This window comes from Antedon mediterranea, chromosome 3 (genome assembly GCF_964355755.1).
Source record: "Antedon mediterranea chromosome 3, ecAntMedi1.1, whole genome shotgun sequence".
NCBI classification, from domain to species: domain Eukaryota; kingdom Metazoa; phylum Echinodermata; class Crinoidea; order Comatulida; family Antedonidae; genus Antedon; species Antedon mediterranea.
Window position 1 is genome coordinate 23,236,611 of NC_092672.1, and position 537,679 is coordinate 23,774,289.

The following is a 537,679-nucleotide window of genomic DNA, read 5'->3' on the forward strand; positions in this document are numbered from 1 at the left end:
CAGAACATGGATAGATTATTATTGTTTAGTTCATCTTTAAGGTTCATGAGTATTGGTTTTCTTAAATGTATAAGTCGTTTGCATTAAAATACGAAATGATATACAGTTTCGTTTTCATTACAATTACACAATAAACATATACCTGAATTTTGAGGTGACTGTGCTTCTTTTCTACCTTCAAGTGGTAGTGAATTGGAGCTGAATTTTAGGCCTGAAGTATATGGTAATACACTTATCTAATAGATTTTTGTTTTCTAATTTTGGAGAGGTTTTAGTGACCAGAAGAATAGTAATTACTTTGTTGCATTGACAAATTTACACTTTTGTGCTTTTCTTTTTTTTAGCCATCTCTGAAACAGCTTTGGAGAAATTTAAACGAGGGTAAACTAGATGAAAAACTGTTGCGGCATATTTGGAAGGAGTCAGATGAGATGATTATCTTCTTTGTGTCTCTAATGCAAACCTTTGGGTTAATGTGTGAAAAAAGGAGTAAAGAGGTATTTACATTTTATTTAAAATATTTAATTCAATTATTTTTTAATATATTCCATCTACTACTCATGTTCTATTTTTTTTTCTATAGAATGTTGGACGAACGTTCTATGTTCTTTCACGCCTAAAGCCCCTACGTGATGATACAGAGGCTGTTGAATATGAAGAGAAGCGTGCTGTTTCTCTCTTTCATGACTTTGATGGCTACCTTCCAGATGATCTCTTTCAACGTGTTGCGACTAAATTTATCGAGCAATTTCAAATGGAAGATGTTGAGCCTACATTATCTTACGAGCATGTAGAACTGAATATTAATGGCCATCATCTTGTCGTTCTAAACGTAGCTACCATCAACAATTGCCGTTTGTTCCAGGTAAACTTAATAATGCAATCATGACTTGAATGCCAGTAAAATCACAAGTATTATATTGGGGGATTGTTCTTATGTTAACAGATATTAAAATATACACTGTCAGTAACTTTAAATTTACTTGGTTTATTGCCATTTCTGGAATGATATCAGTGGTAATCACGTTGGAATTGATTTGTTTTTTTGTAATTGCAGACAACAATTGTCAGAACGAAAATCATGAACACAGAATCAGGAAACAGCTCTCCTGCTAGCCCTTCTAAAGATGATGATCCACAACCTAGCATCTGTAAGAAGGTAAGCTATAAGTACCAAATAAACTAAAATACTTTATGCTACATTGAATTAGCACAAACTTTGAATTTCATTAGTTTAGCTGTTGTTACAGAAGTGTGTTGATTTTACAATGTTATCTATGCCTAGTATAATTTACTTGCTTGATGATATTTGGTCAATGTAAATGTATAAGCTCTGTGAATCTGGGTTGTTTATTGTGTAGTAAAAGTAATTTCTTGATATTATTTGGCATACAGTATCTGTGTATCTGAGTTCAAATATTTTTTTTTTAAATGAATGAACAAGACAAGCCCAGTTGCCAGATTATACATGGTCTATGGATATAAGCTTGTTTATTCTTGTAAAGGCGTGTATTAGATTTTGGACTATTGATTGTGAGTTCAAATCCAATGCTCGTCGCATTGCTTGTACCAGCTGCATTATGGGAGTATTTTTCCATACGTGTTTGATCCAAAAATGACCAGGGTAATAATTTATACAGTGCTTAGAGGTTTCACAACATTAGGCGCTTTATAAATCCAGGAAGGATAATATTATTATTATTCTCTATAAGTCATTTTAAATGTAGTAAATGTGACAGGGACAAGCCAGATCAGTAGCCTATCGCAAATATTTAATTTGGAGATAATATCATATCATTATGCAGCTAATTTTCTGTTTTATAATGGTAAAAAAATTATTGTAATCCGACTTTTAATTACAAAGTTATGGGAAATTTATAACATGTATGTGTTGGAACTCTCTGGATTATGTTTCGGAGAAATGTGTGTTCAAAGTTTACCGACACGCTGCTGGGCCGTGGTGGCCTTCGCTGAACAGCGAGGCTGAATGAACGCCCGAACAACGGACAAGAGGACACAGAGAACACGGTTTTATTATTGTTCTAGTTATCAGATGTTAATAAAATTCCGGAATTTGTTTTTATTTTATTCTCGACAAGCGACTGGTTTGACTTGTCTGTGCCACAAATTCATTTTATTGATATTATTTATAATATTCTATAACAATATTTATTATTCTTATTTTTTCTAGGTCCTTAATTTCCTTGAAGAAGAATTGCAAGTTTTAAGTCAGAATGGTGCACGTGGTGTTGAAGTAAAGATGTACATCCGTTGTGCATGTTCAAATAGTGAACGTACTCATATGCAGGCTATTCGCAAATTTGACCAAGATGTGTTGCCATGTAGAAGCAGAGCAATGGACGTGAAACGTTACCGTAAACTGTTTAGCAAAATAGAAGTAGAACAAGGTATAGGCCTAATAATCCATAATAAATACGGCATAAAACAAAACATGCAAACATATTTTTGTTCTTTAACTAATGATACTTGTGACATACAATTTCACAAACTTCAAATTTTCAGTTGATGCATTTTAACCTTTATCTGTAGTTTTTATGTTATATGTTATAAAGAGAAAAATAAACCATCAGAAAATGCTTATAATGCGAGTGGCAGCAATGCCAAATCTCGATCTTTATCAAAAGTTCAAAGAACTGCTGGTAGCATCATCTGATGGATCATGTAGATGTGGAAGGCAACAAACAACTGACATAGACCATTTTAAATCTCTATGTTTTATTAGCCTCTTTATCTACTCGCACTAGATAATAATAATAATAATAATAATTTATTGGAAACTTCACTTTTACAACAGTGGCACACTTTGATGATAAAGGTGCGTCCAAATAATAACATACAAGAATAAATAAAATTATTAACTTAAAAATAAATCAAAATGAATGAATGAAATACAAAACATAACTCTTACAAAAACAAAACAAAATAAATAAATACTTTAAATCAAAATAAATAAATAAAACAAACTTAAGAGGAATAAAAATAAATAAAAATGTTTAGATACACACAAAATAAATAACAAAATTAATTTCATGGTATGAATCAAAATAAAGAGTATAACAGTGTGTGTAATACTCAACACTAAGGCATAATAAATAAAATAAAAAGACAAAGATTACTAAACAGAAATCAAAATGACACACAAAAGTTGAAAAGCAATTCAAAACACAACAGCATTGACATTACAAGTTTAAAAGAGCACAACGTTCTTCCATAAAGATTTAGCCAATGATTTACAAAATTACATGTTAGGAGAAAGTGCATAATGGTTTCTTCTTCATTTCTGTTGCACAATTTACAACAACCATTAGCATTAGGGTCATTTGACCATTTAGATGTTTTTCTTTCAAGGGGAAGGGTGTTTGATCGCAGCTTAAATTTTAACGATGCTCCTTCAAAGTCAATTTTATCAAGTAGATACTGTTCAAGTTTTGGTTCATTTTTTATATACATATAATGTTCAATTGACGTTTTACATTTACCGTCTTCAACCCAGTACGAGAGAGCTAGATTTTTCATAATTATTTTTGTATTGGAAGCCCAGTTGGCATCAAAGTTATCATTACCATTTCGAATATCAGAAAAAATATCATGTGTACCACAATTATCAATGATATTTCAAACACACAATGGAATTTTAAATGATAGATCATTAAAATTCTGTCAATTTAACTAGTGTTTTCAGTAATATCCTAGGCCAACGTTCATCTTCCATCTTTAAAATTCTTTCCATATAATTAATTCTATTTACATTTTGAATATATGAGATTTTTGACCACCCAAGTTCCCCATAAAGAGTAGCACAAGGAGTATTCCTAGAGGCCTTAAGGATAAACCTTGCCATTTGTAATTGTAGTCTTTCAATTCTTTCACAATCACTTTTGCTACCAACCCAAATAGTACTACCATAATTTATTGATGGAAGTGCAATTGTTTGCCAGAGGATATCACCATAATATACTCTATTAAAATTGTTTAAATTACCAATTATGGCTTTTATATAGCCTATGAGTCGGTTACATTTTTGTATAATATATTCTACATGGCTATGGTCATTTGCACCTCTTGATATCATTACACCTAGATATTGATACGTTTCACACTCAGTTATCGACTGGTCTCCTAATTTCCATAACTTTTGTTTATCTATTTTCTTACCTACAACAAGTATATTTGATTTAGTTGGGTTAAATTGCATTTTCCAATCAATGGCAAATTTTGCAGTTAGCTGTAAACATGTGAGTCATTTGTTGCTCATTTTCAGCTAATAGCACAATATCATCTGGCCATATGTTATTAATATGAACTCCTATATCATTTAATTTTAAAATGTTTGTGAGCTCATTGATAAATATACAAAACAGAATAGGAGATAGCACACATCCCTGTCTAAATCCTTGTTCAATTGAAAATTCATTAGTTACAGTATCGACAAATTTTACTTTCCCTTTGACATTTGCACACATGTTATCAATAATTCTCCACAAACGCCCTCTTATTCCTATATTCCATATGGCTTTCAGGAGCCCATCTCTCCAAACGGAATCAAATGCCTTTCGGAAGTCCAGGACAGCTAGATAGGTGTTTTTTCCTTCTTTTTTTCTTAAAGCAGTTATACTTTTAATTTACAAAAATATGGTCCTCACACCTATGATCTTTCCTGAAACCACCCTGGACTTCCGTCAATTCATTATCACTTTCCAAATAGTTTGATACATTCATAGCAATTACTCTATTAAATAATTATGATACACAAGATGTAAGAGAGATTCCACGATAATTGTTCAAATCTCTCTTATCACCAAGATTGGAATAATTAAACTTAAATTCCAGTCTTCTGGTGGGTGTTCAAAAAGGATGATTCTATTAAATAAATCTAACAGATATTTTACCATAATATGACCACCATTTTTTTAAAGTTCATTAGCAATGTTATCTTTCCCTGGAGATTTAAATTTTTTTTTTCACATAGAGGATCTGTAGCCTCATCCTCATCTCTGAACAAGACTTGTTTCTAATGTTTTGTATACAGTTCTCAGTCATGTATACATTATTAATGAATGTATTATTTTTAGAATTACTTAGTGATTCCCAATAGTTTCTTAATGTTTCGGCTTTTTCTTCAACGCTAGTAACTTGTTCCGACCCTGGAACCTTAAAACAATCAATATTTTGTTTGTTAAACTTTGACCCTCTAATTGTTTGCCAGAATTCCTTACAATTATTACCTCCTTTGTTTGCAATTAACAATTGATTTATCTACCCTCATTTCTAATATCTTAATATCAAATTCTTAGCAAACAACCGCTTTTATTGGTAATTCTGCCAAAGGAAGTCACATGTTGCAGCATCTTTGTCTTTTCTTTTAACATAATTTCTATGAATTTGCATCCCATTCTTTAAAATCCCTTTCTAAATAGGTAGTATATTCACTAAAATCTTCACCAAACTTAATGTTCCATATATATTTCTTACTACACCTATTATCTTTGTTTTTCGAGTTACTTATATTTAATTTAAGTAGTAACATATTATAATATTTTGTTGTTTTGTTATTCAATACATTTTCATTGTAGATTCTGTCAGATTTACAATTGTTTTTTGTATTAATATAAGGATGAGATATAACACAGGATGACAGTTTTAACACTTACCCCAAATTAAACAAGCATTATAAATAATGTATTTCTAAAAATCATCATGTCTCAAGTTCAGCAAATTCTAAATGGAATTTAAACAAAAATCATGAAAGATGTGTTGGCTAGGTGTGGTAGTTCGAGATCAGTCGGACACAATCATATGAAGGCAGCATTGATTTCCATCAGTATTTCATTTATTCATATTCACATTCATATTCACTGGCATTTATCACATAAACTACAATCAGCCATCTCTTGGAAAAAAACCCTATAAATACAACAGACAAACATACATAATAATAATCCACATATGAACAATTGCTAACCATTGTTATACTCATTATGTTATCTTTAGTACAATACATACACATCACATCAGTATTACATTATTATCAATTATATATAACAAGTGATAACCACATCTATATCTGGATTAAACTATGTTAATTTTGGAGGTGCATACCCATCTTTAGTCAGCCTCCATTCCATTCAGCCCAATCTATTAATAAACATGTAAAACCAGGTTCTTAACATCATACTATTCACAACTACATATGACCACAACATTGGTCGCCATATTGGAATCCGAACTCGCACACGTATCGGCGAGTCATTCTACCATCAATTATAACTACATATATGAGCATAAATAACACATTTAATACAATACTACTATTCATTATCATGACTAAATACAACAATTGATTATCTTAATTTATGATATAGTATTACAACGTACCTGGAAACGAATAACTGATAATTTAATTAGTATCTGCCTCTACTCAGCCACAATGGATATGCCCAATCTGTACCCACGTGCGGGAAATGGAAATATCTGTTTTTAAACAAAACTGTGTGAGCTATTATTTTAGGCCTAAATTTTTATGTTATCTGAGATTAACAAAAACATACAAGTATTAACTAATACTGACACACAAGCTAATTTTCCCACAAAAAATATAAACGTCGTAGTGGTGTATCGTTACATGTACTTTACTATTTCAGTCGACTATGACAGTGACAGTTTTAACAAAGTATTAAATCGCAAATGTTATACTCTATTTAGTGAGACAAATCTCATGACACAAAATACATGAATAAGGTCCAATGTGAATGGCATAATAAAACAGTGTATCCTAGTGTTAAAAGAATGGTTTATTTAATAAAAACTAACTTTAAAATCTGTATTGTATAAATTGTACGTGATACTGTTTTTGTTATTTGTTTATTTTGCATAGATACACAGACTGCTACTCCTCTGTCTACAAGCTCATTAGAGACAGTGGTTATCATTAGATCATTATGTATCATATGGACAGTTTGTCTGAAAATACATGAATATAATAGCATAACATCTTGGTGTCATTAGCAGAATAGTTGATTTAGTACTGGTATTCTTGATTATGATATATGTTTATTTTGAATAGATGCACCTATTGCTGCTCCTTTGGCTGCAAGTTTTTTAGGGACAGGTATAGGTGAGTAACATTAGATCATTAGGGCAGTGTTACAACCATTTATGTAGTACCAGCTATAATAAAACTACTGCTAAGAGAGAAACACTAAAGATATCATATCATTTATTTCATTTGAACAAATACAAACATGAAAACATAACAAATGTAAATCAATGAGGCACGATTACCTAAAATAACAGCGGAGAAGCCAAAATAAGACATTCAAACATTTTTAAAACATAATTAAAATACATTTTTTGGAAGAAAGTTCAAATTGCTGTATATGAATGACAAGATAGTTTAAATTGCATGAAGTTAAATGTATTACAGCAAAATCCACCACAGGTTAGCTAATTCTTTAAAATAATCAAAGCCGAACAAATCAGAATGGAATCGTGCTCATATTTCTTCTAACTTTCAGAAACATCAAATTATCAACATTATTTTCTTGATATTATTAATTTGAATACTATAACAATTTTCAAATAGTAGACAAAACTTTTCTACGTAGAAAAGGTGGTCAAAATAATAACTAAAACATCCTTGAAAACAAAACAGCAATTTGTTAAGAGATTGATTCACACATATATATATATAAACTTTTATGGGGATAAAAATGCAATAATTATCCATCATTTGTTTTGCAGAAAATACATTGCAAGAAAAGTATTTTATATTACTAAAATATAAATATGCTTATTTTGCGGTGAAACATTTTAAGATTTGTTTAAGAGTGACTAGTATCAATCATAGTATAATAATTCTCAAACACTTGTTTTTGTAGTGAATACATCACAAGAACAATTCAACAAGTTGAAGTATGATCTTGGTTTACTCTATATTGGTGAGCGACTGCTGTTGTTGAAATGCTGTCTATTTGAACACGTAGACTTACATCACCTTGGCAAGTCAAGTTGCACAGCAAATTACCTATTAAACCAACTACATGAAAGTCGTTATATCACACCTACTAATGTCCGTCTGTTGCTAGTGGTGGCTGAGATTTCACAGTTGAAAGATGCTGAAGATCTCATAAATCAGTATGTTGTAAACAACAAGGTTCCAAACACTGATGAAGAAACAAAGTCAGTTTCACCGTATAGGAAACGACTGTGCATGGCATTGCAGCAATTTGACCCACATAAGTTAAATGATGTAATTGCTTACTATGGATTGAACTTATTAAGTTTACCAACAATTTGGGAATTAGTGTTTCACCTTGAGAGCAATAGAAGATTAGTAGAAGAATCAGAAAAAAAGAGGTTTGCTGAGCTTCTTGGACCAATCGCTAAGAACATACTATTCAATGGTATGTATGTTGTATATTGTGTAAACATAATTTATAACAATTTATGTGATTTCTTACATACACAGTGTGATTACGGCCATACTGCGTTGAAACACCGGTTTTCGTCAGATCACCGAAATTAAGCAATGTTGGGCCCAGTTGCATTCTGGATGGAAGACCGTCTAGAAATAGCGACGGTTGCTGTATATACACCAGAGAGTGATGGTGTAATGATAATATCGGACTAGCATTCGTGATAGGCATGGGTTCGAGGTTATCTGTACCATACTAATTGTATCCTTAGACAAGATGCTTTACTCTCATTGCCTCATCCTTCGGATGTGAAGTAAAGCTGTTGGTCCCGTGTACTTACCAGTGCACATTAAAGAACTTGGTACACTATTCGAAAATAGGAAGGGATCGTCTCCCGGTGTGCTGATATGGTAGGCGCTGCACTGCTGGCTGCCGTGGGTCCGTGGAGGGCCTAATCCGAATTTCCTCAGTTTCCAGTTAAACTTGAGGACCAGTAATAATACATTTAACATTTTTAACATTAAAAATGATTATAAATAATGTAAGTCATGTAAGTATATATTCAACTATAAATCACATCATATTTAAATATTGATACCGCAACCTGCGTAATTACACCAGAATTGTTAAAATAGTAAAAATCAATCTATATATAATTAGTATTACCTAAAGAAATATCTTAATTATACTGTAAGACTTAGCATACATGTAAGACCATTTGCACTGTACAAAATGTCTTGTTTGACACAATTTTATATGTTTTTGTAAAAAAATTACTACCCTTTACAAACAGTACAGGAAGGTCACACCCTCAACACTTTTGCTGACATTACAAGTTTTATAAAACTTGTTTTTAAAACTTGCCTAGTATCACAAATATATTCATGGAAGCTTATGCTTGCAAAAATCCTATTAGAAAATATATATATATTTTTTAATTTGTTGGCATACCTACTCCTAGTTCCTTCCTATGTTCCTTTGTTACTATGTAAAAAAGCAAAAATATATTTGAATTGAATTTTACCTATGATCACTTTAAATGGCCTGTTTCAACTATGTTATTACTGTAGATCGAAAACCATAAAACAATTTAAATTGAAACTTGGCAAAAGTGTAATTTATATCATGCGTTAACTTTCTGTGGAAAAAAAATGGAATGTTTTACAGAAAGTTACGCGCGTGTAAAATTTTGGAGGTGCGAAAAATCAATTTCTAATCACTTTTCTACGCGTTTCATTTCATTTTAAGCATGTAAAAATTTCCATGAGCGCGCAAATTTTTACATGCGCGATGCGCACGTAGCGCTAAGAACATCTTTTTTTCGTGTGAATTATGTTTTTTCTAGCCTTTTCTAGTAATTTTACCAACTTTTAAACAATTTCTACTTCGAATTGGACAATTTGCGCTCGTTTTTTATGAAAAAACTAAAAAATTCGTCAAAATTATTCCTTTTTTAAAACAGTCATAGATTGTAAACCACATAGTGAACTTTATTTTTTTTTAAACATATTATGGAAGTTGATGAGATGTAGATATCAGATCATGCATCAATATGGCTAACCGGACATTGTGACGTCATCGTATGGCCACTCGAATATAAAATATAAGTTTTTTGTCTCATCATAGCTCATCACATTTAATAGAGCGCATCTCTCCATTTTCCCCCATATTTTTATATTGTCTAGGTCAATCAATTAGCTTTCGCATAATTTACCATTTTTAAAATTGTTATGACGTCATGTACAAAGGGTGAATAACTTTGGTCACTTATTTTCATCATTCCAATAAATTTCAATATGTTGTAGCTCCTCAGAATGAAAATTAATACTCATGATTAAAACGTTTTCTGGAAGCTGTTGAATTTTAGATACGAATTCATGTAAAAATGTTGCGCATCGGATGTTATGACGTCATCATATGGCTAGTTGAATTATAAAAGTCTTATTTTCATATTTTGCGTCATAGTTCATGACATTTAAAAGAGCGCGCATCCATATTCTACGTATCCAAATTTCTTCAACACGTTAATATGTTGTTGCTCAGATAATTCCCTTCCAAAATTGCTATCTACGTCATCATGTTAAAAATTGAAATAAAAGGCGGGTCCCGTTATTTTCACGTATTCTGCATTATATGTAGTACGTATACAGTATATAGTGTATACTGTAGATACCTGTACTTAGATGTGACACAACATAAAGGGCACACTAACTTTTTTTCAGGTCACAATGGCATAATCGTTTTTCTGTGCGCAATATTCTAACGTATGACGTGGCGTTTGCGCGGCGGATAACCTTTCTTGTCCATAGTGACGAGTTCAAATCTAGTTTTAATTGTGGTTGTACACAGGATAATGTGGTTAGCACACAGGGTGCTAATTACAGTAGTGAAAAGCAGAAAATATTACTTTAATTTGTTTTTTAGATATAAATGTTCCATTGGAGATATTGGCACGAGGACCTGAAACAGTGAAAGCATTTCACAATGCACTTGAAGAAGGGAAAACAGAGTTTGATCAAGGAAGAATTATTTTTGTAGGACTTGAAAAGGTTGGAAAAACCTCAACAATAGATTCCTTTTTAAGAAAACCGTAAGCAAACCTACATTTCTGCTTAAACAGGGTTACAGTATATTATATATTCATTCATTTCCTTTTATTTTGGATAGTACATCCAAATGAAAAACATACAAAACAAAAAGAAAAAAATGTCACCAATTGCATCTTCCACAAAAACAACCTAAAATATCAATTTGCACCAACACTAATACAGGTTGGATTGTGGAAGTACATTGACTATGGTTTTAATTGAACTATTAAAACTCATGAATTCTGTTCTTAAAACTATATGAATGGAGTTCCTCCAATATTAAAAAAAATGAAGGAACGTTATATTTTTTGTGAATGCACATAAACACCAACTGTACACAAGTCCTTTAATGTGTACTACCGATTTACTGTATTTGGAAGTGATTTGATTGAAATTTATCAACGTTCATATATTTCAGTATGGATTATTATTTCATTCATAGATTTAATCCAAAGTATGAAATAACTGATGCAATGGTTAAAACAACGGTGTGCATGCAAGATGCAACTAATAAAGAAATGTTGAAAGAAACAAAGCAGGATATTTGTAAGTATTCACTTTATTCAGATAATGTCATTTTGTCATAGATTAATCCAGTGTATGAAATAACTGATGCAATGGTTAAAATGGTGTGCATGCAAGATGCTGCTAATAAATTATTGAAAGAAACGTTGCTAGATATTTGTAAGTACACTTTATTCAGATTTATGAAATAAATACATTTATGAAATGGGTAATATTTGATTTTAAAGTAGTATTATGTAGTAAATGTAATAATTTAAAATCAAATTAATATATTTTTAGTATTTATCAATAGTGGATATAAATTTTATTTTACTTCACAAAATTTACCTTGTAATTAACTTTTGTAATACAGTACATGTTTGTTTATGAGCAGAAATAGTTTCTAGCATGTTTTTTTCTCTGCACAATTCCCTACTAAATTCAATGTTGAACATAAAATGGATTATCTAATGTAGTAGAAGCTAATTATTGAATTCGCTATATTTCCTGTTACAAATTTAGGTTTCAAAACATTGATCTCTCTCATTGATAGACAGATTCAAGCCCCACCTTCTCCTAAATGTTTAAAATTACAATTCGAAAGATAGGACATAAAGTTCAGAACTTTATTTTATAATTGTTTAGACCCTCGCCACTTATATCTCAAAAATACTTCCTACCCTGACTATGAAACTACGAAAACAACTAGTAAATATTAATCAAATATGTAGTAAAAATGCAGTGTATCAACAAACACTGTTTTATATCATATTTCAAGCAAATCTATTATTTTAATTAATTTTTTTCTAAATTAAACAGGTGAAAATATTAAACAGTGTGGTTTTTAAACCACTATCAATGCTAGAAAGAAGAGAATAAGAAAGTTACTTAAAAGTTATTAATTACATTTTTTTTAAGCTGTCGAAAAATTTGAAGATGCTGTTACTGATGTCATGGTGGAAACATTGTTAAGTAGACGGCAGATAGAAGAAAACCTAAAAAGAGAATCAAAAAAGCAGAAAACTGAACCTAGTAAATTTGAAATAAAATTATTCCTTCTAAAATCGAATGGAAGATTTAGTAAACAAAATAGTATACCTAAAGTTTTATTTTTAGAAAAAAAAATTTTTTAGAAAACTAAAATTGATAGTAACACAGAATTGTAATAATCTTAAAATGTGATTTTAACAAAGTTAATACTTCAGGTATTGCCATAATTTATGAGTGTTTATCAACTTTTCAAATTGTAAGTTATACCATGTAAAAGACTAAAAATGCTGAATTTTTTTTTAGAGGAAAATAGAAGCCAGAAAGAAGAAGACTCCGCAGGGCTACCAGCAACAAAGGAGGAAATGGAACCTGGTAAAAAATGATTTAGAACAAATTCAGTTTCAAATCAAGACAGGTTACCTTTTCTGTCTGTCACATGATTTCTATGCTATTGGGTTTATTATTGTCAGTTTCACTTATTGCCAACAAGACAATAATTCCTACAATTGAATATTTGATATTTTTAAAAATGTAACAAATATCAATTTAACATTTTTTTTTTTTTAGAACATTACCTTTTTTAATAAACAAAATGTTTTTAATCAATTGTTTTAGAGGAAATACACCAAAGAGAAGAACATTCTACAGGAGCTTCAGCATTGAAGCTGAAAACAAAACCTGGTAAAATATCTTCTTGATTTTTATTTCAATTTGTGAACCAAGAAAGGTTACCTTTTGGAATTAGTCACATGATTTCTATACAGATTGGGTTTATTATTATTATCAGTTTTGATAAAATTCAAAATGAACAGAATGTTATAAATTTGTGTAGTTAAATGTTTTAAAACATTGTGTATGTACTGTATAAATAATAATTGGATACAAGAATGAATGAAGCTCAACTTTGTAAATTTTAAAGGACTATAAATTATAAATAGAGACAAAAAAAAAACAATTTTGACATTTTTTAACAATTGTTTTTAGAGGAAATTAGAAGTGAGAGTAAAGAAACAGGAGAATCAGCAATGAAACAGGAAACAGAACCTGGTAAAACATTTTTTTTCCAATTTTTACACCAAGAAATATTTTTTTTTAATCACATTTAATTTAAATTTTTTTGTGATGTGACATTTTACTCTGAAACTTATGGTTGAAGTTCTTCTCAAGGTTGTTATGGAAACTGTTGACTACTAAAAAATGAAATATAATAAACAAATATTTGACCTTGCTCTTCAAAACTAATCTACCTTTAGATGATAGATCATAGATAATTGTGTCAGAGTTTCGCAAGATTTGGATAAAAAGTGTGGCCTGTAGACAGTAACGTCTACTGTATTTTGTGAATTGCGATCTTGAACTTTGACCCTACACTGTCAATATCCAACTGTAGCAATATTTTGGGTCATACAGTAGATCATTACATCCAAATTTGGTGAGATTCCTGGATAAAAACTGTGGCCTCATACACACGTACACAGGGGTGAAAACTAACTCCTTGGAGCAGGTAATTACAGCAAAAGATAGTAGGAAATTTGATACAAACATAAAGGAAGCTCAATTTTCTAAATTTTAAGTTATATAATGTAAAAGGCTAACAATGATATTAGTGACAAAAAAAAATGTGTTTAATTTTTGTTAACAATTGTTTTAGAGGAAAATAGAAGCCATAAGGAAGACACACGTGAATCAGCAATGAAGCAGGAAACAGAACCTGGTATAAGATCTTCTTGTTTTTTTTTTCAATTTTTTTAACCAAAAATTGTATACAAAAAAATATTTGTCTAAAAAAATAGAAATTTAAAGCAAAAAATAATCAAATTTTTTGATTAAATTTATTTTGTCTTTTTAAAGTGAAACCATTAATTTTGTTTATACGTAAGTGAATAACTTGATTAAAACTACGAAATGACCTTTTTAATGGGGCTAAGTGGGCTAATATTAATTTACACAAAGCAAGCATCAAACACATAAGCATAATAATAATAAATAAAAAAACAGTAATGAAAATTATTTCATCCAGTATTTGTTAATCCAGTTAATTACATAACAATAATTTATGTCGGATCTAAACTTTTGCAACTACATACTTCTTGAAAGTTCAGAGGTTTTAAACGAAAAGTTAAAAAAAGGTGGTTGAAAAACAAAGTTTACAAAAAAAATGTGTGCAAATAATTTAATCATTTTGTGCAATTTATTTGTTTGTAGTAATTGCTTTAGAAAAAAATGGAAGCCAGAGTGAAGATACAGAAGCATCAGCAAGGAAGCATGAAGCGAAAAATGGTAAACTTCTTTTTTATTCCTTTTTTTAACCAAGAAAAGTTACTTTTGCGTTTGGTCATAGTGGCATTTCTATGCCGTACTGGATTTTTTTTTTCAGTTTCACTTCAGTAGTCAGCATACTTGTAGATGATCAAAATGTTTGTGTTTTAAACATTTCAATAATTGCTGCATTTGTATATTTTATATATACTAGATGGTTCTCGAATACACAATAATTTCCACATAAAAAAACTTGCGATTCCAAATGTACGTACCGCAGGACTATAATACATTGTTGTTTACATAAACGAATAAATAGACACGATGATTTATGTAGTCAACTAAAATTAGCACCTTGGGATATAGGCCTACTTCCAAAAAATTTTTGATTTAAACTAACCAAATTTGTTTTAAACTTTTTGAAATTTATGTTTTGTATGTAACATGAAGAAAAGGATGGGTAAAAGAGGAACAATTTGTAGTCGCATGCAACGCAACTCTACAGCTTACTACTACTACTACTCAAATTTGAGCACACTACTGCAGCCATGTATATGGCCTTGTTACATATTCTTTATCCACTCAGTAACGAAATATTTTTTATTACATGTTTTATAGGCCTATAAATAATATACCACTAAATACAGTAATAAAACATTTGAGATTTAATACTTTGTCAAAACTGTCAGTGTCATAGTCAATTGAAATAGTAAAGTAACGATACACCACTATGACATTTATATTTGTTGTAGGCCTAATTTTTAATTAATACAAACAAACGAATAGCAACTGTCAATAATAACGTGTATTTGTTTATTGTGCGTTCATATATCTAATAGTACGGTCTACTCGCACTCACTTTTTTGTACATGGGTATATATATCTAACAGTACCCACACACATAGTAAGAAATTCAGATTGCGACCAAAAATGGTTAATGTGTGTTTACAGTATTGCCCAAGTACCGTAAATCTTCTAATTGTAACCCTGGGTTATTATTCTTTGATTTCTTTTTAGGGTGGGTTACTATTAGAACCCTACTACTACCGTATTAGAGTAGTGGATTACTATTACTAATCTTAAATTAGGCACTTGAATATAGTAACCCACCCCAGCAAATCATAGCAAAATAACAGTACAAATAAACAAATTTGTTTGAACTCTAACTTTATTTTATAAACTCAAAAACACTCAATCCTCCCCCCCCCCCCCACTCCCGAGATCAACATGCATTTTCTCCTTATTTTCAAAATACAGCTGCATCATAAACGACCAGTGTTCATAATGTAATTTTGTCAATAGTTTTTGTGACTCCAATATTAACCCCATGGGTTACTATTAGAGTAATGGGTTATTATTATAGATTGACTTATAAGGTGGGTTACTATTAGAAGGGGGTTACTATTAGAAGATTTACAGTATTGCAATACTATATCTAAAGGTTTTAGGTTTATTCCCAAAGGGCCCATAAATTTACCTAAATGTACTTGTGTTAGCTTAAACCAAATAATTATATTGGAATATTCCATTTATCGCAAATCAATACACGATAATCGGCCTGTCTTTAAGATTATGATGCTGTACTTGAGCTTTTCAACCGATTTTCAGTTATTAAAATCAATTATCGTAGAAGGAGATAGGTAAATGCGAAGCATCTTCGTATTCATTCATTCATTCATTCATCTTTTATTTCGGAAAAAAAAAATTCTCCATAGTTCAGTAACAAATTAGTGTACATTATTGCAAATATAACAAATACATATATATATATATATGACTTGCACTGATGAAGGGCTAGTGTTGCCCGAAAGCTCTGCTAACTTTTCTGGCTGTTTACTTTATCGTTTTGATTTAGCTTTTCGCTTTTTATTTTTGTATCTCCATTGAGATCCAGCCACTGATACCCACAGCATTGTCATTTTTTTCAGTAATTTGCCTTTGGATTTATATATATATGTAGATATATAAAAAAAAAACCTACACTACATAGTCACGTGGTTAGAACAATAGCTTCATCCATCTACTATGTAGATTGGATGAAGGAAAAGCAAATTCATGAATACATTTTATGACAATAGTGTCTGACCTCCCTAACCTGCACAACATGCCAAATACCACCTTACGTTGTAGTTCGTAGAACGAGCAGATGTGGTTTTCTACAAACATGGTGCTGGCACTGCATGACCTCGGTTTATTAAGGAGCAGGCGTAAGGCATTGTTGAAGCACACCTTTAGTGCTTCCATAGATTTTACATTAAAATTTGCCCACAAAGAAGCACAGTATAAGTTACTACAATATGTTTTAAACAAAAAACACTTTATGTTTTTAGAGCATTTTGAGAAAGTTCTACATAGTGTATTAGCTCTAATGCACAATGACCTGTACTGTTGTTTGATATCCGTATCATCTTTCAAATCGGGTGTCAAAGTGTGACCCAAGTAATTAAAAACTCTAACAAAGTCAAGTTCCGACTCAAATAAGTTTAAAGTGGGAAGCTTTGACAATTTCCTGACTGTAGGACAGAATAACATACATACAGATTTGTTCTTGTTATACAATATATCATGCGTTAATGAGTATTTTTCACACATATGAATTAGATGTTGTAATGCGGAGGCAGATGGTGCAATAAGTACCATATCATCCGCGTAACTAAAGGTTGTTTAGTTTTATACCGTGTAATTCGCATCCATTGCGAGACATACTGAGATTGACAATTAAATCATCCATATAAATATTAAAAAGTAAAGGAGACATAACTCCACCTTGTCTAACACCATTGGTAACTGGGAAGTCTCTAGACAATGACTTTCCCCACCGAACATGAAACCTTTGATTGGTATACCAAGACACAGAACTCTAACTACACATAAGGGGGTTCCCCTATTAATCAGTTTCTTGTACAGTGTCCAATGATTAATACGATCAAATGCTTTGGAGGCATCTAAAAAACAGGCATAAATCGGGCTACCATTTCTATTATAAAATTCGATTGTCTGTTTGAGAATAAAAATACATGTTTCAGTTGAATGACCATTTTTAAACGCATACTGTCGGTCATTTGATTCGAGTGTATCACCACACATATAAATCAAAATAGACTCAAACACTTTAGACATCACGCATGCAAGCGCAATTGGACGGTAGTTGCCTTTACTTGTAATATCCCCTGTTTTAGATTTCACAATTGGTATGAGCACAACTTTAGAAATCTCTTTTGTCACATGACCATGAGATATCATGGCATTAAAGCATATACTGAGGACTACAGAAATTCGCTTACTCGCATACATAATGTGTTCGCCTGTCAAACCATCAAATCCAGGGGATTTACCCATGGGGAGTTTATTAATAAAATCATTAACTTGCAAAGAATTAGTACATAAACAGTCGTATGCATGTGTATATAACGTATCATTAACAGACTTTTCATTGGAAACATCAGAGATACAAGTAAATAATGATTCATAATGATTAGCCCATTGTTCACAAATTTCATCTTCACCTTTAGCCTGATCAATTGAGTTGGAAAGTATGTATGTAAGTATGTATGTAAGTATGTATTAAACACCCTATTTTGGGTAAATCGTTGAACCTAGATTCATTTCAATTGTCAATAACTAATTATCTAACTCAATTTAATTAGTAAAAAAAGGGTTATATCAGGTGGAAAATCAGTACCGAAAGTACAAACCAACTTTATATCCATCGAATAACATTCTAGAAGTAACGCGCGATTTACTGAATTTTGCCCTTAACGTAAATGTATATATAGATTGATATATTGTCCACCTAAAAATTGTTTTTTTCAATTGTTTTGTTGAATGCTATTACTGTCACATAACAGTTATTCACTTTGACCAAAAATTGGATCACCTAAAAAACTATTTACCTGAAAAAACTGTAAAACAAAGCAAAAAGTATTCAAATTTTAAGTTTTGTGAAATAGTTATTTTTGGTTTTTTTTCTATGGTCTCCAGAATACTCTAAGGAAAATAATAACAATATATAAAAAATATATTATAGTATAAGAATTTGAATTGATTCCTTCAACAAACCAATCAGAATTTTATAAAATTGCAGTACATAGTAAAAAGTTACATTTTCATTGTTATTTACATGAACAGCTTCTTCATTTTCTACTGAAAACCTGATGAACATCATGTATAGTATATTATGGTATATTATAAATAAATGAATACATTTGAGTGTGTAAAATACTCACAGTGAAAAAATTATACCAATATTTAAAATTAAAACATTTTTAACATTTGAAAGTAAAAATCTTACTCCTGAAAATTCTATCAACTTTTTTATTTAAAATATTAAAGTCATTATTATAGTACAATTGAAACCAATATTTGATTTTTATCACAACACAGACCAAGGAAAACCAGAACCATCTGACAGTATCTTGAACAAAGTTGAAAAGAAACTTAGCAAAGAGTCTAAAGGGAATAGCAACGAGTCTAAATTGAATATTATGAATATCTGGGACTTTGGAGGTCAGCCAATTTACCATGTGATACAACGGGTAAATATATTATTTTTGTTAGAATTTAGTTTTCAACTCTTAGTGTGTAATGTCAATCTTAGCCCTATATAATATAGTTTTTAAAAAAAACAACTCCAAGAAAATGTTATCATCTTAAATTTAAGTTAACTTTTTGTCAGTATCAGATATATTATACTACATTATACTGTGTGCAGATAAAATATATCGTCAGAAATCTTTAGTAGAGCTTTCTATATACTGTAAACACAACACTGTAAAACTTCTATGTTTAAGTATTGACAATAAGAGTTTTGTTGATTTCTCCTAGATATTCATGGTATCTTATGCTGTTGTATGTGTGGTATTTAACCTGAATGAAAATCTTAATGCCCCAGCTAAAGTTCTGGATCCAACAACTGTAAGTAGTTTCTAAAAATGTTATTTACGGCTTTCAAATTTCATATATGTTATATTAAGTTTTTGTTTTCTTCAGGTAGGCCTACCTGAAATAACTATTTACAAAACTAATATAATGAACATAACACCTTAATTCTATAGATTTGTGATACTATAAATACTACAATATTAAGATAATTTGCTATATTCTTTTAAAAACCTAGATGGATTTAATATTCCATGGTGTTTGTCTTTTTTTTTAAGATATAGAGAAAAATGTATGAACATAGAATGACAAATCTTGAGTTCATTCTGTTTTGGATTCGTTCAGTTTTTGTGAACGTAAGAAAAGGACAGAAAAACAAAATAATGCTGATTGGTACACATTATGAGAGCCTTGGTAAAACTGAACAAGAAAGACAACAAAGGGTACATAGCATTTCTGAAAAATTCCTAAAACATCATTGGTCATGGTTAAATTCATTCACTTGCAATTGAGAAATAAAATAAAATGATAACTAAGAGGGTTTAATTAATTGAATAGAACATTTAACGACATAGATATTATAAGAAAGAACAAATTAAAGATATATATATATGTGTACTATATTATTAAACAGCATGCCTAAACAATGAGGTATGTTTTACGTTTGTGTACAAAATAAAAAAAAAAACATACATTTCATTTTGAGCAAAAAAGAACCCCCAAAATTCATTATGTCACATATCACCAACCTAGAAGGCAACATAAGCATGTCATATGATAGCCCATGTCATTTATTTTAGGTACAAGAAATAAAGAATACAATTTGGAAAGCCTTGAAGGGAAAACCATATTGGGACATGGTGTATCAAGGAGAGCTATTTACAATTGAAAACAGTGTCCCATTTGAAAAAAGCGGTGCTTCTAAAATCATTCTCCAAATACAAAAATTTGTCCAGATGATGATTCGCACTTTGCCAATCAAATGGCTGCAAGTAATGCAAGAAATACAACAGCTGAGGAAAGAACTGTATCTACCAAAGTCTGAGGTTAGAAATATATTTTTCTTTCTTTCAGCTTGATCTCAATTATATATCTTTACAGTTTAATGTAGGTAAAAATTGTTTGAAAACAATAACCAGTTACATTTGTTTAGAATAAATACATTAAACCCTGTCAATGTTGAGGATAATACATAGTTGATTGTTTAAAACAACTATCATTGTAACCATCATGGTCACCAGCATTTAAAAGTGTATAGGAAACAAGTTGGTTTATTGTTTGTAAACATTTTCCCCATGAGAGTATAATGTTAAACTTGCCTTTTTATCAGTGTCGAATGTCATCGGTAACAGAACGGTGTAATTTTAGTTAGACAACATACCAAAATGCCATTGTAACATTGTTCAGAAATAAAAAATGATTTAATAAGTTTCAAATTTCAATTCTAACCCTTTCATGATCATGAAAACAGATGTCCTTGTAGTAACTTTTACTATTATTTCCAATATTCTGTTTAACAAACACAGTAGTACAAGTTATAATGTTGGTTAAACTTTCAACTTTTAGAATTTAATTTTATTTAATTGTGATGTTTATTTGCCTTTTAGATTAATGATTTACTTGCTCGTTGTAAGATAACTGACAGAAAACTGTTTCTTGAGTACTTGCACGACATCGGTGAGATTCTGTTCTACCCAGATGACAAGATCCTCAAAGAAAAAATTGTTATAGATTTGATGGGAGTAGTTGACAAGTTTAAAACAATCATCACAGTTATTGATCCCGAGCTTCAGGTTAGTAATATTATGCACTATACTTTTGTGAATAATCTGACATAAACATTGTGATAATGTTTTTATGTGATGAATTTAGCTTAAAAATGTAATGTCTACCACAAAGAAAACTTTTTTGTCCTGGAGCCTAATATTATCTACTGTCACCATAATGAAAGTTAATGGTGGTTATATTGAATTTCAAATTTACACCTTGTTTAATTTTACTACTGTATATTCTAATACTTAAAAGCAAATATGCTTGTGCATTACAGTAGAACCCCTATTAAAGAGGACACCACATTTTATGTGGACCCAACAAAGTGTGATCCCTTTAATAGAGGTTAGTTGTAGAACCCCTATTAAAGAGGACACCACATAATGTGGACCCAACAAAGTGTGATCCCTTTAATAGAGCTTAGTTGTAGAACCCCTATTAAAGAGGACACCACATAATGTGGACCCAACAAAGTGTGATCCCTTTAAAGTAAAGTACTACTCCTCCTTTATTCGTTGTAATATTGAGCTAGGATTTGGCATGAATATACTACAGGGACATGTCCTCAAAGCTATAGAGCCATATTTTTAAATTTCAAACCGGATGCAGCCATATCACGTCTCAAAGATGGTACCGTATAGCCGTATTTGGTAGAGATTATTGATGTGTATGTGACGTCACATCCGGTCATATGATGTCATTACAGCTTCTTTTGCTGCACCCCGAGTATCGCACATTTGTGCTTGTTCAATTCAATTTAATTGTTTAATTAAGAAGCCACAATGTGTGACACACACCACAGCGTTATGTAGTTATTTGCGGCTTCTTGGCGTAGTGGTTATCACGTCTGCTTAACGCGCAGAAGGTTCCCGGTTCGAGCCCGGGCGAAACTTTATTTTCATTATTTTTTAAAATATTTATTTTGTGTAATCGGTAATTATCACTTTTACACATGTTTATCTTGCTTTGTGCTTATTACCATAATAATTTATTTGTAATTTAAATGGATTAAAAAACTTTGTGTAACCCACATTTTTGGTGTAAGAGGTTTCGTAGTGTAGTGGTTATCAAGTCTGCTTAACACGCAGAAGGTCACCGGTTCGAGCCCTGGCGAGACCATTTTTCTTAAACTTTATGGTGAATTGGCATGAATATACTACAGGGACATGTCCTCAAAGCTACAGAGCCGGATTTTTAAATTTTAAACCGGAGGCAGCTATATCACGTCTCGAAGATGGTACCATATAGCCGTATTTGATGTGTATGTGACGTTACATCCGGTGTTATGACGTCTTTACAGCTTCTTTGCTGTACCCCGAGTATCATGAGGTGTTCCTTCCCTTTACCAATTTTGCTGATTTCTGACCATCATTTTAGGGATTAAGGTCTAGGACTGTTAATTGCATTTTAATTGGATTACGATAATAGCTTGTTTAGATTAGGAAGTTTATTGCTCAAGCAAGGTCAGCTAGTGCTCTCTGCCAAGTAAGCTGGAACTACTTTCTAAATTCATTAGCTCTGGTGTTATGTTTGTATTATAGGATTTCTTTTCTACTGTAATAATATTATTATGTGCTTTATTATAAAGATGTACAGTATTGTCACCCAAAAACATGAACAATGAATATTTTATTTATTTTTTAAATACGCAATTTTGCAGATCCAAAAAAGGTTTTCTCTTTAATAAAAAGGTAAATTAAATAAAAAACCATTGACTTTCAGCCAATTTGATTTTTTTTTTCCTATAAATTGTTTTTTTTTATCCAATTTTTGGTCAAAGTAAATATCTTATGTGACTACATACCTCCTTTGCAGAGGTAAAATATTGTCTTGAAAATGGGAATAAAATATTGAATATGTTATTGTCATTTATAGGTATTTCAACTCCCAATTAAAACATTTTTCTACCAATTGCAATTTTCTACCCAATTGAAACATGGGTGTCACGAAACCTAAGACCACGAAAGCTAAGCCCCCCTAAGACCTAAGATCACGAAAGCTAAGACCCAAGACCTAAGATTACAAATTCTAAGATATACTGCAGCTTAAAAACAATACTTGTTTATCCATACATAATTTTAAACACAGTAGGTTTCATTTATTACCATAAATATAATTTAATACTACCACAAAACATAGATAAACTCACATTATTTTCGCCCGTTGAGTAAATGTATATTTTTTCTTTACAACAAACAAACTTGACGGGTTGTTTGTTGGTATATATTTACTCCAATGTGTTGGTTCAGAGGATGTTTTTCTTACGCACCTGCCTTTCTTGTATTTTGACTCCAAATTTGTTGACTAACTTTATCCTGAATACCACACTTTAAAATTAGGACTTATAAGTACTTTCAGAAGGAGAAACACATAATAACAAATAAATAAATCCTTTAAATTTATGATTTTACAGACGTTTCTTTGTATACTGTAATGTAACTCCTCGAGCTCCCCATGCTCAATGTTTTTGTTTCTATGGAGCGCCAAAAGAGCAACAATAATAGTACAAGTATAAAAACAGAAAGAAAACGAAACAAAAAAACTTATCATGATTTTTAAGTTAAAATTTATTTGCCAGTATTTATTTCTTCGTACTTGCATGATTATACTATTATCATTACCATTTTAATTTTACATTGTTCCATCCACACTGTAGATGGACTCCCAACAGAGTTTTCAGCCCTTTATATAATTTTTGCTATTTTGACGTTCCATAGAAACAAAAACATTGAGCATGGATGGGGAGCTCGAGGAGTATATATATATAGTATATATTACAGTATACTGCTACTAGTGTACTGTAGGCTAGTCATTTTGTGTGCGAGAAAAACGTCTGTAAAATCATCAATTTAAAAATGTATTTGTTACTTTTTATGTGATTCTTTTTCATGAAAGTGCCAATTCTAAGGTATGGTATTCAGAATAAATGTTGGGAGTTAAAATACAAGGCAGGTGCGAAAGATAAATATTTGTAGTCTTGGGTCTTAGCTTTCGTGATCTTAGGTCTTAGGGGGTCTTAGCTTTCGTGGTCTTAGGTTTCGTGACACCCATTGAAACATTGTACTATCCATTTTAGCTTTCATGCTAGCCAAATCAGGGGCGTTTCGGCCTATGGACGATTCGTCCCGAGACGTTACGGCCCACTTTTTTTTTATGTCGAAACGTCAAACTTTTATAATTTTAAGCAGAACAAAATTGTATGTATACAATTGTATTGCCGATGACAAAACTGAGTTTTATATTGTTTATATCCAGACGTTATTAAAATTATAAATGTAATTGCCACCGAGCGAAATTGTAGTGTAGACCCTAACTAATCCGTCCAAGCTACGCCCGCCTCACTCATCGGCCATCCATGGTCCGCCGTCTCTCGCTCAACTAATCTATCCTATCGCGAGAAGCATGATGTTGGTCTCAATTTATTGTGGGCTGATTAAATGAATCCTTTGCCCATTGCTAGGCTGTGTAAATCAGTAATTAAAGTTGTGATGCGAAAAGTGTGTGTAATTATTCCACAGGTAAACAAATAGGCATAAGACACCAATCGCACAGGACCTCGTGGTGTGCCGAGGAGACTTTCTTCTCGAGCGGCCGGAAGATCATCGTAAACAAAATTGGTAGAGTCCATTAAGTATGGGGTTGTTTACTATTTACGAACATTAAACATGCGCTTCGACCACTGTGTAGGCAAAATATTGATTTCGTTCGTTAAATCCCTAAATTGATAATTGCGTATTCTGTAATCACGTGACTGATGATGTAATCCTCAGCGACCTACTAAATGCACGTGAATTAATGTGTTGGGAAAAGCTTGCTGTTTATAATGTATTCGTCGACCATGTACATAGACTGTTTGAGGAAATTTGGAGAACGAAAGAAGTACCAAGTGATTGGGGACTGTCCAAATTAACAACCATTTGGAAAAAAAAAGGCAGTCCACTTGATCCATCAATGTATAGAGGAATATCAATTGGGTCTACATTTTCAAAGATACTTATGGTTATCATTCTTTCACGTTTTTCCATCTTTTATGAAAGTCAACTTCTACGCACACAGTTTGGATTCAGGTCCAACAGAGGGTGCAATGATGCTATATATGTAATCAAGCAGATCCAGGAAATTGCGTATCGCTCAAATCGCAAACTCTATACATGCTTCATTGATTTAACAGCAGCATTCGACCATGTGAATCGTAATCTTCTTTTCCTAAGCGTTCGTAATAGGTTTCACTTAAACCAGTCTACTACTATGATTGACATTATACAATCACTGTACAGCTCAACGAAAGCATACCTTGCTGACGACGATCCGAGTGATGATAAGTTCGAAACATCTTCTGGGGTGCGACAGGGTGGTATTGAGAGTACCAGCATGTTTAACCAATATTTTGATTACGTTATTAGAGTGTTCAAACAACGCTGTAAAGATGCTAGTTTGGATGGCCTAATGATACAATACCTAATTCCTATTGAAGCTACAAATCGTGCTCAAAGATGTAAAGCACCATCAAGGGGCATCTATGACGACTTTGAAAGTGGCTATGCTGACGACTTTGCTGTAAGCTCCTGGTCACAAGAAGAACTGCAAACCATTGTGAACATCTTGAATAAAGTATGTCTGGAATTTGGCCTAAGAATTAGTGCCCCCAAAACAGAAACCATTATATGGAACTGGAAAGAGGAAGTTGAAGAATACCCAAGATGCATCATACAAATTGGCGGCGTACACATTAACAACGTAACACACTTTAGATACCTTGGTGTATGGGCTACCTACAATGATGTTCATATTGGAGATCAAGAAGTAAAATACAGAATCAATTCAGCCAAAGGAGCATTTGCAGAGAATAGGGCATTGCTTACCAACAGAACGATCCACCTACAAACAAGAATGATGTTTCTTAATGGTCTAGTTAGGAGTAGACTCACCTATGGTTGCCATGCTTGGAGGGCAACAGGAAGTGAAATGTCCAAACTTAGCACAACATACAAAACCTTCCTAAGAAGAATGCTAGTGAATGGCTTTCAAAGAGTCTGCCCACCAAACCATGTAGACATATCCTCAGATGATGAAACAGATGAAAACTATATAGACTGGCGTTACGTAATTGATAATGACGATCTCTACAAAATTACTGGCTGTCAACCGCTAGAAGAATATGTCTACAAGCAACAATTCAACTGGATCGGACATGTAATTAGAAAAGAAAATGAAGATCCTACAAAAATTCTTACTTTTCACACAACACAAAGTAAACGAAGAGGTCGGAAGATACCATCAGTACTTGATAGAGTTGTACAACAAAGTCAACTTACTAGATGCAACTTCATTAGAGCCTGCTTCAACAGAAATTTATAATTCCCAGCAATGTTTTAACTGTATATATGAACTGTTTTATAAGTTGTTTTGTGACTGTGTAATTTGGTAGTAGTCACTCTCATACTGTAGGCCTACATTTAAAAGTAACACATCCAAATGCCAACTTCAAGTCAATGGCTACCAGATGTCTCTGTGAGACGGTTATTTGAACCAGTACCAGTACCAGTACCATATACTTTGATATGGACCAAAATATTAGTCGACTGGTCACGCGGTTAAGCTTACTACATGGGTTAAGGCAGAGGCGCCGCAAATCGACACAGCTTCACGACACTCCTCGACCATTATTCTGGTCAATCTTGATTTTAGAAAGGTCATTGTTGCAATGGCGGAATTGTTTGTATTAAAAATTATCTAAACAAATTATTAACCTTATCAGTATTTTAACCATGTAAAGCTAATACCTAAAGCAAAAATTGTATCTTTCAACATGCTCCCAGTCAGTGGATATATTTTGCCAAGTACTTCACTCAGTTTATGAGTGCTTTTATTTGTTTGTTTGTTTGTTAGCAAGATTACTCAAAAAGTAATTACAAGATCTTTACCAAAATGAATATACAGATAGATATGTGGTCAAGGACCATTCCATTAAATTTTTGGACCATTTGGGACCATAGTCCCAATTCTGGACCACTTTTTAGTATACTTTTCAGACCTGCAAGTGTTAAAAGATAGGACAGAATTTTTCAAAAGCCGGCGAGCAGTCTTAAAGTAACAAGTAAACTAAAATTGCATTTTCTCGAGGCAAGAGTTGAAATTTGCCAAGTATTTCACTCAGTTTCTGAGTGTTTTCATTTTGTTTGTTTGTTTGTTAGCAAGATTACTCAAAATGACAAGATCTTTACCAAAATGAATATACAGATAGATATGTGGTCAATGACCATTCCATTAAATTTTTGGACCATTTGGAACCATAGTCCAAATTCTGGACCACTTTTTAGTATACTTTTCAGACCTGCAAGTGTTAAAAGATAGGACAGAATTTTTCAAAAGCCGGCGAGCAGTCTTAAAGTAACAAGTAAACTAAAATTGCATTTTCTCGAGAACTACTTGTCCAAAAAAACTTTATTTTTTTACAAGAGGCAAGAGTTAAAATTTGTGATTTGTAATTTTAAAACATAATTTAATTTAATGTGCACCTTTTTTGATGCGAGTAGTTTAAAAAACCTATTTCTTTTCAAATTCACTCGTTTGATTTTCGCATTGCTGTTCTATTGTTAGTCAACTGAAGCTATTGTTAATTGAAAAGCTTGTTACAAACCATTAGACCAAACTCGCATACACATGCTTGTAGTGAAATTAACCTAAATCACAAACAGTAGTAAGACACACACAAATATATATACTGTATATATATTTATTTTTTCCCGGAGAAATCTTATGTAGGAGAATTTTACAGTAGGCGGATAGGTATGCACTTTGGACAAAATGGTTTAAAATATTGTAAGTTTATGAAGATTAAAAGATCTTATTGAGAGAGAAATTCAATCATAAAAGTACCAATAAATATTCAAATAATATTTCATTTTTGTAACTGAACAAACAAAAAATGGCCACCATTATGCCCAAAATGCTGCAATTTTATCCAATATGACAACCAATTTATCTAAAATGGCCACATATATCAAATATTTAGGAAGCTATTTTCTAAGAAATCATTCCTTAAAAATGGCAAAATCTTCAAAATTATCTATATAATTTGTAAAAAATCACACTTTTTTAAGCTTCCTCAATAAAAATCTTTTTAAGATTACAACTACCAAATTTCATATGCTGTTTACCAACCATTTTAAGAAGTCATACAGAAAATATAAACATGGTATGTGAATTATTTATGAAGATAGTGCATCTCAAAATCCCAAAAAGTCTCAAATTGACTAAATAATCTAAATTTTTCAGTTTTTCTCACATACAGAATACGCAGATTTTGAATTTTAGATATGTGCTTACAATCCACTTGACTACCCACATGGTAAATATAATAACACTTGGTCAAGTATTAATTTGTAAAGTTATTACTACATAAAAATTGGTCCAGACCTAAAAAAAGGCTTTAATTGCAGGGCTATAATTGCTCGAAATTGACTGGATATTTTGTGGTGAACTTTTGATATAGTATGGATAACATATTTCTTTCACAATATCAACTTTCAAAATGTAGACCCTGAACGTCGAACAAAATTAATTTTCTAGGCCTTTTTTCAGCTACTGCTTATGGCCTAAAATTAATTTTGAGAAGGAATTGCATTATATATAGCATTTGTGTGTTCTGCCATTGTCAGAAATATTTTTAAATGTGTTTAAAAAATATAAATATTACTTGCTAATTTATATTTATTATGGGTTAATTGAATTGGTGTAATTTTGAATTCATTATGGATTTCAAGATCATCAAAGAATAAGTTGTATTTAAGATCTAGAGAGCTAGTAGAAAACAATTCCCAGAACATGGATAGATTATCATTGTTTAGTTCATCTTTAAGTGTATGAGTATTGGTTGTCTTTATGCATTAGTCGTTTGCATTCAAATACGAAATGATATACAGTTTCCTTTTCATTACAATTACACAATAAACATATACCTGTATTTTGAGGTGACCATGCTTCTTTTCTACCTTCAAGTGGTAGTGAATTGGAGCTGAATTTTAGGCTTGAAGCATGATAATACACTTATCTAATAAATATTTTTTTTTCTAATTTTGGTCTCTATTCACTTATTATTACATAGGCAAATTACATTTGTTGTTTGTTTTCTTTATTATAGGAATCTTTTAAACAACTTTGGAGTGATTTAAATGAGGGTAAATTAGATCAAAGACTGTTGCAGCATATATGGAAGGATGAGCCAAAAGAGATGATTGACTTCTTTGTGTCTCTCATGCAAACTTTTGGGTTAATGTGTGAAAAAAGAAGTAAAAAGGTATTTAAATTGTGTTAAACTTTGTAAAGTAATGGAATTATTTGTTGGATGTTCAATCTAATAATAATTATTTTTTTGCAGAATGATGGCCGAATGTTCTATGTTCTTTCGCGCCTGAAGCCCCAACGGGATGATTCAACAACAACAGTTGAATATGAAGAGAAGCATGCTGTTTCTCTCTTTCATGACTTTGATGGCTACCTACCAGATGATCTCTTTCAACGTGTTGCAACTAAATTTATTGAGGAATTCCAAATGGAAGATGTTGAACCTACATTGTCTTATGAGCATGTAGAATTGGATATTGATGGTAATCACTTAGTTGTTCTAAACATAGCTACCATCAACAATTGCCGTATGTTTCAGGTAAACCTAATTTAAAAGTACATAGTGTGTGGCAAATAAGGGCAGCTCCATTGCAGAAAAAAAGACCCATAAGCATATTTCAGGTTAATAGTTACCATTTTATATAAACATTAAGGGTCCAACAATATTAATAATAATACAGTTCTTGGTAGTAGTGTTTAAGCAAGTGTGATTCACTTACAATACAATATATATACACCATTTATATTCTGTGATTTAAAAAATGGATTTGAGATTCTCAATTAACTACCTAGTATGTTAGTTCTGAAAAGAACTGTTTGAGTTTCTCGACGTTTCGATAAACATACTTTGATCGTCCTCAGAGTGTATTAATCAAAACGTCGAGAAACTCAACAGTTCTTTTCAAAAGTAACATATTAATTTCATTTCAACATTTTCATTTCGCTATGTCTTGTACCATTTTAACTAATAATCGTTCTACCGTACTGTAAACACATCTTTTTAAATGTTGCAGACAACAATAGTCCGGAGAGAAAACGAAGATGAAGTTGATCCACAACCTAGAATCTGTCAAAAGGTACTGTACAGCTACAGTAATACTAAACAAATGTTATGAAGATCCCATGTAGGCCCTATATTGTACAGTTGAAAATCACCTTCACCTAAAAGTTTCCAAAATGAATTACCACAGTAGGTTCAGAAATTTTTGCCCAGACAAATTTTGTGATGTTGCAGAAAAAATAATGCATTCATTGTTATGCTAAAGAGTGGGCATACATTTTGTTAGCACCCGTAAACAAATATAAAGCTATAAATGTTCTGCTGTAAATACTAAAATTACATATTGATTTTAATTTTTATGCATCCAGTAATAACTATTTACACTGCCTATAGGTACTTAGTTTTCTTCAAAACTCATTGCCAGTACTGAGTAAGAAGGGGGCACGTGGTGTAGAAATAAAGATGTACATCCGATGTGATGTATGTTCAAATAACAGTGGCATATGCAGAATGTTCCTAGAAGCCCTTTGCCGGTCGTTCCATATTCAGCTTGGCCTCACTCTGAATGTTAAACATACTCATATGCATGTTGTTCGCAAATTTGATAAAGATGCGTTACCTTGTAGAAGCAAAGCAATGGACATGAAACGTTACTGCAGACTGTTTGGAGAAAACACAGAAGGTAACTGATTGTCTTCGTTAAACATCAAGTATAAACTTATACTAAATTTATAATCTTCACACTGACAAAAAACCATATTCAGTATGGTTAAATTAAATATACGATTATACAAAACAATTTGAAATCACAAGTGAGTTTCATGCATCATAGTAAATATCATTTATACATGCTGATATGCTAAATTAAACAAATGAGCCAATCTCAACAATACTTTGCGTAATAATGGTGCAAAAAATGTAACTGGATAAATAGAGCTGCTAGGTCCTCTGAAATTGCACTTATACCTTGAAATATGAAATAAAATATACAAGTCTTCAAGACCAGCCCATCAGGTTGGGATGGAGCTAAGAATATCTTGAAAAATAGGGCTGCCAGGTCCCGGAAAAGGCGTTTAATTTAAAATATGAAACATAGTCTCCAGGATCAGCCTTACCATGGTTGGTAAAATAGAGCTGCTAGGTCCTCTGAAATTATACTTATACTTTGAAATATGAAATGAAATATACAAGTCTTCAGGACCAGCCCATCAGGTTGGGATGGAGCTAAGAAAATCTTAAAAAATAGAAATTGGACTTTTACTTTGAATTTGGCTAGGCTAGGTCTAAAATGTGGACCTTTTTTTGTTTTTTTTGAAAGAGGTTGGGGGGGGGGGGAATTTATCTTTTACAAATTGTTTGGAATTTACATTTTTTTCTTTTTACTTTTATGATCTAGGAAACAAGCCTGTGGATATAATTGGTAAATTCCACTGTTACTTTTTGTAAATTTTAATTAATTGCATACATCTTCTGTACATTAGAGGTGTTGATAACTAAAACGTTAAAGTATAAATTATGTTGTTTATATTAAAGAATAATTAAGTTTTAATGTCATATTTATTTTTTTTTCCAATTTAATATTCTTGAATTTTAGTGCAACACAATTAGAAAACCCCCAACATACTGTATTTTGTTGGTAATCCACCCTACTAGGGAATTATCATAAAGTATTGGATGAATGTTCTCAATATAGGCTAACCATGGTTAGACTGTTAAATAAGAGTAGGGTTAAAACTAGCCAAATTGACTGAATTTTTTTCAATCCAACTTCTTAAAAATTAGACAAGCCAAGTTAATGCATTTTTTATTTTGTTAGCGATAACAGAGGACACGTACAACACCATATTAGTAATATTTTCATCCTGGTATGATGAACACAAACTTTTCGCTATGCTCAAATGTGTGTACAGTGATTTATTGGACAATGCCACATTTTCTGCTGTTGAAAACACAATGGATATGCTATAAAAATTGCATGCTACAGGAGAACTGAATCAACGTAACCTTGCACTTCTACACGACACTATTAATATCACCAAACAAGGTGGACTAAGAGACAAACTTAGAGAATCGGTGCCATCATTTCCAAATGTAGAAGGAATTTCGTCATTATCACACCATAGACAACAAGTCCTGTCATTCTTCTCAACATTATCCAACGAGGATGTCTGTAAAATCAACGGAAAATATAATAATCCTCAAAAAAAGGATTGGGGCCGCTGGGAGATACTCTTTGATCTGGAAAAACGCAGACGTCTAATAAACCAAAAGAATTGGAACACATTTATTGAAGGGTTGAAGAAAATTGATATTGAAAGTATGTTAATTTATGTATGTTTATATCCTACAGAAGAAATGTTTAATATTTATATATATTTATTTAGACTACATGTGACTGATCTTTTTTGGAACATTCATAACTCCACAGCCAAAATTGAGAAACTTCAGCCAGTTTTTGTGTAGTAATGGATAATAGTTAAAATAAACCAACATTCATTGCTAATAAGATTACTTCATCAGTTAATATGTTGTTTAACTGTACTCCACAAGTACGATCACGTAGCAACATATTGACTGACAAAGTTAAGCTGTTTTGAATTTTCTTGAACGCAAGTTTACTGTTTTATTATTTTTATGAACAACTATTATCCATTATATGTTTGTCAGATACTTCCATGTTACAGTCAGAATAACAATATAATACTAATTAATATTGACAGTAAAACACAATTCCATTGGATTTTTAAATAAATTAATATATTGTAATAACTGGATACTCATTAAGTCAATGAAGTCACTACGAAAAAAAACAAAAAAAAAAACAACTTTGAAACGCATTCTCAAAACTTTTTTTTTTGTTAACTTCTTAAAAATTTTTCAATTTTTTTGTTTGAGTAACAGTTGATATTTCTTATATTGTATGTATTTACATTTTTATTTTATTTATCATTAGAGCACACTACTGTATGTGCACAAATCTTTAAAATTACTGTTAACCAACTATGATATTTTTAAATGGTTGCAGGGCCGCACTATGATGGTAGTAATCCAGATATTGCAGTACATCAAACAGCAGGTAGGTTCTCAGATGGATGATCAATATAAACCTATTTAATAGCAAGCTACGTAATACATTATACATGTAGAAATCAGAAATCATAATTAATAATAATAATTTTGAAAGTTATGAACATACATACATACAACTACTTTATTTTACACTACAGTATATCTTTCAAAATTATCATGTTTATTATACTTTTTTTTATCACTTTTCCCTGTTAATAATAGTAGCAACAATGCTATTAATTAACTATCTATGACATTGTGTGTTTTGTTTTATTTAGCTTCTACTTTAAACATGATAGCAATAATAACAATGATAGTAGCAATTTTAGCAGTGATTCTTCGCTACTACAGCCTTTGAAACAAAGAAATACGTACAAAGGTATTTTGATATTAATTATTATATGAATACTTAATATTACTGTAGAAATAATCACTATTTTACGTGATTTACTAAGATTGTCATTATCAATCTTTAGATAAACAAGACATTTTTAAAAGTGACTGCAGGCCTTTTCTTTTAATGCGAGCGTGAGTGATCACTCACCTAACACTCCTAAACTGCCCTTGAGGAGTACGATTTACAACACGCCTAAATTTGGTAAACTTCTACACACCAAAGTACAAGCAGCACCTACATCACCCCTGAATGTATTGAGGAGTGCAATTTGTAGCAAGCCTACAATTTTGAAAAGACAAAAGGCCTGTGACTGTGTGTATCTATAATTAACATGCCTCTGCTGGTAACTGAAACAGAATGGTCCCTTTTTCCAAATTCATCACCAAAAAATCAAATATATTTTTACTGGCCATACAAATGCATCTAATTAGCAATCACATGCAATATTAAAGTGTATGTTTCAGGGGGACAATGAAAAATTTACGTTATAATATGATGAAACTGTGCAATAGGTAGTCTACACTGTTGTAAGGATGCATACATATTTTGTTTATATTTAGTGGGTTATGTTCACTTTTATTTTGCAAACTGGTCAGCTATCTTGTAATTCTTTATCATAGAAAATAATTACCGGTAGTAATAAATGAGGCTGATGAATTATACATGATTTCTGCCTTTTTTCCTAATATGAAAAAATTATTCTTACTGCCAATACAAATAGAATGTTACATTCCAAAAATGTTGCTTAATTTCAGAACTTTATTGTTTGAAGAAAAACAACCCAAATGTGTCAAAATCAAGTCAATTAAAACATATTTTTACAGGATGCTTAACAGACTTGGACTCGGATAATTTCTAAGAAGATGACAGATTGGAAGAATTTTTGTAGGCATCTTGGTATTGCTGATGTTGAGCTAACACAAACTGAGAGAAGGTTTTCAGCTATAGAAGCAACTATGGAATCACTGGTACAATGGCGGTGTAAGCAAGGAAGAGATGTGAACCAACGAGAGGAAGTAATAAAAGCCTTAAGAGCAGTTGAGAGAATGGATATTGTACAATTACTAAAGCAATCAGGACAAGGTGGGTATCTTTATTTAACATTTTTACAGAAAATACATTTTATGCAGTCTCAAAAAAGATTTTTTAAGAATTTAATTTTGCTAATTATACTAAATTTATTTCATAATATTGGAAACTTGCTTTTCTTCAACCATGTAGATTTCTCGGAAGATAATTTTAAACAGCTGATTTCAGACTTTTCACAATGGTTTGATGATCGTGGTCTCCTTAACAGACTACAAGTTCTATGCATAGAAATAGTAGATGACATTCAAGAGTTGAAAAGGGTTACCAGTGCGCTACATTGAGGGCGACCACCAAGGTTCGGAAATTGTCTTGTTATATCGTCTTAAATTTGTTGTTTCGGTGATATTTTTGTATCCAGTTGCCTTATTTATACTTTCATTATGTATCTAAGTATAGTTATATCGTGTTTCGAGCTCTGGTTTCTGTTGGTTTTCGATGGAATTGGTAGTTGTTTGTCGACGGTACCACCTAGGCCGAGTTACCCACCCCGCTACATCACGTATAGCCGCGAGGAGCTCATTCAACTCCGACCTGCGTTACCCGGCGTGCAACGTAGATCTAGGCCTAGTGCCACTGACACGTTAGGAGCGCAGATCAAAAACAGGAAACGAGGGAGAAGAGGTGGTCTTAAAGCTAGACTTAAATGCCGTAAGTTTTCTGCTCCGCTACCCTCTATACTAACAGGGAATGCTCAGTCACTTCGCAATAAACTGGATGAGTTGAAAGCATGCACCCTTTATCTCAAGGATTATCGTGATGCAAATTTGATATGTATGTCTGAGACATGGTTTACAGATACTGATTCTGAGTTTGATACAAACATCGATGGATTCTCATGTGAAAGGTCTGACCGAACACTAGACTCTGGAAAATCCATTGGAGGCGGTGTTTGCGTTTTTGTCAACAGTCTATGGTGCAACAATGTTACGGTGAAATATCGGCGGTGTACTACTAACTATGAACTCATTACTGTTTCGCTTCGTCCATTTTATCTTCCTCGCGAGTTCAATACAATTTTTGTCACAGTAGTCTACATCCACCCGAGAGCTGATATGAAAGTAGCTGCATCTGACATTCAAACCATATTAAGTGAACTGGACACAGAATCCCCTGATGCTGTTAAGTTAGTCACTGGTGACTTTAACTCGTGCGACCTCAAGAAGGTTTCGAATTAGTCTCAGTATGTAGACTTTCCCACACGCGGTGACAAAATACTTGATTGTTGTTACGGCAACATAAAGAACGCGTACAAGTCGTCGCCTAAGGCAGGTCTTGGTAAATCAGATCACAAGATGATTCATTTAATACCAGCTTATAAACAAAAGTTAAAAAAACAAAGTAAACCAATGGTCAAGGAAATCAAAGTGTGGACAAATGATAGTATGGAGGAATTTAAAGGATGTCTTGAAGCTACGAATTGGGATGTGTTTATGAATACAGATTCTATTGACGCCACTATGGAAACAATTGTTGAATATATTAATTTTTGTGAGTCTAGCATCATTAAAAAGAAGGAAATAAAAATTTATCCAAATAGTAAACCATGGGTCACTAAGGATATCCGAGAACTTTTACAGCAAAAACAACAAGCTGTCCGCAATAATGATGTTATGGAAAAGAAGCGTATTCAGAAGTTAATGAAAAAGCGAATTAATGATGCCAAACGCAAATTTGGAGAGAAAATAAAGAATGATTTTGATAGCAGAACCCCAAGCAAGCATGGAATGGATTAAAAAAAGTTATTGGAAACGCGAAAAGGCAGAACACAACAATAGTTCCATCCGGATCCCGACCATTGGACTTTGCAAATAAACTAAATATATTTTTTAACAGATTTGATAATGATGACCAAATTAATAATACTAATGATAATGATGTTAAACTGAACCTAGAGTTAAATACAACCAAATCTGATGTACCTGAATTTGATCTGCTTTCAGTTGAGAAAGTATTTAAGGGTGTTAAGCCAAATAAAGCAGCTGGGTCAGATAAACTAACTGGCAATATTTTAAAGTCATGCTATAAACAACTTGCGCCTATCTTTTGTAGATTATTTAACTGGTCGTTAAGCTCTTCTTGTGTCCCATGCATGTGGAAGTATTCAATAATAGCCCCAATAAATAAAGTACCTAAGCCGAAAATATTAAATGATTATCGTCCTGTTGCTCTAACCCAAATTATTACAAAGTGCTTTGAGAGGCTATTTAAAGATGTATTGATTAAAGAAACGTTGCCTTTTGTTGATAATAATCAGTTTGCATACTGTAGTAATAGAGGTGTCGACGATGCAATAACTACCCTCTTGCATCCAATCTATGAAACTTTGGATAAACCTAGGCAATATGTAAGGACGTTATTTTTAGATTTTTCTTCGGCTTTCAATTCAATGAAACCAAACATACTTCTTGATAAATTAGTTAGTATGAATGTTAATCCCTTTGTTTGTCTATGGATCAGAGATTTCTTGAAAAACAGAACCCAGCGTGTTAGAATTGATAATGTTTTGTCTGATATAATTGTTTCAAACACCGGTGCCCCACAGGGATGCGTGTTATCTCCATTGTTGTTCACATTATATACAAGCGACCTTAGAAGTGAATCATGTCAAATAGTTAAATTTGCTGATGACACCTGTATCACAGGCTTAATTAGTAAACAATGATGAGAGCACGTATAGAACTGAAGTTAATAATATAATTAACTGGTGTGATATGAACTGTCTAAGTATTAATGTAAATAAAATAAAGGAAATTGTGTTTGACTTTCGTAAAATTAAGAGGCAACTTATACCTTTAAATATCAAAGATAATGATGTCCGCACAACTAGTGAACATAAATATTTAGGAGTATGGATAGATGAAAAACTGTCATGGAACGCCAACACTGCCAAAGTCTATGCGAAGGCAAACCAAAGATTGTACTTCTTAAGAAAATTAAGAAACTTTAAGATTGGCAGAGATGCGCTGTCTCTATTCCATCAGGCTATGATACAGTCCATATTAACATTTTGCTGTATTGTATGGCTAAATAGTTTATCTAAGTATAACTCAAATAAATTACAGAGAATAATAAAAATGCTAAGAAGGTAATAGGTGCAAACGTCCCATCTATCCATGATATATGCGATAAGGTTATGGAGAAAAAACTAAAATGTATAATTAACGACCAGTCTCATCCTCTTTTTAACTTTATAAATTTCAGTAGATCCGGAAGGATGATTCCTTCAATTAAGAAGACTGAGCGTCATAATAAATCATTTCTTCCGTGTGCAATCAGGCAATACAACAAGCAATTTAAAAGATAACTTGAGACGTTTTATATTTTATTCTTTATATAGTATTTTAATATTTATACTGTTCATAATGTTTTATACATAGCATATTTTCTTATATATTATCTTATCCATTGTATAGTATTGTATGTTTTTAACTGTTGTTATTTTTATTGTAATTTCAACCTTGGAAGGCAAATTTCATTTACTGTGTATTTGACAATAAATTTGAACTTGAACTTGAACAATATTATTATTCGTCCTTCAAAATGTATTAAAAACTATAGGTGTGATGTTTGATAGCTCTTTGAATATGTCCTCTCAAGTAAATGCTTTATGCAAGTCATTGAATTACCTACTCCGTAATTTGTCGTAAATATATTACTAAAGCTTGGTTTTCACTAGCGACGCAATCTACGCAACGTAAGAAAATGCCCTTCCAATCACTGTGTTTGCCCCCGCCTGCGTGAAATCAAACATACGATGTTTGCAGCACTATTGCGTCGTCGGTTCCCACTTATGATTACGCAATACAGCAACAGTTAAATGCTCAACTAGTCTAAACAGTTTCAAGACCAACCTAAAGACGTCGCTATTCGCTGATGTTCTCGCACGTTGTTAATGCACAAAGCGCCATGAGCGCCACATGGGTGGAGGATACCGGCGCTATATAAGTTTTCATTTATTATTTATTATTTTAAGTCAAAATTAATATGCTCCATTAATTACATATATTTAACCATTTGAAATACATTATATACAAGTGTGATTTATGTCATCCGAAAGCTTATTAAATTTCCTATTCAGTGATATCAAACTTATAGTCATAACATTTTATTCAGCATGTCATTTTTGCGGAAAAACACAACATAATGTGTCAATTTTGGCTAAAAATGGTATACACACAGCGATACCCTGGGGTGAACATTTCAGTCCAAAGCGATACACATGACCAGCTCAAGATGCAGATGAGTTCTTGTTCCTGTTGCTTCTGGATGATCTACATTCCATTTTTTCCAGATGGCATTTGTGTTGCCATGGTTACAGTATTTATATTGGGATGTGTAAGTATTTTAACGATTTTTTAACCAGTAGAAATACAAAGATGTTCAACAGCAGTTTGATAATGACCTCCATGTTGTCTGACGTTCGGACCACCTGGGCTGGATTGTCAACAGACCTGGTGATTGAAAAAGTTTCTATGAGAAGCCTCAAAGAAAACCAGAGGTTTGACAAGAGATTTAGGAATGAGTACATCCAGACCAAATCTGCGCAGAATGTAATGTCTCGCAATAGTATCAGGGCGTTACTCCAGCAGCGGCCAATATAAGATATTATGGCCACACGTCAGGAACACAATAGCAATTGAAAAATCCATTTGGTTACGACTCAGAGACTTCATACCATTGACACGGGAGTTACTGCAGGTGACTCGGAATATTGGCAATGTGGTATTAAGCATTGAATATTTTGGACGGATGTTAGGCCAGAAAGTCTTGCAATGTATTCAAGATCCTGGCAATAAAGTACATACAGGCAAATATGTGTGCATCGATCCTACAGTTCCAGAGGAGACTCGAGGTGACAACAAGGAAGTTTTTGAACATGAACTTTGTTATCCACCAGCACTTTTTGAAACAACCAACTTACAATACTTTCAGCTAATAAACCAACATGATGCCATGTGGAAACAATGAATAGTCTAACACATCCAACTCACTGAATGATGTCCAGTTGGCCTACATTCTGGATGGTAGTGCTCTACTGCACAGCATTCCATGGAATAGTGTAGAGACTTATGATACGATCTGCAATCATAGTCTTTGATGATTTTGAAAGCGGCTCATCCACCAAAGACGGCGCACATGGTAAGGCGGGTCAGGTGGTAGTATCCCTGTACATTTTACCAGTGACATGTTCCACAAAATAGAATCACTTTCTGTAACAAACAACAATTTATAAATATTCGTAATTAGTATTTGAACAAAATGGCAATGAGTGAATGCAGCTGCTGATACAGATGTTATTTCGGATAGTACAAAAAAACCATTGAATCAGCAAACAGGAAAACATCTGTCATTATCCGATGACACGGATCTATCTAGTGCTCCTCTGCAGTCAAGCATTTAAAACATCTTGTGATATTCTTTAGACTGGAACTGAGATGCTGGACTATCAAACTGGTTCAAACAGTACTTTTGAGAGACATCTGTGATAACCTTCTGTTTGCTCATGCGATACTGGTGACAAAACATCCAGAGTTTTCGGAATTGGAAAACAAGTGGCTCTAAAAAAAGCTTGTCATTGCACTTATTTCTGACATTATGCTGTAGTCTTCAGATGCAAACAAGCTACAAAAGATGACATTGTGGTTGCTAGAGAAAATGATTTAGTGTGTCTGTACAATGGACGACCTGGACAACGTGGAATGCCTTTGACTCCATCCCATCTACAAGTTCAAGTTATCTTTTAGCAATGGAGTGGGGTTGATATGTGTACCGAAGATAGGGATGGAAGATCAGATGATGGAAACATGGTTCCTCTACACACAGACTTCAAGCCAGCACCTGAGTATCTCCTTGAAGCCTTCAGGGGTAACTATAACTACATGTGGTGAATGCAACGGAATTGCACTGTACTGATACCCGAACAAGAAAGTGATACTGATGACATAGTTGTCAGTCCTTTTCTATTTGAAGGATTAAACAATATCATCCCACACGGGGCAATTCAAATAAAAAGGTCTGGATTAAAATGATCTTACAAAATATACAAAAATATCACAATGCACAGTACAATATAACAAGAGTCAAAGTTCAAGAATTTAAGAATTTAACTGGCAAAAAAGAATTTCTTTTACGGTGTGTTCTACATGCCAGGCATCGAAAGCGACGCCCATGAGGCACCTGAGGCATGAGCTTGAAATCACTGAACGGTTAATATTTTATTCACTGAATGGTTAACATTTTTTAGAATAGCTCTACTTTTTTCTAGAGTTTGCATGTCACAGAAGGAAGATAAGCTACAAAGTTGACAACCTATTAATTTAGAACTTAAATTAACAATTCTTTGTAGTGAGTAAGACTAAAAAACCAGCATATAAAGTAAAACAGTTAAAACGTTCTCAATAAAGGAATTATAAAAAACCCTGAGAATTACTTTATCGACATTAAAATGGTTCAGCTTCCTTAACAGATAAAGTCTCTGGTGCCCTTTCTTTACTATTGCCTCTGTATTTAATTCCCAGCTGAGATTGTCCTAGGTATTTAAAGGAATGGACAATTTTGCTGGTTCGTCATTTATGCGGTATACCAGAGGGCTGCGTTCTTTCTCCTTCCTAAAATCTACAATCATCTCCTTGGTTTTGGTCACATTGACTTCCATCTAATGCGGAACCATGGCCGTCCTGTGAATTTTTAAGGAGAGACAGCAATACAGTGTCGTCAGCAAATTTGACAAGATGACTATTGTCCTGTTTGCTGCGACAGTCACCCGTGTATATAATATACAGGAGAGGAGAGAGGACGCAACCCTGGGGAGATCCAATACTTGTCATTACGTACATTCGTTGATACTAAAATCATAAAAAATCTATCTATAGTAAATCATGAGTTGATTCCAAATTATCAAGACTCATTAATTAATCAGCAATAGTACATACCGCTAATGAATTTCAATGTTCTACTAGCTAGCATAATGTTTCCTATTTCATGATGATACAATAGGTACAGGAAAAACATTATTTGCACCAAATACTTCCAATATATAAATAAACATAATTTAGTTTTACGCTATTTTAAGAAAATTTGAGTTTTCGTAAAAGGTCACTGACCTCTATAGTTACATAACAACTGTTGTATCAATTAGTTTTTAGAGTAAGAAATACATATTATACACATTTGTAGTTATTTAGATTTTATTGGCAGGCATAAATGTTACCTCTAAACACAAGTTTCATCAAATGCATCGGCAATTATGGAATAAGACATTGCAGTTAATAGTTTTGTTAGGAAAAATTTGAGTTTTTGTAAAAGGTCAAACCTTTTGACCTCTAGTTACGTATAACTGTTGTATTAATTGTTTTTTTAATGTATATTAGTAGGATATATATACTATACACATTGGTACTAAAGCTATTTAGATATGATTATAAAACAATGGATTATAGCATAGGCATAAACGCTACCCCCTACCACAAAATTGTTTACATTACATTTGATCAAGAATCAATTTCAATAAGAATAGTACATTACATTTAAAATTCTTCTAGTTAACATCATGTTTCCTATTTTATATATCGATAGGTACAGAAAAAACACAATTTTGATTAAATGCATCCACAATTATGGCATACGATATTACAGTTAATCATTTTTTTATGGAAAAAAATGAGTTTTTGTAAAAGGTCAATAACCTTTTGACCTCTAGTTATATAAATAGGTGTTGTATTTTGGTTTTTTTAAATTGCATATTAGAAAGAAATATATATTCTACACATTGATATCAAGATTATTGAGATTGGATTATAAAACCACAAGTTATGGGCATAAATGTTATCCCCTACCCCAAAAATAGTTACGGAATAAAATCGCTATATAGTTGTTGAGATTACGTAAAAAATAATGTGTTCCAATGCTTCAATTTTCGGTGACTTTTAATATGTCATTCTAAAGTACATTTGGAATGAAAAAATCAATGTTTCGTTACTATTGCAATTTGTGGTGGGTTTACCTCTAAATATCACTAGATTGACTGGACTATCTAATTGATCCCACCCGACTTTTCGTTGCACGATCTAATCGGAAAGCTGGGGACAATACTTTTTCTGTCACCTCTCCGCGGATCTGGAACGTAACGCGCTTCCTGTCGATTTAAGAGGAGCGAATTCGGCAACTCTATTTAAACATCAAAAACTTTTCTTTAATTAATAATAGGCCTACTAGTGTTGTTAGGCGCTCTGTTCATTGTAGAGGGCGCCTATACGAACTTATAGAATAGAATATAAATAAATATTGTTTAGAAACGTGAAACTTAAACAGATCTGATATCAATGATCAGTGGCCTCTTGTACCTGACAATGATGGATGCAGCCTGTTTGGTTCTCATTGCTTTTTCTCAGTGGGTGAAAACGTATAGGAAGGTGCGTTCCCACTCTGTTTGGTTATCCAGAAACAATTCCCGTATCGAATGAGTGCTTTCAACGATGTAATGTAGACGCGGCAGTATGTGAGCCTATGTCGGTAGAAATCTTGTCGTATGCGACATGATTTGATTATCGTATACAGATGTGTGCCTGTTATCGTATGTTTGTGATACATCGTATTCTTATTTTGTTTTCTAAATAAAACTTTCTAGCCAAAAAAGAAAACAAAATTGTCGTATGCAGATGTGTGTCTCTTATCGTATGTTTACAATGTTTTAATATTTCTGTAATAACAAACTAAAAATCGTATTTTAATTTTTTAAATTATTTGTTATCTTTTTTTGATTTCTTACAAAGATGGGGATGATGTTAAATTGAAATTCATGAAAGCGCCTTGATTGATGCAAGCATGCAAATGTATTAGAAATCGGTCATAATAATATTATTGACAATGGTGCGTGCAATACTGTTCTTGATAATGAAACAAACATTAAATTAACATAGCTAAACTATTAACACATCGATGGTCTTTCTCGTTATGCCTGGGGAAGCGATATGGAAACGGTAGTAAAACAGTGTTAGAACATTGATCCCAAACAGGAATAACGTTGCTAAGATCCGAAAAGGAAAAGCAGAAAACTCAAAGCATAGAATACTTTGAAGAGATTTGCAAAAGAGTTGTGTTGACCAGAGGCTATGAATTGCATAGAGCCAGGCACTCATCGTTTTACGAATATTTATCGTATACATCTGTATACGATAATCAAATCAATGGCACGTTGTTCCCAGAGCAGATTTACGGATTTCGAAAAGTATTGAGTTTCATGCATCAAACTATAGCACAGCCAGAAGATTTGTTGAGAAAACCGATATTGAAACTGAAAAGGAGCTCTTGGCAGTGCATCAAGAGCGTAGACTTTAAGGTTGATTTTGGCGAATTTATAGAAAACGCAAACATCGACGTCTTAACCATGTATCATAACGTACTGGGTGGTACTAAACGTGAAATGAATAGAAAAGACAGTTTCCTACCAAACACTCTATTCGATGTCATAGAGAACATTAATGTGCCACAGGGACTCTTGTGTCTTCCAAGGTCTTTTATAGCAGCCACACAGATGGCTATGCAAAAGGAATATAAATCTACCCTGAATAAATTACATCCCCACGTGACACCGGAGCTCATACAAGAATAGGCCTATGCTACATTCACTCCATCGGACATTCTGAACGACATACGCATTTCTGAAAGGTTCTGTCTAAAGACAGCCATTCTTTTCTTGTTATTCGGCCGACTTTGACATTCGATAGAACGTGAAAATCCCTTTATATGCTGGGATGAGGAACATAACCGACTTGAGGAGGAGCCAGCGTTTTCCGGGGTTTTTTTAAATTTGTACTTCAGCATTGTTGAAACATAGCTTGCGTGCTTTCCTCACATATATAATAAACATATACCTAATAATAGTCTTTTATAATTTTTGTTTCATTAATGGCTTTCAAAATCATCATAATGACAGAAGATGAATGTCGATAGTATTCGACAGAACAGAGTCTTGTTCAATGTACTAAGCAATGTGGGATGGTAAAGAGTTGGAACAGATTTCAAGAGTTTCGTCCCGACGATTAAGATCGTGTAATGAGTATCCAAGTACCAGTTTCGATTCATGAAGCCTAACGGATTTTCATGTTTGCCGAGAGTGATGGTAGACTGGTATTTGCCTTCAAGGACGTCACCATGTACGTTGTAACTTTACAGACGACTTTGAAGAGCACTTTACAAACAGGTGAAATGATGGATACACCAAGACATTTGAAGTTAAGTCAACGCTTTTGCTAAACACCTTTTATCGTGCCAGGGAGTGGTTTACGGCAGCGAAATCTGTCAGCCGATGTTGTTTGGACAGTATGTAGCCGAACGTTCATCTATAAAATTGACCATGAAACGGCAAAAGATAATCGCTCACGTAAACGGCATGCAAATATTTGCTTGGAGAATGCTACCAAACCGAGTCGTTGAAGGCTGTCAGGATGCATGTGTTCTCTTGGTAAAACGCAATCTGCAAAATGTATCATGATGCTTCACAAAGAAGATAGCGTTATTCCATCCATAATCCGTACACGTTACCTACATCTTTAATAAGTCGTTTGTTATACACAGTTCATTGTTGCTATATTATTATTCATGGAGAGCACTCCCGGATCACTTCATTATTTCTTATAGTATATTTTGAAACAATTTTAAATAATACAATGTTTAACCAGGTTTTATATTTTTTCTATATATTTGGTATTAATGAAAATAATGTATTTGTTATGTATATTGGAAAAAATATATAAAATAAATATGATTTACAATATTATTTAAATTATTTGTACTGTATATAATTTGACACACCCACATACAAAGACGCAGACAACTGATGGGTAAACTTTTACTTTGATTAGAAGAATTAAATATTGGCATGGATTTGATATATAATAATTCTAATTTTTGTTAATTATAATCACAGACAAAACGAGATTTTAGGCTATAGTAATCATTCATAATACCGTAAGCACATTTGTCATAAATGTAGGCCATACAACATTGGAATGTCGGTCCTTGACTCGCTACGGATTACCGTAGGTTAGAGCCTGTTTACACGTATGGGCGTAACGCGTAAGCCATGGCGTACGCATTGCGTAGCCTACGCCTTGCGTGTGAAGGCACTTACTACGCCACGTTCGTGGCGTTAGATAACGAGCCTAACGCTGTGTCGTTTGTTCAACAGTCCATTGTTTCTTGATAATTTATTTATTCAGAGCACACCGGAACACTTTTTTTATATAGTATATTTCTAAACATTTTTATATAATACAATTTTTAATAACCATATATATTTTTTATATTTTGTAATGACCAATTGATGATTATTTAATTTGTAGGCCTATATTGGACAAAATAAAAATAAAATATATTTGACATATTATTTGATATAATTTAACGTACGCACATAAAGAGACGCAGACAACTAAACTTTTACTTTGATTAGAAGTAATAATTGTTTATTTGATTTGATATAATAATTCTAATATTTGCTACGTCTACTCTAAGACCCGTAAGGTCCGTATTAATGACTGGACTAACTCTGGATTTAGTCTGGACAATCTTTAGTCCTGGACTAAACCAGTATTAAAATCGGCAAAAGATAGTCATGAATACGGGCCAATGTGATTGTGGCCTACACTATGCAGTCATTCACAGTACGCATTAACCTCAACAACAGTCACTGATCTTTTTTATATTTTAGTACATATAGATATAGATATCAAATACCAGTTCATAAATCACATTTAGTCCAAAAATATCATAACCAGCAACTACAATTGAAAAACATTCATGTCAACAAGAAAAGCAACTTACAAATATATTAATAAACAACTTCACTTAACAGGTCTGCCTCATTATTTAAGCCCTTAATTTCAAAACTGAACTTGTCATGGCACACAACACAGCGGCAAGTACGCCACCAATATTTTGGAACGTAAGTGATAACAGTTATCAGACATTCAAACACTCTCCGTTTATTTAAGTGTTGATATACTATTTGTTAGCAAAGTGTATTTAGAAGTGATAGTGAGTTTACAGTAGGCCTGTAAAGATGGCCTATGATTGTGTAAATGCTATTTTAGGAAACAAATGCAAACTTTATGTCTGTTCTCTTATACTAGCAGGCCTACTTTAACTAAAATCATTGGTAATGTTTGTCTTGCTAAAAGATGCTGATAGTAGTTGTACTCAAACATGTATTGTTGTCCCACAAAAACATGAAAAATGAAGATTAATTAAATCAGACTTTGAATAGGTTATTTTGTAGTTTTAATAAAGTTAATCAATTCCGTAGAAAAAAAAATGTTTTCACTTATAAAATAACATAATAAATGGTTAAATTCAACCAAAAATCCATTGGCTGGCAGCCAATTTGACCATTTTTGCTTAAATACATTTTTTTTGATCCAATTTATCCAAAAGTGGATAACTATCATGTGACATTAATTGGCATATTGAAAAAGTTAAAGTTAAAAATTATTTTTCAGGTGGGACAATACATCTTTAAACGAAATTTTTTAGGTTTAATCAATTTAGTAGGCCTAGTAACTATATGGTCGCAAAAAAAGTGTATTTTGATTGTATGAGCATTAAGCGATTGATTATTCAAACTTTCGCTTGTCATTTAATTTAATTTAATTGTCATTTAATATTTAATTTTAATTGGTTAAAACAACGAAAGGAATGTGCTCACCCCCACAACTAACGTATGCACTATTTTCTATAAATCGATAACAGGCCTATCAGAAGTAAAATAGGCATACAACTTATTTTTCTAAGCATGCAATTTGGGTAAAAATACACACAATTTTTCAATAAAAATAGGTAGTCTGGGTAAAAAATAATATAAAAATATATTAGTTTAGATGACAAATTTCGTTTTTGTAAAAGCACAAGTTAACGGAGTACTTACTTGAACGTTTCGATCTCTATCAGAGATCCTTCTCAACTGGCTGCGGAGTGTTAATGCAGCTTGGTCAGCAGCAACCAGGGCCGTAGCCAGGATCTGTCAAGGGGGGGTTCGGACATTAAATATTTGGGTCAACCCCCCCCCCCCCCACCTCCCCCAGCCTGATGCGAAGCGAATTTTGTTAAATGACACCCCTAGATGGCCGGAAAAGACACTCTCGTGCAGCATGCTATATAACCAATGACCAAAAAGATCGTACTTTTTTCCTCCTCCTCAAACACGTCGATAATTTAAATGACGATAACTATTTGTTGCCGTATGTTAGATGCGCGTGCTCTGTGCGGAACCGCCGATTGTTTGATCATTTACTCCGTATTTTGTTTTGCGTTCAAGTTCAATGCGAACGTATATCTAGGAGCAGCCCCGAAAAAAGCACACTGGGTGAAGGCAAATGCTATTTGCTAGCTCTATCTATAATATTTATTTACAGCAATTTGTTGAGGAATATAAATATGTAAATAGGTGATATTGATACATTTTAGTACGTATCGGCTGGTGGTCTAGAAAAAAATAATCGGATGCCATAATGTGAACTACAGTACTTGATACCATAGATATTATAGTGTAAAATATTAATATTCACTATAATCCTCTATGATACATTATACTTCATAGTCACACATAAATACTGATGTACGTCGGAAGGCTATATACTTTATGCATGCTGCCTGACTGCCAGTGATCTAAACAATTATAGGTACGCAGTTGTCTGGCGGTGTCCTTTGTACGAATCGTTCGTGCGCCAGCTCGCTATGAGACGCGTCAATATCATGTTACATGCAGGGACCAAACATTTATTTTTCAGGTTAAAATCGGCAATTCATTTGCAGCTTTTAGAAATTTACAGACACGTATCACTAGTTGACGCTCATACAGAGAAGAAGGTTCACGAACAAGTTTACGAATTTTTCAATTTACAAACAACTTTTTGTACTGTGGGGCACGTATTTGGTGGATTTTTGGAGATGAGGGTGAGGTATTGGGCATGTCGGGGATGGGGGTTCGCAGTTGGTTAAGGGGGGTTCGCTGTAAAGGGGGGGTTCGCCCGAACCATAAAAACCCCCCCTGGCTACGGGCCTGAGCAACACTCCGCAGTCAATTGAGAAGGATCTCTGATAAAGATCGAAACGTTCGAGTATTAAGTACTCCGTTAACTTGTGCTTTTACAAAAACGAAATTTGTCATCTTCTATACAAAATCGAAGCTAAATGAAATTCTTTCAAAATATATTAGGCCTAGTTAAGGTTTTTTTTAAAATTGTTGTAATATTGTTTATGGGGCCCTCAAAACAACAAAACATAATAATGGCATAAAAATGGCAAGAGGCATTAATAAAAAGATTAAAATGTAGGGCTACAATAAAACAATGTTAAAAATTGGATTAATTAATATAAGTCATTGCAGTCATTTCCCAGGTACGTACTTCTCAAGATCCAGGTCATAGAATGTAGAGTCGCCCACACCCTTCTTCAGCAGCAGCACACGTGTGTGATGGCATGATGGCTCATCAAAAAAAGTTCTCAAAATGAAACATGTATTTATATACGCCGTGGTTAGGATTCCGGCACCGGAACTCAACTGCCCAGCGTTAGGGAATCCGACACGCTATTGCGCATGCCCAGAGCGAGGTAATCGGCGACTCTCTCCTCTATATAATAACAGCGATGGATCATTTCATAGCTGCGCCACACGGCGAACTAGCCTACATGAGTACTAATACGGGATCCACTAATCTAGGCTAGGGCTACCAGTTAGACCATGGAGTAAAGTTACTCCATGGTTAGACGTGATCAGTGGGCCTATTTTTTTTGTTATTAAAAAGTGGTTGCTTCATTCATATATAAACTTCATATCATTATGAATTATATACAGCGCCAGTCTAGCGCCCCCTATCTGGGTAGACTTATATATCATGGCCGCTGGTTGTTATGTTATTGTTGTGATATTTGGTTTTGACGAATAAAGATCTTATTCTACTTGAGTCTTACGTGTCCGGTCGTCTTTATTGTGGTGTGCCTTTTGCCTTACTGGCGTGGTGGCAGCTATACGATTACGAGCCCACCCACCATTATTCGACTAGTACTGGTGAGTAGCCTACCTAATCTAGTAGGCCTAGCCCAACAAATCGAGCTAGCATATCATCACATACTCTACGCTTTCACAGGCGCCGATCGGCTGTTGCTTCACACGTGCAACTGACAACACCTAGACTTCTGTATATATTTCTTACCATGGCCGGTACTAGAGCACCCAAGCAATGGTGCTTAACCAAGAACGAAACTATAAATACATTCGAAAACTGGAAGCAAAACCTTATCTACACACTCTCACTTGATGCAAATTTTGCCCCATTTCTCCTAGATGGTTCTGTTTGGCGTCCCAAAACCAGGGCATCCCCCCTTCGCGGCTTAACTGACGACAATGAGGAGGTACCTGTTGCACGTCGTCATACCGCCCAACAAAAACTCACTATCCTTGAACTCATGCTCGGTCAGATCGCTAATTTTTGCCCTATAATTTCCCGGAATACCATTGTTAAAAGCTCCTCCTCACTTTCACAAATTTGGCAAACTATCCGACTGCATTATGGATTCCAGTCAACCGGCGCCCATTTTATTGATTTTGCTGATATACTTTTACAAGATAATGAAAGGCCGGAAGATCTCTATCAGCGCTTAGTTGCTTTCGTCCATGATAATTTACTACGTCAAGACGGGGGCATTTCCCACCATGATGCCCAAATACAGGAGGACGAAGAACTTTCACCCTCGTTGGAAAATTTGGTAGTTCTTACTTGGCTCTCTCTCATCCACAAAGGCCTTCCTAAGTTGGTTAAGCAAAGGTATGGTACTGAGCTCCGCACTCGAACTCTAGCGTCAGTGAAACCGGAGATTTCTCAAGCTTTAGACTCTCTCTTAGAAGAGTTACGAACTGCGGATGATGCGCGTGTTTTTCGGTCATCCACATTTCGCTCTCCTTCAACTTTCACACCCCGCTCTACTGATTCACGCCGAAATTCCAATGCTCGGCAGTCATTCTCCCGACCACAGTTTTCCCAACACAAGTCCTGTCCTATTTGTAAACAGAGCGGCCGATCGGACGACAAGCATTTCCTCAGTGAATGCCCTCATTTGCCCGAGTCAGACAGGAAATACATGGCTAAAGCCCGACAAATCGTTGGCATCATCGATGATGATAACAGCTCGGATGAGCCTGGTGATAATAGTGCACCGTCGACAGCTTTACGAGTCCAAGTTCGCCAGTCCCCATACCTTGACACATTTCACCAACACCACACAGCCAGAATCACACTAGACAGTGGGGCTACAGGAAACATGATTGCCTTTACTGCTGCCACTGCCCTTGGCGCCACCATTAAAAGTAGCTCTCAGTCTGCCCATCAGGCTGACGGATCTTCCCCACTTTCGGTCGTAGGCGAAACCACAATTATTCTCACAAGGGACGACAGGGAATTCAAATTTGAGGGTCTCGTTGTCGAAAAACTTGACGTCGACATTCTTGCCGGAACTCCTTTTATGGAGCTAAATGATATCGCCCTCCGACCTGCGAAGCGGGAAATCAAATTGGGTGACGGTACCACGTACATCTATGGTTCTCAGGTACAGGGCCTTCACCATAACACGGTTCGAAGTGCTTGTGTGCTTCGTGCTCCTGAAGGGGAGACCACTATATGGCCGGGAGAATTTATTGAGGTAGCCATTCCGTCTGACTTCATCCAACAAGATGACGTGTTTGCTCTCGAACCACATAGTAAGGGTACGTTTCCTCGAACCTGGCCAAAGTTTGACTTGGTCTCTAGTGTTGCGGGAAGGGTACGTATCCCAAACTCCACCGACACACCTCAGGTCATCAAACGACACGAACATTTTTGCCAAGTCCGACCCACCTTTGTGCCATTGTCGGCCGAAAATGCTATTCCCCAAAAGTCGCCATCTAAGCCCTGTAAGCCTCCTTCCTCTGTTGCGTTTTCTGATTATGTCAAGCTAGATCCAGACCATATCCTCCCACAGAATGTGAAATCCCAATTCCAATCCATTCTTACTGAATACGATGTTGTTTTCGATCCTATGATTAAAGCCTACAACGGCTCTGTTGGCCCATTCCAGGCTGTTGTTAACATGGGACCTGTACAGCCTCCTCAGAGGAAAGGTCGAGTTCCTCAGTACTCCAGAGATAAACTGGTTGAGCTACAGGACAAATTTGATGAGCTTGAGGAAGTGGGAGTATTTGTTCGCCCCGAGGACGTCGGTGTCCAAGTCGAATATCTTAACCCATCTTTCCTTGTCAAAAAAGAGAGTGGTGGTTACCGTCTGGTTACAGCATTCGCCGAGGTCGGACGATATGCAAAACCCCAACCCTCCCTTATGCCGGATGTCAACTCCGTTCTACGTAACATCGCAAAATGGAAGCACATAATCACTACTGACCTCACAAAGGCCTTTTACCAGATTCCTTTGTCTCGCGCTTCTATGAAGTACTGCGGCGTTGCCACACCATTTCGAGGTGTGAGAGTTTATGCCCGGTGTGCCATGGGTATGCCTGGTTCAGAGACCGCCCTCGAAGAGCTGACTTGTCGGGTACTGGGGGATTTGATTAAGGAGGGAGTAGTAGCAAAGCTTGCGGATGACCTTTATTGTGGAGGGGACAGTTTAGAGGAGTTAATTTACAATTGGCGGCGTCTATTCCAATGCATTTACAAGTGTGGTCTGCGATTGTCTGCTAGCAAAACGGTGATTTGTCCACAAACTACAACCATTCTTGGGTGGACCTGGTCCCTAGGTTCTATTCGCGCAAATACTCATCGTATTTCAACGTTAAAGGCATGCACTCCACCACCGACGGTAAGAGGTTTACGCTCCTTTATCGGGGCATATAAGGTGTTAGCACGCGTTTTACCTCAGTGCGCATCTCTCATCGCTCCACTGGAAGAAGCCATAGCCGGCTTACAGTCCAAAGAAACAATACATTGGTACGATGCCTTACATGAAGCATTTAAAGTAGCACAGAACGCACTTGACTCAAACAAGGTTATAGTTTTACCTCATCCCGATGACCAACTGTGGATCGTTACGGATGGTGCCGTTAAAAGTCATGGTCTAGGCGCAACCTTATACGTTACTCGTAAATCCAAACCACAGTTAGCCGGCTTTTTTAGTGCCAAACTCCGTGCGCGTCAGGTCACATGGCTACCCTGCGAGATCGAAGCTTTGGCTATCGCGGCAGCCGTTAAACATTTTAGTCCTTTTATTATCCAGTCTCGACATAACACATGTGTCCTAACTGACAGTAAGCCATGCGTCCAAGCGCTTGAAAAGCTATGCAGGGGAGAATTCTCAGTCAGTCCCCGTGTGTCCACCTTCTTGTCCACCGCTAGCAGGTACCAGATTTCTATTCGGCACCTGGCAGGCTCAGCCAACGTCCCATCCGACTTTGCTAGTCGCAATGCTCCACCATGCTCAGTTGACAACTGTCAGGTTTGCTCATTTGTCAACGGCGCGATAGAGTCAACGGTACTACGTTCATCGATACGTGATTTCATTACTGGAGACGCCAAACTCCCGTTCACCAGTCGGCCAGCTTGGCTAGCCATCCAATCCGAGTGTCCAGACCTTCGGCGTGTAAAAGCTCATCTTATTCAAGGAACGCGTCCATCTAAAAAGTTAACCAATGTCAGGGACATTAAACGGTACCTTAACTGTTGTTCCATTGGAAGAGATGGTCTCCTTGTAGTCAACCGCACTGAACCACTCTCACTTAAGCATGAATGTATTATTGTCCCTCGCCCCGTATTAAACGGACTGCTGACATCACTTCACGTCCGGCTAGATCACCCAACTAGTCACCAACTTAAGTTATCCGTTCGCCGCCACTTCTTTGCGCTTGACTTGGACAAAACCATCGAACAGGTGTCAGAATCGTGTCATCACTGTGCCTCGATCCGTACTGTACCCACCACTGCAATTGAGCAGTCCACTGATGATCCTCCGTCGAAGCTCGGAGTCACCTTTGCCGCCGATGTCCTAAAACGCGAGCGTCAACTTATTCTTGTTGTCAGAGAGACGGTGACGTCTTACACCCTTTCGTGTTTAATCAGCGATGAGAAGCACGATACTCTCCGTGATACCTTGATTCGCTTATGCATTGGCATGTGCCCCGTGGAGGGCCCCTCAGCAACCATCCGCACAGACCCTGCCCCGGGCTTCATGGCACTCGTCCACGATCCCGTCTTACTGAAACATAGGATTTCGATCGAAATTGGCAGAGTTAAGAACATCAACAAAAACCCGGTTGGAGAGAAAGCTGTACGCGAATTGTCAGAAGAGTTACTTCGGCAAGAGCCTGGTGGTGGTCCCATCTCACCGACGGTGCTTGCTGTCGCCACATCTCGTCTTAACTCCCGTATCCGAACACGAGGATTGTCGTCTCGCGAAATGTGGACACAGCGAGATCAGTTCACTCATGACCAAATCCCTATTTCTGACCGCAAGTTGATTATCAGCCAACAGCACCTCAGAGCCTCTAATCACGCGCACAGCGAAAAGTCTAAGGCACCCGTCGCGTGTGCAGCACCTGACGTTTCTATTACGGTTGGTGATTTAGTCTACCTGTGGACAGATCGTCGCAAGACCTGTGCACGAGATCGCTATCTCGTTGTTTCTGTAGATGGAAAGTGGTGCAACGTCCGAAAGTTTACGCACTCACAATTGAGAAGCGCTAATTATTGTGTAAAGAAATCAGAGTGTTTTACTGTACCGACTGACGTTCATCATTCTCCCACACCAACCTCCCAACGCCACTGTGACACCTCTGATGAAGAACCTGATTTCACAGTTGATCCGTCTCCATTTCCTCCACCCGAGGTACCGTCAACTCTTTCTGCCTCTCCTGATGAGGTGAACGACAAGTCATCATCCATACAGACCCCGGAAGAATCACCAATGGAAGTTCCAGCACAGTTGTCTCATCGCACATCCACACGTTCACGCAGATTTCCTAGACATCTCGCTGACTACGTTCTTGATTTATAATGTTTCATTCGTATTATATAGTTAAGTTTCGACCATTCAATTTAGATTTTGAGTGCTTTTGCTTGCTTTGTTTTGTTTTTGACTTTTGTGTTTTATGAGAAGAGAAAAAAAAAATGATTACGCCAGTCTAGCGCCCCCTATCTGGGTAGACTTATATATCATGGCCGCTGGTTGTTATGTTATTGTTGTGATATTTGGTTTTGACGAATAAAGATCTTATTCTACTTGAGTCTTACGTGTCCGGTCGTCTTTATTGTGGTGTGCCTTTTGCCTTACTGGCGCAGTAATTACATGACTAGTTTTTAATTTTTATGATTTCTCATAACGCATTATAGTACTGTACATAACATGCAATCATAAGTTGATTTGTTGACGGCAGCCACCGCGTGGATGTGAAAAAACTGTTCGGAAATTCGGGGTCGCAACGCTAAAAACAGCATTACGATTCTTAAGATAGATACTGATTCTTATTAATATCATTATAATTATTTTAACGCGTGGCGTAGTCGTATTCTAATTATTAATTCATGCATGGCATAGGCCAAGTTTCATCCATCTCTCGCTCGCGCAACGACAACGACTATCGAGGCTACAGCAAAGAATATATATCACAAGAATGAGTATTCCGCGATTTTTGCATGATAAATTTGTAACAGAGAGCTCCAGTGAGTGATGCCCGCCCTCATAAGGGCGGATGTATACATACTAAATAAGACTTGATTTAATAGATATTATACATGTCAAATTAAATAGAATTATGATAATAGTTTTTGCAATTGTAAACTATTTTATAATACATATTTATTAACAAACTAGTGTACATTCACTTTTACAGACAATTATTTACTAACATGCTAAGTTAGTTCACAAAAAAGGCCTAACACAGCAACACAAAAAATCAACAAATCGTTACTCAGCACGGCCTATTCTTTACCATTGCCGCGTACTACTCTACGCCCGGTAAATTAAGTATTGTTTTTATGATATAAATTAGTATAAATTACATGTTATTAATAGGACAAAATGTTAAATGTCATTAACATTTATTTGTTTTACCAGAAACAAGTTAAATATAGGAATATTATTAAACTATCCTTCGTGAAAACGCGTAAACACCAACACGCCCGGTCACGCTATCGTAGCGCCCGGTTGATAAAGCAAACTGTTTATACGGCAGTTTTCACTAAATAAATTGCATAAAACGAACAATTAAATATCCAAATAGTATTTAACATGATGTTGGCATGTAGTTGATAACATTTTTTATCATGAAAATACTACCGGTGGTCTAGCCTTTGATTATTGAAACCGTCACAAAAAGTTGTATACATCCCAGATACATCCACACTTATGGCGGCGCCCTACCACATGGACAATATTACTGTTACAAGGAAAATCGCGGATTACTCATTCTTGTGATATATATTATTTGGCTACAGTAAATCCCTATAACACTCCGACTCTCGGTGTGGTGTGTGGCACTACTGTATTGCTATAATTCACTTCCCAGAGCTCTGGGCATGCGCAATAGCGTGTCGGATTCCCTAACGGTGAGCAGTTGAGTTCCGGGGCCGGAAACCTAACCACGGCGATTTATATATGGGGGTGAACATGTTGTTACGTTTGTTACCGGTAATATTTTATGGTAATTAATAATTTATAGAACAGTGAATGTTAGGAAAAAATGGCGAAATAAATGTAAGGGTACACTCAGCTACTAAACTATAATTAGGCCGAGGCCTAGCCGGCGCTACTGCAGTTTCGCACCACACCGTTATATCTTCGATTTCTCACCTAAACTTTCGTTTTTTACACTCACAACATAATATTATGTAACATGTTTATACGATTCGACCACTTACGAAGTAATTTTTTAAAAATAACAAAACTTTTAAAAACATTTTAAATAATACTGAACTCGCTGTTTCACGACTGGTGCCCATATAACGCTTACCTGTCATCAACGGAAGGATCTAAATCTCTACTAGATCTTCTACGCATGTGTAGATATTTACTACGTCATCATATATGTATCGTATTTTACTTGCGGTCCGGCCATGCAGTATTTACTCACACGTCGCTTATTTTATACCGTATTACAGTACTTAAATATAATGTATATAGCTTTCCCAGACATCCCACAGCTATATAGGTTAATATACATGGAATTAAAGTGTAGGCCTACCATCAAACATTTTTGAAAAAGATATTATTAGATATCATAATCGGGTTATGTTTATGCTGTAGGAAAAAGGAGAATCAACGTAAACGAATACTTAAAAAGCCCCATTCCCTACGTTTTTTAGATCTAATTTAAGATCACAAACTATATTTAATGTAAAAATAATACTATATGGTCCTATTGCGATAACTTTTTTCGTCTTTAAACGGTTAAAAATGTGAAAAATAAGTCGATTCTAATAATTATAGCGGCCCGCTATAAATCCCAAAATGCATTGCGCGCGGATGGATATTTTTGTTTTTCACCTGTAATTTGCCCACTTTTCGATCGATCGTGAGGCCAAAACAAATGGAAGACTCCTAACTTTTCAGCGAAAATACCGGGTTTTCCCCAATTTGTATCAACGGAGTCTGGCAAAAATAGAAAGACAATTAATGCAGCAACTATACAACGTCAGGCTAGGTATATAGGTAGCGTACGATGTTCGTACGTTACCGATGTTTACCAGCTAGGCCTACAAAACTAAGCCTAGCTAGGCTAGGCCTAAGACCGTCCACGAGAGGTCGATCGCCGCGAGCTACTTAGGTAGTGCATTGTTTCTCACTTTTTATCATAATTTACCATAAAACGTACATTTAAGACAAGGAATGACATGGTTTAATGTTTTTAAAGTGATATATATGTATTATTTTCCAAAAAACGTCCAAAATTGCAGGGAAGGGGTCTTTAATCTATGCCTACTATGATTCCGGTAAATCCACTGTACATAGCCGTATACCTGCCCTGACGTATGACAAATAAGACATTTATTATTTGTCATCCTTCAGGGCAGGTATTGTATGATTCCACTGTACATAGCCGTATACCTGCCCTGACGTATGACAAATAAGACATTTATTATTTGTCAGCCTTCAGGGCAGGTATTGTATGATTCCCCTGTACATAGCCGTATACCTGCCCTGACGTATGACAAATAAGAAATTTATTATTTGTCAGCCTTCAGGGTAGGTATTGTATGGTTCCACTGTACATAGCCGTATACCTGCCCTGACGTATGACAAATAAGACATTTATTATTTGTCAGCCTTCAGGGCAGGTATTGTATGATTCCCCTGTACATAGCCGTATAGGCCTACCTGCCCTGACGTATGACAAATAAGAAATTTATTATTTGTCAGCCTTCAGGGTAGGTATTGTATGGTTCCACTGTACATAGCCGTATACCTGCCCTGACGTATGACAAATAAGACATTTATTATTTGTCATCCTTCAGGGCAGGTATTGTATGATTCCACTGCACATAGCCGTATACCTGCCCTGACGTATGACAAATAAGACATTTATTATTTTTCATCCTTCAGGACAGGTATTGTATGATTCCACTGTACATAGCCGTATACCTGCCCTGACATTATTTGTCATCCTTCAGGGCAGGTAGTGTATGATTCCACTGTACATAGCCGTATACCTGCCCTGACGTATGACAAATAAGACATTTATTATTTGTCATCCTTCAGGGCATGTATTGTATGATTCCACTGTACATAGCCGTATACCTGCCCTGACGTATGACAAATAAGACATTTATTATTTGTCATCCTTCAGGGCAGGTATTGTATGATTCCACTGTACATAGCCGTATACCTGCCCTGACGTATGACAAATAAAACATTTATATATAATACTCAGCTGTGATTCAACGAGAGTAGACGTGTTTGAAGGAGCTCTCGCTAGCCATACTAGCCAAACCGGCGTTTCAACTAACTGTAACACACCAAGCTGAACATACTTCATATTTCCCGCTGCAGATCAAATCACAGCGGCACACCTTAAGTCTAGACTCTGATTTTTTTTTTCTTGGATCAATTTCGTACGGATTACCTATCAATAATCATCATTACTTTACACAGTTGAATTTATTTGTGCGTTTACATGGACTATATACCAACACTTTGCCGAGGAAAGTAAGTTATCGCTAGCCAAGCTAAACCAGCGATTAAAACACGCCAAGCTGAACAACTCATATTTCCCGCTGAGGGTAAGCTCATAACGGCACAACTTAAACATACCACTGTCTATTTAATATAATCTAGAACGGATTACCCATTAATAATCATCATTGATTTACACAGTTGAATTTGTGTGTAGTTATTTATGGACAATACCCCCATTTTACTGAGGAATGTTTCATAAAATAGTGAATGGTCTATAGCAGATGGCTATTAACAATTGGAATACCCAAGACTACTATAAAATGATTGTCAGTATAATTATAAATACCATTGTTCTCGTACCAATTGCATTCAAGCTACTTATTATAGCCGGCGATATAGAAACAAATCCGGGTCCTATAGAAACCAGACAAACAACAATTAAAGAATCAATGGGAATGGAACCTTCATTGAAAGATGTTTTGAAACAACTTAACGATATGAATACAGTTTTAAACGATAAAATGGATAGGATAGCTTCTGATTTTGCTTCAATTAAAGGAGATATGTCGAAAGGATTTGACAGCCTAACTAAAAAAATAACTGATTTGGAAGAAGAAAATATAAGACTAAAAAACACAAACAAAGTTATAACTACACAACTAGATAAACTAGAAGCTGAAAGTCGTCGTAATAACATCATTATTTATGATATCCCTGAAGATGATAGAAATGAAACGTGGCTTGACTGCGAACGAAAGGTAAAGGATTATATAACAACAAATTTAGAAATCGAAGAGGTCGCTTTCGAGAGAGCGCATAGATTGCACAGCAAAAGTAACCCACGACCCATCATAGCAAAACTTACTAGCTACAAACAAAAAGATGAAATAATGTCCAAAAATAGAGCACTCAAAAGGAAAATGACTGGAAATAAATCAAAAATTAACATGGGTGAAGATTATACTTTCAGAGTCCGTAAAATTAGAAAAGGCCTACAACCAAGGATACAACAAGCAATCAAAAACAACGATCGTTTTCGGCTCAGATATGATAAGCTGTTTATAGGCGACGAAGTATATACATTCAACGTAGAAGAAAACAAAATCATAAACCTCACAAAATAGGGTTTTGGCCGTGGTCCTAATGAAGAACAATCTGAACCATCTTTGAAAGTCACTAAACACATTGATTGTATTTCTTGGAATATTAACGGTATTAATAACAAATTCGCTGACTCTGACTTTATTGAGTATGTTAACAAATTTGACATAATTTGTTTTAGTGAAACATGGGATAAATATCGGAACGATTACAATATTAAAGGTTTGGTTAAAATTGAAGGGATCATGCTGAGATCGCGAGCTCAGTTGGTGGAACAAGGGGAAAAACCATCTTCTTTCTTCCTTAATTTGGAGAAAAAAAAGATTGTAAATAAAAGTTTGAATAAAATTAGGAGGGAAATGGGTCAGGATATAACTGATAATAAACAAATTATAAAGAATGTAGAAAGTTATTATAACAAATTGTACAAAAACAAAGACGTTAAAATTGATCTTGTAACTATGAAAACAATATTTGAAAAAAATAGTATGACAAAATTATCACAAAAACAAAAGGAGGAAATTGAAGGGCCATTAACAATTGATGAAATATTACAAGTTCTTAAAAATATGAAAAACAATAAAAGTCCCGGACAAGATGGTTTCTCCGCCGAATTCTTTAAATTTTTCTGGATTAATATTAGTGGTTATTTAGTTAGAATGCTCGATTGGGTGTATAAGAACGGAAAACTATCTCAATCTCAACAAATTGGAATCATAACGCTTATACCTAAACCGAATAAACCAAGGGACCTTCTAAAAAATTGGCGACCTATATCACTATTAAGCATCACCTATAAGTTAGCGTCTGGATGTATAGCTAATCGAATAAAGAATGTATTAAGTCATATTATAAGTAGAGAGCAAAACGGTTTTATGCCAGATAGATTTATTGGCGAAAATATTAGACTAATGAATGACATTATATGTCTTAGTGAACAGTTAAAGATTCCCGGTATGCTACTATTAATTGACTTCGAAAAAGCCTTCGACTCTGTTTCACATATATTCATTGATAGAGCCATGGAAATGTTTAACTTTGGCGAGTCTATTAGAAGGTGGATTACAATTTTTTATTCGGAAATGTATTCCTCAGTTAATTTTAACGGTGCTATGTCAAATCGTTTTAAAATTGAAAGAGGCTGTAGACAAGGAGACCCTCTTTCTCCATATATTTTTATAATTTGTGCAGAAATATTGAATAATTTAATAAAGCAAAACAAACTAATTAAGGGAGTTAAAATTAGAGATGAGGAATATACAATATCTCAATATGCAGACGACACTACCATTATACTTGATGGGTCTGAAGCATCACTGCATGCAACACTCGATACACTGGATACATACGAGAGTATTTCCGGTTTAAGAATAAATGAAGAAAAAACAAAAGTTGTATGGATAGGTAGTAAGAGAGGTAGCAATGTAAGGTTAAAAACAAGAAAAAAGATAAACTGGATAGGCAATGCCATATTTTCAATTTTAGGTATTGACTTTTCATTAGATGCAGTTCAAATGATTAATGTAAACTATGAAAGAGTGTTTTTAACGATAGAGCGTATGATAAACCAATGGTCTAAACGAAACTTGACAGTAATTGGTAAAATAACTATTATTAAATCACTCTTGTTACCAAAACTCATTCATATGATCATGTCCTTACCGAACCCATCAAATGAATACGTAGTACGTCTTAATAATTTATTTTTTCGTTTTATTTGGCAAAACAAACCTGATAAAATAAACCGGCATCAGATGAAAAGTGATTACTTACATGGTGGATTAAGAATGGTAGATTTGAACTTTTTTTTTATGTCATTAAAAATAACGTGGTTGCGTAGAATTTTCAACAATAAATCCGAAGACAACCCAATATTTAAGCTATTTAAGTACATAACAAATTTGTCTAACTCTATGCAACTTGAAACGAATTGTAAACGTCTGTCCAGCATTAGAGATAATGTTAAAATTCTCTTCTGGAAAGAGGTAATAGATGCATGGAGTAATTTTATTTCTATTCATTATCCAAAGTCTGTTGACGAGCTATTACGAATGCAAATTTGGAATAATGAAGTAATAAGAATAGGCAACGAATGTATAAGATATGGAAATTGGGAAAAAGCAGGTATTTTGTTTGTTAATGATTTGTTTAACAGCAATGGGCAATTTATGAATAAAAAAGAAGTCGAAGATACCTATGGTATTAAGATAAATTATATAAAATTAATAGGATTAAAAAGGCTTCTTAGGGAAAAATTTAACAATTTAATGATATGTGAAATTAAAAAAACAGTTTTGCCAGATATTCCATTTCACATAAAAGTACTCTTTCAACAAAGAAAAGGAAGTCGTATTTTTTATGATGTTTTAAATAACTCAATGTTTAAATCATGGAAAGCACAAAAGAAATGGGCAGAAAATAAATTTGTATTCAATAACGAACAATGGAAAACAATCTACCTAGCTCCACATACGTGTACAATGAATATTGCTTTAATATATTTTCAATATAAAATTGTAAATAGAATAATTGCAACAAATGAACAATTATTTAAAATGAATATAAAAGAAACTTCAATGTGCTCATTTGGAGATGGTAAAATTGAAACCATTCAGCATTTGTTCTGTAATTGTCCAATAGTAAAAAGGATATGGAACCTCCTCCAGGAAAAAATTTCAGAAAAAACTGGAGTGCAATTTATTTTTAGTAAAGAGAGCATAATTTTCGGATACCAAGATGCGCATCAGTTTTTTAATTTAAAAGCCATTAATGCAATTATTCTAATTGTAAAATCATTTATTTATAAATGTAAACTAGTTAAATGTAAGCCAACTATCAAAATGGTTATGAACGAGTTAAAAAGGTTTTATGAAACAGAAAAATTTATTTATCATCAGAATTTTGAGGACAGTATTTTTAATAGAAAATGGATAAAATTAGAAGAATTTATAAATCAAATATAAAATGGTTTATAGAGTAGAATAATTTTTATGAACCTTTATTTAATTTGTTAGATGGATATCTTTGTTGTTTTTGTTTGTTGCTTTTTATTTTAATTTTTTTATTTGATTATGTTTTTCCTTTGTAATGTATTATATGATGAAATAAAAAAAAAAAAAAAAAAAAAAAAAAAAAAAAAAAAAGGTTTTACTTGCATATCAAAATTACCAGATAAAACAAGTCGACATGGAAGAAATAGTGGAGGCGTAATGGTATATTATAAATTAAATCTCGTCGTTGAAGAACTGCCAAGTGCATCGAATAACATTATTTGGTTAAGGATTACTCTATCCCCAACCGACACTGTTGTAATCGGTTGTTTGTATAGACCACCAAGAGTACATCCAGTTACGCGACAACTGACTTTTTTGACATTTTATCTAACGAATATTTGCATTACAGCTCCCAAATATCAGACATAGTATATGTAGTTGGCGACTTTAATGGTAGAACTGGTTCGGAGGACGATTACATATCCGCTGACGAAAATGACACATGGAACAATAATCTATTTCTGGAAGACAACATCCGGATTGAAAGTAGAACGAATTCTGATTGTATACTAAATTGCTACGGTAAAGATATATTAGAATTTTGCAAAGAAACTGGTATGCGAATCACAAATGGTAGAATTGATAAAGAATCATCCAGTGGTTTTACATTTATCAGTTCACAAGGTAAAAGTGTATGCGATTACCTTCTTACTAACTCAAACAACTTTAAACTAATATCTTATTTAAGAATTGATGACCGTGTTGAATCGGATCATATGCCAATTGCCTTTAGTATTCAATTCAAAGACAAAGAACACACCAAAATGATTGTCAATGAAGATGACACGTTTACCCAGAGTACGTTCAAATGGTCCAACAGTTACATTAATGCATCCAAAGTGAGATGGGAACATGATATCATTGAAACTATTGATAATGATTTTATGAATGCTATCTCTCAAAATAAAATTGATGAGGCAGTTTCACATTTATGTAAAATTTTTGAATACGTATGTAAAGGAATTAAGTATACACAAACAAGTAAATCTTCAACTTCTACAAAACGAAACGAATGGTTTGATAAAGATTGTAAGAACCTTAAAATGCAGGTTAAACAATCATTAAAGAGATTTAGAATTATGCGCACTCAACCTTTTTTAAATAATTATATTCAGATAAAAAAGCAATATAAATCGCTATTAAAATGCAAAAAAAATAACTTTCATAAAAGAATACGCAAACAAATTATCGATTCACTCAATACAAAGGATAGCAAAACGTTTTGGATGAAGTTGAAGACAAAACAGAAATTATCTTGCGAACTTTCTATTAATCAATGTTATATTCATTTTAAGAACCTATTTAAAAACGATGAGTCTATTGGTAGCGCTGAGTTGCCAAAAATCACAGAATGCCAACAGAATGAAGACGATGATAATTTAGACCACGACATAACGTTGGATGAAATAAAAAAAGCATTTAATTCTCAAAATAGTGGAAAAGCTCCCGGCATTGATGGAATGAATTTTGAATTTTTGCTAAACGCCCCCAACATTATTTTTGATATTTTAAAAATTCTTTTTAACGCCATATTTTTAGTTGGAAAATTTCCCAAACAATGGGCAACAAGCTTAATCGTTCCAATTTTTAAAAATGGAGATAAAAACAAACCTGAAAATTATAGAGGTATTTCTTTAATTCCAATCCTAGGAAAAATATTTTTACATATTCTTAATTCTAGGTTAACACATTTTACAAATAGTAAAAAGTTAATTCATGAGGAACAAGCAGGCTTTCGTAAGGGATATAGAACGACAGATAATATATTCATTTTAGATACCCTCATCTCTAAATACTTAGATAAAAAGCGGGGTAGGATTTTTGTTTGTTTTGTTGATCTTAAACGTGCCTTTGACGCTATAAATCATACACTTTTACTACATAAGTTGAAATGTATCGGTGTTTCAGGCAGAATGTTACACATAATAAATTCCTTATACCAAAACTTATCTGCTCATGTTAAAATTGGCAACAAACTTAGTCCATCTTTTAATTGTTCGATTGGAGTACAACAAGGTTCTCCGTTGTCGTCTTTACTCTTTAATATTTACATTAATGATTTGAGTGGTATACTTAATCAGGTAAACGATTTCATTCAAATTGGAGATTGTCATATGAATCATCTTCTTTATGCAGATGACTTAGTGCTTGTTAGTGATACGGTGAAAGGTCTCCAAAAATTAATAAATAAACTTGAACTTTATTGTGATACTTGGAAACTTACTGTAAACACTACAAAATCCAAAATTATGGTTTTTAAAAATGGCCGCAATTTAAGGAACATTGAAAAATGGAAGTATAAAAATATTCAATTAAAAATTGTTAATTCGTATAATTATCTTGGTGTTATTTTTAGTTCAAATGGTGCATGGAACAACTCAATGCAACATAATCAACAAAAAGCAAATCAAAGTTTATTCTGCTTAAAATCATTCATTTATCGTAACGTATCTTTTCTTCCAATTAATACATGGAACCATATTTTTGATGTGAAAATACTTCCTATTTTAACGTATGGAAGCGAAATCTGGGGAATGTCAGATAGCACAAACATTATAGAAAAAACACATACTAAATTTTGTAGATATTTATTGCAAGTTGGAAAAAATGCACCAAATGCCGCTGTTACTTCTGAGTTAGGTAGATTACCACTTTCTTTGGATTGTTTAGTTACAGTTATAAGATTTTGGTTACATATTATTACTTTAGATCATGACAGATTCATTTTTAAGTGTTATGAGTTTCAACTTAGAAAAGTTAACCGTAATGAGAATTGTTGGGCACAACAGGTCAAACACTTACTCTTTTCTACTGGTTATGGTTATATATGGTTACAACAATATGTTAATAGTAAAGGTTTATTTTTGAGAGAATTTAAGTTGCGCTTAACAAAAATGCATTCAAAAATTTAGTTTAGTTAAGGCTCTTTTCTCTTTATAAAAAAGAAATATGTTTAAGTTATCACTTGACCAACATCATTAATTTTAAACAAAGAAGATTATTAACTAAGTTACGTTTAGGGATATTAGAGCTAGAAATTGAAAAGGGCAGATGGGAGTGTGTAGAAAGATATAAGAGAACGTGTAAATTATGTAAAAAGAACATTGTTGAGGATGAATATCATTTTATTTTGCAATGCACATTTTATAATGATTTAAGAAAAAGTTTTATTCCAAGATTTATTCGTGTTTTTCCTTCTATTAATAAGCTTTGTTTATTACTTTCCAACACAAATTTTACTTATAATTTAGGAAAATACGTCTACTTTGCTTTTGAAAGAAGAAACCATTATCTTAAGTTATAGTTAATTTTTATTTGTTTGTATTAGGGCCAAAGGCCAATATACTTTGAACCAATAAATTCCCTGAAAAGGGAAAGAAGAAAGTATTATTTGTCATCCTTCAGGGCAGGTATTGTATGATTCCACTGTACATAGCCGTTTCCTACAGGCCCACACAATGCACACCTGGATGGTGAAAAAAAAGTAATGTTTTTTCAATACTATTATGCCTCAAAATACATAGGCCTAATATAGACATTGTAGGCCTACAATGAAATTGTATAATGAACATGAATGAAGTAAAAAGTGAAACAAATTGCAATCTGGTACTTTCCCCGCTGTTTGTAAATATGAGGCCTGCTGCAGTAAAGCATTCATACGTATTTATATATATATTTTTCCAGTACCATAGACTGTTTGTCTATATATATATATTAATGGCAATCTTGTATTGACTATACTATGTAGGCACTATAGATTAGTAAAAACGTAAGTTTTACGACGATTTGATTCAAATATATTGGATCATTAAAAAGAAATTCTTATTTTTCAACATTAGATTGAATATTTTTACTTTCTTTTATTTACAGTTTTGTATTTTAAAAATAAAATGTATGTAATAATACATTCATTTAGAACATCACATTTTCTGTTTGGCTGATTCTTCATTTAGGTAGGCCTACATGGTATTAGACCGGGCGCCCGGAAGATTTATTCATGTGAAAAGATACAAAAGGTTTGATGATGTAGTAAGGTGCGTATTAGGGCGAGATGCAATATTCGACATTGCTGCCGGGTCACAGCCTGTACATTGGGCCTGTGGGGATCATAACATAGGGGGGTAAAAATGCATTTATTCATGTGAAGCGATACAAGGATAAACTTTGTTGGATATCATTCGTAGTGGGCTACTAATGATTACATCACCAATGACAGCAACTTTATCCTGTACGGGGCGCCAAACAGCAACATTTTAGGGCCACGCCCAAATGGGTTTATTCATGTGAAGCGATACAAGGTTGAATCTTTTTTTAATGGCAGCAGTACATATTGGGGATGACAAAAACACCAATGACAGCAACTTTATCCTGTACATAAGCTCAGACAGCAGCCCTAAAGGTCCGCAGTTTCCCCCTATTCGGCTATATACTCGGCGCGTGTCGTCCTATGGCGTTCAGCTGAGTTAGAAATACGTACTCGGACTGACAATAAATACACAGTAGAATGCTAAAACAATAAATAAAGAGAGCAGTTGTTTCCTGTACCAAATCATCAAACATCAAACTCTTAGGAACTCACCCAAAATGGGTTTATCCATGAAGTATGTAATCATTTTTGAAAAAAAATGTTTTTTTTTCTTCACTTTATTCGGTACCGTACCCAACAGCTCAAATACCCGAGGCTCCATTCGTGATCAACAATGTTGATAATACAAACACATTCACGATAACGAGTGACTTTTATTTTATAATTGAAATAATATATCTTTATTTTAGAATAATAAATAAAACACTTAAAATAACCAACAGCAGATTTGTATTTTAGGGTAACATTTTGAACAATCAATATTATATCAAAATCATTATTTCGATCAAAATAATATAATTTAAGAATATTTTTCAGATAAACTAAATAATTACACTCATAGTGATCGACACCGGTACCGATTATTGTACATAATTATTATAACTCGATTTAAATATTGTTTTAATTACACACGAGACACTAGTGATGTATATATGAAAAAAGGCAACAAAATCTAAATTTGCAACATTTTTTAACATAACATTACATAACATAATAGTAAAGTAAATAATAGTTCGAATTCAACATAATCATTTAGAGAATTGGTAAGGTATAGATTAGACTATCGATATCTTATTTGTCATACGTCAGGGCAGGTATACGACTATGTACAGTGGAATCATACAATCAACCTGCCCTGAAGGATGACAAATAATAAATATCTTATTTGTCATACGTCAGAGCAGGTATACGACTATGTACAGTGGAATCATACAATACCTGCCCTGAAGGATGACAAAATAATAAATGTCTTATTTGTCATACGTCAGGGCAGGTATACGGCTATGTACAGTGGAATCATACAATACCTGCCCTGAAGGATGACAAATAATAAATGTCTTATTTGTCATACGTCAGGGCAGGTATACGGCTATGTACAGTGGAATCATACAATACCTGCCCTGAAGGATGACAAATAATAAATATCTTATTTGTCATACGTCAGGGCAGGTATACGACTATGTACAGTGGAATCATACAATACCTGCCCTGAAGGATGACAAATAATAAATGTCTTATTTGTCATACGTCAGGGCAGGTATACGGCTATGTACAGTGGAATCATACAATACCTGCCCTGAAGGATGACAAATAATCAATATCTTATTTGTCATACGTCAGGGCAGGTATACAACTATGTAAAGTGAAATCATACAATACCTGCCCTGAAGGATGACAAATAATAAATGTCTTATTTGTCATACGTCAGGGCAGGTATACGGCTATGTACAGTGGAATCATACAATACCTGCCCTGAAGGCTGACAAATAATAAATGTCTTATTTGTCATACGTCAGGGCAGGTATACGACTATGTACAGTGGAATCATACATTAACCTGCCCTGAAGGATGACAAATAATAAATGTCTTATTTGTCATAGGCCTACGTCAGGGCAGGTATACGGCTATGTACAGTGGAATCATACAATACCTGTCCTGAAGGATGACAAATATTAAATGTCTTATTTGTCATACGTCAGGGCAGGTATACGACTATGTACAGTGGAACCATACCATACCTGCCCTGAAGGATGACAAATAATAAAATAATGTTGTCTTATTTGTCATACGTCAGGGCAGGTATACGGCTATGTACAGTGGAATCATACAATACCTGCCCTGAAGGATGACAAATAATAAATGTCATGTAATTTCATAATTTCATGTGTATTAGCCTATATAGCTGAGGAGGATGGTCTGGGAAAGCGATATATATTTAAGTAATACGGTAGAAAATAGCGAAGTACGAGTAAAATACTACATGGCCGGACCGCAAGTAAAATACGATATATATATGATGACGTAGTAGATATCTACACATGCGTAGAAGAACTCCTGGATTGGAGTAGGGGGAGATTTAGATCCTTCCGTCATCAACGAGCCCTGCATCAACACACTGCGAAATGTTCGCCATCTTATATTTATCACTTAATTGCCAGAATTTATGCTTCATTTTACCCCAAAAATTGTAGAAACTATAGAGGGCAGTGTTATAAAATCAGATTACCCATATAGGCCTACCTTATTTAGTTTTGAAAAGGGTGACAGTGCATATCGGCCGCCAGTCATTTCGGCCGCCGGTTATGGAACGCCTAAAATCATGAAACGCCAAAAAGGACAAAATATGTATTGTTCATTTCGGCCGCCAATCGTCAATATTGTTAATGTATGGCACGCCTCAATTATAAAAAATGGTGTATACATGTGCCTATCGCCTGAATACGTACGTGCGTATTCAAACAGCAAGCAGCAATCAACAAAAACGATCATAATTTCGGTCGCCCTATTTTGTATGGAGCGGGATGCATGCTAGCGGGATATACATTTTCTTCATTTATATAGATTTAATTGATATTTTTTAGGGGCTAGATTATTTATGTGGATATTTTTTATTTGGTTATCAATCATTAAATTAATTTTAAATGTATTTCACAGGTATCGGAGAAGGACTATGTCTTTCCAAAATAGTCATTTCTAAACACGTTTAAATATTAAATTAAGTAAATATTATATCAGGCATATAATAATTTACCTCCAGTTATATGTACTGTAATTAATATATTATATAGAGAATATACGTCTGTCCTTTATTATGCAAACAATTACGTAAAAGAGAACAATTTATTTAAAAACAATAATTGTTACAATGTATAGCCCGTAAAGCCAGCGTATCCATTGTATTTCTTATGCATACTGTGGCAGATTATATCATGTCGTTAACAACATACTATTCGATCACCTAATTTTTATTTTTTTAATTTTATTTACCGTCCGTTATGTAGGATAATATTAAGTGTATAATAATAATTGTTGAGACAAATCACGTGTATACTTTTATTTCTAATGTTTAAAATAGTTGTTAGTAAAAATGATCAATCATTATATGCGGATGGTTAAAAGGCGAGTTACTGAAATAAACCCCCGAATAAGCCATATTGGAGGAGATGCGCCTTCTATGATCGTGCAGCTGTTTCCTCTAACAATGCGTTATTTTGCTGACGGGGTTTCTCCCTTTTTAAAAAGCACGCACTTGTTAGTGTGTCAAATCATGGACAAAACACATACGATCGTTCTCCATGGCCAGGTAAAGATGACGGCCAGGTAAATACTTGTAAAACGTCTATAGGCCTCCTGCACGTGTTTTTGTGAAACGATGTATATAATTTACGTATACTGTACGTCGATACTATAGATTTTAATTTGAAAAATATCTTTTATTTCTTTATTTACAATAATCATTTAATGTAAATAATTAAGTAAGTAGTAAGTCTCACATAAAATCCATACGACGTTTGTAAATCTAAATGTTTAAATATCAGTACCTCTTTGAGAATCGTGTCCACCTTTATTATCCATACATTATTCTCACATCTATCATTGTACATCATAGACATACTGTAGGGCTGGTAGATTGATTTATAACGGAATATTATCTATATATTTTATTATTATCCTAAACCATGCTCACGTCAGAATGGCGGATATCGAATGCAAAAATCATCATCATGCATCAAATTCCTTTATTGCATAAACCTCATTGAGCTGGTATCCACTTGCAGGTATAGAACGAGTTTCGTAATTAACTGTGATTAAAAAATACGCAATAGGCGCGTCTACTTGTTTAACTATTAAATTATTATTTATTTTCAAAACCTTAAAGACCCCTTCCCTGCAATTTTGGACGTTTTTTGGAAAATACTACATATATATCACTTTAAAAACATTAAACCATGTCATTCCTTGTCTTAAATGTACGTTTTATGGTAAATTATGATAAAAAGTGAGAAACAATGCACTACCTAAGTAGCTCGCGGCGATCGACCTCTCGTGGACGGTCACGGCCTAGCCGGCCTAGCTAGGCTTAGTTTTGTAGGCCTAGCTGGTAAACATCGATAACGTACGAACATCGTACGCTAGCTATATACCTAGCCTGACGTTGTATAGTTGCTGCATTAATTGTCTTTCTATTTTTGCCAGACTCCGTTGATACAAATTGGGGAAAACCCGGTATTTTCGCTGAAAAGTTAGGAGTCTTCCATTTGTTTTGGCTTCACGATCGATCGAAAAGTGGGCGAATTACAGGTGAAAAACAAAAATATCAATCCGCGCGCAATGCATTTTGGGATTTATAGCGGGCCGCTATAATTATTAGAATCGATGTATTTTTCACATTTTTAACCGTTTAAAGACGAAAAAAGTTATCGCAATAGAACCATATAGTATTATTTTTAAATTAAATATAGTTTGTGATCTTAAATTAGATCTAAAAAACGTAGGGAATGGGGCTTTAAACAACGGCATGCTAAAAGAACACATTACAATTCATTAAAACCTGTAAGATAAAATGGAAACACAAATTATTTATAAATAATGAGATAAATATTTATATTTACTGTACTTAAAAAATAGTTTAAAAAAATGTCAAACAGTATTATTAGAAATTCCAATATTCAAAATTAACTAAAAACATAATGAACGTTTTCATTAAAAATGTATCTAATGCGCCATATACAAATTAGCGCGACCAAAATAATACGCGACCGATATCAAACGTAACTAATAGGATAAAAAGCGTATCTAGCGGCGCTCCATACAAAATACCGGATCTTTATTTTATCGCGACCGATTTCAAACGCGATCGATTTCAAGCGCGACCGATTTCATCTGAAACCATTTACAAGATTCAAGATTCAAGATTCAAGAAATTTTATTTGTCCATAAAATGGAAATTCACTTTGCTTGGTAGATTAAAACAACAGTATTGCAACAATTTAAAAACGTGCAGTATTATAACAGATTAAAAATAATAAGATAAAAAGTTAAAAATACTGTTAAAAATGTAAAACTATTAAAAATTGCATTAACGTCTTACATTAGAATTAAAAATATGAATGCTATTTACAACGAAGGATTTTCTAGTTCTACAATGATTTGCTCTTGGAGGTCGTAGCCTAATGCCTGATCTATTTAAGTTATAACAGTAATGTAACGGATGAGTGGGGTCTTTCATAATATTGTTAACTTTTTTTAGAATACTCTTTTCATAGATAAATGAACAAGGCGTTAGATCAGCTTTAATAATACGTTGTGCAATTTTACGTGGTCTCTCAATATTTTTCTTATCATTTTCAGTAAAGTTACCATAAAAACATCCAATGCTAAAAGATAAAATACTTTGAATAATACTTTGATAAAATAGAATTAAAATAGTGTTATCAACTCTAATTTGCTTGAGTTTTCTGAGAAAGTAGAGCCTTTGAGATGCCTTCTTGGAAATCATGAGAGAGTTTGACTCCCATTTTAATTTGTTGTCAATTATAGTACCTAAGTATTTGTATTGAGTTACTCTTTCAACCTCGGTTTCTTTAATAGTTATTACATTATGTTCAACTGCGGTTTTACGAAAATCTATTATCATCTCTTTGGTTTTAGTAATATTAAGTATTAAGTTCATATCTTCACACCAATTAACAAATCTTCCAACTTCATTAACAAATTCATTTACATTATGCTTACTATCGCAAAGAAAACCACTAATTACAGTATCGTCAGCGTATTTTACAATATTGCAATCTTTACTTAAAATATTAAAACTACTAGAATAAAAAGAGAACAAAATTGGAGAGATAACACATCCTTGAGGAGCTCCAACACTGGTAGATTCTTTGTTGGATAGGATACCATTGCACTTAACCATCTGCGGTCTATTAATCAAAAAACTATATATAACTTTGGCGAGCTGAGGTGAGACATTAAAACTTAATAATCTATCAATTAAAACATGTGGTAAAATAGTATTAAAAGCACTGGAGAAATCGAAAAATATAGACCGTACATAATTTCTTTTTGAATCAAGGTGATGATATGCATCATGGAGATAAGAATTAACAGCATCGTCAACCCCTCTATTTTTCTTGTATGCAAATTGATTCTTATCTGCATTACCAATATTTTCCTTAAGTCTAGAAACAATCAACCTTTCTAAGCATTTCATTAAATTTGAAGTAATTGCAATTGGTCTAAAATCTTTTGGTACACTAGGTTTATTAACTTTAGGCAATGGATTTATGATAGAAGTTTTCCATATGCGTGGAACAGTACCATTTCTAAAAATAATATTAAAAATATGAGTAAAAATTGGACATAGTTGGATATTGCACACTTTTAAAATTCTGTTTGAAATCCCATCTGGTCCAGTTGCCTTATTGACTTTTACACGTGCAAATTCTCTTAAGACCTCGTCTTCATTAACAAGAACATTATTATTATCATCATAACCAATATTGTTATTATTATTATTATTATTATATTCATTATCTTTAAGATTGTTAAGTTTCTCACTGGTAGCCAACATGTCTGTTTCATATTGACCATCATCAAATCTGCAGAAAAATTTGTTTAAGGAGTCCACAAACTTCTTGTCACATTCACCTACGTATTTTTTCGGTTTTTCTTTGTAGTCAGTGAGCATATACATTGCCTTCCAGGCTGAACGCGTGTCTTTATCCTTGAAATGTTTTTCCATTTTAGCTTTATATTTTTGTTTTGCTTTTAATATACTAGCATCAATCTCCTTCTGAATTCGCTTCGCTTCATCTTTCTTACCGGCTGCATATTCTTTTTTCTTTTTAACTATGAGACATTTCGTTTCATGTAAAAACCATGGCTTGCAATTTGGATACATTTTTGTCTTCCTTTTAGGTATAATGGTATCAGCACAATAGTTTATGTATGAACAAACAGCATTCACTTCAACATCGATAGAATTTTCGGATTCTGAGAAAACACCCCAGTCCGTAGATTCAAAACAACCCTTTAGCATATCAATTGCCTCAGTGCTCCAGATCTGCCTTTCTTTGACTACAGGCTTCTGTCTTTTTAAGATTGGCTTGTAGAGTGGTCTTAGAATCACGATGTCGTGGTCAGAGTTTCCCAATGGGGCACATGTTTTAGCATTATAAGCCTTGGGGATGTTTGAATAACACAGATCCAGAATTGCATTTCCTCGTGTTGGTTGCTGTACAAATTGTTTAAACGTAGGGAGAACAGTGTTCAGGTTACATTGGTTAAAATCTCCAAGAATGATTTTTACAGCGTCTGGGGAATGCGATTCAATATTATAGACCTGCTCAGCAATGTGTTCACACGCGATAGTATAATTTGCACCTGGGTGAATATATACTATAAAAATAAAAATTTGTGGAAATTCGCGCGGTAAGTAGAAAGGTCTGATCCCAACAGTAAGTACTTCATAGTCGGGTGTACAGGCTTTCGACCAAACCTTCCAGTTGTTACAAAATTGTTGGTTAATATAAAGACAGACTCCACCACCTGTAGTTTTACCTGAATTTATGGTTCTATCACTTCTCAGGAGTGTGAAATTTTCAAGCTCAATGGCTGAGTCAGCGATTTCGTCTTTGAGCCATGTCTCCGTAAAACATAGTAATGAAGCTTCTCTATATTCATGGAGAAATCGTATATTAGCTCGCAGTTCGTCCATTTTGTTCTGCAGTGATCTAACGTTATCAAAAGTAATGACAGGTAGAGGGTGTTTAATTCCTCTTCTCCTTAGACGTTGACGGATACCACCTTTTTTGCCCCTTTTACGTTTACGTTTTGTTAGGCAAGTATTTAAATCCAAGCCCACAAGGTCAAGTGGCTTAGAGTACACACGTCTATTCAGGCGATAGGCACATGTATACACCCTTTTTGATAAGTAAGTAAGTAAGAAACAATACGTTATTAACAATATTGACGATTCTGGCGGCCGAAATGAACAATACATATTTTGTCTTTTTTGGCGTTTCATGATTTTGGGCGTTCCATAACCGGCGGCCGAAATGACTGGCGGCCGAAATGATCAGACACTAAGAAATGTTTTCAGCTGGCGAAATAAAGGTTAAATTAATATTTAATTATTAGTATTACTATTATTATTTATATTAATGGTTCCTATCAATGTTTTATGTACGGACTCATATCGTCGCCGTTTTGATATGTACAGCTGGTTCTTTATAAAACCACTCTTTGCAGTTTAAAAATAAAAACAGAAAATAAAACATACATTGATTTCTGGCAATTTTCTGAATCTAAAATGGCCACAGTTCAATCGAAGTTTTCGCGAAAAAAGGAGCTGTTTTGAAAGGCATTTTTTATTGTGATAAAGGTAATATAACGGTGGCTAAATCACGGGAACATGTTACATAATGGCCCAAAATTGTATGATGTGAGTGCGAGAAAAAAATGAAGCAAGAAATCGAAGATATAACACTCAGTGTGGTGCGAAACTGCAGTAGCGCCGCCTAGCCTAGGCTAAATACTACTACGTACTAGCTAGGCCTAGCCTACTTATGTAGGGTGATGTAGGCCTAAGGCTATACTAGTACTAACTACTTTCTCTAGGCCTAGGCCTAAATACTAAATACTACTAACTAGGCCTAGTGTCTGTCTATAGGCCTACTTATGTAAGTTGATGTAGGCCTAAAGGCTATACTAGACAAAAAGGGTGCTAGAGTAATAGATAGGAGGAGGAACAGGTAAGGCTGGACCAGGCCTAGGCCTAGTACAAGTTAGGCTTATAGCTAGCTAGATACTGTTTAGGCATAGCCTACTAGGATCATCATAATAGCAGTTTTCATACTGGAATTACGGAAAAAGGTTAAAGGTCTCAAGATGGTTTTAGGCCTGGGGTTAAACCATATAATATTTATATTATAAATAAAGGAAGTGAATTCATTGGTTAGTGTTCATTAAATATCTTTGTATCAAAATTGATTAAATTCACAGCGTTAATGAATGGTGGCACAGAATAGTTAGCTCTTGTTAAGAAAGCTAATTGTAATACTTTACTCTCTGTCCAAATTAGCTATTAAATCAAATCAACATCACAGGCAGAATGGCAAAGTATACCAGGTACACACACACTCACATTCCTATTTTTCTAAGGACACAATTACAACTCCTCCACTCCCAAAGACTTGTAATAAGACTTTGTTTATGTAGAGCATCTTGTGTATTTGTTTGTCTTGTGAACCTAGCTCTGAGGGTCCCTAATGATCAGCAATTGCTGGATGGATCACCCTCATTAAATATGGTTTTAAAAAAATATTAAAAACTGTAAATCAAGAAAAACAACATACAAAAGTAAGTCACAATGTGTAAATCATCATCATTTGTCAGCTTATTGATCATGTCATCTGATTAAAATTTACTATTAAAATTGTTGTTTGATTGTTGAAGTATTTGGCCCTTTAGTATTCTGGATATGTTGAGGGTTTAAAACAAGATTTTAATGCAACGTAAAAACAATGTAATTGCAGTATACCATCAAATTATTTTCTGTTTTATTATTAATGCAAACATTCTTTTATAATTATATAATGTCATTTTGTCAGGTTTAATCCATTGCATATAATAACAGATGCAATGGTTAAAACAACGGTGTGTACACCAGATGCCAGTAACAAAGAAATGTTGAAAGAAACAACGCAGGATATTTGTAAGTATTCACTTTATATTCAGATACATGCTGCAACCAAAATAGATGATTTATTTATATTTTTTAATTTATTTTTTATAATTATTTAGGCAAATTGCCAAAGATAACCATAGCGAATTAATTCACTATTCTTCTTAAAGGTAGCAATCATGTTCACAAGACAAACATACACAAGATGCTCTACATAAACAAAGTCTTATTACAAGTCTTTGGGAGTGGAGTTGTAATTTGTCATTAGAAAAAATCCTGGAATATGACAGGACTTGAACCCAGGACCCTTCAATTGGTAGCCAAGCATCATAACCACCAAGCCACAACTCTACTCCAAATTTAAAATTCACCCTGACTCATGCACTGTCATGTCACAACTTCTTTTTAATTTTTTTTACCAAATAATTGTTGTTCTCATGTCATTGTAAATTAATTGAATAGACCTCTAGGTTTAATATTTGGGTGACAATTTGCGACTACGGTAGTTCTTGCACACACTTTGATATTTCATAAATGCATGGAGAAAACCACTACCATATAAACATACAAGTTATTTAAATTCAATTTGAGGATAAATTAGTTTTTAAATTATTGCAACAACATCATAAAAATGGTTTCAAAGTTTCTATGCTTTTAAAAAACCAATGTAACTGTGTAAGAAATAAAATAATATATACAGGATTTTATTAACATTTTTTAATTTAAAAGCTTTAGACATGTATCAGGATGCTGTCACTGATGTCACAGTTAAACAAATGTTGAAAAGTCCACGCCATACAAAAGGATACACACCAAGAGCAGGAGCATCAAAGCAGGAAACAAAATCTGGTAAAAAGATTTTAATGAAAGTTAATTCAAATTTACTTAAAATTTCTTTATTGTTATTGTAATCTGCAGTAAAATAAATTAAAAAGTATAAACATAAAAGGCACAAAATACCAATCAATATAAAATTGGTACAAAAGAGATTTTTTAAAATAAATTTAATATAAAAGTTTTGATAAAAGACTTTATACAGCATTTTGCTGTGATTACTGCTGTGACATTTGAATTCAGATAGAGAATATACAAAAGGTACACATATTATAATGATGATGGCAAATTGGATCAGGTTGGAATCGACAAAAAATGATTCATTACACTAACCTTTGTTCTTGCCAAGTTAATTTGATTATAAAGCATGATGATGAATGCTAATACATTATGCTATTTATAACAAGATAGCATCTTTAATTATATCATTACATTTTTCAGACAGTAGACCTGAGAAAGAGAAAAACCCCACAGGAGCATCAACATCAAAACAGGATGCCAAATTTGCTGAAACATCAACAAGTTCAAATCCAATGCCAAGTCTACAAAAAGAGGGTAAATATTTAGTTTGATATGTGTTTGATTGTGCTGTTCATACATATTAATGATATCAGAAATAAAGACTAAAGTGCTAAATATTGAAATGATTAAAGGAGCGGAAATTTAATGATAATCATCAGTGTCTGCTAATGAACATATATTATCTTGCAAGTTACTTTGACAGTTAATACTAATATTTGTATATTGTATGACACTGCTGTGTAATCTATTCAACTTGCAGTACAATGTGGTTAAATAAACTCATCACTAAACCATTGATTGGAAAGGATAAGGTTTAAAATACTTAAATATTGCATTGGAAATACTTTTTCTTTAAATAAAAAAGTTATAGTTGGTAATCACAATTGAGACCTAATCCAAGTTGTTGTATGTGTTATATATTTTATCACAACAGAACCAGTGTATGAAGAAAAACCAGAAATTCCTAAAGGGTTCAGGAACAAATTTGTAGGCAAACTTCGCTCTGCAAGAGAAGGTGGTGACTCTAAAGTGGATAGCAACAAGTTTGTTATGAATATCTGGGACTTTGGTGGTCAACCAATTTACCATGTGATACAACAGGTAAATTTTATTGGTGTATTTAATTTTTATTAATAGAGATTAGTTTTGCCGTCAATATTCAATATACATGCCTTCTTCTGAGGTTCTGTTAGTTTCAGTGTATACTTTGTCTTTTGGCCTTGTTACAATATCAGCACTGAAATCAAAATGTTTGCTCACTTGATTTGAAGTTAAGAATCTATAATCTTCCTCCAAGGTATTACAAAAATGTGGATCTAATATAGTACAATATGTCAGTATCAGATATAAAATACAATTATTATTATTATTACAATATTATAAATTATTTTATTCTTCATTTAATTGAATACAGTCAACTCAGTCTCTAGTCTCTAATTACCAGAAACCAAAACCAGACTTGAGGTCAAAAAAGATAAAATACATTTGAAATATCAGAATTTCTGTAAACCCAGACATTATTATGCCAGCCAAAGGGTGTCCAGTTTTGAGAGACTTTAAGTAAAATAGTATTAATTGATGTGTACCATAATGTAATATTAGCCTAGATGGATAACAAAGAGGGAGAGAGAGAGAGGAAGAATGGAATAAAACATTCATTATTTATTAAACCAATGATTAAGATTGTAAATGTTTCCAAGGTGAACATGCAGTTTGTGAGGAAAACAATAAGTATCAAATAATCAGTTATGCCAGTATACTGACACATGTGTATAAACAGTTTGTAATATTGACTATTATGATTATGTTTACTAGATATTCATGGTATCTTATGCTGTTGTATGTGTGGTATTCAACATGAAGGAAGGTCTTAATGCCCCAGCTAAAGTTCTGGATCCAACAACTGTAAGTAGATTTTACAAATTTCAAATGTTTATGTACATGTTATGTTATTCTTTACCTTAACACAAACTGTACAAATAGCAGATGCCTGATATATGATTGTTGTCATTTTCACTTCCATGATAGTGTTGTTTTTCTATATAAATTTGTGCTGTTAATAATAATAGACAATTTTCCACAATGTTTCAAACTAGAATTTTAAGAATTTAAAATGTAAATTTTGTTCATTTTTTTTTGTTTAGGGAGAAATGTATGAACATCGAATGACAAATCTTGACTTCATTCTGTTTTGGATTCGTTCAGTTTTTGTAAATGTAAGAAAAGGACAAAATAGCAAGATAATGCTAATTGGTACACATTATGAGAGCCTTGGTAAAACTGAACAAGAAAGACAACAAAGGGTACATATATCATCACATTTCCTTTTAAACAGTACAAAATTGTATATTGTCATTAATTCATTGGAAACAATATGTAGTTTCATCACTAACATTAGCAATCATGTATGATTGTTTTATACGTCATGTCATGAGCATACTACTGTACTGTGCTGGCTTATGATTAACTTAACTTAATTTTATTTGTCATTTGGATATAATAAAACAAATAAAAGGGTATACAAATATCTATGATTTAGCAAACATTTTGAATTTGTTTTCTTATATTGGTATAATTATACAATCTATACTGGGTAAGTAAATACGTAACATAACTTAAATGAAACACTTTTTGCACTTTACAAAAGGGGTTGGGGTTGGCTAAGCACACTCTAAATCTTCCCCTGACATAAGTATAATTCCAATATGATGTTATTTATTTTAGGTAAAAGAAATAGAGAATATACTTTGGAAAGCCCTGGAAGGAAAACCATTTGAGGACATGGTGTATCAAGGAGAGGTATTTACAATAGAAAACAGTGTCTCATTTGATAAGAGCGGTGCTTCTAAAATCATCCTCCAAATACAAGAATTAGTCCAGATGATGATTCTTACTTTTCCTATCAAATGGCTGCAAGTAATGCAGGAAATACAGCTAAGAAAAAAGGAAAAGGAAAGAAAAGGGGAAAAACTACTGTATCTACCAACGTCTGAGGTTAGAAATATATTTTTCTTTCTTTCAGCTTGATCTCAATTATATATCTTTACAGTTTAGTCATGTAAAACAATAACCAGTTACATTCGTTTAGACTAAATATTAGTTGAGGATAATACATAGTTGATTGTTTAAAACAACTATCATTATAACCATCTTTTAAAAGTGTATAGGAAACAAGTTGGCTTATTGTTGGTAGAAATTTTGCCCATGAGGGTATAATGTTAAACTTGCTTTATTTGTCAATGTTTATTGACTGTTTATGACGAATGTCATCGGTAACAGAACGGTGTAATTTTAGTTTTTTTTATTTTTATTTTTTTTAAAATGTTATTTATTGTACATCCAACAGTGTAAACACCAATTACAGGATGAAATATACATATATATATATATATATATATATATAAGAACTATATAACAATTAGAATCATATTAATAACATTAATAAAATAATTTAAAATTTAAAATTATTTAAAATTATCTAACCAACTTATGGTAGACAACATACCAAAATGCCATTGTAACATTGTTCAGAAATACAAAATGATTTAATAAGTTTCAAATTTCAATTCTAACCCTTTCATGACAATGAAAAAAGATGTCCTTCTAGTAACTTTTAGTCTTATTTCCAATATGCTGTTTAACAAACACAGTAGCAAAAATTACAATGTTGGTTAAACTCCCAACTTTTAGAATTTAATTTTATTTAATTGTTATGTTTATTTGCTTTCTAGATAAATGATTTACTTGTTCGTTGTAAGATCACCAATAACAAAGTGCTTCTTGATTACTTACATGACATCGGCGAGATTCTGTTCTACCCAGATGACAAGATCCTCAAAGAAAAAATTGTTATAGATTTGATGGGAGTAGTTGACAAGTTTAAAACAATCATCACAGTTATTGATCCCAAGCTTCAGGTTAGTAATATTATGCACTATACTTTTGTGAATAATCTGACCTAAACATTGTGATAATGTTTTTATGTGATGAATTTAGCTTCAAAATGTAATGTCTACCACAAAGAGAAATTTTTGTCCTGGAGCCTAATATATATACTGTTTTTAAAATAGAATCAAATTTATTCAAATTTACACCTTGTTTAATTTTACTACTGTATATTCTAATACATAAAAGCAAATATGCTTGTGCATTACAGTAGAACTCTATTAAAGAGGACACCACATAATGTGGACCCAACAAAGTGGGATCCCTTTAATAGAGCTTAGTCGTAGAACCCCTATTAAAGAGGACACCACATAATGTGGACCCAACAAAGTGGGATCCCTTTAATAGAGCTTAGTCGTAGTTAATAATAATGATAATAGCTTTATTGTTTCTCAAGAGATGTGCAATAACAAAAAATAAATAAATAAATCGTATAATTGTTTATTTCGGGAGAAGATATCAACAAATTAGTAATTCTTAGGACTATGGTTTCTGTTTTACAAACGAATCTTTCTTTCCACCAATCGCTAGAATGCCTAATAGTTACAATTATGACATTTGACATAATCACCACCTGGTCTATCTTGTTCTGCTTATCTTCTCATCCGTATCTTGAATCTGAACTGAACTTGATTGTATCTCTTTTATATCCGAGGCACAGTCTGAATGAGATGTGCAACAAGTATATATAATAAACAAAAAATTAGACAGAAAAAACAAATTACAAAATATTTACATGATAACCGCTCAAAAAGTTGAGATCTTCAACTATAAACCTTTATATAGAAAAACGCAAATGGTTGAAGTAAACTGAGAAAGATTAAAAACTAAGACAAATATAGGCCATAAGCAGTAAATCGTATTGTTCTATCTCATTCCAGTGTTAGGGGTCTAGAATTTCTTAACATATTTACAATGTTAATTTTATATAATATTTTTTAACAACATATCAAAAGTTCTCCACAATCATGTGTGTCTATTTTGAGAAATTATCAATTGATTTTGGTACTCTATTTTGATATACATCGGGATGTATCGGCGTGAGTGATTTGGTCCCGCAAAGAAAACATGTTCAAAATACTGAATACTGAAATGCTTTATTTGTCCATCATCATCATAAAATAACAACAGAAATTCTTCTTGAAGATTGACAATTATTAGTAAAATAATAAATAGATATCCAATAAAATATATTATGTACACACACATAATTGCACAAAAAAAATATAAGTTATGAAACACGGTGTAAAAATGACAAGGAAAATTATCCGCAACATCCAAAAATATGTATCACGTGATTGTATTTCACCAATCATAGTATGATTACAGATTAGGGAATCCCCATAACGCACGGAGTGCAGAAGTGTGTAAAAAATCAACACATGTATTCTTCGAGAGTCGAGGAAGTTCGGTTTATTTTGCTACTTAAACAAACGTTGTAAACAGACATTTTTAGCGAAAGAAGTTGATATATGCTTGTATGAAAATTGTTTCCTGCTTAACATGGTGTATGATTATGGTTTGTTAGAAACACAGTTTAGAGAAAATAAGAGGCCAAAAGATAGCTAGCCTAGCGCCAACGTCCTATCTAGGCTCTAGCTTAGCTAAAGTAGGCTACTGACTTTCAATATACTTCCTAGCTAGATTAGGACTGAGAGGAGTAGCATCATAACGCTAATAATGCCGAATGTCTAATAACGGAAAAACCATACAAAACAGGTGAGAATAGGCCTATATAGATAAACTCTTTGTAATAGTGCTGAAATTGTTTAAAATATTTCTAGGCCTAGGCTAGTAGTATTATTACTATTTAGTGGACAAATGCAACAAAACCAGACTACATTTGGATGGCATGGTCTGAGTCCTTGGTATCTAGGGCCTATATATGTGTACCACACTATTTTTCAATTCAATTTGAATCAGCTTTTATTATTTCGCAACAAAAAAAAAGCTATACTTTTAGTATTAAAAAGTAGATGAACATATACGAAATATAACACAATTCAGCCTATTTTTTTTCTTAGAAATTAATACTTAAATTATGTAATTAATGGATAATTTATTACAGTTGTTTTTAACCATTATTTTTTATGGTTTTACTGATTCGTACTTTACTGTCATTATTTTTACTTCTTTGTACAGTGTATAACTGTGTATTGCTATATTTGATAAAATTTGGATATGTTGTAGAATAGACGTCACTAAATCCAAAAAGTATTTGCTCCATTTTTAGGTTCCTCAAAACAAAAACTTAAATATAAATAATATAACCACAATTAGAAACTCCAAAAAAAACGACAATTTAACTAATATCTTTTCTCTAACACATAAGTTTAACATGTTTAAAACTAAAAAACAAGTAAAAACTATATAATATAAATATAAATTATTTAAGAAATATCCAAATATGTAAATAATAAAAGAATTTACAAAGAATCTTCAACAAACACCTAGGCCTATACTAAAACTAATACATGATAGAAATAAAAGTATTGGGGTAACATAGACTGAAACACACGGTCAAACATTATAAGTAATCAAACAAATGTAAATGGCCAACATAGTAAGAACAGAACTTTAAGGTTTAGAAATAGTGGAATGAAACAAATGTTATACAAGGCCAAAACATAACAAGTAGCATATAATGTGTTTACTTTTACTACAACTTGCAATAAACATAAAATGTACGTTTTTAAAGCATACTTTTACTCCATCAATTTTATGTACATGTATAGATATAGTGCCTTTTTAACTTCTATATTGAATTTTATTGTTTTATATTTTTACAAAAATGTATGTATGTTATGTAATATATTATATTTGTAAAAGGAATGAATAAATGTGGGTGACCCCCACGAAAGAGAAAAAAAAAGAATATTCAACTAATAATAGTTTAAATTGACGTTTAAATAAAGCACAGTTATGAGATTTTTAAAGAAATAAAGGGAGAGAATTCCAGAGTTTAGGTCCAGTGTATACAAGGGTGTTCATTTTAAGACTAGTTCTAGTAAGTGGCAGATGATACTGATCTTTTTGTCTTGTTTGGTGAGCGTGGTATTGTTTATTTTGTGTGAATTATATTATGGGTAGTGTTCAGGTTAATTGAAGCATGATGACACCAACATTAAATCTGTAGAAGTCCTCAATTTTTAATATTTTATTTTTTCGAAAGAGATCGTGGGTGTGAGCACGAAAAGTTGCCCCTGAGATAATTCTGACAGCTTGTTTCTGGATTAATAAAATTTTAGTAATAATTGATTTTGAAGCATTTCCCCTAGCAAGAACACCATAATTTAAGTATGATAAAATAAGAGTAGAATATAAAGTATTTAATACTTTTTGAGGAAATATTGATTTCAATTTATCATAGCAACATTTTTTGATCAAGTCAAGTCTGTCGTCAATAAATATACCAAGAAATTTTGTGTTGGTTATTTGATTAATAGGAACATTATTGAAAATAATTTCTTTTGGTAACATACTATATCATTACTAAACAACATAATATTGGTTTTGAGCATATTTATTGATAGCATGTTTGTAAGTTTATGACATTAAAATATGTTATTGAAATAGAAATTCAATCATAAAAGTACCAATAAATGTTCAATTAATATTTCACATCATTTTTGTAACTGAACAAGCCAAAATGGCCACCATTATGCCCAAAATGGCTGCCATTTTATCCAATATGACCACCCTTTTATCTAAAATGGCCACATATATCAATCAATTATATAGGAAGCTATGTTCTAAGATATCACTCCTAAAAAATTTGTAAAAAAATCACACTTTTTGCAGCTTCCTCAATAAAAACCTATTTAAGATTACAATATTAAATTTCATATGCTGTTTACCAACCATCTCAAGAAGTCATAGGCCTACAGAAAATATAAACATGGTATGTGAATTATTTATGACTAGATGGTACGCGAGTGAAGCGAACGTACAATTTAGGGGTCCCCACAGATTGTTCTCGAATAGAATAGAACCCACCGGGGACATTTTTGGGACACTAAACAAAAACGGAAGTGTCCCTTTAATTGGAGTATTCGGAAATAAAGACAAAATATTGAATACTGGACAATTAATTGATGTGGATTCAAGAAATTGGGGAGAAATGAAAATTGGGATTGGGCGGCACGGGGTGGTGGTGATGGAACCGCAGTAATAAAGTTCATTGTATTTATACAGTATAAGAACCACACTAAATAAATACAGTAAGATATTTGGCGATCGGAAATGGTAGCTCTTATTTAGTAACAAATTAAACTGTAGTGTACCTCTTATTAAGCTAGGGATTATCAGACAGTTTGCTAAATATTTAGGGCTAATCATCGATTGCGGTGTTAAAGTTCCTGGAAACATTTGTGTGAAAAAAATGGGATCGAATTCTTGTAATGGGTACTGATTTGTTGGGCCGTGATTTATGACACCTATCTATCTAGACTTGTTTTCGAATAAATGTACGTACCTATCAGATACACTTGTCTTGTGTCGTATAACAAATAAGTACTGAAGTTAGTATTACATTACAACCTCGTCAAGCTGTTTACAGGAGTAATTAAAAACCAAATTGTAGTTGGAGAAAAGAAACTACGAAGCATGTTTATGTTATGTTGTGTGCCGTTATGTTTTCACCATTGACAGCCATTGGAGTGGAGCTGTATCATAGAGGTTGGTGTTTGCCTTCCAATCCCAAGGTCCGGGGTTCAATCCTGATTTAGTGCCATATGGTTATACTCGCACTCTTTCAACTGCACTCCCTAAGCCTCAAATGAGACTTAGTTTAACTGAATGATGCCTATTATCTCTACGATAATCATTTGATTTCAGAACTTGATGTTGTATGAGTAGGCCTAATAAAGTTTATTTTGTATTCTTGTTTATGTAACCATGTACACATCAGTAGGCCTAATTAAATATCTGGTTGGATCGTTACCGAAAACGTGAACTATAGCCGCAAAAAAAAATGACCTAGTTTAGTTCTTATAAGCTATACACTGCCAGTTTGATTAATCTTTATTTATCGGTCGTGGATCTAAATTTGTTTTAATTGTCAATAACTAATTATCTAACTAAATTTAATTAGTAAACAGGGTTACATCAGGTGGTTAAAATCAGTACCGAAAGTACGAACCAACTTTATATACCATCGAGTAAAAATTCTAGAAGTAACATGGATTTACCAAATTTTGCCCTCACATACAGAATACGCAGATTTTAAATTTGAATATGTGTTTACAATCCACTTGACTACCCACATGGTAAATATAATAACACTTGGTCAAGTATTAATTTGTAAAGTTATTACTACATAAAAATTGGTGCAGACCTAAAAAAAGGCTATAATTGCAGAGCTATTGCTCAAAATTGACTGGATATTTTGTGGAGAACTTTTGATATAGTGTGGATAACATATTTATTTCACAATATTAACTTTCAAAATGTAGACCCTGAACGAAATTCATTTTCCAGGCCTTTTTTCAGCTACTGCTTATGGCCTAAAAATTAAGTTTGAGAAGGAATTGCATTATATATCTAGCATTCGTGTGTTCTGCCATTGTCAGAAATATTTTAAAATGTTTTTCAAAAATGTTACTTGCTAATTTATATTTATCATGGGTTAATTGAATTGGTGTAAATTTCAATTCATTATGGATTTTAAGATCATCAAGGAATAAGTGGTATTTATATCTAGAGAGCTAGTAGAAAACAATTCCCAGAACATGGATAGATTATTATTGTTTAGTTCATTTTTAAGGTTCATGAGTATTGGTTGTCTTAAATGCATGAGTTATTTTGCATTGAAATACGAAATAATATACAGTTTCCTTTTCATTACAATTACACATTAAACATATACCTGTATTTTTAGGTGACCATGCTTCTTTTCTACCTTCAAGTGGTAGTGAATTGGAGCTGAATTTTAGGCTTGAAGCATGGTAATACACTTATCTAATAGATATTTTTCTAATTTTGGAGAGGTTTTAGTGAGCAGAAGAATAGTAATTACTTTGTTGCATTGACAAATTACACTTTTGTGCTTTTATATTTTTTTAGCCATCTCTGAAACAGCTTTGGAGAAATTTAAATGGGGGCAAACTAGATGAAAGACTGTTGCAGCATATTTGGAAGGATGAGTCAGATGAGATGATTATCTTCTTTGTGTCTCTCATGCAAACCTTTGGGTTAATGTGTGAAAAAAAGAGTAAAAAGGTATTTACATTTTATTTAAAATTTTAGTTCAATTATTTGTTCATATATTCCATTTACTATTTAAGTTTCATTTTTGTTTCTATAGAATGTTGGACGAACGTTCTATGTTCTTTCACGCCTAAAGCCCCAACGTGATAATACAAAAGCTGTTAAATATGAAGAGAAGCGTGCTATTTCTCTCTTTCATGACTTTGATGGCTACCTACCAGATGATCTCTTCCAACGTGTTGCAACTAAATTTATCGAGGAATTTCAAATGGAAGATGATGAGCCTAGATTATCTTACGAGCATGTAGAACTGAATATTAATGGCCATCATCTTGTCGTTTTAAACGTAGCTACCATCAACAATTGCCGTTTGTTCCAGGTAAACTTAATAATGCAAGCATGAATTGAATGCCAGTAAAATCACAAGTATTATATTGGGGGATTGTTCTTATGTTAACAGATATTAAAATATACACTGTCAGTAACTTTAAATTTACTTGGTTTATTGCCATTTCTGGAATGATATCAGTGGTAATCACGTTGGAATTGATTTGTTTTTTTGTAATTGCAGACAACAATTGTCAGAACGAAAATCATGAACACAGAATCAGGAAACAGCTCTCCTGCTAGCCCTTCTAAAGATGATGATCCACAACCTAGCATCTGTAAGAAGGTAAGCTATAAGTACCAAATAAACTAAAATACTTTATGCTACATTGAATTAGCACAAACTTTGAATTTCATTAGTTTAGCTGTTGTTACAGAAGTGTGTTGATTTTACAATGTTATCTATGTCTAGTATAATTTACTTGCTTGATGATATTTGGTCAGTGTAAATTTATAAGCTCTGTGAATCTGGGTTGTTTATTGTGTAGTACAAGTAATTTCTTGATATTATTTGGCATACAGTATCTGTGTATCCGAGTTCAAATAATTTTTTTTTAAATGAATGAACAAGACAAGCCCATCCAGATTATACATGGTCTATGGATATAAGCTTGTTTATTCTTGTAAAGGCGTGTGTTAGATTTTGGATTATTGATTGTGAGTTCAAATCCAATGCTCGTCGCATTGCTTGTACCAGCTGTATTATATTATGGGAGTATTTTTCCGTACGTGTTTGATCCAAAAATGACCAGGGTAATAATTTATACAGTGCTTAGAGGTTTCACAACATTAGGTGCTTTATAAATCCAGGAAGGATAATATTATTATTATTCTCTATAAGTCATTTTAAATGTAGTAAATGTGACAGGGACAAGCCAGATCAGTAGCCTGTTGCAAATATTTCATTTGGAGATAATATATCATTATGCAGCTAATTTTCTGTTTTATAATGGTAACAAAATTATTGTAATCCGACTTTTAATTACAAAGTTATGGGAAATTTATAACATGTATGTGTTGGAACTCTCTGGATTATGTTTCGGAGAAATGTGTGTTCAAAGTTTACCGACGCGCTGCTGGACCGTGGTGGCCTTCGCTGAACAGCGAGGCTGAATGAACGCCCGAACAACGGACAAGAGGACACAGAGAACACGGTTTTATTATTGTTCTAGTTATCAGATGTTAATAAAATTCCGGAATTATTTTGTTTTTATTTTACTCTTGTAACATGCAAAATCTCAGTAAAGTAATTATACACTGCTCTCGCGTTGTGTCCTGCTTCTTCCTCCCAACCACTGCACACGTGGGTGGATTTTTTAAAGCTACGACATTGTGAGCATGCGCAGTCATGAGCTTTAAAGCCATGTAAGCACAATCACAGCCCCGGCTACGGCAGTCGTCGTTAAGGAAAATATTTTTGTTTCTATCACTAAAATTGGTTATCATTGGTTAGGATGAAGAACAACTGAAATCATTGTCCAATAGAAATACACCTGTTTAAATTAGCTTTATATTCATAGTAAACAAACCAGACCTCGCTTAGAAAATGGTGGTATACGAATACGAAGCTTTTGAAAAGACGATTCTACATTCGAAAAGTTTTCGACATATTACAAAATCATAGCCTTACAAAATGTGAAAAAATAACAACACAGTATAATTCTAGAATACATAAAGGTTAGATTTAATAGATACAATTTTTTTTTTTTTTCATTTTTTTTTTGTCAACATGATTTTGCCTATTCTCGGCTGTATCTCAGTTTGGGGATTACCGACCAGCGACTGGTTTGACTTGTCTGTGCCACAAATTCATTTTATTGATATTATTTATAATATTCTATAACAATATTTATTATTCTTATTTTTTCTAGGTCCTTAATTTCCTTGAAGAAAAATTGCAAGTTTTAAGTCAGAATGGTGCACGTGGTGTTGAAGTAAAGATGTACATCCGTTGTGCATGTTCAAATAGTGAGCGTACTCATATGCAGGTTGTTCGCAAATTTGACCAAGATGTGTTGCCATGTAGAAGCAGAGCAATGGACGTGAAACGTTACCGTAAACTGTTTAGCAAAATAGAAGTAGAACAAGGTATAGGCCTAATAATCCATAATAAATACGGCATAAAACAAAACATGCAAACATATTTTTGTTCTTTAACTAATGATACTTGTGACATACAATTTCACAAACTTCAAATTTTCAGTTGATGCATTTTAACCTTTATCTGTAGTTTTTATGTTATATGTTATAAAGAGAAAAATAAACCATCAGAAAATGCTTATAATGCGAGTGGCAGCAATGCCAAATCTTCTTTATCAAAAGTTCAAAGAACTGCTGGTAGCATCATCTGATTGATCATGTAGATGTGGAAGGCAACAAACAACTAACATACACCATTTTACATCTCTATGTTTTAGTAGCCTCTTTATCTACTCGCACTAGATAATAATAATAATAATAATTTATTGGAAACTTCACTTTCACAACAGTGGCACACTTTGTTGACAAAGGTGCGTCCAAATAATAACATACAAGAATAAATAAAATGATTAACTTAAAAATAAATCAAAATGAATGAATGAAATACAAAACATAACTCAAAAACAAACAAAAATAAATAAATACTTTAAATTAAAATAAATAAATAAAACAAACTTAAGAGGAATAAAAATAAATAAAAATGTTTAGATACACACAAAATAAATAACAAAATTAATTTCATGATATGAATCAAAATAAAGAGTATAACAGTGTGTGTAATACTCAACACTAAGGCATAATAAATAAAATAAAAAGACAAAGATTACTAAACAGAAATCAAAATGACACACAAAAGTTGAAAAGCAATTCAAAACACAACAGCATTGACATTACAAGTTTAAAAGAGCACAACGTTCTTCCATAAAGATTTAGCCAATGATTTACAAAATTACATGTTAGGAGAAAGTGCATAATGGTTTCTTCTTCATTTCTGTTGCACAATTTACAACAACCATTAGCATTAGGGTCATTTGACCATTTAGATGTTTTTCTTTCAAGGGGAAGGGTGTTTGATCGCAGCTTAAATTTTAACGATTCTCCTTCAAAGTCAATTTTATCAAGTAGATACTGTTCAAGTTTTGGTTCATTTTTTATATACATATAATATTCAATTGACGTTTTACATTTACCGTCTTCAACCCAATACGAGAGAGCTAGATTTTTCATAATTATTTTTGTATTGGAAGCCCAGTTGGCATCAAAGTTATCATTACCATTTCGAATATCAGAAAAAATATCATGTGTACCACAATTATCAATGATATTTCGAACACACAATGGAATTTTAAATGATAGATCATTAAAGTTCTGTCAATTTAACTAGTGTTTTCAGTAATATCCTAGGCCAACGTTCATCTTCCATCTTTAAAATTCTTTCCATATAATTAATTTTATTTACATTTTGAATATATGAGATTTTTGACCACCCAAATTCCCCATAAAGAGTAGCAAAGGGGTATTCCTAAAGACCTTAAGGATAAACCTTGCCATTTGTAATTGTAGTCTTTCAATTCTTTCACAATCACTTTTGCTACCAACCCAAATAGTACTATCATAATTTATTGATGTATGTTTATTTTGCATAGATGCACCTATTGCTGCTCATTTGGCTGCAAGCTCATTAGGGACAGGTATAGGTGAGTAACATTAGATCATTAGGGACAGGTATAGGTGAGTAACATTAGATCATTAGGGCATTGTTATAACCACTTATGTAGTACCAGCTATAATAAAAACTACTGCTAAGAGAGAAACATTAAAGATATATCATTTATTTCATTTGAACAAATACAAACATGAAAACAGAACAAATGTAAATCAATGAGGCAGGATTACCTAAAGTAACAGTCGAGAAGCCAAAATAAGACATTCAAACATATTTAAAACATAATTAAAAACACATTTTTTGTAAGAAAGTTAAAATTGCTGTATATGAATGACAAGATAGTTTAAAATGTATGAAGTTAAATGTATTACAGCAAAATCCACCACAGGTTAGCTAATTCTTTAAAATAATCAAAGCCGAACAAATCAGAATGGAATCATGCTAATGTTTCTTCTAACTTTCAGAAACATCAAATTATCAACATTATTTTCTTTGATATTATTAATTTGAATACTATAATAACAATTTTCAAATAGTAGGCAAAACTTTTCTACGTAGGAAAGGTGGTCAAAATAATAACTAAAACATCCTTGAAAACAGATTGTGTGTATACTTCTAAAGACTGATCATTTGAAATATATTAAGTCAAACTAAATAATTTATGAATATGATGAAAACACTTTTATTTATTATTAATTTTAATTCAAAAGTTGAGGCCTTAAAATTATACAAAAAAATATGGAAACCATCATCATTAATTACTGGTTTTGCTTTAAATTATTTTCCCTATCAAGCCCAACTCTGTTAACATAGAGCCTGATTTATTCCTTTTCTCAATGCAACTAAACAAAAGGAAACAGGCCTATGATTAATATGGTGAATTTTAGTCATTAACAATAATTCTTTATTACAGAAACAAGTCCAAATTCACTGAAAGACAAGTTAAACAAGTTAAATTATGATCTCAGTGAAGTCTTTATGAAGAATAAGAGAAAATTCTTATTTTTGAGATGTTGTCTCTTTGATGAAGTAGATTTACAAGTCCTTGGCAATAAAGATTACAAAGCAAATGATTATTTTAATGAACTCGCTGATAAAGGAAAGATCAAACCAACCGACGTCAACCTTCTGCTTGAAGTGGCAACACTATCAGAAATTAAACATGCTAAAGATCTTGTAAAACAGTATATGAATGACAACAATGTACACATTAGTAATCAACAGAAGATGTCCTCATATAGAAAAAAGATTGTGTAAGGCATTGGAACAGTTTAACCCAAGTGAGTTGAATAGAGTTACAGCTTGTTATCAATTGGAACAACCAACAATTTGGGATGTAACATTTTATTTAGAGAGCAAATCCAAATTGGTAGATGAATCAGAAAGAGAGAAGTTTGCTGAGCTGCTTGGACCAATCCCAAATAAAATAATGTGTAAGTCAATTTGAGAGATTTCTTACCTTAAATCCACAGATTGTAGGTCACCTAAATATTCTCCCACAATAACTGGCATCAAACCAAAATTTTAGAAAAGGGTAAAAATATATTGAGAATACATTGAGTTGCACCCTCAAACATAGAATGAATGCTGGACCATTTGATGATGACCGTATGATACAAAATGATTTGTTGACACAGGTTAAGAACATGAAATAACAGGAATATTCACATCCTGACTTTTCTTTGTCACTAAGGTTCTTATACCGTTTACAACATTATAACGCTCTGTCTATACTATGAAACTTTTTGTGACAAAACAATGTGATGTGCAATTTTATGGACATGATGATGTCATATCACTTCCATATTTGGGAACATCACTACCATAGTTGGGCACATCACTACCATATTTGGACACATCACACATTTTTGTCAAACTAATTTGATAGTGTAGACATAGCTTACAACTGCCATTTGAGCAGGCAAATACTGTTTTATTACTATTTGTGTTATTTATTCTTAATTATTTTATAGTAATGTTATTTATCATCATGTGTCCGGAAACTGTAAAAGGGGATTTTGTGCTAAAACAATTTATGTCATTGTGAGAAAGCTTGTTTAACTAAAGAAAGTGTATACCTTGTTTTAAACTTTCATTGTGATAATTTTTAGGCAACAAAGAAGATGATAATTGAGGCAACACTGAATACACCATTACGGCAACACTGAAGACACTATTGAAGATGCCTTTGAAGAACCACTGAGACACCATTGCGGCAATACTGACGACACTATTGATGATGCCACTGAGGAACCATTGAGGCACCACTGAGACACCATTGAGGCACCACTGAGAAACTATTGAAGATGCCATTGAGGAACCTTTGAGGCACCACTGAGACACCATTGAAGATGACATTGAGGAACCTTGAGGCACAACTGAGACACCATTGAGCACCACTGAGCCACCATTAAGACACCATTGAGGCACCACTAACACACAATTGGGACATCACTGAGCCGCCATTGAAACACCACTGATACACCATTGAGGCACCACTGACACACACTTGAGACATCACTGAGTCACCATTGAAACACAACTGAGCCACCATTAAGGCACCACTGATACACCGTGCACCAACCAAGTGAAGGCAAGTTACGAGTGGATAGAGATATAATAGAGTAATATTAAAATTATTGTCATAATGATAAACAAAATATGATAATGTAGAGGAAGTTGATGATAAAGATGACATTGACGTTGAATAAATGTTTACTTTAGGACAGTATATGAATTATGATTTTTTTTTTATTAAATGGGAAGAATATTTCTGCCTCGTTAAATAGAACATGTACCCGTTCCAGTCCATAAATATTCATTATTTTGTATAATGTCTACTGAATGTAAACTGTAAATGTTAATTCATTCCTTAATTTTACAGCTTGTTCAAGATCTCTTATTCATCTGTGGATAGGTGGAGAAGACTGGCAGTGCGATTTGGTATTCAATGGGATGTTATCAGTAATACCACAGGTAAAAACAGACATGATGAATATGACATGTTGGAAGAGGTAGACAATGATCAAAGCATTAACACAATAGCGACGTGTTGATTTAGCTGATAGCTGGCAGCATGCAGCAGAATATCAACTACCTACAATGGTCAAGGCATTAACACAACAGGGATGTGTTCATTTAGCTGATAGCTGGCAGCATAAAGCAGAACATTAACTACCTACAATGGTCAAGGCATTAACACAACAGGGACGTGTTGATATAGCTGATAGCTGGCAACATGCAGCAGCACATCAACTATCTACAATGGTCAAGGCATTAACACAACAGGGATGTGTTGATATAGCTGATAGCTGGCAATATGCAGCAGCACATCAACTACCTACAATGGTCAAGGCATTAACACAACAGGGACGTGTTGATATAGCTGATAGCTGGCAACATGCAGCAGAACATCAACTACATACAATGGTCAAGGCATTAACACAACAGGGACGTGTTGATATAGCTGATAGCTGGCAAGATGCAGCAGCACATCAACTACCTACAATGGTCAAGGCATTAACACAACAAGGACGTGTTGATATAGCTGATAGCTGGCAAGATGCAGCAGCACATCAACTACCTACAATGGTCAAGGCATTAACACAACAGGGATGTGTTGAGATAGCTGATAGCTGACAAGATGCAGCAGCACATCAACTACCTACAATGGTCAAGGCATTAACACAACAGGGATGTGTTGATATAGCTGATAGCTGGCAAGATGCAGCAGCACATCAACTACCTACAATGGTCAAGGCATTTAAACACAACAGGGACGTGTTGATATAGCTGATAGCTGGCAACATGCAGCAGAACATCAACTACATACAATGGTCAAGGCATTAACACAACAGGGACGTGTTGGTATAGCTGATAGCTGGCAAGATGCAGCAGCACATCAACTACCTACAATGGTCAAGGCATTAACACAACAGGGACGTGTTGATATAGCTGATGATAGCTGGCAAGATGCAACAGCACATCAACTTCCTACAATGGTCAAGGCATTAACACACAGGGATGTGTTGAGATAGCTGATAGCTGGCAAAATGCAGCAGTACATCAACTACCTACAATGGTCAAGGCATTTAAACACAACAGGGACGTGTTGATATTGCTGATAGCTGGCAACAAGCAGCAGAACATCAACTACATACAATGGTCAAGGCATTAACACAACAGGGACGTGTTGATATAGCTGATAGCTGGCAAGATGCAGCAGCTCATCAACTACCTACAATGGTCAAGGCATTAACACAACAGGGACGTGTTGATATAGCTGATAGCTGTCAAGATACAGCAGCACATCAACTACCTACAATGGTCAAGGCATTAAAACACAACAGGGACGTGTTGATATAGCTGATAGCTGGCAACATGCAGCAGCACATACAATGGTCAAGGCATTTAAACACAACAGGCTTTAAAATAACAGGGACATGTTGATTTTATAGCTGATAAATCATTGTTTATTTTGATTTCTTGACACATGAAACTGACTGCCAATGCTGTATAGTGTGCATAACCATCAATATTATGATTATCAATATTATTATTATGATTAAAAGGGGCGCTTGATATATAATATAATACAGTAACAATGGAGATTATAAAACCACACTTCTAAAATAATTTTTAATCAAAAGATAATTTTAACTATTAACTGGTGCGTGTGAGTTGTGTACTCTCTCTATACCAAAAACAAGATCAGCAATGCATCTTGGGGTTTATAGTGGGCCGCCAAAATTTAAAAAATTATTAGAATCGCATTTTAAACTGTTTAAGGATGACAAAAGGTATCTCAATAGGACCGTATAGAATTTATTTTTACATTAAATGTAGTTTGTGACCTTAGATTTGATCTAAAAAACGTAGGGAATGGGACTTTATAATGTAATTGACTATTGTAGGACTTGCTGTAACTGCAGTTTTTTTTTTGTATATAAGATGAGTCTTAGTAATTTGTGTTTTAGTGGCTATGGCTAGTTTTAGTGGCTATGGCTAGTTTTAGTGGCGTACATGGTAAACCCACTGTGTATTGATTAGCAAAAACATTAACATTCAGAATTAAATTTAAATGTTTCATTGGTATAGCTTTATTCAATATTTTTTATTATTGACCTGACTAAACTTTTAAACTTATCTTGTAAAGATAAATTAAAATGTTGGTGTTCTATGTATTAATCACTGCCGATGATTTAGAAAGGTTTAATAAGCTCTCTAAACAAACTTGCTAACAGTACATTTACTAAAGCCAAATTAGTAGAGTTAGAGTTACTGCAAATACATATTTCATATTCTATTTTAATAAATGATATACAATCTTTTTTGTATTGTATTTTTGTTGTCTTTTAAATCTCAACGTGAGTCACAAGTAAACTCATTATATAATGTTAAGGTAAATTGGTTGGTTTCAACATAGGCAATTGACTATGGTACCAAAATAATAAATGATGTTTGTTATTATTATGGTATCTCTGAATTTAGTAAATGACTTGGCTATTGACTTGCCTAATGCAAATGAGATCATTTGTAGAAATTAGACTTACAGAATTTGATTAATGGCCAATATCACCTTTTTATGATTGACAGACTTACTAAACAGGACGAAAGGTATGGAGATGGGATCATTCACTGTATAACAGCAATTATATAAATCTCTACCATATTTTCGACCCCTGGTGTGTAATTTTTCAATATCAAATTGACTAATGGTTGCCAAGGTATCAAATTGACTAATGGTTGCCAAGGTACGGGACATATTTTTAGTATAGTATCATTATGTCTATAATTATATTTTGTATTAGAAAACTTTTGTCTAATTTTTATTTTGTTTACTTGCATGTTTGTGGAAATACAATTTTTTTTAAAGAATAAAAAACCTGACATAGTTCATATTTTGACACACCACCTGATTATGCAAATTATGTATTACATTCTCTTTTGGTTGGCATAGCTTAATAGTGTTTATCCTTAAAATTCAGGAAAGTGGCATAGCCTATCATGTGCGGCCCATCAATAAACACCAGTGTGACAAATGTTTTGGAGGAGATATGTAAAATACGCGAATAATTTAGTAGCATTAATATATAGATTGCTTTATACATTGATACCAAAAATTATGAGCATGGAAAACTGCACTTACAGATATTTGTGTCCCTACCCCAAAATTGTCCAAAACTGTGGAGATGATTGGAATAATTAGAAATGCGTTAAAATCCCACCTTTCATATTCCGTTATGGTAATTACTTTATTCCTATATACCATTTACTATTATTTACTAATTTGATTTTAGTTACTTTTTGTTTTTGTTCAGGCACTTTCAACACAAGCTTTTGCTTTTTAGAAATGGTGCCTCCTTCATGATATTGTTTTATTCATTTTAAAGATGAGAAAAAAAATTGTATTGTTTTAACTATCTTTCTTCATGAATTTTGTATTATATTATTTATTTTGTATATTATGAAGGAATTAATTGTTACTATGAAAAAAAATATGTAATGTTAACATTGATTTTTGTGTTCACTGGATATAGATGACAAAATATGTACATAGTGTAGACCTCTCATATCCCATGTACTGTATTTTGTTGCTTGTAACCCGTTTTTCCCTTCACTTCATCAATGCTCAAACTTGTGGCCATGTCAAGAACTTATAATCACAAGATGATTCCTGATTCCTGATTCTTGTTAATCTTCCTCTGGCCAACAGAATAGACCACTTTCATTAGACTAGTGTGCAAGGCTATCAAACAACTTGATAGCATTGGTCTGTGTCCCTTCTTTAAAGTTGTCTTTTCTATAAATATATTGGGTTGGATGGAACAACTCAGTCACAATGTACTTCATCGAAGTGAAAATCTAAATTTGTGAACTATGATCTAATCGGATGCTATAAAGGATATTACTTTTATAATTTACAGTCCCTTTCTTTTTTATACAAAAAAAATAGAATAAAAGAATACTAAAATCAAACATTGAAAAGTCATTTTGTAGTTTTAATCAGGTTATTTAAAAAATAATGAATTAGCTTATAAAAATGTTATTAGGTTAAATAATTTTTCGTTTCCATCAATTTTTTTGTCAAACTAGTGTAACATTATAAAATAAAAAAAAATATGTGGTGATCATTTAAGCATTTGACCTTTAACATTGTATCTACAGAAGAAAGCACAGATAAAATGTTATTTTAAAGCTTTAAGGCCACATTTATATTTGTACCTAATACATTCTTATTCAAAATACTCAAGTTTAAGATATAAAATAATTGTATATAGTGTATTAATTGACCTTTGACCTAGACTCCAAAGGCAAAATTAAATTAGTTATTCTGAATTTTAAGAATAATGTTTGTATGTGTTTAAAACATTCTTTACAAAAACTTAGTGGTTAAAGAGATAATTAGAGAAAACTTAGTGGTTAAAGAGATAATTAGAGAAAAAGTTTTCAAAAATAAGTAGTTAACAGTAGAAATTTTAATTTTTGTTAGATGGACATACACAGTGGTTCGTACACTCCATGATTCAATCACTTTTATGTCGGTTCGGTGGGGTTTTCTATGTTTTTTTGGAGGTTTCCAGGGGTTTGCGGGGGTTTAGCAATACCCTGTTTTTCCCGCCAAATTGGACGCCATATTGGATTCTGGCATGATTAGGGAAAAGTTTTCAAATGGCAGCCATTTTGAATTTATGGAAAACAAGTAATTACTAATACACAACCCAGGGTATAGATACTAATATCTATATATGCCTATATTAACAGCAACAAAAAACATTTTGGACTGAAAAAGCTATACAACCTATTTCTATATTACAAATAACATGAGAAGATGCAAATTTCAACTATTATTTTGAAACACTACACAGAAATGACATGATGCCCCACGATAATTTAAATGGAAACAGCAAGAGCAACCTTTCAACCAACCATGCCTGCACCATGGTTGCCTTTAAAGCGTTACCATCAGAGTTACAGCTCTTTGAAAAACATACACAAATTCCCATGTATGAAATTCCTGAAGAAAAACACCCATAAGAAAAATAATGGTATTTTCTAAATTCAATAATTGATTTACGTAAATTTTTGTTTTACATTAGAGCAAGATTGGTACAAAAAGATTTCACAAAAACAATTCACATATTCTGTGCCATATCTAAATAAGGACAAAATTCACATGCCAAAATCACACCTTTTACCATGGCAACCATTAATTTTTTTTCAAAAATATTTCAGTTTTGTTATATTTACCTAAAGTGTGAATAATTACCAAAGTATGACGAAAATTCATTTTTTGGCATTTGGCCACATTATGTTGATATTTGTAGTCAACCGCTCTTAAGACTTAGAAGATGTGCTTACATCCTCAAAAATGCACTCTCGTAGACGTCATTTTAGATTTGACCAACAATTCTCCAATCAAATGACAAGAATTCGAGTAACTGACCGGCACACAAAAAATTTCTATTGTTTCGGGACTGAAAGAAACCGAATGCAACTTTAAATCATGTCACACGTCATGACACCATTCCAATGGAATGGTGTCGGGAACACACACACAAAGTTTGAATCCCAAATGATCCTAAATGCATGGGACATAAAAATCACAAACTTAAATCATATTTCTGAGAATTATTTTTATTTACTGAAATTATGTTGTTAGTTTTACATGATTTGTTTATAATAAAATTTAAAATTTGGATTTCATATTCATTTACATGAAACTTACTCATGCGTGAAAACCAAATCAAAGCTGAAAGAGCTCCACAAACACTCTGAATTCTTACAGTGTAATGGATGTTAAGTTTTGTAATTTTACAACAATTGTATTATTGTTTGTATTGTGAATACAAACTTGTACGACAGCACACGCATGTAAAAATTGAATTGTGTCAATATTCAATTTTCTTTCAACATATACAGTAGACAATTTGCGGCATTTGACACAACCTTGATACTGGTGGTAGTTATTAACATACTTAATCCTGACATGAACTGTATTATAACCTAACTGGACCATGATACAGCAAACCAAGTAACACAATACCAAAAGCTATATCAATGGCAGGAGTTGTTGTAACTTGCACAAACTTGTTATTGATGGTAGTAGTTCCTTGATTTACAGGCTCCTCTTCAACACGTCTACCATTCTGGTGCTCACTAACTATTGGTTTATGTGTAGCACATTGTTCATCTGAGCTCTTCTTTTGAGATATTTCATCCCCATCTTTCTTTTGTTCAATGTATACTATGCCTATTGTATTTTCCTCACTTCTACCACTATTACAGTTCAGGTTACCATTTTCATGAAATTGTATTCTAGAATTGTTATTTACATTTTCTGGTTCTTCAATTTCATTGATGCTTTTATCGGTAAACTTATCTCTCTTGTCTTGATCTTCAACTTCTTTACTGGTAAACTTATCTCTCTTGTCTTGATCTTCAACTTCTTTACTGGTAAACTTATCTCTCTTGTCTTGATCTTCAACTTCTTTGGTGCCATTGCTTGAACTAATCACCAACAGGTTACGGTCATGAGGTTCATTATCCAATGATACTGCTGACAGTATACCTTCTGTTAATATGCTATTGTTTTGTTGCGATTGTTTATCATTGCATTCTTGCACATCAGAATCAGCAAACTGGTAAAAATAAATATTAAATTGTATCAAGAAAAATATTAGATTAAAAATCATAAACTGAATGTTTATGATGTGAATACGGAGAATATTTCATGAAAATTAACTGATTGACCATTTAATGAGGCGGAACCAAGCACAGGTAATCTCTCAGTAAATGAAATATACTCTATTCAACATTATTAGTTTCATAACACAGTACATATGATGATGTGTTAATTTAACATTAAAGTAAGTACATGTAAATGAGGATGTGTTAGTGATGAAGGAACATACTTCACATTGTAAAGTTTGTTGGTGCAGCGAAGATTGAAAATTGCGAGTTTTAAGTAAAAGCCTACCTCATCTGAATTCAATTCATTTAATTGTTCATCTAACTTGCGTTGGTGTAAACGAATTGAATATCCAATCATAGCATACTGTATGACACGTGCTGCCTCATGTCGTCTCTTTACATCTTTTCTCACCTTCCAGCCTCTAAAACCTACAACATATCAATTCTAGTTAGTGACAATTAGTGGCTTGGTTTGGTAACAGCATGATGCCTGCAAGATATTTGTCAAAACACTATTACAATCAATACCTGCTTGAATGATGACCACAGCTGCCTCTTGTTTACTTTTGGTTGCCAGGATCTTTCTCCACCACATCTGTATTACACCAGCACTTAAATTGAATTCCTTCAATCTTGCAACTTCAAGTTTATCCAACTAAATGAAAAATAACGGAATATAATAAATATACAATGATGCAGATTCTTACTTACTTTTTTACAAGCTAAAAGTATTATAATTTGGTGCTACAACTTTTTCATAATGTTATAAGATAGCAATTTTACTGATTTTCAATGACTTACACACATTTAACTGGGTAATAATTTTTAATAAAATGGTATTTTTTAAATTGTGTCAAATTAATTGTTCTTTTCTTTTTATATTTATATACTTTTTTAAAAAGAAAAATGCCTCAATTTTACATAATTATTTAGTTAATTTTGGTGAATTTCCTATCTTATTATTAAGTTATACGACAAAAATATTCCTGTAGCACTACTTTTAAAAATAAAGGTTTATTTCACAACACTCATTCAGCTCTACTCCACAGGTTTATATTATACAGATATTGCCTGCTTAGAGGTGAAATTCAACAATCAACATTCCTGAGGGAATGATATTTTTCTCGAAGAACTATATATTACATCTGTTATATTAAAATATGTAGCAGTGTAAGTAGACTTGGCTGGGTCGGCAAGCCTAGTTCACCTTACCTTGGCGAAAAATGACCGTATAAAGTAAAAATAATTGCTAATGATTCGTTTGCCATAAAATATTCACTTAAATTAATTAAAATTTAATTTATTCTACTGCAAATATAAAATAATTAAATTATTATTAAACTACTTTTAAGTACCTGTTCCTCTCTTAGGAATATCTTTGTTTTTCCAAACAAAAAGCTTTTCATTTTATTTTCTTTGTCTGCTTCAGCTAAAACCAGATTCGTAATAACAGCACATTTACTTTTTGTATCCAAATCTTTTACATCTTCTGAGTTTGACCTTATTAATAATTCATACCTCTTAAGAAAATCACTGTACAACATTCTATAAGAAAATTGTCATTATCATTCAGAATCAAGTATAACAAACAACACACTGGCAAGTATGTTAGTAGGTGTTCAACATGTACAGTATGCACAGGGATATATAGTATATATTATAAACAACACACTGGCAAGTATGTTAGTAGGTGTTCAACATGTACAGTATGCACAGGGATATATATAGTATATATTATAAACAACACACTGGCAAGTATGTTAGTAGGTGTTTAACATGTACAGTATGCACAGGGATATATATAGTATATATTATAAACAACACACTGGCAAGTATGTTAGTAGGTGTTTAACATGTACAGTATGCACAGGGATATATATAGTATATATTATAAACAACACACTGGCAAGTATGTTAGTAGGTGTTCAACATGTACAGTATGCACAGGGATATATATAGTATATATTATAAACATCACACTGGCAAGTATGTTAGTAGGTGTTCAACATGTACAGTATACACAGGGATATATATAGTATATATTATAAACAACACACTGGCAAGTATGTTAGTAGGTGTTTAACATGTACAGTATGCACAGGGATATATATAGTATATATTATAAACATCACACTGGCAAGTATGTTAGTAGGTGTTCAACATGTACAGTATACACAGGGATATATATAGTATATATTATAAACAACACACTGGCAAGTATGTTAGTAGGTGTTTAACATGTACAGTATGCACAGGGATATATATAGTATATATTATAAACAACACACTGGCAAGTATGTTAGTAGGTGTTTAACATGTACAGTATGCACAGGGATATATATAGTATATATTATAAACATCACAGGCACAGAATAAATTCTACATTGCCCGGTGATATACTGAAATTCAATTAATTAATTTGAAACGATGAAGATGAGGAAATCTGTGAGAATGAGAAAAAGTGGCCTCCACCAAGATTCAAACCCGGAACCTTCTGCTTGATGTCCTAACCATTAGACAACTGGGGCTTTCATGGTATTGTTCAAACTCGATTGGATCGTCGTGGTAAGGCGGTATAGCACTAGTCCCTCAGTTGTACGCACACACATCAGAGATCAAATTGATACGCCCTCATCTTTCAGTATATATATACATATATATATAAATCCAAAGGCAAATTACTGAACAAAATGACAATGCTGTGGGTATCAGTGGCTGGATCTCAATGGAGATACACAAATAAAAAGCGAAAAGCTAAATCAAAACGATAAAGTAAACAGCCTTCATCAGTGCAATACCTATATATATATATATATATATATATATATATATATATATATATATATATATATATATATATGTATTGTAAGTCCTAGAGCAAGCTGTTTAATTGGGATTGTAATAGTCAAAAATACAGTAAAATACAAATTACAACAAATAAGAAGGTTGTAACATGTTTAGTGCAACCTATAAAACAATACAACACAACCATTTTAGTTTTTGCTTAATTATTCAATATCGAAAACAAACAGGTGTAAGCTGACCTGGTAGGGAAGCCTGTTGCACTGATCTCAATTGTTTCAAGTTAACTTAACTAAACAAGGATATCAACCAGTCATAGATGGGTACATTGTTAGTGCAAAAAGACACAAAACAACAGCTGTAAGCTGACCTGGTAGGGAAGCCTGTTGCACTAATCTGAATTGTTTCAAGAACACCGCAAGCACGTAGTTGATTTATAACATGAACGTTATCAAAGCTGTCTGGTTGACACTCAAGACTTGGTTTGATACAGCGGATGTAGTGAGGTGTTGTTTCATGTAAAGTAGCCATAAGACTGTCCAATGAATTCTAAGATATAAGATACAATTGTTAGATTGTTACCCCGAAGATTACATGTAAAAACTATGGTATCAACCAAAATAAGTATAAGTAAATACAAAATGGAGGAAATATGTCTGATAATCAAAAAATAAAATATCTTGCATATATTATTAGTTACATTTTCAACAGAAGTAAAAAAAAAAATTGGGAAGAAATAATTTGAGTGATCCTGCAGATGTTTATTTGATTTATTTCAGCGTCATAAAAAACAATTTACAGATAAATTACAATTAATATAATATACAGGAAACAAAATATGAAACATCAACAATATACAAAAACAGGGATGCTGAGGATAACCCATAAAAGTCCTTGTTTCCCTGTTTTCTCCTTTTTTCAAGAAAAAGCAAAAACAACAACAAAGCAAAAAAACCTATCTAAATTCTAAAGCAAGAGCTCAGTCTTGAAGCTATTTTTCCATACTAAATTCATCAAGAGTCTAAATTAAGTTTTGAATGAGTTTCAACTTTCAGGATTCTGTACCTTAAATTTTGATACCACTGTAGAAGTAGTCTTTTTGCCTTTTGTTTTACTTGGACTCTGAAAAAAATTCATAAAATTAACATATTTTAGGTTAAACAGAACTATTGACATAATTGACAAGATGCAAAGACATTATAAATATCACACATTTATTCGGCATTGTTCTTTGTTTAAAAGTTTCATGATGTAACATTGATGAAGACAGAACTTAAAAAGCAATGGTATAGTGTTAGTACGGTGTTACTACAGTGTTAGTATGGTGTTAGTATGGTGTTACTACAGTGTTAGTATGGTGTTACTACAGTGTTAGTATGGTGTTACTACATTGTTAGTATGGTGTTACTACATTGTTAGTATGGTGTTACTACATTGTTAGTATGGTGTTACTACATTGTTAGTATGGTGTTACTACATTGTTAGTATGGTGTTACTACATTGTTAGTATGGTGTTACTACATTGTTAGTATGGTGTTACTACATTGTTAGTATGGTGTTACTACATTGTTAGTATGGTGTTACTACAGTGTTAGTATGGTGTTACTACATTGTTAGTATGGTGTTACTACATTGTTAGTATGGTGTTACTACAGTGTTAGTATGGTGTTACTACATTGTTAGTATGGTGTTACTACATTGTTAGTATGGTGTTACTACATTGTTAGTATGGTGTTACTACAGTGTTAGTATGGTGTTACTACATTGTTAGTATGGTGTTACTACATTGTTAGTATGGTGTTACTACATTGTTAGTATGGTGTTACTACATTGTTAGTATGGTGTTACTACAGTGTTAGTTTGATGTTACTATGGTGTTACTACATTGTTAGTATGGTGTTAGTATAGTGTTACTATGGAGTTTAAAAACAAATGATAAGATCAATCACCTGTAAACTGGTAACATTAGCATCAACTAATTGTTGCACAAACTTCTTGCTGCTAATTTTAAGCAAATCTACAAGTTCTGCTGGAATACCATCCTAAAAACATCAAATGATACACAATAGATTAATTAGTAAATGAACATTCACCTGTGTACACTGCACATCAAATCTAATGAGCAAATATAATGTAATAGCAATAAGGTTTCCATTCAAAGTAAATATTATAGGGATACTCAGAAAAAAAGCCATTGTAATAGGGCAGGAGTTTCGTTTCGTTTCGTTTCGTTTATTTATTTTTTCCACTCACTTATATATATATATATATCATTTACATTTACATAACATATATTAAATGTGGGTGGATGGAAGTCACAGTAAGTTCACTGAACTTTAAGTCGTGACTCCCGTATGCCTAAGTATACTAACATTGCTACAGAGTAGACTAAAATATGAATATATAATAGTGAAAGTACATAAAATAAAGAAAATAAAAAAATTTTAAATTATAGAAGTTAAGATAAACCAGGCAATTATATAATATATGAAAAAAAGGGATAATGATAACAATTAGAGTACAATATGAAATATAATTAAATATGGTATAATAACAAGTATAACGATACAATGTAGCTGAGATTATTGTATACCAGGGTGAAGGATTTAATGCCATGTATCACCACCAAATAAATAAGGATAAAAGATCGGCGAAAAATTATGTAGCATATTCTGACACCATTTTGTGTTTGAAATTAGATTTAAAACTAGAAAAGGAAGATTTCTGTTTAAGTTCATTTGAGAGTGAAGTCCAAAGTTTGGGACCAAAATAATACATAGAAAATCGTCGAGCCTTAACATTTAAATTATCAAGGATATAATTGTTAACAGAGGATCGGGTTTTATAGGAATGGCGTTCGTCAATTCTTGTAAATAAAGCATTAAAATGTGAAGGCAGTAAATTGTTAGATAAACGGTACATAAATGAGGCAACTTGTAATTTATTTAAATCATAAATGTTTAAAACATTAAATCTTTTAAAAAGTAATTTTGTATGGGCTCTAAATGATTCTCCCGCGCAAATCCGAAGTGCACGTTTTTGTAGTTTAAAAAGGCGGTCAATTTGAGTTTTCTCTAGACTTGTCCAGGGGCATAACGTATTAAATTTATCTAGAGTAATTGCCCAACATAAATTGGCATAAGAAAGGTAAGGCAAAACTAAAGTATTATAAAGGGTTAATAAGGTTTTTTGAGGGAAGATATGTTTTAATTTGTTCAATATTCCAACATTTCTAGAAACTAGATTACTGATTTTATTTATATGTAGTTTCCAAGTCAGAGAGGCATCTATGGTTACTCCTAAAAATTGTGTTTCATTAACTCGTTTGATCATTTTATTATCAATGTATATTTGTTCATTTAAAGAATTTGAAATTTTACGTTTAGAAAATATTATATAGTTCGTTTTGAATGTATTAAGAGTTAATTTATTGTGTTTGAGCCAATTTGAAACTTTAAGTAACTCATCATTGACAATTTTAAACAAGGTATTTAATTTAGGATGAGAGAAAAAAAAATTTGTGTCGTCAGCAAATAAGATAAAATTTAGTAATTTAGAGCTGTTTGGTATATCGTTAACAAAAATCAGGAATAAGAGTGGTCCAAGAATCGATCCTTAATAAAATTATTTAAGGAAGTAAACTGAACACGATTGGAAAGGTAGCTTTTAATTAGTTTTAAAGGAAGGCCTCTGATACCGTAATTTGAAAGTTTATGAATTAAAATATCGTGGTTAATAGTATCGAAGGCCTTAGATAAATCAAGGAAAATGCCAACAGAAAACTCATTTTTACTCAGGGCAATTGTAATTTTGTCAAAAATATCTAATAAAGCAAGATCTGTTGAATACTTTTTCCTGAAACCATATTGGCCTTTAAATAAAATGTTATGTTTAGTTAAAAAGGAAGAAATTCGATTATGCATTATTTTTTCAATTAATTTTGAGAAACAAGGAAGTAGGGAGATTGGTCTGTAGTTATTGAAATGATGAGGATCTTCTTTCTTGTAGATAGGGATGACTTTAGCTATTTTAAAAGAATCAGGAAAAATACCGGTTTGAAAAGAAGTATTAAAAATGTGAGTTAAGGGTTTGCATATAAAATTAGAAACACGTTTAATAATTTTATTGGAAAACCCATCAAACCCAGGAGATTTATTATCTTTGAGGGAAAGTATTATACTGACAACTTCATGTTCGGTTACAGGACTAAGAAAGAGAGAGTGCACACATGGACGAGGTAGGGTAGAAGTATAATTATCATTATCCGACACATGTATTTTGTTAACTAAATTTGGCCCTATACTAGTAAAATAATTATTGAATTCAGTTGCAATTTGTTGAGGATTATTTAATTCAATGTCATTGTTAATAAAGTGAGAAGGAAACGGTTTACGAGATTTCTTGCCAAGGACTCCATTTATTGTTTGCCAGGTTTTTTGTATGTTATTTTTATGGAATTCAAATTTGTCACTGAAGTAATTCTTTTGGGCAGTACGAAGGATTTTGGTAAGTACATTTCGATATTTAACATATTTATCTTTGTCCTTTTGCTTTTTAGATATAAGAAATGTTTTATATAATTTGTGTTTTTTGTCGATAGATTTAATTAAGCATTTAGTTATCCAAGGTTTTTTTTCTTTCCGAATATTTCGTCTGGAACGAGTGGTTTTAATGTTGTTATTATATAATGTACTAAATATGTCGTTGAATAAAGCGTATGCCTCATTGGGTTCATTGGAGTTATAAATACTAGTCCAGTCAACATTTGACAAATCATTACTTAAGGCAGAAATTGAAATATCATTGACTTTTTTTATGTATATATATTTTGATTTAGGTTTCAGGTGTTGGAGAGGTTCTGATTTATGTACTAACAAGAAAACAGGAAAGTGATCCGAGATGTCCGAATATAGAATTCCGGAAGAAATGTTATCGTATAGATTATTACAAAAAATATTGTCGATTAAAGTTGCAGAATTACGCGCAATTCTAGTTGGCCTAGTAATAAGAGGATAATAATTTGATTGAAATAAAGTATTAACAAAATCAGAAGTACCTTTATGTGTTTTGGAATTTAACAAGTTAATATTAAAGTCTCCTGAAATATATGCTGTTTTTTTCTCATTATTAATGGTGTCAATTAAATTAGAGATATCTTTATTAAATGTGTTAATGGATAATTCAGGCAAACGATATACTACTCCAAGGATTATGTTTTTGGGTTGTGCATCGATTTCAATGAAAAGAGATTCCGAACCATTAGTAATGATAAATGATAAATCAGGGCGAAGAATATATTTAAATCTCTGGTGTAGGTAAATGGCAACGCCTCCTCCTGGTCTTTCAGCTCGTGAAACATGCAAGAGGTTATAATTGGGAATATTATAAAAGGAAAAAGGCGTATTATGATTAAAAAAAGTTTCGGTGAAGCATAGTGTTGGTAAATTGATTGTTCGTTAACTTGATGAAATTGTAATATTGGAGAGCATATGTGGTTAAATAGGTTGAAACACTCTTGTCGTTTTCTAAATTGAATTGTGTTAGTGAACCAATTCTTATTTTGATATAAAAACAGAGAAATGTAATACTGTAAGATGAGCACGTACTCCAGACTGAAAAAAGATGGCAGCCGTAAATGTGTTCAAAAACATTATTTAACATAACAAATAATAATCTAATATAATACATTCACATATTCTTGTCAAAGCACAGTGAAGATTTATAAATCGCAATGGAATGAATAAATTCTAGGTAATCTAGCATTTTTGTATTTGAGGATCATATAGAATGCGTTCACGGTTATACGCTTAACACGCTGCATTGTGTATTGTTCTCACGCAGATAGGCTCAACACAGGCATATAGCAGTGCGTACTGCGTAGGGCATATCTGATTGGTCGATTGAAAGTCGCTATTTTGTTGGTTCCCTCTCCATAGAGAATCACCTTTTGAACTGCGATAACAGAGCATAATAATAGATAGAGCATTACCTATAGCTACAAACAGCCATTCATACATTTTACTGTGGTATTTATTTTCAGTTATAAGATTATGAGAAATGAGTTTAAACGAAGCAGATGCACTATTCCATAATTGTAATGCTTTGAGAAACTATTTATGAACTTCTAACCCCCTTTTTTTGTGAATATACTGTAAAACTGGCTTTCAGTTGTAAGTATATTACCTTATTCTTTTCAATTAGACCATCCACTTGGTACGTAACTTTCTCTGCATAGTGATGCACAACAAAAGCTGGTGATGTCACTGATATATGTGCACGAGATAAGCTTGCACTGCTGATGGTGTCATAAATAAACTAACAAAATGAACTTGGATCTGAATGTCTGTTTAACTTGCATAGCTATAAACAAGATAAACTTGCAATTAGAAAGTAAATGACATAATAACATGATTGTGATCCTTAGATGGACAGTCTCCACTAAGCACAACAACTTGTAGTTTACAACTGGTTGTGGTGTTACTGTACTTTTGAATCTAACTCACTGGGCATAAGGTCACTCACCATCACTGATGTGCAGCAGGTGAATATTGGGGTTAAGCTTGAGGTGCAAAAGTACATCAGCAGCAGGTTTTCTAGTGTAAACTAGGCTCAAAAGTTCATTATTTATCTTCTTACAAACTACAGTTTATTTATTGATTTGGGCAATCAAGACAAACTATGGTTTTCAAGACAAACTATGCCTGTCGGGTAAAAACCACTTTTTTTCAAAATGTAAAATTCAAAATAGGAAGGAGTTATTATTTTACGACATACTGTACTACGATTGAGAAAGGCGAATTCTTAATACAGCACTGGGACAACTCATCTTTTTGTTGTCATACATGCAGCATGGTTTCATGGTACAGCAGTTTATCTTTCAATAAAAAGTACAAACTACAGAATACAGGTTGTCTTTTTCAACCATTATTTTTCGTCTTGCGAAAAACTATGACTTACAAACGTATTGTTTGTATTTTAATCGAAAGACAAACTACGACACCCCAATATTCAACATCAAAACATGTTTTATTGTCAGTGGAATAGCAACACTTACTTGATTCATGAGAGCAAATATACTGATGTTGCCTTCAATAACATCAAGACATGTTTTATTGTCAGTAAAGTCTTCAAATTGCCATGGAATTCCCTCAGATTGACAGTCATCCTAAAATAATATAAAGATGACTATTTAATCAGCAGTATGATTATCTTTATAAAGGTTCATCATTATCACTATTAGATAAAAAAAAAAGTGAATGATAATTCTCATAAACTTTAATTATTATTGTTATCTTATTATCATTTTATATTGTATTATAATTATACTAGTATTTTGATATTGAGTTTTTTAAGTTTTATTTATTTAACAACATATTTATACAGGATTATTTTCATTTATTTTTATTAATTAATAAAAGAACTGTATTTATTATCACTCTTATATGGTGCTAATAAAACACTGTTGCGACAAACGGTATTTTATTTTATTTTGTTTCATACTCATCCAACAGCGAGTAACCCGCAAATTACAGGATGGATAAACTATTTAAAAATTTCACAAGACAAACATATACACAAGATGCTCTAAACTTTGGGAGTGGAGTTGTAAATTGTCATGAGAAAAAAACCCTGACATATGACAGGACTTGAACCCAGGACCCTTAGATTGGTAGCCAAGCATCATAACCACCAAGCCACAGCCATAGCATACTCTATATATAGAAAATAAGTTTGTTGGAATACCTGTTCTACTTTGAGGAAGTTGTGCACAAAATGTTGCTGAAGCTTCTCATTTGCATAATTTATGCATAATTGCTCCAAACTGTTAAATGAAAAACTTTCAAATCCATAGACATCCAGTAGACCAATGTAAGACTGCCAACTCCTGGCCATGGTACAGCCATTGATGAATCCAACGAGCCAATCAAAACTCTGAAACGTTAAACCATAATTTAGTCACAGTCTTCAAAGCTAGTTTTTTTTGGTAAAACCAAAGTGGGGTTGAAAAAGTTTGCATGTAAACATTTTCTCCTGTTACATACTAACTACATGACAAAGAAAAAAATTAGGCAGAAAAAAGTCAGGCCATGACAGAAAGAGAGATTAGGCAGAAAGAAAGAAGTCAGGCCATGACAGCAATAGAGATTAGGCAAGAAAAAAAATAAATTAAATTGACTAAGTATTAGAGTTTGCATGTATGTATGTTTATTTTATTTTTGTGAATGTTTAAAGGTGTATGTAGGATTTGCTGTGGGCAATCCACCTCAGTGCAACCCAGCATGCATATGGGGAAGCAAATAAAAGTTATTGGATTTGTACAACATCTTCTGTGGGTTTGTTTTGAATGTATAACAGGTCAGTAAAAAGGCAAATACTACACAACAAGAATCATTTTCAAAAGAGTAAATAGGTTTCTTTCACTACAAACAAATATAGCTTTAATGTTTGTAAAATACCTGGCATAGAGTAACTTTGCAAGACAATCTCTCCTTGTATGCCATTCATCTTTTAAGCAAGGTTTCATATAAGACACTCTTTCTACGCTTGTGAGATGCAGTGATTTGTCGGAATGCAAGACATCTAGTTAAGGCACCAACATCAAGACCAAGTAACTGTGCAGCAGCATTAACAGATGTGTCAACTCCTGATGAAGCAACATCAATAGTACAACAATATGATATATTGAATAATTAGTAAATTAGAAAATCTCTCTTTCGCTGAAATATTTTGTCAACATTTTTTGAAGATGGAGAAGAATATTAATAAGATTATTTAAGATTTTAAAATGATATAATTATTAACGATATTTTTTTAGATATTTTGTGACCAACAATATCGTATCATTGGGCATGTATGGAAGCAGTTTCAATGCTAGAGAAGAAATTGGCCTGTTGACGGTTGCTGCGTCAGGAGCGGGCACCACAGGTTGTTCCTGGTGCTGGGGTTGTGCTGGAGGTTGCGGTAGCTGTCGTTGTTGCTGTTGTCCTTCCATTTTAAGTTAAATTCGGTATAAGAAAGTCGAGGGACACCACTTTAGTATGGATGAATGACACTCTCAGTTCCATGCCTCTTTAGTAGGGTGTCACCACTTTAGAAGTATGTCGAGGGTCACCACTTTAGTAATTGTCGGCGCAACGGTAAAATAAAACAACTACTAAATGTATACAGTAAACTATGCAATTTATTCCAAGTGAATCAAGTGAGGATTCTTAATAAATAGATAAAATATACAATATACAATATTTGATAAGACAATGCAATAAACGGTGTAGCTAAGATGCTGGTTGAGAAAAGAGTGTTAATAATGTGGTCAGTGCATGATAATATTGGGCTTGGCCCATCTCATCTGACCAATTAGGATTAAGAGAATTAATGTGGTTTTCTGTTAGAGTCATTAACATTCTTAAAATCCATTAGCTAGAAAAGTGAAGGTAACAGGAAGGTAACCTGTCAATGTGAGGTTAAATAAAGAGATATATAGAGGATGTATAAATAATCAAATTAAAAGTAAATGTTGAAATGTTTAAAGGCTATGTGGTAGGTCTGCTACACTACCATAATATTAAGGTATTCCTTATGTCCGTTTTTAGTTATTTCTCATATATTATATTATGGTAGAAATAAAAACAAATAAAAAAATACTTAAAAGATATATATACTGTTGATAGAATATTTTGAATCATAAGTAAACGCCAATTTATTATAAACATAATCTATTAAAACTTAAAGGTTGCAACTACTTTAAGCTGAACTATAAATACTGTATGCAATCTTACAGGTCGCAACTACTTTAAGCTAAACTATAAATACTGTATGCAATCTTAAAGGTTGCAACTACTTTAAGCTAAACTATAAATACTGTAAGCAATCTTAAAGGTTGCAACTACTTTAAGCTAAACTATAAATACTGTATGCAATCTTAAAGGTCGCAACTACTTTAAGCTAAACTATAAATACTGTATGCAATCTTAAAGGTCGCAACTACTTTAAGCTAAACTATAAATACTGTATGCAATCCTAAAGGTTGCAACTACTTTAAGCTAAACTATAAATACTGTATGCAATCTTAAAGGTCGCAACTACTTTAAGCTAAACTATAAATACTGTATGCAATCTTAAAGGTTGCAACTACTTTAAGCTAAACTATAAATACTGTATGCAATCTTAAAGGTTGCAACTACTTTAAGCTAAACTATAAATACTGTATGCAATCTTAAAGGTTGCAACTACTTTAAGCCAAACTATAAATACTGTATGCAATCTTAAAGGTCGCAACTACTTTAAGCTAAACTACAAATACTGTATGCAATCTTAAAGGTTGCAACTACTTTAAGCTGAACTATAAATACTGTATGCAATCTTTTTATTGGTATAATACAGAAAATAATTAAACAGCATAACCTTTATATCATTTACCTTGTTTTTCAGAATCAATTTCACATGGTCCAGTGACATCATCACTAATAAACTCTATATTTCCAAGATAAAGTATACCACTTAGAACCTACAAATAAACACATTTTCAAATTCAATTCAATAATTCAAAAAATACAATTATAACATTACTATTAGATTTATGTATAAAAAACATCAAAGTCTATTATCACTTATTTATATACTACCATTTGATTTACATTACCATAAATGTGTAAAAGTTGTTTTGAATCAATATACTATCATAATTGTAAAAACTAGGTAAAAGTTCACTGATGTTTACTGTCCACATGTGCTGGATTAGTTCAACCAAGGCATCTAAACACATTGCTTTGGTTCAGTTAGTTCACTGATGTTTACTGTCCACATGTGCTGGATTAGTTCAACCAAGGCATCTAAACACATTGTTTTGGTTCAGTTACTAATAATATCACCATCACTAAGTTTAACCATGTTTTACCAGTTAATTCACTCTTCCCTGGTAAAATAATGTTTGTTAAGTAACCAGTTCTAATTAAGTAAAAGTTTCTTAATTTAAATAATTCTTGTTGCTTTGACCTGCTAAGTCCAACATTATATTATTTGCTTACTAACTAATTAAGTAAAAGTTTCTTACTTTAAATAATTCTTGTTGCTGTGACCTGCTAAGTCCAACATTAGACATTGCTTACTAACTAATTAAGTAAAAGTTTCTTACTTTAAATAATTCTTGTTGCTTTGACTTGCTAAGTCCAACATTAGACATTGCTTACTAACTAATTAAGTAAAAGTTTCTTACTTTAAATAATTCTTGTTGCTGTGACTTGCTAAGTCCAACATTAGACATTGCCTACTAACTAATTAAGTAAAAGTTTCTTACTTTAAATAATTCTTGTTGCTGTGACCTGCTAAGTCCAACATTACACATTGCTTGCTTTGTAACTATAAAATCTTGTTTATCCTTTTGATTACATGCATCTTCTGAACGGTTTAGTGTCACATAGTTTAAGTTGTCTGAACTCAATACATTTGGTAGTAACCAGTTCCTCATTTCCCTTTCATTTGCGCCAAACAGCATCTATGATAATTTGAAAGAAGAAATGTTAATGATATTATTAAAAAGACTAATAATGAGAATAATATAAACTAATAATATATTTCATGCTTTGATAACATTAGTAGAGTGAGTGCTTTCTTGCCCAATATTACAAAATATTACAAAGTGACAATTTTGTTTCAAGATGTTTAATATCAGTACCAGAAAGATCCTTTTCACATCTGCCTACATTGATCTCCAGACTTATTACATGTTTTCATATTTACTCACGAACCTTGTGAAATCACGGGAGAAGTATTGTCATTGTATAGTTGATGGTGCTATCATTAGTACAATCTCAAGTTTGTGAGAACAAAAAAGTCACGCTTCGATACTTTCAAACAGGTGTATGGTCAGTTAAATACCAGGACAAAGCACAAATGCGTAGAAGAAACAAAAAAACAGGCCCCTGTGAATATCAGTAGATTTTTAAAAACATGATTACAACCAAAGGGTACATGTTTGCTATTAGCCTACTCACTTTAGAAACATGGCAACAGAAATAAATTGCAGGGTTTTCTCTAACCTGAAGAAAATATGCAAATGTATCACAGTTTCCAGCAGTTAAGTTAAACAGTTGGTTATCCGGTTTAAAGGTACACCAAAATGAAACATAACTAATACTAACTTGGTAAAAGATGTGAAAATTCCTGGCACCATCACATTGATAAACAACTCTAGTTTTCTCAAGAAGATATGTCTGAATAGAAGCACCAACAACATGATTTCCACTGAAAACAAAATTGTAAAGTTAAAATAAGAATTCCTCTTATTTGTAAGAGTGTGTGTAATTTCATTCTTCCCTGCTATGACACACAAAATGGCATATGTAGAAACTCAAAATGCATGGCCTGTATACAGTATGTTGGTTGAACATTGACAAATAAAAATAATGTATGAAACTTACCGACTGAATTGTAGCTGAATGTACTTTCCAAAGCGGCTACTATTGTGATTCCTGGTTGTGCTAGCATTGCCTACGAAAATGAAATAATAGTTGTCTAACAGAGATGGAGTTGTAGGGAGGTGTGGGGTACTGGGTGGCAAAAGATTAATATTACTGTATATATATATATATACTGGTGCAGGCCATCAAATATTGCCATCAATTGCAATTAATTCTACTAGTCTTAATGATACCAAATCTGCCAAAAATTAAATTTGAGCATAAAATCTGACGAAATTCATATTTAGAACATACTGTAAGTTGGCCACTGCTCATCAACAGTTTTAGCCTATATATTATATTAGGAGTTTAAAGGATTTTTTTGACACCATGACTGAAGGTTAAAGATTATGCTAGAATTACAAAATGTAAAATCAGTACACAAACTGCTTTAAATTAGCATTTTAAATTTCATTTTACATAAAGCGTTAATCAATTTTAGGTTAGGTGTAGCTTTATTTATTTATTTTTAAATCAGTATGATACTTATTGACTTTTATATTTCAGTTTTCTCAGGGAAGAGTTAAATTACAATTTAATTTAACTCTTCCCTGGTTTTCTTGTAATTTTAATGGTACACTATGGTACTCATTTTTATTTGGTTCTCATCTCTTTATCGACTGTTCTTATTCTATTTTTTTCTTTATCTGTTGATGATAATGATGATGAATATAGAACATTTGATATATTGATATGATTTAAAAATGCTGATTTTGTATATTTAAATAACATAAAGGTGCTTCTTCTAGCGATGTTTCTTAGGACCATAACAGTACATAGATGTTTTTACATTTGAGAATGACATAGTGTATCTTACTGTACTTTATTAAAGATAAACATAATAATTACCAAATGCTTCAAGAATAGGATTTGAGTCTAATATTCTACGTTCAATGCAATCTGCTGGTGATGGTGTAAAACCACTATGAACAAAAAAGACAACAAGTTATCACAAATAAGTAACAAAACAGAGACAAATCTATAATTATGATGAAATAAAAACTGTAATTTTACATACATGAGAGTGTTTAATGATATTAAATTAAATGGGTTTATTTTTATTACCCAGGGTTACATACTGCCACCATTGTCAGATATTTTAGTAAACATCTTGCATTCCATGTCTGTAATAAAACAATAATAAATAACAGAGAATAACAAACGTTTTTGTATTTTCACAAAAAATATTGACAAACTGCCTTTGTGAAAATGGATTGCCAACATTCCCTCTTTGCACGTCTGGCAAGCATTTAGTGACATTCAATAAATCCTGATTTTGTAACGGTGTCTTTTGAAACAGTAAAAACAAATTATAGCACTCTCTATTACTTGTCCATGCTTTTAGCCTCTCTATTTTTATTCAATTTTGGGCCTCACTATTATTTCAAAATAAAGAAGTGGTTTTAAATGTAAAAAATTGACTCTGATTACATTGGTGAAAACAAACGTAAAACTGAAATTGTTGAATTACCTTTCCAGAACCACTTTCACCGCTGACAATTATTGACTGATTAATCTTGTCTAGTCTTCTAGTAAGATTACACAAAGCTGTTTCTGCAATTCCAAATACATGTGGTGGGTGTGCCTGAAAAAAATAAAATAAAGAAAGATGTATATTCCCCAAAAAACATAAAAATGAGGATTAATAAATCAAGCCATTTTGCTGTTTTAAAAAAGTTATTAATTTTAAAGAAATAAAAACAAACAAATATAGTGTTTTTACTTTAAAAAAAGACAAAATTAATGGTTAAACTTAACCAAATGTTAAAAAATTACAGTCTTTCAGGTAAATAATGTTTTTTTTTCCAATTTTTGGTCAAAGTGAATAACTACAGTATTATGTGACATAAAATAGCATATTCAACAAAACAATTATCTTTTCAGAGGAGCTCTGCATATATCTCTAAGTTCTCACTTCTAAGAGCAACTGAGGACATATTAATATTTTTTCCCAATATTGAAGATAAAGTGAAGTCAAGATTTTAATAGTGATGTCATCAACATATCAATTTTCCTAAAAATCAATAGTATACTAGCAAATCGTTGTTTACCTTTTGATTACTATGGTAACGATGAATCATATGAACATCAAAATATCCAGCTGCTTTGAAAGGATTTAAAGTAACAAGTGTGTTGCCAGTCTGAGTGTAGTATCTACCAGAAGTACCGCTCAAGTGTGTTGCCAGTATTTTGTCTAATTTTCTTCAAATTGTTCTACTCTAAAAATGTATTACTGTAACTATAAATTTTATTTTAAAGTGGTCTTTAATTGGAGAAAAATTTGAAGGAAAATGTTGGATTCATCCAAATTGTGGTCTTTGATCTCTAATTAGAGGGCGGCAACAGCTAATGGTAGAAAATAGGTGATCATCTGTCTTTAAATTAGATTGAGCTTTTAATTAAAGGAGTCTTTAATAGAAGGAAGACCTGTATAGTACTAACAACCATTGAAACATGTGTCTACTATTAATTCACTTACCAGCAGGTTCTGAGAGAGGATTAAGCAAAACAAGATCATCTGTATTGATCCAATCTGTTTGAGTACACAGCACTGGATAGCCAGCATGACCACGTATCACAACCTCCTAGACAATGAAGTTACAAGCAATATTTAAAATACATTATATAGAATACTTAGTAGCAAGGTTGGGTTGTTGGCATAGATGGTATGCTTCCCTCCCCTCCTTACCTTACAATTATATTTAGTGACTATAATCTTGCCATCACTAAAACATGAATTAACACATGCTCGAACCCAGACCTCTTACCTGGCCATTAGATTTAGTGACTATAATCTTGCCATCACTAAAACATGAATTGACACATGCTCGAACCCAAACCTCTTTTTCATCATGTATCCACACCATTAACCCCTGAAAGTACAGTAAACAGTTCATTATTCAATTCAATCAACTTTTATTATCCACAATCTGATTCTTTTGGTTGTGGCAGACTCACAAATGTAAACAAACATTTAAAACAAATGTTTAAAATACACATGTATACAAATTATTGCTAAAGAGTAATAGTTGTAAAGTCTAACAGCTTTCAGAATAAATTAAAATTTTGCAGATATTTAGCATAATGGATGCTATAAGCTCGGCTATAAATAAGCCCATCGCTAAATACCTTTGAATAGGCCTAGAGTTTTCGCATCAGCAGAAGAACACGAAACATAGCCTAGGACAAAAATCATTCAACTGTGACCACTCTTGATCATCGTCGTGATTTTGCCATGAACGGTCTCTTTGGCCATGCGCAGATCATGCCGGGAACCAGTACAAATATTGCGCCCTCTCTGGCGTGGTCCTGTTGTCTTTTTAGAGAACACTGGATTTTTATTTGGTAAATGGTAGTTCAAGTCCGTAGTATTTTTCAGTAAAACAGGTAGCGCAAGTGCCTCATGTCTTGAAGTGGCTGCTGCACCCACCGTTTGGTTTATATACAAGTGACCCCCCTCCCCCGGATGCCAGATGAAGACTTATTGAAAACAAGTTAAAACGTTGCACATGTACATATTATTTTTAAACAACCTACTGACTTAAAGAAGGGCTTACACAGATGGAATTAGTAAATTAACCAGCCAATGTGTGGGGCAACCATTTCATTCCATGTCTTTAATACCCTAATAAATAACTGTGCCAAGTATCAGAATGTTCACTTCAGGTCTACTAAAAGTAGGCCTACTATGCATGACAAGTGTCAGAACCCAGGTAAAAATTCCAGTTGAAGACCAGTTGGGAATTTTCCCAGTTGGGAATTTTCCCTGTTGTGAATTGAGACAATTCCCAGTTGAAAAACCAGTTGGGAATTTTTGAACTGGTCTTAAAAATCCCAGTTGTAAATTTTTCCCAGTTGTGAATTTTCCAACTGGTCTGACCGATCCCAGTTGTAAATTTTCCAACTGGTCTGACTGATACCAGTTGTAAATTTTGTAACTGGTGTGATTGATCCCAGTTGGAAATTTTCCAACTGGTCTGACCAATCCCAGTTGTAAATTTTCCCACTGGTGTGATTGATCCCAGTTGGAAATTTTACCAGTTCAATAGGTCTAAAAAACAGTACAAATACAAATCACTCAAATAACATAAATTCAAATTTGTTTAGTTTAATAACTTGTTCTGGACAATTATTATTTACAGTAACTGTGCCTCCTGTGGTAGGGGGCGTTACTCCACTAAGGTCTTAATGACCCGCATACCCCCACATTATTTACAGTAACTGTGCATCCTGGGGTAGGGACGTTACTCCACTAAGGTCTTAATGACCCGCATACCCCCACATTATTTACAGTAACTGTGCATCCTGGGGCAGGGGCGTTACTCCACTAAGGTCCTAATGACCCGCATACCCTCAAAATAGGTCTAATCAGACATTGCCAGTTTACGCTTTGCTGGCCGGTTTAAATCAGCGACCTTTTCTGTTATATATCGGTTCAGTCGACTCCCCTCAACAGCAATTTCTTCCCGTGTCCTACCAGATTCTGATAGGTATTCAATGAATCTATCTGAAATATACAAAGCAAGATACACCTACATCAATAATTGTCAATTAAAAATATGATTTAAACAGAAAAAAAACTGCAAACACAAAGAATATTACTCGCAAGCATTCATAATGATGGTGGATGAAGAAATGATAAAATTTCAATATACTTAAAAGAAAAAAGATTTGTAAAAAGCCCCCTTTTTTACATTACTTGTGCATGTTGTCTGTTTGGTTTAATGAATTAAAGAAGCATATATTTGAAAACAATTAAGCATTTTCATGGATGTTATACACAAAGTTACGATTTCATTGAATTCAGAAAAAAATTGGAAACTGTAACAAAAATAGAAATTATTATAATAAACATACATACCTCTAACTGCCTTGTATTTTACAGGCGTCATTGCTGGCTTGGCAACACGGGTTCCTATGTGCCTGGGACACACCTTTCCCTCTACCGAACGGTTCTTTAAAGTCTCGGAGCCCCATACCGCCACAACCAGAGACTTTACAAACATTGATGCTTTACGGTTTGCTTTTATTGGTTCCCAATTTTCTATGGGCAGAAATAGCCCAAAACCAATGTGCACCTGAAAAAATAAGAAGGTTGATTAAAAAAAGTACAGTACTTCCTTTCTATTCCTTTCTTTTTAATTCAAAAGTGACATTAGGATAGCAGTAAAGACAAAAATACCTGTTTATGAGGAAACCAAGAGGGGGACGGAAAACTACTAGATTTGAGGTTCATTTACAATTTGGCCTTCATACAGATGTAACTGGCTCAGAGAAACATTGGAAATTAAGTTGTGGAACCGTTTAGAGTCCACAGTGGACTGATGTTCTCTAAAGAAAAACAATTAACATGCATGATTTCAGATATTGACGTAGTTACAGATAATTAAGGGTCTAATTTCTACTGCACCAACTCAATTTGTTATAACAACTTACTTGTCCATCTTGGTTGGTCAAAACTGGCGGCAGGTCATCTTCCTGGGTTTGGACTTCTGTCTGGGGCAAGGGATCTTTATCAGGCTGGTCTACAGGTGGCTGACTATCAATTTGGTCTTTGGATGTGTGTGGCTGATCATCAACTCTCTTCATTTTTTGCACACCTTTGGCTAAAAAATGAAAAAACTTCGATTTACCAAAAAAATTGTTGGTATCTAGTCATATATATACAAATTCCAAACAAAATTCATAAAACATTTGTTCTGTTCACTCATGCCTGCTAGATAGTCTAGGCTCCAGGTGGAAAAAAAGTTTGTTTAAATTTTTAATTTCTTTTTGAAAAAAACATGCATGGTGTATATTTATATTAAATTATATAAAAAAAACTACATACCAATCGGAACAACATTTCTAAGGAGTGCTTTTTGAAGGTCTAAATTAATAGACCGGTACTCTTTAACTTCTTTTTGGCATTCAGCCAGCTTCTGATTTACAGTGTCCATTTCTGTTTTTGATGTTTTTCCATTTTTGACGATATTTCTCTGCCAGTTGAGAAACTTTCAAATACTCTTCTTCTGATACAGATTTACTAGTTGATTGCTTTGAAACAGCAGTACAGAGCGGATTATCCCTCTTTGTTTTCAATTTCTCCTCTAGTACTGTGCTCAGAGCAGTCTTCTCAGCAGCAGCAATACTTGATTTTTTCTGTTTCTTCAATTGCAAGAATAACAAGAACTATATCAGAAAATATGTTTGTAATTATAGGATACATAACGAAATGTGTGTAGTGCAAAGGTTGCATTAAACAATATCCTTTATCCATGAATTTATGATCAATGATCATAAATGTGCACTGTTTTAACTATTAACATAATTTAAAGTTTAGTTTTTTCATTACTTTTTAAATTGTGAACACTTAATTTCTACTAATAGAGTTAACTACAACAATGTTAACTTAATTTAACCAGAATCAAATGAATAGAAACATAAATATAATTACTTACTCTTTCCTTTTTTGCTGATTGTAATATATCCTCGTCACTTGTTTCCTCCACACTTGTGTCAAGGATTTTGGGAACCTTAACCCTTGATTGATTAATCAGCACATCCAGATTTTCCCGGGTATCTATTTAAACAAAATTATTACTGTTAAAATACTTTTGATGGTCCGTTATTTACCATTAAAACCAGTGAGTTCTTATTTTACAACTCCCTGATTAAAACTATGGTGCACTGAAACTCCCAAAGCAGTATGTTAATTTATGTAGCACGGTGAAATTCATGACCATGTCCCCAACCAACAAAAAAGGTAATGATAATAAAAATAAAATAATTTATATCCATTTTTATATTTGTATATATTATATGGATAAATCAATGAACTTCACGTGGTAATAATGCAGTATAGTAAGTGCGAGAAAAGGAGGGATAACTTTAGATAAACAAGTCATTAATGGCAATATTGGTAAACTTTCCATGAGATCCCTGATTGCTTGAAATTAATTTGTTTTCTTCGATTAATAACGAACTATTCACAACCGCTAGAACTAGCACTACTAAATTTAGTAATGGATGTTCAAGTAGGCTCCGGGCTAAGCCTACATCTAGTATTTAAATTTGTAAAAAAAAATGTATTTAAAAAAAAATTAATGTTTACTCTGGTAGTAATAACATTATAATTTATATGGTTTTAACAACTCCCTGGTTAGGCATTGCTAGTATAATTCAGATTAAAATGTACAAAACAAAAATAAGTGCATTACCTGCTAACAACAAAATCTGAGCCTTGTAGTAATCTTCATCTCCATCTTCATTTTTCCAGAGAACGCGAAAGGCCTTCTGCTTGTTAAAATCCCCATCTTCAGTGGTTGAGAAACGCTTAATACTGCTTATAGGCACAACAGTTTTGACATTATCGGTAATGTAGCGTACATAAGCAAATTTAAAATTGGACATGATGATGAATACAAAGATAATAGTAATAATATACTGTGGCTTTTCTTGGCAAAACGATCTGTTTAAATAATACAGAGCAAGTGATTTCGATTTCTTGGTGGGCCAACTTGAACTTGTTTATAAGTTGCAATAAATAAATGATTGGACATGTCAAATTAAAAGAGCAATTGACCAATAAAAACGACCGATGCCCCGCGGTGTAAAAGGACCATCACCACTCATCAACCTGCCAAAGTTTGAGATTGTATGGGGGTTTGTACCAGATTACATGCACTCAGTTGCATTGGGCGTAACCAAACAATTAGCAGAATATTGGTTGGAGTCTGCCAATGAAGATTACTACATTGGATCACCTAATAATTTGCGTATTCTGGACCAAAGACTTAAAAGCATCAAGCCACCCAGTATAGTGACAAAGGTCCCACGTGCTATATCAAAAAGAAAAAGTTGGAAAGCTTCAGAATGGCATAACTGGCTTTTGTTTTTCGCTCTACCTTGTCTTAAGGGCCTGCTACCTGATCTCTATCTCTCACATCTTGGTGCCCTCGTAGAAGCAATGTTGTTGCTTCTCCAGCGATCGGTAAGTCCTGAAGATGTAAATAGATCTGATGAGCTTCTTTTGTCATTTGTTTTCAGAATGCAAGTACTATATGGGCCTTCTGCAATGAGGTATAATGTCCACTCATTAACTCATCTCCCCAAAAGCGTTATGTTATGGGGACCATTGTGGACTCATACTTGTTTCCCCTTTGAGTCTGCCAATGGTGTTGTGAAACGTCTGAAAGGAAATAGGGGTATTCCACAGCAAATTATGCATTATTTTTTGCTAGAAAAAGCTCTCCCAATGTTCAATGAAATCTATAATATCTCATTTGATATTCAGCAATTTGTTGATGATTTAAACAGGACTCGAAAACCTGTTCCTACTGATCAGTTAGGTTTAATTTGTATGTATGGGCAACCAAAGGTACAGCAGCTGTCCGATGTTGAAATTACTGTACTCCATAGGAATGGTTATGATGTAAATGAGCAGGTCAGGATCTATTACACACATATTCAATCATTAAAACGGTTATACTTAACGGAGCATTTCTAAGCTGTTTGATTTGTGTCCGTGAAAATAGGATGATTTGGACAATTGGAATGTATCGTATAAAATGAACTATAGCTCCGTCGGAATGTTGTTTATTGATGGTTAATGAATAAAGAGCGATAGGATGATTTGGACAATGGGAATGTATTGTATAAAATCAACCAAGCTCCGTCGGAAGGTTGTCCGTTGATGGTTAATGAATATAAAGAGCGATAGGATGATTTGGAAAATGGGAATGTATCGTATAAAATCAACTATAGCTCCTTCAGAAGCTTGTCCGTTGGTGGTTAATGAATAAAAGAGCGATAGGATAAATTATTATTTGCAAATATTTTTATGTTGCTTTTGTTTTTCCTTTCATTATTTTGCTCAGTTGTTTTATTGTTTTATTTTGGTTGCACCACTAACGACAGTGTGTGCCACTGATAAAAAAAGTGATGACCAATAAATAAATATGCCTCGGATGTCAATATAAATTTGTATTGTATTTGAAATAAATAAGAAGGTATTATAAATGCATATTATCATTTATTTATAGGTCAGCTGGTGCGTTTACAACCGTTAATCTATCCATATCTAGGAAGATATATACACCAGGCCTAGAGAACCAATTACGGTTATTTAAATAAACGCCAATTGAATAAGCAACCGCCCCCATCCCCTCTCCCACCCCCTCTCCTCATAAAACATCCCTTTTAATAAACGCCTCTTGACTCTTGAATGTAGTCTATTTCGAATATAGTGTATGGTTTAGGCTAATCGTAAGCTTGTTACGAACTAATCAGGGAGTTTACAACTCCCTGAACAATCAAGTTCTAATACTCTAAATTGCATATTTGTTTATGTAGGATGTACAAGGCAGGCAATGCAATTTATTTTAGAGTGATTTCATTTTGTATATGTTTTAAATTGTATCTTATTCTTATTGCTCTTATTCGCCAGTTTCATAATGTGTCTTTGTTTATGTTTTAATGTTTATCATATTATGGAAAAATAAATATTAGCAGTATCAGCACTTATTCTTTTTAATAACTATACCTACAGAAAACGTCGTTTATAAATGCTTTTGCTAAATAAGTAGAAAATACGAATTAGCAATTTACACCCCCGCTAAATACAGACTGGCACTTTAACAATGTGTGAAATATGGTGTTCCAAGTTAACTAGCCAGAGAAATAAATGGTAGGCCCAGTACTTACATCATTGTAAGATATCAACAAACTGGCCAGTTTTACCGTGACCATCTGCTGCCACCAAGCACTCGACATTCTACGCATACGATTACAGACTGTGCTTGTTGTTGGCAGAAGGGTCATCAGATCCCCTCCTGGAATTGACATTTGTTATAGTTTAGTTACCTACGAGTAAGTTATGTTGTAATTAATGAATAACAATAATTCTTCTCTTTAGTGCTATTTTCAGGCCCGTAGCCAGGGGGGGTTTTTATGGTTCGGGCGAACCCCCCCTTTACAGCGAACCCCCCTTAACCGACTGCAAACCCCCATCCCCGACATGCCCAATACCTCACCCTCATCTCCGAAAATCGTCCAAATACGTGCCCCACAGTACAAAAAGTTGTTCGTAAATTAAAGAATTCGTAAACTCGTTCGGAATAACTCATACAGTACCTTCTTCTCTGTATGAGCGTACTTCGAGTGATATAGTCTGTAAAGAGTTGCAAATGAATTGCCGATTTTAACCTGAAAAACAAATGTTTGGTCCCTGCATGTAACATGATATTGACGCGTCTCACAGCGAGCTGGGGGACGGACGAACGATTCGTACAAAGGACACCGCCAGACAACTGCGTACCAATTGTTTAGATCACTGGCAGTCAGGCAGCATGCATAAAGTATATAGCCTTCCGACATACATCAGTATTTATGTGTGGCTATGAAGTATAATGTATCATAGAGGATTATAGTGAATATTAATATTTTACACTATAATATCTATGGTATCATGTACTGTATAGTTTACATTATGACATCCGATTATTTTTTTATAGACCACCAGCCGATACGTACTCAAATGTATCAATATCACCTATTTACATTGGCATATTTAATTTCCTCAACAAATTGCTGTAAATAAATATTATAGATAGAGCTATAATAAGAATTGCATTTGCCTTCACCCAGTGTGCTTTTTTCGGGGCTTCTCCTAGACGTACGTTCGCATTGAACTTGAAAGCAAAACAAAATATCGAGTAAATGATCAAACAATCGGCGGTTCCGCACAGAGCACGCGCATCTAACATACGGCAACAAATGTTATCGTTAGTCCACGAGTCCAAGTACGATCGTTTTGCTCATTGGTAGCATGCTGCATGAGAGTGTCTTTTCCGGCCATCTAGGGGTGTTGCTTCGTCTCAGGCCCAACCCCAGTGGGGGGGGGGTAGGTATTGGGGTGGGGGTGACCCAAATACTTAGTGTGCAAACCCCCCCCCCCCCCCCTTGACAGATCCTGGCTACGGCCCTGATTTTAAAACGTTGGGAAGAATATTAATGCTGCCTGTCTATTTAACTTAAAATCAAGAAATGTCATTGTGTCGCGACAGTTTTTTTAAATACATTTATCTTGTACATTAAAACTAGTATCCAGTTGTGATTGATTCTTGCTATACAGCTGCAATATCAATAATTTGTAGTGCTGGTTTTTCTATCTTAAACTTATATAAACCACAATGTATTCTTGCTAGTAACAATACTCATAAACATAAAGTTATAAAAAGTACAAGAACATTGTTAACGATATTTTTTCGTAACAAATAAATTGATCTGGTAGGCTTACAAGCAAAAAACGGAAGTTTGATAAATGCAAGCATTCATTGTTCTGCTTTACACACCTTGAGAAAAATAATGCAATCGTGAATAACAAAACAAAATAACAACTCCCTGAACAAACAGTGATACAGAAACTGGCGGTGCTTGTTTTCTCTTTAAGTTTTAAATAGCACAGTGTATCATTGCTCCAATATGAATAATATAAAGAAGTTATACAAAGTACAATAACAGGCCTCTCATTGTTACCAATCTCTTCTCCAATAAACAAATCTTTCTAGTACCGGCAAATCGGAAGTGTGGTAATTGTAAAAGAACAAAATGAAACAAATTTAAGCTCCAAATATTATTTGTTTTACAGCTTTATATAAGGCAGCTTTAAAAGTTCAATAATATTTACTGATTTATTTTGTTTTATAAATACTAGTAATTCGCAGAAAAAAGCGCAGCTTAAAAGAAAAATGAAACAAGTTCTGATGAGTATAGGCCTATTGTTATACCGATAAGGAAGTACAGTAGACCTACAATAATAATAGTCAATAAATTTTATTTGGAAATTGCACCTTTACACAGTAAGTGGTGCATCCATATTAAACACAATTAACATAAAATAACGGATACGGATACTTAAGCTAATTTACAAAGTTAAAAGATTAAAAAAAAAAATAATAAATATATAATTAAATAAATAAAAAAAAAATAAAAAATTAGTACTATATACTGTGGCAATATTTGTCTGACATGAGCTGATACATCATTTTAGTTAAATATATTTATATATGCATAAAGAGGAAGTAGTTACAAAAATAATTGTTGATGATGCTATTAAAATTGTAATGATAGATAATATTGAAGTTGTTTCTTATACAGTATAGTAATAACAATAATAAATAATGATACAAAATGAAATATATAAAAAAAAAAAAAAAAAAAAAAAATACATTCACATAACGTCATAAGTTACTATGAAAAAAAAAATCTTAACTATACTATACTTAACTTAAAGTAAAGTAAATATATTTAATGTAAGGTATAGCATGTTAATCATTACATTTACAGTTATACATTAGTAGTACCAGACTGGTATTTAAATATTTTACATTTTGGTACGTGAAGCCCATGCTTGTTTTAAATAGCTTTTGCAAAACATGTCAAATATTTCATTTACTTTATTAACAATTGCTGGTTGCGCCCCAGTAGGAAGGCTAGTGTCACTTCCTAGTGTTAGTTTTAGTTTTAATACTGGGTTACCTAGTAAGAAGTGCAACCAGAATGTATAGAGATTACTATTATGTAGGTTACGCTAAAGTTTACAATATTCCGTTAAGCGTAGATCATCAAAATATTTGCATTTGAACATAAAATGTATAATGTCTTCTTTATCATTTTTACATATAGGACATGTACCATCATTATCTTCTTCCCATATGGATTTCTTAAGGTTAAGTGCAAGTGTATTTGATCTTGCCTTAAATTTAAGACTTGCCCCTAAGAAATCTAATTTATCTAAAAGATACGGCTCTATATATGGTGTGGATTTAAGTGTGACATAATTCTTCAATGAAGTTTTTTTCTGGCTTGGTCAAAAATTTGGATACCATCAATATTTTAATTATATTTGTTGAAATGTTTACCCATTGATTGTTAGTATCTGTCGTTAATTTAAACCTGTGGCTCATTCCATACGAGTCTAGTGTATTTTGCATATGGTTGTACCATTTCCATTTGAAAGTAGACGTATGACCAATGAATAGCATTACACTAAAAGCCAATTTGGGCCATCAACTCATATCCATCTTTACTAAACGATTTAAGATATCAATTCGTTGCAAGAAAATATAACATCAATTAAATTGCTTGTCTTCGTTCGGCTGATCAAAACCTACTACTTGTTCCTAGAATTAACACCAAATCTTATGGACAAAGGTCGTTTATGTTCTCTGTTGCTTCTCTTTGGAATTCTCTCCCTCGTCATTTTACTCATTCAACTTCTATTGCTATTTTTTTTTAAGAACTTAAAACGCATCTTTTTAACATCAAATATAAGCGCCTTTGATTTTTACTTCGGTTTAGTTGATTCTGGCGCTATACAAATACCTAAATTATTATTATTATTATTATATTATTATTATTATTATTATTGTTAGTGTTAGTGTTATTATTATTATTATTATTATTATTATTATTATTACAGTTGATTGTACATTACAGGGATCAATTTGGCCGCGCCCTGGTTGGAAACTTTTATATTATGTACAATATTTAGGTTTTTTTTATTCATGCAGGTTTTTTTACAGAGCCTCACAATGTTATTTTATGTCCGTTCATTTTTTTTTTATTAAATCGAAAACAAAAGGGAATTAGAATTTTGAAAGTGTGCAATAAGCAATTATGTCCGATTTTCACTTATATTTTTAATATTATTTTTTATTAGTGTAGGTCTACTGTTCCACGCGTATATTTATATTATCAACCCATTGCCAAAAGTAAATAAACCCAGTGTACCAACAGATTTTAGGGCAGTTACAATTACGTCTAACGTTACCGTAAACGTTTAGAAAGATTGAATGTATCAAGACTCAAGGAAACATTTGTAATGTAGCCTAGATAAGAACCAATTTGCATCCAGAGCTCAACGATGCTGTTAATTCTTTTCTCCATAATATTTACCAACGCCTTGATCCAAACAAAGTTATGTAAATGGTCTATCTTTATCGATTTCCCCAGTTCATTTAACACTATTTTACCTCATATTTTAATTGAGAATGCGTCAATAAATGTCAGTACCCATTGTAGTAGGCCTACATTGTAGGAGATTGTTAATAGACAAAATTTCCGGTATAGAATAGGAAAGAAATTTACGCGAAAATATCTTTCAGAACAATTATTCATTGTTGCAAATATTTACGCCTCCATTCTATATATTATCCAACGATAATATATACTTTACAATTTAATTCTGAATGTAAATGTTGTTAATGGATGGCTATACTTGTTTGTGTTATTATTCATACATCTAGATTCGTGGTTGACTTTTTAATAGGTTTGACAATGCTATACAATTCATTTCATAATTCATAATTTTCGTCGATTTTAGCTTGTAATTTGTATTCATTAAACAATTTCATACATTCACAATTCTTGAAGATGAACAGGCAAAAAATGTACTTAGTATCTGTTACTGTACAATATTATTTTCAGATGTTTCCTTTATAAACCTCACTTCCTGAACAAGACCATTAAGTTTACAATTATGAACTATTTCTAATAAGGAAGTTCATCTTAAATGTGTTGAATTGGTGCAGGATAGGCATTTGTATCCTGTCTCAAGGTTGTCAGGTCAGGTTTTGTTCCATGTAAGTTTACAGTTGCTGCTACCATCGCGTCAAAGGGCGCGTTTATACAACACGCATTACACGCATATTCTACACGCCTACGAGAAGTGTGTTGTATAACAACAAAAGTTGTGTTTATGAACATTTAAAGTATCTGGATATGCCAGAGGTCTCTCCTGGACAAGGCTAAATCAAAATTCTCCCTACCGTTTACAGACTTCTAGTTATCCGGCTACTCATGGCCTTATTTTCAGCCTGATTTGCGTGATTATCTCATAAAATACATTGTTTAATCCAGCAAGGTCGCCTTCAACTTCCCTGAGGACAAGCCAACCCTCCAAATTTGCCGGGCTGAGGTTGGTCCGGATAACACAGGTGGTAGTACTCAAAAAAGTCATTAAGGGTCGTTAAGGCATGATTAATGACCCCAAAAGATGACAAGTTATCCGGATACTTGCTGTTTGTAAACGGGCCCATAGAGATTCCGTGTAATGAGATTTTAATTGCAAAAAAGGCTACTTGGCTGAATCCTAAAATTTGGTGGATTCCCGGTCGCCGTTACCGTGTTGGAAGTGTCCTCAGGGTATATTTTGACCTCTCGTTAAAACAGGTCGTAATATCAATCATGTCATGCGACGTTGCTAACAAGATTGGGCCCATTTATTGCTGCTTCGCTGCCAGCAATCATCCTCCTACCACGTCTTACGCCTAGCCATAAATCAGCATTAAATAAGCGGGTAAATCTTTATGGAATTCATTCAAAAGGAAAGCAATATGCTTAACATTGAATGTGAAAGATATAACAATAAAGAAACAAGTATAGAAAAATGGGTAGCTTTAAGAAATACTATTATGTTAATATAAATTCTAATTTGCTCGATTATCAAAAAAGGAATTCACTGTGATACGAGTTACAGGTGGTGCTGATCTGATTTAATTCGTTTTATATTGTATATAAATACATTGTATAATCCGGGTTGTAAAATTAAAACAAACAATTGAAAATCTCACAAATTCTTTATGTGTAAAATATTTTAAAACGAAGAACATTAATGAAAATAGGAGGCAATACGGAATTCATAAATGTAAAAAATGTTACTGATGAATTGTAACGACATTGGGAATTAATGAATGTGGATAAAAGTGGTGTTTGCGCCACAAAAGAGAAAAAAAAAGCTATCGATGGAATGGTGGGTACGAAATCCATGATAATTTAGTTACTTATCTAAAATAAATTCAACGGGAACCTGATTTTACAAGAGGACCTCTTATATGAGTTTGTGAGGACTCCGTTTATAGAGGACATCTTAATATCTGTCATGTTCTAAAGACTCCTTAATATCAGTTCAAATTGATCAGTTCTTTTCTAATGAAGAATCTGGGCAATTTACAATCAAGCAACAACACCACATAATTCTACGTGAATTCTGCTGTACGCGAGCTAGCCTTAATAATACCGCCTGATTACGGTATATAGGCCTACAGTATTAGCTTCAGAATAAATGACGACGTATTCTACAGATATTAAAACAAAATGAAAATATTAAATTGGCTTCGTCGAAATGTTGTACCTTGATAGACAGACCCCCAAGCAGACAGCCCACATTACTGTACAGACAATCTGCACTGCAGCACAATCTATTGGTTTTAACTGTACACGCGGTGATTCAACTAAAAGTAGTAAAAACATTTTGGCACACAAGGCGTATCATATAATTTGCGGACCATGACCGAAGCACTTCCGCTTCGATCTATTCGACGAAAATCAAAAAAGGATAACTATTTTCTGCTTTATATTTAATTTAATGTAATAGCTTGATCTAATAACAGGCGTAACAACACAGAATACATATTGTAGTTTAATACTGGCTTAAATATGTTTGTTTTATATAAACTGTATTTTACAAAATTACAATAGAACTTCATTTTGCAATAGTACCTAATTTGGCGCCTTAGACGCCAAATTAAGTGCGGTACCTCATTTGGCAGTGGTACCTCATTTGGCGTGACAGGGCCAACTCGTATTGGTAGTAGGCCTCTATCATTTCCCACTCCAAACAGAAGAAAAAATAACATCGCAAAAATGGCATCTTCTTCCATAGTGTATAGATGAAACAATGAAACCCTTAAAATAACTTTTATTAAATGAACCGAGAACAAAATTAACACAATGCAAACGTGAACGAATACAATAATGAAAATGGTAAAAACCGCGCGAATACATCGGACAGCGAGGAGGCGACGATGATTGTTGACAACTCCGCCAATTCAAGCGATCAACGATTTGACCTTTTATCCTAGCATGCACTGCGTGTTGATGAAACTTCCGGTACAACACGGTATTTCTATTACACGCATATTCTACACGCCTACGAAAAGTGTGTTGTATAACAACAAAGAGATTCCGTGTAATGAGATTTTAATTGCAAAAAAGGCTACTTGGCTGAATCCTAAAATTTGGTGGATTCCCGGTCGCCGTTACCGTGTTGGAAGTGTCCTCAGGGTATATTTTGACCTCTCGTTAAAACAGGTCGTAATATCAATTATTGCTAACAAGATTGGGGCCATTTATTGCTGCTTCGCTGCAAGCAATCATCCTCCTACCACGTCTTACGCCTAGCCTAGTGGGGCCAACTCGTAGTGGTAGTAGGCCTCTATCGTTTCCCACTCCAAACAGAATAAAAAAAATAACATCGCAAAAATGGCATCTTCTTCCATAGTGTATAGATGAAACAATGAAACCCTTAAAAATAACTTTTATTAATTTAAATGAACCGAGAACAAAATAAATAAACAACAATGCAAACGTGAACGAATACAATATAATGAAAATGGTAAAAACCGCGCGAATACATCGGACAGCGCGAGGAGGCGACGATGATTGTTGACAACTCAGCCAATTCAAGCGCGATCAACGATTTGACCTTTTATCCTAGCATGCACTGCGTGTTGATGAAACTTCCGGTATAACACGGTATCGTGATTTCTAGTATAACAGCAAACGTTAAGGTGGGTTGACCTCGGTCCGAACAACACGCTAAAAATTAAAGCCGTGTTCAAATTTAGGGTGTTGTATAAACACGACCTAGTACAACATGCAGCAAACGTTAAGGTGGGTTGACCTCGGTCCAACAACACGCTAAAAATTAAAGCCATGTTCAAATTAAGGGTGTTGTATAAACACGACCTTCAAGTCAGAGGCTATAATTAGCGGATATTATCCTGTCTCAAGATTGTTCAAGTCAAGTTTAGTTCTATGTAAGTTTAAGTTTACAGTTGCTGCTACCATCGCGTTATTAGTGGATATTATCCTGTCTCAAGATTGTTCAAGTCAAGTTTAGGCCTAGTTCTATGTAAGTTTACAGTTGCTGCTACCATCTCGTCCAAGTCAGAGGTTATTAGCGGATATTATCCTGTCTCAAGATTGTTCAAGTCAAGTTTAGTTCTATGTAAGTTTACAGTGTTATTCAAGTTTACAAACGCTACCCAGGCTACTTTCAAATACAATTATTTGGATTTAATCGGTTTACTTTATAGTGATTTTATGTTCAATTGGTTAGCAGATAAAAGGTATGTTATTTCTACATTATATTACTCTATATGTTTAGAACGAGATTATTCACACTTCTACTAGTTCATTCGGCGTGAGTAGCAACAAATTGACGACAATCATCACCCCTAAGTTGAAACATTGAATCAAATATCAACAAAATATACAATTGTGTTTATTTGCATGGTATCGCACACGTCATTGTCTTACAACAATTAAATAATTTTAGGGTGGGACAGTACCTAATTATAACATTCGTATCGAGCAACCGACCAGTGATTTAGTATTATAGGTCGTAACAGCCGTCCCAACCGATCTTAGTCAGTTATAAACATTTTGAAAATAATTGAAAATCTAAACTTATACAATGTACCACAAATAACATTTTGTTGCCATAGGCCTAATTACAAGAACAGTTCTAATATTCCAATAACCGGGCCACCAGGACGAGAAAGCTTGACTGACACTTATTAAGCATGTGTGAATATTGTATGAATAAATATTGCAATAGAACTATACTGTATGTATGTATGCATCTACGGTGTCTCTTATTAAGCATGTGTGAATATTGTATGAATAAATATTACAATAGAACTAGCCTAGTATTAGTCCAGTAAAGATAAGTCAAAAATAGGGTGAACCTAGAACAAATTGCAACATAATTTTTTTTTTTTGTCTGGTAAATATGGTTCAAATGAATATCATATCCAAAGTTTACCAAAATCGGACATCGGGAAGTGGGTTAATTAGCATAAATTCAAAATGGCCGCCATTTGCTATTTTGAAGCCTCATATCTCTCTAACGGTTGGATTTAGACCACCTAAGTGCATTACGAGTAGATATAAATGTGATATTAAACATTCTAATTAGCATATTTAAATTTCCATATGACGTACTTATGACGTCATATGGTAGTTGTGACGTCATATATTATGTTATAAACTGTTTAAATGACATTATACTATTCGAACAATTTAGGGACTGCAAGAAAACATGTTTCTTGACATTCTCCTTGTTAAAATGAACATTATTTCCAAAGTTTACCAAAATCAGACGTCAGGAAGTGGGTTAATTAGCATACATTCAAAATGGCCGCTATTTATCATACCATTTTGAAGCTCCATATCTCCTTAACGCCTGGTTTTAGACCACCTAAGTGCATTGAGAGTAGATATAAATGTGATATTAAACTTTATAATTAGCATATTTAAATTGCCATATAACGTACCTATGATGTCATATCTCAATTGGCATTATTCTAAGGGGAAAATATAGAAACCGAAAGGAAAAAAATGTTTTTAATCTCATGAAAATAGTAGAACATTTACCACATCCAGGTTAAGATCATGGATATCAGAAGTTATTCGGCCACCCTTCACAACATGCAATAGAACATTCCAGTTAATTTTCTGCAACTGCAACTTTTTATAACTGCATATATATCTCATATATCTCATATATATTAAAAAAAATAGGATTCTTAATTAAGTAATGAGTCTGGGATTTAATAATTCGACCCCATCCTAAATATGGAGTTGGATCACAGTAAGTTTCCAATCCAAAGTACATACATAGAAAATGTAATGTTGGCGCCGTCAAAATACTTCCACCATACATGTAGGCACAGCAAGTCTACTTCATTGGCTTTTCTGATGTCTTTTTAAATTTTGGACCAATCAGTTCTTGCTTAGAATAGAATGCATCCCCTGTTTATTTGCAAGTGCAGAGCATTACAAAGATGTTGCAAATTTGCTCCTTAAGATGTTTTCTTTAAGTACCAATTATTCCCCGGACCTTGGGATTGGAAGGCAAACACCAACCTCCATGATACAGCTCCACTCCAATGGCTGTCAATGGTGAAAACATAACGGCACACAACATAACATAAACATGCTTCGTAGTTTCTTTTCTCCAACTACAATTTGGTTTCTAATTACTCCTGTAAAAAATGTGCATTATGATGATTACGTCATTTTACAGACAAAGGAAACTTTATATTATGCGTTTTCATAAATAGGTGAATAAACATATACAGTACATATTTGTTTTTTTATTGACGAGGTTGTAATAGTAACTTCAGTAACTATTACAGTATATTTATTTGTTATACGACACAAGTCAAGTGTATCTGATAGGTAGGCCTACGTGCATTTATTCGAAAAAATAAGTCTAGATAGATCACTTAGGCGTCTGAAATCACGGCCCAACAAATCATGGCCCATGACATCAATTCGATCTAGTTTTGTTCACACAAATGTTTCCAGGAATTTTAACACCGCAACCAATGATTAGCCCTAAATTTAGTAAACTGTATGATAATCCTTAACTTAATAAGAGGTAGGCTACAGTTTAATTTGTTACTAAATAAGAGCTAGCGTTTCCGCCGATCGCAGAATATCTTACTGTATTTATTTAGTGTGGTTCTTATACTGTATAAATACAATCAACTTTATTACTGCGGTTTCATCACCACCATCCCGTGCCGCCCAATCCACATCAATTAATTGTTCTTTATGGTATGCAGTATTCGTTATTTTGTCTTTATTTCTGAATACCCCAATTAAGGGGACATTTCCGTTTTTGTTTAGTGTCCCAATGTCCCCGTGAGTTCTATTGTATTCGAGAACACTGGATGCACATCTGAGTCATAGAAAACTTTCTGAATGCTTTAAAAGAAGAAGAAAGTGCTCTTGTTGAAACTTTTAAGAAGTCTACGAAAATTAATATGACGGATAGATTACAATTTGATGAAGCTACTGTTGGATACAGTATGTATGTAAAGACAAACTTAAACCTGAACAAATACATTGTCAAAAATGTGAGAAGGAAGATAAAAAATACATATCAATTTTATCCTATAAGTTTAGTGCAATTTATTTCAGTGCACAAACTGCAGTGTTCGCGGCTTTCACGCTACAGTAATTTCACTGCAGACTTCTTACGCAGTTGTTTACCGCTTGAAAATTTGGACGCTTACATTATTGATAGGATAGTCACATTATAGCGGTGTCATGAACACGGGATCAGATAATTCAAACACAAGTTTAATAGTAGAGTAAAGCAATGTTAATGCATATACTGTACAAATGGTAAATATGTGATAACCGTTGTTACACAAAACCCTATGTGCACTACTTGTGTTACGATTACACAATCTGATAAAATGAAAGTTACCAGGCATGTGTGTAAACCGTGTGGATCTGTCTCGCTGCGTTAGTCAAATTTCCATGGACACCCAATTATTTTTCCAATTAAATATCATGTTTTGTTTAATTATATAAAACAAAATTAGACTTTTTAGTTTCCTCAATATTTGGACTTTAAAATGATATGTGATTTTAAATGTATAATTAGATGTGATGTTTGTATAGCCAATAGAAGACCTGCTAGTCCCTCTCGACGGCGGACACGCAATATAATTTTTTTTTAAGTGCATGGACTCTACGCGTCGAAGTATGGGTGGATACACTGTAAAAGGTAGCAAAACTGTGATTTCCGACGAGATAACACATATTTAAGTGATGTGATTTATGAAATAATATGAAGCTTTCATTTCTACACATTTTACCGTTAAGATAAAACAAGTATACAGAGAAAATTTATATTACAGAGCTGAAACGATATAAAGAACATTCAGTATTATAAATTGAGATTCAATATAATAATAATAATAATGATAAGATGTTTTGTTTAATTCTTTGATAAAATTGTATAGTTTTAAATTGATAAAGAAAGACATTTTGAACATAATGCTTTCAAGATTTACATGAATTATATGATAAAATAACAAACTAATATACATTGCAAAACTAAACCCAAACCAAGTATGGACATACGCCCTCGTTGCTAGCCAGGTTTATTAGCTAGCACCAGTTGTGTCTCGGTCATCCCGGACACGAACTTTGAATCCTCTGAATAAAAACAGTACTAGTAAAATGTTTGGAATAATAGTGCAATTTCCGGACAGATTCCATAATTCCCAAAATTTGTCAGCATTAGCCTGAACCATGTAGGTGGGCTAATTTAAATTTACCAGTAGATCATTACCAAACTAGCCCTTGATCCCCACAATGGCTCTCTGTATTAAACTACAAAATGATATCTTAAACCAGTCCATTGACAATGAAAAGACAAATCTGATAACTTAAATCTAGGTCTATATATTATATAGACCTAGATTTTTTGTAAAAATAAATACTATTACTATACAGACCTATTGCGAAAAAAAAAATTGATTCTAATAAATTTAGCGGCCTGTTTTAAATCCCAACATGCATCGCGTGCAAATTGATATTCCATATTGTGAGGTGATGATTGGTCACATGAAAAGGTAAACAAATAAAAGAACCGTAACTTTTCAGCTAAAATACCTGGTCTTGCTTACAAAACTAAGCCCAACTAAGCTAGATCTAGAAACGTCTAGCACTTTCGAAGCGAGCTACTTAGGGAGTGCATTAATTTTCTCTTCTATATATAAATTTACGTAAGGGCAAAATTCGGTAAATCGCGCCTTACTTTTAGAATTTTTACTCGATGGTATGTAAAGTTGGTTCGTACTTTCGGTACTGATTTTAACCACCTGATGTAACCCTGTTTACTAATTAAATTACTGTAAGTTAGATAATTACTAGTTATTGACGATTAAAACGAATTTAGGTTCAACGATTTGCCCCAGATAGGGGTGTTTTCCGATCGTGGTATACACTGTCTAATGGATGTCCGTCTTGAAAAATACCCGCCACAAAAATGCGAGGAGGCTTCGCATTTTCCTATCTCCTCCTACGATAATTGTTTTTAATAGCTGAAAACCGGTTGAACAGCTCGAGTACAGTATCATAATGTTGAAGACATGCCGATTTTCTTAAAAAAATACTATTTTGATAGATTTAAAATACGTTTATACAAATGTATTGATTTGCGATGAATGGAACATTCCAATCTCTGTGTCGTTCCACAAGTGTCTATTCCCTCAGGCGTCGTAAAGGAAAGTACTGTATACTCATAACAGAAATTCGATCCATTTTTTTTTTCAATCTGTGCTGCAGAGGTTGGATATAATTTTTTTTAAACGGATAATGAGCTAGCGTTTTCAGTCGCCGTAATTTAATATTTCTTACCGATTAAATCGAATTTATGATTTGCCCCGAATAGAGGTGGTTTTCACAAATTGTTTAACATTATAATATAAACATACGTCGTAGTGTATCGTTACATGTACTGTACTATTTCAATCGACTACGACGGTGATAGTTTCAACAAAGTATTACATCGCAATATTTTACTGTGTTTAGTGGTATATTATTTGTAAAACATGTTAATTAATATTTCGTTACAAAATAAAGAATATATTTAAAAATTGTTCCTCTTTGCACCCATCTTCTTCCCCATCTCTCAACCATAATGTTACATACAAAACACAAATTAAGTTTGTTTAAATTTGACTTAAACAATTGGTCTCATTTTGTGACAACTTTCTCTTTCGAAAGTAATTCCCAGTGTGCTAATTTTAGTTGAGTACATAAATCACAGTGTCTATTTAATCGTTCCTGTAAACGACATATATTATTGTCCTGCATTATTGTACATTTGAAATCGCCAGTTTTTTAACGCTGAAATTACTGTGTATTCGTGAACCATCTGTGGGCACGACCTAGATGATATCATCTACCATCTAGTTTATCATAATTAACCATAAAATGCACATTTAATGTTTTTAAAGTTATATATTTTTTTACAAAACGGCAACAATTGCAGATCTAGTGTCTTTAACCAATATTAAAACTGATGTTGTAATTTCTTTAATTAAGTCGTAGATTGTATACCTTCCAAAACTCCTAGGCGTCGGAATCATTTTTTGTTAGGTCGTTTTCTGACTTAGTGTATTAATTATTATTATCAAGCAAAGTAAGAATGCAGTGGCACACCCTCCGCATCTCATTCGTAACGATTCTTACAAAGGACAGCGCTAATCAACCGCCATACCCCTATTGTTTAGCTGACAGTCAGTAAGCATAAATAAAAGTTAGATGTTAGTTAGTCACATGTGTTTATTGGAGGGGAAAAGTATGATCGTTTTGCTCATTGGTAGCATGCTACTGTACATATGAGAGTGTCTTTTCCTGCAAATTAGAGGTGCCATTTATCATGAATTTTATGTGCGAGAGTACCATTGCCAGCCATCTAGGGCGTCATTTAACGTTTTAAGTTCGCTTCGGCACGTCACAGGTCCTGTCGACGGCTAACTTGCGCGAAGCGCCCTGTTGTGACGGAAAATTGGGAAAATGTCACCCTTTAGTAGGCTAGTACCCCAACTCATCCCCAACCAAGGTAGGGCTGAGTTGGTGTGAACTCTTTACAGTTGCGACCTCCCCACCCCCCTTTCACAAAATCCTCGATCCCCCCTGGAATGCATTAATTTATTTATTAATAGTAAAAGCCCAAGTTGTTTTCGAAATGCTTATTGGCTGATTCAGCAGCTGGTTATTTAATGTATACGTTAGTTTTACTTTGTTGTTTGTAGGTATAGTAATCATTTTGACATACTGTATATCATTTATTTCAATGGGTACATACACCACAACTTCATTAACTGTATTAATAGTTCATAGTACACAACTGTATTAATAATTCATATGATCATTTTCTTTGGTTTTGCCTGTAAACATTCAGTTGGTTTGGTTTTGTCTTGTCTCTGATTATTAACTACTAATGCCTTGTTTAATAATGGATTTATTCAATACCTAATTACATAGAGTAAGAAAATTACTGTTACCATCTTTTCTAATTTTATAATTGCATATACTGTATTTGGTTTTATAGTCAAACCTGTTTCAAGATCATTATTCATCATGCATACAGATTTACGAAATGTAAAATTGTTTTAATAAAAATGCTAAAGTAATTTTTGTGTATTTCTTGAAACACATAAAACGGTTATGTTTTTTAAAGAAACCTATGTTGGATCGCATTGTACTTTATTTCCTTGCACCTGTTTTTAACTGTATATGAGACAGTATGCGTTTGTAGTTCTAATCAACTATATGATAAAACAAGGACAACCTATGGTGTAAATTTTACAGAATATATTGAATTGCCCTGGTTATCAGATAAAAGTGTTATCTTTTGTACAACAATTTGCATTCAGGTATTAATATAGAAAAAGCATTATATATTTTAGATTTGTTTGTATTTCAGCATTACCTACTTGTAGAGCTAGAATTAATATATTATTAATTGATAGATGAGGCATTGGTTGAGGAAAGTGTTGATAGATGAGACATTTATTTACTCAACATCATGTTCAGTACTTTTAGTCCTAGTACTGTATTTATATTGATTATTGTCAAAATTAGAGGAAGGGTTGAGTTTAAAGCCACAATCTGCAAATGATCCCAATGATTGTTGCTTCATTCTTTGCCATTGTGGTGGGCTGTCAAATTAGAGGAAGGGATAGTATTTAGGTTGAGTTTAAAGCCACAATCTACAGATGATCCCAATGATTGCTTCATTCTTTGCCATTGTGATGAGCTGTCAACATTAGAGGAAGGGATAGTATTTAGGTTGAGTTTAAAGCCACAATCTGCAAATGATCCCAATGATTGCTTCATTCTTTGCCATTGTGATGAGCTGTCAAATTAGAGGAAGGGATAGTATTTAGGTTGAGTTTAAAGCCACAATCTGCAGATGATCCCAATGATTGCTTCATTCTTTGCCATTGTGATGAGCTGTCAAATTAGAGGAAGGGATAGTATTTATGTTGAGTTTAAAGCCACAATCTGCAGATGATCCCAATGATTGCTTCATTCTTTGCCATTGTGATGAGCTGTCAAATTAGAGGAAGGGATAGTATTTAGGTTGAGTTTAAAGCCACAATCTGCAGATGATCCCAATGATTGCTTCATTCTTTGCCATTGTGATGAGCTGTCAACATTAGAGGAAGGGAAAGTATTTAGGTTGAGTTTAAAGCCACAATCTGCAAATGATCCCAATGATTGCTTCATTCTTTGCCATTGTGATGAGCTGTCACACACGTTTCTTTTATCATTAAGTATCTACCACTAGTATTCCAATAACTCATAATATTATCATCATGTTTTTATGTCTGTGAAAAGAAGCTGTGTATTTATTAATGCAGTTTACTTTAATATAATATATTTTTATTTGAATTGAAAAATTGTTTTTTTTATAACTTAAACAAGCATTATACATTGTTTTTGTATTTTCTTTCAGTTCAGCAATACAATGGATCTCCATGGAAGGCTGGTTAATCTTTGTGCAACAAATGGTCTTGAGGTAGGCAAGTTTACACTGTTTTAGGATAATAGCATTTAACCAGCAACAATTATAGCAATGCTATCACATTAACAACTTAATAAATTGTTCTATTAGCTTATGATATGGAAACAAAAGAGAACTAAAACAAGTAACTAAATAAATTAAATAGTGACAACAAATTACAGTATTACAATGAACAGAATAATCACTGTAGTGCTTCTATGCTGTTGGCTCATTTGATGTGATTGTTTTGATTTAATTATTTGAGTTTGACCAGCATAATACTGTACATCAACACATTAACATACAATACAACATAGAGATGAAAAATGCTGGTCAGGGGCAGCTTAAGAACAATACTTTGCTGTAAATCAACAAGTCAGCTACCCCTCATATAAAATTAAATATATAAAAATTAATTTAATACAAATTTTATTAAAATTTTTCTATAAAAAAATGTCTACAAAATTAATGTAAATACAAAATTTAAGACAAGAAGAAAAAAACTTATTTATTTGGGCAATCTAATATTATTATAATGATAATATTATAATATAATGGCTGTAATTTAATACAACAAGGAATGTATGTTATTGTCTATGTTTACTATAGTATATGTATTTTAATGAAAAATGTAACTGAATGCATATTGATCTATATGTTTTATTTCATAGATTGCAGGGAAAAAAACTGCTGAAGAAATTTGCCATTTCATTGTTAGCAACAATGCTGTCAACATCAAGAACCAGGTATACATCAATTTGTTTTCTTTTGTAATGAATTTGATAATACAACCTTAAATTACTTGACACTAATTAAAGTACATCAATAATTGTTCTCTGGTTGCATATTTGGAGTTAACATTCACACTCATTGTTAAAAGCATCATACTTTTTTTTTCTCAACATAATTGTTTCATCTCTTAAGCAGTTTTAGTGTTAAAATGTATATTGTGTGTTTATATCTTTTCTTAGCTGTATGTTAGATGGTTTGTATATTGTGCGTTTATATCTTATCTTAGCTGTATGTTAGATGGTTTGTATATTGTGTGTTTATATCTTATCTTAGCTGTATGTTAGATGGTTTGTATATTGTGTGTTTATATCTTATCTTAGCTGTATGTTAGATGGTTTGTCAATATAATTTAGTACATTAGTCTTTCAGTACAATTTGCTTAGACAATTTGATTGGCTAATACCGGATTTGAATAATGGCTTGGTAACTCAATCCCCTGTAATTGTAATTAATTTGAGAATCTGAACAATGATATAATTATTCATCTGTTGGACAAATAACTAAACAAACTTTTATTAACATAGAGTAGTAGAAATATATACTTTTCATTTATTAAACTCATCACTGAAAGAAAAATGCAAGGCACATTATGAGCCATTGTCTGTAAAAATCAAAGATTTGGTGGCAGATGTAAAAAAATGGATTTCTCTCAATTTTTTACCATGAATAGACATTTCAATAAAAAGCATATCTACAACATTCATTTTAATTTTTAGCCTCCGTTGCCATGACAACGGTCAATTATCCAAATTTTGATGTTTTTGCCATTTTTCACAGATTTTCTTTAGTGAAAAAGTACAAATTTGTATACTTATTTTAACCAAAAATACTTACAGTATACAGTTTTTGTTTATAGCATGGTAAACAACATGTATTGAGTTCCATTTAATGTAGAAAAAAAAATTAATTACAAAATGGAGTTTGGTTGATACCATTATTTTAAAAAGGGGTGTTTTTAAAAAATATTTTTTTTATAAAAGTATACCTCATAAACGTACCTATAACTTCCAAAGTGGTGTTTTTAAATCAATGAGGTTTTTTAATTTGCTAGTCAATAGGTTTGTCAACAATAATCACGGAAAAAACACTGGGGTAAATTTCGTACATAGGTTTTGTGTTGCCAGGAAAATACGAAAAATACAAAAAATATAACTAAATATCAACAAACAAAACACATGAAACACAATTTAAATATGGCTAATCCAATAATAAAATGTATATGTGGCTTGTCATAATGCTACTAGAGTCATACGAATAGTTTAGATAAAATAGGAGAATGTGTTGCCAGGTTTATTTCAATTAACACTTTGACTGCCAAACACGAAGATCTTCGTTTTTGGAAACACAACGCTTGACTGCCAAAAACGAAGATCTTCGTTTTTCGCGTTTTTTTACGAAATCCGGTAGATAGGTTAATTATTGGTATATACTATAAATATGAACACTATATTCGGTCTGGACCGTCAATATTTTACAATTTGAAAGTAACTAATCTGGTTACGAACGACTGTCAAAAGGGTACCTGTCGAAATAACAAACACCGCGCATCACAGTAGCGCGTAGAGCGATGGCTTGGCGCATTGTGTATCGGTCGCGCGCTAGGCTATGCCGCCGAAGCATTACAAAGGTTTTTGTCGATTGACATGTTTGTTTGTTATCTGAATAAAAAATAATGGAGTCATTTTCAATATGAAGTCTTTAATTTTATTATTGTATGTATACCCTAATTGTTTTGGTGTTTTACTGAAAGTGACCGAGTTTCACGCAACAAACTTGTTTTGAAATGGTATGGTTATTATCATCAGTTTACTATCTCCTAGGCCTAGGCTAGTAGTACTAGGCCTAGGCTAGGCTAGCCTAGCCCTAGTCGTAAAACGGTTCCGGACCAACTTTAGGCCTGGTTAACTAGGCCTGGTGTATTTACTATGTGGATTTTGGCGAAACATTGATGTAAGATTTATGATTTATAAAATGTAATACATTTTTCGATAGTGATAACTTGTTTTTATAGGCCTATCGGTGCCGTGTAAGTAACTTTTTCGTTGTTTGTTGATCTCACCGGGCGATATTTTCATATTGTGATGTCTTGCACAAAATCGCGATTATCTCGACTTTCTTGCGCGAAACTACGAAAAATTCAAAAAGTGGGTTACGTTCATTTTACTATTACGATTTACATATTGCGATTTAAAAATCGTTCTTGGTACCATTGTAAAGCTACAATCTTTATGATTATTTTAGTCTAAATTACATATAACATTACAAGTAGAGTCACCAGTCAAAATTGCTAAATTATAGCAGGTATCCTGCTATACTTTATTTGCACAAGTAATTAGCATTGTTTACATAATAGATTAATCAACTGATAACATGTGTACTACAAGTTTTTTCAGCATATCCTAACTTTTTTCAGAAACATATTTCATCACTTTAAACAAGATAAATGTGTTCAGAAGTATTTAAAACATACAAATTTATCTTTGATTTGTAAAAATCCATCAAATATAACGTATTTTGAAACTTAGAAAAGTATTTAATTTCCTTAGAGCCAAGACCTTAGAACACGAATGCTGTTCTGTCTGTTGTCTTCCCTCCACCTACCAGTGCAATGCTTGCCTGTATGCTTTGAATAGAAAACCGTTCAGGCGAAACGATCGACTTCCGGTAAAGTTTAGCAGGCTAACTCTCTCGTGACTACGGAGAGTTTGCGGACGCAAAGCTCCATTTCCTATTCTCCCAATGTAAAGTTTAGCAGGCTAACTCTCTCGTGACTCTGGAGAGTTTGCGGACGCAAAGCTCCATCCCTATTCTTCCAATGTAAAGTTTAGCAGGCTAACTCTCCTGACTCTGGAGAGTTTACAGACGCCAGCGCAAAGCTCCTTTCATAAAGTTTAGATTTGCTGGGGGACATGTGACATATGTATACTGTATTTTATTAATAATTCAGTAGAAGATAATTAATAGGAAACTTATATTTTAAAGATGTGACCTATACCAATTCAAAATTACAATAATTACTACGTTTTGTTTTAAATTTAAAATGTGTTTATCGTACACGACGTGTGAATATGTTTTTGACCCGGGCTTCCTTGTCCTTTGTGACTAATAATAGAGGCATATTTTCGTATTTTAAAATAAATACGCAATAAAATTCATATAAATAAAAATTATATTATATAATATATATTTTATATTATATATTAAAATGTATTTTATCTATTATTAAGTATTTCAAAAAAATAAGCTCAGATGCCGGTGGTGAGTAAAATATGCGCACTAAAAATAACTTTGGAAAACACCCACCCTAGTTTCAAAACACGATCGCATGTCACGAGGTTAAAATAAAAGATGATGAAATTATTTTGTTATCAATCAGGCTTTTTAATTATATTATACTCCCCAAAATTTATTTTCTGCGATTAAAATTATAATTTTAATAAAAATATATTTTCCGTAAAATAATCTAATTAATTTAGTATTAGTATAAGACTAACATCAATTCTTTTCAAAACTACACTGTTTTATTTGACATTGCGTGAACCTGAAAATCGCCAACGAAATGTCAACGATGTTACACCAATACCACACATGGATAAGTAGCCTGCTACCAAGATCGGGCCCAACGCGACAGGCCCCAGTTTTTAGGGCTTTGACTAGTTCACGCACGATTTTACTGATATAGAAAAGATTATTTAAGTTCAGTTTATTAGTGTTAGATTGATTTTTAGGAGTTTAATTGATTATTTTGCGGTTAAGTCTAGGGATGGCCTAAGCCTCTTCCTATTTTATTTATGGGCCTGGCTGTCCATCGTCAGTCCTGATTGTTTTAAACAAACATGGTAACAGACCTACTGTACCTACTGGCCTAGATTTAACAAATCAAAAGACATCTCTTTTTGTTTTACCCTTTCTTTACACCACCAGCACATTTACACATTACTGATATCGTCTATTATATCCTGTATAATGGTTTTCACCCATATGCCTATTGTTCTTCAAACTTCTTTTCATAGCAATTAACAATTGGTCTGTAGTTCATTTCCTTTAATGTTTATTGGATTCTGTTCTTTGTTCATTATATTGTTTATTAAAAAAATTAGCAGGCACAGAATAATAAAAACACATTCAAGCGAAAATTGTAATTTTATCAGGTGCTTAATGAATATTCTGATTAATTTTCAACATGTAAATTGCCCAATTGAAATGCGTTGTTTTGTCAAATAAGTTGACTCCAGTATGTTTCCTTGTACTAATAGGCCTATAATATTTATTTATTTTACTTACTCTGGATGCACCTTCATTCAAGAAGTGTGCCACTGTTTCAAAAGTCTAGCTTCCAAATAATTATTATATTATATGTAAAAAAAGTGGAGTAACGTTTACTTTAGGTAACTAATTATAAAAGGCATTCATTTTAAATGTGTTATAATTATAGCTAATTCTTTATTTTGTTATTTACTTTATTAATATATTAGCTTTTTACTATATTAATATTAGCAAGGAGTTATTTAATTACTTATGTGTACACATTGAGAATACCATAGATATATTATATTGAAAATATCTCTATGAGAATCCCTACCAACTGTACTATCTTCAGACTAGCCAGCAAGTTTGGAATAGCCAACATGCATTTGAGCAGTGGGGTGTGTGTAATAATTAGAATAGCCACAAGGATATCTCAGAAAAATTAGATATTTTATCATAACTTTTGAACTACTGGACAGATTTTTTTGCAAAAAAATCTATAATAATTCTTCAAAAAATGCAAGTCTATAGCAATCAACTTAATAACGAAAAAGTTATTGTGAATATTACTGAAATTGTGTTCAGGCAGAATGAGTTTATATCACACTTCCTGTTCACCAAGATAAATTAATCAGATACGATTTTAATCCTTTTTTTCCACTTTGACTGGTGACTCTACTTGTAATGAATCAGATCACATACATGGTTTCAATCAGCTTTAATAAAAACATCGAATTGGGCTAAAAACGCTGGCGGTGGCAGTTTCTAACTGGAAAAACCTCTGGCAGTCAAAGTGTTAATTGCCAGAAAAACAGTATTTTGCATTGAAATATTTAGTTGATGGAAAATAATGTTAAACTTGGAAATAATTGCGTCAATGGTTTTTATAAATTTTTAAATCTATTTTGTGTAAAGAGATACAGAAAGACCTCCCAAAAAATCTGACCTTGTAAATAGGTCATTTGAGGTCAAAAGGGGTCAGAATGCAAAACAGGACAGGTCCCCAGTTTACTACAACTATTCATGTTTGATCAACATTTACAAGTAGTTCATAACAATTATCAACAATTTTCATATTTTACCTATAGTGTTACCTTAGCAACCATTTCTATGTGTAACTAAGGAAAGTAATTTAAAAAAAACGTAAAAAATGGCGTTTTTATTAATACAAAGAATTGATTGCATTTGTAATTTTTCTCAATTTTACTTCTACTGCATTCCATTAATGACAAACTTGACCTTGTAAATTCATTCATTTTGAGGTCAACATTTTACCATAGTAACTGTTTCTAAAATTTCAAAAAAATAAGGGGTTTTTCATAAATACAAAACATTTTTTCTACATAGTTTTACATTTCTACTTTTTGCCAAATTTACTTTAAATACTGAATCCTAATAATCTCAGAAAGAAAGTCTTGACGAATCTGAATAAAGGTAAAAAAAATGACCTTTAGTGTTATCTTAAACCTGTTTACGTAACAAATGATATTTAAAAAAAAAATTAAATATGGAGTTTCATGAAAAAAAAAATTTACATATTGAGATCAAATGACATCAACATTTTACCTATAGTGTATTGTAGCAACTGTTTCTATACGTAACTAAGTACAATTTTTTTAATATGGGGTTTCATGACTACAAACAATTGATTACATAGCTTTACTACCTTTTCCCAAATTTACTTATCTACTGAATCCCAGAAAATGTCTGACCTTGGGAAAGGGTAATTTGTTGGGTCAAGTTATGTCAAAATGTATTATTTATGTTATCTTAGAACCTGTTTCTATGCGTAACTAAGGATAATTGTTTTTTTAAATACAGTTGAACCTCCCGTAAGTGGCCACCCTCGGGACCTGGAAAAGTGGCCGCTTACGGGCGGTGACCCCTTACGGGAGGTTCTGCCGATAAAGGGCCAAAATCACTTATTATGGCTATATACGCTATTCTTAACGAAACGAGCCTCTCAATTTTCCAGCTAATTGTAGGCCTATTATTATTTATAATCAGGTGGTTTAGTATTTTTTAGCATTTTCAGACAAATTTTAAAAACTTTTATCATATGAAAAATGGTCGGTCAAAATCTGTGTAGTTTTCTCATCTCTTCACAGTAATGTTTTTAAAACCTCTTCAAAATAAAGCTAATATATAAAGAAATACAATAAACATGCACCTCTAATTCATAGATCCATGCAATAAGTATCACATTTTTCGATTGGCCGCATACAAAAAATCTCATTTTTAGTATAAAAAGGTGCCCGCAGCTGCTTACGGTAAGCACCAAATGCACTAATTAGATAGGAAGAACAAACAGGCTTTTCAAAGTGGGTCCGTCAAGGGAGGTGGTCGCTGTAAATAAAATATGGGGTTTTCATGAATAAAAATAATCACAGAAGAAAGTGCTTACGAATATGACCTTGTGAAACGGTAATTTGAAAATGCAAATAAGGCATGCCTGCTAATAATCTACAAATTTAAATTTGTATGAGATAAATATACAAAATTTAAAGAATATCTCATTTTTAGTTACCATAGTAACTGTTGCTATGCATAACTAAGGGAAATTAAATAATTATCAGATAATTATTGATTAATAATTAATACTGAATCCAACCATCACAGTAAAAAAAATATAGAATTTAAAACCAATATTTAATAATAAAGTGTGATATTTTACATGCTGACCTTAAATGAAATGAAATTTCAAATCAGGGCTTCAATATTTGTTATGTAGCATTAACATACCTGAGTATATCATTGACTTTTGATTGGTTCTATTTTGGGGAGGGGAAAGTGGTGGATCCAGGACTTTTAAATAGTTAGGGCGTTGAAGGCGAGGGTCTAAAAACTTAACTTTATGTCCTATCTTTTGCATTGTAATTTTAACTTGGGGTGGGTGGGGGCTTGGAGAAAAGGGGAGGGGGTGGGATGGAGGAGTTTGAATCCGTCTATTCATTGGGGCGATAGTAGCGGCAGTGTGGGTGGTGCTTGAATGCATGCATTTGACACTCTATAGTGGATGATCGACCAAAGTGTTGCAGTTTATCTTTTTGTGGTTATAGTCGGGGTGGGTGGGGGGGGGGGGGAGGGGTGGTAGTCGAAAGTGGTGGTGGATGGGCATGTGGGATCTGCTTAGGTTAGCAAATAAAAGAAGTAAACAAATGAAAGAGGAGCTTCAAAATTAGAGGAGTAATCTGTTGCAAAGATTAAAATTCACAACGATCTTATAATTTATTCAAATTTCCAGAGGATATAACCTATAAAACGACATTAAAACTGGGAATTACAGAATCTATAATTAAAAATTAATTTTTTTCTCACAACACAACTAGAACTATATAAAACATTAAGAATTTTTCTGACCAAATCAAATAATCAAAGAAAATAAAATGTTTTTACTAATATACCATGTTTTTTTTAAATAAAAATGCCTATGTTTCTCGCAACACTGCTTGTAGATTTTAAATTTACCCCAGTATTTTATTTTAGAAATCAATTATTAAATATTAGAACTACCTATTTGTAATAAATCAGCTAAAAAAATACACCACTTTGGGCGTTATGGTGAAGTAAAATTTAGTTGCATTGAACAATTTAAAAAAAGTGAAAAACACCCCTTTTTAAATAAATGGTATCTCCCAAAGAATGAAATAAAAAAAATAAAAAAAATTGAAACAGGTACACAATGCATTGTTATTATGCATACACTAATTATTTTTTATAATTAAATGAACAACACAAAAATATCGTTCATCAAAGTAGTACTAATATCCATTTTAAAAAACCATAAAAATGGACAAAATTTGTCAAAAACACAAATTTGGCCGTTGCCATGGAAATATACGTGTGAAATAAAAAATACTTCATATTTGATTTCTCTCAACACATATATAGCCATGTGCAAAATTTGAAAGAAATCCATTTTTTTGAGTCTGCCACTTTTTTTGATATTTCTTTGATTCTTACAGACAATGGCTCTTAAGGCAGCAAAAAAAAAAGTGATGAACAGGTGGCAAGCATTTCTATCCACATGAGACCCCTTATAAATAACAAAATATAAAAACACAAACATTGGTTTCGATTAAATAAAATAAAAATAAAAATAGCTGAAATGATTCTATTTTCAGTTTCATATACATTGCTGATAGCATACACCTCAATCATCACATTTTTTAAAGTTAAATGGTATTATAGTCAGTATGTTTTTATAAATTGATAACGTTCAATAGAATACTCATAACACATTTCATAGCATAAACTTCTTTTGAATATTTAACTGTATTTTAGTATTATGCAGGTTAGATAACAGCACTAACAATTGTTATCGAACATAATTTAAACCAAATCATACATACAACGATAAGACATTAACCGATTCCGTTTAAAACCAGTTTAAGGTCAACATTTTAAATTTAAATTAATTTATGTTTCTATCCACTCTACCATTTTCATATAAAGATATTGTGGAACCACGTCAGGTCAAGTTCAATATTGAATATCGAAACGTGGCAGGCTGAAGGCGCTTGACCTTTGACAAGATCACCTAAAATTTATAAATTTAAACTTACGATACTTAGTATTATATATTTAGGAATAGCCGCTCCATAATCTCTTTGCTTTTCTTCCTTATATCTATATTTTATTTTTTCAATTTATACTAACAAATATCTTTTTATTAATATTATAATCATGACAATAAATATTTAAAAAATACATATAAAATAATATTTAACGCATAACATAGAGTCTAGGATAATTATTTGATATACAAAATCATTACACCCAACTACTGTCTTTATCTCCTTGTGCGGAACATCATTTGAATAATAGAACAAGTCACACATCTACATATAATTTAACATCGTATACTCTATCCCTACTCCACATCCCTACTCTATCAGACACTATTGCAACATGAAAATAAGTATGATGGTTTATGTGAAATAGTACAACACACACTATTAATTATTCAGCTCTATACTAAATTGATTTTAAATATAATATATAAAAAAGTCCTACATTATCATTCATGCTTATATTAACAAATATTGCCTATTTTTCTCTCTTTCTTTTAAAAATAGATTACTTTTTAAAGGCACATAATTTAACTCATCAGCTTTTGTATTTTTGTTATATGAAAGAACAGATTTCACACAGCAGTTTGAAACGGTGGGCCCATACAAACAATTCAATTGTCCACTTATAAAATGTACCATAACATTAACAAATTGATAAAACCTAACCACTTTTAAATAAAACAACCCAAAACATGGTAGAACACTGGAGGCCTTTTGCCACCCCTCCACCACCAGTTCCTGAGGCCGTTGTTCAAACTTTGTCCCAAACCCCCTTTCCCCCTCCCTATTTTTCAAGGCTGGATCCACCTCTGGGATTTATTAACAATTTTGTTGATATGATCATCCCAACATAAGTCTGATGCTATTTTGACACCAAGTTTTGTTTGCGTTTTCTCAAAGATACAACCATTCATCTGATCAAAATATGTGATGATATGTTTAGAACGTGATATGGAAATAATTTGAAAATTAATTTCCCATGTTACTCCATTGAATAAGAACATCAATGTACATCTGAGGCAAATGACAGAGTCATCAATGTTATTGATTGACTTGTAACATTTTCCTTATTTATAATACGTCATGAACCAATCATGGAAATGAATTTAGACACAAACTACTTGTGGTAGTTATCAACATGTTGACCCTATCAGCTCAAGCTCTGTGTTGTATACACAAGGATGTCACCAGCATGTCATGAGTGGTGGTCAGCGACCCTCCCCACCAAAAAGGGCTTCATAATAAGGTCGAAAAAAATGCATTTCGTAGACAACCCTACAATGTTTTTTGTGAGGTAACAAGTGTGCAAAATTAATGAGTCAATTTTAACTGACGGAGGATCAAGTTGTAAATTACTCTGAAGCATTTATTATTTATTGTAATCGTTTTCTTCGGGGTGTTTTTTATCTACTCGACTGACGGCGAATATATAAATAAATTGAAATTTCCCACGGTAGATACATGATAGCACCACACGGTGAACCACAATGAACTAGTAGTAGTAAATAGGCTTAGGCCAACTTCTAAAACTAAAACGTCCAGTCGAACCAGAAACAATGCCGACAACAAAAGATCGTTAATATTCTAAATATAGTTATCGGAACGTCGATCGCGCACAGACCTAGAAATTTTTTTTTCATATTACGGCAGGCCTGGAAAACGCGACAAAGATCGTTTCCTAGATTTTGTGTCTGATAACAAGACATGAAACGCGATACTCTCTCTCCAAATTAACAGTACCCATACGTATAGCACATGTTTTTTTCACTCAAAATTAATTATCGGGGTTAGCTTCAGAATACTAGGGCCATTTTCTTTACACAGTGACATGTCGTAATAATTGGGCCTAGGCCTATGTTAAATCTTAACATGGAAATATAGATTTTGCATATATTTTTTTATGTTTACGTCGGTGTATTTATAATTCGCTAAGCCAAGGTAGGATTAAATAATTTAGCGTAAGCCTAGGCCGCCAAAACTAGACTCCACTCTGATGTCGATTCGGCGCACCATGTCGTCTTGTCCGGCTAAATTAGGCTAACCACTAAAATGTGTCGTCTCCTACTAGGTCTAGCCTAGGTAGAATTTTTATGCGGCGCCGATTTTAATTAGTGAACAGTACATTGTTAATTTGCATTGTCCATATGCGTTTTCTAAAAAGGCGAAGACAATTTAGTCAGGTTGCTTAGCACTTTTTTTGTACACTTTGTGACAAAAGCACCAAACTTGGCAGAAACCTTCTTTAGGACCTAACAATTCTAGAAGGGGTGCCCAAAAATTCTAACAATTTAATAACGTCATTTTGACCATGCCCTTTTTTAATATATTATGTATAGCTATGTAAAAATATTTAAAAAATATAAATTACATAAATATGTCAAGTTTGGTATCAAATCATAGCTTATGACATGTAAAATACCTCTAACATGAGGAAAATATAGTTTCACAATATGACGTCATAAAAGCCACACCCAATATACTGTATACATAACTTCGTGAAAAAATTAAAGAAATAAATAAATATGGCAAGTTTAGTATCAAATTATAGCTTATTAAATGTAAAATACCACTTACATGAGGAAAATATAATTTCACAATATAATGACGTCATAAAAGCCACACCCATTATATACAACATAACTTTGTGAAAAAATTAAAGAAATAAATAAATATGGCATGTTTGGTATTAAATTATAGCTTATGGCATGTACAATACCACTAACTATGAGAAAAATATAATTTCACAATATAATGACGTTATCAAAGACACAGCCATTATATATTACAAACTTCGTGGGAAAATTTAAGAAATCAAATTAATATGGCATGTTTGGTATTAAATTAAAGCTATGACATGTACAAAACCACGGAACTATACAAAGTATAATTTGAACAATATAATGATGCCATTACTTAAGCCACACCCATTATATAAATATATATAACTTTCAAAATTTTGAACTACTGTAGATCATTATCAAGCTCTGTCTACACTATCCAACTTTATGTGAGAAAAAAATGTGATGTGCACATGGTGATGATGATATTTGGGCATAGAGTACACTTTTTTTGTCAAACTTATGTAGTGATAGTGTAGACATAGCTTAAGATTGACAGAAAGATAAACCGCAACAGGCCTAGAACATGAATTTTAAACTGCCCGGTGATATACTGAAATAAAATTAATTATAAAATGATATAGTTAGTATACTGTAATCTGTTTAATATTTCAGAATATAAGTATACCTTGATCATGAGCATAAGAATTAAAAAAAACAATACATTTTACAATGCTTTGTAGAAATAATAATTTAAAATTGATTGTTGTTTTTAGGAAAATTATTTTCAACATTGAAAAAATATTAATTTATTAATATAAATTAAGGATATTTATAAGATTATTAATATTAGTCATTTTTTGTGTGTTAGATATTAAGGAATATGATGTACATTTTTTGTAACTTTGTTTATTATTTAATATTTTCAATAGGATGGCAGGACAGCCTTAATGTATGCTGCTGATGCAGGTAATACAATCATCTGCCAACTGGTCTTAGATGGAGGAGCTGATGTCAATATGCAGAATAAGGTAAGTCATACACACAGTTTATAACATTAATTTAAACCTTCAGTGAAACAAATCAATAAATTGAAACTATTGTTTTTAGAATTTAGATGACTACCAGTACTATAAGACTTTAGGAAAATCATAGATATTATATAATATCTCTATGGAAAGATTAATTTAGTTGACAATACACTACTGTAGTATCCATGTTCTTATACTATTGTAGTTATATTATAATAATACCAATTCTCGTAACAAACATATTTTAAATATATCTTGTACATTCTTAAAATGAATAGAATAACACAATACTGGTATGTGAGGTCAATATAGAAATGATGAATATTATAAGTTATAAACACATGTGTAATAACTTATTTTCTTCTTTTTTACAAATTATCAAAATATTCTGATTAAATTTGCAATCAAATTTTTTTTATTAAGAAAATGTATACTTCAAGTTACTTGTTTACAACATTAATATGTGTATTCAATAATATACACATTTATTTTCCATAATTCGTTGCCGAATGCTGCTTTAGAAATAAAGTGTGAAATGAATTTTTCACCAAAGTTTTTAAATATTTATGCTATTGATTATTAATTTAACTACTGTACTGTAAATAAAAACTGCTGATAGCATACACCTCAATCATCAAAGTAAAGTTAAATGGTATTATATTCAGTATGTTTTTATAAATTGATAACATTCAATAGAATACTCATAACACTTTTCATAGCATAAATTTCTTTTGAACATTAACTTATTTTAGTATGAGGCAAGTTAGATGATTTGTCAAGTTGTATTTTTAAAAAATAGCACTAATAATAGTTGATATGATAGGAGTTTTAAAAAAAGATTAAGTTGTCTATCATCAACCCTCACCTTAATTCCTTTGCTCTTTATATTTTGAGGATATTTCTAGATTAAAATGATATACCTATCAGTGGGACAGCCAGTCGACAAATCGTGTCAAATTTCGACTCGGAGAGGGCGCCCTACTTTTCTAATTTGGTTCAAAATTGCTAAATTTTAGGGTGTTGGAAAAACACAATATTTGTAAATTTAGCTGATTATCGGAAAAATATTGTTAGTGAAATAAATTCATAAATGGTTTTAATATATTGTCATGTAAAATTAAATGTATTTGAACAAAACGATAATCTGTAATTTAACGGCAAAATCAACCAATGTCTTTTTTCCGAAATTGTACCCTAGAAAATCGTTAAAATAAAATATTTAGAAAAATTGAACAGTCCTGAATTTAAAATCCCTGTTAGAAAAATTAATAATCTACAGTATACGATATTAAGATACAAAATTCGGTGGTTGGGATGCAGCTTCGACTATTCAAACTAAAGGTACCACTATTTGTTCCATCGAAAACTAGCGAAACCGCCATTTTGTAAACACATCGTCATCGTGTTTATGAATTTATTTATAGCGAACGATATACGCGATGTTTATAATTGTCCGCGTATAAGAATCTATATATAAATTTACGTAAGGGCAAAATTCGGTAAATCGCGCCTTACTTCTAGAATTTTCACTCGATGGTATGTAAAGTTGGTTCGTACTTTCGGTACTGATTTTAACCGCCTGATGTAACCCTGTTTACTAATTAAATTGAGTTAGATAATTAGTTATTGACGATTAAAACGAATTTAGGTTCAACGATTTGCCCCAAATAGGGGTGTTTTCCGATCGTGGTATACACTGTCTAATGGATGTCCATCTTGAAAAATACCCGCCAAAAAAAATGCGAGGAGGCTTCGCATTTTTCTATCTCCTCCTACGATAATTGTTTTTAATAGCTGAAAACCGGTTGAACAGCTAGAGTACACCATCATAATGTTGAAGACAGGCCGATTTTCTTTAAAAAATACTATTTTGATAGATTTAATATACGATTATACAAATGTATTGATTTGCGATGAATGGAACATCCCAATCTCTCAGTCTGCCAGAGTTTGGTTTAACACAAGTACTGTAGGTAAATTTATGAGCCCTTGGTTTAACACATACGGTAGGTAAATATATGGGCCCTTTGAGAATAAACTTGCAATACTTTGACAATACTGTAAATACCTATTAACTATTTTTCATTTGAATCGAACATTTCTTACTGTGAATGTTCGTACTGTTAGATGTAATATAAAAATATATACAAATAAACTTTATTACTGAGACTGTGGATAGGCTCTACTGTTAGATATACAAATAAACTTTATACTGACAGTTCCTTCTCAACGTTTGTATTAATTAATAATTACCAAAAATATAAACGTCGTAGTGGTGTATCGTGACATGTACTTTAATATTTCAATCGATTATGACAGTGACAGTTTTAACAAAGTATTAAATCGCAGATGTTTTAGGCCTACTGTATTTAGAGGTATATTATTTATAGGCCTATAAAACATGAACAAAATATTTCGTTACTCAGTGGATAAAGAATATATTTAAAAATTGTTACTCTTTGTACCTATCCGCTTTCCCATCCCTCAACCCTAATGTTACATAGCGAGGAGGCTTCGCATTTTCCTATCTCCTCCTACGATAATTGTTTTTAATAGCTGAAAACCGGTTGAACAGCTAGAGTACACCATCATAATGTTGAAGACAGGCCGATTTTCTTTAAAAAATACTATTTTGATAGATTGCTAGAGTACACCATCATAATGTTGAAGACAGGCCGATTTTCTTTAAAAAATACTATTTTGATAGATTTAATATACGATTATACAAATGTATTGATTTGCGATGAATGGAACATCCCAATCTCTCAGTCTGCCAGAGTTTGGTTTAACACAAGTACTGTAGGTAAATTTATGAGCCCTTGGTTTAACACATACGGTAGGTAAATATATGGGCCCTTTGAGAATAAACTTGCAATAGGTTCGGAAAATGTTAAAAACCAATTTCTATTATTTGAATCGGTAAACAGTTTCCATTTATTATACATTGATAATGAAACATGAAATATTCCTATTTATGTCCCTCGAGGTTCATTACAATTTATATTTAGTAGTCCCACGGACTTCATCTTAGCCACTCCCCCGAGTGCTAAGGCCAAATTTATGATACCCTACTTTCTATGTAAGTTTAGTTACAGTTAGTTTTTGACGATAATACAACGAATTTAGGTTACACCCTTCGGCCGCGAAAACGTTTCTGTACAAATATGATACCGATTGGCTTTATTTCATTCAACAGCGACCATAATCTCGCCAATTACAGGATAGATAAACTATTTTATTATTGATGTGCTTATAAATTAAGACTCATGTAAACAGCTTGATTACATCATTTTACAGACAAACGAAACTTTTTTTAAAACATACTGTTTCAATAACTGAGTATAATACTGTATACGTTTTCATAAGTAAGTGCATATACATTTTCGTGTTTTCATTGACGAGATTGTAATAGTAACTTCAGTAACTATTACAGTACTTATTTATTATACGACACAAGACAATTGTATCTGACAGGTACGTACATTATTCTAAAAAATAAGTCTAGATAGATCCCTTAGGCGTCATAAATCACAGGCCAACAAATCAGTACTCATGACAGAAATTCGACCCAGTTTGGTTCACACAAATGTTTACAGGAATTTCAACACCACAACCGATGATTTGCCCTAAATATTTAGGTAGACTACAGTTTAATTTTTCACTGAATAGGAGCTTGAATTTCCGATTTCCATTTCGCAGAATGTCTAGGTCTATTTATTTAGTTTGGTTCTTATAATATATAAATACAATCAACTTTATTACTGCGGTTCCATCACCCCCACCACGTGCCGCCCAATTCCCGTACATACATTTCCATTTCTCCCTAATTTCTTTAATCCACATAAATTAATTGTCCTTTATGGAATCCAGTATTGGTTTTGTTGTCTCTATTTCTGAATACCCCAATTAGGGGGACACTTCCGTTTTTGTTTAGTGTCCCAAAAAAGTCCCCGTCCGTGGATTCTACTGTATTCGAGAACCATCTGTGAGCACCCCTAGATGGTACGCGAGCGAAGCGAGCGTGCCATCTAGTTCATATAAATAATACATTCCAATACAACGTATATTATTACTTGTTTATTTATCACAGTATACATTTTAGTTGAGGAATATTTTCATAACTATTATAATAGCTTTTATACGAGTCCGAGGCCTAGCCCTATTAGCGAGCGATTGTTCCAGGGGCGGAAAGTCACTTAGTGACGTTGTGATCGGGCGCGTAGGGCCTAGCTAATATTAAAAATATTACCTGAAATAAGCGGCTAACAAGAACTGTTATATACTTGCTTACAATTGTTTTGTTATTGATGAACAAACAAGCAATTAGATTGAATAACAAATTATTTATTCATTTTTTTTGGGTAAAAACATGTACAAACTAGTAGTAGTAGTACTGTATAATATAAATTAATAGTAATATTAAACTAATACAGTATAAATAATAAAATATAAAATAGGCCTAACATACAATAAATATTCAATTTTTAAGGTCTATCACATGACAATAACATAATTTACAGAGTATAGTGTAGTAGGTTTGCATTCAACATAAATATTTATTTGTAATTCAGCATTTTGTTTTAAATAATTAAATTATAGTTTGGGTATGACAATGTCGGTAGGTACCGGTGTCATCTTTTTATCCACTTCACTCTCAGTTTGAAGTCACAAAGACAGAGAACTCTGCATCATCAACAATTCCTGAAAGTGTCAGAAAAAATAATAAATATTATTTTAAAAAAAAATGTTAATGTCTGGTTGTATATATAATTATAATATTATTATGATGACATAAAAGTAAGGCAAATAGAAGCTGTATTTTATTAATTAAATTACAGTATTTACTATTATTATTTATATAATCTAGGCCTACTAGTAGCCTAGCTAGGCATCTATTGAGCCTAATAAATCAAATAATAAATGAAAAATAAAATAATAATATTAGTAGGCCTACTGATTGAAAAAAAAGGATTTTTTGGGGCGGGGGATCAGATCACCAGGCTAGGCCGGCCAGGACCAATGATACTCGTAATCAGTACAACTTAACGACTATCGGATCAGCATCAACACAGTACAACACACGTCTCGCTATATCGCCTATACTGACACACGTGTCTCGCGTTGCCGAAACCACGCTCACAGCTAGAAAATGTACCTACCTTTCGAGGCCTGAGAATACACCAATAAATTTTGAACAGGATAGAAATATATCATACTCGATTAAACTAATATTATTCTTGATAAAACAATTGATTATAATTTGTTTAATTTGTTGGGATGCACCTCCGACTATTCAGAAAATGGACAATAATCCGGACAATGATACACAAACTCGTGGTAGTTACTTTAACCGTTCTTTATTCTTCGGTAAAGTCTGAAACACAAATAAACTCAGTGAAAACACGCACAAGGCAGCACAGCTGCATGTGCAAACAACCCCAAAATACAGCGTAGCAGATACATACAGTCAAACTACTACACGAGGGCTAGTCAGGCTTATGGCCAATTAGCCGATCGAAACACTTAACTAAATAGCCTAACTAATAATTTTAATATTCAAAGTCAAGAACATTAACACAACTTAAATGTTATAAAACGTACGTAGTACTCCCACGTATCACTGTCGGAAATAAGATAAATACAGTATCTACTATTAGATAATAAGCGTGATCTTGCTGACAATTCTGTTTTCCACCAAAACAAATCTTTACGCCACCAACGTCAAAGTTCGAAATCCGAAACAGACAACAAAACAGTAGTCAAATCGTACCACATTTATAAATTTCACGAGTCCCGACTTCAGTCGCCGAATGTATTGTATTAGCTTCGGTTTCTTTGAAGGAAACCGATTGGTTATTCAATTATACTTATTAGGAAATGCTTTTACCATAATAGGTAATGTTGGGCGGTTCTTAAATATTCATGAGAGCTTAAAATAAAACAGCACTTATTTGCTAGGCGACGAAAAATCATGGTTTCAGTTTTCAACGATAGGTGGCGCTTCAAAATCGTCAATGCAGAAGTAAGTCGATTTTACACGATTTAACGGTCAAAACGCGAAGTGGCTTTCCCACTGCTATGCTGAAAAGTTGTAAGGATTACTTTTGGTAGAAGGGCTGTTCTTACCTAAAATTAGAGCAAATACATAAGCCCATAACACCATAATAATATTATGACAAAATATATATTACATATACACACACATATATTATACAAAATTTTATATTTTTTGTGGTATATTGTTCTGTATAATATTGAATATCCTAAGTTGTTTAAATTTAACCAATGGCAGCATATCATAGTTAAAATTATTTGAGTTGCTCTTACAGCCTTGTGTTAAATGTTAGTTGGAACCATTGTTATAATTTTAAATCTTTTGGTTTAGGAACCAAATTCAAGCCTATTAAATTCCATTGATTTGCTACTCATATATTTTTGTCATTTTTTGGTTAAATTTAGCTATTTTAGGGCTTTCAACAATCTACAACATTTACATTTTTATTGACTAATTAAAATACAATATCTAGCTATTTGTTGGTTTTCAACAATCTACAACATTCTTTTTTTATGGGCTAATTAAAATAATACAGTATCTATCTATTATTTGGATTTTCAACATATACAGTATTCTAGCTAATTTTGGGTTATTTAAAACTAATTGTAAATTGCTAAAAGGCCACATAACAAACAAAACTTGTTTAACATCCCCTGCCCTCCTAGATGTTTGGCTTTCTTTCCTCTGGTGTAATTTTTGTTGTGTTTAACAGTTTATGAGAAAAAATTGCTTTACTTGAAACAGTATTGTGGTTATAATCAAGAAATTGCAAATGAAAAGGCAATTAAATTAGTTCAACAATACATTGATAAAGATGCACACAAGTATAGCTAACAATTCTTGCGTAAGCTACATTTAAATTTCTAATTTTTTAAAATAAATTTGAGATTTTTTTTTTCACACTTAATGTAAATTAATTCAAATAACCCACAAAATTTTAGATGATACAATCTGTTTCATATTTCAGAATTTAAATATACCTTATGTTTTGGTGCACAAAATGCCATAAGTAAGAAGCAATTTTTTTATTAACGGATAGAAGCATAATGTATATTTTAAAATGTAAAACAAATCGGAATAGTTCACACAAAACAACAAATTGTACATGCTTTATAAAACAATATTTAAAAATGTATTGTTTCGAAAATTAACTGAGGACATTGTTGTGGGAAAATAGGACAAGTAGATCAAAATGCAAGATAAACATTTATTATTCAATAAGGATGTTGTATCAAAAACAATAAGATATTTAATCATTTTATTTTATTACGTATTAACATGTTGTACTGTATGTTTTGTAATATTCTTAATGTTTAATATATTCAATAGAATGGTCATACAGCATAAAAAGGCCAATTTACACAGACGAGCGGTAACGGTAAGCGGTAAAGTTGATCGGAAAACGCAAAAATAGAATCTATGTTATTTCTTATGACCATTTACACAGAACGCGGAGCGGACGAGCGGTTGACCGGAAATCCGCTCAGGATCGAAACAGATTCGATTTTGTGAAAATACCGCGCGGTAATTATGGATTCTGGCCAACCAACGACATGATTGAAATGACGTCATCTATCAACAAATTTTGTTTGCGTCCGTCGAGTGAAAGACGACAATAAATACGAGTGCCGTAGTAGGCCTAGCCTATAGTTTCTTCTTCTTTTTATTCAGAAATACAAACACCTACGACGTGACTAATGTTCGTATAAGGATAGTGAAAAGAAAATATACATTTTAGTACGTTATTAGGCAACAATTCCCTCTAAAACTTAGGCCTGTGTGTGCTAGGCCTACTGACAGTCAGTCACATCCAGGCCAGCAGTGACTGTAACATGCATTAACCTCGAGGCCTATACCATACTCCATGGGCCTACACGCACCTACTTTCCACCACTCTGTTCGCGAACTCCGCGCGCTGTGTAAATGGAAAAAACCACGCGGTTTTTCGCTTACAATTACCGCTTACCGTTACCGCTCGTCTGTGTAAATTGGCCTTTACATGTTGCTGCTCAAGTGGGCAGTACTGAAAACTGCAATCAGATATGCCTGCATGGCGCAAAATGTTCAAAATAAGTCATACATTCATTATTATTCATTATATGTTAATCTGAAATTTCACTCTTCATTTTACTTATAATTGAATAGTAATACATTCTTAAAATGTTTAAAAAAAAACCAGAATTGATCATTAAATGTGTAATAATATGCCAAAATAGTATGAATAATTTTATTCTGAAATAATTATGAACAACACTTGTTATTTGTATAAAATAAAATTCTCAAAATCATCTATTAAAACTTGTAATCAACTGTTTGTATTAGCAAATGTACTTCACGTTTGTGCAGGCATGATCTTATATACACATAAAACACAATATTTTTGATGTGAGTAAAAGATTTCATCATTCAATGCTAAAATGAGAACTTGAATTGTACAACACAGTTTTTAAATGTTTGTTATTTTATTTCATTTCATTTATTCATTCGACCAATAAACAGATACAGAACAGAAAAAAGCACATGGTCAGGGGCAAGTAAAGCAAAACAATTACTATAACCGCCCTGGCTTTAAACACGATGTAGCTCTCGTTCTGCGAAGCCTAGCAACTAACAAAAAACAGTGACGTAAAGCTTGAAAATCCCCTTTTAGAATATGGCATCATCTTTTGTGCCTTCTATTTGCATAAGCGATGTTTAGTTAGTAATACGCAGGGTGGTTTTGGGCGCTTTAGGTGCTAAAGGGGTAAAGAGCAATAGACATACTGTAAATTAAAACAACAAAATACAAAAAATATTGCACCAAGTAAAACATTTGTACAATCTTACTAAAAAGTCTCTTAGTATAAGGGACCTATACATAAATATACAAAATTAAATAATTAAAAGATTAATAATCGGTTATTGAAAATTTAACTACTTTAATATAATAGAAGTTGCCTTAACATAGTAGCACAAATTAAATTGTAAATTTTGATTAAAATCTTTATTAACTCAAGATCCTGTATATTTATATTTAAAGCATAACGGAACAAAATTTCATTTTTTTTAAAAGAGCAAAATATACATAAATTGGCATTTCTCAACATTGAGACAATTGAGAATAGAGTTGTAGCTTGATGATTAAGACGGTCGGCTAGCAATCTAAGGGTCCTGTGTTACATGTTTTTAAGAATAAAAACTTATTTCATTGTATCCTACAACTTTTTTAAACATTGATGCTTTCAATTAAATTTAAAACAATTATTGGATGGATATTGTAATTGAAGACTATCTAAGTTGTAATCCGGCAGATGCGGACATTCAGGCGACTTAACTTAAAAAGTTAATTGAATGATGAAGGCTTGTCATAAACAGTAGAATTGAAGCAATTTTATGATACATTACAGAAGGATAATCACTAGGTTTATTTTGACATTTCATCTGACTCCAAAATCTTATTTGTACAGTAGGCCTTGTATTTTTAGCTAAAGAATATATTTACGCTGACAGTAAAGTATCTCGAGCAAACTTTAAATTATTTTTTGTCATTTCTTAAAATATAAAAACAAAAAAACAGGCCAATGTTATTAAATTATAAAAAACCTGTTATTGTAAGTTAATTTATACTAGAGTGTAGGCTACATAAGCAAAGCAGGCCTACCCTATAAAAATGAATAAATAATATATTAAGATTTAATGACATTTTTTGACAAAATGGGTTTTATTACATGATATACCAAAATATGAGCCCATATTATTAACATGATAATATTATGAACAATTTCAAATTTTTTGGTGGTTGTTGTGCTTTGTATAGCAAATTTTGAAATGTCTTAAAGTATCACCTATAACAAGTGTTATAACGTTCGTAAAAGCCAGTTACTTATTCGTCGTAGAGGGCGTAGATGCAAACAAGTTTGCTGAACTGGGGTGGCAAATGGTAAAGTAGGTCATGGGTGATCGATTCATACTAAATAAAAAAAAAAAAATTAAGTATGTCAAGTGTTATAACGTTCGTAAAAGCCAGTTACTTATAGAGGACGTAGATGCAAAAAAGTTTGCGGAACTGGGGTGGCAAATCGTAAAGTAGGTCAAGGGTGATTGATTTATACCAACATTTTTGAAAAAATTAAGTAGGTCAAGTGTTATAACGTACGTAAAGCCAGTTTCTTATTCACCGTAGAGGGCGTAGATGCAAAAAAGTTCGCGGAACTAGGGTGGCAAATGGTAAAGTAGGTCAAGGGATACCAAAATATGTTGAAAATATTAAGTAGGTCAAGTGTTATAACGTTCATAAAAGCTAGTTACTTATTCGCCGTAGAGGGCGTAAATGCATAAAATGTTATTGAACTTTGACCGGAAGAAGTAGAGGAGGTCAAGGCTAAGATGTTGATGCAATAACCACTCAATTAGATAGTTATTACATAAAATCTGTTTTTAAAAATATTTGTGACTGTCCCTTTAATTCAATTTGAATAAGGAACTAGGAACTAGTAACCAACTTCACAGACATAGCATTCGACAGCTTGTAAAAAAATTTGTCAAAAACACATTTTTCGCACAAACTTGCTGTTTTAACATAGCTTAATAGATAAAGGGGAATCAAACGGTGCCCCAGCTCAAAAGGCGCTAGCTATCAGTCTTCTGGTTTAGGAAGAGTCAGAGTAACACATTTTAAGTTTTGTAATATAGATTGGTTTGCTACTCATCATTATAGTCATTGTTGGTCAATATTTGCCTACTTTTGGGTTATTTAAAATTTGTTATTTATTTTGTCTTTTAAATTTAAATTGTCTTTAAATAAAAGTTAAATTGTGCGTAGTGCTGCCAATTTGAAAGGTATTCAAATCAATTCTAAGACTGGAAATCTGTTTGGATATCATAGATGAAATACCCCTTGTAGCATTTCAAAGATATCATTTTTGATAAATGAATTTGACAATTATTGAAACCATTAGAGATCAGATGGTCATCAAACTTATATAAATAAAAAATGGAAAAACCAATACAATAGATCTTTAGTCTGCTTTATGGCATATTTAACTGTCTGCTGACTGCATATTTAAGCATTGATGATTGTTAGAATTCAAATTATTAATGGTGGGCTTATACTTAACATAGGTCTACTTTACTGTGAAAACAGGATGCTGGTCAACTCATCACTAAAATACTTTGATAACAAATAGTGTATCAAGACTTAAATATTATGAAGAGGGAAGCTTGAATGCCACTATTATTCCAAAATAGGGATAGGCTGCTGTGTAGTGTTTATATGACATGTTCAGTTTTTAAATTCACTAGTAAATAATAAACCTTCTTAGTTTCTGTCTAATATCATTACTGCTAATGCAGCATATTAAAGTTTAAATTTCTAAATTAGATAGTCTATTACGTGCCTGCTTACCTGGATAAACCCGACAATAGCCCTTTTCCACGAAGTGCGAAACAAATACGAAAAGAAGAATTCTACCCGAATTCACCTCATAAAGAATGGTACATTCCGCTCTAGCGCCCTCTCGTGGGACCACTCCCACGTGTTACCGTCATCATTTCTTTTCGTACTGTCACGAAGACAAGTCACGAAGTTTGAGCGTTGCAATACGTCACAAACGAGGGAGAAATACCAACCTTATCTAACCTTGAGCTAGCCGAGGCTAAGTTGATCTTTTGATATACTATTTATATCTATTAGAATACATTGGTTATTGATACGTTGGAAACCGTTGCCCTGTTTTGTTAATCTAACAGGGCAAAAATACTGTTAGACTAGAGAACTAGTTGTTGGATACGTTGCAAATTTTTTCACATACCGGGACTGTTCACCGGCATAGTGTAGCGAGTCATAGAATCAGTCAGGCGTATCCACTGTAACATAGTACGTTAAAACGACGCGCGGCGGCAGAAGTTAAAGATACAAACGCCTGCTGGTCGGCAATTAGCCCCGTGATCTGTTGCAGCAGCGCAATGACCTCTGTATCGAACTCCCGCGGGTGGTCCGGATCGGCCAAAAACGACAGCAAGTAGCCGGAGACGGATGTTACTCGAAGTGTCTCGCGGGCCGCTCTATCGATCGTGAGGAGCGTATCTTCTGTCTTCGCGGCCGTCGGAGCAAGCTAAGTAGTCTTTCCCGCTTCTAATCCTTGGTCCTCCCGAACCCGGTCCTTGGCGGCATCAGGCACGCCTGGCGCAACAATGTACCTATCGAATTGAGCTCTAGGTACCGGAAAGGCGCATGAAAGAATGTTCGGCGCCGGTCTACGCGTACTGGTCTCGCGCGCGATAGCGTCCACGCGATCAACCAGCTCCGGGTCGAGAGGAACGACCGGGCACGTTGTAACCTTACGGAGAGGCGTACGTACCCCAAACGTTGAGAAACGTTTTGTAGATGGAGTTGGCTTCGGTTCGCGAAAAGCGTATTCGACGCCTAGATATTCCAATACCGCCGGAAGAATCTTATTAACCAGCGCCTGTAGCCCCTCCTCGCCGGGCCTCCGCAACTGCGCGGCTCTCTCCTCATCGGAGAGCGTGAGCATAGTACGGTCGGTCGAGTATCCCTCCTCCATTGAGGGTCCCTCAGAATACGGCAGTGGTGTCTGAGGTGGAGGCACCGGATAATATGGAATAGGAGGCCGTGGTTGAGGGAACACCGCGGGCTCGTCCCGTGGTACAGCCCTCACCGCTGCCGCGATGGCTTGAATAATCACCGGAGAAAGCTCAGTATCCGGGAAACCAGTGGCCGCAGCGGGAACAGGCGCGGAACCGGCCTCTGCCTCATGCGCGGGAGCTGCGAGTATAACAGGCACCTCCTCGCGTGGCACGTTCTCAGCCGGAACGTCCATTACAGTTGCGCCTTCCTCCTGAGGTGCGATATCAACTGCTTTCTCTTCAATAACACGTCCCGCGAGACGTGGAAGCGATGCAAACTTAGCAGGCGTCCAGCGTACGCAAACCTCGCACGGATCTGACTAGCTGCACGTGCGGCAACTAACGCACCGCATGTGGACGTCCCGCGAGACGTGGAAGCGATGCAAACTTAGCAGGCGTCCAGCGTACGCAAACCTCGCACGGATCTGACTAGCTGCACGTGCGGCAACTAACGCACCGCATGTGGCGGTCCCACTTAACTGTTGATCGTGGGCCCCTGCACTGGATGCATTCTTGTTTTGGCATGATGACAAAAAACGCCTAAACAAAGCACACAAACACACACCTAACAGAGTATCTCGTCCTAACGTACTATGTTACAGTGGATACGCCGGACTGATTCTATGACTCGCTACACTATGCCGGTGAACAGTCCCGGTAGCGATTTTTTTTTTCGTACATAAGTTGGGGACCCCCTCATGAAACGTCACAAAATAAACATGAATAATTCATCAGTTAAATTTTCTTGTTCCGTGTGCACCCAAACGTATAGCAACAAGAAGTGATTACACGACAAGTGCGGTACGATTCTAGGCCTATCTCCGCTGTTGTTGCGGCGTGCGATTTCATAGAAGAATAGCGGCGTTTTGTGTGGATTGTCGAAATAATCAGCCTTTAGTTTATGGTGTTTTTAATATAATTTATTACTAAAGAATTACGTGTTAAAATTATAGTTTCTATTAATACTATTAGGCCTAATTATTAGTCTCTAAACCCATGTCTATTCTAGGCCTAGTAGTAGCTGTGTGGGTGGTGTGTGTGACGTGTGTGTGTATGACACAATCCGAGTAAATAAGTCAGCAAAATTAAACAATAAATTCATTACAAAAAAATACATTTTTTATTTTCGTGGGTCTAATCTTCCCATCTCATGTGTTCATATACGCACATTTTTAAAGTTCCTTTGAGTACATGCATATTGTTTGATAATAAAATAGCAGAATTAAAAAAATACAGTACACAAATTAGACACATTCTTTATTCTTGTGGGTCTAAGCTTTCTTTGGGCTATGTCCAATGAATTACTACTTAGTTTAATGTCTTGCCTAGCTGTCGATTAGCCTCGACTCGACACATTTTGTGTGAAGAAGAGTGCGCGAAGGCAATCACGTGAATTGACTTAGAATCCTAGGCCTACTGTACTAGTAGAAAGTATCGTATCGCAGTTGTGTAATCACTTCTTGTTGCTATACGCTTGGGTGCACACGGAACAACAAATTTAACTGATGAATTATTCATGTTTATTTTGTGACGTTTCATGAGGGGGTCCCCAACTTATGTACGAAAAAAAAAATCGCGTCCCGGTATGTGAAAAAATGCACCGATTTGCAACGTATCCAACAACTAGTTCTCTAGTCTAACAGTATTTTTGCCCTGTTAGATTAACAAAACAGGGCAACGGTTTCCAACGTATCAATAATCAATGTATTCTAATAGATATAAATAGTATATCAAAAGATCAACTTAGCCTCGGCTAGCTTCTCAAGGTTAGATAAGGTTGGTATTTCTCCCTCGTTTGTGACGTATTGCAACGCTCAAACTTCGTGACTTGTCTTCGTGACAGTACGAAAAGAAATGATGACGGTAACACGTGGGAGTTGTCCCACGAGAGGGCGCTAGAGCGGAATGTACCATTCTTTATGAGGTGAATTCGGGTAGAATTCTTCTTTTCGTATTTGTTTCGCACTTCGTGGAAAAGGGCTATTGTCGGGTTTATCCAGGTAAGCAGCACTTATAGACTACCAACACCATTTCTGGTTTGTGTAATTTATTGTACTATACATCACAGCCACTGATCATAACTGGGCCCTCTTGGAGACCAGTCTTTGACTGAAGAGGTTGCCCAGTATAAACAAAATATTTTAATTTCAATAATGACACGTCAACCAGTAATTTTGATCAAAACAAATTTAAGGCAAATGTACTGCATTACTTTACATATAGTCTACTCGCCCTAATTTGCTAAACATTTTAGCAGCTAGAAATATTGCCACATAATTTTTTTTGGTAAAAAATGTGTATTTTTGTTCCGTCCAATGTTGAGAGTGGCCTAACAACAATGAAATCCATAAATTATAAATAATTACAACATTGTTTTTCATATGTATGGACAATGGTGTTTATAACCCTTTAATTAACCTCACATTTCATAGGATACATACTGTACAGTACAAACAATGGCATAGACTCAACATTAGGATGTTTTTTCACTGACAGAATTAACTTGGATTGATTCAACAGCAAAGTGAAGTTCTCGTTCATGTTTTATGCCACAAATTCAGACCACTGGTTCCTTCATGCACAATACAATTGTGTCATCATCTCCAATGAATCTTTGCTTACAAGAAATCAAAGTGGTTCTGAAGCGGGTTGATTTGACAGATTTCCATGTTAATTCATTGCTCCTTGCTTATTCTTAGTAATATTGTAATACATCAACACAACTTCTGTAACACAAGGCAAACTAGTGCTGATCTATTGATACTAACACTAAGAAATCTTCTGACAGACTCTGAGCTGGTTTATATCCATTGTTAATCTAATTTGTTTTCATTCTGAATTGTCTGATTTGGCATAACCATCTGGTATGCAAACACAATAATCAAAGGAAGTGTCCTCATTATCACATTACCTGTACAAATTGTTGGACTTTATTATTAGGAATTTAAAAGAGAAAAAAATGTTACCTTTGAGTTTGTTTTTTTAAATTACAGTATAACAAAGTTTACTAAAATACATTATGACTCTGAGAATAAGAACATGATGTTTGGTATGATAATTATCTATACTATGTGAAATATAATAACCTCTATGTGCTTAATATTTTAACCCAAGCTGGTCACAACCTCATATGTATGTGCCTGATCAAGGCAGGATCAGATGTGAATGTTGCAAGCGATGTAAAGTCATATATTTAACAAAATATTTAACTTTTTTTTCCAATTTAAAAAGTCTAGATTCATTTTTCATAAAATCTACAAATTGGAGTAGTAAAGATTTTGTCTGATTTAATGTTGTAATTATAGATACAAAATCTTCACTCATCTTAAACCTTATTCATTATTTTAATGATTTACATTAATACATATACAACAAATACAATACATTAGTTTATATTTTTGAATGACAGGTTTGCCAAATATAATTGTGGAACATTTCAAAAAATTACAGCATATAATTACTGTAGATAAAACCAAATTACATTTGCTCATAAGAGCATTATTGTTCTACGGATGTGCCTTGAAAGCTTTGGTCTTTGCTCTATCGTCTTACTGTACACCATCGCTTGTAGTATAATATCCCACTACCCGGCCTGTGTTAACTATAAAGGCATCCATGTCTAATTCATATGTTATATTTACCTGTTTCAAATGAAAAAAATGGATAGCTAAACTGATTTAAATTTAAAGAAATGCAGAGAATAATTTGCAAGCATATTAATTATATTGAACATAATGAACAACTATCTAAAAGGTAGTCTTCTTTATTGTACCTTTTTAATATCCTAGATGTGGGTAAAGTACATTGGAAGAATCCTCTTTTACTTCTCATCTGTTAACATACATATTTTATTTGTTTATTCTTTAACTTCATTTATATATTATTCTTCATTTATATGTAAAATTGTGAAATTCTAAGCATGCCATGAAACATTTTATTATCTTATTTTATGCAATGTAATTATATTCTTCAATTTAAAGTAGGATCTTGATGTTTTTCAACAACAGATAGCTATAGAAAGAAAGTTGATTGAATATAATTATATGTAACTTTTTTAGAAAATGGTTTAAAAAAAAAGAAATATTTGATACAGTATTTAAAATGAATTAATGAAAACAATTACCGTATATTTCGGTGTATAAGTCGCACCTGTGTATAAGACGCACCCCCAACTGAGAGTGAAATATCGGTATTTTTTATATCGTCGATGTATAAGACGCACCTTATATTTCATCAAAACAATGTTTTTTTAAATTGTAATCAATATTATTGTAATAATATATTTTGTTATATCTACAACGGCGTCCTTTATTTAGGTTTTTTCTTACCTAGGCTTGGCCGCGCCCAGCCTCAACAAGTTCTTTCTAACTTGTTATTCATGAGTTTCGCCGCAACATCGAGTGCATGACCGTGTGTGTAACACGCACGCTAGCCTCGCTCGATCATTTCGAGAGGGCGCACGTTTTCACGGACAATCGTATACGATTAGTATCTATGTATCCGAGAAGTGTGTACGCTAGGTCCATGCTATAATCACCTGGAGAATATACTAGTCGAATACCGTACACCATGTGCCACCAAAAGAAGGGCTTGCGCTTGGGGCACGGCGATCGTGCGTATAACTACTGTATAAATAAATACTACAGTATTCCAATCGTACGACGTAAACGTTTACAAATGAAATTTTATCGGAGCGCCATATGAACAAATCTTTTCATCATATTTAGTATAACATCATGCTAAAATGACTTGAAAACTAGGCCTAGGCAGAAGCAGGTTGCCGTTACGTTAGTTAGTTACTGTAGCTAGGCCTAGCCTACTCACTCAGGCCTAGCAAACGAGGTGACGATAGCCTAGGCCTATGTACACTACAATCTGTGTGGTGAGGCATTTATGTTCGGTGTATAAGACGCACCCTTAATTTAGAGGTCAAATTTGCGTGTCAAAAGTGCGACTTTATACACCGAAATATACTGTATGCATTTCTTCAATAGTCGCAAATGGTAACTGGCTGGCCTCTTAATTTATTTCAAAATGTACCCAACTTTGTCAATAAATGATCCAATATTGTGAAATAAGTAAATTATATTCTAATTTTAGCTATTAATTATGTGAAAATCATTCAATTTGAGGCCTCTAATATTAATCTCATATTAGTAAACATGTCCTGATCAATTTTAAATTTCAGTGCTAAATAAACTTGTCTCCTAAAAACTTAGTTTTCTTCATCTTTCTGAGATAAAACATTGTTTGAATGCCTTTCTGATGAATTTGACAGTAAAACAAAGGTTATTTCATTGCAAACCATTGTTTATATCACCATAGTTAATACAGTTTTAAAGAAAACTGAATAGGCCAAATTTGTTTCATGTCCAGGATTTGAATTTTTTATTTTTTATTTGAGAAATGTACAAAATATGTGAAAGATGGTGTTACAGTTCAGTTGTGTTTACATACCTTAGAGTGTGTAATAAATGCTTCATTTTTATTTTTTTTATTACTATTAAAAGATACAATGTAGCTAATAAATTAGAAAGTCTTCCATCTACAAAATTTGATTATAAAGGAAATATGAAACTAATTAACATTTTTTTAAATTTATTTTATCTTTCATATGTTATTAATCTATGATTTATATATACTACAGCTTGTGTATCTGACAGTGTTCTTTCTTCTTTATTTTAAATAAAAAAACGTCAGTTTGGAGCAATGTTAAATGATCAAAGCTAAACATAATTGTCAAAAATAATAATTATAATACAGTTAACCTTTCCACCTATGTACTGTAATTATTATTTACAAACTTTCTTATTTACAAATGCTGGTAAAATCATCACTAAGTTTGTTTACACTTGATATACTTACTTTCTGCAATGTAAATTATAATATTTAAAGTACTATGTTATTTCAAAATTACATGGAACAATAAAGTTATTGATTAATCATTAATACTCCTCACACTTTTTAAAATTTTATTAATCAAATACTGTACTTTAATAATATTGATAATGTGCCAAATTGTTAAGTTAAATTGAGATTTGCTATTGTCTTAAAAACAAAAAACCAATATATTCTATAGGCTAAATCTTATATAATTTATTTTAAATTGTATTTTTAAGTGTATATGGTCATTATTACAGTTATGATCATACTTCGGTTGAAAATAATTTCCATTAAACAATTCTATAAGAGAAGGAGCACAATACATGCAATGGCTTTCTTTAACTTACCAGTATTTTCAGTTAATTCATTGCAATTATTATACTACTATATAATTTGAATTCAAGCAAATTATTTAGTTAGACAGGAGTAATAATGTAATACAATCACGCTGCTAGAAACAATGGTCAATCCAATTAATTGTGGTCCCAATATGTCCCTCATAAAGAATGATAAAATAATAATAATAATGGATAAATAAATCACAAATAACTTTAAAATCATAGCACATGGGCGGTACTCACCAATTTTCATATTTGTTGCTCAAAAACCAAAATGTAAAACCGCTAATGCTAGAGAATTTATTTACAGAATTATGGCTAAATCAGCATTGCATTAAACTATCACATGGAAGTTTTCAAATATTATATACTATGGCCCTGTTTCTGCTGCCAAGAATGTACACACTGTATATGGTATATTTTATATGGTATTTTTTGTGGCAGCAGAAATGGGTCTCATAAAAAATATACTGTATAAACATGGAGCTATAAAATTAGTTTTTATAGCTCCATGGTATAAATATACCGCATATTTATCTTGATCATTATCGATATCGTTAACTCTGATATTTTATCATATATTTCTTGCACCTTTCTGCTGCCTTATGAATATACCATCTATATTGTTCACCCATAACACAAAATATATTGATACTATTACTACTTACCACTTGCAGAATTGCAATATTGCTGTACAGGTATGCTGTTGGCCTGCTAATTGTGGTCGTGTCTTTTCATTTCTTAAAGTTAAAATCACTGGATTATCCTTATTAAATCTACCCTCTCCTGCTAGGGTTATTAACGCCACTGGCGAGGCGTAACAGCTTCCTAACGCTAATCTGCAGCTTAGTTCACATACAAAAATATGTACACTGCTTAACATAACGCCACCGTCAGTCTGAACATACCCTAAGACACTGAACAGTACTATGTTTAAAAATAAAAGTGATTAATCAAAAACTCCAGCTCCTCCACATAAAACTCCTAGAAAGTAGGAAGCCTTTGTCCTCTTCCCTGACTGACTGAGCAGATATACCTATGATCTCTCTATTAATAATTTATATTGTAGGCTAAACCTTATTATGTAAACAGAAATATCAATGAAAATTCTTCTTCACTAAAAAGTTTTTAAAAGATATGCTACATTATTAGCAATTCACACCTAAATCCAGCCCTCAGTCTTAACCCTTTTCCAACATGCAATTCGTTTTTTAAGGATATTCACTACATTATTAGCAAATTACCCCCTAAATCCACCCTTTTCCAACATGGCTGTTGAAAAAGTGTGTCATCCAATGGAATAGTTTTATTGCCAGCATTGTATGTCTGTGGATTTTCCATCTGAATTGACATAGCAGCAATCAATCATTTAATTAAGAAACCTTTGATATCAACAAACGTATAAGCCACTTTCGAAGTTACCTACTTCTATTCTAGTTGTAGTTAAATTGTTTCTACTGAATAATAATTTAAACGAAACACAATCGGCCTATAAAATTAGAAGTTAAAACAAAACTAGAGGTGCCATTTATTATGAATTTCATGTGCGAAAGCATTTCCGGCCATCTAGAGGTGTCATTTAACAAAATTTGCTTTAAATCCCGCTCCCTTTTCAGATCCTGGTTAAGGCCCTGGACATTTGGGCAATCCCCTTAAGATAGTCCTGCTACCGCCCCTGTAAATAATTCTAAGCATGTGAAACAAAATACTGATTATTGATTATTTGAAAGTGGATAATTTAAACACATAAAATATGTTGGTATCACATGGATGACACACACACACACACAGAGTGATATCACTTTGTTAGTTTTTTCTGTCTTGTGCTGCTATTTGGTATTCTAGCTTTAAAGTTAAAAAAAAAAATAAGATAAAATGAGTTGAATATTTATTATTGAAATGAGTATTTATTATTCAATTACATAATAAAAAATTAGTTTTGATAGCTGAATTCAATTAGCTTGGTGTTTATGAACATCTATTACTACATTAATACATAACTTGCTTGCTCATCTTGATTGTGCTAAATACTTATGCTAGGGTTTTATTTCTAGATTTTTCGTCCTCTTTTAATACTATACAATCAAATAATATTTTAATGAAATCAGTAAAACAGCTTATAGAATAATAGGAACTAAAGAGAACACTAAAGATATTGTTAAAAGTGCCATAAGTAAAAAGTAATTATGTCGGATGAGTATCACCCTTCCTCATCATTACCTTGTCTTTAGTACCAAGATGGAAAACCCAATAGGATGAGAAACTCGTTTCTCCCTACTGCAATGAGTCAATTCAATGAAACTTGGAAACATTGATCATTTTATGCTATACCCTTACACACACCAATCTTGCTTGTATTTTGTATTTTAAACGATTTATTTTATCTGTATTTTACCAAATTTTAACATTTTTTAACTCATTTTTATATCTTTATGTGAATTTTTAACTTGAACAAACAAAAATAATGTACATATTTTTCTGTGTTTGACCATGAATAAATGAATACTAGGCCGGTATTTTGTTTTAAATAGTAAAGAGCAATGATATTAAAGGATGTAATATACACCCATTTTAGACCCATTTTTAGTTTTCCATAATACATTACAAGGGCCTATACATTTTATATTACACAGTGCCTCACTCATCATTTATTTTACTTTTTAAAATTTCTTTTTTTGTTCGCACTTTCAGTACCAGTGTACTGTTCAACAAAAACCAATGTACTTGACAGTGATTATTTTGCTTTTTATTAAAAAGAAAGAAATTAACAAACACAAATAAAAAATAAAACTTGGTCTACTAAAATCCGTGAATAAGTGCATATATATTAAAAGCTTTGGTTGCAGTGCAAGTTAGTTGACCAATAACCAGTAATTTGTTTAGTTTTGAGTAGGTGTACTGTAATAATATCATAGGCTATAAAACATGTACATTAACATTTATATCCTGATGAATTTCAACATTTCTTAAAAGCTAAATGGAACTTAGTCTACAACCTAGTTTTCCTGATAATATCTATCTGAGATCAAACTTTTTACACTTATTGATAGATTTGTTTGATAATAAAACAAAGGGATTGTCATTGGCAACCCTTATCACCATGGTTAGGAAAAGACTGAATAACACAAATTGTTAAAGACTGTTCGTTTCATGTCCAGGATTTGAATTATTTATTTGTTATGCGGGGTAATTACTATTAGTCAATCAATGAATTCTACTACAAATAGAAATATGTTGTAAATGCAATATTGTGGGCATGCAATGCATGTGGTGGGGCGTTTACTTAAGGAAATAGTCCAAATGATGTTCTATAGGGACGTAATATTCGTGGGGGATTATTCAAAAGAGGGTGTTTAATCAAATTGTCATCCATGCACCCTACCAGGTCCCCATCTCTGAAACCTATCAGCACCACAACCACACAGGTTCAGTACATTTTCTAGTAAAAAGATCCCCACCTTCATTAACAACCCAGCAAATGGGCATTTGATATGGAAACACAATCTAAAATGTTTGTCACCGAAGTTGAGCTTGAGTGACAGTCGATACTGAAACACACATGGAATTTGATTTAGTGATTTGAATAAAATAAATTTAATTAATTTCAAACAATGACAATTTATTTAATTTATTTAAAAATTGATATTAAAATATAAAGCATTTTGTTCATTTAATCTGGGGATGGTAATGGGGTAAAAAATAAATAATAATTTAAGTATAAGCTAGTAAAATAGTTTGTATAGCAGAATTGCTATGGAAGTTTACTCAATAATATAGTTCTGCTGTTACCACTATTACATTCTTGAATGATTAATTAACACCAAACATGTTGAGTGCTTTCTGCCTTTTTAGCTTATATACATTTTGCCATTTTGGTTCTTAATATCAGGTGAATAGTGGTAAAGTTGGCACCACCTGCAGTTGATTGAAAGTATCAGTTAAATGTTCTTGATTTTAATTTCGAGGACCTATAATCATTGATACAACCGAAGTATCATAACCCTTATCTATCTTATCTAGTTTGTTAACTCTTCTCAAAATGAATTCACAAGGTTCTTCTAGATAGTGTAGTGTTTTTTCGTTTGTTTTTTTGATCACTTGCCTAATTTCAGGTCTTGAAATTTAAAAATGAATATTTGGTTGAAATAAATGAAAAAATGATGAAAATGAGAGCCTCTGTTTAGGCTGTACACTTTTATGTTTCAAACAGTATAGTTGTAAAACAAAATGTTAATGATAATGGTTTATTACATTTTATAGACTTGTTATTATGGCTACGTATGGCTGTGTATTAATTATATAAACAGTTTAATTTTCTATTAATACCAAACATGTTGGATAATCATTTGACTAATATCAAAATAAGTTTATTGTTTAATAATATTTTGCTTTTATAAATAATCATAGTTATATCTAAATAAAATACCAAAAAGTAATTAATTTATTATTTAAAGTATTTATTATTCCAATACACAACAAATTAGTTTTGCTTATTATTACTCTGAATCTTTTTAGTTTCTTTGTAATAATAGTTAATTCTTGTTTATATTGTTTTAAAAGTATTTGTACTAAAAAAATATTAGTTTAATAAGTAGTATTTTTAATGATTTCAGTAGGCTGTGAATCATTTTAGTTGTATGCCTAATTACTGTAATTATACCATAAATTGTCAATATTATCTTATAGTTTAAAAAGTATAAACTAAAATATAATAAATTAAGACTCTTTGTACACATGTTGTACATCATTGCTTTTTTTGTTGTTGTACATCATTGCTTTTTTATACCGTTGCCACCGCATTTTCGGTCTTTCATTGAGTGAGTGGCCGAGCGGTTAAGACAGTGGAACCGTAATTACGTAGCCATAACATCGGCAGGGGTTCGAGGCTCACTCACTCCATGGTTCTGGTGGTAGAACGAGTCTTCTCGGATAAGGACTATAAACCGTAGGTCCAGTGTACACATCTAGCTCGTGTGCACTTTAAAGAACCTAGTACATCTTTCGAGACGAGTAGGCCGGGGGGGGGGGGGGTTACCCCGGTGTATTAGTACATCACAGCCACTGATCACCAACTGGGCCCTCTGGGAGACCAGTCTTTGACTGAAGAGGTTACCCAGTATAAATATAAATTTCAATTCAATTAAAAGTCTTTGCAATACCCATGTTTATACTGTTATATACATTAATATCTTTCCTTTTTTAATAGTGCCATCTATGTTTTGATATTTTCCAAAAATGTTATAGTGCACGCTATTAGTGTGGACATAACTATCATAAAACCTCTCAATATTTCATTTGTTCAAGTTGAGATGTCATACACTTTAATTCATCGTTCACATCAGCAGTTGATTGAATGTAATGTTTAAATATTATCTACTCAACAAATATGTTCCATTTGTATAATGTACAGTACAGTAAGCATTAGCAAACCTTTACATTATTTTTTCTTTTTGCGCATTTAAATACCCTATAAAGTATGAATACACATGTGGTTGATAACCACAATAAAATAAAATATAGATAAATTGGCCAGACAAATTGGTACGCATACTGGCCCACATCTTTCAGTTTCACTACATTATACTGGTACTGCCAGTAACTGCTGCTGCTAATAACTTTATCAATTCCAATAATTCAGACAACAATGAATACAAATAAAAAACAACAAAAAACAACTTTTTACCATAAAAAAGACTTTCTGAGATAACAGTTTTAATTATTGTTCTTTCTTCATTAAATGATATTTTTTAAATTGATATTCTATTTAATAATTTAAGAACTAAAGATTTATTATCAATTATTTTTGTTTAAAAATCAGTAGTAAACATTTTGTGTAATATAAATATAGTTTGAATTACTAGACTATAGTACTATGCATATTCTGAGTGGCATTACTCACTAAGGTTGGAGTGACCCACTCATACCCATACATTCTAGTGAACAAAAAAATGTATAATTTTTCATGAGCCTTCGTTGTACAGCAGCAGCCGACAAACGTACTTGCTAATCAAAATATTCATTATCTATATACCCCATTCGCCAAAAATATTTACCATAGAGGAAGGATTGTTTTGACCATTAATTATTCAATGATATATCTGACGGTAATTATACTTAGCCCCTATGTTGACAGCCAAAACATTGTTTATTGAACATAGGTCAAACTAATGTCTGTATACATCTCATAGACTCTCTGTGCGCATGCCCAGTTTGAATTTAAAAATTCCCATTTAGACTCTTTTCTCAGACGTGCTTTGAGGTGTGCTCATGTCCAGTTTGTGTTTCTAAATACCCATTTAGACTCTTTTCCCAGACGTGCTTTGAGGTGTGCTCATGTCCAGTTTGTGTTTGTAAACACCCATTTAGACTCTTTTCCCAGAAGTGCTTTGAGGTGTGCTCATGTCCAGTTTGTGTTTCTAAATACCCATTGTTTCAGCCTTAATAAACTATTATAAGCCTGCATTGTAAATGTTTCCTAATGCTTCCATTCTCTTGAATGTAACTGCCTACAAAAAAAAATTGTTGTGTACTTTTTGAAAATTTACTTTTTCATTCATTTTATTTACTGAAATATAAAACATTTCAATAGAATAAGCAATGATTGTGGAACAAACAACACTTTATTTGTTTATTGGTATACTCAGTGAGCATGGTCTACTAGGAAAGTTGTATGTAGCCTCAGTGAATATTATTCACATCCTATACACAATGTATATCATTCCACTGTTTGTCTTAAATGTTCATCAAACTAATATATTAATATTTATTAGCTTGTTATAAAATCATTAGTTATAGGATTTATAGTATAGATAATTTTTAGTTGCATTGAATCTTTTTCAAATGTTGGTATGTAAACATGTGAATAAATAATGTTTTTTTGTTTGTTATAATTACTGTTATTTCCAGTGAATTTTTTTTATATCTTTGAATTAAAAAGAATAACATTTTATATGAATTTAAATTTTATTGGCATTTTGAACAAGTCAGTTCAATAAGTATATTACACAAATAATAAAAATATAAAATTGGTCATGGTATTTCTAAAAACTGTCCATTTGATCTTATCTTGACTTTCAAAAATGAGAACAAATATACGTTATGTGGTTCAAAAAGGTGTCTACAATTAAATTGTCCATCTTGTATTATCAGATTAAACTCAAGATTAACATTGTTACAATCAATATTTAGACTAATATGCTACACTTGCAAGAACTTGTACTAGCTAAACTCCACAACCACACCATAGAGCAATGAACTATTTCTTTGCTCTATCATCACATAAAGGATATATTAACATAATGAAGTTAGTTAAACATGCCCCTGAAAGTAAAAGTTTGTATGCCAAACCTTCAATAATTTAATATTTAAACAAATTTATATAAATAAAACTAAAATGTGATTGATAATTTTTATTGTATGTATTTCATATTATAGCATGGTTGGACAGCTTTGCATTCAGCAGCAGCTCATGGACACACAGCCTGCTGCAGCCTGCTGTTGAATGCAGGAGCAGGTATCAATCTATCAAACAAAGTAAGTCATCTTCATTAATATTCATTGTCATTTTTAAATATATAACATTTTATATTTTAAACATAATGATGTTTTGGGTAATAATATTTAATGTATAAAACTCCATTGATGCTGAAATTGGCATAATTTGAAGATCACTATATTTTTTTCTCTGATATTTAGTCATGAAAATTGCTATGACACTACATTAACATTTTGTCATGTATTTCCATTGAACAATTAAAACAATGAAAATGATAGTGCCAATTTTAAACTACACCAACATGCTATGCATAATTGAAATATATCATCCTTATTACAAAGTGTTGATATACAGTAATTTAAACAGTATTATGAACACTACAATTTTTAAAAATTCTAATTTTTCTTTAGATCAATTTTGTATATCTTAAAAGTTCATTTTTTAACAATATTTTTTAATAACTTTTGAAACACTATGATTCTACCTGTATATCACATAGAGGTACAAATGATCAAAGATGCTAGTTGATAGACATATAGACTGTATTCATTTACTTTATAATTATCATCATACTCATTTGCCATACTCTCCTTTATTCCTTTCAACAACATCACCACCAACTCCAACCACCTACTGGTTTTAGTCACCAAGGATGATGATGCAGAATTTGGTTGAGCGCTAAAGTGATCTTTTATTACACACCCACATTATAGTTCTTTTTTATTAGGTTGTAATTAATTATTTTTTCCATACAATATAAGATACAGATAGTATATCTGCCACTTATCTTTTATCTATCTTTATTTATTTATTCTTTCTTTATACTCAGAATTACTTTTTTAAAGTGACACATCTAAAAACAACAATAAAACTGAAATAGTGGTACAAATATAATTTGTTTATTTACCGTACCTAGGTTTTAACAAATCACCTTACATAATAATTACAGTATCAAACCACCATTACAATGTCATACAAAATTTGTAAAAATAAACAAATCATCATTAGCATAACTAGGTGCAATATTTTTAGTCTATTGAAAATAATGTTTCTTTTTTAAACATTTATTTAAATATACATACACGTCACATAGTAAATTATAGTTAACAAAAAATAGTGACATTGTTTAACACTAAATAACTAAGAAACACAAGAAACCAGCTGAACTAGACTTAAATGTTCATACAAGCATGTAACAAGTTCAGAGTGTATCCAACATTTAACATTATGAAATATTTTAGACCACTGACAATGATGATCACCAGTGCTTTGCAAAGTCTGCAGTTTCTGTAATTATTCATTCATATTTATCTCCATCATCCAACATTATCAAACAAAACTGTTTTGAGGATAAGCATAGCTATATGTAAGGTTCAACTTTAATAATTTTAAAAAGTTTTACACACAACACAAATAAGTAAAGCTTTCCCAGTTTATTCAAAGTATACATTTAACAATACATAATATTTATTTCTACTGATACTGTACAAGCAATGCTAAATACTACTAAAGCTTAATAATAAACTACATTTGGCCTCTTGGGGGCTACCACTCATATGACATCGCTGTATTAAAGGTCCAGTGTGTTGTCACAGGAGCCAGTAAATCAAATTGTTGTTATTAAGTATATCGGAAGGATGTAAGTGACATCCGTTAGGTAAATTGTGGAATTTGGGGGCAAAATAATTCCCCAGAATTATACCAGCCAAATGAGCGAATAGCATGAGTAACATATGAGTTAGCGCCTGTGTTGAAGTTAGGTGTTGGATGATGCCGGGGGATGGCTGGGTGGGAAGATTGAAAAGTTTGTACAACTATTAAATGGTTAATTTAACAATGAAGTGTGCTATTATGCATCTTAGTAAACAACTAAAATACTCTGAATTCCCATTGGTTGCCAATTAGAAATGTGCCTATCCTACATTTTGTGGTTCCACTATTAGATACCCGTTGGAATATAGAAATACATTGTCAATTACTGTGGTTGGAACTTTAATTACCTGTAGAAACAATATACCATTCATCATAAAACTTCTGTAACTCTGAAATCTACCCACGTTATATACCACATCCTTAGTTAAAAAGAAAGTACTTGTGCTCTGTATAAACTATAATTTATTACTTTAAATTTCCTTTAACATTTTCTAACATTAATGTTAAAAGATTACTTTTAAAAGAACTTATATAGACAAATTTCAAATTTCAGTACAAGCTATTTAACTATTTAAAAAATAAATATGCCAAGTTATATTTTAATCAATGGATGTAAATGACTTTGCATTATATAAATGTATTACAATTGTTTATAAACTCTTCATTTTTGTAGCACAAATAATATTGACTTTGATTTATCCTTGTTTCAGTTGGATGGTCCTACCTTTTCAATAGAATTACATTCATTTTCACAGAGTAAATTAAAATTTATCTCCTTTAAAATTAAATTCAATAAACTTTATCCCATAACAATTTTCCTATGAATAAATAGATGGAATTATTCTTAGTTTATTGATTTGATTCAAACCAATTTCATACACATTTACACATCCAGAAATATTCTGTTCATTTTACTACTATTATACAATTCATTTATTAGCTTTGTTATGGGTTTAACAAGCTAAATTCTGTAAATAGTCAAAGGCAAAAAATGTCTTAATAGGCAAACAATTTCTATTAATCATACATCCTAATAATCTATCCATAATTGTTTCATAATATCACATACTAATTTTGATTGTTATTGTGCTACAATAAAGTTCAAATTACACAGTAAAATCTCTATTCTTTTGTACATAAATGATAGAGAGGCACTTTAAACAAAATTGGAAAATAAACGGTGTTGTAAAGAATATTATCAGATGACTATAATATAGATAATATAACGTTACGTTTCTGGTGTTTTTATGGTCAAATTTTTATTTTTGTTTTATTGTTTATTGTGGCTAGAACTACACTGTTTCCTTCGCTAGGCTGATCCTAATGCTAATCCTAATGCTACTACTGTTCACATGATTATCATGGAACGATATGTCCCCCACCTTCAAATGAATAACCTTATTTTTTCTCATAAAACCAAATAAAGAAAGCACTAGATCAAGCATTTAATAAAAATGTTATACCTGCATTTTCTTACGCACAACGCCTTTGCACCTACGCTTAGCACCTTCCAATATCATGTGCAATTACACTTGCGTTATTGTCTTCTTCTTCTAGACTGCAATCATGTTCCCATTTAATACTGAAATATGGAGATTCAATCCTGGAATAGCACCATTCACCATCACAACCAAATACGACTTAGCATTTGTTCAACATTATCGACTCCATAACTCAATTAACCATTTAGTAGGTAGCCTAACCAATACGGTTCCTGCCACAATCATCCAGTTTATGGGCGCTTGGTCTGTGGCTGTAGCCATTCAGTTTTCCTTAGTCATTTGACTTAACCATTCCCAATTGGCAATTGGTAAGCGTCTATACGCAAACAACACTGAGCTACTAAACCGAGGAATCTTAAAATTATCAAAAGTGAGTGGACCCCAAATGGCATTCCAAATAATAGAAAAAATCTTATTCATAAAAATCTATCTCCCTGCTGAGCAGATCAGCCTCCCAATTGCGCTCTCTATACACCCATTGGACGTCTCTGAATAAATTTTTTCGCAAAGCTCTAAAGCCAACTGATTCAAGTCTTCATGCATGCTACCTTTCCTACAAATTAAAACAACACCTCTGTTATCTGTAAATATTTTAATTTGTTTCTCTTTTAAGTTAGGAGCAAATGCTTGCAATGCCAATAACACACCTTTCAGTTCTCTCCACGTACAGCTTCTGACTGACTAATGCTGATTCCAGCCGAGACAAACTGCAAACGGTCATAGACCTCGCTCCACAATTCACTCCACTAGCGTCAGTAAATGTAATTGAATAATCAAAAAAATATTTTGCTTCCAGAAAAATATCTCCTCAATAACTAGACCCCCACTCGCTGTAGTAATAAAATGCCACAACTTGAGAAAGGGAAATTATCTTCCCCACTAGCCTCACTAAATCTCTGGACCTATATAGTGAGGGAAACCCTGATTGACCTCTAATAAACCCAATCCAGCCATAGCCAGGTTACAACCGGACTTAGATCCTATATTGATTTTTTGACGTTTTAACAATGTTAGAGACTTTAGTACATGCGGCATGGGAACCTCTCTTACCAACCATCGTCCAAAAATACTAGGATCCAATACATCACTAATAGGTGAAGAACCTTTATAAAATCCTTGAATACGATAAATGGTTGAATCAAGACTATTCCACTTATATTTGGGGTAAAACATTATTTTTTTGTTTAAAATAATTGCCAAACTCTGCAATCCTCCAAAAACATAGTAAACCTCATTTAACCAACATAAAAGTGATTGAATCAGTAGTGCAAACTCACTTGGTTTGTCAATTAAAAAAAAACAATTTAAATATATTTTTTTTTTAACTAATTATTTTGCCATAAAGCATTATTGTTTGGTTTAAAAAAATAATTGCCAAACCTTCACTCTTGGATTAAACGGGACGTAATTACCAGCCCAAACAATGTTACAGTACTGTATAATTAAAACATTTTATTTTAATTTCTTTAGAATACTAATATATTTAGATATTTTATTTGATAAAAATTGTTGGCAGCCAATAATCCAATTAAAGACCAAGGAATGATACTTCACTTACTAATTTTCCATCGAAAAAAATATAACAATTGTTGTGTGTAAGTTTATATCTAATACAATTTGTTTAATAATAATTGGTTTGTAGTGAACCATTCACTAGCTTACTTAACTCTAAACTTAGTAAAAAGTTCAACAAGAAATCAATATTGTTATTAAAATAAAATAAAGTTGTATTGTATCATCTGCATAAAAAAGGTTGTCTGGAAGATTTACTAATTATTAATTTAGCTGACAATACACTACTGTAGTATCCATGTTATACTATTGTAGTTATATTATAATAATACCAATTCTCGTAACAAACATATTTTAAATATATCTTGTACATTCTTAAAATGAATAGAATAACACAATACTGGTGTGTGTATATAGGTCAGTATAGAAATGATGAATATTATAAGTTATAAACACATGCGTAATAACTTATTTTCTTCTTTTTTTACAAATTCTCATACTATTCTGATTAAATTTGCAATCAAATTTATTTATTAAGAACATGTATCTTCAAGTTACTTGTTTACACACTGTTATACCATAACATTAATATGTGTATTAAATAATATACACATTTATTTTTCATAATTCATTGCCGAATGCTCCTTTAGAAATAAAGTGTGAAATTAATTTTACACCACAGTTTTTAAATATTTTTGCTATTGATTATTATAATTTAACTACTCTGTAAAATAAAAAATGCTGATAGCATACACCTCAATCATCAAAGTTTGTAAAGTTAAATGGTATTATAGTCAGTATGTTTTTATAAATTGATAACATTCAATAGAATACTCATAACACTTTTCATAGCATAAACTTCTTTTGAATATTTAACTGTATTTTAGTATTATTAGGCAGGTTGGAAAATAGGAATAACATTTGTTGATATAAGTTTTTAAAAAAATGAACAATGAATATAAATCACGTCTATCATCAACCTTCACCTTGATTCCTTTGCTCTTTGTATTTTGAGGATATTTCTAGATTAAAATGATATATCTATGCTGAAATGAAAGATGGTGAGGATTACTTTTGATAGAAGGGCTCTAGTCTTACCTAAAATTAGAGCAAATACATAAGCCCATCCCACCATAATAATATTATGATAAAATATATATTACATACAGTATACACACACATATATTATACAAAATTTCATATTTTTGGTGGTATATTGTTCTGTATTATTTTGAAGATCCTAAGTTGTTTAAATTTAACCAATGGCAGCATATCATAGTTAAAATTATTTGAGTTGCTCCTACAGCCTTGTGTTAAATGTTTGTTGGAACCATTGTTATAATTTGAAGTCTTTTGGTTTAGGAACCAAATTCAAGGCTATTAGTATTCAATTATATTAGCTTGCTACTCATATATCTTTGTCATTTTTAGTCGCGTGGAAGCGACTCTATAGTTCACTATGTCGGTCGGTCGGTCGGTCGGTCTGTCGGTCTGTCGGTCCGGTATCACTATGCGTTTTATCGCTTTCTGACCTTATCTTGATATCAGTTTAATCTAGCTAGGTCAATTTTTCACAGTATATTCCTTATGGCCAGGAATCGATGTGGTTATGTTTTCACGGTGTGCAATAAAAAATTACGCGGTCTACGCACGATTTAACGAAATCACGTTTGTAATCATATCTTCACAACCATGAATCACAATTAAATAAAATTTGGTACTCATAAATTTCAGGGCATAAATCATCATATGGCAATACAATTACGTGTGTAGCGCATGTAACGCATGCGTACGCGCGCTTAAAATTTTCAAAATTTATTTTCGATGAAATAAGAGTACGTTTCAGGCAATTTTAAGTGTTTACAAAATTGCCATGAGTGCGCATATTTTTGCACGCGCACTACGCGTTAAATGTTATTGCGCACTCTTTTTGCCCGATTTCTGTTTTCTTGACTTACTTTTCAACTCGAAATTACGTTATACGAGAACGTCAAAAGTGACAGGCTACGCACGTGTAAATTAAAAAAATATAAATGTTTTTTAACATTTCAACATTTTTAAACATGTTTAGTAATTTCGGTCAGTATACTGTAGTTCACTATGTCGGTCGGTCGGTCTGTCTGTCGGTCGGTCTGTCTGTCGGTCTGTCTGTCGGTCCGGTATCACTATGCATTGTAGCACGTGACTTAATGGCTGTTGGCCTTGTTTGGTTAAATTTAGCTATTTTAGGGCTTTCAACAATCTACAATACAACATTTACATTTTTATGGACTAATTAAAATACAATATTATTTGGCTTTTCAAAATCTACAGTATTCTAGCTAATTTTGGGGGTTTTTTTGTGTTAAACAGTTTATGAGAAAAAAATTGCTTTAATCGATTGAAGCTTATTACACTAACATTATTGTGGTTATATTCAAGAAATTGCAAATGACAAGGCAATTAAATTAGTTTAACAATACATTGATAAAGGTACACACAAGTGTAGCCAACATTTCTTGTGTACTGTAAGCCACATTTAAATTTCTACATAATGCATTGCTCTATAGTTCTAAATTACGACGGTGAACCTCGCTCTTCAATATTATTTTGAATTATACTAAATTGTTTAATCTATAAATGAAAGGAAAACCATTTCTTATATAGTAGTTTTCATTCATTCATTTATTTTGAATCCCATGAATTATTAACAAATAATTACATACTGTACATCTATTTAATATGTATTTTTGTTTATGTGCATACTGTAGTAGGCTAGATAATAAGCAGCACTTAGCACGATCAATTGATTGTCTACAAGATTCCAATTGTACAACTCTGTCAATAACCAATGCTAATTACATATAATTCAAGCATTCAATTTGTTATCAAGCAATAGATAACAAATTTGATACATAGCAAAGCAGAATTGTTTCTATGAATTAAAATGTACCACATATTAACTTAATTGTGGAGTAGCTTTGTGTCACATAATACAACTATTCTATTGATCAGGTTTTTCAGTCACATACTATCTCTCTGGGTTAGCTACAGAATACTAGGGCCATTTTCTTTACACAGTGACATGTCGTAATAATTGGGCCTAGGCCTATGTTAAATCTTAGCATGGAAATATAGATTTTGCATATATTTTTTTATGTTTACGTCGGTGTATTTATAATTCGCTAAGCCAAGGTAGGATTAAATAATTTAGCGTAAGCCTAGGCCGCCAAAACTAGACTCCACTCTGATGTCGATTCGGCGCACCATGTCGTCTTGTCCGGCTAAATTAGGCTAACCACTAAAATGTGTCGTCTCCTACTAGGTCTAGCCTAGGTAGGATTTTTAGGCGGCGCCGATTTTAATTAGTGAACAGTACATTGTTAATTTGCATTGTCCATGCATTTTCTAAAAAGGCGAAGACAATTTAGTCAGGTTGCTTAGCACTTTTTTTGTACACTTTGTGACAAAAGCACCAAACTTGGCAGAAACCTTCTTTAGGACCTAACAATTCTAGAAGGGTGCCCAAAAATTCGAACAATTTAATAACGTCATTTTGACCATGCCCTTTTTTAATATATTATGTAGCTATGTAAAAATATTTAAAAAATATAAATTACATAAATATGTCAAGTTTGGTATCAAATCATAGCTTATGACATGTAAAATACCTCTAACATGAGGAAAATATAGTTTCACAATATGACGTCATAAAAGCCACACCCAATATACTGTATACATAACTTCGTGAAAAAATTTAAGAAATAAATAAATATGGCAAGTTTAGTATCAAATTATAGCTTAATAGATGTACAATACCACTTACATGAGGAAAATATAATTTCACAATATAATGACGTCATAAAAGCCACACCCATTATATACTACATAACTTTGTCTACCGCTATCCAACTTATGTGAGAAATAAATGTGATGTGCACATGGTGATGATGATATTTGGGCATAGAGCACACTTTTTTAGTCAAACTTATGTAGTGATAGTGTAGACATAGCTTAAGATTGACAGAAAGATAAACCGCAACAGGCCTAGAACATGAATTTTAAACTGCCCGGTGATATACTGAAATAAAATTAATTATAGATGATATAGTTAGTATACTGTAATCTGTTTAATATTTCAGAATATAAGTATACCGTGATCATGAGCATAAGAATAAAAAAAAACAATACATTTTACAATGCTTTGTAGAAATAATAATTTAAAATTGATTGTTGTTTTTAGGAAAATTATTTTAAACATTGAAAAAATATTAATTTATTAATATAAATTAAGGATATTTATAAGATTATTAATATTAGTCATTTTTTGTGTGTTAGATATTAAGGAATATGATGTACATTTTTTGTAACTTTGTTTATTTAATATTTTCAATAGAATGGCAATACAGCCTTAATGTATGCTGCTGATGTAGGTAATACAACCATCTGCCAACTGGTCTTAGATGGTGGAGCTGATGTCAATATGCAGAATAAGGTAAGTCATACACACAGTTTATAACATTAATTTAACCTTCAGTGAAACAAATCAATAAATTTAAACTATTGTTTTTAGAATTTAGATGACTACCAGTATTATAAGACTTTAGGAAAATCATAGATATTATATAATATCTTATGGGAAGATCAATTTAGTTTGTAGTTATATTATAATAATACCAATTCTCATAACAAACATATTTTAGATATATTGTACATTCTTAAAATGAATAGAATAACACAATACTGGTGTGTGTATATAGGTCAATAAAGAAATGATGAATATTATAAGTTATAAACACATGTGAAATAACTTATTTTCTCCTTTTTTACAAATTCTCATACTATTCTGATTAAATTTGCAATCAAATTTTTTTATTAAGAACATGTATACTTCAAGTTACTTGTTTACACACTGTTATACCATAACATTAATATGTGTATTCAATAATATGTTATACAAATTTATTTTCCATAATTCATTGCCGAATGTGCTTTAGAAATAAAGTGTGAAATGAATTTTACACCAAAGTTTTTAAATATTTTTGCTATTGATTATTAATTTAACTACTGTACTGTAAATAAAAAATGCTGATAGCATACACCTCAATCATCAAAGTAAAGTTAAATGGTATTATATTCAGTATGTTTTTATAAATTGATAACATTCAATAGAATACTCATAACACTTTTCATAGCATAAACTTCTTTTGAACATTAACTTATTTTAGTATGAGGCAAGTTAGATGATTTGTCAAGTTGTATTTTTTTTAAATAGCACTAATAATAGTTGATATGATATGAGTTAAAAAAAAAAATTAAGTTGTCTATCATCAACCCTCACCTTAATTCCTTTGCTCTTTATATTTTAAGGATATTTCTAGATTAAAATGATATATCTATGCTGAAAAGTTGTAAGGGTTACTTTTGGTAGAATTAGGGCTGTTCTTACCTAAAATTAGAGCAATTAATACATAAGCCCATAACACCATAATAATATTATGACAAAATATATATTACATATACACACACATATATTATACAAAATTTCATATTTTTGGTGGTATATTGTTCTGTATAATTTTGAATATCCTAAGTTGTTTAAATTTAACCAATGGCAGCATATCATAGTTAAAATTATTTGAGTTGCTCTTACAGCCTTGTGTTAAATGTTAGTTGGAACCATTGTTATAATTTAAAATCTTTTGGTTTAGGAACCAAATTCAAACCTATTAAATTCCATTGATTTGCTACTCATATATTGTAATATAACGATATACTTTTATATTTAAGAAATTGACCTTTGTATCAGAATTTAAATAAGTTCACAAACTTGACCCAGAAAGTCCAGAGGAGAGTTTGTCCAGATGTTTTAATGACCATTTAGTTTATAATAGAATCCCTAAAGAAAACACTTAGCTTTATTTTGTGACTGTTCCCATCGTAAAACAATTAGATATTGACAGTTTTAAGCAGAGATTCGACAGGGCCAATTCATCATTGTAACCTCCCCAGATAAGATCAATCACTCCCACTTAAACACCCCTGGATCAACTTAGGACCAATCGTTACCCTCACAGATTACGTAGTGACATATGCAAATGAACCGAAGCCAATATACTCCCAAGTTTCAGAAGGGCCCAGACACACCTCACAGCCACTTCTTCAGAAGAACATCTACACCTTACAGCCACCTCACGGAGCACACACCTTACAGCCACTTCTTCAGAAGCAGCATCACTGATCCTCCGTTCCCTATCTATACTTATAGTTGTATATTGTACTGAAGTATTATACTGAATAAACAATATGTATTACGACAGTTAAGCGAGTAAGAGTCTTCATTAGTACCTCAACACAACATTATATTACAATATTTTTGTCATTTTTTGGTTAAATTTAGCTATTTTAGGGCTTTCAACAATCTACAACATTTACATTTTTATTGGCTAATTAAAATACAATATGTAGCTATTTTTTGGTTTTCAACAATCTACAACATTCTTTTTTTATGGGCTAATTAAAATAATACAGTATCTAGCTATTATTCGGATTTTCAACATCTACAGTATTCTAGCTAATTTTGGGTTATTTAAAACTGATTGTAAATTGCTAAAGGCCACATAACAAACAAAACTTGTTTAGCGTCCCCTGCCCTCCCAGATTTTTGGCTTTCCTCTGGTGTAATTTTTTTTGTGTGTTAAACAGTTTATGAGAAAAAATTGCTTTAATTGATTGAAGCTTAACACTAACATTATTGTGATTATTTTGCTTTTTATTAAAAGAATGAAATTAACAAACACAAATAAAAAACAAAACTTGGTCTACTAAAATCCGTAAATAAGTGCATATATATATTAAAAGCTTTGGTTGCAGTGCAAGTTAGTTGACCAATAACCAGCAATTTGTTTAGTTTGATTAGGTGTACTGTAATAATATCATAGGCTATAAAACATGTACATTTACTATTAAAATTTATATCCTGATGAATTTCAACATTTCTTAAGAGCTACAGTAAATGGAACTTAGTCTACAACCTAGTTTCCTGATAATAACAATCTGAGATAAATCTTTGTTTTAATACACTTATTGATAGATTTGATAATAAAACAAAGGGATTGTCATTGGCAACCCTTATCACCATGGTTAGGAAAAGACTGAATAAGTCAAATTGTTAAAGACTGTTCGTTTCATGTCCAGGATTTGAATTATTTAATTTTTATGCGGGGAAATTACTATTAGTCAATCAATGAATTCTACTACAAATAGAAATATGTTGTAAATGCAATACTGTGGGCATGCAATGCATGTGGTGGGGCGTTTACTTAAGGAAATAGTCCAAATGATGTTCTATAGGGACGTAATATTCGTGGGGGATTATTCAAAAGAGGGTGTTTAATCAAATTGTCATCCATGCACCCTACCAGGTCCCCATCTCTGAAACCTATCAGCACCACAACCACACAGGTTCAGTACATTTTCTAGTAAAAAGACCTCCAACCCAGCAAATGGGCATTTGATATGGAACACAATCTAAAATGTTTGTCACCAAAGTTGAGCTTGAGTGACAGTCGATACTGAAACACACATGGAATTTGATTTAGTGATTTGAATAAAATAAATTTAATTAATTTCAAACAATGACAATTTATTTAATTTATTTAAAAATTGATATTAAAATATAAAGCATTTTGTTCATTTAATCTGAGGATGGTAATGGGGTAAAAAATAAATAATAATTTAAGTATAAGCTAGTAAAATAGTTTGTTTAGCAGAATTGCTATCGAAGTTTACTCAATATTATAGTTCTGCTGTTACCACTATTACATTCTTGAATGATTAATTAACACCAAACATGTTGAGTGCTTTCTGCCTTTTTAGCTTACATAAATTTTGCCATTTTGGTGCTTAATATCAGGTGAATAGTGGTAAAGTTGGCACCACCTGCTGTTGATTGAATGTATCAGTTAAATGTTCTTGATTATATTTTCCAGGGCATAGACCTATAATCATTGATACAACTGAAGTATCTTAACCCTTATCTATCTTATCTAGTTTGTTAACTCTTCTCAAAATGAATTCACAAGGTTCTTCTAGATAATGTAGTGTTTTTTCGTTTGTTTTTTTGATCACTTGCCTAATTTTAGGTCTTGAAATTTAAAAATGAGTATTTGGTTGAAAGAAATGAAAAAATGATGAAAATGAGAGCCTCTGTAGGCTGTACACTGTTATGTTTTAAACAGTATAGTTGTAAAACTAAATTTTCATGATAAATGGTTTATTACATTTTATAGACTTATTATGGCTAGTATGGCAGCTATTAATTATATAAACAGTTTAGTTTTCTATTAATACTAAACATGTTGGATAATCATTTGACTAATATCAAAAAAAGTTTATTGTTTAATTTTATAAATAATCATAGTTATACTAAATAAAATACCAAAAAGTAATGAATTTATTATTTAAAGTATTTATTATTCCAATACACAACTGAAATTAGTTTTGCTTATTAATACTCTGAATCTTTTTAGTTTCTTTGTAATAATAGTTAATTCTTGTTTATATTGTTTTAAATGTATTTGTACTAAAAAATATTAGTTTAATATGTAGTATTTTTAATGATTTAATTAACACAGTAGGCTGTGAATCATTTTAGTTGTATGCCTAATTACTGTAATAATATCATAAATTGTCAATATTATCTTATAGTTTTAAACGTATAAACTAAAATATAATAAATTAAGACTCTTTGTACACATTTTGTACATCATTGCTTTTTTTTGTACATCATTGCTTTTTTATACCGTTGCCACTGCTTTTCGTTCTTTGCAATACCCATGTTTATACTGTTATATACATTAATATCTTTCCTTTTGTAGTAGTGCCATCTATGTTTTGATATTTTCCAAAAATGTTATAGTGCATGCTATTAGTGTGGACATAACTATCATAAAACCTCTCAATATTTCATTTGTTCAAGTTGAGATGTCATACTTTAATTCATCGTTCACATCAGCAGTTGATTGAATGTAATGTTTAAATAGTATCTACTCAACAAATATGTTCCATTTGTATAATGTACAGTACAGTAAGCATTAGCAAACCTTTACATTATTTTTTTCTTTTTGCGCATTTAAATACCCTATAAAGTATGAATACACATGTGGTTGATAACCACAATAAAATAAAATATAGATAAATTGGCCAGACAAATTGGTACGCATACTGGCCCACATCTTTCTGTTTCACTACATTATACTGGTACTGCCAGTAACTGCTGCTGCTAATAACTTTATCAATTCCAATAATTTAGACAACAATGAACACAAATAAAAAACAACAAAAAAAACAACTTTTTACCATAAAAAAGACTTTCTGAGATAACAGTTTTAATTATTGTTCTTTCTTCATTAAATGTTATTTTTTAAATTGATATTCTATTTAATAATTTAAGAAACAAAGATTTATTATCAATTATTTTTGTTTAAAAATCAGTAGTAAACATTTTGTGTAAAATAAATATAGTTTGAATTACTAGACTATAGTACTATGCATATTCTGAGTGGCATTACTCACTAAGGTTGGAGTGACCCACTCATACCCATACATTCTAGTGAACAAAAAAATGTATAATTTTTCATGAGCCTTTGTTGTACAGCAGCAGCCGACAAACGTACTCGCTAATCAAAAAATTCATTATCTATATATACCCCATTCGCCAAAAATATTTACCATAGAGGAAGTATTGTTTTGACCATTAATTATTCAATGATAATCTGACGGTAATTATACTTAGCCCCTATGTTGACAGCCAAAACATTGTTTATTGAACATAGGTCAAACTAATGTCTATATACATCTCATAGACTCTCTGTGCGCATGCCCAGCAGTTTGAGTTAAAAAATTCCCATTTAGACTCTTTTCCCAGACGTGCTTTGAGGTGTGCTCATGTCCAGTTTGTGTTTCTAAATACCCATTTTTTCAGCCTTAATAAACTATTTTAAGCCTGCATTGTAAATGTTTCCTAATGCTTCCATTCTCTTGAATGTAACTGCCTACAAAAAAAAAATTGTTGTGTACTTTTTGAAAATTTACTTTTTCAATAATTTTTTTTACTGAAGTATAAAACATTTCAATAGAATAAGCAATGATTGGAACATGTGATACAGCACTTTATTTGTTTATTGGTATACTCAGTATGCATGGTCTACTAGGAAAGTTGTATGTAGCCTCAGTGAATATTATTCACATCCTATACACAATGTATATTATTCCACTGTTTGTCTTCAATTATAGGATTTATAGTATAGATAATTTTTAGTTGCATTGAATCTTTTTCAAATGTTGGTATATATACATGTGAATAAATAATGTTTATTTCTTGTTATAATTACTGTATAATGATTTATTTCAAGTGATTTATTTTTATATCTTTGAACTAAAAAGAATAACAATTTTTATGAATTTGTTTTAATGTAAATTTTATTAATTTTTTGTAAGTCAATTCAATAAGTATAACACAAATAATAAAGATCTTAAAATCTATTAAACTGTATAAATGTTAAGTTTGCATTTCTTATGTACTGTATTGATTTTCAGATTCAATATTTTTCACATTGATATGATTTGTTAGGTTCTTGGTATTCTGGCATCAGCCAAACCTTTACCCATTTTAATTCTCTGACAGGCTTGAGCTATTTAATTCAGGGAGGTATAAAAATGGTCATGGTATTTATAAAAACTGTCCATTTGATCTAACAACTTTAAAAAATGAAACAAATATGGTTCAAAAAGATGTCTACAATTAAATTGTCCATCTTTTTTTTTATCAGATTAAACTCAAGATTAACATTGTTACAATCAATATTTAGACTAATATGCTAAACTTGCAAGAACTTGTACTAGCTAAACTCCACCACCACACAATAGAGCAATGAACTATTTCTTTGCTCTATCATCACATAAAGGATAATTAACATAATGAAGTTAGTTAAACATGCCCCTGAAAGTAAAAGTTTGTATGCCAAACCTTCAATAATTTAATATTTAAAAAAAAAATATATATAAATAAAACTAAAAAGTGATTGATATTTAAATATCAGCAACAACATTTTGACATTAAAATTGAAATAATACAAATTTGTATAAAAGTATATAAAATAATTATCATATTAAAAAAAAATGTATACAAAAGTAGAAATCAAATTCAGAAACTAATTTGACTTGGTTCATTGCGTATGATGATGCAGTAAATAGTTGCAAATTGATTTTTGTAAAGTAACCCTCTGTATAAATTACATAACAAATGAATATGTGTACTGTAAGATATAACCAATATTGTATGTATTTCATATTATAGAATGGTTGGACAGCTTTGCATAATGCAGCATTCTATGGAGAAACAGACTGTTGCAGCCTGCTGGTGAATGCAGGAGCAGGTGTCAATGTATCAGAAGAAGTAAGTCATCTTCATTATTATTTATTTTCATTTTTAAATATACTGTATAACATTTTATTTTTTAATTATAATGGTCTTTTGGGTAATAATATTTAATGTATAAAACTTCATTGATGCTGAAATTGGCATAATTTGAAGATATTCAATATATTTTTTTTTCTCTGATATTTAATCATAAAAATTGCTATGACACTACATTAACATTTTGTCATGTATTTCCATTGAACAATTACAACAATGAAAACGATAGTGCCAATTTTACTTAACTAAACTACAGCAACATGCTATATGCACAATTGAAATATATCATCCTTATTCCAAAGTGTTGATATACAGTAATTTAAACAGTATTATAAACACTACAACTTCACAAAATTTCAATTTTTCTTTAGATCATTATGATTTTGTATATCTTAAAAGTTCATTTTTAACAATATTTTTTAATAACTTTTTGAAACACTATGATTCTACCTGTATATCACATAGAGGTACAAATGATCAAAGATGCTAGTTGATAGACATATAGACTGTATTCATTTACTTTATAATTATCATCATACTCATTTGCCATACTCTCCTTTATTCCTTTCAACAACATCACCACCAACTCTAACCACCTACTGGTTTTAGTCCGTCACCATGGATGATGATGCAGAATTTGGTTGAGCGCTAAAGTGATCTTTTATTACACACCCACATTATAGTTCTTTTTTATTAGGTTGTAATTAATTATTTTTTTCCATACAATATAAGATACAGATAGTATATCTGCCACTTATCTGTTATCTATCTTTATTTATTTATTCTTTCTTTATACTCAGAATCACTTTTTTAAAGTGACACATCTAAAAACAACAATAAAACAAATAAATAAAATAAACAAATCATCATTAGCATAACTAGGTGCAATATTTTTAGTCTATTGAAAAAAATGTTTCTTTCTTAAACATTTATTTAAATATACATACACATCACATAGTAAATTATAGTTAACAAAAAATAGTGACATTGTTTAACACTAATAACTAAGAAACACAAGAAACCTGAACTAGACTTAAATGTTCATACAAACATGTAACAAGTTCAGAGTGTATCCAACATTTAACATTATGAAATATTTTAGACCACTGACAATGATGACCACCAGTGCTTTCCAAAGTCTGCAGTTTCTGTAATTATTCATTCATATTTATCTCCATCATCCAACATTATCAAACAAAACTCTTTTGAGGATAAGCATAGCTATATGTAAGGTTCAACTTTAATAATTTTAAAAAGTTTTACACACAACACAAATAAGTAAAGCTTTCCCAGTTTATTCAAAGTATACATTAACAATACATAATATTTATTTCTACTGATACTGTACAAGCAATGCTAAATACTACTAAACCTTAATAATAAACTACATTTGGCCTCTTGGGGGCTACCACTCATATGACATTGCAGTAATGGCGACAGCGGAGGGGCCGGGGGGGGGGAGTCGTCGGGGAGTATTGGCCATATTTGTCGGGGAGAAAAATATGATCATTTCTTTTCTGGTAAAAAATAAAACCATATTAAGTGTACTACATTTTAAGTAACTGCGGCATTCCATTTTTGACGTACGTACGATATACTGACAGCGAAGTAAACAGTATGTGGTACGCATTTGTCTGGCGGTGTCTCTTTGTACGAATCTTTCATGGCCCGGCCCGCAATATTTCTTTTCGTACATAAGTTGGGGATCCCTCGTAAAACGTCACAAAATAAACATGAATATTCATTAGTCATATCCATAAGGTCTGACGTAAGAATTGAGCTAACTACAATTCGCTAATGCAAACGATTTCTGTCGGGCCGTCTGTGTAGTCGAGTGGATACGACTATGGACTTTACATGTCGATGTATGGGGTTCGAATCACATGAGCTACTTCTTTTACTTTATACTAGTGAGAGAGAGATTATTTAGAGGGTTAGATTTAGTTATATTTAGGAAGTAGTTCGGCTATCTTTCACATGGGGTCCCCAACTTATGTACGAAAAAAAAAATCGCTGCCCGGCCCGGCCGGCTCACTGCGGTATACGCGTCGACATATCTGGGCTGTATCATATTACATCCAGGGACCAAAATGTGTATTTTTCAGATTCCAGGCCAAAATCGAAAATTCATTTGCAACTACGCATCGACGTACGTTCATACAGGGATAAAGCTACGAGTTATGTTCTCACGGTTGAGTTTACGAATTGTTTCAATTTACCAATAACCATTGTTGTACCGCGTATATGTTCGCTGTCGATTAAAGGGGTTTGGGTGGGGGTTCGATTGGGAAAAAGAAGCCGTTGTCCCGAACCATAAAACAGGGTCTGGTCACGTTTCTTTTCACGCATAAATCTCGATCTAGGGTGTGGGGGGGGGGGGTGAATAGGGTGGCTAGCCACCTCCCTTAATTCTAAAGGGGAAAAAAAGATGCACCAAACCCGCGACCGTCGCTAGAGACGCGGATTCGACGCACTTGACTCTCTTTTAATTAAGAAGAGTAGGCTAGAGTTATAGTTGTGTAAATAGGCCTACATATTGAAAGAGCTAAGAGTTTAATTACTATTTATGAATTCAAGAGTTTAAAAAGAAAAAGCGATTTAAAATCTTCGGAAAATACCCACAACTGAGTTATTTTCAAAACACATGCACTCCCACTACCAGCATCACGTTGTCTTAGCTCGCTCCTCGTGTGAATGCTGACGTCATCACTCTCCAAAAATACACCATTTTCCGCCCTGGTTCGTGTGCAAGCTTTAGCGTGGACCTGTATATACACCCCTGAACAAAGTAGAGTGTAATATTGTGAACTTTTTTCTCGCGTATGAAGGTTTTTTATATAATGGTATGCAGTATAAACGATAAAAAAAACGATAAACATGATGTTCTTTTATTATTATTTCATAGGCATAACATAAACATGAAATGTCTTGTTCTATGTACACGGCCGAAAAAACGTGTGTGGCGTATTTGGTATTTTATTGATTTGTGTTAGAGACACGGCGTTAAGGCAATCATCATTGTATACAAAATTACATTGAGTTATTCACCCGGCTATAGGGTATATTTGAGGTTAACAGACCACCAAAGCACAGTCGTACACTAAACACATGCACTATTGAGGCATTTTCGGAGTGCCGCATTACCAAATGTTCATTTCGTTTGAAGTGTTTTTCGATCAAAGTTTATTATTAGTTCGTCGAAAAAGATCCGTATTAGAGTATTTAGGAAGGATTTATTTAAATTTACATTATTATGTGACATTGTTATTAAATTTAATGGAAACAGTTGCTCTAGCCTATTAAACATTGTGTAAGCATCTATTTTTTTCAAAATTTTCTGAGGCTCGGGAGGGGGAATACCCCCTCCCAAACCCACCCCCGCTTTCGCGCGTACGGCCCCCGTGGGGGAATTCGGCCCCCCGTCGGGTAATTCGGCCCCCCCACCCACGATCGGGGAAATCCTGGCGCCACCACTGTGACATCGCTGTATTAAAGGTCCAGTGTATTGTCACAGGAGCCAGTAAATCAAATGGTTGTTATTAAGTATATCTGAAGGATGTAAGTGACATCCGTTAGGTAAATTGTGGAATTTGGGGGCAAAATAATTCCCCAGAATTATACCAGCCAAATGAGCGAATAGCATGAGTAACATATGAGTTAGCGCCTGTGTTGAAGTTAGGTGTTGGATGATGCCGGGGGATGGCTGGGTGGAAAGATTGAAAAGTTTGTACAACTATTAAATGGCTAATTTAACAATGAAGTGTGCTATTATGCATCTTAGTAAACAACTAAAATACCCATTGGTTGCCAATTAGAAATTAGCCTATCCTACATTTTGTGGTTCCACTATTAGATATACCCGTTGGTCTATAGAAATACATTGTCAATTACTGTGGTTGGAACTTTAATTACCTGTAGAAACAATATACCATTCATCCTAACACTTCTGTAACTCTGAAATCTACCCACATTATATACCACATCCTTAGTTAAAAAGAAAGTACTTGTGCTCTGTATAAACTATAATTTATTACTTTAAATTTCCTTTAACATTTTCTAACATTAATGTTAAAAGATTACTTTTAAAAGAACTTATATAGACAAATTTCAAATTTCAGTACAAGCTATTTAACTATTTAAAAAATAAATATGCCAAGTTATATTTTAATCAATGGATGTAAATGACTTTATTATATAAATGTATTACAATTGTTTATAAACTCTTCATTTTTGTAGCACAACTAATATTGACCTTGGTTTATCCTTGTTTCAGTTGGATGGTCCTACCTTTACAATAGAATTACATTCATTTTCACAGAGTAAATTAAAATTTATCTCCTTTAAAATTAAATTCAATACACTTTATCCCATAACAATTTTCTTATGAATAAATAGATGGAATTATTCTTAGTTTATTGATTTGATTCAAACCAATTTCATACACATTTACACTTCCAGAAATATTCTGTTCATTTTACTACTATTATACAATTCATTTATTAGCTTTGTTATGGGTTTAACAAGCTAAATTCTGTCTGTCATATAATATAATAATTAATAGTCAAAGGCAAAAAATGTCTTAATAGGCAAACAATTTCTTATTAATCATACATCCTAATAATCTATCCATAATTGTTTCATAATATCACATAATAATTTTGATTTTTATTGTGCTACAATAAAGTTCAAATTACACAGTAAAATCTCTATTCTTTTGTACATAAATGATAGAGAGGCACTTTAAACAAAATTGGAAAATAAACGGTGTTGTAAAGAATATTATCAGATGACTATAATATAGGTAAATATAACGTTACGTTTCTGGTGTTTTTATGGTCAAATTTTTATTTTTGTTTTATTGTTTATTGTGGCTAGAACTATACTGTTTCCTTCGCTAGGCTGATCCTAATGCTAATCCTAATGCTCCTAATGTTCACATGATTATCATGGACCGATATGTCCCCCACCTTCAAATGAATAACCTTATTTTTTCTCATAAAACCAAATAAAGAAAGCACTAGATCAAGCATTTAGTAAAAATGTTATACCTGCATTTTCTTACGCACAACGCCTTTGCACCTACGCTTAGCACCTTCCAATATCATGTGCAATTACACTTGAGTTATTGTCTTCTTCTTCTAGACTGCAATCATGTTCCCATTTAATACTGAAATATGGAGATTCAATCCTGGAATAGCACCATTCACCATCACAACCAAATACAACTTAGCATTTGTTCAACATTATCGACTCCATAACTCAATTAACCATTTAGTAGGTAGCCTAACCAATACGGTTCCTGCCACAATCATCCAGTTTATGGGCGCTTGGTCTGTGGCTGTAGCCATTCAGTTTTCCTTAGTCATTTGACTTAACCATTCCCAATTGGCAATTGGTAAGCGTCTATACGCAAACAACACTGAGCTACTAAACCGAGGAATCTTAAAATTATCAAAAGTGAGTTGACCCCAAATGGCATTCCAAATAATAGAAAAAATTTCATTCATAAAAATCTATCTCCCTGCTGAGCAGATCAGCCTCCCAATTGCGCTCTCTATACACCCATTGGACGTCTCTGAATAAATTTTTTCGCAAAGCTCTAAAGCCAACTGATTCAAGTCTTCATGCATGCTACCTTTCCTACAAATTGAAAAAAAAATGAATTAGTAGTTTCTATAATTATAAATTGCTTAAAAAAATAATTTGGGATTTACACTACCCATCTGAATATCATACACCTTAATCTGAATACCTTATCAACATGAATCAGAACATTTTTATATTGTCCTTTATTAATAATTATAATTTTGACAACCATTCTGATGTTTGTTCATGGTTGTGCAGAGCCATGATAAATACAATTGTCACAGCTTGAATAAGGTGACAGGGAGAAAATTAAATGAAAACTTTTCTCAATAATATTTCTCTGCTCAAATGCTGGATTGTAATGAGTTTTTAATAGTAAATGTGTCCATATAATTTATTGTTTGTTAAGTAGCTGGTCTTTTACAACACTGATGTTTAATGTGAAATGGTTAAATGTATTCAAAGTGAGATCTGACAATGCAAATTATCTTAATTAAAATCATTTATATTAAAAACTTTCAATTGTATTTATATTATATTTTATTAATTTTAAGTGCTGTTTTTAAAATACAATTGCAGTCTACCAAATCATGGAGCTATAAAGCTCAATGAGACTAAACACTATTAACTTGTGATGTACACAGCCTATTTAATACTTAGTTGAAATGCCATTATTAGACATTTTTAATCATTGATTTATTTAGAGAAGTTAATAAAACTTCACCAGAAGTTTTAGAATGGTCATATCAGTTGTTTTGATTATTTATACTACTATAACAATATGTTCACATTTTGTAGTAATACACTACCAACATGTATAGATAGTATTTACAATACCCATCTGAATAATTATACTACACCTTAATCTGAATACCTTATCCAATCTGAATACAGTGTTTAAACAGCGAATACTGTTTTGTAATTAATTCATTCCATAAGACCATAATTTAACATCAAATAAATAGTCATAAAATTAAATCTTCTTTATTTTAATATATTCCTCTTTTTGTTTTCTTTTGAAAAAGATTTTAATACACCAAAAAAAACAACACAAATATAAACATCTACCCTGTATACACATCGGGTCAGATCATTTTTCTATTTGACCTATTCGCTTCCCTTCAATATCTACATCCGTCACTAGGACAGAATAATCTGGATTTTTTTGTTTTACATTAATCCAAGTTAATCAACTACCACACTCATTTATTTCAAACAATAACATTTTTTAGCATAATTATTTTTTTTGTTAAATGACTGCATAATTAGTTATCCACACCTTGGCGGATAACTCCTTGTGATTGTATAAAATCATCATCAACTTTTTTTATCTGTATTATTCTTCTTTCATTCCATATTTCATAACTTTGTAAAGTTTTGTGCACCTCCTACTTTTTAAAAACGTCAGAGTTGCACAACATGACTTTCGCACGATTTTATGAATTTAAATGATTGATCATAGATTAAAAACCAAACGTCATTTTGTATTGACACTTTTTAAATTTAAGTCATATCAAGAGTAACTTTCTGTGGATTGAAAATGCCATGCTTCACACAAAGTTACGCGCACAAGATTTTTTCTTATAACCAACACCTGCAATTGCTGTAACTAATAATGCGTATTTTCATTATAAGCCTTAAAAGAATTGAAAAGTCAATTAAACCATATCAAATTTTAGTTTAATGATTTTACTGATTTTGATTTTAAATGTATTATGGCTACCCTTACAGTACATGATGGCATTGTTAACCCTATTTCACATTGACCATTCTTATTATTTTAAATGCATAATTATGGCTACTCATACATGCTGATTGCATTCTTAACCCTATTTCACATTGACTATTCTTTTTATTGTACAAGTTACTAAATGTTTTAGTTTACTTAATTCACTTCCCACAACCTTAATCAATAATCACCTTGACAAATTTCAATATAAATTTACCTCCTGGTTCATCCTGTTTTTCATCACTGTTTTCCTCCTTGTACTCTATTTGCACAAACATACTTTGCCTATTATATTATTCTTAATAGTTGTTGTTTACAATAGTGATGAAAGCATTAATTTTGAAAATTTCTGTAATTTCGCGTGGAAGTAATCATATTTATCTTAATTTATGTCATGTTCATCCCACCAAAATCTGATGATGAAAACAGTTACCATGAAATTAGTACTTATGTAGAAACAAGGCTATATAAAAAAAAGGATAGATTCAGGGTTTAACAAAATATATGACATAATCAATTTTAACCGGCTGAAAACATCTATTGAAATCCTCCATACATTATGTAGAAGAGCTAACTATTGCAATATGCTTTATTAGTTGATGCCATTCCAAAAGATTGTAAGTATAATTAAGAATCATAACAACAATATGTCTGTACATATTAAGGATGAATGTATTATAACAAATAACACATAACACATAACAGCAAAATGTATACTCATGCTTTAAATCAAAAGCTATTACTTCTCGTGTTTTAAACAAATGGAATGTTGCTCTCAACGCCCAAAACATAAATCTGATAAAGAAGGTGAAAAATGAAAAAAATATACCATTATAAACCATTACATAAAATTGTTCCAACTAACTTACAGCTGTATCTGGAAATTGAAAAAAATGAATGTTATATAATGTGTTATTGAAAATGAAAAGCATATGTTCTTTTATATTGTATACATAACAAATTATGGAAAAATGTTGATAACATTTTTATAGGAATAGACAATAGCAGAAGTTCATTTAAAGTAGGGCCTACCTCTTTAATGCAGGCTCAGATTGTATACAGTATATACATGTATACAGTGCAATGCCAAGTATCTAATACCTTGCAATTGTATATTCTTTTAACAATCATAAATCATACAGGTTTGATAATGCATTTTTTCTCATATTTTAATAAAATAGGTGTTTATCAAGTCAATACTGTATTCAAATTTAGGAACAGCTTAATCACAAAATAATGGGATAATTGTGCACTTTGTAATATTAATAATTCATTATAATGATGTATTGATACTTTAACACTTCTTTATTGTATCTTGAACTTTGTTGTTATCATTGATACAATAATGCATGAATGATCAAGTGTCAACAATTATAGAGCATTCATATTAACAGTTAATGTTGACTGATATGATTTTACTGTACCTTTCATCTCATCTTGAAAATTAAAAAAGTAAATAAAAATTAATCAAATATTAAAAATAATACAAATATAAATAAGGCTGATATTGATGATATTGATTGCAATTTGCCTAATGAGGTTTGATGATTAAAATGAGAAGGGTGAATTTTCAATACAAGATGTAGGCCTACTGTAAGTAATAATAACCTGTCATTCTTTTAAAATACAAAATAAATTGGCAAATTGATGGTAAATGCCACTTAAAAGAGTTTATATGAAAGTATTTGTATGAAAAAATTGAATTATCATATGCATTTATTATTTTTAGTATGGAAGCACACCTCTGATTAAAGCTGCATATAAAGGTTTTCATGAAGTCTGCTTGGTCCTTCTCAATAAGGGAGCTGATGTAAATCACCAAAACGAGGTACTTTCACACATTGTATTTTAAACATTTTTAAATATAGGTGGCCAGTACAATTAAATTAATAATTTATGTTTTGTCATTGATACTGTGATTGTAGGATAATTCAAAGTTAGTACTAGTTCAAAATCTAGACTATTAGTATATTTAAATTTGTTTGAAAATGTATACCACAAATATTTTTTGACATGTGCACAACAAATAGTTTGTTTATTTTGCTTTGTTATCCTATTTTGTAAAGAAATTAATCAGAGCCTTATCATTAAAAGTTTATATTATTTATGCAGTATGTTTATTATTTACATATTTCTTGGTAGCAGAAATGAAGCTCACCTTATTCTGTCATGTACGATCCTCATAGGGGTTTGAATTCAGTACAGTACATTGCATTTCATATGCCATTTCTTATACCTTACTGTACTGTATATTTCTCCCCCTTGACCATAACACATCTTTAAAACTAAATTTAAGAAAAAAATTGTTCTTTTCTATTGTTTGTGACAGATTCTACTATGTCTTGTCACTCAATAAATTTTATTTAACACCAAAAACGTACATTGTCTCTATACTTACCTATATTTCCCGATGACTTTACTTTTACCTGGAAAGACTAATTACCAAAGAAAAGGTGAAAATCATTGTGTAGTTAAATGTGAATAAATGAGGGCACAATTATTGTTATTATTTTGGAGGCATTTCATGCATGCATTACCACAATACTGTAATTTGCGCACGGTTTTTTGGGTTTGTGCAGTTTAGCAATACCGCTGTGTTGTTGGATTACCACAATGCTTTCTTTATATTTATGTTATAATTTAAGAATCAGTTTTTAAAAATGATTTGATAATAAATATCTGCTATTTAATTAATTAATGTACGTTTAAAATCCAAAAACAAAATGAAATTAGACCTTATCTTTATTCATTATACTTATATTTTAACGATTTACATTACTGTATATGTCTCTATTTTTTATTCCTAGACATTTTTTTGGCGCATGATCATAATTGTGGCACTTTTTCTATAAACAATTTCATAGAATTACGATAAATAATATTAGTAAGTTAAGGCATGTATGCAACAATAATGCAACTATGTTACAAGTGGTTGGTTGCAAATAAGTTGTCCATACGCCCACAAAAACGGAGTGGGAATCTAAAAGAAAAGTTTAAAATATTTAGAATTTCAAAGTAATTTTTACGAATGAGAGTACGTTTATTGTTAATACATAATATAAAAATAACGCTTAAAATAGAACGACGTTTCGACTCCATCATGGGGTCATTATCAAGTCCAATGGATAAAATATAAAACAAACTAATTAAGTAGCACAAGCTAAAAAGTTATTTTCATTGATTATACTATCCTTAGTCATGATTTCATTGAGTACCTTGGTTTACAAATTGATAACTATATTTCAAATGAAATGAAGACTATGTTATTGTTACATGCAAAAAAGCACTGAATTCAAGACTGACATTTTTGTACAGGCACTCTATCTTCTTAGACATGTAAAGTAGACACTTTTATGCTCTGCAATAATTCAATGTGTTTTCGACTACTGTATGCTACATCAGTCTGGTATTCTGGTTTAACTTCACTCCTCAAAATAAACTGTAACCCTAAATAAAATTGTACAGTTTATTCTTATCACCCACTAAAAATCTACCACTAATGAAACAATTAACAGTAGAAAATGTTGAGTTATTTTGGAAATATTCTGGATTTTTTTTTTCTAATTTGTTGAACTTCAGTTTTAATGTATGTTTGTCAATTCTCTATGTTTTTCTTCTCTCAGACAAATGTGGTACTACATTTTTCGCATGTACGCGCTCATGAACTTTTGTCTGTCCCACTAAATAAAGTTGAATTGTCAAGTTTGTTGAATTTAGCCTGGTTAATGTATGTCCGTTCATTTGTTAATTTAATATTTGTACAAATGTAGGACATACAGTATAGCATCTTTACTTTTTATAGGGTCTATTGAACCTAGTTTGACTGTCCATCTTTCTGTTCTCAATTTTAACCTTTGGACTTAGGGTATTTAATATAAAAATGCCACCTTCGGTTTTTGCGAGTGGAAGATGTGGAAATGACAATTCACAACGAGAGTATCTCCCCAATCCTATATTAGAACAAAGTAAATTCACTTTATCTAATTATAATTTGAGTAGAATATAAAAAATGATATAGAAATATAATGAAACACCTAACTTTTTCTTCAAATATGTTAGATACAGAGATGCTGTACTGACAGCTGTAAGTTGCTAACTTTTTTTGTGCAATTGTTGTGTATTAAAATTGATTAGAGAAAAAAGAAATCACAAAACCATTTAATCTTTTGTAGTTTATTGTAAAGAACATTGTTTTTATTTCATTTTCAAAAATAGTAGTATACACTTACATATAAATAGAATTCAGTACTTAAAAACATAGGCGTACAATGTTTCAAGCAGTTAAGGTAAGGGGAATCATTGGACAGTATTAAACAGTTAACATTTAAAAAAAAAATTAAATTTATTGTATTTCGGTTCTCAAACAACAAGTGTTGTTCAGTGACTTTATAGAGATCATCACTGCTAGCTGCCAAGATATGTTTTTCTTGGTTCTGTGAGATTTTGTTTAGTACATGCTGTTGTATCTCTACACATTTCCAAACTCCTTTATTGCTTTATTAATCCTTCTAGCTTCATTTTCATTTTGTTTGTCATTTCTGTCAGGGTCTGTTTAATGAATAGGAAAAAATATACTATTTAGTGACATGATTTATATATTTATACTTTTATTGTACATGAATGTTATTAAAGTGAAATGAGGTTGGTTATTTTTTTTAACATTATGTACAAAATTGAACTATGGTGAAATTCATGCTGTACATGAATGTTATTATAAAAAAATGTTACACCTTTGTACCAGTAACTTCCATAATGAATGAAGGAATGTTGAATACTTTGATTTGGATGAGGGTGGGGCTACTGATATTTTTTACCTACCGTTAATAGGTTACTTAATATTATTTTATTTTTATTTTAATTTATATATCAACTGACAGATATGAAAACCTCCACTAAAAAGTTGATAAACATGAAACAGTAACATCTTTATCTCATTGAAACATTAAACAACGGAAACAGGTTAATAATACTGCAGTGTAATTCTTTAATATAACAAACAGTATGAATATTATTATTATAAAGTGTTGTACATTAAACAAGCATTGCGGATTGTTTGTATATTAGAAATAATGCACAAAATTAAACTAGAAAGACACTCCGAGAGTGCATACCCCCGCCTACTGTAAAATTCTCCTACATAAGATTTCTCCAGTAAAAAAGAAATATATATTATATATATTTGTGTGCGTCTTAATGCTGTTTCTGATTTAGGCTACCGTATATTTCGGTGTTTTTATTTATACAGTAGTTATACGCACGATCGCCGTACCCCCAGCGCAAGCCCTTCTTTTGGTGGCCACATGGTGTACGGTATTCGACTAGTATATTCTCCAGGTGATTATAGCATGGACCTAGCGTACACACTTCTCGGATACATAGATACTAATCGAATACGATTGTCCGTTAAAACGTGCGCCCTCTCGAAATGATCGAGCGAGGCTAGCCCACACACGTACATCGTGTTACACACATGGTCATGCACTCGATGTTGCGGCGAAACTCATGAATAACAAGAATAGAAAGAACTTGTTGAGGCTGGGCGCGACCGAGCCTAGGTAAGAAAAAACCTAAATAAAGGACGCCGTTGTAGATATAACAAAATATATTATTACAATAATATTGATTACAATTTAAAAAAAACATTGTTTTGATGAAATATAAGGTGCGTCTTATACATCGACGATATAAAAAATACCGATATTTTACTCTCAGTTAGGGGGTGCGACTTATACACCGAAATATACGGTAATTTAAATGGATGTGTAGAAAGCGACGACCCCGAATTGGACGACCCATAACACGAAACCGACGACCCCTATAGCCTAGCCTAGGCTTGTGTGGTATAATATCGCGAAGCCGAATTTAGCCAAAGATATTTAAACCATACCTTATATAATACTCGCAAGCAAGCAATTGATTGAAAAAATACAGAAATATCGCCATTTGATACCGAATGTGTCGACACAAACAAACGAACAGATATGGAACGCCAAGAGTACATCAATAAAACTGCATTTGACTCGATTAGCACACGAAATATCATAAACATGGCAAACCAGGTCAAAACGGCCCCTTTTTCAGCGGCAGGTAAGGTTTGACCGTATACAATGCATGTGTGAAATGTAAGCTTTCTTATGGCCCTCCCCATGCACATGTTCGCAACACGCTGCTCGGTAGACCTATAGTGTTCCTTATAAGAAGACGAGATATAATTATACGTCCATGGTTTAACCATGTAATTTATAATATTTATTTCTTTTTAATTTATTTTCAATTTGTCAGACAAACACACACGATCGATTACATATACCTCCTTGGCGGAGGTAAATTATGACAAAGTGCCTGTGTAACTTGGTAACAACAGTTTCTACTAGGCCTACAGTACAATTCCTTAATCTAATAAAACAGTGCATGAATCTTATAATGAATTGATGCACATTCATTACACAGGAGGTGGAGGATGGGTAGGGTTAAATGAAATAAGCACAATGGTGGTACTTACCTGACTGAATGTTGAATACTGATTGTTGAATGTGTCTCTCCTGGCGGAGGGAAACAACAATTTACAAAAGAATGCCATAACATGTGGAGTAGCGTTTGATTGCTGTTCACCAAGTTGTGCGTGTATTATTATAAAATGTATTTTATCAAAATATTAAAACCACTTTAAAAATGAAATAAAAAATGTTTACATAGAACTACATGTAATACACAAAAACACAAAACAGTGATATTTATTAGGGCGTCATCCTTTCACCCACTAACAAGTTTTACAATAACAAACCTTTTTTCTCATACTCTCTCTTTGATTTTGATTGATGGCCGGATGGGCACCGACTGATAATTTTAAAAACGAAAATTTGTTTTAAGATTAAAATTTACATTTCCATCTGATAATTAAGACACTGTCTAAAGGTTAAAACATTGAAGTATATATAAGTAAACAAAGATTTTGGTTAAGTTTAATTTAGTAGTCAAACCATTATTTATCCAACGAGAGTTGGGGGACAAACAAACGTAACCCGAATCCTAGATTTCCAACTTTCAAAACATAACAAATATTCTTGTGGTTAAACTGTTGTTATGTTTGGTAATGTATTACATTATTGAATGCTATATTAGTGGTTAATTGTTGTTATAAATGTGTCATTTTAACAGAACAAATACTAAGAGATACATTATAGCATTTATGTTATAAGACTTCAGTTAATAGTCCTATTTTGATATTTATGTCTTTTTTGCTTTCATTAATTCTAAAAGCAAGTAATATAATTTAAAATACAAATTGCAGAGTTGTAAAATAAATGTTTCAAACATGCAGTTGCAAATAAAAAAAAGGCAAATTACTAAAAATAATGACAATGCTGTGGGTGGCTGGATCTCAATGGAAATAAAGTAAGCAAAAAGCTAAATCAAAACGATAAAGTAAAAGTTAAAACAGCCAGACATTTTAATATAGATATCTTCTCTATTGTTTGTGTGTAAATGGACATTTATTTATGTTTTGTTAATATTTTTTAATTATATGTCAGTCACATATTTTCCATCCTCGTTTTTGGTGTAGGACATTAAAACTGCATTCATTGTCATGTTTTCTGAGCTTTCAAAGCCTGTTCTTTAATATCAGTTCAAACTGGAGAACAACAACCTGGTTGAATATTCTAGCACTCTAATATTGTTCAATGTTTTTAATGTCTTGATTTGTGGTGAAAGGAATGTTTGATAGTTGGTCTTAACAGTGGCAGATCCAGAGGGAGAAAGTAAAGTACTTTCAATTCATTAATTAAAACACATTGTTTCAGTGCCGTGCTAATTTAGTCTTTATTAGAGGTTGCCATTGCTGTTGCTGTCGTCACACAAAATTATTGTTATGGGTGTTTTGCTAAGTGGTATGACACATGTTCTTTTGCTGTCTAGCTAGATAATTCTGAAGAATATTATTAGCCTAGACAAAGAGCGCACAGGAGAAATATTTGAATACTCATTTAACCAAGCGATTCCTATACTGTAATTTGAAAACAGTCCTGATAGTCTCTCCAAAACATTGGAGAATGTGTGTGTTTGAAAACTACTGAAAAGATGTTCAATTGCATTTTTTGATGACTATAAACCCTGCAACCAGTGCATCAGCAGAGCGAGAAAATTTAGCTCTAGAGACTGTAAAAAATTTTCTTTGAGGTACCATAATAGAAGATCGACTAAATGCATTGTTATTGATGTTTGTTCATCAGGACATTAAACTTAATTACGATGTCATTTAAGTATGTGAATATGTATCCCCGCTGGATGAAGTATGTAGGCCTATTTTTATTTATTAAATTTACAGCATTATTATTACATGTTATTGTTAAGATAATAAAATTAATAAGCAGTATAGAGATTCAGCCACTGATTACCACAGCATTGTCATTTTTAGTAATTTTCCTTTTGACCTTTTTTTAAATAAGATATAGGCCTATAGCCCTAAAATCCTAAAACACGCTCTTTCACTATGTATATTATTTAACATAACTAGGGCAATATGATAAATTTGAAGTCGTGTCATTTTTTTAAAGTAGTTAATAGGCAGCTTTCGAAACACACGACGCAGCGATTATCGAGATAAAAAAGACTGAAATCCTACTGCGCATGCGAGAGCAAAGCCAGTTTGTTCGGCCTTCTCATCATGAGACGGGATTCGGCTGATTTGGCATATGCGTAGAAGACATGACTTGTACTACTGATTGTATTTTATTTAGAAAGATATTTAAGAACTGTTGTGTGATGACAATGTGTTAAATTAGGCCTATAGACCCTAGTAGGGAAATGCGATCATCATCATGAATCATGGTGATAAGGATGGCGATGGCAGGTGCTTTAGTATTAGCGATCATGTGACAATGACCTGATCGCGTTCTTATAAAATTGAAACAGTTTATAATTCGTGATGCGAAAAGCATTCAACGGTATCCATGGTTGACTGACTTCCGCGTCTCGCGTCGCCACTTTGAAAGCTCACTGTTATTGCCATACCGGAAGTACCTTTATCAGGGAATTCCCCCTGATGGTCACATTGAACGTGTGTTTACCAGCGGAATAAGAAGACTACGATCTTTTTACCAATTTTTAACACACTATGGGAGTGTCATTTCAGACCAACTATAGGTGCCATTTATCATAAATTTTACGTGCGGGAATACCATTTCTAACCGTCTAGGGGTGTCATTTAACAAAATTTGCTTCACCACAGGTCCCACCTGTGCCTCATGTACTTGGTGACTGGTTGCGTCCCCTCTCCCCTTTACTAGAAGGCTGGATCCGCCCTTGTTTATGATGAGCAACAATGCCTGTTTTCTGTGTGGTGTAATTAAAAAGAAGTAAATATGATTGCAACTTCATTCTCCTTGTACCTCCTTTTACACCCATTGAAAATAAATTACATAAATGAATAATTAAATATGAAAATGAATAATTATAAACATAATGTAAGTCCATCATGTACTTCATATTTCATATCATAAAACGCTTCCACAGGCACTAATAATATAATTAGAAGCCAGGCATATACAGTAGGCACATTGGTGGGCTAGTTTGTCCTGTCACATCTGGACCGAATCGTCCTGAATTCAACTAGTTATAGTAGCCTAGGCAGTAAGTAACGTAATGCTAAACATAACCTAGTGTTAATTACATGCATTAGGTGTTTCAAGCTTATCTTTGGCAAGATCGGCGTACATGAGTTAGAAACATGAACAAACCATACTTACCACCGATTCGAAGTTTGAAATGTGCGCTGAGCACATGCTATCTCTCAATATTTGCTAGCGATGACTTCTTAAGTGATTTGATTGTGACGCAAGATTTATCGAATGCAGCATTTGACAATTTGCAAATAAATTGGTCTAAAAACACATTTTTCGTAAAAATGTGCCGTTCTAACATCGATTAATAAATAAAAGGAACTAAAAGGTGTCCCAGCTCTAACGGCGCTAGCGGTTTTATTATATTAGGAGAAGATAGAGTAAATAGGCTTAATTGGTTATTGATTAGGCCAAATAAAACCTCCTTTTTAAAAAACTTTTTTTTGTAAAGTTGCCCAAGAAACACCACTGAGAAGATCATTTTTTACTTTTATAACTTAATTGCTAAATTGTGTGTGCGGCCAAATATTATTTGAAAGGTATTAAATTTCTAGACTGGTATTTTGTTTGGATATCATAGATGAAACTACCCCTACAGCATCGCAAAGAAGAATAATAATAGTTCTGAAGACTTTTTTTGTAATTATGATTTTATATCATTAAGTATGTCACGGCAACATTGCCAGTGGGTTTGGTGTGTTGTGGAGGGTGGACTCAAGACAAGAATAATATACATATAAAACACTATAATATTATATGTCCAGATTATCTACAGGTGAATTATCTTCATGAGTCCATTTCCAATTTTACGTCGAAATACAGTACTCTTTGTTCATGTCACTCCCATATTTCCACTCCATCTTATCCATAATTTCTTCGGTGATTTCTCTGATGTTTTCTAAGCTTAATCTAATTAATTTGGCACTTCTCTATTCTCAAGTGGCACTGTAACACAGACAAATATTACCGTAGTATACAGTTCATTTACGGTACTCTATAACATTCATTAGACCAACAATCTATTTTATAAATATAACTATTCTACTTACAATGCAGCCTCGTACGCAAATCCCAATTTCATTGTCAAATGATGACAATGCTCACTCGCTCCCCGTTGTCTACAAAAAGACTGTATGCGCTACTCCGCAGTCTACACAAAACATCGTTATTCAAATAATTTGCTCATTACAATACCATAATTATAGTGATCACCTGTTGGATTATTATTATTTTGTGACAAAGTAGTCAAATTTTGAAAAGCATATTTCACAGTTTAAACTTTTTAATCAAAAATACTATGTAGAAATGTTGTCATCAGTGACTTAACTATCAATACTGTGCAACTCCTTTTCATAACTTTCTCAGTTGGGTTCACTTCCAGGATTCAACATTTTTTTAAATTACTACTTTTCTGAAATATGGTGAGGGACCTAAATGATGTATCTCTACAAAACATTAAAGACCCCCACCCTGCATTGAGTAACTCTTTTAGAACAATTCTGTCTTTAACATTTTATAGTATGCAAATACAGGTTCCTGGCAAACCAGCATAAAAGTGGACGTAGTTGTGCAAACATTAAGGAGGTTTCGCAACACGGTTATGTCACACAAAATTATTCGTTTTCATAAGCCAGTACAAATCTGTTTCGCATGGCAACAAAATATTGAGGGCGCCATCCAAAATCTGACTGCTGTAAATTTGAATGAAATGCAGGTACATGTTTCAATGGTTGCCTATAGGCCTAGTGTAGCGAGAGTAGACTTTAAAAACTGCTATTTATCAAAATTGACTTGGCATTTTTACTAAATTACTTTCAATAAATTATCTATAATTATATTATAATCATGAATCATTTTTTATTCAATGCAAAGCGTGCAAAATAGATAAAAAACTATGACTGATGATTTTAAGCTATACTCGTTTTTTAGTTACGAATATGACTGGTGATATTCGTCAACACAAATACGCTTTACGAATATCAGCTCAAAAGTTTAACAAATGTATGACCTATCCGTTTTCGTTATCGTATTCGTAAGGTTGCGAAACCTCCATATTATTGGTGCCATCATATATCAACATCTTTATAGGCTATGTAGAATCTGTAGCAAGCATCGATATGGCTTTTAATCCAATACTATAAAATAAAAATAGAGAATATTTAATATTCTTAATGAATCACAGGATCAAGTGTAAAATTGTATTCAGAGATTTATGGAAAATTATGGTTTCAATTAATGTTTACCCAATTTGTAATAATAACGCTATTAAACAAAATAGGGTGAAGTTTGAACAACTTAGTGTATAAGTCCTTTTTATACTGTATTCTAATTGATACTATTGTACCACGTCACAATGTTAGCAAACTCCCTGCTTTGTAGCCATACTACAGTTTTTTCATGAACATTTTCTGATTTTTGTAATACCAATATAAACATGGTCAATTTATTTAATCTAATAGAGATCAATGAAAAAATTAAATAGAGATGTAAAACAACAGATGATCACATTTGTTGATTTTAAATTGTCTGCTTTACGGCATATTTAACTGTCTACTGACTGCATATTTAAACATTGATGATTGTTAGAATTCAAATTATTCTGCACTCAGATCTTTAAATCACTGGTGCTTAACTTGTACATATACTTTACAGTGGAAACAGGATGCTAATTTGTCAACTTATATTATCTCTAAAATACTTTGATAACAAGTAGTATATCAACACTGAAATATTATGAAGAGGGAAGCTTGAATCATTCCAAGATAGGGATAGGCTGCTGTGTAGTGTTCATATGACATGTTCAGTTTTGAAATTCACTAGTAAATAATAAAACCTTACTTTCTGTCTATAATAGCATTACTCGTAATCATCATTAGCAAGTAAGGAGAAAAGAGGGACTTACACCTTCATTTTAAAATTAGTTTGTCATATATCTATATATATACAGCCATGAAAAATAGGAATACCAATACCCAAAAATACAACAAGATGGGATTTGTAATTTAATGAATATTTGTTTTTGGTTATGCGTTTTGTTTAATACAATTCAATACCCACATTCTGGATTTCTGTAGTACATTTATCTTTTCAGTTCATATTTTATGCATACAAAATTGAGAACCACCAATTCATCACCATTTCCACTTACATTAAAGCAATAATTAGTATTATAGTATTTTGTTATGATGAACTATTATAATTTTATTTAAAGCAATTTCAGATAAAAGCTATGCATAGAAATCTTTTGAATTGCAATAAATAAACACATGACCTTTTTCTACGACAATTAAAAAAAGCATTATAGTGAACAAAAACTATGATTGTATTGTTTTTCTTGAAAAATCAGTAGATCAGAAATATTTAAAAAACAATAATTAAAATAAAGTTGCAACAATTTGAATATCATTTATTAGTATAGGAATGTACAAAAGCCCTAAACTCATACTTACAGTGAGAGCTCACACATTTCATTTTACATACACATGCACTTGAAAATGAAAGTTACACAATGATGGCACATTATCATCAAAACAAATGTAAATGTACTTTACATTAATTGTTTCTCCACTTAACTGTTTTCACATATTATCATTTATCATTTATATGGGACTGTTTTGTACTACAATTCTTTATGCTGTTATCAAAATGACTTTATACTATACTGCAATATTTACATTGATATTCTGTTCTGGTAAAGTAGACCCTTCATAGAGGCTTACACTATGTATATCAAGGTCTACTCGACCTAATTTGGCCAACATTTTCGGCAGTTAGAAATGTATTGGCCACGAAATATTTAATTACATTACTCAAAATTTGCGACACCTTAATTCTGTAGTATTTGTCCATAGTATTTCAAGAACGAATTCTGCTCATTATAATTTTTTTAATTCATTTCCACGTCTGTTCATAACTTGCCTCCAAATGTTAAAGATAGTCTAGTTTTTTCCCTTTCTTCATATCATATATTCACTTAAGAAAAACTTGCCTCAAATACCTGTCTGAACTCAATGAAATGTGAAATGTTATTTTAAACTGTTTTTCTGTATTTAAGTTTATTTAATTTTTACACTTTAGGGGGTCAGAGAGTCACTTGATAGTGTTTTGTTTCACTTTTTGACGATCCCGTCTACCCCCTGAAGTGCTCTGTACCTTGTGATTTTTATTATTTATAAAAGACGAAATAAATTAAATGCATAGATTATAAATAATTACAATATTGTTTATCATGTGGATGGACGATTGTGTTTATAACCCTTTGATTAACCCCACACCTCATAGGATACATACAGTACAAAACAATTACGGCCTAGACTCTGCTTTTACAGATCATTTATTCAGACTATTCAGGCCACTGGTTCCTTCATGCACAATACAATTGTGTCATCATCTCCAATGAATCCTTTGCTTACAAGTAATCAAAGTGGTGGTGAAGCAGGTTGATTTGACAGGTTTCCATGTTATTTCATTGCCCCTTGTTTAGTCTCAGTTATATTTATTATAGTACGTTAACACAACTTCTGTAACACAAGGCAAACTAGTGCTGGTCTATTGATACTAACATTAAGAAATCTTCTGACAGACTTATAGCTGGTTTATATCCATTGTTAATCTAATTTGTTTTAATTCTGAATTGTTTGACTTGGCATAACCATCTGGTATGCAAATAACCATCTGGTATGCAAACACAACAATCAAAGGCAGTGTCCTCATTATCACATTACCTGTACAAATTGTTGTACTTTATTATTAGGAATTTAAAAGAGAAATAAATGTTACCTTTGAGTTTGATTTTTAAATTACAGTATAACAAAGTTTTCTGAGAATAAGAACATGATATTTGGTATGATAATTATCTATAGATAATAATAATACCACATTTATATAGCGCCCTTTTCATGAGTAATCATGCTCAAAGGCGCTTTACAAGCATTATTACCCCAGTATTTTTTGGGATCAAACAGATATATATATAGATATATATCTCGAATACATAATAATTTCAGCGTTAAAAAACTGGCGATTTCAAATGTACGTACAATAATACATGTCGTTTACACTTACAGGAACGAATAAATAGACACTGATTTATGTACTCAACTAAAATTAGCACCCTGAGAATTACAATTTTTAAATATATTAAATATATTCTTTATCCATTTAGTAACGAAATATTAATTGTTTACATGTTTTACAAATAATATATCACTAAACACAGTAAAACATTGCTATGTAATACTTTGTTGAAACTATCACCGTCCTAGTAGATTGAAATAGTACAGTACATGTAACGATACATCACTGCGACGTGTATGTTTATATAATATGTAAAACAATTTGTGAAAACCACCTCTATTCGGGGAAAATCATAAAATCGATTTAATCGTCAAATAAAAATTAAATTATCTAACTCAACTTTATTAGTAGGCCTAATGGTTTTCAATTGTTTCTTAGAGCCAATTCATACTTTGGTTCCTACCCTACCCACCAAAGTTGTTCTGCGTTTAGGGGATGTGATGCACCGTAGGCCTATCCTCTACTGGCTTTACAACGGTACTCATGCCAGTGAAGGAAGGGTGATGATGTGGGTGGTTTAAATGCAATAATAAAGATTTGTACATAATATACGGCGACTGAAAACGCTAGCTCATTATCCGTTAAAAAAAATTATATCCAACCTCTGCAGCACAGATTGAAAAAAAAATGGATCGAATTTCTGTTATGAGTATCAGTACTTGCCTTTACGACGCCTGAGGAAATAGACACTTGTGGAACAGAGATTGGAATGTTCCATTCATCGCAAATCAATACATTTGTATAAACATATATTAAATCTATCAAAATAGTATTTTTTAAAGAAAAGCGGCCTGTCTTCAACATTATGATGCTGTACTCGAGCTGTTCAACCGGTTTTCAGCCATTAAAAACAATTATCGTAAGAGGAGATAGGAAAATGCGAAGCATCCTCGTATTATGGTCTGCGGGTATTTTTCAAGACGGACATCCATTAGTCAGTGTATACCACGACCGAAAAACACTCCTATTTGGGGCAAATCGTTGAACCTAAATTCGTTTTAATCGTCAATAACTAATTATCTAACTAAATTTAATTAGTAAACAGGGTTACATCAGGTGGTTAAAATCAGTACCGAAAGTACGAACTAACTTTATATACCATCGAGTAAACATTCTAGAAATAACGCGCGATTTACCAAATTTTGCCCTTACGTAAATTTATATATAGATTATGTGAAATATAATAATCTCTATGTGCTTAATAATTTCAGAATAAAAGATCACCCTTGTATTATGCTGCCCAACTTGGTCACAGCAGCACATGTATGTGCCTGATTGAGGCAGGAGCAGATGTGAATGTTGCAGACAAGGTAAGTCATGCACACTTGTATTTAAGTGTCTCAAGTAATTGTATAATTTTAACAAAATATTTAACTTTTTTTTCCAATTTAAAAATGTTAGATTAATTTTTCATAAAATCTTCAAATTGGAGTAGTAAATATCTTTAATGTAATAATTTTGTCTGATTTAATGTTGTAATTATAGATACAAAATCTTCACTCATCTTAAACCTTATTTATTATTTTAATGATTTACATTAATACATATACAACAAATACAATACATTAGTTTATATTTTGTAATGACAGTTTTGCCAAATATAAATGTGGCACATTTCAACAAATTATTCAAACATTAATTTATCGACAAAATATCAATGATTAAAAATAAACTTAAAACTCTAATCGTGCCTTAAGTTGATCATTGACACTATTTTAACTAAAATAAATACCGGTAACTTAAATTTAAAGTTTAGTTAGCAAATTTCAAAAGGATGAACTAAAACACCTAATAAAAACCATAAAAGAGGCTATATGAGGATGCTTGTTTTTCTTGTCTTATCATTATTGAATGGATGTTATTGAATTGAATTCACAGCCTACACATACAATAATATACAATAATGACAAAATTTGATGTTTTAATTAAGTTTAACTAAAATGAAAAACTACAATGTGTATTCCATGCGTACTGTACACCCATTTTTTATTGTTGCAAAGTTTCTATTGGATTGAATGTTAAATTGACCAAATATAAGTCCCGATAATGAACAGAACAGAGTATGCTCAGTATACTGTGCATAAGCATGCGCAGATTAATATGTTGTGTAGATTACCGTCCCCCTTCGTCTACCATCCTGTCATAATGTCACTAGTAGGTTTTATTGTAAATTAACAGCACACTACGTGCAACAGCTAATACAGTAGTACTAATCATTGTCAGTATTTTCATTTTTGTTGTAAATGTATAGTCAACAGAGACCTCTTAGAATCAGGCTTCTGAGTCATGTCAGTCATACATTCTACTCATTCACCCTTTACCAAAAATTTGGGATTTTTAAAATGTCTTTCTTTCCATCATATATATTCATTTAGGACTGACAATTTCATTCTTATGGTTTCATTCTACTGTAGAACAATAATACTCTCTTTGTCATTACATTCAACCTCTTACATTAACATTCAAATTAATTCAGAATAAACACATTTGGATGATGAAGCCTAAAAAAAAAAAAACCAGAATAACTAAAAGACAAATAAATTTTGATTTTTATATACATTACTTATACTACCTTTATAGGTATAAAATATACAGTGCTAGTTAAAGGGGATTCTGGGTTTAAAATTGCTTTTAAATATCGTTTATTAATTAAATAACAAATATTATAACAATAGACATGTCAGAATGAAGAAATAATAACGAGAAATTAAAAAAAAATTAATTTCATATACATTTTAGTTTAAAAAATTCATGCAAATTCTGTTTTTCAGCAGCTTAGGGAAGCTCATTAATATTCATGAGATATTCACAAAATCACGTCATCAGTTTGTTCACTAATTTACATCTCTCTTCCTTGTCAAACGACGACCATCCGATCATTGTGAAATACATTTTTTTTGTAGATTTTCTAAGCTAGGCCTAAGTGTAATAACAGTAGCATATATTTATTTGACATTTAATGAAATACAAAATTTAGTACAGATCATGGAGTCATAAATTATAATAATTTTATACCTCTATAGCAGGGAATAATTTCGCCAGTGTAGCATAGCAAAAAGCTATACAAAACAACCTTAGCAAAAAATACAATACAAAACTATGTTCTTGACTAAAAAATCAGTTTGATTAGCAATTTTGCTAAACAAAATTTTCAAATGAAATTTTTCCCTGCTATAGTACAGATCGTATTCGGCTTCACGTACTAGCCTAAATCATTTTTTTTATGGGTGAGAGTCATTCTGACTAGGGATTCCATGCCACAATGGATGGCTACGTTAAAACATGGGGCCTATGGGCCTAGCTAGCCTTCTAAACGATTGGCCCATAAATAACAAAACTCAGTGGATTCCAAACCCATCCTATCAACCAAACTCAATAATAAACAATATAACCTAAAACGTTTTACAAAGTCGGCTGTAAATATTGAGGCAAAACAAGGTCCGATTGCCGTCCGCACGTATGGTGTCTCGATCGTCTAGTAGGCCTAAAATTGTTTACTCTCCTAAAAAGCGGATACTGCATCAAGCAAGTAGACCTAGTAGGAAGGAGACCTAGCCGATCCGGCCCAGTTAAAAATTGAGCTAGCTAGTGTAGTAGACCCTATGCGAATTGATACTACCAGTCCTTTTACTAGGCTACACTTGTTAAAATTAGCAATACTTATGTTTACAAATATTCCAACTCTCTAATTCGAGCTATATTATCTATACCATTCCGGTAGGTCGAATCGACCTTCAATCAAATACTGTACATCGTTCATGTTGTGATTATAGACGGGGTATACTCGACCCGACCAGTTTGGTATTGTATGCTGTATCTGCCCGTGACGATGCCAGGAATGGGCAGAGAGCACGTTTATCGTCTCGCTCAGAAGAAATGTACAGACGTTACGCTTCATTGATTTTTAAGGGTTTTTCCCTATTGTCAGTGCGAAAATTGGCAAACGCAAACTGAATCTCCAAATGATTTTACACAATTGTGATGAATTTTCATAGAAAATAGACATTAAATGGGAAGACCGACTAAAATTACATCAGATAAGCATAATTTTACAAAAGTAATTGATATGGTTAATGATAACGAGTCGTCGGAAGATCGACCATTTCACAAATTTTCCTATTCTGTAACAGTGTCATATCGCCGTAGCTTCACTTCACAGCCTTCATTCTGCTTCACCGCTCACTTTATAATAAGTGAAACTTTTACCGTTCAAGAGACAAACAATTATATTTTATTTTTTACTATTCATTTTAAACCCGGAACCCCGCTTTAAAAGTAAATAATAGTCAACCAGAAATAAAACTTGGTTTACTAAAGCTTTGGTTGCCAACGCAATGTAGGCGCTACGCAAGTGAGTTGACCAATAACAAGCAACAGTTCCGATAATCCATCACATTGCGATTGGTCAATTTGCTTGATTTAATTTACAAAAAAATTGGATAGACTACAGACAAATGGACAGACTAAATGTTGGGACAAACAAACTTATTACATGCAATTATTACTCAGTAATCACCTCTGTAGTCCCATGGGTACTCTTTTAAATAGTTATTGATTACAGTGCCTTAAAATATTCTTTAAATAATAATTGTGTAAATGAATTTGACCAGGACCTTACCATGCCAATCCATATCAATACTTTGAGTTACAATTGTAGATAATATATTGATATTCATTTGTAGCTATACACTAGGCTTCATTATCTTAAGATTATTAGAGTATGCGTATTCAGCAGTATGATCATACTCACTGTTTATATTTTATGTGGTGTAGTATGTACAGTGGTAGTCCTATAGCTCCAGCAGTATGATCATACTCACTGTTTATATTGTATGTGGTGTAGTAGGTACAGGGGTAGGCCTATAGCTACAGCAGTATGATCATACTCACTGTTTATATTTTATGTGGTGTAGTAGGTACAGGGGTAGGCCTATACTACAGCAGTATGATCATACTCACTGTTTATATTTTATGTGGTGTAGTATGTACAGGGGTAGACCTATAGCTACAGCAGTATGATCATACTCACTGTTTATATTTTACTAGCAAATATACCCGCCCCAGGGCGGGTGTCAAAATTAGTTTACAGTCTTCTCAGTACATAACACCCGACGCCAGTATCTGTGTATACTCACCAACCTCCACCCCTCTTCAATAATACCCCAGACTCTTTCTTAAAAACAAATTCTTCCCAGTGATGAAAAAATTTAATTCAACCTAAGCTTCGAATTGAGAGAAGTATGCATAGCAGCTACGATGGGTCTAATAATGGTTGATGTACGTTGTAAATTGTGTAAATGAATAGGTGTCATATTGGCTGATAATTGAAATATGTAATTTAAATACTGCGGTCCCCCAGCCTTCTTTCTCCTTTCACCACCCCAGCCACCATCAACAAACCTTAACTCCTCCCCTGGACAGTTCAAATTTAGTAACTTTTCCTAGTACAATACAATCATATAGGCTAATTTTATTTACAGCGGCCACCTTCCTTAACGGACGCACTTTGAAAAGCCTGTTTGTTCTTCCTATCTAATTAGTGCATTTGGTGCTTACCGTAAGCAGCTGCGAGCACCTTTTTATACTAAAAATGAAATTGTTTGTAAGCGGCTAATCGAAAAATGGGTTCTAGGACACCTACCCCCTAGACAGTTACCCCCCGGATGTTTACCACCCGGACAACTACCCCCTTAGGACAACTACCCCGGACAACTACCCCCTTAGGACAACTACCCCCTTAGGACAACTACCCCCTTAGGACAACTACCCCCTTAAGATAACAACCCCCGGGACAACTACCCCCCAGGCAACCACCCCCTTAGGACAACTTCCCCCTTAGGACAACTACCCCCGGTCAACTATCCCCCGGTCAACTACCCCCCCCCCACCCCAATCTAAAAGTAGACAAATATATAGGACCGGTTTCTTTAAAAATGAAATCATCTGTTTTTAACGGGTGTTTCGAAACTACAGACCCGAGTCCAGAGACCTAACACGAGACCCAATACGAAAAGGGAGACCTATATTTGGATCTCCCTTTTCGTATATTAGGGTCTCCCTTTTCGTATAGTGTGGTCTCTCTTTTCGTATAGTGGGGTCTCCCTTTTCTTATAGTGGGTCTCCCTTTTCGTATATTTGGGTCTCCCATTTCGTATATTTGGGTCTCCCTTTTCGTATATTTGGTCTCCCTTTTTGTATATTTAGGTCTCCCTTTTCGTATATTAGGGTCTCCCTTTTCGTATAGTGGGGTCTCCCCTTTCGTAAAGTGGAGTCTCCTTTTTCGTACGTGGGTTTCCCTTTTCGTATATTTAGGTCTCCCTTTTCGTATTGGGTCTCTGGTCTCTGGTCTAGTTTCGAAACACCCGTTTTTAACCGATTATTCTGTTTAACAGCACGCTAGACCTTAGATGTGCTAGATTTAAAGTACCGTATTTATTGAAAAAACGGCCTGGGCTGTTTATTGTTTAGGTGGTTTTTAGGTGGACATTTATTGGAAGAAAGTTGTTTATTCAATGGGAGGGGGTATAATCTAATGGAAATAGACGCCGATTATTCCATATGATGTGTCATGGTCACCGTTTATTTGAGGGGAATTTATTTAAAGATCGCCGTTTATTCGGTGAGTGAACATTGAGGTCAAATATCAAAAGTGATATTATTCTTCAAGTGTACAAAAATACAAATGACACATTTGAGACAAAAATTAATTCTTTTAAGACCAGTGGTTATCGAAGCATTGTCCTGACGCAAACATTATTACTATTATTAGCGAACCCAGTCTTTACAGTAAATACAGGGAGTACTATATAATACGTTCGACTATCCTATGATCATGTGTGACAATCTTCAGTTTATACCAGGCTATATTTATGTTCAATCTTTTACTTTTGTTTACAATGATGAATAGTAATTCGTCAAAGTAACGAAAAATATAGTTATTAATTCATATTATACGCTGTTGCAGAGTCAGGTTGTTGAATGGTCTGGGTGGTAGTTGTCCGTTTGGGGGGTAGTTGTTCTAAAGGGATGGTTTTCTGGGTGGTAGTTGTCCGAGGCAGTTGTCCGCGGAGTAATTACCCGGGGGGTAATTGTCAGGGGGTAATTGTTCCTAGGGGATAATTGTCCGGGGGTAGTTGTCCAGGGGTTAGTTGTCCTAAAAGATTATTTGCCCTCGGAGTATTGTCCAGGAAGTAGTTGTCCTACGGGGAGTATTGTGTCAGAGGTAGTTGTCCGCGAGGTAATTACCCGGGGGAGGGGGGGTAATTGTCCGGGGGTAGTTGTCCGGGGGATAGTTGTCCGGGGGATAGTTGTCCGGGGGTGATTGTTCCTAGGGGTTAATTGTCCGGGGGATAGTTGTCCGGGGGCTAGTTGTCAAGGGGGTAGTTGTCCTAAGGGGGTAGTTGTCCTAAGGGGGTTGTTGTCCTAGGGGGGTAGTTGTCCGGGGGGTATTTGTCCGGGGGGTAGTTGTCCGGGGGGTAGTTGTCCGGGGGGTAGTTGTCCGGGGGGTAGTTGTCCGGGGGGTATTTGTCCGGGGGTAGTTGTCCTAAAGGGGTAGTGGTCCAGGTGGTGGTTTTCCGAGGGTTAGTTTTCCGGGGGGTAAATGTCCAGGGGGTGAATATCCGGATACGGAAAAATGTGATACTTATTGCATGGGCCTATGAATTAGAGGTGCATGTTTATTGTATTTCTTTATATATTAACTTTATTTTGAAGAGGTTTTAAAAACATTACTGAAGAGATGAGAAAACTACACAGATTTTGGCCGATCATTTTTCATATAATAAAAGTTTTTAAAATTTGTTTGAAAATGCTAAAAAATACTAAACCACCTGATTATAAATAATAATATGCCTACAATTCGCTGGAAAATTGAGAGGCTCGTTTCGTTAAGAATATCGTATATAGCCATAATAAGTGATTTTGACCCTTTATCGGCAGAACCTCCCGCAAGGGGTCACCGCCCGTAAGCGGCCACTTTTCCAGGTCCCGAGGGTGGCCACTTACGGGAGGTTCAACTGTATTTAAAAAAACAATTATCCTTAGTTACGCATAGAAACAGGTTCTAAGATAACATAAATAATACATTTTGACATAACTTGACCCAAAAAATGACCCTTTCACAAGGTCAGACATTTTCTGGGATTCAGTAGATAAGTAAATTTGGGAAAAGGTAGTAAAGCTATTTAATAAATTGTTTGTAGTCATGAAACCCCATATTAAAAATATTGTACTTAGTTACGTATAGAAACAGTTGCTACAATACACTATAGGTAAAATGTTGATTCAATTCAATTCAATTCAATTAAAACTTTATTATCCCCATGGGGAAACTCTGTTGGCCTTTTCAAAAGTACAGTACATACAAATATAAAATGGATACAGTACATAAAATATAAAATACGATAAAAAAAAAAGCCATACAAAATATACATATAAAATCCTAAAAAGTCGATTTAAAATACTACAAAAAATAAAACTAGCGCATAAAATACGATTATACGATTATATAATGAATGATATTATCATTCATTATATAATCGTATAGCGGCAGGGACGAATGAATTGTCATATCTATTTGTTTTAATTTTTCTTTGAAGGAGTCTGTCTCAACGTTGACTTTTGTTAAATTTATAGTGCAGAGGATGAGCGTGGTTTTTTAAAATAATTTTCAATTTTTTAATTACTAATTCCTTATATAAAACTTCAGGTTGAATTTGTTCAGAGCCTACTATTCTACTGCCTTGTTTAACTATTTTATTAAGTAAGAGTCTATCTTTAAAACGTGAATTACCATAATAACATATTAGGCAAAAACTAAGTACACTGTTTAAGATAGAAGTATAAAAAAGTTGTAAAATAGTACGGTCAATCTTAAAAGAGTTTAATTTGCGTAGAAAGAAGAGACGTTTTTGTAATTTATTGTATATGCACCTACTATTTGCATCAAATTTAAGTTTATTATCAATTTCAACCCCTAAATATTTGTAAGTTTTAACTTCCGGAATGGTCTCACCATTGATTTGATTTGAAGGTAGTTTAGCTTCTTCCGAAAATCAAAAACCATCTCTTTAGTTTTATTTATATTTAGATCTAAAAAATTATCTTTACACCATTTGTGAAAAATATTAATACTGTCTAAGAAGCCTGTCATTGAATCATCTTTTGAATCCAGATAACCAATCAGAGCAGTGTCGTCTGCATATTTAATAATCTCAGTTTTTGTATTATTTGACTTACAATCATTTGTGTATATTGTATACAATAAAGGTGATAACACACAACCTTGTGGAACACCCGTGTTAACTTTCAACAACGAGGACAACGTGTGATTAAGCTTAACACGCTGTTCTCTATCTTTTAAAAAATTAAGTAGCCATTTTATAATCAGTGGGTTAACTTCTAAATCGATAAGCTTATTAGCCAGAACATATGGTTGAATATTATTGAATGCACTAGAGAAATCAACAAAAAGAATTCTCGCAAAGCAACCTTTTTTCTCTAGGTGCTCAGAAACATTATTAAGGAGCAGAAGCACTGCATCATCAACACACCTGTTTGGACGATATGCAAATTGATTTATATCTAGCAGATTCTCCACTGAGGCAACTAGCTTACTTTTAACAATTTTTTCTAAACACTTCATTGGTACACATGTAAGGGCCACAGGTCTAAGGTCATTCATTTCCTTGGGATTTGGTTTTTTGGGAATGGGCATGATTGTTGATTTTTTCCACAACATTGGAACTATTGAGTCATTTACAGAGGATTGAAAAAGTTTACAAAAAGGAATGGCCAACTGATCGGCACACATTTTAAGAGTCTTACAACCAATATTATCGGGACCTTTTGCCTTACGTGGGTTAAGTTTTTTAAATAATAAGTTCACTTCGTCCACAGTGATGTCATTTGACCTCCATATGTAAAATATTTTTTTTTTCTTGAAACTCCATATTTAATTTTTTTTTTAAATATCATTTGTTACGTAAACAGGTTTAAGATAACACTAAAGGTCATTTTTTTTAACCTTTATTCAGATTCGTCAAGACTTTCTTTCTGAGATTATTAGGATTCAGTATTTAAATGCCAGGTGCGGGCAAAACATTTCTATTGATCATACATTCCAATAATTATCGATCTATAGTTTCCCCTATGTTTCATAATTTTTGGGATTTTATTTGTGTTACACAAGCTTGTTGAAAATAAGCACTTTCTTATCAGTGGGGGGGGGGGGGGGGAGGGATAGTTCAAATTACACAGTAAAATCTCTATTCTTTTGTACACAAATTTTGTAAATAGAGAGGCATTTTAAAAAGCTATGAAAAATAAACGGTGTGGTAAAATATGTTATCAGATGACTAAATATAGGTAATATAACTTGAATATTACATTTCTGATATTTTTATTCAACTTCAGCTTTTTATTTTCATGCTATAGCAAAAATTATCCACTGTATATCCACCATCTTTTTTCACCGTCTGGGGGGTCACCAGAAATGTTATTACATTAGGTTAACTACCTAACTACTGAAAAAAGGTCTTTCTGTTTTTTATGGAAGAATTTTCCCAAATTTTGTATTTGACCATATTAAGGGAAATTCATGTTTTTTTCGTCTCGATTTCTGTTACAAATATTTGATTTATGTATAATTAACCAAATATTATATTTAAAATTCAAAGCTTTAAAGTAAATTTGGCAAAAAGTAGAAATGTAAAACTATGTAGAAAAAATGTTTTTTATTTATGAAAAACCCCTTATTTTTTTTAAATTTTCGCATAGAAACAGTTACTATGGTAAAATGTTGACCTCAAAATGAATGAATTTACAAGGTCAAGTTTGTCATTAATGGAATGCAGTAGAAGTAAAATTGAGACACATGTACAAATGCAATCAATTCTTTGTATTTATAAAAACGCCATTTTTTACGGTTTTTTTTAAATTACTTTCCTTTGTTACACATAGAAATGGTTGCTAAGGTAACACTATAGGTAAAATATGAAAATTGTTGAGAATTGTTATGAACTATCTTGTAAATTTTGAACAAACATTAATAGTTGTAGTAAAGTGGGGACCTGTCCTGTTTTGCATTCTGACCCCTTTTGACCTCAAATGACCTATTTACAAGGTCAGATTTTTTGGGAGGTCTTTCTGTATCTCTTTACACAAAATAGATTTAAAAATTTATAAAAACCATTGACTCAATTATTTCCAAGTTTAACATTATTTTCCATCAACTAAATATTTCAATGCAAAATACTGTTTTTCTGGCAATTAATTGAAATAAACCTGGCAACACATTCTCCTATTTTATCTAAACTATTCGTATGACTCTAGTAGCATTATGACAAGCCATATATACATTTTATTATTGGATTGGCCATATTTAAATTGTGTTTCATGTGTTTTGTTTGTTGATATTTTGTTATATTTTTTGCATTTTTCGTATTTTCCTGGCAACACAAAACCTATGTACAAAATTTACCCCAGTGTTTTTTTCGTTATTATTGTTGAAAAACCTATTGACTATCAAATTAAAAAACCTCATTGATTTAAAAACACCACTTTGGAAGTTATAGGTACGTTTATGAGGTATACTTTTATAAAAAAAAATATTTTTTTAAAACACCCCTTTTTAAAATAATGGTATCAACCAAACTCCATTTTGTAATTTTTTTTTTCTACATTAAATGGAACTCAATACATGTTGTTTACACTGCTATAAACAAAAACTGTATACTGTAAGTATTTTTGGTTAAAATAAGTATACAAGTTTGTACTTTTTCACTATAGAAAATCTGTGAAAAATGGCAAAAACATCAAAATTTGGATAATTGACCGTTGTCATGGCAACGGAGGCTAAAAATTAAAATGAATGTTGTAGATATGCTTTTTATTGAAATGTCTATTCATGGTAAAAATTTGACAGAAATCCATTTTTTTACATCTGCCACCAAATCTTTGATTTATGGAATTATTTTGAAGGATATTATAAATACAGCATCACATTTTACATTTTTTTCTGTGCCTACCATCACAGAAAACCAATTTTTTATTTTTTATTATTAAGAAAGAAAACAAATCAAATAGTTTATTCATATCGATATTGCAAAATTATTTTAAAACTCTTTATAGAGTATTAAAAAACTCATTTTATGTGTTAATATTAACTTCTTTAAATTGTATTAATCTATTAATCAATTTTTCCTGTTGACTTTTGTGGTCATTTTTAGATTTTATTTTGCATGTTTTATGCACACATTATGTTTATGAACAAGCTCCATTACAAAAATGATTTTATTATTATTATTATATTATAACTTTATTATCAAGTTTCTTTTATTTTTTAATGAATCCCAAAAGTTTGAGATCTGTCAGTCTTTATAGTGTCTTTAAGGTTAAGACAGAGCTAAAATCCTCTGGATAGGAAATAGGGTAGTAGAAACTCTTGAGATGGTGAAAAATGTTTTGTAGAGCAAAGTTTTTAATGGAATTTTTATTTTATGACCCCACCCCCCACCCCCAACTAAAAAAAAGTTTTAGATTACATCGTTCTTCTTGAGTTTTTTTTTGTAATATAAATAAAGCATGGCCTCCTGAGCTCAATTTGATTCTTTCAAAATTAAAATAATATATATACTAAAAGGAAAATAATATGTGTTACTAAAGTCACATATCCATGGTGATTGTGATGACAGGCCCAGACTCTATACTATACCTGATATTACGATACCATCTGAATTAAATATTCAGCCAGTGTGCAAAAACTTCTTGATACTATTTAAGTTGATTATCAATTTAGCATTCCTATAATGCTAACACCTTTTTAATGTTTTTATTATATAATGCTCTTTTTTTATATACACATTATTATACACATTACCATCATTTTCAAAATTCTTTTCAATTCAATATGTTCTATCAATACTTTTGAATTCATGAATAAAGTGTATTTGCTTTTTGAACTTCAGATTAAGGACGATACCTAAAACTTACAAGTGTATTTAAAATATACAGTAGTGCAAAATATTCTGTATTTATTTTTGTTACAATGAATGTTACTGACAGCAAACATTCATGCATAGCCTACTTATAATAAGCATTTAGCCTACCAGACGTATATGTTGAACTTTCTTTCAATCCTTTGTATATCAATGGATTAAAATATAGAAAATGAGACTTCAATTGCAACTCTTGCATATAAGTTTAACTACGTCAACGTCGGTGAGGTTGAAATCTGTTTGTCAGTGGGTCTCACACCCAGCAAATACGGGTACAGGTGCTAGTAATTTATATGATCAGATCATTTGATATCTGCTGCTTTTAAGTACAGTTTGATTTTATGTGATCACATCATTTCCCTATTATCATTTGATTTATAATTTTAGTTGTAATTTTGTTGTTGTCGTCGTTGTGGTTTATGTTTGTGAAACTAAACAAGATGAACAGATTAAAGAATAAAATATCTTACAATGTTTCTATATTGTGTAGTGAAGATAAACTCCTTTCAGTTCAATATTATAGAAACTATTTTTATCAAGAAAGAGACCATGCCCCGCTTTAAATAGAGATGCGGTTATGTTGGGGAAAGAGAAAGAACTTTTCATAATGTATGAAGCTCATCTGAAAACACTGTTTTCATCAAGGTCAAATATGCATAAGTTAGAACTCAGAATTAGAATGCTCAGGATATTAATGAGTATCACTGAAATATTTATTAATGAATACAAATGTTGTTGAATTGTGTTATCTTAATGTCTACTACCAACCTTCATTTAAAATCAATAATTTTTTTAGGTAGATCAAGATCAAATATAGTTCTGACTTGTTAATGGTCACATGCCAGTATAGTTTATTGGTCTTGCCAGTGATAATGACAAAATATTTATTATTTTGGTCTACTATTACAGTAACACTTTTTATCAATTAATGATACTGTATAACATATCAGTGCAACGTCCACTATTGTATTTAAAAAAATGAACAAAAATATGTATACTGTTCATTTTTTTGTTTTTTTTTTAAATTGGAACTGAGAAAGCATATAAAAAAGACAACATTGTATGTCTGAACATAGTATAAATATGCACATGGTATAAATATATAATTTGTAAAATGTGTCAGAGGTTGTACATTTACAAAAGTTAGTTAGTTTGTCAGTTTTTATGTCTGCTATAAAAGAGTTAGGAATAAAATTGTCATGTGACAGAATACCAACGTAACATTTTTTCTTTAATCAGTATTTTAAAACCTGATGATTATGACCTTTTTCCAGGCTGGAAACACTCCACTACATGCACATCTGGCTCATAATGAATATCATACATTAGAAATGGTGACCTGTCTCATAAATAAGGGGGCGTCAGTGACATCACAAAATAAGGTAATATATATATAGACAATTTCAGTAATACTGTATGGCAACAATCTTTCACCTACTCTAGTAAATTATTCTATTCTTTTTTTTTCTTTTTTTATATCTGGTTCATCATATAATTAATAATAATGACAATTATTATTAAATTGTGTGATTTTTGGTAGACCTATTTAAAAAACCATTCCTTCAAAGATGGCAATATCTACTATCCCAGCGATTTTCAACTGATAGGAAGATTGTGGGTTGTATAATTTATGCTGAGATTGGACCTATCGGATATTTTGACGACATGTAGTATATGGCAGTGGGTAGAGATAATGTGCCCGGCTTCATAAGTTATTTAATAAGGGCGTTTAATCCTATAACCTATGCTTCATTATTATACTCTGTAGCCATCTGTATTTCAATACTGATCTACACATGCGCACAGCTCGAATCTGAATTAAATGAAAGAAAGAATATTTTCCATAATTTCTTATCCAATGAACCATATCTTTTTTTTAACTTTGCTAGATTTTGTCCCAATTCAATCTGTTTCATAAGTAAATGTTATTTTTTGAACAGATGTCAGGATTATTCACAATGTGTAATTCAATCTAGAAATTGACATTGAAATCTAAATCATTCAGTTAAATAACTTATAAAGAGCAGACTTCCCAACTATGCTGATAATGGCGAAAGCAATTTTGAATATACTGATATTTCTAATCTCTATTAAGAATCTAAATAAGAAGAAAAAGAAAATATGCTAAATATTCGCACAACGTTAGTAATAAATTCATGTATTGTTTAATAATTTAAATATTGTATTTTCCGCCATTTGGCATATTTACTATTATAAATACCAAAACCTTTACATTTTTAGTAGCGCCCTTTTTGGTCTAATGTATTTTTCAAAATATTATAGCGCCCTGTATAGTTTGGACATGATTTCATAAAACCTCCCAATGTATCATTTGATTTGTTGAGAGGTGACAAACTTATAACAGTCGATTATATAAACTGAATAACAATGTATTTTACTTTACTGTTAGTGTATTGTCAGTTATAGGCCTTTTGCTTATTTCATAAAGACAATACACATTAAACAATGATTCGGTAAATATTGAAATGTTGAATCATGAATTCCCTAATATTATTGTTGTTGTTGTTGGCGTCTTTGCCGCACCCAACATTTCCAGAAAAAAAGGTGAATATTTTTGGACAAAAATCACTCAAGCGTGACTTGTGTTTTTCACATGGTAATACATGAAATTTGATCACTAAAATGCTTTAAATGTTGCTATTAGGGTATGAAAACATAGGGTTTGCCACAAAAATTGTAATGAATGTACTATTAGTTTAGGATATATTGTGAAAACATGGGTTTTATAGTTTATTTGCATTCAAGTGATTGTGTTGGAAAGAGATTAACATCGTTACCATTTTAAGATAGTTAAAACAAATTATTTTATAACATGTGAATTATGGAATTATTTTTAAGGATAAGATAAATACAGCGTCACACTTGACATTCTTCTTTCACAAAAAAAAATAATTTTTAACTTCATGATTGATTTTTTTTTCCACAGAATGGAAATCCTCCACTATATGAATACCTGATTCAAAGTCTCAACCCTGCTTCAGAAATTGTAAAATTTCTCATTAAAAAGGATAGTGCATTATTGACATTGCTAAATAAGGTAATCTACAGAAAATTGAAGTTTCTATACATAAATAGATGTAAAATGCAGAACAATAAACTCATGGGGACGGTCATTAACAGAGCTTAAACTCTGTTTTGAGACGTACACAGACAAAAGTCGGCTTCTTTCGCAGACCCTGTGCACGCAAGATTAGTGGGCATGTTTGAGAAGTTTCTGCATTAGAAAGTCTAGGTCTTTAGGTAGCCAATTAAAGAGGATGAACTAAAAACACCGAATCAAAACCTTAAAGGTGCTTACAAGAATGCTTGTTTATACTAATGTAGCTAACAACTGTTAATGTAGTAAAACCTCCAGCTAATGTAGAAACACTAACAGCTTATGTAGTAAATAAAAAGTCAACACCAGCTAATGTAGAACGTCAACAACTAATGTAGTAACAAAAATTGCCTCACACTATCGCCAGCTAATATAGAAAATATATATTTTACAAACCTGTTTAAATCTGTGCAAATGCATTTTTTTATTTAGCTATCAGTCTATCCACTTTTGTAAACGACCAATTTTCTAAAACGACCATACATTGTAAGCAAACATTTCTCTTAAGAGAGCGCTTTTCATAATTGACTACCTCTTGTAAGGGATCACCTCCTCTCATAAAGGACTACTTCTTATAATCGAACACCTCTTGTAAGCGACCACCTCTCTTAAAGAACACACCTCTCTTAAGTGACCACCTCTTTCAAAGGAACACAACTTCTCTCTTAAGGGACAACTTCAACCACCACAAAAGGTAGGTTTATGGTGATAGCCAAATATACAATTGTAGGGGTTTTCTGTCAAAACAATTGATTAACAGTGCACTTTTATTTATTTATCAAATCCAAACATTTAAAAGATCACTCATATTATGGGATAAAGAGGCCTACTTCCCATTATGGGGATAGTGTAGTATGTGGTGAAAATTAAACACAGGAGAGAATGCTATTCTTGCTTCTACATAATAAATAGATCAAAGTTGGTTTATCTGCCAGCAGTTTTTCTCATTGTTAGTATAGTATTACTATTTACGTTTGGATTCATAGATCTTGCCTACTACAGAACAGAGGTAGTGTTTTGGATCTGGGTGTCTATCAATTAATATGTCTTTGTAAATAGCTTGTTTAAGTAAATATTTTTGTTTTTAGGAAGGAAAGACGCCTGAATCTATTGTAGAAACAAATATGTACATAACGAAAAAAGAAAAAACTGTGATTTTAAACTATTTTGACAGTAAGTAAAGTTTATAAATATAAATTATGCATTAATCTAAGATAGGTAAACACAGTGCAAAAGCTTTAATGTGGTACAGGTGGTCATTTGAAATTATCAATGCTACTACTAAAAATTTTACAAAATTGTACTACAGAAACAACCTGTAAGGTGAATATTTTTTTATATAAGCTGGCAGACCTTATTTTTCTGGTTCATTACAAATGAATGAAACTAAATTCTCTGGATCCAGTCCAATCAATAGCATAATTGATATGTATGTACATGGTTGCCACTATTTTATTATATTAATTGAGAGTTGGTTTAATATATTTGTATTAAAGATGTGTCCCCCTGAAAAAATAATTCTTAACAAAATGTGTATTGAATATGCTATTTTAATGTAACATAATAGTTATCCACTTTGACCAAAAATTGGATCGGGAAAAAAAACTGTAATTTAAAGCAAAAAAATGTTCAAATTGGCTGCCAGTCAATGGGTTTTTGGTTGAATTTAACCATTTATTTTGTCAATTTATAAGTGAAAACATTTTTTTTCATTTTTTTTTCTACGGAAGTGATTATCTTTATTAAAACTACAAAATAACATATTCAAAGTAAGTCTGATTTAATTAATCTTCATTTTTCATGTTTTTGGGGGACAATACATCTTTAATATTAATGTATTGCTGGTACTCGAACATAATTTAATATTTTTATTTCCCATGGTTCAAGTTTACCGGAGGTATTATTAAAGTTGACGATAACTCTTGTACTGTATATGGGATGACATTTATTTTACTGTTTAATAACAAAATACTGATAATATGAAGCATTTTTAAGGCTTACAGAGGCAGAATGAGATAACAATTTGTTTTTTGTCATAATAGAATTGTTAGTTCCTGCAGAGATACGTGCCAGGGGTAAACATGCTATTAAAATATATAAAAAAGAACTTAAAACTGGTAGCATGTCTGTTGTGAATTCAAGATGTATGTTTCTAGGAAAAGAAGGTGCTGGCAAGACTAGCTGTGTAAAGGCTATGGTTGGAGAAAGGTAACAAGTAAAATTGGTATAATGTTTATAGAGTATATTACTGTACGGTATCTTAAGCTGTATTGACCATCAATAGTCAATAGTCATCAATCACATTATCTTGTGAACTGCTAAAGGAAATGTTTTATTTAATTTGAATTATTATACACTAAAGGTGACATTGCAGTATGTTGAATATTGTGATTCTTATAAAATAATAAAAACATTAATTTTATACACTTTAATTTACTTTTAAACTTACTAATGTTCTATTCATTAAAATTTATCAGTTGTTTTATGATTGGAATATTAAAATGCAAACCCTTTCATGATTTAGTCATTTTATACATACTATGTATGTTTCTAAAATGTACAATAAATGTTTAACTTTACTATATAATAGATTCAATTCTGCAGAACAATCCACAGATGGAATTGTTACAACCACAGTGTTTCAAGCAAAGAAGGATTGTAGTCAATGGAAAAAGATAAAAGATGTTAATGGTGAGATAAGTAACTGAAAATGTTATATTTTACATATTCATTATTTTGCTATAAATTTAACATTATTTTATTTTTGATAAAATAATACTAATATTTAAATAAAAACATTCTTAAATTTATAATATAATGCCATTTACACATTGGTATAACAATTAAAAATTCATTTGGCTATGCAACCATATACGGTTTGGTCTTGAAATCACCTCAGATACCAAGAATTGGAAAATTACATTCAATCTTCAAAATATTGCTTATCGTTGTATTCCTCTCATCCCATACAACACATTGGTTTCCTAATCTAATTGTCTATTTCTTGCATTGTATAGATATTGAGCTTTCAGAGCAAATTCGTTCACATGCTTTAGGAGAAAAGGTTGATAAAAGGTTAAAAGAAGGTAGGCACAGACTAATAAAGCTTTTATAACATTTAAATCTGCATAAAAGATGTATAAATGTAGGTTGATATCGATTAGTAACACTGTTATATTGGTTTTGTTTCTGTAATTTTTTATAGAAGGCAATGTTGGAATCTGGACAAAATTTAAGAATGGTATGTACAAGATGGTAAGAAGAAAAGAAAAAGTGAGTGACATAACTAGTATATGGGACTACGCTGGTCAACTAGACTACTATATAACGCACAGGGTATGTTTTCATTATTGTATTATGAATATCACTTGTATTCTAAGATTCATATTTAAAACAAATATTATTTTTATTGGGTTCAGAAATAAATCAATTGGAAGCTTTTAAATACTAATAGAGCTTTATTTTCTTTTTACATGATGTGTTCTTACAGTATTTTGCCAAGAACATTTTTAACAGGGTTATTTTATCAATGTGCAACTTTTTTTTTAGACTATGCTATGTTTTTGTTGGTTTTTCTAGTTCAATTGATCTTACATGTTTCAATTACTGATTTTTTTTATACAAGTTTTCATATGAAACATCACCAGGGGCTGAACCAGGGGAGGGGCCAACAGGCATTTGTACTTGTCAATATTGTCAACAGTAAAAAGGGAGGGCAGAGTGGAGTAGATGTGTGAATGAGAAGTTTAAACAACCTCAAAACCTCAGAATACCATACCTCCACCATTATACCAGGCCTTTCTTTCTTTCTCTTTTGTTCTTATTTCATGCAATAATGCGATGCTGAATAAAGATCAATAGGTGATCTACAATAAAAAATGCTAAAATAAGTACTTTACACATACTATTCACAATCTAATTACAACAAATACTATTCCTGATCTAGAAAGAAAGAAGAAGACTCCTAAATGCAAATCACTATCCAAATGAAAAAGAATATCACTTTTGAAATAATATCAATAATTGAATAAGTAGTATGACTGTGATGGTATTTAAAGAAATTGTATTAAATCGTAATTTATACTTACAACATTTATATTGTTTGTTTCAATCTATGCATAAGTGTTTTTATGATTAAAATCAATATATGCAGAGAAAATGTGATTTTAAAACTATCCTAAAATCCCATTGAGCCGAATTCCACGCGTTCCATCATCGGAAAACATATATCAATGAAATATACACTACATTCACAAATAAAACAATGAATTGTACAAGTTAAACTTGAGAAGGAATTCTTTTTCGTTTAGAGTTGTACTTTTGTGGAATGGTCTTTCTGACTATGTTGTTTCAGCTAGTTCTTTAAATTTGTTCAACTAAATGGTACGCTCGCTTCTAGGTCGTGCCCACAGATGGTTCTCGAATACACAGTAATGTCAGCATTCAAAAACTGGCGATTTCAAATGTACAATAATGCAGGACAATAATATATGTCGTTTACAGGAACGAATAAATAGACACTGTGATTTATGTACTCAACTAAAATTAGCACACTGGGAATTACTTCCGAAAGAGAAACTAAATGAGACCAATTGTTTAAGTCAAATTTAAACAAACTTAATTTGTGTTTTGTATGTAACATTATGGTTGAGGAATGGGGATGAGGATGGGTGCAAAGAGGAACAATTTTTAAATAGATTCTTTATTTTGTAACGAAATATTAATTAACATGTTTTACAAATAATATACCACTAAACACAGTAAAACATTGCGATGTAATACTTTGTTGAAACTATCACCGTCGTAGTCGATTGAAATAGTACAGTACATGTAACGATACACTACGACGTATGTTTATATATAATGTTAAACAATTTGTGAAAACCACCTCTATTCGGGGAAAATCATAAATTCGATTTAATCGGTAATAAATATTAAATTACGGCGAGTGAAAACGCTAGCTCATTATCCGTTTAAAAAAAATTATATCCAACCTCTGCAGCACAGATTGAAAACAAAATGGATCGAATTTCTGTTATGAGTATACAGTACTTTCCTTAACGACGCCTGAGGGAATAGACACTTGTGGAACGACACAGAGATTGGAATGTTCCATTCATCGCAAATCAATACATTTGTATAAACGTATATTAAATCTATCAAAATAGTATTTTTTAAAGAAAATCGGCCTGTCTTCAACATTATGATACTGTACTCGAGCTGTTCAACCGGTTTTCAGCTATTAAAAACAATTATCGTAGGAGGAGATAGGAAAATGCGAAGCCTCCTCGCATTTTTGTGGCGGGTTTTTTTCAAGATGGACATCCATTAGACAGTGTATACCACGATCGGAAAACACCCCCATTTGGGGCAAATCGTTGAACCTAAATTCGTTTTAATCGTCAATAACTAATTATCTAACTTAATTTAATTAGTAAACAGGGTTACATCAGGTGGTTAAAATCAGTACCGAAAGTACGAACCAACTTTATATACCATCGAGTAAAAATTCTAGAAATAAGGCGCGATTTACCGAATTTTGCCCTTACGTAAATTTATATATAGAAAATAGACTAAATGAGGCTTGGGTAAACCATCCATTAAAGTTCACACCGTTTGTACAATATGACATGATAACCGTGAGGGGCTTACAAGCAATATGTTTCGCCTCAATTTCCCTCTATTCATACGACTATGAAGGATTACACGTAAACAAGTAAAAGTCATTGTAATCAAAAAAGCTTTGAATTTAACTGCAAAAAAACACAATTTCCAACCAAAAATTGTATATTTTTTACCACTTAAAGAACTTGAACCGATACTTGGATTTCAGTCATTTAAATTGCAAAATGATAAACATTAATTTCTTTTTGGTTAACTGAAAGAAAAGTGAAATGATTAATAAATGACTAAACTTGACCTACACGCATGCACCAGTGACCTCCTGCGAGGTGAACAATGGTTGTGTAAATTCCATTTGACGTAGTACACGCACCCCTCTTGTAAGAATTACCACATGTATCAATGCAAGCTGAACGATGGTGGAAAAACATGCATCCCTCTTATAAGAAATTACCATGTGTTCTTGCCTGCATTGATGGTATCTGTTCCGATTTACAATCATATTGGTATGTATCACTCTGGCCTAGACAATGACGACAATACGACAGGCTCATGTGTATACCAACAATGAAATTGCGCTATATTTAGACATTTACAGGGTTTGCTCACTGTCTGGGTGACAGCATGCAGCTTGTTTTTTAACGTCTAAACAAGTAGGTTAGACCTAGCCAATGGTTTTGAAATGATCATGACAACAAAACATACATAGCAATACACATCGTGTCAAGTTAGTTCCCGCAACATAGGAACCACAGTCCTTGTAAGGGTCTGGTATCACAGTGTAAAAAACATACATAGTAATACACATGTCAAGTTAGTTCCTGCAACATAGGAACCACAGTCATGGTAAGGGTCTGGTATCACAGTGTATAAAACATACATAGCAATACAAATCATGTCAAGTTAGTTCCTGCAACATAGGAACCACAGTCCTGGTAGGGGTCTGGTATCACAGTGTATAAAACATACATAGCAATACTCATCATGTCAAGTTAGTTCCTGCAATATAGGAACCACAGTCCTGGTAGGGGTCTGGTATCACAGTGTATAAAACATACATAGCAATACACATCATGTCAAGTTAGTTCCCGCAACATAGGAACCACAGTCATGGTAAGGGTCTGGTATCACAGTGTATAAAACATACATAGCAATACACATCATGTCAAGTTAGTTCCTGCAACATAGGAACCACAGTCCTGGTAGGGGTCTGGTATCACAGTGTATAAAACATACATAGCAATACTCATCATGTCAAGTTAGTTCCTGCAATATAGGAACCACAGTCCTGGTAGGGGTCTGGTATCACAATGTAAAAATGGTGAAAGTTTATTTTACAGTCTGCATTAATCTGCATGTTTGACTTGATGAGGCATGAACAAAAGTGCTCAGAACAAAAGCAGAGCAAAATAGATAAAAAATGACTATTTATTTGCACACTAGATTACTTCATAAAAATGATAAAAAGAAGAGCTATTTTATCACCTTGATGAAACAGTACAGTATGTAGTGTGCAAATAGAATGTTGAAGTTTTTACTTGAGTCATCAAACTTTATCTATATAAAATATTGTAATATTATATTATAATTAACCATGAAAACATAATCCTTGTTAATTTCCAGTTTTTCCTGACAAATACAGTATCATACTGTGTTGCTTTCAATGTCATGGACAACTTGGATGAGCCAGCTAAACCACGGGATTCAAAAATAGTAAGTTAAACTTTAGTACTTTAGACAATGTAAACTACAAATGGCTGCTATGATTTAATAATGTAATTTAATTTCAATATTAGTTTAAAAATATATTGGCATTGTCATTTTAGGGTCAACTAGGAATGACTAATTTGGACATGAATTTGTTCTGGATAAGGTCCATTTATGAACACACTGTACAACATGGTTCAGGAAACATTATTTCAATTGATGGCAAGAACATAGGGTCACCTCCCATCTGTTTGGTTGCAACTCATGTGGACAAATTGTCAGGGACAGCATCAGAAAAAGAGGAGGAGGTAAATAGTATATAAATATTAGATATTTATATCTTGTCTTTTTCTCAACTATTACCCCTTTCACACCAACCTAGCAACACCGGGGTTAATAAAATAAAATTGTAAATGTCGCCCTCTATTTTTTTTTTTTTACATAGCGACGATCCGGAGTTTAACTGCGGGGTTGAACAGCTGAATATTCTCCGGAGAGCGAACTGCGGGGACACCCTGGTGTTTTGGTGTGAAAGGTACAACATCAAACTCCGGAGTGTTTCGGGTCAAAAGGTCATCCTCACACGATTACTCATTGCTTTAGTTTTATTTCAAAATACTTTAAATATTTGTACAAAATATATAGCGGGTTTAAAAAATAATAAGTAGTATCAATAAAACATTATATTACTTCTGAGACTTTTGAAAGTAATTATTAAATTTAAAATATTAATTAAAATGATTCTAATGATCGTCGCTATGTAAACAAACAAAATAGAGGGCGACATTTACAATTTTATTTTATAAACCCCGGTGTTGCTAGGTTGGTGTGAAAGGGGTATCTCCGGAGTTTCTCGACGTTTTGAATGGTCATAAACCCCGGGGTGTCTCCGGAGACACTCCGGAGTTTTGGTGTGAAAGGGGTATTAGTCAACATAAGCGCTCCTAGCAACTGAACACAACTGAATGCAACTATAAACCTCAACTGACTGCAATTGACAGGCGCACAAAAATGTAGACATTTATAATTACTTTCAGTTGCTTATGTTCTATTTTTTCTGTAACTGAGTGAAACTGAAAAGTTTTAAACGTGTCACACGTGTGGTATGGGTAACGGCGACCAGTCGCGATTGGTTTGTATATACTGGTTCCTATAGAACTATGAATTGCGTTTTGCGTGTAGTGAGGTAAATTAATAGGCTCTTTAGAATTAATATTTTGCCTACAAAATGATTGACTGTATACAACCCATCAGTACAATTAGAACAAAAAAGCAGTTTGAGGTCTAATGTACATGTTTATACAATCAAATAATATAACATGAAAATGGAACATTTAAGTTAAACATTACATGCATTACAAAAGAATTCATTAAAGAAAGCACATTAAAGTAGAAACATTGTTTGAGATTTTGTCATTTTGAATTACAGTATGAATTAAATAAAACAGACAGTTATGGAAGATTGTGTACATTAGGTTTTGACATATTGTATTGTAAACCACTGATCATGATGATCACTATCACGCAGATTGATCTCACTGATCATGTGAGTATTCTCAGTGGATATATTATTGTCAACACTTAGCTTGAAAATATGCCTGGAGGCGCAAACAAAATCCTACATCGCGACAAAAATCCAAAATGACTGCCCGTTTGATATAAATTGTATTTATAATGTCTATTAAATGCTCTTTCAGAAATTTTTGATTGGGTATGTCATCCTCTGAATGTATTTTGTAATTTAACATATGACTTCTAAGTCCAAGATGGCCATCAAAATTCAAAATCGCTTCAAATTGAGCTGAATTGTATTTATAATGCCTATTAAATGGCCTTTTTAAACTTGTTTGTTTTTTATTTACCACACACAATGAATACAAAGTAAAAATATTAAATTCATTCATTCATTCTAGAAACATTTATTGACAATATCATAGCATGGCATAGCATGGTTGGCATATAATATATATAGTCGAGAGACTACAAAAGGCCCGATGGGCCTGTCGCTGTAGTCCCTCTTTACATTATACAAGTATACATACAAATGAAATATACAATATAGATAATACAGTATACAGTATTAGCGTGATCAGTAATCATTGTGATGAGTTATCAGCGATAGTAGCAATATGAATGCATTTATTAATTGAAGGTTATGAAGATGTACAAGAAAATGTTTGATAAAATGGAAGGAATGCCATATGCTCACCATGTAGATCGTGAAATGTACATGGTTGATAACACCATGAAATCACCTGAAGGTATTACAAAACTTAAGCGAAATGTTGGTAGATACATGAAGGAAATGGTGAGAGAAGTTCCAGTAAAGTGGGTTAATTTACAGGAAAGTTTGCAAAGAATTGGTGAAACAGAATTGTGTATTACATTTGAGGAGGTAAAGTTTTGATTGTGGATTCCAATGTAATTATATAATATTATTATTTATTGTTACTTTGTTTTATTCCTACAGACATTAGTAATATTTATAGTCCTGGCCCATCATTGAATTTTCCATTAGATTTTCTCCAGGCTCTACAAGTAATGTACTTAAGTTAAGTTATTTGTTTGAATTAAATTCTGTATTAGGTTTCCAGGATTGGCACTCAATGTGAAATTTCCGAAGAGGGGCTCGACACTGCCATAGAGTATATGAATGACATTGGGATCATTTTGCATTCAAGTACTAACAAAGAACTGAAGAACACTGTGATAACAGATCTTAAAATGATGATTCAAATGGTGACAAAAGTGATCACGGTAGTTAAACCATCTATTAAAGTGGTAGGTAGATAATGTATTTTATTATGATATTAGATTGTCATCATGTGGATGTATAGGTGATGTTAATAATCTGTTCTTAGTAACTTGATGTGAAACAGTATAATTGTATTGATCATGTGATTGCACTGTGTAAAGTAAGAATAAACTGGGTTTTTTTTTAATATAGAAGCAAATGAGGATGCTGTGGAAAAGGCTTGATGAGGAAGGAATACTGGAGGAAAGACTGCTACGGTATTTATGGAAACATGAATTAAAGGAAGACCCACATCGCTTTGAAATCTTTACTGAAGTGATGAAAACATTTAGTTTGCTCTTTGAGAAATTGAAGGTAAGTTAATTCAATTCAATTCAATTTCTTTATTGCTGCAAATGCCATCAAGGGCTAATATCCGCTTAAACATACTACATCATACAGATACATTGTATTTGCATTCAAAATTGTTTTAAACATTTTATTTTAGATTGGATGTCACTTAAATTAGTTTAAATGTTATACTTGTAATATTTTAATTTACAATACTTTGCTTACATCTGCAGGTAACCGAAGGTAACCGGGTATTCCTGGTTCCATCTCGAATGAAAACCGAGGAAAAGAGTCTTGAAGTTGAAACGGACAAACAAAATATGGTGTCAATCTATCTTACACCTGTAGACTTTCTTCCTAATGCTGTCTACAATACATTGGTTGTTGCGTTTCTGGACTTAATGGAGGTAAAAAATAAAGATGGCGAACAACTTGTGTCTCAAAACCGCAGTGAATTCGACTTTAAGGATCATGGGGTCAATCTAGGCACAGTGAAAATTGAAAACAAGCATGCATTAAAGGTTTGGAAATTCATTTATTTATTTAATTTTTCAAATAAATATATTTAAAGACAAAATTGTAGATAGCAAACAGAGTTTTAAATAATTACAATCTCAATCTTACTACTATTACACTACAGTATTACATTTTCATTTTTATGAATACATTGAATGCACAATGAATACTGGTAATAATAATGGTAATGTTTTGCATATATTATTTAACTCATTTTAAATTAACAAAGACAATTTTCCTCATCAGCTTGAAATAACTTATCTGACTGAAGTTGATGGTAATGTTAGAGACCAAATGAATGAACCGCAGCCAAGTTTCTGCATAGAGGTAAAGATTAGCATGATAGGCTTTATTAATAACATTGTTAACACCAGCACTTGAATGTAATGATTGCCAATAAACGGAAATAAATGGAAATTATCATATGTACGTTCAAGTCGCCATGTACGAAACTCAAATTGCTGACTCTAATAAAAATTACAAAAGACATATTTATAATATTTTATTCTACGATATGTATATAATGTCTTTTTTATTCACCCAAAAACTATGTAAATTCATGGCACGCTGGACCACCTAGTCGTAGGCGTAAGGTATCCCAGGAAAACTTGATGCCCCAAATTGGAATTTGGCAAACTGGCTAAATACTATATATAAACAGCTTCCACCTTCTATGTAATCTTTGTTATCATGTAACACTCAGAGCCATTGAGTCACTCTGCATAATCTATTCTGCTCTGCTTAATTGCGTCAAGCACTTTTGCCTATATGAGTTGGTTCAAACTTTCAACCTATTATATTTAAAACTTATGTTCTACATTTTACTTGGTTTGTAGGTGTTAAGTTATCTAATGCATCAACTAGAAACTGTGCTTGTCACTAGAGAAGGAGTTGGTTACAATCTATGTGTGTTGTGTACTGCTTGTAATCCAGCAGAGAAGCCTCATTTACATGATCTCAAAAAGTGCTTGAAACTAGATACTAATAGTGTTAAATGTGGCAATGAACGCATGATGACCAATCATTTAAAGTGGCTATTTCTGGAAGGTTAGTTGAAATTTTTGATTATCATCACAATTTTCTTCAATTGCAGTATTTTTTATTTGATACCACATTTTAACAATACAATGTACAAAGATATATGTCCTTTAGTCCAGAGACATCTACGAAGGCCGTTTTAATTATAGATAGGTTTTATTGTATGGTTAAATACTTTTTTTTACAATATAATGAAAATCAGTTGACTAATTGATTGACATTCTGTGAATTTCCCCTGCAGAATATGGGGAAACAATCTCATCAGTCGCAGGTTTGTTGATGATAATACCAGATAATAAAAATGTTTTTTATGTATTTACTAGTCCTTGCTAATGGTAGAAAAATGATAACATGAAACTATCAGTATCCACATAAGATAAAAAAATGATAACATGAAACTATCAGTATCCACCTAAGATAAAAAAAAAATGATAACATGAAACTATCAGTATCCACATAAGATTAAAAAAAATGATAACATGAAACTATCAGTATCCACATAAGATAAAAAAAAATGATAACATGAAACTATCAGTATCCACCTAAGATAAAAAAAAATGATAACATGAAACTATCAGTATCCACATAAGATAAAAAAAATGATAACATGAAACTATCAGTATCCACATAAGATAAAAAAAAAATGATAACATGAAACTATCAGTATCCACATAAGATAAAAAAAAATGATAACATGAAACTATCAGTATCCACCTAAGATAAAAAAAAATGATAACATGAAACTATCAGTATCCACCTAAGATAAAAAAAAATGATAACATGAAACTATCAGTATCCACATAAGATAAAAAAAAATGATAACATGAAACTATCAGTATCCACCTAAGATAAAAAAAAATGATAACATGAAACTATCAGTATCCACATAAGATAAAAAAAAATGATAACATGAAACTATCAGTATCCACCTAAGATAAAGAAAATCATCAAGGAAAGAATATAATATTTTGTTGTTTTGTTATACAATACATTTTCATTGTAGATTCTGTCAGATTTACAATTGTTAGGATGAGATATAAACGAGCATTATAAATAATGTATTTCTAAAAATCACCATGTCTCAAGTTCAGCAAATTCTAAATAGAATTTAAACAAAAATCATAAAAGATGTGGTGGCTAGGTTTTTTTTTAAACGATTATACTAGAAATGGAAATATTTGTTTTTAAACAAAACTGTGTGAGCTATTATTTTAGGCCTTAATTATTATGTTATCTGAGATTAACAAAAGCATGTAAGTATTAACTAACACTAATACACAAGCTAATTTTCCCACAAGCTGGCTTAAAAATCAAACTATTTAAAAAAAAATGATATGGTCTTCATTGCTAAGTAAATTTGGAAAAATGTTAGTATCTATATATAAATTTACGCAAGGGAAAAATTTGGTAAATCGCGCCTTACTTCTAGAATGTTTACTCGATGGTATATAAAGTTGGTTCGTACTTTCGGTACTGATTTTAACCACCTGATTTAACCCTGTTTACTAATTTAAATTGAGTTAGATAATTAGTTACTGACAATTAAAACAAATTTAGGTTCAACGATTTGCCCCAAATAGGGAGTTTTCCAATCTGTCTAATGGAATTCCATCTTGAAAATACCTGCACACAATAATATGAGGATGCTTGAAATTTACCTATCTCCTTCTATGATAATTGTTTTTAATAGGCTGAAAACCGATTGAACACTTCGAGTATAGCATCATAATGTTGAAGACAGGTCGATTTTCTTTAAAAAATACTATTTTATAGATTTAATATACGTTTATACAAATGTATTGATTTGCGATGAATGAAAGATTTCAATCTCTCAGTCTCCCAGTATAAGTATTTGGTTTAACACAAGTAGGTACATTTATGGGCCCTTCGAAGATAAACTTAAATCTTTAAATATAGTATTGCAATACGTACAATACTGAAAATACGTATTAACCATTTTTCGGTGCCATTTTTATCGCAAATTTCTTACAGCGAGTGTGGGTACTGTTAGATATATAAACACAAAATATACAAAACCTTTGTATTAATTAATTATTTATTATAATTTAAAAAAATATAAACGTAGTAATGATGTATCGTTACATGTACTTTACTATTTCAATCGACTATGACAGTGACAGTTTTAACAAAGTATTAAATCGCAAATGTTCTACTCTATTTAGTGAGACAAATCTCATGACACAAAATACATGAATAAGGACCAATGTGAATGGCATAATAAAACAGTGTATCCTAGTGTTAAAAGAATGGTTTACCGTATTTAATAAAAACTAACTTTAAAATCTGTATTGAATGAATTGTAAGTGATACTGTTTTTGTTATTATGACTAATATGTTTATTTTGCATAGATACAACAACTGCTACTCCTCTGTCTACAAGCTCATTAGAGACAGGTTAGTGGTTATTATTAGATCATGTATCATATGGACAGTTTGTCTGAAAATACATGAATATACATAATAGCATAACATCTTGGTGTCATTAGCAGAATAGTTGATTTAATACTGGTATTCTTGATTATGACTAATGTATATGTTTATTTTGCATAGATGCACCTATTGCTGCTCCTTTGGCTGCAAGCTCATTAAGGACAGGTATAGGTGAGTAACATTAGATCATTAGGGCATTGTTACAACCATTTATGTAGTACCAGCTATAATAAAACTACTGCTAAGAAAGAAACATTAAAGATATCATATCATTTATTTCATTTGAACAAAATACAAACATGAAAACATAACAAATGTAAATCAATGAGGCAGGATTACCTAAAATAACAGTCGAGAAGCCAAAATAAGACATTCAAACATATTCAAAACATAATTAAAAACACATTTTTTGTAAGAACGTTAAAATTGCTGTATATGAATGACAAGATAGTTTAAATTGTATGAAGTTAAATATATTACAGCAAAATCCACCACAGGTTAGCTAATTCTTTAAAATAATCAAAGCCGAACAAATCAGAATGGAATCATGCTAATGTTTGTTCTAACTTTCAGAAACATCAAATTATCAACATTATTTTCTTTGATATTATTAATTTGAATACTATAATAACAATTTTCAAATAGTAGACAAAACTTTTCTACGTAGGAAAGGTGGTCAAAATAATAACTAAACATCCTTGAAAACAGATTGTGTGTATACTTCTAAAGACTGATCATTTGAAATATATTAAGTCAAACTAAATAATTTATGAATATGATGAAAACACTTTTATTTAATATTAATTTTAATTCCCTCGTCCAACCATCTTTCAATTTCTGTTCAATTATTTACAACTCACTCTCTGCTTCTCAAGCCTCCAGAATAGATCGGACCCATAACAAGTTCTTGCACTTTGTCGGCCCATCAGCCAACCTGCCTCCTATTGTTTCCCCGACATCTAGGAGAGCAAGACAGGATTTGCACTTCCTGTATAAATGTCTTACTTCTAGTTTGATTGTAATCTTGTTTCGTTGTTTTATTTTAATGTTCCTGTTTGTAATCTTCGTTGTAAACCCTTTCTTCTTGTTAAATTTTCTTGTGTCAATGTTTGTAAAAATGGTATTTTCTGTAGACTCTCGTCATTGTACAATTCGTGTCTTTTAAACAATAATTCTTTAGATATTTTTAACTGTAATTTTTCTCAATTTAAATGTATTATTAATGAAATTATTTAAATTTTCTTTTTTACATTTTTGTATATATTTATATTGGCTCATATTTTATAGTTTAGTTATTTTATTTTTTTACACTGTTGGTTTGAAACAAAGAATAAAGAAATTCAAAAGTTGAGGCCTTAAAATTATACAAAAAAATATGGAAACCGTCATCATTAATTGAAGTTTAGCTTCAAATTATTTTCCATATCAAGCCCAACTGTGTTAACATAGAGCCTGATTTATTCCTTTTCTCAATGCAACTAAACAAAAGGAAACAGGCCTATGATTAATATGGTGAATAGTATTCATTAAAAATAATTCTTTATTACAGAAACAAGTCCAAATTCACTTGAAGACAGGTTAAACAAGTTAAATTATGATCTCAGTGAAGTCTTTATGAAGAATACGAGAAAATTCTTATTTTTGAGATGTTGTCTCTTTGATGAAGTAGATTTACAAGTCCTTGGCAATAAAGATTACAAAGCAAATGATTATTTTAATGAACTCGCTGATAAAGGAAAGATCAAACCAACCGACGTCAACCTTCTGCTTGAAGTGGCAACACTATCAGAAATTAAACATGCTAAAGATCTTGTAAAACAGTATATGAATGACAACAATGTACAAATTAGTAGTCAACAGAAGTTGTCCCCATATAGAAAAAGATTGTGTAAGGCATTGGAACAGTTTAACCCAAGTGAGTTGAATAGAGTTACAGCTTGTTATCAATTGGAACAACCAACCATTTGGGATGTAACATTTTATTTAGAGAGCAAATCCAAATTGATAGATGAATCAGAAAGAGAGAAGTTTGCTAAGCTGCTTGGACCAATCCCAAATAAAATAATGTGTAAGTCAATTTGAGAGATATCTTACCTTAAATCCACAGATTGTAGGTCACGTAAATATTCTCCCACAATAACTGGCATCAAACCAGAATTTTTAGAAAAGGGTAAAAATATATTGAGAATACATTGAAAATACATCAAACTTTATGTGACAAAACAATGTGATGTGCAATTTTATGGACATGATGATGTCATATCACTTCCATATTTGGGAACATCACTACCATAGTTGGGCACATCACTACCATATTTGGACACATCACACATTTTTGTCAAACTAATTTGATAGTGTAGACAGAGCTTACAACTGCCATTTGAGCAGGCAAATACTGTTTTATTACTATTTGTGTTATTTATTCTTAATTATTTTATAGTAATGTTAATTATCATCATGTGTCAGGAAACTGTAAAAGGGGATTTTGTGCTAAAACATTAACATTCAGAATTAAATAGTCAAAGATTTAAATGTTTCATTGGTATAGCTTATTGACCTGACTAAACTTTTAAACTTATCTTGTAAAGATAAAGTAAAATTTGGTGTTTTATGTATTAATCACTGCCGATGATTTAGAAAGGTTTACTAAGCTCTCTAAACAAACTTGCTAACAGTACATTTACTAAAGCCAAAATAGTAGAGTTAGAGTTACTGCATAAATAAATATTTCATATTCTATTTTAATAAATGATATACAATCTTTTTTGTATTGTATTTATGTTGTCTATTTTCTTTTAAATCTCAATGTGAGTCACAAGTAAACTCATTATATAATGTTAAGGTAAATTGGTTGGTTTCAACATAGGCAATTGACTATGGTTCCAAAATAATAAATGATGTTTGTTATTATTATGGTATCTCTGAATTTAGTAAATGACTTGGCTATTGACTTGCCTAATGCAAATGAGATCATTTGTAGAAATTAGACTTACAGAATTCGATTAATGGCCAATATCACCTTTTTATGATTGACAGACTTACTAAACAGGACGAAAGGTATGGAGATGGGATCATTCACTGTATAACAGCAATTATATAAATCTCCACCATATTTTCGACCCCTGGTGTGTAATTTTTCAATATAAAATTGACTAATGGTTGCCAAGGTATGGGACATATTTTTAGTATAGTATCATTATGTCTATAATTATATTTTGTATTAGAAAACTTTTGGCTAATTTTTATTTTGTTTACTTGCATGTTTGTGGAAATACAATTTTTTTTAAAGAATAAAAAAACCTGACATAGTTCATATTTTGACACACCACCTGATTATGCAAATTATGTATTACATTCTCATTTGGTTGGCATAGCTTAATAGTGTTTATCCTTAAAATTCAGGAAAGTCACATAGCCTATCATGTGCGGCCCATCAATAAACATCAGTGTGCCAAATGTGAGCATGTACTGTTCAGTCGTTTTGGAGGAGATATGTAAAATACGCGAACAATTTAGTAGCATTAATATATAGATTGCTTTATACATTGATACCATAAATTATGAGCAAGAAAAACTGCACTTACAGATATTTGTGTCCCTACCCCAAAATTGTCCAAAACTGTGGAACTGATTGGTATAATTAGAAATGCGTTAAAATCCCACCTTAGGCATGAGAATATGTAATGTTAACATTGATTTTTGTGTTCACTGGATATAGATGACAAAATATGTACATAGTGTAGACCTCTCATATCCCATGTACTGTATTGTGTTGCTTGTAACCCGTTTTTCCCTTCACTTCTTCAATGCTCAAACTTGTGGCCATGTCAAAAACTTATAATCACAAGATGATTCCTGATTCCTGATTCTTGTTAATCTTCCTCTGGCCAACAGAATAGACCACTTTCATTACTCTAGTGTGCAAGGCTATCAAACAACTTGATAGCCTTGGTCTGTGTCCCTTCTTTAAAGTTGTCTTTTCTATAAATATATTGGGTTGGATGGAACAACTCAGTCACAATGTACTTCATCGAAGTGAAAATCTAAATTTGTGAACTATGATCTAATCGGATGCTATAAAGGATATTACTTTTATAATTTACAGTCACTTTCTTTTTTATGCAAACAAATAGAATAAAAGAATACTAAAATCAAACATTGAAAAGTCATTTTGTAGTTTTAATCAGGTTATTTCAAAAATAGTGATTTAGCTTATAAAAAATAAAAAACAGTAAATCAAATAAAAACCCATTGAATTTCAGACAATGGGCTTCAAGTTTACTACTTTTTTTAAAAATTTTATTAGGTTAAATAATTTTTTGTTTCCATATCAATTTTTTTGTCCAACTAGTGTAACATTAAAAAATAAAAAAAAATATGTGGGGATCATTTAAGCATTTGACCTTTAACATTGTATCTACAGAAGAAAGCACAGATAAAATGTTATTTTAAAGCTTTAAGGCCACATTTATATTTGTACCTAATACATTCTTATTCAAAATACTCAAGTTTAAGATATAAAATAATTGTATATAGTGTAATAAATTGACCATTGACCTAGACTCCAAAGGCAAAATTAAATTAGTATTCTGAATTTTAAGAATAATGTTTGTATGTGTTTCTTTCATTCTTTACAAAAGCTTAGTGGTTAAAGAGGTAATTATGGAAAAGGTTTTCAAATGGCAGCCATTTTGAAATTATGAAATATAAGTAATTAGAGTAGGCCTACTAATAAACAACCCAGGGTAGATTTTAGATACTAATATCTATATAGCGCTATATTTTAGTATGTTTTAACAACAAAAAAACATTTTGGACAGAAAAAGCTATACCACCTATTTCTATATTACAAATAAGATGTGAAAATGCAAATTTCAATTATTTATCTAGAAACACTACACAGAAATTACATGATGCCCCATGATAACCTTTCAAAAAACCATGCCTGCACCCTGGTTGCTTTGAAGTGTTACCGTCGGAGTTACAGCTCTTTGAAAAACATACAAAAATTCCCATGTATGAAATTCCTGAAAACACCCATAAGAAAAATAATGGTATTTCCTAAATTCAATAATTGATTTACGTAAATTTTTGTTTTACATTAGGGCAAGATTGGTACAAAAAGATTTCACAAAAACAATTCACAAATTCTGTGCCATATCTAAGTAAGGACAAAATTCACATGCCAAAATGGTAAAATCACGTCAACCATTAATTTTTTTTCAAAAATTTCAGTTTTGTTATATTTACCTAAAGTGTGAATAATTACCAAAGTACGAAGAAAATTCATTTTTTGGCATTTGGCCACATTATGTTGATATTTGTAGTCAACCGCTCTTAAGACGTGCTTACATCCTCAAAATGCACTCTCGTAGACGTCATTAAGAGTGAAAAAAAAACATTCATTTTAGATTTGACCAACAATTCTCCAATCAAATGACAAGAATTCGAGTAACTGAGCTCAACTGACAGGCACACAAAAAATTTCAACACAAGCTTAGTTCCTTTCAGTTCTATTGTTTCGGGACTGAAAGAAACCGAATGCAACTTTAAATCATGTCACACGTGCAGTAAGGGTGACCACGACCATATAAGCTTACCTTACAGACGGTCACAACACAACGCACATACAGTCTTATGACTTATTTCCAATGGAATGGTGTCGGGAACACACACAAAGTTTGAATCTGTAAATGATCCTAAATGCATGGGACATAAAAATCACAAACTTAAATCATATTTCTGAGAATTATTTTTATTTACTGAAATTATATTGTTAGTTTTACATGATTTCTTTATAATAAAATTAAAAATTTGGATAATTTCATATTCATTGACATGAAACTTACTCATGCGTGAAAACCAAATCAAAGCTGAAAGAGCTCCACAAAGACCCTGAATTCTTACAGTGTAATGGATGTTAAGTTTTGTAATTGTACAACAATTGTATTATTGTTTGTATTGTGAATACAAATTGCTACGACAGCACACGCATGTAAAAATTGAATTGTATCAATATTCATTTTTCTTTCAACATATACAGTAGACAATTTGCGGCATTTGACACAACCTTGATACTGGTGGTAGTTCCTGGATTAACATACTTAATCCTGACATAAACTGCATTATAGCCTAACTGGACCATGATACAGCAAACCAAGTAACGCAATACCAAAAGCTATATCAACTGCAGGAGTTGTTGTAACTTGCACAAACTTGTTATTGATGGTAGTAGTTCCTTGATTTACAGGCTCCCCTTCAACATGTCTACCATTCTGGTGCTCAGTAACTATTGGTTTATGTGTAGCACATTGTTCATCTGAGCTCTTCTTTTGAGATATTTCATCCCCATCTTTCTTTTGTTCAATGTTAACTATTGTATTTCCCTCACTTCTACCACTATTACAGTTCAGGTTACCATTTTCATGAAATTGTATTCTAGAATTGTTATTTACATTTTCTGGTTCTTCAATTTCATTGATGCTTTTATCGGTAAACTTATCTCTCTTGTCTTGATCTTCAACTTCTTTACTGGTAAACTTATCTCTCTTGTCTTGATCTTCAACTTCTTTACTGGTAAACTTATCTCTCTTGTCTTGATCTTCAACTTCTTTACTGGTAAACTTATCTCTCTTGTCTTGATCTTCAACTTCTTTACTGGTAAACTTATCTCTCTTGTCTTGATCTTCAACTTCTTTGGTACCATTGCTTGAACTAATCACTGACAGGTTACTGTCATGAGGTTCATTATCCAGTGATACTGCTGACAGTATACCTTCTGTTAATATGCTATTGTTTTGTTGCGATTGTTCATCATTGCATTCTTGCACATCAGAATCAGCAAACTGGTAAAAATAAATGTTAAATTGTATTAAATTGTATCAAGAAAAAAAATATTAGATTAAAAATCATAAACTGAATGTTTATTATTTGAATATGGAGAATATTTCATGAAAATTAACTGATTGACCATTTAATGAGGCGGAACCAAGCACAGGCAATCTCTCAGTAAATGAAATATACTCTATTCAACATTATTAGTTTTATAGCACAGTACATATGATGATGTGTTAATTTAACATCATTAAAGTAAGTACATGTAAATGAGGATGTGTTAGTGATGAAGGAACATACTTCACATTGTAAAGTTTGTTGGTGCAGCGAAGATTGTAAATTGCGAATTTTAAGTAAAGGCCTACCTCGTCTGAATTCAATTCATTTAATTGTTCATCTAACTTGCGTTGGTGTAAACGAATTGAATATCCAATCATAGCATACTGTATGACACGTGCTGCCTCATGTCGTCTCTTTACATCTTCCCTCACCTTCCAGCCTCTAAAACCTACAACATATCAATTACTAATTAGTGACTCGGCATCATAGCATACTGTATGACACGTGCTGCCTCATGTTGTCTCTTTACATCTTCTCTCACCTTCCAGCCTCTAAAACCTACAACATATCAATTACTAATTAGTGACTCAGCATCATAGCATACTGTATGACACGTGCTGCCTCATGTCGTCTCTTTACATCTTCTCTCACCTTCCAGCCTCTAAAACCTACAACATATCAATTCTAATTAGTGAAAATTAGTGGCTTGGTTTGGTAACAGCATGATGCCTGCAAGATATTTGTCAAAACACTATTACAATCAATACCTGCTTGAATGATGACCACAGCTGCCTCTTGTTTACTTTTGGTTGCCAGGATCTTCCTCCACCACATCTGTATTACACCAGCACTTAAATTGAATTCCTTCAATCTTGCAACTTCAAGTTCATCCAACTAAATGAAAAATAACGGAATATAATAAATATACAATGATGCAGATTCTTACTTACTTTTTAACACTAACAAGCTAAAAACTAAAAGCTAAAAGTATTATAATTTGGTGCTACAACTTTTTCATAATGTTATAAGATAGGAATTTTACTGATTTTCAATGACTTACACACATTTAACTGGGTAACAATTTTTTAATAAAATGGTATTTTTTAAATTGTGTCAAATTGATTGTTCTTTTCTTTTTTATATTTATATACTTTTTTTAAAAAGAAAAATGTCTCAATTTTACATAATTATTTAGTCAATTTTGGTGAATTTCCTATCTTATACTACAAAAATATTCCTGTAGCACTACTTTTAAAAATAAAGGTTTATTTTACGACACTCATTCAGCTCTACTGCAAAGGTTTATATTATACAGATATTGCCTGCTTAGAGGTGAAATATAAAAATTGACATCCCCGAGGGAACGATATTTTTCTCGAGGAACTATATTACATCTGTTATATTAAAATATGTGGCAAAGTGTAAGTAGACTTGGCTGGGTCGGCAAGCCTAGTTCACCTTACCTTGGCGAAAAATGACCGTATAAAGTCAAATAATTGATGATTCCTTTGCCATAAAATATTCACTTAAACTAATTAAAATTTAATTTATTCTACTGCAAATATAAAATAATTAAAGTATTATTAAACTACTATTAAGTACCTGTCCCTCTCTTAGGAATATCTTTGTTTTTCCCAACAAAAAGCATTTCATTTTATTTTCTTTGTCTGCTTCAGCTAAAACCAGATTCGTAATAACAGCACATTTACTTTTTGTATCCAAATCTTTTACATCTTCTGAGTTTGACCTTATTAATAATTCATACCTCTTAAGAAAATCACTGTACAGCATTCTATAAGAAAATTTTCATTATCGTTGAGAATCAAGTAAAACAAACAACACACTGGCAAGTATGTTAGTAGGTGTTTAACATGTACAGTATGCACAGGGATATATATAGTATATATTATAAACATCACAGGCACAGAATAAATTCAATACCGCCCTGAAATTTAATTAATTAATTTGAAACGATAAAGATGAGGAAATCTGTGAGAATGAGAAAAGGTTGCCCCCACTGAGATTCAAACCCAGAACCTTCTGCTTGATATGCAGATATCCTAACCATTAGACCACTGGGGCTTTTCATGGTATTGTTCAAACTAGATTGGATAGCAATAGCACTCTTGGTGTCGTACGGCGAAACAGCACTAGTTCCTCAGTTGTACGCACTCGCACTAGAGATCAAATTGTAAGTCTTAGAGCAAGCTATTTGATTGGTAATAGTAAAAAATACAATAAAAATACAAATTACGACGCACCGACGATTTTGGTTTTTGCTTAATTATTCAATATCGAAAATTTTTAGCCAGCGTATCAAACAAAAACAAATAGCTGTAAAGCTGACCTGGTAGGGAAGCATTGTACCGATCTGAATTGTTTCAAGTGAACTTAACTAACAAGGGTATCAACCAGTCATAGATTAGATAGGTGCATTATTAGTATAAAAAGAACACAAAACAATAGCTGTAAGCTGACCTGGTAGGGAAGCCTGTTGCACTAATCTCAATTGTTTCAAGTTAACTTAACTAACCAGGGTATCAACCAGTCATAGATGGGTGCATTGTTAGTATAAAAAGAACACAAAACAATAGCTGTAAGCTGACCTGGTAGGGAAGCCTGTTGCACTAATCTCAATTGTTTCAAGAACACCGCAAGCACGTAGTTGATTTATAACATGAAGATTATCAAAGCTGTCTGGTTGACACTCAAGACTTGGTTTGATACAGCGGATGTAGTGAGGTGTTGTTTCATGTAAAGTAGCCATAAGACTGTCCAATGAATTCTAAGATATAAGATACAATTGTTAGATTGTTACCCCAAAGATTACATGTAAAAACTAAATGGTATCAACCAAAATAAGTATAAGTAAATACAAAATGGATTGAGGAAATATGTCTGATAATCAAAAAAAAATATCTTGCATATATTATAAGTTACATTTTCAACAGAAGTAAAAAATAAATTAGGAAGCAATAATTTGAGTGATCTTGCAGATGTTTATTTGATTTATTTCAGCATCATAAAAAACAATTTACAGATAAATTATAATTAATATAATGTACAGGAAACAAAATATTGAAGCATCAACAATATACAAAAACAGGGATGATGAGGATAACCCATAAAAGGTCATGAGGTAATTCAATATTGAATATCGAAACGTGGCAGGCTGAAGGCGCTTGACCTTTGACAAGATCGCCTAAATTTTTAATATATTAACTTTACAATACTTAGTGTTGTATATTCTGGTACAGCCGCTCCATAATCTCTTTGCTTTTTTTCCTTATATCTATATTTTTTAATTTATACTAACAAATATCTTTTTATTAATATAATAATAATAATATATCAAAAATTTATTAAATAATATTCATCGCATAATATGCAATCTACGATAATTTAATTAATTGATATAACAAATAGGCCTATATTAAATACATAACATCATTGGAATAAAAAGAACAAATCACATATCTACACATAATCATAACATTGTATACTCTATCTCTAACAATTTATTCAATCTTCTATCAACTAAAGCCGAAGTATAGTCGTTATCTCGGGACCGTTCTATGGCCACCACCAGGTAGGCTTACTTCATTAAGGCTTCTATGAATGGATGTACTGGTTGGGAGCAGGAACGCTAGTAGACCAAACCCAGTACCGTTTTGATTACGATCAATCGGGAAATTACCTCATGACCCATAAAGTCCTTGGATAAAGAAAGCAAAAACAACAACAAAGCAAAAAACCTATCTAAATTCTAAAGCATGAAGGTATTTTTTTAATTGATATTCCATACTAAATTCATCAAGATTCTAAATTAAGTTTTGAATGAGTTTCAACTTTCATGATTCTGTACCTTAAATTTTGATACCACTGTAGTAGTCTTTTTGCCTTTTGTTTTACTTGGACTCTGAAAGAAATCTATATATAAATTTACGTAAGGGCAAAATTCGGTAAATCGCGCCTTACTTCTAGAATTTTTACTCGATGGTATGTAAAGTTGGTTCGTACTTTCGGTACTGATTTTAACCACCTGATGTAACCCTGTTTACTAATTAAATTAAGTTAGATAATTAGTTATTGACGATTAAAACGAATTTAGGTTCAACAATTTGCCCCAAATAGGGGTGTTTTCCGATCGTGGTATACACTGTCTATGGATGTCCATCTTGAAAAATACCCGCCACAAAAATGCGAGGAGGCTTCGCATTTTCCTATCTCCTCCTACGATAATTGTTTTTAATAGCTGAAAACCGATTGAACAGTTGAGTACAGCATCATAATGTTGAAGACAGGCCGATTTTCTTTAAAAAATACTATTTTGATACATTTAATATACGTTTTTACAAATGTATTGATTTGTGATGAATGGAACATTCCAAATTATTTGGTTTCACCATACAGGTATAGATTTAGATTTATGGGCCCCCTTGGAGAATAACCATAAATAGTATTGCAATGCTGTACAATACTGTTAAGGTATTAACCACTTTTGATCGCAATTTGAATCGCAAATTTCTTACTGTGAGTGTTGGTACTGTTAGATGTAATATAAAAATATATACAAATAAACTTTATTACTGTGAGTGTGGGTAGGCCCTACTGTTAGATTATAAACATATAATATACAAATAAATAAACGTTATTACTGACAGTTGCTTCTCAACGTTTGTATTAATTAATAATTTAAAAATATATAAACGTCGTAGTGGTGTATCGTTACATGTACTTTACTATTTCAATCGACTATGACAGTGAGAGTTTTAACAAAGTACCGTATTAAATCGTAAATGTTTTACTGTATTTAGTGGTATATTATTTATAGGCCTATAAAACATTAAAAACAATATTTCGTTACTGAGTGGATAAGAATATATTTTAAAATGTTTCCTCTTTGTACCTATCTTCTTCCCCCATCCCTCAACCCTTAATGTTACATACAAAACACAAATTGGGTTTGTTTAAATGAGTCCAAATAAAAAAATTTGACTCATTTTGTTTCTCTCTCGGAAGTAATTCCCAGGGTGCTAATTTTGGTTGACTACATAAATCATTGTGTATATTTATTCGTTTCTGTAAACGACAATGTATTATAGTCGGGATATGACCGGTTGGGCCGCCGACAAGTTGAGCCGCCGGTAATTTCTATGAAACGCCCAGTGCGTCTTTTACGACATTTCGCGTAGTGATAGAGGGGTGTCCTAGTACATAAGTTCATGGTCTTTAGGTTTATTGTGTCATGAAAATAAATAATAATTACATACTACAATTTTGTTGGTTTGAACAGCCATAACAACACAGCAAAGGAAAGTAGTCATATTTAATAATTTAATTGTTTTTAATCTTTCAAATCTTTCAAATTCTTTCAAGTGCAGTGCACTCCATAATATTTTTCTCGCGTAAAATCATGTTGTCTCTCAGGACTAAGAGTATTGATACTCTTCGAATGAGGTTAAATAATAATTATTTTTTATCTACTATCTTTTAATATCATATTTTATTGAATTTTACAATGTTAATAAAAAAAATATTTTACTAAAAAACGGTGATTTTATCCAATTATTTTACCGAAAAATGGAGTAGGCATAGTTCATACAACTGCCGCCTAAGGGGGCAACATGTTTACGTCATTTTTGGCTAAAAACGATCATTTTCGGTCATGTTTTAGGCCTTATATTTTGGAATCTACAAGTCAGATATTCATAATTATTTCTCTTTAATTATAATATTTAATAATATATACTAAAAACCGTGATATATGAACTTTGGAATATATATCGTTATATCTAATAATTAATATAAATAGAACTTCTATTAAATAGAAACGAGCACCGGCGAAAGTAAGCATTTGGCGTTTCATAGAAAATAACGTTTTTCTGGCGGCGGCTCAACTTGTCGGCGGCTCAACTTGGCCTAATCCTTATAGTCCTGCGGTATACGTACATTTGAAATCTCCATTTTTTTCTCGCTGGAAATACTGTGTATTCGAGAACCATCTGTGGACACGACCTAGATGGTACGCGAGCGAAGCGAGCGTGCCATCTAGTTCATAAAATTAACATATTTTAGGTTAAACAGAACTATTGACATAACTGACAAGATGCAAAGGCATTATAAATATCACATATTTATTCGGCATTGTTCTTTGTTTAAAAGTTTCAGTGTTAGTATGGTGTTACTACAGTGTTAGTATGGTGTTACTACAGTGTTAGTATGGTGTTACTACAGTGTTAGTATGGTGTTACTACAGTGTTAGTATGGTGTTACTACAGTGTTAGTATGTTGTTACTACAGTGTTAGTATGATGTTACTACATTGTTAGTATGGTGTTACTACATTGTTAGTATGGTGTTACTACAGTGTTAGTATGGTGTTACTACAGTGTTAGTATGGTGTTACTACAGTGTTAGTATGGTGTTACTACATTGTTAGTATGGTGTTACTACATTGTTAGTATGGTGTTACTACATTGTTAGTATGGTGTTACTACATTGTTAGTATGGTGTTACTACAGTGTTAGTTTGATGTTAGTATGGTGTTACTACATTGTTAGTTTGATGTTAGTATGGTGTTACTACATTGTTAGTTTGATGTTAGTATGGTGTTAGTATAGTGTTACTATGGTGTTTAAAAACAAATGATAAGATCAATCACCTGTAAACTGGTAACATTAGCATCAACTAATTGTTGCAGAAACTTCTTGCTGCTAATTTTAAGCAAATCTACAAGTTCTGCTGGAATACCATCCTAAAAACATCAAATGATACACAATAGATTAATTAGTAAATGAACATTCACCTGTGTACACTGCACATCAAATCTAATGAGCAAATATAATGTAATAGCAATATAAGGTTTCCATTCGAAGTAAATATTATAGGGATACTCGGAAAACAAGCCATGGTAATAGGGCAGGAGGGCAAGTTGGTAAATTGATTGTTCGTTAACTTGATGAAATTGTAATATTGGAGAGCATATGTGGTTAAATAGGTTGAAACAATGGAATGAATAAATTCTAGGTAATCTAGCATTTTTGTATTTGAGGATCATATAGAATGCGTTCACGGTTATACGCTTAACACGCTGCATTGTGTATTGTTCTCACGCAGATAGGCTCAACACAGGCATATAGCACTGTGTACTGCGTAGGGCATATCTGATTGGTCGATTGAAAGCCGCTATTTTGTTGGTTCCCTCTCCATGGAGAATCACCTTTTGAACTGCGATAACTTTGTAGTTTGACATCTAGCCTTCGGCTATATAATATCATTGTATTAAACAAATATAAACTATTTGACTGTTGACCATTGTTTTTATTAATGACAGGCTAACCTTTAATTTGTTCCTAGACACATGTTGTATTCTAAAGTTGATAGTTAAATTGTCCGGTCCTTCCTCCTTGATCTCACAACAAATTTTGAATAAATGAGCTAAAATAGTTTAGCAAAAGCAAAAGCTTTTCCAACTTAAATTGTGTATCCTCTTCTTACATAGGTGATAGAGCATTACCTATAACTACAAACAGCCATTGATACATTTTCCTGTGGTATTTATTTTCAATTATAAGATTATGAGAAATAAGTTTAAACGAAGCAGATGCACTATTCCATAATTGTAATGCTTTGAGAAACTATTTATGAACTTCTAACCCCCTTTTTTTGAATGTGAATATACTGTAAAACTGCCTTTCAGTTTTAAGTATATTACCTTATTCTTTTCAATTAGACCATCCACTTGGTACGTAACTTTCTCTGCATAGTGATGCACAACAAAAGCTGGTGATGTCACTGATATGTGTGCACGAGATAAGCTTGCACTGATGATGGTGTCATGAAGAAACTCACAAAATGAACTTGGATCTGAATGTCTGTTTAACTTGCATTGCTATAAACAAGATAAACTTGCAATTAGTTCATAGAAAGTAAATGACATAATAACATGATTGTGATCCTTCACCACTAAGCACAACAACTTGTAGATTGCAACCAGTTGTGGTGCTACTGTACTTTTGCACCTAACTCACTGGGCAAAAGGTCACCCACCATCACTGATGTGCAGTAGGTGAATATTTTTAAATTGGGGTTAAGCTTGAGGTGCAAAAGTACATCAGAACCAGGTTTTCTAGTGTAAACTAGGCTCAAAAGTCCATTGTTTATCTTCTTACAAACGACAGTTTATTTTTATTGAAAGACAAACTATGGTTTGTAAGACAAACTATGCCTGTATGGTAAAAACCACTGTTTCTCAAAATGTCAAATTCAAAATACGAAGGAGTTATTATTTTACGACGTACTGTACTACGATTGAGAAAGGCAAATTCTCAATACATCTTGTTTTACAGCAGTTTATCTTTCAATAAAAAGACAAACAACAGAATACAGGCCTTTTCCAACCATAATTGGCGAAAAACTATGACAATTTTTTTGTATTTTGCTGTGGAATAGCAACACTTACTTGAGTCATAAGTGCAAATATACTGATGTTGCCTTCAATAACATCAAGACATGTTTTATTGTCAGTAAAGTCTTCAAATTTCCATGGAATTCCCTCAGATTGACAGTCATCCTAAAATAATATAAACATGGCTGTTTAATCAGCAGTATAATTATGTTTATAAAGGTTCATCATTATCACTGTTAGAGAAAAAAAGTGAATGATAATTCTCATCAACTTTAATTATTATTGTTATCTTAATTATTTTATATTATATTATAATTATACTAGTATTTTGATATTTTTTTTACAAGATTCGTTTGATATAAACTAAAAGAAGTGCCATATTATTTTTCTTCATTTTTTTTTTAAATAAAAGAACTGTTGTTATTATCACTCTAATAAAACACCGTAGCACCAACTGTATATTAGCATACTCTATATATAGAAAATAAGTTTGTTGGAATACCTGTTCTGCTTTGAGGAAGTTGTGCACAAAATGTTGCTGAAGCTTCTCATTTGCATAATTTATGCATAATTGCTCCAAACTGTTAAATGAAAAACTTTCAAATCCGTAGACATCCAGTAGACCAATGTAAGACTGCCAACTCCTGGCCATGGTACAGCCATTGATGAATCCAACGAGCCAATCAAAAACTCTGAAACGTTAAACCATAATTTAGTCACAGTCTTCAAAGCTAGTTTTTTTTTTTGGTAAAACCAAAGTGGGGTTGAAAACGTTTGCATGTAAACATTTTCTTCTGTTACATACTAACTACATGACAAAGAAAGAAATTAGGTAGAAAGAAGTCGGGCCATGACAGCAAGAGAGATTAGGCAGAATAAAAATTAAATTAAATTGACTAAGTATTAGAGTTTGCATGTATGTATGTTTATTTTGTTTTTGTGAATGTTTAAAGGTGTATGTACGATTTGCTGTGTGCAATCCGCCTCAGTGCAGCCCAGCATGCATATGGGGAAGCAAATAAAAGTTATTGGATTTGTACAACATCTTCTTTGGGTTTGTTTTGAATGTATAACAGGTCAGTAAATAAGCAAATACTGCACAACAAGAATCATTTTCAAAAGAGTAAGTAGGTTTCTTTCACTACAAACAAATATAGCTTTAATGTTTGTAAAATACCTGGCATAGAGTAACTTTGCAAGACAATCTCTCCTTGTATGACATTCATCTTTTATGCAAGGTTTCATAAAGACACTCTTTCTACGCTTGTGAGATGCAGTGATTTGTCGGAATGCTAGACATCTAGTTAAGGCATCAACATCAAGACCAAGTAACTGTGCAGCAGCATTAACAGAGGTGTCAACTCCTGATGAAGCAACATAAATAGTACAACAATATGATATATTGAATAATTAGTAAATTAGAAAATCTTTCTTTGGCTGAAATATTTTATCAACATTTTTTGAAGATGGAGAAAAATATTAATAAGATTGTTTAAGATTTTAAAATGACATAATTATTAACGATATTTTTTTAGATATTTTGTGACCAACCTACAATAATATTAAGGTATTCCTTATGTCCGTTTTTAGTTATTTCTCATATATTATATTATGGTAGAAATAAAAACAAATTAAAAAATAGTAAAAAGATGTATAAACTGTTGATAGAATATTATGAATCATAAATAAACGCCAATTTACTTTAGATTAAAAATTCTAATAAAATAAAAAAGAATGAACAAACAGTATTTTAAATATAATCTATTAAAACTTAAAGGTCGCAACTACTTTAAGCTAAACTATAAATACTGTATGCAATCTTAAAGGTTGCAACTACTTTAAGCTAAACTATAAATACTGTATGCAATCTTAAAGGTTGCAACTACTTTAAGCTAAACTATAAATACTGTATGCAATCTTAAAGGTCGCAACTACTTTAAGCTAAACTATAAATACTGTATGCAATCTTAAAGGTTGCAACTACTTTAAGCTAAACTATAAATACTGTATGCAATCTTAAAGGTCGCAACTACTTTAAGCTAAACTATAAATACTGTATGCAATCTTAAAGGTTGCAACTACTTTAAGCTAAACTATAAATACTGTATGCAATCTTTTTATTGGTATAATACAGAAAATAATTAAACAGCATATTAAACCTTTATATCATTTACCTTGTTTTTCAGAATCAATTTCACATGGTCCAGTAACATCATCACTAATAAACTCTACATTTCCAAGATGAAGTATACCACTTAAAACCTACAAATAAACACATTTTCAAATTCAATTCAATAATTCAAAAAATAGAATTATAACATTACTATTAGATTTATGTATAAAAAACATCAAAGTCTATTATCACTAATTTATATACTACCATATGGTTTTCATTACCATAAATTTGTAAAAGTTGTTTTGAATCAATATACTATCATAATTGTAAAAACTAGGTAAAAGTTCACTGATGTTTACTGTCCACATGTGCTGGATTAGTTCAACCAAGGCATCTAAACACATTGCTTTGGTTCAGTTAGTTCACTGATGTTTACTGTCCACATGTGCTGGATTAGTTCAACCAAGGCATCTAAACACATGCTTTGGTTCAGTTAGTTCACTGATGTTTACTGTCCACATGTGCTGGATTAGTTCAACCAAGGCATCTAAACACATTGCTTTGGTTCAGTTAGTTCACTAATGTTTACTGTCCACATGTGCTGGATTAGTTCAACCAAGGCATCTAAACACATTGCTTTGGTTCAGTTAGTTCACTGATGTTTACTATCCACATGTGCTGGATTAGTTCAACCAAGGCATCTAAACACATTGCTTTGGTTCAGTTAGTTCACTAATGTTTACTGTCCACATGTGCTGGATTAGTTCAACCAAGGCATCTAAACACATTGCTTTGGTTCAGTTAGTTCACTGATGTTTACTGTCCACATGTGCTGGATTAGTTCAACCAAGGCATCTAAACACATTGCTTTGGTTCAGTTAGTTCACTGATGTTTACTGTCCACATGTGCTGGATTAGTTCAACCAAGGCATCTAAACACATTGCTTTGGTTCAGTTAGTTCACTGATGTTTACTGTGCACATGTGCTGGATTAGTTCAACCAAGGCATCTAAACACATTGCTTTGGTTCAGTTAGTTCACTGATGTTTACTGTCCACATGTGCTGGATTAGTTCAACCAAGGCATCTAAACACATTGCTTTGGTTCAGTTAGTTCACTGATGTTTACTGTCCACATGTGCTGGATTAGTTCAACCAAGGCATCTAAACACATTGCTTTGGTTCAGAATAGTTCACTGATGTTTATAATTCTTGTTGCTTTGACCTGCTAAGTCCAACATTAGACATTGCTTACTAACTAATTAAGTAAAAGTTTCTTACTTTAAATAATTCTTGTTGCTGTGACCTGCTAAGTCCAACATTACACATTGCTTGCTTTGTAACTATAAAATTTTGTTTATCCTTTTGATTACATGCATCTTCTGAACGGTTTAGTTTCACATAGTTTAAGTTGTCTGAACTCAATACATTTGGTAGTAACCAGTTCCTCATTTCCCTTTTATTTGCGCCAAACAGCATCTATGATAATTTGAAAGAAGAAATGTTAATGAAATTATTAAAAAGACTAATAATGAGAATAATATAAACTAATAATATATTTCATGCTTTGATAACATTAGTAGAGTGAATGCTTTCTTGCCCTATATTACAAAATATTACAAAGTGACAATTTTGTTTCAAGATGTTTAATATCAGTACCAGAAAGATCCTTTTCATATCTGCCTATATTGATCTGCAGACTTATTACATGTTTTCATATTTACTCACGAACCTTGTGAAATCACGGGAGAAGTATTGTCATTGTATAGTTGATGGTGTTATCATTAGTACAATCTCAAGTTTGTGAGAAAAAAAAAGTCACGCTTCGATACTTTCAAACAGGTGTACGGTCAGTTAAATACCAGGACAAAGCACAAATGCGCAGAACAAACACAAAAACAGGCCCCTGTGAATATCAGTAGAATTTTAACAACCTGATTACAACCAAATGGTATATGTTTGCTATTAGCCTACTCACTTTAGAAACATGGCAACAGAAATAAATTGCAGGGTTTTCTCTAACCTGCAGAAAAAATGCAAAAGTATCACAGTTTCCAGCAGTTAAGTTAAACAGTTGGTTATCCGGTTTTAAAGACAAAAAAATGAACCTAAAAATACTAACTTGGTAAAAGATGTGAAAATTCCTGGCACCATCACATTGATAAACTACTCTAGTTTTCTCAAGAAGATATGTCTGAATAGAAGCACCAACAACATGATTTCCACTGAAAACAAAATTGTAAAGTTAAAATAAGAATTCCTCTTGTGTGTAATTTCATTCTTCCCTGCTATGACACACAAAATTGCATATGTAGAAACTCAAAATGCATGGCCTGTATACAGTATGTTGGTTGAACATTGAAAAATAAAAATAATGTATGAAACTTACCGACTGAATTGTAGCTGAATGTACTTTCCAAAGCGGCTACTATTGTGATTCCTGGTTGTGCTAGCATTGCCTAAGAAAATGAAATAATAGTTGTCTAACAGAGATGGAGTTGTATGGAGGTGTAGGGTACTGAGTGGCAAAAAATTATTACTGTATATATATATACTGGTGCAGATCATCAAATATTGCCATCAATTGCAATTAATTCTACTAGTCTTAATGATACCAAATCTGCCAAAAATTAAATTTGAGCATAAAATCTCACCAAATTCATATTTAGAACATACTGTAAGTTCCCCACTGCTGATCAACAGTTTTAGCCTATATATTAGGAGTTTAAAGGATTTTGGCACCATGATTGAAGGTTAAAGATATGCTAGAATTACAAAATGTAAAATCAGTACACAAACTGCTTTAAATTATCATTTTAAATTTCATTTTACATAAGGCGTTAATCAATTTTAGGTTAGGTGTAGCTTTATTTATTTATTTTTAAATCAGTATGATTGACTTTTATATTTCAGTTTTCTCAGGGAAGAGTTAAATTACAATTTAATTTAACTCTTCCATGGTTTTCTTGTAATTTTAATGGTACACTATCATTATGCTCATTTTTATTTGGTTCTCATCTCTTTATCGACTGTTCTTATTCTATTTTTTCTTTATCTGTTGATGATAATGATGATGAATATAGAAAATTTGATATATTGATATGATTTAAAAATGCTGATTTTGTATATTTAACAAAAATAAAGGTCCAACTTCTAGCGATCTTTATTAGGACCATAACAGTACATAGATGTTTTTACATTTGAGAATGACATAGTGTATCTTACTGTACTTTATTAAAGATAAACATAATAATTACCAAATGCTTCAAGAATAGGATTTGAGTCTAATATTCTACGTTCAATGCAATCTGCTGGTGATGGTGTAAAACAACTATGAACAAAAAAGACAACAAGTTATCACAAATAAGTAACAAAACAGAGACAAATCTATAATTATGATGAAATAAAAACTGTAATTTTACATACATGAGAGTGTTTAATGATATTAATGTGTTTATTTTTATTACCCAGGGTTACATACTGCCACCATTGTCAGATATTTTAGTAAACATCTTGCATTCCATGTCTGTAATAAAACAATAATAAATAACAGAGAATAACAAACGTTTTTGTATTTTCACAAAAAATATTGACTAAACTGCATTTGTGAAAATGGGTTGCCAACATTCCCTCTTTGCACGTCTGGCAAGCATTTATGTGACATTCAATAAATGCTGATTTTGTAACAGTGTCCTTTGAAACAGTAAAAACAAATTATAGCACTCTCTATTACTTGTCCATGCTTTTAGCCTCTCTATTTTTATTTACGTTTGGGCCTCTCCATTATTTCAAAATAAACAAGAAATGGTTTTAAAGGTAAAAAATTGACTCTGATTACATTGGTGAAAACAAACGTAAAACTGAAATTGTTGAATTACCTTTCCAGAACCACTTTCACCGCTGACAATTATTGACTGATTAATCTTGTCTAGTCTTCTAGTAAGATTACACAAAGCTGTTTCTGCAATTCCAAATACATGTGGTGGGTGTGCCTGAAAAAAAAATAAAATAAAAAGATGTATATTCCCCAAAAAACATGAAAATGAGGATTAATAAAATCAAGCCATTTTGCTGTTTTAAAAAAGTTATTCATTTTAAAGAAATAAAAACAAACAAATATAGTGTTTTTACTTTAAAAAAAAACAAAATTAATGGTTAAACTTAACCAAATGTTAAAAAATTACAGTTTTTCAGGTAAATAATGTTTTTTTTTCCAATTTTTGGTCAAAGTGAATAACTACAGTATTATGTGACATAAAATAGCATATTCAGCAAAACAATTATCTTTTCAGAGGAGCTCTGCATATATCTCTAAGTTCTCACTTCTAAGTGCAACTGAGGACATATTAATATTTTTGCCCAATATTGAAGATAAAGTGAAGTCAAGATTTTAATAGTGATGTCCCAACATATAAATTTTCCTAAAAATCAATAGTATACTAGCGAATCATTGTTTACCTTTTGATCACTATGGTAACGATGAATCATATGAACATCAAAATGTCCAGTTTCTTTGAAAGGATTTAAAGTAACAAGGGTGTTGCCAGTCTGAGTGTGGTATCTACCAGCTAAGTAGCGCTCACGTAAACAGTTCAGCACTATGAACAGAAAAACTTAGGTTAAGTAACAAGTGTGTTGCCAGTTTGAGTGTGGTATCTACCAGCTAAGTACCGCTCATGTAAACAGTTCAGCACTATGAACAGAAAACATTAGAAGTAACAAGTGTGTTGCCAGTCTGAGTGTGGTATCTACCAGCTAAGTACCGCTCATGTAAACAGTTCAGCACTATGAACAGAAAACATTTTGTTAAGTAACAAGTGTGTTGCCAGTCTGAGTGTGGTATCTACCAGCTAAGTACCGCTCATGTAAACAGTTCAGCACTATGAACAGAAAACATTTTGTTAAGTAACAAGTGTGTTGCCAGTCTGAGTGTGGTATCTACCAGCTAAGTACCGCTCACATAAACAGTTCAGCACTATGAACAGAAAACATTAGAAGTAACAAGTGTGTTGCCAGTCTAAGTGTGGTATCTACCAGCTAAGTACTGCTCAAGTGTGTTGCCAATATTTTGTCAAATTTTCTTCAAATTATTCGCTGTTCTACTCTAAAAATGTATTACTGAACTATAAAATTTATTTTAAAGTGAGTATTTAATTTGGAAAAATTTGAAGGAAAATGTTGGATTCATCCAAATTGTGGTCTTTGATCTCTAATTAGAGGGCGGCAACAGCTAATGGTAGAAAATAGGTGATCATCTGGCTTTAAATTAGATTGAGCTTTTAATTAAAGGAGTCTTTAATAGAAGGAAGACCTGTATAGTACTAACAACCATTGAAACATGTGTCTACTATTAATTCACTTACCAGCAGGTTCTGAGAGAGGATTAAGCAAAACAAGATCATCTGTATTGATCCAATCTGTTTGAGTACACAGCACTGGATAGCCAGCATGACCACGTATCACAACCTCCTAGACAATGAAGTTACAAGCAATATTTAAAATACATTATATAGAATACTTAGTAGCAAGGTTGGGTTGTTGACATAGATGGTATGCTTCCCTCCCCTCCTTACCTCACAATTATATTTTGTGTCTATAATCTTGCCATCACTAAAACATGAATCAACACACGCTGGAACCCAAACCTCTTACCTGGCCATTAGATTTAGTGACTATAATCTTGCCATCACTAAAACATGAATCAACACATGCTGGAACCCAAACCTCTTACCTGGCCATTAGATTTAGTGACTATAATCTTGCCATCACTAAAACATGAATTAACACATGCTGGAACCCAAACCTCTTACCTGGCCATTCGATTTAGTGACTGTAATCTTGCCATCACTAAAACATGAATTAACACATGCTCGAACCCAAACCTCTTACCTGGCCATTAGATTTAGTGACTATAATCTTGCCATCACTAAAACATGAATTAACACACGCTGGAACCCAAACCTCTTACCTGGCCATTAGATTTAGTGACTGTAATCTTGCCATTACTAAAACATGAATTAACACACACTGGAACCCAAACCTCTTACCTGGCCATTAGATTTAGTGACTGTAATCTTGCCATCACTAAAACATGAATTGATATGCTCGAACCCAAACCTCTTTTTCATCATGTATCCACACCATTAACCCCTGAAAGTACAGTAAACAGTTCATTATTCAATTCAATCAACTTTAATTATCCACAATCTGATTCTTTTGGTTGTGGCAGACTCACAAATGTAAATAAACATTTAAAACAAATGTTTAAAATACACATGTATACAAATTATTGCTAAAGAGTAATTTTTGTAAAGTCTAACACTAACAGCTTTCAGAATAAATTATTTTCTGTAGCGCTCAGTACATGTCTTTCTGAAGAATTCATTTGGAGCATTGAGGATTAATTAATATGTATTGAAAAGAGGATGTGTTTCATTTTGAAGGATCTAATAGTAATTATTCTGTATATAATTCTTTATGTTAAAACCATTCATGAATACGTACATGTGCGATGTTTCAACTTGTTTTTAACAAGTCAGGCAATGACTATTTGTAATAGTCTGTGATTTTCCGAAGTTCTTTGCCTTTTTAGGGGGCGCTAATCTACAACTAGCAAAGCTACAGTACTCCTAGCAACTACTAACATCTAGTCAGTTGCCAGATGAAGACTTATTAAAAACAAGTTGAAACGTTGCACAATGTACGTATTATTTTTAAACAATCTACTGACTTAAAGAAGGGCTAGACAGATGGAATTAGTAAATTAACCAGCCAATGTGTGGGCAACCATTTCATTCCATGTTTTAATACCCTAATGAATAACTGTGACAAGTGTCAGAATGTTCACTTCAGGTCTACTAAAAGTAGGCCTACTATGCATGACAGAGAGAATATCAACAGCATTTTCCTTTACCTTTTTAAAACGACATGCTGGTTTCTTTTTAACTTGGGATGGAAAGCATCTAGGCCTAGATTTAGTAATAATCTGAAAAAAATAGCGAAATTCAAAATTTTTACAAACAAATTTTTATGAACATATAACCACTTGTGACCTACAGTAGCCTAGCTAGGAATTTAAATGGTTAGCAGAAAAGTGTAGTCGGTCTGATTTGATTTGAATTGATTAGAAAATCATCATAAAAAATACATACAAAAGAAAGTGATAACATAAATTACTGACATTACAAATAATACAATTATAAAAGATTTTGCAGGATAGCTCAAAAAGCTTAGGCCTAAATAACCATTCATCCCTTATAGTACCAAACAAATATTGACCAGAACCAGCAATCAGCAACGCTCCATACCGAACACCCGATTTTATCGGAACCAAAATAAAACGTTATCGATTTTACCATTATATATCAAACATAAAACTACCGCATTGGGCCCTGCGCTAATATGATCGGGCCCAGCAAATGAGACGATAGAGACCAAACTGGTTCCTAACACATGAGACGATCGGGCCAACGCATGAGACGATTGGGACCACGTTTTCTGGGCCCAAGACGATCGGGCAGCAAATAAAAACAATTTACTGTGATAACCGGCCTAGACTTAGGTTAGGCCTAATATAGTAATAATACGATTTTGATCCAAGTCGGCCCTAAACCATCTCGGGCAAAGTCAAGTCGGCCCCAAGTCAAGTCGGCCCGTAGTCAAGTCGGCCCCAAGTCAACTCGGCCTCAAGTCAACTCGGCCAAAAAAATAATCGGTCAACTCGGCCCCATTAAAGTATGGAACGCAAAAAGTGCAAATGAAGGGGATTGATAAAATAATATTTCTTCAAAATTTTTTAACTATGAATAATTCTGACTTTTAATGAATATTAATATTTAGACAATAATATATTTAGCAAAAAAAATAGGAATGATTTCACCAAATTTCCTTTATTTACGTTTAATAAAATTTCAAATTGCACAATTGAAAACACTTCGTAGCTGCGCCTCCCTGCGCGTTTGGCAGCTTTTTCGATATCTACAACTGCTATGTGTTTTCGCTGACCGGGGGATTCCCCTTTTTTAAAAACGCAAAGCATGGACAAAAACGATGTACGATCATTTTTTCTATGGCCAAATGTGATGAAACGTAGGCCTCCGTCCGTAACACGCGGATACTTCTATTCATATCGGCAATGAGTTCATTTTTTTATATGATATTATTTAATTATATTATATTTTTTATTTCTTCATTTTTTAGAGTGGATAGGCCTAAGCCTAGTAATAATCATAATAACATTAAGTACTTTTTGCGTTCCATATTTTATTGTGGCCGAGTTGACCGATTAGTTTTTGGCCGAGTTGACGTGAGGCCGAGTTGACTTGGGGCCGACTTGACGTGGGGCCAACTTGACTTTGGCCGAGACGGTTGGGGCCGACTTGACCTGCACCCAATAATACCCTACCCAGGCCTACCTACCTAGCCTAGCTAGGCCTAGAGGCTACTCTAGGGCCAGGCTATAGTAGTATATAGGGCGCTACTGCAGTTTCGCACCACACCGTTATATCTTTGATTTCTCACCAAAACTTTCCTTTTTCAAACTCACAACATAATATTATGCAACATGTTTATACGATTCGACCACTTACGAAGTAATTTTTTTTAAATAACAATACTTTTCAAACATTTTAAACCATACTGAACTCGCTGTCAACACACTGCGAAATGTTCGCCATCTTATTATATTTATCACTTAATTGCCAGAATGTATGCTTCATTTTCCCCAAAAAAATGTAGAAACTATAGAAGGCAGTGTTATAAAATCCGATTACACAATATATATAGGCTTATTTAGTTTTGAAAGGCAAGAATGTTTTCAGCTGGCGAAATAGAGGTTAAATTAATATTTCATTATTAGTATTATTATTCATATTAAAAGGTCCTTATGTACGGACTCATATCGTCGCCGTTTTGATATGTACAGCTGGTTCGTTATAAAAACCACTCTTTGCAGTTTAAAAATAAAAACAGAAAATAAAACATACATTGATTTCTGCTCTGGCAATTTTCTGATTCTAAAATGGCCACAGTTCGATCAAAGTATTCGCGGAAAAAGAGCGGTTTTGAAAGGCATTTTTTATTGTGATAAAGGTAATATAGTGGTGGCTAAATCATGGGAACATGTTACAGAATGGCCCAAAACTGTATGATGTGGGTGTGAGAAAAAAAATTAAGCGAGAAGTCGAAGATATAACAGTGTGGTGCGAAACTGCAGTGGCGCCGTATATAGGCCTAGCCTAGCCTAACTGGGGCCTAGCTAGGCCTAGAGGCTAGGCCTAGCTAGATTTATTGCACCTGACCTTACTTTTTTGCCTACTGGAATGTAATTATTGCTTTTTTCCATCAAAATAGTTGTCATTTTGATAGGCGCGCCTCCTCTCACTTCCCCAAAACCAACAGTTCCTTTTTTTTTTTCAAAAACACCGCCGCGCGCCACCTATAATAAAGTATCTAATAAAAAAATAAAAAAAAAACCGCTGTGTACCGCCCTCTCTGTTATGACTCGGTGACCTTAAAATAAACAACAGCTATTTAATTACACATGTTTTTTGCTATGATTTTTGCTGGCGATCAATCAATCAACAAGATATGTTTGTAGCTGTTACTACACCCATAACATATTTTTACCTAAGTTTAAACTGCATGTGACGTATATAGATGATAAAATATTTGCTGATATTTGGAAACCGGTAAAACCTGTTGCTGCCAAATCTTCTTTGTACTAGGCCTAGGCCTAGTTGTTGATAGCCGAGTGGTTAGGACACTTGACTGTCATACAGATAGACCCGGGTTCAATTCCCGACAACTCCCAGTCCACTCAGCTGTAAATGAGTACCTGGTTGAAAATACTAGGGAGAAAAAAGGCGGCGTAGAAAGGAACTGGCCACCCTACCACATAATGCCGAGGCTTAGTACAATGAGCTCCTAACAGCTCATTCCCCTACGTTCAGAGAACACGGGACTCACCTTTACCTTTACTAGGCCTAGACAGCAGAACCTGGTCTGGTCCTAGTTAAGTAGAACTAGTAGGCCTGTCTAAACTAACCCTACCCTAGACCTAGGCCTTTATTTTGGAAATTAGATTTTTTCCGCTGTAGCCATACTGAAAACTTTACATATTATATGAATTTATGATATAGGCCTTAGTCTAGGGTATGCAGTATTTTTATAATTTACATGCACAGGTCAAAATTAACAAATTATGCATTATGATGGTACAGTACGGTAGTACTGTAGTTTCCATAAGTGCTCCGTTTAAGCACTGAGTGAGTACATAATTATATGGTATGTAATTTAAATGTGAATGGGAAATAGAGAGAAACAAGCTTCAAATTGGAGCTACTGTATAGTACATATAATATTAATAATAAAATGTGAATTGTTTGTGTATACTATTATTTTGTAGATTATTAAAAACAAAGGGTGTGACAATGAAGAAGGATTCACAGACGTTCTGAGAGTCGTAAGTAATTGATGTTTTAATTTATGTAATTATGTTAAGTTATCTGGCTGATAATGGTACAAGTAGCAAAATACAGTTCATGTGTGTGTTGTAGCAGAATACGGTACCTGTATAGCAGAATATGGTACATGTGTAGCAGAATACGGTACATGTATATCAGAATACGGTACCTGTGTAGCAGAATACGGTACCTGTGTAGCAGAATAGTGTACATGTGTAGCAGAATACAGTACATGTGTAGCAGAATACGGTACATGTGTAGCAGAATACGGTACATGTGTAGCAGAATACGGTACCTGTGTATCAGAATACGGTACATGTGTAGCAGAATACGGTACCTGTGTATCAGAATACGGTACATGTGTAGCAGGATACGGTACCTGTCTAACAGACAATTTTCCCTTTTTGTCAATAAACTCTTCTAGGAATAAAACAGAATTTGGCTCATGCAGACAATTTTCCTCATAGTGGGACATTCAAATGCAAAACTATATTTTCTTTATTTTATTTCATACCATTAAACACATGTTATCTCACTAACAATTCATTTCAGGTTAAAACAGAAGTAGAACGTAGAAAATCACTTGGCCGAGATTATTTAAAGAGAAAAGAGACAATTTTAAAATATTACACACCACTCAATCAAGAGATATACAAACTACAGGTATGGAATTAAGTAGTTAAAAAAATGAAATAAATATTTTACCGGTTAACTACACCTTGCTGATGGAATACAACTATGAATGCATGTCTGATTTTGTAAAGACCAACTATTACAACAAATGTTTAGCTTGACTACTACAACTGACAAGGACAACTTCCCCTTTAGTTATATGTTTAGTTAAATATCTTGACTAAAAATATTTGAAATAGTTGGAAAGTTTTACTTCTTTATGGTATTATATTTTCTCGTTGAGATTGTTATAGATTTCATTTCTGAGCCTAAAATTTCTGAAGTTGGTTGAACATAGCAAGCAGAAAAATGCATCAATGCAAAGTTTGATAAAACTCATGAGTACTGAAAAAGGTTTGTTGATAGTTGACCTATTGTAATCAAATTCTATAAAAAATTAGTAAAGGAGTCTAACTTAAATAACTGTACATTGTGAAGCTCATTCTGCCATGGAACAGTAATCGAAAAAGATAAAAATCAAAGCTATACACTAGTAGAGCAAGCTTTCCTATATGATTAAAACTATTTGACGAAAAGGCATATTTCAAACACATTAAAGGAAAAGTTAAGCACACAAAAAATGGCAAAATTACATGTTTTTGCATTGTTATTTTGTGAACAATGGATGTTCTATAACTCAAAATGGCATTCAAAAACTTGCATATTTACTGTAATTACGTTTTATGTTTCACATTTAACTGTTTTTTTTTTATGTAGGAGAGCGTATTTACTCTTTTCCAATATTTACTGAAGAGTTTTGTAATTCATTTAAAGAAGAAATAGAACATTTTGAAAACACAGATTTACCAAAAGGAAGACCAAATACAATGAACAATTATGGTGTAAGTGTGGCTACCGTATATGCCCTGCTTTGCATAAACTAATCAAAAACCCCACCTCAAATATTAACTCCCCTACCCCATTAACATCATTTGGTATAAATGCCCCTCATAAACATTAGTAGGGTAGGAAGGAGGGGTTACCGTGCACCCCCATGATGTATTTTTTTAATGTACATTTTTGTAATCCTGAATATATATAATTAACATTTTTTGATGTTCCCAAGACGAAATATTGTCCCATGGGGTCTTTTGGGGGCCATTTTGGTGGCCATCTTGGATTTATCAAAATCATAAATATAGACGGTACTTGACAAAGACTGATCATAGAGGTCTGATTTTGGTCTTAAATTGTTCAGAATATGCACATTTCTATGTACTATAATGAAAAGTTTTCGTTCAAAATGGCCGTAAATGCCACTTTTGACCTTTGACCTTGTTTTTACATAAGGGTCATATCTTGGTAACCCCTGGTCATAAAGATTTTATTTTTATCTTAAATTGTTCAGAATATCCATATTTATATTAGCTTTAATGGAACATATTTTTGAAATTTGACAGGAAATATCATTTTTGACCTTTGACATTATTGCATAACGATTTTCGCAATAATTTAGACTATTTTTGTATTTTGTGACAATTGTAACAAAAGGTGTGTACACACTATAACAAAAGGTGTGTACACACTATAACAAAAGGTATGTACACACTATAACAAAAGGTATGTACACACTATAACAAAAGGTATGTACACACTATAACAAAAGGTGTGTACACACTATAACAAAAGGTGTGTACACACTATAACAAAAGGTGTGTACACACTATAACAAAAGGTGTGTACACACTATAACAAAAGGTGTGTACACACTATAACAAAAGGTGTGTACACACTATAACAAAAGGTGTGTACACACTATAACAAAAGGTATGTACACACTATAACAAAAGGTACGTACACACTATAACAAAAGGTGTGTACACACTATAACAAAAGGTGTGTACACACTATAACAAAAGGTGTGTACACACTATAACAAAAGGTATGTACACACTATAACAAAAGGTGTGTACACACTATAACAAAAGGTGTGTACACACTATAACAAAAGGTGTGTACACACTATAACAAAAGGTGTGTACACACTATAACAAAAGGTGTGTACACACTATAACAAAAGGTGTGTACACACTATAACAAAAGGTGTGTACACACTATAACAAAAGGTGTGTACACACTATAACAAAAGGTGTGTACACACTATAACAAAAGGTGTGTACACTCTATAACAAAAGGTGTGTACACACTATAACAAAAGGTGTGTACACACTATAACAAAAGGTGTGTACACACTATAACAAAAGGTGTGTACACACTATAACAAAAGGTGTGTACACACTATAACAAAAGGTGTGTACACACTATAACAAAAGGTGTGTACACACTATAACAAAAGGTGTGTACACACTATAACAAAAGGTGTGTACACACTATAACAAAAGGTGTGTACACACTATAACAAAAGGTGTGTACACACTATAACAAAATGGCATGTTTTTTTGTTTAGTAATGTATGAAATATTTATTTTAGATGCCCCACGGTACAGAGGGTTACTTGTAAATTTAAAAATTGGTGAACATATGAAAAATTGACATAATTCGTTTTTGCTTTAGCGTACATTCTAGGCTCCCCGACGAGGGGGTTAGATTGTAGTAATTTAAAGCAAAAAAATAGTAAAATTGGCTGCTAGTCAGTGGGTTTTTGCTTGAATGTAACCATTTATTTTGTCATTTTATAAGTGACCAATTTATTTATTTTTTCATTTTTTTTTTCATCTTTCATGTTTTTTTGTGGGACAATACATCTTTAATGAAATTGTTGTTAATATAAAAGTTGCTTTCAAAAGACATCAGACCTCCCAACTCTCTCCCTAAAATACAATTTATTTTGGATTAACCAACAAAATATCCAAAGTTGTTAAAAAAAATGTTACTACTCTAGAAATAAACTGAACGTAAGATATTCATGGATTGTTTAATAAGTTAAGTAATAAGTTTGCCATGTTTACTATTATAAATAATAAGTGTTCTTGGATTGGATGTATTTTTTTTGTAAGTAAATATTATAGCACCCCTCTATAGTGTGGACATGCTTTTATAAAATCTTCCAATATTTCTAAGTTGGGAAGTCCAAAACTTCTGTATAATGGTTATCTTCTAAATTATATTAAAATTAGAGCATAGCATTTTATATTTGTATAGAAGCCTTTACCAGTGACATTGCTTTAAATCTTAATTACTTTACAGATTCACATTTTTATTTCTTGCCAGGAAAAGTCACGCCCAAGTAAGAGAGACAGAAAGTACAAAGGAATAACATTTCCTGGTATAAATTGGGGGAAAAAAATTTTTCGTCAAAAGGTAAGTTTTTCTCTAATCAGTTTATTGAGTTTGGTGATTTACGAATTGATTTAGAAATAAATATTCATGTACATTTTGATAAACTAAATGTATGTTTTTTAGTTCAAAACTACCACAAACAGCAAAAACACCACAAATAGTGGTAAGTTCATTTTATTTTTCTAACAGCTATACAATGTCAAGTTAACTCAGTTCATCTAATAGATAAATTATGATTTTCTTATACTTTATTTTGTATTTAATCAAATTTTAGAGGTGAATACTGAAACACCTGCAAAAGCTAAAGATGTGAGTACTACAATATAGCATTTGTTGACTGTTCTATTTAACTCAACTCTACCTCCTCAAAAAGAATAATCCATCTTTCTTTCAACTCACAAATTCATTACTTGTATACTGTTTAAAATGAGGAATTAAATCTATTATACTTTTAACATTATAGCCCTGGCGAAAGAACAGTGTTTAACTTTTCCTTATTCTATTAAGATCCAGCCAATGATAACCATTGACAGTAATTTGCCTTCGAATTTATATACTTACTTTTAACATGGTATATAACATTACACTGATATGAATGGTTCAGAAAGTAAAACATTTACCTCTATGTTATTTATATAATATTTGTTATTTTTATTTCTTGTGCATCAGGTTAGCAAGAAATCAACTGCAGAAGGTAAGTGTGTAATTAACTTAAATTCTTAATACGTTAATTGTGCAATTATAAAATAATGGAACATGCTGAGTGAATAATAATAGAATTAGTGAATGATAAAAATGATGATTCACAAATAATAATAATAAAGTTGATAAAATTAACAGTGAAAGTGTTTACTACAATGAATCAAGATAGCCTTTCTACCCAAAGAAGAACCATTTAATCACTTTTTACATCTTTTCTTGTTATTTTAGGTTTAATTAGTTTTATCTTTTAAACATTTTAATTGTAGAAAAAGTGATTTACTGAAATATTGTTGCTACAGTATATAAGTGCATTATAAATTTATTTTTTATCTTATATAAATATCATGTGTAATATTTTACTGAAATGAGAAAGAGGTAGATCACTATTATTCAAATTGTCATTTAAGTGCAATAATGTTAAAAACAAAAACCAAAAATTAGGGTGAGACCACGAAACACAACCAAAAAAATGAACGTAAAGATATAATGATAAAGATAATGACAACAGAAAATTACCACAGAGAAGATGTCATTGATAATAGTAAGATTTAGACAAATTATAATAGTTGTAGAGATGATAATGATGATATATTCAATGTCTATTATCTTTTTACATATATTTAGTCTATTTGATTTGTAAACAATATTTTTTAAACATTTTTCCCGTTGATTAATAAAGGAACTGAAGATGCATCATTGAATGTTCAACAATCGTTGGATAAATATATTATTCAGGAAATTTTTTCAAAGCAAGAAGTAAAACAGTCTCCTTTGGAAACTTTTAACATTTGGGATCACGGGGGACAGTTAATCTATCAAGGAATACATCAGGTAAGTTTTGGACATTTTGTAAGTTTGTATGGTCTATTGTTTGTGTATTAACAGTTTTAATGCCTAATTATGGCAGTATCTTATCTGTATCACATGGATAGGATTCTGCTGTGTGTAGATAGGTGGGAACATGCCCACTGTAAAGATTGTTGTTTAGGCCTTCCACCTATCTTAATGTTAACAGATTACCCAAAAAACCTCTTTGTATCTCTTCACACACCCAATCTATAAGTTTTGCAAGCTATCCCTAGACTTCTCTCACTACATATATGTGAAGTGAATTTGAAGAGCTTTTTCTCTATTTAGCACTCTGAACTATTTCTAAAGTTTACTTTTCTTTATTCTAATATATTTGTATTCTATTCACATTATTTCTATATTGCTGTTTTAAGAGATAAGTATTTCTTTGATGATATGCGTTCTATATGTTCTGGATATATTTATTGATTTTAGAAAACACTGCATTCTATTACATCAGTAGGCTTTACTATCCTTGTCAAATAGTTTATAAATAATTGTTTTTATTTTGTATGCAGATCTTTGTGACATCAGAGGCAGTTTATGTTGCTGTCTTTGATTTAAGTAAAGACCTCGATGATCCTGCATTAGTAATAGATCCCAATGGGGTAAGTATTTCAGGGGTATTAGATTAGATTAGATGTTGTTGGCAATCTCATTCATTGGTTAAAAGTAAAATGCATTCATTGCATTGCAATGTAGCTGTGTCAAAGAATGTCATACTTACTTTTATATATATAGACTAGTGCTGTTCCACCGTACCACATCGACAATGTTAAAGAGTCACTATCCAATCAAGTTTGAACAATACCATGAAAGCCCCAGTGCTCTAATGGTTAAAGCAGAAGGTTCCGGTTTCGAGTCTCGGTTGGGAAGATTTTTTCTCATTCTCGCAGATTTCCTCATCTTATCATTTCAAATTAATTAATTCAATTTCAGTATATCACCGGGTGGTTTAGAATTTATTCTGTGCCTGTAATGTTTATATGTATATATGTATATAATAACATAAAGTTGAAATTATACGATTTTTATTTGGTACTAAAATAATATACAATTTCTTATAGATTTTTATTATTTGAAATTAAATTATTTTTTACAGCAAGAACATGAACATCATTGGACAAATCGTCAGTTTTTACTGTCTTCGATCCTGTCAGTTTATTCCCATAGTCGTATATTGGGACAGAATATTGAGAAGGAAGTAAATTTACCTGCTATCCTTGTTGTTGGCACACACAAGGCAAGTCTGGGAGAAACAGAAGAAGAACAAAATAAAGAGGTTAGTAATAATCTAGGATAGGTTTGTGTTTACAGTTAATACAAAGCTTAAAATATTTGTCTTGGGCACATGTACCACAGTGGGTATAGTAAATTTAAACTGTAGGACTAATAATCAATCAATTTACACAGTTTTAAATCCGTCAAATGTAATTTAGCTTTTTGTGCAAATTAAGTTGACATGACATAAAACAAGTGATTGTAAAATTTGAAATATATAAAGAATATACTTGATGAAAATGAAACATAGAAGAGGACATTTGGACTTTATTAATATTACTACATGTTAGCATTTTAAGGTTTTAAAATAAAGTTTTGGGGTGGGGAGAAAAATTAACAATTCTTTTTGTATGTTTAAATACGGTGCTGTTTTTATTGTCTTTTGTTTGTATATATTATGTAGTAGTGTTTAATTTTGTTTAAATCCAGGCAGAGGTGGTTTTACAGAAAGTTAAAGATTCCCTGAAAGGAAAACCATATGAAAAACATGTACTTGGATACTATGCTGTTGAAAACAGTAGGGAGACTACAGACAAGAGCTTTAGTGATCTGAAAAAAGTAATTCAGGATCTTATGAACCATTTAAAAAAGTCTATTCCATTAAAGTGGATGCGTTTTAGATGTGAAATGTATAATCTGAGGAAGGACAAAATGATATGTTCTGCAGAAGAGGTAAATTTTAATTTTATTATAATTTTTTTTTTAGAGAAAGCAAAACTTGTTCAATAATAAATATTGTGAAGGCTTTTCTTTAACAACACATTCAAGACTGTCTGCTCTTGAAAACAAATCACCAGATTCTATTATACTTGTACTTGGTGATGTTTATAAATTTCACCTTAACTATCCGGGCTATGTTCAATACATTAATAAACCAACTAACTCCCGTACCACTTTAGGTGCCTCGAATTAAAACACAATATGTATGTTGCCGAAATACAGCCAATACTTTAATAATAAATTTAAGCCTGCTACAATTAAATACCGCTCCTGGACAAGAGATGCAATGGTCAGTGTACTATGACAACACTGACATAAATGCTAGTGTGACTGTCATCAATGAATACATCAAGCAATGCATCAGCAACGTGATCCCAATTAAACATAAGAAGTCATACTTACACTATTGCTAACAATATTGCAATCTGCCTTTGCGTAAAACAGCGTGCCTTTGCTAACAATGTCTACAGTCTCGTGAAACAAAAAGAAATTAGAAATTCAAAAACTGTGATAGCCAAGCAGCATGTAAAGCAATGCAAACCATAACTGGTTTTAACTGTAAACAAAAAAAAGGATATAAATGGTAATACAAACTAAACTTGTAAATGACCTCAATGAATTCTATTGTAAATTTGACAAATACGACTTTAGTGATTGTATTAATGCAAAAGTTAAGTTACTAGAAAACAAAGTTAAACTATTAGATCATGAATCTTACATGTTGCATGTCAATGAACACTTAAGCAGGTTTTAGGTGTTAAGGTAACAAAATTTATGGGCCCTGACGGTATTAGTAATAAAGTCCTGAATTGCTGTAGCCACCAATTGTCGGCAGTTTTTACTAAACTATATCAACACACTATAGACTCTGGATTGTTCCAAACTAATTGTAAAACTTCTCTAATTTCTTCTTTACCAAAAGCTAAAAATAAACCTCCTACTTACCTCAATGATTACCGTCCAATCGCGTAACATCAAATCCCATGAAATGTCTAGAACGAATCATACTAAGAGCACTGGGAAAGTCAAAAGATGTTACCGCAAATTATATTAATAAGTTTGCATATAAACCAAACATAGGTGTAGATGTGATCATATACAATGTCTATAAACACCTAGAAAAACTAAGATCCTATATCAGGTTGACCTTTATTGACTTTTCCAGTGCCTTTAACCATGCTTTAACTGTTTTCAACCCCACTAACTCATTGATAAGATGTATAAATTAGATGTCAATAATAACATTTTGCTTTGTCTTAAGTTACTTCAGAGAGACCACATTATGTTAAAATTAGTGATTCACAATCTGAATTACGCAAAGTTAGCATGGGCGCACCACAAGGCTCAGGCCTTCTTTTATGCTTCAAACCGGATAGACTTAGAGTACCGCTTAGAATACGAACCGCAAGATACCGATTATCATTCGTCCCACAATGCATTTTCGAGTATAATGACACAAGATAACAATTGTAATCAATCTTGCACAGAATTTATAACATTTAATTTTTTAACACGAATGTGTTTACTGAGTATTTTTTACTTTTTAAAGTTATTCTAAATGTTTTATGCTGTTATTGCCTTGAGTAAAACAAATTTCAAATTATATATTTTTTGACAATAAAGTTATCTTGGATCTTGAATATGCATTGGCTTATAACTTTTAATTCAGGTTTAGATGTATTATTCATTCATTCAATTCATGTAAGACTTTCCTTGCTCAAACATAAATTAAAAGTAAATATAAATATAACAGAAATAAACATGATAACATTTAAAGGAAAAACATTTATTAAAGAGTTTTAAACTATATTCATTTCAACTGGCATATATGCATGATGAATAGAGTAAGGGATGAATAGCATTCAATAACAATTGTATTCATTTCATACTTGACACTGCATACTTACGCCCGTATTCTTAAACCGGACTTTAGTCGTAGTTCCAGCTAAAACTTTAAAAATGACGTCATTTTAAGTCATAAACCGAACTTCAACTAAATCGCCGACTAAATCAGGCCAACCTCGACTAAATCGAGTGGGATTTTATTCGATTTTTTTAGTCCTCGAGGGGGCAAGCTAAATGCTTGACTAAATGGTTTTTAAACGATGTTTATGAAAAATGTAACAGTCATTGAGTGGTTATATTGGCCAGATATTGAAGAATGAAATATATATTTTTGTATTAGCTTAATTAAATATACATTGGTATATGTAATAATAATGAAAATTATCTTTATTTACAACCGTATACAAATTACATTATTTTCTTCGCGCAAGTCAATCTTGAACTACGTCACGCCATAGCGACAATGGGAGATGCGGAAATTCGCCACGCGATGGAATATTTAGGGGGCCTAGTGCGTGATTCGTTGCGATCATACTTTGTTGGAGGCCTAGAAAATATTAAAGTTACCGTACCACCATGGTTCCTAAATATATTTTGAAGATTTAGTTTGTTGTTAATCAAAAGTACTTCACTGTTAATTAATACTGATCTTGTTCTAATAATTAACGATTGAAATTATTTTTCATGTTCATAGTCCTGATGCGTAAAAGCTTTGTAAGAAAATGGAAAGTGATATCAATGCGCAAAATTTCGTCTGCTCCTCAATTACTCTCTTGTCATTTGCCATGTCACCCAGACGTGTGCAACTCGACTAAAAGCTCGATTTCATTAAGTCGAACTGCAAACTTCGACTACTTCTTTTATGAATCGAATTTGAAGTAATAGCTCGAACTATGACTTTTTCAAGTCGAACTTCGAACTACGTCTAAAGTCCGGTTTAAGAATACGGGCATTAGTATGCAGAGGGTGAACATGTTTAAACATAATTGATTTTGATACACTGTCAATAGAAATCAGTTATTCAGAAATGCTTTTAGAAATTTACTTCTCACTTCAAGTATGGCACGCACAATAGAATATTCACAAACATTTCCTAATACAAAATTTGAGCCAGATGCGGCTTGTGGTATGTATTGTATTTTGACGTTGAGTGCAGAAAGTTATTTTGAAGAAACACATACTTATTGTGTGGGGTACAACACTTTTATATTTATTTAAATTTTTTTTAAATGCATTTTTGTTGATTTTAGGTTAAAGAAATGGCCAGACAAAACGGAATTGGTGATGAAAGCCAACAGTTAATTATGCTTAACTTTCTGTACGACCTTGGTGACATAATCTACTTGCCTGATAATGAATTATTACAGAATCAAGTGGTGTTGGACCCAATGAGTCTTGTTCAGTTTGTTACAGCATTTGTGACAGTGGTTACACCTGATGAGTTTAAAGTAAGTGGGCGCAGATAATGAACAAAAATACTCATTCATCTTCAGAAAAAGTCAATAGAAAAAAATGATAACATTATCTATCTTATTACTGGATGTTTCAATTACAAATGTAATTTTATTGTCAATTTCCTTGCCACTTCTCTAAACTTAGCAGTCATCATACTGTTTAATTTGATGTGCTTTTTTAGACACCCATGTTCCGTGAAGCTTTTAGAAACCTTGATAAAGGCATACTGGGGGAAAAGTTGTTAAAGAAATTGTGGAAGAAGAAGGGTATTGATGACAAGAAATTCAAATACCTTGTTGACCTGATGATTCGATTTGGTTTCATTTGTGAGAGAACAGAGTCCACCAACCAAGCCAGCATGAAAACTACATCTACAGTAGGTTTTTTTCTTAACCTTTTAACACTTTATACATTCCTTTGCCAATTTGGTTTTGTGACTTATGAAACTGTATGTCAATTAACCCTTTTGATGACAACTGCTTTAAGTTGGATGAGATTCGTTTTTACTGAAAGGGAACTTCGAATTGACCTGGTTTTAGTAAGAAATTAAATATATTATTGTGTTTGTAATAATAATACCGACTAGATTGCAAACATGTTTACAGTGATTGATAAAAAGTATGCAGTATACCATATATGAAGTTCTGAAAACTGTTGAGTTTCAATCAATATACTTTGATCGCCCTCAGGACTTTATATGTGGTGTACTTCAAACTTTATATCAACATAGATTTCACCATGAAAACCTAGAAATAATTATTATGTTACAATAGATCTGGCATTAGACTACGACCATTAAAGTCCATTGTTGTAATTAGCATTCATATGTATACAATTAAAATTGTTGACGATAACTCTATACTGTAATAATTGTTTTGAATTTTTATCATTTTAACAGTATTTTAACATTGGCCTATTAACCATATTTTATCATTGACCTATAGTAGCATTTGTGCAATTTGATGTATTTTTCTTGTATTGTTTTCTTAATTATGGCAAGCAAAATGAATTTCCATTTTAAGTGGACCAATTCTAATTCAGATAATATTTATTTGGATAATAATGAATGAATATATACAAAATAGAAAAAAGATATTAAAGTGAACATAGATAAAGCAGTAATTGGTAGTCATTATTATCATGGATCCCTTCTAGAAGTTAAAAACTTGTCTCGTAGGGACCCACAACAAAACACATTACTAAAAAAATAAAAAATAACCTAGAATATATAATTATATAATTTAGGATAAAAAATTACAGTATAATAACATAACTAACATCTTCTTTATAAAAATTATTTAAATTATATTTCAATAGTTTCATGATAATTATAAATGAAATAACTACCAATATTGGTAAATGGAAAAAAAAAATATGTATACATAAATTATAATTCCAGTATATATATAGTATATACTATATATACATTATATATAGTATAAATTAAAGATTGAAATAATAAACAACAACTAATATTTTGTGTAAGACATAAATAGTATATGAGTATAAATAATGATAAGCATATTAACTAAGCAGTATAATATTTAGATATATAATGATTCTTTAACTTTTTTCGGAAAGTAAATAATGATATTGACGTTTTGATATTTGGTGGGATATGATTCCACAAATTAGGACCTGATATAGTTATAAAAAATTTAGTTTTAGTAAGTCTAGCAAAAGGAATGTTTAAATGAGAAGTTCTTAAATTGTAATTGTGAAATTTGGTACGTTTACAGAGCATATCAATCATAGAAATAGGAAGTTGGTTTTTAAAATAATTAAACATAAAACTGGCAACTTGAACATTGTGGATATCCGTTAATTTTAATATACCAAGACGTTTAAAAAGGGGTTCAGATGAGGTTCTATATGGTGAAAAAGTAATAATTCTAGCTGCACGTTTTTGTAATTTAGTTAATCTAGCAATATTAGAAGAGTAATCTGCAGCCCAAATAATGTTACAATACTGGAAATAAGGAAGTACAAGTGTGTTATAAAGAGAAATTAAAATATTTAGAGGGAAGAAGTGCTTAAGTCTGTTAATAATACTAATAGATCTTGATATTTTTTTCGAAACGTAATTTTGATGACTGGTCCATTTGAGGTTTTCATGAATATATACACCTAAAAAAAGTGTTTCAGTTTTGCGTTCAATTTGAATTCCGCCAAGAAGTATATTTAGGTCATCAACTTTTAGTTTACGTTGAGAATTGTGAAAAATTAAATAATTTGTTTTAAGAGTATTAATAAGTAATTTGTTTGAAATAAACCAGTCACAAAATTTTGTTAATTCATCATTGAATGTAGTAAATAATAAATCAATATTGGAATTAGAGTAAAATAAGGTGGTGTCGTCGGCGAAGGATATTACTTGCAATTTGTTACTGACATTAGCCAGATCATTAACATAAATAAGGAAGAGCAATGGCCCAAGCACAGATCCCTGTGGCACTCTGCAAGTAATATCCATCGTCGACGATGTACAAGATCCTAATGCAACATATTGTTTTCTATCTTTCAAATAACTATTAAACCAATTCAATGATACCTCTAATTCCATAGCACTCAAGTTTTTAAATTAAATTATCGTGATTAATAACATCGAAGGCCTTTGAAAGATCAATAAATAAACTTAATAAATTTTCTTTTGATTCAAATGAATTTGTAATATTATTAATAAGATCTAAAACGGCATGGGATGTAGAGTGATTTTTTCGAAAACCATATTGGCGTTTATTAAGTATATCAAATTTTGGAAAACACTGAAAGTAGTGATATTGGCCGGTAATTAGATAATTGACTTCGTTCACCTTTCTTGAAAATGGGCACAACTTTAGCTAGTTTTAAGTGTGTTGGAAAAGTGCCAGATAAAAAAGATGAATTTATACAATGGGTAAGTTGGTGGATGATTAAGGGAGATACAGATTTTAAGAGACGAGCAGTAATACCGTCAGATCCAGACCCTTTATTAGAATTTAGATTGTATATAGTTAGGTTAACATCATCAATTGAAACTGGGCTAATATAAAATGAGTTGGCAAACGCAGAATGAAGATAAGATAATGGATCAGTTATATTAGTTGGCATACTATTAATAAGATTAGGACCAATTGTAGAAAAATAGTTGTTAAACGATTCACATATCTCTTTTTGAGTTTTGTAAATATTATCACCGTCTTTAATTAGATTCGGGTGCTTGTTATTATTATTAACTTTATTTAAAACAGAATTTATTACAAGCCATGTGTTCTTCAGATTACCTTTATATCTATCAAACTGGGAAGTATAATAATTCTTTTTAGCAGTGTGACAAAGATTAGTGAAAATATTATTATATTTTGTATAGTTGAATTTGTCATTATTACTACGTGTGTGCATATATTTGTTATAAAGTTTATGTTTCCGAGAACTACATTTTAAGAGAGCAGATGACATCCATGGTTGTTTAAACGTTTTATTTGATTTTATACTACTTTTAACCAAGTGTCTGGAGTGGATATTTGTAAATTTTTCAATAAATATATCAAAACTCAATCTTGGGTCACAATCAAATATCATAGACCAGTCTTCACCTTCTAAATCAATCGATAAGGCATTTAGGTCGTTTATACGAAATGAATAGTTGGCGCTATTATCATCAAGGTTTTGATCATTAATTTCTTGATCAATGAACTGAAATATAGGAAGGTGGTCGGAGATATCATTAAGTAAAACACCAGCAACTATTTTATAATTAGATTGTTTGGAATAAAAATGATCAATCAAGGTGGCCGAAGTTGAGGTAATCCTAGTTGGTTTTGAAATAGTTGGAAAAAAAGAATGGGAAATTAAGGTATTTAGGTAGGTGTTTGTTAATTTATGGTTATGGGATTTTAATAAATCAATATTGAAGTCTCCCATGAGATGACAATTTTTGTTTTCATTGTTAATTTGGGTTAATACATTATCGACGGATTTAGTAAAAGAATCTAGCCCTCCACAGGGGGGGGGGGGGGCTCTGTAAATAATGCCTATAATATCATTTTTTAAATAAATACAGATTAACTTTTAGTTAAACCAGTTGACAAGTACTTACTTGCTACGTTTCCTTGTTCATGCAAATGACGTTGACATGATGTTCTGTCATTCGTCATAGTTCGGTGAATTGCGCCACCTCTCGTCTGATGTTCAGCTTTCTGCTGGTGTCCCCCTTTGGATGCTCGGGTGTCCCTTTTTATTAAGTCATCGTAGATGTGGCTCAGTTCATGTCCTCCCTGGTCTCTGTTGATGTTCATATTCGTTTTTCTTATCCAAATGGCTTCTTTAATTTTCCTAGTGGACAGATGTGAATCCATCGTATCAACAGAAGAAGGACAAAAACAAGAAATGAGTCAAATAAAAGCATCTTTATCAACATGCGGATATCTAGACTGGAGTTTTAAAAGAGTTAAAGACAAAAGGGAACATAGAAAAGCAAACAAAGACAAAGAAATAACAACAGATAAAGAAAAATCCAAAGTCAACATTGGTTTACCATATGTCAAAGGAATGACTCAAAGGCTAAAAAGAACATTGAAACAGCACAATATAAATACATATATCACTCCCAAAAACAAATTAAGAGAAAGTCTCGTTCATCCTAAAGACAAGATTGACAAAGATCAACAGTGTGGTATAGTCTACCAAGTAGGTTGCCACAACTGCAAGAAGGTATACATAGGGGAAACGGGCAGAGTATTAAAAACAAGAATAATGGAACACAAAACAGATGTGGAAAAAAATACGGTAGGGACAAAAACCAGGAGCGCTCGCCATTCACAATCTAAAATTCTACACAAATCAGCTATCACAGACCACGCCACCATAGAAAATCACATACCGGATTTTGAAAATACAAAAATATTAGACAAAGATCAACACTATTTATCAAGAAAAATTAAAGAAGCCATTTGGATAAGAAAAACGAATATGAACATCAACAGAGACCAGGGAGGACATGAACTGAGCCACATCTACGATGACTTAATAAAAAGGGACACCCGAGCATCCAAAGGGGGACACCAGCAGAAAGCTGAACATCAGACGAGAGGTGGCGCAATTCACCGAACTATGACGAATGACAGAAAATCATGTCAACGTCATTTGCGTGAACAAGGCTACTGAAAGTAGTTGAAACGTAGCAAGTAAGTACTTGTCAACTGGTTTAACTAAAAGTTAATCTGTATTTATTTAATATCCATTGAAACCAGATGACATTTTTTGAGAATATCATTTTTTGTCTTTGAATTTTCAATCTCAACAAAAAGTGATTCGGAAAGGTCGTCTGGTAATTTTAAGTCATTTCGAATTGTAATGCTAATATCATTACGTATAAAAAATGCAACTCCTCCGCCAATTTGATTATTGCTTCTATTGCTTGCAAAGAAGGAGTAGTTATTAATGAAAGGAATAGGGGAGTTTTCATTAAGCCATGTTTCACTGATACCGATTAGGGAAAATTTGTTATTAATTGAATTCAAAAGGCATTCGAGATCATTAACTTTATGCGTAATACTTCTAATATTAAGATGCAGGAGAGATAGTTTAGTAATAAAGGATGTATTAAACTTAGAATTAAATTGTGAATAATCATAAAGCTGCATTCATCTAGGGTAACTGACTGTGAATTGAGATTATTAATTAGTTGATCAAAAGATTCATCATATTTGTCATTTTCATTGTAATTAACTGGATTAAAGGTTATGTTAGAAATATCATTGTTGTTAGTAAGTTCAGAGTTCACATTAAAGTCATAAAAAGGAAGTAAGTGAAGATAATTAACATTCATTAACAATAGCTGCGTATAGCGTTATCTAAAAAAGAAATACAGCAATAAGCATGCATGAGACTGTATACATTAATACATAATTAATGAGAAGCAAAATAAACAATTCTTGAAATAAAAATATATTATAGGTAATATTTCGGTTGACGGTAAGTAGAGTCAAAGTAAAGTTAAATTATTGCGACGACTAGAATTACTCAGTAGCTTCTGGGGCATGTGCTTCCTTGAGGTTCGGGTAGTATTTGGCAAGATGATCCATGTCGATGAATGTGCGAACATAACCATTTGAATCTATGTAACGCAATTTGTCAAGGTGGAGCCAGGCCTTTACTTTGTTGGAATGCAGGTATTTCATCGATGAGTATAATGCCTTTCTTCTACTTATCACTCTGCTGGTAAAATCATCATTTACGTAGATGTTATTATCTTTAAATTTAGGTCTCACTTTTGGAGCTGCCTTGCGTACTCTTTCTTTAGTGGAATATCTGAGAAAGTATGCAACAAGTGGTCTCGGTTTATCCCTGGTGGTATTACGTGGTCCAACTCGATGGGCTCGTTGTATATCATCATTAGCGATTTTGATGCCGGTGGTATTGGAAATAAATGAGGAAAGGAAATTAACAGTACCTTCACTATCCTCCGCTTGTTCGGGTATGCCAGTAAACCTCAGATTGTTACGGCGTTGACGTCCTTCTAGGTTGTCGATTTTGTCGCGTATCTCTTCTATGCATTCCGTAGTGGATTGCTGCGTATCCTCGGCAATATCCTTCAGCTTAACATCCATGAAATCAGAATTTTCCTGCATATCGGCGTGCAAATTCCTCAGTTCTTTTTGTAAACCGGTGATTTCAAGATTGAGGATGGTAATGTCTTTTTCCAAGGAGACAATCTTGGTGACTGCGTCGCATAATGTTGATTTAATATCAGCAATGGTTTTGCAGCCCATGATTGACTTGATGAGAGTCGACAGCCAGGTGTTCGGTTCAGCGGCGCTAATATTTAAATTAGAAATATTTGGCTCATTGTTTTCCACGTTGGCCATTGTAGATGTTTAGTTAGAATAAATAACAAAAGTGTACCTATATTCAATGCAACCGATACGTTCACTATCCAGGTAGGTATACAGGTCTCATGCAGTTAGTAGCTTATCCTTGCAACATGCTATCACAGGTATAGCGAGTACTGTATCTAAAAACGTATACGTGTGAGAGCTCCGCACGACCAATAATATGTCTTGAATCTTTACACTGAATAAGCTGTTTAAAAGTTTGATTTAATTAGATGAGGTTATCTCACATTATAACACATTTAAAAATTAATTATTGCAGGAACGATCATTTTTTGTGCCACTACGACTTGCTTTTGAGAAGCCTTCAAGTGAAGTGAAGTCTGTGCATGATGAGCACTATTCTATCAGTATCTATTACGACCTTTGTGGACATCTGCCTGACATACTGTTTCCATATTTAGTGATTGATTTCATTAACAAATATCAAAAGAAACCAGGAAATGACCCAATACTGTCACATGACTATGCTAAGCTCTACATCGACCAATGTCATAATGTGATTATGTCTCTTGTTAAATTCATAACTAAGAAGGATGAGCGAAAGTTTTTGTTAAAGGTAATATACAATCTATAAAACACTTAGTTAAGACTATTTTTTTGAAGTACCACTCTATAATCCCTTTTTAAATTGAACATAATCTTTTTAAATCATCATCATATGAAAAGAATTACTACTATAAATACAGATAATACACTGTTTTAATCAAATATACTGTTAAATACTTGTCTTTAGGCAACAATTATAGGTAGAGAGGCTGTTGATGAAACAGCTACTACAGAATGTGAACCTTCTCCTGAAGCATGTAAACAGGTATGTTGTGATTTCTTTAAAAACATGCACCATTGACAAAATAATGCATATTTCAGTTTTAACTGTTTTGTTTGGCAAACTAGAATTTTGTTCTCTGTTAAACTAACATAATGATTCATCAGAGAGCTGAGGCACGTCAGACAAAATATTCCTAAAATTTTAAACCAATTGTAGAATACTGAGCAGGGAATTCAGAGTAAGGAATTCCATGCTGTTGAAACCATTGTACAGATTACATTGTAAAGATTGCATGCAATAATGTACTTAGCCAACAGTCTACAAAAGTAGTGGAAGATGTTTTATTAATTAAAAGGAATTATCTAAATTTGTTTTTCTAACAGGTTATGTCAACTATTGAGATGTCTTTCAAACATTCTAAAGATGGTGGTAGAAGGGGCTTTAAATTCCAGCGATGCATTCCCTGTGTTTGTAGTAAGACATCTGAGAAGAAACATATGCAAATTCTCAGAGATTTCCAGGATGAGATGTTGTCATGCAAAGATGTCATGCACATGAATATTAAACGCTACAAACGCCTATTTGGAAGTAAGTTTATCAGAACCAAGAAATGTACGTCTCATCCAAAAGACAAAAGGCAACCTAAAGCCTTGTCTAAGGATAGAGGCAGCAGTCCATTACGCCATATGTCTCTCTCATTGTGAAGTTGAAATTATTAGGCTGGTTGTCTTTTTTGAGTAATGAACTGAGCCATCAAACTATCAAGTTTAAAATTACCATAAGCTTGCATGGAAACCTTTTTTTTGAAAATAATATGATGATTGATGAAACTACAGTAGGGAAGAGTGGGGTAAATTGAGCCTTTTTTTCAGTAAAGTTTACCTAGAGGTCAAGATGATATGTGATGTGCAATGTCTAATAGATCAATGAATATTTGCAGATGATTCAAGTCTGTTTTATTCAAATGATCCAGATAGTCTCTGTGACATCATTAATCTAGAACTAAAAAAGGTTACTACTTGGATACATGCAAACAAGTTATCACTAAATATGCCAATTTTATGTTGTTGTTGTTGTTGTTTTATGTACAGATATAGTACGTTACCAAAAATATTATTTTCAATAAGCTTTCTATTAATCAACAAACCAATACATCATTTCTTGGTATATTTGACGACAGACGCGACTGGAAAGCCCATGTTAATTACCTTTGCAAATTACTATCTAAAAATGTTGGTATGATGTATAAATTGAAATCAATATTTCCTCAAAAAGTACTAAATACTTTATATTCCTCTCTTATATTATCGTACTTAAATTATGGTATTCTTGCCTGGAGAAATGCTTCAAAATAAATTATTACTAAAATTTTATTGATCCAGAAATGAGCTGTCAGAATTATCTCGGGGGAAACTTTTCGTGCTCACACCCATGACCTTTTTCAACAACAACAACAAAAAAAAAATATTTAAAAAATTATTAAAGGGACCCGTATAGACTAAATGTTGGTGTCATCATGTTTCAATTAAACGCTGGACACTTGCCACCCATAAAGAAATTTTAAAAAAAAAAATCAAAAAAGGAAAAAAAGATCAGTATCACACCTACCACTCACTCGAACCAGTCTTAAAATGACCACCTTTGTATACACTGGACCTAAACTGGAACTGGAATTCTCCACATTTATCTCTTAAAAAATCAAAACTATTCTTTAATTAAACGTCAATTTAATCTATTATTGGTTGAAGGTTCTTTGTATTTCTTGTATTATTTGCATATTGGGATTCATCTTAAATCATAATCTATATACTTGTTTTTTTATGTTTTAAAATCTTCATTATTATATGTTCTGATAGATATCTTTCATTTGCATAGATACACCAGATGCTACTACTCATATGGCTACAAGCTCATCATCAGGTCAGTTGATTGCTAACATTTGCTAAGAAATTACATTTGATTAAATTAAGGCAAGGCAGCTAATGTGGCAAACATCAGCAAATTTAGAAAACACCATAAAATCTTAAAATACCAATAGCTAATATAATATAATAATGATAATTATACTGATAATGAAATAGAAACACTTAGGCTAACGGAATTACAAATCCTATAGGCCTCTAAGGTCTCTTAAAAGTTAAAGAAAAAATAGACCAAGTTAAGGATCTCATTTAACATTAAAACATTTATGAATACCACTTATTAGTGAAATCATAAATTTGTTATTGATTTAATGGAAATTCTTAGGATTTAAGGGAAATATGTCACTTAAGTGAGTGTTATTGGTGAATACGGCAACTGCTTTGTTAATTCTTATAATAAAAATGGAACATGCTCTTCTAATTGTTAAAAGCATCAAATTAATACTTGTTTGTTGTTTGTATAGCAGGCAATACTTGAGTTTCTAGGTTTACTTCCATATTTGAAATAAAAAAATACAAACATCAAAATAATAGTCCTTGAAATCCTTGAAAACAAATTCATTACAAATCAGTTCAACTACAAGATATCATAGGTTGAGAATAAAATTTAGGTAATACCAGAACTATTGTGATGCTAATTAAGTTTTCAGATTGTGTGCATACTTCTAACGTCTGATCTTTAGACCTAAATAATTTATGAATATGATGAAAGCACTTTTATTTATTATTAATTTTAATTCAAAAGTTGAGGCCTTAAAATATACAACAAAATGTGGAAACCGTCATCATTAATTACTGGTTTTGCTTTTAATTAATTTCCCTATCAAGCCCAACTGTGTTAACATAGAGCCTGATTTATTCCTTCAATGCAACTCAACAAAAGGAAACAGGCCTATGATTAATATGGTGAATTTTAGTCATTAACAAAATTCTTTATTACAGAAACAAGTCTAAATCCACTGGAAGACAAGTTGAACAAGTTAAATTATGATCTCAGTGAAGTCTTTATGAAGAATAAGAGAAAATTCTTATTTTTGAGATGTTGTCTCTTTGATGAAGTAGATTTACAGGTCCTTGGCAATAAAGATTACAAAGCAAATGATTATTTTAATGAACTCGCTGATAAAGGAAAGATCAAACCAACCGACGTCAACCTTCTGCTTGAAGTGGCAACACTATCAGAAATTAAACATGCTAAAGATCTTGTAAAACAGTATATGAATGACAACAATGTACACATTAGTAATCAACAGAAGTTGTCCCCATATAGAAAAAGATTGTGTAAGGCATTGGAACAGTTTAACCCAAGTGAGTTGAATAGAGTTACAGCTTATTATCAATTGGAACAACCAACCATTTGGGATGTAACATTTTATTTAGAGAGCAAATCCAAATTGGTAGATGAATCAGAAAGAGAGAAGTTTGCTGAGCTGCTTGGACCAATCCCAAATAAAATAATGTGTAAGTCAATTTGAGAGATTTCTTACCTTAAATCCACAGATTGTAGGTCACGTATATTCTCCCACAATAACTGGCATCAAACCAGAATTTTTAGAAAAGGGTAAAAATATATTGAGAATACATTGAGTTGCCCCCTCATAACATAGAATGAATGCTGGACCATTTGATGATGACCGTATGATACAAAATGATTTGCTGACACAGATTACGAACATGAAATAACAGGAATGTATTCATACATCCTGACTTTTCTTTGTCACTAAGGTTCTTATACCCTTTACAACATTATAATGCTCTGTCTATACTATCATAACTTTATGTGACAAAACAATGTGATGTGCAATTTTATGGACATGATGATTTCATATCACTTCCATATTTGGAAACATCACTACCATATTTGGGCACATCACACATTTTTGTGAAACTAATTTGATAGTGTAGACAGAGCTTTACAACTGCCATTTGAGCAGGCAAATACTGTTTTAATTACTATTTGTGTTATTTATTCTTAATTATTTTATAGTAATGCTATTTATCATCATGTGTCGGGAAACTGTAAAAGGGGATTTTGTGCTAAAACAATTTGTCATTGTGAGAAACTTGTTTAATAATAACCTAAAGAAAGTGTATACCTTGTTTTAAACTTTCATTGTGATAATTTTTAGGCAACAAAGAAGATGATCATTGAGGCAACACTGAATACGCCATTGAGGAACCATTGAGGCACCACTGAGACACCATTGCGGCAACACTGAAGACACTATTGAAGATGCCATTGAAGAACCACTGCTGAGACACCATTGCAGCAACACTGACGACACTATTGAAGATGCCATTGAGGAACCTTTGAGGCACCACTGAGACACCATTGAAGATGCCATTGAGGAACCTTTGAGGCACCACTGAGACACCATTGAAGATGACATTGAGGAAACTTGAGGAACCTTGAGGCACAACTGAGACACCATTGAGCACCACTGAGCCACCATTAAGACACCATTGAGGCACCACTGACACACAATTGGACATCACTGAGCCACCATTGAAACACCACTGATACACCATTGAGGCACCAATGGGGCACCACTGACAGACACTTGAGACATCACTGAGTCACCATTGAAACACAACTGATACACCGTTGAGGCACCACTGAGCCACCATTAAGGCACCACTGAAGAACCATTGAGATAGCATTAAGTATTGTGAAGCCAACCAAGTGAAGGCAAGTTACGAGTGGATAGAGATATAATAGAGTAATATTAAAATTATTGTCATGGTGATAAAGATGACATTGACGTTGAATAAATGTTTACTTTAGAACAGTATATGAATAATGATTTTTTTTTTCATTAAATGGGAAGAATATTTTCTGCCTTGTTAAATAGAACATATACCCGTTCCAGTCCATAAATATTCATTATTTTGTATAATGTTTACTGAATGTAAACTGTAAATTTTAATTCATTCAAGATCTCTTATTCATCTGTGGATAGGTGGAGAAGACTGGCAGTGCGACTTGGTATTCAATGGGATGTTATCAGTAGGCCATATGACATGTTGGAAGAGATCAAAGCATTAACACAACAGGGACGTGTTGATTTAGCCGATAACTGACAGATGCAGCAGCACATCAACTACCTACAATGATCAAGGCATTAACACAACAGGCTTTAAAATAACAGGGACATGTTGATTTAGCTGATAAATCATTGTTTATTTTGATTTCTTGACACATGAAACTGAGTGCCAATGCTATATAGTGTGCATCATTAGTATTACCATCAATATTATGATTATCAATATTATTATGATTAAAAGGGGCGCTTGATATATAATAACACAGTAATAATGGGGATTATAAAACCACACTTCTAAAGTAATTTTAAATATTAACTGGTGCGTGTGATTAAAGTTGTGTACTCTCTCTATACCAAAAACAAGATAAGCAATGCATCTTGGGGTTTATAGTGGGCCGCTAAAATTTAAACAATTATTAAAATCGCATTTTAAACCGTTTAAAGATGACAAAGGGTATCTCAATAGGACCGTATAGAATTTATTTTTACATTAAATGTAGTTTGTGACCTTAGACTAGATCTAAAAACGTAGGGAATGGGACTTTGATGTAATTGACTGTAGTTGTTGGACTTGCTGTAACTGCAGTTTTTTTGTATATAAGATGAGTCTTAGTAATTTGTGCTTTGGTGGCTATAGCTAGTTTTAGTGGCTATAGCTAGTTTTAGTGGCTATGGCTAGTTTTAGTGGCTATGGCTAGTTTTAGTGGCTATGGCTAGTTTTAGTGGCTATGGCTAGTTTTAGTGGCTATGGCTAGTTTTAGTGGCTATAGCTAGTTTTAGTGGCTATGGCTAGTTTTAGTGGCGTACATGGTAAACCCACTGTGTATTGATTAGCAAAAACATTAACATTCAGAATTAAATTTAAATGTTTCATTGGTATAGCTTTATTCAATATTTTTTATTATTGACCTGACTAAACTTTTAAACTTATCTTGTAAAGATAAAGTAAAATTTGGTGTTTTATGTATTAATCACTGCCGATGATTTAGAAAGTTTTAATAAGCTCTCTAAACAAACTTGCTAACAGTACATTTACTAAAGCCAAAATAGTAGAGTTAGAGTTACTGCATAAATAAATATTTCATATTCTATTTTAATAAATGATATACAATCTTTTTTGTATTGTATTTATGTTGTCTATTTTCTTTTAAATCTCAATGCGAGTCACAAGTAAACTCATTATATAATGTTAAGGTAAATTGATTGGTTTCAACATAGGCAATTGACTATGGTTCCAAAATAATAAATGATGTTTGTTATTATTATGGTATCTCTGAATTTAGTAAATGACTTGGCTATTGACTTGCCTAATGCAAATGAGATCATTTGTAGAAATTAGACTTACAGAATTCGATTAATGGCCAATATCACCTTTTTATGATTGACAGACTTACTAAACAGGACGAAAGGTATGGAGATGGGATCATTCACTGTATAACAGCAATTATATAAATCTCCACCATATTTTCGACCCCTGGTGTGTAATTTTTCAATATAAAATTGACTAATGGTTGCCAAGGTATGGGACATATTTTTAGTATAGTATCATTATGTCTATAATTATATTTTGTATTAGAAAACTTTTGGCTAATTTTTATTTTACTTGCATGTTTGTGGAAATACAATTTTTTTTAAAGAATAAAAAAACCTGACATAGTTCATATTTTGACACACCACCTGATTATGCAAATTATGTATTACATTCTCATTTGGTTGGCATAGCTTAATAGTGTTTATCCTTAAAATTCAGGAAAGTCACATAGCCTATCATGTGCGGCCCATCAATAAACATCAGTGTGCCAAATGTGAGCATGTACTGTTCAGTCGTTTTGGAGGAGATATGTAAAATACGCGAACAATTTAGTAGCATTAATATATAGATTGCTTTATACATTGATACCATAAATTATGAGCAAGAAAAACTGCACTAACAGAAATTTGTGTCCCTACCCCAAAATTGTCCAAAACTGTGGAACTGATTGGTATAATTAGAAATGCATTAAAATCCCACCTTAGGGATAAGATTATTTAATGTTAACATCGATTTTGTGTTCACTGGATATAGATGACAAAATATGTACGTAGTGTAGACCTCTCATATCCCATGTACTGTATTTTGTTGCTTGTAACCCCTTTTTCTCTTTCACTTCTTCAATGCTCAAACTTGTGGCCATGTCAAGAACTTAATCACAGGATGATTCCTGATTTTTGTTAATCTTCCTCTGGCCAACAGAATAGACCACTTTTATTAGTCTAGTGTGCAAGGCTATCAAACAAATTGATAACCTTGGTCTGTGTCCCTTCTTTAAAGTTGTCTTTTCTATAAATATATTGGGTTGGATGGAACAACTCAGTCACAATGTACTTCATCGAAGTGAAAATCTAAATTCTTGAACTATGATCTAATCGGATGCTATAAAGGATATTACTTTTATAATTTACAGTCACTTTCTTTTTTATGTAAAAAAAATAGAATAAAAGAATACTAAAATCAAACATTGAAAAGTCATTTTGTAGTTTTAATCAGGTTATTTAAAAAATAATGATTTAGCTTATAAAAAATAAAAAACAGTAAATCAAATAAAAACCCATTTAATTTCAGACAATGGGCTCCCAGTTTACTACTTTTTTTAAAATTTTATTAGGTTAAATAATTTTTCGTTTCCATCAATTTTTTTGTCAAAGTGAATCTAGTGTAACATTTGAAAAAAACAAAATGATTTGATCTTTAACATTTTATCTACAGAAGAAAGCACAGATAAAATGTTATTTTAAAGCTTTAAGGCCACATTTATATTTGTACCTAATACATTCTTATTCAAAATACTCAAGTTTAGGATATAAAATAATTGTATATATTGTATTAATTGACCTTTGACCTAGACTCCAAAGGCAAAATTAAATTAGTTATTCTGAATTTTAAGAATAATGTGTGTATGTGTTTAAAACATTCTTTACAAAAACTTAGTGGTTAAAGAGAAAATTAGAGAAAACTTAGTGGATAAAGAGATAATTAGGGAAAAGTTTTCAAATGGCAGCCATTTTGAATTTATGGAAAACAAGTAATTACTAATACACAACCCAGGGTATAGATACTAATATCTATATAGGCCTATATTAAAACAAGTAATTACTAATACACAACCCAGGGTATAGATACTAATATCTATATAGGCCTATATTAAAACAAGTAATTACTAATACACAACCCAAGCTAGATACTAATATCTATATAGGCCTATATTAACACAAGTAATTACTAATACACAACCCAGGGTATAGATACTAATATCTATATAGCCCTATATTAAAACAAGTAATTACTAATACACAACCCAGGGTATAGATACTAATATCTATATAGGCCTATATTAAAACAAGTAATTACTAATACACAACCCAGGGTATAGATACTAATATCTATATAGGCCTATATTAACACAAGTAATTACTAATACACAACCCAGGGTATAGATACTAATATCTATATAGGCCTATATTAACACAAGTAATTACTAATACACAACCCAGGGTAGATACTAATATCTATATAGGCCTATATTAAAACAAGTAATTACTAATACACAACCCAGGGTATAGATACTAATATCTATATAGGCCTATATTAAAACAAGTAATTACTAATACACAACCCAGGGTATAGATACTAATATCTATATAGGCCTATATTAACACAAGTTATTACTAATACACAACCCAGGGTATAGATACTAATATCTATATAGGCCTATATTAACACAAGTAATTACTAATACACAACCCAGGGTATAGATACTAATATCTATATAGGCCTATATTAAAACAAGTAATTACTAATACACAACCCAGGGTATAGATACTAATATCTATATAGGCCTATATTAACACAAGTAATTACTAATACACAACCCAGGGTATAGATACTAATATCTATATAGGCCTATATTAAAACAAGTAATTACTAATACACAACCCAGGGTATAGATACTAATATCTATATAGGCCTATATTAACAGCAACAAAAAACATTTTGGACTGAAAAAGCTATACAACCTATTTCTATATTACAAATAACATGAGAAAATGCAAATTTCAACCATTTATCTAGAAACACTACACAGAAATTACATGATGCCCCACGATAATTGTAATGGAAATAGCAAGAGCAACATTTCAACCAACCATGCCTGCACCCTGGTTGCCTTTAAAGCGTTACCATCGGAGTTATAGCTCTTTCTGAAAACACCCATAAGAAAAATAATGGTATCTCCTAAAATCAATAATTGATTTACGTAAATTTTGGTCTTAAATTGGTACAAAAAGATTTCACAAAAACAATTCACAAATTCTGTGCCATATCTAAATAAGGACAAAATTCACATGCCAAAATCACACCTTTTACCATGGCAACCATTAATTGTTTTTCAAAAATATTTCAGTTTTGTTATATTTACCTAAAATGTGAATAATTAACAAAGTATGAAGAAAATTCATTTTTTGGCATTTGGCCACATTATGTTGATATTTGTAGTCAACCGCTCTTAACTCTTAAGACTTAGAAGATGTGCTTACATCCTAAAAAATGCACTCTTGTAGACGTCGTTTTAGATTTGACCAACAATTCTCCAATCAAATGACAAGAATTCGAGTAACTGACCGGCACACAAAAAATTTCTATTGTTTCGGGACTGAAAGAAACCGAATGCAACTTTAAATCATGTCACACATGCAGTAAGGGTGACCACGACCATATAAGCTTACCTTACAGACGGTTACAACGCACATACAGTATTATGACTTATTTCCAATAGAATGGTGTCGGGAACACACACAAAGTTTGAATCCCAAATGATCCTAAATGCATGGGACATAAAAATCACAAACTTAAATCATATTTCTGAGAATTATTTTTATTTACTGAAATTATATTGTTAGTTTTACATGATTTGTTTATAATACAATTTAAAATTTGGATAATTTCATATTCATTGACATGAAACTTACTCATGCGTGAAAACCAAATCAAAGCTGAAAGAGCTCCACAAAGACCCTGAATTCTAACAGTGTAATGGATGTTAAGTTTTTATTGTACAACAATTGTATTATTGTTTGTATTGTGAATACAAATTGCTACGACAGCACACGCATGTAAAAATGGAATTTAGTCAATATTCATTATTCTTTCAACATATACAGTAGACAATTTGCGGCATTTGAAACAACCTTGATAGGCCTACTGGTGGTAGTTCCTGGATTAACATACTTAATCCTGACATAAACTGTATTATAGCCTAACTGGACCATGATACAGCAAACCAAGTAACACAATACCAAAAGCTATATCAATGGCAGGAGTTGTTGTAACTTGCACAAACTTGTTATTGATGGTAGTAGTTCCTTGATTTACAGGCTCCCCTTCAACACGTCTACCATTTTGGTGCTCACTAACTATTGGTTTATGTGTAGCACATTGTTCATCTGAGCTCTTCTTTTGAGATATTTCATCCCCATCTTTCTTTTGTTCAATGTTTACTATGCCTATTGTATTTCCTTCACTTTTACCACTATTACAGTTCAGGTTACTATTTTCATGAAATTGTATTCTAGAATTGTTATTTACATTTTCTGGTTCTTCAATTTCATTGATGCTCTTATCGGTAAACTTATCTCTCTTGTCTTGATCTTCAACTTCTTTACTGGTAAACTTATCTCTCTTGTCTTGATCTTCAACTTCTTTACTGGTAAACTTATCTCTCTTGTCTTGATCTTCAACTTCTTTACTGGTAAACTTATCTCTCTTGTCTTGATCTTCAATTCCTTTACTGGTAAACTTATCTCTTTTGTCTTGATCTTCAACTTCTTTGGTGCCATTGCTTGAACTAATCACCGACAGGTTACTGTCATGAGGTTCATTATCCAATGATACTGCTGACAGTATACCTTCTGTTAATATGCTATTGTTTTGTTGCGATTGTTCATCATTGCATTCTTGCACATCAGAATCAGCAAACTGGTAAAAATAAATATTAAATTGTATCAAGAAAAATATTAGATTAAAAATCATAAACTGAATGTTTATGATTTGAATACGGAGAATATTTCATGAAAATTAACTGATTGACCATTTAATGAGGCGGAACCAAGCACAGGCAATCTCTCAGTAAATGAAATATACTCTATTCAACATTATTAGTTTCATAACACAGTACATATGATGATGTGTTAATTTAACATCATTAAAGTAAGTACATGTAAATGAGGATGTGTTAGTGATGAAGGAACATACTTCACATTGTAAAGTTTGTTGGTGCAGCGAAGATTGAAAATTGCGAGTTTTAAGTAAAAGCCTACCTCGTCAGAATTCAATTCATTTAATTGTTCATCTAACTTGCGTTGGTGTAAACGAATTGAATATCCAATCATAGCATACTGTATGACACGTGCTGCCTCATGTCGTCTCTTTACATCTTCTCTTACCTTCCAGGCTCTAAAACCTACAACATATCAATTCTAATTAGTGACAATTAGTGGCTTGGTTTGGTAACAGCATGATGCCTGCAAGATATTTGTCAAAACACTATTACAATCAATACCTGCTTGAATGATGACCACAGCTGCCTCTTGTTTACTTTTGGTTGCCAGGATCTTTCTCCACCACATCTGTATTACACCAGCACTTAAATTGAATTCCTTCAATCTTGCAACTTCAAGTTTATCCAACTAAATGAAAAATAACGGAATATAATAAATATACAATGATGCAGATTCTTACTTACTTTTTTACAAGCTAAAAGTATTATAATTTGATGCTACAACTTTTTCATAATGTTATAAGATAGGAATCTTATTGATTTTCAATGATTTACACACATTTAACTGGGTAATAATTTTTAATAAAATGGTATTTTTTAAATTGTGTCAAATTAATTGTTCTTTTGATTTATATTTATATACTTTTTTAAAAAGAAAAATGCCTCAATTTTACATAATTATTTAGTTAATTTTGGTGAATTTCCTATCTTATTATTAAGTTATACGACAAAAATATTCCTGTAGCACTACTTTTAAAAATAAAGGTTTATTTCACAACACTCATTCAGCTCTACTCCACAGGTTTATATTATACAGATATTGCCTGCTTAGAGGTGAAATTCAACAATCGACATTCCTGAGGGAATGATATTTTTCTCGAAGAACTATATATTACATCTGTTATATTAAAATATGTAGCAGTGTAAGTAGACTTGGCTGGGTCGGCAAGCCTAGTTCACCTTACCTTGGCGAAAAATGACCGTATAAAGTAAAATAATTGCTAATGATTCCTTTGCCATAAAATATTCACTTAAATTCTACTGCAAATATAAAATAATTAAATTATTATTAAACTACTTTTAAGTACCTGTTCCTCTCTTCGGAATATCTTTGTTTTTCCAAACAAAAAGCTTTTCATTTTATTTTCTTTGTCTGCTTCAGCTAAAACCAGATTCGTAATAACAGCACATTTACTTTTTGTATCCAAATCTTTTACATCTTCTGAGTTTGACCTTATTAATAATTCATACCTCTTAAGAAAATCACTGTACAACATTCTATAAGAAAATTGTCATTATCGTTGAGAATCAAGTATAACAAACAACACACTGGCAAGTATGTTAGTAGGTGTTCAACATGTACAGTATGCACAGGGATATATATAGTATATATTATAAACAACACACTGGCAAGTATGTTAGTAGGTGTTCAACATGTACAGTATGCACAGGGATATATATAGTATATATTATAAACAACACACTGGCAAGTATGTTAGTAGGTGTTTAACATGTACAGTATGTACAGGGATATATATAGTATATATTATAAACAACACACAGGTAAGTATGTTAGTAGGTGTTCAACATGTACAGTATGCACAGGGATATATATAGTATATATTATAAACAACACACTGGCAAGTATGTTAGTAGGTGTTCAACATGTACAGTATGTACAGGGATATATATAGTATATATTATAAACAACACACTGGCAAGTATGTTAGTAGGTGTTCAACATGTACAGTATGTACAGGGATATATATAGTATATATTATAAACATCACAGGCACAGAATAAATTCTATATCGCCCGGTGATATACTGAAATTCAATTAATTAATTTGAAACGATGAAGATGAGGAAATCTGTGAGAATGAGAAAAAGTCGCCTCCATCAAGATTCAAACCCGGAACCTTCTGCTTGATGTCCTAACCATTAGACCACTGGGGCTTTCATGGTATTGTTCAAACTCGATTGGATCGTCGTGGTACGGCGGTATAGCACTAGTCCCTCAGTTGTACGCACACGCATCAGAGATCAAATTGATACGCCCTCATCTTTCAGTATATATATACATATATATATAAATCCAAAGGCAAATTACTGAACCAAATGACAATGCTGTGGGTATCAGTGGCTGGATCTCAATGGAGATACGAAAATAAAAAGCGAAAAGCTAAATCAAAACGATAAAGTAAACAGCCAGAAAAGTTAGCAGAGCTTTCGGGCAACACTAGCCCTTCATCAGTGCAATACCTATATATATATATATATATATATATATATTGTAAGTCCTAGAGCAAGCTGTTTAATTGGGATTTTAATAGTAAAAAATACAGTAAAATACAAATTACAACAAATAAGAAGGTTGTAACATGTTTAGTGCAACCTATAAAACAATACAACACAACCATTTTAGTTTTTGCTTAATTATTCAATATCGAAAACAAACAGGTGTAAGCTGACCTGGTAGGGAAGCCTGTTGCACTGATCTCAATTGTTTCAAGTTAACTTAACTAAACAAGGGTATCCACCAGTCATAGATGGGTACATTGTTAGTGCAAAAAGACACAAAACAACAGCTGTGAGCTGACCTGGTAGGGAAGCCTGTTGCACTGATCTGAATTGTTTCAAGTTAACTTAACTAAACAAGGGTATCAACCAGTCATAGATGGGTACATTGTTAGTATAAAAAGAACACAAAACAATAGCTGTAAGCTGACCTGGTAGGGAAGCCTGTTGCACTGATCTGAATTGTTTCAAGTGAACTTAACTAACAAGGGTATCAACCAGTCATAGATGGGTGCATTGTTAGTATAAAAAGAACACAAAAACAACAGCTGTAAGCTGACCTGGTAGGGAAGTCTGTTGCACTGATCTGAATTGTTTTAAAGTGAACTTAACTAACAAGGGTATCAACCAGTCATAGATGGGTACATTGTTAGTGTAAAAAGAACACAAAACAATAGCTGTAAGCTAACCTGGTAGGGAAACCTGTTGCACTGATCTGAATTGTTTGAAGTGAACTTAACTAACAAGGGTATCAACCAGTCATAGATGGGTACATTGTTAGTATAAAAAGAACACAAAACAATAGCTGTAAGCTGACCTGGTAGGGAAGCCTGTTGCACTGATCTGAATTGTTTGAAGTGAACTTAACTAACAAGGGTATCAACCAGTCATAGATGGGTGCATTGTTAGTTTAAAGAGAACACAAACAATAGCTGTAAGCTGACCTGGTAGGGAAGCCTGTTGCACTGATCTCAATTGTTTCAAGAACACCGCAAGCACGTAGTTGATTTATAACATGAACGTTATCAAAGCTGTCTGGTTGACACTCAAGACTTGGTTTGATACAGCGGATGTAGTGAGGTGTTGTTTCATGTAAAGTAGCCATAAGACTGTCCAATGAATTCTAAGATATAAGATACAATTGTTAGATTGTTACCCCGAAGATTACATGTAAAAACTAAATGGTATCAACCAAAATAAGTATAAGTAAATACAAAATGGAGGAAATATGTCTGATAATCAAAAAATAAAATATCTTGCATATATTATTAGTTACATTTTCAACAGAAGTAAAAAAAAAAGTTGGGAAGAAATAATTTGAGTGATCCTGCAGATGTTTATTTGATTTATTTCAGCGTCATAAAAAACAATTTACAGATAAATTACAATTAATATAATATACAGGAAACAAAATATGAAACATCAACAATATACAAAAACAGGGATGCCGAGGATAACCCATAAAAGTCCTTGTTTCCCTGTTTTCTCCTTTTTTCAAGAAAAAGCAAAAACAACAACAAAGCAAAAAAACCTGTCTAAATTCTAAAGCAAGAGCTCAGTCTTGAAGCTATTTTTCCATACTAAATTCATCAAGAGTCTAAGTTTTGAATGAGTTTCAACTTTCAGGATTCTGTACCTTAAATTTTGATACCACTGTAGAAGTAGTCTTTTTGCCTTTTGTTTTACTTGGACTCTGAAAAAAATTCATAAAATTAACATATTTTAGGTTAAACAGAACTATTGACATAACTGACAAGATGCAAAGACATTATAAATATCACACATTTATTCGGCATTGTTCTTTGTTTAAAAGTTTCATGATGTAACATTGATGAAGACAGAACTTAAAAAGCAATGGTATAGTGTTAGTACGGTGTTACTACAGTGTTAGTATGGTGTTAGTATGGTGTTACTACAGTGTTAGTATGGTGTTACTACAGTGTTAGTATGGTGTTACTACAGTGTTAGTATGGTGTTACTACATTGTTAGTATGGTGTTACTACATTGTTAGTATGGTGTTACTACATTGTTAGTATGGTGTTACTACATTGTTAGTATGGTGTTACTACATTAATGTTAGTATGGTGTTACTACATTGTTAGTATGGTGTTACTACATTGTTAGTATGGTGTTACTACAGTGTTAGTATGGTGTTACTACATTGTTAGTATGGTGTTACTACATTGTTAGTATGGTGTTACTACAGTGTTAGTATGGTGTTACTACATTGTTAGTATGGTGTTACTACATTGTTAGTATGGTGTTACTACATTGTTAGTATGGTGTTACTACAGTGTTAGTATGGTGTTACTACATTGTTAGTATGGTGTTACTACATTGTTAGTATGGTGTTACTACATTGTTAGTATGGTGTTACTACATTGTTAGTATGGTGTTACTACAGTGTTAGTTTGATGTTACTATGGTGTTACTACATTGTTAGTATGGTGTTAGTATAGTGTTACTATGGAGTTTAAAAACAAATGATAAGATCAATCACCTGTAAACTGGTAACATTAGCATCAACTAATTGTTGCACAAACTTCTTGCTGCTAATTTTAAGCAAATCTACAAGTTCTGCTGGAATACCATCCTAAAAACATCAAATGATACACAATAGATTAATTAGTAAATGAACATTCACCTGTGTACACTGCACATCAAATCTAATGAGCAAATATAATGTAATAGCAATAAGGTTTCCATTCAAAGTAAATATTATAGGGATACTCAGAAAAAAAGCCATGGTAATAGGGCAGGAGGGCAAGTTGGTAAATTGATTGTTCGTTAACTTGATGAAATTGTAATATTGGAGAGCATATGTGGTTAAATAGGTTGAAACACTCTTGTCGTTTTTCTAAATTGATTTGTGTTAGTGAACCAATTCTTATTTTGATATAAAAACAGAGAAATGTAATACTGTAAGATGAGCACGTACTCCAGACTGAAAAAAGATGGCAGCCGTAAATGTGTTCAAAAACATTATTTAACATAACAAATAATAATCTAATATAATACATTCACATATTCTTGTCAAAGCACAGTGAAGATTTATAAATCGCAATGGAATGAATAAATTCTAGGTAATCTAGCATTTTTGTATTTGAGGATCATATAGAATGCGTTCACGGTTATACGCTTAACACGCTGCATTGTGTATTGTTCTCACGCAGATAGGCTCAACACAGGCATATAGCAGTGCGTACTGCGTAGGGCATATCTGATTGGTCGATTGAAAGTCGCTATTTTGTTGGTTCCCTCTCCATAGAGAATCACCTTTTGAACTGCGATAACAGAGCATTACCTATAGCTACAAACAGCCATTCATACATTTTACTGTGGTATTTATTTTCAGTTATAAGATTATGAGAAATGAGTTTAAACGAAGCAGATGCACTATTCCATAATTGTAATGCTTTGAGAAACTATTTATGAACTTCTAACCCCCTTTTTTTGTGAATATACTGTAAAACTGGCTTTCAGTTGTAAGTATATTACCTTATTCTTTTCAATTAGACCATCCACTTGGTACGTAACTTTCTCTGCATAGTGATGCACAACAAAAGCTGGTGATGTCACTGATATATGTGCACGAGATAAGCTTGCACTGCTGATGGTGTCATAAATAAACTCACAAAATGAACTTGGATCTGAATGTCTGTTTAACTTGCATTGCTATAAACAAGATAAACTTGCAATTAGAAAGTAAATGACATAATAACATGATTGTGATCCTTAGATGGACAGTCTCCACTAAGCACAACAACTTGTAGTTTACAACTGGTTGTGGTGTTACTGTACTTTTGCACCTAACTCACTGGGCATAAGGTCACTCACCATCACTGATGTGCAGCAGGTGAATATTGGGGTTAAGCTTGAGGTGCAAAAGTACATCAGCAGCAGGTTTTCTAGTGTAAACTAGGCTCAAAAGTCCATTATTTATCTTCTTACAAACTACAGTTTATTTATTGATTTGGGCAATCAAGACAAACTATGGTTTTCAAGACAAACTATGCCTGTCGGGTAAAAGCCACTTTTTTTCAAAATGTAAAATTCAAAATAGGAAGGAGTTATTATTTTACGACATACTGTACTACGATTGAGAAAGGCGAATTCTTAATACAGCACTGGCACAACTCATCTTTTTGTTGTCATACATGCAGCATGGTTTCATGGTACAGCAGTTTATCTTTCAATAAAAAGTACAAACTACAGAATACAGGTTGTCTTTTTCAACCATTATTTTTCGTCTTGCGAAAAACTATGACTTACAAACTTATTGTTTGTATTTTAATCGAAAGACAAACTACGACACCCCAATATTCAACATCAAAAATGTTTTATTGTCAGTGGAATAGCAACACTTACTTGATTCATGAGAGCAAATATACTGATGTTGCCTTCAATAACATCAAGACATGTTTTATTGTCAGTAAAGTCTTCAAATTGCCATGGAATTCCCTCAGATTGACAGTCATCCTAAAATAATATAAAGATGACTATTTAATCAGCAGTATGATTATGTTTATAAAGGTTCATCATTATCACTATTAGATAAAAAAAGTGAAAGATAATTCTCATAAACTTTAATTATTATTGTTATCTTATTATCATTTTATATTGTATTATAATTATACTGTACTAGTATTTTGATATTAAGTTTTTACAAGATTTGTTTGATATCAACTAAAAGAAGTGCCATATTATTTTTCTCCATTTTTTTTAATGAATAAAAGAACTGTTGTTATTATCACTCTTATATGGTGCTAATAAAACACTGTTGCACCAACTGTATATTGGCATACTCTATATATAGAAAATAAGTTTGTTGGAATACCTGTTCTGCTTTGAGGAAGTTGTGCACAAAATGTTGCTGAAGTTTCTCATTTGCATAATTTATGCATAATTGCTCCAAACTGTTAAATGAAAAACTTTCAAATCCGTAGACATCGAGTAGACCAATGTAAGACTGGCAACTCCTGGCCATGGTACAGCCATTGATGAATCCAACGAGCCAATCAAAAACTCTGAAACATTAAAACATAATTTAGTCAGTCTTCAAAGCTAGTTTTTTTTGGTAAAACCAAAGTGGGGTTGAAAAAGTTTGCATGTAAACATTTTCTCCTGTTACATACTAACTATATGACAAAGAAAGAAATTAGGCAGAAAGAAGTCAGGCCATGACAGCAAGAGAGATTAGGCAGAATAAATATGAAATTAAATTGACTATGTTTCAGAGTTTGCATGGTTATTTTATTTTTGTGAATGTTTAAAGGTGTATGTACGATTTGTTGTGGGTAATCCACCTCAGTGCAGACCAGCATGCATATGGGGAAGCAAATAAAAGTTATTGGATATGTACAACATCTTCTGTGGGTTTGTTTTGAATGTATAACAGGTCAGTAAAAAGGCAAATACTGCACAACAAGATCATTTTCAAAAGAGTAAGTAGGTTTCTTTAACTACAAACAAATATAGCTTTAATGTTTGTAAAATACCTGGCATAGAGTAACTTTGCAAGACAATCTCTCCTTGTATGACATTCATCTTTTAAGCAAGGTTTCATAAAGACACTCTTTCTACGCTTGTGAGATGCAGTGATTTGTCGGAATGCAAGACATCTAGTTAAGGCATCAACATCAAGACCAAGTAACTGTGCAGCAGCATTAACAGATGTGTCAACTCCTGATGAAGCAACATCAATAGTACAACAATATGATATATTGAATAATTAGTAAATTAGAAAATCTCTCTTAGGCTGAAATATTTTATCAACATTTTTTGAAGATGGAGAAGAATATTAATAAGATTATTTAAGATTTTAAAATTATGTAATTATTAACGATATTATTTAAGATATTTTGTGACCAACCTACCATAACATTAAGGTATTCCTTATGTCCGTTTTTAGTTATTTCTCATATATTATATTATGGTAGAAATAAAAACAAATTAAAAAATACTAAAAAGATATATATACTGTTGATAGAATATTTTGAATCATAAGTAAACGTCAATTTATTATAAACATAATCTATTAAAACTTAAAAGGTTGCAACTACTTTAAGCTAAACTATAAATACTGTATGCAATCTTAAAGGTTGCAACTACTTTAAGCTAAACTATAAATACTGTATGCAATCTTAAAGGTCGCAACTACTTTAAGCTAAACTATAAATACTGTATGCAATCTTAAAGGTTGCAACTACTTTAAGCTAAACTATAAATACTGTATGCAATCTTAAAGGTTGCAACTACTTTAAGCTAAACTATAAATACTGTATGCAATCTTAAAGGTTGCAACTACTTTAAGCTGAACTATAAATACTGTATGCAATCTTAAAAGTCACAACTACTTTAAGCTAAACTATAAATACTGTATGCAATCTTAAAGGTTGCAACTACTTTAAGCTGAACTATAAATACTGTATGCAATCTTAAAGGTTGCAACTACTTTAAGCTGAACTATAAATACTGTATGCAATCTTAAACGTCGCAACTACTTTAAGCTAAACTATAAATACTGTATGCAATCTTAAAGGTTGCAACTACTTTAAGCTGAACTATAAATACTGTATGCAATCTTAAACGTCGCAACTACTTTAAGCTAAACTATAAATACTGTATGCAATCTTAAAGGTTGCAACTACTTTAAGCTGAACTATAAATACTGTATGCAATCTTAAAGGTTGCAACTACTTTAAGCTGAACTATAAATACTGTATGCAATCTTAAACGTCGCAACTACTTTAAGCTAAACTATAAATACTGTATGCAAACTTAAAGATCGCAACTACTTTAAGCTAAACTATAAATACTGTATGCAATCTTAAAGGTTGCAACTACTTTAAGCTAAACTATAAATACTGTATGCAATCTTAAAGGTCGCAACTACTTTAAGCTAAACTATAAATACTGTATGCAATCTTAAAGGTCGCAACTACTTTAAGCTAAACTATAAAAACTGTATGCAATCTTAAAGGTTGCAACTACTTTAAGCTAAACTATAAATACTTTATGCAATCTTAAAGGTCGCAACTACTTTAAGCTAAACTATAAATACTGTATGCAATCTTAAAGGTTGCAACTACTTTAAGCTAAACTATAAATACTGTATGCAATCTTTTTATTGGTATAATACAGAAAATAATTAAACAGCATAACCTTTATATCATTTACCTTGTTTTTCAGAATCAATTTCACATGGTCCAGTGACATCATCACTAATAAACTCTATATTTCCAAGATGAAGTATACCACTTAGAACCTACAAATAAACACATTTTCAAATTCAATTCAATAATTCAAAAAATACAATTATAAAACATTACTATTAGATTTATGTATAAAAAACATCAAAGTCTATTATCACTTATTTATATACTACCATTTGATTTACATTACCATAAATGTGCTGGATTAGTTCAACCAAGGCATCTAAACACGGTTCAGTTAGTTCACTGATGTTTACTGTCCTCATGTGCTGGATTAGTTCAACCAAGGCATCTAAACACATTGCTTTGGTTCAGTTAGTTCACTGATGTTTACTGTCCACATGTGCTGGATTAGTTCAACCAAGGCATCTAAACACATTGTTTTGGTTCAGTTACTAATAATATCACCACTAAGTTTAACCATGTTTTACCAATTAATTCACTCTTCCCTGGTAAAACAATGTTTGTTAAGTAACCAGTTCTAATTAAGTAAAAGTTTCTTACTTTAAATAATTCTTGTTGCTGTGACCGGCTAAGTCCAACATTACACATTGCTTACTAACTAATGAAGTAAAAGTTTCTTACTTTAAATAATTCTTGTTGCTTTGACCTGCTAAGTCCAACATTAGACATCGCTTACTAACTAATGAAGTAAAAGTTTCTTACTTTAAATAATTCTTGTTGCTGTGACCTGCTAAGTCCAACATTAGCAATTTCTTACTAACTAATTAAGTAAAAGTTTCTTACTTTAAATAATTCTTGTTGCTGTGACCTGCTAAGTCCAACATTACACATTGCTTGCTTTGTAACTATAAAATCTTGTTTATCCTTTTGATTACATGCATCTTCTGAACGGTTTAGTTTCACATAGTTTAAGTTGTCTGAACTCAATACATTTGGTAGTAACCAGTTCCTCATTTCCCTTTCATTTGCGCCAAACAGCATCTATGATAATTTGAAAGAAGAAATGTTAATGATATTATTAAAAAGACTAATAATGAGAATAATATAAACTAATAATATATTTCATGCTTTGATAACATTAGTAGTGTGAGTGCTTTTTTGCGCTATATTACAAAATATTACAAAGTGACAATTTTGTTTCAAGATGTTTAATATCAGTACCAGAAAGATCCTTTTCACATCTGCCTACATTGATCTCCAGACTTATTACATGTTTTCATATTTACTCACGAACCTTGTGAAATCACGGGAAAAGTATTGTCATTGTATAGTTGACGGTGCTATCATTAGTACAATCTCAAGTTTGTGAGAAAAAAAAAGTCACGCTTCGATACTTTCAAACAGGTGTACGGTCAGTTAAATACCAGGACAAAGCACAAATGCGCAGAACAAACAAAAAAACAGGCCCCTGTGAATATCAGTAGAATTTTAACAACCTGATTAAAACCAAAGGGTATATGTTTGCTATTAGCCTACTCACTTTAGAAACATGGCAACAGAAATATGCAAATGTATCACAGTTTCCAGCAGTTAAGTTAAACAGTTGGTTATCCGGTTTAAAGGTACACAAAAATGAAACATAACTAATACTAACTTGGTAAAAGATGTGAAAATTCCTGGCACCATCACATTGATAAACAACTCTAGTTTTCTCAAGAAGATATGTCTGAATAGAAGCACCAACAACATGATTTCCACTGAAAACAAAATTGTAAAGTTAAAATAAGAATTGCTCTTGTGTGTAATTTCATTCTTGCCTGCTATGACACACAAAATGGCATATGTAGAAACTCATAATGCATGGCCTGTATACAGTATGTTGGTTGAACATTGACAAATAAAAATAATGTATGAAACTTACCGACTGAATTGTAGCTGAATGTACTTTCCAAAGCGGCTACTATTGTGATTCCTGGTTGTGCTAGCATTGCCTAAGAAAATGAAATAATAGTTGTCTCACAGAGATGGAGTTGTATGGAGGTGTAGGGTACTGGGTGGCAAAAAATTATTACTGTATATATATATATATACTGGTGCAGGCCATCAAATATTGCCATCAATTCCAATTAATTCTACTAGTCTTAATGATACCAAATCTGCCAAAAATTAAATTTGAGCATAAAATCTCACCAAATTCATATTTAGAACATACTGTAAGTTCACCACTGCTGATCAACAGTTTTAGCCTATGTATTATATTAGGAGTTTAAAGGATTTTGGCACAATGACTGAAGGTTAAAGATATGCTAGAATTACAAAATGTAAAATCAGTACACAAACTGCTTTAAATTATCATTTTAAATTTCATTTTACATAAAGCGTAAATCAATTTTAGGTTAGGTGTAGCTTTATTTATTTATTTTTAAATCAGTATGATATTTATTGACTTTTATATTTCAGTTTTCTCAGGGAAGAGTTAAATTACAATTTAATTTAACTCTTCCCTGGTTTTCTTGTAATTTTAATGGTACACTATTATTATGCTCATTTTTATTTGGTTCTCATCTCTTTATCGACTGTTCTTATTCTATTTTTTTCTTTATCTGTTGATGATAATGATGATGAATATAGAATATTTTATAATATTGATATGATTTAAAAATGCTGATTTTGTATATTTAACAAAAATAAAGGTCTAACTTCTAGCGATCTTTCTTAGGACCATAACAGTACATAGATGTTTTTACATTTGAGAATGACATGTGTATCTTACTGTACTTTATTAAAGATAAACATAATAATTACCAAATGCTTCAAGAATAGGATTTGAGTCTAATATTCTACGTTCAATGCAATCTGCTGGTGATGGTGTAAAACCACTATGAACAAAAAAGACAACAAGTTATCACAAATAAGTAACAAAACAGAGACAAATCTATAATTATGATGAAATAAAAACTGTAATTTTACACACATGAGAGTGTTTAATGATATTAAATTAAATGTGTTTATTTTTATTACCCAGGGTTACATACTGCCACCATTGTCAGATATTTTAGTAAACATCTTGCATTCCATGTCTGTAATAAAACAATAATAAATAACAGAGAATAACAAACGTTTTTGTATTTTCACAAAAAATATTGACTAAACTGCATTTGTGAAAATGGGTTGCCAACATTCCCTCTTTGCACGTCTGGCAAGCATTTATGTGACATTCAATAAATGCTGATTTTGTAACAGTGTCCTTTGAAACAGTAAAAACAAATTATAGCACTCTCTATTACTTGTCCATGCTTTTAGCCTCTCTATTTTTATTTAAGTTTGGGCCTCTCCATTATTTCAAAATAAACAAGAAATGGTTTTAAAGGTAAAAAATTGACTCTGATTACATTGGTGAAAACAAACGTAAAACTGAAATTGTTGAATTACCTTTCCAGAACCACTTTCACCGCTGACAATTATTGACTGATTAATCTTGTCTAGTCTTCTAGTAAGATTACACAAAGCTGTTTCTGCAATTCCAAATACATGTGGTGGGTGTGCCTGAAAAAAAATAAAATAAAAAGATGTATATTCCCCAAAAAAACATGAAAATGAGGATTAATAAATCAAGCCATTTTGCTGTTTTAAAAAAGTTATTCATTTTAAAGAAATAAAAACAAACAAATATAGTGTTTTTACTTTAAAAAAAGACAAAATTAATGGTTAAATTTAACCAAATGTTAAAAAATTACAGTTTTTCAGGTAAATAATGTTTTTTTTCTTCAAATTTTTGGTCAAAGTGAATAACTACAGTATTATGTGACATAAAATAGCATATTCAGCAAAACAATTATCTTTTCAGAGGAGCTCTGCATATATCTCTAAGTTCTCACTTCTAAGTGCAACTGAGGACATATTAATATTTTTGCCCAATATTGAAGATAAAGTGAAGTCAAGATTTTAATAGTGATGTCACGAACATATAAATTTTCCTAAAAATCAATAGTATACTAGCGAATTATTGTTTACCTTTTGATCACTATGGTAACGATGAATCATATGAACATCAAAATGTCCAGTTTCTTTGAAAGGATTTAAAGTAACAAGGGTGTTGCCAGTCTGAGTGTGGTATCTACCAGCTAAGTAGCGCTCACGTAAACAGTTCAGCACTATGAACAGAAAACATTAGAAGTAACAAGTGTGTTGCCAGTCTGAGTGTGGTATCTACCAGCTAAGTACCGCTCATGTAAACAGTTCAGCACTATGAACAGAAAACATTTTGTTAAGTAACAAGTGTGTTGCCAGTCTGAGTGTGGTATCTACCAGCTAAGTACCGCTCATGTAAACAGTTCAGCACTATGAACAGAAAACATTTTGTTAAGTAACAAGTGTGTTGCCAGTCTGAGTGTGGTATCTACCAGCTAAGTACCGCTCATGTAAACAGTTCAGCACTATGAACAGAAAACATTTTGTTAAGTAACAAGTGTGTTGCCAGTCTGAGTGTGGTATCTACCAGCTAAGTACCGCTCACATAAACAGTTCAGCACTATGAACAGAAAACATTAGAAGTAACAAGTGTGTTGCCAGTCTAAGTGTGGTATCTACCAGCTAAGTACTGCTCAAGTGTGTTGCCAATATTTTGTCAAATTTTCTTCAAATTATTCGCTGTTCTACTCTAAAAATGTATTACTGAACTATAAATTTTATTTTAAAGTGAGTATTTAATTTGGAAAAATTTGAAGGAAAATGTTGGATTCATCCAAATTGTGGTCTTTGATCTCTAATTAGTTAGAGGGAGGCAACAGCTAATGGTAACAAATAGGTGATCATCTGGCTTTAAATTAGATTGAGCTTTTAATTAAAGGGGTCTTTAATAGAAGGAAGACCTGTATAGTACAACAACCATTGAAACATGTGTCTACTATTAATTCACTTACCAGCAGGTTCTGAGAGAGGATTAATCAAGACAAGATCATCTGTATTGATCCAATCTGTTTGAGTACACAGCACTGGATAGCCAGCATGACCACGTATCACAACCTCCTAGACAATGAAGTTACAAGCAATATTTAAAATACATTATATAGAATACTTAGTAGCAAGGTTGGGTTGTTGACATAGATGGTATGCTTCCCTCCCCTCCTTACCTCACAATTATATTTTGTGTCTATAATCTTGCCATCACTAAAACATGAATCAACACACGCTGGAACCCAAACCTCTTACCTGGCCATTAGATTTAGTGACTATAATCTTGCCATCACTAAAACATGAATCAACACATGCTGGAACCCAAACCTCTTACCTGGCCATTAGATTTAGTGACTATAATCTTGCCATCACTAAAACATGAATTAACACATGCTGGAACCCAAACCTCTTACCTGGCCATTCGATTTAGTGACTATAATTTTGCCATCACTAAAACATGAATTAACACACGCTGGAACCCAAACCTCTTACCTGGCCATTAGATTTAGTGACTATAATCTTGCCATCACTAAACATGAATTAACACACGCTGGAACCCAAACCTCTTACCTGGCCATTAGATTTAGTCACTATAATCTTGCCATCACTAAAACATGAATCAACACATGCTGGAACCCAAACCTCTTACCTGGCCATTAGATTTAGTGACTATAATCTTGCCATCACTAAAACATGAATTAACACATGCTGGAACCCAAACCTCTTACCTGGCCATTCGATTTAGTGACTATAATCTCGCCATCACTAAAACATGAATTAACACACGCTGGAACCCAAACCTCTTACCTGGCCATTAGATTTAGTGACTATAATCTTGCCATCACTAAACATGAATTAACACACGCTGGAACCCAAACCTCTTACCTGGCCATTAGATTTAGTCACTATAATCTTGCCATCACTAAAACATGAATCAACACACACTGGAACCCAAACCTCTTACCTGGCCATTAGATTTAGTGACTGTAATCTTGCCATCACTAAAACATGAATTAACACATGCTGGAACCCAAACCTCTTACCTGGTCATTAGATTTAGTGATTATAATCTTGCCATCACTAAAACATGAATCAACACACACTGGAACCAAAACCTCTTACCTGGCCATTATATTTAGTGACTATAATCTTGTCATCACTAAAACATGAATTAACACACGCTGGAACCCAAACCTCTTACCTGGCCATTAGATTTAGTGACTATAAACTTGCCATCACTAAAACATGAATTAACACACGCTGGAACCCAAACCTCTTACCTGGCCATTAGATTTAGTGACAATAATCTTGCCATCACTAAAACATGAACTAACACACGCTGGAACCCAAACCTCTTACCTGGCCATTATATTTAGTGACTATAATCTTGCCATCACTAAAACATGAATTAACACACGCTGGAACCCAAACCTCTTTTTCATCATGTATCCACACCATTAACCCCTGAAAGTACAGTAAACAGTTCATTATTCAATTCAATCAACTTTTATTATCCACAATCTGATTCTTTTGGTTGTGGCAGACTCACAAATGTAAACAAACATTTAAAACAAACATTTAAAATACACATGTATACAAATTATTGCTAAAGAGTAATTTTTGTAAAGTCTAACTAACAGCTTTCATAATAAATTATTCATTTGGAGCTTTGAGGACTAAAATATGTATTGAAAAGAGGATGTGTTTCATTTTGAAGGATCTAATAGTAATTATTCTGTATATAATTCTTTACGTTAAAACCATTCATGAATACGTACATGTGTGACGTTTCAACTTGTTTTTAACAAGTCAGGCAATGACTATTTGTAATTTGTAATAGTCTGTGATTTTCCGAAGTTCTTTGCCTTTTTAGGGGGCGCTAATCTACAACTAGCAAAGCTACAGTACTCCTAGGAACTACTAACATCTAGTCAGTTGCCAGATGAAGACTTATTAAAAACAAGTTGAAACGTTGCACATGTACGTATTATTTTTAAACAATCTACTGACTTAAAGAAGGGCTAGACAGATGGAATTAGTAAATTAACCAGCCATGTGTGGGCAACCATTTCATTCCATGTTTTAATACCCTAATGAATAACTGTGCCAAGTGTCAGAATTTTCACTTCAGGTCTACTAAAGTAGGCCTACTATGCATGACAGAGAGAATATCAACAGCATTTTCCTTTACCTTTTTGAAACGACATGCTGGTTTCTTTTTAACTTGTGGCGGAATGCATCTAGGCCTAGATTTAGTAATAATCTGAAAAAAATAGCGAAATGCTAAATTTTTACAAACAAATTTTTATGAACATATAACCACTTGTGACCTAGCCTAGCTAGGAATTTAAATGGTTATTTGGCCCTATACTACTATTATAGCCTAGACAGGCCTGCCTACAGTACTAATAGGAACAGGCTTTTGCAGAAAAGTGTAGTCGGTCTGATTTGATTTGAATTGATTAGAAAATCATCATAAAAAATACATACAAAAGAAAGTGATAACATAAATTACTGACATTACAAATAATACAATTATAAAAGATTTTGCAGGATAGCCCAAAAAGCTTAGGCCTAAATAAACATTCATCCCTTATAGTACCAAACAAATATTGACCAGAACCAGCAATCAACAACGCTCCATACCGAACACCCGATTTTATCGGAACAAAAATAAAACGTCGATTTGACCATATATCAAATATAAAACTACCGCATTGGGCCCTGCGCTAATACGATCGGGCCCAGCAAATGAGACGATAGAGACCAAACTGGTTCCTAACACATGAGACGATTGGGCCAACGCATGAGACGATCGGGACCACATTTTCTGGGCCCAAGACGATCGGGCAGCAAATAAAAAAATTTTACTGTGATAACCGGCCTAGACTTAGGTTAGGCCTAATATAGTAATAATACGATTTCGATCCAAGTCGGCCCTAAACCGTCTCGGCCAAAGTCAAGTCGGCCCCAAGTAAACCCCAAGTCAAGTCGGCCCCACGTCAACTCGGCCTCACGTCAACTCAGCCAAAAAATAATCGGTCAACTCGGCCCCATTAAAGTATGGAACGCAAAAAGTGCAAATGAAGGGGATTGATAAAATAATATTTCTTCACAATTTTTTAACTATGAATAATTCTGACTTTTAATGAATATTAATATTTAGACAATAATATATTTAGCAACAAAAACAGGAATGATTTCACCAACTTTCCTTTATTTACGTTTAATAAAATTTCAAATTGCACAATTGAAAACAATTCGTAGCTGCGCCTCCCTGTGCGTTTGGCAGCTTTTTCGATATCTACAACTGCTATGTGTTTTCGCTGACCGGGGGATTCCCCTTTTTTTTAAACGCAAAGTATGGACAAAAACGATGTACGATCATTTTTTCTATGGCCAAATGTGATGGAACGTAGGCCTCCGTCTTCGATTTACTAAATGCAATAGGCCTACCTGCACATGTTTTTGTAACACGCGGGTACTTCTATTCATATCGGCAATGAGTTCATTTTTTTATATGATATTATTATATTATATTTTTTATTTCTTCATTTTTTAGAGTGGATAGGCCTAGGCCTAGTAATAATCATAATAACATTAAGTACTTTTTGCGTTCCATACTTTATTGTGGCCGAGTTGACCGATTAGTTTTTGGCCTAGTTGACGTGAGGCCGAGTTGACTTGAGGCCGAGTTGACTTGAAGCCGACTTGACGTGGGGCCGACTTGACTTTGGCCGAGACGGTTGGGGCCGACTTGACCTGCACCCAATAATACCCTACCCAGAGCCTACCTACCTAGCCTAGGCCGAGTGTTGACAAAGTGCGAGGCAGCGAGGCACGCGAGGCATGCCAAATATTTGTGCGAGGCATCATTTTATCATTTCCAAAAGTGCGAGGCATGCGGGGCATATAGTTTACAATTTCAAAAAGGTGCGAGGCATATCTTAACGTGCTATTATGCTATATTATAGGCCTAATAATCAATCGATACAAGCGTATCTAAATAGATTCGTGTATACACTCATCATGTTGTTTATTTTATTTTACTCACATGTCTCTCGAACATAGCAGAGTGAAAATAATATTTTGTCACACCCCTGCGCCTAGATCCGGTAGACCCGAGAGATGGAAAATCCCTCTTTACTATTTAGCAGGTAGCGGAATGATTCAGCCCTCAGCTCAGAGGATTGTGGTGCATTCCCCTCCTATAGCACGTGGTTTCAGACAGACTTCTCTCTGAGCGGCATGCCAAAGACATTTTTGACATTCCATTCTCTAGGAACAACACGTGTACCTCTCTCGCAAATAAGGTGAACAGCGATTGCCAGGACAAGTTCAATAACTGGCGGTGAATAAAAGGTAACTGATATGCCGATCCAATAACATGCCGCAAAGAAAAAAATTGCGACAGAATTCTGGAGCGCGTGTGAAAAAAGACTTGTAATACTAGGCCTAAAATTAAACTTTAGCTAATATGCTTAGCCCTAACCTAGATAAGAGGCCTATGTAGAAAATAATTTAATCAATTTTGATAAAATAATAATTGGTGTAATATTTAATAATGATACACTATTCCTGTTTTAGTAAGCTAGGTATATTACGAACGATTTTTATTTATTGTTGTCCATGTACGTACTAATAAACCTGGCGCTAGTTTCCTTCGCTTGTATTTTTACTCCAAATTTGATAATCATAACTAACTTTATCGTGTGAATACCACACCTTAGAAGTATACCTCATGAGTACTTTAATGAAAGAATCACATAAAAAGTAACAAATAAATCCTTAAATTAATGATTTTACAGGCGTGTTTCTCGCACACTGTTCGCGAATTTCACTTGTTCAATGTTCAATATTTTTGTTTCTATGGAGCGCCAAAAGAGCAACGATAATAGAGGACTAAAACTCAGTGGAATGCGTCAATTTCTCATGCATTTATTGGTGAAAAACACGTTTTATTTCAATATATTTGTTAATTTGTCTATAAAAATGTTGTAATATGTTACTGCTGATACTGTTCTGTTTTCAAAGAATAATAATCGATCCTAAATCAACATCACTACCTAGTCTAGACCTAGGACATCCTACTAAGGATATTATGATGAATTTTTCTATTTTATTCTTTAAAAGGTTAACGAAACCGTGTACATTATCAACAGTAACATTTTTCGGCGCTAGTTCCGTTTCGCACCTGTCGTTTATTTCGACTCAAAATTGGTTAAGTAACTTTATCGTGAGTACCACACCTTAGAATTAAGCCTCTTTAATACTTTTACGAAGGAGATCACACAAAAAGTAAAAAATAAATCCTTTAAATTGATGAATTTACAGACGTGTTTCTCGCACATCGGTTCGTGAATTTCGCATACTCGATGTTCAATGTTGTTGTTTCTATGGAGCGCCAAAAGAGCAATCATAATAGAGGGCTAAAAACTCAGTAAATTGTGTATATTTAATGCATTTATTGGTGAAAATTACGTTCAATTTTGTCAATGCAACAAAAATATTACTGTTGATACTGTACATGGTTTTTTCAGGAGCTTTTAGTTAGGAATGAAAATCGACAAATTCATCATCATATTACATGTACTGTAGGGGTATACTTTAATCTAAATAATATGCCTCTTAGTCTTAGTCTTACTCTTAGGTTGGTTGCTATTTGAAAACAGCAAATTATTAGCAGTAAAATGTTACAGCATTTTTATTGACAAAATATATTACAATTAAACGTGTATTTCAATAATAAATGCATTAAAAGAAGACGCATTCCACTGAGGTTTTAACCATCTATTGTTGTTGCTCTTTTGGCGCTCCATAGAAAGGAAAATATTGAACTTCGAGTATGCTAAATTCGCGGCGAACGGTATGCGAGAAACATGTCTGTAAAATCATCAATTTAAGGATTTATTTGTTACTTTTTATGTGATTCTTCTTCATAAAAGTACTTATGAGGCCCAATTTTAAGGTGTGGTATTCACAATAAGTTGCTTAACAATTTGGAGTCAAGAGGAAGTCGAAATAAAAACAGGTGCGAAACGGAACTAGCGCCCATTTTTCCTTACTGACAGTGACAAAATCTATTGAAATTGTACTTGATTTTCACCAAATAATGCGTTAAATATAAATGGATTCCACAGAGTTTTTAGCCCTCTAATTAATTTTGCTCTTTTTGCGTTCCATAGAAACCAAAATATTGAACATTGAGTGTGCGAAATGCGAGAAAAACAACGTCTGTAAAATCACCAATTTAATGGATTTATTGTTACTTTTATGTGATTTTTCTTCATTAAAATAGGCCTACTAATTCTAAGCTGTGGTATTCAGGATAAAGTTGGTTAAAATACAAGGCAGGTGCAAAAGGAAACTAGCCTAGCGGGCCTAGGGCCTAGGCTACTTCAATTTCGGTGATTTCCTGCCTTGCAATTTTGAGAAATGATAAAATGATGCCTCGCATTTTTTGATGATGGTAAAACGATGCCTCGCATAAATTTCTGACTTGCCTCGCATGCCTTCCCTGCCTCGCGTGCCTCGCACTTTGTTACTACCCGCCTAGGCCTAGGCCTAGTAGTAGGCTACTAGCTAGGCTATGATAGCCTAGCCTAGCTAGGTCCAGGAGGAGTATAGGCTAGCCTGGCCCTAGATTTATTGCACCTGACCTGCATTATCCTACATAATTGCCTGTACCTAGCCTAGCTAGGCGCCGCCTAGTAATTGCATTAATTTAGTAACTTACTTTTTTGCCTACTGGAATGTAATTATTGCTGTTTTCCATCAAAATAGTTGTCATTTTGATAGGCGCGCCTCCTCTCTCACTTCCCCAAAACCAACAGTTCCTTTTTTTTTTCAAAAACACCGCCGCGCGCCACCTATAATAAAGTATCTAATAAAAAAATAAAAAAACCGCTGTGTACCGCCCTCTCTGTTATGACTCGGTGACCTTAAAATAAACAACAGCTATTTAAATTACACATGTTTTTTGCTATGATTTTTGCGATCAATCAATCAACAAGATAGAAGCCAAGCTTTAGCTAGGCTACAGAACAGTATTAGCATACAGTTACGTAGGCCTAGAAAATAAAATGAGTCTTGATGATAGAAAGAGCTTCTATGTTTGTAGCTGTTACTACACCCATAACATATTTTTACCTAAGTTTAAACTGCATGTGACGTATATAGATGATAAAATATTTGCTGATACTGTATTTGGAAACCGGTAAAACCTGTTGCTGCCAAATCTTTGTACTAGCTAGGATAGGCCATGGATAGGCCTAGACAGCAGAACCTGGTCTGGTCCTAGTTAATTAAGTAGAACTAGTAGGCCTGTCTAAACTAACCCTACCATAGACCTAGCCTTTATTTTGGAAATTAGATTTTTGCCGCTGTAGCCATACTGAAAACTTTACATATATGAATTTATGATATAGGCCTTTTTAGTTAGTCTATTAGGGATCCAGCTAGTCAAGTCGCCCCATCGCAAAGTCGCCCCATACAAAGTCGCCCAATACAAAGTCGCCCCATCGCAAAGTCGCCCCAAAACAAAGTCGCCCCGGCACAGTCGCCGGATTATCCCTGATTTATAGTTTCGAAAATGTTAATTTAATATGATTTTAAAATGAGTTACCAGAGCCACAATTACGAATCTTTCTTCAACCTACGCGTGGATACCAGCTCATTTTTTAGGATAATAATAGGCCTAAATGTATATGTGTAGTAGGCCTTCGTATAGATTTACAGTAGTTAAAACAATAACTGTGTTGTAAGACAATGAGTGTTATAGGCTAGTACTTATTGATCATTTTGCATTTATTGACAAGTTATGTACGTGTCTTAATTTTATAATGACTTTTCAAAATGAAGAAAAAAAAAAGGATTTCATCGCCGATATGATTGTTTTACATGCAGGTATTTTAGTAAAATTTAAAACGCTACATTTTGACCATGGAAAAACCATCGTACAGTATCGTGTGCGTGTTTTTTAAAAAGGGGAATCCCCGACGGTCAGCAGAAAGACGTAGCAGCTGTGTGAGGAAACAGATACCAGAAGGCGCAGCTCCGATTGGTTTCAGAGAATGTTTCAGATGGCGAGTCGCCTTTTATTCAACAGCACAATGATCATTTTACTGAAGAAATTCTTTTGGTTATAGAACATTCTAATTATCATGCCTAATAAATATCCTCATATCGGGTGTTTATTTAATTTTAAATTAAACAAGACAGTGAAGAGGCACGGAATAATACGTACACGGACGTACGACGAATAGGCCTACACACACGCACGTCATTATTTACGACATATAGTGGTGATATGATGCAACCCAGTGGGCAAAAATTGGTTGAATTAACGTTAATTCAACGTTATCTGCAAACGTTGAAATAACGTTGAAAAAGTGGTTGAAAATGAAAGTTTGCCTCAACGTAAATGTCAACGTTGAATCAACATAGAAATTATCAACGTTGAAACAACGTTAAAATAAGTAACGTTGAAATAACGTTGAAAAATGGTTGAAAATGAAAGTTTGCCTCAACGTAAATATCAACGTTGAATCAACATAGAAATTATCAACGTTGAAACAACGTTAAAATAAGTAACGTTGAATTAACGTTGAAAAAATGGTTGAAAATGAAAGTTTGCCTCAACGTAAATGTCAACGTTGAATCAACATAGAAATTATCAACGTTGAAACAACGTTAAAATAAGTAACGTTGAAATAACGTTGAAAAAATGGTTGAAAATGAAAGTTTGCCTCAACAAAAATGTCAACGTTGATTCAACATAGATTATCAACGTTGAAACAACGTAAAAATGTCTACGTTGAAATTATCAATGTTGATTCAATGTTGAAATTATTAACGTTAAAACAACGTAATAATTAAGTTGAAATGAAAATTTGCATCAACGTAAATTTCAACATAGATTTAACGTTGAAATTATCAACGTTGATTCAATGTTGAAATATTAAAGTTAATTCAACATTATCCGCAAACGTTGAAATAACGCTGAAAAACTGTTGAATTAAAGTTTAAATTAAAAAAAATATCAACGTTGATCCATTGTAGAGTAATCAACCAAATTCAAGGTAGAAAAAATAACGTTTAATCAACGTATACAGATCAACGTTGATTCAGTGTAAACACATTTTTACCGTTGATTCAACATAGAAATTATCAACATTAATTTAACACAGCAATGGTTTAGTTATTAGAAGAACAGCTTATAGTAACACAACCAAAATAAGTCAAGCTGAAATCTGGCATATTTTCAATGGTAATGATTTGATTTGTTGAATTACTATATCCAATTTGAATCAACGGTTTTAAAGTAGTTGGTAGTAAAGTTACTGTTACGTCGCAGAATCCATCAATAGAGACATTTTATAAATACTGTATATCTCACTAATCTTTAATTTCTATAAAAACATAAAATAACATTTAATCAGGTGTTATCAAATCATCAGGCAAAATCCAAGCAACAATCAAATAATGTACATCCTCACTGACAGTTCTCAGGTACCAATGTTAAGTATAAAAAATATACTAATAACCAGTTTGTAATATGTTTGCCAACTAACATGATTGAATAACTATAAATATTGGCTGATTACAGTAAAATACAACACACGTCACAGGTGCCTTGTGCTAATGTTGCAGAAGTCCAAATGATGGCAATAACACATTACTGTAATTGCATTGTTCCGATTAGTCAATAAACAGTTGCCTCGATTCCTGTGTTGACATTGTCCTATGGTTTCCAAAAGTGTGGCAATATTATTTTTCCAAACCTGAAACAAATTCAATCAAGTTACTGTAGTTTTAAACAAAAATAATACAGTAAAAAATTAATTGAAAGATTTATTGTCCCCAAAAAACAGGAACAATGAAGATTAATACAATCATACTTTGAACACCTTGCCATTTTGCAATTTTAACAATTTAGATATTCACTTGCCGTAGAAAATAAACAAAAACAATAAAGATTTCACTTAACAAAAATACAAAATAAACAGTATATTTAACCAAAAACCAATTGTTTGTTTAAATTGTCCCCCTTTTCAGGTACAAATGCATTTTTTTAAATCTAATTTTTTGGTCAAAGTGAACAACTCTACAGTGACGGCATATTCAACAAAACATTAAAAAAAAAATTGTTCAGTTCAATTATATCTTTAACACATTGTTCAAAAATCATACTGTACATAAACAAAAATTCAATTCAGAACATCATTTCACACTTACACGTAAAATATGCAATCAATTAAATTTATGTAAATAATATTGCAACACTGTATTAATACAGTATTTACGCCGTGGTTATAGGATTCCGGCACCGTAACTCAACTGCCCCCAGCGTTAGGGAATCCGACACGCTATTTCGCATGCCCAGAGCGAGGTATTCGGCGACTCTATTTTTGTCTACAACAGACTACAGGCTGGTTTCCTGTCGACGTAAGAACATCACTTTTGTTGCGACTACGTCGATTTGTCGTAAGAAATGCGGATTTTACAGGAAACCGATTACGATCGAAAATTTATAAAATCGACGCAACGTAAGAAAAATGGTAACGACAAACGATTTTACAGGAAACCGATGACCTAACAATTGTTGCGTTACGACGTTTTCTTCCGATTTTACAGGAAACCGGGATTTTTTATCTTACGCTTGAATGAACGCCCTTGCGTCACGTTTCTTACGTCTCTTACGAAAGTTGACTTGAAGTCAACTTTCGCAAGAGACGTAAGCGCAATCGTAACAAGCAACCAATGAGCGACAAGAGTTATGACGTAATGTGTATGTCCTTATAGTGAAATAAAGCCGGACAATAACATTTGTATGTATTTACTACTATAATTTTAGCCTAATCATGTTCTAATCAGGGAGTTTTAGGGTTGAGGGATGGGAAAGCGGATAGGTGCAAAGAGGAACAATTTTTAAATATATTCTTTATGCACTCAGTAACGAAATATTTTGTTCATGTTTTATAGGCCTATAAATAATATACCTCTAAATATATACAGTAACACATTTGCGATTTAATACTTTGTTAAAACTGTCACTGTCATAATCGATTGAAATATAGTCACGATACACCATTACGACGTTTATATTTTTGGTAATTATTAATTAATACAAACGTTGAGAAGGAACTGTCAGTATAGTTTATTTGTATATAATAATGTGTTTATATATCTAACAGTAGAGCCTATCCACAATCTCAGTAATAAGTTTATTTGTATATATTTTTATATTACATCTAACAGTACGAACATTCACAGTAAGAAATGTTCGATTCAAATGAGGACCAAAAATAGGTAATTATAATAGGTATTTACAGTATTGTTCAAGTTTATTCTCAAAGGGCCCATATATTTACCTACCGTATGTGTTAAACCAAGGACTCATAAATTTACCTACTTGTGTTAAACCAAACTCTGGCAGACAGAGAGAGATTGGGATGTTCCATTCATCGCAAATCAATACATTTGTATAATCGTATATTAAATCAAAATAGTATTTTTTAAAGAAAATCGGCCTGTCTTCAACATTATTATGCTGTACTCTAGCTGTTCAACCGGTTTTCAGCTATTAAAAACAATTATCGTAGGAGGAGATAGGAAAATGCGAAGCCTCCTCGCATTTTTGTGGCGGGTATTTTTCCAGATGGACATCCATTATTAGACAGTGTATACCACGATCGGAAAACACCCCTATTTGGGGCAAATCGTTGAACCTAAATTCATTTTAATCGTCAATAACTAATTATCTAACTTAATTTAATTAGTAAACAGGGTTACATCAGGTGGTTAAAATCAGTACCGAAAGTACGAACCAACTTTATATACCATCGAGTAAAAATTCTAGAAGTAAAGCGCGATTTACCGAATTTTGCCCTTACGTAAAGTTATATAGATTATAGGCCTGTAAATAATGGGTATCTTACTGCGGTAGTACTATCTCATGCTCGATTAGATATGCTTATAGGCCAATAGGCCAATGCCTAGTCTAGGGCCTAGGTAGGTCTAATAATAATAGGAATCTCGAAATGATTTGCCTTTTTTTAATTTTGAAAACTATTTAAGGCTAGGCCTAGAGGGCCAGGATAATTAATTCATATTTTGATTCATACAAATAACACATAGGCCTACTAGCCTAGGCTAGTTTGATTATTTGGTCAAATCAATTCCTATTAGTACGGTACCGTACAGTATTAATTAAGTATTTTACTAATACTAGGGCCTAGCTTATCTACTGAAAATAACATGTTGGTGTGCTGCACTGACAGGTAGGCTACAATAACAACATTCAACATTTTGCGCGAAAAATGATAAAACCCGCTCTAAAAAGAAACACCAATCAGAGATGTTGTTTCAAATACGTCATAAATCCGACCGACGTAAGAAAAATTTCAACTTTCGTAACAACACTAAAATCGACGTAAGCATACGACGTGTGTTTCACAGCCAAAATTTCAACTTTCGGGAGCAGCATAACTACAGATGTTTCTCTGCGGCCCGAAACGATCTTGACTAACGTCAACGACGTCAATTTTTTCTCAACTTTCGTAAGAGACGTAGGAAACGTATGAAACGCAAGAATCGTTGCAAAATTCGACTTCTTACTTCGACAGGAAACCAGCCTTAAAGCGTGGTTCCCACTAGCGACGCAACACAAGGACGTAACGCAACGCAAGTGAATTGACCAATCACAAGCGATGGCTTATTCGCTTGTGATTGCTAACTGTCTATAACTTCGCTTGTTATTGGTTAAAACGCTTGCGTTGCATTTACGTCCTTGCGTTACGTTCTAGTGGGAACCAAGCTTTACAGCGATGGATCATTTTAATAGCTGCGCCACGGCGAACTAGCCGGCCTACATGCCTAATAATACTAGTAGGCCTACCAGCTAGATGTGACCATTGGGCCTATTTATTTCGTAATTAAAAAAGTCGTTGCTTCATTCATATATAAACTTTATGAATTATAATTACATGACTAGTTTTAATTTTTATGATTTTTCAAGTACAAAATAAAAGATTTCATATAACGCATTGATACTGTACATAACATCATGCAGCAATCATATACAAGTTGATTTGTTGACAGCAGCCGCCGTGCGGAATAATTACAGCTTGCACTAGTGCCACAGACCGCGCACCACATTACCCGAGAGTCGGAGTGTTAACTAGGGATGTACTGTGTAGCCAAAGATATCTTTGCTGTGGCCTAGTTAGTCGCCGTGCGGGGGAGAGAGCGATGGATGCGATAGGCATGTAGGCCGGCTAGTTCGCCGTGGCGCGCGCAGCTATTAAAATGATCCATCGCTGTAAAGCTTGGTTCCCACTAGAACGTAAAGCTAGGACGTAAACGCAACGCAAGCGAAAAAAAAAAAACCAGAACTGTTCGGGAGAAGTCCGTGTCGCAACGCTACGCTATTCATTTTCGTACATTTCTTGAAATACGCAAGCTGATTCTTATCAATATCATAATAATTATTTTAACGCGTGGCGGAATTATTAATTCATGTATGGCCTAGGCCAAGTTTCATCCATCGCTCTCTCCCCCGCGCGACGACTAACTAGGCCACAATTTATTCAATTCAATATTAAAGTTAAGAACTATAAATACCAACCTTTTGTATATAAAAATATTGATCATCCATTAGATTTTTCTCGTTTGATTCACATAGAAAAGATTATAGGCCTACATGTACTTCATTATTTTGTACTCTAGCTAGGCATAGGCCTAAGGGCCTTAGCTAGGCCTACAATCTGAAATAAAGAAAGCAAGTAAGAAGTTTAACAAATAGCCGTCCTATGCTAGCATAAGTTTGTATACTATTAAAGCCCCATTCCCTACGTTTTTTAGATCTAATTTAAGATCACAAACTATATTTAATGTAAAAATAATACTATATGGTCCTATTGCGATAACTTTTTTCGTCTTTAAACGGTTAAAAATGTGAAAAATAAGTCGATTTTAATAATTATAGCGGCCCGCTATAAATCCCAAAATGCATTGCGCGCGGATTGATATTTTTGTTTTTCACCTGTAATTCGCCCACTTTTCGATCGATCGTGAGGCCAAAACAAATGGAAGACTCCTAACTTTTCAGCGAAAATACCGGGTTTTCCCCAATTTGTATCAACGGAGTCTGGCAAAAATAGAAAGACAATTAATGCAGCAACTATACAACGTCAGGCTAGGTATATAGCTAGCGTACGATGTTCGTACGTTACTGATGTTTACCAGCTAGGCGGTCCGCCTAAAAACCGGAAAAAACCAAAAAACACCGGAAAAAACCAAAAAATACCGGAAAAAAACAAAAAAATACCAAAAGAAACCGGAAAATACAAAAAAAAAATGACTATTTACCGGAAAAAACAACAGATAGGCTAGTAACAAATACATTAAATGTGATTTTTGTGTCAAAGTCGATCGTCAAACGCCACAAGTAAACATCTTTGTATAGAGGGCGCAGTCAGATTATGGTTAAAATAATAATAAAATATAGGCGGCCATTCTTGCTGTAGTTAATCGAGGTCTAAAAAAATTAATATTTACAATACTGTAATATTATTATTAATTTTAATCAATATATTTTTTTTGTAGGCACGTACGCACCAAGTCACCCCTTTTGGCCAATTTATCCCATTACACTATTTTCATAAATTATAAAAAAAAAACACCGCATTATCTGTTTCAGAACTTTTAAATTGTCCATTTATTTGGCACAGATCATTCCAATCCAAAATACTTGTTCATGCTTATTTTTCATGATAACATTAATATTATATACTGTACTGTATAAATAAATATAAATAAATTGATATAATTATATCTATATAAACACAACAGACAAAGAACATTTATTTTAAACCGCCCGGTGATATACTTAAATTTAATTAATTAATTAATTTGACACGATAAGATGAGGACATCTGTGATAATGAAAAAAAAAAGATTCGAACCCGGAACCTTCTGCTTCATATGCAGATGTCCTGAACATTCGAGCACTGGGGCTTTCATGTTCAAACTGGATAGCGACTTTTTAACACTCTGGGCCTGGTACGGCGGAACAGCACTCCCTCAATTTATATATAATTGATTATAGGCTAATTATAATTATTAACGTTTAGACCGTAAGTATACTGTACTTTCTACAATAACCAACAATAAATGATACAAAATAACAGTAACAACAAAGATCGTGCCAACTCTCAGCACTAACATTTCTACAAATTAATCAAATTCAAGAAAATCAAATAATTATGTTTAACACTACAGTAAGGCCTACAACTAATACTATTAGTATACTAATACAGATTGTATCAATATCAATGAAAAAAATTGTAAAAGGTATACAGTAAGAACGCGCCAATATTTTAGATTTTTAAATTAAAATTGTAAAGTTGTGTTGCTTTTTTCATATACAATGAAGTTGAAACATAATAACACTAAAAATAACTACAGTGATTAATAACATTAATTAATTTGTTTATATACTTGTATTGTTATTTAAATATTAAAACGTGTTCAGTATTATAATTAGTTTAGACCGTGTAGGACCACCTATAGAATATCATATCATCACATTATCGTTACATTGTATCTATAGTACATTATTATCGGCAGTACAGTTTAACTGATCTCCTATGGTATTTAAATCAAGAAAAGAATAGTTATTTATAATATATAAAATAGGCCTATGGTTATATAACTAAATAAATCATTGCCTTCCTTTTTACTGTTAAATTGAAGAAATTCCTATCCTAGGGACATGAAGCAGATACGAAATATAAAGTAAGGAATATCATGGAACAAAGAAAAGGGACATTCGGGAAAAAATACAGAAGACAAACAATGCGTAGAACACCCGAAATTTATTGCACCGAGATGGGTTATGAGAGACCTTTCTAGATTTCTTAAAGGGAAGATAAGAGAGATTTTGAGTCTAAAGTGCATCTGACCGATGATGTAATTAAATGAATTAAAATTAAGATTAATAAAAGCGATTATTAATTTGGAATAAAAGCAATAGCGAAAATGACAGAGAATTATGCACAAAATAATATAATATGTAAATGGTAAGGCTGTAATCAAATACTAATTACTCTTTCCGATTTTCGAACGAGTCTTGCTTGATCGCGGTCGTTTTCTTTGGCCTGGTTTTTTTGCTGTTCCAGATGATTTTTTTTTAATTTTCAATTTTCCGTCAGTGGATGATATTGAAGTTTTTGAAATGTTTGCGTTTAGTTGAACTCTCATGAACTTGGAGTATAGGCGATTTCTTTCGTCATCTTGTTTCCCAGCCCATATCGCATGCGCTACCACGATTTTTTTATCTACAATATAATAATTCCCCTGTCCGTGTAGTGCTTGTCGAACATCAGCGTACTGCAGCTGTACAACTTTGTGCAGGATGTCAACAAGTTCCGGTAGTTTTTTTGGTTGCCAATTAATTGCCAATTTCAATATGTGATTAATACTTTCACAATTATTGTTTGTCCATTTTTTTGGAATTACCGTTTCTTTTCGGCGCGGAGAGAACACTTTTTCTTTTATAGTGGGTAGAAGTGTATTTCTAAAATGGTTTAAGAAACCAGGGGCTAATTGGTTTAAGTAGATTTCTATATCTAGGGCTTTCGCCTCAAATTCTCTGTCATTTTCGCTATTGAGTAATTCTCCGCAAATCATATTCACTATCCTATTTCGTTGTTCTTTGCTAACCCCTTCTTTGTCCCTCAGGAATTGTATGATGTTTTCTTTTATATGCCGTGTGCATAATATGTGATGGGACGAAGGAAAACAAAACTTTATTGCCTTTACCAGCGCTTTCTCTTGGTCAGAACCAATAATTATGTCATCGGCCAGATGCACTTCAGACTCAAAATCTCTTGAATTTAACTTCCCTTTTAGATGCACAAAGAAATCTAGAAAGGTCTCATATAACCCATCCCAGTGCAAGAACATTGGTCCAATAAATATCGGGTGTTCATTAGTGGTTGTTCGACGCATTAACCGGTGTTTGAATACAGTTAAGGTTAGAAAACAACCACCCAGGTTGAAAGTCCGGTCTACTCCAACAATAGATTTTTCTACCGGCCCACAACAAAATCTCTTCATGTCACTTATTTGATCTTCTGTATAAAGAACTACACTTGGTGGTTTGTCACCTACAGCGTATACTTTCTTGACAAATTCATTGTCAGTAAGCTTCGTCAAGATCGTTTGTATTTCGTCTGCTGTATTCTGTCCTGCATGATGTCCCTTTTCTTTCCTTTTCATACTATATTTTATATTTCGTATCTGTTTCATGTCTCTAGGATTAGCGTTGCCTTCATTTAACAAGAGATCAGTATAAACGTCTCTTGGGGCTTGCGTGGCAGAAAGTCTATGTTTTGCTGCCATCATTGTACTTTTTGCGGTTCTTATATATTCGGTTCCGGGTGTATTTCTGTTTCCGTGACTTCTCTTTGTTTTAGGAAATTTGCCTAGGTATTCCACCAACGCTAGATTTGTTGACTCGTCGGGAAAAGATTTATCTATCCACGTGACCCTTTTTCGGAAAGAAGGGTCACGTTTAAGAGTCATGTAACATCGGCACACTAACATTATGTTTTCAGGTTGTGGGTTCATTGGTGTCCAGGCACCTTTTACCTTTGTACAGTACACACCATCCCGTTTAACCACAGTTATCATAACGCCATTCATCATAGCAATTATTGTTCGAGGTGTTGTAGTTTGAGATGAATGCCAAGTACCACAGTCATCGTAAAAAATACTGCGTTTACCATCTGCCCTGAGTGCGAAGTTTTCTCCATTGTCTACAACAAATGCAACGTTTTCTTTTATGCCACAAGGAACCTCATTGACAACTTCACTAATTGGGGTGTGTACCAAAATTTGTCTCACGCGACTGATTCCAAGAAATCTACCTGTCAATTTGATACCCTGTCCTTGAAGCGACTCTAAGTCCGAGGATACCGAGGGTGGATGTGATCTGTAGAATGTATTCCTCCGTTTGAAATCTTCAATCGACTCTGGGTCAGAGGATGATACCGTCCTACATGGTTCAGCATCCATTGATGTGGGAATTTTGGACCATTTTTGTTCATCCTTCCAGTAAAATTCTGGCACTGAATCTAGGTCAGATGATGAACATACATCTTCATTTTTATGTTGTTTTGCATTAGACGATGGTACACCTATTATAATAAAAGAAATGGATTAAACAAGTTCAAAGATTTCGTCAATTGTTTGAGATTTGCTACTTTTTATTAATTAATTTAGGCAGGCGTCATCTTTTTTTGCAAAACATTTTATAATCTTAATGGGTGAAAAATTGTAAACAAAATGTCGAGAAATAAGTAGCCGTCTGTTTCTGTATTTTTGTTTTGATCTATTTTTCTTTTGCCGTATTATTGTGGGTTTTTTAAATTTCCGTCTGCAGCGTTGGTTCGGCTGATTATTTAGTTTTTATTAAAAGATGTGTTATTTAACATGTTTGACCTTACCTTTTGTTTGTTTATTTTTCTTGTACTTTGTTTTCCTGCTTTTCTCCTTTTCCGGCTTGTTTCCCGGTCTGTTTGGTGTCTGTGAATGCTGATCTTCAATCGACTCTGGGTCAGAGGACGATACGGCCCTTGGTGGTTCAGCATCCATTGATGTGGGAATTTCGGTCCATTTTGGTTCATCCTTCCAGTAAAATTCTGGCACTGAATCTATGTCAGATGATGAACATACATCTTCATTGTTAAGTTGTTTTGCATTAGACGATGGTACACCTATTGTACAAGAAATATAACTGTTACTAACGGTCGAGTTTATCATTGGAACATAACTTTGTTACCACTTCTTATTTATTGCGTAAGATATGCGTTTAAAATGTATGCAAACATTTAATAATTTAGAGTATAAGTAAACAAGGTAGATAAAAGAGAAAAATATTTTGTAGGAAAAAGTAAGTCACCTTTCGTTTCTGCATTTTTTTGTTCTCTCTCCGTTTTCCGTTTTTCCTGCTTTGAATCCGTGTGCAGCGGTGCTTCGTCTGATTCCGATGAAATTATGATCGGGGACAACGACCCTGAATTACATAGAAAAAATAAGACCATACTTTTAATATAGTTGTAAATGGGCCGCTGTTTCACGATTTTTTTGTGTGGTTTTGACCTTATACGAAATGTTTTTATGTCATCAAACGCTTTCAAAATTCAACGCAACTTAACGCAACTCGCCGTAACGTTACGTCGACAGGAAAACAAGCTTAACGCTTGTTAACAGTATGCGGTTTCTTACCTTTTGGTTGTTGATTTTGCTTGTAATTTGTTTTCTTGTCTTTCTCTTTTTCCAGCTTAGGCCTATTTGCATGAGGCAATGATTCGTAAGCTTCTGTTGGAATCGTTTTGCGGAATTTGGAACCTAAGAGAAACCCAAACAATCTAAATCAATTAATTCTGAATTTTTACTTGTACATTATTTTGAAAATTTGTTCAAGTTTATATTTCAAATATTAATTTTTTTTACCCTTTCTTTGTTTTTGTTTTCTTTTTGTTTTGTTTTCTTTCGTCACATTTTTCGCTTTGAACGTCATGTCATCGGATTCTATTTCTGGCATGGAGGACAACGATTCTAAACAGACGAAAATAGCAAAAAATATATAAAAGCACTGGTAATTATGACAGTAATTATCTGTGTTCAGGGGCAACTGTTTTTGAATTAAACAAGTTAGGCCTAAATGGGTTTTGTGGAGTTAAATTGTTTACAGTATTATTTATGAAATTATGACATCAATACCTCATTGGCTTAATTATTCTTACCATCTAGCTTTTCATGCCCTTTGCGTTGTCTTGACTTGTCAATGCTTTCGTCTGATTCGGATGAGCTTATCGTAATTATGGGAGATGTTTTTAAACCTGATTTGAAATACAAAGAGCAAACCATTAGATGCCAGAAACTTAAAATAAAAAATTAACTTAATGAATAAAGTTGTTAAATTTAATATAATAGACCTAAAGTTATACCTTCAGATTTGTCTTGGCATTTCTTTAAATTTATTTTAAGACCACTTCTGATCTTGCCTTTGTATTTTCTGTTTGCTGTCAAATGCGGAACATCCATTAGCGGCACAAAGTGATTGGGTGTCCAAATGTGTTTCTCTTCTTTCGGATCCAAGATTTGTGTGCTCGTCCACATGATAAAAATTGGCTGACTACCTGCCTTTTGTTTACACGGGTAAAAACTTCTATTCAGAATTCGATACACCTTGTCCATCATGCCATTCAATGGTGGGTATATTGAAACTATTTCGTGACCTATGACAGTGGCTAACGCTTGAATTTGCCATGAAGACGAATATCCACTTTCACGACTACAATCCATACAAGCCGTGTCATAATCAGGGCTCACAATGCCGATTTTTGAGTACTGGTGCATCTCTATATAGAAATCTTTCTTCGAAACCATTTCAATAAATGTTCGGACGCGCAATTCAATAGATAGTGTGTCATCCCCGGTCAGCGCCATGGACACGGCATTGAAAAGGCAGCTTCCGTCACCAGAGACTGATATGGGTTTCAATTCTCTGACATTACCACATCTTCTCATTAGTGCCATTGACACTTCATCAATTTGAAAATTCCCAGTCAACTGAGATGTTAGAACATTAAAATGTGTATCTCTTAGCAAAAAATCTTCCATCTTGGCCACTTCCTTTATATCTACATCATTTCCAATTGCTGATGACATTCTGAATAGTGACTGAAAGTAGTCAAACGTTCCGTCGTATAAGCAACAACATTGTTTACAACTGTAAGCCAAACTAGTATTTGCGAGGTACTTAAGGCTTGCTTTGGTTACATTTTCACATTTTATATGAAACCATCGTTGACATAAATCGCAATAAATTGAATCGCCTGCACAACTGATGTTGCAAACGCCACACAGCCATTTCCTCCCGGCATTGCTGCAACTCTGACAAGACTTTCTGGATTTCTTTCTCCTTTTACTTTCCATCACCTTATCTGCTGCAGTAAAAGGAACTAAAAGAAATGTTTCTTGAACGGACTCAGTTTCAGGAAAGTCACTCAATCCAATGCTTTATGTCGGATCACCTAAAAAAAAAAGTTTGCCTGTAAGCGAAAAGTCTTCAATTAACTATGGAATTGATAAAGTTCACGTTAGATTATTTGAATTTAAATTTCTAAATATAATTTTTAATTTTTTATTATATTGTTGAATAACCATAACGGATCATTCGTCGTAATAACAAAAGTTAACATTTTGATATTGTTATTGTTATTTAGGCATATTATTAACAGAAAATTGAAACATGTCATAAAAAATTAATTGAATCAAATGCCCAGTATTTGGTGCGGCATTAAAATATCATACTCATTGTTTAAAATAGGCCTAATTTATTTTCAGTTGGACAATTAGACCGTACCTTTACTATAACTTACTAAGTCTACCTAATATCTGAAGACATTAAAAACAGCTTATTTATTCAATACTTCCAAACGACAATTACCAACTACAACTTTATTCTACTGAATAAATAGGACAGGGGTAGTGACCTACTTTTTAAAACTATCCCACGTACAAATAATCTTACTCTTCACACATACCATAATAATTTTAATCGACGTTTGTCCTATAATTGAAATTGATTCAATTTCAATTTATTTCTATAATATAACATACATAATAATATAAAATAACATAATGTTAATTATTAATAAATAAAATTGCATATACATACAATGAAAGGTAGTTCAGTCATGTGGGGTGAGAGTCATATAAATCATAAATACTTGATATTAAATAGACAATTATAAAATCATATAACTCTTTAATTTTGATAATAATCAGACTTGACGACCTATATAGTTTGATATTTTATACTTTCGTTTCGCCCATCATCTAATTCACACAGCACGATTTTTCTTTAGCGTCTTTATTTTCGTTAAATTCAGAACAGTCAAAAGAAAAGGTATAAAGATCTATATCCAGTAATGCTTTCATTTTTTATCTTACATATTTCAAAGTGAATTGCTAATATAATAAAATCAATGGCCATAAATAGTTTATCAAATGCTGTTATAAATAATAAACTACACGCTCTCAGGGGAAAATCTTGCAATGCGCAAATGTAGTACGTTAGATTTTTATTGTGTGGAATTAATAATTATTATTCATCATAGGGAATTATGTTTATATCAATTTAGATAAGATAAAGTATATTTAAAGCAATTACACGTTTTACATAAAAAAACGAAAAATCCTGTAAATGCGTACCTATAAATATATTGTTATTAAGTGAAATTAATTTTATTCGTCACATAACTATGTCTCAATTTAGACACGATTACGTAGAAAAAAAAACAATCCCAAAACAACTGGAGATCTTCGATCAATTTAAAATGAATGTTTTTCTTCGTTTGTGTTTGCGTAATTAGGCCTAATTCAATTGCATTCAATCTAGCAAAAAAGGCATGGACCTTGCACAAGAAAAAAGGCATTATCCTTCCGATGCGATCCGAGTCCCTTAACAAAATTAAAAATCAGTACGACACAAAAATGAAATATAAGCAATGTGGGTTTCATTGATCCTCTTAGTGGAAGATAATCGCAAACAAAATATAAGTATACACATCGTAATTCAGGTAATTTTAGTTGAAAGCCAAAATTGTATTATTCAATTATTTCAATTCAGTTTATATAACTTAACTATATAAGAAAAAATAAATTGGCCTACAGCACTACTTACTTAGATGTATTCTTTAATTGCTGGAATTTCAAACTGGTAGCAAACAAACTTCTCAATTATTTTATTTAGTTTATATCGACTTTTTCATCAATGCATGGTGTATGAAGACAATTTCTTTTACACATTTTTAATAACTTAATCTGTATTTATAGACATTTAGCAAAAAGAAATTACGGTTGCTAACCAATCAAAATGTAGGAAAGAGATTCTGATGTACGTACCAATCAATCAAACAAACAAAAAACAGTGTTGATTATTTTCATTAACCTGTAACTTTTTGTAGGCCATTATCCGTTCTTTAGCCTATATTTACATTCCTCGTGGTTTATGCAATGTCCTTTGTTGCCCCGACTTCCTTTCCCTTGAAATCCACATCCTCTAATCCATCATATTTTAACATTCCTAAAGAATGACACTTGAGGCCTCCTTCCCTCAAATCATAGACATGTTATATAGTGAACTATGTCGCTTGCTCAAATCAAAATGTATGAGATGAGAAGTTGATAATTTCTCGATGAAATTATTTCGTAATTCAATGTATTAATAAATGACTCAAATAATTAATTAATTTACAGCTTAATCACAGCCTACATTCAGTAATTTTAACAGAATCGGACTCGCATCTTTATATTGTTGTTGTAGGCTCGTGCGAAAACCTTTGTCTGTATGTGTATTGATTGCATTTTGCTCTGTAATAATACATTTTATTAATTGTTGATTAGGTTACAAAAAGAATTGAAGTGAATGAAATTAAATTTACCATAAAGATAGAAAGGATGAAGGAGGCAAGGTGTTCAGGCGATCGCATCCGTATTTGAAACAAAAGGATATTCAACCAGTTTGAATCACTGATTGACTATATTAATTACTATTTTTATTTAAACGTAAACTGGCGTCGTATAAATGAAATTATGATTGGGCCCTTTTCTTTATACTAAGTATCCCACCAAGTACGACTTGTTTAAGTATTATTTTGGCCTATTGTATATTGTGTGGGTTATGATCCTAATTAAGTACAGAAATGTAATTTTGTAACAAAAATACAATAATGTAACACAGGCCAGATAAACCTACTTTAATTACACTGTGGTATCTGGTGCGCGTGTAATCGATGGACTTGTACTGTTCCATCGTACCACTCCGAGAGTGTTCAAGAGTCGCTATCAAATCGGATCTTAACTATACCATGTAAGCCCCGGGTAATGGTTACGACATCTGCATATCAAGCAGAAGGTTCCGGGTTCGAATCTCATTCTCACAGATTCCTCTCTTATCGTTTCAAATTAATTAATACATTTTCAGTATACACCAGGCTGTTTAGAGTTTATGTTCTATGCATGATGTGTCTATCCATTAGACCACAGGTGCTTTTCACATGGTATTAGTGGTACGGCGGAAGAACACTAGTGTCCCTCAATTGTCCCAAATTGATTCGCCCTCATTTTTAAGTATTTTATTCACGAACCGGGATCTCCGAAGAGAATTGTATATAAGTCGCCCGTGATATACTGAAATTTATTTAATCAATTTGAAACGGTATAAACATGAGGAAATCTGTGAGAATAAAAAAAGACGTCCCAACCAAGATTTGCTTGCAGCAGTTTCCGTTTCGTGATTGCTGATGTATTAGTAATATAATATTTACATTCTTGCATAGTTTTTTAACTGTCACTCTGGACACTGATCGTCATAAATAAATGTACCTCTTTTCTATTTATACTTTTATGGTGCCGAAACCTTGGATTGAATCAACAGTTCGGACGTAAACTCAATAAATAATGATTGACATGTAAAACTGTTGCCGATTTGATAACCCATGCATGGTTCCTGTGGCATTCACCTTTGTTCGTGGATCAAGGTTGTTCCCAGTTTTTGTAAATTTACGTCATAATATCTACTGTGCATAATAATAATCTAGTCCCAAACTTTTAACATCAATGCAAAGTATGTGTCCTATAAATTGATTTATGTTTTATACTGCGTAGGGCATACTTGTACCATTGAGGAAAACACGCTAATACCCAGTCATAGTAGGTCTACAACACTCCATCATTTTTTTCAAGGTTTCATTCGGACTGCTTGAAACATTAAACATGGTTCTCCATTATTCATAACCAAGACATTTAGATCACATAAACAAAAGCACCAAACTCTTAATGTTCATAATTCATATTTTTTATTACGGTCGAACTCATAATAAACAAGTTTTGTATTAAATTTTATCACATCTATGAATTAAACTCAATTGAGGCAAATATATGTTATCTATTTTATTCGGGAACACATAACAACTTAAAACGACTTGGTTACCCCAATGTGATTTTAGGCAATAAAATTCTTTTATAAATATCGTTAAATTAATTTTAAAAATGTTGATAGAGAGACACCCAGTTTCACTTCAACTGTACTGTACGATGAAAGCGAGGTGGTACGACGGTGATTAAATGGAAATCCCATCTCATTAGCCGCCGTAAAAAGCAACTCGTTCGTTTAAAACGAACTGACACGTCTCTAAAGCGGCTTTCCGCAAACTTCGCAGCCCAAAACTTTTGACTGGCCTCTCAGTGCTTTTCTTTATTCCACCCGTAGTTATGTATATTTTAATTAATTATCATATTTTGCCCATAGTGTCTGTTATCTATTCATAATTGTTTACTAGGATATTTATAATCCTTGTATAATCATATCAAAATTCTCATCGGAGTTATTACCATTACATAATAAATAATACTCATTTTGATCACTGATTCATTCGATTATATCCCCTACATGTATTGTGTTTATAAAAATATTACATTTTCTCTTCTTTTAAATTAGTTTTCTATTTTGTACATATTAACCCTGTTATTTATGTTTAGCCTAAAAGTTATTTATGTTTATTTTGTTGTCCAGAGTTGGAGGCGATAGTTGCCATTGCTCGCTTGTCCTCGGTGCTCCTTTTTTTCACCACTGAAAGGAATAATACATAATTAAATGTCATCATAAATAACAGCCAATTACATTTTGAAATACGACCTACAATTTCGTATCAAATCAAAGATTTTAGGATAGGATTAAGGATAGCCGGCCCACATTCCGTAGACTACCGGTGGAGGTCCTTCTCATCTCATTCAAACATCTAAGACTTCAATAATATAGCCTATTATGCAACAAATAAAAGAAAGTTATCAACAACTACTTTCATTGGATTTGTGAAATGATATTCCTTAACATTTCATTTAGAGATGCGAAGCATAAAATAATATTTATACTGAAGTTTTATGTGAATACATGGACATTTTATTATTTCTAATTGTACAGTTACAATTACACATTCAAAATCAATTAAATAAATGTATAGAGGGCAGCAATCAGAAAAATCGATATTATTTATAAATGCGCCCTCTATTCGTGAAATATCACAATTCTACAATTTTTTCCGGTAATTTCCTGTCTTTTTTCTGGTAAATAGTCATTTTTTTTGGTATTTTCCGGTTTCTTCCGGTATTTTTTTGGTTTTTTCCGGTATTTTTTTGTATTTTCCGTTTTTTTTTGGTTTTTTCCGGTTTTTAGGCGGACCCTTGACATATTTTGAACTTTAGTTCCCGGTAATATTTTACATATTTTATGGTAAAGTTAAGCTATCAGTGACTTTTGTAAAGGATAACAATAGGCCATTCCAACAATACAGGTGCCTAAGCCTACTAATAATAAGACAAGAATGATTTTAGCCTTAGGCTACTATAGTAAGCTGTGTAGTAAGTACTGTATGTAGGCTAAAGTTAAGTTCCCGATCCGGCCTCACTATGGCCCAGCTAGCTAAGATTTAGGTACCTGTCTTTCTTACTGTAACAGCAGTCTATCACAGCTTTTCCGACTGGCGAGGTATGCAAGACTTGATAATTTTAAGATTGAATGCCTACAACTTAAGCAATAAATCTGTTTAATAACTTGGTAGCAAAAATGATACTGTACATTAGTTACTATACAGTGAGTGCCGCAATTGTTTTGAAGTAATTAACCACTGATGGAAGGTATCCCATCCTAGTCCCATTGCAGGGCCGTAGCCAGGATCTGTCAAGGGGGGGTTCGAACACTAAATATTTTGGTCAACCCCGCCCCTCCCCCTGGGGGTGGGGCCTGATGCGAAGCGAATTTTGTTAAATGACACCCCTAGATGGCCGGAAAAGACACTCTCGTGCAGCATGCTACCAATGAGCAAAAAGATCGTACTTTCGGCCCTAAACCGTCTCGGCCAAAGTCAAGTCGGCCCCACGTCAAGTCGGCCCCAAGTCGAGTCGGCCTCAAGTCAACTCGGCCTCAAGTCAATTCGGCCTCACGTCAACTCGGCCTCAAGTCAACTCGGCCTAAAGTCAACTCGGCCAAAAACTAATCCGTCAACTCGGCCTTTAAAAAGTATGGAACGCAAAAAGTGCTAATATAGTAGTTCATTTATTACAATGGCAGGACGGTTAGGCCTACATAATAGACGAAATAAAACGGAAATTTCAATGTAAATTATAACACACTGGCAGATCGTTTTTCGTTTAATTTATAGGTAATTTTTATTTATATTGTTGGTTGGTTTGTCTCAGTAAGAACCCTCAGTAATGTGTTTGTTAGATCTATGTTGAGGATGTTCCCAGAAATAATCGCAAATATTCTTAGAAGGCCTATATATTATATAGATATTATTAGATTAATACAGTAAAATAAAAATGTTTTTTTTTCGTATATATTTTCTCTCAAATTATTAGCAATATGTCACGGTCAAAGTGAATAACTATATGTGACATTAAAATGGTATATTACAGCAACAAAATCTTTTCACACATTTATTGACGATGTCAATCAAACTACCGAAGAGATTATGGAAACAAATTCGGAATGTTCTGTCATGTTAAATTTCTATTGCAATTGTGCGCTATTCAAATTGTTTTTATTACTTTTGTGATTTGATTATAATGAAGAATCCAATGAATACATTTATGGGAAATTAATCTAAAACACACTAAGAAATCATCATGAATAAATGGTGTATTTTTATTTTGTCAAGCATAAAAAATAATCTAAAACACACTGAAGAAATCATCATGAAAAAATGGCGTATTTTTATTTTGTCAAGCAAAAACTAAAACATATTGTTTGAGTCCAAAACAACGGAATTCCTAAACAACATAATATTGCCTTTGTATTCTCTTCTGTTGTTAAACACCCACCGCGCCCTGGTTTGTTCAATAAAATTGATCACCTAAAGGGGCATTCCGCCGTTTTTTCAACGTGACGCGCGCCCGTTCACCGTTCCGTTTTAAACATTCACACCTGTTCCGTTTTGTGACGTGACGTTAAAATAGCAGCCGTTTCTGGATGATTATCGGATGATAGTGAGGAAGAAATTATTCTTTTTAGTTTAATTAAAGATGATATTACAAAACGGGACAAGATTCCTGATGATAGTATAACAACACACACCATGACAAATTCCATGAATCCATAATTAAATACAATAAAATCACAATCACATCTCTATGGACTGTTATGGAAGCAAATTTCTCTCTTCCCATGGTGTACTGTATTAATTATGAATAATTATGAAGTACTAAACGAAATGAAAATAAAAATGTCATACAAAAAAAACCGTAAGGGTCTGTCTGGGGTGTGTGTGCATGTAACCTATACCCATAATGCTTATGCAATATGTTTTCTTGCCTTTTGATTTGTTTTGATTTTAATGTCATTTTATTCTTTTTATATTGATGTATATACAGTTGTAGACCGAAGTATATTGTTTAAATATTTTTTTTTTAAATGTCTTCTTCGACAGTTATTCCTGTATACAAAATTTGAAGAAATATTTGTTTATTTCGAACAATATAAATAAATACTACCTATCAATTAATATTATATAATCATTTATATTGAATTTTCCGTTGTATTTCGTCTATTATGGCATAACCGTACTATATCCTGCCATTATAATATTAACTACTATATTAGCACTTTTTGCGTTTCATAGTTTTTAGAGGCCGAGTTGACGGATTAGTTTTTGGCCGAGTTGACTTGAGGCCGAGTTGACGTGGGGCCGAGTTGATGTGGGGCCGAGGTGACGTGGGGCCGAGTTGACGTGGGGCCGGCCGACTTGACTTTGGCCGAGACGGTTTAGGGCCGAGTTGGATCGAAACCTGTTTTTCCTCCTTCTCAAACACGTCGATAATTTAAAGGACGATAACTATTTGTTGCCGTATGTTAGATGCGCGTGCTCTTTGCAGAACCGCCGATTGTTTGATCATTTACTCCGTATTTTGTTTTGCGTTCAAGTTCAATGCGAACGTACATCTAGGAGCAGCCCCGAAAAAAGCACACTGGTTGAAGGCAAATGCTATTTGCTAGCTCTATCTATAATATTTATTTACAGCAATTTGTTGAGGAATATAAATATTTAAATAGGTGATATTGATACATTTTAGTACGTATCGGCTGGTGGTCTAGAAAAAAATAATCGGATGCCATAATGTGAACTACAGTACTTGATACCATAGATATTATAGTGTAAAATATTAATAGTCACTATCATCCTCTATGATACATTATACTTCATAGTCACACATAAATACTGATGTACGTCGGAAGGCTATATACTTTATGCATGCTGCCTGACTGCCAGTGATCTAAACAATTATAGGTACGCAGTTGTCTGGCGGTGTCCTTTGTACGAATCGTTCGTGCCCCAGTTCGCTATGAGACGCGTCAATATCATGTTACATGCAGGGACCAAACATTTATTTTTCAGGTTAAAATCGGCAATTCATTTGCAGCTTTTAGAAATTTAGGCCTACAGACACGTATCGCTAGTTGACGCTCATACAGAGAAGAAGGTTCACGAACAAGTTTACGAATTTTTCAATTTACAAACAACTTTTTGTACTGTGGGGCACGTATTTGGATTTTTGGAGATGAGGGTGAGGTATTGGGCATGTCAGGGATGGGGGTTCGCAGTCGGTTAAGGGGGGTTCGCTGTAAAGGGGGGGGGGGGGGGTTCGCTGTAAAGGGGGGTTCGCCCGAACCATAAAACCCCCCCCCCCTGGCTACGGGCCTGCATTGCCTATGTTTTTTTATGTTAAAAGTTTTAAAACATGAAACCAGGTCATTCCGTGTCTTAAATGTACGTTTTATGGTAATATGATAAAAAGAAAAAAAAACAATGCACTACTAAATTTATTAGAATCGATTATTTTTCACATTTTTAACAATTTAAAGCCAAAACAAGTTATCGCAATAGGATAAGATGAATGTAATTTGTGACCTTCTTAAATTAAATCTAAAAAACGTAGGGAATGGGACTTTAGACAGACTTCTCCCATGATTGTATACTCCTTGAGTGGTGGTAAATATGCAACAGTATTCATAAAATGGTTTTGCAAAATGAGGACCAGTGAAAATACCACTACACCATGACATTTATATTAACTAAAAAGATTACTAAAAGTATTACAGTTACCTCTGACTTAATTAAAGTCTTCAGTCCATGTTGATCAGATTTTTGTAGATTTTGTATTTAGGTATGACCCACTATACGACAAGATTACATGGTTTTGTAAATATTTTGTTCTCTACTTTTTTTAATTCCACAATTTTTCCAGTCATCATCTTAATTTTGTAAAGCTCGGTTTAATACCTATAGCAGAGCATCATTTTTTACATTTGTTTCTTGAAGGTATTTTTATCATGAACACATTCTCTACGTTACCAAACTGTTCCAAGCCAAACACACACCATTTAATAAACGACTGACACATAAAATCTATGAGCGTAGTCAGCCTAGACGAGTACTAAGTCTTACCATTTGCCTCTTTTTTCATTTAAGGTAAAGATTAATAAGATAATAAATTAGTAACTTCTATCATAATTAATTATGGAAAACTACAGGGATATTGTAAATTAGAAATGTGAAGTATGAATATATCCACTGTGATGTAACACATACACATCTATCAGACACACACTGCAGAATAAGAGTAATTTTCAGAATAACAATTAATTAATAGTTCTAGACAGTCTTTCTCCTTTTTTGCTGAAGTAGGGAAGGCCATTGCCCCTGTATCCCCCTCTTTTGATCCTGCATTTGCCCTCATGGTTTTTGAAGATTAAAAAAACTTTTAAAAACCTGTTGAAATACTGGCTGTTCTATTTAACTCAGTTCAACCTTCTTTTAACAATAGTCAATCTTTCAATTCATGACATTTTCTCACCACAACTCAAACATTCATTATTTGAATACTAATGCCAAGTGCCAAGCCATAATAACATTAATTTCCATAGACAGCTGCCAATACTGTAAACTATTTTATTTTGCAGGTTCATAACTGGGCAGCAGTGCCTCTTGTGGTTGTTACCTTGCCACAAAGGCAGAAATAGCAAAGCATTGAAGAAGACTGCTCATAAAGTGCTGCAGCCAGGAAATGTCAGACAACATAGTACGGTATGTTTTTGCTATAGGCCTACAGTATAGCAATGATTTTCTATTGAAACTTGTTTTAATGATATTTGTATGAATCATATTATGTCTATTAAGTTTCCATATACTACACTTAACAACAACTTGTGTTTTGTACTATAATTCCAAAGGAAATCATGTGTAGGAGTTTTGTAAATGAATTGTAAGAATTCTAAAGTGAAATTCAATAGAATACTTGTGTATTGTGCTTCTATATTTAATAAGTTCATAGACCGTGAACACGTTTTTGTGATATCAAAGTTAGGTACTATTCATTGTGAATACTATATAATAGAAATATACTTTAAAGAGTAGACAGTTGGTGTTATGAATTGATTGAATTCAGACAACTAGAAAGTCAGTCCAGTTATTGTGAATTACCAGATTATTCCAGTTTAGCCAATAATATGTAAGTTTGCAATGTACATGTTATGTAAGTACAGTAAGAAATACAGTATATTGCTTGCAATTTTATAAATTTGTTTTTATTATTTTATAATTTTTATTATTAAGAGTAAGAGTTTTAAGGAAGAAGGAAGCTGAAATAAGCTGGTTGAGAATTGAAATGTTTGGATATAAGAGAAGAAAATGAAATGGGTATTTACAACAGGATATGTCTATATTTAAAGATTTAACGTTAAACTTACATTTTGTGTTAGTTTTTCTCATGATTGACAGTTTTATTAAATTCAGACAATGCTAGCTAATAGAAACAACTGTTGTTAATGCCAGCATAGAAAAAAAACCAACAGAAAGCCTAAAGAGAAAATGATCAACAGTATGTAGATTAACAACAGAAAGCCTAAAAGAGAAAATGATCAACAGTATGTAGATTTAGGAGAAAACTTTAATATAGTTTAACTCTATTTCCTTTAACATATCATGTTTGATAGCCTGATAAAATTGTATACTTCTTTAGTCAATGTAAAGTTAGGCCTATACTGTATCGTTTAAGCTGCTTGGTTGGTTCTGTAGGTCTGTCAGTCTTTTAAACATTTAACATGTTAAATCTGATATATCAATTGATTTCTGTAGGTCTGTCAGTCTTTTAAACATGTAACAGGTTAGATCTGATATACCAATTGATTTCTGTAGGTCTGTGTCAGTTTCTCAGTTTCTTTTCAATTTCATTTAATTTTTACCCATGAATATAAATTATAAACATTGTAACATACAAATAATAATAATAATTATATCAAGGGAAAGGCTAACAAATAGTTAGCCCCTAAACATTGAAATATAAACTAGAGGGTACTCCGAGAGTACAAACCTCCGCCTACTGTAAAATTCCCCTACATAAAATGCCCCCTGAATATTTTTTTTAAACATTTTTTTTATTAGTTCTTAGTGTAAATATGTTATCGCTGGTTCAAGTCCCACTGAGGGTTTTTTTTTTTATTTTTTTTTATTTTTTTTTTTTTTTTGTGGACCTTGATCTTTGACCCTGACCCTTCAAAATTTAACCACAATTATATGATGTGTCATTGATCATTGTGGCTAGGTTTGGTGAGAATCGGATCAAAACTGTGGTCTCTAGGCAGTAAAATAGTTTTTTGTTAGTTGTGACCTTGACCTATGACCTTTCCCCCTAAAATTCGAACTTGTCCGAGCTTTTTGGGCATAGATCATTGTGTCCAAATTTTGTTAGAATCGGATAAAAACTGTGGCCTCCAGGCTGTTCACAGACACACACACAAACACACACACAAACACACACACAAACATACAGGGGTGAAAACATAACCTCCTTGGCGGAGGTAATAATATATAATCAAATTAGGGTTATATCTAGTATATCAATTGATTTCTGTAGGTCTGTCAGTCGTGTAAACATTTATCACATTAGATCTTAATATATACCAATTTATTCCTGTTGGTCTGTCAGTTTTTTAAACAGGTATCAGGTTAGATCTAGTATACCAACAGACCTACAGAAATCAATTGGTATATCAGACCTAATGTGTTAAATGTTTAAAAGACTAACACTGTAACAGACCTATAGAAATCAATTGGTAAATCCGACCTAATGTGTTAAATGTTTAAAAGACTAACAGACCTATAGAAATCAATTGGTATATCAGACCTAATGTGTTAAATGTTTTAAAGACTAACAGACCTATAGAAATCAATTGGTATACTAATGTGTTAAATGTTTAAAAGACTAACAGACCTATAGAAATCAATTGGTATATCAGACCTAATGTGTTAAATGTTTAAAAGACTAACAGACCTATAGAAATCAATTGGTATACTAATGTGTTAAATGTTTATTATTTTTTCTGTCTTAACTTTCAGTCCTGTAGTTACCATACTGAGAATTTTCCTCAAATGTGTAGTAATTAAATTAAAATACTATTAATACTAATACTATTTTTTTTGCCTAATATAGCAATTATTTGCCAATAAAAACTGGGCTGAGCTTGTTTCCCTCTAGTACTTTTTAGGGGTTCTATAGAAATTTAATAACAGAATTCTAAAGGAAATTCCACAGAGTATTGTGAATTGTACATCAACAAAAAGAAGTGCACAGACCGTGCAAAAGTTGTAATTTACAGTGTAGTGTGGAAGGCTGCAGGTTTGAAAATAAACACTGAAATACTGGATTTGGATCAGAGTGCAAACAATTTTTGTAAATGTAAAAATTACACAATTGTGGGAAGGTGTTAAGAGTATGGGAGGGGTATGTGCTTTCACCCCTAATAAGGAATGTCAGAGCCTAAAATCTGGGCAGTCTCTAGGCTTTATTGATTTTTTACCTAGTCACCATGCATACAGATTTACGAAGCCAATTATAATTTGTAAGGAAATTCTAAAAATTGACCGAAAAGTATGAGTCAAATGTAAAATTGTCATATTAAACATTTTTTTGAACGGCAACCGATTCTAAGTAAAAGATGCCGAGATTTAATTCATTTTACAATGCTAAAGTAATTTTGTTTTCTCTTTTGTGAGGGCAGCCCACTTTTATTGCACATATTATGATAAACAATATGATATTTATGTGATATTACACATTCTGAGGTTAAAAGATTATAGAAAATATTTTGATATTGTGTTGAAATCTAAATATGAATATAAACAAGTATACAGAGAAAATTTATATTACAGAGCTAAAACAATATAAAGATTAACTCAGTTAATATTCAGTATTAAAAATTGAGATTCGGTATAATAATGATAAAATGGTATTTTGCATTATAAGATGGTTTGTTTAATTCTTTGTTACAATTGTATAATTTGACATTGATAAAGTCATTTTGAACATAATATTGCAAACCTTGTTTGCTTTACCTAAAATGGTAATTCATGTTGGTTTGTCGTTCTAATCAACTAAATGATAAAAACAAAGGAAACACTAAGTCACGCTATGTTGTAATTTGTATAAAATCCATTGAATTGCACTGGTTATCACTACAATATTTTTTGGATTTCTTTTATTTTAGCATTACCACTGTAAGTGTATGTAGTACTTGTAGGTCTAAATAATGTTATAATTTTATTTGAAAGAGGAAGCATTAGTTAAAGAAATTGTTGATAGAGTAGAAATTGGATTGTATATGTACTGTATTTCAACATGTTTAGCACTTGTAGTATTTATGTATTTATTAAAGCACTATCATGTTTACTCTATAAACTCTACAAACCTTTATATAAATTGAGAAATTGTCTTTTTTTATGTTATTACATTGTTAACCTTTTTTTGCTTTGTTTTTTGTAAATCAATTGCAGTACAATGGATCAACTGAAAAAAAAACTTGTTGCTATATGCACCTTCAATGGCATTGAGGTAGGTACTGTTACATTTACACTGTTTTAGATAATACATTAAAGAACTTGTTGCTATATGCACCTTCGATGGCATTGAGGTAGGTACTGTAGCTTGGCACTGTTTTAGGATAATACATTAAAGAACTTGTTGCTATATGCACCTTCAATGGCATTGAGGTATTTACTGTAGCTTGGCACTGTTTTAGGATAATACATTAAAGAACTTGTTGCTATATGCACCTTCAATGGCATTGAGGTACAGTAGGTAGCTTGGCACTGTTTTAGGATAATACATTAACAAACTTGTTGCTATATGCACCTTCAATGGCATTGAGGTAGGTAGCTTGGCACTGTTTTAGGATAATACATTAAAGAACTTGTTGCTATATGCACCTTCAATGGCATTGAGGTAGGTAGCTTTACACTGTTTTAGGATAATACATTAAAGAACTTGTTGCTATATGCACCTTCAATGGCATTGAGGTAGGTAGCTTTACACTGTTTTAGGATAATACATTAAAGAACTTGTTGCTATATGCACATTCAATGGCATTGAGGTAGGTAGCTTTACACTGTTTTAGGATAATACATTTTAACTAGCAACAATTAACTTAAAGTAATTAATGCTTTGGAAACAAAAGAGAAATAAAATAAGTACTAATTAAATCAAATAGTGAAAAAGTAACATGCAAAATGGATCAAAATAAACACTGCTGTGCTTCTAACAAACTAAGTTGTTGCCCATGAAAGTGACTTATTTGTATTACTAAATCAATTTGTATAAAATATATCATCATATTCTTAATAATATGTATTTGCTCATTTGACTGGCACTTATTATTATTATGTGGTTTTGAGGCCAAATTTATCTTAATATATTATTTGACTACTATATAATGACTATATTAATACAACATACAAGTGATCACTGTTGTCTATTCTATATTCCTTCTGATAATTCCTTTCATGAAATTAATGTCATTGAATACTGTATTATAATATACTATCTGTTCACATGTTTTAGATGCCAAATATAGACCAAAGCAATCCTGTTGAAATCTGTCAATATTTAATTAAATGTGAAGCACAGGACATCCAGAATGAGGTAAACATCAGTTATTATTTCTTTCATTGTAATCATTTTAGGATTATTGATAGTAATTTTCTTAATAAGGATAACAAGCACGAATGTGCAATACTCGGGATACAGCGAAAGAAGCTGTATACAGACGTATACAGTTAGAAAGTTAAAGAAAAATAGGTTTCGCCAGGGCTCGAACCAGGTACCTTCTGCGTATTGAGCAAACGTGATAACCACTACGCCAAGAAGCCGCATATAACTACATAACGCTGTGGTGTGTGTCACCCATTGTGGCTTCTTAATTAAACAAATTAATTAACAAAAAAGCACGAATGTGCAATACTCGGGGTACAGCGAAAGAAGCTGTATACAGACGTATACAGTTATTTCACCATAAAGTAAAAGAAACCCGAGGTTTCGCCAGGGCTCGAACCGGGACCTTCTGCGTGTTAAGCAGACTTGACAACCACTACACTACGAAAACCACTTACACTAAAAATGTGGGTTACAGAAAGTTTTTTAATCCATTTAAATTACAAATAAATATGGTAATAAGCACAAAGAAAAATAAACATGTGTAAAAGTGATAATTACCGATTACACAAAATAAGTATTTAAAAAAATAATAAAAATAAGATATACTGTGTATAATTATCATATTGCGTATAGAGTACTTTTCAGCATAACGTTTAAAAAAAAGGTTTCGTCCGGGCTCGAACCAGGTACCTTCTGCGTGTTAAGCAAACGTGATACCACTACGCAAAGAATCCGCATATAACCATATAACTACATAACGCTGTGGTGTGTGTCACACATTGTGGATTCTTAATTAAACAAATTAATTAACAAAAAATTAAAAATCTGGCTCTGTAGCTTTGAGGACATGTCCCTGTAGTATGTTCATGCCAAATCCCAGCTCAATACTACAACGAATAAGGGGGGAGTAGTACTTTATAAATCGCACTTTTTACTCAATAGTGTCCAGATGGAGGAAGAGAAAATGAGTAAGTACTAGACTCGGGTACCCCGAGTAAAAATTAATGTATAAATAATGTATATTTATTATATTTCTAGTTATTATAACAATCTATAAATTATGGTTAATTATTGTTAATTCTGGCATAGTCAAGCACAAGGGAATAACTTTGGGATAAATCTCCACCTTGGATACCTACCTTTATCTATCTTAGATGTACTGCGAACGTAGATTTGATAACATTTTTGTCTTTTACAAAGACAACATTTAGCGTTTCTTATCGAAATTTGTGGAATCACAGGGTATTTTCACACACTTGCGCTATTCAACTGGCTTCCGGATCCTGTGACTTCCCGCAAAATGGCTGTTGGTGGCGACATTCAATATTTTTATTCGTCGATAAGTCCAGAAAATGCAAATAAATGGCAAAATGAAAACTCTTGATATAATTTGAATTATGAAATAGGGAGGCTGAAATGACAGGCTTTTACTTTTTTAGTTAGTTTAGTTAGTAACTAATTATTTATTTAATTGTTGAAGGCCTTTACTTTTACGTAAACTAGGCCTACAATGTGATTTTGCGAGTGCAGCGAGCAACTGTAGGCTGGGGCCAGGGGGCCGGCAAGAAGGCCCCTGGAAGCTTTGGCTCTCAGAGTAATTTCGGTTTAATCAGCTACACAGACATTTCTACCTACTAAAATCTGAGTTCAAAAAAGTATATTATATTAGGCCCTTAAATAATTCCTTGTCCTACTATAAACATTAAAAAACACACATGTAGGAGGCCTACGTACACGTACCAATTTAACTCGGACCATTTTTATTCAAGTTTACACAGTGAAATTCTTTGGTTAAATGAAAAATATTTCCAGGAAAAATGTATAAATACATAAATTATGTTGTTACAATGCAAGATAAAAGTACAATTGGACACAAAAAGATTGAACTGAACTGAACGTGATGTTGTGCATCCTGAAAAGCCCAGCCGAAGCACACGATTGGTCAGTCCATTTTTCTGTCATAATATAATATTTTTAACCATCTCTCAATCTCACGCTCAGCAGTGACTTTGATTTTTACGTATGGTTTGTGATTATCGCAATACAAATCCTAACTATACGTTGTTATTATTAAAAGTCACATAGAATAATTAATCAAACTATACTTGTTTGTGGTAACTTAACTTTAAGAACTTATCGGAAAAAAGGGAAACAAAATCCGCTTTCCAGCAATAATATTCAAATTAGTTTGAGAAAAACGAAATCTTTTAACTACAGACACTTTATAAATATGTACTGTATGTAACGATTTCAGTTATTGAATTTCATTTTATAAATTTGTATTTTAATTTTGTTACTTTTACTGCATTTCTCAGTTATATTTATCAAAAATGCAGTGGGGGGTTTTTTAAAGAGTGAAGTGCGACCACACACCGGTAGGAGATGGAATCGGCCTTTCAGTCATCGATGCGTTTTGAATTATTATTATTTTATTGTTCTTGGGCATGATCCTATTGTATCTGTTTGTTGTTAGTATTTGTATTCGTATTCGTATGAGCATATGCCACCGATTTAATTTATATTCAATAAAATTATGTTCTACTTATACACAGTTATAGATGAGCTGTTTTCTATCCTTCCTTTATGGTCACACAAATATCCAATATATATAATATAAGAATGTGTACATAAATTAATTTAAATAAGCAACAACTTTTTAATCGATTTACTTTGGCCTAGGCTTTCAACATGCAACCATGCTATTGGCAGAAAACCATGTTTGAAAAAAAAACAACATAGACGCCACTGTACTGGATATAGTTATAAATAAAACTACATTACCTAGCAGAATTAAGACAAATCTAAATTACTTTCCAAAGTTACGTTTCTGTTTCTGCTGTAGTAGTTGTATGAACTTGCTCAAATAAAACGTACTAAAATCAATTACTTTACCTCCAAATCATGTTTGCGTCGCAACTAATTTACCTGCAAAGCAATGGTTGTTTGATATTGTTTTTTACTTGCAATGCAAAAACCGGGCATATCGAGGATCTTGATAGTTAAACTTTAACTTATACTAAATTAGTTTTACACACTGAAATTGTTATTATAACCAGATAAATGTTACCAACATTTGAATGAATTGTAAAACCAATAGGAAAATCCGTATTTGTCTTAATACGAAGGAGACCTTTTTTATTGTACATTTAAAAATTTATTTATATAATTGGAAAATTATGACAATAAATAAAGGAAAATCGAATAGATATTGGTAAAACTGTATTCAGAATAAAAAAAGCTATCCTACGATACCAAACAGTAAAGTATTTGAGAAAATTAAAATGTTGACCTTTTGACCTTTATTGGTCACATGATTTGTTTTATTTCGCAATAACTATGTAACTATGCGTTTATTGATATGGGTGTAATGGAATAAAATAATCAGTATTACATTCCCCTTCCAATGATACCATGGATGATCAAGTTTAGTGTGGAACGTCGGCCATTTTGAAATACAAAATGGCGGCTGAATGAGTGGTCGAAAAAATGGCACCTAACTTTTTTTGGATTCAACATCTCAAGAATAACAAAGTTAGCTAAAAAAATCTATTTTGGCACAAATATCGAGCAGGAAGACATAATAACCCGTACTATATAATATATATTACTATTATATTATTTGCATCTTACGTTTTTATGATTAGTACCAATTGTTGTAAAGTTTTTACATCATTACAGGAGAATTAATGTACATTTCGTTTACAAATAATCAAATATATTGAGTAACTTTTCATTAACCTGGAAGTGATATTTTTGGCGTACATAATTTACAGACCACCATGAAACATCACAAAATCAAGATGCATTACTCATCAGTCATATGCATAGGTGTCACCCGGCCTCTATTTCCAGAGGCGTTGGCCATGTTTTCGAGAACCTCTAGAACGAAGTGAGCGAACCTCTCTAGTTATTATAATTTGTCTCCTATATTCAGAACCGTTTCAAAGACATTTATTATCCTCATCCTGTAGATACTGAAATTGTTACATAATCAAAGTGCAGTCGTTTCAGTACATATTAGACAATGGGCTGTTCTGAATGATTTTAATCTACATGTTTTATGTTTTTGAGGGACAATACATCTTTAAAGTATCTCAATTATAAATACAGAACATGGGATAATTTAACTTTACTTCATTCTAATACTATTGAAAAAAATGAATATTATGGATAATCATTAAACTGGACTGACAATAATGAAAAAAATAAATTTTTATATTTTTTTTAGCTCTAATCTCTAAAATGTTATATTAATCCTCAAAAGACAGTAAAAATAATGGCTGTATGAATTGTATTTTCACTTTAAATCAACTTTTAGACAATTACAAAGCTGTATTTTGTATGGGGACAATTAAATGGTTATGTTCATTTTCAACATTTTAGTGATTTACTAAAATGTATGCTTGGTTACATAATATAGGCTACAAAATGTTTATTATGTTGCTATATTAAAAATAATAATTCAGTTGTTTGATGGAAAATAAGTTTGTTAAGATCAATTGACCAGAACATAGGATAGCTCAGTCACTTTGCAGGTTTAACACAATTCTAAAATTTTAATGTTTTAATAATTATTTCAATAGGATGGCGCATCAGCATTGGCTTGGGCTTCATTATATGGTAATTTAAACATATGCCAAATATTGGTGGGTGCTGGAGCTAATGTGAACCTTAAAAATAAAGTAAGTCATTTTATATTATTTAACATTTCAAACAAGTAAAAGTGAATGTAATACTAATTCACTGCATATTATGACAGCTACATTAATTGTAAGAATAGGCAGAGTAGTATCAATAGTAACATGTTTACTATTCCCTGATATGTATAACTACAGATATCAAAATGATTACAAGTCTGTACATTAAAACAATAGTTTAAAAAAATTACACTATTTGTTGTATTTAAACATTTGTTCTACCAAACATACTGTAGTTGTGCAAGGAATGTTTATATATAGCAATGTATGAATTTAATTATTAAACATTTAAATGTCTCCAAATAATAAGAGGAAGATATGATTCAATGTTTATGTCTTTATTGGATCATCATCAGGGAAACAATACTAATTCAATTAAAGTATGCAAATGAGGAAAGATAAACAAAGTAATTAAATATATGTAATAGTAATACCTTGATTTTAGTTTTAGATCTCAAATACTTTATTTATCAAATCTATTTTTTATTTGAGCACTTTATTTTAGGTTCAAATTTTATACACAAATAGTTTTTTGTTATAGGGCCTGTTTCTGCTGAGCAGAAATAATCGATTATTAATCGATTATTTTTGGGCAGCAGAAACGTCGCAAAATTAAATAACCTATTAAAAATAACCGATTAAAAACACTCAATCCACTGCATGTTTTAACCGATTATTTCTTGTTTTAACCGATTATTGCGGAGCAGTTTTGAGCTGCAACACAAAAAGCGATTATTGACCACACTTTGTCCTCTAGAGTATGGCAACCCTCACTCACAGAGCATGCTGTTTATTTGCGCGATCGACGACGATCAACAAAACAATGATGTGGACCGAACATTTGATTGTTATTATTTTGTGGGGGAGAATTATACCGAGAGGATTCTGCATTACAAGTACACCGTTACATCCCACCCAGTCCAGGCTAACAGTGTTTTGCATGTCCTTTTTTAGGCCTGTTGTTTTCGGTAGAAATTATATCCCAGCTACTAGGCTAGGCTAGGCAAAGTAGAACCAACAACGAAACGAACTTTCTCGCCGACGTGTCCTTAATACATCATTATTCTGTTGTATGTGGTACGGTAGTAGGCCTAGATGTTTATTTTACAAATAATATAGCTTTACGTACTGTAAGAGTTCAATTTTTACTTTTTAATCCTACATGTGAGAGTTTTAGGCAGCGATACTGTAGGATGTAAACAAACCAACTCTCATCGGCCTTCCATAACTTGAACTACGTTGTGGGAATAGAGAGAAATGGCGAACCACGATGACGTCACTCAAATTTCACCGAGTGGGTATAGATTGTAAACAAACCATTTCGCCACATTAGGCAAGAAGCTGAGGTGGATTTTTGTTTCATTTCGTGACCACCAGAAAGGGATTTGACCAAATTGACATGATTATTACTAAATATATATCATAAAAGTATTGTGAGTTTTCACAAACATATTGGGGTAGTAACAAAGTGCGAGGCAGCGAGGCACGCGAGGCAGGGAAGGCATGCGAGGCAAGTCTGAAATTTATGCGAGGCATTGTTTTACCATCATCAAAAAATGCGAGGCATCATTTTATCATTTCTCAAAACTGCAAGGCAGGAAATCACCGAAAGTGAAGTAGCCTAGGCTAGGCCTAGGCCCGCTAGGCTAGTTTCCTTTTGCACCTGCCTTGTATTTTAACCAACTTTATCCTGAATACCACAGCTTAGAATTAGTAGGCCTACTTTAATGAAGAAAAATCACATAAAAGTAACAATAAATCCATTAAATTGGTGATTTTACAGACGTTGTTTTTCTCGCATTTTGCACACTCAATGTTCAATATTTTGGTTTCTATGGAACGCCAAAAGAGCAAAATTAATTAGAGGGCTAAAAACTCTGTGGAATCCATTTATATTTAACGCATTATTTGGTGAAAATCAAGTACAATTTCAATAGATTTTGTCACTGTCAGTAAGAAAAAATGTTACTGTTCACCGGTGTACTGTTGATAATGTACACGGTTTCGGTAACCTTTTAAAGAATAAAATAGAAAAATTCATCATAATATCCTTAGTAGGATGTCCTAGGTCTAGACTAGGTAGTGATGTTGATTTAGGATCGATTATTATTCTTTGAAAACAGAACAGTATCAGCAGTAGCATATTACAGCATTTTTATTGACAAATTAACAAATATATTGAAATAAAACGTGTTTTTCACCAATAAATGCATGAGAAATTGACGCATTCCACTGAGTTTTAGTCCTCTATTATCGTTGCTCTTTTGGCGCTCCATAGAAACAAAAATATTGAACATTGAATAAGTGAAATTCGCGAACAGTGTGCGAGAAACACGCCTGTAAAATCATTAATTTAAGGATTTATTTGTTACTTTTTATGTGATTCTTTCATTAAAGTACTCATGAGGTATACTTCTAGGGTGTGGTATTCACACGATAAAGTTAGTTATCAAATTTGGAGTAAAAATACAAGCGAAGGAAACTAGCGCCAGGTTTATTAGTACGTACATGGACAACAATAAATAAAAATCGTTCGTAATATACCTAGCTTACTAAAACAGGAATAGTGTATCATTATTAAATATTACACCAATTATTATTATATCAAAATTGATTAATTATTTTCTACATAGGCCTCTTATCTAGGTTAGGGCTAAGCATATTAGCTAAAGTTTAATTTTAGGCCTAGTATTACAATTGTCGGACGTAAGTCTTTTTTCACACGCGCTCCAGAATTCTGTCACAATTTTTTTCTTTGCGGCATGTTATTGGATCGCCATATCAGTTACCTTTTATTCACCGCCAGTTATTGAACTTGTCCTGGCAATCGCTGTTCACCTTATTTGCGAGAGAGGTACACGTGTTGTTCCTAGAGAATGGAATGTCAAAAATGTCTTTGGCACGCCGCTCAGAGAGAAGTCTGTGCGTTGCTGCTGAAACCACGTGCTATAGGAGGGGATCAATGCACCACAATCCTCAGAGCTGAGGGCTGAATCATTCCGCTACCTGCTAAATAGTACAGAGGGATTTTCCATCTCTCGGGTCTACCGGATCTAGGCGCAGGGGTGTGACAAAATATTATTTTCACTCTGCTATGTTCGAGAGACATGTGAGTGAACACGCTCGAAATGCCAACAAACATTGCAGTCATTTGATGAGTGTGTCGCTATAACAATTATTGTTTATCGAAAGTTGAAGACTGTCGTTCAGATTTTTTAACCGTAGTTTGGGCACTTTTGTAAAAGTAAAATTTGACACGATATGACTTGAATGAAAAAACAATCGTTACATAAAAATAAACAACATGATGAGTGTATACACGAATCTATTTAGATACGCTTGTATCGATTGATTATTAGGCCTATAATATAGCATAATAGCACGTTAAGATATGCCTCGCACCTTTTTGAAATTGTAAACTATATGCCTCGCATGCCTCGCACTTTTGGAAATGATAAAATGATGCCTCGCACAAATATTTGGCATGCCCCGCTTGCCTCGCTGCCTCGCACTTTGTCAACACTCAACATATTGCTTGCACATTAGTTTACAATCTCATTTTTAAAACTGATAAAATAGTTTTTTACAACCTCGTACACTACAGCCAATCAGAAACATCGTATAAGCACCTGCTTGGTTACTTCTTGTATTGACCAATCAGAGATGATGTATTATCACTGTTTGGGCATAGTGCAGAGTAAAGATGGCAGCTTACATGTCAGATGGGGATCACCATTTGCGATGTTTTATGTGCATTTTTCTAAGCAAAAAGTCTTCAGTAGTAAAATTTAATGACAAGACATGGCCAAAATTTTTGAATATGTCACCAAATGGAAAAATTTAGAAGGAAAACAAGCAGAAATTGCCAGAAATTACATCGCGAAATGTCAAGGCCTCTGCAAGTGCCAAACAACAACCATCATGCAAGACGAACAAGGTTCAATCTAGGCCTAGGCTAGGCCTAGTACTAGTAGTAGGCCTGCTGTGTGTGGAATTTCTATATGTGCTGGCTTTCATCAAGTTTGTTATTCTAGGTTTACTGACAAGCAGAGAGTTGAGAGAGTGCAAAAGAAAGTACAATTTGAAGCTAGCATTGGTAAGTTGATAAATATAAAAATTAAAATATTAAATTATTATTATAATATTATTATAGGCCTAGGCTAGCCTATATTAATTAATAATATAGCATGCCCTACCAGTACTAGTAGTAGTGGGCTAGTAGTAGTAGGAGTATAGGCCTAGCCTAACTAAGCTACTATATTACTATTAAGGCCTACTAGTACTACTGTCTGTAATATACCATGCCTAGGCTAGAGAGAGGCCTAGCTTGGATTGTTATATTTTATTACGTTTCATATTAAAAGTGCTTTCCTTTAAGTAGACCCCTGGCCAATTAAAAAAAAAAATTGTTAGATGTTTTATTTTTGGTATTTTGTATTAATATTTGTCCTCAGTGAGGAAATTCGGATTAGGCCCTACACGACTTAGCTTGCCAATCCGCTTAAGATGATTTTAAATTAAACCGATGGTAATTGTGCAAAAATGTATACTTGCTATTTTGATTCCTGGCCATTTGTTCATAGTATATAAATATGTTTATGCTTTTGATAACTTATAATTAAATTACTGAAAATCTAAAGCATAATAAGCAGTTATTATAGTGATATCTCTATTTTTTATTGTATGCTTTAGCATCAACATCAACTAATGAATCTGCTATCAACATGGAAGAGACAGATGATGGTATTTCTCGACCACCACCAATCAAAACACGATGTCTACGTTCAAGCACAGATTTATTCAAAAGTAAAGGCAAAGCCAGGTCGCACTGTGTATTGCCAAGCATCTGTGTTCTTTATTATTCTGTGTAAAAAAAGACAAAAGCATCACTTGTCGAATAACAAGAAAAAGTGTTCGATAATGATAATAGAAGCACGTAATCTAGTTCAGGCAGCCAAAAACAACAACAACACTGAACTACTTCTTAAAATTCAAGGTAAAGACTGTGTTGCTATCGAAGTGCAATACCACCCTACTTGTTATAAGAACTTTACTCGGTATTTGGGTAAGCCCAATGAAGCAAGTACTTCTCTGGACACAAAATATTCTGAAGCGTATGATGTATTTTGTACCACAGTAAAAACAAATATTATTGACAAAAAGGAAATTTACAGGCTGACAAAACTCAATCAAACAGATAAAGACTTCCTAGATAAACAATTGCTTCATGAAGAAATGTACAATATAACTGATACAGGAACAGACACAAATGTGCCCAACGTTGAAGATCATCACAGACATAAATACACCTTACACCATTAAAGAATGTAATGACAGTACCGCCACAGACACATCTGAAGATTCTAGAAATTTCCCAAGACATTGTTTATCAACGATTACTAATGACGAACAAGTTTATTTATAATGCACAGCATATTCAATTTTGAAAAAATTTTAAATTCAGTTTTCTTATTTATTGTGTCTATAGGTTTAAGAAAACATTAGTTTGCATAAGATATCTTGTATTTTTGTGTTTAAAATTGAAATTTATAAGCTAATTTCGAAGAAATTGCATTTTTTATTAAAGGTCAGTGACCGTTTGACCTCTGAAGATGTCAATAAATGTTGGATTCATTTTTTAAAAGGTATATTACAATTAGGCAATCTATACACTACATACAGAAAAATGCAAATCTGTTAAAATTGTAAGTTATTCACAAAAATGTTACCCCCTACCCCATAATTGTAAATGATTACAAATTACTAAAAACAACAAATTTCTTCATAATACATAGCATATTCATTTTTTGTTAATCTTTAATTTCAATTTTCTTGTTTATTGGGTCTATATGTTTATGAAAACATCAGTTTCCATATTATCTATTGTATTTTTTTTGTTAAAGTTAGAAAAAAATTCATTTTTTTATTAAAAATGTTGTCAATATTTGTTGGATTTATTTAGAAAAATATATTAGGCTTAAGCGTTCTATACACTACATTCTGATACCAAGAAAATGTAAATCTGTTCACTCAATCCCAAGTTATTAGCAAAAATGTTACACCCTACCCCAAAATTTTGTGTTGCATATTTTCCGTAGGCGGTGTTATATAATCTTAAAAAATGACTATTAAGCTGTACAATTGGCATTGCTATCATGGATTTCTGAAAAGTAGACATGCTAAGCTTTCCAAAAATGTATGATAGCATTTGCCACCAATTTGATACTGAGAAAATGTCTGGCCCATGTCTGCTATGTATGTATAGATATACTTACATAGACAGCTTCATTATAATATGTGTTTTTGATGGTTCATGCTGTAATTACAGGGTAATTGGTTTATTTTATAGCTTTTAAAGTTCATTAATTGTATTTCTGATGCAAAAAAACATATAATTAGACATCAAAATCACTGAAAATCTAATAATGTTTTCTGTATATTTTGCATATGATAAAGATAAAAGTTCGTTGACCTTTGAACATTTTTGGTGATAACACCCTCATGTACGATTTGATGCATACCAAACTATATATTTTTGGATTCTTTGCATCCAGCCGAGTATTTTGATATATAATTTGCCATAAATGGACTATTTTTCATATTTGACCTTAATTGACCTTAAAATTAGCCGTTCTCGCTAACGAACAAGTTTTGAGCTTGTGAAAAATAATATGTTGTTCGTATGATCCTACTGCTCCATCATACAAAAAATTACGAAATCCCTAGGTGGTGGTCACGAAATCGAAAAAACTAAGCATATAAAATGCCTATGGCCTGCTGTCTACATGTTTTTGTATGGGAAATTCCGATGGGTTGAGTTAAAAAGGTAGGTAGAAAAGAACGTTTAAAACACACATAATAGCTGTATCTTTTTTTTTTGCAACACCCTTAACAATTTTAATGTTATATGGGCAAATCTTAACATATTTTATTTTAATTTGGATTGAATTAAGACGCGTTTTTGTTATAAACTGTACCCAGCTCTAGGCCCTAGATAGTTGGCCTGTAATTGTATGCTGTAGTACCTCGAGTACTCGAGCCTAGCACGGTTTATCGGTTATTATAATAATAATATTGGAAATTCGTTATTGCATACTGTACTACTACTACTACTTTAGCTAGGGTGCTGCTAGGACTCTCCTAGCTAGGCCTAGCATTAGTTTCAGCTTGACAACTGCCATTGTGTTATGTGGCTAGTGATGCTACCTGCAGGGAGGCTACCGCCAGTAATGAATACTTGATAACACCATTCAACTATAATACTATAGGCCTAGTCTAATGTAGACCTACAGATATGAGATATTTTTAGGAATATGATTGTGAATGATGGATGACTTTTATACATATTTCATTGTTTTATTGGTTTATTTTCAGTTATATAATGCCACACTACTGTATTGCATTTGGTTGCAACAATGTGTCAATGTGTTAGACGATGCCATGATTCACGTGTATAAACATAGGAAATGTGCCGCCCTCAACGGTTTGTTATGATTTTATACCCACTCGGATTTTAGACGTCGGTTCGCCATTTCTCTTTATTGATGACATGATTGTTAAAAAGCGATTACCAGATGAGAACATTTTCAGTTACAATGCAATCAATTCTGTGGTTTGTGGTACTTAGGAAAAATCAATTATTTTTATTTTTTCAGCAGAAACCGACTCTAAAAAATTTACAATTTGTTGCTGATGCACTATATTACAAACAAAATTTACCACTCAGTTTCAAATTCAGACCTCTCTTGATAATCACGGGAGTTTCTTGATATTTCATTTCATCTGCTTTTCCGTAAAAAAAAAAAGATTTCTGATTTTTTGGATAATTCAAAAAATGTCCTGACAATGTATATTTCTACTACTAGTATGAGAATAGATATAGATAATAAAGAACAAGAATATTGACATATTGATATTTGAGTAAACTACTTTGCTTAATAGGGGACAATACAGTCATTCAGCGTTCGGGTAACAAACTCGCATGATGAATATACATGTAGTAAATTCTTACCAGAGGGGTACATGTACATCAAAAGGAATTTCACAACAGTCGTTCGGTGTTCGGGCAACAAACTCGCATGATGAATATACACGTGGTATACTAGAGTGCGTGAAATTGTAATTATTTCTACTTATTTGTCTATATTATACGAAAATAACGTTTAAATCCTGTTTAAAAAAAATTGTTTTCATTCAGTTTGCCGACGACATTTTTTTTTTTGCTTTGATATGAAATATGAATCAATATTTTTACGATTGACGATTTAGTGATGCTTATCAGCATGTTAACGCAGGTTTCAATCGTGACTTGATTCGTGTTAACGCAAATTGGCGCGAAGTAGCAAGATAGTAGGTAATGCAACGTAACGATTTACTGTCACTCTCGCTCGCGATCAAATAGGCCTAGCATCAGGTCAATTTCGGTTAGTTTTACATTTTGCCAGAGACATATGATTACTGTATGCGTTTGTGTCGTTTGGAATAATTTGTTGATCACAGCCGTGAACTTTTATTGACCCAAATCAATGCACATGTTTACCAACCGCTGAACGAGCACATTGTTTGTGTTACGCATTCATCGTCCTCCATTTGTTTTTGGTTAATTCGTGTACCCCAAAAATGACAGTTCGTCGTTATCGAGTCAGTATTAGGCCTAACGTTTATTTTCCAATAAATACATTTTCCAAATATTGAAAGCGCATTTATATCAATAAAACATCAATTAGTTAGTTTTATAGAATAATACATCCACTGTAAAAAAACCTTGTTTGTGGGTTTCCGGACGTTGTGTGCATAAACTTGTATACGCAGATATTTATATACTTTCTTTGCAAGTATGCCACTGTTTTAAAAATGTAGATTTCCAAATAAATTATTAATAATTCATTTTTTGTACTGTAGTATGTATTACATTTTGTTGTAATTCGCAGATTTAAGTGTATGTAAAGTAATAATTAACATTTAACCTAAACAATGATAAGCTAGGCCTATAGTCTCAGATTTGTTGGTTCTGTGAAATGATACCAAGGTTGGTTAGCAACATAGGCGGTACTAATACGCGTCTTATATCTATTGTTTCACCATATACAAGCAATACAGACGGGTTTTAATCACTCATACCCCTTTCATACCAAAAGCAAAACTTGACGCAAAGTTGACGCCCCAGTGTTTTGGTGTGAAAGGTAAAATCAAGCAACTCTGGAGTTTAAAACTGTGGAACATTCTCTGGAGAGCGAACTGCGGGGACACCCCGGCGGTGTGTTGGTGTGAAAGGTACCAACATCAAACTCTGGTGTTTTTAGGTCAAAAGGTCATCCTCACACTTGCTTTAGTATTTTTTCAAAATACTTTAATTTAAATATTTGTAAAAAAATATATAGCGGGTCTAGAAAATAGTAAGTAGTATCAATGAAACATTATATGACTTCTGAGACTTTTGAAAATAATTATTAAATTAAAAATATTTTCAATTAAAATGATTCTAATGATTGTCGCTATGTAAACAAACAAAATAAAAGGGCGACATTTGCAATTTCATTTTATAAATCCTGGTGTTGCTAGGTTGGTGTGAAAGGGATATCTCCGGAGTTTCTCTATATTTTTAATGGTCATAAACCCCGGGACATAACTCCGGAGTTTTGTTGTCAAAGGGGTACGTCTAGTTGGCAACACAATTTAAGCCTGACATACTTGTGTCTACTATTATAATATATTTACATTTTTTAATAGCAGCAGCCTTTATGGTTTGTATTTCTTTCAAATTTTATAGCAACTTCTGTAGTTTGGTTCCCTCCCTATATATATTTCCAAGTTGTGAAGTCTACCATAAAAAATATGAATACCTCTTTCAAATAAACACCTCTCTCGCAAACACACCCTTTTACAAACCATCTCAAACAATAAACACCTTGGGGCTTTTAAAAATTGTTTGATTTGCTAAAGCATTGAATCAGGGAGTTGTTACTAATAACAATTAACTCCCTGATTGAATCATCTATGTCTTATGAAACCTGCTGCATGTTCCTTTTTACCTTTTTTAAACTGTACAATAAAGCTATAGGTGCATCTTTTAGGATACCCAATAAATTGAATAGTGAGAAAAAATAAATAAAGACCATTTATTTCTTTTTAGAATAAATCAGCATCCTCAATATTTCTCACATTCAAAATACTTTTAACTATTAATGATTCCAAATTCTTCAACAGGCCTACTGTTTTGATTTTTACAATCTTAAATTGAACGTTTCCAACTGTAAAGTTCTGGCAATTAACAGAACTTTCAACATTTTTTAAATCAAATGTCCTACAGTAAATGTTGTGAGGAAAAAACAGTTTCTATTTGTTCAGCTAAAATTTTAAACCCAGTGTGAGTTTGAAAACAAAGGCTTGTTTTGTGTACTTAATATAAACTGATGTAGGAAATATACATATTTTACAGTGGCTCAACCATGGAGTTAAATTTGTTCCATAATTTATAGTATTTCTTGAGTTTATTAAATCATCAAGTAATTTGATAAACATTGAACAATAACAATTTATTAAAAAGTTGGATTATATTATGATAGAGTGGAATAATTCTAGATTATTGGGGATAAAATATATTTGATACTATTAAGCCATTTCCATATACAGATAGCCTTATTCAGTTTAATTAAAACTGTATATTTTTATTTTAATATGCAGTTTTTTTTTGTTCACATGTATAATTTTAGAATAAATTTGTAGGTTTACAATCTAATTTTGAAGTGTGTATCCATATCTTTTATGTATTTTTGTGTAATATTTTCAAACTTTAGCTATCCTTCTACTTATGTATTGGTATACCCAAAAATAAGTAGTTAAATCAAGTGTGTGATACACTACACGAAACAGTAGCTGTTATATTGGTTCGATGGGGTTTGCTAAGTTATTTGGAGGTTTATGGGGTTTAGAAATTATTTTAAACCAAAAAATGATGTTTACCCCAAAAGTAAGTAAATAAGCAATGATCATACAGTTATCATTTTCAACTAGATTTTGATAAATTTGTCTTTTAATACAGTAATACATCTACCTTTGTATAACCTCTGTACTTAACATTTTCAGTATGGAATATCACCTTTGCATTATGCTAGTAGAAACGGACACATGGAAATCTGCCATTTTCTAATTGAAGCAGGATCCAATATCCATCTTGTTGATCAAGTAAGTCATAAAAATTATATATATATATCATACCAAATACCAATTTTTTTAAAGATGTTTAATTTTTTTTAATAACAATAGGTATCCCAATGAAGCGGATTTTTGTTAATGTGATTTGAACACATTCGTGAAAATAAAAAAAAAAAGAAAAAGTGACGAGTCTTTGAAGTTAAAAATATACTATTTCTATGTACCCATGTGAATAAAAATTATATGTCTGGAAAGATCTTGTTTCAGGGATTACTTTTATATCTTTTTAATCTATGTTTATTAAATATTTTAATAGAAAACGCGAGTTAAAAATGAGGTACAAAAGCCGGCGCGAGCCGAAATCCGCGCTCTAAAAATAACTTTGGAAAACACATACCCATTTTCAAAACATGATCGCTCGGCGGCCATAATAAGTGGTGGAGTAATTTTTGTTGCATGTTATCAGGCTTTAAATACTCTTTATTTTAATGTGTAAATCGGTTATTATTATTATGCACATCCGCCTCAAATGTCAATTTTTCCAATAAAAATTTAATTTTTGAGTCTTTCTCATTATCAAAATCTGGCGAATTTAGTATTGAATTGAAGCTAATTTATATTTCTTTCATGGCTGTCGATCGAAGAGGCCAACAAGACCAACCACTGAAAAAAATAATCCCTATCGAAAATAAAAGTGTTTACCATTTTCCTTACGGGTAGATTCAGTTCTCCGCTTTTTACTAAATTACCGTCGCCCAGGCAATGTGCATGGTATGCATGTATTAGCGCGTTAAATATTATTGGATACCCCCGCAGTGGACTGTTCCATTTTCGGAATTAGTCTTCCCCGCACACAAGTCACAGGCCCGTAGCCAGGGGGGGTTTTTATGGTTCGGGCGAACCCCCCCTTTACAGCGAACCCCCCATAACCAACTGCGAACCCCCATCCCTGACATGCCCAATACCTCACCCTCATCTCCAAAAATCCTCCAAATACGTGCCCCACAGTACAAAAAGTTGTTTGTAAATTGAAAAATTCGTAAACTTGTTCGTGAACCTTCTTCTCTGTATGAGCGTCAACTAGTGATACGTGTCTGTAAATTTCTAAAAGCTGCAAATGAATTGCCGATTTTAACCTAAAAAATAAATGTTTGGTCCCTGCATGTAACATGATATTGACGCGTCTCATAGCGAGCTGGCGCACGAACGATTCGTACAAAGGACACCGCCAGACAAACTGCGTACCTCCTATAATTGTTTAGATCACTGGCAGTCAGGCAGCATGCATAAAGTATATAGCCTTCCGACGTACATCAGTATTTATGTGTGACTATGAAGTATAATGTATCATAGAGGATTATAGTGAATATTAATATTTTACACTATAATATCTATTCTATGGTATCAAGTACAGTACTGTAGTTCACATTATGGCATCCGATTATTTTTTTCTAGACCACCAGCCGATACGTACTAAAATGTATCAATATCACCTATTTACATATTTATATTCCTCAACAAATTTCTGTAAATAAATATTATAGATAGAGCTAGCAAATAGCATTTGTATTCGCCCAGTTTGCTTTTTTCGGGGCTGCTCCTAGATATACGTTCGCATTGAACTTGAACGCAAAACAAAATACGGAGTAAATGATCAAACAATCGGCGGTTCCGCACAGAGCACGCGCATCTAACATACGGCAACAAATAGTTATCGTCATTTAAATTATCGACGTGTTTGAGGAGGAGGAAAAAAGTACGATCTTTTTGCTCATTGGTTATAATAGCATGCTCGCACGAGAGTGTCTTTTCCGGCCATCTAGGGGTGTCATTTAACAAAATTCGCTTCGCATCAGGCTGGGGGAGGGGGGGGGGGGGTTGACCCAAATATTTAGTGTCCGAACCCCCCCTTGACAGATCCTGGCTACGGCCCTGAGTCATGGCGAAAAATGTTGCATCTCATAGAATATTTTGCTATAAATATATAGAAATCAAGTACGTTAGGAATAAATGTACCGAAAGAATTTAAGAAGCTTTAAATTTGCTATGCAGCGGCTGTAACCCATTCTATGTTGGCGGCCAAAACGCGCTTTGGTCATGGTTGCTGTTGTATGTATAAGCTGTATCTTGGCCTAAACTTGATTCCGTATTTCAATTTAAAGTGCAGAGTGGGAATCTAAAAAAGTTTCAAATATTTAGAATTTCAAAATAATTTCGACTACTGTATGCTACATCTGGTATAACTTCACTCCTCAAAATAAACTGTAACCCTTAAAATTGTACATTTTATTCTTATCACCCACTAACAATCAACCACTAATGAAACAATTTCATTACCAATGTAACAAACATCCTTAACCACTAACGTAATAACAGTAGAAAATGTTGGGTTATTTTGGAAATATTCTGGATTTTTTTGTGGAGAAAACATTTTTGAATTTGTTGAACTTCAGTTTTAATGTGTGTTTGTCAATTCTCTATGTTTTTCTTCTCTTGAGACAAATATGGTACTACATTTTTCACATGTACGCTCATGAACTTTTGTTTTTCCCACTAAATAAAGTTGAATTGTCAAGTTTGTTGAATTTAGCCTGGTTAGTGTCTGTCCGTTCATTCGTTAATTTAATATTTTTACAACTGTAGGACATACAGTATAGGGTCTTTACTTTTTATAGGGTCTATTGAACCTAGTTTGACTGTCTGTCCATCCTTCAGTTCTCATTTTTAACCTTTGGACTTAGGGTATTTAATACAGTATAAAAATCCTGCCTTCGGCTTTTTGCGAGTCGGCGATGTGGAAATGACAATTTACAACGAGAGTATCTTCCCCATCCCCTAATAGAACAAAGCAAAAACTAAATTCTCCTATCTAATTATAATTTGAGTAGAATATAAAAAAATGATGAAATATAATGAAACACCTAACTTTTTCTTCAAATATGTTTGATACAGAGATGCTGTACTGACAGTTGTAAGTTGCTAACTTTTTTTGTGCAATTGTTGTGTATTAAAATTGATTTGGAGAAAAAATAAATCACAAAACATTTTAATCTTTTGTAATTTATTGTAAAGAACATATTGTTTTTATTTCATGTTCATAAATAGTAGTATACACTTACATATAAATAGAATTCAGTACCGTAATACTTAAAAACATAGGCCTACAATGTTTCATGCAGTTAAGGTAAGGGGAATCATTGGACAGTATTAAACAGTTAACATTTAAAAAAAAAATTAAATTTATTGTATTTCGGTTCTCAAACAACAAGTGTTGTTCAGTGACTTTATAGAGATCATTACTGCTAGCTGCCAAGATATGTTTTTCTTGGTTCTGTGAAATTTTGTTTAGTACATGCTGTTGTATCTCTACACATTTCCAAACTCCTTTATTGCTTTATTAATCCTTCTAGCTTCATTTTCATTTTGTTTGTCATTTCTGTCATGGTCTGTTTAATGAATAGGAAAAAATATACCATCTAGTGACATGATTTATATATTTATACTTTTATTGTACATGAATGTTATTAAAGTGAAATGAGGTTGGTTATATTTTTTTAACATATGTACAAAATTGAACTATGGTGAAATGCATGCAGTACATGAATGTTATTATAAAAAATGTTACACCTTTGTACCAGTAACTTCCATAATGAATGAAGGAATGTTGAATACCTTGATTTGGGTGAGGGTGGGGCTACTGATATTTTTTACCTACCGTTAATAGTTTACTTAATAGGGAGGTTTCGCAACGCTACGAATACGATAACAAAAACGGATACGAAAAACGGATACGTCATACATTTATGGAACTTTTGAGCTGATCCCCATTTCATATTCGTAAAGCGTATTTGTGTTGACGAATATCACATATCATATTCGTAACTACAAAACGAGTATAGTTTTTTATTATTTTCCACATTTTGCATTTTAATCAGAAATGATTCATGACTATAATAGCCTGGGTGCAGTACAAATTTTGCGGGAAAAAAGTATAGGAAAATTGTTTTCTTTTTTTTCTAATAGAGTATACCATATAGAATGTCAGAAAAAAAATCCCCATCCCAGGGTCTTGGGGAAATTTTTTTACGGCACTTTCAAATTTTGGCCTATATAACACACACAAAATTATTAACAATTATAGGGTAAGGGGTTACATTTTTCCTAATAACTTTGTATTTAGTGATCACATTTGCATATTTTTGGTATTAATATGTACTGCGTAGTTTGCCTAATTGTTATATTCATTGTGAAAAAATAAAACGTAACATATATTGACATCATTGTAGGTCAAATGGTCATTGAACATTTAAAGAAATGCAATTTCGTCCAAATTTAACATTAATAAAGTTTCAATATTTAACGCAAAAATACACCAAATCTAACTTTTTTTTTAAACCTATAAAGACAATGGACAATAAATTGAAGTTAAAGATTAAAAACAAATAAACATGTGTAATAATATTAGGAATTGTGACCGTAATAGTAATTTGTAATTATTAAAAATTATGTGGTAAGGGGTAACATTTTTGGTAATAACTTTGAATTTAGTCAACATATTTTGCATTTCTAGGAACCAATAAGTAGTATATAAACTGTTTAATTGCTATATATTAAAAAATTATCAAAATGTTATTACCAATAGATTTATGTGGTTTTTAACTTATTTTTTTCTATAGGTTTAAAAACCTATAGAAAAAAATTCACCGTTTAGTATTGTTATGGGGTACGAAATAACAAAATGCATGACTTTTTGGAAGCTATACATTATTTGATTTATTATTAATTAAAATAAATGAAATTTAAATATGAGGATAATAAATAAACATATCCAGCTTCTGTGTTGTAAATTGTTTTTTATAATTTACATTCTAAACATTCAATTGTCTATAGTAATCATAGAAATTGTTTAGATTACCAATTATATCTTTTATTTGTAACTGATAAGATATTCTAAGGTTATAATTGTTCATCTGGTTTGCAAATGCAAATGAGATAGTTTTCTAAACAAAACTGTTATGGTATTGTAATATTACAGGACAATTACATTTTACTTCATCTTGATTTAAAGAAAACAGTTAGTTTATTCAAACTCATTAATATGTCAATTTTTAGATTTTCATATTAGCTGCATTTCCACATCTTCCACATACGTTTGAAAGAACTGGGTATCTCTATGATTTCATATCGCAGTTTAAAGTATGTTCCATGTATCTTGGCATGGTCGAAGGTGGTTGTAAGTTTTCCCCATTTTGATCAAGGTTACCATTAATATCTATTAACCAATGTTTTAACCAAGAACACTGGTGCAGCATGTTACGGTCTTCAGTCTCTTTGTATTTTCTGGACTCCTGGAAAGGACCCAAAATATTGTGTCGAGAGAGACATTGACATGGAAATTAACAATTATATTGGAGGATAACTCTGACACAACCACCTAAAGTTAGGTGAGAAGGTCCAGTCAATACAATTTACACAGGAAGAAAAAATCTTATCTGGTACATCTTCAGAAGAGACTGTCATGCATACTTTACATTTTCCTCATTGCTCACAGACGCCACTGAGCCAAATAGTGTTTCTATCCATTGTTGGATGCCCTTCACATCTCTAGAGAATACAGACTGAAGACTATAACGTGCTGTACCAGTGTACTTGGTTCTAGTATTTTCGTCAGCTTTTTCTTAACATTTTAAAAGATATTAACGGTAACGTTGATCAAAATCAGGAAACTTGCAAAGTATCACATTCCAAAATGTCAAGAAACATTGCACAAGATCATACTTCAGTTTGCGATAACAAAATCATGTCTTTTAAAGATTTCTATATAAACCCAGTTGTTTTAAATGATGTAGGCTTTACTGGAATTTGACGATGTAATATAATAGAATTAATTTTTCGAGAAAGTGTGAATTGCTAAACTGCAGCTGATATGCAGATCTGAAACATTTACATATTGTTACGGAGTTCATTTTTGTAAACCAAGATACAGGAAAATGTCAGATGAACATTTATAGAAAAAGAATATCTTTTAAATACAAATTTAATTGGTAGGCCCTAGTGTCATTTTTAAAATTACTATATAAGTCGATTAATTGATTTAAAGTACAATCTGTAAAATAATAACAATTTATACAGTGTAACCTAAAAACAGTAGCCGGAGGATATGTATTTAAAAAATAACCAAATACCCTATCTAAAGTAGTGGAGCTGTAGCTTGGTGGTTAACATGCTTGCCTTCCAATCCCAAGTTTCGGGGTTCAATCCTGACCTAGTGCCAGGCTTGTAACTCACGACTCTTTCAACTCCACTCCTTAGTCTTAAGTGAGACTTAGTTTATAATCACGATAAATTATAAAATAGTTTATTGACCCTGTAATTTCACGATGAAATATATGTTTTTATAAAGCTCCTATCCTCATATTAAAACAAAATCATTAATTTTTTTTTCAATAATTTATACCCTCCAACAAGTCATGCATAATGTGTGCATTGTGTACCCCACAACAACACTAAATACTAAAATTTTGTCTACAGGCTTTAAATAAAACTACACAACCACTATTATTTGAGATCAAAATAATGCATAATTTTTTGATATAACAATTTTTAATTAAACAGTTTATACAGTACCCTACTTATTGTTACCAAGAAATGCAAAATATGTTCAATAAATTCAAAGTTATTAGCGAAAATGTTACCCCTTACCCCATAATTTTTAAGGATTACAAATTACTAATACGGTCAAAATTCTTCATATTGTTAGGGCCTATACATGTTTATTTGTGTTTAATCTTTAACTTTAATTTGTATTTGTACATTGTCTTTATAGGTTTAAAAAAAAAACACCAGTTTGTAATAGATTTGTTTGTATTTTTGTGTTTAAAATTGAAACTTTATTAATGTTAAATTTGGACGAAATTGTATTTTTTGTTAATGTTCAATGATCCTTTGACCTACAATGATGTCAATATGTTACGTTTTATTTTTTCAACATGAATATAACAATTAGGAAACATACACAGTACATTATCAATACAAAAAAATGCAAATTTGATCACTAAATACAAAGTTATTAGAAAAAATGTAACCCCTTACCCTATAATTGTTAATAACAAATTATTAGTAACGGACAAAATTTCTTCATAAATTCATAGAATATTTGTTTGTTTAATTTCAATTTTCTTATTCATTGTGTCTATATGTTTAGGAAAACATCAACATAAGATCTTTTGTAAGTTTGTGTTTAAAATTGAAATGTATAAGTTAATTTAGAAGAAATTGCATTTTTGATTGAAGGTCATTGACCTTTTGACCTCTAAAGACGTCAATAGATGCTGGATTCATTTTTAAAAAGTATATTACAATAATGAAATCCATACACTACATAATGATAACATGAAAATGTAAATCTGTTCACTAAATCTTAAGTTATTTGCAAAAACGTTACCCCCTACCCCATAATTGTCACAAATTACTAATGACGAACAAGTTTCTTTATAATGCACAGCATATTCAATTTAGAAAAAATGTTAAATTCAATTTTCTTATTTATTGTGTCTATAGGTTTAAGAAAACATTAGTTTGCATAAGATTTCCTGTATTTTTGTGTTTAAAATTGAAATTTATAAGCTAATTTAGAAGAAATTGCATTTTTTATTAAAGGTCAATGACCTTTTGACCTCTAAAGATGTCAACAAATGCGGGATTCATTTTTAAAAAGTATATTACAATTAGGCAATCTATACACTACATATTGATAGCAAGAAAATACAAATCTGTTAACTAAATTGTAAGTTATTTGCAAAAATTTTACCCCCTACCCCATAATTGTAAACGATTACAAATTACTAAAAACAACAAATTTCTTCATAATACACAGCATATTCATATTTTGTTAATCTTTAACTTCAATTTTCTTGTTTATTGGGTCTATATGTTCATGAAAACATCAGTTTGCATAACATCTATTGTATTTTTTTTGTTAAAAACTGAAAGTTATACGTTAATATTAGACAAAAAATCATTTTTTATTAAAGTTCAATGACCTTCTGACTTCTAATGGCGTCAATAATTGTTGGATTTACTTAGAAAAATACATTACACTTAAACTGTCTATACACTACATATTGATACAAAGAAAATGCAAATCTGTTCATTAAATCCCGAGTTATTAGCAAAAGTGTTACCCCCAACCCCAAAATTTTGTGGTGCATATTTTCCGTAGGCGGTGTTATATAATCCTCAAAAATGACTATTAAGCTGTACAATTGGCATTGCTATCATGGATTTCTGAAAAGTAGACATATTAAGCGTTCCAAAAATGTATGGTAGCATTTGCCACCAATTTGATACCGAAAAAATGTCTGGCCCATGGACTACATAACATTTTATAGCATGCAAATACAGGTTCCTGGCAAAGAAGCATAAAAGTGGGACGTAGTTGTGCACACATGAGGGAGGTTTCGCGACACGGATACGTCACACCAACTTATTCGTTTTTGTAAGCCAGTACAAATCTGTTTCGCATGGCAACGAAATATTGAGGGCGCCATCCAAAATATGACTGCTGTAAATTTGAATGAAGCGCAGGTACATGTTGCAATGGAGGTTGCCTATAGGCCTAGTGTAGCGAGAGAGGACTTTAAAAACTGCTATTTATCAAAATTGACTTGGCATTTTTACTAAATTACTTTCAATAAATTATCTATAATTATATTATCATGAATCATTTTTTATTCAATGCAAAGTGTGCAAAATAGATAAAAAACTATGACTCAGCTCAAAAGTTTAATAAATGTATGACCTATCCGTTTCCATTATCGTATTCGTAAGGTTGCGAAACCTCCATATTATTTGGTGCCATCATATATCAACATCTTTATAGGCTATGTAGAATCTGTAGCAAAATTAGCATCGATATGACTTGCGGTTTTAATCAAATACTATAAAATGAAAATAGAGAATATTTAATCTTCTTTTTTTCCTACACCCCTCTTACTTGTCTTCGTTCGGCTGATCAAAACCTACTACTTGTTCCTAGAATTAACACCAAATCTTATGGACAAAGGTCTTTTATGTTCTCTTCTGCTTCTCTTTGGAATTCTCTCCCTGGTCATTTTACTAAATCAACTTCTATTGCTATTTTTAAAAAAGAACTTAAAACGCATCTTTTTAACATCCAATATAAGCGCCTTTGATTTTTTTCTTCGGTTTAGTTGATTCTGGCGCTATACAAATACCTAAATTATTATTATTATTAATGAATCATAGAATCAAGTGTAAAATTGTATTCAGAGATTTATGGAAAATTATGGTTTTAATTAATGTTTACCCAATTTGTAATAATAACGCTAAACAAAATAGGGTGGAGTTTGAACAACTTTTTAGTGTACAAATAAGTCATTTATCAACTGTTATATCTAATTGATACTAGATAGATTGTACCACGTCACAATGTTAGCAAACTTCCTGCTTTGTAGCCATACTTGAATTAAATGCCACTATCATTCCAAAATAGGGATAGGCTGCTGTGTAGTGTTCACACGTTCAGTTTTGAAATTCACTAGAATAAACCTTAGTTTCTGTCTATAATAGCATTATACTCCTAAAACAGCATATTAAAGTTTAAAATTAAAATGTAATTAAATTTGAGAATTTTAATTTTCAATCTATTTCATGTTTTCAAGAATCTCATGAGCATGATAAGTTGACAATATGAATTGCATTACATTAGATTCAAAAGAAATCGTCATTATCAAGTAAGGAGAAAAGAGGGACTTTCCTTCATTTTAAAATTAGTTGGTCATAACATATTTATATATACAGCCATGAAAAAGAGGAATTCCAATACCAAAAATATAAAAAGATGGGAATTATAATTGAATGAATAGAGCACTCAAACAGACAGAGGAAACATTTTTGTGCTTGATTATGTATTTTGTTTACCTTCAATACCCACATTCTGGGTTTCTGTAGTACATTTATCTTTTCAGTTCATATTTTATGCATACAAAATTGAGAACCACCAATTCATCACCATTTCCACTTACATTAAAGCAATAATTTGTATAGTATATGTTTTTATGGTGAACTATTATAATTTTATTTAAAGCAATTTCAGATAAAGCTATGCATCGAAATCTTTTGAATTGCAATAAATAAACGCATGACCTTTTTGTACGACATTTAAAAAAGGCATTATAGTGAACAAAAACTATGATGCCAAGTTGGTGCTCTTTTCAAGATTGTTGTATTTTCTTGAAAAATCAGTAGATCAGAAATATTTAAAAAACAATAATTAAAATGAAGTTGCAACAATTTGATTATCATTTATTAGTAGGAATGTACAAAAGCCCTAAACTCATACTTACAGTGAGAGCTCACACAGTAGACCCTATCATAGAGGCTTACACTATGTATATCAAGGTCTACTCGCCCTAATTTGGCCAACATTTTCGGCAGTTAGAAATGTATTGGCCACGAAATATTAATTACATTACTCAAAATTTGCGACACCTTAATTCTGTAGTATTTGTCCATAGTATTTCAAGAACGAATTCTGCTCATTATAATATTTTTAATTCATTTCCACGTCTGTTCATAACTTGCCTCCAAATGTTAAAGATAGTCTAGTTTTTTCCCTTTCTTCATTTATATATTCACTTAAGAAAAACTTGCCTCAAATACCTGTCTGAACTTAATGAAATGTGAAATGTTATTTTAAACTGTTTTTCTGTATTTAAGTTTATTTAATTTTTACACTTTAGGGGGGCAGATAGTCACTTGATAGTGTTTTGTTTCACTTTTTGACGATCCCGTCTACCCCCTAAAGTGCTCTGTACCTTGTGATTTTATTATTTATAAAAGACGAAATAAATTAAATGCATAGATTATAAATAATTACAATATTGTTCATCATGTGGATGGACGATTGTGTTTATAACCCTTTGATTAACCCCACACCTGATAGGATACATACAGTACAAAACAATTACTGCCTAGACTCTGCTTCTACAGATCGTTTATTCAGACTATTCAGGCCACTGGTTCCTTCTAAGCATGCACAATACAATTGTGTCATCATCTCCAATGAATCCTTTGCTTACAAGTAATCAAAGTGGTGGTGAAGCAGGTTGATTTGACAGGTTTCCATGTTATTTCATTGCCCCTTGTTTAGTCTCAGTAATATTTATTATAGTACGTTAACACAACTTCTGTAACACAAGGCAAACTAGTGCTGGTCTATTGATACTAACACTAAGGAATCTTCTGACAGACCTAGAGCTATAGTTTATATCCATTGTTAATCTAATTTGTTTTAATTCTGAATTGTTTGACTTGGCATAACCATCTGGTATGCAAATAACCATCTTGTATACAAACACAATAATCAAAGGAAGTGTCCTCATTATCACATTACCTGTACAAATTGTTGTACTTTATTATTAGGAATTTAAAAGAGAAATAAATGTTACCTTTGATTTTTAAATTACAGTATAAAACAGTTTACTAAAAATAGAGTATGACTCTGAGAATAAGAACATGATGTTTGGTATGATAATTATCTATATTATATGAAATATAATAACCTCTATGTGCTTAATATTTTCAGTTTTTAAGAACACCTTTGTCTTATGCTGCCCAAGCTGGTCACAGCAGCACATGTATGTGCCTGATCAATGCAGGATCAGACATGAATATTGCAGACAGGGTAAGTCATGCACACTTGTATTTAAGTGTCTCAAGTAATTGTATATAACTTTTTTTTCCAATTTAAAAAGTCTAGATTAATTTTTTCATAAAATCTATAAATTGGAGTAATAAAGATTTTGTCTGATTTAATGTTGTAATTATAGATACAAAATCTTCACTCATCTTAAACCTTACATTATTTTAATGATTTACATTAATACATATACAACAAATACAATACATTAGTTTACAATTTTTAATTACAGGTTTGCCAAATATAATTGTGCCACATTTCAACAAATTACAGCATATAATTACTGTAGATAAAACCTGTTTAAATTACATTTGCTCAAAAGAGCATTATCATTCTACGGAATGTGCCTTGAAGGCTTTGGTCTTTTGCTCCATCGTCCTACTGTACCCCATCGCTTGTAGTATAATATCCCACTACCCGGCCTGTGTTAAATATAAAGGCCTCCATGTATACTAATTCATATTATATTTACCTGTTTCTAATGAAAAAATGGATAAGCTAGATTGTTTTAAATTTAAAGAAATGCAGAGAATAATTTGCAAGCATATAATTATATTTGAACATAATGAACAACTACCTAAAATGTAGTCTTCTTTATTGTACCTTTTTAATATCCTAGATGTGGGTAAAGTACTTTAGAAGAATCCTCTCTCACTTCTCATCTGTTGTGCTGGCATACATATGTTATTTGTTTTATTCTTTGACTTCATTTATATATTATCTTTCATTTATGTAATTGTGAAACATTCTAAGCATACCATTATTTTAAAATATTTTCTTATCTTATTTTATGCAATGTTATTATATTCTTCAATTTTCAACAGCAGCTAGCTATTTAAAAAGAAAGAAAGTTGATTGAATATAATTGTATGTAAATTTTTAAGAAAATTCAGTCGATGATCACTGTTTAAAAAAAAAATATAAAATAAGAAATATTTAATGCAGTATTTAAAATGAATTAATGAAAACAATTATGCATTTCTTCAATGGCCGCAAATGGTAACTGGCTGCAGGCCTTTTAATTTATTTTAAAGTCAGGTTTTTCAAAATTTACCCAACTTTGTCAATAAAATGATCCAATATTGGGAAATAAATAAATAATATTCTAATTTTAGCTATTAATTATGTGAAAATTATTAAATTTGAGACCTCTAATCAGTCTCATACTTAGTAGATTTATTAAAACTAAAGACAAGGGTTGACATGATGATTTGTTTGTTGCTAGAGGATAACGGTGTATTACTATCAGCAAGTTAAAAGAAAAAATAATGTTCCTCAAATTTTCTAGACTATAAAACATGTCCTACTATAACAATTTGTCATTTTCCATTTTAAATTTGAGTGCTAAATAAAACAATTGTCTGCTAAATCTAAAACTTAGTTTTCTTCATCTTTCTGATTTGACAGTAAAACAAATGTAATGTCATTGCAAACCCTTGTTTATATCACCATGGTTAAGGACAGTTTTAAAGAAAACTGAATAGGCCAAATTGTTTTTGTTATGTTCCATGTCCAGGATTTGAAATTTGTATTTTTTATTTGAGAAATATGTGAAAGATGGTGTTACAGTTCAGTTGTGTTACATACCTTAGAGTGTGTAATAAATGCTTTATTTTAATTTTTTTTATTACCATTAAAATACAATGTAGCTAATAGATTAAAAAGCCATCCATCTCAAAATTTGCTTATAAAGGAAATGTGAAACTAATTATTACATTTTGTCTTTATTTATTTTATCTTTCATATGTTATTACTCTATGATTTATATATACTACAGCTTGTGTATCTGTCAGTGTTCTTTCTTCTTTTTTTAATTAAAAAATGCCCTTTTGCAGCAATGTCAAATGATCAAAGCTAAACATAATTGTAAAAAATAATAATTATTCTTAATTACAAACTTTCTTATTTACAAATGCCGGTAAAATCATAACTAAGTTTGTTTACACTTGATATACTTACTTTCTGCAATGTAAATTATAATATTTTTAAAAAGTACTATGTTATTTCAAAATTACATGGATCAATAAAGTTATTGATTAATCATTAATACTCCTCACACTTTTTTTAAATTTTATTAATCAAATACTGTAATTTAATAATATTGATAATGTGCCAAATTGTTAAGTTAAATTGAGATTTGCTATTCTCTTAAAAACAAAAAACCAATATATTCTTAGGCTAAATCTTATATAATTTATTTTAAATTGTATTTTTAAGTGTATATGGTCATTATTACAGTTATGATCATACTTCAGTTTAAAATAATTTCCATTACACAATTCTATAAGAGAAGAAGCACACTACGTGCAATAGCTTTCTTTAACTTACCAGTATTTTCAGTTAATTCATTGCAATTATTATACTACTATATAATTTGAATTTAAGCAAATTATGTAGTTAGACAGGAGTAATAATGTCAGCTGCATTACATCAAATCAAGACATTTTAATACAATCACACTGCTAGAAACAATGGTCAATCCAATTGTGGTCCCAATATGTCCTTCATAAAGAATGGGAAAATAATAATAATAATGGATAAATAAATGACAAATATTGTTTATTGTTATTATAACTTTAAAATCATAGCACATGGGCAGTACTCACCAATTTTCATATTTGTTGCTCATACCAAAATGTAAAACCACTAATGCTAGAGAATTTATTTGTTACAGACTTATGGGAAAATCAGCATTGTATTAAACTATCACATGGAAGTTTTCAAATAATATATACTATGGCCCTGTTTCTTCCGCCAAGAATATACACACTGTATATTATTTTATATGGTATTTTTTGTGGCAGCAGAAACGGGTCTCATAAAAAATATACTGTATAAATATACCGTATAATCTTGATCATTATCGATATCGTTACCTCTGATATTTTATCATACTGTATATTTCTTGCACCTTTCTGCTGCGTTATGAATATACCATCTATATTGTTCACCCATAACACAAGGTTTTTTGAGCATACCCTACTTAGAACAATTACTAAAATGTCACAGTGGACTGAAAATCTTAAGATATTTGCTCTTTTTAAATGTGATAGAACCGAGGTTTCAGGGTAATAGAAGATGTGGGGTTTGGTTGTCGTCAAAACAAGTGAAACAGTAAGCAGTACAAAACAGCAATGGACAGTGACTGAAAGTTAGGTAGACACGGGGTTATCCGGTCCCATATGGGATTTTACGGGATCGAACCATAGCTATCTATTCCTCAATCCATATAATCCCACAAAGTAGTTTTCAAAGGAAACGGGTCACCGAATTATAATTCTAATAATTATTACGTTATGTTTATGCCGTACATATTGTAGCAGAAACAGGGCCTATCTTACATTATTGGCTCATTGGGATGAATAAAGATTGGTATTAATAGTAATACCTAAGCGTAGACTCACAGCGTTAGGTTTTTTATCCAACACAAGGTAATCCTCTCTTGCGAGGGTTATTAACGCCACTGGCAAAGCGTAACAGCTTCCTAACGCTAATCTGCAGCTTAGTTCACATACAAAAATGTGTACACTGCTTACATAACGCCACCGTGAGTCTGAACATACCCTAAGACACTGAACAGTACTATGTTTAAAAATAAAGGTGATTAATCAAAGACTCCAGCTGATAACTCCTCCACATAAAACTCCTAGAAAGTAGGAAGCCTTCTGTCCTCTTCCCTGACTGACTGAGCAGATATATATATATGATCTCTCTATTAATAATTTATATTGTAAACCTTATTATGTAAACAGAAATATCAATGACAATTCTTCTTCACTAAAAAGTTTTTTAAAGATATGCTACATTATTAGCAATTCACACCTAAATCCAGCCCTCAGTCTTAACCCTTTTCCAACATGCAATTCGTTTTTTGAGGATATTCACTACAATATTAGCAAATTACCCCCTAAATCCACCCTTTTCCAACATGGCTGTTGAAAAAGTGTGTCATCCAATGGAATAGTTTTATTGCCAGTATTGTATGTCTGTGGATTTTCCATCTGAGTTGACATAGCAGCAATCAATCATTTAATTAAGAAACCTTTGATATCAACAAACGTATAAGCCAGTTTCGAAGTTACCTACTTCTATTCTAGTTGTAGTTAAATTGTTTCTACTGAATAATAATTTAAACGAAACACAATCGGCCTATAAAATTAGAAGTTTAAAAAAACTAGAGGTGCCATTTATTATGAATTTCATGTGCGAGAGCATTTCCGGCCATCTAGAGGTGTCATTTAACAAAATTTGCTTTAAATCCTGCTCCCTTTTCAGATCCTGGCTAAGGCCCTGGACATTTGGGCAATCTTCTTAAGATAGTCCTGCTACCGCCCCTGTAAATAATTCTAAGCATGTGAAACAAAATACTGATTATTGATTATTTGAAAGTGGATAATTTAAAAACATAAAATATGTTGATATCACATGGATGACACACACACAGAGTGATATATCCCTTTGTTAGTTTTTCTGTCTTGTGCTGCTATTTGTATCGTGGTATTTTAGCTTTAAAGTTAAAAAAAATTAAGATAAAATGAGTTGAATATATTTTATTGAAATGAGTATTTATTATTCAATTACATAATAAAACTAGAAAGCCACTCCGAGAGTGCATACCTCCGCCTACTGTAAAATTCGCCTACATAAGATTTCTCCGATTTGTGTGTGTCTTAATACTGTTTGTGATTTAGGCTAATTTCACTACAAGCATGTGTATGCGAGTTTGGGGTAATGGTTATGTAACAAGCCTTTCAATTAACAATAGCTTCAGTTGACTAACAATAGAACAGCAACGCGAAAATCAAACGAGTAAATTTGAAAAGGAAATAGGTTTTTAAAACTACTGGCATTAAAAAATGTGCACATTAAATCAAATTATGTTTTAAAATCTCAAATCACAAATTATAATTCTTGCCTCTTGTACAAAAATGAAGTTTTTTGGACAAGTAGTTCTCGAGAAAATGCAATTTCAGTATACTTGTTACTTTAAGACTGCTCGCCGGCTTTTGAAAAATTCTGTCCTATCTTTTAACACTAGCCGGTCTAAAAAGTATACTAAAAAGTAGTCCAGAATTGGGACAATGGTCCCAAAATTTAATGGAATGGTCCTTGACCACATATCTATCTGTATATTCATTTTGGTAAAGATCTTGTAATTACTTTTTGAGTAATCCTGCTAACAAACAAACAAACAAACACGCTACCGATTACATATACCTCCTTGGCGGAGGTAAAAAATAGTTTTGATAGCTGAATTCAATTAGCTTGGTTTTTATGAATATCTATTACTACATTAATACATAACTTGCTTGCTCATCTTTATTGTGCTATATACTTATGCTAGGGTTTTATTTCTAGATTTTTCGTTCTCTTTAATACTATACAATCAAATATTTTAATGAAATCAGTAAAACAGCTTATAGAATAATAGGAACTAAAGAGAACACTAAAGATATTGTTAAAAGTGCCATAAGTAAAAAGTAATTACCTCATCATTACCTTGTCTTTAGTACCAAGATGGAAAACCAATAGGATGAGAAACTCGTTTCTCACTACACTGCAATGAGTCAATTCAATGAAACTTGGAAACATTGATCATTTTATGCCATACCCTTACACACACCAATCTTGCTTGTATTTTGTATTTTAAACGATTTATTTTATCTGTATTTTACCAAATTTTAACATTTTTTAGCTCATTTTTATATCTTTATGTGAATTTTTAACTTTGAACAAACAAAAATAATGTACATATTTTTCTGTGTTTGACCATGAATAAATGAATACTAGGCCGGTAATTTGTTTAGGTTTATAACTAAATAGGCCTACTGTAATAATATTCAATTCAAATTGTTCTATCCTAATTATAGTTTTCAAAGTATTAAATACAAAATTACTAAAGAAATATAAAATCTAAAACTCCTTTATTTTTTTTTATACATAAGCAATATTATAATAATAATTAATCTGATACTCTAGAATATAAGTTTAAAGTTGATTATTTTAATAAAATATATTATTTTTGGCATCATGTTGTACTATACTACTCACACAGTGATAAAACCTAACATGGCTGTTCAAGTGAGGCAAAAGCTTCTCTTTTCACCTCCTTTTAAACAATTTAAGCATTTTACTAATGTAATATACAGTACATAAGTACTTTCCTATCTACCAGATTGTTGATTCAGACAGTTTTTTTAAAAGTTTTTGATAATTTCCTTGGGTGATATATTTTTTACTGAAACCACTCTGAGTCGAACTAAATACCTGATCTTAATATAAATTTTAAAGATGCCAATAAATATAAGTTATTAAAAGATAGTGATAAAATTAGCGCTGTCAGTGTCAATTGAAATGAAAATATGCTGTTAGTTTACAGGGTAAACAAAATTTGGTTCACAACTTTACTATACCAATTTTCAACACAAGTGCAACTGATTATCAGTGATTTAGACTCTCAATATAAAATCTGGTAGTGATGATGATACACCTTTAAAGCTGTTTTACAAGTTATCAACTTTTCTTTTGCATTAGTGTTTAGTGGTTACAATATTATATAAACCACAAAATGATTGTCATAGCTTTCTGTGTACCAATCCAATTGTACCCAATGTTCCAAATAAATCGATAAATATTTGTGGTTAATTAATTTCCACAAATATAAAATTTATGGAGGGCGACATTCAAGTTTATCTAAATATTGTGCACAATAAAAACAAGTTTGCTATTCATTTTGTATAACAAACACATGGAATATTTTAACACATTTTGTTTTTATTGTTCACTTAAATCGTTGTATATACTTTATCGTTTTATAGCATTGCTATGTTTTAATATTGTTGGTGTTCCACTTAGTGCTTTTTGACAATTAGGCTTAAATATAGTTACTGTGTGCAAAACAATATCAGTTTTTTGTAGCAACAGTGTACGGTTATATGCTCTAATTTAAAATATAATCTTTAACGTGTATTATTATCAATACATAATGCTATACATTATGTTTTTTCACGCTTTGGTCATAAATTTCCATTTGAAACACTTTATAAAATATTGAAAACAATAGTGTCTTGACCATTTTATTAAATTAATATTTTTTAAACAGTATTTAATCAGTAGTTAAAGGTGTATTGTCCTCAAAATCATGAAAAATGAAGATTAATTAAAAATCAGATTTTTAATATGTTATTTTGTAGGGTTTTAATAAAGTTACTGTAATCACTTCCGTAGAAAAAAAACGAAAAATAATAATGTTTTCACTTATAAAATGACAAATAAATGGTTAAATTCAACCAAAAACCCATTAAATTCTGTTTATATTGTTAGCACTTTCAGTACCAGTGTACTCTATAGCTCACTATGTCGGTCAGTAGGTTGGTCGGTAAACACTAACTCAAATTTGTGCATGTGACTGCAGCCATGTAATGGCCTTGTCATCTATTTAAATAATAATAAATACAACATAGTACAAAACTGACTCCAAATAACAAGAGGCAAGCCATGATTCAACGTTTAAATATAAATCTACCCACTGTAATGTTGGTGTTGCTACAGTTTTTCATATTTTAGAACAATGACAGATTATCAATGCTTACTTTATAGCATTCATTCAAGTATAAGCAATAATGTCAACAGTATACTATTTGAAAATCACAATATAAAAAGATCAACTTTAATCATTTTGTAAAGCTTAATATTTGTTTATACATTCTTTTAAATTCAAACTTTTATTTATCCACAAAATATCAAAGATTAAAAATAAAACTTGTTTCAAAAATGAGTGACACTATTTTAACTAAAATAACTAACTTAAATTTAAAGTTTAGTTAGCAAAGTTCAAAAGGATGAACTAAAACACCTAATAAAAACCTTAAAAGAGGCTACGAGGATGCTTGTTTTTCTTGTCTTACCATTATTGAATAAATGTTATTGAATTGAAATTGAATTGAATTCACAGCCACCACATATTTATACATTAATGACAAAATATGATGTTTTAATTAAGTTTAAAGATATATTGTTCCCCTAAAAAAATATATTTTTTAATTTTTTTGTTGAATATGTTATTTTAATGTCACATAATAGTTATTCACTCTCACAAAAAATTGGGTCTGAAAAAAATTTTATTTACCTGAGAAAAATGTAATTTAAAGCAAAAAATGGTCAAATTGTCTGGAAGACAATGAGTTTTTGGGTAAGTTAACTGTTTATTTTGTTTTTTTATAGGTGAAATAATTTTTTTCCCCCGTTTTTTTTCTTATGGAAGTGAACAACTTCACTAAAACTGCAAAATGGCCTATTCAAAGTCTGATTTTAAAAATCTTTATTTTTCATGATTTTGGGGGACAATACATCTTTAACTAAAAATGAAAAACTACAATGTGTATTCCCTTTGCGTACTGATCAGCCATTTTTTATTGTTGCATGGTTTCAAAATGATGCAATGAACTTTACTCCGTCTATTGGATTGAATGTTAAATCAACCAAATATAAGTCCTGATAATGAACAGAACAGAGTATGCTCAGTATAATGTGCATAAGCATGCGTAGATTAATATTTTGTGTAGATTACCGTATCCTTTCATCTACCATCCACCTTCGTCTACCATACAGTACTGTCATAAAGTCACTAGTTTTATTGTAAATTAACAGCACACTACGTGCAACAGCTAATACTAAATAGTAGTACTAATCATTGTCAGTATTTTCATTTCTATTGTAAATTAATAGTCAACAGATACCTCTTAGAATCAGTCAGTCATACATTCTACTCATCCACCCTTTACCAAAAATTCGGGATTTTTAAAATGTCTTTCTTTCCATCGTATATATTCATTTAGGACTGACAATTTCATTCTTATAGTTTCATTCTACTGTAAAACAATACTACTCTCTTTTTCATTACATTCAGCCTCTTACATTAACATTCAAATTAATTCAGAATAAATACATTTGAATGATGAAGCCTAAAAAAACAAAAAACAGAATAACTAAAATACAAATACATTGGTATATTTCGAATTTCGAAAGGCATTGTGAGATAGAATAGAGCTAATGGGTGGCGCCATTGTGAGCCATGGAGAAGCGCGCCCTCATCAAATTAGAAAGTAAAAATCATAGAGGGGATCTGCTAATACTATAGGGGGGATAGAGTAATTGACTTAGCCCTCTATACAGGGATGTCACTAGCTTTTTGGAGTGCCGGTCGCTAAAATAACGACAAACCCCCCGGGGGGGACCCGGGGTTTCCCCGGGATACCCCCCCCCCCCCGGGGGTTTGTCGTTATTTTAGCGAAACATAAAGAATTATGAAAATAAATAACAACAAATTGCGTCAGGTCTAGGCCTAACCTTGTACCACCGGGGAGTCGCCGTTATTATTCGCGAAAACAAAAAAACGCTTACGAAATGAATAGCAATAGATCGCGTCAGGCCTAGGCCTAGCCTTGTAGACACTACGACCACTAGGCCTAGCCAAGGCTTAGATAGATGCCCCAAAATCTGAATTCCACAAAAACAGGCGCTTCCTTTGTTTAGGTCTATGTATGTAGTTGTACATTTTTAATTACTGCGTACTTGTTTGTATTTTTAATCTGTGAAAAATAAAACGCTTGAATGGTCGCTATGTGAACTTTAAACTTGTACACTGTGCTGTGTGTAGCACGTTGTTCGCCATGACTCACAAGCTGTAACAATGAATACCAGGGCAGGGTAGGCCTGGTATTGTGTTACAAATAAATTAACGTACGTAACCACGGAAACATTTGCTGTTCTGTAGTCTTTTGTCTTATCTATATGAGGCTAGCTTGTCTGTTATTAACGATGTGCTAGGTAAAATGTTTTAGTACGAATTTTAGTTTGGCCAGGCCTAATATAAATATCGTAATGATTAATAAATAAATAGTGGTGGTCGGCAGCCTGTAAATCCTGGTCGGAAATGTTGAGTGCTGGTCGGGGCCGACCAGCGCCGACCAGCGTGGTGACATCCCTGCTCTATAGGAATTAATAGTTTTGACTTCCTAGTTTGGAGGGGGCGCTGCTCCATGCTGTGAAATGGCGTCACCCAGTTTGACCTTTTAACCCTGTACTTCCGATACTGTGTTTTAAATGCAAATTGAAGAACAGGAGATTCTTGTGTTATCAGTTCTTTGCTTTGATGGAGATGATGATACATAAAACTGTTATAAAGCCTATCAAACATACAGTAGTAAGTCAACCAGAAATAAAACTTGGTTTACTAAAGCTTTGATTGTCAATACAATGTAGGCGCTATGCAAGTGAGTTGACCAATAACAAGCAACAGTTCGGATAATCCATCACATTGTGATTGGTCAATTTGCTTGATTTAATTCAAAAATATTTGATAGACAGGGAGATGTAAAATAAATCTCCCTGGATAGACTACAGACAAATGGACAGACTAAATGTTGGGACAAACAAACTTATTACATGCAATTATTACTCAGTAATCACCTCTGTAGTCCCATGGGTACTCTTTTAAATAGTTATTGATTACAGTGCCTTAAAATATTCTTTAAATAATAATTGTGTAAATGAATTTGACCAGAACCTTTACCATGCCAATCCATATCAATACTTTGAGTTACAATTGTAGATAATATATTGATATTCATTTGTAGCTATACACTAGGCTTCATTATCTTAAGATTATTAGAGTATGCGTAACAGCAGTTGACCATATAATTATGCACTGTTTATATTTTGTGTGGTGAAACGAGTACAGGGGTAGGTCTATAGCTACAGCAGTATCTATAAATTATGGTTAATTCTGACATAGGCGAGCACAATGCAAAAACTGTGGTACAAATCTCCGCCTTGGATACCTATACCTTATCTATCTGAGATGTACCGCGAAACGTAGATTTGATAACATTAGTGTTCACAGAGACGCTATTGTTCCATATTTCTATCTTAGGAAGATGTTATAAAGAGTTTTTTAACACAATTTATGATTTCAACATTAGATTTTCATCTCAATTTCAATTCTTCCCGGTCAAAGTAATTTCCGGGTTTAAGATAAGTTCACCTTGCAACAACCTGGTTTCAAATATGTTCTCTCTTTTATACACAAGGGAGCAGTTAAAATAATAGATTTGACCCTAAAGGTGACTGGAAACAGGCACTTTCCATCAATCAATACAGTGTCCCTTTGGAAGACGAAAAAAAATCAGATATAGTAGGACTGGAGCTTAAGTTGGACATTAATCATAGCCATTTCAGTTTTTTGTTTATTTTAAAACATACCGCGCGTGTGTGAAGGTACAGTAGTTAAATAATAGGAATTATACTGCAAATTAATAAAGATCAAATTAAATATACGCCATAAAGAATCAGAATATATTGTGGGGAATAGTATTATAAAATTACATAGGGAGATTTGATGATAAGACATTTTTCGAGTGAAATCCCGATAGCTGAGTTTTATTGAGTAAGCTTGCAGGAATAACTGTAGGCTATCTTTGTCCCGTTAGGACCGAGATGTCTGCCCATGTTGCAAGCCGTACCATAATGTCTTCTTTCTTGGGCCCACTCTGTCACGGCAGTTAGTTTCAAAAGATGATTAAATTAAATAATGTATTAATAATTATTAGGATGGTATTCATTTGAATAAACGCCTCTCCAATAAAACATCACTTTGAATAATAAACCCCCCCCCCCCCCAACCCAACTATCTAATAAACGTCCATCCACATATTTATAACAACACAATTACACGGTACTATTTGTAGTAGAATTCACCGCACTGTTATCTACAATTTACCAAGCATTTCTTATTCTTTTTTAGAACTTTTCATATCTATTAGAGGATTTCATTTGATTATAAATGTTACCATATTATTAAAACTACAAAATTTAACATATATCCCTCGAATAAGCACCTCCCTCAAATGACCTCCGCCTCCCCAAAGGGACCTACCAAACAATAAAAACTGTACTTTAAAATGTTATTAATCATCTAAAACACTGTGAAACAAAGTAGTTTAGTTTTACGAATGTCAAGCATTTTCAATAATGGTAACCGACAGGAAACGTATAAGGAGAACATTATCATTCCGAAAACCATCGTCTACACTTCCTAGAGGGGGAGCGAGCTCACCCTCTAGTGATCATAATTACTGTTTATATTTTATGTGGTGTAGTAGGTACAGGGGTAGTCCTACTGTATGCTACAGCAGTATGATCATAATCACTATAGGGCTGGAAGTCATTCAAATATATAGGGTTGTAATTGTATTAAACTACTGTGGAGTAGGGAATAGGGCAAAACATCTGACCAATTACTCAACTCCCTGACGCAAAGCTACTCCACAGTAGTTTAATACAATTACGCTGCGTACTTGGGCTCGAATCTAACCACTAGCCATCAGCGCAAGTGGTCAGAGGTATGAATGGCAGGCTAGTGATCTGGAGGTCGTGGGTTCGTCTCCCACCCAAGAACTTTTTTCGCAAGTATTCTCAAATGTACTTAGTATGAAGTACAAATGACGTCAGAGTAGGGCAAAACATCTGGACAATCATTCAAATATACCAAATTCTATATTGTGTGGTGTCTGGTACAGGGGTATGGCTACATCAGTATGGTCATACTCGCTTAGTGCTTAGTATGTGACCTGATTTTAGTGAAGGTGACAAAGTCACATTCCTCAAATATGTATCATGTTCAAAGAGACTTTAATACCATATAACCATAACATCTTTATTATTTTGTCTGTTTTTGTTATTGCATGCATCCATACATATGGGGAATAGAAAGTGACCGCAATTAGGGCGAGGCGCCTCGGGGTAATGAGGTATCAAACTGACTGATTGTACTGTGAAGTTTTAAACTATAATTGTAACAGTTATTCTGTACTTACTAGTATAAGATATGTTTTTATTCAACTGTGATATTTTATGTAAAGGTTGTCATTTTGTTTTTTGTTTTATTATTAACAAAAAGGTGCATTTCTCTAACATATTTATTTTTAAAATGTTAAATAGAATGCCGAAACAGCATTGCATTGGGGTGCAGCAAATGGTCATGTTGATGTCTGCCAAATGTTGGTAGACATGGCAGCAGCAGTGAACAAACAAAATAATTTAAGTCATAAATTAATGTTTGTATTGAGAACCATTCAGGATCAGAATCCTAAATTTTATTCTTCATTTTAGTTTAAAATGCTTGTTCCTCAAACAGAAGCACAAAATGTAGCCTAAGAATGTAATTATTTTATTATGGTATAGAAGCTACTTGTTAATACCTTCATATTTTTTTCTTATTTGAAATTTTTATTAAATTGTCTAATTATTCTAAATCTTGAATTTAACATATTTATACCATCAAGATAGTGCAGACAAGTCAACATTAACAACAACAAAATAAACAAGTTTAAAATGCTATTTTTTGGGCTATTAAAAAGCTGCAGTTAATCTAGCAATCATTTGGTGGATTACTGTAATTTAGTTATTAATTCTCTATTAAATAAATGTCATGAAAACTATAGCGCTTAGATTGCTTAGTGCTTGAAGTTGCTTGTTGGTATGACAACTACAACTAATGCAGATCCTGCATTATATCTGTCTCAGAATATCCTTGTTTAATCAATCTTTTTAAAACTTTTTTAATCATTACATTAGTAATGCTAATTTTAATACACGATTATAATATTATTGAATGCATTTCATGCATTTCTCATTTGTTTCATGCTGCACAATTTTGATGTGTCAGGCATGTTTCTGATGGTAATGGTATCTTGGACCTTGTGTGAATGGATAAAAGGCAAACAACTTTGGAGAATACATTTTTGTTATACTGATGTTGTCACAAAAGTTTGTAGTTTTTCTGATTTCAGGATATGTTATTTGTAAAGTAATGGCAAAAAATTTAAACTGAATCAAATATTAAACTTCTTCTTCTACTAAAATGTAGAGTAGACATTACTCTATACAGTACATTGATATAAAGAATTAAATGTTTGAACAAGAAAAACTGTACTTATAGCTATTTTTTATCATACCCTACCTAAAATTGTTTAATAATCTGGAGCTCAGTGTTTTGTTAACTTGTGTTCGTACATATTCATAGCTATAAACATGTGCATAACGATGCTTAAATTAAACAGAGTTATAGGCCTACCTATCATATAGTATACTAGCAATTATACCCGCCCCAGGGCGGGTTTCAAAATTAGTTTACAGCCTTCTCAGTACATAACACCCGACGCCATGAGTATCTGTCTATACTCGCCAACCTCCACCCCTCTTCAATAACACCCCATACTCTTTCTTAAAAACAAATTCTTCCCAGTGATGGACAAATTCAATTCAACCTAAGCTTCGAATTGAGAGGAGTATGCATAGCTACGATGGGTCTAATAATGGTTAAATGGTACGTTGTAAATTGTGTAAATGAATAGGTGTCATATTGGCTGATAATTAAAATATGTAATTTAGATACTTTTTTAAAATGTAGTTTAAAACCTTCCGGGTACAATTGCCATCATTTTGATACCCCATACGTATGGTTACGTGCAGAAACAGAAATTTTTATAACGAACAAACATCGAAAGTGGGGGGGTTTGACCACATTTTGGTCCCTAACTTGGATCCTAGGTGGCGGATGATGTTGAAATATAGCTTAGAACATTCCCGGTACAATTGCTGTCATTTTGATACCCATGTAAGATTATGTGCAGTAACAAAATTTTGTATAACGAACAAACAAACAAACAGACAGACAAACAGACAAACTCTCTCACTTATAATATAGATATATATATGAGAATTTTATATAAATCATTCTGTAAATTATAGAAACAGTGCTCATATTCGGAACATGGTCTCATAATCGCGTTGAGCATAGCTCATTGGCGAAAGTTCCATACTTTTTAGTTGTATGAAATAATGTCTCTGGCGGAATTTGAACATGCAACCTCTCGCTTACAGGGCGAGTATCATACCACTAGACCACAGAGCCATATATGGTATTTTCACAGATTTTCACCCACCAGATACATTCTCTCATACAACAAATGATATGGACATGTTCATTATTTATATATGTATTGTCCCCCTGAACAATTTATTTTTACATTTATTTGTTGATTATGCCATTTTAATATCATATAATAGTTATCCACTTTGACCAAAACTTGGATTGGAAAAAAAATTATTTACCTGAAAAAACTGTAATTTAAAGCAAACAAGTCAAATTGCCTGCCATACCAATGGATTTTTGGTTTGGTGTCATTTTAGTGAAAACATGATTTTTTCTTCTTTTTTTCTACGCAATTGATTAACTTGATTAAAACTACAAATAAAACCTATGAAAGTCTGATTTTATTAATATTCATTTTTCATGTTTTTGGGGGACAATACATCTTTAAAAAAACATAACATAATGTCCTTGTTCTACATGGAACCCCCGCAGTTTAAACGCGGACAAAACCACAGAAGAATAGCTTCTCAATTTGTTGAGCTATATTTGCTCACTTTATTTCTATCCATCCGTTCATCCGGTAAACTAAAATAAAAACAAACAGAGAAACAATTGACACGGCGCCATGAAGCACGTCTCTAACGTATACTACGGCTTATCATACATAATTCGTCGTTAACATGGGCATACTATCATCATTATGTCTATCAAACCTAACTAATTCATAAGTAAATAATAATATATAAGATTGTCTCCACACGGAGCATTAAAGGTGTACAACAATAATTAATACAACGTATCGCCTATTGTGCACAGCTCTCATACCATGAACCGTGACTAGCCTAATTTACATATCAAGGTATCAAGGTGCGATGTACATACATAACATGACTCCCTGCAAAGATAAATTATGAAACTGACAGTATCATCACTTTTGCTTTGCATACACAACAATAGTGGCTCCTTGACGGGGAATTGATTACAATAATACTATAACTAACTACTGACATTCAATGATTGAAGTGTCTCCTTCATCTAATGTTCAAGCAGTATTGTTATAATTTTTTTATTATTGAGAATTGTCCTATAATTTCACACATAAATTAATTATTCCCTCAGATTTGGAATCAAAATAAAATGTACATTGACTTAGTAATGTATTTAATAATTGCCCTGATTCAATACACAACTATTAATTTAGATTGTATACTGACTTTTTCTTTTATCCAAATGTACATATGAAAAACATAAGCACTCATTTTGAGGACTTGTGATGAGTTGAAAAACAAATAACAATATTATCAAGTTAAAGTTCAATACAATTTTTAGTCGCGTGGACGCGACTCTATAGTTCACTATGTCGGTTGGTCGGTCTGTCGGTCTGTCTGTCGGTCCGTCAGTCCAGTATCACTATGCGTTTTAGCACGCGACTTATGGCTGTTGGCCTTGTTTTCGTAATAGTCAAATGAATACAAAACAGAAAATATATGTAAGTTACACAATTTGTTTAAAAAGTAGCATGAAAACATATAAAATAAAATACATGATTAAAGGTAATGACCATTACAGGAACCAGAACTTAAAATAAATTAATAAAATCAACAGAAATATAGAAAATAGCATATTATTTTCATCAGAAAATTTATTATATAAAAGTTTTTCTAATTAGAAACAATGGTTAAATCAAGACTATTCCACTTATATTTGAGGTAAAACATAATTTTTTGTTTAAAATAATTGCCAAACTCTGCAATCCTCCAAAAAACATAGCAAACCTCATTTAAACAACAAAAAAGTGATTGAATAAGTTGTGTACAACTTACTTGGTTTGTCAATTAAAATGTAAATATATTTTTGTTAAATACTTAAATTTGTGGTTAAGCATCATTTTTGGGTTTAAAAAATAATTTCTAAACCTTCACTCTCGAATTAGAGGGGGCGTAATCACCAGCCCAAACAATGTTACAGTACTGTATAAGTAAAACATTTTATTTTAATTTCTTTAGAATACTAATATATTTAGATATTTTATTTGATAAAAATTGTTGGCAGCCAATAATCCAATTAAAAGACCAAGGAATGCTTCACTTATTAATTTTCCATTACAAAAATATAACAATTGTTGTGTGTAAGTTTATATCTAATACAATTTGTTTTAGCCGTATTAATTAATAATTGGTTTGTAGTGAACCATTCACTAGCTTACTTAACTCTAAATTTAAAAATTTTAACAATACATCAATGTTGATATAAAGTTGTATATAGCGAAACAACTTGAAAATATCATGGATAACAACTTCAAAAGTTTTTTGATAAATCTAGAAAAGTACTTAATAAAATTAATTGTTTTTAAATGCAGTATCAACAGAATTAGAGAGTTTAGGAAAGGCATGACAAGTGGTATGGTATGCATACATATTTCAATATTTTTTTTTAAATGGTTAAAATTAAGATTGGTAAATATTAATATATAAGTACTGTATATCCGTTTTGAAATACAAGATTAACTTAAAATTGTAATATGATTAGGTAAATAACCCATCATGAATGATTAATTGATGGCGTATGTGAGATGGCTTATAATTAATGAGCAACCTTTTTAAGAATCATGCTCTAAACCTTTACTAGAATTCAAATTACTAATTATATTAAGCACTTCTGTTTCAGATATAAATGAGAGGCTTTATGGGAGGTAGTAATTAAGAGATTAGGTCTTTGGTATTTTTAGGTTATAATTACAGAGTTTTACACATTTTTGAAAAATAATTTAATTACATTCTGGCTAATTAGGTTTGTATCATAAAAATATTCATCAATCAGTTTTTAACATGAGGTGTATTTCTACTTTCTTTACCGGGATTAATTACAGAATGTATTACTTCTCATTTGTTATGTTACATTTAATCTGATTGAATTTAGTTTTGTAGCATTTTTTTCTTTGAAATTTCACAGAGTGCAGTAATATTGTTGCTATACTGTTTATATCTTGAGATATTTGAACATTTATGAATTTGTTAAAGTTTATGCTTATGTTTACTAACTTTGTTTAGATGGTGTAGATAGAGTGGTGTCATCCATAGTTGTTTTAGTGTTTGGGTTTTTTTTCTTGAACTGCAAAAAGTATATAAAAAAATGTATCCAACATTAGAATTAACTGTATAGTTTAGACGAATCAGTTTGAGAAAGATCAAAGCAAAATGCCCCTATATCTCTATATGTGCGAAAAGGGTAAAAACCTCTTAATGCAGGCTACCGTTAGACCACCTCTGGGCCTAGTAAAATTGCAGTAATATTTCCGTCACGGTCGTACTGTAAGCCTGATCTGTGTGAAGAGTCCACGATATAAGGCCTGCTTACGCAGCGAAGCATTGATAAATTTGGGACATTTTACTTGATTGAGAAAGACTGTGGCAATTATTTTAGGCCAAATTATTAGATTATATCAATATATATTTTTTTAGGTTAAATAATACAATGGAAGAATACGGGCAATAATAATAAAAATATAACAGATGTTGGTTCAAAGATTATTTAACTTGCTGTAACGTACGTAAGCCTAGGCCCTAGTTAGCATAGTTCTAGCTGGAATATCCTGTGGTGTGCGCGCCTGGTGCTAGCTCATAACAGCTTCTGATAATTAAATTCGCGTCTATTTGTAGGCCTAATAGATTTTGTTTCTGTATAATGGCCATCACGATCGGGCAGTTTTAGCACGGAGTGGTGTTGGGCATATTGCCGCAATTCTATGTGAAAAGGGCTTAATTCAGTCTGAATGGTCAGACGTCAACCATAATCAATTATTTTTTAAATAGGTAAATGATCAGAGATGTCTGAATTGTACCGATACCCGATAAAATATCAAAATTGGTAGGCCTATTGTTTGTTTAAAAATAATCAATAAGTAATTCTGCATTAGTTTTTGTAATTCTCGTTGGTTTAGAAATCGTAGGGAAAAAAGTACAATAGTTGATAAGATGATATAAAACAATTATTAAATAGATTATGCTTATTAAATTTGATTAAAACAATTTTAATTAAAATTAAAATTTATAATAACCGCAAAATGTTCTCTATGTTATTTAGATTTCAGTTGACTTGTAAATAAAGCCAATTATAGAATTCTTTTTTGTTTAATGATTTATAAAAAGCCAATCTCATATAGTTCTTTTGTCAATAATAAATCTGGTTATATTTTGTAATAAAAAAAATCAATAATTGTGTTCTGAAATGTTCATAACAGTTTTATTAAATACATTATGCGTATGACAAAGGTGGTGATTTGTTTAGAATTTCTGAATCATAAACTATCAATTGTACATTGTACCTACTTACTGTAAGTCATGACCAACATATGTTTAAAGATTACCATTTTTAATCATTTTCCTTCATTAAATGCTTTTTCTGGATGTCGGCAGCCGGCATAAAAGTGTGTTGCCTTCATAGCCTTAGCTTTTCGAATTACAATGGATCTCTGCGGCTGCGCCTATAAATGATAATGTGTCTTAGGCATACTGTAGATCTTCACCTTGATTTTTCCAGTTCAGTGTGCATTTTTCAATCAAAATATTATTTAAGCCAAGATCAGTTTTAAATATGTCCTTTACAAGTTGCATTGGATCTTTTCCTTGATGTCACCAAATCTTAGGCTGTAGCTTCTAGAATGCCTTTCAACTCGTAGCAATTCAGCTTCCATGTAGCTATTGTATCCTGATCCTGTTTAGATTTAATGTTTCACACATTCATGTCAAATTATCCGTTGTAGCTTTAAATTTATCCTTAAGTTTTACTTTGAAGTTCCATAACATTTCTGTTTAGCAATGCTTGTTAGCCTTGCTTTAGTGATGCTCTTTCCTTGTCAATCCTAGTATTTATCAGCTGCTAAGCTACCCATTTCACCACTCAATGCATTCATTCAACATTTTTTACTTGGGGTACCCGACTCTAGGACTCTCTCTTCTTTTCCATCTGTACACTACAGAGCCAACTTTCAAGTCCTACTAGTTCTTTACGCATTGTCTGCCAGCTCTGAAACATTGCATGCATATACATGGGGAATAGGTGAACAAAGCTATAGAGAGAAAATGTTCATACTTCAATCGTCAATTATGACGTCACAAACATGGTACCAATTGAAAAAAATGCGATTTATAAAGTACTACTCCTCCCTTATTCGTTGTAGTACTTCTGCTCCCGGAAATAGCAAAAAATAGCCGTATTTGGTAGCAAGGTTATTGATGTGTATGTGACGTTACATCCCGTCTTCTGACGTCATTACAGCTTCTTTTGCTGTACCCCGAGTATCGCACATTCGTGCTTGTTTATTCATAGCATGTTCAGTAGGCTCAGTTTTTTTACATATACTATGAATTTGTGTTTTTCTTGTATTCATAGTTCGAGATAAAGCACTAATAATGTGTTATGAATACTCAGGCTTATATTCTTAGTAAAATGTAATTACTTTAGACTTGCAGAATTATCAACTGTTGGGAATTAAATATTATGCAGAGCAAGTATGTCTTCACTCAGAGATGTCCATAGCACTTTAATTTTACTGTGTAAATAAGAATTTGAGTTCTCTACACTAAAGGTTATTCACATGACAGTATGTAATAGTGATATGTAAAAGAAATTTAATAATTAATCATAATCATCAGAAATAGAAAAATTTATTTAATTAATACAAATTGTTCAATACAATTTAAAATATTTAATATTACTAGAGTATTATCACAAATAGAAATCATTTCAATTTGTAGCATTCAAAATACAATAGGAAGGTTTGTTAATTTTATAATTGTATTACTCGATGGGTAGACACCCCTAAAATTTAATTTTTTTTAACTCCATCTTTGGTATTCTTTGAAAATTACCTTTTTTTTCAATGAGCTTGCCTGAATCTTCGACTGTCCGGTGTTTTCGCTTCTCCTTCTCCTTTCTTTTTATTTGGATATAATATCATATTTTGTATCATCTTCTTCCCAACTTTGTTATTATTTTTTTCTGGGAGCCTAGGCGTAAAGTTTTTTAACTTATATAGGTTTCCTTCCACACTATGTTTTTTGTTGGTTATTATTACAAGTGTTTATATAATTATTATTTTATGTATTTTTAATATAAGTGTGGAGAACATTTATTGAATATTTATTTATTGAATATTGAACAAATCAAATCAAATAAAAAAAAATCATAATATAATAAAGTTGTGTATGTATGCTAAAAATGCCTTAGTAAACATGTTGTATATGAATACCATTGAGCTACTGGATTAAATTTTGGTTTATATCTAGTAGGAATACAATTAATGTGCATTACTAGAGTAAGCTAAGCTAGTGGCATGTTTTGAAATTAAAATGACCATTTTGATTAACTGACATTATATAAATGAAAGTTAAACTATTGTTTAATAGTGAGTATACGTGTACTCTTTAAATGTTATGATTTTCTAAAAACCAAATGATGGTTACCTCACTAATAGAGTTAGCCTAGGCTTCTAGGATTATAATAGGCCTACCTAGCAGACAATATTTTTGTGAATAGAATAATTAAATAAATTACTTTTTGTCTTTTCCTATTTGGACATTTGAATCAATCAAATTGAAAAAATACATTTATAGTTGTGACTACATTAGGTGTTCTGTAAATCATATTTTTTTCTGTTACTTAGACATTTTTTCATTCTTACTTCTTAAAGTATGTCACTGTTAGTAAAAGAATTTTCATGCAACATGGAAATATTGCTGTTTTAGGACATAGCATCATAACTCAGGTTTTCATAGCCATACAAGACTCTCCTAATTTTAACCAGGATTTGTATGGTTTCAGGCTTTTACAGTTTTTAATATTGTATTGGTGTTATGTGTGTCAGTTATTTCAAACCTAAACTTTTAACTGTTTAGGATTTTAATAAACTTCAACAGTGTATTTTCGTTTTTGAACATGTCGTCAAAAAACTCCCTTCTTATTTTTCTTAACCAAATTTCTTAAATTTTCTTAACAAACTCCGTAATCCACTTTTAATACTAGGGCCTCACACGCCCTTCATCTTCCTTTAACTAAACTTTCTTTAATTCAACACAATGTCTAATTAATAAGTGCCTCTAAATTATTGAATGCACTTCCTAATGATATCACATGTACCCCGATCTCAAGCAATTGTTTTCTGTATTTTCATCAAATTACTAGTATATTTTAAATGATTATTGTCAGTCGTTTTTCATCTCCTCTGTCCCATATGGCTAAAAAATTCCAATAATTTCTTTAAATTGTATTAATCTATTAATCAGTTTTCCTTGTTGTAATCTTTTGTGGTCATTTTTAGATTTTATTTTGCATATGTTTTATGCACACATTATGTTTGTGAACAAGCTCCATTACAAAAATGATTTTATTATTATTATTATATTATTATAACTTATATTATCAAGGTTCTTTTATTTTTTAATGAATCTCAAAAGTTTGAGATCTGTCAGTCTTTATAGTGTAAAGCTGGGGTTAAGACAGAGCTAAAATCCTCTGGATAGGAAATAGGGTAGTATAAACTCTTGAGATGGTGAAAAATGTTTTGCAGAGCAAAGTTTTTAATGGAATTTTTATTTTATGACCCCCCCCCCCACACCCCCAACTAAAAAAGTTTTAGATTACATCGTTCCTCTTGAGTTTATTTTGTAGTATAAATGAAGCAGGGGCCTCCTGAGCTCAATTTGATTCTTTCAAAGTTAAAATAATATATATACCGTAGTTCCTCGGGTATAATCCCACCTCGAGTATAATCCCACCCCCGACTTTACGATTACCTTCGCACGCAAGCATATCCCCGGGCAAAGTCCCAGTGTATAATTTATCATTAGGAAAGAAGAGGTAGGCCTAGCTAGCTAGGCCGACGTCGATTTTTTTTTAAAGAAATTCTCACCAAAAATAGAGTAATTTCTCTGAATTCGGCTGACTTAAAACTCATCAAACATTGGCCATCGTAAAATTGAATACAACCTTAATATCATCGCCCCGATCTTCGCGTTCTGCACATCATGCATTCGCCGCACACTCGCTCGCCGTGTACATTCTGCATGCCTTGTTTACACTACTGCATGCTTGATTACCATAAAAAAAACACCGCCCGCTATACCGACCGGAGCAGTACTGTAGTTCGTGTCACAACATTCAACAACATGCGATTTGCACAGCTCGAGCGTGGGGAATCGGGAGAGACGGAGAACTCGTATGAGTTTTGTCGATATTATTTAGGAAGCCAGGCCCAGATCACATTTTAGGGTATTTTTTAAGTAGAAATCTGGGAGAAAATCTATACAGTAGGCATAGACCAATTAGGCCGCCTAGGCCTACAGTATGTGAAAATTATTAAATTTGAGACCTCTAATCAGTCTCATACTTAGTAACTTTATTAAAACTAAAGACAAGGGTTGACATGATGATTTGTTTGTTGCTAGAGGATAACGGTATATTACTATCATCAGCAAGTTAAAAAAAAAATAATGTTCCTCAAATTTTCTAGACTATAAAACATGTCCTACTATAACAATTTGTCATGATCCATTTTAAATTTGAGTGCTAAATAAAACTTGTCTGCTAAATCTAAAACTTAGTTTTCTTCATCTTTCTGATTTGACAGTAAAACAAATGTAATGTCATTGCAAACCCTTGTTTATATCACCATGGTTAAGGACAGTTTTAAAGAAAACTGAATAGGCCAAATTTGTTTTGTTACGTTCCATGTCCAGGATTTGAAATTTTTATTTTTTATTTGAGAAATTACAGTTCAGTTGTGTTTACATACTGTACCTTAGAGTGCGTAATAAATGCTTTATTTTTATTTTTTTTTATTACCATTTAAATACACAATGTCTAATAGATTAAAAAGCCATCCATCTCAAAATTTGATTATAAAGGAAATGTGAAACTAATTATTACATTTTGTTTTTATTTATTTTATCTTTCATATGTTATTACTCTATGATTTATATATACTACAGCTTGTGTATCTGTCAGTGTTCTTTCTTCTTTTTTTAATTAAAAAATGCCCTTTTGCAGCAATGTCAAATGATCAAAGCTAAACATAATTGTCAAAAATAATAATTATTCTTAATTACAAACTGTCTTATTTACAAATGGGGGTCATCACTAAGTTTGTTTACACTTGATATACTTACTTTCTGCAATGTAAATTATAATATTTAAAGTACTATGTTATTTCAAAATTACATGGAACAATGAAGTTATTGATTAATCATTAATACTCCTCACACTTTTTTAAAATTGTATTAATCAAATACTGTACTTTAATAATATTGATAATGTGCCAAATTGTTAAGTTAAATTGAGATTTGCTATTCTCTTAAAAACAAAAAAACAATATATTCTTAGGCTAAATCATTCATAATTGATTTTAAATTGTATTTTTAAGTGTATATGGTCATTATTACAGTTATGATCATACTTCAGTTGAAAATAATTTCCATTAAACAATTCTATAAGAGAAGGAGCACAATACATGCAATGGCTTTCTTTAACTTACCAGTATTTTCAGTTAATTCATTGCAATTATTATACTACTATATAATTTGTATTCAAGCAAATTATGTAGTTAGACAGGGGTAATAATGTCAGCTGCATTACATCAAATCAAGACATTTTAATACAATCACACTGCTAGAAACAATGGTCAATCCAATTGTGGTCCCAATATGTCCTTCATAAAGAATGGAAAAATAATAATAATAATGGATAAATAAATGACAAATATTGTTTATTATTATTATAACTTTAAAATCATAGCACATGGGCAGTACTCACCAATTTGCATATTTGTTGCTCATACCAAAATGTAAAACCACTAATGCTAGAGAATTTATTTGTTACAGACTTATGGCAAAATCAGCATTGTATTAAACTATCGCATGGAAGTTTTCAAATAATATATACTATGGCCCTGTTTCTTCTGCCAAGAATATACACACTGTATATTATTTTATATGGTATTTTTTGTGGCAGCAGAAATGGGTCTCATAAAAAATATACTGTATAAATATACCGTATAATCTTGATCATTATCGATATCGTTATCTCTGATATTTTATCATACTGTATATTTCTTGCACCTTTCTGCTGCGTCATGAATATACCATCTATATTGTTCACCCATAACACAAGGTTTGTTGAGCATACCCTACTTAGAACAATTACTAAAATGTCACAGTGGACTGAAAATCTTAAGATATTTGCTCTATTTAAATGTGATAGAACCGAGGTTTAAGGGTAATAGGAGATGTGGGGTTTGGTTGTCGTCAAAACAAGTGAACAGTAAGCAGTACAAAACAGCAATGGACAATGACTGAAAGTTAGGTAGACACGGGGTTATCCGGTCCCATATGGGATTTTACGGGATCGAACCATAGCTATCTATTCCTCAATCCATATAATCCCACAAAGTAATTTTCAAAGGAAACGGGTCACCGAATTATAATTATAATATATTATTACGTTATGTTTATGCCGTACATGTTGTAGCAGAAACAGGGCCTATCTTACATTAATGGCTCATTGGGATGACTAAAGGTTGGTATTAATAGTAATACCTAAGGGTAGACTCACAGCGTTAGGTTTGTTATCCAACACAAGGTAATCCTCTCTTGCTAGGGTTCCTATTAACGCAAATGGCGAGGCGTAACAGCTTCCTAACGGTAATCTGCAGCTTAGTTCACATACAAAAGTATGTACACTGCTTACATAACGCCACCGTGAGTCTGAACATACCCTAAGACACTGAACAGTACTATGTTTAAAAATAAAGGTGATTAATCAAAGGCTGATAACTCCTCCACATAAAACTCCTAGAAAGTAGGAAGCATTTTGTCCTCTTCCCTGACTGACTGAGCATATGATCTCTCTATTAATAATTTATATTGTAAACCTTATTATGTAAACAGAAATATCAATGAAAATTCTTCTTCACTAAAAAGTTTTTAAAGATATGCTACATTATTAGCAATTTACACCTAAATCCAGCCCTCAGTCTTAACCCTTTTCCAACATGCAATTTGTTTTTTGAGGATATTCACTACATTATTAGCAAATTACCCCCTAAATCCACCCTTTTCCAACATGGCTGTTGAAAAAGTGTGTCATCCATTGGAATAGTTTTATTGCCAGTATTGTATGTCTGTGGATTTTCCATCTGAATTGACATAGCAGCAATCAATCATTGTGCCACATATGAATTTCATGTGTGAGAGCATTTCCGGCCATCTAGAGGTGTCATCTATATATAAATTTACGTAAGGGCAAAATTCGGTAAATCGCGCCTTACTTTTAGAATTTTTACTCGATGGTATGTAAAGTTGGTTCGTACTTTCGGTACTAATTTTAACCACCTGATGTAACCCTGTTTACTAATTAAATTAAGTTAGATAATTAGTTATTGACGATTAAAACAAATTTAGGTTCAAAGATTTGCCCCAAATAGGGGTGTTTTCCGATCGTGGTATGCACTGTCTAATGGATGTCCATCTTGAAAAATACCCGCCACAAAAATGGGAGGAGGCTTCGCATTTTCCTATCTCCTCCTACGATAATTGTTTTTAATAGCTGAAAACCGGTTGAAAAGCTCGAGTACAGTATCATAATGTTGAAGACAGGCCGATTTTCTTTTAAAAATATTATTTTGATAGATTTAATATACGTTTATACAAATGTATTGATTTGCGAAGAATGGAACATTCCAATCTCTGTGTCGTTCCACAAGTTTCTATTCCCTCAGGCGTCGTAAAGGAAAGTACTGTATACTCATAACAGAAATTCGATCCATTTTTTTTTCAATCTGTGCTGCAGAGGTTGGATATAATTTTTTTTTAAACGGATAATGAGCTAGCGTTTTCAGTCGCAGTATATTTATGTACAAATCTTTATTATTGCAGTTAAACCACCCACATCATCACCCTTCCCTCACTGGCATGAGTAGCGTTGTAAAGCCAGTAGAGGATAGGCCTACAGTGCATCACATGCCCTAAACGCAGAACAACTTTGGTGGGTAGGGTAGGAACCAACTTAAGTATGAATAGCTCTAAGAAACAACTGAAAACCATTACGGTAGGCCTACTAATTAAGTTGAGTTAGATAATTTAAAATTTATTGAAGATTAAATCGAATTTATGATTTGCCCCGAATAGAGGTGGTTTTCACAAATTGTTATACATTATATAAACATATACACGTCGTAGTGATGTGTCGTTATACACGTACTGTACTTTTCAATCGACTAGGACGGTGATTTCAAAAAAGTATTACATCGCAATGTTTTACTGTGTTTAGTGGTATAATATTTGTAAAACATGAAAACAATTAATATTTCGTTACTAAATAAATAAAGAATAAATAGATAAAGAATATATTTAAAAACTGTTCCTCTTTGCACCATCCTCTTCCCCATCCCTCAACCCTAATGTTACATATAAAACACAAATTAAGTTTGTTTAAATTTGACTTAAACAATTGGTCACATTTTGTGACAAGTTTCTTTTTCGGAAGTAATTCCCAGGGTGCTAATTTTAGTTGAGTACATAAATCACAGTGTCTATTTATTCGTTCCTGTAAACGACATGTATTATTGTCCTGCGGTACGTACATTTGAAATCGCCAGTTTTTTAACGCTGACATTATTAGTATTCGAGAACCATCTGTGGGCACGACCTAGATGGTACGCGAGCGAAGCGAGCGTACCATCTAGTTTAACAAAATTTGCTTTAAATCCCGCTCCCTTTTCAGATCCTGGCTAAGGCCCTGGACATTTGGGCAATCCCCTTACGATAGTCCTGCTACCGCCCCTGTAAATAATTCTAAGCATGTGAAACAAAATACTGATTATTGATTATTTGAAAGTGGATAATTTAAAAACATAAAATATGTTGGTATCACATGGATGACACACACACACACAGAGTGATATATCACTTTGTTAGTTTTTCTGTCTAGTGCTGCTATCTGTATCGTGGTATTCAAGCTTTAAAGTTTAAAAAAATTAAGATAAAATGAGTTGAATATTTATTATTGAAATGAGTAATTATTATTCAATTACATAATAAAAAATTAGTTTTGATAGCTGAATTCAATTAGCTTGGTGTTTATGAACATTACTATTACTACAATAATACATAACTTGCTTGCTCATCTTGATTGTGCTAAATACTTATGCTAGGGTTTTATTTCTAGATTTTTCGTCCTCTTTTAATTCTATACAATCAAGTATTTTATTGAAATCAGTAAAACAGCTTAAAGAATAATAGGAACTAAAGAGAACACTAAAGATATTGTTAAAAGTGCAATAAGTAAAAAGTAATTATGTCGGATGAGTATCACCCTTCCTCACCATTATCTTGTCTTTAGTAAGTCAGGGCGTTTAATATTGTTGGTGTTCCACTTTAGTGCTTTTTGACAATTAGGCTTAAATATAGTTGTTACTGTGTGCAAAACAATATCAGTTTTTTGTGGCAACAGTGTACAGTTATATGCTCTAATTTAAAATATAATCTTTAATGTGTATTATTATTATCAATACATAATGCTATACATTATGTTTTTTCACGCTATGGTCATAAATTTCCATTTGAAACACTTTATAAAACATTGAAAACAATAGTGCCTTCACCATTTTATTAAATTAATATTTTTTTAAACAGTATTTAATCAATAGTATGTTATTTTGTAGGGTTTTAATAAAGTTACTGTAATTACTTCCGTAGAAAAAAAATGGTGTTTTCACTTATAAAATGACAAATAAATGGTTAAATTCAACAAAAACCCATTGGCTGGCAGCCAATTTGAACATTTTTCCTATAAATTATTTATTTAGATTTTTTTTTTTCAGGGGCCATTGCATTTTTAAAAAATTCACAAAGCTTCAATTGTTCTTACATGATTTTGTATTTTAAAAGCGCAATTTTTTAAACAAAGTCACTTAAATGCCCTATGATCCCTGTGTATTATAATGATCAAAGATGCTAGTTGTACTGAATATTTTAGTATGATTTATTCATCATTTTTAGTAATGCATTTTGCCATACTCTCTTTTATTGTCAACACACTACCAACTCCGTCCACCACCTCCTCCTTATTAAATAATGAAGAGCAATGATATTATTGGATGTAATATAGACCCATATTAGACCCAGTTTTAGTTTGTAATTATTTTTTCCATAATACATTACAACGGCCTATACATTTTATATTACACAGTGCCCTCACTCATCATTTATTTTACTTAAATTCTGTTTATATTGTTAGCACTTTCAGTACCAGTGTACTGTTCAATAAAAACCCAAAAAACTGTACAAAATTGTATTTAATTTAATTTTTTTAGACCTTTTTTGCAAAACAACTTTATTGAAATAGCATTTAAATTTAAAAAAAACTATTACCAGCATTAAACTAGATGATGATTTCATTTCATTATTCGGTCTATTTCAGTATATACAAAAAAAATGAAATTGGGGAGACCAGGGTCAACCTAAGTGAACTTAATCACTGAGACTCTAAGCTCACTATGTCAGTCGGTAGGTCGGTCGGTAAACACTAACTCAAATTTGCACACGTGACTAAAGCCATGTATACGGCCTTGTTAATCATCTATTTAAATAATAATAAATACAACATAGTATAAAACTGACTCCAAATAACAATGATTCAACGTTTCAAACTTTATTTGATCATCATCAGGAATGATGATAAAATGTATTATTACTGGTCCTCAAGTTTAACTGGAAACTGAGGAAATTCGGATTAGGCCCTCCACGGACCCACGGCAGCCAGCAGTGCAGCGCCTACCAGATCAGCACACCGGGAGACGATCCCCTACTCTTTTCGAATAGTGTACCAAGTTCTTTAGCGTGCACTGTTAAGTACACGGGACCAACGGCTTTACGTCCCATCCGAAGGACGAGGCAATGAGAGTAAAGCATCTTGCCTAAGGATGCAATTAGTATGGTGCAGATAACCTCGAACCCATGCCTATCACATGCTAGTTCGCTATTACCTTTCCACCATCACTCTCTGGTGTATATACAGCACCCGCCGCTATTTCTAAACGGTCTCCCATCCAGAACGCAACCGGGCCCAACGTTGCTTAACTTCGGTGATCTGACGAGAACCGGTGTTTCAACGCAGTATGGCCGTATAATTTGCACACGTGACTAAAGTCATGTATACGGCCTTGTTAATCATCTATTTAAATAATAATAAATACAACATAGTATAAAACTGACTCCAAATAACAATGATTCAACGTTTCAAACTTTATTTGATCATCATCAGGAATGATGATAAAATGTAAGCATTATTGTTATTATTATGGAATGCTTTTTTAAATAGGTAACAGCAGTGAGCACCAGTGCTTTGCACAGTCTGTAGTATAATTAAAATGATTCCATCTTCTATCATTGTTATATTTATTCATCTTCTTCATCATTATAAGACAATAACAAACAAACTCGTTTAAATATAAATCTACCCACTGTAATGTTGGTGTTGCTACAGTTGTTCATACTTTAGAACAATGACAGATTATCAATTCTTACTTTATAGCATTCATTCAAGTATAAGCAATAATGTCAACAGTATACTATTTGAAAATCACAATATAAAGAGATCAACTTTATTATTATGATTTTGTAAAGCTTAATATTTGTTAACATACTGTTCATTCTTTTAAATTCAAACTTTATTTATCCACAAAATATCAAAGATTAAAAATAAACTTGTTTCAAAAATGAAAAAAATTTAAAACAGTGATCGTGCCTTTAGTTGGTCATTGACACTATTTTAACTAAAATAACTAACTAAAATTTAAAGTTTAGTTAACAAAGTTCAAAAGGATGAATTAAAACACCTAATAAAAACCTTAAAAAGAGGCTACGAGGATGCTTGTTTTTCTTGTCTTACCATTATTGAATAAATGTTATTGAATTGAAATTAAATTGAATTGAATTAACAGCCACCACATATTATAATATACATTAATGACAAAATATGATGTTTTAATTAAGTTTAACTAAAAATGAAAAACTACAATGTGTATTCCCTTTGCGTACTGATCAGTCATTTTTTATTGTTGCAAGGTTTCAAAATGATGCAATGAACTTTACTCCGTCCATTGGATTGAATGTTAAATCGACCAAATATAAGTCCTGATAATGAACAGAACAGAGTATGCTCAGTATAATGTGCATAAGCATGCGCAGATTAATATTTTGTGTAGATTACCGTGATCCTTTCATCTACCGTCCACCTTTGTCTACCATACTGTCATAAAGTCAACTACCACACTTTATTTCAAAGGATAACATTTTTAGCATAATTATTTTTTTTGTTAAATGGTTGCATAATTTAGTTATCCACACCTTGGCAGATAACTCCTTGTGATTGTATAAATTCATCATCAACTTTTTTTATCTGTATTATTTTTTTTTCATTCAACATTTCATAATTTCGTAAAGTTGTGCACCTACTATTTTTTTTAAACGTCAGAGTTGCGCAACATTTCTTGCGCGCGATTTTATGAATTTAAATGATTGATCATAGATTATAAACCAAACGTCATTTTGTATTGACACATTTTTTATTTAAGTCATATCAAGAGTCAACTTTCTGTAGATTAAAAATGCCATGTTTCACACAAAGTTACGCGCACAAAATTTTTTCTTACAACCAACACCTGCAATTGCTGTAACTAATAATGCGTATTTTCATTAAAAGCCTTAAAAGAATTGAAAAGTCAATTAAACCATATCAAATTTTATTTTAATGATTTTACTGATTTTGATTTTAAATGTAATATGGCTACCCTTACAGTACATGATGGCATTGTTAACCCTATTTCACATTGACCATTCTTATTATTTTAAATGCATAATTATGGCTACTCATACATGCTGATTGCATTCTTAACCCTATTTCACATTGACTATTCTTTTTATTGTACAAGTTACTAAATGTTTTAGTTTACTTAATTCACTTCCCACAACGTTAATCAATAATCACCTTGACAAATTTCAATATAAATTTACCTCCTGGTTCATCCTGTTTTTCATCACTGTTTTCCTCCTTGTACTCTATTTGCACAAACATACTTTGCCTATTATATTATTCTTAATAGTTGTTGTTTACAATAGTGATGAAAGCATTAATTTTGAAAATTTCTGTAATTTCGCGTGGAAGTAATCATATTTATCTTAATTTATGTCATGTTCATCCCACCAAAATCTGATGATGAAAACAGTTACCATGAAATTAGTACTTATGTAGAAACAAGGCTATATAAAAAAAAAGGATAGATTCAGGGTTTAACAAAATATATGACATAATCAATTTTAACCGGCTGAAAACATCTATTGAAATCCTCCATACATTATGTAGAAGAGCTGACTATTGCAATATGCTTTATTAGTTGATGCCATTCCAAAAGATTGTAAGTATAATTAAGAATCATAACAACAATATGTCTGTACATATTAAGGATGAATGTATTATAACAATATAACACATAACACATAACAGCAAAATGTATACTCATGCTTTAAATCAAAAGCTATTACTTCTCGTGTTTTAAACAAATGGAATGTTGCTCTCAACGCCCAAAACATAAATCCGATAAAGAAGGTGAAAAATGAAAAAATATACTAAATTATAAACCATTACATAAAATTGTTCCAACTAACTTACAGCTGTATCTGGAAATTGAAAAAAATGAATGTTATATAATGTGTTACTGAAAATGAAAAGTATATGTTCTTTTATATTGTATACATAACAAATTATGGAAAAATATTGATAACATTTTTATAGGAATAGACAATAGCAGAAGTTCATTTAAAGAACCTCTTTAATGCATGGCTCAGATTGTCTACAGTATATACATATATACAGTGCTTAAATGCTTTAAGTATCTAATACCTTGCAATTGTATATTCTTTTAACAATCATAAATCATACAGGTTTGATAATGCATTTTTTCTCATATTTGTATAATTTTCTAACAATTTGAATAAAATAGGTGTTTATCAAGTCAATACTGTATTCAAATTTAGGAACAGCTTAATCACAAAATAATGGGATCATTGTGCACTTTGTAATATTAATAATTCATTATATGATGTATAGATACTTTAACACTTCTTTATTGTATCTTGAACTTTGTTGTTATCATTGATACAATAATACATGAATCAGGTGTCAAGTGTCAACAATTATAGAGCATTTATATTAACAGTTAATGTTGACTGATATGATTTTACTGTACCTTTCATCTCATCTTGAAAATTAAAAAAGTAAATAAAAATTAATCAAATATTAAAAATAATACAAATATAAATAAGGCTGATATTGATGATATTGATTGCAATTTGCCTAATGAGGTTTGATGATTAAAATGAGAATTCAGCAGGGTGAATTTTCAATACAAGATGTAGGCCTACTGTAAGTAATAATTGTTGTATATTGTGCTCTGGGAATGAATGATTACACTAAGTATTTCACTAAGAAATCAGACCATGTGCTAATGTTCAGCCATCTTGTAGAACTCCTTTATTAGTCTCCAATCCAGTCGTTAAATTGCTAATATGAATATATTACATTACTTCCTTCTTTTAAAATTGAGTCAAGTGATACAGGTATTAGTTTTGTAAAATACAGTATTAATTATAGTATGGCTATCTAACATAACATTCTAAAACTAAGTAACAATAAACATAATGCATATAACAAAAACAAGATCTTCTAGATTCAAATTAACTATATAATGATTACATCTTATTTCCTTTTTCCTTTCTCTCTCTTTACATCAGATGTGGTATCCAACATCATGTGATTAGGATGTATTTTTTTAACCAATCGTCCTATTTTAACTTCATACTTTCTTGGACCTAATACCTTTATTACTATGCCATTTAGCCATTTATCTTGTCCTTTACCTTGTGTTCTCGTGTTTTTCACTTTTACTTTGTCTGACACTGAAAAGATTCTTTCTGATTGTGTTTTAGGATCTTTATGTAGTTTTTGGCTATATTGTTTACATTCTATTCGTTCTGCTAAACTAGGATTTACTAATGACAGTCTTGTTCTTAAATTTCTTTTCAGAAATAATTCAGATGGTGTACACTTAGTAGTTGTATGAGGTGTCATTCTGTATCTGAATAAAAAGTTAGCTAGTCTAACTTTGATATTATCCTTTTTGCCTTCAATCACTTGTTTTGTTAACGCCTCTTTAATTACTCTAACCGATCTTTCGGTAGCCCCATTTGTGGGTGCATGATAAACAGGTGAAAACGTTAATGCAATACCATTATTTTGGCAAAATATTTTAAAGTCTGTACTTGCAAACTGAGGACCGTTATCACAAACAATTTCCTCGGGTAAACCGAAACGTGCAAATATTAGTTTTAGTTCCTCAATGGTTCTAGTACTTGTGGTTGTTTTCATATGAACTACCTCTAACCACTTTGAGTGACTATCAATTAGCACTAAGAAATTATCTTTATCCTTCTCACAAAAATCAATGTGAATTCTCTGGAATGGTCTAGTTGGCCATTTCCAAGGAATAAGTGGTGTGGTAGGTAAACTACTCCTAACACTTTGGCATGGATTACAACTCTTAACCAAATTCTCAATATCTAGATCAAGCTTAGGCCACCACAGGTATGATCGGGCAATTGCCTTCATCTGGCAAATTCCAGGGTGTTCCCAATGTAATTATGTTAGCATTTTATCTCGTAATTCAGTAGGAATAATAACTCTAGGACCCCATAATAGGAAATTTCCAACACATGTTAGCTCAAGCTTTCTCTGTACAAATGGTTTCAAACTATTATTTTCACTTAGAAGTTTACATGCAGCCTCATTAGGCCATCCTTGCTTTACATAATTAAGTACCTTACTTAAAGTTTCATCTTTAATAGTCTTTCTTTCAATTTCATCTGCTTTGATTGGAAAGTCTTCATCAATACTGATACTGTAGATCGCATGTTCAAGTTGTTGGGTTTCTTCTTTATGTGGTAAGCGCGATAATGCGTCTGCCACTGCGTTATCCTCTGAACGTATGTATTCTATTTCGTAGTTGTATTCGTTAAGTAGTAACGCCCACCGTTGGATTCTACTAGCTGCCACTACCGGCACCTCGGTGGATGGACCTAGTATCTTAGTTAATGATTTGTGGTCCGTACGAATCGTAAATTTTCGACCTATGAGATACTTGTTAAAGCGCTTGATTCCATAAATAATTGATAACGCTTCCTTCTCGAGCTGTGCATAACCTTGTTCACTCTTTGTTAGCGTTCGCGATGCGTAATGAATGGGTCTCTCTGTATTATCATCCATTATGTGCGAAATAACAGCACCTATGCCATAAGGACTAGCATCAGTACACAACATTAATGGTCGCTTTACATCATAATGTGTTAAACACAAATCTGAAGTTAGTTGTTTCTTACACCAGTCAAATGCGTTTTGGTGATCCGCTGTCCATTCCCACTCTACGTCATCTTTCAACAGTGTATTTAATGGTTTCAACACTGTAGATAAGTTCTGTAAGAATTTCGAATAGAACTGCACCATCCCTAGGAAGGATCTTAGTTGTTTGGTGTTTTGTGGCTGCGGAGCCTCTTTAATCGGTTTGATTTTGCTATCAACCGGAGATATACCATGTTTGTCGACTCGCAATCCCAAATACACTACTTCGCTTTCCAAAAATTTGCACTTGGAAGTTTTTAGTTTTACATTGTTGTCTTTGAAACGTTTAAATACAGTGTCTAATACTCTTAAGTCCTCGGCTTTGGTTTTCGTATGGATCAAAACATCATCTTGATTGCATAAGCAACATTCAATCCCTGTTAACATCTTATCCATTTGTTTTTGGAACAGCTTTGATGCAGGTTTAATTCCATACGGCAGTTTGTTAAACGTATATAGACCTTTGTGTGTGTTTATAGTTACAAACTCTTTACTCTCTTCGTCAATATTCAACTGTGTGTACGCATGTGATAAGTCAAGCTTTGTAAATACACGTTTTCCTGAAAGTTTAGAGTACAAATCATCAGCACTGGGTAAGCTGTATTCTTCATCTGTTACATGTTGGTTTATGGTAACACTATAGTCCCCACAAATTCTGACAGTACCGTCGGATTTAGGAACCACTACTATAGGTGATGCCCATTTCTACTTTCGTTAGTACATGTTCATTTTCTAATCTAACCAACTCTCTTTCTACTTTAGATTTCATTGCATATGGTACAAATCTAGCTTTACAATATATGGGTTGAACATTTTGTTTCATGTTAATATGAACTTTTTCTCCTGTAATACCTTTCTTATCAGACTCAAACAATTGTGCATGTTCTTTTAACAATGCCTGTAACTGAGAATTATCTCTCAAATTTACACCTTTATCTTTTTGCAGACTATTTACATTTCTGGAATTTAAGTTTTGGGTTATTTTTGACCAGTCTAGTTTAACCACATTAAGCCAATCTACACCAAGTAAAGTCGGTTTAGCTTTATAGTCAGCTACGTTAGCACTCAGATAGTGTATGACATTTTGTTTGTCAACAACTTTACACTTAATTTTTCCAATTAACTTAAGTTTCTCACCACTGTATGTTTTAAGAGGAATAACATCTGGGTCAATTTTAATATGACTAAAATATTTGTTGTAGGTATCAATAGACATTATAGTATCATCAGCTTGAGTATCAATTAGCATTTCAAGATTAACATCATTTACGTTTAAAATGGTTTCGAAATGACTTCTATCTATCTTATTATTACTTAATACAAACATTGAATGATCACTGTCGCTATCATCTGAGAACCCTCGTTCTGTTTGATTGACACGTCTAGCTCGTGCTCGTGTACTTCCTGTTTGATTACCGCGTCTTCTATTACCACCGCGTGAACTTTGGTCGTTATGTCGCTGGTTGTTTCTACCACATGAATAATTTCCCTTGTGTGTACTCTTTGAATAACACTGTGTTGCGTAATGTCCTACTCTTGAACAACGATAGCATATTATTCTATTGCTAGCTGGACACTGTGAAGCGGTATGGCCTGGTGTAGAACCACACTTATTACATTGCTTCGCTTGAGTTATTTTATTAACTGAATGATCTGCCTTAGTCTCGCCACTACGACTAGGCATACTACTACTAGTATTATCACCGTTCTCCATTTCATTAGATTGTTTAGTTGTTAGTTCATTTGTCCTACCATGTAGAAGTAACTCATCTAATGTACATCCACCCGTTTTCAAACCAAATTTTCTTAGCTTAGAATCTGTTGTCGATTGAATAATATGTGATTTAATCTCTCCACTGATATCATGGAAATCACACTTATCAGCTTGTTCACGTAGTCTAATGTGATACACGTCAATGCTCTCACCTTTATTTTGCTGTAACTTTCTAAATTTCGATCTTTCAAATTCACTGTTCGATGATGGTAAGAAGTAATTTTTTAAAGCTTCTTTTGCCTGTACGTATGTCGTACCTTTATTTGGTAGCATTTCAAATGTGTTAAAGTTACCTGGGCCAATGAAGTGTAGCAGTAGTGCTCTCTTCCTTACGTCAGCAGTCACGTTCGCCGCCACCAAGTAGTTATCAAACCTGGCGATCCATCTCGCCCATTCTTGTATGGTTGGATCAAAATACTCCACCGATATGTCAAATTTAGACATTATTGCTTACTTATAATATTCACGGAGTTCACTTATCCACAATTCTCGTCGCCAATGTTGTATATTGTGCTCTGGGAATGAATGATTACACTAAGTATTTCACTAAGAAATCAGACCATGTGCTAATGTTCAGCCATCTTGTAGAACTCCTTTATTAGTCTCCAATCCAGTCGTTAAATTGCTAATATGAATATATTACAATAATAACCTGTCATTCTTTTAAAATACAAAATAAATTGGCAAATTGATGGTAAATACCACTTAAAAGAGTTTATATGAAAGTATTTGTATGAAAAAATTGAATTATCATATGCATTTATTATTTTTAGAATGGAAACACACCTCTGATTGAAGCTGCATATAAAGGTTTTCACGAAGTCTGCTTGGTGCTTCTCAATAAGGGAGCTGATGTAAATCACCAAAACAAGGTACTTCACACATTTTATTTCAAACATTTTTAAATACATATTTATGTGGACATATTATGTGGACAGTACATATTATTAATAATTTATGTTTTGTCATTGATAATGGGATTGTAGGATAATTCAAAATTAGTACTAGTTCAAAATCTAGACTAGTAGTATATTTAAATTTGTTTGAAAATATATACCACAAATATTTGTTGACATGTGCACAACAAATAGTTTATTTATTTTGCCTAATGTATCACTCAACTTTGCTATTTTGTAAAGAAATTAATCAAAGCATTGTCATTTAAAGTTTACATTATTTATATATGCAGTATGTTTATTTACATATTTCTTGGTAGCAGAAATAAAGCTCACCTTATTCTGTTATGTATTTCCTCACAGTGGTTTGAATTCAGTACATTGCATTTCATATGCCATTTCTAATGCCTTACTTTACTGTATATTTTTCCCCCTTCACCATAACAAATCTTTAAAACTCAATTTTTTAAAAACTGTTCTTCTTTTCTATTGTTTGTGACTGATTCTAGTATGTCTTGTCACTCAATAAATATTATTTACCACCAAAAACGTACATTGTCTCTATACTTACCTATATTTCCCGAGAACTTTAATTTTACCAGGAAAATGATTTAAATGAAAAGAAGAATCATTACCAAAAAAAAAAAGTGAAAATCATTATGTAGTTAAATGTAATAATGTGGGCACAATTATTGTTATTATTTTTTAGCCATTTAATGCATGGGTTACCACAATGCTTTCTTATTTATGTTATAATTTAAGAATCTGTTTTTAAAAATGATTTCATAATAAATATCTGCTAATTAATTAATAAATGTATGTTTAAAATAAAAAAAACAAAAATGAAATTAATTCTAAATAGGCCATGTGGTTTTTCTTGGTCAGAATAGCATATAGCTTGTTAGGTTGAGTTAATTAATGGAGGTTTGCGCAGGGTTTTTGGGGTTTGTGCAGTTTAGCAATACCCCTGTGTTATTGATCTTGATCATCAAGTTAGTGAGGGTTTTAATATATTCCTGTCAGTCTGAATGGCAATATGCTATATATGGTGACAAAAATAATAATACATAGCCATGTCCTATATTGAATCCCAAATTCATAAGTTTTTATGTAGACTTTGACAATATTATTTGCATACAAACCAGCAGCCACTTCCAGACATGAGGCACTTTTGCGCTACCTAACAGGTAAAAGGCAACGCAATAGGGGGCGCAATTGCGTTTGCTAAGGAGTTCACAATAACACTGGAAGCTAAGTTTCTCAAAGGTATGACCCCTTTTAGCAATGGGCTTAGCATCCAGTGAAGCTAAAATCCTCTCTAAAACTGTGCGATAAATCGTGACATTTTGATGCCGGACATAACTACTAATTTCACCCCATCATTTCCCACACTTGTGTTACCAAGTCCTCGGTAATATACCTCATAAATGCTGCACCTCCCCGTATGGAAATATTTAACAGTGACTTTTATATTCATACAGCAAAAACTGGATAACAAGATATGAAGCAACAAACAAAAATTTATATAAAAATATCTTACACAAAGAGTGAATAGGTTCACATTAAAAAAAACTGATACATTCACTTTGTGGTGATTGGCCATTGTATTGGTCTAAGTTTAAAAATGACTTCACAAGCTTTGTTCGATCGCATTTAAGAAATAAATTTTCAATCAACAATTCTGATAATTATTAGAACTGTGCATATACTGAACTTATACAAATGCACAGAGTAATTGTTTGTTTTTTATAATCGTCTACCGACTACTGTCTCATGTAAAACTTTTAGGTTCCTTACTCCAAACATGACTTTGAGTTAACAACTCATAAACTATTATTTTGTTATTGTTGAAAGAGAAATTGAACTTGAATGTATCACCTGGTTTCCACCTTATACATCCTTGAAACTCATCAAGACACAGATACAATCACTCATAAATTTATACAATTTATTGTAATACTTTCTATTATTTTGTATATATATTTCTTTTATTGCAAAATCAATCTGCAAATGTTGCATGGCTCTTATCAGACTAGGTACATTGCATCTATTTTTATCTCGTATTTCAAACTCATTGTCAACAGTTCTTCAACAAAATTGGCTTCATTGTCTGTAGTGTTACAGTATATTGAATATTGAATATTTTGATTTAATTATATAATTTTTGATATGAATTGATTTTTTGTAAAATATCATAATATTAAGTACGATCTAGTTTCCTTAATAAACCTTGTAGTTGAATGTCTCATAAAGATCCCATTATTCTTATAATTTTGTTATCAATATTTTGTTCTAACCATCAATTCATTTGTAATATTTAAAAAAAGCAAATTTTAATTTTTAGTTTAATTTAGTGATTGAAGCATGAAAGTATAAAATATTGCTGTATGTGAATACAGTGTAATTCAAATGCTTTTGGTTAATATTTTAACTAATTTCATATAATTCAAATCATTTTCTTTGCATCTTTTATTCACCACTGATGTAATAATGTTATGTTATTAATGCAACTCTTAATAGGTCAAGGGTCAAATAATAAATATATATTGCTATTGTATACTATTTATTTTCACAATGTGGCTAGAGCAAACTAACTTTTAACAATGTTATTGCTGCCATATTTTACTTTAACATATCTATATTGATGTTCTTTTAATATATTAGAAAGTAAGTTGCAGATTTAATTATAAACTCCTTGGTTCTCTTTAAGTAAAAAAATTGTTAAATACTGGATGCCCATATTGTTGTTTGAGTAGTGGTTTCCTTGATTACTTTTTTCCATTCAAAATATTCAGTATGGTTTGTGAACATTATTGTCTTTTTTTTCTAGGATGGTGACACATCCCTGCATTTCTGTGCTATGAGTGATCTTACTTACGATGAGCACAGAAACACTATGGTGTGTTTGATAAAGGCTCATGGTAGAGGTATTATTTCAAATAAAAATAAGGTAAATTGTTTGAGTTAAAACAATTAGAATAATAACAATACTTTTATTAAATAAAAATTAAATGATATTCATTGTTCATAGAGTACTCTTTTTGTAAATGTTGGACCTGTTTATTCCATAACATATTTTCATGGTATTTGTAAACCTCCATAGGCCAATTTATACTTTCCTCCTACCCTGTAAGTTATGACATATAATATTAATAATTAGATTAAATCAGATATATTAATTCCAGGTTATGATCAAAGGTATTACCTTAATGATTAAATACGTGATAGTGTCTGCTTTTGCAATGATTATAATTAATTTTTTTAGAATGAAGTGTTCTTGATAAATGTTGTATAGCTGTACCAAAAATACTTTGTTTCCATCTCAATATTGTTGTTCATAGTGCTAAACTGACCATCTAATTTGAATGCATTGAACTTTATACATTCACTTTTATTTATTTGCTTTTACATATTTATTATTTTATTAAATATGTCTAATTTGAATGAAATACAAATAATAATATTAATTCTACCGTATATCAATCATTGTTTTATTTACATTTTTAGTTTATGAAAAGTAGAAACTTGAGGATTGTCACAGTCATGCCTATTGTTTTTATGATGAATTTTGTAATCACTAATTTTATACTTGGATTCTTACATTTTATATCTTTGATTGTCAGAATGGCAAATCTGTTATTGATTTGTACATTACAAATGTATGTGGAAAATATGAAGATGTCGAATCCCAAAAGGAAGAAGTAATGAAATTGTTGAAAGGTTTGAAAGTTTAAATACAGTACAAAACAAGTTTGTTCCACAAAATGCTTTGATAAGTAATCTTGAAAGCAGTGATTACCCATCCCAAATTGAAATAATAATAATGCCTATATCAAACAAATAGAATTTATTACAGTTATAATAATAAGAATAATTTCTTTTATGTATTTATATATACATCGTTGATTTTACAGAGAGTAAAATAGATCAATTAATTTCAAAGAACACCATCTAAAAAAGAAACCCATCCAATTGCTGATTACCTAGATTGTTTTACTCATTTATTACATTAAACAATACTATTGATGAATTTGGTTAAAAACAGTGTTTTTTTTTATATTAGTATAAAATTAACAAAACAGCATTCTTAATCTGTTTCTTGTAGCCTTCTTTGTTATTCTTATTTGTATTGTATTGTATTCTAATCTATAGCATATTATAATAAAAAACACAAAATTAAAATACAAAAATACAATTCTCTGATTGTTTATTGAAGGAATTAATATAAAGCATTGCCTGCCTAAAAGTTACTTTGCAAAATAAAATGTTTAAAATGTTGCTCCTTATCTTATTTCCAATATGGTATGTCTTTTTTATTGTGAAAGAGCTTCATAAACTTTATATCATACATTCTACTTTCTTTTAGGTGAACCTTTACCAGAAATATATTTCACATCGTCAGGTATGAATATTTACCCATGCCATGTCATACTTTGTGACATGATTTAACTGAAACTTTAGTGTGTAATAAAAAATGTAGAATTATTTACATTTTTTACGCAAAAATTGTTGCTTTAAACTACATTGTCATTATTCAGTCTACAATCCTTTATAAGGAATGTTTCAGCACAGCATTGCAATTTAACCCAGGACCCCAGGATTCAAAGGCAAACATGTTACTTGGGAAGCTGGGATGATTTAAAATTGCTATAATATATTATCTGTTGAACATTATTAGAATATCTTTTTTTTTTTTTTTGTAGATATAACAACTAAAGATATTTTACATGTAGCTACCAACATGTCCAATCAGTTTGAAGAACTAGCAGAATATCTTGGATTCAAGCAGGAAGATATAGATTCCTTCCAGGTCAATTCAAATCACAAAGCAGAGTCAATGTATAAGATGCTGAACACCTGGTACAAGACAGTACAAGTTACTGAGTCCAGGCGTTCACAACTTTGTGAAGCTGTCAGGAAAGCAGGCCGACATGATTTGGCTGATGAAGTTGAAAGTAAGTGAGACATTCCAGGTTAGGTTACTTCCCTCAAACCTTCAAACTGACTATTTCATAACTTTAAGGGGAAGATTTGTTAAGAGACAGCTGCAGTAAAAGTTTTTAAAAATCCAACAACACAATATTATCCTTGATTTTAAAATTAAACATATACAAATTAAGCTAACTAACAATATGAGAACAAATTAAACAAATGAATATAGTATACCATATAAGTCCATTTCTCCTGTCTCATGAAGGAAGGGGATTATCAACAATGGATTAACATATATACATTATTTTCATTTTAGAACTAATGAGCCTATTTTAATTTTGCAAAAATACTGAATACACAATATGTATACAACATTTTTTTTATTAATTTCAGATCTAGCTTTAATGTATTAGTTGTATGTTATTGTTTAAATAATAAAATGTAGAACTGTATGTGCTTAATAAACTGTATAACTAATACTTATTTTATTTCTGAGTAGAAATAGACATCCCTTATGCCATATCTGCTCGTGGTAAAGAAGTTGAAAAAGCTTACATTGAAGCATTGAAAGAAGGTCAAGTTGAAGTGAATCTTGGAATGGTTAAAGTGATTGGTCAGGAAGGTGTGGGCAAAACTTGCCTGATCAATGCTTGTCTTGGAAAGAAGTAAGTATAAGTTAAGCTTAGAAATAATGATAATAGTAGTTATAGTATTGTAACATTTTATCTGCCTGGATGAGGTATTTTCAAGTTTGAGCTAATTGGTATCTGGTAATAGTCTGGTATCTTTGGAGGATCAGGACTGCCTACCATCGGGTTTCTCCCTTGAAATCTTACCATATCTATCCACCAATCAGCAGTCTCACAGCAGGACTGTTCCATAAATAAAGTGGTGTCAAAGTCTTAAGGCCCATTTAAACTACAACAATAACGATCGACAATAAATAGATAAGCATGAATGTCTCTTACAAAAACAAAAGAAATTAGAGAAGTTTTTCTAAAACTAGTGGATTTATGCTGTTTTTGTTAAAAATAATATTTGTTAAAATCCAATCAAATGACGTCATGCATAATAAAACCAAAAAATCATTGTATTGTCACAATATTATTGCTCTTACTAATTATGACGTCATTTTTAATCATTGTATTGTCACAGTATTATTGCTCTTACTAATCATGACGTGATTTTTTTGGACGTGTGAAAGGAAGCAAAGATGGTTATCCTTTAGTTTTGCATTTTATATATATTTTGTTTTATGTATGACAAATGCATATTTATCTATCATTGATCGTTATCATCCTAGTATAAATGGGCTTTTACATAGCGGTACCAAATTTACTACAGCATAAACTTCAGAAAAACTTCAGTGTATCTAATAATAAATGTTTTAATATATACAATGCTTTTACCTTATATCTACTTTTTAAAATGTTTTCGGTTCTAATTAATAGCTTGACCACATTTTTCATAATATTAGAAAAGCTATATCGATTCAAATTAATTTAATTAAATTTCAGTATATCCCTGGACGGTTTAGAATTAATGTTCTTTGCCTGATGTGTTTATATATATATATATTATATATACTTTATGTATTTGATTGTTTAACATGTTCTTTATCTGAAATATTCAAACAAACATACCAACAAGCAAATTAAAATTTTGATAATTTTATTTAAAATGTATTGATATTATTCAATTTAAAATGTTAAACAACTTGATCTAAATTCATACTTGGATGTTCAATAATGTTTTTATTATATTTCAGATTTAACAAAGAGCATTTAATAACAGATGGTATTGCTGTGATTAAAACAGTAGAAACAAAGGCTAAAGAACAAAACAACTGGACAGAGGATCTTACAGATGATAGTGGTAAAAATGAATAAAAAGTATCATCATCATTATCCTCATCAAAGTAGACAAGCAAAATGAAGAGGGATAGATCATAAAGTCAGTCCATTTAAAGTGTGGCATTGTGTTTAATATTAGTGTTCATATACTGTAATTCACCAAGTTCAATTTTCAGGAATAAATCATATCATTTCCTTAATAAATCTCATTAATTTAATTAACAATGGCTCTAACAAACTTTTCCTAAAAAACTAAAATTAAATAAGCCACATTGTAACAAATCCATCACTTAAATATCTCCTTAATATTCAGTAAAATATAAATAGTTATTAGTGAGAAACTAAAAACTAAATGATAGCACATATTGTTATTAAAGGCGGAACAATTTGTGTATTTTGGAATATAGAGGTTTATGAAACCATTATAATATAACATGAATTGTTTTTAGGTCACTTTTATTAACAAGGAATTTATAATGTGATACAAACACTTCTAAAAATTCTTTTTGATGATCAGTCTTTTCAAAATGTATAAAGTTTTTGTTAAATAAATGTTTTTGAGAAAATAAAGTTGAAAGAGTTTCACACCTTGGTATATGGTCAGCCCAAAAATAAGATTTTATTAATACTAATAGGCAATTACATAATATAAACTCTTATTCATTTTCAGGAAATCCAATTGAATTGTATAGAAGACTTGCTGAAGAAAATATCAGTAAAACAATAGAAGATAATAAAGAAGGTGTAGCAACAGCAAGTAAGCCTCACAGCTCAACTGAAAAGGTATGTACACACTATAACAAAAGGTATGTACACACTATAACAAAAGGTATGTACACACTATAACAAAAGGTATGTACACACTAAAACAAAAGGTATGTACACACTATAACAAAAGGTGTGTACACACTATAACAAAAGGTGTGTTCACACTATAACAAAAGGTGTGTATACACTATAACAAAAGGTATGTACACACTAAAACAAAAGGTATGTACACACTAAAACAAAAGGTATGTACACACTATAACAAAAGGTGTGTACACACTATAACAAAAGGTATGTACACACTATAACAAAAGGTGTGTACACACTATAACAAAAGGTATGTACACACTATAACAAAAGGTATGTACACACTATAACAAAAGGTATGTACACACTATAACAAAAGGTATGTACACACTATAACAAAAGGTGTGTACACACTATAACAAAAGGTGTGTACACACTATAACAAAAGGTATGTACACACTATAACAAAAGGTATGTACACACTATAACAAAAGGTATGTACACACTATAAGAAAAGATATGTATACACTATAACAAAAGGTATGTACACACTATAACAAAAGGTATGTACACACTATAACAAAAGGTATGTACACACTATAACAAAAGGTATGTACACACTATAACAAAAGGTATGTACACACTATAAGAAAAGGTATGTACACACTATAACAAAAGGTATGTATACACTATAACAAAAGGTATGTACACACTATAACAAAAGGTATGTACACACTATAACAAAAGGTATGTACACACTATAAGAAAAGGTATGTATACACTATAACAAAAGGTATGTATACACTATAACAAAAGGTATGTACACACTATAACAAAAGGTATGTACACACTATAACAAAAGGTATGTACACACTATAAGAAAAGGTATGTATACACTATAACAAAAGGTATGTACACACTATAACAAAAGGTATGTACACACTATAAGAAAAGGTATGTACACACTATAACAAAAGGTGTGTACACACTATAACAAAAGGTATGTACACACTATAACAAAAGGTATGTACACACTATAACAAAAGGTATGTACACAATATAACAAAAGGTATGTACACACTATAACAAAAGGTGTGTACACACTATAACAAAAGGTATGTACACAATATAACAAAAGGTATGTACACACTATAACAAAAGGTATGTACACACTATAACAAAAGGTGTGTACACACTATAACAAAAGGTATGTACACACTATAACAAAAGGTGTGTACACACTATAACAAAAGGTATGTACACACTATAACAAAAGGTATGTACACACTATAACAAAAGGTATGTACACACTATAGCAAAAGGTATGTACACACTATAACAAAAGGTATGTACACACTATAACAAAAGGTATGTACACACTATAACAAAAGGTATGTACACACTAAAACAAAAGGTATGTACACACTAAAACAAAAGGTGTGTACACACTATAACAAAAGGTGTGTACACACTATAACAAAAGGTGTGTACACACTATAACAAAAGGTGTGTACACACTATAACAAAAGGTGTGTACACACTATAACAAAAGGTATGTACACACTATAACAAAAGGTATGTACACACTATAACAAAAGGTATGTACACACTATAACAAAAGGTATGTACACACTATAACAAAAGGTATGTACACACTATAACAAAAGGTATGTACACACTATAACAAAAGGTATGTACACACTAAAACAAAAGGTATGTACACACTAAAACAAAAGGTGTGTACACACTAAAACAAAAGGTGTGTACACACTATAACAAAAGGTGTGTACACACTATAACAAAAGGTGTGTACACACTATAACAAAAGGTGTGTACGCACTATAACAAAAGGTGTGTACGCACTATAACAAAAGGTGTGTACACACTATAACGAAAGGTGTGTACAAACTATAACGAAAGGTGTGTACACACTATAACGAAAGGTGTGTACACACTATAACAAAAGGTGTGTACACACTATAACAAAAGGTGTGTACAAACTATAACAAAAGTTGTGTGCACACTATAACAAAAGGTATGTACACACTATAACAAAAGGTGTGTACACTCTATGACAAAAGGTATGTACACTCTATGACAAAAGGTATGTACACACTATAACAAAAGGTATGTACACACTACAACAAAAGGTGTGTACACACTACAACAAAAGGTATGTACATACTACAACAATAGGTATGTACACACTATAACAAAAGGTATGTACACACTACAACAAAAGGTGTGTACACACTACAACAAAAGGTATGTACACACTAAGACAATAGGTATGTACACACTATGACAAAAGGTATGTACACACTATGACAATAGGTATGTACACACTATGACAAAAGGTATGTACACACTATAACAAAAGGTATGTACACACTATAACAAAAGGTATGTACACACTATAACAAAAGGTATGTATACACTATAAGAAAAGGTATGTACACACTATAACAAAAGGTATGTACACACTATAACAAAAGGTATGTACACACTATAACAAAAGGTATGTACACACTATAACAAAAGGTGTGTACACACTATAACAAAAGGTGTGTACACAATATCACAAAAGGTATGTACGCACTATAACAAAAGGTGTGTACGCACTATAACAAAAGGTGTGTACACACTATAACAAAAGGTATGTACACACTATAACAAAAGGTATGTACACACTATAACAAAAGGTATGTACACACTATAACAAAAGGTGTGTACACACTATAACAAAAGGTATGTACACACTACAACAAAAGGTGTGTACACACTATAACAAAAGGTATGTACACACTATAACAAAAGGTATGTACACACTATAACAAAAGGTGTGTACACACTATAACAAAAGGTGTGTACACACTATAACAAAAGGTATGTACACAATATAACAAAAGGTATGTACACACTATAACAAAAGGTATGTACACACTATAACAAAAGGTGTGTACACATTATGACAAAAGGTGTGTACACACTATAACAAAAGGTGTGTACACACTATAACAAAAGGTGTGTACACACTATAACAAAAGGTGTGTACACACTATAACAAAAGGTGTGTACACACTATAACAAAAGGTATGTACACACTATAACAAAAGGTATGTACACACTATAACAAAAGGTACGTACACACTATAACAAAAGGTACGTACACACTATAACAAAAGGTACGTACACAATATAACAAATGGTACGTACACAATATAACAAATGGTACGTACACAATATAACAAAAGGTGCGTACACACTATAACAAAAGGTGTGTACACACTATAACAATAGGTGTGTACACACTATAACAATAGGTATGTACACACTATAACAATAGGTGTGTACACACTATAACAAAGGTGTGTACACACTGTAACAAAAGGTGTGTACACACTATAACAAAAGGTGTGTACACACTATAAGAAAAGGTATGTACACACTATAAGAAAAGGTATGTACACACTATAACAAAAGGTATGTACACACTATAACAAAAGGTATGTACACACTATAACAAAAGGTATGTACACACTATAACAAAAGGTGTGTACACACTATAAGAAAAGGTGTGTACACATTATAAGAAAAGGTGTGTACACACTATAAGAAAAGGTGTGTACACACTATAAGAAAAGGTATGTACACACTATAACAAAAGGTATGTACACACTATAACAAAAGGTATGTACACACTATAACAAAAGGTATGTACACACTATAACAAAAGGTGTGTACACACTATAACAAAAGGTGTGTACACACTATAACAAAAGGTGTGTACACACTATAAGAAAAGGTATGTACACACTATAACAAAAGGTATGTACACACTATAACAAAAGGTATGTACACACTATAACAAAAGGTATGTACACACTATAACATAAGGTATGTACACACTATAACATAAGGTGTGTACACACTATAACATAAGGTGTGTACACACTATAACAAAAGGTGTGTACACACTATAACAAAAGGTGTGTACACACTATAACAAAAGGTGTGTACACACTATAACAATAGGTATGTACACACTATAACAAAGGTGTGTACACAGTATAACAAAAGGTGTGTACACACTATAACAAAAGGTGTGTACACACTATAAGAAAAGGTATGTACACACTATAACAAAAGGTATGTACACACTATAACAAAAGGTATGTACACACTATAACAAAAGGTACGTACACACTATAACAAAAGGTACGTACACAATATAACAAAAGGTACGTACACACTATAACAAAAGGTACGTACACACTATAACAAAAGGTGCGTACACACTATAACAAAAGGTACGTACACACTATAACAAAAGGTACGTACACACTATAACAAAAGGTACGTACACAATATAACAAAAGGTACGTACACAATATAACAAAAGGTACGTACACAATATAACAAAAGGTATATGTACACACTATAACAAAAGGTATATGTACACACTATAACAAAAGGTATGTACACACTATAACAAAAGGTGTGTACACACTATAACAAAAGGTATGTACACACTATAACAAAAGGTATGTACACACTATAACAAAAGGTGTGTACACACTATAACAAAAGGTGTGTACACACTATAACAAAAGGTGTGTACACACTATAACAAAAGGTGTGTACACACTATAACAAAAGGTGTGTACACACTATAACAAAAGGTATGTACACACTATAACAAAAGGTGTGTACACACTATAACAAAAGGTATGTACACACTATAAGAACATTCCCATACGAGGGGGCGAAGCGAGCTTCACTAGGCTGGGGGCCAGGAGGTGAAGCCCCCGGAATCAACATGTTTTAGCGTCATTTGAGGCCACTTTAATCAGATTTTGGGTAGTCGTATCACTTTTTTCCATTTTTTATAATGCATAAATAAAATACTGCTTGCAAAAAAACGATGCGCGATGACTGTTTAAATCCATATTTTTCAATTTAAAAAATAAAAGTTCAAAATATGCCTACATTTATCGGGTAAATTGTAGCATAGAATATATACGCAAACGTAAAACGTACCCACAGACCAAGAGGTAGGCCTATATTGTTTATTGCAGAGGCGTAGGCTGGTTGCTGTCTGGGGGTGCAAACATAGTAAATGGGTGCCTTGGGCTGATCTGTAAGTAAATTTTGAAAAATAGAGGTGCTAGGTCCCTGGAAGTTGCAATTATACATAACTAGATGGTACGCTCGCTTCGCTCGCGTACCATCTAGGTCGTGCCCACAGATGGTTCTCGAATACATAATAATTTATTTCAAATGTACGTACAATAATACATGTCGTTTACAGGAACGAATAAATAGACAATGATTTATGTACTCAACTAAAATTAGGACCCTGAGAATTACTTCCGAAAGAGAAACTTGTCACAAAATGAGACCAATTGTTTAAGTCAAATTTAAACAAACTTAATTTGTGTTTTGTATGTAACATTAGGGGTGAGGGATGGGGAAGAAGATGGGTGCAAAGAGGAACAATTTTTAAATATATTAAATATATTCTTTATCCATTTAATAACGAAATATTAATTGTTTTCATGTTTTACAAATAATATACCACTAAACACAGTAAAACATTGCTATGTAATACTTTGTTGAAACTATCACCGTCCTAGTCGATTGAAATAGTACAGTACATGTAACGATACATCACTACGACGTGTATGTATAATGTAAAACAATTTGTGAAAACCACCTTTATTCGAGGAAAATCATAATTTCGATTTAATCGTCAATAAACATTAAATTATCTAACTCAACTTAATTAGTAGGCCTAATGGTTTTCAATTGTTTCTTAGAGCCAATTCATACTTAAGTTGGTTCTTACCCCCGTTCTTACCCTACCCACCAAAGTTGTTCTGCGTTTAGATGTGATGCACCGTAGGCCTATCCTGTACTGGGTTTTCAACGCTACTCATGCCAGTGAGGGAAGGGGTGATGATGTGGGTGGTTTAAATGCAATAATAAAGATGTTTTACATAATATACTGCGACTGAAAACGCTAGCTCATTATCCGTTTAAAAAAAATTATATCCAACCTCTGCAGCACAGATTGAAAAAAAAATGGATCAAATTTCTGTTATGAGGATACAGTACTTGCCTTTACGACGCCTGAGGGAATAGACACTTGTGGAACAGAGATTGGAATGTTCCATTCATCGCAAATCAATACATTTGTATAAACGTATATTAAATCTATCAAAATAGTATTTTTTAAAGAAAAGCGGATGTTGGCTAAGCGAAAATGGCATGTTTTTTTGTTTAGTAATGTATGAAATATTTATTTTAGGTGCCCCACGGTACAGAGGGTTACTTGTAAATTTAAAAATTGGTGAACATATGAAAAATTGACATAATTCATTTTTGCTTTAGCGTACATTCTAGGCTCCCCGACGAAAGGGTTAGATTGTAGTAATTTAAAGCAAAAAATAGTAAAATTGGCTGCTAGTCAGTGGGTTTTGGCTTGAATGTAACCATTTATTTTGTCATTTTATAAGTGACCAATTTATTTATTTTTTCATTTTTTTTTTCATCTTTCATGTTTTTTTGTGGGACAATACATCTTTAATGAAATTGTTGTTAATATAAAAGTTGCTTTCAAAAGACATCAGACCTCCCAACTCTCTCCCTAAAATACAATTTATTTTGGATTAACCAACAAAATATCCAAAGTTGTTAAATAAAATGTTACTACTCTAGAAATAAACTGAACGTAAGATATTCATGGATTGTTTAATAAGTGAAGTAATAAGTTTGCCATGTTTACTATTATAAATAATAAGTGTTCTTGGATTTGATGTATTTTTTTGTATGTAAATATTATAGCACCCCTCTATAGTGTAGACATGCTTTTATAAAGTCTTCCAATATTTCTAAGTTGGGAAGTCCAAAACTTCCTTCTAAATTATATTAATAATTAGAGCATAGCATTTCATATTTGTATAGAAGCCTTTACCAGTGACATTGCTTTAAATCTTAATTACTAAATACAGATTCACTTTTTTATTTCTTGCCAGGAAAAGTCACGCCCAAGTAAGAGAGACAGAAAGTACAAAGGAATACAATTTCCTGGTATAAATTTTTTTCGTCAAAAGGTAAGGTTTTCTGTAATCAGTTTATTGAGTTTGGTGATTTACGAATTGATTTAGAAATAAATATTCATGTACATTTTGATAAACTAAATTAATGTTTTTTAGTTCAAAACTACCACAAACAGCAAAACCACCACAAACAGTGGTAAGTTCATTTTATTTTTCTAACAGCTATACAATTTAACTCAGTTCATCTAATAGATAAATTATGATTTTCTTCTACTTTATTTTTTATTTACTCATATTTTAGAGGTGAATACTGGAACACCTGCAAAAGCTAAAGATGTGAGTACTACAATATAGCATTTGTTGACTGTTCTATTTAACTCAACTCTGTCTCCTTGAAAAGAACAATCCATCTTTCTTTCAACTTTCAAATTCATTACCGTACTTGTATACTGAAAATAAGGAATTAAATCTGTTATACTTTTAACATTAGCCCTAGAGTAGTGTTGGCAGTTTATCCGACTATTTTACTTTATCATTTTGATTTAGCTTTTCTTTATTCTATTAAGATCCAGCCACTGATAGCCACAGTATTGTCAGTAATTTGCCTTTGAATTTATATACTTAGTTTTGACATGATATACAACATTACACTGATATGAATGGTTCAGAAAGTAAAACATTTACTTCTATGTTATTTATATAATATTTGTTATTTTTATATTTGTGCATCAGGTTAGCAAGAAGTCAACTGCAGAAGGTAAGTGTGTAATTAACTGTTAAATTCTTAATACTTTAATTGTGCAAGTATAAAATAATGGAACATGCTGAGTGAATAATAATAGAATTAGTGAATGATAAAAATGATGATTGACAACAGTGATGAAGAAAATTAATAACGACAATGATAAAGTTGATTAAATTAACAGTGAAATGCTTAGTTTGTGATGATTCACAAATAATAATAATAAAGTTGATAAAATTAACAGTGAAAGTGTTTACTAAAATGATCAAGATAGCCTTTCTACCCAAAGAAGAACCATTTAATCACTTTTTACATCTTTTCTTGTCATTTTATGTTTAATAAGTTTTATCTTTTAAACATTTTAATTGTAGGAAAAGTGATTTACTGAAATATTGTTGCTACAGTATATAAGTGCATTATATATTAATTTTTTATCTTTTATAAATATCATGTGTAATATTTTACTAAAATGAGAAAGAGGTAGATCACTATTATTCAATTATTGTGCAATAATATTAAAAACAAAAACAAAAAAGTTAGGGTGAGACCACGAAAGACAACCAAAAAATGAACTTAAAGATATAATGATAAAGATAATGACAACAGAGAATTACCACAGAGAAGATGCCATTGATAATGGTAACATTTAGACAAATGATAATAGTTGTAGAGCTGATAATGATGATATATTCAATGTCTATTATCTTTTTACATATATTTAGTCTTTTTGATTTGTAAACATTATTTTTTAAACATTTTTTCCTGTTGATTTATAAAGGAACTAAAGATGCATCATTGAATGTCCAACAATCGTTGGATAAAGCTATTATTCAGGAAATTTTTTCAAAACAAGAAGTAAAACAGTCTCCTTTGGAAACTTTTAACATTTGGGATCACGGGGGACAGCTAATCTATCAAGGAATACATCAGGTAAGTTTAGGACATTTTGTATGTTTGTATGGTCTATTGTTTGTGTATTAACAGTTTTAATGCCTAATTATGGCAGTATCTTATCTGTATCACATGGATAGGATTCTGCTGTGTGTAGATAGGTGGGAACATGACCACTGTAAAGATTGTTGTTTAGGCCTTCCACCTATCCTAATGTTAACAGATTACCCAACAAACCTCCGTGTATCTCTTCACACACCCAATCTAAAAGTTTTGCAAGCTATATCCCTAGACTTCTCTCACTACAGCTATGTGAAGTGAATTTGAAGAGCTTTTTCTCTATTTAGCACTCTGAACTATTTCTAAAGTTTACTTTTCTTTATTCTAATATATTTGTATTCTATTCACATTATTTGTATATTGCTGTTTTAAGAGATAAGTATTTCTTTGATGATGCGCTCTATATGTTCTGGATATATTTATTGATTTTTAGAAAACACTGCATTCTATTACATCAGTAGGCTTTACTATCCTTGTCAAATATTTTATGAATAATTGTTTTTATTTTGTATCCAGATCTTTGTGACATCAGAGGCAGTTTATGTTGCTGTCTTTGATTTGAGTAAAGACCTCGATGATCCTGCAATAGTAATAGATCCCAATGGGGTAAGTATTTCAGGGGTATTAGATTAGATTAGATGTTGTTGGCAATCTCATTCATTGGTTAAAAGTAAAATGCTTTCATTGCATTGCAATGTAGCTGTGTCAAAGAATGTCATATTTCTTTTATATATATAGGCTAGTGCTGTTCCGCCGTACCACGCCGAGAATGTTAAAGAGTCGCTATCCAATCAAGTTTGAACAATACCATGAAAGCCCCAGTGGTCTAATGGTTAAAGCAGAAGGTTCCGGGTTCGAGTCTCGGTTGGGAAGATTTTTTCTCATTCTCGCAGATTTCCTCATCTTATCATTTCAAATTAATTAATTCAATTTCAGTATATCACCGGGTGGTTTAGAATTTATTCTGTGCCTGTAATGTTTATATGTATATATGTATATAATAACATAAAGTTGAAATTATACTATTTTTATTTGGTACTAAAATAATATACAATTTCTTATAGATTTTTATTATTTGAAATTAAATTATTTTTTACAGCAAGAACGTGAACATCATTGGACAAATCGTCAGTTTTTACTGTCTTCGATCCTGTCAGTTTATTCCCATAGTCGTATATTGGGACAGAATAATGAGAAGGAAGTAAATTTACCTGCTATCCTTGTTGTTGGCACACACAAGGCAAGTCTGGGAGAAACAGAAGAAGAACAAAATAAAGAGGTTAGTAATAATCTAGAATAGGTTTGTGTTTACAGTTAATACAAAGCTTAAAATATTTGTCTTGTGCACATGTACCACCGTGGGTATAGTAAATTTAAACTGTAGGACTAATAATCAATCAATTTTCACAGTTTTAAATCTACCAAATGTAATTTAGCTTTTTGTGCAAATTAAGTTGACATGACATAAAACAAGTGATTGTCAAATTTGAAATATATAAAAAATATACTTGATGAAAATGAAACATAGAAGAGGTAATTTGGACTTTATTAATATTACTACATGTTAGCATTTTAAGGTTTTAAAATAAAGTTTTGGGGAGAAAAATTAACAATTCTTTTTGTATGTTTAAATACGGTGCTGTTTTTATTGTCTTTTGTTTGTATATATTATGTAGTAGTGTTTACTTTTTGTTTAATCTAGGCAGAGGTGGTGTTACAGAAAGTTAAAGACTCCATGAAAGGAAAACCATATGAAAAACATGTACTTGGATACTATGCTGTTGAAAACAGTAGGGAGACTACAGACAAGAGCTTTAGTGATCTGAAAAAAGTAATTCAGGATCTTATGAACCATTTAAAAAAGTCTATTCCATTAAAGTGGATGCGGTTTAGATGTGAAATGTATAATCTGAGGAAGGACAAATTGATATGTTCTGCAGAAGAGGTAAATTTTTATTTTATTATAATTTTTTTTTTTAGGGAAAGCAAAACTTGTTCAATAAATATTGTGAGGCAAAGCACCTTTCTTTAACAACACATTCAAGACTATCTGCTCTTGAAAACAAATCACCAGATTCTATTATACTTGTAATTGGTGATGTTAATAAATGCCACCTTAACTATCCGGGCTATGTTCAATACATTAATAAACCAACTAACTCCCGTACCACTTTAAGTGCCTCGAATCATAACACAATATGTATGTTGCCGAATACAGGCAATACTTTAATAATAAATTTAAGCCTGCTACAATTAAATACCGCTCCTGGACAAGAGATGCAATGGTCAGACGTGTACTATGACAACACTGGCATAAATGCTAGTGTGACTGTCATCAATGAATACATCAAGCAATGCATCAACAATGTGATCCCAATTAAACATAAGAAGTCATACTTACACAACAAACCTTTGATGTCTAAAAATATTGCAACATGCGAAAAACAGCGTGCCTTTGCTAATAATGTCTACAGTCTCGTGAAACAAAAAGAAATTAGAAATTCAAAAACTGTGATAGCCAAGCAGCATGTAAAGCAATGCAAACCATAACTGGTTTTAACTGTAAACAAAAAAAGGATATAAATGGTAATACAAACTAAACTTGTATTATCCGAAAAAATCGGAATAAGAGGGTCATAAGGTCATGCAGTGCACATCCATTTCTTATTGTCTTGGTCTGTAATTTTCTGTTAATTTACAAATTATTTGTACTATTTTGTACTATTTTGTTAGGTAGATTATTCTGATTATACTTGCTTGCAAGTTTGTAGTTTTTATGGTATTGACACTTTGTATTTATTGTGAATATTTCTAGGCCTCTGTATTTCTTTTGGTAGTGTGGAATCCCTATTGTTCACAGCACTGTGTGAGCTGTCTGGCCAGGACATTATCCTATTAGTAGGCCCCCAATCCATATGCTAGATACAGTTCTTCAATAGGGCTTATTTAAACTCTCCCTTATACAGGTTAATTTTAATACATTGTAAATATAATAAACTTGATTAAATTTAATTAAATTGTGTACATAGATAGTTTTCTTAATCCTTGTAAATAAATAAATAATATTAATAATAATAATAATTAAATGTATATATTTTATCTGAATTTTAGGTAATCATTTACTGTATCGAATTGTTAAACAGGACATAGGCCTTTCTAATTTATTGACTGAATTTATTAATTTCTTAACATAAATTATGGTCTATTATTCACAGATATTTATTGTTTTGATTAGTTTAGCTTTTTGCCGTTATTGTCTTGTAGTTCCTGATTCAAATTGTTTAAAGAATGGTACAGAGTTTATTAATAAAGTTTATTCTAGAGTTTATATTGGGATACCTAAGTACAAGTCAGTATATCGTAGGTCTATGCTACAACATAGGAATTTTTCAAAGAGCAGGGTGGCCCATGATACCAGTTCAGTGTCCACATTTAATATAGATCTTCTATCATTATGCGTCGATATCCACCCTAACCCGGGGCCTGATTCCACTTCTAGGTCGACTGATGCTCTAAAACGTTCTGAATCTAGTATTGTAGGTAGGTCTGGTGTGACAGGCTCTATTATATGTGGTACTTGCGCTAGTAACATTTTTCGGAACCGTCAGCAGGTTACTTGCTGCAACTGTCAAATGGTTTTCCATGCTAGTTGTGTCTCGATTTCTCAGGTTAATTATAGACGGTTTTATAAAGGTAGGAATTACACCTGGACATGTTTTGTATGTGCATTGCCGCGGTTGAATGACTCTTTTTTTAGTGATGACTTCTCACTCAACTCCACTTTGGACTCTATCCAAGATAATCAATCGGATGCTAGAGTTCACAGAAACAATCCATGTCTGACTGGAGTATGTATGAATGCCCGCAGTTTGAAGAACAGACGTTCCTGCTTTGACAATCTGGTTCATCAAATGGACTTAAGTCTGATTGGAGTCACAGAGAGTTGGCTTGATGACACAATCCTGGATGGCACTATCTCATCTCAACATGTCATCTTTAGAAAGGATCGTGCTACCCGTGGTGGTGGAGTCTTACTGGCAATAAAACCAGAGTTGGACCCTAAACGCATTTTACATCCCTCTATGGCCGATATCGAATGTGTTTGGGCTGAATTCAGTTTAAAAGACGGAAAGTGGCTATGTGGTATATATTAAAGGCCACCTGGTGATGCCAATTCTGCCATTCATCTGGAAGAAGTACTGCTGAACTTAAACATCCAACAGTTCAAAGGAGTTGTCCTAATGGGGGACTTTAATATCAACTGGTTGGAAGCTGGTTGTAATCTGGCTAACCAGCTACTTACTAAAGTCTCCGAGTGGACTTCATCCTTAGGCCTTCGTCAGATGATTGAGGAGCCAACGAGAATTGCAACCAGTTTAGATCGAAATAGCACTCTCATTGACCTACTATTTACCAACTGTGATCAACAAGTGTGTGACATACGTGTTATGGAACCATTCTCAACCTCTGATCACTGCATGATTTCCTTTCGGATTCGCGGTGAGCCTAGGGTCATGGCCCTTCCGATAAGGACAAAATACCTGTATAATAAGACTGACATTGAATTACTTAACAATAGTGTCAGAAGAATCACATGGGACTCAATTTATGATGACAAATCTGTTAACAAAACATGGGAAAAGTTCCAATCATTATTTATGGACTGTATCAATGCTGCAATCCCTAACAGAAGACAGAAAAAGAAAACCAAACCGTGGATTTCTCCGGATATTAAGCGTCTTGTAACATTAAAACGTCGACTATTTTAACGTGCAAAGTCTTCAGGCACTGTTGAACACTGGAATAGTTACAAGAAAATTCGTAATAAAGTAAAATATGATATAGGTCGATGTAAAAGCCAATTTTTAAATGACCTAATGTCTAAGCCGCACAACACGAAGCAGTTCTGGTCTTATGTAAAATCTAAAAGACAGTCAGTTCAGTGTTCCATCTTTGAAGTCAATGGTATAGCATGTTCCGATCCTATCATTATTGCAGATTCATTTAATTCCTTATTTTCGTCATATTTTACTGAGCCTCCAAGTGACGAAAATTATACTATAAGTTCTCCTAATCTGGATATTCCAACTCTGGAAAACATATATATTCACCCTGTCACTGTATATAAAAAATTGAGAAACTTAAAAAATGGAAAAGCACCTGGTCCTGACTGTGTGACATCGTCTATGCTGAAGCTATGTGCTGCTAGTCTGTCACCGTTGCTGACAGACATATACAATTATAGCTTGTCTAGTGGCGAAGTACCTTCGGCCTGGAAAGATGCAAATATTGCTCCCATTCACAAAAAGGGCAAGAAAGGCGAATTGAAAAACTACAGACCGGTAGCCTTAACTTCGCTATTTTGCAAAGTATTGGAGAGCATAGTTGCTGATGAACTTCGTAACCACCTAAACGAGTTCGGCCTTCTGTATGATGCGCAGCATGGATTTACTCCTGGTAAATCTTGTTCAAGCTTGCTAGCCGAGGCGACAACATCATGGACAACCTTACTTGACAAAGGTGTCCCACGCATTGATATTGTTGCACTAGACTATAGTCGTGCATTTGATTCAATTTCGCACTCTACAATGATTTCCAAACTAAAAAGAACCTATGGAATTGGTGGTTCCATGTTGCCTTGGTTGGAATCATTTTTAACTGGACGTAAGCAACAAGTTGTTTTTAATGGAAAGATGCCCGGCAAGAGTTGCGTAAGATCAGGGGTTCCTCAGGGGTCTGTGCTTGGACCCCTGTTATTTAATATATATGTTAATGATCTACATATGCACCTACATGCAAAACCATATCAATATGCAGACGACACTTGCATTGCTAAATGTATAATGACGGAGGAAGATAGTTTATCTCTGCAACAGGACATTGACACGATCTCCTGGTGGTCAGCACTTAATTCACTTTCCCTTAACCCTAATAAATGTCAAGTGCTGTCATTGTCCAGAAAACGAGATCCCGTTGTTCCATCTTACAATCTAAATGGACATGAACTCATGAACGTTAATGACATTACGTTACTTGGTGTGGTAATATCCCATAATTTGTCATGGGCACATCAGGTAGATAATGTAACTTTGAAATGCAATAGGATGTTAGGTTTTATACGGTCAATTGCCACAGGTTGTTCTACATCTGTTTTACTTAAACTTTATAAATGTCTTGTTCTTCCCCATATTCAATATTGCTCCCCTGTTTGGTATCCTTATCGTCAATGTCATATTAATAAGATAGAGAAAATTCAAAGAAGGGCAAGTCGATTTATCCTTCATCAACGAATCTTAGATCAGCCATATTCTGACCAATTAACTAGATTGAATTTTATGACAGCCGAATCAAATCGAGATTATTTTACCGTTATTTTTGTTACAAATATATTATATAAATTACAGAATAGTTTTATTTTAAATATGTTGATTATCAATTGTAGGCATTTGGATGTTCTGACTTTTAAACATCTTGCATCCAAAACTGATAGTGGAAAGTATTGTATCCCAACCAGATTTATTCGTCTGTGGAATGCACTACCGGTCAATATTACAGACGCCTTTGTTTGCGGAAGTTGGGTACAATTTAAAAACATGTTAATGGACCACTTTAAAAACACTATGCCTCTTTAATGTATATAATCATAGTATTTATATTACTTATTTACATTGTTTTATGTTTTATTGTATGCTTTGAGTGCTGGTGTGGCACGCCTTATGGCGACAGTGGTCCTTCGACCTCTTTTGCCACTCCTTGGCACACTCAAAGTCTACGTATTGTTTTAATTGCTAAAATTAATAAAATAAAATAAAAATAAACTTGTAAATGACCTCAATGAATTCTATTGTAGATTTGACAAATACGACTTTAGTGATTGTATTAATGCAAAAGTTAAGTTACTAGAAAGCAAAGTTAAACTAATAGATCATGAATCTTACATGTTGCATGTCAATGAACACTTAGTTAAGCAGGTTTTAGGTGTTAAGGTAACTAAATCTATGGGCCCTGACGGTATTAGTAATAAAGTCCTGAAATGCTTTAGCCACCAATTGTCGGCAGTTTTCACTAAACTATATCAATGCTCTATAGACTCTGGATTGATCCAAAATATTTAGAAAACTTCTCTAATTTCTTCTTTACCAAAAGCTAAAAATAAACCTCCTACTTACCTCAATGATTACCGTCCCATCGCGTTAACATCAAATCCCATGAAATGTCTCGAATCATACTAAGAGCACTGGGAAAGTCAAAAGATGTTACCGCAAATGATATTAATCAGTTTGCATATAAACCAAACCAAGGTGTGGATGATGCTGTGATCATATACAATGTATATAAACACCTAGACAAACAAAGATCCTACTGTATATCAGGTTAACCTTTATTGACTTTTTCAGTGCCTTTAACCATACTTTAACTGTATTCAATCCCACCTACTCATTGATAAGATGTATAAATTAAATTTCAATAATAAAATTTTCTTTGGCTTAAGTTACCTGAGAGAGAGACCACAGTATGTTAAAATTAGTGATACACAATCTGAATTACGCAAAGTTAGCACGAGCGCACCACAAGGCTGTATCCTATCACCCATTTTATTCAAACTCTATACCAGTGACTACTTATGTAAAGAGCCAAAATGCTCAATTATCAATTAAGCTGAAGACACTGTCATAACAGATTTTATGTCAGATAAACCAAATGGCTATTTTGATGATGAAGCTAACCAGTTTGCATAATGGTGATAATTTTTTAGAGCTAAACATTACGAAAACTAAAGAACTTATTATCAATTTTAGAATTAAGAAACCTCAAATTGAACTTCTCCTTATTGATGGTGAAGATGTTGAACGAGTCAACAAATACATATATTTAGGAACCATAATTGACGAGAAACTCACTTGGATCGACCAAGCCGTGGTAAAGAAAGCTAACTAACAACTGTACTTTTTAAGGAAACTTAGAACTTTTAATGTAGATAGTAAAATACTGTTACTTTTTTATAAATCTGTTGAATATAATCTGTTACTATGGGAACACTTCACAATTGATTACTATAAAAAGCAATACAAGCGTGTAGTCTAAAACATCGATTTGAATACCGTCTCCTAATTGTATGAAGATTGTTTGATTAAAAAAGTGAAAGCAATAATGGATAACGATACCCACCCGCTCAGGCTTTCTTTTATGCTTAATCAAACCGGACGTAGAGTACCGCTTAGAATACGAACCTCAAGATACCGATTACCATTCGTCCCACAATGCATTTTCGAGTATAATAACACAAGTTGATAAATTATAATCAATCTTACACAGAATTTATAATATTAATTACACTCTCTGTAAATTATATTTCTTGTTTCCTTTTTATAACTGTATTTTATAGTATTTTTATATATCTGTAGTTTTATATGAATTTGTTTACATTACATACTGTGTATTTTATATGAATTTGTTTACATTACATACTGTGTATTTTATATGAATTTGTTTACATTACATACTGTGTAGTTTTATATGAATTTGTGTATTTTTAACTTTTTTAAGTTATTCTAAATGTTTTATGCTGTTTATTGCCTTGAGGAAGAGAAATTTCAAATTATATATTTTTTGGCAATAAAGTTATCTTGGATCTTGAATATGCATTGGCTTATAACTTTTAATTCAGGTTTAGATTTATTATTCATTCATTCAATTCCTGTAAGACTTTGATAAAGGTTTTTCCTTTAAATGTTATGTTTATTTCTGTTATATTTATATTTACTTTTAATTTATGTTTGAACAAGGAAAGTCTTACATGAATGAATAATAAATCTTGAGTATTGTATTTTGACGTTGAACTTGAGTGCAGAAAGTTATTTTGAAGAAACACCTACTTATTGTGTGGAGTACAACACTTGTATATTTATTAAAATTTTAAAAACATGCATTTTTGTTGATTTTAGGTTAAAGAAATGGCCAGACAAAACGGAGTTGGTGATGAAAGCCAACAGTTAATTATGCTTAACTTTCTGTACGACCTTGGTGACATAATCTACTTGCCTGATAATGAATTATTACAGAATCAAGTGGTGTTGGACCCAATGAGTCTTGTTCAGTTTGTTACAGCATTTGTGACAGTGGTTACACCCGATGAGTTTAAAGTAAGTGGGCTTATGTTGATGAACAAAACACTCATTCGTTCAGAAGTTGACAGATAAAAAAAATGCTAGATTGGTGAAACTTTTAATTAGTTTTAAACTTTCTCTAATTTATCTGTAAACCCCAACACAATCAAGCTTGTTTCATTTGACACAAATGTTCCAATTGTGGTAAAACATGTGATGAATCTATATATAAATCCTGAATAGGAGTACTTTTAGAATGTGGTACGCAATGTCGATACTGAAACATACCCACACACAATAATATTATGCTGCTTTGCAGCAGGCTATCTCCATCTACAATAATTGTTTTGTGTATGATATAATTGTGAAGGTCCACCCAAATTCATCAAAGGTGTCAAAACAAAATTGGCTTTGTTTAAATTTGTTTCAATATTTGGACAATTGTTTACTACATACATGACCACCATCATAATTTGCAGGTATAGCCCTCCAGTACACATATACAATAGCTTTGTCTACATTTTTTTTTATGCCAAAGCTTCATTACAGTATTTAAGAGCCATTGTCTGTAATGTAAAAATCAAAGATTTGGTGGCAGATGTAAAAAAATGGATTTCTCTCAAATTTTTACCATGAATAGACATTTCAATAAAAAGCATATCTACAACAATCATTTTAATGTTTAGCCTCCGTTGCCATGACAACGGTCAATTATCCAAATTTTGATGTTTTGCCATTTTTCACAGATTTTCTATAGTGAAAAAGTACAAACTTGTATACTTATTTTAACCAAAAATACTTACAGTATACAGTTTTAGTTTATAGCAGTGTAATCAACATGTATTGAATTCCATTTAATGTAGAAAAAAAATAAATTACAAAATGGAGTTTGGTTGATACCATTATTTTAAAAAGGGGTGTTTTTAAAAAATATTTTTTTTTATAAAAGTATACCTCATAAACGTACATATAACTTCCAAAGTTGTGTTTTTAAAACAATGAGGTTTTTTAATGTGATAGTCAATAGGTTTGTCAACAATAATCACGAAAAAAAAACACTGGGGTAAATTTCGTACATAGGTTTTGTGTTGCCAGGAAAATACGAAAAATACAAAAAATATAACAAAAATCAACAAACAAAACACATGAAACACAATTTAAATATGGCTAATCCAATAATAAAATGTATATGTGGCTTGTCATAATGCTACTAGAGTCATACAAATAGTTTAGATAAAATAGTAGAATGTGTTGCCAGGTTTATTTCAATTAATTGCAAGAAAAACAGTATTTTGCAATGAAATATTTAGTTGATGGAAAATAATGTTAAACTTGGAAATAATTGCGTCAATGGTTTTTATAAATTTTTTAATCTATTTTGTGTAAAGAGATACAGAAAGACCTCCCAAAAAATCTGACCTTGTAAATAGGTCATTTGAGGTCAAAAGGGGTCAGAATGCAAAACAGGACAGGTCCCCACTTTACTACAACTATTAATGTTTGATCAAAATTTACAAGATAGTTCAAAACAATTCTCAAAAATTTTCATATTTTACCTATAGTGTTACCTTAGCAACCATTTCTATGTGTAACTAAGGAAAGTAATTTTTTTTTAAACGTAAAAATGGCGTTTTTATAAATACAAAGAATTGATTGCATTTGTAATTTTTCTCAATTTTACTTCTAGGCCTACTGCATTCCATTAATGACAAACTTGACCTTGTAAATTCATTCATTTTGAGGTCAACATTTTACCATAGTAACTGTTTCTATGCGAAAATTTCAAAAAAATAAGGGGTTTTTCATAAATACAAAACATTTTTTCTACATAGTTTTACATTTCTACTTTTTGCCAAATTTACTTTAAATACTGAATCCTAATAATCTCAGAAAGAAAGTCTTGACGAATCTGAATAAAGGTAAAAAAATGACCTTTAGTGTTATCTTAAACTTGTTTACGTAACTAATGATATTAAAAAAAAAAAAAAAATTAAATATGAAGTTTTCATGAAAAAAAAAAAAATTACATATTGAGGTCAAATGACATTAACATTTTACCTATAATGTATTGTAGCAACTGTTTCTATACGTAACTAAGTACAATATTTTTAATATGGGGTTTCATGACTACAAATTGATTACATAGCTTTACTACTTTTTCCCAAATTTACTTATCTACTGAATCCCAGAAATGTCTGACCTTGTGAAAGGGTCATTTGTTGGGTCAGTTATGTCAAAATGTATTATTTATGTTATCTTAGAACCTGTTTCTATGCATAACTAAGGATAATTGTTTTTTTAAATACAGTTGAACCTCCCGTAAGTGGCCACCCTCGGGACCTGGAAAAGTAGCCGCTTATAATTGTAGGCCTATTATTATTTATAATCAGGTGGTTTAGTATTTTTTAGCATTTTCAGACAAATTTTAAAAACTTTTATCATATGAAAAATGGTCGGTCAAAATCTGTGTAGTTTTCTCATCTCTTCACAGTAATGTTTTTAAAACCTCTTCAAAATAAAGCTAATATATAAAGAAATACAATAAACATGCACCTCTAATTCATAGGTCCATGCAATAAGTATCACATTTTTTGATTGGCCGCTTACAAAAAATCTCATTTTTTGTATAAAAAGGTGCCCGCAGCTGCTTACGGTAAGCACCAAATGCACTAATTAGATAGGAAGAACAAACAGACTTTTCAAAGTGCGTCCGTTAAGGGAGGTGGCCGCTGTAAATAAAATATGGGGTTTTCATGAATAAAAATAATCACAGAAGAAAGTGCTTACGAATATGACCTTGTGAAACGGTAATTTGAAAATGCAAATAAGGCATGCCTGCTAATAATCTACAAATTTAAATTTGTATAAGATAAATATGCAAAATCTAAAGAATATCTCAATTTTAGTTACCATAGTAACTGTTGCTATGCATAACTAAGGAAATTAAATAATTATTAATTAATAATTAATACTGAATCCAACCATCACAGTAAAAAAATATAGAATTTAAAAACAATATTTAATAATAAAGTGTGATATTTTACATGCTGACCTTAACTGAAATGAAATTTCAAATCAGGGCTTCAATATTTGTTATGTAGCATTAACATACCTATTTATTTTTTTTTTTCCTGCGGATCTCTGCAACCAACTTTTAATTAATATAAACTGTTTTAAGCATAGCCTTAAGAAATATTTTAATAATCTGTTTTAATCTGAACATATGTATATTTTAAAGATATTTTCTTAATTCCATCTTTTTAAATTAACAATTTTTTATAAAAACCCATTGCTGAATTTTATAGTTTTATCTCAATTTTAATAGAATCCACCATGTATTATTCATTTTATGTAAGTATTTCGATGTGGAGAGAGCCTCTCGACGGTTATTTTTATTTATAACTTTTAGGTTATCCGGCCTCATTGACTTTTTTTTTACTATTGTTTTTTTTTTGTACTGTTCTGTATATTGGCGAAATAAATGATATGATATGAGTATATCATTGACTTTTGATTGGTTCTATTTTGGGGAGGGGAAAGTGGTGGATCCAGGACTTTTAAATAGTTAGGGGTTGAAGGCGAGGGTCTAAAAACTTAACTTTATGTCCTATCTTTTGCATTGCAATTTTTAACTTGGGGTGGGTGGGGGCTTGGAGAAAGGGGGAGGGGATGGGATGGGATGGAGGAGTTTGAATCTGTCTATTCATTGGGGCAATAGTAGCGGCAGTGTGGGTGGTGCTTGAATGCACTTGACACTCTATAGTGGATGATCGACCAAAGTGTTGCAGTTTATCTTTTTGTGGTTATAGTCGGGGTGGGGGGGAGGGGTGGTAGTCGAAAGTGGTGGTGGATGGGCATGTGGGATCTGCTTAGGTTAGCAAATAAAAAAAGTAAACAAATAAAAGAGGAGCTTCAAAATAAGAGAGGAGTAATCTGACGATTTATGATCTGATAATTTATTCAAATTTCCAGAGGATATAACCTATAAAATGACATTAAAACTGGAGAATTACAGAATCTATATTTAAAAAATTTTTTTTTTCTCACAACACAACTAGAACTATATAAAACATTAAGAATTTTTCTGACCAATAAGTTTCAAATCAAATAATCAAAGAAAATAAAATGTTTTTACTAATATACCATGTTTTTTTTTTATAAAAATGCCTATGTTTCTCGCAACACTGCTTGTAGATTTTAAATTTACCTCAGTATTTTATTTTAGAAATCAATTATTAAACATTACCTATTTGTAATAAATCAGCTAAAACAATACACAATTTGGGCGTTATGGTAGTAAGTAAAGTTTAGTTGCATTGAACAATTTAAACAAAGTGAAAAACACACCTTTTTAAATAAATGGTATCTCCCAAAGTATGAAAAAAAAATAAAAAAATTTGAAACAGGTACACAATACATTGTTATTATGCATACACTAATTATTTTTTATAATTAAATGAAAAAAACAAAAATATCGTTCATCAAAGTAGTACCAATATCCATTTCTAAAAACCTTAAAAAAGGACAAAATTTGTCAAAAACACAAATTTGGCCGTTGCCATGGAAATATACGTGTGAAATAAAAAATACTTCATAGTTGATTTCTCTCAATACATATAATAGCCATGTGCAAAATTTGAAAGAAATCCATTTTTTTGAGTCTGCCACCCTTTTTGATATTTCTTTGATTCTTACAGACAATGGCTCTTAAGAACCATTTGAGGGCACTTCCTAGATACAGGATACAAAAAGCAAGCATACCCTCTAATGAAATAAATTTTATTTGTTCTCATAAAAATTCTCTTCTTTCTCTTAACATTCATTCACTACTGGTTCATGGTCACAAAAGTACATTTTGATTGTTTTGTTATTTTAGACACCCCAGTACCTTGAAGCCTTTAGAAACCTTGACAAAGGCATACTGGATGAGAAGTTGTTAAAGAAATTGTGGGAGAAGAAGGGTATTGATAGTAAGAAATTCCAATACCTTGTAGACCTGATGATTCGATTTGGTTTCATTTGTGAGAGAACAACCTCCACCAGCCAAGCCAACACAGCAAGTACATCTACAGTAAGATTTTTTCTCAACTTTTTTGCACACATTTATTTTCCGGCCAATATTTTATATGTTTTTTTAAGAACAACCATGTTGTTGACATACCCTGACTTCTGAGAGGTAGTTTAAATGGGATATAAAGGAATTTTTGTAATTGATGAAAGCTGCTTACGTTTTGCCCAATAACGCAGTTAGGCCGTCTCAGTCTTGAACCTTCCTTGCTACTGGCCTGATTTTAACAAGACTTAGTATTAAAGATGTTAGATACATTGCTTTAAGCACTGTTATTTTACTGTACTTGATTAAAGTTTGATCAAGGCAGATTAGATTTTATTGCATTTTTACACATTTTAACATTAATTATTTCAGAAATCAGTTGTCACGAGATCATTTTTTGTACCACTACGACTTGCTTTTGAGACATCACCATCCAGTGAAGTGAAGTCTGTGCATGATGGGCACTATTCTATCAGCATCTATTACGACCTTTGTGGACATCTGCCTGACATACTGTTTCCATATTTAGTGATTGATTTCATTAATGAATATCAGAAGGAGACAGAAGATGAACCACAACTATCTCATAATCATGCTGAGCTCTACATAGACCAATGTCATAATGTGATTCTGTCTCTTGTTCAATTGATAACTAAAGAAGATGAACGAAAGTTCATGTTAAAGGTGACATTAAATCTTAAATTTAAACTACCAATAGTTTAATGTTATGATTTGGTGCTATTAATATGTTATATACAAGTGTGCGACAATAATGCATGCAATAGCTTTCAAATCCTAAAAATAATATGCTACAACAGATCAAGTGAAGCATATTAAAACTAGAATGGCACTCCGAGAGTGCATACCTCCGCCTACTGTAAAATTCTTAATGCTGCGTGTGATTGGGCTAATTTCACTACAACAATTTGTATGCAAGTTTGGTGTAAATGTTATTTAACCAGCCTTTCAACTGACAATAGTTTCAGTTGACTATCAATAGAACAGCAACGACAAAAACAAGAAATTGAAATTCCAGTTTATTTGTTACTTTGAGACTGCTCGCCAGCTTTTGAAAATGCTCTCCAATCTTTTAAAACTAGCAGGTTTGAAAATAATAATAAAAAGTCCAGAATTGACATCCTGAGATCCATAAGATTTATTACACACATAATACACAAATATACTTATGTACTTTAAAATGTTTGTCTTTAGGCAACAATTAAAGGCAGAATGGCAATTGCAGAAACAGCTACCACAGAATGTGAACCTTCTCCTGAAGCATGTAAACAGGTATGTTATGATTTCTTTTAAAACATGCACCATTGGTGGCGACATTCAATATTTTTATTCATCGATAAGTCCAGAAAATACGAATACACCGCACAATGAATACGTAGTACCGGGACGATTCGGCCAGGAGACGATTCGTGTACATACATCATTTCTGCCAGGGGACATAATTGGCATATATTTCGCATCTTACAAGACTTATTTTCAGTACAGGTTAAAATCTCACACACATAGTTTCCAGAGGGGTTGGCCATGTTTCAGAAATTCCCACTAGAGGGTGCGAGCAAACAAACTCTCTAGTTAAAAGTAATTATCAACTTTTTTTTCTTACAGGTTATGTCAACGCTTGAGATGTCTTTCAAACATTCTAAAGATGGTGGTAGAAGGGGCATTAAATTCCATCGATGCATTCCCTGTGATTGTAGTAAGACATCTGAGAAGAAACACATGCAAGTTCTTGGAGATTTCCAGGAAGAGATGTTGCCATGCAAAGGAGATCGGATGAATGTTAAACGCTACAAGAGGCTATTTGGCAGTAAGTTCAGCAATACTAGAGTACAAATTATACAAATCACTGGTGCATTGTATTTCAGATTAAATTTCATGGGAAGGGGCTTTATTTTAGATTTTGGATCATTTGCCATAAGTAGCATTTAGTGTATACTTTTACTGCTTCCTTATCTATTATTGTAATAGAAGTGTAGATACATACAGGTAATGATTCAACAAATTACATGTAATAGAATTTAAACAATAACCATGAAGTGGTTAAAATATGTGCAACAAGATCATCATCATTATCACCCTTCATAAATGAATAGAATAAACTTTAAAACGTCATTAAAGACAAGCAAGTACCCATAATGTTTAATGTCTGGTAAACACGCATCGTGACACTAGCAGTGGTACTGTGGCTTGGTGTATTAGTTACTGTACACAAGTCCTTGGTTCAAATCATAATACTAAGATGTTTCTCATGACCCAACAACAACACCGCAATTTACATAAATGAGTGATAATGGTAAGCGGTAAACTGCATGCTTGTCCCACGTAAGATCTATATCTTCCTGAGTGGGTTTCCACTAAACCGCCATCCACGTTTAAAAAACATAGATTCTGTATTTTTGTTTTTCATTACCCCTTACAGTTCACGCTCATCTGTGTAAATTGGCCTTAAGCCTAATATTAATCCCGATTTATAAAATATGGATTTGCATTTCATCTGTAATTGGTGAGTTATGTTCTTGCTTTTGGATCTGCTGCGTTAAAATTATATATACATACCATAATGGTATGTTACTAAACTTTACAGGTTTAAACTACTGTAGTATTGTATGACAAGCAATTGGTCATATGATGTAAACACAAATACCCTTTTTAATTCAACAGTGAGTTCAAACTGCCTAGTTAAATACATGCATTCTTTTTTATTTGTATCAGTATTGTTATCATCATTATAAATGCACTTTTCATATTAGTGTATCAATAAATAGGCCAGAAAATATAGTGTTCATTCAAGTAAGCATTCGTAGCTGATGGGGCCATTTATTCAAAAGCCACTGCTGTCATCACACATAATGTTTACACAGAATACCACAATGATCACCTTTTCAAAGCAACATCATGATCTTTTATTTCGTCATTAGTAGTCGCATTACATGTATGCACAGTATTTGTTGTGGTTTGTTTCTAAATGTTAATAATAATTATAATTCTGAATCAAAGAAAAGTATATTCTTATTTTGTAGATGAAAGAACAAGAGAATTGATGAAGCTAGCAAAAAAGCTAGGCAATGAATGGGAACAACTGGCTGTGTTTCTTGGGTTCACTAAGGCAGAGCTTGATGGCTTTAAATATGGCAATCGTAACATGCTAGGAGCAATATTCAGCATGCTAGACACTTGCTGCAAGAAGGCAGGTACTAGCAAGGAATGGAATATACAACTCACTAAAGCACTCAGAGAAATTGATAGACACGATTTAGCAGATGAAGTCAAAAGTAAGCTATAAACAGTGTTTTAAAAACTGCTAATAATGTTTGCCCTATCATCAGCATCCTTTTCAATTTTTTATAAATACATTTTTTTAAATATGTTTTACGTTTCATTATAGAGTTGATGTCTATAACATAGTATATTTTCACAACTTCCCATACAATACATTTCTTTTTTTTTTGTAACACCATTGTTGGTATTTTAATATTTTTTACGTTTCATTATAAGTCTATAACTTAGTTTTCTTCCACGCCATTCCATTTTGTATTATATTAAAGTTTCTTAGCAGCTTTTGGTCTGATTTTAATAAATAAATAAAACATTGTTCCAACAACAGCAACTAAAACATTGATTGTTTTATACTTTTATACTTTTGTACTCATTTTCATGTGCTTACAATTTAGATAAAGAATCTCAATTATTTTCCATGTATTGATAATGAACAACTATTTTGATTTTCAATGAATATATACAATTGCCCAGCAGGTAATTCAGTGATATTTTGTTTAAGTAATACTGTAGTAAGACAATGTATTCTCCACATTCAACTTGTTATGAAAAAATGTTATTCCTATTACATTAAATTTAATATCAGTGTGTGAAATCTCAAATGTGAAAGAAATAAGAGAAAAATCTTTTTGTTTTCTTAGATGAAGCATCTAAAGAATTAATGGAATTAGCCAAAAAACTTGGCAGTGAGTGGGAACAAGTTGCAATATTCCTAGAGTTTGAAAAGGCTGACCTTGATCGCTTTAAGCAAGACAATCATGGTTACTTGCTAGGAGCAATCTTCAGTATGCTGGATGCATGGTACAGGAAGTCGTCAGGTACTATGTCACAACTCATTGAAGCCCTTAAACAAGCTAACAGAAATGACTTAGCAGATGAAGTCAAAAGTAAGCTATAAACAGTGTTCTAGAAACTGCTAATCATTCTTGCCCTATCATCAGCATCCTTTCCAATTTTTTATAAATACATTTTTTTTTAAATATGTTTTACGTTTCATTATAGAGTTGATGTCTATAACATAGTTTATTTTCACAACTTTCCATACAATACATTTCTTTTTTTTTTGTAACACCTTTATTGATATTTTAATATTTTTTACGTTTCATTATAAGTCTATAACATAGTTTTCTTCCATTTTGTATTATATTAAAGTTTCTTAGCAGCTTTTGGTATGATTTTAATAAATAAATAAAACATTGTTCCAACAACAGCAACTAAAACATTGATTGTTTTATACTTTTGTACTCACTTTCATGTGCCTACAATTTAGATAAAGAATCTCAATTATTTTCCATGTATTTGGTTTGATAATGAACAACTATTTTGATTTTCAATGAATATATACAATTGCCCAGCAGGTAATTCAGTGATATTTTGTTTAAATTCCAGTTCAAAAAGGATGATTCTATTAAATAAATGTAACAGAGATTTTCCCATAATATGACCACCATTTTTTTAAAGTTCATTAGTAATGTTATCTTTCCCTGGAGATTTAAAATTTTTTTGCAAATACTTAATACATATTTTATACTTTCAATATCAATATAAATATCACATAGAGGATCTGTAGCCTCATCCTCATCTCTGAACAAGACTTGTTTCTAATGTTTTGTATACAGTTCTCAGTCATGTATACATTATTATTGAATGTATTATTTTTAGAATTACTTAGTGATTCCCAATAGTTTCTTAATGTTTCGGCTTTTTCTTCAACGCTAGTAACAACTTGTTCCGACCCTGGAACCTTAAAACAATCAGTATTTTGTTGGTTAAACTTTGACCCTCTAATTGTTTGCCAGAATTCCTTACAATTTTTACCTTCTTTGTTTGCAATTAACAATTGATTTATCTACCCTCATTTCTAATATCTTTTGTTTTATCAAATTCTTAGCAAACAACCGCTTTTGTTGGTAATTCTGCCAAAGAAAGTCACATGTTGCAGCATCTTTGTCTTTTCTTGTAACATAATTTCTTTGAATTTGCATCCCATTCTTTAAAATCCCTTTCTAAATAGGTAGTATATTCACTAAAATCTTCACCAAACTTAATGTTCCATATATATTTCTTACTACACCTATTATCTTTGTTTTTCGAGTTACTTATATTTAATTTAAGTAGTAACATATAATATTTTGTTGTTTTGTTATACAATACATTTTCATTGTAGATTCTGTCAGATTTACAATTGTTTTTTGTATTAATATAAGGATGAGATATAACACAGGATGACAGTTTTAACACTTACCCCAAATTAAACGAGCATTATAAATAATGTATTTCTAAAAATCATCATGTCTCAAGTTCAGCAAATTCTAAATGGAATTTAAACAAAAATCATGAAAGATGTGTTGGCTAGGTGTGGTAGTTCGAGATCAGTCGGACACAATCATATGAAGGCAGCATTGATTTCCATCAGTATTTCATTTATTCATATTCACATTCATATTCACTGGCATTTATCACATATAAACTACAATCGGATTCACATTCATATTTACTGGCATTTATCACATAAACTACAATCAGCCATCTCTTGGAAAAAACCCCTATAAATACAACAGACAAACATACTTTTTTTTTTTTTTTTTTTTTTTATTTCATCATCACCCTACAGTGACCAAACGTCACCATTAACAGGGCTGAAAGTCGTAAAATATAACATATAATATACAAGCAAAAATCAACAGATAACAAGACAACATTTAAATATTACTGACATTAGACAAAACCTTGTGACGGAAACAAGCAAGGGAATCAAAAAAAATATCAACAGATCCATCAATTTTACATAGTGAATGGTATAACTTAGGCAAACGATTAACAAAACCATTTTTAGTAATATTTACCCTCCCTCTTGATATAGAAAATAAAGCAGGATAACGCAATTGATATTGTGGAACAGAAATAGGAAAGTACACTTCAAAATTACCATGAAAAATTGAGTTCACAGCCTTAAAAAGAAAAATTAAATCAAATAACTTACGCCTACCCGCTAAATTAAAAAGAACGTCTATAATAGAACCAAATTTACGCACATAAAATCGACAAAACTTGTTCTGTACACTTTGTAATCTAGAAGACTGGGCAAGAGAAATAGAGTTAAAAATAACACTGCAGAATTCAAGATTCGACCTAACTAAAGATTTGTATAAAATAACTAATGCCTTTTTATCGTTGATATGTCTGCAATGTCTCCAAAGAAAACCCAAAAGTCTATTGCATTTAGAGACTATAAAATCAATATGTTTACAGAAGGTTAATGAACTATCTAAAAAAACACCAAGGTCTTTGTGAACAGAGACTCTTTCAAGTATAATATTCTTAATATAAAAGTCAAAATAGATGGGTTTTTTCTTAAGAGTAAAAGACATTGATTTGCATTTAGAGGCATTGACTGACATATTCCAAGTGTCGCACCAGTGAATGAGTCTGTCAACGTCTTCTTGTAACAACAACATATCATTTAAAGTTTGTATAGACTTAAATAATTTGATATCGTCAGCAAACATAAGAACATTAGAATGACGAGGAACAAAGGAAAAATCGTTAATAAACATAATGAAAAAAAGAGGCCCCAAAATAGACCCCTGAGGCACTCCAGATAAAACTGGAAGCCATTCAGACGCGTTACCATCAAAAGTGACTCTCTGAAACCTGTCCGATAAATAACTTGTAAAAAATAAAATTAAATCGTGATTTAGACCAAATTGTTGAAGTTTAAACAAGAGCAACTTATGGGAGACCCTGTCAAAGGCTTTAGCCATGTCTGTATATACAACTTCGCATTGCCCTTTTGCATTTATTGCGTCATACGCATGTGACAACAGAACAGACAAATTTGTTTCACAAGACCTTCCTGGGTAAAATCCGTGTTGATGGTCACTAATAACTGGTGATATATGTTTAAAAATTTGGTCGTGAACAATTTTTTCAAAAACTTTAGAAATAGTTGGCAACAATGAAACCGGTCTATAATTGCGTACATCAGATTTAGAACTAGCTTTAAAGATAGGGCACACGTTAGCTTGCTTCCATTTTATCGGAAAACGTTTCTCAGAAATGCATCTTTCAAATAAAATTTTACAAGGGAAAGAAAGAGGTTTGGCAGCTAAAGACAAAACAATATTACTTAGACCATCATTACCTGAAGCCTTATGAGAATCAATTTCATTAATGTGCTTTTCTATAACCTCCTGATTAAACTCAAGTTTAGATAAGCAATCGATGGGATATTCAGGAAGATTAGGAACATCCAAATCTTTGTTAACAGGACTAAAAACAGAATAAAAAAATTGGTTAAGTAAGTTTGCTTTGTCTTTTACAGTGTAAGCTGACTGATTATTAAAATGTAGTTCCGAAGGAATGTTATTATTATTTTTTCTTGAGGATTTTATCCAAGACCAAAAACGTTTCGGATTACAACTTAAATTACAACATAATGAATTAACATAGGTACGATACTTAAATCTACAAAGTCGTTTAAAATTTGACCTAGCAAATCGAAAATTTTCAATATTTAACCTATTTGGATTACGTTTTTTTTCTCTAAAATATGATTCTTTAGATTTCAAAGCAGTGTAGAGCTCATTATCAAACCATGGTGGGAGTTTTCTCTTAGGTCTGAAAACAGGGACGAGATCTTTGATAGTAGCAAAAATAAAATCATAAAATAAATTAACTGCCTCATCAATGTCAACGGCAAGATCAAGTAAATTCCAAGGAATATGAGAAAGTGTTTGTATAAAATCTAATTTGTTAAGTTTTTTAAAATTATATAACAATCGATCGTCATTATTGATAAGGTGTTTGTTAAACTCTATAGGATATTTAAAATTTATTGCACAGTGATCAGAAGTGAAAATATCTTCACCGAATGAAACTTCATGGCATATAGTATTGCACAAGACAAGATCAAGAGTGTGATCGGCACATGTCGGAAAATATACAAATTGATTAAAATTATTACCCTGTAAAATATTATCTATAAAAAATTTGCCATTGGAGTTGTCGGGAGCTTCACATTCTACAATATTGCACTTATTATAACTATTCAAACGCCATTTTATCTCAGGTAGATTAAAATCTCCTAATAACATAACGTCATGATTGAAACCCTGAAATTCATATTGCACATTGTTTATAGATTCACAGAGACGATCGATTTGAGATTTAGGTGCCGATGGTGGGCGATAATATATACCAATAATTAAACATTTTTTTCTAGACAGTTGAATTTTGACCCACATTAGTTCTTGACTTTCATCTTCAAACTTAATGAGACGACACGACCTGTATTTGTTGTTAATTAAGAGTAAAACTCCACCGCCTCTCTTGTCCTCTTGCCGGTCCCTGCGATATAGATTAAAGCCATCTAAAGACAGTTCACAATCAATTACAGTGTTATTTAACCAGGTTTCAGTTAATGCTACAACGTCTATGTATCTTGTGCACATGTGACTAAACAATTCCGATTTATATGATTCCATTTTATTTTTTACACTACGAAAGTTTTGGTAGTACACCTTTAAAGAGCTACTTTTGTTGTTCGAATTAGTAGCATTCGGGCCAGGATTGACTTCTATGTCCCCTCCAAGTACAACAGACCAAATACGTAGAGTACTAACCGAATTTGAATAGTATGACACAGCCCTGCCAAGGAATTTAAACTTCGATTTCTTTCGTACTTGTAATGATGTAAGGCCAGTTATTGTTATTGCACATTTTGAATAATAAATAGGTATCGGATGAAAATCGTCGTCAATGTAAACAGCATCATTAAAATAGTAGAAAAAGTATTGCACAAAGTTGTTCATAGAACGTTGTGTAAGTTCCAATTCGACTTGGTTCCACTTAACATACTGACCTGGACAGCTGGTTATTGCACATTTTGAATAATAAAATGGTATCGGATGAAAATCGTCGTCAAGAATAAATCGAATGTAGACTGCATCGGTAAAATAGTAGAAAAAATATTGCACAAAGTTGTTCATAGAACGCTTTGTATATTCCATTTCAACTAGGCTCCATTTAACATTTGCATACTGACCTGGACAGCTGACTACACAGACCCCTTCACACACCGGTAATGCTATTCTTTGAAATTCGCTCTGCCGGCCTAAGCTTATTGTGCTAAAATTCACGTATTTATACAAAGATTGGTGAAAATTGTTGTCACAATTGCATCCATATCCACTCCAAAACACTTCGTGATCATCATTAAAGGGATATTGTGTTGGGGTAAACGAGTAAGTAAATGAAATAAACGAGACACAACAGAGCAAAAATACGGCGGTGTTCATTGTTCAATACATAATAATAATCCACATATGAACAATTGCTAACCATTGTTATACTCATTATGTTATCTTTAGTACAATACATACACATCACATCAGTATTACATTATTATCAATTATATATAACAAGTGATAACCACATCTATACCTGGATTAAACTATGTTAATTTTGGAGGTGCATACCCATCTTTACTCAGCCTCCATTCCATTCAGCCCAATATATTAATAAACATGTAAAACCAGGTTCTTAACATCATACTATTCACAACTACATATGACCACAACATTGGTCGCCATATTGGAATCCGAACTTGCACACTTATCGGCGAGTCATTCTACCATCAATTATAACTACATATATGAGCATAAATAACACATTTAATACAATACTACTATTCATTATCATGAGTAAATACAACAATTGATTATCTTAATTTATGATATAGTATTACAACGTACCTGGAAACTAATAACTGATAATTTAATTAGTATAGCAACTGCCTCTACTCAGCCACAATGGATATGCCCAATCTGTACCCACGTGCGGGGAAATGGAAATATCTGTTTTTAAACAAAACTGTGTGAGCTATTATTTTAGGCCTAAATTTTTATGTTATCTGAGATTAACAAAAACATACAAGTATTAACTAACACTGACACACAAGCTAATTTTCCCACAAAAAATATAAACGTCGTAGTGGTGTATCGTTACATGTACTTTACTATTTCAGTTGACTATGACAGTGACAGTTTTAACAAAGTATTAAATCGCAAATGTTCTACTCTATTTAGTGACACTATTCTATTCTATTCATGACACAAAATACATGAATAAGGTCCAATGTGAATGGCATAATAAAACAGTGTATCCTAGTGTTAAAAGAATAGTTTATTTAATAAAAACTAACTTTAAAATCTGTATTGCATAAATTGTACGTGATACTGTTTTTGTTATTATAACTAATATGTTTATTTTGCATAGATACAGAGACTGCTACTCCTCTGTTTACAAGCTCATTAGAGACAGGTTAGTGGTTATCATTAGATCATTATGTATCATATGGACAGTTTGTCTGAAAATACATGAATATAATAGCATAACATCTTGGTGTCATTAGTAGAATAGTTGATTTAATACTGGTATTCTTGATTATGACTAATGTATATGTTTATTTTGCATAGATGCACATATTGCTGCTCATTTGGCTGCAAGCTCATTAGGGACAGGTATAGGTGAGTAACATTAGATCATTAGGGACAGGTATAGGTGAGTAACATTAGATCATTAGGGACAGGTATAGGTGAGTAACATTAGATCATTAGGGACAGGTATAGGTGAGTAACATTAGATCATTAGGGACAGGTATAGGTGAGTAACATTAGATCGTTAGGGACAGGTATAGGTGAGTAACATTAGATCATTAGGGACAGGTATAGGTGAGTAACATTAGATCATTAGTGACAGGTATAGGTGAGTAACATTAGATCATTAGGGACAGGTATAGGTGAGTAACATTAGAACATTAGGGACAGGTATAGGTAAGTAACATTAGATCATTAGGGACAGGTATAGGTGAGTAACATTAGATCATTAGGGACAGGTATAGGTGAGTAACATTAGATCATTAGGGACAGGTATAGGTGAGTAACATTAGATCATTAGGGACAGGTATAGGTGAGTAACATTAGATCATTAGGGACAGGTATAGGTGAGTAACATTAGATCATTAGGGACAGGTATAGGTGAGTAACATTAGATCATTAGGGCATTGTTACAACCACTTATGTAGTACCAGCTATAATAAAAACTACTGCTAAGAGAGAAACAATAAAGATATCATATAATTTATTTCATTTGAACAAATACAAACATGAAAACATAACAAATGTAAATCAATGAGGCAGGATTACCTAAAATAACAGTCAAGAAGCAAACATAAGACATTCAAACATAATTAAAAACACATTTTTTGGAAGAAAGTTAAAATTGCTTTATATGAATGACAAGATAGTTTAAATTGTATGAAGTTAAATGTATTACAGCAAAATCCACCACAGGTTAGCTAATTCCTCAAAATAATCAAAGCCGAACAAATCAGAATGCTCATATTTCTTCTCACTTTCAGAAACATAGAATTATCAACATTATTTTCTTTGATATTATTAATTTGAATACTATAATAACAATTTTCAAATAGTAGGCAAAACTTTTCTACGTAGGAAAAGTGGTCAAAATAATAACCAAAAAATCCTTGAAAACAAAACAGCAATCTGTTAAGAGATTGATTCACACATATATATATAAACTTTTATGGGGATAAAAATGCAATAATTATCCATCATTTGTTTTGCAGAAAATACATTACAAGAAAAGTATTTTATATTACTAAAATATAAATATGCATATTTTGCAGTGAAACATTTTAAGATTTTTTTAAGAGTGACTAGTATCAATCATAGTATAATAATTCTCAAACACTTGTTATTGTAGTGAATACATCACAAAAACAATTCAACAAGTTGAAGTATGATCTTGGTTCACTCTATATTGGTGAGCGACTGCTGTTGTTGAAATGCTGTCTATTTGAACACGTAGACTTACAGCACCTTGGCAAGTCAAGTAGCACAGCAAATTACCTATTAAACCAACTACATGAACGTCGTTATATCACACCTACTAATATCCGTCTGTTGCTAGAGGTGGCTGAGATTTCCCAGTTGAAAGATGCTAAAGATCTCATAAATCAATATGTTGTAACCAACAAGGTTCCAAACACTGATGAAGATATAAAGTCAGTTTCACCATATAGGAAACGATTGTGCAAGGCATTGCAGCAATTTGACCCACATAATTTAAATGATGTAATTGCTTACTATGGATTGAACTTATTAAGTTTACCAACAATTTGGGAATTAGTGTTTCACCTTGAAAGCAATAGAAAATTACTAGAAGAATCAGAAATAAAGAGGTTGGCTGAGCTTCTTGGACCAATCGCTGAGAGCATACTATTCAATGGTATGTATGTTGTATCATGTATAAACATCATTTATAACAATTGAAGTTAATTTATGTGATTTCTTACATACACAGTGTGATTATAAATAATGTAAGCCATGTAAAGTATATTCAACTATAAATCTCATCATATTTAAATATTGATAGCATAACCTGCATCATTACACCAGAATTGTTAAAAGAGTAAAAATCAATCTCATAATTATACTGTAAGACATACATGTTAAGACCATTTGCACTGTACACAATATCTTGTTTGACACAACTTTATCTATGTTTGTTAAAGAGTAATTATTAATTTTTAAGAACAGAAAGTTTACACAGGTGAGTAACATTAGATCATTAGGGACAGGTATAGGTGAGTAACATTAGATCATTAGGGACAGGTATAGGTGAGTAACATTAGATCATTAGGGACAGGTATAGGTGAGTAACATTAGATCATTAGGGACAGGTATAGGTGAGTAACAATAGATCATTAGGGACAGGTATAGGTGAGTAACATTAGATCATTAGGGACAGGTATAGGTGAGTAACATTAGATCATTAGGGACAGGTATAGGTGAGTAACATTAGATCATTAGGGACAGGTATAGGTGAGTAACATTAGATCATTAGGGACAGGTATAGGTGAGTAACATTAGATCATTAGGGACAGGTATAGGTGAGTAACACTTTTATATTCGTAGGTCAACATATTTGCAAGAATTAAGGCAGTTACTGTTTAGATGGTCTTTATTCAGATTTACTGTTATTATCCATTTTTTTTTAATAGGTTCTTCACAACAAATCAACTGGTTAATAAAGGTTAATAAACCCATATAATAGTTAAACCAACACTATCACATGATTTTTTAACAAGAGAAAATAAATATTAAGATCCAAATGTATTGTTCTATGTCTTCTATGTAGCACACATGCAAAGTGAAAAGCAAAAATAATTAAGTGTGTCAAGTTTGTGAATAATCTGTTTGCTTCAATCTGCAATGCTGTTGTAGACTTTGATAATATGTGATAAGTAATAATGCAGTAAGTTTAGACTTTTAAAGCTGAATTTTCTAATAATTTTGCATACAAACAAAATTATAGATTTTAAAAAAAATGTAAAATAACTATTGCCATAATTACAGAAACATTAAAGTACCTATTTAACAACTTTTTTAATACTGCTATGTTTTACCATGAAGTCTCCCTATAAATCTCCTTTTTTCCCTATTTATTAAATATTTGAATATACGATATTTTATGTAAATCTAATTGCTATTACTCTAGTAGCCAGATCAACTTTTGTATGCACTTTGAGGTTCAGAAAATTGGTTTAGGGTGATCAAACAATTATTTTTGGCTTGGTTACATATTTAGAAAACGTGGCAAAAGGTCATGGTGACCAAACACAAATAGGTCCTTAAATCTTGTCAACCACTTGCCACAGCAAGGTAATTTTGGTCTCTGAGAATTTTGAAAATAATTATTAAATTGAAATTATTATCAATTTTATAATAATTCTAATAATTGTTGCTATGTAAACAAACAAAATAGAGGGCGGTATCTAGAATTCTATTTTCAGTTTCAGTTTTTATTTTCCAATATGATACATAGTGTAAATAAATATATGCATAAAAAATGGAAGGATGACCAAAAAAAAGCTTGTATGGCCACCTAAACAAAAAATTAATACATGGTACAAACATAATTAAAGCACAGGACGAGACAAATACCAGCTAAACATGTTGGCATCCATGAACTCAAAGATAATGCGATAAGACCAAAAAAAGCAAAAGAACAATGTAAATGTAAACATATTTGTAACACTCATTGATAGATTAAGAACAAATTATTTTTATACAACTTTTAAAATATTTTGGCAGATGAAGAATTACGAATAGAAGCATCAATACTGTTCCATAAAATCGGACAATGTCCTTTGATAGTGTTTCTACCCATATCGGTAACAAAATTATAAGAACGATACGTATCAGAGGACCTGATGCCATAATTATGAACTGAGTTTACTCTAACAAAATAATTTGAAAAGTTAACTGGTACTAAATTATTCTTATATTTGTACATGAAAACACCTTTTGATAACTTATGAATGTCACACACAGTTAAGTTGTTAAGACTAGCAAATAATCAATGGTAGTGAATGCTCAAGGAATTGTGAATTTGTTCATAAACTCATTATGTGCTTTTGTTTGCGATATACAGTTTCAAGGCCACAGTTATTGTGGTCAGCCCAAATCAAGCTACAGTATTGGATATGAGGAAGGACTAGAGTCTTGTATAAGGATGATAGAACATTGGCATGTAAAATTGGTTTTAGCCTAAAAAGGATACCAGAATATTTTGAAACTACGTTTTCAATATGGATTGTATGTTGATTCCAGGTTAAGCATTCGTCCATTATTACACCAAGAAATTTACAACTAGTTACACGAGAGATGTTATTATTATCATTGTAAACACGGTTACTACTGTATATCTGTTCTTAAAAATCATATAATTAGTTTTATTAGCATTAAGCGATAACTTAATTTTTTAAACCCTGGTGTTGCTAGGTTGGTGTGAATGGGGTATATCCAGGGTTTTCCAACGTTTTGAATGGTCACACACCCTGGGGTGTCTCCGGAGATCACCACAGAGTTTTGGTGTAAAAGTGTATTAGATACTAGACTAGTTGCCTCCGCCACTAAGTCTATGACCTGTGACGTAGCAGTGACAAATCTTGTGTCAAGTAAACTGCCCATTTAAATTTGTGTCAAAATGCAAAAATCAGTAAAAAAAATCTTCAAGTAAGTTTACAATTCTACCATTATATGCTTAAGTACAAATAAGGTATTGCTTGGTTACTATGGGATTACAATAGAAAGCATCAACATTACATTTTCAAACTCAATTACGTTTTACCTAATATTGTATAAACTTTGTGTCTATTGTGGAGGTTGTTCTGTAATGGTGTTTCTAGTATTATCTTTGTAACCAAAGTTTTTATTAGATTAAATAAATATGTATATTTCAAACAATTCGAGAATAATTTCAAGTTCCTTACGACAGGTGCTTAGGTCAGAAATAACATTTTTGATTATTTTCACTTAACAATACAATTTATATTTGAACAATTTAAGACCAATTTCAAGTGTCAATGACCTCTCTGTGACCAGTAGTTGTCGAGATTTAAGGACCTATTGGTGATTTTGTGACCACCCTACACCAATTTCTGAAGTAAAATTCTCTGGACCTCAAAGTGCATAAGAAAGTTGATCTAGCACTAGAGTAATAGCAATTTTCTCTTCAAATCAAATAAATTGTATTTCTTGATCATAATTATAGACACATTCAGAAGACTTGAAATTTAGGTTAATGATAAAGTATTGATATAAAAAAAATCACTTTGAATTTCAAATGTAGTATACACAGGTAAGTTTTGTTAGAATGGTTCATGCTTAGAATTAATTTGACTCACAGAGAATTTATATCCCAGCAAGAGTCCCCAGTAATTTATAATAGTATAACCTTAAAACATTTTCATCTTACAGGTCAAATTATGGAGTTAATTGTGGATTCTAAAGGCGGAACTCTGACAAATAAAGAAACAAAGTTGATGATATATCCTGGAGCAATTGAAGAAGGAAATAATGTTAAAGTATCACTAGAAAACACTTCATTCCCTAAGGATTTGTTTTCTGATCCTCTTGAAACAATACTTTCACCTGTTGTTAGATGTGGACCACCAGGCACAGTCTTTAAAAAGCATTGTTTGCTGTCATTTCCGCATAATGCAATAAATGAAAAGTGTTGGGAATTCACTTTACTTGTTAGAAATACTCATCAAGAAGAATGGCGAAAAATAAAACTAAGCAGTAAAGAAGATGACATTAACTTTTCTTTACAAAATGGTCAATGTTGTATACATTTAAATCATTTTACTGAACTTGGTATTTTTGGTCGCATAACAAATTTTTTACTAGGAAGAAAAAGAGCAAGGTTAGGTGTGTTTGGAAAGGCACTGAGTAACAAGTATCAACTTCGAGTAAGCACCTGGGACACTGACAGAGAAGAGGTAATTTTGGTGTAACATTCCATTAAACAATTCATCTGTACATTTTTTTTAGGATTTAGATTAAATTCAACAACTGAAATTGTGCAGGTAATTCATTAATTCATTCAATCTTTTATAATTTAGGAATCTCTGGTTCATAGAAATTAAGATTACATATAAATGAATTAGAAATAAACAAGACTGTAATAATTGTTACTAAATTAATCTAGGTTTTTGTTACAAGTATTCACAAATGTATTTAACATTCATTCACTGAATCATTTTGAAAATTTTGTCTTTTTCTGTATTTGAAAAGTTTACTATTTATGGTCAGATATTTATAATTTTATTTCCCAATCAGTTAAGCCTTCCAGGTCCTACAAATGCTAATTTGACTGTCTTTTTCAGAAAGTATTCGAAGAGAATAATACTTATGATGAGAAATCTATACAGACTCCCATGTATATAGATGTGTCATACAAGGATATGGAAATTACAGTAGAAAGTAAAGAAGAATGGAAAGTAACAACAGTCAAGGTATGATAATGTTAATATCATTAAAAAAGTAATAGTTAAAAAAAAGAAGAAACATTTAGAAAGACTGGAACACAGCAATATATAGTGGTTTTTGTAAGCAAATTAGGTGGTCATAGTATGTAATTTGTAGGAACTAGACATTTTTTAAATGGCAGTTATTTCTGCATACACGACCTTAGACCCACATCTGAACATCATCATGCGCAAGTGGTTCTTATGACCAAAGTAGACGATCATCAGGGCCGTAGCCAGGATCTGTCAAGGGGGGGTTCGGACACTAAATATTTGGGTCAACCCCCCCCCCCCCTCCCCCAGCCTGATGCGAAGCGAATTTTGTTAAATGACACCCCTAGATGGCCGGAAAAGACACTCTCGTGCGAGCATGCTATTATAACCAATGAGCAAAAAGATCGTACTTTTTTCCTCCTCCTCAAACACGTCGATAATTTAAATGACGATAACTATTTGTTGCCGTATGTTAGATGCGCGTGCTCTGTGCGGAACCGCCGATTGTTTGATCATTTACTCCGTATTTTGTTTTGCGTTCAAGTTCAATGCGAACGTATATCTAGGAGCAGCCCCGAAAAAAGCAAACTGGGCGAATACAAATGCTATTTGCTAGCTCTATCTATAATATTTATTTACAGAAATTTGTTGAGGAATATAAATATGTAAATAGGTGATATTGATACATTTTAGTACGTATCGGCTGGTGGTCTAGAAAAAAATAATCGGATGCCATAATGTGAACTACAGTACTGTACTTGATACCATAGAATAGATATTATAGTGTAAAATATTAATATTCACTATAATCCTCTATGATACATTATACTTCATAGTCACACATAAATACTGATGTACGTCGGAAGGCTATATACTTTATGCATGCTGCCTGACTGCCAGTGATCTAAACAATTATAGGAGGTACGCAGTTTGTCTGGCGGTGTCCTTTGTACGAATCGTTCGTGCGCCAGCTCGCTATGAGACGCGTCAATATCATGTTACATGCAGGGACCAAACATTTATTTTTTAGGTTAAAATCGGCAATTCATTTGCAGCTTTTAGAAATTTACAGACACGTATCACTAGTTGACGCTCATACAGAGAAGAAGGTTCACGAACAAGTTTACGAATTTTTCAATTTACAAACAACTTTTTGTACTGTGGGGCACGTATTTGGAGGATTTTTGGAGATGAGGGTGAGGTATTGGGCATGTCGGGGATGGGGGTTCGCAGTTGGTTATGGGGGGTTCGCTGTAAAGGGGGGGGGTTCGCCCGAACCATAAAAACCCCCCCTGGCTACGGGCCTGATCATACGTAGCATCTAATTTTTAAGACTAGTGGCAATTTTTTTACCGAACAAATTGGCAGATATTAATCCAAATATGAACACACTTTATATGGAACATGTAAGTGTTGTTTTTTTGACCAAATTTATAGATCATAACATGTCAACTGTAGGACTACATTTTCAGAAAAATAGTTGAATTAGGTACATGGTTAGAAACAGCATCACAGTATATAGAATCTGATTACATCGCATGATATAATTGTTAAGTTATTCCATTAGACATATCATTTAAATGAATGTGAAGTAAGTATTTGATTTATTTGGCTAAGAAAAAGAAGGGATGATGAGACAAGAGTGATGTCTTACTTGTCACTAAATGTACTATCTTTACTTTTAATTTTGTAAAAGAAATAAATTGTTTTTACAGCCAAAATCTGCTAATGAAATATGGATGCCTACAACATGGAGTCTGTTTTATGTATCAAAAAATCCACTGAAAGATGAATTTAGTGCAGAGGTAGTAACACTACAAAAGCCAAACCAAAGTTACACATTACCATTTGTCTGTAAGTATTATTCAACTACAGCAACAATGACTATTAAAAGTATTGTATACATGAACATATAATATAAATGAATGAATCATCTTGGATCCATATAATAATTAAATGAGAAACTGAAAAAAAAATAGTTTACAGTCGACTAAAATTGAAAGGTCAGCATTAAAAATTATGGGGTTTTTAACAAATTGTACACGTATTTGCATTTTATTGTGTTATTGTGGGAAAAATGTATTAATTTATAACATCAAGATGCTAGTAATTTCATTGTGTCTTGTATCAAGTGGTCTGGCGAACATTTCAACTTTTAGAAGTTTTGATAACACTACAGTGAATCTAAAAACTCTTTTGTAACTTGATTATGAAATTCTTTTTTAGGGGCACTTGGAACAGGTATGTTGCATTTAATTTGTTTAGCATTTTAAAAAGTAGCAAATAGCATTTATGTTTATGATTTTTAAAAAGCAAAAAGTGTTGAAATTAAAAATGCCAATAGATAATGTAAAAAGAACAGCTAAATGTAGGCGATTTAAATGTCTTGTATGTAATTAATAGTCCCTGTCAAAGGTATAAAATGTTGGAATACTGTGAATTTTATTGTAATTAAAACATTTACATTTTTTTATATACAGACAAATCCAAAGCGTTTTGATACAATTTTTACTGTATTTTATCACTTCTTGATATAGATTGTATTAGTTTTTTTTTTAAATCTAGGAGTTAATTTATTTGATTATCCATGTTACCATGTTACACTAAAAAAAATAAACGCCTCCCACAAATAAACGATAAATGATATTGTATTTTTGGTTATGACTAATGTATGTATATTTTGCATAGATACACTAACGACAGTGTTATAACCGCCAATTACAAATTTCAAATAAATTTAGTAATTTAGTACCAGCTAAAGTGAGAAAATGCTTCAAAATTATAATGAAACTACTGTTGGGAACTAAAGAAAGAAACCTTAAGGATAGATAAATTGCATGAAGTTAACTGAAAGAGTCTTGGAAAAAAGGTGAAGTAGGTATTAATACATGAGGATCAAACTGCTAATTCTTGGAAATAAGCAATATATGTTTATCTTGAATAGATACATCCACTGCTGATGCTCCTCTGGCCACAAGCTCATCAATGTCAGGTTAGTTAATTGCTAAATTATCATTAAGTTTAAATTGCATTGGATATCAATGAGGGTCAACTGAATTAATATTTGAAGCATTCTATTTTTGTAAGTGGCCTAGTTTGTTTTTGAAATTTGTTTTGTTTATAACTTGAACCAAAATTGAAGGAAAGGCTGTGAAATGTGTTTAGATTATTTAGTGCCACCTATTTAATGTTGTCAGATAATTGTCTACTATTATGATGTCTTCTCTACAGGTTTCATTTATAATGTTATTTCATTTTGAACTTTTGACAAGCTAACCCAATTTTTTTTTCAACCAATTTGACAACTAAGCTTCAGAGAATATTTAGATGTAAGGAGATTCTGTATTTTTGGAATAATAATTATTCCCTATGCAGCACTATGCATTTTGATCTGATTGCTGGAAAGTTATGGTGTTTTAGAAATTTATATTCATAGACATATTCAAACAATGATTATCAACAACTATGATAATTATGCTAATTATGCTAAATGTATATCATAATTTTGGAAACTTGTCTTGTCATTTAGATTTGTTGGAAGATTTCAATGTACAATAGATAGCATGTGATGGATCATGTAGATATGGAAGGCAACAAACAACTGACACAGACCATTTTAAATGTCTATGTTTTTGTAACCTCTTTATCTATCCACTAGACTAGACTCATTAATGTACAATAGTTAGCATATGATGGATCATGTATATATGGAAGGCAATAAACAACTGACATAGACCATTTTAAATCTCTTTGTTTTTGTAGCCTCTTTATCTACCCACTAGACTAGACTCATTAATGTACAATAGATAGCATCTGATGCATCATGTAGATATGGAAGGCAACAAACAACTGACATAGACCATTTTAAATGTCTATGTTTTTGTAACCTCTTTATCTACCCACTAGACTAGACTCATTAATGTACAATAGATAGCATCTGATGGATCATGTAGATATAGAAAGCAACACACAACTGACATAGACCATAGCAGAACAGTGCATCGAATCAATTGTGATACTGTACTCCTGATTATGACTAATATATATATATCTGTTTTTTGTATAGATACACAGACTGCTGCTCTTCTGGCTACAAGCTCATTAGAGACAGGTTAGTGGTATCATTAGATCATTATGTATCATATGGACAGTTTGTCTGAAATTACATGAATATACATAATAAAATAACGTCTTGGTGTCATTAGCAGAATAGTTGATTTAATACTGGTATTCTAGATTATGACTAATGTATATGTTTATTTTACATAGATGCACCTATTGCTGCTCCTTTGGCTACATGCTCATTAGGGACAGGTATAGGTGAGTAACATTAGATCATTAGGGACAGGTATAGGTGAGTAACATTAGATCATTAGGGACAGGTATAGGTGAGTAACATTAGATCATTAGGGACAGGTATAGGTGATTAACATTAGATCATTAGGGACAGGTATAGGTGAGTAACATTAGATCATTAGGGACAGGTATAGGTGAGTAACATTAGATCATTAGGGACAGGTATAGGTGAGTAACATTAGATCATTAGGGCAGTGTTACAACCACTTATGTAGTACCAGCTATAATAAAAACTACTGCTAAGAGAGAAACAATAAAGATATCATATCATTTATTTCATTTGAAGAAATACAAAATGAAAACATAACAATTGTAAATAAATGAGGCAGGATTACCTAAAATACCAGTCGAGAAGCCAAAATAAGACATTCAAACATATTTAAAACCATAGAGATATTATAGTGAACTATAATATCTCTATGTTAAAACATAATTAAAAACACATTTTTTGGAAGAAAGTTAAAATTGCTGTATATGAATGACAAGATAGTTTAAATTGTATGAAGTTAAATGTATTACAGCAAAATCCACCACAGGTTAGCTAATTCTTTAAAATAATCAAAGCCGAACAAATCAGAATGGAATTGTGCTCATGTTTCTTCTAACTTTCAGAAACATCAAATTATCAACATTATTTTATTTGATATTATTAATTTGAATACTATAATAACAATTTTCAAATAGTAGGCAAAACTTTTCTACGTAGGAAAGGTGGTCAAAATAATAACTAAATAAAAAATCCTTGAAAACAGATTGTGTGTTACTTCTAAAGACTGATCATTTGAAATTTATTAAGTCAAACTAAATAATTTATGAATATGATGAAAACACTTTTATTTATTATTAATTTTAATTCAAAAGTTGAGGCCTTAAAATTATACAAAAAAATATGGAAACCGTCATCATTAATTACTGGTTTTGCTTTAAATTATTTTTCCTATCAAACCCAACTGTGTTGACATACAGCCTGATTTATTCCTTTTCTCAATGCAACTAAACAAAAGGAAACAGGCCTATGATTAATATGGTGAATTTTAGTCATTAACAATAATTCTTTATTCCTGAAACAAGTCCAAATTCACTGGAAGACAAGTTAAACAAGTTAAATTATGATCTCAGTGAAGTCTTTATGAAGAATAAGAGAAAATTCTTATTTTTGAGATGTTGTCTCTTTGATGAAGTAGATTTACAAGTCCTTGGCAATAAAGATTACAAAGCAAATGATTATTTTAATGAACTCGCTGATAAAGGAAAGATCAAACCAACCGACGTCAACCTTCTGCTTGAAGTGGCAACACTATCAGAAATTAAACATGCTAAAGATCTTGTAAAACAGTATATAAATGACAACAATGTACAAATTAGTAATCAACAGAAGTTGTCCCCATATAGAAAAAGATTGTGTAAGGCATTGGAACAGTTTAACCCAAGTGAGTTGAATAGAGTTACAGCTTGTTATCAATTGGAACAACCAACCATTTGGGATGTAACATTTTATTTAGAGAGCAAATCCAAATTGGTAGATGAATCAGAAAGAGAGAAGTTTGCTGAGCTGCTTGGACCAATCCCAAATAAAATAATATGTAAGTCAATTTGAGAGATTTCTTACCTTAAATCCACAGATTGTAGGTCACCTAAATATTCTCCCAAAATAACTGGCATCAAACCAGAATTTTTAGAAAAAGGTAAAAATATATTGAGAATAGAGTTGCACCCTCATAACATAGAATGAATGCTGGACCATTTGATGATGACCGTATGATACAAAATGATTTGTTGACACAGGTTAAGAACATGAAATAACAGGAATGTATTCACATCCTGACTTGTCTTTGTCACTAAGGTTCTTATACCGTGTACAACATTATAACGCTGTCTATACTATCAAACCTTATGTGACAAAACAATGCGATGTGCAATTGTATGGACATGATGATGTCATATCACTTGCATATTTGGGAACATCACTACCATAGTTGGGCACATCACTACCATATTTGGACACATCTCACATTTTTGTTAAACTAATTTGATAGTGTAGACAGAGCTTACAACTGCCATTTGAGCAGGCAAATACTGTTTTATTACTATTTGTGTTATTTATTCTTAATTATTTTATAGTAATGTTATTTATCATCATGTGTCGGGAAACTGTAAAAGGGGATTTTGTGCTAAAACAATTTATGTCATTGTGAGAAAGCTTGTTTAATAATAACCTAAAAAAAGTGTATACCTTGTTTTAAACTTTCATTGTGATAATTTTTAGGCAACAAAGAAGATGATCATTGAGGCAACACTGAATACACCATTGAGGAACCATTGAGGAACCACTGAGACACCATTGCGGCAACACTGAAGACACTATTGAAGATGCCTTTGAAGAACCACTGAGACACCATTGCGGCAACACTGACGACACTATTGAAGATGCCATTGAGTAACCATTGAGGCACCAGAGACACCATTGCAGCAACACTGAAGAAACTATTGAAGATGCCATTGAGGAACCATTGAAACACCACTGATACACCATTGAGGCACCACTGAAGAACCATTGAGATAGCATTAAGTATTGTGAAGCCAACCGAGTGAAGGCAAGTTACGAGTGGATAGAGATATAATAGAGTAATATTAAAATTATTGTCATAATGGTAAACAAAATATGATAATGGCGAGGAAGTTGGTGATAAAGATGACATTGAATGTTTACTTTAGGACAGTATATGAATGATGAATTTTTTTTTTTCATTAAATGGGAAGAATATTTTCTGCCTCGTTAAAATGGACCTGAAATGGACTTTATTTGAATGTTATTTAAATGTATCAAATTAAATCAAACCCATACAAATAAAAACAAAATGTATAGTATTTTGAGTAAAAACGAAATTTTAAGATACCATGGTAAATTAGCGAAAATTACTCACGCCATTGCAATATTCTATTTCAACGGCCGTCGGAAGCCTCTATATTCACGACGTCACATATACACACGGTGATATCGAGAGCGTGTATGCCGCCCGCGATTTTTATGAGCGATATCAACAACTTGCTGAGCTCATTGTCAAGCCAAAGTAAAATATGAATAAAATTCGTTTTCGAACTGCCTGATTCGTGACAAATAAATTATCATCTCATATTACTAATTTAATTCTGCTAAACTAAAAACTAAAGAAACTAACACATTTTAGCAGTATAAATTACGAACGATATATATATACAAAATACACGAACGGAAAATATTCGCAAAGTGACGTCACCCGCGAATTTTTTTTATTTTCAAATAGGGCTTTCCCCAAAACGGCCAATTTATATTTTGTAACAATATACATTGTAGCAACACCTAATAGCCCCCAAAACATCATTCTAAAATGAAAAAAAAATCGAAAATCCATTTTAAATAAATAGAACATAGACCCGTTCCAGTCCATAAATATTCATTATTTTGTATAATGTTTACTGAATGTAAACTGTAAATTTTAATTCATTCCTTAATTTTACAGCTTGTTCAAGATCTCTTATTCATCTGTGGATAGGTGGAGAAGACTGGCAGTGCGACTTGGTATTCAATGGGATGTTATCAGTAATACCACAGGTAAAAACAGACATGATGAATATGACATGTTGGAAGAGGTAGACAATGATCCAAGTATTAACACAATCGAATATCAACTACCTACAAAGGCATTAACACAACAGGGACGTGTTGATTTAGCTGATAGCTGGCAAGATGCAGCAGATCAACTACCTACAATGGTCAAGGCATTAACACAACAGGGATGTGTTGATATAGCTGATAGCTGGCAGCATGCAGCAGCACATCAACTACCTACAATTATCAAGGCATTAAATAACAGGGACATGTTGATTTAGCTGATAAATCATTGTTTATTTTGATTTCTTGACATATGAAACTGAGTGCCAATGCTATATAGTGTGCATCATTAGTATAACCATCAATATTATGATTATCAATATTATTATTATGATTAAAAGGGGTCCTTGATATATAATATAATATAATACAGTAACAATGGGGATTATAAAACCACACTTCTAAAATAATTTTAACTATTAACTGGTGCGTGTGATTAAAGTTGTGTACTCTCTCTACACCAAAAACAAGATCAGCAATGCATCTTGGGGTTTATAGTGGGCCGCTAAAATTTAAAAAAAATTATTAGAATCGCATTTTAAACCGTTTAAAGATGACAAAAGGTATCTCAATAGGACCGTATAGAATTTATTTTTACATTATATGTAGTTTGTGACCTTAGATTAGATCTAAAAAAACGTAGGGAATGGGACTTTATAATGTAATTGACTGTTGTAGGACTTGCAGTAACTGTTTTTATTTTGTATATAAGATGAGTCTTAGTAATTTGTGCTTTGGTGGCTAAAGCTAGTTTTAGTAGCTATGGCTAGTTTTAGTGGCTATGGCTAGTTTTAGTGGCTATAGCTAGTTTTAGTGGCTATGGCTAGTTTTAGTGGTGTACATGGTAAACCCACTGTGTATTGATTAGCAAAAACATTAACATTCAGAATTAAATAGTCAAAGATTTAAATGTTTCATTGGTATAGCTTTATTCAATATTTTTTATTATTGACCTGACTAAACTTTTAAACTTATCTTGTAAAGATAAAGTAAAATTTTGGTGTTTATGTATTAATCACTGCCGATGATTTAGAAAGGTTTAATAAGCTCTCTAAACAAACTTGCTAACAGTACATTTACTTAAGCCAAATTAATAGAGTTAGAGTTACTGCATAAATACATATTTCATATTCTATTTTAATAAATGATATACAATCTTTTTTGTATTGTATTTTTGTTTGTCTATTTTCTTTTAAATCTCAACGCGAGTCACAAGTAAACTCATTATATAATGTTAAGGTAAATTGGTTGGTTTCAACATAGGCAATTGACTATGGTTCCAAAATAATAAATGATGTTTGTTATTATTATGGTATCTCTGAATTTAGTAAATGACTTGGCTATTGACTTGCCTAATGCAAATGAGATCATTTGTAGAAATTAGACTTACAGAATTTGATTAATGGCCAATATCACCTTTTTATGATTGACAGACTTACTAAACAGGACGAAAGGTATGGAGATGGGATCATTCACTGTATAACAGCAATTATATAAATCTCTACCATATTTTCGACCCCTGGTGTGTAATTTTTCAATATAAAATTGACTAATGGTTGCCAAGGTATGGGACATATTTTTAGTATAGTATCATTATATCTATAATTATATTTTGTATTAGAAAACTTTTGGCTAATTTTTATTTTGTTTACTTGCATGTTTGTGGAAATACAATTTTTTTTAAAGAATAAAAAAACCCGACATAGTTCATATTTTGACACACCACCTGATTATGCAAATTATGTATTACATTCTCATTTGGTTGGCATAGCTTAATAGTGTTTATCCTTAAAATTCAGGAAAGTGGCATAGCCTATCGTGTGCGGCCCATCAATAAACATCAGTGTGCCAAATGTGAGCATGTACCGTTCAGTGGTTTTGGAGGAGATATGTAAAATACGCGAACAATTTAGTAGCATTAATATATAGATTGCTTTATACATTGATACCAAAAATTATGAGCATGGAAAACTGCACTTACAGATATTTGTGTCCCTACCCGAAAATTGTCCAAAACTGTGGAGCTGATTGGTATAATTAAAAATGCATTAAAATCCCACCTTAGGCATGAGAATATGTAATGTTAACATTGATTTTTGTGTTCACTGGATATAGATGACAAAATATGTACGTTAGTAGGCATGTTAAGGAGCATATTTTAGGCAAATCCTTCAAATTGTGATAACATTTTGAAACTTTGCACAGTTATTCATTAGGGTGTCAAAAATATGAAATGGAAGGGTTGCACAAAATTTGGTCAGGGGAAAGCCGCCATTTTGGATTTCAAAATGGCGGACCTCAAATTTTCACTTGTCAGGTATATCTCTGCTAAAGAGGCACCTAGAGTTCTGATTTTACCTGCAAAATATATGGTAGTGGGGTCACCAAACATATTGGTATAATTAACATTTGATTGCATGGCGGCCATGTTGGATTTCAAAATGGTGGACTTCAAATTTTCACTTTTCAGGTATATCTCTGCTAAAAAGGCACCTAGAATTCTGATTTTAGGTGCAAATTATAATTATGGTAATGGGGTCATCAAACATATTGGTATAACTAACATTTTGATTGCATGGCGGCCATGTTGGATTTCAAAATGGCGGACCCCAATAACTTTTCAGGTATATCTCTGCTAAAAAGGTACACAGTGCTCTGATTTTAGGTGCAAATTATATGGTAATGGGTCACCAAATATATTGCTATTTAACTAACATTTTGATTGCATGGCGGCCATTTTGAATTTCAAAATGGCAAGCTCAAAATGTTTCAGTACGGTACCTACAGTTATAATTTTAGGTACAAAGTATAATATGGTATTGAGGTCAACAAACATATTGGTATAACGTCTTTGATTGCATGGCGGCCATTTTGAATGTAGCTCAAACCTGGTAACCACACAGCTCTGTACATCATAAATCACTCTTTCTGCATTTACAGCGTCCAAGATCACAGTCGGTGTGTCACAGCGATTTGTGACATCTGAAAGTTCCGGCAATGAACTCCAAACTGGACTAAATTTGTTGCCGTCCTTCCTCCATCCCCAGTTTGCTGGGTCCTGTTCAACCCTGAATGCATCTAGACAGTTGTACCACTTTCTGGCTTGTAGAAAAGACCGTTTCACATGTTCTCTTAATGCCGCAGATGTTGGGGGGATATTTTCAATAGTCTGTAGTAAAAAGATATCGTCTTGCATCATTTACCTTCTTTCTACATAGTTACAACAAACTGTTCTAGATAATCTGTGTCACTAACATCCCCTACAGACAATGACATCGTCTCAAATTCCTTTCCTTGAACAGATGAAGTTGTATTACAACTGCTAAAGGAATGAAAGAACAAGTAAGCGGATGATGCTTGTGATCCAAGAGAAGTAATCTTGTGTGTTGAGATATACTTCAAGTGCTTCCCCACTCCAAACTCGATCCAAAGCTCGTGGATGCCAGGTATTCTGTGGAAAGTTGACAATGAAATAGCAACAACATCACTGTCTACAGTCTTGACAAGAATGCGCGGACAAATTTTAGCGGCATGTTTAACATGAACAAACATACGTTCATCTGCCTCTTCTATGTTACATGGCATCAGCGGTTTTATATTTACAGACTGGTTTGTTACAGCTCTGTCTCTCAGAGACCCTACAAACATTCCGTGATTTGTGTCAATGTTCTCTACTACTTCAGTTACAATTAATGAAACAACTCTGATTTGTCGTCATCATATCTCGAATATGTGGTCCAATTGTTGGGCATGCTCCCACTGGCTTTGACGCCCCTCCTTACACCAGAGCCGCGGTTTGAACGCGTACTAGACTTTAAACCGTCGTTAAAGTATCTATCGAAAACCAAATCTGGTCACGTCACTGATCGAAGTTGATGGTCTATATGGTTGTACGACAAAATGAAGCACCATTAGTTGCTGCCAAGGTGTTAGATGGACCAGCAATAATCAATATGCTCAGGCCCAATGATTCGAAGACATTCATTGAGTATATATCAAGTGTCATACAACCATCAACTTCGATCAGTGACACGACTAGATTTGTTTTTCGATAGATACTTTAACGACAGTTTAAAGTCTGGTACGCGTTCAAACCGCGTCTCTGGTGTAAGGAGGGTCGTTAAAGCCAACGGGAGCTTGCCCAACAATTGGACAACATTTTTTAGATTTGATGACAACAAATCAGAGTTGTTTTCATTTATTGTAACTGAAGTAGTAGAGAACATTGGCACAAATCACGGAATGTTTGTAGGGTCTTTGGGAGACAGAGCTGTAACAAAACAGTAAATATACAATCGCTGATGCCATGTAACATAGAAGAGGCAGATGAACGTATGTTTGTTCACGTTAAACTTGCCGCTGAAATTGTCCACGCATTGTCAAGACTGTACACAGTGATGTTGTTGTCAGCTTTCCACAGAATACCTGGCATCCACAAGCTTCGGATCGAGTTTGGAGTGGGGAAGCACTTGAAGTATATCCCAATACACGAGATTGCTTCTTCTCTTGGATCACAAGCATCAGCCGCTTACTTGTTCTTTCATACCATTAGCGGTTGTGATAGAATTTCATCTGTTTAAGGAAAAGGTAAAGCTACATTTAGGCTACCGAGACTTTGAAAAAGATGCCATGTATGACTCCAGTTTTTGAGAGGATGTCATTGTCTGTAGGGCATGTTAGTGAAACAGACACAGTTTGTTGTAACTATGTCTACTGCAGAACATTTAATGATGCAAGACGATATCTTTTTACAACAAGAGAAAGACTATTGAAAATACCCCCCAACATCTGCGGCATTAAGAGAACATGTGAAACGGAAGCCAGGAAGTGGTACGACTGTCTAGATGCATTCAGGGTTGAACAGGACCCAGCGAACTGGGGATAGAGGAAGGACGGCAACAAATTTTGTCCAGCTTGCAGTTGATTGCCGGAACTTTCAGATGTCACAAAGGTTTTAATTCGCTGTGGACACACCGACTGATTTACGATGCACAGAGCTGTGTGGTTGCCAGGGAAAATGTGACCTACAATAAGTGTCCGTGTTAAATGCATGTAATTATGAACAACACAAATAGTGTAAAGCCAGTACGCGTTGAGCTACATTCAAAATGGCCGCCATGCAATCAAAGACGTTATACCAATATGTTTGTTGACCTCAATACTATATTATACTTTGTACCTAAAATTATAACTGTAGGTACCGTACTGAAACATTTTTAGTTCGCCATTTTGAAATTCAAAATGGCCGCCATGCAATAAAAATGTAAGTTAAATACCAATATGTTTGGTTACCCATTAGGCCTACCATATAATTGGCACCTAAAATCAGAACTCTATGTACCTTTTTAGCAGAGATACCTGAAAAGTGAAAATTTGAAGTCCGCCATTTTGAAATCCAAAATGGCCGCCATGCAATCAAAATGTTAGTTATACCAATATGTTTGGTGACCCCATTAATATATAATTTGCACCTAAAATCAGAACTCTGGTGCCTTTTTAGCAGAGATATGCCTGAAAAATGAAAATTTGAAATCCGCCATTTTGAAATCCAACATGGCCGCCATGGATTCAAAATGTTAGTTATACCAGTATGTTTGGTGACCCCACTACCATATAATTTGCACCTAAAATCAGAACTCTAGGTGCCTCTTTAACAGAGATATACCTAAAAAGTGAAAATTTTAAGTCCGCCATTTTGAAATCTAAAATGGCCGCCATGCAATTAAAATGTTAGTTATACCAATATCTTTGGTGACCCCATTACCATATAATTTGCACCTAAATTCAGAACTCTAGGTGCCTATTTAGCAGAGATATACCTGAAAAGTGAACAATTTGGGTCTGCCATTTTGAAATCCAAAATGGCGGCTTTCCCCTGACCAAATTTTGTGCAACCCTTCCATTTCATATTTTTGACACCCTAATGAATAACTGTGCAAAGTTTCAGAATGTTATCACAATTTGAAGGATTGGGTCACTTAACAGGCCTACTACGTAGTGTAGACCTCTCATATCCCATGTACTGTATTTTGTTGCTTGTAACCCGTTTTTCCCTTCACTTCTTAAATGCTCAAACTTGTGGCCATGTCAAGAACTTATAATCACAAGATGATTCCTGATTCCTGATTCTTGTTAATCTTCCTATGGCCAACAGAATAGACCACTTTCATTAGTCTAGTGTGCAAGGCTATCAAACAACTTGATAGCATTGGTCTGTGTCCCTTCTTTGTCTTTTCTATAAATATATTGGGTTGGATGGAACAACTCAGTCACAATGTACTTCATCGAAGTGAAAATCTAAATTCTTGAACTATGATCTAATCGGATGCTATAAAGGCTATTACTTTTATAATTTACAGTCCCTTTCTTTTTTATGCAAAAAAATAGAATAAAAGAATACTAAAATCAAACATTGAAAAGTCATTTTGTAGTTTTAATCAGGTTATTTCAAAAATAATGATTTAGCTTATAAAAAATAAAACCCATTGAATTTCAAACAATGGGCTTCCAGTTTACTACTTTAAAAAAAAATTGTATTTGGTTAAATAATTTTTCGTTTCCACCAATTTTTTTGTCAAACTAGTGTAACATTCAAAAATAAAAAAAAATATGTGGGGATCATTTAAGCATTTGACCTTTAACATTGTATCTACAGAAGAAAGCACAGATAAAATGTTATTTTAAAGCTTTAAGGCCACATTTATATTTGTACCTAATACATTCTTATTCAAAATACTCAAGTTTAAGATATAAAATAATTGTATATAGTGTATTAATTGACCTAGACTCCAAAGGCAAAATTAAATTTTAAGAATAATGTTTGTATGTGTTTCTTTCATTCTTTACAAAAACCTAGTGGTTAAAGAGAAAATTAGGGAAAAGTTTTCAAATGGCAGCCATTTTGAATTTATGGAAAACAAGTAATTACTAATACACAACCCAGGGTATAGATACTAATATCTATATAGGCCTATATTAAAACAAGTAATTACTAATACACAACCCAGGGTATAGATACTAATATCTATATAGGCCTATATTAAAACAAGTAATTACTAATACACAACCCAGGGTATAGATACTAATATCTATATAGGCCTATATTAAAACAAGTAATTACTAATACACACCCAGGGTATAGATACTAATATCTATATAGGCCTATATTAACACAAGTAATTACTAATACACAACCCAGGGTATAGATACTAATATCTATATAGGCCTATATTAACACAAGTAATTACTAATACACAACCCAGGGTATAGATACTAATATCTATATAGGCCTATATTAAAACAAGTAATTACTAATACACAACCCAGGGTATAGATACTAATATCTATATAGGCCTATATTAACACAAGTAATTACTAATACACAACCCAGGGTATAGATACTAATATCTATATAGGCCTATATTAACACAAGTAATTACTAATACACAACCCAAGGTATAGATACTAATATCTATATAGGCCTATATTAAAACAAGTATTTACTAATACACAACCCAGGGTATAGATACTAATATCTATATAGGCCTATATTAAAACAAGTAATTACTAATACACAACCCAGGGTATAGATACTAATATCTATATAGGCCTATATTAAAACAAGTAATTACTAATACACAATCCAGGGTATAGATACTAATATCTATATAGGCCTATATTAAAACAAGTAATTACTAATACACAACCCAGGGTATAGATACTAATATCTATATAGGCCTATATTAAAACAAGTAATTACTAATACACAACCCAGGGTATAGATACTAATATCTATATAGGCCTATATTAACACAAGTAATTACTAATACACAACCCAGGGTATAGATACTAATATCTATATAGGCCTATATTAACACAAGTAATTACTAATACACAACCCAGGGTATAGATACTAATATCTATATAGGCCTATATTAACACAAGTAATTACTAATACACAACCCAGGGTATAGATACTAATATCTATATAGGCCTATATTAAAACAAGTAATTACTAATACACAACCCAGGGTATAAATACTAATATCTATATAGGCCTATATTAACACAAGTAATTACTAATACACAACCCAGGGTATAGATACTAATATCTATATAGGCCTATATTAACACAAGTAATTACTAATACACAACCCAGGGTATAGATACTAATATCTATATAGGCCTATATTAACACAAGTAATTACTAATACACAACCCAGGGTATAGATACTAATATCTATATAGGCCTATATTAACACAAGTAATTACTAATACACAACCCAGGGTATAGATACTAATATCTATATAGGCCTATATTAACACAAGTAATTACTAATACACAACCCAGGGTATAGATACTAATATCTATATAGGCCTATATTAACACAAGTAATTACTAATACACAACCCAGGGTATAGATACTAATATCTATATAGGCCTATATTAAAACAAGTAATTACTAATACACAACCCAGGGTATAAATACTAATATCTATATAGGCCTATATTAACACAAGTAATTACTAATACACAACCCAGGGTATAGATACTAATATCTATATAGGCCTATATTAACACAAGTAATTACTAATACACAACCCAGGGTATAGATACTAATATCTTTATAGGCCTATATTAACACAAGTAATTACTAATACACAACCCAGGGTATAGATACTAATATCTATATAGGCCTATATTAAAACAAGTAATTACTAATACACAACCCAGGGTATAGATACTAATATCTATATAGGCCTATATTAAAACAAGTAATTACTAATACACAACCCAGGGTATAGATACTAATATCTATATAGGCCTATATTAAAACAAGTAATTACTAATACACAACCCAGGGTATAGATACTAATATCTATATAGGCCTATATTAACACAAGTAATTACTAATACACAACCCAGGGTATAGATACTAATATCTATATAGGCCTATATTAAAACAAGTAATTACTAATACACAACCCAGGGTATAGATACTAATATCTATATAGGCCTATATTAAAACAAGTAATTACTAATACACAACCCAGGGTATAGATACTAATATCTATATAGGCCTATATTAACACAAGTAATTACTAATACACAACCCAGGGTATAGATACTAATATCTATATAGGCCTATATTAAAACAAGTAATTACTAATACACAACCCAGGGTATAGATACTAATATCTATATAGGCCTATATTAACACAAGTAATTACTAATACACAACCCAGGGTATAGATACTAATATCTATATAGGCCTATATTAACACAAGTAATTACTAATACACAACCCAGGGTATAGATACTAATATCTATATAGGCCTATATTAAAACAAGTAATTACTAATACACAACCCAGGGTATAGATACTAATATCTATATAGGCCTATATTAACACAAGTAATTACTAATACACAACCCAGGGTATAGATACTAATATCTATATAGGCCTATATTAAAACAAGTAATTACTAATACACAACCCAGGGTATAGATACTAATATCTATATAGGCCTATATTAAAACAAGTAATTACTAATACACAACCCAGGGTATAGATACTAATATCTATATAGGCCTATATTAAAACAAGTAATTACTAATACACAACCCAGGGTATAGATACTAATATCTATATAGGCCTATATTAACACAAGTAATTACTAATACACAACCCAGGGTATAGATACTAATATCTATATAGGCCTATATTAACACAAGTAATTACTAATACACAACCCAGGGTATAGATACTAATATCTATATAGGCCTATATTAACACAAGTAATTACTAATACACAACCCAGGGTATAGATACTAATATCTATATAGGCCTATATTAAAACAAGTAATTACTAATACACAACCCAGGGTATAGATACTAATATCTATATAGGCCTATATTAAAACAAGTAATTACTAATACACAACCCAGGGTATAGATACTAATATCTATATAGGCCTATATTAAAACAAGTAATTACTAATACACAACCCAGGGTATAGATACTAATATCTATATAGGCCTATATTAACACAAGTAATTACTAATACACAACCCAGGGTATAGATACTAATATCTATATAGGCCTATATTAACACAAGTAATTACTAATACACAACCCAGGGTATAGATACTAATATCTATATAGGCCTATATTAACACAAGTAATTACTAATACACAACCCAGGGTATAGATACTAATATCTATATAGGCCTATATTAAAACAAGTAATTACTAATACACAACCCAGGGTATAGATACTAATATCTATATAGGCCTATATTAAAACAAGTAATTACTAATACACAACCCAGGGTATAGATACTAATATCTATATAGGCCTATATTAACACAACTAATTACTAATACACAACCCAGGGTATAGATACTAATATCTATATAGGCCAAAAATAAAACAAGTAATTACTAATACACAACCCAGGGTATAGATACTAATATCTATATAGGCCTATATTAAAACAAGTAATTACTAATACACAACCCAGGGTATAGATACTAATATCTATATAGGCCTATATTAACACAAGTAATTACTAATACACAACCCAGGGTATAGATACTAATATCTATATAGGCCTATATTAAAACAAGTAATTACTAATACACAACCCAGGGTATAGATACTAATATCTATATAGGCCTATATTAACACAAGTAATTACTAATACACAACCCAGGGTATAGATACTAATATCTATATAGGCCTATATTAAAACAAGTAATTACTAATACACAACCCAGGGTATAGATACTAATATCTATATAGGCCTATATTAAAACAAGTAATTACTAATACACAACCCAGGGTATAGATACTAATATCTATATAGGCCTATATTAAAACAAGTAATTACTAATACACAACCCAGGGTATAGATACTAATATCTATATAGGCCTATATTAACACAAGTAATTACTAATACACAACCCAGGGTATAGATACTAATATCTATATAGGCCTATATTAAAACAAGTAATTACTAATACACAACCCAGGGTATAGATACTAATATCTATATAGGCCTATATTAAAACAAGTAATTACTAATACACAACCCAGGGTATAGATACTAATATCTATATAGGCCTATATTAACACAAGTAATTACTAATACACAACCCTGGGTATAGATACTAATATCTATATAGGCCTATATTAACACAAGTAATTACTAATACACAACCCAGGGTATAGATACTAATATCTATATAGGCCTATATTAAAACAAGTAATTACTAATACACAACCCAGGGTATAGATACTAATATCTATATAGGCCTATATTAACACAAGTAATTACTAATACACAACCCAGGGTATAGATACTAATATCTATATAGGCCTATATTAAAACAAGTAATTACTAATACACAACCCAGGGTATAGATACTAATATCTATATAGGCCTATATTAACACAAGTAATTACTAATACACAACCCTGGGTATAGATACTAATATCTATATAGGCCTATATTAACACAAGTAATTACTAATACACAACCCAGGGTATAGATACTAATATCTATATAGGCCTATATTAAAACAAGTAATTACTAATACACAACCCAGGGTATAGATACTAATATCTATATAGGCCTATATTAACACAAGTAATTACTAATACACAACCCAGGGTATAGATACTAATATCTATATAGGCCTATATTAACACAAGTAATTACTAATACACAACCCAGGCTAGATACTAATATCTATATAGGCCTATATTAAAACAAGTAATTACTAATACACAACCCAGGGTATAGATACTAATATCTATATAGGCCTATATTAAAACAAGTTATTACTAATACACAACCCAGGGTATAGATACTAATATCTATATAGGCCTATATTAACACAAGTAATTACTAATACACAACCCAAGGTATAGATACTAATATCTATATAGGCCTATATTAAAACAAGTAATTACTAATACACAACCCAGGGTATAGATACTAATATCTATATAGGCCTATATTAAAACAAGTAATTACTAATACACAACCCAAGGTATAGATACTAATATCTATATAGGCCTATATTAACACAAGTAATTACTAATACACAACCCAGGGTATAGATACTAATATCTATATAGGCCTATATTAACACAAGTAATTACTAATACACAACCCAGGGTATAGATACTAATATCTATATAGGCCTATATTAAAACAAGTAATTACTAATACACAACCCAGGGTATAGATACTAATATCTATATAGGCCTATATTAAAACAAGTAATTACTAATACACAACCCAGGGTATAGATACTAATATCTATATAGGCCTATATTAAAACAAGTAATTACTAATACACAACCCAGGGTATAGATACTAATATCTATATAGGCCTATATTAACACAAGTAATTACTAATACACAACCCAGGGTATAGATACTAATATCTATATAGGCCTATATTAAAACAAGTAATTACTAATACACAACCCAGGGTATAGATACTAATATCTATATAGGCCTATATTAACACAAGTAATTACTAATACACAACCCAGGGTATAGATACTAATATCTATATAGGCCTATATTAAAACAAGTAATTACTAATACACAACCCAGGGTATAGATACTAATATCTATATAGGCCTATATTAAAACAAGTAATTACTAATACACAACCCAGGGTATAGATACTAATATCTATATAGGCCTATATTAAAACAAGTAATTACTAATACACAACCCAGGGTATAGATACTAATATCTATATAGGCCTATATTAAAACAAGTAATTACTAATACACAACCCAGGGTATAGATACTAATATCTATATAGGCCTATATTAACACAAGTAATTACTAATACACAACCCAGGGTATAGATACTAATATCTATATAGGCCTATATTAAAACAAGTAATTACTAATACACAACCCAGGGTATAGATACTAATATCTATATAGGCCTATATTAAAACAAGTAATTACTAATACACAACCCAGGGTATAGATACTAATATCTATATAGGCCTATATTAAAACAAGTAATTACTAATACACAACCCAGGGTATAGCTACTAATATCTATATAGGTCTATATTAACACAAGTAATTACTAATACACAACCCAGGGTATAGATACTAATATCTATATAGGCCTATATTAAAACAAGTAATTACTAATACACAACCCAGGGTATAGATACTAATATCTATATAGGCCTATATTAACACAAGTAATTACTAATACACAACCCAGGGTATAGATACTAATATCTATATAGGCCTATATTAAAACAAGTAATTACTAATACACAACCCAGGGTATAGCTACTAATATCTATATAGGCCTATATTAAAACAAGTAATTACTAATACACAACCCAGGGTATAGATACTAATATCTATATAGGCCTATATTAACACAAGTAATTACTAATACACAACCCAGGGTATAGATACTAATATCTATATAGGCCTATATTAACACAAGTAATTACTAATACACAACCCAGGGTATAGATACTAATATCTATATAGGTCTATATTAACACAAGTAATTACTAATACACAACCCAGGGTATAGATACTAATATCTATATAGGCCTATATTAAAACAAGTAATTACTAATACACAACCCAGGGTATAGATACTAATATCTATATAGGCCTATATTAAAACAAGTAATTACTAATACACAACCCAGGGTATAGATACTAATATCTATATAGGCCTATATTAAAACAAGTAATTACTAATACACAACCCAGGGTATAGATACTAATATCTATATAGGCCTATATTAAAACAAGTAATTACTAATACACAACCCAGGGTATAGATACTAATATCTATATAGGCCTATATTAACACAAGTAATTACTAATACACAACCCAGGGTATAGATACTAATATATATATAGGCCTATATTAAAACAAGTAATTACTAATACACAACCCAGGGTATAGATACTAATATCTATATAGGCCTATATTAAAACAAGTAATTACTAATACACAACCCTGGGTATAGATACTAATATCTATATAGGCCTATATTAACACAAGTAATTACTAATACACAACCCAGGGTATAGATACTAATATCTATATAGGCCTATATTAAAACAAGTAATTACTAATACACAACCCAGGGTATAGATACTAATATCTATATAGGCCTATATTAAAACAAGTAATTACTAATACACAACCCAGGGTATAGATACTAATATCTATATAGGCCTATATTAAAACAAGTAATTACTAATACACAACCCAGGGTATAGATACTAATATCTATATAGGCCTATATTAAAACAAGTAATTACTAATACACAACCCAGGGTATAGATACTAATATCTATATAGGCCTATATTAACACAAGTAATTACTAATACACAACCCAGGGTATAGATACTAATATATATATAGGCCTATATTAAAACAAGTAATTACTAATACACAACCCAGGGTATAGATACTAATATCTATATAGGCCTATATTAAAACAAGTAATTACTAATACACAACCCTGGGTATAGATACTAATATCTATATAGGCCTATATTAACACAAGTAATTACTAATACACAACCCAGGGTATAGATACTAATATCTATATAGGCCTATATTAACACAAGTAATTACTAATACACAACCCAGGGTATAGATACTAATATCTATATAGGCCTATATTAAAACAAGTAATTACTAATACACAACCCAGGGTATAGATACTAATATCTATATAGGCCTATATTAAAACAAGTAATTACTAATACACAACCCAGGGTATAGATACTAATATCTATATAGGCCTATATTAAAACAAGTAATTACTAATACACAACCCAGGGTATAGATACTAATATCTATATAGGCCTATATTAAAACAAGTAATTACTAATACACAACCCAGGCTAGATACTAATATCTATATAGGCCTATATTAAAACAAGTAATTACTAATACACAACCCTGGGTATAGATACTAATATCTATATAGGCCTATATTAACACAAGTAATTACTAATACACAACCCAGGGTATAGATACTAATATCTATATAGGCCTATATTAACACAAGTAATTACTAATACACAACCCAGGGTATAGATACTAATATCTATATAGGCCTATATTAACACAAGTAATTACTAATACACTACCCAGGGTATAGATACTAATATCTATATAGGCCTATATTAAAACAAGTAATTACTAATACACAACCCAGGGTATAGATACTAATATCTATATAGGCCTATATTAACACAAGTAATTACTAATACACAACCCTGGGTATAGATACTAATATCTATATAGGCCTATATTAACACAAGTAATTACTAATACACAACCCAGGGTCTAGATACTAATATCTATATAGGCCTATATTAACAGCAACAAAAAAAATTTTGGACTGAAAAAGCTATACAACATATTTCTATATATTACAAATAACATGAGAAAATGCAAATTTCAACTATTATTTTGAAACACTACACAGAAATTACATGATGCCCCCACGATAATTTTAATGGAAATAGCAAGAGCAACATTTCAACCAACCATGCCTACACCCTGGTTGCCTTTAAAGCGTTACCATCGGAGTTACAGCTCTTTGAAAAACATACACAAATTCCCATGTATGGAATTCCTGAAGAAAAACACCCATAAGAAAAATAATGGTATTTTCTAAATTCAATAATTGATTTACGTAAATTTTGTTTTACATTAGAGCAAGATTAGTACAAAAAGATTTCACAAAAACAATTCACAAATTCTGTGCCATATCTAAATAAGGACAAAATTCACATGCCAAAATCACACCTTTTACCATGGCAACCATTACTTTTTTTTCAAAAATATTTCAGTTTTGTTATATTTAAGTGTGAATAATTACCAAAGTATGAAGAAAATTCATTTTTTGGCATTTGGCCACATTATGTTGATATTTGTAGTCAACCGCTCTTAAGACTTAGAAGATGTGCTTACATCCTCAAAAATGCACTCTCGTAGACGTCATTTTAGATGACCAACAATTCTCCAATCAAATGACAAGAATTCGAGTAACTGACCTCAACTGACCGGCACACAAACAATTTCTATTGTTTCGGGACTGAAAGAAACCGAATGCAACTTTAAATCATGTCACACGTGCAGTAAGGGTGACCACGACCATATAAGCTTACCTTACAGACGGTCAGAATGCACATACAGTCTTATGACTTATTTCCAATGGAATGGTGCCGGGAACACACCCAAAGTTTGAATCTGTAAATGATCCTAAATGCATGGGACATAAAAATAACAAACTTAAATCATATTTCTGAGAATTATTTTTATTTACTGAAATTATATTGTTAGTTTTACATGATTTCTTTATAATAAAATTTAAAATTTGGATAATTTCATATTCATTGACATGAAACTTACTCATGCGTGAAAACCTAATCAAAGCTGAAAGAGCTCCACAAAGACTCTGAATTCTTACAGTGTAATGGATGTTAAGTTTTATTGTACAACAATTGTATTATTGTTTGTATTGTGAATACAAATTGGTACGACAGCACACGCATGTAAAAAATTGAATTGTATCAATATTCATTATTCTTTCAACATATACAGTAGACAATATGCGGCATTTGACACAACCTTGATACTGGTGGTAGTTCCTGGATTAACATACTTAATCCTGACATGAACTGTATTATAACCCAACTGGACCATGACACAGCAAACCAAGTAACACAATACGTGGCTGAGAACTACGTGACTGAGAACTACGTGATGAGAACATCTTTCTTTCTGTGTCATCCATCTTCATTTTTCTTTGTACCATACAGTAGACCATTTGCAGTGATTGAGACTAAAGGTTATAGCCTAACTGGACCATGATACAGCAAACCAAGTAACGCAATACCAAAAGCTATATCAACTGCAGGAGTTGTTGCAACTTGCACAAACTTGTTAATGATGGTAGTAGTTTCTTGATTTACAGGCTCCTCTTCAACACATCTACCATTCTGGTGCTCACTAACTATTGGTTTATGTGTACCACATTGTTCATTTGAGCTCTTCTGAGATATTTCATCTTTCTTTTGTTCAATGTATACTATTGTATTTCCCTCACTTCTACCACTATTACAGTTCAGGTTACCATTTTCATGAAATTGTATTCTATAATTGTTATTTAAATTTTCTGGTTCTACAATTTCATTGATGCTTTTATCGGTAAACTTATTTCTCTTGTCCTGATCTTCAACTTCTTTACTGGTAAACTTATCTCTCTTGTCTTGATCTTCAACTTCTTTACTGGTAAACTTATCTCTCTTGTCTTGATCTTCAACTTCTTTGGTGGTAAACTTATCTCTCTTGTCTTGATCTTCAACTTCTTTACTGGTAAACTTATCTCTCTTGTCTTGATCTTCAACTTCTTTACTGGTAAACTTATCTCTCTTGTCTTGATCTTCAACTTCTTTACTGGTAAACTTATCTCTCTTGTCTTGATCTTCAACTTCTTTACTGGTAAACTTATCTCTCTTGTCTTGATCTTCAACTTCTTTACTGGTAAACTTATCTCTCTTGTCTTGATCTTCAACTTCTTTACTGGTAAACTTATCTCTATTGTCTTGATCTTCAACTTCTTTGGTGCCATTGCTTGAACTAATCACTGACAGGTTACTGTTATCCAATGCTACTGCTGACAGTATACCTTCTGTTAATATGCTATTGTTTTGTTGCGATTGTTCATCATTGCATTCTTGCACATCAGAATCAGCAAACTGGTAAAATAAATGTTAAATTGTATTAAGAAAAAAAAATATTAGATTAAAAATCATAAACTGAATGTTTATGATTTGAATACGGAGAATATTTCATGAAATTAACTGATTGACCATTTAATGAGGCGGAACCAAGCACAGGCAATCTCTCAGTAAATGAAATATACTCTATTCAACATTATTAGTTTTATAGCACAGTACATATGATGATGTGTTAATTTAACATTAAAGTAAGTACATGTAAATGAGGATGTGTTAGTGATGGAAAGGAACATAAATACTTCACATTGTAAAGTTTGTTGGTGCAGCGAAGATTGAAAATTGCTAGTTTTAAGTAAAGGCCTACCTCGTCTGAATTCAATTCATTTAATTGTTCATCTAACTTGCGTTGGTGTAAACGAATTGAATATCCAATCATAGCATACTGTATGACAAGTGCTGCCCTCATGTCGTCTCTTTACATCTTCTCTCACCTTCCAGCCTCTAAAACCTACAACATATCAATTCTAATTAGTGACAATTAGTGGCTTGGTTTGGTAACAGCATGATGCCTGCAAGATATTTGGCAAAACACTATTACAATCAATACCTGCTTGAATGATGACCACAGCTGCCTCTTGTTTACTTTTGGTTGCCAGGATCTTCCTCCACCATATCTGTATTACACCAGCACTTAAATTGAATTCCTTCAATCTTGCAACTTCAAGTTTATCCAACTAAATAAAAAATAACGGAATATAATAAATATACAATGATGCAGATTCTTACTTATTTTTTTACACTGACAAGCTAAAAACAAAAAACAACTTTTTCATAATGTTATAAGATAGCAATTTTACTGATTTTTCAATGACTTACACACTTACACTTTAACTGGGTAATAATTTTTAATAAAATGGTATTTTTTAAATTGTGTCAAATTGATTGTTCTTCTGATTTATATTTGTATACTTTTTTGAAAAAGAAAAAAGCCTCAATTTTACATAATTATTTAGTCAATTTTGGTGAATTTCCTATCTTATTATTAAGTTATACTACAAAAATATTCCTGTAGCATGACTTTTAAAAATAAAGGTTTATTTCACGACACTCATTCTGCTCTACTGCAAAGGTTTATATTATACAGATATTGCCTGCTTAGAGGTGAAATATAAAAATTGACATCCCCAAGGGAATGATATTTTTCTCGAGGAACTATATATTACATCTGTTATATTAAAATATGTAGAAAAGTTTAAGTTGACTTAACTGGGTTGGCTAGCCTAAGTAATAAGACTGCCTAGTTCACCTTACCTTGCCTAAGTAATAAGACTGCCTAGTTCACCTTACCTTGGCGAAAAATGACTATAAAGTCAAATAATTGCTAATGATTCCTTTGCCATAAAATATTCACCTAAACTAATTAAAATTTAATTTATTCTACTGCAAATAAAAAATAATTAAATTATTATTAAACTACTTTTAAGTACCTGTCCCTCTCTTAGGAATATCTTTGTTTTTCCAAACAAAAAGCTTTTCATTTCTTTGTCTGCTTCAGCTAAAACCAGATTCGTAATAACAGCACATTTACTTTTTGTATCCAAATCTTTTACATCTTCTGAGTTTGACCTTATTCATAATTCATACCTCTTAAGAAAATCACGGTACAACATTCTATAAGAAAATTGTCATTATCGTTGAGAATCAAGTATAACAAACAACACACTGGCAAGTATGTTAGTAGGTGTTTAACATGTACAGTATACACAGGGATATATATAGTATATATTATAAACAACACACTGGCAAGTATGTTAGTAGGTGTTTAAACATGTACAGTATGCACAGGAATATATATAGTATATATTATAAACATCACACTGGCAAGTATGTTAGTAGGTGTTCAACATGTACAGTATGTACAGGGATATATATAGTATATATTATAAACAACACACTGGCAAGTATGTTAGTAGGTGTTCAATATGTACAGTATGCACAGGGATATATATAGTATATATTATAAACAACACACTGGCAAGTATGTTAGTAGGTGTTTAACATGTACAGTATGTACAGGGATATATAGAGTATATATTATAAACAACACACTGGCAAGTATGTTAGTAGGTGTTCAACATGTACAGTATGTACAGGGATATATATAGTATATAATATAAACATCACAGGCACAGAATAAATTCTATACCGCCCGGAGATATACTGAAATTTAATTAATTAATTTGAAACGATAAAGATGAGGAAATCTGTGAGAATGAGAAAAAGTTTCCCCCACTGAGATTCAAACCCGGAACCTTCTGCTTAATATGCAGACATCCTAACCATTAGACCACTAGGGCTTTCATGGTATTGTTCAAACTAGATTGGATAGCAATAACACTCTCGGTGTGGTACGGCGGAACAGCACTAGTTCCTCAGTTGTACGCACGCGCACTAGAGATCAAATTGATACGCCCTCATCTTTTAGTATTAAGTCCTAGAGCAAGCTATTTGATTGGTAATAGTAAAAAATACAATAAAGATACAAATTACGACGCACAACGATTTTGGTTTTTGCTTAATTATTCAATATCGAAAATTTTTAGCCAGCGTATCAAACAAAAACAAATAGCTGTTAGCTGACCTGGTAGGGAAGAAGCCTAATGTACTGATCTGAATTGTTTCAAGTGAACTTAACTAACAAGGGTATCAACCAGTCATAGATGGGTGCATTGTTAGTATAAAAAGAACACAAAACAATAGCTGTAAGCTGACCTGGTAGGGAAGCCTGTTGCACTGATCTGAATTGTTTCAAGTGAACTTAACTAACAAGGGTATCAACCAGTCATAGATGGGTGCATTGTTAGTATAAAAAGAACACAAAACAATAGCTGTAAGCTGACCTGGTAGAGAAGCCTGTTGCACTAATCTGAATTGTTTCAAGAACACAGCAAGCACGTAGTTGATTTATAACATGAACATTATCAAAGCTGTCTGGTTGACATTCAAGACTTGGTTTGATACAGCGGATGTAGTGAGGTGTTGTTTCATGTAAAGTAGCCATAAGACTGTCCAATGAATTCTAAGATACAATTGTTAGATTGTTACCACAAAGATTACATGTAAAAACTAAATGGTATCAACCAAAGTATGTAAGTAAGTACATACAAAATGGATTGAGGAAATATGTCTGATAATCCAAAAATAAAATATCTTGCATATATTATTATGTTACATTTTCAATAGAAGGAAAAAAAAATTATTGTGAAATAATAATAATTTGAGTGATCTTGCAAATGTTTATTTGATTTATTTCAGCATCATAACAAACAATTTACAGATAAAATACAATTAATATAATATACAGGAAACAAAATATGAAACATCAACAATATACAAAAACAGGGATGCCGAGGATAACCCATAAAAGTCCTTGTTTCCCTGTTTCTCCTCCTTTCAAGAAAAAAAAAGATAAAGAAAGCAAAAACAACAACAAAGCAAACACCTATCTAAATTCTAAAGCAAGAGCTCAGTCTTGAAGCTATTTTTCCATACTAAATTCATCAAGATTCTAAATTAAGTTTTGTATGAATTTCAATTTTCATGATTCTGTACCTTAAATTTTGATACCACTGTAGAAGTAGTCTTTTTGCCTTTTGTTTTACTTGGATTCTGCAAAAAAAATCATAAAATTAACCTATTTTAGGTTAAACAGAACTATTGACATAACTGACAAGATGCAAAGGCATTATAAATATCACAAATTTATTCTTTGTTTAAAAGTTTCATGATGTAACATTGATGAAAGTAGTAAATAAGGTACTTCAGCCCAAAGTTAACCTTGAGGTATTTCCTGATTACGTAATATCCGCCAGGTGTTTCTAATGTGAGGATACTGTTGTTGTTCCAGGCAGTGATATAGATGATCGTTACACGGATAGTCAGTCGTGGTTATAACAATGGTTAACAATGGGGATAGTATAAGACAATAGAGTATATCATTTCACTAGAATTGTTATATAGATTTGTTATATATTAATATACATTATAATATAAAATTAATAAATATTAAATAAAAATGATATGGTAATTTAGTTGCTTGTGATGAGAACAAAATGGTTTACAATGGTTGAAGTCAATAGGTGTTATGTTTCGGATTATAATACAATGGTTAACATAGGGTAAGGAAGTGAGACAATATAGTTTTTGTAAGATTTGAATTAGTCATAGAGTCAATAAAAATGCACCTGGTTAATTAAAACTAGTTAATTGAGGTTTTTGCTTGATGTATGCCGACATAATCCAAAGACATAAGTTATTTGATCCGGATATTATAACAATGACTAAAACAAAAAGATAAGAATGAATGAAGTTAAATAATAAGTATGTCTTGATTGAACTATACCGACAGGTAATTAACCATCTTCCGGATTTGTTAACAAAGGGGATAAATCGAAAGCAGTGACACGGGGTGTTTGACATACTAAAGTTTAATGTGTAACGTCATGATGTTAGTTTCACTATTTTCCATGATTTTTGTTTTCCAATGTTTAGTTTTATTTTCATTTAAATTGGTTACGTTTACGAAAAGATTTCTTTGTTTCCTTTTAAAATAAAACAAAAAGTGGGTAAAGAGGGACGCTACTGACTACAGCCTGACAGACTTAGCATATTCAACCAAAAACCAACAACTAGTTACTATGGGTTCCGTGATTGAACTTACTATGGACTGTGTGGGGAAGCTACTTAATGAAACAAAAGATACACGGCGCTTCGACCCAATGTTCCGACAGGAAATACAACAATGACAATTGGCTGAAACAAATTCAGTAAATGCCAAATTTAATCCTTTGAATGTATATAACTCTCGAATATTTTGTCATCTTTACCTCATTCTACAACGCTACAGCCTGACAGACTTAGCATATTCAACCAAAAACCAACAACTAGTTACTATGGGTTCCGTGATTGAAATAATTGATCTTACTATGGACTCTGATGTCGAAGAAGATGTTATATATATAAGCAGTGATTCAGAATTTGAAGACGAAGACATACTAGCTATGACTGGTGCCTATTTTACAGCAAAGGAGGAGGAAGAGATGAGGGAAGAGATGGGGGATATGACGTGTTTAATGGCGATTCAACCCCCACCTCCAATGAACGTTGATTTCAATAATGTATCTAATACTGAAGAAGACGAACATTATAGATCGAGAATAATTTCTGAAGAGGAGAGGATTGTATACGACGACACGTCATCGGTAGTTGACTACCACCTATTTCTGGCAAGAAAAGCCGATGTAGAAGATGAGGTAGAAGATGGGGTGTTTGCGGAAGAGTACCTGAACCCTGTGCTGGAGGCGGAGATTAAGAAAGAAACTACCGAACTTGAGTACAAAGAGATAATGAGAACAATTGAGAAGGTTTTCATAGAAGAATTTATATTCATTCTGAAGGACATGGTTGAACGTTATAACTTTCACGGCTCAAGATATGAACAACTCCTAACATTTTTTCGACCAATTCTGGCATTGAAACTTGTGGACAATAGCGCTACCCATTTTGAATGGGCGCTAAACTACTTTCATTTACGTTGTATAAATGTTGATGCGTTTGCTAAAGCCATAAAGTTGATTACAAATGATTCAGAACTTTTTAATAAGATTCTTTACCAATTGTAATTTGTACAAATTTAAAATAATATCTTAACACTTTTTTTAATTAATATTTTTATATTTCTTATTTCTTTTCGGTAAATTTATTATTATTATGGTTGTAAATTATATTGAAATAGAATATGTGTTAAAATAAAGGTTGTGTTTTTTCTTTTAAAAGCAACAACAACGAAAATGAATTTGATCTTTGCGTGTTATTTAAGTATTTTATTTATTTTTTTAATTTTCATTTGGGTGAATGAGGGTAATGAGTATGGATGAGTACTTAAGAAAAGTATATTATTACGATCCTAAGCATCCTGATAGTTTTGGTGGTGTGGACCGACTTTATCAAAATGTAAAAATACGATTTAAATATTACCAAGAGACAAGTTCAAGACTGACTGAGCAAGCAAGATACATATACATTACACAAATCCATTCAACGTAAATTCAAACGAAACTGGGTACTTGTAAGTGTTATTGATGAACAATGGGGAATGGATTTGGAAAAATAACGTGTATAAAATTTGATTCAGACAAACTGTTTGACTTTAAATTTCCAAAAATCAAAGGAAGTCAATTTTGAAATAGTTGGTAGCATGGTACAAGGAATCGGACTGGAAAAAATAACAACAACTAATCCTAACAAAATAACCCGTAAACCAAAATCTCACTCTCTACCATTCAAAATGGGTAGCGCTATTGTCCACAAGTTAAAATTGAAGTAGAACCCTGTAACTTCTTTCAAATAATCTCGAAGATCTTTCAGGACCGGTGGCCATGGCAAGGCTGGTACTATATTGCCTGAATATTATGTTAAACCCGTATCACCATAAGAAACCTGTCAAGTTGAAACATACTATTAAAAATATGATAAAAGCAACAACAACGAAAATGAATTTGATCTTTGCGTGTTATTTAAGTATTTTATTTATTTTTTTAATTTTCATTTGGGTGAATGAGGGTAATGAGTATGGATGAGTACTTAAGAAAAGTATATTACGATCCTAAGCATCCTGATAGTTTTGGTGGTGTGGACCGACTTTATCAAAAGGTAAAATACGATTTAAATATTACCAAGAGACAAGTTCAAGACTGACTGAGCAAGCAAGATACATATACATTACACAAATCCATTCAACGTAAATTCAAACGAAACTGGGTACTTGTAAGTGTTATTGATGAACAATGGGGAATGGATTTGGAAAAATAATGTGTATAAAATTTGATTCAGACAAACTGTTTGACTTTAAATTTCCAAAAATCAAAGGAAGTCAATTTTGAAATAGTTGGTAGCATGGTACAAGGAATCGGACTGGAAAAAATAACAACAACTAATCCTAACAAAATAACCCGTAAACCAAAATCTCACTCTCTACCATTCAAAAACAACATTTTTGATGTAGCGATTTTTTCAAGCGGTATTGTCATGAACGTATTGAAAAGAAAATAGTTTTATTGTCAATGATTTGTCAAGTGTTTTATTTTAATTTCAATTACTGTTGTATTGTATTTAGTTTTACCCGTTTATGTTGGTATGATCAATATTTGCTCAAACTCCATTTTATCGTTATGTTTGTAGTATTTTAGAGATTCCCGATCATCGTAATAATGATATAACTAGAATTCGTAACCGTGTGTTAGATTCCACGCGTATTATATACATATTGTCTTACTTTAATTCCTTCTCTCGTTATTCACCCGATGTAGTTTGATCAAACAATTGTACCTGGGCCTGAAAGGTTAGTTGTTATGGTACAAGGAATCGGCCCGGAAAATAATTTGTTTTCTTTTCTGTTAAATTATTATTATGTTTGTGAATTGTGTATTGCAATAGATTTGTTTAATGAAATTAAATTAATTAGGCCTATGTTTTGACTTAATTTACTGTCAGTGTAAATTTGTAAAAGTAGTTTTCCTACTTTAATTCACGGTAAATTTATTTATCGACTTAATTTAATTTGTTTTCTTTTCTGTTGTTGTTAAATGTAATTGCAAACACACATAATAAATGATTGTGATTATAAATATTCTGTTTACTTCTTTTAATTTTAAACAGTACAATAGATCTGTAATGTAAAGCTATATTTTATATATAATAAGTAATATTACAAAAATAAACATACAAAATGTATAAAGCATAGATTAATTAAATTTAAATACAATTTCTTTATTTCAAAATGAATTTCATTTTCTACGTGTTTTCAATTTTAAATCTTTTAAGAAAGACACAATACGTACTGCTAAAAAAATAAAACGCACACAAAAGAAAACAAATTTGAGACGCACGATATGTAACGACGGTTTCAATAAAAAGGCATATTATAAATGTATTTTTACCAAATTTATAAAGTAAAGGGTTATTATTGAGAAATATATCACATTGTTTCGCAACACATGTACATACAACGAGTCCTGTCACAAATCTGCCGACATTTATTTTTTTATCGCTCATCTATTGTTCTAATACATAATACAGCGCTTCCGAAGAAATATCTTTACACAATTCTAACACATTAAAATTGTTTTTCAACTCTTTACAAGCACGAATAGTACTCTGGAGGATGGGTGAATCCAAAACAATTAACCCCGTCAATTTATATTCAATGTATGCTAAAACTACTTCCTCTAAATCAACCATAACGCTCGACAAAACAAATGATAATGGATGTAATTACCAAGAAAGTTACAACTTAAAACATTTATTTTTGTTTTTAAAAAGAAGTTGTAACATAGAAACTAATTTTGTCAGGAAATGTGTTTTTATAATTATTTACTTAATTGTACATACTTAAATAACCTTTATTTTCAAATCCTAAATATCCGGAAGAAAATGCCTTATGTCTTTGGATTATGTCGCCAAAGATCAAGCAAGACATACTTATTATATCACTTCATTATAGTCTTCTTTTTATTTTTGTCTTTGTTATAAAATACCCCGTATTAATTATATGTCGGAAGACACCTTTAACATATATTGTTATATACCCCGAAACACAATACCTATTGTTTCATACTTCCTAGTAATTTGTTTTTCAGTAATTTGTACATCTGACTAATACTTACAATTTTGCCTATATTTTGCCTGTAAACGCTATTTAACTATTCATTCTTATCTATTTTTATTTACCTGTCATTATGTTAAATAAAACATATTCTAAATTAAATTTATATCATGTTAGATATATTTTCAAGAACATTTGTTACATAAAAATAAATTTGTAAAGAAATTTGTTACATAAGATAAATTTGTTAAGAAGTTTGTTTCATAAAAATATTTGTGTAGATAAATTTGTTACATGAAAATAAATTTTTTCAAAATATTTGTTACATAAAAATAAATTTGTAAAGAAATTCGTTACATAAATTTATTTTTTACAAGAAGTTTGTAACAGAAAATTATTTTGCTAAGAATTAGTTGCATCAATTGATTTTATCAACCGTATGTAACATAAAGAATTATTTTGTTGAAAAAAATATTTTGTCATTCAGTCCATTTGTTCAATAGGCCTAGTTCGTTTAAGTTTTTAAGAATTATTTGTGTAATATTCTTGTATATAAGAGAATTTATTTTTAACCTTTGTAATTATTTTGTAAATATCATTTATGCAATATTTTTGTGTGTAAATATTTGAATTTATTTATACTTTTTGTATGGAAATAATTATACTAATATTAAATATCATTATTTGTTTATAAATTTATTTGTGATTATAGATTTATTCTTTATAAGTATGTCGATTAATTTCAGAATCAAAAACTTGTTACATAAGAAAAAAAAAAAATGGTCATGAAATTCGTTAAATAAAAAATAATTTATCAAGAATCTTTTTACATAAATTTTATTTTATCATTAAATTTGTTACATAAAAATAATTTGTCAAGAATCTTTTTGCATAAAATTTATTTTGTCATTAAGTTTGTTACATAAAAAAAAAAAATTGTTTCATGAATCTTGTTACATTTTTTAAATTTTTGTTTTCAACTACTTATATGAAAATTCAAGTTAAGAACGCAGTATAATGACAATGACTGGGCGTTTAGTAACACCTTTCACCGCGGTGATTAGCGGACAGACTTCCTCCGGTAACTCGGTATTTGTTAACAATCTTTTAGAAAATAATTACTTTAAAAAAATAAAACAAGTCGTTTGATGATATGACAAAGTGTTATGGCGAATATCAAACTTAGTTTGAGAAGTAAATACTGTTTGTGTTTACATGCGTGTCATAGTAGAGTCCGCAGAGACCTACAGATTTAAATTTAGAAATTCAAACAGAGTTAAAGATATGTCCATCAGGGAATGGCTGAATGAGCTCTCCCATTATTTAAAATGTTGGATGAAATGTGCTAATGTAAAAGAAGATGATGCTGCAGGCATTTTATCAAGTTATAAATAATGAATTTTTATTTTAAATAAAACAAGTAATTACTAATACACAACCCAGGGTATAGATACTAATATCTATATAGGCCTATATTAAAACAAGTAATTACTAATACACAACCCAGGGTATAGATACTAATATCTATATAGGCCTATATTAAAACAAGTAATTACTAATACACAACCCAGGGTATAAATACTAATATCTATATAGGCCTATATTAAAACAAGTAATTACTAATACACAACCCAGGGTATAGATACTAATATCTATATAGGCCTATATTAACACAAGTAATTACTAATACACAACCCAGGGTATAGATACTAATATCTATATAGGCCTATATTAACACAAGTAATTACTAATACACAACCCAGGGTATAGATACTAATATCTATATAGGCCTATATTAAAACAAGTAATTACTAATACACAACCCAGGGTATAGATACTAATATCTATATAGGCCTATATTAACACAAGTAATTACTAATACACAACCCAGGGTATAGATACTAATATCTATATAGGCCTATATTAAAACAAGTAATTACTAATACACAACCCAGGGTATAGATACTAATATCTATATAGGCCTATATTAAAACAAGTAATTACTAATACACAACCCAGGGTATAGATACTAATATCTATATAGGCCTATATTAAAACAAGTAATTACTAATACACAACCCAGGGTATAGATACTAATATCTATATAGGCCTATATTAACACAAGTAATTACTAATACACAACCCAGGGTATAGATACTAATATCTATATAGGCCTATATTAACACAAGTAATTACTAATACACAACCCAGGGTATAGATACTAATATCTATATAGGCCTATATTAACACAAGTAATTACTAATACACAACCCAGGGTATAGATACTAATATCTATATAGGCCTATATTAAAACAAGTAATTACTAATACACAACCCAGGGTATAGATACTAATATCTATATAGGCCTATATTAAAACAAGTAATTACTAATACACAACCCAGGGTATAGATACTAATATCTATATAGGCATATATTAAAACAAGTAATTACTAATACACAACCCAGGGTATAGATACTAATATCTATATAGGCCTATATTAACACAAGTAATTACTAATACACAACCCAGGGTATAGATACTAATATCTATATAGGCCTATATTAACACAAGTAATTACTAATACACAACCCAGGGTATAGATACTAATATCTATATAGGCCTATATTAACACAAGTAATTACTAATACACAACCCAGGGTATAGATACTAATATCTATATAGGCCTATATTAAAACAAGTAATTACTAATACACAACCCAGGGTATAGATACTAATATCTATATAGGCCTATATTAAAACAAGTAATTACTAATACACAACCCAGGGTATAGATACTAATATCTATATAGGCCTATATTAACACAACTAATTACTAATACACAACCCAGGGTATAGATACTAATATCTATATAGGCCAAAAATAAAACAAGTAATTACTAATACACAACCCAGGGTATAGATACTAATATCTATATAGGCCTATATTAAAACAAGTAATTACTAATACACAACCCAGGGTATAGATACTAATATCTATATAGGCCTATATTAAAACAAGTAATTACTAATACACAACCCAGGGTATAGATACTAATATCTATATAGGCCTATATTAACACAAGTAATTACTAATACACAACCCAGGGTATAGATACTAATATCTATATAGGCCTATATTAAAACAAGTAATTACTAATACACAACCCAGGGTATAGATACTAATATCTATATAGGCCTATATTAAAACAAGTAATTACTAATACACAACCCAGGGTATAGATACTAATATCTATATAGGCCTATATTAACACAACTAATTACTAATACACAACCCAGGGTATAAATACTAATATCTATATAGGCCAAAAATAAAACAAGTAATTACTAATACACAACCCAGGGTATAGATACTAATATCTATATAGGCCTATATTAAAACAAGTAATTACTAATACACAACCCAGGGTATAGATACTAATATCTATATAGGCCTATATTAAAACAAGTAATTACTAATACACAACCCAGGGTATAGATACTAATATCTATATAGGCCTATATTAACACAAGTAATTACTAATACACAACCCAGGGTATAGATACTAATATCTATATAGGCCTATATTAAAACAAGTAATTACTAATACACAACCCAGGGTATAGATACTAATATCTATATAGGCCTATATTAAAACAAGTAATTACTAATACACAACCCAGGGTATAGATACTAATATCTATATAGGCCTATATTAACACAAGTAATTACTAATACACAACCCTGGGTATAGATACTAATATCTATATAGGCCTATATTAAAACAAGTAATTACTAATACACAACCCAGGGTATAGATACTAATATCTATATAGGCCTATATTAACACAAGTAATTACTAATACACAACCCAGGGTATAGATACTAATATCTATATAGGCCTATATTAAAACAAGTAATTACTAATACACAACCCAGGGTATAGATACTAATATCTATATAGGCCTATATTAACACAAGTAATTACTAATACACAACCCAGGGTATAGATACTAATATCTATATAGGCCTATATTAACACAAGTAATTACTAATACACAACCCAGGGTATAGATACTAATATCTATATAGGCCTATATTAAAACAAGTAATTACTAATACACAACCCAGGGTATAGATACTAATATCTATATAGGCCTATATTAACACAAGTAATTACTAATACACAACCCAGGGTATAGATACTAATATCTATATAGGCCTATATTAACACAAGTAATTACTAATACACAACCCAGGGTATAGATACTAATATCTATATAGGCCTATATTAACACAAGTAATTACTAATACACAACCCAGGGTATAGATACTAATATCTATATAGGCCTATATTAAAACAAGTAATTACTAATACACAACCCAGGGTATAGATACTAATATCTATATAGGCCTATATTAACACAAGTAATTACTAATACACAACCCAGGGTATAGATACTAATATCTATATAGGCCTATATTAACACAAGTAATTACTAATACACAACCCAGGCTAGATACTAATATCTATATAGGCCTATATTAAAACAAGTAATTACTAATACACAACCCAGGGTATAGATACTAATATCTATATAGGCCTATATTAAAACAAGTTATTACTAATACACAACCCAGGGTATAGATACTAATATCTATATAGGCCTATATTAACACAAGTAATTACTAATACACAACCCAAGGTATAGATACTAATATCTATATAGGCCTATATTAAAACAAGTAATTACTAATACACAACCCAGGGTATAGATACTAATATCTATATAGGCCTATATTAAAACAAGTAATTACTAATACACAACCCAAGGTATAGATACTAATATCTATATAGGCCTATATTAACACAAGTAATTACTAATACACAACCCAGGGTATAGATACTAATATCTATATAGGCCTATATTAACACAAGTAATTACTAATACACAACCCAGGGTATAGATACTAATATCTATATAGGCCTATATTAAAACAAGTAATTACTAATACACAACCCAGGGTATAGATACTAATATCTATATAGGCCTATATTAAAACAAGTAATTACTAATACAAAACCCAGGGTATAGATACTAATATCTATATAGGCCTATATTAAAACAAGTAATTACTAATACACAACCCAGGGTATAGATACTAATATCTATATAGGCCTATATTAAAACAAGTAATTACTAATACACAACCCAGGGTATAGATACTAATATCTATATAGGCCTATATTAACACAAGTAATTACTAATACACAACCCAGGGTATAGATACTAATATCTATATAGGCCTATATTAAAACAAGTAATTACTAATACACAACCCAGGGTATAGATACTAATATCTATATAGGCCTATATTAAAACAAGTAATTACTAATACACAACCCAGGGTATAGATACTAATATCTATATAGGCCTATATTAAAACAAGTAATTACTAATACACAACCCAGGGTATAGATACTAATATCTATATAGGCCTATATTAAAACAAGTAATTACTAATACACAACCCAGGGTATAGATACTAATATCTATATAGGCCTATATTAACACAAGTAATTACTAATACACAACCCAGGGTAAAGATACTAATATCTATATAGGCCTATATTAAAACAAGTAATTACTAAAACACAACCCAGGGTATAGATACTAATATCTATATAGGCCTATATTAAAACAAGTAATTACTAATACACAACCCAGGGTATAGATACTAATATCTATATAGGCCTATATTAAAACAAGTAATTACTAATACACAACCCAGGGTATAGCTACTAATATCTATATAGGTCTATATTAACACAAGTAATTACTAATACACAACCCAGGGTATAGATACTAATATCTATATAGGCCTATATTAAAACAAGTAATTACTAATACACAACCCAGGGTATAGATACTAATATCTATATAGGCCTATATTAACACAAGTAATTACTAATACACAACCCAGGGTATAGATACTAATATCTATATAGGCCTATATTAAAACAAGTAATTACTAATACACAACCCAGGGTATAGCTACTAATATCTATATAGGCCTATATTAAAACAAGTAATTACTAATACACAACCCAGGGTATAGATACTAATATCTATATAGGCCTATATTAACACAAGTAATTACTAATACACAACCCAGGGTATAGATACTAATATCTATATAGGCCTATATTAACACAAGTAATTACTAATACACAACCCAGGGTATAGATACTAATATCTATATAGGTCTATATTAACACAAGTAATTACTAATACACAACCCAGGGTATAGATACTAATATCTATATAGGCCTATATTAAAACAAGTAATTACTAATACACAACCCAGGGTATAGATACTAATATCTATATAGGCCTATATTAAAACAAGTAATTACTAATACACAACCCAGGGTATAGATACTAATATCTATATAGGCCTATATTAAAACAAGTAATTACTAATACACAACCCAGGGTATAGATACTAATATCTATATAGGCCTATATTAAAACAAGTAATTACTAATACACAACCCAGGGTATAGATACTAATATCTATATAGGCCTATATTAACACAAGTAATTACTAATACACAACCCAGGGTATAGATACTAATATATATATAGGCCTATATTAAAACAAGTAATTACTAATACACAACCCAGGGTATAGATACTAATATCTATATAGGCCTATATTAAAACAAGTAATTACTAATACACAACCCTGGGTATAGATACTAATATCTATATAGGCCTATATTAACACAAGTAATTACTAATACACAACCCAGGGTATAGATACTAATATCTATATAGGCCTATATTAACACAAGTAATTACTAATACACAACCCAGGGTATAGATACTAATATCTATATAGGCCTATATTAAAACAAGTAATTACTAATACACAACCCAGGGTATAGATACTAATATCTATATAGGCCTATATTAAAACAAGTAATTACTAATACACAACCCAGGGTATAGATACTAATATCTATATAGGCCTATATTAAAACAAGTAATTACTAATACACAACCCAGGGTATAGATACTAATATCTATATAGGCCTATATTAAAACAAGTAATTACTAATACACAACCCAGGCTAGATACTAATATCTATATAGGCCTATATTAAAACAAGTAATTACTAATACACAACCCTGGGTATAGATACTAATATCTATATAGGCCTATATTAACACAAGTAATTACTAATACACAACCCAGGGTATAGATACTAATATCTATATAGGCCTATATTAACACAAGTAATTACTAATACACAACCCAGGGTATAGATACTAATATCTATATAGGCCTATATTAACACAAGTAATTACTAATACACTACCCAGGGTATAGATACTAATATCTATATAGGCCTATATTAAAACAAGTAATTACTAATACACAACCCAGGGTATAGATACTAATATCTATATAGGCCTATATTAACACAAGTAATTACTAATACACAACCCTGGGTATAGATACTAATATCTATATAGGCCTATATTAACACAAGTAATTACTAATACACAACCCAGGGTCTAGATACTAATATCTATATAGGCCTATATTAACAGCAACAAAAAAAATTTTGGACTGAAAAAGCTATACAACATATTTCTATATATTACAAATAACATGAGAAAATGCAAATTTCAACTATTATTTTGAAACACTACACAGAAATTACATGATGCCCCCACGATAATTTTAATGGAAATAGCAAGAGCAACATTTCAACCAACCATGCCTGCACCCTGGTTGCTTTAAAGTGTTACCATCGGAGTTATAGCTCTTTGAAAAACATACACAAATTCCCATGTATGGAATTCCTGAAGAAAAACACCCATAAGAAAAATAATGGTATTTTCTAAATTCAATAATTGATTTACGTAAATTTTGTTTTACATTAGAGCAAGATTAGTACAAAAAGATTTCACAAAAACAATTCACAAATTCTGTGCCATATCTAAATAAGGACAAAATTCACATGCCAAAATCACACCTTTTACCATGGCAACCATTACTTTTTTTTTCAAAAATATTTCAGTTTTGTTATATTTAAGTGTGAATAATTACCAAAGTATGAAGAAAATTCATTTTTTGGCATTTGGCCACATTATGTTGATATTTGTAGTCAACCGCTCTTAAGACTTAGAAGATGTGCTTACATCCTCAAAAATGCACTCTCGTAGACGTCATTTTAGATGACCAACAATTCTCCAATCAAATGACAAGAATTCGAGTAACTGACCTCAACTGACCGGCACACAAACAATTTCTATTGTTTCGGGACTGAAAGAAACCGAATGCAACTTTAAATCATGTCACACGTGCAGTAAGGGTGACCACGACCATATAAGCTTACCTTACAGACGGTCAGAATGCACATACAGTCTTATGACTTATTTCCAATGGAATGGTGCCGGGAACACACCCAAAGTTTGAATCTGTAAATGATCCTAAATGCATGGGACATAAAAATAACAAACTTAAATCATATTTCTGAGAATTATTTTTATTTACTGAAATTATATTGTTAGTTTTACATGATTTCTTTATAATAAAATTTAAAATTTGGATAATTTCATATTCATTGACATGAAACTTACTCATGCGTGAAAACCTAATCAAAGCTGAAAGAGCTCCACAAAGACTCTGAATTCTTACAGTGTAATGGATGTTAAGTTTTATTGTACAACAATTGTATTATTGTTTGTATTGTGAATACAAATTGGTACGACAGCACACGCATGTAAAAAATTGAATTGTATCAATATTCATTATTCTTTCAACATATACAGTAGACAATATGCGGCATTTGACACAACCTTGATACTGGTGGTAGTTCCTGGATTAACATACTTAATCCTGACATGAACTGTATTATAACCCAACTGGACCATGACACAGCAAACCAAGTAACACAATACGTGGCTGAGAACTACGTGACTGAGAACTACGTGATGAGAACATCTTTCTTTCTGTGTCATCCATCTTCATTTTTCTTTGTACCATACAGTAGACCATTTGCAGTGATTGAGACTAAAGGTTATAGCCTAACTGGACCATGATACAGCAAACCAAGTAACGCAATACCAAAAGCTATATCAACTGCAGGAGTTGTTGCAACTTGCACAAACTTGTTAATGATGGTAGTAGTTTCTTGATTTACAGGCTCCTCTTCAACACATCTACCATTCTGGTGCTCACTAACTATTGGTTTATGTGTACCACATTGTTCATTTGAGCTCTTCTGAGATATTTCATCTTTCTTTTGTTCAATGTATACTATTGTATTTCCCTCACTTCTACCACTATTACAGTTCAGGTTACCATTTTCATGAAATTGTATTCTATAATTGTTATTTAAATTTTCTGGTTCTACAATTTCATTGATGCTTTTATCGGTAAACTTATTTCTCTTGTCCTGATCTTCAACTTCTTTACTGGTAAACTTATCTCTCTTGTCTTGATCTTCAACTTCTTTACTGGTAAACTTATCTCTCTTGTCTTGATCTTCAACTTCTTTGGTGGTAAACTTATCTCTCTTGTCTTGATCTTCAACTTCTTTACTGGTAAACTTATCTCTCTTGTCTTGATCTTCAACTTCTTTACTGGTAAACTTATCTCTCTTGTCTTGATCTTCAACTTCTTTACTGGTAAACTTATCTCTCTTGTCTTGATCTTCAACTTCTTTACTGGTAAACTTATCTCTCTTGTCTTGATCTTCAACTTCTTTACTGGTAAACTTATCTCTCTTGTCTTGATCTTCAACTTCTTTACTGGTAAACTTATCTCTATTGTCTTGATCTTCAACTTCTTTGGTGCCATTGCTTGAACTAATCACTGACAGGTTACTGTTATCCAATGATACTGCTGACAGTATACCTTCTGTTAATATGCTATTGTTTTGTTGCGATTGTTCATCATTGCATTCTTGCACATCAGAATCAGCAAACTGGTAAAAATAAATGTTAAATTGTATTAAGAAAAAAAAATATTAGATTAAAAATCATAAACTGAATGTTTATGATTTGAATACGGAGAATATTTCATGAAAATTAACTGATTGACCATTTAATGAGGCGGAACCAAGCACAGGCAATCTCTCAGTAAATGAAATATACTCTATTCAACATTATTAGTTTTATAGCACAGTACATATGATGATGTGTTAATTTAACATTAAAGTAAGTACATGTAAATGAGGATGTGTTAGTGATGAAGGAACATAAATACTTCACATTGTAAAGTTTGTTGGTGCAGCGAAGATTGAAAATTGCTAGTTTTAAGTAAAGGCCTACCTCGTCTGAATTCAATTCATTTAATTGTTCATCTAACTTGCGTTGGTGTAAACGAATTGAATATCCAATCATAGCATACTGTATGACACGTGCTGCCTCATGTCGTCTCTTTACATCTTCTCTCACCTTCCAGCCTCTAAAACCTACAACATATCAATTCTAATTAGTGACAATTAGTGGCTTGGTTTGGTAACAGCATGATGCCTGCAAGATATTTGGCAAAACACTATTACAATCAATACCTGCTTGAATGATGACCACAGCTGCCTCTTGTTTACTTTTGGTTGCCAGGATCTTCCTCCACCATATCTGTATTACACCAGCACTTAAATTGAATTCCTTCAATCTTGCAACTTCAAGTTTATCCAACTAAATAAAAAATAACGGAATATAATAAATATACAATGATGCAGATTCTTACTTATTTTTTTACACTGACAAGCTAAAAACAAAAAACAACTTTTTCATAATGTTATAAGATAGCAATTTTACTGATTTTCAATGACTTACACACTTACACTTTAACTGGGTAATAATTTTTAATAAAATGGTATTTTTTAAATTGTGTCAAATTGATTGTTCTTCTGATTTATATTTGTATACTTTTTTGAAAAAGAAAAAAGCCTCAATTTTACATAATTATTTAGTCAATTTTGGTGAATTTCCTATCTTATTATTAAGTTATACTACAAAAATATTCCTGTAGCATGACTTTTAAAAATAAAGGTTTATTTCACGACACTCATTCTGCTCTACTGCAAAGGTTTATATTATACAGATATTGCCTGCTTAGAGGTGAAATATAAAAATTGACATCCCCAAGGGAATGATATTTTTCTCGAGGAACTATATATTACATCTGTTATATTAAAATATGTAGAAAAGTTTAAGTTGACTTAACTGGGTTGGCTAGCCTAAGTAATAAGACTGCCTAGTTCACCTTACCTTGCCTAAGTAATAAGACTGCCTAGTTCACCTTACCTTGGCGAAAAATGACTATAAAGTCAAATAATTGCTAATGATTCCTTTGCCATAAAATATTCACTTAAACTAATTAAAATTTAATTTATTCTACTGCAAATAAAAAATAATTAAATTATTATTAAACTACTTTTAAGTACCTGTCCCTCTCTTAGGAATATCTTTGTTTTTCCAAACAAAAAGCTTTTCATTTCTTTGTCTGCTTCAGCTAAAACCAGATTCGTAATAACAGCACATTTACTTTTTGTATCCAAATCTTTTACATCTTCTGAGTTTGACCTTATTCATAATTCATACCTCTTAAGAAAATCACGGTACAACATTCTATAAGAAAATTGTCATTATCGTTGAGAATCAAGTATAACAAACAACACACTGGCAAGTATGTTAGTAGGTGTTTAACATGTACAGTATACACAGGGATATATATAGTATATATTATAAACAACACACTGGCAAGTATGTTAGTAGGTGTTTAAACATGTACAGTATGCACAGGAATATATATAGTATATATTATAAACATCACACTGGCAAGTATGTTAGTAGGTGTTCAACATGTACAGTATGTACAGGGATATATATAGTATATATTATAAACAACACACTGGCAAGTATGTTAGTAGGTGTTCAATATGTACAGTATGCACAGGGATATATATAGTATATATTATAAACAACACACTGGCAAGTATGTTAGTAGGTGTTTAACATGTACAGTATGTACAGGGATATATAGAGTATATATTATAAACAACACACTGGCAAGTATGTTAGTAGGTGTTCAACATGTACAGTATGTACAGGGATATATATAGTATATAATATAAACATCACAGGCACAGAATAAATTCTATACCGCCCGGAGATATACTGAAATTTAATTAATTAATTTGAAACGATAAAGATGAGGAAATCTGTGAGAATGAGAAAAAGTTTCCCCCACTGAGATTCAAACCCGGAACCTTCTGCTTAATATGCAGACATCCTAACCATTAGACCACTAGGGCTTTCATGGTATTGTTCAAACTAGATTGGATAGCAATAACACTCTCGGTGTGGTACGGCGGAACAGCACTAGTTCCTCAGTTGTACGCACGCGCACTAGAGATCAAATTGATACGCCCTCATCTTTTAGTATTAAGTCCTAGAGCAAGCTATTTGATTGGTAATAGTAAAAAATACAATAAAGATACAAATTACGACGCACAACGATTTTGGTTTTTGCCTAATTATTCAATATCGAAAATTTTTAGCCAGCGTATCAAACAAAAACAAATAGCTGTTAGCTGACCTGGTAGGGAAGAAGCCTAATGTACTGATCTGAATTGTTTCAAGTGAACTTAACTAACAAGGGTATCAACCAGTCATAGATGGGTGCATTGTTAGTATAAAAAGAACACAAAACAATAGCTGTAAGCTGACCTGGTAGGGAAGCCTGTTGCACTGATCTGAATTGTTTCAAGTGAACTTAACTAACAAGGGTATCAACCAGTCATAGATGGGTGCATTGTTAGTATAAAAAGAACACAAAACAATAGCTGTAAGCTGACCTGGTAGAGAAGCCTGTTGCACTAATCTGAATTGTTTCAAGAACACAGCAAGCACGTAGTTGATTTATAACATGAACATTATCAAAGCTGTCTGGTTGACATTCAAGACTTGGTTTGATACAGCGGATGTAGTGAGGTGTTGTTTCATGTAAAGTAGCCATAAGACTGTCCAATGAATTCTAAGATACAATTGTTAGATTGTTACCACAAAGATTACATGTAAAAACTAAATGGTATCAACCAAAATATGTAAGTAAGTACATACAAAATGGATTGAGGAAATATGTCTGATAATCCAAAAATAAAATATCTTGCATATATTATTATGTTACATTTTCAATAGAAGGAAAAAAAAATTATTGTGAAATAATAATAATTTGAGTGATCTTGCAAATGTTTATTTGATTTATTTCAGCATCATAACAAACAATTTACAGATAAAATACAATTAATATAATATACAGGAAACAAAATATGAAACATCAACAATATACAAAAACAGGGATGCCGAGGATAACCCATAAAAGTCCTTGTTTCCCTGTTTCTCCTCCTTTCAAGAAAAAAAAAGATAAAGAAAGCAAAAACAACAACAAAGCAAACACCTATCTAAATTCTAAAGCAAGAGCTCAGTCTTGAAGCTATTTTTCCATACTAAATTCATCAAGATTCTAAATTAAGTTTTGTATGAATTTCAATTTTCATGATTCTGTACCTTAAATTTTGATACCACTGTAGAAGTAGTCTTTTTGCCTTTTGTTTTACTTGGATTCTGCAAAAAAAATCATAAAATTAACCTATTTTAGGTTAAACAGAACTATTGACATAACTGACAAGATGCAAAGGCATTATAAATATCACAAATTTATTCTTTGTTTAAAAGTTTCATGATGTAACATTGATGAAAGTAGTAAATAAGGTACTTCAGCCCAAAGTTAACCTTGAGGTATTTCCTGATTACGTAATATCCGCCAGGTGTTTCTAATGTGAGGATACTGTTGTTGTTCCAGGCAGTGATATAGATGATCGTTACACGGATAGTCAGTCGTGGTTATAACAATGGTTAACAATGGGGATAGTATAAGACAATAGAGTATATCATTTCACTAGAATTGTTATATAGATTTGTTATATATTAATATACATTATAATATAAAATTAATAAATATTAAATAAAAATGATATGGTAATTTAGTTGCTTGTGATGAGAACAAAATGGTTTACAATGGTTGAAGTCAATAGGTGTTATGTTTCGGATTATAATACAATGGTTAACATAGGGTAAGGAAGTGAGACAATATAGTTTTTGTAAGATTTGAATTAGTCATAGAGTCAATAAAAATGCACCTGGTTAATTAAAACTAGTTAATTGAGGTTTTTGCTTGATGTATGCCGACATAATCCAAAGACATAAGTTATTTGATCCGGATATTATAACAATGACTAAAACAAAAAGATAAGAATGAATGAAGTTAAATAATAAGTATGTCTTGATTGAACTATACCGACAGGTAATTAACCATCTTCCGGATTTGTTAACAAAGGGGATAAATCGAAAGCAGTGACACGGGGTGTTTGACATACTAAAGTTTAATGTGTAACGTCATGATGTTAGTTTCACTATTTTCCATGATTTTTGTTTTCCAATGTTTAGTTTTATTTTCATTTAAATTGGTTACGTTTACGAAAAGATTTCTTTGTTTCCTTTTAAAATAAAACAAAAAGTGGGTAAAGAGGGACGCTACTGACTACAGCCTGACAGACTTAGCATATTCAACCAAAAACCAACAACTAGTTACTATGGGTTCCGTGATTGAACTTACTATGGACTGTGTGGGGAAGCTACTTAATGAAACAAAAGATACACGGCGCTTCGACCCAATGTTCCGACAGGAAATACAACAATGACAATTGGCTGAAACAAATTCAGTAAATGCCAAATTTAATCCTTTGAATGTATATAACTCTCAAATATTTTGTCATCTTTACCTCATTCTACAACGCTACAGCCTGACAGACTTAGCATATTCAACCAAAAACCAACAACTAGTTACTATGGGTTCCGTGATTGAAATAATTGATCTTACTATGGACTCTGATGTCGAAGAAGATGTTATATATATAAGCAGTGATTCAGAATTTGAAGACGAAGACATACTAGCTATGACTGGTGCCTATTTTACAGCAAAGGAGGAGGAAGAGATGAGGGAAGAGATGGGGGATATGACGTGTTTAATGGCGATTCAACCCCCACCTCCAATGAACGTTGATTTCAATAATGTATCTAATACTGAAGAAGACGAACATTATAGATCGAGAATAATTTCTGAAGAGGAGAGGATTGTATACGACGACACGTCATCGGTAGTTGACTACCACCTATTTCTGGCAAGAAAAGCCGATGTAGAAGATGAGGTAGAAGATGGGGTGTTTGCGGAAGAGTACCTGAACCCTGTGCTGGAGGCGGAGATTAAGAAAGAAACTACCGAACTTGAGTACAAAGAGATAATGAGAACAATTGAGAAGGTTTTCATAGAAGAATTTATATTCATTCTGAAGGACATGGTTGAACGTTATAACTTTCACGGCTCAAGATATGAACAACTCCTAACATTTTTTCGACCAATTCTGGCATTGAAACTTGTGGACAATAGCGCTACCCATTTTGAATGGGCGCTAAACTACTTTCATTTACGTTGTATAAATGTTGATGCGTTTGCTAAAGCCATAAAGTTGATTACAAATGATTCAGAACTTTTTAATAAGATTCTTTACCAATTGTAATTTGTACAAATTTAAAATAATATCTTAACACTTTTTTTAATTAATGTTACATATTTTTATATTTCTTATTTCTTTTCGGTAAATTTATTATTATTATGGTTGTAAATTATATTGAAATAGAATATGTGTTAAAATAAAGGTTGTGTTTTTTCTTTTAAAAGCAACAACAACGAAAATGAATTTGATCTTTGCGTGTTATTTAAGTATTTTATTTATTTTTTTAATTTTCATTTGGGTGAATGAGGGTAATGAGTATGGATGAGTACTTAAGAAAAGTATATTATTACGATCCTAAGCATCCTGATAGTTTTGGTGGTGTGGACCGACTTTATCAAAATGTAAAAATACGATTTAAATATTACCAAGAGACAAGTTCAAGACTGACTGAGCAAGCAAGATACATATACATTACACAAATCCATTCAACGTAAATTCAAACGAAACTGGGTACTTGTAAGTGTTATTGATGAACAATGGGGAATGGATTTGGAAAAATAACGTGTATAAAATTTGATTCAGACAAACTGTTTGACTTTAAATTTCCAAAAATCAAAGGAAGTCAATTTTGAAATAGTTGGTAGCATGGTACAAGGAATCGGACTGGAAAAAATAACAACAACTAATCCTAACAAAATAACCCGTAAACCAAAATCTCACTCTCTACCATTAAAAATGGGTAGCGCTATTGTCCACAAGTTAAAATTGAAGTAGAACCCTGTAACTTCTTTCAAATAATCTCGAAGATCTTTCAGGACCGGTGGCCATGGCAAGGCTGGTACTATATTGCCTGAATATTATGTTAAACCCGTATCACCATAAGAAACCTGTCAAGTTGAAACATACTATTAAAAATATGATAAAAGCAACAACAACGAAAATGAATTTGATCTTTGCGTGTTATTTAAGTATTTTATTTATTTTTTTAATTTTCATTTGGGTGAATGAGGGTAATGAGTATGGATGAGTACTTAAGAAAAGTATATTACGATCCTAAGCATCCTGATAGTTTTGGTGGTGTGGACCGACTTTATCAAAAGGTAAAATACGATTTAAATATTACCAAGAGACAAGTTCAAGACTGACTGAGCAAGCAAGATACATATACATTACACAAATCCATTCAACGTAAATTCAAACGAAACTGGGTACTTGTAAGTGTTATTGATGAACAATGGGGAATGGATTTGGAAAAATAATGTGTATAAAATTTGATTCAGACAAACTGTTTGACTTTAAATTTCCAAAAATCAAAGGAAGTCAATTTTGAAATAGTTGGTAGCATGGTACAAGGAATCGGACTGGAAAAAATAACAACAACTAATCCTAACAAAATAACCCGTAAACCAAAATCTCACTCTCTACCATTCAAAAACAACATTTTTGATGTAGCGATTTTTTCAAGCGGTATTGTCATGAACGTATTGAAAAGAAAATAGTTTTATTGTCAATGATTTGTCAAGTGTTTTATTTTAATTTCAATTACTGTTGTATTGTATTTAGTTTTACCCGTTTATGTTGGTATGATCAATATTTGCTCAAACTCCATTTTATCGTTATGTTTGTAGTATTTTAGAGATTCCCGATCATCGTAATAATGATATAACTAGAATTCGTAACCGTGTGTTAGATTCCACGCGTATTATATACATATTGTCTTACTTTAATTCCTTCTCTCGTTATTCACCCGATGTAGTTTGATCAAACAATTGTACCTGGGCCTGAAAGGTTAGTTGTTATGGTACAAGGAATCGGCCCGGAAAATAATTTGTTTTCTTTTCTGTTAAATTATTATTATGTTTGTGAATTGTGTATTGCAATAGATTTGTTTAATGAAATTAAATTAATTAGGCCTATGTTTTGACTTAATTTACTGTCAGTGTAAATTTGTAAAAGTAGTTTTCCTACTTTAATTCACGGTAAATTTATTTATCGACTTAATTTAATTTGTTTTCTTTTCTGTTGTTGTTAAATGTAATTGCAAACACACATAATAAATGATTGTGATTATAAATATTCTGTTTACTTCTTGTAATTTTAAACAGTACAATAGATCTGTAATGTAAAGCTATATTTTATATATAATAAGTAATATTACAAAAATAAACATACAAAATGTATAAAGCATAGATTAATTAAATTTAAATACAATTTCTTTATTTCAAAATGAATTTCATTTTCTACGTGTTTTCAATTTTAAATCTTTTAAGAAAGACACAATACGTACTGCTAAAAAAATAAAACGCACACAAAAGAAAACAAATTTGAGACGCACGATATGTAACGACGGTTTCAATAAAAAGGCATATTATAAATGTATTTTTACCAAATTTATAAAGTAAAGGGTTATTATTGAGAAATATATCACATTGTTTCGCAACACATGTACATACAACGAGTCCTGTCACAAATCTGCCGACATTTATTTTTTTATCGCTCATCTATTGTTCTAATACATAATACAGCGCTTCCGAAGAAATATCTTTACACAATTCTAACACATTAAAATTGTTTTTCAACTCTTTACAAGCACGAATAGTACTCTGGAGGATGGGTGAATCCAAAACAATTAACCCCGTCAATTTATATTCAATGTATGCTAAAACTACTTCCTCTAAATCAACCATAACGCTCGACAAAACAAATGATAATGGATGTAATTACCAAGAAAGTTACAACTTAAAACATTTATTTTTGTTTTTAAAAAGAAGTTGTAACATAGAAACTAATTTTGTCAGGAAATGTGTTTTTATAATTATTTACTTAATTGTACATACTTAAATAACCTTTATTTTCAAATCCTAAATATCCGGAAGAAAATGCCTTATGTCTTTGGATTATGTCGCCAAAGATCAAGCAAGACATACTTATTATATCACTTCATTATAGTCTTCTTTTTATTTTTGTCTTTGTTATAAAATACCCCGTATTAATTATATGTCGGAAGACACCTTTAACATATATTGTTATATACCCCGAAACACAATACCTATTGTTTCATACTTCCTAGTAATTTGTTTTTCAGTAATTTGTACATCTGACTAATACTTACAATTTTGCCTATATTTTGCCTGTAAACGCTATTTAACTATTCATTCTTATCTATTTTTATTTACCTGTCATTATGTTAAATAAAACATATTCTAAATTAAATTTATATCATGTTAGATATATTTTCAAGAACATTTGTTACATAAAAATAAATTTGTAAAGAAATTTGTTACATAAGATAAATTTGTTAAGAAGTTTGTTTCATAAAAATATTTGTGTAGATAAATTTGTTACATGAAAATAAATTTTTTCAAAATATTTGTTACATAAAAATAAATTTGTAAAGAAATTCGTTACATAAATTTATTTTTTACAAGAAGTTTGTAACAGAAAATTATTTTGCTAAGAATTAGTTGCATCAATTGATTTTATCAACCGTATGTAACATAAAGAATTATTTTGTTGAAAAAAATATTTTGTCATTCAGTCCATTTGTTCAATAGGCCTAGTTCGTTTAAGTTTTTAAGAATTATTTGTGTAATATTCTTGTATATAAGAGAATTTATTTTTAACCTTTGTAATTATTTTGTAAATATCATTTATGCAATATTTTTGTGTGTAAATATTTGAATTTATTTATACTTTTTGTATGGAAATAATTATACTAATATTAAATATCATTATTTGTTTATAAATTTATTTGTGATTATAGATTTATTCTTTATAAGTATGTCGATTAATTTCAGAATCAAAAACTTGTTACATAAGAAAAAAAAAAAATGGTCATGAAATTCGTTAAATAAAAAATAATTTATCAAGAATCTTTTTACATAAATTTTATTTTATCATTAAATTTGTTACATAAAAATAATTTGTCAAGAATCTTTTTGCATAAAATTTATTTTGTCATTAAGTTTGTTACATAAAAAAAAAAAATTGTTTCATGAATCTTGTTACATTTTTTAAATTTTTGTTTTCAACTACTTATATGAAAATTCAAGTTAAGAACGCAGTATAATGACAATGACTGGGCGTTTAGTAACACCTTTCACCGCGGTGATTAGCGGACAGACTTCCTCCGGTAACTCGGTATTTGTTAACAATCTTTTAGAAAATAATTACTTTAAAAAAATAAAACAAGTCGTTTGATGATATGACAAAGTGTTATGGCGAATATCAAACTTAGTTTGAGAAGTAAATACTGTTTGTGTTTACATGCGTGTCATAGTAGAGTCCGCAGAGACCTACAGATTTAAATTTAGAAATTCAAACAGAGTTAAAGATATGTCCATCAGGGAATGGCTGAATGAGCTCTCCCATTATTTAAAATGTTGGATGAAATGTGCTAATGTAAAAGAAGATGATGCTGCAGGCATTTTATCAAGTTATAAATAATGAATTTTTATTTTAAATAATGGGAGAGCTCATTCAGCCATTCCCTGATGGACATATCTTTAACTCTGTTTGAATTTCTAAATTTAAATCTGTAGGTCTCTGCGGACTCTACTATGACACGCATGTAAACACAAACAGTATTTACTTCTCAAACTAAGTTTGATATTCGCCATAACACTTTGTCATATCATCAAACGACTTGTTTTATTTTTTTAAAGTAATTATTTTCTAAAAGATTGTTAACAAATACCGAGTTACCGGAGGAAGTCTGTCCGCTAATCACCGCGGTGAAAGGTGTTACTAAACGCCCAGTCATTGTCATTATACTGCGTTCTTAACTTGAATTTTCATATAAGTAGTTGAAAACAAAAATTTAAAAAATGTAACAAGATTCATGAAACAATTTTTTTTTTTTATGTATCAAACTTAATGACAAAATAAATTTTATGCAAAAAGATTCTTGACAAATTATTTTTATGTAACAAATTTAATGATAAAATAAAATTTATGTAAAAAGATTCTTGATAAATTATTTTTTATTTAACGAATTTCATGACCATTTTTTTTTTTTCTTATGTAACAAGTTTTTGATTCTGAAATTAATCGACATACTTATAAAGAATAAATCTATAATCACAAATAAATTTATAAACAAATAATGATATTTAATATTAGTATAATTATTTCCATACAAAAAGTATAAATAAATTCAAATATTTACACACAAAAATATTGCATAAATGATATTTACAAAATAATTACAAAGGTTAAAAATAAATTCTCTTATATACAAGAATATTACACAAATAATTCTTAAAAACTTAAACGAACTAGGCCTATTGAACAAATGGACTGAATGACAAAATATTTTTTTCAACAAAATAATTCTTTATGTTACATACGGTTGATAAAATCAATTGATGCAACTAATTCTTAGCAAAATAATTTTCTGTTACAAACTTCTTGTAAAAAATAAATTTATGTAACGAATTTCTTTACAAATTTATTTTTATGTAACAAATATTTTGAAAAAATTTATTTTCATGTAACAAATTTATCTACACAAATATTTTTATGAAACAAACTTCTTAACAAATTTATCTTATGTAACAAATTTCTTTACAAATTTATTTTTATGTAACAAATGTTCTTGAAAATATATCTAACATGATATAAATTTAATTTAGAATATGTTTTATTTAACATAATGACAGGTAAATAAAAATAGATAAGAATGAATAGTTAAATAGCGTTTACAGGCAAAATATAGGCAAAATTGTAAGTACTAGATGGCACGCTCGCTTCGCTCGCGTACCATCTAGGGGTGCTCACAGATGGTTCTCGAATACAGTAGAATCCACGGACGGGGACTTTTTTGGGACACTAAACAAAAACGGAAGTGTCCCCCTAATTGGGGTATTCAGAAATAGAGACAACAAAACCAATACTGGATTCCATAAAGGACAATTAATTTATGTGGATTAAAGAAATTAGGGAGAAATGGAAATGTATTTACGGGAATTGGGCGGCGGCACGTGGTGGTGGTGATGGAACCGCAGTAATAAAGTTGATTGTATTTATATATTATAAGAACCAAACTAAATAAATAGACCTAGACATTCTGCGAAATGGAAATCGGAAATGCAAGCTCCTATTCAGTGAAAAATTAAACTGTAGTCTACCTAAATATTTAGGGCAAATCATCGGTTGTGGTGTTGAAATTCCTGTAAACATTTGTGTGAACCAAACTGGGTCGAATTTCTGTCATGAGTACTGATTTGTTGGCCTGTGATTTATGACGCCTAAGGGATCTATCTAGACTTATTTTTTAGAATAATGTACGTACCTGTCAGATACAATTGTCTTGTGTCGTATAATAAATAAGTACTGTAATAGTTACTGAAGTTACTATTACAATCTCGTCAATGAAAACACGAAAATGTATATGCGCTTACTTATGAAAACGTATACAGTATTATACTCAGTTATTGAAACAGTAGGTTTAAAAAAGTTTCGTTTGTCTGTAAAATGATGTAATCAAGCTGTTTACATGAGTCTTAATTTATAAGCACATAAACTTACATAGAAAGTAGGGTATCATAAATTTGGCCTTAGCACTCGGGGGAGTGGCTAAGATGAAGTCCGTGGGACTACTAAATATAAATTGTAATGAACCTCGAGGGACATAAATAGGAATATTTCATGTTTCATTATCAATGTATAATAAATGGAAACTGTTTACCGATTCAAATAATAGAAATTGGTTTTTAACATTTTCCGAACCTATTGCAAGTTTATTCTCAAAGGGCCCATATATTTACCTACCGTATGTGTTAAACCAAGGGCTCATAAATTTACCTACAGTACTTGTGTTAAACCAAACTCTGGCAGACTGAGAGATTGGGATGTTCCATTCATCGCAAATCAATACATTTGTATACGGTAATCGTATATTAAATCTATCAAAATAGTATTTTTTAAAGAAAATCGGCCTGTCTTCAACATTATGATGGTGTACTCTAGCAATCTATCAAAATAGTATTTTTTAAAGAAAATCGGCCTGTCTTCAACCTTATGATGGTGTACTCTAGCTGTTCAACCGGTTTTCAGCTATTAAAAACAATTATCGTAGGAGGAGATAGGAAAATGCAAAGCCTCCTCGCTATGTAACATTAGGGTTGAGGGATGGGAAAGCGGATAGGTACAAAGAGGAACAATTTTTAAATATATTCTTTATCCACTGAGTAACGAAATATTTTGTTCATGTTTTATAGGCCTATAAATAATATACCTCTAAATACAGTAGGCCTAAAACATTTGCGATTTAATACTTTGTTAAAACTGTCACTGTCATAATCGATTGAAATATTAAAGTACATGTCACGATACACCACTACGACGTTTATATTTTTGGTAATTAAAAATTAATACAAACGTTGAGAAGGAACTGTCAGTATAAAGTTTATTTGTATATCTAACAGTAGAGCCTATCCACAGTCTCAGTAATAAAGTTTATTTGTATATATTTTTATATTACATCTAACAGTACGAACATTCACAGTAAGAAATGTTCGATTCAAATGAAAAATAGTTAATAGGTATTTACAGTATTGTCAAAGTATTGCAAGTTTATTCTCAAAGGGCCCATATATTTACCTACCGTATGTGTTAAACCAAGGGCTCATAAATTTACCTACAGTACTTTTGTTAAACCAAACTCTGGCAGACTGAGAGATTGGGATGTTCCATTCATCGCAAATCAATACATTTGTATAATCGTATATTAAATCTATCAAAATAGTATTTTTTAAAGAAAATCGGCCTGTCTTCAACATTATGATGGTGTACTCTAGCTGTTCAACCGGTTTTCAGCTATTAAAAACAATTATCGTAGGAGGAGATAGAAAAATGCGAAGCCTCCTCGCATTTTTTTGGCGGGTATTTTTCAAGATGGACATCCATTAGACGGTGTATACCACGATCGGAAAACACCCCTATTTGGGGCAAATCGTTGAACCTAAATTCGTTTTAATCGTCAATAACTAATTATCTAACTCAATTTAATTAGTAAACAGGGTTACATCAGGCGGTTAAAATCAGTACCGAAAGTACGAACCAACTTTACATACCATCGAGTGAAAATTCTAGAAGTAAGGCGCGATTTACCGAATTTTGCCCTTACGTAAATTTATATATAGATTAGTCAGATGTACAAATTACTGAAAAACAAATTACTAGGAAGTATGAAACAATAGGTATTGTGTTTCGGGGTATATAACAATATATGTTAAAGGTGTCTTCCGACATATAATTAATACGGGGTATTTTATAACAAAGACAAAAATAAAAAGAAGACTATAATGAAGTGATATAATAAGTATGTCTTGCTTGATCTTTGGCGACATAATCCAAAGACATAAGGCATTTTCTTCCGGATATTTAGGATTTGAAAATAAAGGTTATTTAAGTATGTACAATTAAGTAAATAATTATAAAAACACATTTCCTGACAAAATTAGTTTCTATGTTACAACTTCTTTTTAAAAACAAAAATAAATGTTTTAAGTTGTAACTTTCTTGGTAATTACATCCATTATCATTTGTTTTGTCGAGCGTTATGGTTGATTTAGAGGAAGTAGTTTTAGCATACATTGAATATAAATTGACGGGGTTAATTGTTTTGGATTCACCCATCCTCCAGAGTACTATTCGTGCTTGTAAAGAGTTGGAAAACAATTTTAATGTGTTAGAATTGTGTAAAGATATTTCTTCGGAAGCGCTGTATTATGTATTAGAACAAATGATGAGCGATAAAAAAATAAATGTCGGCAGATTTGTGATAGGACTCGTTGTATGTACATGTGTTGCGAAACAATGTGATATATTTCTCAATAATAACCCTTTACTTTATAAATTTGGTAAAAATACATTTATAATATGCCTTTTTATTGAAACCGTCGTTACATATCGTGCGTCTCAAATTTGTTTTCTTTTGTGTGCGTTTTATTTTTTTAGCAGTACGTATTGTGTCTTTCTTAAAAGATTTAAAATTGAAAACACGTAGAAAATGAAATTCATTTTGAAATAAAGAAATTGTATTCAAATTTAATTAATCTATGCTTTATACATTTTGTATGTTTATTTTTGTAATATTACTTATTATATATAAAATATAGCTTTACATTACAGATCTATTGTACTGTTTAAAATTAAAAGAAGTAAACAGAATATTTATAATCACAATCATTTATTATGTGTGTTTGCAATTACATTTAACAACAACAGAAAAGAAAACAAATTAAATTAAGTCGATAAATAAATTTACCGTGAATTAAAGTAGGAAAACTACTTTTACAAATTTACACTGACAGTAAATTAAGTCAAAACATAGGCCTAATTAATTTAATTTCATTAAACAAATCTATTGCAATACACAATTCACAAACATAATAATAATTTAACAGAAAAGAAAACAAATTATTTTCCGGGCCGATTCCTTGTACCATAACAACTAACCTTTCAGGCCCAGGTACAATTGTTTGATCAAACTACATCGGGTGAATAACGAGAGAAGGAATTAAAGTAAGACAATATGTATATAATACGCGTGGAATCTAACACACGGTTACGAATTCTAGTTATATCATTATTACGATGATCGGGAATATTTTGTCTCCAAATAAATTTCCTTACAAATTTATTTAGTATAGTTATCCTAAATATAAAATGTAGTCAGTACACTATTGAATTTATTGCAACTTTAATTGTTACCATGGTTACTCCTAGTTTTGACCTGGAGTACCACACTGTATTATCATTAAGGCACTTGTTTGGATTTGGACATTCCAATGCATTGACTTAATTTGTACATTGTACAGTATAAAGTATTAGTAATACAGTAGCATTCACTGAGAGAAGTCCACAAGCTTTTATATGCTTTTTGTTTACAAGTTTCATTTCTTTTTATATCTTTGACGTGCCTCTATTTGAGAATCACAGTGTGTAAGTACATGTTAATTTATAATTGTTATTTTAACTTTTAATTAGGCCATATATAGGTCCATATATACTATTTAATCAATCAAGTTACTACTTTATATAGTACTGGCTATATATGTACAGTATCTATTTTAATAATTACAGTCTACAATCTAGGACGATGATTTATTGTTAATTCATTCCTAGTCTTAATGCATATAAGGCATAATTTTACCATTGATGCCTAAACCTAAATTTGTTGAAATGTTATAGAAATTAAAGATATTAATTAATTTAGGTTAGTATAGCAGTTATATATGATTAGCATTTACGTTACCTTTTTTGCTTAAACAGCTAAATACAATGTTTGTACGCTGTATTGCTATTTTTAATGTAGTCTAGATAATGTTTTTCTTTGTAATCCTCCACAGTTTTACCAATATAATATACTACGATACGACGCATAATAAACGTTAGTAACGAAACTCTAACTACTATATGTACATCTAGTGTCTTATTTGGTTATCTGGCTGTCTAGAAGACGCGACCGTTATCGAGGGCAGCACAGGGAATCTCTAAAATACTACAAACATAACGATAAAATGGAGTTTGAGCAAATATTGATCATACCAACATAAACGGGTAAAACTAAATACAATACAACAGTAATTGAAATTAAAATAAAACACTTGACAAATCATTGACAATAAAACTATTTTCTTTTCAATACGTTCATGACAATACCGCTTGAAAAAATCGCTACATCAAAAATGTTGTTTTTGAATGGTAGAGAGTGAGATTTTGGTTTACGGGTTATTTTGTTAGGATTAGTTGTTGTTATTTTTTCCAGTCCGATTCCTTGTACCATGCTACCAACTATTTCAAAATTGACTTCCTTTGATTTTTGGAAATTTAAAGTCAAACAGTTTGTCTGAATCAAATTTTATACACATTATTTTTCCAAATCCATTCCCCATTGTTCATCAATAACACTTACAAGTACCCAGTTTCGTTTGAATTTACGTTGAATGGATTTGTGTAATGTATATGTATCTTGCTTGCTCAGTCAGTCTTGAACTTGTCTCTTGGTAATATTTAAATCGTATTTTACCTTTTGATAAAGTCGGTCCACACCACCAAAACTATCAGGATGCTTAGGATCGTAATATACTTTTCTTAAGTACTCATCCATACTCATTACCCTCATTCACCCAAATGAAAATTAAAAAAATAAATAAAATACTTAAATAACACGCAAAGATCAAATTCATTTTCGTTGTTGTTGCTTTTATCATATTTTTAATAGTATGTTTCAACTTGACAGGTTTCTTATGGTGATACGGGTTTAACATAATATTCAGGCAATATAGTACCAGCCTTGCCATGGCCACCGGTCCTGAAAGATCTTCGAGATTATTTGAAAGAAGTTACAGGGTTCTACTTCAATTTTAACTTGTGGACAATAGCGCTACCCATTTTTAATGGTAGAGAGTGAGATTTTGGTTTACGGGTTATTTTGTTAGGATTAGTTGTTGTTATTTTTTCCAGTCCGATTCCTTGTACCATGCTACCAACTATTTCAAAATTGACTTCCTTTGATTTTTGGAAATTTAAAGTCAAACAGTTTGTCTGAATCAAATTTTATACACGTTATTTTTCCAAATCCATTCCCCATTGTTCATCAATAACACTTACAAGTACCCAGTTTCGTTTGAATTTACGTTGAATGGATTTGTGTAATGTATATGTATCTTGCTTGCTCAGTCAGTCTTGAACTTGTCTCTTGGTAATATTTAAATCGTATTTTTACATTTTGATAAAGTCGGTCCACACCACCAAAACTATCAGGATGCTTAGGATCGTAATAATATACTTTTCTTAAGTACTCATCCATACTCATTACCCTCATTCACCCAAATGAAAATTAAAAAAATAAATAAAATACTTAAATAACACGCAAAGATCAAATTCATTTTCGTTGTTGTTGCTTTTAAAAGAAAAAACACAACCTTTATTTTAACACATATTCTATTTCAATATAATTTACAACCATAATAATAATAAATTTACCGAAAAGAAATAAGAAATATAAAAATATGTAACATTAATTAAAAAAAGTGTTAAGATATTATTTTAAATTTGTACAAATTACAATTGGTAAAGAATCTTATTAAAAAGTTCTGAATCATTTGTAATCAACTTTATGGCTTTAGCAAACGCATCAACATTTATACAACGTAAATGAAAGTAGTTTAGCGCCCATTCAAAATGGGTAGCGCTATTGTCCACAAGTTTCAATGCCAGAATTGGTCGAAAAAATGTTAGGAGTTGTTCATATCTTGAGCCGTGAAAGTTATAACGTTCAACCATGTCCTTCAGAATGAATATAAATTCTTCTATGAAAACCTTCTCAATTGTTCTCATTATCTCTTTGTACTCAAGTTCGGTAGTTTCTTTCTTAATCTCCGCCTCCAGCACAGGGTTCAGGTACTCTTCCGCAAACACCCCATCTTCTACCTCATCTTCTACATCGGCTTTTCTTGCCAGAAATAGGTGGTAGTCAACTACCGATGACGTGTCGTCGTATACAATCCTCTCCTCTTCAGAAATTATTCTCGATCTATAATGTTCGTCTTCTTCAGTATTAGATACATTATTGAAATCAACGTTCATTGGAGGTGGGGGTTGAATCGCCATTAAACACGTCATATCCCCCATCTCTTCCCTCATCTCTTCCTCCTCCTTTGCTGTAAAATAGGCACCAGTCATAGCTAGTATGTCTTCGTCTTCAAATTCTGAATCACTGCTTATATATATAACATCTTCTTCGACATCAGAGTCCATAGTAAGATCAATTATTTCAATCACGGAACCCATAGTAACTAGTTGTTGGTTTTTGGTTGAATATGCTAAGTCTGTCAGGCTGTAGCGTTGTAGAATGAGGTAAAGATGACAAAATATTTGAGAGTTATATACATTCAAAGGATTAAATTTGGCATTTACTGAATTTGTTTCAGCCAATTGTCATTGTTGTATTTCCTGTCGGAACATTGGGTCGAAGCGCCGTGTATCTTTTGTTTCATTAAGTAGCTTCCCCACACAGTCCATAGTAAGTTCAATCACGGAACCCATAGTAACTAGTTGTTGGTTTTTGGTTGAATATGCTAAGTCTGTCAGGCTGTAGTCAGTAGCGTCCCTCTTTACCCACTTTTTGTTTTATTTTAAAAGGAAACAAAGAAATCTTTTCGTAAACGTAACCAATTTAAATGAAAATAAAACTAAACATTGGAAAACAAAAATCATGAAAAATAGTGAAACTAACATCATGACGTTACACATTAAACTTTAGTATGTCAAACACCCCGTGTCACTGCTTTCGATTTATCCCCTTTGTTAACAAATCCGGAAGATGGTTAATTACCTGTCGGTATAGTTCAATCAAGACATACTTATTATTTAACTTCATTCATTCTTATCTTTTTGTTTTAGTCATTGTTATAATATCCGGATCAAATAACTTATGTCTTTGGATTATGTCGGCATACATCAAGCAAAAACCTCAATTAACTAGTTTTAATTAACCAGGTGCATTTTTATTGACTATGACTAATTCAAATCTTACAAAAACTATATTGTCTCACTTCCTTACCCTATGTTAACTATTGTATTATAATCCGAAACATAACACCTATTGACTTCAACCATTGTAAACCATTTTGTTCTCATCACAAGCAACTAAATTACCATATCATTTTTATTTAATATTTATTAATTTTATATTATAATGTATAACAAATCTATATAACAATTCTAGTGAAATGATATACTCTATTGTCTTATACTATCCCCATTGTTAACCATTGTTATAACCACGACTGACTATCCGTGTAACGATCATCTATATCACTGCCTGGAACAACAACAGTATCCTCACATTAGAAACACCTGGCGGATATTACGTAATCAGGAAATACCTCAAGGTTAACTTTGGGCTGAAGTACCTTATTTACTACTGATGAAGACAGAACATAAAAAGCAATGGACGGGAACAATAGAGAAAATGGTGTTAGTATAGTGTTAGTATGGTGTTAGTTTGATGTTAGTATGGCATTAGTATGGTGTTAGTAT

The 537,679-nt window shown here is 32.1% G+C and overlaps 12 protein-coding genes, 3 long non-coding RNA genes and 2 pseudogenes across 21 annotated transcripts; 13 read left to right on the forward strand and 4 right to left on the reverse strand.

Annotated features, from left to right (window-relative positions):
- The first annotated feature begins 427 nt into the window (after positions 1 to 427).
- On the forward strand, positions 428 to 2,674 carry LOC140044169 (uncharacterized). The gene is made up of 5 exons (XM_072088647.1): positions 428 to 497; positions 584 to 865; positions 1,058 to 1,159; positions 2,192 to 2,408; positions 2,574 to 2,674. Exons 1-5 carry the CDS (start codon positions 432 to 434, stop codon positions 2,672 to 2,674), a joined length of 768 nt encoding a protein of 255 aa, XP_071944748.1. The 5' UTR covers positions 428 to 431.
- Positions 2,675 to 14,214: 11,540 nt separating this feature from the next.
- Positions 14,215 to 19,684, forward strand: LOC140043720 (uncharacterized). The gene is made up of 3 exons (XR_011844366.1): positions 14,215 to 14,231; positions 19,160 to 19,311; positions 19,601 to 19,684. It is a non-coding gene; the product is annotated as an uncharacterized lncRNA (long non-coding RNA).
- A 260-nt stretch (positions 19,685 to 19,944) lies between these two features.
- On the forward strand, positions 19,945 to 33,978 carry LOC140044170 (uncharacterized). The gene is made up of 11 exons (XM_072088648.1): positions 19,945 to 20,097; positions 20,455 to 20,700; positions 21,262 to 21,447; positions 29,568 to 29,723; positions 29,805 to 30,089; positions 30,565 to 30,627; positions 30,945 to 31,233; positions 31,948 to 31,971; positions 32,536 to 32,868; positions 33,577 to 33,627; positions 33,899 to 33,978. The coding sequence occupies exons 1-11, from the start codon at positions 19,945 to 19,947 to the stop codon at positions 33,976 to 33,978; spliced, it is 1,866 nt and encodes a 621-aa protein (XP_071944749.1).
- On the forward strand, positions 31,946 to 38,933 carry LOC140043721 (uncharacterized). The gene is made up of 6 exons (XM_072088214.1): positions 31,946 to 31,971; positions 32,368 to 32,868; positions 33,577 to 33,627; positions 33,899 to 33,999; positions 34,773 to 35,100; positions 35,239 to 38,933. Exons 5-6 carry the CDS (start codon positions 34,881 to 34,883, stop codon positions 35,385 to 35,387), a joined length of 369 nt encoding a protein of 122 aa, XP_071944315.1. The 5' UTR covers positions 31,946 to 31,971; positions 32,368 to 32,868; positions 33,577 to 33,627; positions 33,899 to 33,999; positions 34,773 to 34,880; the 3' UTR covers positions 35,388 to 38,933.
- A 36,955-nt stretch (positions 38,934 to 75,888) lies between these two features.
- LOC140043723 (uncharacterized) lies at positions 75,889 to 78,245 on the forward strand. The gene is made up of 3 exons (XR_011844367.1): positions 75,889 to 76,153; positions 77,382 to 77,485; positions 78,185 to 78,245. It is a non-coding gene; the product is annotated as an uncharacterized lncRNA (long non-coding RNA).
- Positions 78,246 to 79,917: 1,672 nt separating this feature from the next.
- On the forward strand, positions 79,918 to 88,501 carry LOC140044171 (uncharacterized). Its single transcript, XM_072088649.1, has 6 exons — positions 79,918 to 80,010; positions 80,126 to 80,215; positions 80,455 to 80,613; positions 81,035 to 81,304; positions 82,042 to 82,227; positions 88,319 to 88,501. The coding sequence occupies exons 1-6, from the start codon at positions 79,918 to 79,920 to the stop codon at positions 88,499 to 88,501; spliced, it is 981 nt and encodes a 326-aa protein (XP_071944750.1).
- A 2,370-nt stretch (positions 88,502 to 90,871) lies between these two features.
- LOC140045063 (uncharacterized) lies at positions 90,872 to 304,541 on the forward strand. 6 transcript variants are annotated; one of them, XM_072089800.1, is made up of 6 exons: positions 90,878 to 90,937; positions 92,476 to 92,526; positions 93,409 to 93,928; positions 94,607 to 95,088; positions 95,380 to 95,509; positions 303,387 to 304,541. In XM_072089800.1, the coding sequence occupies exons 1-3, from the start codon at positions 90,886 to 90,888 to the stop codon at positions 93,750 to 93,752; spliced, it is 447 nt and encodes a 148-aa protein (XP_071945901.1). In that variant the 5' UTR covers positions 90,878 to 90,885; the 3' UTR covers positions 93,753 to 93,928; positions 94,607 to 95,088; positions 95,380 to 95,509; positions 303,387 to 304,541. The 6 variants fall into 6 exon arrangements, with proteins under 6 accessions (XP_071945895.1, XP_071945898.1, XP_071945901.1 ...); XM_072089794.1 differs by lacking the exon at positions 303,387 to 304,541 and having other exon boundaries at positions 90,872 to 90,937; positions 95,380 to 97,799; XM_072089797.1 differs by lacking the exon at positions 303,387 to 304,541 and having other exon boundaries at positions 90,872 to 90,937; positions 93,409 to 93,775; positions 95,380 to 97,799.
- Positions 101,495 to 119,526, reverse strand: LOC140044172 (unconventional myosin-XIX-like; annotated as a pseudogene).
- LOC140044173 (uncharacterized) lies at positions 125,025 to 477,678 on the forward strand. The gene is made up of 42 exons (XM_072088650.1): positions 125,025 to 125,417; positions 125,721 to 125,870; positions 143,829 to 143,891; positions 144,548 to 144,622; positions 156,981 to 157,079; positions 183,414 to 183,512; positions 192,517 to 192,615; positions 199,480 to 199,578; positions 208,644 to 208,742; positions 387,660 to 387,758; positions 425,758 to 425,856; positions 428,711 to 428,830; positions 429,504 to 429,600; positions 430,247 to 430,282; positions 430,584 to 430,835; positions 431,312 to 431,477; positions 432,581 to 432,687; positions 433,336 to 433,448; positions 440,498 to 440,575; positions 440,678 to 440,717; positions 440,823 to 440,857; positions 441,254 to 441,278; positions 442,042 to 442,193; positions 442,731 to 442,820; positions 443,314 to 443,493; positions 443,917 to 444,159; positions 451,160 to 451,357; positions 456,198 to 456,392; positions 456,747 to 457,058; positions 457,587 to 457,664; positions 457,998 to 458,199; positions 459,413 to 459,664; positions 460,310 to 460,555; positions 466,947 to 466,991; positions 467,147 to 467,197; positions 468,456 to 468,980; positions 472,517 to 473,040; positions 473,428 to 473,556; positions 475,278 to 475,416; positions 475,789 to 475,803; positions 476,507 to 476,554; positions 477,629 to 477,678. The coding sequence occupies exons 1-42, from the start codon at positions 125,025 to 125,027 to the stop codon at positions 477,676 to 477,678; spliced, it is 6,117 nt and encodes a 2,038-aa protein (XP_071944751.1).
- Positions 211,183 to 240,838, forward strand: LOC140043301 (uncharacterized). Its single transcript, XM_072087798.1, has 7 exons — positions 211,183 to 211,200; positions 222,822 to 222,920; positions 237,553 to 237,663; positions 238,812 to 238,896; positions 239,766 to 239,931; positions 240,314 to 240,414; positions 240,741 to 240,838. Exons 1-7 carry the CDS (start codon positions 211,183 to 211,185, stop codon positions 240,836 to 240,838), a joined length of 678 nt encoding a protein of 225 aa, XP_071943899.1.
- Positions 245,184 to 254,693, forward strand: LOC140043305 (uncharacterized). The gene is made up of 10 exons (XM_072087807.1): positions 245,184 to 245,360; positions 247,205 to 247,447; positions 247,639 to 247,833; positions 248,000 to 248,161; positions 248,371 to 248,658; positions 248,900 to 248,980; positions 249,490 to 249,700; positions 252,062 to 252,106; positions 252,263 to 252,313; positions 253,692 to 254,693. The coding sequence occupies exons 1-10, from the start codon at positions 245,184 to 245,186 to the stop codon at positions 254,222 to 254,224; spliced, it is 1,986 nt and encodes a 661-aa protein (XP_071943908.1). The 3' UTR covers positions 254,225 to 254,693.
- LOC140043306 (unconventional myosin-XIX-like) lies at positions 256,301 to 274,283 on the reverse strand. The gene is made up of 20 exons (XM_072087808.1): positions 274,019 to 274,283; positions 273,439 to 273,552; positions 273,028 to 273,086; positions 272,818 to 272,891; positions 271,950 to 272,019; positions 271,683 to 271,785; positions 271,539 to 271,583; positions 270,842 to 271,039; positions 269,620 to 269,707; positions 268,623 to 268,809; positions 267,948 to 268,137; positions 267,500 to 267,610; positions 266,753 to 266,929; positions 265,700 to 265,792; positions 262,902 to 262,955; positions 261,643 to 261,821; positions 260,639 to 260,828; positions 259,804 to 259,930; positions 259,342 to 259,484; positions 256,301 to 258,987 (listed from the first exon to the last, which is right to left on the reverse strand). Exons 1-20 carry the CDS (start codon positions 274,046 to 274,048, stop codon positions 258,268 to 258,270), a joined length of 2,952 nt encoding a protein of 983 aa, XP_071943909.1. The 5' UTR covers positions 274,049 to 274,283; the 3' UTR covers positions 256,301 to 258,267.
- LOC140043309 (uncharacterized) lies at positions 279,769 to 303,399 on the forward strand. Its single transcript, XM_072087810.1, has 22 exons — positions 279,769 to 279,774; positions 279,966 to 280,022; positions 280,576 to 280,686; positions 280,950 to 281,049; positions 281,413 to 281,537; positions 283,867 to 283,956; positions 284,059 to 284,098; positions 284,210 to 284,244; positions 284,605 to 284,629; positions 285,317 to 285,468; positions 286,005 to 286,094; positions 286,589 to 286,768; positions 287,197 to 287,439; positions 290,583 to 290,780; positions 290,969 to 291,163; positions 297,922 to 298,218; positions 298,396 to 298,473; positions 298,815 to 299,019; positions 300,307 to 300,351; positions 301,296 to 301,814; positions 302,483 to 303,042; positions 303,314 to 303,399. Exons 1-21 carry the CDS (start codon positions 279,769 to 279,771, stop codon positions 302,503 to 302,505), a joined length of 2,814 nt encoding a protein of 937 aa, XP_071943911.1. The 3' UTR covers positions 302,506 to 303,042; positions 303,314 to 303,399.
- On the reverse strand, positions 314,450 to 324,459 carry LOC140045056 (unconventional myosin-XIX-like). The gene is made up of 14 exons (XM_072089787.1): positions 324,047 to 324,459; positions 323,139 to 323,278; positions 322,557 to 322,670; positions 322,146 to 322,204; positions 321,930 to 322,003; positions 321,046 to 321,115; positions 320,779 to 320,881; positions 319,968 to 320,165; positions 319,186 to 319,273; positions 317,505 to 317,691; positions 316,844 to 317,033; positions 316,375 to 316,485; positions 315,505 to 315,681; positions 314,450 to 314,599 (listed from the first exon to the last, which is right to left on the reverse strand). The coding sequence occupies exons 2-14, from the start codon at positions 323,166 to 323,168 to the stop codon at positions 314,480 to 314,482; spliced, it is 1,521 nt and encodes a 506-aa protein (XP_071945888.1). The 5' UTR covers positions 323,169 to 323,278; positions 324,047 to 324,459; the 3' UTR covers positions 314,450 to 314,479.
- On the forward strand, positions 355,571 to 360,183 carry LOC140043724 (uncharacterized). The gene is made up of 3 exons (XR_011844368.1): positions 355,571 to 355,724; positions 359,045 to 359,102; positions 360,108 to 360,183. It is a non-coding gene; the product is annotated as an uncharacterized lncRNA (long non-coding RNA).
- Positions 417,769 to 417,889, reverse strand: LOC140045728 (5S ribosomal RNA; annotated as a pseudogene).
- Positions 477,679 to 477,858: 180 nt separating the features above from the next.
- On the forward strand, positions 477,859 to 483,189 carry LOC140043725 (uncharacterized). Of its 2 annotated transcripts, XR_011844369.1 has the most exons (4): positions 477,859 to 477,882; positions 479,311 to 479,501; positions 480,185 to 480,512; positions 481,419 to 483,189. XR_011844369.1 is itself a non-coding variant. In XM_072088215.1 (3 exons), the coding sequence occupies exons 1-2, from the start codon at positions 479,048 to 479,050 to the stop codon at positions 480,205 to 480,207; spliced, it is 477 nt and encodes a 158-aa protein (XP_071944316.1). In that variant the 5' UTR covers positions 478,821 to 479,047; the 3' UTR covers positions 480,208 to 480,512; positions 481,419 to 483,189. The 2 variants fall into 2 exon arrangements, 1 of the variants encoding a protein (XP_071944316.1); XM_072088215.1 differs by lacking the exon at positions 477,859 to 477,882 and having other exon boundaries at positions 478,821 to 479,501.
- Positions 483,190 to 537,679: the final 54,490 nt, after the last annotated feature.

What these genes read in the sequence shown, in the direction of transcription:
- LOC140044169 (XM_072088647.1), top strand. Translation starts at nt 432, where the DNA reads ATGATTATCTTCTTTGTGTCTCTAATGCAAACCTTTGGGTTAATGTGT. An exon ending in ACAATTGCCGTTTGTTCCAG is followed by an intron (nt 866 to 1,057) that starts GTAAACTTAATA and finishes TTGTAATTGCAG; the next exon opens with ACAACAATTGTCAGAACGAA. An exon ending in AACCTAGCATCTGTAAGAAG is followed by an intron (nt 1,160 to 2,191) that starts GTAAGCTATAAG and finishes TATTTTTTCTAG; the next exon opens with GTCCTTAATTTCCTTGAAGA.
- LOC140044170 (XM_072088648.1), top strand. Translation starts at nt 19,945, where the DNA reads ATGTATGAACATAGAATGACAAATCTTGAGTTCATTCTGTTTTGGATT. An exon ending in TGTATCTACCAAAGTCTGAG is followed by an intron (nt 20,701 to 21,261) that starts GTTAGAAATATA and finishes TTTGCCTTTTAG; the next exon opens with ATTAATGATTTACTTGCTCG. An exon ending in GAAGAAAATTGATATTGAAA is followed by an intron (nt 32,869 to 33,576) that starts GTATGTTAATTT and finishes AAATGGTTGCAG; the next exon opens with GGCCGCACTATGATGGTAGT.
- LOC140043721 (XM_072088214.1), top strand. Translation starts at nt 34,881, where the DNA reads ATGACAGATTGGAAGAATTTTTGTAGGCATCTTGGTATTGCTGATGTT. An exon ending in ACTAAAGCAATCAGGACAAG is followed by an intron (nt 35,101 to 35,238) that starts GTGGGTATCTTT and finishes TCAACCATGTAG; the next exon opens with ATTTCTCGGAAGATAATTTT.
- LOC140044171 (XM_072088649.1), top strand. Translation starts at nt 79,918, where the DNA reads ATGGATAACAAAGAGGGAGAGAGAGAGAGGAAGAATGGAATAAAACAT. An exon ending in AGATTGTAAATGTTTCCAAG is followed by an intron (nt 80,011 to 80,125) that starts GTGAACATGCAG and finishes TATGTTTACTAG; the next exon opens with ATATTCATGGTATCTTATGC. An exon ending in TGTATCTACCAACGTCTGAG is followed by an intron (nt 81,305 to 82,041) that starts GTTAGAAATATA and finishes TTTGCTTTCTAG; the next exon opens with ATAAATGATTTACTTGTTCG.
- LOC140045063 (XM_072089794.1), top strand. Translation starts at nt 95,679, where the DNA reads ATGGTCAAGGCATTAACACAACAGGGACGTGTTGATATAGCTGATAGC.
- LOC140044173 (XM_072088650.1), top strand. Translation starts at nt 125,025, where the DNA reads ATGCCCCGCGGTGTAAAAGGACCATCACCACTCATCAACCTGCCAAAG. An exon ending in GTATCAATCTATCAAACAAA is followed by an intron (nt 183,513 to 192,516) that starts GTAAGTCATCTT and finishes TATTTTCAATAG; the next exon opens with AATGGCAATACAGCCTTAAT. An exon ending in AATGCTTGTCTTGGAAAGAA is followed by an intron (nt 431,478 to 432,580) that starts GTAAGTATAAGT and finishes ATTATATTTCAG; the next exon opens with ATTTAACAAAGAGCATTTAA.
- LOC140043301 (XM_072087798.1), top strand. An exon ending in TATTGACATTGCTAAATAAG is followed by an intron (nt 237,664 to 238,811) that starts GTAATCTACAGA and finishes TTTTGTTTTTAG; the next exon opens with GAAGGAAAGACGCCTGAATC. An exon ending in AAAGATAAAAGATGTTAATG is followed by an intron (nt 240,415 to 240,740) that starts GTGAGATAAGTA and finishes TGCATTGTATAG; the next exon opens with ATATTGAGCTTTCAGAGCAA.
- LOC140043305 (XM_072087807.1), top strand. Translation starts at nt 245,184, where the DNA reads ATGACTAATTTGGACATGAATTTGTTCTGGATAAGGTCCATTTATGAA. An exon ending in TTAAACCATCTATTAAAGTG is followed by an intron (nt 247,834 to 247,999) that starts GTAGGTAGATAA and finishes TTTTTAATATAG; the next exon opens with AAGCAAATGAGGATGCTGTG. An exon ending in AGCCAAGTTTCTGCATAGAG is followed by an intron (nt 248,981 to 249,489) that starts GTAAAGATTAGC and finishes CTTGGTTTGTAG; the next exon opens with GTGTTAAGTTATCTAATGCA.
- LOC140043306 (XM_072087808.1), bottom strand. Translation starts at nt 274,048, where the DNA reads ATGATTCATCGTTACCATAGTGATCAAAAG. An exon ending in GCAAAGTTACTCTATGCCAG is followed by an intron (nt 268,138 to 268,622) that starts GTATTTTACAAA and finishes TTAACGTTTCAG; the next exon opens with AGTTTTTGATTGGCTCGTTG. An exon ending in ATGAATTGAATTCAGACGAG is followed by an intron (nt 258,988 to 259,341) that starts GTAGGCCTTTAC and finishes TATTTTTACCAG; the next exon opens with TTTGCTGATTCTGATGTGCA.
- LOC140043309 (XM_072087810.1), top strand. An exon ending in TCTATCAAGGAATACATCAG is followed by an intron (nt 285,469 to 286,004) that starts GTAAGTTTTGGA and finishes TTTTGTATGCAG; the next exon opens with ATCTTTGTGACATCAGAGGC. An exon ending in GGCTACAAGCTCATCATCAG is followed by an intron (nt 300,352 to 301,295) that starts GTCAGTTGATTG and finishes TCTTTATTACAG; the next exon opens with AAACAAGTCTAAATCCACTG.
- LOC140045056 (XM_072089787.1), bottom strand. Translation starts at nt 323,168, where the DNA reads ATGATTCATCGTTACCATAGTGATCAAAAG. An exon ending in GTGAAAGTGGTTCTGGAAAG is followed by an intron (nt 322,205 to 322,556) that starts GTAATTCAACAA and finishes GTTTTATTACAG; the next exon opens with ACATGGAATGCAAGATGTTT. An exon ending in ATTCAGCTACAATTCAGTCG is followed by an intron (nt 320,882 to 321,045) that starts GTAAGTTTCATA and finishes TTTTGTTTTCAG; the next exon opens with TGGAAATCATGTTGTTGGTG.
- LOC140043725 (XM_072088215.1), top strand. Translation starts at nt 479,048, where the DNA reads ATGAAGAATAAGAGAAAATTCTTATTTTTGAGATGTTGTCTCTTTGAT. An exon ending in AATCCCAAATAAAATAATAT is followed by an intron (nt 479,502 to 480,184) that starts GTAAGTCAATTT and finishes GATAATTTTTAG; the next exon opens with GCAACAAAGAAGATGATCAT.